The 576,716-nt window shown below is 36.4% G+C and overlaps 5 protein-coding genes, 1 long non-coding RNA gene and 5 pseudogenes across 19 annotated transcripts; 5 read left to right on the top strand and 6 right to left on the bottom strand.

Annotated features, from left to right (window-relative positions):
- Positions 1-85,776: 85,776 nt before the first annotated feature.
- On the top strand, positions 85,777-86,212 carry LOC143686378 (stress-associated endoplasmic reticulum protein 1 pseudogene; annotated as a pseudogene).
- A 71,162-nt stretch (positions 86,213-157,374) lies between these two features.
- On the bottom strand, positions 157,375-157,695 carry LOC143686368 (glutaredoxin-1 pseudogene; annotated as a pseudogene).
- A 5,553-nt stretch (positions 157,696-163,248) lies between these two features.
- LOC143652338 (uncharacterized) lies at positions 163,249-178,770 on the top strand. The gene is made up of 3 exons (XR_013160573.1): positions 163,249-163,459; positions 163,912-163,952; positions 178,734-178,770. It is a non-coding gene; the product is annotated as an uncharacterized LOC143652338 (long non-coding RNA).
- Positions 165,050-179,298, bottom strand: SAMD9 (sterile alpha motif domain containing 9). Of its 3 annotated transcripts, XM_077123855.1 has the most exons (4): positions 178,917-179,297; positions 176,715-176,807; positions 171,845-171,949; positions 165,050-170,407 (listed from the first exon to the last, which is right to left on the bottom strand). In XM_077123855.1, exons 3-4 carry the CDS (start codon positions 171,891-171,893, stop codon positions 165,636-165,638), a joined length of 4,821 nt encoding a protein of 1,606 aa, XP_076979970.1. In that variant the 5' UTR covers positions 171,894-171,949; positions 176,715-176,807; positions 178,917-179,297; the 3' UTR covers positions 165,050-165,635. The 3 variants fall into 3 exon arrangements, with proteins under 3 accessions (XP_076979970.1, XP_076979978.1, XP_076979986.1); XM_077123863.1 differs by lacking the exon at positions 171,845-171,949 and having other exon boundaries at positions 178,917-179,298; XM_077123871.1 differs by lacking the exons at positions 171,845-171,949; positions 176,715-176,807; positions 178,917-179,297 and adding an exon at positions 171,181-171,367.
- A 17,783-nt stretch (positions 179,299-197,081) lies between these two features.
- SAMD9L (sterile alpha motif domain containing 9 like) lies at positions 197,082-218,363 on the bottom strand. 2 transcript variants are annotated; one of them, XM_077123845.1, is made up of 3 exons: positions 217,982-218,363; positions 216,283-216,443; positions 197,082-201,881 (listed from the first exon to the last, which is right to left on the bottom strand). In XM_077123845.1, exon 3 carries the CDS (start codon positions 201,858-201,860, stop codon positions 197,118-197,120), a length of 4,743 nt encoding a protein of 1,580 aa, XP_076979960.1. In that variant the 5' UTR covers positions 201,861-201,881; positions 216,283-216,443; positions 217,982-218,363; the 3' UTR covers positions 197,082-197,117. The 2 variants fall into 2 exon arrangements, with proteins under 2 accessions (XP_076979960.1, XP_076979952.1); XM_077123837.1 differs by lacking the exon at positions 216,283-216,443.
- LOC143681273 (polycomb protein SUZ12 pseudogene) lies at positions 209,847-212,576 on the bottom strand (annotated as a pseudogene).
- Positions 218,364-262,529: 44,166 nt separating the features above from the next.
- HEPACAM2 (HEPACAM family member 2) lies at positions 262,530-317,650 on the bottom strand. 6 transcript variants are annotated; one of them, XM_077123802.1, is made up of 10 exons: positions 306,464-306,628; positions 298,613-298,966; positions 295,135-295,419; positions 280,104-280,400; positions 270,570-270,695; positions 270,451-270,475; positions 270,324-270,361; positions 268,965-269,038; positions 265,894-266,003; positions 262,530-263,151 (listed from the first exon to the last, which is right to left on the bottom strand). In XM_077123802.1, the coding sequence occupies exons 1-10, from the start codon at positions 306,540-306,542 to the stop codon at positions 263,148-263,150; spliced, it is 1,392 nt and encodes a 463-aa protein (XP_076979917.1). In that variant the 5' UTR covers positions 306,543-306,628; the 3' UTR covers positions 262,530-263,147. The 6 variants fall into 6 exon arrangements, 5 of the variants coding, with proteins under 5 accessions (XP_076979917.1, XP_076979940.1, XP_076979909.1 ...); XM_077123825.1 differs by lacking the exons at positions 262,530-263,151; positions 306,464-306,628 and adding exons at positions 263,193-265,551; positions 317,194-317,650; XM_077123786.1 differs by lacking the exon at positions 262,530-263,151 and adding an exon at positions 263,198-265,551 and having other exon boundaries at positions 306,464-306,630.
- A 188-nt stretch (positions 317,651-317,838) lies between these two features.
- Positions 317,839-500,764, top strand: VPS50 (VPS50 subunit of EARP/GARPII complex). 6 transcript variants are annotated; one of them, XM_077123730.1, is made up of 28 exons: positions 317,839-317,997; positions 324,676-324,744; positions 341,946-342,068; positions 343,151-343,222; positions 345,496-345,549; positions 346,481-346,551; positions 347,199-347,316; positions 347,401-347,436; positions 348,562-348,644; positions 371,112-371,154; positions 372,427-372,525; positions 373,828-373,968; positions 386,835-386,967; positions 392,311-392,402; positions 408,902-408,996; positions 409,346-409,444; positions 434,709-434,799; positions 437,113-437,289; positions 437,533-437,651; positions 439,914-440,020; positions 448,000-448,121; positions 460,532-460,612; positions 471,650-471,798; positions 472,863-472,959; positions 474,764-474,922; positions 492,611-492,732; positions 497,290-497,479; positions 500,041-500,764. In XM_077123730.1, exons 1-28 carry the CDS (start codon positions 317,965-317,967, stop codon positions 500,158-500,160), a joined length of 2,895 nt encoding a protein of 964 aa, XP_076979845.1. In that variant the 5' UTR covers positions 317,839-317,964; the 3' UTR covers positions 500,161-500,764. The 6 variants fall into 6 exon arrangements, 5 of the variants coding, with proteins under 5 accessions (XP_076979845.1, XP_076979886.1, XP_076979856.1 ...); XM_077123741.1 differs by lacking the exon at positions 317,839-317,997 and adding an exon at positions 318,923-319,048; XM_077123750.1 differs by lacking the exon at positions 317,839-317,997 and adding an exon at positions 318,923-319,048 and having other exon boundaries at positions 324,676-324,760.
- On the top strand, positions 462,039-463,872 carry LOC143679082 (CD109 antigen pseudogene; annotated as a pseudogene).
- LOC143679070 (CD109 antigen pseudogene) lies at positions 463,736-464,385 on the top strand (annotated as a pseudogene).
- Positions 500,765-543,797: 43,033 nt separating the features above from the next.
- Positions 543,798-545,486, bottom strand: ERVW-1 (endogenous retrovirus group W member 1, envelope). The gene has a single exon (XM_077158157.1). It carries the CDS (start codon positions 545,484-545,486, stop codon positions 543,798-543,800), a length of 1,689 nt encoding a protein of 562 aa, XP_077014272.1.
- Between the last annotated feature and the right edge of the window lie 31,230 nt (positions 545,487-576,716).

Below are 576,716 nucleotides of genomic sequence, written 5' to 3'. Positions count from 1 at the left end.
TTACGTGAGCACATGGTATAATCATCATTAGCAGATAAGTCTGATTATTTTTTAGCACAGGTGAGCTTGTTTGTTTAGCAGATATTGGAAGTCACCTCCTTTCTTTTGAAGAGTTACCAGAAGATCAAAGCCATGTTAGAAGGAAATGCAGAAGCAGCCGTGGTTCCACCTGTTCCTGATCTCTTTATCAGCATCTTTTTATCATTTTGCTTTACAACTTTGCCATTTAAATTTTCCACCGTGCCTGATCATCTTTTACCTTGATGAATGATTTTATCATAACTTCCAAGTCTTCATACTTCTTATCTCCTATTCTCATTCTTCAGTATCTCATCAATTTTCAAATATTTGTTAAGACCCTGATGTATGTTTAGTGTTAGACAAAGAGTAACTGTAAAGATTTATATAATAGCAAGTGTTTGGTAAGAAAATACAAGGAAAGCAAACAAACAACTGCCCACAGTGATTTGCTTTTCATTTTGTTGCATAGGGTAGTAATTAGAGAACAATTCAAAAGAACGTAAAGTAGAATCATATTTCACAATGAAACAGCCAATATGGCAGTTCAGAGAGTATGCTTTGAAGGAATCACAGTATGTATAAAACTTGACAGGCCTAGAAGGATCATGGAGAGAGGAGAGAAGACTTTCTAGGAGAGGGGAATGGCATAAACAAAGGCGCAGGGGGTAGGAATTAACTTGGTGAGCCCACAAATCAGCCAAGGGATGCTTTAGGTGGAGAGGTGAGATTGTGGCTAAGAGCGTGGTGAGAAATAGGATTGGGAAAGAGACTGGAGTCACCTAATTTAAGGTCCTGAAAGTCAAACAGAGGAGATGTGACTGTCCTGGAAGAAAAACAGAGCTGTCTTATAGTTTAAGAATTCAACAAGGTAAGATTTAAGGTGATTTTCAATTTTTTTTGGTGCAAAGAGCTTGGACCTGGAATCAGAATATTTCAGCTCTAGTCCTTATTTCACCATTTTCAAGATGTGCAGTTTTGAAAAAGGTGGTGGAACTTCCTGAGCCTTAATTCACAAAATGGTGATCATAATCACTGCCTTACCAGTCTAAATTGGCACACTCCATTACAGATCAATTAGGCAATACTTAGTGAAACCAAAGGTGCTCAGGACCCCTTTCTAAGTTTCTGCCCCTAAATTAATACATTTTCTCTTGTTGAGTACTTATTATGTGTAAGATTCTTGCCGCTTTATTTTCTACAAGGAGGTGCTATCATCCCAGTTTTACTGATGAGGAAACTGAGGCACAGAGAAGTTAAGTAACACACCCAAGGTCACACTGCTGCGATTTTGTGTGGAGGCTGGGATTTGAGCTGGGGCAATAAGCTTCTAGAGCCTTCTGTTGTTATCCACTGAACTCTCTGCCTAGTGAAGCTCATGCCCAAAGAGAGACGCTTATGAATGCTCACTGCAGTACTGCTTGGAGAGCAAAAAGGTGTGAGCTGCCAAACTGCCTCTCCAAAGAGGAATAAATGGATAAAACCATGGACTACTGCTTAGGAGCTAAAATGAATGAACTGGATCTACAAATACAACATGGGTGAGATGCAAAAATAGAATCTTGTGGGGAAAAAACAAGGTGCAGAAAGATATCTACAATAACACCATGTATGTAAAATTTTAAAACACACAAAACAACATGTATATTGGTTATAGATATTTATTTAAGTAGTAGTTAAACACTGCAGATGTGAAAGATATTGATCAATTGAAAGATATCTTTCTTTGAGTGATGAAGGGGGAGGAAGGAGGAATGGGGTTGATTTTCCCTGTGTTTGTAACATTTAACACAAAAGAGAGTGTTGAAGAAAAGATGGCAAAATGTTAACATCTGTCTAATTGAGGGACTTTGTACATAGGTATCAGATTGTTTTTGGTTCCTTTCTATATGTTTGAAATATTTTATATAAATAATTTGAAACATTTTTTAAAGAAATGATTGCTCATGATGATGAATGTACGATTACGTGATGACGCTGTGAGCTACGGATCATATACTTTGGATGGATTGTATGGTGTGTGAATCACATTGCAATAAAATTGCATTTAAAAAAAAGAAATAAATTAGCCAAAACTATAAAAGGAGGGACTATTACTTCTGTGTGTTTTTTTTAAGTCAAAACAAATAATTCTTGACACAGATTATGTGACCATTATTATAGAAGAATAAAAAAGAAGGGAAAGGCACTTTCTAGGGGTCTAGAGGTTAGGTAAAGAGACAGAGCCAGACCCATAAAATAACCAGGAAACAACACACACTACATAAGCAAAGAATTGTGAAGCACCACCTACTCCTACCTGCTGGAAAAACTTCACCTGAGAGGCTTCAACAATTTGGCAGTGGACAATGTTGGGGGTGGGGGTGAGGATAAATGTACTGGGCTAATCCTGGACCTGCTGCTGGCTCTGTGAGTATGATCCCTGGTCGTGAGCAGTAGGTAAGACTCTGTAGGCATGGAGATTAGGAAACACCTTGGCCATTCATCCACATTGACAGCCCATTTCCGATATAGAGCAGCCAGAAATGTAATTTTATTATTTTGTAACCAGCCTCTGTTTATAAATCTCATGTCCATAGATTTGATGTAATTACAGTCTAGAGATAATACCTAAAGTATTTACTTAACAAGTTAATTCTGACTGTGTAATATTCATTATTTATATAGCTTCTAAATGTACACAGCACTTAACAAATATGCAGAAAGACAAGTTTCCTGCCCTAGGGAGCTTGTGTCCCAATGTGGACAAACAGAACAGAAGGGATAGGATCTTGATTTGGGCAAGGCTTAGCAGGTAGGGAGTGGCCAGTTAGGATAAAAGGGAAGCTAAAATCCCTAGAAGAGTGGAGATGGGAATGTGGAGGAAAAAGGAGGATTTTAAGAAAATCCTTTAAAAGCAAACATGGGGCGAGCCATGGTGGCTCAGCAGGTAAGAATGCTTGCCTGCCAAGCCCGAGGACCCGGGTTCGATTCCCGGTGCCTGCCCATGTAAAAAAAATAAAAATAAAAGCAAACATGGCATTCACTCAGCATAATATCCTTCAAGTTCCATAACAATTATGAAAGACTGACATTATTGCCATAACTTTACATATGTGGAAATTGAGATTCTGAGAGGTTAGGTAACTTGTCCAAGATGACACAGCTAGTAAGTGGATGAGGCAGAAGTCAAAGCCTGCTCTTTGATGCCCAAAGTCCATGCTTTTTACTCTATGATCCCTCCAAAGCAAAGAGACCACTAAGAAGAAAGGAAATAGATAGGACAGTTAGAAGATAAGTTAACTGTACACCTTCAGCAACAACATAATGCAACAAACCTCTGCATTTAAGACAGTCAGTTTCCTTATGTAAAAAACACAGAGTCACAGCTGGTAAGTTAAATGACTGAACTGGGTTACATTTATCACTAAGAAATAAAGACAGATGAATCTGTTGAGACTTGTGCCTGTGCCCTGTGAGAGCAGTGAGAGAAGAAAGAAGTGGCATGACTATCAAGAAAAGCAGCAATAAGGAAAGATTAACAGGATAAGTTTTGAAATTCCTTAAAAAGTGGACATTTAAGAGCTCTAGATCTACAGGTAAATATACCTTTCATTTATGAATCCATGATCAGGCTGTTTTGACTGCCTGCCTCTTCCCCCAAAGCATAAGTCTCCATTGCCATGGGAGTCAGCCTGTCTCTCTCTCTCTCTCTCTCTCTGTATATATATGTATGTATGTATGTATCGGTCTATCTTTCATCTATCTATTTAATCTAGCTAGTTAGCTAATCTCCCATCTCTTTTCTAAAAGGATTTAAAGTATTTTTCAACAAAATATTTCTATTCAGTAAGGTAAATAAAAGTGAAATGATTACATATATACCTGAAATGCCCTTTCCCAACCCCCTACCCCATCTAACTACCTATCCTTCAAACTCCTACTCATACTTTAAGACCCAATTCAAAACTCCTCATCAGTCTGAACCTTCTTTCTTATTATGCCATTTATTATAGTGTTTGTTCTACTACCTTACAGTTAATTGTTTCGTATACATTTTATCTTTAGACTATGAGGTGCTTGAAGGTGGGGACCAAGTTATGTTCATCTTCGTATCACCTGTAGCTGGCAAAGGGTCCGGTAGGTATTAAGTATTCAAAGATTGTATAAGTGAATGATTGGATAAAAACCAGAGTCATAGAAAAGGAGGAAACAATTATTATAAGCATATAAATTAAAATACATTTTTGTTATTGAGTATCTCTAGATTTGACTCTGAAAGCTAAGGCAAAAAAGGGAAACAGCAAATCACATGGTTTTCATTATCAAAAGGAAAAGGCAAATCCATTTGCAGACAGTCAGTGTTTATTCCTAATTATACCTAATTAATCTTCATTTGGGGGCATTTAAGTAATATATTATGGATAAATTTTTCCAGGCAGAAGTTCCATATTAAAAAAAAAATCTACTTGTCTGCAAAACAACGGCCAAGTTGTCAAAGAGTTATAACTACAATTTCCCAGTACTACTGACAAAAGATCCCTGAATTTATTAAAAATATGACAATATTATCATGAAAATGCCCTTTGTTTTGTTGTTGGCAAATGAGTATGCCACAAGGAAATATCATTCTAATCACGCATCAACATAATTCACACTGGCAATATGTTTCATCACTAGTCAAATGCATTCTTTAGAGACATTGTGGTGCAGAACCTCTCTGAGCTTCAGTTCTGCATCTGTAAAAGTTTATAAACAGTATATGAGGCAGTGTATCAAGTACATAGTATAGTGTCTCTCATATGGTGTGAGAGACCATACCATATAATGATCTCAATCAATGATGGTTATTATTAAAAACAAACTCGAGGTTGTGAGTGATGTCTTCAACATGGTGACATAAGATAAGCCTTAAAAAGACCTCCCCACAGAATTAGTGAATAAGAGAGCAAAACCCTATTGCTTAGAATTCTGGAGGACAGCAGAGGCTAGAGAAGGATCCTATAAATGCTGACTTGAAGAAACAGAAAAATCTCAGGTAGAAGTCTGTCTTGGATGCCAGTCAGTTCCCAGTATTTCCTGTTCCCCTTCCCCTCTCCCTCATTCAGTCCCATACAGCTTGGGAGTCACACAGAGGCAGCACCGCCCAGTCCCTTCCACTATAGACTGAGACAGTAGAGCAATTCACAGCAAGGAGTTAGAACGCAACACATATCCAGGCACAGGGACCCAAGATCACAGAAGCCCAGGGTAGAACACAAGATGCTGAAGAGTACTACATAGAAAAAGTCCCCCAAGTCTCAAAAGTGAGACCATGATAAAAAGGCTGGTAAGAACTGGTGCGACCTCATTCAATTCAGTTTTAATCAACTGGATGCTTAAAGTCAAAATGGACCTTTCTAAAGTGATTCACGTTTCTGGACTGACCCTTTCTGGCTCCCTGGACAGGATATTGTAACAGGGAAGAAACCACAGACAGAAAAACCTCGCAAGAAAGAAAAGGGGGGGGGGGGGTTGTAAATGGAATTGCTGTAATATAGGATGGATCCCAGAACTGAAAAGTATAAGGAAAATGGGAGCACTGAATGAGGGAGAGAATTTAAATAAATCATAGGACCTGGGGAGAAAACTTGGCATAAAAACAAACAGAATGGATCAAGAATGCTGGAGAAGAAACAGAGGAAAGAAAGCTCTCTCCTAGAGGAGAAAAAAATTGCAGATAAAAATGCAGTCTTAAAAATTGCACTGCATATCCAGGGGAAAAATCAGATAAAGAAGACCTGAGAAAATCTGAACAATTAACCATGGGCTAAAGGTCTAGAATAAGTTAAGCCAAGTGTCAAAGAAGAAACTCAACACAAAGCCAATCAACAATAATAACTATTCAAGAAGGAGAAACAGACCTTCAGAGTTAAGTTGTCAAGATAATCAGATGCCTAAACATCAAGAAAATTACAAGTCATACTAAGAAGCAGGAAGAAGTAGCTCAGGGAAGGGAATGAAAGAAAACTTCAGAGAAGGGGCTTCCAGGAAGATGGCAGAGTAGGGTAGGCTGGTGTGCCAGTTTGAATCTGTGGTGGACCCCAGAAAAGCCATGTTCTTTAATCCTCATTCAGTATTGCTGGCAGGGAGTATTTTGATTCTTCCCATGGAGATGTGACCCACCCAGTTGTAGGTGGTAACTTTGGATCCGATAGCTTCCAAGGAGTTGTGACTCTACCCATTAATCCTTTAAAAGAGGAAACATTCTGGAGAGAGTCTGGAGAATCCCTTTTTAGAACCAGGAGAAAGCCACAGCAACAGCCAAGCAGAGCACAAGACCAAGAGAACCACAGAGTCCACCAGCCAGCGGCCTTTGGAGATGAAGGAGGGGAATGCCTCCACAGTTGCTTCATGAAACAAGAAGCCAGGAGAGAAAGCTAGCAGACTGTCACCATGTTCGCCATGTGCCTTCTCAGTTGAGGGAGAAACATTGAACCCATTGACCTTTCTTGAGTGAAGGTAACCTCTTCTTTGTGCCTTAATTTGGATATTTTTATAGCCTTGCTTTAATTAGGACATTTTCTCAGACTTAGCACTGTAAACTAGCAGCTTATTAAACTCCCCTTTAAAAAAGCCTTTCCGTTTCTGGTATATTGCATTCTGGCAGCTGGTTTCACCTCTGCTTGGTGGGACACCACAAAAGGGGACAGAAACAATGACCAGGACTGCAGTCCTGGTGGGACAAGTGATTAAAGAGGATCTTCGGCATTTTTTTGGAAGGTCCTGGTAGAGAGGGGAGATCAGGATAGAGAGAGCAGAGTGAGTCTATTCAGCTGCAACAGGTGGTGGAGCACGGGGAAGTGCAGATTAAAGGCAATGGACTGTTCCTCCATTCCAACCTGCCCCAACATCTATCTGGGAAGACCTTCCTGTATTGCTCCACAGCAGGCAGCAACTAGAAGGAGCCAAGAGGTGTGCCTAGCCACCTCCCATGAAAAGGCGCACCCACTGGACACTGAGATCAGTCACTCCAGGCGTCATGAATAACCATCCTGTTGAGCACTGTGAGTGGCAGATCCGCCGAGAGCTGGGTGCTACAATCAGCTGCCTCATCCCATACACTGGGACCAACCATTCAATGGTCACATGCCATGAGCAGCACCTCTGCCACGGAGCCAGTGGCTGCCAAAGTTGGGAAGAGAAGAGGCAGGCCTAAGTGGGGGAGGTGGCTCAAGAGTGCCATCTGCAGGGAGGAAGTGGTAAGTGCATTCTGGCAAACTCTCTGTCTGCCCATTTAAAATTTTTCTTTGTATATATATATATATTAATTTTTTATGTTTTATTTTTATTTTAAATTATTTTTTCATTCTTTTCTGTGGGCACCAGTCTGAGTTCATTCCCAATGTATCTTGGGGTATTTCCTACTGGCTCAGGGGCCTACTATTGTTGAGGTGTACTTTGTGTGTGTGTGTGTGTGTGTGTGTGTGTGTGTGTGTGTGTGTGCACGTGTACATGCACACGCATGGATCAGGAGTCTCCCATGTAGCAGGTGAGCACTCTGACACTGAACTACTGTGCACCCCTGCGTAGCTTTTAATAAGCCCTCAAGTAGAATTGCATCCTTACATGCGATCTGGGCTTTGGTTTGGCATGGAATTACCGACAAACCAAGTGCAAAAGGGGACTGTCAATGCAAGCCCAAGTAAATACAAAACTTTAGACAAGTGAAAAAAACCAACTCACAACATAATTTTATTGAGATAATCAAATGCCCCAAACACAACAGAAAATCATATAGCATGAGAAGATCCAGGCAGAAATGGACCAGCTAAATATCCAGATCAAACACTGGATGGGTCACAGAATATTGGACAATTACTCAAGGACATTTATAAATAAATAAAGGATATCAAGAAGATACTAGAACAGCATAAAGAAGCATTTGAAAGATTAAATAGAAAAGTAGTATCTCTCACATAGATGAAAGATAATGTAGACTAAATTAGAAGTACACTAAAGACACATGATAGCAGATTTGAAGAATTAGAATGAAGAATAAGTGAGAGAGAATATAGAACAGTTGAATTAGAGTTCACAAAAGAGCAAATGACAAGAAAGATGGGAAATATGGAACTGGGTTTCAGAGAAATGATGGACAAGAAAAGGTGCACAAATATAGGAATCATTGGTGTCCCAAAAGGAAAAGAGAAGAGTAAAGGGCTGGGAAGGCTAGATGAAGATAAAATTGGAGAAAGTTTCCCAATCCTAATAAAAAACATAAATATGCAAATCTAAGAGGCCCAAGGAACCCCAAATAGAATAAATCCAAATGAGCCTACTTCAAGACATATACTTATCAAATGTCAAATGTTGAAGAGAAGCAGAAAGTCCTGAAAGCAGCATGAGTAGAGGGAGTTACTATATATGAGGGAAACCACATAAGTTCATTCTTTTCTGTGGGCACCAGTCTGAGTTCATTCCCAATGTATCTTGGGGTATTTCCTACTGGTTTGGGGGCCTACTATTATTGAGGTGTACTTTGTATATTTGTATGTGTGTGTGTGTGTGTGCATGCGTGGATCGGGAGTTGATCCCAAGTCTCCCATGTAGCAGGTGAGTAATCTGACCCTGAACTACTGTGCACCCCTGCATAGCTAGGACCACGCAACAGGAACCATGGAGGAGAAAAGACAGTAGTAAGATATATTTAAATTCTTTAAAGAGAAAGTCTTCCAGCCAAGAATTCTGTATCCAGCCAAGTTGCCCTTTAAAGTTGAGGGAGAGATTAAAATCTTCAAAGACAAACAAAGACTGAGAGAACTAGTCAACAAGAGACCTGTTCTACAAGAAATACTAAAGGGAGCCCTGTCAGCTGAAGAAAAAAGACAGGAGAGAGAGATTTGGAGGAGGAGACAGAATTGAAGAATACTAGTAAGGGTAATTTAAAAGATAAAAAAAGAGAGTGGAAAAATAATATATAGATCTGGCAGAAACTAATGGATAAGATGGTAGATTCAGAAAGTGCTTTTACACTTCTGAATTAAACTCATCAATTAAAAGATACAGATTGGCAGAATGGATTAAAAAATATAATCCATCTATATGCTGTTTAAAAGAGATGCATTTTTGACACAAGGACACAGACTGAAAGTGAAAGGATGGAAAAAGATGTTCTATGCAAGTTGTAACCAAAAGAAAGCAGGAGTGGCTATCCTATTATAAGACTTTAAATGTAAAGACATCAGAACAGACAAAGAATGACACTGCATATTAATAAAAGGAACAATTCACCAAGAAGAAACAACAATCACAATTGTTGATGCTTCTGATTAAGGGGCTCCAAAGTACATGAGGCAAAATTGGCAAAAATGAAGGGAGCTATAGATATTACAATAATAGTGGGAGACTTCAATATAGCACTCTCCACTATAGATAGAACAACCAGACAGGACCAATAAGGAAATAGATAATTTAAACAATGCAATAAATGAATAAGACCTAATAAACATATATAGATCATTACACTCCAAAATACCAGGATATGCTTTCTCCTCTAGTGCTCCTAAAACATTCTCCAGAATAGATCATATGCTAGGACACAAAACAGGTCCATATAAATTTAATAAGAATGAAATTATCCAAAGCACTTTTTCTGACCACACAGAATGAAGCTGGAAATTAATAATCACTGAAGAATCAGAACATTCACAAATATATGGAGATTAGACAACACACTCTTAAATAATCAGTGGGTCAAAGAAGAAATTTCTAGAGAAATTGGTAAATATCTGGAGATGAATGATAATGAGAATACAACATATCAGAACTTATGGGATGTGGCAAAGACAGTGCTGAGAAGGAAATTTATTCCCTAAATGCCTATATTAAAAAACAAGAAGGAGCAAAATCAAGGACTTAACTGCTCATCTGGAGAAATTAGAGAAAGAACAACAAACTAGCCCCAAAGCCAATAGACAAAGAGAAATAAAAAAGATTAAAACAAAAATAAATGAATTGTAGGACCAAAAAAACAATAGAAATAATCAATAAAGCCAAAAGTTGATTCTTTGAGACAATCACTAAAATCAATAGACCCTAGCTAGGCTGACAAAGAGAAAAAGAGAGAGGATGTAAATAAACAATTCAGAAATGAGAAGTAGGTTATTATCATGGATCCTGAAGAGGATACTATTAACAACTTTACATGAACAAAATAGACAACTTAGATGAAATGGACAATTTCCTAGAAACACATGAACTACCTACACTAACTTAAGAAGAAATAGAAGATCTCAACATATGAATTACAAGTAAAGAGATTCAATCAGTCAGGATCAGACCCCTCACAAAGGGAATTTTATAAAATATTCCAAAAAGAACTAATACCAGCCCTGCTCAACTCTTCAAAAAATTGTGGAAGACAGAATGTATTTTATGAAGCTAACATCACTCTAACACCAAAACTGGAGAAAAATGCTACAAGAAAGGAAAACTACAGTCCAATCTACCTAATGAACATAGATGCACAAATTCTCAACAAAATACTCGTAAATCAAATCCAATGACACATTAAAACAATTCAACTTCATGACCAAGTAGCGTTTACACCAGGAATGCAAGGTAGGCTCAACATAAGAAAATCAACCAATGGAATACAGCACAAAGCAAAAGGGAAAAATCACAAAACCACCTCAATTGATGCTGTTAATTTGACAAAAACATTTGAAAAAATTCAGCACCCTCTTCTGATAAAACACTTCAAAAGGTAAGAATCAAAGGAAACTTCTTCAATATCATAAAGGGCATATATTAAAAACCCATAGCTGGTATCACACTTAACAGTGAGAGATTGAGAGCATTCCCCCTAGTATCAGGAATGAGACATGGATGCCCATTGTCACCATTAATATTCAAAATTCCACCCGAAGTCTTAGCTAGAGTGATCAGGCAGGAGAAAGAAATAAAGCATCCAAATAGGAAAAGAAGAAGTAAAACTTTCACTGTTTATAGACAACATGATCCTATACTTGGAAAACCCTGAGAAATCTACAACAAAGCTACTTGAGCTAAGAAACAAATTTAGCAAAGTGGTGGGATACAAGATTAATGTTCAAAAACCAGTAACTTTTCTGTACACAGATGTAATGGTTAGGTTCTGGTGTTAACTTGGCCACATGATTATCCCCAGTTGTCTGGTCAGACAAGCACTGGCCTGACCACTGATGCAAGGATATGTCATGACTGGTTGATTAAATCAACAGTCAGTTGACTGCATCTGTGACCAACTAGGGCATGCCTCCCACAATGAGATAATCTAATCAGTTGAAGGCTTTTAAGGAAGAAGAGAGACTCTTTCACCACTTCTTCAGCCAAGAGACTGTCTTGTGGAGTTCATCCAGACCCTTCAGCAGAGCTGCCAGTTTCACAGCCTGCCCTATGGATTTTGGACTTTTCCATTCCCTTGGTTACATGAGACACCTTTATAAATCTCATTTTTACAGATGTCTCCTGTTGGTTCTATTTCTCCAGAGAACCCTGACTAACACAACAGGTAATGACCTATTTGAGAAAACATTAAAGAAAATATTCCATTGAAAATAGCAACCAAATGAATCAAGTATGTAGGAATAAGCTTAACCAAGAATGTCAAGCACTTGTACACAGAACACTACAAAACATTGCTAAAATTAATCAAAGAAGGCCTAAATAGATAGAAAGACATTCCGTGCTCATAGATAAGAAGGTTGAATATCATTAAGATGTCAATTTTACCTAAATTGATCTACAGATCCAATGCAATGCCAATTAAAATTCCAACAACCTACTTTGAAGACTTAGAAAAGCTAGTCATCCAATTCATTTGGAAGGGAAAGAGACATTGTATAGCTAAAGATATCATTAAAAAAACAAGAGCAGACTTCCGGAGAAGATGGCGGCTTAGTAAGACGCGCAGGTCTTAGTTCCTCCTCCAGAAAAGCAACTAAAGAAACAGAAACAATACGAAACAGCTCCCGGAGTCACGACAGAGACCAAAAAGACAGTGTACCCCATTCTGGAACAGCTGAACGGGCAGGGAGAATCTGCTGCGGTGAGATACCCAAGGGGCGCGCGTTTTCCCGGCCGGGGCGGCTGGCGACTGGGGTCCCCTCCACGCACGTGGCTCCCCGGTCTGACTGGGAACGTTGGATAGCGGGGCCCTCCCGTCACGCTTGGCATTTCGGGCCAGCTGGGCAATTAGGACCGGCACTCTCCCAAGCCGCGGCGGCCAGCGACCCCCGCCTCCACGCGCGGTTTCCCGGGCCGACTGCCGTGCAGACAGACGAGCGCCACGAGCGCCACCTACTGGGCAGGAAAAGAAAAACAGAGCCCAGAGATTTCACAGAAAAACCTTTCAACCAGCTGGGTCCCACACCCAGGGAAATCTGATCAAATGCCCAGACACCAGCAGAAAATAATGGATGACGCTCGGAAAATTGAAGATATGGCCCAGTCAAAGGAACAAACCAATAGTTCAAATGAGATACAGGAGCTGAGACAACTAATGCTGAATATACGAACAGAAATGGAAAAACTCTTCAAAAACCAAATCAATAAATTGAGGGAGGACATGAAGAAGACATGGGCTGAACAAAAAGAAGAAATAGAAAGTCTGAAAAAACAAATCACAGAACTTATGGGAGTGAAGGACAAAGAAGAAAAAATGGAAAAAACAATGGATACCTACAATGGTAGATCTAAAGAGACAGAAGCTACAATTAGTGAACTGGAGGATGGAACATCTGAATTCCAAAAAGAAACAGAAACTATAGGGAAAAGAATGGAAAAACTTGAGTAGGGGATCAGGGAACTGAATGACAATATGAAGCGCACAAATATATGTGTTGTGGGTGTCCCAGAAGGAGAAGAGAAGGGAAAAGGAGGAGAAAAACTAATGGAAGAAATTATCACTGAAAATTTCCCAACTCTTATGAAAGACCTAAATTTGCAGATCCAAGAAGTACAGCGCACCCCAAAGAGAATAGACCCAAATAGGCATTCTCCAAGACACTTACTAGTTAGAATGCCAGAGGTCAAAGAGAAAGAGAGGCTCTTGAAAGCAGCAAGAGAAAAACAATCCATCACATACAAGGGAAACCCAAAAAGACTATGTGTAGATTTCTCAGCAGAAACCATGGAAGCTAGAAGACAGTGGGATGATATATTTAAATTACTAAAAGAGAAAAACTGCCAACCAAGACTCCTATATCCAGCAAAATTGTCCTTCAAAAATGAAGGAGAAATTAAAACATTTATAGACAAAAAGTCACTGAGAGAATTGTGACCAAGAGACCAGCTCTGCAAGAAATACTAAAGGGAGCACTAGAGTCAGATACGAAAAGACAGAAGAGAGAGGTATGGAGTAAAGTGTAGAAAGAGGGAAAATCAGATATGATATATATAATACAAAAGCCAAAATGGTAGAGGAAAATATTATCCAAACAGTAATAATACTAAAAGTTAATGGACTGAATTTCCCAATCAAAAGACATAGAATGGCAGAATGGATTACAACCCAGCAATACCACTGCTAGGTATCTACTCAAAGGACTTAAGGGCAAAGACACAGACGGACATTTGCACACCAGTGTTTATAGCAGCATTATCTACAATTGCAAAGAGATGGAAACAGCCAAAATGTCCATCAACAGACAAGTGGCTAAACAAACTGTGGCGTATACCTACGATGGAATATTATGCAGCTTTAAGACAGACTAAACTTATGAAGCATGTAATAACATGGATGGACCTAGAGAACATTATGCTGAGTGAGTCTAGCCAAAAACTAAAGGACAAATACTGTATGGTCCCGCTGATGTGAACTGACATTCGAGAATCAGCTTGGAATATATCATTGGTAACAGAGACGAGCAGGAGTTAGAAACAGGGTAAGATAATGGGTAATTGGAGCTGAAGGGATACAGACTGTGCAACAGGACTAGATACAAAAACTCAAAAATGGACAGCACAATAATACCTAAGTGTAATGTAACTATATTGGAACACTGAATGAAGCTGCACCTGAAATATAGTTTTTTGTTTGTTTGTTTGTTTGTATTTTTTGTTTTTGTTTTTTTCTTTTTCCTTTATATATATATATATTTTATTAGTATTATTATTTTAATTCTCTTCTCTATATTAACATTCTATATCTTTTTCTGCTGTTTTGCTAGTTTTTTTCCTAAATCGATGCAAATGTACTAAGAAATGATGATCATACATCTATGTGATGATACTAAGAATTACTGAGTGCATGTGTAGAATGGAATGATTTCTAAATGTTGTGTTAATTTCTTTTCTTTTTTTTGATTAATAAAAAAATTTTTTTAAATAAAAAAAAAAAAATAAGAGCAAAGGGGGAAGACTAACAATTCCTGACTTTAAAGCTTACTATAAAGCCAGAGTGGTCAAAACAGCATGGTATTGGCACAAAGATAGAACTATTGACTAATGGAATCATATTTACACTACAGAGTTAGACCACCAACTCTATGGTCAATCAATCTTTGATAAGGCCCCCAAATCCATTGAACTGTGACAGGATAGTCTTTTCAATAAATGGGCTTGAGAGAACTTGATATGAATAACCAAAAGAATGAAACAGGACCTATCTTACACTGTACACAATAATTAATTAAAAATGGATTAAAGACCTAACTATAAGAACTGGTACCATAAAACTCCTAGATGTAAATATAGGGAAATATCTTCAAGACCTAGTAATAGGAGGTAGCTTCTTAAACTTTACACCTGAAGCACAAGCAATGAAAGAAAGAATTGATACATAGGAACTCCTTAAAATCAAAAGCTTTTGTGCCTCTCAAAGGACTTTTGTCAAAGTGTCAAGAAGCAGCCAACTCTTTGGAAAAAATGTTTGGAAACCACGTACTGGATAAAGGTTTCATACACTGTGTACATAAAGAAATTATACTAATCCGCAACAACAACAAAAAAACAGTTATAAAATGGGCAAAACATATGAACAAACATTTTTCCAAAGAGCAAATACAAATGGCTGAAAAGTACATGAAGATATGCTCATTTTCGTTAGCGATAAGGGCAGATCAAGACTACAATGTATGTCACCTCACACCTATAAGAATGGCTGCTATTAAACAAACAGAAAACTACAAATGTTGGAGGAGATGTGGAGAAATTGGAACACTTATGCATTGCTGGTGGTAACGTATAATGGTACAACCACTGTGGAAGACAGTTTGACAATTCCTCAGAAAACTAAATATTGAGTTGTCCTACAACTGGCAATGCCAATACTCAGTATATATCCAAAAAATTGAGGGTAGTAACACAAACAGACATTTGCACACTGATGTTCATGATAGCATTTTTTAATTGCTAAAAGATGGAAACAATCCAAGTGCCCATCAACAGATGAGTGGATAAACAAAATGTTAGTATGTACATATGATGGAATATTATGCAGTAGTAAGAAGAAATGAAGTCCCGAGCCAAATGGATGAACCTTGAGAGTATAATGTTGAGTGAAATAATTCAGACACAAAAGGATAGATACTGTATAATTTCAGTATTATGACTCTGGTAAAGGTAATCTAAAGGTTTACACTATAGAATGTAGGGGACCTAGAGGTATACAGAAGCTAGAGATGGGGGAAAGATTACCCAATGAGGATGAACTTAAAAGTAAGAGATAGAAGTGAAGGTAGCCAATTAGTGGGGTTATAATTAGCATTGCCATATTGGCGTTGAATATGATTGAAAGGTGATATGTAGTGCCATGTATCTCACTGATTAACTTTACAATTATAAATAAGCTCTTGCATGAACTCCTTCAAAGATTTGATCTTATACAAAAAGTCATTAATAGAGGGGTATGGGGGAAATCTAATATTGTATGTTATGGCCTATGGTTAACAGGAAGACAGTAACAGTACTATAGCAATATCAGAGGTAAATAATTGGGGGAAAAGGGATAAGAAATTAGGGGAGGTTTTGATTTGATATTTGGTGAGGCTGTGTCTATCTATTCTGGGTCTCTTTGGACCAATGAAAATTGTCTAAAATTGAGAGTGCTGCTGATTGTACAACCAAGTGAGGAAACTGTAAGACATTTTTTGTTTATTTTGGACATTATCCATGATACCTATATAAGTTTGCTAATACTTCTGGAATGCAATATGCTGAAAATGGAATGGCTTTTAAAAAGGAATTTATTAAGTTGCAAATTTACAGTTCTAAAGTCATAAAAATTGTCCAAACTAAGGCATCCAGAGAACAATACCTTGACTCAAGAAAGATCAATGGGTCCAGAATACCTCAGTAGCTAGGAAGGCAATGGCTGGTGTCTGCTGGGTTCATTGGCATCTGGTTTCAAGCAACTTCCCCAGGAGCATTTACTGTCTGCATCTCCAAATGTCTGGGTCTTGTGTTGGCTCTGTTGGTTCTGCCACTTATGAGATTTCTCCAAAATGTTTCCCCTTTTAAAGACTCCAGTAAACTAATTGAGACCTATTTTAAATGGATGTAGTCACATCTCCATCTAATCAAAAGGTCCCACCCATAATTGGGTATCATACATCACAATGGAAACAACCTAATCAAGGTTTCCACCCCCACAGTATTAAATCAGGATTAAAGAACATGGTTTTTCTGGGGTACACAATAGTTTCAAACCGGTACAAAGCCCAAAGGGGACAGAGGGTACAATGACTGAGAAGCTGAAAGGTGAACTATAGGATATATATATTTATATGAGAATACTGTATAGCTAAAAAAGAAATAATGTTGTCAGGCACACAACAAGCTGAATGAAACTTGAGGACAATGTATTGAGCAAAAGAAGCTAGGAACAAAAAACCAAATATGCTATCATCTCTTTCAGAAAATACTTATAAGAGAAAATTGGAGCCTAAATTGTGAGGTCCTATAACAGCCATACTGAGTCCAAAGTTGTAAGTGTATTTCTAGATTTATACTTATAAGAGAAAATTGGAGCCTAAATTGTGAGGTCCTATAACAGCCATACTGAGTCCAAAGTTGTAAGTGTATTTCTAGATTTTGGGACACTGAGTTATATGTGTATACAAGTACAAGCTGGTATTTCTCTGGAAATTTGAGTAGTTCGGTGACACTTAAGATTCAGAACTGGAGCTCTGTAGCTCTGAAAGTCAGCATTGCTACCTGCAATAACAGTTAAAGTAACCAAAAAAGAGATCAGACTTCAATTAGAGATAAAAACTAAGCTGATCTGGTTGGGACTAAGGTAAATCAGAATACATGGCAAAAGATGGTAGGGAATGTATTCTAGAGCTTCACCTAATACATAAGACCAAAGGCAGAGAGGTTTGTTGTGTCTAGAACTTAAATTTTTTTGTAACACACAATCTAAATCAATGTGTCTGGATAGCTCATTTAAACAACTCAAACATATGGAGACCTGAATAGGAAAAGGCCTTGTACTTCTGTATACCTTGATGTAATACCTGGAGACAACCCAGACTATGGTGGGCTAATAATTAAAAAGTATTGGTAGAGTCCCTTGAAGAAAAAATATGGAACTGTTAAACTTTCCCAAACCCCTGGTGCCCTCACAAACATTAGGGACTCCCAAGAAAATAGGCCAAGCCCTTGATTTGGAAGCGGGCTGTTATGAAACTTATTTCTGTAGTGGAGAAGATAAGACTACCTATAATTATGCCTAAGCGTTGCTTCAAGGAAACCTCTTTCATTGATCAGATGTGGCCTCTCTCTCTCTAAGCCCAACTCTGCAAGAAAATCATTACCTTCCCCACTATGGGAGACATGATATTCAGGGGTGAAAGTCTTCCTGACAATTTGGAACATGATTCCCAGGGATGAGCCTGGCCCTGGCACTGTGGAATCAATAATGCCTTCCAGTATAAAAGGGGGAAAAGAAAGGTAACAAAACACGACATCAGTGGTTAAGAGAGTTCAGAGTTGAGAGGTTATTCTGGAATCTACTGTTTTATACAAGCATCAACTAGACATTGCTAACTGCCTTGGTTTGCCAACCCCCAACCAATATCATGCCTATTGATCCTAAAGAACACCTAGGGCTCTAACTGAGACTCCATAAAAGTTTCGTGCACTAAGTTTACTTTCCTGAAACCCATTACCTCCAAAGGGTTCCTAGGTTAGATAACCTTTGAAACCCAGAGGGACCATTCCCCAATATCAACTAATTCCATCCCCCTATTCTATATTATTGACAACCCTTTTCAACATGAAAAAGTTAGAGAGGTCATATCCCAAAGATTCTTATAGAGTGGGAGAAGGATCAAAGGAAAAGGAGGAGTTATAACAGAGATAATAGGATTTGATAAAAAGCATGACTACTGAATCATCATAGTGATATTTCTTTCAGCCTCCAGTGTTTTGGAACAGGTAGAATGAAAAACTTACCAAAATGTCAAATGGTAACCCATACCAAATTACAAAATCCCTTCTATTGCTTCTTGCTGGAGTGTACTTTGAAAATTATTGCTTTATCTATTTACATATATGTTATATTCAACAATAAAAAATCAAAAAGAAAACTTCAGAGGAGAATCATAAGTTGGAACAACCAATCAAAGGTATTCAAACAAATATACAGAAATTCAAGGACCTGAAGGAAAATATGGCTAAAGAGATAAATGATATTAAGAATATAACGTGTGTGAGCATAAAGAAAATTTGAAAGTATAAAAATATAACAGAAATATGGGGATGTAAAGCCCAATAATACAGAATTAAAATCACCAGAAGCATAGAATGGCAGATTTGAAAAGGCAGGGGAAAGAATCAGTGAACTAGAAGACAGGAAAATCCAAATCATACAGTTAGAGAACAGATAGAGAAAGAATAAAAATTGAGGAGTGTCTCAGGGATTCAAATGACAGCAAGAAGTCCACAAATATACTAATCATAGATGTCCAGAAGGAAAAGAAAAGGGAAAAGAGGCAGAAAGAATATCTGATGCACTAGTGGCCCTAAATTTCCCAACTATTATGAAAGACATAAATATATATATCAAAAAGTGCAATGTGCTTCAAATAGATAAATGGTAGTAGACTACTCCCAGAAACATACTAATCAGAATGTCAGATGCCAAAGATAAAGAGCAAATTTTGAAAGCAGCATGAAAAAAGTAATTCATCACATACAAGGGATCCTCAGTAAGACTAAATGCAGATTTCTCATCAGAAACCATGTGGGCAAGAAGGCAGTGTTATAATATATTTATGACACTGAAAGAGAGCAAGTATCAACCAAAATTCTTTATCTGGAAAAACTGTCCTTCAAAAATGAGGGAGAGTTTAAATATTTGCAGATAAACAGGAACTGAGAGAGTCTGTCAACAAGAGAACTGCCCTACAAGAATTACTAAAGGAAGTTCTGTGACTAAAAGGAAAAGACAGGAAAGAGTGGCTTGGAGTAGTGTGAAGAAATGAAGATCATCAATATGGGTAACTAAAAGGGTAAATGCAAAACATAATAGTACTGTATCTGCAATATACAACTTTACTTTTTAATTCATATAAGAATCAGAACAAGAAAAAGGCATATTTCCTGATAAGAGACAAGCAAAATATAAAGTGGTAAAGAGGGACAAAATCAACAGAGAGGGAAAACAGAGCAGAGAATGTGTACACTACTGAAGCTAATTTGGTATCTCTTCAAATTAGTAGGTTATGAATGTAGGTTGTGTAATATAAACCCAAGGGAAATGACAAAGAAAGTATTTTAAAAATGTACAGAAACAGAAACGAAAAAGGTATCAGTCAGATGCATCACAAAATATTAACTATATAGAAAAGGAGGTAACAATAATGGAAAAGAGAGATACAAAAAAAGATATGACATATAAAAACTAAGGGACAAAATGGCTGAAATAAATGCTGCCTTTACAGTAATAACACTGAAAGTTAATAGATTGAACTTCCCAGTCAAAGACACAGGTTGGTAAAATGAATTTAAAAGCATAATCCAACAATATGTTTTTTACAAGAGACTCACCTGAGACCCAAAGACACAGATAAGTTGAAAGTGAAAGACTGGAAATAGATGCTTCATGCAAATATTAATCACAAAAGACAGGGGTAGCTATATTAATATTGGACAGTATACACTTTGAGTCAAAAGCTGTTATGAAACAAAGAAATACACTATATATTAATAAAAGGGGCAAGCCACCAGGAAGTAATAACAATCATAAATATTTATACCTGTAGCCACAGTTCCCCAAAATACATGAGGCAAATGGTGGCAAAAATGATGGGGGGAATAGACAACTTTACAATAATTATTGGAGACTTCAGCACACTACTCTCATCAGTAGATATATCATCTAGGCAGAAGAATAATGTGATTAATGAACTAGTCCTAACAGATGCATATAGAATATTGTACCCCAAAACATTAGAATACACAGTGATTTCAAGTGCACATGGATAATTCTCCAGGACAGACCACATAGTGGGTAACAAAACAAGTCTCAATAAATATAGAAAAAATGAAGTCATACAAAGAATCTTATATGATTATAATGACATGAAGCTGGAAATCAATAATAGGCAGAGAACTGGAAAATCAATATATTTAACAATATATGGAAGTTAAATAGCACTCTCTTAAACAATCAGTGGGTCAGAAAAGAAATTGCAAGGGAAATTCGTAAATATTTTGACACAAGTGAAAATGAGAAAAAGCATGTCAAACTTATGGGACGGGTGTGCATGGGTGGTTCAGTGGTAGCATGCTCACCTTCCATGCAGGAGAACTGGGTTTGATTCCCAGACCATGCGCACACACACACACCCAAAAAAGAAAAAAACAGTAAAATCAAAGACCGAATTACACACTAGAAGACAGTAACCCCAACACAAAGAGAAGGAAAGAAATTACAAAGATTAGAGCACAAATAAATGAAATTGAGAATAAAAAATAGAAATAATAAAATGAAACATTGGTTCCTTGAAAAGATCAATAAAATTGACAAGCCCTTATCGAACTGACAAAGAAAAAAAAGAAAATGCACATAAATAAAATCAGAATGAGTATGGAGACATTACTACTGAACCCACGGAAATAAAAAGGAACATAAGAAAATATTATGAACAATGGTATGTCAACAAATTAGACAATGTAGATGAAATGGACAAATTCTAAGAAACATACAAATATGCTACCTTGACTCTAGAAGAAATAGAAGATTTCAACAGATGATGCAAGCAAAGAGATTGCATCAGTCATCAAAAACCTCCCAACAAAGAAAATCCCAGAACCAAACAGCTTCACAGGTGAATTCTACCAGTCATTCCAAGAATTAATACCAATCCAGCTCAAAATGTTCCAAAAAATTGAAGAGGAAGGAATACTACCTAACTAATTCTATGAGACCCACATCACCCTAATACGAAAATCAGATGAAGATACTACAAGAAAAGAAAATTACAGATCAATTTTTATCCTGTGAATATAGATGCAAAAATCCTCACCAAAATGCTAGGAAAGAAAATCCAACAATACATTAAAAGAAATATGCACCATGATCACATGGGTTTTTTCTGTTTGCAAGTGTGGTTCAACATCAGAAAATCAATTCATGTAAAAAATCACATCAACAAAATGATTGGGTAAAAAACCACATTATCATCTCAATTAATGCAGAAAGGCATATGACAAAATCCAACATCTTTTCTTGATAGAACTACTTTGAAAGGTAGGAACAGAAGGAAACTTCCTCAGCATAATAAATGGCATGTATGGAAAGCCCACCACTAATATCATACTCAAAGTTTAAAGACTGAAAGTTTTCCATATAAAATCTGGAACAAGACAATGATGCCCACTGTCACCAGTGTTAAAGAACTCACCATTATACTGGAAGTTCTGCCTAGAGCAATTAGGCAAGAAAAAAATAAAAGGCATCCATATTGGAAAGGAAGAAGTAAAACTTTCTCTATTTGCAGATGACATGATCCTATATGTAGAAAGTTCCCCCCCCAAATCTATAATAAAGCAACTAGAGCTCATAAAAGAATTCAGTAAAGTGGTTGGGTAAAATATAAATGTCCCAAAATCATTAATGTTTTCATATACTAGTAATTAGCTATCCAAGGAGGTAATCAAGAGAAAAACTACATTTACAAAATCAAGTAAAATAATAAAATATCTAGGAATAAATTTAACCAAGGATGTAAAGAAAACTACAAAAGATTGCTAAAAGAAATAAAAGAAGACCTAATAAATGGAAAGACATTCCATATTCATGCTTTGGAAGACTAAATATAGTTAAGATGTCAATTCTACACAAATTGCTTTACAGATTCAAGACAATCCCAATCAAAATTCCAACTGCTTACTTTGCAGAAATGGAAAAGTCATTATCAAATTTATTTGGAATGGTAAGGGGCCCCGAAAGGCCAAAACTATCTTGAAAAAGAGGAACAAAGTTGGAGGACTCACACTTCCTGACTTTAAATCTTATTACAAAGCGACAGCAGTCACAGCATGGTACTGGCACAAGGATAGATATATTGACCAATAGAATCGAATTGAGGTTCAGAAATAAACCCTCACACCTATGGCAGTTGAAGTTTGACAAGGCTACCAAGTCCACTCAATTGGGGAAGAATAGTCTCTTCAACAAATATGCTGAGAGAACTGTATATCCATATGCAAAAGAATGAAGGAGGATCCCTATTTCACAACCTACACAAAAATTAACTAAAAATAATTTAAAGACCTAAATATAAGAACCAGGACTACAAAACTCCCGGAAGAAAATGTAGGTAAGAATCTCCAAGATCTTGTTGTAGCCAATGGTTTCTTGCACTTTTCAACAAGAGTACAAACAATCAAAGAATAAAGAAATAAAAGTGACCTCATCAAAATTAAGAACTTTTGTATATCAAAGGACTTTATCATGAAAGTGAAAAGTCAACCCCCTCAATGGGAGAAAATATTTGGACACCGCACATCAGAAAAGGGGTTAATATCCACAATATATAAAGAACTCCTACAACTCAACAATAAAAAACAGACAACCCAATTTAAAAATCAACAAAAGTCTTGACTAAACATTTCTCCAAAGAGGATATACCAATTGCTAAAAAGCACACGAAAGATGCTCAACATCACTAGCTGTCAGGCAAATGTAAATCAAAACCACAATGAAATATCATTTCACACTGACTAGAATGGCTATTATTTAAAAAGATAAAATTACAAGGGTTGAATAGGTTGTGGAGTAATGGGAACACTCATTCATTACTGGTGCATATGTAAAATGATGCAGCCACTGTGGAAGACAGTTTGGTGTTTTCTCAAGAAGCAAAATATAGAATTACCATATCACTCAGCAGTCCTCATACTAGGTATATACCCCGAAATATTCAAAGCACGAACTCAAAAGATATTTGCACACCAATGTTCATAGCAGCATTATTCACAATTGCCAAAAGATGGAAGCAATCCAAGTGTTCATCAATCCATGAATTGGATAAATAAAATATATAACATACCATGGAATATTATTTAGCTGTAAATAGGAATGAAGCCCTGATGCATGCAATAACATGTATGAACCTTGAGGACATTACGCTGAGTGAAATAAGCCAAAGAGAAAAGGACAAAAAGTATATCATCTCACTGATATGAACTAATTATTATAAGCATATCCATAGAGTTAGAATCTAGAATATAGATTACCAGGTGATAGATTGGGGTAGAGAATGGTGAGCTGGTTCTTAATTTGAAAATGTTTGGAAATGAATGGTGGTTATGGCAGCATATTGTTGTGAGTTTAATGAACAGAACTTAATTATGTATGTGGTGAATGTGGTTGAAGCGAAAGTTTTGGATCATATAATTATGACAATGAAAGTTAGAAGATAAAACATGCAGCTTATAACACAATGAACCCTGTTGTCTCTTGTGCTGGTAGAGTGGTAATGAACTGCTTCACCTTTTATCTGGGATGTCATAATCTCTCCCTCATTTTTTTTTTTTTTTTTGCTTTTTTTTTTATTAATTAAAAAAAGAATTAACAAAACAATTAGAAATCATTCCAATCTACATGTACAATCAGTAATTCTTAATAACATCACATAGTTGCATATTCATCATTTCTTAGTACATTTGCATCAATTTAGAAAAAGAAATAAAAAGACAACAGAATAAGAATTACAACAATAATAGAAAGAAAAAAAAACAAAAAAAACAAAAACAAAAAACCTATACCTCACATGCAGCTTCATTCAGTGTTTTAACATAATTGCATTACAATTGGGTAGTATTGTGCTGTCCATTTCTGAGTTTTTATATCCAGTCCCGTTGTACAGTCTGTATCCCTTCATCTCCAAAGGGCAGTGCGACGGTGGCTCAGTGGCAGAATTCTCTCCCTCATTTTTAAAAAACATTTTTGCCAGATATAGAATTCTTGGTTGGTGGTTTTTGTTTTCAGCAGTTTAAAGATATCCTCCCACTGCATTTGTGCTGAGAATTCAGCACTTAATCTTATTGAGGCTCCTCTGTATGTGTTATGTTGCTTCTCTCTTGTGGCTTTCAGAATTCTCCCGTTATCTTTGGCATTTGCTTGATTATAATATGCCATGTTGTGGATCAATTTGGATTTATCCTGTCTGGAGTTCATTGAGCATTTTAGATGTATATATTCATGTCTTTGATTAAATTTAGGAAGTTTGCAACTATTATTTCTTTGAATATTCTCCCTGCCTCTTTATCTCTTCCTTCTACTTCTGAGACCCCCTTGATGCATATGTTGGTGCATTTGACAGTCTCCCTCAGGTTGCTCAGACTTTCTTCACTTTTCTTCATTCTTTCTTCTTTATGCTCCTCAGACTGGATTTCAACTGTTTTATCTTCAATTCACTGATTCTTTTTCTGCCAACTTCAAGCTGCTATTGAAAGCCCCCTAAGGGATTTATCATTTCTGCTTCTGTGTTCATTTCTGTTTTGTTTCCTTTCTACATTCTCTGTTTATTTCTCTATTGCAGTCTAACTGTTTTATGGATCTTTGAGAAAGATGTTTCTGTCAGTTCTTGTTGGCTTTTCAAGCTTCTCTGAGACAATGGAGCCCTAAAGCATCTTATTTCACCATCTTGATCAAGGCAGGCTCCCATTCCTTATGTTTTTGGTTTTTTTCTTTCTTAGGCAAAGTTTAATTTCAGGAAGAAACAGAGCTGCCCATGCAGGATTTCAAAAGAGGAAGAAACAGCTGCCTTGAGGCTTTAGGTGTGGTGTGGCTTGGCGAGGGGACAGGGAGGTAGGGAGTAGGGAGTAGGGGTTAGACATTTTTTATTGGCTTTTAGGAGTTGGCGACCTTCACTGGTGAAGTTTAAAATTAACAGGGTTCTAACTGTCAGAGAGTGGAGGTTGAGTAAGGGGAATTTACTGCAGGAATGCATCTGCCTGAGGGTGGAAGCTGAGTAAGGGGAGTTTTATCACGAGAGGACAACTGCTGGAGGGTGAAGGAGATGCAGGCTGGTGTGGATTGGGGTGGGAAAGGCTTTCTGAAATATTTGTCAGGGGTAGGTCACATCATGGGGGAAGGGGTCCTGTCCTCCAGGCCAAATATTCCAGTCTTTTGGTAATAGGGGAAATGGGGCAATGGTCTGTTTTTCTGTAACTGCTTCCAGCTAAAATGGGGCATAGTTGTCTTAAGGGGGGAAAATCGGGGTGGGGGGGGTGACTGGAGGTGCTATGGGACAGGAGAAAAAGTTGTTTCTGCTCCTTCTTTTTTGGGAGACCTCATTCACATATTCTTGAGTTATTGACTGGATGACTGGATGTATGAACTGGAAGAGGAACTCCAACCTTGATAATGACCCTTAATTCGGACTTAGTGATGGAGATGTGGGGCCTTTTCGAACCTGGGACCCATCAGTGTTCTATTGTCAATTCGAGGAGGTGATTTTGGCTCTGGCGGCTTGGTGAGCTGGGATGGGTAAAGTTTCCTTTACAGGTGACCCGGCCTTCATCAGAGGTGGAGTCTGAAGGGTGAGTCCAGAGGGGTACTTTGGGACTTTATTTCAAAGATGATGTAAAGAAGTTCAAGCAAAGTTTTGTTTCTGGAAGAAGCAGAGCTGCCCAGGCAGTGTTTCAAGAGAGGGAGGAATGGCCGCCCCATTCCTTATGTTTTAACGACAGTAAGTAAGGAGTGAATATCTTTCAGGTTGTTTCCTGGGGCACTTTGATTCTTGTCTTTTGATTATTGCCAAAATAATCACTATCTTAACACACATCAGTAATGTCGCTATATGTTGCAACAGGGGACCTGGAATTTTTGCCTACCTGAAGTTCTTTTGTTCCATGTGGTACAATCTTGCCCTGGCATCTATCAAAGAAGTCCTATTGAATCAGACAGTAGGATTTTCTTAGCTATATTCTTTTCATCTATAATCACCACAGCCTGCATCCTGGTCTTATAATCTACCTCCATTCACTTGTTCCATGTCATCCAGGACAATCTTCCTCAAACTCTGAGTTCAGGGTTTTCAAGAATTTAAGATTCAAATATTCATACCTGGTCAGATTATTGATCAATCGATATCAGTATTTTATCTAGCACCAAGAAATATTTTATGCATCTCAAAAGATTATGAAAATATCCTTGTCACCTCTAGCAAGTTCTTAATAACCTACTGTTCATATATTTATAGAATTTTCTTGCTTCCTTAGGTTACGTTTACTGATACCATAGGGTAGAGACAGCCCCAAAGGAGAAAAGAACATTGATCTTTCTTTTGCTTAATCTCAAGCTCTCTATTAAGAATGAGAAGCATTCACCAAAGACATGTAAGCTACAGGGGCTTAATAATTTGGGATCATGCATTTATTTCAATAAAGTGCATGATAAAATAAAAATGCTCCGATCTCATGACTTTTGCTTTCATCAAAAACTGGGGCTTAGGAAGGAGAAAACCAGTGTCTAGGAACACATAGAAAAAGAATGATAAAGCTCCACCTCTTCGAAAGGACAGTAGTAACTATTATAATAGCCTCTATTGACTTAGAACTTTGTTCCTAATTCTCATTTCCATTTTTTAATCCTAGTGTGTGCTCATCAGAAATAGCCCCAGTACTTAGGTGCTGCATTCAGTAGCTTTGCATTTATTTTTGATAAAGTTAAATTTATTATATCTTGACTGGTGCTGTTTCTAATATAGCTTATGTAGTCAGCTTAATTGAACACCATAAGTACAACCATTGCTTGTGAGAATATCAAGAATTCTCCACTTGGGGAAGTTGCATTTTCCCCCTTTCTCACCATTCCCCCAAGGGTACTTGGCAAGTACTTTTTTACTCACTGTTCAGAGCACTCTGGGATTTACTGGGGCATCACTCTGGACAAACATACAAAATCTTATGCCCTCCTCAAGGTTCCATGTACTTATCAACAGACGAGTAAAACATATGGAATAAAAATAAATAATAGGGAGGACAAGTGTTAAAATATATTTAGTAGATTGAAATACTAGTGATCAATGAAAGAGAGGGATAAGGAGTACAGTATGTATGATTTTTTCTGTTGTCTTTTTATTTCTTTTTCTGAATTGATGCAAATTCTAAGAAACGATCATGATGATGAATATGTAACTATGTGATAATATTGTGAATTACTGATTATATATGTAGAACTGAATGATCATATGTTAGGAATATTTTTGTTTGTTTGTTGCTATGTATTTTTTTTTAATTAAAAAAAATTATCTGCTCAGTTCTTCATCAGTCACAAATGTTTGTTGATTGGCTATTGCAAGAAAGAAAACAGGCCAGACACTGAAGAGCAAATAAGTAGCACGTGACTGCAGTGGACATTTGTAGGATTTTTGGATCTTTTTTTTTTTGGCTGTTCAATGTTCAAGTTCCTTTTCATTTTGTGGGAATACAAGTTCCCAATGTATATGGTATTGGTGTGATACAAATAGATTAGGCCAGATGTCCCCTTTTCACTCCTTGCTTGAAGCTAGGGTGTGGAAATATGATGTAGGCTGAGTCAACTTCTCCCCTTGGGACTTCTATCCTGAAAGCAGTTACAAAAAGATACAGGAATTGTTTAGAAATTATTTATGATGATGGCAGCAAAGAAAGTTCCTTAGTAGTGGTGTCCATTGGGCTAGAGTTAGTGTGGTCAGAAAAACATCTTAGCCAGATAGTTCCTGGGATCTGACATTCACTGTGATTTCTTGTAAAACTTTGGGTTCCCATTGGCTTTCTGAACCTGGTTCTCCAGACTCTTTTTTATGTTCTGTCTAGAGTAGATTTCTCTTCTTGCCAGCTAAGATGTCTGATTAATGAAATATAGATACAACTCCTTTCCGTATATGGTGCCAAAGGGATTTAGTCTGCCTCTGTCTTGTGGCTCCACCATTTCAGCATGCCTTCCATGATTGCTGCAGCAGGAAAAGAGAATATGAGGACTCATACTTTCTCTTAAGGTATTTGACCCAGTAGTACATGCGGAGCTTCATCTCATAACCATTATCCAGGACCTTTCACATGACCCTACCTGAGTGCAAGAAGCCAGGCAGTATAATCTTCTTGTGTGTCCAGGAAAAGGAGGAGAACCACATATTGGTGGACACTGGAAGTCTATCCCCTACAGAATATAAACTTAGTGCTACACTAACAGCATAAAATAATGGAAGTTTAGAAAGTCAGAGAAAGTGTATAAGAAACAGCTTGAGTACTTTCTCATTGTTAGTGCCAGCGTTTCCTGAAGTTTCAGCCACTTGCCTCACCTCAACATCAGCTGGTGGCTACAAATTCCATTTGGGCTCAAGTGGTTCCACCACCTGTTGCTGACTAGTCACTGGAAAGGCTGGGTTTAAATGAAATGCTACACTGTGAGGTATGGAATCTGGTTTCCAAATGGATGCCAAAGATGCTGAATGAGGTAACCTGGAAGAGGTGGGAAGCTAACGCCTCATGGGTGAAACTTTGACTAATGGAAAACAAGAGTCAGGAGAGAAGAAAACCAATCGTTCTTCTTCTTTCTTCCCTTGAGGCATAATTTCTTTATACGGTCAGTCAGGAGATTGGTTGTATCCCTTTATGGCTTATTATAAATCAGTGGCCAATATAGTAATCATTCACGTTGTATGGTTTCCCATCCTTTCCTGTTTCATTTTCTTTTAACTTTACCTAGGGGAAAAGGTGTCCTGGAATTGTATTCCCAAGTAAAGCAGCAACACTTAATCCCTGCCTTTGGCTCTGCATCCTAGGGAACTCAGACTAAAAGGAGGCTTCATGCAGAACGAATTACTATTGTCCTAGTTTATTTAAGGTTCAACAACCTAATTATATGCAATATGTATATTAAGAAAGCCTAAATAATAAAAGTTTAGCTGTTTACAAGTTAAGATAATAGTACAGAATCTGAAAGTATCATTTTTTGTATTTAGCAGTGGGTTACTGTGAAGTCAGGAGGATGGAGAGTTTTAAGAACTTTGATTTTTGAGATCATAATAAAAGCTTATGACTCTTAAGTTGGTACAAACTAGAACTACATTGTTTTGAGGGGAAAATCTATTCATTACACAAAGATAGAAGGTGTCACAAACCTGTGTATTTGACAAAATGATAAATAGAACTTGTAATGCAGAATATTTAATACTCAGATATAAGGCAAATAAGTTAAAATGCAAATAGGTACGAATAGGCAGTTGGAGTACAGGCAAATCAGTTAGTTACCTCCAAAACTGTTGCATTGCTTGAGAACAAACTTAAGTTCCTATTAAGATTCTTGCTGAGTTACATGTATGTTTGATGCACATGTAGACTATTCTAAAAGCTTCTGAACAGGATATGTACCTAGAAAAAAATCACTTCTATTTGAAATATGTCAAACACTTTCAGACTGAGGAAAGATAGTGAGAGAATATCATACTATAGGTATTTACTTTATAAGAGCTGTAATCAAGGAGTTAGACACCCAACCTTCTGTACCTGAATCCAAATCACAATATCCTCACCATCAGTACTTGGCTTCCACTTATAGAATCCTAATTAAATGTTAAAATTGAGTCTAATCATGGGACATTTACCCCTCAACAGAGAGATGTCTGATGTCATTTTGTGTGTGTGTGTGTGGGGGGGGCTGTTTTTTTTCAAAGCAAAATCTGCCCTCCTGTAACTTTAACTGATCCTGAGTCCTTAAACCAAACAAAAAAAGGACAAATTCTTCTTCCACATAATAGTCCTTAAAATACTTGAAGATCAATTTCATGTTTCCCGTGGATCTCCTGTGTGCCAGGCTGGGTGTCTACTACTTTATTACTTGCCACTGATACTATTCTGTGTTTTTATTTTGGCATAGCTTATGTTGAGCTTTTAAGTGAAGGGGAAGAATCTCAGTCACTTTCTTTAATTGAGGCATTTGCTTATATTCTTCAAAAATGTGATGCCCAAACTTGAGCATAGCAACTGAGTTATTGTCAGACCAGGCAGAGTGTTTAAGATTGTCAAATCCCTCACTAGAGATTCCTTACTTACAATAATGCACTCCACTGTTGACTGCTATTATTTTACTCAGCTAAACCATTAATTTTTTTCCCTTCTGTTGCTTTTAAGCCAGATATCTGCCACCTTGTCCGTGTGCATTATTCTATAAAATATATTTAATTAATTTACTTAATATTTAATATGCATGTAAAATATACATAACATAAAATCATTTAAACCATTTTAATTGGACCATTCTTTGATCCTAAGTACACTGATGATCCTGTGTAACATTCACCACTATTTCCAGACCGTTTTCATCATCCCAAACCAAAATTCATACTCATTTAGCAAGAACTCCCTATTTTTACCTCCCCCTGATCCTCATTATCACTATTCTGTTTTCTGTCCCTATGAATTTGCTTATTCTAAATATTTCATATAAGACAAATCATACAATATTTGTCCTTTTGTGTGTGGCTTATTTCACTCTACATGATGTCTTAAGGTTCATCCATACTCTAGCATGTACTAGCACTTCACTTCTTTTTACATCTGAAGAACGTTACAGGTATGCATTGCTTTTTTTAACTAAAAGTGTTTTACATTAACTGTTATTAAACTTCATCTTATTTGATTCAGGTCATCATTAATACTATTGGAGAATTCTTTGGATTCAAACTCTGCCACTGCATGTATTTACTATATGCTTAGATTTTGATCACATTCCTTCAACAATAAATTAGTTGATGAAACAAAACCAAGGATGGTGCCCTGAGGCTTATCAGTAGATAGCGTAGGTTGACATCAACCTAACATTCAATCAACATTCATTGAGTTCCATTATCATCCAGTCAAATGCCATTTGTTTGTACTGGATTCCCATCCCTTTACATTGTAAAGGAATGAGAGACTTTATCAGAAGCCTGTGGAAGTATATTTCCATTGTGTGTAGCATTTTTCTCTTCTGCTACTTTAGGGAAAAGAGAAAAGCAGCCCTGCCATCCAGGAGTTTTCTTGGCACTATCAGCTAAGTCTTGTGTTGCTACCATCTAGACTGGCACTCGTGGCTAGCTCTTGTGTTCTCCTGTTGAACATATACAATTTCACAGAACATCAACATCAGACAAAGTAATTCTGTGACCAAGATGGACCAAGACAGCAGCAAGTCTACTCCATAATCATGCTTGAGCATGGGTAAAACATGAATATTTATCAAACCACAAAATACCAAACATCCCCTTCTCCTGGCTAATGTAAATGGCCTCTGTTTCTTTACTAATGACAGCATTATCATTGCTCTAGACTGCTCTTCCTATAATTAAGATTTATTCGAATACCAATCATAGAATAGTCTCTGCTTTATGATAGCATCCAATCTAGAATGAACTCCCACTTCCCTAGAGTCTCCCCCAAATCACCCAACCCAAGCTTAACTCCTGTAATAGATTCTTTCTACCACCCTCTTACTGGGAAACTGTGGAGTTTCCCATAGTGAGTATTATCGCTTGCTGTGAGGAGTAAAAACCACAACTAACTCAATGACAGATATATTTCTGGCAGTCTTTGGCTGGAGGGGTATTGACACCTGTTAGAAAAGAGGGAAATGGTGTTCTTCAGAAATCATACGCACACACGCACTTAACAGATTTATTATTTTCACTTTTGTTCTAGAGGTCAGGCATGTGTTCAAAGTCACAGAACCCCAGTAAGGACATGGAATGACCCACTGGCTTTCCTTTCCGAGAAGATGGCCTTCTCTCACCTCTGTTGTTGCTAGTTCAGGCACTAATGGTGGGAACTGGGACAGAGTCTATAGTATTCTGGCCCTGCGTCCTTTCGCTTCTGCTGCTGCCACTGAATCCAATGATACTTAAAGAGGCAAACTACTTTGCTTGTGGTAACTGTGGTATCTGGCTCTAGGAGAACAGTTTTATCTTGAGTCATGGGCAAGCCTGGCTCATGGGCTGAGGCCAAGGGTAGGATGGAGATAAAAGCTTTTCTCCCTTCTCCAGTACCCAGTTAGAACCAGACTCAATGAATCAGACCCTGCATTACAAATATTGTATTCATATGTAGCTTGATATGTTCATTTAGTTTCAGGGAATGTCAGTGTTTTCTTGGCTCTGGATTCTATTTGCACTTGAAGCCTGGGATTTTTTTCCTACCAGTTTTCATACCAGCTGTTAACTCTTACATTATAACTGCTTTTCCTTTATGATTCAATTCAATAAATATTTATCCAGCACCTACCATATAACTGGGCACTGTGGAGAACACAAATATGAATTGAATATAGCTACTGATCTAAGAGCTATGTAATCCAGAAAATAGTATACGACATGCCCATGAATAACGGGGTTCACTCCTTCAGTCAACAAAAATCTATTAAGCACCCACACCATTCCCATACTGCAATATAAGTTACAGGTTGATAAATGCTGTAGGTATTCATGCTAAAAGGATGGGGGTTCAAAGGATAGCAATATGTTCATTGAACTCCTTCTACATGCAGGGCACTGAATGAGGAATTTTTCTTGAATTATCTCCCTTACTCTTCAGAACAAACACTTTGAGGTTGATATTATTTTCATTCCCCTTTTGCAAATGAGATATTTTCAGTCTCAGTATAACTTGCTAAAATCTCGAAGCTGCTAAGTACTGGGGTCAGGATTTGGACCCAGACCGTCTGACTTTGGACCCCATGGCTTTAACAGATACTCTAATTTATGTTTTATTTTTCTTTGGGTCTACCGTTTCTTGAGGCATTGTTGATCTCCGAGAACTTCTACTTTGAGAAAGCTTAGAAAAATCACAGCAAAATCAAGCATTTCAAATAGTGTTTGAATTTTTTCCCTGTGGTTGTTTCTTGTAAGACACATGTGACTACATAGGCTCCAAAGCAGACTCTGGAGTCTGCAGCTCTGACTGTACTCCCGTTGTTCTATGTATTCTGTACAGTCTTGGGAGGTTATTTTTAATGCAACATGCCAGAGTGGCATGTTGAAAGATCCATAGTAACCAGCTAACAATAACAGCAGGGCCTGCCAAGTAAAAGTTCTGTAAATCAGTCATAAACGCAGTTACAAAATCGAGGCCAGTGTCGTGTGCATGAGGGAGTATCTTGGAGGAGGCACAATTCACACAGTTTCGTGGGCTCTCCTTGGATTTCCATGGAAGTAAAGAACTCTTGCGGCAATTTTTTTTTCCAGGGGGAAAAATGTTAGAAAGAGGCTTCCTGTAATCTTATTCTAATGGGGAAGTTTCTCCCTTGTGATCAGGTAACCTGGAGAAGCTAAAGGAGAAGACTCCCACAGAAACAAATGCTTCAGATACCAAGGACCGACTTTCCCATGTTCTTAATATTTTTGGAACCATTTCTTTCCCACCGCCACAGCCCACATTCAGGCCTTAATAACTTGGTGTACTGAAAACCTCATTGCTTTATCTATCCTTCCTGAAATCTACTGAATTCACAGCAAAAAAAATCACCAGGCAGAATTTTGAGCATCTTACTTGCTCCTTGAGTGAGAATTTTATAAGGAGCTCCCAAGTGCTACTAAACCAAATAAAAGCTCACAAATTGAAACATTAGAAGCTTTCTCCTATGTTAGACTTCGAGCAAACTCTCTGAGGGGGCAAGTGCTTGCTTGGGATTTAAGGATTGTGAGGCTTTGGGAAAAGGACTTTCTTATCAGGCAGTGGGTATATTGCCAGCACATACAAATAATGTATTACCTTTGAGAAAGCAGAGAAATCACCCTCACTGATCTGCTTTCTGCTGTAAAATAGTATCTGAATGGGAAGCAGGCCATTCATCACCTACAAAGAATCCTATACAAAAATAAAAATACTACAGGCAGGAAACTGAACATTGACATCTTAATATTCAAAAAAGTCTTAATTTGTGCTTAAAGGTGCGGACTGCAGTGCCCCTCCCCAACCAGCCACAGCCATTCATATTACACGTATTTTCTTCACTTGACTTTTACAAATGGCTGACTCTCTCCTTGCTTTCCTGTAACTTTCCAGAACCACTGTGGCTGTATAGCCAAAAAGAATAGATAAGTCTAAGTGGAAAGATCTTCTTAAGATGCTTGTTTAGGACACCTACCTTTGTCCTTGTTTAGGACGAAATACCTTTGGTTGGGAATTCCCCATTTCAGGTTTTCCCCAAGAATGAGATTCTTATTAAACAGAAGTGAATTATAAGGCTGACTTCTCTGTGTTTGCTGTGGAAGTTTTTATTTCAGGGCCTTTAATACTTTGGGCACTTTTAAGGAGAGACGAAATCATAGAGGTAAGTTAGTTTTGGAATCTGAGCATTCCTAACCCAAAGGAGGAATAGCAGATGGATTTAGTGAAAAGAAGGTTACTGGTGTGGGCAGACTGAGGTGGAGCGTTGGAGACATAGGCTAGAAGGAGTGGATGGGCAAGTGAATGGAAGGTGAATAGGTAGAGACAGCCATTTGAGAATTTTGGCTGTGAAAAGCAGGAGAAAGGTAAGATGGTAGCTGGATGCAGGTTGAGGATGGGCATACTTAAAATCAGAGAATCTTGAGCGTGGTTAGGCACTGAAGGGATATAAGAAAGGGAAGGGATAAATTGGCAGAATGAAGTCTACAAGAAAGTAAAAAGGAGTGGTGGGATTCGCCTTGGCCTACACGAGGATACAGTGCTATATAATGACAAAAAAGAGGAAAGGACAACTTCAGGCGCTGCTAGGTTTAATCATTCAAAGAGATATATTGCATTTGGCATTGTGGAGAATACAAAGTGGCATACTACCTGGATTTTACTATGGATGGTGTATTAGAGAGAGATGGCTTGCATTCCCAACTAAAAATATGGCAAAAAAAAAAAGGTAAATGCCACAGGAAAGATCTAGAGAAGGAGAGAGAAAGTCAAATAATAAAGGAAAACTTCACCAGAATGTACATCATTTGGGATGGGATTTAAAATCTGGGTAGGTGGCAGCATCTGACAAAGTAGGACAAAGTTGTTTCCAAAACTGTGTTCTAGAAAACATTTAGGTATTGTATGAAAAAAAGTTGGTTATCAAATTAACTTAGAAAATGCAATATAGAAGGGAGATAGTTTGGTATAAAGTGAGACATTCTTACAAGTGAAAGGTGATACTATTAATAATTAGGCTGGGACAATAGGTGTAAACTGGGATTATCCCAGGCAAACTGGGATGAATGGCTATCCTGGTTTGATACCATATTGCCCTTTTGGAAATTTAAATGACTATTAGGATTTTTTTTTTTATTAATTAAAAAAATTAACTAACACAACAATAGAAATCAATCCATTCTACATATGCAATCAGTAATTCTTAATATCATCACATAGGTGTATGGTCATCATTTCTCAGTACATATGCATCGATTTAGAGAAAGAAATAGCACTACAACAGAAAAAGAAATAAAGTGATAACACAGAGAGAAAACACAAATAAAAATAAAAAGTACAAAAATATATAAGAGAAAAAAAAACAAAACAAACAAAAAAAAAAACTATAGATCAGATGCAGCTTCATTCAGCGTTCCAAGATAATTACATTACATTTAGGCAGTATTGTGCTGACCATTTTTTTTTTTTTTTAGACGTCATACCATTCTACATATGCAATCAGTAATTCTTAACATCATCACATAGATGCATGATCATCGTTTCTTAGTACATTTGCATCGGTTTAGAAGAACTAGCATTATAACAGAAAAAGATATAGAATGTTAATAAAGAGAAAAAAAATAAAAGTAATAATAATAAGAACAAAACAAACAAAACAAAACAAAACAAAAACCTATAGCTCGGATGCAGCTTCGTTCAGTATTTTAACATGATTACTTTACAATTAGGTATTATTGTACTGTCCATTTTTGAGTTTTTGTATCTAGTCCTATTGCACCGTCTGTATTCCATCAGCTCCGATTACCCATTATCTTACCCTGTTTCTAACTCCTGCTGAACTCTGTTACCAATGACATATTCCAAGTTTATTCTCGAGTGTCGATTCACATCATTGGGACCATGCAGTATTTGTCTTTTAGCTTTTGGCTAGACTCACTCAGCATAATGTTTTCTAGGTCCATCCATGTTATTACATGCTTCATAAGTTTATCCTGTCTTAACGCTGCATAATATTCCATCGTACGTATATACCACAGTTTGTTTAGCCACTCGTCTGTTGATGGACATTTTGGCTGTTTCCATCTCTTTGCAATTGTAAATAACGCTGCTATAAACATTGGTGTGCAAATGGACTATTAGGATTTTAAATGATTCTAAGAAGTCCTCTAATAAAGAAATCTGTATTTCTGTGTTTCATCTACCATTCTTAAATTTATTCGACCAGTTTATTTGACCGTGGAACCCCATTCCACTTTTTTTTTCCTGAGGAGCACATTTAGCATCTAAAAAGGGCTCCAAGGCAAAGAAGTAAGAAGTGTGTGGGAACCAGAGAGGATTTGGTTTGGTATAAAGAGAGCAATGGAAGATGATATTAGAAAGACAGGTTGCATCATATCGTAGATTTAGAACTTTTATTTGATAAAAAGCCTTTGGACATACCAGCAAATGATATAAGTGCCTCCAACTCCAAAAAAAAAAAAAAAATTCAAAGAATCATGATTTTCAGGAAGATAAAATGGTATATTTTTCCTTGCTTTCCTATTTCTATTTTTTTATATCTGAGTTTGAGGGAAGATACAAAAAAACTTCAATGAGGGATTTTCTTCCGTTCATGAAGTATGAAGGGAGGAAATATAAAACTCCTATGTGAATTCATATTTTCTTCCCTCACTCTGGTTTCATTTGTGAGGTCTAAAGGCTAAAGGGATGGAGGAATACCTCAGCTTTGAAAAGAAACTCCCCTAGCTTGAGCATGCTGTTGTGGGTGCTATGCTTTAAGATGTGCATTTGATCACAAAGAGTTAGCTTGGTTGGAGCAGGTGGTAATACAACAGACATCAGTGAGTCTGCATTACATGACCAAGGTTATACCATTCTTAACTTAGAGGTCATGTTTCTGTAGGCCTAATTAATTGGTCAATAATCAGATATGAAGCAATAGTAATTAAAAATAAATCCTTGAGAAGCTAAAATCAATGACACAAATTCTATTCACACTAAGGGTCACAGTTCTTAAAAAAAAAAGTCACCCCTTACTCATTTGCATATACTTCCAGTAAGTCTAGTAACCCAGATTTCTAGCAAACAAATTTAACAGCAAATTAAAAGTGAAGGAAAAATTAACGGGGGTAGGTACGTTTAAGTGAAAAAGGAAAGCATAAAACTAAAAATTCAGTAAAAGGACTAATGTTTACAAGCATCTGAGGGCATTTTAGAGTGGGATTTTAGAGTGTACCTACCAAGGATACAATTTGGTATAATATAGAATCATAATGAATGCTTCATTCATAATGATTAGTTTGATTCATCAAAGAGTGTTAAAATATGTTCCATTACCCTGCTTAAGATGGTTAAGAAAGTACATAAGACACTTTAGAAAGATTTCAATCCCAAATGCTTGTGATTTTAAAAGTTTGGTGACTTAAAGATATCTGTTATCTGGGGGAGTCCATATACAAATCTAATATTCCATCCAGGTGCTGTTTCATATAGAAAGAAGTTCATTGTCAATTTTTTTCCCAACCATTATATCACCATCAATTATTAATCCTTTAGGGTAAAAAGCAGAGAATCAGCATGGCAACAAAGTGTTTTGAAAACTGCCTCTTGTGATTTGAAGCTTAAATAAATCATTAAATTAAATTACTCCATAATCAAATGTTTATGACTGCTTAAAGTTGGCCAGCCAGCGGCACTCTAAAGGAACACTGGCTGAATTATGTCATAAAATACAGCAGCTGAACTCTATCTTATCACCTTAAAAGCCACTTGTGGTTCTTATATGGGGATGCTGGCTGTTCACATTGGCAGGCACCAATCGTGTGTGTAAAGAAGCAGCTGTGGGTATTGTATCAGCTGCCGCCCAGGAAGTAGAGGGCCAACAGTGCAGTCCACAGAGGGCTAGTGTTTTTTACTTCCTAATATTTGATTTTGGAGTGTTTTTGGCCATTTCAAAAGCACCTAACAATATTTACCTTATCAAAAAGTGTGAAAAAAAAGAAATGAACCGATCTTTCAGGTACACATAAGTTGTTTGGAAGTTCTGAAAAGTTAACATTATTTAATTTGTTTGCCACTCTGTTGAAAATAATAAAGGACAGTTTATAACATATAACCATCATCCTTATTTCTTGGCAAACAATAGCATTTTCATTTCCCATTCTAAATTGAGCTAGACAGCTGAAGAGTAAATCATATTAGAAAAATACATTTCCTCTCGGTTAATCTGAACATGCTAAGATTTATCAGTCTTTTATGTCATAATTTAATGTGGTTTGCTTTTATCCATTCTTTCTTTATTGGAAATAGAGATGAATTTCTAAAAAAAGATCTGTCTCTAATGTATCAGCAAACTCTGGAATTAAAAAAAGACCCAAGTAGCGATTAAAGGTTACTTTAAAAGCATGTAGGATGCTCTGCTTTTCCTGAAAAGGAAAAAAACAAACAAAAGCCCAAGAAACTTCTAGTATGGCTCAGGGGCATTGTGGCTGCCATTCCATGAGAGATATGAGAAAAACAAAACAGAAAATCCACAGAAGTTCATTTTAAAAGAGTAATAGAATTTTAGGGTTTGAATGAATCTCAAAGTGTGATCCTGGACCAGCAGCATTGGCATCTGTGGAAGCGTGATAGAAATGCAAATTAACACACCTCACCACCTCAGGATACCCAAATCAGAATCTCTGGGGTAAAGGACAGGAATCTGTGCCATTTAAAGACCTCCAGGTGATTCTGATGCATACTAAAGTTTGCGATCCATCTGAAGATTGATTTTCCTCTCCTATATCATTGCCGAGTGTCACTGATGTGGAATGTATAGAGGGACAATCATTATCTTCCATACCTTCTAAGTCAACCCATTCTGAGATAATCTTCTGAATATTGAGCTGGTATCTCTGTCTCTGAATCTCTCTTTGGTGGCCCTAATTCTACACATCAGGAATCATCCAAACAAATCCAGCCCTCTTCCTTTGTTTTGATGTGAGATAGCCCTATGTAATGGTCAAGAGCATAGACCTGTTCTGGGTTTGAATCCCAGCTCTTTCATTAATGGATGTGTGACTATGGGCATATTTTCTGGCCATCCAGAGCTTCAGCTTCTTCATCTGTAAAGGGAGGACACTACTAGTATCTTTCTCATAGGGTTGTGGTGAGGAATAATTGAAATAATGGATGCACTGAGCACACAGTGAGCACTCAATAAATGGTAGCTACTTACGATTATTCTTTTGGATCATGACCCATTAAGTTTTTTAAAGATAACTGTCATGTTCCCTCTGTTTCTTTACAAGCTAGATGTACCCATTTCTCTCCACCATCCATATTAAGATGTGGTTTTGGACCATCTCACCATTCTGATTAATTTCTTTAAGTATCCTTCAATCTCTATATTCAGTCTTGACCAACCTGAGTCTCCCAACAAGGAGGTCCGCACTACAGATTAGATCTGATCTCTGCAGAGTTGAGCACTACTAAGGCCTCTGTACTTTAATAAATAAATTAATGTAGCCAAATCCATTTTGATAATCATTTCCTCCTGGATTCATTTTGACCTTGCTTTCTACTAAAGCACCAAAATTAAAAAAATAAATGTTGTTTTTAATTACATAAATGATACATGCTCAATAAACAAAAGAGAAAACAAAGCCACCAATATCTACTATACAGAAAAAACTGTCGTTAAAATTTTGATATGTACCTTTCTAGACAGTAAAAAACTGATTAGGTAGTGAATTTGAGGGGAATACAGCTGAAATTGTGGACTTTGAAGCCTAAGAAGCCACCATTCAAATACTGGTTAGCTGTGTGCCATTTGAAAAGTTTGAATAATCTTTCCTAATACAATTCTTCATTTGTAAAATGGAAATAATAACATCTAACAAAACAGTTTTGGGATTTAAAAGAGATGCTATTGGTAAACCACAAAATAAGCCTTCAAAAATGGTACTCTATTATCATTATAATTACATATACATTTTACAAAAAAAAAGGAATCATACTTCCTGATTTATTAATTCTTTTTCAGGAAATAATATTATATTGTGAGCAGCTATTTCAATAAACTTTTTTAGTTTACTTTTTAATTTTTAAATTATTATAGACATACAGGAAGTTGCAAATATATTATCCTTTCTTTAGCTTCTCCCAGTAGTAACCTGTCACAAAACCATGGTACAAAAAAAATTCAAATGCAAAACAAAATTAGGGTTCATTATCAAAACCAGACAATTAACGTTGACAAAATGCCATTAACTGGAAAGCATTTGTATTTCACCTTTTTCAATAAATTAATTTTTACAATATCTTTTGAAATGTTTGCACATATCAAAACACAATTTCTATAACCATTTCCTATTTGAAACATTTTGTATGCCTATCTGTGCTTGTGTGCCTTGCAATGATTAACAATGCTGTAATTAACAGTCTGGTAGCTAAATATGTATGGGCAACCTCATTTATTTAATTAAGAAAATTCCTGGAAGAATAATTATTAGGATGAAAGGTCTGCATGGCTTTAAGATTTCCCATACATATTGCCAAATTGCTCCTGAAGGACTTACCAATTCACACTTTCACCTGAAGTGTACAAGAATGCCTATTTCTTCACACCTTGTCAGTACTGAGAATTACCATTCTTTCTATTTTTATCAATTTGACAGATTGAGGGATTACTGCTTTAATTTACATTTCTTTGATTAATAATGAGGATAAACAGTTTTGCTTATTCATTAATCATTTGTATTTCTTCTTTGTATGGTTGTCAGTTGAGGCAAGTTCAAGCCTGACTCTTTAAAACACACACACACACACACACACACACACACACACACACTGTTCCATGCCTCTCCCATCCTGTGTTTGTACACAGTGTTTCTTTATCGGCCAGAGTACAGGAACTTACATTTTCCCCATTGTAATCATCTTGTTAAATTCAGCCAAATGTTTCAGCTTTCTGGATCCTGATTCTCTCATCCTGTTTGCTGTCTTTTTGGTTTGTTGTTGTTAACTGCAAATTTGATAAATATGCAGAAAATCTTTTTATTCTCATTTAAAAAAAAAAGTGTTAGCAGGACAATGCTCTGTCCAAGCTTATGGCACTCCTTCAGGAAATGGCCTCAGTAATGACATCAATCGGTTAATTAGGTGGGTTTACAGAATTACTTCCTAGTAGACACAGCTGTCACCACCACTGGATGTATTTGGAATCCTGAGTGTTCAAATGCTCTCAGTGTTAGTGCTGCTCACTGCAATGGTGTGCTTGGGTTCACCGATGCAACAGGATCACCCAGTTTTTATTCATCTGTTGGCTATAAACTTGCAAGAGGTTGGTGGTAGTATTTCACTCATCTTTTTATGTCTCTTCTCATCCCTTCCTCAGGTTCTTGTCCGTAAGAGTCATTCAGTAAAAATGTGTAAAATTGAGTATAAACTTTGTAGGTTCTTTTGCTCAAAAGCACAAATGATTTACCTCTTACTCCCTTCCCTCCCATGAAGGAACCTTAACCTCACCCTTCCAGTTAAGTCTATCAATCCTACATCAAGGTAGCAACACACACACACACAATAAAACCTCAACTAACTGGACTCCAACTAAAGGGAAACATCAATTATTTAGATCACGATATGCATTCTATTGCTGAAAAAGGCAAGACATTGCAAAAAAAAATCTTTATACCCTATATTTTTTAATGAAATTTTGAGATATATTCACACATCATAAAATCCATCTGAAGTATACAATCAATGGCTCAAAATATCATAACGTACTTATGCATTCATCACATGATCAATTTTAGAACATTTTCATTACTCCAGAAAAAGAAATAAAAATTAAAAAGAAAATCCAAAACATCCCAAACTCCTTACCCTCCTCCCCCCAATTAATGACCCTTAGTACTGCTGTGGTACAATACTATGAATTGATTCTTTTATAGCTGAAAGTATATTAAGATATTATTGTTCACTAATTTGCAATGGATTTTATACACTACATTTTTTTAAGAGTACTTTCTTCTTTTTTCCTGCGATTATGTTTCTATAAGAATTTATTATTGAATGATAAGCCTAAAGTACTGATAGTTTCTAAGTCATAAAATAAAGACTAAATTATCTTCTTCATGAGAAAAACATACCAATAAATTTTAGAAATATTTCTAAGGAGATTTCACACTTAAAACTCATTTCTGGTTTGCCTTATTCAAAACACATCAATCTTAAGCATCCTAGTTAATTGAGGTTTAATATGTTCTTTCTCCAAAGTCTGGTTCCAATGCAGTTTCAGTAGCATGAACATCTCATCATTAGCTATTTACTCAATCCTAAAATCAGCATTTCTTGCCTTAGGAAAGTGCTAAGTACTTACAAACTGTCTCACTGAATCTTCACAACAAAAAATAGATAATGAACCTTTTTAGAGGAAAATAATTTGCATGAACTTCTAATGCTGAGCTCAGTTATTTTTAACATCATACCTATTTAGTATGCACAGTGATAAAACTAAATTAAAAATCATAATAGTTATAAAACATTAAAATAAAACCAGGCAAATTTAGAAATTTAATACAAATAAAATGACAAAACAATGTAATTCAGACAAACTATATATGCTTGATGTGTAGGATGGTCTTTGGTTTGGTTTGCTAAAGCTGCTGGGTTGCAACATACCAGAAATGGATTGACTTTTAAAAAAAGGGATTTATTAAGTTACAAGTTACAATTCTAAGGCCATGAAAATGTCCAGATTAAGGTACCAACAGGAGAGTAACCGCTCAGAGGAAAAGCAGCTAGCATCTGGGGTGCCTCTGTCACCTGGGAAGGCATGTGGTGATGTCTGCTGAACTTTTCTTCCAGCTCCTGGTTTCACGCAGCTCTCTCAGCTCCTGTAGGTCCTTCTTGCTTCTCCCTGGGGCATTTTCTTTCTTAGTTTCTCTAAACTCTCTTGGCTGTACTCTTCCTTAAAGGACTCCAGCAAGCAGATTAAGACCCACCTTGAATGGGCAGAGTCACATCTCCATGGAAGCAACCTAATCAAAAGGTCCCACTCATCAATAGGCTTGCCTCCACAAGATTGGATTAAAAGAACATAGGCTTCTCTGGGATACATGGCAGATTCAAAACAGCACAGTCCTATTTGAACTTTGGGTTCAATATTGGAAAGAAATATTTGTGCTGAGTTGATTCTTTTGATTTTGAGCACTCTGAATCATTGTTTGTATCATTATTATTAATACAATTAGCGTGCCTCTTGATCTGTGATCTTGTTTTAATATTGACCCTTTGTTTTGATGGGTTAATCATTTGATTAATGTACCCCAAATATCATACTCGAAAGTTTTAAAATTCTTTACTGTGGGTTTGCTATTACCCTTAGACTAATGAACTGGGACTAGTGGTTATGTACAATGTATGTACAAAGACAGGATTCCCAGTTTGTCCATTCTCAATATGCATGTGGTCCTGGCTACTATAGGTGGATTCTTTGAGTCTTTTGGCTTCCATCTATACTGCACATGGTGTGATGACTGAGTTTTCTCACCATTTTTCTGTATTAAATAAGTAGATATTACTCTTCACATTTTATGAATGAGAAATTGGTTCAAAGTGATTAAGAAACTTGACCAAATTGCATGTGTTGGAGCTGGAACTTAACACCAGATTTTCTGATTTCAAGATCAGGAACTTCTCAAAACACATCTTCTGATGAATTGTAGCAAGTTGAAATTTCCATCTCCATCTCCATCTTCTCTCTCTACAGCATGCTTCCAGACTTTGATCCTCTCTCTCTTCTCATCTTCTCTCTTGTCTTCTCTTCCTTCACCATCTCTTCTTACCTTCCTTTTTCCTCTCCTTTTACTCCTCATCCCCTCCTCCCTTGCCACTTACATACACACACACAGAGGTATACAGTTTATTTACATTCTGACCTGTAACTAAAAAGCATTTGAGGAGGCTCATATTGAAAAACAGACTCAATAATACTAAATATTCAAATAAGAAAAATTAGTCCAGTGAAGGGGGAAAAAGTATATGTGGGATGGGGAGTAGCATGTGTGGGGGTTGGTGGAACTTACTGGTCTCCAGCCTGCTGGCTTTCCTCTTAGGATGACTGCTGCCCACATCTGCAGTTAACATTGGAAGTGCATTCTGTAAAGAATGGCCCTCTTTCTGGTCACATTAACAAGCCAGATGAACCAATCACCTTTTCCACTGTCCTCAAACCTGATATTCCTCACTGATCCATGGCTGAATACCTGACTTAGCGTCCCTCCCTGGAGATTTTGAAATTGAGATCATGCAAAGCCTCAAATCAGTCTTTTTCTGACCACAAAATATCAAATTGGCTGCTGGTGATTACTAAGTGTTCTGTCACGTGAAGAAAGCCAAACTGCAGCAAGAGCACAAGAAGCCATCATGAGGACAAACAGATTCCCACCCGATACTCAGAGCCAGACTGGAAATCTGCAGGAACTGGAAGGGCAGATGGAAGGAGAGGGTGATCACCTTGCGACTGGAGGCAGAGGAGGAAGCCAAGAAACCCCAGAGAGCTCCAGACTTTGGGAAGAAAGGGTAGTTTTGCTGAGTCTTTATTAGACACTTCTAGTCTACTAAAGTTGTGAGGTGATGTATTCTTGTTTAAGGAGAGGGAAAGAGATTAGTCAACTTTCAGTTAGGAGTCTGTTACTTACAAATGAAAGGATTTTCAGGGAGAGAAACTTTTCCTGAAAAAGGAGGAGGAATATCATTTGGGAAGGAAATGTAAGGAACAGAAACCTCAACTCAAGCTGCACATCTCACCCAAGCACCAGGATGTCCTCGAGGTTGGTTAAGTCGTGACTTGGTGACATCATTCGGATCCCATCTTCTTTCCATTTCTTTGTCATTCTCATATGTGTTTTCCACTCAGGATGGTAGTAACTGCTGTACAATGCCTCATGTCATATCACATCCAGACAAAATGATGCCCAAAGGAAAAAGAAGCTCATTTCTCATAGGACTCTCTTTTAAGCCTGCAAACATTTTCCCAGAATCACCCTAGCCAACTTCCAGTTGTGTCCATGTGTGTGCCATGCTCACTCCTAAATCTGGTAATCCCATTAGACCATTTCAGCCCAGCATTTGAGGGGAGGGGAGTGCCAGCTTCCCCCAGGCACCTGGCCATGCTGCAGGTCAATATATGAAAAGACACGGTCTGTAAGAAAAGAAAAGGAGAAATGGATGCTGGACAGGCAACCATCACTGTCCACTAGAGAGTGTGTCTCTTCATACACTGAAGAAAAGAGCTGAAGTTGAGACAGAATTAGAGTTGGACCTTAGGAAAAAGCATATGTAACGTTAATAAAGGAAAGTGGAGAGCAAACACCAAAAAGGTAGAAGGAAAGAAAGCAGGAAGGAGAAAGGAATATGAAGTTGACAATTCCCTTTCTATCTCAATCCTCAACATTTAAAACAATACTGCAGACATGGCAGCTCCTCTGTGTATAAGGATGCTAACAACAGAAGCACTTAATATCTGGAAGGCACTTGAAAGTTTAGAAAGCCCATCCCTTTATTTTCTTTGACTGATTGGTTCCTAAGATGTTTCTTCGCTCTTACCATATTAAAAGGTTGGTATTTGAGTGTTTGCTTTTGTGTGGACACTTACATAAGACTCTTGTCCATTGTTTTTCCGGTATCTCTTACATAACGAACTGTAAGAGAGAAAAATCCCATTCAGAGTCCAGAGCTTAGGAAAGGTTTGTCCTCTTAGTGGACACTTCCTTGGCCCATTTGAAGGATTCAGTTTGAATCTTGGCTTCAACATTTACTCTCCATGTGCCCTTGCAAGAGTTAATTTGCCGCTCTAAGCCTCAGGTTTCTTGGCTATAAAGTGAAATTATCATGAAGATTAAATTAAACCACCAAGGACAATCTCCTCTGCATAGCCAGCCTCCTGCCCCTTTCCACTGCACTTCTCATTGCCAGGCTGCCAGTGAACTCAGGGTATGTTTGAGTTGAATTGCTGAAGCTTTTCTCAGCATTTCACTTGTTGGGACAAGTGAAGAGAAATGTGGAAATTTGAAAGTGGGCCACAAACTCCGTGGAGTTAGGAGAACTTTGCAGAAGGAATGGTTTTAGGGATATTGAACCACTTTACAATTTATAACTTTCCTTTCAGCACTTCTACTTTATGTGTGGGTGTGTGAAATAGCTAAAAAATACGAATAACAACAGAATGAACATTTATGTACCCACCACCCAGTCTTGTCAAATCTTAACATTTTTGCCATATTTGTTTTAGTTTGTGTGTGTGTAATAAAACATTATACACATGGTTGAAGCATCTTGTGAAGCCCTTCATGATCCCATTTCCAAAAGGTGAATAATATTTGACATTGGTGTTTAGCATTTACACAAAAATATATGGTATTATTTTGCAAAACTTAAGAGTTTATATATATGGATATCATGTGGTTTGTATCATTCTGAAACTTGCTTGTTTTCCTAAATGTTATATTTTTGAGATTTAGCCATGTTTTTCTATAGAAGAATAGATGACTCATTTTTATTGCTATTATAGTAGTCCATGAGCATACTGAAATTTATCCATTCTCTCTTGTTGCTAAGTGATATCCAGACTTTTGCCATTATAAACCATGCAGGAGTGAGCATTCCTATATATTTCCCTTTGTGCACATATACCATACTTTCTTTAGTAGAAATATGTGCATTTCAGCTCTAATGGCAATTGGGAAATTGCTTTCTAAAATGCTTGTATCAATCTGTACTTAATAAGCAATCTATGAGAGTGCCTGCTTTTCCACATTACTGCTAACGCTTTATATTGTCAAAGATTTCAATTTTTGCCAATCTGATGAGTGTGAAGTGATATCTCGTGTTTTAACTTTCAATTTCCCTGATTATTAGTAAAGTTGAGATTATTTGTTTAATTGGCCATTTAAGTTTTCTCCACTGTGAATTTTTATCAATATCTTTGCTCACAATTTCTTTTCTTTTTGGTTTGCCTTTTTCTTCTTGAAATGTAGGGTTTAAAAAATAATAATCTGATATAATCCTTTGCCAGTTATACACACTACAGATAATTTCTCCTCCTGTGGCTTTTTCCTTTACTCTCTAGTGTCTTTTGTTGTCCAAAGTTTTTACATTTTAATACAATCCGATTTAGACAATCATTTCTTTTAAGATTTGTGCATTTTGCATGCTGTTTCAATTTACCAACATTTCTTTAAATTTTTTAAGTTTAAACTTTTATAAATTTGTTTATGTTTAAACAGAAAATAATTTTTTTATTAGTGGTCTCAAAGAATTTGAAAGTTTTTCTTAGCTTTCCACATTTGCAATTCACCTATAATAGATTTTTTTTCCATGGGCAGGCCCCAGAAACTGAATATAATAGATTTTTGTGCCTTTGTTTCCATATAACCAGTTTTCCCAGAACCATTTATTGAGTAGTCCATGTCTCCCACCTACCCACAAACTCAACACACGAAAGCTGATTTGAAATGACAGCTTGTCATTTATCATATTTCCCTATGTGCACAGGTCAATTCCTGTTCCTTATTATGTTTTATTGGCCTCAGCCTGTGACTGTACTACAATATCTCAATTGCTGTAAGAGTTTTCTCCACCTTGTTATTCTGTTAGATCTTTGCTATTCTTCGTTCTTTTTTCTTTGTTTAGATTTAATTTGTATAACATAAATTTACCCATTTCAAGTATGTAATTCTATGAGTTTTAGTAAATTTATTGAATTGTGCAAATATCACTACATTCAAATTTTAGAATATTCTCATCATCCTGATAAGATCCCTCAGGCCCATTTACAGTTAAGCCTGATCCCCAGCCCCAGCCCCAGCCCCAGGCAACCACTAATCTTCTTTGGTATTTTTAATTTTCATATTATTTTAATATTGTTATATTTTATTTAGCAGACTCTTATGTAGTGCTTAACATTTTCTAGGCAGTGTTCCAAGAACATTGCAGATATTGAATGAATACTAATATTCATTTAAACTTCATAAGAGCTCTAGAGTGCCAGTGCTATTAATACCTCCATTATGTAAACGAATACATTGAACCAGAGAGAGATCAAATAACTTGCCCAAGGTCATACAGCTAGTGAGTGGCAGACCCAAGATTAGAATCTAGGCAATTTAGCTAGGGTCTATACTCTCTACTACCACATATTTTGTTATCTCCATCCAACAGGTAAACTTTTCAAGTTCCAAAGAATAAACCCAATTGGAACTGCATTGGACTTAAAGATTAATCTGGGAGAGACCTCATATCTCTGTGTTCCTGAGTCTTTTTATCTATGAACTTGGTGGATATATTTTGTGTGTATGTGTGTGTGTGTTTGGGTTTTTTAAATACAATTTTATTGAGATGTATTCACATAGCATATAATCATTCAACATATCATTCAATCAGTAGCTCACAGTATCATCAAATAGTTGTACATTCATCACCACAATTTCAGAACATTTTCATTATGCCAAAAGTAAAAAATAAACAACATCCAAAACATCCCAAACCCTTTATCCTTCTATTATTTACCTATTTTCTTACTAATCTGCTCATACACTGGATAAGGCTATCACAATCACACTGTCATACTGTACAAGCTATATAGATATACAATAATCATCAAAAATGAAGGCTACTGGATTACAGTGCAGTAGTTTCAGGTATTTCCTTCTAGTTACTCCAATATACCAGAAACCGAAGAAGAATAAGTATATAATGCATAGGAATAACCATCATAATGACCTCTCAATTATGTTTGAGATTTCTTTGCCACAGACATTTTATTTTGTTTCATTTTTTCCCCCCTTTTGGTCAAGAAGGCTTTCTCAATCCCACAGTGCCAAGGCCAGGTGCATCCCTGGGAGTCATGTCCCATGTTGCCAGGGAGATTTACACTCCTGGGAGTCATGTCCTATGTAAGGGGGAAGGTAATGAGTTGATTTGCAGAGTTGGCTTACACAGAGAGGTCACATTTGAGCAACAAAAGAAGTTCTCTGGGGGTGACTCTTGGGCATAAATAAATAGCATTAGCTTCCCTTTTGCAGGAATAAGTTTCATAAGGGCAAGCCCCAAGATCAGGGCCTTGGTTTATTAAATTGGGAGTCCCTGATACTTGCAAGAATATCAAGAACTCCCCAGGTGGGGAAGTTTAATATTTCCACATTTTTCTCTAGTCCCTCAAGTAAATACTTCTTTATTTTCTGCCCAAATTACCCTGGGATGTTATTAGGGTATCATAGTAACCTGTGCAAAATAACAATATTTCATTCCCTATTCAAGTTTCCACGTAATTATGTTGTTTAAATAAACTAACCATACAGATTAATTTAAAACAGTGTGCTACAGAAATATACATTTTATACCAAATAAACATTTCTTTCTTTGGATTCACACAGAAGTTGAAGTTTCAAAATATAGTCAGTGTCATCCTTTGCCATTTACTCTGGATTTACCTTAGTTCTAACCAGATCAGCTTCATTCATATCTCTATTTCAAGTCTGATCTCTTTTTCACCTTCTTAACAGTTGCTGCATGGAGTAATGCTAACTTTCAGAGCTGCAGAAATTTAACTCTGAGTCTCAGGTGTCACACAGGTACCCAAAGTTCCAGGGAATGACCAGGTTATACACAAAGAGTTAAATATCTCAGAATTTAGAAATAAGTTAAAAATCAGGAATAGATAAGGTTGCTGTAAGAGTATGCAATTGAGGAACCTTTACAATAAGCCATATTGAACATTGTGTACTCCTTAATCATCGATTGTCCAATCTTCTATCTCCTGATAACCTGCATTCTCACTGTAACTCTGAGTTTACTCATTTTAGTTAGCTTACACTAGTGAGACCTTACAGTATTTGTCCTTTCATTTCTGGCTTATTTCACTCAGTATTGTGTCCTCAAGGTTCATTCACATAACTGCATGCCTGACAATTTCATTCCTTCTTGCAGCCTCAATATCCTGTTGTTTATGGACACCACCATTTGCTTCTCTGTTCATCCTTCAGTACACTGCCCTCCAGAGGGGCTGTATTTTCTACTTCCTTACCAACAGTGAATAGCCACTGTTTATTTTAAGCAATTTCATTCACATACCATATGATCCATCCTAAGTGAACAATCAATGGCTTAACATCAACTTCCTATTCCCTGCCCTCTTTCTATCTCCCCATAACCTGGTTCTTAACTTTAACTCTTAGGGTTTGCTCATTATAGTTAATTCGTATTAGTGAGACCATACAGTCCTTCTACTTTTGCTTCTGGCTATTTTCATTCCACATAATGTTCTCAAGGTTCATCCCTGTTGTTACATGCATCATGACTGTATTCTGTCACACCACTGCATAATATTCCATTGTATGTATATACCACACTTTGTTTAGTCACTCATCCATTGATGGACATTTGGGTTGTTTCCATCTCCTGGCAATAAAGAATAGTGCCACTATAACATCAGTGTACAAATGTCCATGTCCCTGCCTTTAGTTCCTCTGAGCATATACTTACTAATGGGATTGCTGAATCAGACAACAATTCTATACTTAGCTTCCTGAGGAACTGCCAAACTGCCTTTCAGAGTGGTTGCACCATTATATGTTCTGACCAATTGTCAATAAGTGTGCCCCTTTCTCCACATCCTCTCTAGCACTTGTAGTTTTCTGTGTTTTGTTTGTTTGTTTTTGTGGTCATTCTAGTAGGTGTGAGATGATACATCTTTGTGGTTTTGATTTGCATTTCCCTAATAGCCAGTGAAGTTGAGTGTCTTTCCATATGTTTTTGAAACATTTGTATTTCCTCTTTGGAAAAGTGTCTTTCCATGTCCTTTGCCTATTTTTAAAATGGGTTGTTCATTTTTTTATTGTTGAGGTGTAGGATTTCTTTATATATTCTGGATATTGAACACTTATTTGATATGTGGTTTCTAAATATTGTCTCTCATTGTGTAGGCTGCCTTTTTACTTTCATGACAAAGTCCATTTATCTATTTTCATCTGCAAAATTATTCTGTTTTAGGAGATTCCATTTATCTATTTCTTCTTTCATTGCTCAGACTTTGGGTGCAAGGCCTAGGAAAACACCTATCACAAGATCTTTAAGATCTTTCCTGACATTTTCTTCTAAAAGATTTACAGTCTCAGCTCTAATGTTTAGGTATTTGATCCATTTTCAGCTAATTTTTGTGTAAGATGTAAGATAGGGGTCCTCTTTAATTCTTTTGGATATGGATATCTAGTTTTCCAAGCACCATTTGTTGAAGGGGCTGCTCTGTCTCAGTTGAGTTGACTTGACTGCCTTATCAAAGATCAATTGTTCACAGATAAGGGGGTTTATTTCTGAACACTCAGTTTGATTCCATTAGTCAGTATATCTATCTGTATGCCAGTACCATGCCATTTTAACCTCTGTAGCTTTGTAATATGCTTTAAAGTCAGGTAGTGTGTGATTTCCCCACTTTATTTTTCTTTCTAAAGATATTTTTAGCTATTTGGGGCACTCTGCCCTTTCAAATGATTGTGGTTATTAGTTTTTCTTTTTCTGCAAAGTAAGTTGTTGGGATTTTAATTGGTATTGTATTGAATCTATAATGAATTTGGGTAGATTTGACATCTTATGTATATTTAATCCTCCAATCCATGAACATGGCATGACCTTCCATTTATTTGGGTATTTCTTGATTTCTTTTAGCAATTTTTTATATTTTCTGTGTATGGGTCTTTTATGTTGTTTTGGTTTCCTAAAGCTGTTGGAATGCAATATATCAGAAATGGATTGGCTTTTATGAGGTTTACTAAGTGACAAGTTACAATTCTAAGGCTCTGAAAATGAACAAATTAAGGCACCAACAAGAGGATACTTTCTCTCAAGAAAAGCTGATTGCATCCAGGGTTTCTCTTCACCCGGGAAGACACATGGTGACATCTGCTGTCCTTGTCTCTTGGCATCTAGGTTCAAATGGCTATCCCAGTTCCTTATACATCTCTAGATGAATGTGTCTTGGTTTCATCTCTTTGCTCTCAGTGTCAGCTCTAAACTCTCTCTATGTCTTTTATTCTCTTCACACAGGGATCCAGTAAAAGGATTAAGACTCACCTTGAAATAGACAGGGTCACATCTCCACCCAATAGCTCCTACTCACAATTGGGTAGAGCACATCTCCATGGAAAGAACTTAATCAAAAGGTCCTGCCCAGGAATAGGTCTGCCCCCACAAGTTTGGATTAGAAGAATATGGCTTTTCTGAGGTACACAACAGCTTCAAATGAGCATATGTGTCCTTCATTAAATTTATTCCTAAATATTTTATTCTTTTGCTTGCTATTGTAAATGGAATTTTGTTCTTGATTTCCTCCCCCACATTGCTCATTATTGTTATATAGAAACACTACTGATTTTTGTATGTTGATCTTGTATCCTTTCACTCAACTCTACTCATTTATTAGTTCTAGCAGCTTTACTGTAGAGTTTTTGGGATTTTTTTCATATAAAATCATGCATCTGCAATGAGAATTTTACTTCTTCCTTTCCAGTTTGGATGCATTTTGTTTCTTTTTCTTGCCTAATTGATCTAGAAATTGCTCTAGAACTTCCAGCACAGTGTTGAATAACAATGGTGACAGTGGGCATACTTTTTTTGCTCTTAATCTTAGAGGGAAAGCTTTCAGCCTTTCTTGAGTATTATGTCAGCTGTGGCTTTTCATATATTCTCTTTATCATATTGAAGAAGTTTTCTTCTATTCCTATCCTTTGAAGTGTTTTCATCAAGAAAGAATGTTGAATTTTATCAAATGCCTTTTCTGATCAATCAGGATGATCATGTGTTTTTCCCCCTTTGATATGCTGATGTGCTATGTTACATTAATTGATTTTCTTGTGTTGAACCAGCCTTGCATACCTAGAATAAAACACTCTTGAGGTCATAGTATATAATTCTTTTAATGGGCTGCTGGATTCAATTTTCAAGAATTTTGTTGAGGTTTTTTGCATCTATATTCATTAAATAGATTGATCTGCAATTTTCTTGTAGTATTTTTGTCTGGCTTTTTTATTAGGGTGATTTCAGTTTCATACAATGAATTAGGTAGCTTTCCCTCCTCTTCAATTTTTTTGAAGAGTTTGAGCAGGATTTCTACTAATTCTTTCTTGGAGCCTTGGTAGAATTCACATATGAAGCCATCTGGTCCTGGACTTTTCTTTGTTGGGAGATTTTTGATGACTGACTCAATCTCTTTACTTTTGGTTGGTTTGTTGAGGTCATCTATTTCTTCTTGAGTCAGTGCTGGTTGTTCAAGCTTTTCTAGGAGGCTCTCCATTTTGTCTAAGTCGTCTAGTTTATTATTGTATAGTTGCTTCTAATTTCCTCTCATTATAGCCTTTATTTCTGTGGGATAAGTAGTTATGTTTCCTCTTCAATTTGTGATTTTATTTATTTGCTTCCTCTCTTTTTTTGTCAGCCTAGATAAGGGCCCATCGATTTTATTGATTTTTCTCAAAGAACCAACTTTTGGTTTTGTTGATTTTCTTTATTGTTTTCATGTTCTCAAATTTCATTTATTTATGCTATAATCTTTGTGATTTCTTTCCCTGTATTTGCTTTGGAATTAGTTTGCTGTTCTTTCTCTAGTTCTTCCAGATGAGCAGTTAATGCCTCAATTTTTCCTTTCTTCTTTTTTTATTATAGATGTTTAGCACAATAAATTTCCCTCTCAGCACTGCCTTTGTTGCATCCCATAAGTGTTGATATGTTGTGTTCTCATTTTCATTTGCCTTGAGATATTTACTGATATCTCTTGTAGTTTCTTCCTAGACCCACTGTTCTTTAAGAGTATGTTGTTTAGCTTCATATATTTGAGAATTTCTGAGTCTTTCACTTTTTATTGACTTCCAACTTCATTCCATTATGATCCAATAAAGTGTTTTGCATAATTTTGATCTTTTAAAATTTATTGAGATTTGCTTTGTGACCCTATATGTGGTCTATCCTGGAGAATGATTCATGAGCACTTGAGAAGACTTGTCTAATCTGCTGTTGTGGGGTGTAATATTCTCTAAAAGTCTGCTGTCTAGCTCATTTATCAAACAAATATTCAAAATCTCTGTTTCCTTATTCATTTTCTGTCTAGATGTTCTATCCATTGATGAGAGTGGGGTATTGAAGATTCTATCCACTATTATAGAGGTGTCTACTTCTCCCTTCACTGTTGTCAATGTTTGCCTCACATATTTTGGGGCACTCCTTCTCAATGCATAAATATTTATGATTTTGTTATGTCTTTTTGATGAATTGTCCATTTTATTAATATATAATATCTTTTTTATTTCTTTTAATTGCTTTATATTTGAAGTCTAATTTGTCTGATATTAGTATAGCTGCCCATACTCTTTTCTGGTTGTTGTTTGCATGAAATATCTTCTTCCAAATTTTCATTATTGTGTTAGTTTTTAAGCTGTGGAATGCAATATACCTAAATTGGAATGACTTTTATAAAGGGAATTTAATAAGTTACAATTTTACAGTTCTAAGCCTATAAAATTGCCCAAACTAAGGCATCCAGGGAAAGATACCTTAATTTAAGGAGGGCTGATGGGTCAGGAACACTTCTGTCAGCTGGGTAGTCACATGGTTGGCATCTGCTGGTCCTTTGCTCCTGGGCTCCATTGCTTTTAGCCTCTGTTCCAGTGGGGTGCTCCTCACTTTGCTTCTTGAGGGCTGACTTTCATCTCTTGGTTTCCCTTGGCTCTTTTCAGGATCTGGCTTATTTAACATCTCTATGGTGATGTCTGCTGGGTTCCAATCATCTCCAAACATCTGTATCTCTGTTCTCCAAGTATCGACATCTGTGTCAGCTCTGCTCTGAAGTTTCTGTTGGCTCTGTTGTTTCTGTCATTTCTGACTCTCTTCAAAATGTTTCCTCTTTTAAAGGATTCCAGTAAACTAATCAAGACCTACCTGGAATGGGTGGAGTCACATCTCCATCTAATCAAATGTCACACCAACAATTGGGCATGCCACATCTCCGTGGAGATAACCTAATCAAGTTTCCAGCCTACAATATTGAATCATGATTAAAAGAAATGTCTGCCTTCACAAGATTGGATCAGGATTAAAACATGGCTTTTCTGGGGTACATAATACTTTTAAACTGGCACGATTGTCAGCCTATTTTTGTCCTCAGGTCTAAAGTGAGTCTGTTGTAGACAGCATATGGATAGGTACTTTTTCTTAATCCATTCTGCTAATCTATGTCTTCTGATTGGGGAGTTTATAATCCATTAACATTTAATATTATTACTGCAAAGGCACTACTTCCTGTTACCATTTTGTCTTTAGGATTTTATATGTCATATCTTATTTTTTCTCTTTCTCTTTTAATTCTTCCTGATAATCTTCATTTCTACACTCTTCTCCAAACCTCTCTCTTCTGTCTTTTCCTATTTGCCTGTAGCCCTCCCTTTAGTATTTCTTGTAGAGCAGGTTTTTTGTTTATAAACTTTTTCATCATCTGTTTGTCTGAAAGTATTTTATATTCTTCCTCATTTTTGAAGGATGGTGTTCTAGTTTGCTAGCTGCCGGAATGCAATATACCAGAAAACGGAATGGCTTTTTAAAAAGGAGAATTTAATGAGTTGCTAGTTTACAGTTCTAAGGCCGAGAAAATGTGCCAATCAAAACAAGTCTATCGAAATGTCCAATTTAAGGCATCCGGGGAAAGATACCTTGGTTCAAGAAAGCCGACGAAGTTCAGGGTTTCTCTCTCATCTGAAAGGGCACATGGCAAACACAGTCAGGGCTTCTCTCTCATTTGGAAGGGCACGTGGCGAATATGGCATCATCTGCTAGCTTCCTCTCCTGGCTTCCGGTTTCATGAAGCTCCCCGGGAGGCGTTTTCCTTCTTCATCTCCAAAAGTCGCTGGCTGGTGGACTCTCTGCTTCATAGTGTTGCTCTCTCTCTCTCTGAATCTCTCATTCTCCAAAATATTTCCTGTTTTATAGGACTCCAATAAACCAATCAAGACCCACCCAAATGGGTGGAGACATGTCATCCCCTAATCCAGTTTAACAACCACTCTTGACTAAATCACATCATCCAGGGAGATGATCTCATTACAGTTTCAAACATACAGTATTGAATAGGGATTATTCTACCTTTATGAAATGGGATTTATATTAAAACATGGCTTTTCTTAGGGGGCATACTTCCTTTCAAACCAGCACAGATGGTTTTGTCAGATAGAGAATTCTCGGCTGGCAGTTTTTAGATACTCTTTCAGGATCTAAAATATATTATACTTCTGCTTCTCACTTCCATAGTTTCTGATGATAAATCTACACATAGTCTTATTGACCTTCCCTTGTATGTTATAGAATGCTTTTCTCTTGCTGCTTTCAGAATTTTCTTTTGTCTTTGACATTTTTCTTCCTCTTGGCCTTCTGGGACACCCATAACAGGTATATTCACATGTTTCGTGTTGCCATTGAATTCTCTGAGACCCTGCTCATATTTTTCATTATTTTCCCTATTTGTTTGAGCATCTTTAATTAGTTGTATCAACTTTTCTATTTCCTTTTAAGTGTTAGTTTACTCCTTTGGGCCATATCTTCGTTCTTCTTAGTATGACTCATGATTTTTTTTGCTGATGTCTAGGCATCTGATTTTCTTGATTAGTTATTCTGGTGAATGTTCTCTCTCTTTTATCTAGGATTTTCTTGTTGGTTGGCTTTGTTTCTATATGTTCTTTGGCATTCAGTTCAACTTATTCTAGACCTCTAGCATAGCTTCTGTTTATCTGATCAGAATTTTTCAGCTCTTGTTTTTCTTGTTCTTGCCCTACCAGATAGGACTCACCCCAATCATATTTTCCCAGACAAGACAGGCCCAGGATTTAGGTGAAGGTGCAATCAGTATCAAGATTCCCTAAGAATGAGATCCAGCATTGTGCCAGCTTTTACTGTGAGGTCTCTTGATTCTGTGTTTTTCCTATCCTGTCCAGCAGGTGGTGCTAGTCAGTTGGCAGCTCCCCACCTGCCTAAAGTGGTGCAATGCCTTTAATTCTTAGGAGACCCTGCTCTTGCCAGAGTGATGGTTGAGACAGAGGTTGAGGTAGAAGGTGGGCTTAAGCTGTTTCTGTTTTCCAGCCCCTGTGGTCTGAATTCTCTTAATGAGATCCACCACTTGTGCTTGGCCCTGGTCTTCCCTCCCCTCCCCCTTTCTTGGAGAAGATATGTCCTTTAGGGACTTATCTTCTTCACCTAATTACTTTGTCTCTCAGACATATCTTAACTGTGCCTTGTCTGGGACAGTGCTAACAATTGAAAATGCCTGAGGCTTTGTTTAATGGGCTGCTAAAACAAGTTGAAAAAAAAAAATCCTTTTTAGAGCAGGTCCCCAGAGCCCCAGGCTAGCCAATGAAGAGTATTTGGTTCTTTGTACCCCCTTTTTAAAGGCACAGCCTTTTTCCAATATTCTGAGCTCAACCAACAGTAAAACCTTTGTTTTTTAACCCCAACAGCTCCACATCCTCTCTACCAGGAGAGACCTCAATTTCCTTTTGTACTTGGTCTGGGTTTATCTGTGCTTGGAATTTGTATCAATTAAATCCACAATTGGAGCTTGCTTAATCTCTCCTTGCCTTACTCCTAGTAGATACTGCTTCTTTTTCCCACATGGAAATAGCCTGCAATGGAAATAGCCTCTAAAATAGCCTGCAGTGCCAGTAGGGGTGGGGTGCCTGCCTCCGCTGTCCAGGAGAGTTTAATTACAGTTCTGCACTGTGGTCTTGGCCCTTGCACACATTCCAGACTGGTGTGTGATGGCTGTCTGTTCATGGATGTCCCCCAAACTGTTGTTTCAGACAGTTCCTGGCTATTTACTAGCTTCCTTAGAGGATTCATTCAATTCCACACCTCCCTACTCGGCCATCTTGCCCCACCTCTGGTGTATCTATTTTTAAACAAATGTTCTTTCAGAACCTTTGATAATATTTTGTAAGTTTCCCTATTATTGTCCTGCATATCTTTTTTTCTGGATTTACTCCTAAGTATTTTACTTTTTGTTGCTATTGTAAATTGGATTTTTTCCCTACATATTTGAATTATTTTTTAATTATATGTAGGAATGCTAGATTTTCTATATGCTGCTCTTATAGCCAGCAATCAAGCTCTTATATGTCTAGGCAGGTAATTAGCTGCAAAAACTAGACAATTTTGTCTCCTCTTTTCATATCCTATGCCTTTTTTCCTTATTCTTTTTCTTGTCCTAATTTACTGGCTGGGGCCTAGGAAACAATGTGGAATATAGATGTATTAGAAGACATTCTTTTCTTGCCTCTGACTTTAATGATATTAAAGTATCTCAAGTATGATCATTGTTATAGTTTTGATATTTTTCATCAGATTAAGGAACTTTCCACATATTCCTATTTTTAAAGGGCATTTAAAATGAACTTATAAATGCTGCTGAATTTAATTTAAAATGCTTTTTCTGAACCTATTGAGATGATCATATATTTTCCCACTTTTAATCTGTGATATATTATGTGAATAGATTTTCTGATACTGAAACTTGAATTCCTAGAATAAATTCTGTTTTTAAACACATATTTTATTAAATTGTGTCCCTCTAGAAAACTATTACAATCAATTTTTTTCCACTTTTCCCTGCTTAATCTTGCTAGTGGTTTATTGTCTTTATTTTATTGATTCTTGCTAATATTTCTATTTCTCCTATGTCATTATTTTGTGTTTTTAATCTTATTTCATACATTTTCTTTCATTTGGTTTACCTTGTTCTTCTTCAGGATTTAACTCACTTATTTTCAATGTTTCTTGCTTTTTTAATAGATAAATTAAAGCTATACAGTTATTTTTAAGTCTTATTAGCTGCATTCCATTTTAATAAATATATAGTGCTTCTTATTGTTATTCAGTTCTAAATATTTAACTTTCACTATGATGTTCCACTTTAAACAATGAGTTATTGAGGAATATGTTTTTAGTTTTCCAAACATTTTTTTAATTGTGTTTTTGGTTAATGGTTTATTATTTAATTGCATTGAAGTTAGAAAACAAGGCCTCTATGATAATGATTTATTTAAACTTACTATACTGATGTGGAATTGTATCTACTACCTTATTTTGTATTTTAATTTTGCCACCTGTTTTCTTTTCTTTTTTATCCTACTCTCTCTTGTCTTCTTTTTGATAGTTGAAGTTTTCCATATTCTCTTTTATTTACTGTTAGGTTTTAAAACCTATTTAGCTTTAAATTGGCTAATGACGTCTGAAGTTAGCATTTCTATCCTGCTTCAGAACCCAATATGGATCTTACCATGTTTAAGGCATGAAATTGCTCATCACACCCCATTTTGTTATTGTTATATAGATTTTTTACTTTATCTTAAAAAAAACCTGAAAAATAGTCAATATGGATTAAAGTTGTCAACATATGTTATCAATTTGTGAGCTCACAATGATTTCATATATCCCTTTTGTTTCCTCTGGGATCAATTTTTTTCTTCATTGCTGAACTATATTCTTTAATAGCTCATTTAGTGAAGGTGTAGCTAGGTTAAAAATAGTGGCTTACAAGTTATTTTCCCTTGTCAGTTTGGGAGATATGACTTTATTGTCTTCTGGCACTTGTTATTGCTGTGGCATATCTGCTATCAGTCTGATTATTGTCAAACTGGTTGCTTTCAAGAGAATCTTTTTTTGTTTTTCACTGTGCGGTGATTATGTATGACATTATTTTTATTTATTCTGCTTATCACTCAAAGTGTACTTTTGATCTGAGTACTCATGCTTTCCTTTAATTATGGAAGCTTTCATCCTTTTATCCTTTCAAAACTCATTCTTTCTTCAAATATTTCCTCCATTCTATTCTACAGAAATGCCTATTTGTTGTATACTGGAACCTCCATTTATTTAACTACTTCTTCATATATGTATGTGTATATTACCTCTCTTTCTCTGTTGAATTTTCAGTTAGTTTCTCAATTTTTTTTACAATTATTTAATTCTTTCTTAAACTGTGTTTGATACTAATTTTGTCTATATTTGTTTTAATAACTTCTTGCTCTTTTTAAATGGAAGTCATTTTTTTACTTGAACATTCCAAACATACATATTTAAAGTTTTTATCAGACTATTTCATAAATTAATTTCATCTAAAGTAAATTAATATTCTGATTATTTAGTCTTTCCTGGTATTATTTTCCTCAAACATTTTGGAATTTAGGCTAATTTTCATTTTGAAGTATTTGATAAAGAACCCTCCTGTCCCTGTTGTGCTTGGATCTCCTATCCACCTGGCTTTACTTGACCTGGATTCCCAAATATCTTTATCTAGAACCAGAACATATGGCATTTTGAGAGCCCTCCCTTGAGGGGATTCTTCAAGGAGTTATCGCAGATCCAGTTAGTAAGCCAGTAGGAGAGTTTGTCAGGAAGCTGTTTTTGTGTCTGTGGACATTTCATTTTGTTAAAGGCATAGCTCCTGTTGTTGGTTAGTAATAGTTTTCTACAGCTTTCTTTCAAAGGTCAGCGAAGCTTCCCATATGGTCTAGAGAGGCTGATGATATAGAGGCTTGAGGATGAAGTTGGAGGTGGAGAGAGAGCCCAACTTGTTCCTAGCTTTTAAGTATTGAAATTGTCATGTGTCCACCAATTCTAGCCCTGCTCAGAGCTTTATGTTTCTTTTCTTATTTTCAGTCTACAATGATTTTGTTTGTTTGTTTTCTTGTTGTTTTTGTTTTGTTTTGTTTTTTGCATGGGCCCACATCTCTTTTACTACAACTTACATCAAAAAAATATATATTGTCAGGACTCAAGCAACAGGTGGGCAAACCTGACCTAGCTTCCTTTTAAATATATGAAGTCAAGGCAGCAAATGGTGAGACTGGATTACTGATCATTCCCTTTTGGCAAAAAATTTGTTCCAACTTTGCTACAGTCATCACTACTCCTTATTATTGCTCAACCCTAAGCCCATGTATCAATTGGCAATTTTCACCACACTAGTGCTGTTGTTTTACTTATAGTCAGTTCCATACATTCATTTCATTACCTACCTGGTCTCTGTGGGCATTGGGGTTTGTGACTCATGAATCAAACCAATTTCGATTTTTCCCTTCTGGACTTGAATTTTATAGGTATTTCTTCTAAGTATTCTAAGACAAGCTAAAAAGCAGCATTAATTATCCTAAATACTGAGCAGCTGATGTCAGGCCAACTCTTGGTTGTAACTCATGTATGCCACCTTTCTTGGCCTGGCTTATTTTGTGCATTCATTGAGAAACGGGATCTGCCAGGATTTGTTTTCTATCTGATGGCAGGCCAACAGATGCTATGAAATCATGCCAACCTGTGCCAAGCTGTCACCTATGCATCCTCGTTTATCAGGGGGTTCATTGTGCAAGTTCCCTGTCAACTATTACATCATCATTTACTTGTTCGGACAGATAAAGGTCCATGCCCAGATGAACAAATTCTTAAGAAGTTGCTATTTTTACCCAATTCCCTAAACCACATATGAGTGACAAATATTTCCATAGGATTAATGAATAGGTGTTTCAGTCTCCTCCACCCTTATTAAATACTAGCTTTTTCTTTAATACTTGGAACCATGTTGAATTTGTGGGTGAGAAACATTTTCCATATGTAATGAATCCAAGGATATTTTAACCTATTAGATTTTGTTGCATGTATTGGTCACTCTTTGAGAAGATTGTTTTCAAACGAACCAAGAATCAGAAAACCTAAGAATCTGTTACCCCTTTATTTAGAATATTTTCATATTTTTAAAGTAATACGTTTAAAACATTTCTTGATAAGATCAAGAATTGACCAAGAGAATTATATAGCTTTAGCCATCCTTGTTTTTTTATGATTTGCCAAAAAATTTCTTTAGCTTCATAGAAACCACATAGAAACCAAAAGACTTGGTTTTATTTCCACTTTCTAGGCAACAAACCAATTTTTCAGTTTCCATGGACACCTAGTTGAGCAACAGTGGTTAGATCTATGAAAAATGCTATCTGACTTGGAGTCCGACGATGACCTGCCCTTTGGCACTGAGATGGCAGCTTAGGCTTGCTCTTCTAAGGAACCTTTTATATATTATGCTGCACATAAGCACTTGGGGCAGTTCCAAGCTACTATCCTGGGTATGTTACCAGTTTCTTAATTTGTGAAGTGTCACAAATTTTTATAGATCTCGATATCTTGGTAGACAGAAAGCTCCTCAACAAGACAATGATAATAAAATAGGTCTGGTTGAACTAGATTTACTTTCCATTTGGCTGAAGCAAGAGACCTTACATACTTATTGCTATGTTAACTCGGTTAAGAAATAATACATTTTTGGAAATCCTTGTGGAAAGCCCAAAATACACTTGAAATGAGAGAAGTCATAGACATATGATTTAGTACGTTTGAAGGATAGTTTTAAATGTAAGCTGTAACCAGAAAGTCTACCCTTTCGGGCTCAACAAAAATATAAGAAAAGAACAAATGAAATTGCTCTCTGTCATGTACTAGTCTCTCAGTCCTGTTCTGTCCTAGCCCAGGATAGAATGAGTGATTATTTTAAAAGGTGGCTCTTTTTTCCAGGTTTTGAATATGAGGTCCTGTTCTCTTGCTTGCATTTTGTAATTTTCTCCCTTTTCCAATTGCCCCTAACTTAACAAATTGAAAACTGGGTCCTTCAAAGGAAGAGATGTTTCTTCTGTCTGAAATTTAAATCCTATAGCACACTATCTAACATAAGCAGTCTGACCAGTTTGTTTAAATAACCTAAATACATGGAGACTAGAATAGAGAATGAAATTTAATGATTCTGTATAGCATCATGAATACCATCATATTGTCAAGAGTATTTTGGACAGGTAATAAAAAAGTATTTGCAAAGTCCCTTGAGGAACTGGAAAAATATATGGAACTATTAAACTTACCTACCTAAGAAATTCCTGATATTCTTTCAAGCTCTGGGGACTTCCAATTTAACAAGCCAAGCCCTCAATCTTGAGGCTGGCCCTTATGAAACTTATTTCTGTAATGTTAAGCTATGTCTACTTATAAGTACACCTAAGAGTCACTCCCAGAGAATCTCTTTTGTTGCTCAGATGTGGTCTTTCTTTAAGCCAAACTCTGCGAGTATACTCACTATCCTCCTCCCTATGTGGGATATGAATTTCAGGAATGTATGTCTCCCTGGCAACATGGGAAGAAGCCTGGGGATGAGCCTGGCCCTGGCATCATGGGATCAAGAATGCCTGCTTGGAATACAAGGTAAAGGATGATATCATCCATTTAATTTTTTTGTATGCTGTATGGCAGGGATCACATTTCATTCTTTTTCCGTGTGAGTATCCCCTTATTGCAGCACCATTTGTTGAATTGTTTTGTTTGGGTTTTTGTTTGATTGTTTGCTTGTTTTTTAGGAAGGGCATGGACCTGGAATTGAACCTGGGTCTCCCACATGGCAGGAGAGAATTCTACCACTGAACTACCCTTGTAGGGTAGTTCACCCACTTGTCCATATTTTTAAACTTCAAATTCTGTGTGAGACTAAAGGGAGAAATGTTTATTTGGTGCAACATTTATATTTTGGGTAGTACATTACCTATTTTACCTAGAATAGTCAGTTTAGATGACACCATAAGTACATGGAATCTTGAATAAGGTGAGAGAGCTTGTTGGTTTGTCCAGGTTAGTGTGATGCTCTGACATATCCTTGAGTAATTTTAACAGTGAATAAAGAAGTATTTGTAAAGTCCCCTTGGGGAACTGGGGAGAAATGAGGAAATATTCAACTTTTCCATTTGGAGAATTCCTGATATTGTCACAAGCAGTGAGGACAATCAGATCAATAGGCTGAGCCCTTGATTTTGGGGCTCACCTCTACAAAACTTATTCCTGCAAAGGATAGGCTAAGCCTACTTATAATTATGCCTAAGTTTGACCCCCAGAGAACCTCTTTCATTGCTTAGATGTGACCACTTTCTCTAAGCCAACTTGGCAGGTGAACTCACTGCCCTCCCAGCTATGTGGGACATGACTTCCAGGAGTACAGATCTCTCTGGCAATGTGGGACAGAACTCCCGGAATGAGCTGGGACCTGGCATCATGAGATTGAGAAAGGCTTTTTGACCAAAAGGGGGAAGAGAAAAATAAGACAAAATAAAATTTCGGTGACTGAGGTATTTCAAACAGAGTCAAGAGGTTATCCTTGAGGTTATTCTCATACATTACATAGATATCCCTTTTTAGTTTATGGTGCATTGGAAGGGTTGAATGGAAGTCCCTGAAAGTGTTCATCTGTGTACCAGTAGCCTTGATTCTTGAAAACGATTGTATAATAATATAGCTTTTACAGTGTGCCTGTGTGATTGTAAAAATCTTGTGTCCGATGCTCCTTTTATCCAGGGTATGGACAGATGAGTAAAAAAATATGGATAAAAAATAAATAAATAATAGGGGGATAAGGAGTACAATAAATTGAGTAGATTGAAATACAAGTGGTCAATGAGAAGGAAAGGAAAGGGGTATGGGATGTATCAGTTTTTTCTTTTTATTTCTTTTTCTGGGGTGATGTAAATGTTCTAAAAATGATCATGGTGAGGAATACACAACTATGTGATGATATTGTGAGCCACTGATTGTATACTATGTATGGACTGTATGTGTGTGAAGACTTTCAATAAAAATATATTTTTAAAAAAAGTAAAAGGGGATGGGGCCAAGAGGCAGCTTAGCAATGTGCGCATTTTAGTTCATCCTCCAGAACAATTACTAAATAACCAGAAACAGTACAGAACAGCTCCTGGGGCCATGTCAGTGACCAGACACACAGTGTATCCCAGTATGGACCAGCTGGACCGGCTGCAAGACTCCCCAGAACTGTGAGTTCCCCAAGCCACGGCAGTCGGCGCCCCTCCCCCACAGGCTGCTTCCCAGAGAGGAAAGGAAAGAGACTTTACTGGCCATAGGGGCTGGGCCCAACCAAACACCAATTGTGGAATTAATTAACAAATTCTGACTGCTAAAAATAGGCCCCCAGCTCAGGTGAACCTGGCCAAAGCGGAGGGTGCTCATTTTTGCCCTGCACCAAGGGGGCAGGGCTGACAGAAAAAGAAAAGAAAGAGGTTTTTGTGGCTGTGTTTCTACAAAGGTTTGACTGCCTTTGGACACAGCAGCAGGACTTCTCAGGCTGCAACTGCCCCAGGCATAGGCAGAAGCAAGCTCTTTGAAGACTTGTCTGGAGCCTGTGCCTTCCTCAGGGGAGGGGTGAAGCCTAACTCAGGTAGAATCCCTCCCTTAAGGAATTCAGACACCAAGTCTTGGTAATTTGAAGCCATAAAAACCAGCCTACAACCTCTCCTCTTTCTCCACCATGTCCCCAGCAGGGAGAGTCTGCCAAAGTTAAAGGTACTGCATCACCTTATGTTGGTAGGATCTGCAGGCAGACAAGCACCACATACTGAGCAGGATAAGAAAAACAGAGCCCAGAGACTTCACAGGAAAGTCTTCCAACCTGCTGGGTCTCACACTCAGGGGAAACCAATGCAGGTGACTCTTTCCTCCTGATAAGAGGCCAATTTAGTTTGGGAAAATCCGACTGAGGTCTATAATACCTACATAGACCCTCCTAACAGTGGGGGTGGGAGGGAGGAAGGCACCATACAAGCAGGGCAAGAAACAAGAAAACAAGAACTGAAAAATTCTCCTCTGTTAAACAAAACCTAAGCTAGAGGTCCAGAAAAAGCTAAACTGAATGTCAAAGAACAGATAGACAAAAAATTCATCCAGCAAGAAAACCCTAGGTAAAAGAAGTAAAAATAATCTCCAGAATGACTAATTAAGGTAATTAAATGTCTAGATGCCAGCAAAAAATAACAAATCACACCAGGAAAATTGAAGATATGGCCCAGTCAAAGGAACAAACCAACAATTCAAATGAGATACAGAAGTTGGAACAATTAATTCAGAATATATGAGCAGACATGGAAAACCTCATCAAAAACCAAATCAATGAATTGAGGGAGGATATAAAGAAGGCAAGGAATGAACAAAAAGAAGAAATCGAAAGTCTGAAGAAAATCACAGAATTTATGGGAATGAAAGGCACAGTAAAGGCACAGAATGAAGGAGGTGAAAAAAACAATGGAAACCTACAATGGTAGATTTCGAGAGGCAGAAGATAGGATTAGTGAACTGGAGGACAGAACATCTGAAATCCGACAAGAAAAAGAAAACATAGAGAAAAAATGGAAAAATGTGAGCAGGGGCTCAGGGAATTGAAGGACAATATGAAGCACATGAATATATGTGTTGTGGGTGTCCCAGAAGGAGAAGAGAAGGGAAAAGGAGGAGAAAAACTAATGGAAGAAATGATCACTGAAAATTTTCCAACTCTTATGAAAGACTTAAAATTATAGCTCCAAGAAGTGTGCAGTGTACCCCAAAGAGAATAGATCCAAATAGACATACTCCAAGACATTTACTAATCATAATGTCAGAGGTCAAAGAGAAAGAGAGAATTTTGAAAGCAGCAAGAGAAAAGCAATCCATCACATACAAGGGAAACCCAATAAGACTATGCATAGATTTCTCAGCAGAAACCATGGAAGCGAGAAGACAGTGGGATGATATATTTAAATTACTAAAAGAGAAAAACTGCCAACCAAGAATTCTATATCCAACAAAATTGTCCTTCAAAAACGAGGGAGAAATTAAAACATTTTCAGACAAAAAGTCACTGAGATAATTTGTGACCAAGAGACCAGCTCTGCAAGAAATACAAAAGGGAGCACTAGAGACAGATATGAAAAGACAGAAGAAAGAGGTGTGGAGAAGAGTGTAGAAAGGAAGACTATGAGTAAAGGTAAAATGAAGGAAAATTAGATATGATATATAAAATCCAAAAGGCAAAATGGTAGAAGAAAGTACTACCCATACAGTAATAACACTAAATGTTAATGGATGAAACTCCTCAATCAAAAAACATAGACTGGCAGAATGGATTAAAAAACAGGATCCTTCTATATGCTGTCTCAAGGAAACACATCTTAGACCCAAAGATAAACATAGGTTGAAAGTGAAAGGTTGGGAAAAGATATTTCATGCAAATAACAATCAAAAAAGAGCAGGAGTAGCTATACTAATATCCAACAAATTAGACTTCAAATGTAAAACAGTTAAAAGAGACAAAGAAGGATACTATGTATTAATAAAAGGAACAATTCAGCAGGAAGACATAACAATCATGAATATTTATGCACCAAACCAGAATGCTCCAAAATACATGTGGCAAACACTGAAAACACTGAAAAGAGAAATAGACACATCTACCATAATAGTTGGAGACTTCAATTCCCCACTGTCATCAATGGACAGAACATCTAGACAGAGGATCAATAAAGAAACAGAGAATTTGAATAATACAATAAATGAGCTAGACTTAACAGACATTCATTGAACATTACACCCAACAACAGCAGGGTACACCTTTTTCTCAAGTGCTCATGGATCATTCTCAAAGATAGACCATATTCTGGGTCACAAAGCAAGTCTCAATAAATTAAAAAAGACTGAAATCATACAAAACACTTTCTCAGATCATAAAGGAATGCAATTGGAAATCAGTAATAGGTAGAATGCCAGAAAATTCACAAATATATAGCGGCTCAACAACACACTCTTAAACAACCAGTGGGTCAAGGAAGAAATTACAAGAGAAATCAGTAAATATCTCAAGGCAAATGAAAACAAAAACACAATATATCAAAACTTATGGAACGCAGCAAAGGCAATGCTAAGAGGGAAATTTATTGCCCTAAATGCCTATATCAAAAAGGAAAAAAGGGCAAAAATTGAGGAATTAACTGTCCACTTGGAAGAAGTAGAGAAAGAACAGCAAACTAACCCCAAAGCAAGCAAAAGGAAAGAAATAATAAAGATTAGAGCAGAAATAAATGAAATTGAGAACATGAAAACAATTGAGAAAATCAATAAAATGAAAAACTGTTCTTATGAGAAAATCAATAAAATTGATGGACCCTTAGCAAGATTGACAAGAAGTAAAAGAGAGAGGATGCAAATAAATAAGATCAGAAATGGAAGAGGAGACATAACCACTGACCCCACAGAAATAAAGGAAGTAATGACGGGATACTATGAACAACTTTATGCTAATAAATACAACAATGTAGATGAAATGGACAACTTCCTAGAAAGGCATGAACAAACAACTTTGACCCAGGAAGGAATAGACAACCTCAACAAACCAATCACAAGTAAAGAAACTGAATCAGTCATTGAGAAGCTCCCCGAAAAGAAAAGTCCAGGACCAGATGGCTTCACATGTGAATTCTACCAAACATTCAAGAAATAATTAGTACCAATCTTGCTCAAACTCTTCCAAAAAATTGAAGAGGAGGGAAAGCTATCTAATTCATTCTACAAAGCCAACATCACCCTCATACTAAAGCCAGACAAAGATATTACAAAAAAAGAAACTACAGGCCAATCTCTCTAATGAATATAGATGCAAAAATCCTCAACAAAATTCTAGCAAATCAAATCCAGCAACACATTAAAAGAATTATACATCATGACCAAGTAGGACTTATCCCAGTTATGCATGCATGGTTCACCATAAGAAAATCAATTAATGTAATATACCATATCCACAAATCAAAGCAGAAAAACCACATGATCATCTTGATTGATGCAGAAAAGGCATTTGACAAAATTCAACATCCTTTCCTGTTGAGAACACTTCAAAGGATAGGAACAGAAGGGAACTTCCTTAAAATGATAAAGGGAATATATGAAAAACCCACAGTTAATATCATCCTCAATGGGGAAAAACTGAAAACTTTCCCCCTAAGATTAGGAACAAGACAAGGATGTCCAATATCACCACTGTTATTCAATATTGTGTTGGAAGTTCTAGCCAGAGCAATTAGAGAAGAAAAAGAAATGCAAGGCATCAAAATTGGAAAGAAGGAAGTAAAACTCTCACTATTTGCAGATGATATGATACTGTATGTCGAAAACCCCAAAATATCCACAGCAAAACTACTAGAGCTAACGAATGAGTATAGCAAAGTGGTAGGTTACAAGATCAATGCTCAAAAATCTGTAGTGTTTCTATACACTAGAAATGAACAATCTGAGGGGGAAATCAAGAAATGAATTCCATTTACAATTGCAAAAAAAAGAATAAAATATTTAGGAATAAATTTAACTAAAGAGACAAAAGACCTATACAAAGAAAACTATAAGAAATTGTTAAAAGAAATCACAGAAGACCTAAATAGATGGAAGGGCATATCATGTTCATGATTTGGAAGACTAAATATAGTTAAGATGCCAATCTACCTAAATTGATTTACAGATTCAATGCAATACCTATCAAAGTCCCAACAACTTACTTTTCAGAAATAGAAAAACCAATAAGCAAATTTATCTGGAAGGGCAGGGTGTCCAGAATAGCTAAAAGTATCCTGAGAAAAAAAATGAAGTCGGATGTCTCACGCTACCTGACTTTAAGGCATATTATGAAGCTACATGGTCAAAACAGCATGGTACTGGCATAAAGATAGATATATTGACCAATGGAATTGAATAGAGTGTTCAGATATAGACCCTCTCATCTATGGACAATTGATCTTTGATAAGGCATTCAAGCCAACTCACCTGGGACAGAACAGTCTCATCAATAAATGGTGCCTAGAGTACTGGATATCCATATGCAAAAGAATGAAAGAGGACCCGTATCTCACACCCTATACAAAAGTTAACTCAAAATGGATTAAAAACCTAAACATTAGGTCTAAGACCATAAAACTGTTAGAAGAAAATGTAGGGAAATAACTTATAAATCTTATACTTGGAGGTGGTTTTATAGACCTTACACCCAAAACAAGAGCCCTGAAAAAAAAAAATAAATAAATGGGAGCTCCTCAAAATTAAATGCTTTTGCTCATCAAAGAACTTTGCCAAGAAAGTAAAAAGACAGCCTACATAATGGGAGATAATATTTGGAAACGTCATATCAGATAAAGATCCAGTATCCAGAATTTATAAAGAGATTGTTCAACTCAACAACAAAAAGACAGCCAATCCAATTACAAGATGGGAAAAAAACTTGAACAGACATTTCTCAGAAGAGGAAATACAAATGGCCAAAAGGCACATGAAGAGATGCTCAACGTCCCTGGCCATTAAAGAAATGCAAATCAAAACCACAATGAGATATCATCTCACACCCACCAGAATGGTCATTATCAACAAAACAGAAAATGACAGGTGCTGGAGAGGATGGGCAGAAAGAGGGACCCTTATCCACTGTTGGCAGGAATGTCAAATGGTGCAACCACTGTGGAAGGCAGTTTGGCAGTTCCTGAAAACACTGAATATAGAATTGCCATATGACCCAGCAAGACTATTGCTAGGCATCTACTCAAAGGACATAAGGGCAAAGACACAAGCAGACATTTGTGCACCAATGTTTATAGCAGCATTATTTACAATTGCAAAGAGATGGAAACAGCCAAAATGTCCATCAACAGATGAGTGGCTAAACAAACTGTGGTATATACATACGATGGAATATTATGCAGCTTTAAGACAGAATAAACTTATGAAGCATGTAACAACATGGATGGACCTTGAGGACATTATGCTGAGTGAGATTTGCCAAAAATAAAAGGACAAATACTGTATGGTCTCACTGATATGAACTGACATTAGTTAATAAACTTGAAGTATTTCGTTGGAAACAGAGACCATCAGGAGATAAAAATAGGGTAAGATATTGGGTAACTGGAGCTGAAGGGATACAGACTGAGCAACAGGACTGGATATAAAAACTCAGAAATGTACAGCGCAATACTACCTAACTGTAATACAATTATGTTAAAACACTGAATGAAGCTGCATGTGAGAATGATAGAGGGAGGAGGGCTGGGGGCATAAATGAAATCAGAAAGAAAGATAGATGATAAAGATTGAGATGGTATAATCTAGGAATGCCTAGAGTATGTAATAATAGTGACTAAATGTACAAATTTTAAAAATGTTTTTGCACGAGGAAGAACAAAGGAATGTCATTACTGCAAGGTGCTGAAAATAGATGGTAATTAATATTTTAAAATTTCACCTTATGTGTGAGAGTAAAGCAAAAAATGTTTATTTGGTACAAAATTTATATTTTGACTAGTGCATTTCCTAATATAGCTTATGTAGATAGCTTCATTGAACACCATAAGTACTTGGAGTCTTGGATAGGATATGAGATGTTGGTTTGTCCAGAGTGATGCCCCGATGAATCCCTGAGTGATTCATCAGTGAGTGGAAAAGTATTTGCAAAGTCCCCTTCAGGGAATGGTTAGAACAGGGAGAAATTCAACTTCCCCAAGTTGAATTCTTGATATTCTCACAAGCAGTGTGGACAACCAAAGCTATAGCCTGAACCCCCTATCTTGGGGGTTGTTCATATGAAACTTAACCCTACAAAGGATAGGTCAAGCCTACTTAAAATTTAGGCCTAAGAGTCACCCCCAAGAGAGCCCCTTTTGTTGCTCAGATGTGGCCTCTCTCTCTAGCCAACACAACAAGCAGTCTCACCACCCTCCCCCTGTCTACATGGGACATAACTCCCAGGGGTGTGGACCTTCCTGGCAACATGGGACAGAAATCCTAGAGTGAGCTGAGACTCAGCATCAAGGGATTGAGAAAAACCTTCTCGACCAAAAGGGGGAAGAGTGAAATGGGACAAAGTGTCAATGGCTAAGAGATTCCAAACAGAGTTGAGAGGTTATCCTGGAGGTTATTCTTATGCATTAAGTAGATATCACCTTGTTATTCAAGATGTAGTGGAGAGGCTGGAGGGAACTGCCTGAAAATGTAGAGCTGTGTTCCAGTAGCCATGTTTCTTGATGATGATTGAACAATGATATAGCTTTCACAATGTGACTCTGTGATTGTGAAAACCTTGTGTCTGATGCTCCTTTTATCTACCTTGTCAACAGATGAGTAGAACATATGGAATAAAAATAAATAATAGGGGGGACAAATGTTAAAATAAATTTAGTTTGAAATGCTAGTGATCAATGAAAGCGAAGGGTAAGGGGTATGGTATGTATAATCTTTTTTTTTCTGTTTTCGTTTTATTTCTTTTTCTGTTGTCTTTTTATTTCTTTTTCTGAATTGATGCAAATGTTCTAAGAAATGATAAACATGCAACTACGTGATGATATTGTGAATTACTGATTATATATGTAAAACGGAATGATCATTGTGAATGCTTTTGTTCGCTTATTGTTAAATTTTTTTAATTAATAAATAAATAAATTTTTTTTAAAAAGTAAAAAAAGAAAATGCCTGCTTGACCAAAAGTGGGAAAAGAAATGTAACAAAATAAGGTTTCTATGGCTAAAAGATTTCAAATTGAGTCAAGAGGTCATTCTGGAGGTTATGCCGGCTCAGCCAGATATTACAAATTGCCATCGTATGCCAAGACACAACCAATGATATTCCTGAAAACACTAAAGAAAAACACTAAAGAAACGATATTCCTGAAAACACTTAAGGGTTATACTTAAGTCTCTATAAATGGTTTCCTTATTAAGTTTAATCTTCAGAAACTTAAAACCTCCAGATTGTTCCTTTGCCAGATAAGCCCTGAAACTTAGAGGTATCAGTCTCTCCTAGAACATTAACCAGTTTCATTCTTCTATCCCATAATGATGATACCCCTTTTCAACATGAAGAAATTTGGTCATTGACCAAATATTCCTGAAGATTGATAGAATGACCAAATGAAAGGGAGGAGTTGTAATACAGCAGTTAGGATTTAACAAAGGATTGTGACTATTGAGTCATTATGTAGTTATTTCTTTTTAGTTTCTGATATATTAGAACAGCCAGAAGGAAACATCTGAAATTGTGGAACTGTCACTCATACTATACTTTAAAATTTGCTCTATAATTACTTGTTGAACTGTATGCTGAGATTCATTATTTCTCTGTATATATATTATATTTCACAATAAAAATGTTAAAAAATATATTGGGTCTTACAGACCATTAACCCTCTATTGTAAACATTGAAAAAGAAAGGCTTTGCGAGAAGGTGAAAATACTACTTTTATTGGCATTACTGGATGAAACTTTGCCATAAATATACTAGGCCATCTTAGGTAAATCATTTCTTTTCTGGGTTCCTCTTTGCTCATCTATAAAGAGAGGGGTAGGGGAGTCATTGCTAATATTCTTTCCAGCCCTAATATTCTGCTGATCAATGAAAAATCAATTTTATTTTCACAGATAAGAGAGAACACATCATGATCGGTAGAGATCATAACCCCTTGAAGTTCACGGCCACAGAAAACTGGGTGAAAGAATCAATTCATACATTCCAAAAAAAGAAAAAAAAGCATTATATTTTGGTTGGCTTGTGGGAATTTGAGATAGATGAACAAAAATATAATTCAAAATATAAATTGTTTTTTAAAGAGGAGATGATAAATAGATGGTAGTCAGCCATCAGAAATCAGCCAAAGTTTTGTGCATGTATAATGAACTGATCATTTGAGATGAGACACTTTATAATTAGTAAAATTCGCCTGGGGAATAGGAAGAAGATTTAGGAGAAATATTAAGGACATACACTTCAGCTTTACAAAGCCAAGGATTGGCACATTTACATAGCCAGAGATTGACACATTTACATACAATAGTTCCTTGACAGCTCTTTCACTATGTGCAAAAGTTCCTATTTCACATAAGTAGTCCTGGCAAACTAGAAGGAAAAGGCTTTCCAGGTAAAAATAACATGAACAGAGAGAGAGGAGTGTAAGGCAGTAAGGTGTGTGGAGGCAGTGGGGGAGTTTGTTAATCTTGGGGTATAAAGCATAGTAGGAGGCTGGCTTATTCAGAGTTCAGACGTAGATAACAGGAACCACTTTAGTAATTTTATGCAGAAGGGGATTTAATATTGGAATGTGTGGTGCTTGTAACTTGTCGGAAGGGCTGGAGTGGCAAGTTTTGGGTGGGACTTTGAGGAATGATTCCTAAAATGACACTTCATAGCTAATCTGCCTCTTGGCCCAAGGAATATACACCTTAGTTGTGATCTGGGGATAGGAAAATGTTGTCAGAACCAAGCTGTGCCAGCCAGATCTGTTTTAGTATAATTGAATCTTAGTGTACTGCCCCTCTTTCCATTTAGTTCAGTTGTAAAATCAAATCTTGAAAGAGTGTATTTGATTGGTGGGATCTAAATCACATGCAGCACCCCAGCGGCAAAGGACTTTGAGAAATAAAGCTAAAAGCTTTCTGGCACATGAAAAGGAGGTTGGGACAGATGCTGAGCCCACTGATCTGTCTTTTCTGCTGCAGCAGTTATTGCAGAAGCTTAGGACAGTGAAGTTGAAGTGGGGCAGTGAAGAAGATGAGGATAGCACATATTCAAGCATCTTTATAAGGTAAAACCAATATTCTAGTTTTGTCTAGACTTGATATAAGATATGTGGGAGAGATTGAGCTTGAGAGGCAAAGGCAGAGAATTGAAAATGGGAAATTTTGATGTGCTTACTTTTGTGAGATCTAAGGTGCCAGGTAAATATGTCCAACAAGCACTTGGGTCATTGGTCTGAAGGTCCAGAAAAAGTCCTGAAAAGAAATGCAGATTGAAGAGTTATGATAGCATGCATTGGCATACAAGTGATGAAATCTAGGGAAAGCAAGTAGAAGGACAAATGATGGCCCAAAACAGGACCCTGGGTTTTACTAATATCAAGAGGTATGAGGAACAAGAAGATCCTACAAAGGAGGAAGAGTAGCTGGAATGTTAGGAGGAAACACGCCATCGAAATCAATGAAGAGAATGTTAATCAAAAGTTCAGAAGAGCTGTGACTTTAAGTAAGATCAGGGCTGAGAAATGATAAGATCATGGCTGACTTTAAGTAATGATCAGTGGCTATGATCATTTGGAGATGTCTGGTGTCTTCAGCAAGAACAGGCCCTTGTGAGTTGTGATTGAAGCATGAATGGGAAATGAGGATGAATGGAGCAATCTGTGCTTTCTGCAAGCTTACGTGTGAATGGAAGGAAGCTTTATTTAAGGAAAAACATAAAATGGAGGGTGAGTTTTGCTCTTAAGCTGCAGAAGTCTCAAACAGCTTCTATGCTGAAGGAAAGGAGTCAATGGTTATATAGGAATTGAAGATACAGGAAAGTAATGGGATACTAATTACTGCCTGCAGAGTTGGAGGAAAAGTGTTTCAGAGTTTAGGAGGCAGTTCTGTTCTTGATTAGGAGGAGGAATATGTATTTCTCATGTTTAAGGCAGAGGGGGAAAGAAGAAGTATGTATGTTTGTAAAGTGGGGAAAAGTAGGGAAAGGAAATCATACCTAGTTGATTATTTTTGTGATGACATAAGAACAAATCCTCTGTTGAGAGTGAGCATGGAATAAAATAGGGTGGGATAAAAAGTTTGAAGGAGGAATGGATTAAGGGAAATGAACCAAAAGTGATCAGAGACTTGTGTCAGAATGACTAAGCAGAACTGACTGTGAAGAGATGGGAAGATTTCTGAGGAAGGATATAAAGTAATTTCATAATTGTCATGATCTTAGGGATTTTTGGTGATTTAGAAAGTGGTAATGGGTGCTTAGAACAATGGTGTTCCTCTCTAAAACATATTTGTTTCAGAGCTGTCCACCTGATGATTAGGTAAGGTTTTAAAATCATCATTATAATCATCATTAACTGTTGTTGATCTATTAAAAAGATTAGCCTTTGATTTCCACTGCAACCTTGAGTGCTTTGGGTATGAATGAAATATAATTTCAGAATCATTTAAAAAGTCAGTTTTAAGAACTTACAATTGTGAGTGAACACCATCACTGTAGATTAAACTTGATTGAGGATTTGAGAAATCTGCTATCAGATTGAGTAAGGACATGAAAAGATGCTTAACATTATTAGACATGAAGGATATGTGAAATAAAGCCACAATGGGACATCACTGTACACCCATTTGAAAGTCTAAAATCTTCAAAACTGAACATAAAAGGTGCTGACAAGGACGTAGAGCAATCGGAACTCTCATGCACTGCTACTGGTAATGTGAAGTGCTTCAACATCTTTAGAGAACAGTTTGGTAGCTTCTCAGAAAGTTAAATGCACATCCATACCCACACACCATATAACAGTCATTCTATTCTATATTGCTATAAATATTTATATTTAAGTCTTTGTTTGAAATACCTGAGAGAGAAGAAAGTATATATCTATACAAAGACATATACAAATATTTAGAGCAACTTTATTTGGAATCATCAGAAATGAAAGCAACAAAACTATCCGTCAACAAATGACCGGATAAACAAATTGTGGTATAGCCACATGATTGACTACTACTGAGCAATGAAAAATAATGAACTGTTGATTGTGTAACAATGTGGATGAATCATAAAATAATTGTGCTAAGTGAAAAGAGACAGACAAAAGAAAGTACATAGTGTATGGTTTCATTTATAAAATAGTCTGGAAAATCCGAACTAATCTATAGTAGCAGAAAACAGATCAGAGGTTGCCTGAGGATGGAGGAGGGGTAGGTGGGGTAGGTGGGGAAAGGCAGGAGGGAGGGATCACCAAAGAGCACAAGAAAATTCTTGTGGGTGAAGCATGTGATCACCAGTTTGAGTGTGCTGAAGATTGCACAGATGCATTTGTAGGTCAAAACTTACCAAATTTTACACTTTAAATATGTGCAGTGTCTTATACCTTAATAAAGTTGTTACATGTAAAGAAACAACCTATATGTTCAAAATTTGAAGAATAACTTTTTTATATTGTATACCTGGACGTTTGTTGAAAATTGCCTATCTTTTAAAAATCCTGTTTCTGAAGAGTATTTAATAACATCATAAATGCTCATAATATTCAGAGACAAGTGTGGTACGGATTCATGTTCATAATAAATACTGTTGAATGTTAAATGATTTAGTGTTAAGTGAAAAAAACAAGATACTCTAAAAAGCATATATAATATGATCCTAACTGTGGTAACTTATTTCTTCTCTCTAAAGCTAAAAGGAAACGCCCCCAAATGTCAACATTGGCTGTCACCGAAAAAGGTGAAATGACACTTGATTTTATTTTCCTTCTTCTACTTTTTTGGGCTTTTCTAAAATTGAGCTTACAGTATTTTAACAAGCAGACGAAAAACCAATAAAATGCTTTTTTAAAAGATCCTTGCCCACACAAGGGAACTCATTGGTGCAAACATTTTTAGAAACTATATCAATCTAATTGAAGCATATATCATCTTTTCCTGCACAGTAACACGTAGGTATCCCAAAGCTTTTCAGGGATTTTTTTTTTTTGTTAGGGTGAAACAGTGGACATGCTAGAAAGAAAGGCTGTTACATCAGCTCCAGCACCAAAATGTCTGCTTATAGATATGTTATTTGTAGCCTCAGGCATTTCCTCACCTTCATCACTTCACAATGTGCAGACTTTTGATAAATGAGCTAAAAGACTAGGAGAATAAATCCCTTAGGTACTCCCAGCACAATTGTGTCAGGAAATGGTCCCCAAAGCTATCCTAATCAACAAAGAAGAGCAGTTGAGTTTCCTGTGACAAATGTTGATGTCTCTTCAGTCATTTGTCCAATAGGCGGTGAGACTTATGTATCTTTGACTTCTTTTCTTCTTGAGCCAAAAAGGAAACAAGGATAGAGCTAAGCCTGTGGAGAAGGGGCACAGGCAAAAAGCTTTGTTCGGGAAAGTGGGGCTCAAAGGTACTGAGGAGTTGGGAGGTCTTTCATGCATAACGATATTCTGAAAGAAAACCTTCTTTGCTGTCCCCCAAAGCTGAGGGACATATGTCCCATGAGACTTCCATTTTAATGTTCTGCCTGTGTGAAGAAAATAGTGACTGGGAGCTGTCTGCAGTGAGGTGTAATTGGGTAAGAGGATGTGGGGGCTCGTGCTTGAGGGAGAGATGTTGGTGAAACTCAAGGGAGCCTTCATCCCCGGTTTTACTAGGACTGTGAGATTGTATTTGATAACATGATATATTATATTCCTGCTCAGTAACATACAAATTAAAATTAAAATTAAAAATATATTTAAACTTATGCTTTTTAAAATCAGCAATGGCTTATAACATTTTAGCTTTTAATTTTTCCTTCCATTATTGATGTACAGAGTTATAAAAAAAACCCTTGAAATGGTATTTCTTCAAAGGTCCCTAGGACCTACTGTAATCCTCTTGCTATGTGAATAATCTAACCTTTCATCAGTTTCAAATAGATATTCAGGTATTTATTTTAAATAACCTATGTTCCCCTTTCCTACATTTCCCTGGAATTTTGAGGAGGATATCTGGTCATTCACCATAGCTCTTCAGCCTTCTGGAATTTATCCTCAGCCTCTTTGCACCTCCTTAACTGGACCAGCAGGCCTTGAAGGTTGCCAGCCTTGTATGGAAATTGTGGGAATCCAGTTACTATTTCCTGCCTAGGTTTGGGGTAGAGAGTGGAACAGGGAGGAAGGAGAGTTCTCTATCAGGGAACAATATTTTAGGTGTCAAAAACCAGAATTACAAATGCTTTTTTCCTTAAAAACATTGTCATATGTGGATTTTAATGCATTTGTGGCTATATACATTTTAGTGGTCTCACCTGGGCATTGAAATTCTTCAAAAGTTGGTACATGCAAATGTGGATGATATATATATATGTTTTTATATATATATGTATGTGTGTATGTTTTCTATCTATATACATTTTTTTAGCCCAAGCATTTAAACCTAGACCTTTGATTAAGCCAAATAACATAACATATTCCCTAATTATACTTGATAGCAGGTTTTGCCACATTTAGATTTGAAAGACTTAAATTATATAGGAGAGTTACTGTTTTTGAACATATTTTCTTCTATCATGTCAATATGGTATAAATCTGGTCATTGATACAAACTCTCTGATTTCACAAATCTGTTCTTATCACTTAGTTGGACAATAGATAACTCATATTTCACTCTAACAGACTCTTAGAATAATTTAATTTTGTATGGGCAGTAGTTGTTTCATAAATAATTTATGTCCTTTTGGTATTTCAGAAACAAAATGCTTTTGTACACTAGTTGGATTCCACAGTTTGTGAATAAATACTTAGTGAAATCCTGAATGCGTTTTTAAAATATGTGTAGGCACTCTTGAGAATCTGAACAAAGATCTTGGTATATATCAGCATTCAACAATGAGCTACCCATAATTATTTTGGAGGACCTTTCTAAAGAAATGTACTGCTGGGTGGGGTCTGCAATAAAGGCATTTAGGAACTCTGAAATAAAATCTGGGAAATCCAGGCCTTGGGAATTGAATGCAGAATACATTTGAAATGACATTTTCAACATTTAAACCTTAAGATTTATTTGCCGCAACAGTGTATTAAGATACTTTTCTATTAAGAAAAGTCAATAGATTATTGCTCTTTTTAAACATTGTTGTAACCCAGATAAGAAATTAATTGTAGTAGCAGATTTTGAGTTCTAAGGATTATGGATGTGTAATATTTATACTCACACACACTCTCAAAGAAAAAAATTATTTTGAAGCAAAAAACTGCTTCATTCCGTAAGCATGCCATTAATGCATAATTCAAGATGTCATAATTTGGATGAGATAATCAAATTCCTTAGATGAATCAACTGAAAGCAGCTGCTTCATTTAGAAATGATTTAGAGATATGTAAATTGAAGATGGTAGATTAAAAAAAGATCAGTGTAAGATTATTAATCAAAAATACAAAATGATTAAAAATTATACATATTGGGCCAATTAAAAATTTTTATGCTCATTCATCTTTCATGGAACTACCTCCAAATGGAAGCATAGCTCTAACTTTACTATTAACAAGTATATGTTTGATATTGACATATAAATGCCATCCATTTTGAGACTATATATTTGAAACCTTAGGGAATCAACCCAGAAAGAATGGACTAACATTCTTTGAAAATCCCAGGCAAAGACAGTTTGTTCTCAATAATAATAATAATTCATATTTACAAGGTGTCCTTCATTCAACTCTTAAGATTCTATGTAAATATGTCTTTAAATTTGCATGATCATATTTCACTGTCTTCACACATCACAGCCCAAATGTTTCAATTATTTGGGCATAAAGCAACTCTTTATTTCAATGTGAAAATACAATCTCTACCCCTGCCACACAAATTCTCTATAAATAGCACCTTCTTATTTATGTTCCTATATTGCTTGTGCTGTAGGATTGTTAATGCAGTCTTTTCTTAAAGCAATGTTTTAAAAAAATTCTTTAAAAACAAAACACCTGTGTTTTCTGGCAGGACAACAATGCATCAGCCAAAATAGCTTTATTTAATGACTGACTGTGGTTAGCTAGCGCCCCATAATTCATTTCATAATTGGAAAAAAATGTAACATTTGCTGACATCATCCGAGTGCTGATCTGGACCCATTGAAGAGGGAGTTTTCCAACAAAAACGACTTAATTTTCCACTTCACAATTCAGGAAGAATTTAGGATTAGGGCATTCATGGAGTCTTGAAATGGTTTTCATTTTCAAGATGTTAGTTCAAATTTTGAATGGAAAGGAAGACTGAAAGTACTTTCATTTCCTAGGCAAAATTTCATCTGTAATATTCCCTTACTCTTATGCATATTGATACAGTCTGACATAAAACACATTAAGCTCTGGAAAAGAAATAATCTTGAAACTGAAAAATCAAAGTGAAAAGCTAATGAGTGAGGAAGATAGAGTTACTGTAAGTTCTATTTTGAAAGAGTTTCCTACATAAAGATGTGCTCACCTGATTCTTGGCTGTTTGGATCTACAGTTTATCTGGAATCCAAACACATGGCATGCAACAATAATTACAAGAGTAAGGCATTGTGGGGTGCAAGTGTAGTTCGGTGATAGAATTCTCGCCTGGCATGTGGGAGACCTGGGTTTGATTCCCAATCCATGCACTTCCCAAAAACAAACAAACAAATTCAACCAATGGTGTTGCAATAATGGGATACTCACATGGAAAAAGAATGAAATGTGACCCTGGTCGTACAGCATACAAAATTTTAAAAATAAATTAATTAAAAAAAAAAAAGCAAGGCATTGCAAGTTGTAGTGGCATTATGCTCTCCTCGTTTCCTTTTACTTCGCTGCTGCTTCTTCCTAGTCTTCATCACGGTTTCTCCTCTTCCTTTGCCTGAATGCTAAAGGTATGAGGACTCCAAGGCCCTATCCTGGGCCACCTTATATTCTCTGTCTACATGTTTTTCCCAACAAACCTAATTCAGTCCCATGACTTTAAGTATTCTTTGTATGCTGATGATTTTTTAAAACTTTTTTTATTGTGAAATACATATACAAAAAAAGTCATAAATTTCAAAGTACATTTTAACAAGCACTTACAGAACAGATTTCAAAGTATGATCAGGATTATAGTTACACAATTGCAGGTGTTTCTTTGTAGCTGCTCTAAGACACTGGAGACTAAAAAGAAATATCAATATAATGATTCAGTAGTCATACTAATTTTTAAATCCTATCTTCTCAGTTATAACTCCTCCTTCTCCTTTGATCCTTCTCCTACTCTGTAGGGATGTTTGGGCAATGACCATTCTAACATCTTCATGTTGGAAAGAGGTGTTGATAGTATGGGGTATGGGGATGCAAATGGTTGATGCTCTTGGAGAGACCAGTAATTCTGGATTTCAGAGCTTATCTGGCCTAAGAGCCATCTGGAGGTTTTTAGGTAATAACTTTAGTGAGTGAAACTTTTGTAGAGTCTCAGATAGAGTCCTGGGTATTCTTTAGGATCTTCAAGAATACTGTTGATGGGGTTTTGGCATACCATGACAATCAGCAATATCTAGCTGAATCTTGAATAAGAGTAACCTCCAGAATAGCCTCTTGACTCTATTTGAAATCTCTCAGCCACTGATACCTAATTTTATTACATTTATTTCCCCCCTCTGGTCAAGTAGGCAGTGTTGATCCCATGGTGCCAGAGCCAGGCTCATCCCTGGGAGTCGTGTCCCACATTGTTAGGGAGACCTACACCCCTGGACATCATGTCCCATGTAGGGAATTTTACTTGCAGAGTTGGACATAGAAAGAGAGAGATTACATCTGAGCAACAAAGGAGGCTCTATGGAAGTAACTCTTAGGCATAATTATAGGTAGGCTTAGCTTCTCCAGTACAGAAATAAGTATCTTAAGCCTCAAGGTCAAGGGTTTGGCCTATAATCTTAGGAGTCCTTAAATTTGAGAGATTATCAGGGATTTACCAGATGAGAAAGTTTGATAGTTACATATTTTTCTCCAGTCCCTCAAGGGACTTTACCAATACTTTTAAATGGTCTGCCCAACATACTCTGTAATGTATCCAGATTTTACATTAAGCTATACATAATTGCAAGACATCATTCCTAATTCTAGGCTCCAGGTGTTTAAGTTATTTAACAGAACTGGCCAGACAGGGTATGTTAGAGTGTGTGCTAAAAAAAAATTTAGGTTTTGGACAAAATAAGCTTCTTTTCCTTTGACCTTATAGAGTAGGTGAAGTTCTAAAATACAGATAATATCATCCTTTACCCTGAATTCTGATTTTTACCTTAGTCTCAACTAGATTGGCTTTTTCTTACTTCTACTTGAAGCCTGATCTCTTTTTCAGCTTCTTTAACAATTGCTGTATTTAGGAATGCTGACTTTCAGAGCTGCAGAACTCCAGCTCTGAGTCTTAAGTGTCACACAGGTACCCAAAGTTCCAGGAAAATACCAGGTTATACACATATAGCACAGCATCTCAGAATTTAGAAATAAGCCTTAAAACTCAGGGATAAATTTGACTGCTGTAAGACCTTACAATCAAGATGCCAATTTTCTTATAAGTATTTTATAAAAGAGACCATACAATATTTGTCCTTTCGTTTCTGGTTTATTTTGTGCAACATATTGTCCTCATGGTTCATCCACTTCAATGCCGGCCTCATGACTTCATTCCTTTCTGTAGCCACAGCACATTCCATCACATGTATACACCACAGTTTGCCCTTCTGCTTCTCAATGTACCCTTCAGTCACCTCCGTTGATTGGGTATCATGAATAATGTCTCCAAAAACATCATTGCACAAATGTCTATTTGAGTTCCTGCTTTCAGTTCTTTTGAGTATGTTCACAGTAATGGGGCTGTCTAATCAAACAGAGACCCTATATTTAGCCTCCTGTGGGTTCACTACATTATCCTCCTGAGGGGCTGTCCCATTCTGCTACCCTGCCAACATTCAATACTTATACCTCTTTCTCCACATTTCCTCTAGCACGGAATCTCTCTGTTTATTTATTTTGAATCTGCAGATTTTTTGAGATATATTCATATAGCATATATTTTATTCAAAATAAAGTGCTTCACAGTATCTCCACTTAGTTGTCCAATCATCACCACTCTCAATTTTAGACAATTTTCATTGCTCCAAAGAGAAAAATAACTGTATGCTGATGATTTAAAAATCTTTATAGTTAGCTCCCTAGTGGACATCTTGCATGAATGTCAAATACGGAACTCAAATTTATCATGTAAGAAATAGAAATTTGTCTTGCCTTCCCCTGCCCTATTGGGTCTTTTTCTCAGTTTATGTCATTACTATCCACCCAGTTACTCAAACCAAAAATCTAATAGTCAACATTAATTCCTCTCTCTTTCATAGTCACCTTATTTAAACCATTAGTGAGTCCTGCTTACCCTACCTCTAAAATTATTCTGAAATTTTCTCTGTTTCCATTATTTCCACTACTATACTTTAGTCCAAACTACTATCATCTCTGCCCTGTACTATTTCCATGACCTTCAAATATATTAGGTTATTGTAAATCTTGACAAACAAATATACAAACATAAATAGGCCAGGGTTTTCTCCTGCCCTCCCCAACCTATCCTGATAGAAATGTTGTAACCAGTGTGCTTTTTTAGAAAATGAAAATCAAATAATGTCCCTCCATTGCTCAAAATTTCACTAACAACTTCTCATTATGATGAAAATAAAATCCAAAGTCATGACCTAAAATACTCTATGGTTTTCACCCTTTCTTAACATATTCTGTGAGAGAATTAAGCCTTGCAAAGTGATTTCACCATTAGGTTTGATGTTTTATGTGTTTTTCATTTATGGCTATTTTTTTTTTTTGCATGGGCAGGCACCGGGAATCAAACCCAGGTCTCTGGCATGGCAGGCGAGAACTCTGCCACTGAGCCACCATGGCCTGCTCTCATTTATGGCTTTTATCAGACTGAGGAAGTATGTTGAATGTTTTTTATCATGAAAGGGTGTTGAATTTTTCCCAATACTTTTCTGCATCTGTTAAGATAATATGGGATTTTTGTCTGTTTTTTTATATTAATGTTCTATATTATATTGGTTGATTTTTATGTGTTAAACCAACCTTGCATTCCTAGGATAAATCCCATTTGGCATGGTAGGTAATCCTTTCTATATGTGTCTGGATCCAGATTGCTAATATTTTGTTGAGGGTTTTTGTGTCTATATTCAGGAGGAATATTGGTCTGCAGTTTTATTTATTGTGATGTCCTTGTTTGGTTTTGATATCAGGGCCATTCTGGTTTCATAGAATGAGCTGCAAATGTTCCCTCCCACTTTTTGGAAGACTTTGTGAAGGATTGATGCTAATTCTTTTTTATGTTTAGTAGAATTCATCGTGAAACCCTCTGGACCTGTGCTTTTTTGTGGGGAGCCTTTTTATTGCTTATTCAATCTTTACTAGTTATGGGTTTATTAAGATTTTTTCTTTTGTAAGTCAGTTCTGGTAGCTTGTGTCTTTCCAGGAATTTGTCCATATAAACTGGTTTATTGTTTACAGTAATGCACAATATTTCCTTATAACCCTTAATATTTCTGTAGGGGCAGAAGTGATGTCCCCTCTTTCATTCCTCGGTTTAATAATTTATTTCCTCTTTATCTTGTCAGTCTAGCTGCAGCAGTTAGTTGCACACCCAGCTAGCGCTCAGCCCCTGCATGCACTGTGCCCAGGCCCAGCAGCTGGAACTCACTCCCTGCCTGAGACCCTCCTTGCAGCTGCCCAAAAGAGGCTGAGCGAGTGAGTCCGAGATGTGGCTGGGGCTAGTGGTGGCACTGCAAAGATGGTCACCAAACAGTGGATCTGTTTGGCTAATGAGAAGCATGGCAAGAGCATCACTCAGTGTGGCAACATCACCAAGACGTTGAGAATTGCCCCCGAAGAGAAGGTGTCTGTAGGACAGGTTAATAGCTCTCTTTACTTTTGTTGTTTGTGGCTCTGCATTTTTCCAGATTATTCAAAGTATCAGGATGGGCATGTGAAGTGACTGACCTTAAGATGTTTCCATTTCCCTTTTGACTTGAAATCATTCCTGATGTTTGATACCCTGGTTTAAAACAATTTAGTAAAGCACCCAATCTCAGAATAACTTTTCATACCATTCTTCATGTGCCATTCCAAGGTTTCTTCACCAGTCATTCTGAGTTTTCTAGTCCATACCACAGTGCCTTGCAAAAACGCCACATGAATAAAGCAATAAAATTTGATTGTTAAACTTCAGTAGTGGGCCCTACTTATTCAGTTAGTAAAGAGTAAGTTTTTCTATATGATTGTTTAAAACAGTATGCAATACGGATAATTTGATCAAATCTGTGTAGACAAGGTCTAAATTTTAACCTTAATTTATCAATGTGATTAGCTTAATTTAAAATTTGGAATCTGTTTTTTATATAGATAAGTAGGCACTTTTTTACTATCTCTTGAATTGAAAGCACTTTCCCATTTAAGGTTAAGCAACTGTCCTGTAATAATGTGCTTATAAATGGAAAACAGCTTAGTTTTACCACAGCTTTTAGCACCTGGAAATTTTGAAAACTTCTAAATGCCTAATATAAAGGGAGATGCTTATAGCCAAAACATCTGTTTTAAAAATAGTCTTTCTATTATACTACCTTGGATTTTGCGTGAGTGAATATACTAACCTAAGATGCCACTAAAAAAAAATAATAAAACAAAAACTTCTTTGAGCATTTTGTAACTTAGTCATTGCAGTTTCACTAAATGAAGCTTTTAGCTACCATGGGCCCAAGTCAGGGTAGGTTGTTTATGTCAGCATTTATTTCACCAGAATTATTTAAATATGTCAAAGAGTTTTACTATGCTAGGCAAAATTTAAGGAGAAAATACTACTAAAGATGGGTGCCTCATTAGGATAGGCTGTTGAGCCCAACATGCCATAAGACACATGTGACTAGCACTTTTAATACCAAAAAGGCACATCAAAGAAACTAAACGTTTAGTAATGCATCAGTAACAGCGTTAGTAACTAAATGCTGTTAGCTACTAGATACATCAGACTAGAGTGACATTTGAAATCAAATCGATTTAATGATAAGCATCAGTCTTTAGTCTTCCTTTGTAGTATAGTTTTACAAGTTTTAATTGATCAAATTTCCCTTCTGCTAATAGGGGTGAGAGTGATAAGGCAGGTTTTGAGTTTTCTAGTACTGTTGAAAAACTGCAAATATTGTCTATTTATATCATTAGCCATAACTTAGTGAAAAAAGCTGAAGTGTCTATTAATGAATTGGAAGAAAATTACTTCTGTCTGCTTTCTTAATAGTCTCAGGATATCTCTTCTTAAACAGTTAAGAGTAAAAGAAGGGAAATCTACCTAGTCTAAGCACAGTGTGAACATCATAGAGAGCTTCTGATAACCCCAAATAGGGAAATTAAGGATGTTGACCACTCAGGTTAGCTGAGCTGCTCCAAATGAAGGAATAGATATCAGCTAACCTTGGGCCAGCAGGTTTTTAACTACATTGTTATCTGCTTTTCTCACCCAGTAAATCAACCCCTATATTTGTTTCCCACTTTGAAATATGTGTTTTGGTTAAATAAATCTGTTTTATAAACTTTGAAAATGAAGTTACTGCTCTAAATTCATAGTAGGTGCCTTAATTTTTGCTTTGAGTTAAACCATTCCATATCAGAATTTCCCTTGGTTTACTACAGATAATTAGCTTTAAATATGTAGGGCTTTTAAAAAATGTACAATACCTTGATTTATTTGATTCTTAAGTTAGTATAGATGTTTAACATATATAAAATTGCATTCGCTTGTTTAACACGTAAAATTGCATTCACTTTGTATTTCATGTATAACATCAATTGAGTGCATTTTATATTAAGGATGGATTATACATGTTTGGGTAAATGAAAATTATATCTTATTTGATTTTTCCTTCAATAAATAAAGTTCCCTGAATATTTAAAATAAAATAAAATAAAAAGAAACACAGCTGGCTTTGTTGATTTTTCTCTATTGTTTTTCTATTCTCTCTGTTTCCTCTCTAATCTTATTGTGTACTTCTTTCTACCTCCCCTGGGTTCAGTTTTCTAGAAAAAGAATTTCTAGTCTTAAAGTGAAAGATTAGATTAATGACTTCAGATCTCTATTATTTTTTATTATAGGCATTGACTACTATAAATTTTCCCCTAAGCACTGCTTTAGCTGTATTTAATAAATTTTGGTATCTCGTGTGTGATGGTTTGAAACTGTATGGATCACAGGAAAGTATGTTCTTTGAGATATTGATTATTTAGGAGTGTATTGTTCAATTTCCGCATATTTGTGAATTTCCTAATTCTCTAATTCAATCACATTGTGATCAGAAATCATACTTACATTATTTCAACTATTTTAAATAATTTTAAACTTATTTCATGTATTAACATATGGTCTATTCTGGAGAAAGTTTCATGTATAATTGAGAAGAATATGTGTATATTCTGCTGTTGGTGAATGGAGTGTTTTATACATGTCTGTTGGTTTATATTGTTGGTTATTCTATTTATTATCAAGAGTGGCATGCTCAAGTCTCCAACTATTATTGTTGAATTTTCTATTTCTTTCTTCAATCATTCTCCAAATGATTTTTGCTTCACATATTTGGTACTCTGTTGTTAGGTGCATATATGTTTATAATTGTTATGTTTTCTTCATGGATTGACCTTTTTATCACTATAAAATGCCCTTTCTTTGTCTCTAATAAAGTTTTGTATTAATGTCTACTTTGTCTGTTATGATAGCTACCCCACCTCTCTTTTTATAATTATTGGCATGGTACATCTTTTTCCATCCTTTTCCTTTCAAGTTATTTGTGTCTTCTAATCTAAAGTGTGGTTCTTATAAACAGTACATAGTTGGATTATAATTTTTTTATCCATTCTGCAAATATCTGTCTTTTGATTGGGATGTTGAATCTATTTACATTTAATATAATTGCTGATTAGTTAGGATTATATCTGTCATTTTGTTGTTTTTCTATGTCTATGTCTTTTTGTTCCTATATCCCTCCATTACCACCTTTTGTTCAATATATTTTTCAAGTGCATTGTTTTAATTTCTTTGTAGCTTATTTTACTATATATTTTTAGTTATTTTCTTAGTGACTGCCCTGAGAATTACAGTTAACATCTTTATTTATAAAAATGTAGTTCAAATTGATACCAACTTACTTTCAATAGTATACAAAAATTGTTCTCTGTTTTCTACTCTCCTCTGTGCTATTATTGTCATTCAAATTACATTTTTGTACATTAAATGCCCATCCCCAACATAAAATTTTAATTATTGTTTCATGAGGTGTTTTAAAATAAACTAAAAAAGATTACAAACAAATTAAATCTATACTTTTTTTTCTATGTGGTATCCTTTACTGGTGTTCTTTATTTCTTCAGGTGAATTTGAGTTATTGTTTAGTTTCCTTTCATTTCAGCCTGAAGGACTCCCTTAAATATTTCTTGTAGGGCAGGACAGCTAGTGATGAATTCTCTCTGTTTTTATTTATCTTGGAAAGTCTTGAATTCTTCTTCTTCTTCTTTTTGTTTTTTTAGCATGGACAGGCCCCGGGAATCAAACCTGGGTCTCTGGTATGGCAGGCGAGAATTTTGCCACTGAGTCACCATTGCACGAGCTGAATTATTCACTTCTGAAGAGGTTTTTGCTGGATATAGAATTCTTGTTTGAAAGTATTTTTCTTTCACCATTTTAAATACGTTGTTCTTTCTGGCCTTCATGGTTCTAATGATCAATCTGTGGTTAATCTTATTGAGGATCCCTTATGCATGATGAGTTACTTCTTTCTTACTGCTTTCAAGATTCTCTTTTCATCTTTGGCTTTCAACAGTTTGATGTGTCCAGGTGAGAATCTCTTTGAGTTTATCCTACTAGGAATTTATTGAACATCTTAGATGTGATAATTAATATTATTCACCACACTTAGAAAGTTTGGGTATTATTTCTTAAATTAATCTTTCTGCCCCTTTTTGTACCTCCTTTCCTTTTGGTACACCCTCTATGATAATGTTGTTATACTTGATGGTGTCCCACAGGTCCCAGAGGCTCTGTTCATTTTTCTTCATTCTTTTTTTCCTTCTATTCCTCAGATAGGATAATCTCAATTGACCTGTCAAGTTTTTTTATTTATTCTTTTTCATGCCAGTCCCTCCTTCACTTGGGCTCCTATAGTGAATTTTTATTTCAGTTATTGTATATTTCAGTTGCAGAATTTCTATTTGACTCTCTTTCATAATTCCTATCTATTGATTTTCTCCATTTGGTGAGACATCAGTCTTATACTTTCCTTTAATTGTTTAGACATGGTTTCTTTCATTTTTTGAACTTATTTACATGACTGATATAAAATATTTGTCTAATAACTTTAACATCTGGAATTCCTCAGGGATAGTTTCTCTTGACTGCTTCTTTTCCTGTATACAGGTCATACTTTTTTTATTTTTTGTATATCTCATTTTTAATTGTTATTGAAATCTCAACATATTAAAAATATAGCAACTCTGGAAATTAGATCCCTCTTCCAAGATTTGTTGTTGTGTTTATTGTTGTTGCTATTTGTTGGTTTAGTGGCTTTCCTGAATTAATTCTATAAAGTGTGTATTATTTGTTGTGTAGGGCCACTGAAGTCTCTGCTTAATTAGCTTAGTAGTCAGCTAATGAGTGAACAGAGATATTTTTAATACCCAGAAGCAATACATCTCCCAGCCTTTGCCAAGTTGTCCATGTGTTTTGGTATTCGGTTTACAACTTGGACTTAGATTTACTTCCTACTTGTGCAGATCCTCAAGGCCAGCTAGAGGTGAGAATTTGGGGCTATCTTGGATTCTTTCTGGGTATGCACATAGCCTTCTAGATTCCCAGGAATATTTTGGAACTTTTCAAAGCCCTCAATGGATATCCCATTCTCAGTTTTTCCTTTATATATATAAAAAAAGGAGTACAGTGCTTAAGTGAAGTTCCTTTTTGGCTTTAGTCTTACAGATTTGGCTCATTTACAGTTAGTTAGGTCAGACCTCTCCCCCTACCTCTACATGAAGTTGTTTCATACATTTCTGATACAGTTATATTTTTTGTCACAGTCTGCATTCCTTCTTGAAAATTTCTGCCCTCCTAAATGATTTTTAAAAATTTTTATATATTCGCTGTTTGTGGTATAAAGTTCTATGAGTTTTTATAAGTACATGTCAAGTATCTGTCATTATAGAATCATGCAAAATAGTCTCATCACCTTAAAAATCCACTGTTTCATCTATTCTTCTCTCACCCCAAGACTCCTGCCAACCACTGGCATTTTTACTATTGTTATAGCTTCATTTTTTCCCAGAATGCCATATAATTGAAATACGTAGTCTTTTATGAATAATTTTATTTCAATTAGCAATAGGTATTTTTCATCCATATCTTTTGTGTCTTCATAGCACACTTCCTTTTTTCTATTTTTAAAAAGCACTTCTATTGTGATATATTCACATACCATACAACCCCTCCCACACATATTATCAATGTCTTCTAGTATAATCACATAACTGTGCATTCATCACCACAATCAATTTTATAACATTTTCATTACTCCAAAAAGATAAACCATATACCCCTTAGCAGTCAATCTTTCTATCCTTCCCCAGCCCTACATAACCTCTAATCTATTTCTGTCTCTATAGATTTATTTGTATTTACATTTTACATAAATGGAATCATGCAATACGTAGTACTTTGTGTCTAGTTTCTTTCACTTACCATAATTTTAAAATATCATTTTAAATTAGAGTAGTGGTAGGTTTACAGAAAAGTTATTTAGAAAATACAATGTTCCCATATATCCCCATATCACTGACACTTTGCACACTACAATCTGTAGTTTGCATTAGGTGTATTTTCCCCCATACCACCAAATTATTGTAATAGTGTTGTACACTTGTTATAATTCATGAAAGAACATTCCTATACTTCTACAGGATGTACAGAAGTTTTTCTATTAACCCCAGCCCATCACATACCACAGGATTCACTGTGTTATACAGTCCCATGTTTTATCTTCTAACTTTCAGTCTCATAACATACAATAGCACATTTATTTTTATTGCTGAATAATATTCCATTGTAAGGACCTACCACAGTTTTTAATACCTTCATCCATTAAGGGACCTCTTGGTTGCTTCCAGTTTTTGGTGATTGTGAATAAAGCTGCTATAAACCAGAGGAGTGGTTTCAAAATGGAATATTGAGGTGCTCTTTTCAGGAAACAGAAGGGATGCTGGGCAAGCAAGAACAATAGAAGATCAATGTTCCCCAGTGTGTTACATCATAAGAATCACCAGAATTAATGTTAAAACAGAGGTTCCTGGACCTTCCCCCTTTCTTATTGAATCAGAATCACTAGAGGAGTTCGGAGTTGTCCAGGTATCGATGTTTTGCTTGCTTGTTTTGTCTTTTGAGTGCATGGTCCGGGAATCGAACCGGCATCTCCCGCATGAAAGCGAGCATTTTACCATTGAACCACCAGTGCATCTGTACTGATGTTTTTAATACCGTTAATGACTGTTCTACTCCAGTCATTGCCTTGGCTGAGAGGTAAAATGGTATCTGAAATGTTTAGTTTCCTTCCATCTTAAGATATACTTCTCAGTCAGACTATATACGCTAGCTAAAAGAAGGCTGAACAATTATGGACTACATTTCAGTTGTATAGACAGCCAATGGAAATTTTTATGGGGATGACCTGAAATAGATACTGACACTTCTCTAAACTGTCAAAGAATTAATCACTTTCTTGCTTTGACTTTGGAGTGTGAAACCATGAACATACTTTATCTTAGAAATGAAGGAATAAGGGCGGTGTGAAGGTTGGTCCGTGGCAGAATTCTGGCCGGTGGTGCCTGAGACCTGGGTTTGATTCCTAGTGCCTGCCCATGCCAAAAAACAAAAAAACAAAAAAAAAAAGAAGGAATATTCAATGTAAATCAGAAAAATCTTTTAATTCAACTCTCCTTTTCTCCTAAAGACAAAGATAAATAAATAGCAACACTCTATATTTGTTAAAAGAGAAGACCATATTTTTATGTTTTGAATTGTGCTCACACTTCTCTGTAACTAAGCATCTGTTCAGATTCATGACTAGAGATTTACCCAGCAGATTGAAAAATCCCAGTACTTGTTACTTGCTTCCCATATGTAGGCTGTTGGCTATTTTAAGTGTGTGAAATGGCTCTGAGAAAGGAGGTTTACCACCTCCCTTGCACTTTTATGAGGGTGTGTTGGCTTCTCTCAAGTCTATGCACCTTGTGGACTGAATTTTATAGTCAATTTGTGCCAATGCCAAAGGAATCCAAGTTATAACATGTGCTTATGTTCAGTTAGCACCAGGCAAGCATGTACTTTGAGATGTTGCTCATTAACAATAATGATAATAGCAATAAGCTGAAATAAAAACTAACATTTGTTATTTTCTGTGTGCTTACCATTGTTTTAAGTACTTTTCATGGGTAATCTCATTAAATCTTTATAATCCCTATGAGGTACTTGCTACTATTGTCCCTGTCTCACACATGTGGAAATTGAAGCACTAAGGAAATTAACTAATGTACCCAAGTTTACCCAGCTATGCAATGATGAGAAAGGATCTCAGTACAGTTAGTCTGTCCCGATCTGTATCCACCTATGCTGTCCTGGGGATGTCACTGTGGATTCACAATGCCCGCGGGGATGTGTTTGGTGGACACATGAGAGGTAAGGGGAGCAGGAGCAGATGAACACTGAATCAGTGACCTTTGACTTCATTAGTTCAGCACTTTACTCAGCTGAATGAATCGAACACAGAGTCGGGTAGCTCAGAATACTCTGAAGGATCAAAGCATTTTGCCTCTGGATTGAAGGCTCCTGGGCTGGGACAGACTCTGTCACCTGTTGATGTAGGACAGACAGATTAAATTCACAGGATAAAAGCAAAGGAACGTGCAAGTGGGAAACTGCAACCTTTAAGTTCAATGAAAGTAAGAACAGAAATCATTCATTTACGGCCACCACCAGGAAGTCCTCATTTCTTCAACTTATGTCTCCAGGGAAAATGTACACTTTTTTTCATAGAAAACATTACCATCTCTGTGTTAATTTAATTTCTTTAAAAGTGAGGGTGGACAGTTAAAAAATGTTTCTGTTTTTTTATTAGTCTCTCAGTAAGTTAGAAGTAGCCTGTGATTTTCAAAATTGGTTTGAATGAGGTGTACAATTATGAGTCCGTCAAGTTGGAGAAAAGTTTGAATACAGGTTTACCATATTAAAAAAAAAACAAACAGGTGTCAACAAAAGAAAAAAAAGAAAGCCTGCCTCCAAGATGCTATGCAAAGAATCTCTCAGCTTGTTTTTTTCTCTCAGTTATCGTCAGTCCTTGAGAAATGTACATATCTGTTGCAATAGGCAGGAGTTGTGGCATGCTTTGTGAAGATGGGCCAAGTTTCCCACAGGACTATGCAATTGGAATTCAGTATACATTGCAGCCTAAAAATATTGTAAGAGCATTCCATTCTTCACATGTGACTTTTATTTCTTTCCTACCCAGCTGCACTGGGACCTCTGTGGGAAGAAAGTGAGAGTCTGTGGATTTAATGAAATGTGAAAGCAACGGAGATTTCCAGAGAGTTTTCTTTCCATCATTTTAGGTCTTCGTCTACAATGCTTGATAGATCAGTTTAGTCCAGAATTCACTGATACAGGAGAGATATTGACTTGCCCTATTGCGTAAACATAGAAAGTCAAATTTCAAAATCCCTGCTACTGACACGGAGCCCCAAGCTCTAGGAGATATGGGGACTGAAACTAGAAATTGTGGGAGTCAACAACGGCATGGACAACCATACGTTATTGACTCAGACTGATTGGAAATTAAAGCACCAACCCCAGAGGGAAATTTGTAAAGATATCAGATAGTGTTCTGGGGCTCTGTATTCCCAAGTTCTTGCTCTTGCTTTATTATATCATTATTAGGAAAGGCAAGCAGAAACACTGCGAAATGCTTTTGTAAGTTCCTCTCCCTTTTAAAAAGTTTTCATTGACCAAAGTCCCTGTAAAAAGCCACGATGGGACTTGGAGGACCAGTAAGTTTTGTCTCTACCCTTAAATTGATGCAATTTTAGGGAATTCATGTCACCTCTGGTTGTCTCTATTTTTTAAATTGTAAAAAGCGATGTAACATATCTTCTTCCCTAATCCTCTAGGATGGCTATCATTCAGGCTGTGCATAGCAAGGTGTTGAATTCTGAGTGAAGACAGTGCTCATGAAATTCAGGAGAATGCTTTTTCCTTGCTGTGTATTTTCCCCTTGTTAAGTCCCAGTGTGGTTCCTTTGAGTCTAATAGGTTGTACAAAGTAGTGCAGATTTGTCCTGTCTTGTTCCTGGTATCTTCCTTCTCTCCAAAACATTGTCAGTGATTTCACCAATAGGAAGGCTAAGTTTAGGAGATTAATTTGTCAGTTAAGTTGTACTCCCTCTGCTGGTTGGATGGCTGGTATTTCTTTTTCCATGACTTCCAGATTCTAAGATAGTTATAGATAGATAGATAGATTTTAAAATTTATTTTCAGAAAAGTTGGAAATTATGTATATTTCTTGGAGTGATCAACTTATAATTAATTTGTGAAATTTTATATTTTCCTATGTCTGGAAGAATTGCTATTTTATTGAAAACAATTGTAAAGGCTTATAAGGTGGGACTATTAAGGATTAGCAACTCTACCAAATTCAAATTTATATGAATAAAGGAGTAAGAAATAAATATTTATCTGACATGATATATCAATCATTGCCTTTGAAACCGTAGGGTTAGCTTAGTGCATATGTTATTGGTCTGTTAAAAGCAGCCCAAACATCAAATATATTTAAATTCATGAGTTCATAATGATATGAAAAAAATAAATATGAAAAAGTAAACTAACCTATCATCTTTGGAGGATGGTAGAGAAATAATTCATTATTTGAAAAATGGTTGTATTAGTCAGGATTCTCTAGAAAAACAGAACTAATGGAAGATTAGATAAAAATATAGATATAGGGTGGTACAATGGCAGCTCAATGGCAGAATTCTTGCCTGCTAAGCCAGAGATCCAGGTTCGATTCCCAGTGCCTGCCCATGCAAAAAAAAAAAGATACAGAAATATGTAAATGTTAAGAAATTTATTATATTAATTGTCTCACATGACTGTGGGGATTGGCAAGTACAAATTCCATAGGGCAGGCCACAAGGTAGAAACTGATGAAGGTAAATTCCATAGGAAAAGCTGACTAGCTGAAGTAGAGAGGGAAATTCTGCTTTTCTGACTTTTGAAACCCTCATTTCTCACTTTAAGACCCCCAGTGATTGGATGACGAGACTCCCTGCATTGCTGAGGGCAATTTCCTTTATTGATTGTATCTACCTGTAGATACAAATCCATCTATGGAATACCCCCACAGTAACAATCAGTCCAAAGCTTGCTTGTTCACCAAACAACTGGACACCGTAACCCAGTCAAGCTGATGTATGAAATTAACCATCACATTGGTAAATAAAAGGAAAGAATCAAGCAATTATCCTGTCTTTTCTGTGTGAACTATACTGCTGGATAATCCAAAGTAGATGAAGGAAATATCTCTTTATTAAAATATTATAGCCAATAAATGTAAAAGAAATGATATAATTAGAAATGTCACCATTTTGCAACAACAATCAGTTAATAGATCCAGGCACCAAGCATCAAAGTCCACTAACATCACATAAAGAACAACGTCACGTGCCGCCTGATGAAGAAACCACTACCTCCTACAAACTTGCTAAAGATTTGGACCCTGAGACTAAGCAAGTCTCTGAATTCTGCTGCCAATATGCACTGAGGACAGTGGAAATGTTGAACTGCATTACGAGTGTACAATCAGCAAAATCCAGGCTGTGAGAAAAGCTACTGGGAAAATGCCCTAAGCTCTTCAACAAATCAATTGCAAAATAAAGAAATGGATGGTGAACAAATCTCTAAATTAAAAGTGATTTAAAGATGTATCCAAAAAAATTTAAACGGCAAGTCTAAACCAGAATGTCTGAGCATGTACCTTTGGGTGACAAAATTATGAAGAAACAGAGGAAGTGATTGCTGTATAGTTAGGTTGGTGGTTCTTTGGAAGGAGGGAGGATGTTGAGACTGGAATGGGACATGTGGAGATGCTTCAGAGGTGATGCATAGTTGTATTTCTTGACTGATGGTGATTACAGAGCATTCATTGTTATAATAATTCTTTAAGCTATGAATTTGTTTTGTGTGGTTTGGAGTTAAGTTTTATTTTACCATCAAATTTTTAAAAGTCATCTAGAATGAAGAAGGTGATTTTCAACAGCTTCAGTCAGATCCCCTCCCCCCACTTTCCTACGGTCCTCACTGTGTTTGCACCTCCAGTAGGTTCTCTGTCCTCAACCACTCTACTTTTCGGATTGTAGGACTGTAGCTTTGGGGCACCTCCCTTAGGAGAATTTCAGCTGTGCTTTTTAGATCGAGGTTGAAGCTCTTGACTCCTTGTTGGTTTGGGTAACTTCTTCTGCCTAGTCTCATAACACAGCTAAGAGGGACATCTAGAAAGAAAGAAGAGTCCAGAAATCTGCTTTTTCTTTTTTCTGACTAATTTTCAAGCTCTGTGAGATAAACTGAATTTCATCAGAGCTTATGCTGTATTAAATATTACTTCCTGAATATTTTTGCATAGTTACATGATTTTATATTTCTTTTTATTTGGTTTATCCTCTCTGTTAGTTGCATGTTTGGCTTAGCTCTAAATGATAGATGCAATAAGGATATGAGTAAATATTTTGGACAAAGGTGTTTAAGGAATAACTAATTTTACTGAGTGTTTTCGATATGCTATGCATTAGGCTATTTTTCTTCATAGGTGTTATAAAAGAATAGCTTCCACTTATTGAGTATCTACGTATGTGCTAGGAAGTTGACTTAAATTATCTTTAATCCTGCAAAGAACATGGATTATCTTTACAAGAGATAAGAAAAGTGGGGATAAAATTATTTGCTCAGAGTCACACAGATAGTGATTTATGAAAACATCTTTCAACTCATGTCTTCTAGCTCCAGAGTTCACTCTTTGTCACCATGTGATATCCACTGAATATTAACCTATAACATGGTAGTTTTCATTATATAGTAAAATCAACATTTTCTATAAATTAACTTCATGGTAATACACAGGACTGGGTTAGAGTTTCAGTGTGATACATTTACTGCGGATGGTTGGCCATCTTTCCTGTCACAAGTGTAAAGCACAGCATAATTATGGCAAGCAGACAAAATATTTGAATATTAAAAATTAAAGCTAATTTTAGAGAAGACTACCTAATCGCCTTGCCAACTGTTGCCCTTTCTCTCCGTCTGGCACTGACTCACCCCAGATTGCCCCGCACACCTCATCTGTGATTTGTTTTTCTCTGAGTAGAGTGTAATGGAGGCTGCCATGTTAATAAGAACACACTTAAAACAATTTCTTGGTTAATCAATAGAAAATGACTTTTCTTCTGGACTATTAGGGTTTGGTTTGATGAAGAACTGAAATACTTACAAGAAGAATTTTTCCCACATTATTTCCAATCCCAAATGCTCTTTTGCATTTGGACACAGAATGCAAAAAAAGACAAGCAGAATCACACTAAAACAGAACTCTTCTACTGTAAAATTGCTCTTTATGTGATCTAACTCTCTGGCTTAAAAAAAAAAGCTGCTTGTGGTTGGAAGTATTTTCTACATCGGTAACTACATAATTCAGTTTATTTATTGAACAGGTAGTGAAGAATAAAAGTCCTTTTAGAAAACATTTGCCTTTTAAAAATTTCGCTCATTTTTCTTTTGGGTCTGAGCTTTCTAAGTGTTTTTCAAATGGAATTTGTGAGTTTTTTTGGTGCAGGGGTGGGTAAGACCTTTTCCCAGTTTGTTTAGGCATTAGCATATCAGCAGGGTCTATTGAATTAATCTGCCACAAATCTAGCAGAAGAAGCATTAAGGAACAGGCTATGTTCATGTGAATCATACTTTGATAAAGCTATGTTTTTTGTTTTATGCTAATAAAAATATGGATATTGCTGATATTACTTTTATCTTTTTTAAAGAATTAAGTGTGTGTGTATGTGGTTCTTCAAAAATTTAATGATTTTGGCATTTAATTAATTTTGAGCTGCTAAATATGCCTCTGAGAACTATTTGCATGTTAACTCATGAATTTATTGAGTATTTAGCAAAGCAATTAAATTGAATATCTTTCTTTTGAAGAACTTGTCTACCATTTGAGAAACTTTGAACATTCCATAGATGCAGTAGTGATGTTTATACCTATATATCACTTGTTTTTTTTAAACAGCAGTCCTAAGCTGTTTATATAGTTCTGCCATATGAAGTGAAAGTTATTGGTCAAATCAGATGCTAAAGTTGGTGGGTTGCAGTAAAGAAAATCCCCTAAGAATTAAAACAGAGTTTTAAAAATCAGTCATCTCCCAAGAGTGAGTGGTCCTTAAACTGGCTGTCCATTGGGATTACCAGAAAAGAACGTGTAAATGTTTTCAGTAAATACTGATGCCCAGCCCCTATTCCATGGCTCAAGGTGTCGCTCACAATCATCATTATTTTTAAAAGCTCCCTGGATAATCCTTATGTGCAGCCAGTGTTGAAAATCTCTACTTTACATGAGAATTTCAAATTGCATTGTAAATTCTGGGGAAATGTGGAATGATTTATTCTTTGATCAGAGGTTTGATTTAAATATGGCATATCACCTGCAAGTTTTGTTCATTAGCAATGCCTTTATTTCATTTTGTAGGCATTACTCTATCTTACTACATTAGGGTTTTGTGTGAAAGCTCCACAGATATTTTACCAGATAATGATGGCACCAAAAAAGTATGAAAGCCTTTCAAGATGATACATCTCCAGACCATAGGTTTATTCACACTGGGGACAGTGGGAAATGAGTGCTGTTTTGGAGTCTGGGAAAACCTTTTACAAGAGGGCATTTAAGAAAGATGAGGTAGAAAAGCTGCTTCTCTCCCTCTTCATATTTATTTTCTGAAATGTGCCAGTGATGCCTGGGATTGATCAAGACGTAAAAATAGTCGCCTGCATGACCCAGAAGCATGCTTCCCCAAAGGAAAGGAAAGTCCACAGATCAATTTCTACAACAAAATCCTGAACTTCCCATTCTCCAAAGCCTCCTTTCCCATTGATAACAACTTCAGTTTCTTTTGATACAGTGCCTAATTTGCTATATTGGGAGGCATTTTTGTTTGCTCAGTTTATCCTGTCTTGGACAAGGATGTATCTGGAGGGGATTTACTGTCTGGACACTTGTGGCATTTTAGTGAAAAGAGACCAACCTGTGTGGATCATTCTAATTTATCAAAAGCTGCCTCTGCCTGGCTTGACTACACTGCAGATCTAGCAATCCATTTCAATGTAAACATTTTAATTGCTACTTTTAACATTTGGCTTTCATTAAAAGTTAGAGAAAACTTCAAATTTTTTCATACTGGAAGACCCCCTTAAAGAGCCTTTTCTGTCTCTCTTTCTCTCTGTTTAACATATTGCTTTGATTTAAAAACAAAAAGAAAATTCATAATCAAGAAGAAAAAGAAAGAAAAGAAAAAAGGCAGCAACTCAGTAACCCAAACTTGAAGGCAAAGATACTTGGTTATGTCCAAAGAACATGAATGGAAAAGAGGAAAACTGATTGATTCTGAAATTCAAAAGTATCTTTTTGGTAAAAGACTTTTAAAAATGAGATTCATGGTAAAGTTTAAAAATGCTTTTGGAGAAAAATTTTTCTGCCCACTTTTAAAAAATCTGTTGTAGTTTATAAGATGGATTATGATACAAAATAGGACAATTAATTTTGAAAGCCAGCAAATGACACTGACAAAAAATAAAACAACAAACAAAAAAAGAAGTTATAGTATAATTTGATGAGTTCTTCTAATCTGGCTCTGCAGGTCACAGTAGAGCTTGATTGGCAAGGTGTAAACAAGAATATACGACTCAGTACCATCAGAGCACAAAAGCTTTATTTATCCTGCTATTCCAGGAGTGTTAGTTTCAGTTGTTCTGACATGTAGCTTTTTTGAAATGATTAGTCTTAGTTGAAAAACGGACTTTCTAATTCTAGTTAAGTGGCAATGCCTCAAAATTTCACCAGTTCATCCAAGGAGAAAGTATGCATATCAACAAATAGTAAGAGATTTCAGAATGGGCTGTAATAGGATATGTAATTATTACTAAGCTTGCTAAGTCTTTCTTATTATTTTTTGAAATTTGGGTTGTGACATTAGCAAATGGTGTAAAATGTAGACATTGAAACTAGGAACTTATATTCTCTCCATTTGGGAGAAGTCCGCATGAATACCACCCCACGATTTAGGTGCGGAGAAAGACAATTAATCTCCCCTGTGACCTGGACAATTCCATAGTGACCTTCTCTTGCAGTCTCAAGAATCATCTTTCAGAAAAGCCGTAAGTAGCTGAAGTATTCTTGAACTGAAAAGCGTGTTACTATTTATAGATAAAGTAGTCTAGGAGACTGATAGATGTCCTTTCTTCATAATCATTTGAGAGCCAAGTCTCTAACAGAACTTAATAAATAGGACAAAGTAAAGTTCCCCTGTGCTGTGTGGGTTTATATGTGTGTGTGTGTGTGTGTGTGTGTGGAGAGACAGAGAGAGAGAGAGAGAGAGACAGACAGAGAGAGAGAGAGAGAGAGAGAGAGAGAGAGAGACAGAGAGACAGAGAGACAGAGAGAGAGACGGGGGATTTTAAAAAGCTTTTGCAAGTTTTACCATTTATTTGGTATGAAAGTACAGAACTGTCCTCATGAAAAGCTTTAACTTCTGTGAATATAGAGTGATGAGGTTCCACAGTATCAGTACTTTAAAATAGAAATCCTCAGATAAGCTGGCTGCGTGAGGGTGATTTGACGTGCTGGTGTTTCCCTGTTCTTCCCTTTCACATCAAGCCCTGTAGATGCTCGTTTGCGACGCTGGTGCCAAGACTCTCCTGAACTACATTTTTTTTTGTAAGCTGGTCCCCAGTTTATCAAAGGAGGAATCTTGGAAGTTAGGAGTTGGGAAGAAAAACGTCCTCCCTTTAGTCTTGTTCCTATCAATGTCATCCCATCAACAACATCTGGTTTAGCCTCCAGCGTTTTTTGGCATTTCCAGAACCAGTTTACTCAAGCCCCCACCCAGCAGCGAGGCAACACGTCCTTCTCAGGAGTCCAGTATCAGCTCATTAGGCCCCGGTCTCAGTTTGCCAGATCTGCTACGGAAAGGTTGCAGAGGAAAGGTTGGCTTAAACAAGAGGAATTCATTGTCTCACAGGTTTGGAGGCTTGAAGTCCAATGTTAAGGTACTGGTAGGCCATGTTTTCTCTGAAATCTGCAGCGATATGGTGGCAGCACAGTTTCTACCTCAGTCACTTGTTGAGCTGGCTCTTTCTGTCTCTTTGGTTTCTACTCCTCCTACTCAGTTGTTCCTTAAAAGGACCCCAATCATAATGGATTAAGGCCCACCCTCATTCAGTTTGTCCTTACCTTAACCAATAACATATTTAAAGGTCCTATTTACAAATGGGTTCACACCCACAGGACTGGGATTTAAGACTTGAAGATGTCTTTATGGGGAGAATGATTCAATCCCCCACAGACCTTCCTCTGAGTTCCTGGGTCTTTGCAGCCTCAACTTCTTCCCCTTTGTTCCCCATTCCTAAGGGGATGTAGTTGCTTCCTATAGGCATTTTTTCTGGGTACCTTCCACGTTCCTTTTGCGCTCTCTTGACCTTCTCACACTTATATCACCAATTCCAAGTATTACTTTTTTGTTGTTGTTGAAATACTTGATGCAGTTTCTGTTTTCCTGACCGGTACATAAAATTATAAATTTTATTTGTAATAAAAATTCCTTGGAATTTGGTTCTGGTTTGGGGTCCAGGGATCTATAATGTAAAGTTCTGATGCAGAGCCAGGATGGGGACCCATTGGAATAGGCGATCTATAAGTTCTCTCTGATCTTTAAAAATTCAGTTATTTGTTAGAATTAGAGAGTCATACTTAAAAGAAGTTAATTGACCTAAAAATCTAATTATTATTATTATTTTTTAAAGATGGATGTTGGAGAGAACTTACCTCTATATCATTGTATTGTGGTCTCTTGGAGTGGCAAGACCCTTAGATTTTATTTAACTAAAGCTTCCTGCTAATGCAGGAGTGGTTTTTCACAGTGGCTCTCCAGGAAGGAGCATAAAATTACTCTAGATTTGGGGTCCGTTCAAGACACAGCCCATGTCCTGATATTCCCATAATGTTAAGTTCTTTTCATGTGATAAGTGACCGTCATTAACACCAGACACCACTTTTTGAATCCTTGGTGAGAAAATACTAAAAACTATATCCATTTATAAATTGCAACCAGCATTCTGTATCTTAAGAGATAAATTTGAGACTCAAATTTATCTTTTAGGCACAGTGTCACTGTGTTCTGGAGGAACCACTCCCAGTTAAGGCAAAAGCCGTTTTCTGTTTGTTTTTTTTTTTGTTTCATTTTGTTTTTTTGACAAAATTAATTCCAACGAATGAATGAACTGGTTAACAAGAGTTTCCTCTGTGGATACAAGAGTAGCATCTGTAGAGAAAATGCCTTTATTTTCCCAGCTCTTGTTTTTGTACAACCTGTGACCTAAGAATGATTTTTATATTTAGATGGTTGGGAAGAAAAGGCAAAAAAAGAATAACATTTTGTGACATGTGAAAACTGTTTGAAATTCAAATTTAGTATCCATGAATAAAGTAAAATAGGATAAGACAGTCTCTTCAATAAATGGTGCTTGGAGAACTGGATATCCACATGCAAAAGAATGAAAGAGGATTCACATCTCACACCCTATACAAAAATGAACTGAAAATGGATCAAAGACCTAAATATTAGATCTAAGACCATAAAACTTTTAGAAGAAAACGTAGGGAAATATCTTATAAAACTTGTAATAGGAGGCAGTTTCCTAGATCTCACACCCAAAGCACGAGCATTGAAGAAAGAAATAGATAAATGGGAACTCCTCAAAATTAAACACTTTTGTGCATCAAAGAACTTTGTCAAGAAAGTAAAAAGACAACCTATGCAATGGGAGAAATATTTGGAAATGACATATCCGATAAGGGTCTAGTATCAAGAATATATAAAGACATTGTTCAACTCAACAACAAAAAGACAACAACTCAATTACAAAATGGGCAAAAGACATGAACAGACACTTCTCAGAAGAGGAAATACAAATGGCTGAAAGGCGCATGAAAAGATGCTCAACTTCCCTGGCTATTAGGGAAATGCAGATCAAAACCACAATGAGATATCATGTCACACCCACCAGAACGGTCATTACCAATAAAACAGAAAACAACAAGTGCTGAAGAGGATGTGGAGAAAGAGGTACACTTATCCACTGTTGGTGGGAATGTAAAATGGTATAACTGCACTACAAGGCAATTTGGAAGTTCCTCAGGAAGCTAAGTATAGAATTGCCATATGATCTGGCAATACCATTGCTAGGTATCTATTCAAAGGACATAAGGGCAAGGACACAGATGGACATTTGCACACCAATGTTTTAGCAGCATTATTTACAATTGCCAAGAGATGGAAACAGCCCAATGTCCATCAACAGATGAGCAGCTAAACAAGCTGTGGTATATACATATGATGGAATATTATGCAGTTGTAAGACAGAATAAACTCATGAAGCATGTAACAACGTGGATGGACCTTGAGGACATTATGCTGTGTGAGATTAGCCAGAAACAAAAGGACAAATACTGTATGGTCTCACTAATACGAACTAACATTATTGAATGAACTTGGAGAATTTCAGTTAGGAACAGAGGTCATCAGGAGATAGAAATAGGGTAGATATTGGGTAATTGGAGCTGAAGGGGTGCAACAGAAGTGATAGTAAAAATTCAGAAATAGATAGCACAATACTAGCACAATAATGTAAGTATACTGAATGAAGCTGAATGTAAGAATGATAGAGGAAGGTGGGCTGGGGGCACAAATGAAACCAGAAGGAAAGACAGACGATAAAGACCGAGATGGCATAATCTAGGAATGCCTAGAGTGTACAGTGATAGTGACTAAATATACAAATTAAAAAATGTTTTCGCATGAGGAAGAACAGTGGAATGTCAATATTGCAGGGTGTTGAAAATAGGTGGTCATTCTTATTTCAAAACTTCAACTTCTGTGTGAGATAGAAGTTTATTTGGTACAAAATTTACATTTTGACTAATGTGGTTCCTAATATAACTTACATGGACAGGTCAATTGAACAACCATAAGTACATGAAACCTTGAATGGGGCATGAGATTTTGTAGGTTTGTTCAGTGTAATGCCCGGATAAATCCCAGAGAGATTGGAACAGTAAATAAAGAAGTATTTGCAAAGTGCCCTTGGGTAATGGTGAGAAAGGGAGAAAATTCAACTTCCCCATGTGGAGAATTCCTGATATTCTCGCAAGCAGTGGGGACAACCAAATCAACAGGCCAAGCCCTCAATCTTGGGGTTTGTTCATATGAAACTTATCCCCGCAAAGGATAGGATAAGCCTTCTTAAAATTAGGCCTAAGAGTCACTTCCAGAGACCCTCTTTTGTTGCTCAGATGGGACCTCTCTCTCTTAGCCAACACGACAAGCAAACTCACAGCCCTCCTGCTCTCTACATGGAACATGACTCCAGAGGTGTGGACCTTCCTGGCAAAGTAGGACAGAAATCCTAGAATGAGCTAGGACTCAGTATCAAGAGATTGAGAAAACTTTGCTACCGAAAGGGGGAAGAGCGAAATGAGACAAAATAAAGTGTCAGTAGCTGAGAGATTTAAACAGAGTTGAGAGGAAATTCTTATGCATTACATAGACATCCCCTTTTTAGTTTAAGGCATATTACAGCAGCCAGAGGCAAGTGCCTGAAACTGTAGCGCTGTGTTCCAGTAGCCATGATTCTTGAAAATGAATGTATAATGATAGAGCTTCGCAATGTGACTGTGTGATTGTGAAAACCTTGTGTCTGATGCTCCTTTTATCTACATATCTACTCATATGGACAGATGAATAAAAAATATGGGTTAAAAGTAAATAAATAATGGGGGAACATATGTTAAAATAAATTGAGTAGATTGAAATACTAGTGATCAATGAAAGGGAGTGGTAAGGGTGTATTAGTTAGGTTTCTCTAGAGAAACAGAATCAACAGGGAACACTTACAAATATAAAATTTATAAAAGTGTCTCACGTGACCGCAGGAATGCAGAGTCCAAAATCCACAGGGCAGGCTGTGAAGCCAACGACTCCGATGGATGGTCTGGATGAACTCCACAGGAGAGGCTCACCAGCCGAAGCAGGAATGGAAACTGTCTCCTCTGAATCCTCCTTGAAAGGCTTCCTGTGATTAGATTTCGCATCACTAATTGTAGAAGACACTCCCCTTTGGCTGATTACAAATGGAATCAGCTGTGGATGCAGCCGACGTGATCATGACCTAATCCTATGAAATGTCCTCATTGCAACAGACAGGCCAGCACTTGCCCGATCAGATAAACAGGTACCACAACTCAGCCAAATTGACACATGTCCCTAACCATGACATAAGGGATATAGAAAAAATAAAGTAAAATACATAGCATGTATGTGCATTTATGTATTGTCTGTGGCTGCTTTCATACTATAACCGTAGAATTAAGTAGCTGTGTCAGAGACTCTATGGCCCACACGATGTTTACTAGCTGGTCCTTTACAGAAAATATTTGCCATCTCCTGATTTAGACCAAGCTATATTTCAACTGTTTTTGTTCTTGTGGAAAGGTATGCATGTGTGTGTGTGTGTCTTGTGCATGTATGTATCTAAATGTGTGTACTTAAGCAATTGCTCACTGAATATCAATACTTTCCTCCTTTATTTCCTATCTTACGAATTGTCAACATCATCGAGTTTTCAAAGCCAGAAATGGAGTCATCTACAGTTATATTCAGCTACCTAGTAACCATCTTTACTTTCTTACTCTTTCTCCACATTTAACTGGATACCCAGTCCTGGGAGTTCTATTTTCTAAATAATGGTAAGCATTTCTTCTCCTCTCTATCCCCATTGCTGTTGACTTGGTTTTGGCTTTAATACTTTCTGACTTGCACTACTGTAATAGTCTCCCGGTACCCAGTATCATCTCTTTAAATCCATCATTCAGGTTGTCACCAGGGTGACTTTTAAACATTTTAATCTAGTGTTATTTCTTGGCTTCAAATTTTTAGTGGCCATTCAGTGTTTTCAGAATAAAAGAAAAATCCTTTGCATTGCGTGCAAGACTCTGCATGATCTAGCCCTTCCTACTTCATTAGGTTCAGTTTCCACCACAAGTAATTGCTCTTGTGCTATTGATCTACTTGGAGTTCCCCCACATATTCCAGTTCTTTCTTCACTCTAAGTCTTTGCACACACGAAGGCTCTGCCGGGAATGTCCTCCTCCCTTCTCTCCCCTCAGTCTTTCTGGATGACTCCTTGTCTTTCAAGACTCCATTTAAGTGTCACATTTCTTGAAAGTACCTTTTAGTTTCCATGCCTCTCCAATTTTGCATCTGCTGCTCCTCAATATTCCTTCTCTGTGCTACTGTAATGCCCCACACAGAGCTCTCAAGCATTTTTATCAATGCATTCTGATCACATTTCTTGTCTGCCCCACATTGGATCATGAGCTACTTGAGGGCAGGGAATGTGGTGGGTTCTCCCCATCCTATGGCATTACTAGACACATGATAGCAGCTAACAAATATTTGTTATCTTAATTAAAAGCCACCAGAGATCTTTTGAGAGAATTCTTTCCCCTAGCGTAGGTCTGAAATAGAAACTTTTTAGGATGACAGCAGTTTTCTTTGCTGGAAAATTGTATTTATGCTAAAAGGAAGATTATATTTGAAAGTTATTGGTACCGTTATTCATAATAGGCAAAAACGGGCATCAGATGAATAAATAAACAAAATGTGTATGCATATATCCCTACAATGAAGTATTATTTAGTCATAAAAGGAATTAAGTACCAAAGCATACTAAAATATAGATGAACCTTGAAAACATTGTAAGTTAAAGAAGCCAGACACAAAAGACCATGTACTGTATGAGTCTATTTATATGACGTGTCCAGAACAGACAAATTTATAAACAGTAGATTAGCATATGCTAGGGACTGAGTGGCTTCTAATGGACATGGGGTTTTGGAGGAATGGAAAAAATGTTCTACAATTAGATAGTGGTGATGATTGCACAACCTTGTGAGTGTACTAAAACTCACTGAGTTGTACACTTAAAAATGGTGAATTTTATGGTTGTGACTTATATCTTATATGATTTTTTAAAAACTGCTGATTAAAAAAGAAAGAAAAATGACCCTTTAAATGTGGGAATACCCCAGGGCTCAGTCATGGGGCCTCTTCTCTCTTTTATATACACACACTTATCCAGTCTCATAGCTTTACGTACTATCTAAGTACTACAAACTCTCACATTTATATATTCAGCCCATATATCTCTCCCTTAAACTCCAGATATTTTTTATCTGACGGCTTACTCACCATCTCCTTTGGACGGTTACAGGCACCTCAAACTTAACAGACCCGAAACCTAGCTCTGGATCCCCACCCCCAGCCCGAATCGGCTTCTCCCCCAGTCTTCACCGTCACAGTTAAACAGCAACTGATTCTTCTGGCTGCTTCTCTGTCTCGGACATGTCTGAGATCACTGAGATAGCCACCTAAGTAGTCTCTGCTTTGAGCCTTGCCCCCCACAAACTTTACTCAGTGTAGTACAAGGAAACTCTTAACATGTAAATCAGGTCACCGTAACTCCTCTATTCATTTCCCCTTCATCCCTCATTTCACTCAGAAGAGCCGCCGAAGACCTTCCAGCTTCCCGGAATGCCACGTGACCTGTACCTCCACTGAGTCCTGTCACCACTGAGCCCTGTCACCACCCTTGCCTCCCTTACAGTGCCCAGCCATAGTGATTCTCTTGCAGTTCCCCAGCTTCTCTGACATACTTTTTCCTTAGGACATTTATACTTTCTGTTCCCTCTCCCTGGAATATTCTTTCTATGGATATTTCTATGGCTTCATCCCTTACCTTTTTTATACCTTCCCTAACCACACTATTTATAACCTGTTTTTATGCTAGCTCCCCCATTTCCTACTGATCATCATCTAACATACTACATATGGTAATTATTTATATGGACATTAACTGCAACTTCCTTAAGCAAGCTTTTTTTTTGGATCCTGAAGAACCTAGAAAGGGTCTAACACATATTAGGCATAATATTTGTTGAAAGAATGAACAAATGCAAACCAAAATATGTATTTGCTTGCATTTGATTAGATGTGGTTTATTCCATAAAGTCCTGAAAACTAGCTCAGAACCAAACCATGTGGCATGTTACGTTGCTGTGGAATATTGGGGAGACATTGCTTATTGAAGGATGGCTTGTAAACATTTTTTTTGCTTCAGACTCTTAAGCTATTGTATTTTTTTCTTTGTAAATTACCTTTATTTTTTTCAATTAAAAACTGTTTTAAACATAGCAACATACAAACATGAACATTCTTACCATATGACCATTCCATTCTCAACATATAAACAATAACTCACAATATCATCACATAGTTGTATAGTCATCACTATGATCATTTCTTAGAACATTTGTATCAATCTAGAAAAAGAAATATAAAGAAAAAAATTCGTCCATACTGTACCCCTCCCCCTCCCCCTCAACAGTCACCAGCATTTCAATCTACTGAATCTATTTTAACATTTGTTAACCCTGTTATTTATTTATTTTTAATCCATATATTTTACTCATCTGTTGATAAGGTAGAAAAAAGGAGCATCAGACACAAGGTTTTCACAATTGTGAAAGCTATATCATTATACAATCACCTTCAAGAAATATGGCTACTGGAACACAGCTCTACATTTTCAGGCAGTTCCCTCCAGCCTCTCCATTCATTACACCTTAACTAAAAAGGTGATATCTATATAATGCGTAAGAATAACCTCCAGGATAACCTCTCAACTCTGTTTCAAATCTCTCAGCCATTGACACTTTATTTTGTCTCATTTCACTCTTCCCCCTTTTGGTCAAGAAGGTTTTCTCAATCCCTTGATGCTGAACTCCCAGTTCATACTAGGATTTCTGTCTCACATTCCTGGGAAGGTCCACCCCCCTAGGGGTCATGTCCCACATAGAGAGGAGGAGGGCAGTGAGTTTGCTTGTCATGTTGGCTGAGAGAGTGAGAGGCCACATCTGAGCAACAAAAGAGGCTCTCTGGGGGTGACTCTTTGACCTAATTTTAAGTAGGCTTAGCCTATCCTTTATGGGGTTAAGTTTCATATGAACAAACCCAAGACTAAGGCTCATAAGGCTATTGTATTTTTAAAGTTTTAGCTCTTTCAACTTAATCTTTAATAACTTTTTGCTACTACTTATTGCAGGTATGTATGCTTTAGGTATGTCCAGGTCAATACCACTGTCAAGCCCAGAGAAATGCTCTATATATTTGGTGACTATCTGGGTATCTTTGTATCATCTTTAAAATAGAATTTAAAAGTTCTCTATATAGTTTGTTATAATTTATGTCTAAAATTTCCCTAGAGAAGCTCATCTATCATATGAAAAGTTATTGGGAAAATAGGATTCAGGAATTCAAGCATTTTATCAAGTTAGCAAATCTGAGGCTGATATTGTACTATCTTTCCACCGTGATTGGGACGCCAGTTATGATATAATGCAGGACTAAGATCCTGGTGGTGTTTGGAATGGAAATTACCCCCCAAATTCTGACTTAGTCTAAGATTTACCAGGTCAATGCTCCAGAGGCTGGAATTTTCATGGCAGGTTTGGGGACACATAGCTGATGTGTTTAAGAGTTCTGGACCAAACTCAATCAAAGAAGCAAGTAAATTGTCCACAGACCAGTCCAGATAAGGTTCTGAATAATTCTTCCCTACTTTCTCCTGGAATGAAAATAGTCTTGGGGTTTGGCTGGTTTTCTCAGGTCACTTTAATATGGGATGGCCACCTTCTGAGAGACTCTTGGAACTGATGCAAGCTGGTACTTGCTCAGACACTGTTTTAGCCTTTTGTGTCTGATGACTCTGAAACTATTAAAGTTAGAAGGGAGAAGGGATTAAAGGAAAATAGAAAGGTAGTAACTTTATCACTTGGACTCTAGCTTTCTGTTTACCATTCAATTTAAAAATGGTTTATTTAACACCTACTACGTGCTGAGGACTGTGACTTAGATTGGGTTTTGTTATTAAATGCAACATAGAAATTTATTTAAAAATAGAAAATAATTCTTAATTACTGTTACAATGAAGAATTCAAGGCATCTAACACCAACAAAAATTCTGAAAGAATTTAACTATAATAAGCAGATTTTTTGCAGTAAAGGTAAACTCCAGTCACTGATAAAAGGTATTAGAAACAAAACCAATATGTTGACAAAAAAGGTTTTGCTCCAACTATGATTCTTCTTTATAAACAAATAGCTTATTCATTGATTTAAAAAGCACTATAAAAATAGGAAAATAGGTTAGAAGTTTAGATTTAAATTATTCAAATAAGAGATACGTGTGGCTTTTAAGCATGAAAGAATCTTTAATGTTATTAGTAATAAAATGTTGTAAATGCAAATGGAATTAACAATATTTTCCTATTAATCTTTTTTTTTTTTTTTTTTTTTGCTTTTTGAACTTTTAATTTTGAAATACCTTCGAACTTACAGGACACTTACAAAAATAATAGAAACAACCATACAGAGAATTTCAACATAATCTATTCCCCCCAGATACCCAGATCCACCAATTTTAACACTTTGCCACATTTACCATATATTCTGCCAATCTATCAGTCCACCTATCTATGTATCAATCCATTTTTCTGAACACTTGAGAGTAGACTCTACACATCATTCTCCTTGAACACTTAATAGTGCCATGCACATTTTCTAAGAGCAAAGATATACACTTATGTAACCACTTTAAGTGCACATATCAGGTTCAAGAAATTTAATATTGATTAAAGCTTACAGTCTATATTCCATATCTTTTCATATATCTCAGTAATGACCTTTTTCTCCTCCTTTGTTAGATCCCATCCAGGATCACATATTACATTTAATAGTCATTTGTCTCTTTAGTTGCTTATTCTTTTTTTGATTGTTCCTACAATCAAAATAATATATATATATATCATAGATTTTCCTATCACACTATTCCCAAGCATATCATTCAGTGAGAGTACTGATATTTACAATGTCACAGTATCCTCATCACCTTCCATTATTGTAATCTTTCCAATCTTCCCAAAAAGAAACCCTACACCCCTTTTCCATTAACTCTGCATTCTTCCTGTCCCCACCTCTAGCAACCTATACTCTAATTTCTGTCTATATGAGCTTTGTATATTCTCCAGTATTTTCTTTGTCACTACCATGGGGCTTACATTTAACCTAATTATATAACACTCTTATTTGCTTAGATACCAATTTAACTTCAGTGGTATACACAAACTATGTTTCTATACCCCTATGGTCTCCAGTTTTATGTAATTCTTGTCACAAATGTTTATATATTCTGAGTCCAAAACCAATGACTTATCCTTACATTTAATACTTTTGCCTTTTAGATCCTTTGGAAGTAAAAAATGAAGTTTCAAAGTAAAAATACAGTAGTATTTGTATTTACCTATGTCATTACTTTTTTTTTTTTTTTTTTTTTTTTTTTTTTTTTAAAGGAAAGACAGAGAGAAGGAAGGAAGGATAGAAGGAAGGAAGGAAGGAAGAAAGGGAAACATTTTTAAACATTTTCTTGTTTTATTGTATTCTGTTTCTCCGTTTTTGTTACATGGGCTGGGGCCGGGAATCGAACCGAGGTCCTCCGGCATAGCAGGCAAGCACTTTGCCCGCTGAGCCACCGCGGCCCGCCCTGTCATTACTTTTAACAGAAATTCTTATTTCTTCATGGGCTTTGATCTATTGTCTAGTGTCCTTTCATTTCAACCTGCAGAACTCTCTTTAACTTACTCTCTCGTGCTGGTGCAATGGTTGATAAATTCTCTCAGCTTTTGTTTATCTGAGAATGTCTTAATCTATCCCTCATTTTTGAAAGGCAGTTTTTTGTTGCTATAGAATTCTTGGTTGGCAGTTCTTTGCCTTCAGCACTTTAAATATGTCATCTTGCTGCTTTCTTGCCTTCATGGTTTCCATTGCGAAATCGGTACTTAATCTTATTGAGGTCGCCTGGTATGTGACATGTTGCTTCTTTCTTATAGTTTTCAAATTTCTCTCTTTGTCTTTGGCATTTGACAGTTTGATTATACTATGTTGAAGTGTGGATCTATTTGGATTTATCCCATTTGGAGTTCATTGAGTGTCTTAGATGTGTATATTCATGTCTTTTGTTATGTTTGGGAAGTTTCCCATCATTATTTCTTTGAATACTCTCTTTCTAGCTCCAGTCTCTCTTTCTTTTCCTGCCTGGATTTCCACAGTGTGTTTATTGGTATGCTTGATAGTGTCTCATAGGTTCCTCAGGCTCTAATCATTTTCCTCATTCTTTCTTTCTGCTATTCATACTGGATGATTTCAATAATCTTATCTTCAAGTTCACTGATTCTTTCTTCTTCCAGCTTAAATTTGCTAGTGAGCTGGAAATTCTCTAATTCCCTTTAGAGAATTTTTAATTTCTGTTACTGTGGTCTTCAGCTCTATTTGGTTTCTTTTCATAATTTCCATCTCTCTGTTGATATTCTTTTTGTGTTCCCCTATTCTTTTCCAGGTTTCCTTTGGTTCATTGTCCCTGTTTTCTTTTTGCTATTTGAAGGTATTTAGGACCATTCAAAAAATCTTTGTTTATTATGCCCCAAATCTGGTCCTCCTCACTGTGGGCTTCTATTGCCATGATTTTCTTTTTTTACTCAGCTGTCACTTCCTGGGTTTTGTTTATTTGTTTGTTTTTTGGTATGTTTTGTAATCTTTTCTTGAAACCTGGACATTTTGATATTTTAACTTGTCATCTGTGGTATTTAGACTCTGAGGCATTTGCTCTTTAAGCTTATATCCAGCTATGTTATGAAAGAGCTTTCTTTGAATGCCAGGAGCTACCATCAAAAAAACAAAAACAAAAACAAAAACAAAAAGAAAATACCTTTGCAGATTGACCTGTGTAAATGCTTTCCTTCCTGGCTTATCCATACAATGACTTTGGAGAATAGCTCCAGGCCAAAGTGTAGTCATTGTTCAAAGAATAGCTGAGCCTTTTTGCACATGCCTCTTGTTTTAGGTGTATGCATATGGCCCTAAGAATCCCCCACCCCCACCCCATTTTCATGGGAATGCCCCTTTCTTCTAGGAAACAGTTTCTAGTTTCTTTGTGGTCTGGGCATTGTACCATATGCCTTACAGCCAGCAGCCCCTTGTTCCAGGCAGCTTTCCCAAAGCTTTCTGTTGGTGAGCTTGAATGGGCTTCTTTCTACACACAAGACAAGTTCTGGGATGGTAAGTTTCTTAGGCCACCACTAGCCAATTTGGGCCAGGCATACAAGTTCCAAATATGTACACAAGGGTTACTCTGCTCCCTTTGGAACCAGGACAAGAAATCCATACTGGGAGTGTGGGCACTGTAGGCCAGCTCTGAACTGAGCTGGTGAGGGGTGGAACAGGAGCCAGTCTAAGCACCACAACAACTTACTCATTTTAAGTATCTATTTTCTTGATATGGCCATGTTACTGCAATCTTTGTGTTTTCTTGAGCTTTGAGAATGTTGTTTCTGTCATTTCTTGTTGGTTGTTCAAAGCTTCTGTGTGGAAAGGCTGTTCTGAAGGACCTCTCCTTGCCATCTTAATTGAGAAAGAGGGCCCTATTAACTTTTTGTGAATTGGGTTTTGAAGGTTGCTTAAGAGTTTTATTTGTCCATATGTCTAAGGGGTTGAAGGTAAATTGATCTAGTAGACAAGAGGGTGAAGGTATGAGGGAAAAGAAATCTAGGCTTGAAATTTGTGTTCAAAGATATATGAAATTACTAGTGAAACTTAAACCTGAGGGCCCTTCACTTGTACTGAATAAACATTCTAAAAAATGTTTCCATCCATACATTAATTTGTTATTTTTCTTTTCTTAAAGAAGACCCCAATGTTATATAGGTATTGGGCCAACAGACCTGGCTCTGCCCAGCAGTTATTTTAGGATTTCTACCCATGGTTGATGGGTCCAAAACAGCTGATTTGTGAGCAGCGATCATTTCTAGTGAAAGAAGGAGAAAAAAGGAATGGAGTGAGTCCATAAGTAGGAGGGGTCAAGGTCATAGAGGCCATTGGGTAGGTTATGGTAAAGACTTTGAGCTGTGTCTTGAGAATGATGTGGAGAATGTGTAGGGCTTTTCCAGATTAGAGTTTTAGAAGAGTTTTCTGACCATGGCATAGAAGGCAAAATGTGGACAGGATGAGACTGAAGACAGGGTGACCACTGAAAAGGTATAGGTTGGTCCAGTGTGACAGGGAGCTTGAATTAAATTGATAAAGTAAGGGTGAAGAGGAGAGCAAACCAGAGAGCAACAATGGCTTTTTCAGCACCACCCTCTCAGTTTATAGGGTTTAACCTGTGACATACATTCATATTCAAAGGGAAAGATCACAAAGGACACAATTAGCCTCTTGTCAGTTTTAACATATGCTCATATTCAAAGTTGAGAGGCACCCTTCTTTTTGCGGTGTGGTGGGAACTGACTGTTAGTCCAGAGCTAGGTGTAGCTTTTGGTCAGTAAAATTTTCTGGGCTGCTTTCTGCATGTCATGGTGGTTAGTTCTCAGCTGTTGGTATCTGATAAAGCAAAGATTTGGACCCAAGCTGTTAGGAAGCTCCTATCTGAAAGCTCCTGCCCAGACTTAGAGGAGTTTCCTGGAAACCATGAGCTCTATTCTTTTAGGGAATAAGCTCTACTCTAAATGGCAACCAAGGAGAGATGTGGGCTCTGAGGAAAAGAGAACTTTCTAATTCTCAAGAAAAATTGTGATGCTCTCATCTAGAATTTTTTCTTTTCCATGATCATAATACATCTCGTTACTGCCTCACTAATTTGTTCTGTATAGAAGGAGGGATAACAAACATAGTTTATAGTCCCCTCCTCCTTGTCATCCCACTTACTTTTTTTTTAAGAAAAAATATTGTAGTCAATTTTCCAAGCTGGCCAAGAAATGCAAAATTTCACTTTTAAAGTATAAATTATATTTTTATGGCTTAGGAAAATTTATGTAACTAATTAGTATATTTAATGTAGAGAATAATTAGTGGATTGAACTATAGTTAGATTAGTGGATCTATATCTAATATTTAGGAATGATTGAGGTGTTTATATAGGATTTAAGCTGAGTTACTTCGAGCCAGTAAGAAAACTTGTGAGTAGTCATTTGGCAAGAACCATGAATATTGAAATATTTAAATAATACAGTAAAGTCAGGTCTTTGTTGGGATGGTACGTAAAAAGGGCATTTTGTTGGTGAATATGTACAAAGCACAAAACCTAAGAAGAAGGTTGGTATGTGTCTCTAGGTATTTTAAGATGAGGAATATGAAGCTCAAGCAGTTAGCTTTCTTGGCAAAAATCACATAGCTAGTTAAAGGCAGAGCCTGGATGAAAATTTACCTCTCTTGACTCAAAGTCCATTGCTTTTTTCCAGTATCCCACGTTATAATTTTTTTTTTTTGCATGGGCAGACACCGGGAGCCGAACCCGGGTCTCCAGCATGGCAGGTGAGAACTCTGCCTGATCAGTCACTGTGGCCCATCCCTCACGCTGTCTTTTGATTAAGTACAGAATTGAAATTTCAGTGACTATAGAGCCACACAGTTAAGGCCACCAGAGTAGGAAAAGTGGTAGCATCATGTGAGAAAATGACAAAAGCAGAGCTGCAAAACTGAAATACTAGGTCTGATTAATCTTTCCGGATTGAAGGGAACAATAGCTGTCTCTCCAAGCACAGAGGGCAAAGTAAAGGGGTGGGAGGGGAATATTGTTGGAAGAAGGGTGCTCTGGGTTCTTACTCATATTTAGCTTAAGAAATTTGCATAAAATCTAATTTTAAGAAAAACCTTCAGATAATATTTTTTACCACACACACACACACACACACACACACACACACACACACACACACACACACACGGTAAACCCAGTGAAAAGGTCCAATTAAGGATCTTATCTAGTAGAAAATGCTGGCACATTGTTAAACAATTATATTGCCCTTCTAATTGCTGGGGAAGAGGGTGGGGAGCTGTTAAAACTATACAATAGACAAGGTACTACAAGGAATCCAGATAAAAGCCAACAGAACTGGTTATAAAAAGATTAGAAGCACTTGAAGTTGAGCAAACAGCAGGAGCAGATAACACACATCTGCAAGCTCTAAAGGCCTGAGCATGGAAACTGGCGAATCTTAGACGGCAGCCTACACAGACTGATGTGGAAGGCTGAATAAGAATCTGAGTCATTCATATGTCTTCAACTGCCTAAGATATTTTGGCAACAACACTTCCTAAACCAAGTTGGTTTGAATGACCTGTCTTCAATTTTAGGCAATCTTCTGAAAACTGACTTACAAGACATTTCTGATCGATATGAGAAAGAGTACTCCAGGGACTTCACAATCCATAAAGCATAAGTGCATTGCTCTAAAACATGGAAAATAAAAACACAGCATTGAGCATCTCCTATAAACAGGCACTGTTCTAGGAACCTACCAGCTGAGGTGGTATTATCCCTATAGCATAGCTACTCAGACTGGTTGATTCATTTGGTTAAAGTCAATCCACTAATAAGTAAAATTATTTTTTTGGGGGGGGGGGAACAGGAAATTTTACCTGATTGTGTCTGAGGCCTGCTTAATTTCACATACCACGAAGGAGATCTGTGGGAACGGTTATAATTTCTCATTTCTTATTTTGTGAAGACAGAGTCAAAGGAGGTAAAGAAGATGCTTTCAGGAGGCAGTCTGGTTTGTCCTGTGTTGTTAATGTGTTCTCGATCCTACAGGAAATGATACGCTACAGAATTTCCCAGACAGTTGTTAGAGGGACTGGAAGGAGGTAGCTTGTGGTTCACTCACAACTATAGGATAAAAGGTAGCATTCAAATACCACAATCTGTATTCAAGACCCTTCCCAATCTGCAGCTAATGAACTCTTTTGCTTAAACAATTTTTATGAACTATGTCAACTATATAGAAAAGTATGTTAAAATGTGTGTACAGTTTAGCAAATGATAATTCATAAGGCTTTAGTTATATTCTAAGCAGAGTAATCATTGCTTTGTTTATGTTATCATATTTGATCTTCATAAAAACTTAAGACATCCTCATTTTACTAAGGGTAAGACAGAGTTTGGGTAGGGAGTGGGGGTGGTTTAAGAAACTTGCTCAAAGTCATACAGCTATACAACTAGTAAGAGGGGGAGAGATTTGAACTTTGTGCTGATGGTAGAAATTGTGCTTCCTGCTTGGCAAAATGTGTTCTTCCAACCCTGATTTGGTGTGTAAACAAGATTTCCTGCCCTGCCACCAATCTTATCAAACACAGCCTTGGGCATAGAGGCTATTCATTACAGTTGTCTTAATCCCGGGTGAGAAAAAATGGTCATGAGACAGAAGTGGCAAGGGAGACAAGATTTATACATGGGGGTGGTGACCATTGTCTATGCTCATTTGCTTTAGAGTGAATAGATCCTCACAGTCAGGAACCACTTTACCATTTAGTCCTTGATAGGGTTGCCAAATAAGCTGCCAGTATGAGTATGTTCCCAGTATTGCATGGGACTAAAACTTATCTGTTCATTTGACCTTCAAATTTTCCTGAGTATCCTGTCTTATTATTTGCTAAATCTGGCAAACCTAGTCCCTAAAGAGAAATTCTTCCTTTTGCTTCCTGTTCTTGAAGTAAACAATAAATGAAAGGCATCACTGAGGTGATACATTCTTCCTGAAGACTTGGCTGCTGGTGATCCTGGATTCCTTTATCACAAGGCAAGGCATATGGCACATCTGCTGGTCTCTCCCTTTCTTTTCTATGTTTCATTGCTTCTAGCTTCTTGCTTCTATGGCTTTCTTTCTTTTTGTCTGAATTTCATTCTTTTATAAAGAACTCTAGTAAGAAGATTAAGACCTACCTTGAATGAGGTGGGTTACATCCTAAGTTACATCCTATACACCAAAAGATCTTACTTACAATGGGTCCCCATCCACAGAATTGGATTAACTTTAATAAATAGTTACAGTGATTTTCTGGGGTACATAAAACTTCTAACTACCACAACTCAAAATTAGACATCACTGTAACTACTTGAGTTTACGCAACCCACTTATCTCATTGCACCTAGTTTTCTCATTTATAAAATTAAAACATTGGATGAGATCATCTCTGAGGTCTTTCTAGTTCTAAAAAATTCTAATTTACATAAAAGAAGTGAAGGGAAATAAAAATTTGGTAAACTATATTGAGTGCCCAGTATCATGTCAAATACTTTTATATCTTGACTTTATTCTCAAAATAATTTAGAGTAGTAAGTTGTTTTATCCTTGTAACTAGCACATGATTAATTCCCAGTGGTAACCTCTGTATTTACCCTACTTCCACTTTGAAGAAAGACTAAGTACTTAGATACATTGTAGAAATGAGTAAAATTCCACAATACATTAACTCAAAATGGATAGTTCTTTGAAGATTTGGTGGGGGTATCAAGACTATACCAGATCTTTATGTTCTTAATTGTAAAGTTCCAGTCTGGCACCCTGCTACCACCTTTGTTTTCAATTCTCAAGTTCCTTTCTTCCAAACCTTTACCAGCCATGTTGTCCCCAGTGTCCTCCCTCAGTAGGAACAAGGTCAGAAATGAGGTATAATAGGGGCATTTTCAACTTGCTAAGAGGCTGGTTTGAGTTGGCTAAGCATCAACAAGAATTATCTTTTAAGTACTAAGTGACTGCTGGTAAAAAAAATTCGAGTTGACTTTCAACAGAAGCTATTTAACTTCCATTGATAAGCAATGCAATTAAGTAGAAAACAAAACTTGAGTTTACCCAAATAGAAAATGCATGCAAAAACTTGGTATCCTGTGATATGTCTCTGTTATGCAGAAATCCTAACTCTGTTAAAGAGGCCAAGATCAGGAGGCATGAGATAATATAGGAAGAAGCCTTTTGAATCTGACTTCTTATATTCAGCATAATGTTTTTGAGGTTCATCCATGCTGTTGTGTGTATCAGTACTTTGTTACTCTTTATTACTGGGTAGTGTTCAGTTGCATGGATATACCACAATTTGTTTATCCATTCACCAATTGATGAACATTTAACTTGTTTCCAGTGTTTGGCAACTATGAATAAAGCAGCTATAAATATTTGTGTATAGGTTTTGTGTGGACATGTTTTTATTTCTCTTGGGTCAATACCTGGAAATGCATGGTACAGTTGTGTTATCTTTAATATTTATCTCATAAACTGTCTTCCAAAGTAGTTGTACCATTTACATTTCCAACAGAAGTGTATGGGAATTTCGGTATTCCATATACTCATCAACACTTGGTATTGCCAATCTCTTAAATATTAGCCATTCTGGTGGGTGTGTAGTAGTAGTATTACTTCATGGTTTTAATTTGCACTTCCCTATTGACTAACAATATCAAGTATCTTTTCATGTGCTTATTTGGATCTGTGTATCTTCTTTGGTGATTTGGTTTTCAAATATTTTTCCAAATTAAAAATTGGGTGTTTTTTTCTTATTGCTCTTATTTTTCTTCCAGTTTATGGCTCATGATTTCATTTTCTTGACACTGTTTTTTGAGGATCAGCTAAAGCTTTTAATTTTAATGAAGTCCAATTTATCATTTTTTTCTTTTATGGTTTATGACTTGCCATATATAAGAAATCTTTGCCTAAACCAAGGTAACCCAGGTTTTCTACTTTTTTTATAGAAGTTTTATAGTCTTGGCATGTATGCTTAGATCTATGAGAGGTTTTGAGTAAACTTTGGTATGTGGTGGAAAAAGTTAAGTCTCATAACTTTTGCATTTGGATATCCATTGTTTTCAGTACCATTTGTTTAAAAGGCATAATCCCTACTGAATAACTTTGGCATCTTTATTGAAAATCAATTGAATATATATATATATGTGTGTGGTTCTATTTCTAACTCTTTTCTGTTTCACTGTTCTCTGTTTATCCTTATGCAATACCATATTTTCTTGATTACTGTGACTTTATACTAAGTCTTGAAATCAGATGGCAGAAGACCTCCAACTTTCACTACATACTTTATAGAGCAGTCAAATTTGGGAGTATTGAGGAGAGTATTTCTTTTTTCTGACATGAGTACTCAGAACCCTCTTACATATCCTGAAAGTATCCCTTTACTTCTTGTAATAATTTACATTAGCTGCTACTAAGCCTAAATATTCCAGGAGCTCATTATAAATTCTTGCTTTCATGTTCTTTTGTGACTAAATCCCTTAAAAGGATGACTTAATGTCAATGATAAGTGTAATTTCTCATGGGGGTCATTAATCCCAGGTCTCAGCACCATGGGAAACAAGTAGAGAGCATTACTGAACAGGTATACTTTTCAGACAATCAAGTTATCTTTCTCTCCAATGGTTTACTGGTGTTTAGGAACCTGGCTCCTCACTTCAGGGGCTTTGCAAGCAGGTTGTGCAGTTTTCATTTGAAGTGGGAAAGAGTTTGCTTGTAAGTTTTGGGAATTTCAGGGAAAGTAGAGTCAGTCCATGGAAATGATGACTATTATGTCAAAACTCAAATGGATTTATGTTGAAGGCAGAGCCTTACCCTTGTCTTTTCAACAAAGAGACCCTCTTCCATGCCACCAAAAGGAATTTTTGACAGAAACATTTGCTAGGGTATTTTCTCAGTAGAAGGAGTGTGTATTATATCAGAGTTATCAAATTGTGTTGTTGTTATCCAACGTATAATTTTCTCTCTCCAAACTAGTGAGGGACTAAACTTGATAAATATGAGTTTAATGGTGAGTGACAATCTGCATAATAAGAGCAATTTGCTCAGCAATACCACTGAAGGAATGTAACAAAGTACCAGCTTAAAAACTAAAGAGTTTTCAAAAATGAATTGCATACTTCCTTGTGTTTATAAGTAGAATACACTGAACATAACTTAATCTTGCCTTAGTTTTAGTTTCCTAGGCTACACAAAGCAGATACCATGAAATGGGTTGGCCTAAACAATGAGAATTCATTAGTTTACAAGTGTACAGTTATGAGGCTGTCAAAATGTCCAAATCAAGGCATCATTAACACAATGCCTTCTTCCTGAAGACTGGCTGCTGGCAATCCTTGACTCCTCCACCACATGACAAGGCATATGGCACAGTATCTGCTGTTCTCTCCTTTCTCTTCCAGGTTTCATTGCTTTCAGCTTCTTGTTTCTGTGGCTTTCTCTTTCTCTATTCATTCCATTTATAAAGGACTCCAATAATAGGATGAAATCTCATCCTGAATGAGGTGGGTCACAGCTTAACTGAAGTAGCCTCATCATTGGGTTTACACTGACAGGAGTGCATTAGATTTAAGAACGTGTTTTTTTCTGGGATACATACAGCTTCAAAGCACCATACCTTGTAATTCAAGTTCAACTGAAGATGTAATGTTGCTTGCCTCTGCACTAAATGGCTTCAAATTGTTGCGCTCTTTATTGCCTATGTTCATTTTAATAGCCTCCCTTTGTTACTGGTGTGTCTTTAAATCTTCAGTGAGATTACTGAACAGTCATATTAGACTTGAAATGATTTAGCTTTCTGGAATTGTGAGAAATGTAAGAGCACATGAATTCTGCATGGGGCCCAAAGGTTCTTCAGTGAGTAAAGTTCATGATTTTTTTTTCACTAAACTCTCTGATGTTTTGCTTCCTTAGTGACTCAGAGGTTCTGGACTTTGTAATAGATAGTTAAAATTGCTGGAAACTACCAGATGTGAGTGCATGCATGTGTGTGTGCTCATGTCTGGTTTGTCTATGGGTTAAATATGTAAGAGGTAAATATATGATATGCATATTAAATGTATTTTTATGTTCCGCAAAGGCATCTCTATATACCCACATCTGTTATAAGTTAAACTCTCCATAAATGTTTATTGAATTAATGAAATAATACATAGACTGTGCATGTATTGATGGGTGACCACCATAGCAACTTTGACAATTTCATAAATCCTGCTGTAACATGGAGAATGTGTTACATCTACCCTGGAATGATACTCCAATTCCTTTTGGAGGAGATGATTATTCTGATAGCTCTGATAGCTTTGTTGTGATCTCAGCCACACTGGCTTTGGGAGGCTAAACTTCCAGGCAACCAGATTTGTGTAGAAGGGTGATTAACTGTTCCTCCTGTACCCACTCAGCCCAACCCCCCTTCCTAGGGACCAGGAGGTAACGTCAATCTAATTTTCCTAAAAAAAATAAAGAGTATATTTGCCACTTCCTAGATGATAAAATACTTTCTAGAATATTGATGTCAGATGGCAGTTGCAACACCAAGATTTTTATACTTCCATTGGATTGAAGGGTGGGGGAAGGGAGACATCCTTTAACAGTTAATACTATTGAGAATCAAGAAAATAAAGCAAAATTTAGTGGTTTGGAAGAAATTGTATTTTCCTCCTGGAATCAATCAATAAAACAGTTGATCTGAGAGCAGAGAAAAGGATATTGGATCCAACAGCCATCTATATATCTAGATCTCAGAGATAAAGAAATAAAATATTTAGGGCTAAGAAAATTAAACTATCTCTGCCATGAAGTACAATATTAAATTTGTTGGCTTTGCCTCACAGCTTGTTGTTTTCATTCATTTTTTCGTATGCTTTAATGGGGTCTGCATCCATGAAAGGCCAGTTATATATGATCATATACGTGACATTTCTCCTTTTAATGTTTATTAGGATCGTGTTTGCATTACATTCTCTTCTAAATAATGCCAATGTATCTTGATACTTAAAATGACCAGTTGAGTTATCTAAATTGTTTGAAGTTGACTTTGATTTTGAATTGATATTTTACCCATAGATAAGTCTCAATCATAAGCAAATGAAGTTTACATTAAACTCTAAACCACAATATAAAGATAAATAGGCCGGAAAAATCTGAAAGAATACAGAATCTCCTGGAAGATTCCAGTGCAAAACCTCTGGTGATCTCTTTGTATGCTCAGGAAATCTGATCTAGCACTCAACAGCCCAAATCTACATGGGCTTCTAATTGAGATAATCCTGAGATTATGATATCTCCTAAGGCTCAATTTCAAGATAAAATGTCCACTCTATCAGTTGGAAAAAGACAATGAAGAGTTAACGTTATGATAAGAAAATATTAACATGTCATGAATCTTTTAAAAGCTGTAACAGGCCTTCTTTCTTCAGAGGTATAGTCCTTCTTTTAGTCTGGGCACTGCACAACTGACCAAAACTGTATTCATATACCATTCATTTTGTAGGAAAAGATACTGTTGTTACTAGGGTGGATGAATGTACTGGGAAACTAATGAAACTTAAACCTCAGGGCCCTTTGCTTGCACTGAATAAATATTCTAAATAAATATTTCCATTCATACATCAATTTGTGTTTGTTATTTTTCTTTTTCTTAAAGATCCCAATATTATGTAAGTGTTAGGCCCACAAGACCTGGCTCTGCCCAACAGTTATTACTAGGATTTCCACCTGTAGCTAATGGGTCCAAAACAGCTGATTTGTGAGCAATGATCATTTCCACGTACACATCTCAACATTATCCTTTCATTTCTGTTGCTCATGCGATTAAATTTTGTTTTTGACTCTGCCATGTTGTTTCACAGTTTGCCTGACAACTCTGTCCAAAAAGTGTCTCCCTTAATCTGAATTTCCATGTCAGGCTGGTCTGCTTGCCTCTTGAAATTCAGGATAAGCCAGGAAGGTTTCCTTCATGGAAGAGGATACCTCCTGCTCAGGTATTCTGCACACTTCTGTTATGCTGCAGATGGTGTTGGTCAACTTTGCCTGAGGGTTGGTGGACTGGCAGTTAAACATGAGAGACTCATGTATGTAAATATGGAAATCTCTAATGATTCTCATCGCTGGAGGTATGTGCACTTGTCGCACTGAATTTGCAATTTTTTTCCTCTACAGTCAACTGCCCCTCCCCCGATATACCAAATATATCATTGGAAGCATTTTATATGTTTGAGAATCAGAGATCTTCAAAGCTGCAGGGTTTATGGGGTTAGAACGGGAAGAGGCAAAAGTTTGAAATGTTTGGACAAATTGTTTTGCTTTTATAGAATGTCAGGATTTTGTTATAAAGGTGAAGTGAGCTTTCCTGACATTGCAGCCCTAACTCTCCTGCTTCTCGATGCTTTTCTTGGAGGGCCCCAGTAATATTCTCTGACGATTTTTTAAAGTCTGAGAGACACTGATGGTTGTGCAGATATTTGAAAATCCTATCACTTTGACTGAATTAATAAGGTCATAAATTTAATATGAAATTTAATATGGTCCAGTTGCATGGGTGTTAGTAAGATTGGTTCATGAGCATGGTGCTGTGATGCTGACCGCACCTTACAAACACACTTTCCTACCTATCTGATGGCCAGTGCCTGGACCAAGGCAAGGCCTTTCTTCCACATTCCTCGGGCTCTGCACTCTCTTCCTAGCTTTTCAAATTTGCCACAGAAGGGAGCACACTGTGGGAAACCACCATGCCCTGCTGACTTTCAGTGCTTTAGAAGTGGATAAGATCCATCGTGTGCTGGTAGTCCCTCTCTCTCTGTAGGGTGGGCAACTGTTAGCTCCTCAACGTGGCCATTGATACGGTCAACTGCTCATAAACACACTCCTCTGGTTACGAACTACAGCAAATTCTCTGAAGTTCTGAGTAGGTTTCTGAATAGAGGGTCAGACTGTCATCCCTTCTTAGACATAATGCTCCTTGACTTCTGTAGATGTCCTTCATGACAGAGGACTCCAGAATTTGCTTTAAAACAAGTTTAGTGCTTTCAAGTGATACGGCTAGGAAATATCCACAAACCCATTGCATGATTCCTATGAAAATGAGATGTCTGTCATGACCCAAGGAGGGTGCAATAAGTAAAGACTAAATTAAAAATTAGTAGCAAGAAAGAATGTATATATTTCTTCCTCCCTGCTTATTATGAGCCTGATGGAACACCCCAAAGCTCTTCTCTAAGAGAGATTAAGAATGAAGTCTCCTACCCTTTCCATCTGTTTTTTCCTCTTAAAATGTTTCTCAGGCTTTCTCCCTGCCACTTCTCCTAGAATCATGACAGAGGTACACAGATGAAGAGCATTTCAAAATAAGCATGTTAATGCAAAGAAGTGAATAAAGCAAGAATGGCAGTCTAAAGCAGAGATTTACAGAAATGATGTGCCTCCTGTAAAAATCTTAGCTGCTTAGAGAGTCTGGGTTTCATGGAATGCTTCTTTGGAACGATATTTTTTTCAGTGGCTGTAATACATAAAGACCACTGAAACTTGCTGTTTCCCTCCCCCTGCTTTTTATAACCCTTCAAATTCGGGTCAGTTTTCATCCATCTAAGCCCGGGTGGCAACTCTGGTTTAAATGCCATTTCATGCCTGATAAAATTTCATTAGGGATTTTAACTTTTAATTTCTTTTATTGACTTATCGTGCAGATGGAGAGAAATGTTTAGAAAGGGAAAAAAAAATTAAACGGGGATTTACTGAAGTCATGTTTCAGTAAGGAAGGAAATACCATTGACTTTATTACAGCTGCCTAATGTTTTCCACAAACTGTAGAAATAATGCGTTGTATCTTGGTGACCTACAATAGCAGCTGACTGCTTGCACATGATGGAAATGCAATTTAGGTTTGCTAAAAATTAACTGTTTAATGTCCTGATATCTGTGTCTCCCTATATCTGTCTGATTTGCTCAGTATGCTTTTTTCAAGTTGTGGACAGTCATTTGTTACAGGTTTGAATGTGGGTGTGCAGCTTCCAGAGAAGGGGTCGGGGAGGATGGGAAGAGGCCATACCAGATACCCATGTGTCTGCATGAACCCAAGAGCTGATGGGAAGGTCTTTCCCACCTCCTTCCTGTGCCCCCGTCACCCTCCCACCCACCAGCCCAGCCCAGCCCAGCCCAGCCCAGCCCTCCCCCTTCTCCCTCCCTCCTTTTACTGGGCCTTATCTAGTGTGCTCAATGATGTGATAAAACAAAAAGGGAAGTTTTGATTGCACAAATATACCCTTTGGAGAGATTCCAGCTACAGAAGAGTCCGTTAAGAAAAGAAAGAGCAGTGTAGGGAGGGCTCGGTGTCGTGTGTGAGGAAAACGTAAGCTTAGGAGGAAAAAATAACATGCTAGAATGGCAATGGCGATGGTTGTGAGAGGTCTGGAGGGTGGAGGGAGTTCCGAAAGGAACTTGCCTAATGAGGCCTCTCTGAAGATTTACTGCTGTGGCTGCTGCAGAGAAGAGGATCCGGAGAAAAGATGTTCTGCCTTGACTAGCTCACAGGAAGTCAGGCAGGGCTTGTATTCTCTGGCAGGCAGAGGAGAGAGACGGCTCAGCCAGCAGCAGCAGCATCTAGGGGCTTTCAGTTTAATGCTTTTAAAGAGCCCCTTTCCACACAGAATGTGTGACCCTTGTACATAGAGTTCCCAAGGCAGGCGGGGGGGGGGGGGGGTGTGTGGGGGTGGTGGGGGAGCCAAATAGAGAAACCATTCTGGATGAAAGCCGGTCTCCTGTCTGTCCTGAGGACGATCACGTCACTTCCCGGGGGGACCATTTCCTCCCCCTGACTGCCCCTCTCACGTACTTCGTGGCTCATCCTGCGGCCATCAGCTTCTTGGCTGAGGACCACACGGCAGACCATCCACGGAGGCTGAAGCACTGTCCTTTACCCAGTGGGTTAAGGCCTGCCTCTCCCGCAGGACCCAAAGCCCTTTTTGCTTCCAGGGACTGGAAATGGAACTCTGCGGTGCAAATTCCACAGCAGCAGGCTGCCTGCTCTCAAACAGGGAGACTCTCTTCATGCCAAATGAGTTACAAGCATGTCATTACCAATCGAAAATACTACCTTTCAGGCTAAAGAGCTTCATCCCTTCAAGTTTGGAGGAGATACACTCACTGCCATTTTACTAAGGGGAAAACTGTGGTTCAGTGAGCAGAAGTATTTTGCTCAAGGACACAGAAATACTTGGCGTTACAATACTCCTACCTATCCCATCTGACCCCTGGAGGGGACAGGCGCTCTGCTCCTGTGGACTGGCCGGTGTCATCTTGAGAACTCATTCTAGGTAATAAATCAGAATCCTTCAAAGGAAAGAAAGACAAATAGGGTTCTGGGTGTTTTCTCACAGAAGACAGAAAAGCCGCCCATCTGGTCCGCCATGTAAATCAAAGTAATAGAGGAAGAATATGGGAAGAGATACAGAGTCAGGATTCCAACCTCATCCTACAAGTTGAGGCTGATGGAACAGGAAGGTTCAGAGTAAATCTGAGAAAGGGCTGAGCGCAGCCGTGGCTGGGGAAGAGAAACTAAGGAATTCTTTGATGGCAGAGATGGGTTCTTTGCTCATTTTTCTCAAATGCTGAGAAAACCAGGGCAGTGGGAGGAGGGGATCTTCACTCAATGATGTGAAGCAGCAGGTAGAATGCCACACCAGGGGAGGTACAGATATGTACCCCACTGGCATCTCTCAGTAGTTCTTTAATCAGCCTCAATTGCACAGGGTTTGCCTTAGCAGTGGTGTATGCATGTTTGTTTACGAGAAAGAGAGAGAGAGGGAGAGAGAGAGAGAAACATGTGAGGTGGTATATATCCTAGAGATGCTTCTGCTTTCTAGAATGAGTAGGTGTCACAAAGAATTTCTCCCCAAGGACCCTAAGCAGAAAATAACTTCATTAACATCTATTTCATGGAAAGATGTGGCAGACTGATAATTCCCTACTGATTATGTTTCCTTCTCCTTCCTTAGTAACAAAATCCCTATTTTTTTTGGTGGTAGTGGTAATTTACCTATTCAAAACTTACATTTCTCAACTTCTTTGCTGCTAATTTGTGGCCAATAAAACGTAAAGTAGAGTTATTTGGTGGAACATTTGGGAAAGTTCCTAAAAAGAAAAACAGAGGGATGGCAGCTCTCTTATCATCATAAGGTATAAAGTTAGGTGCTAAGGATGTCAGAGCAGAAAGAAATAGCCTCTCTCTCTAATGACTTTTTGTTAGCTGCATAATAACTCTGAATTGTCTCTCCCAGATTTCTTTTACAAGAATAAATATCTCATTTTTTTTAAGCCACTCTAACAGGGTCTCTGCTATTTCTGATGCAATGCAAAAGGCAAGCTTCTTGCTCACCTTTTTCTCAATAGGTGGGCTGTACACATGACACAAAAAAGGGAACACTCAAAACTACAAAGTAAGTCAATAAATACAAGGAGTAGATTCTAACCATCCCCTATTGCATTCAAACTTTAGACGAGAATGTCTTGTCCTTTAAAGCCACAGACCCGCCCCCCCCCTTTTTTTCATAGACCCTGTTCTGATTTGCTAGTTGCTGGAATGCAATATGCCAGAAACTGAATGGCCTTTAAAAAGGGGGATTTAACAAGTTTCTAGTTTCAAAGGCCGAGAAAATGTCCCAATTAAAACAAGTCTATAGAAATGTTCAATCTAAGGCATCCAGGGAAAGATAACCTTGGTTCAAGAAGGTCAATGAAGTTCAGGGTTTCTCTCTCAAGTGGAAAAGCACATGGAGAACATCGAGTTTTCTCTCATCTGGAAAAGCACATGGTGAACACGGTCAGGGTTTCTCTCTTGACTGGAAGGTCGCATAGTGAACATGGCATCATCTACTAGCTTCCTCTTCTGGCTTTCTGTTTCATGAAGCTCCCTGGGAGGAATTTTCCTTTTCTCATCTCCAAAAGTCGCTGGCTGGTGGACTCTCTGCTTCTTGTGGCTATGTTGTTCTGCTCTGCTCTCTCTGAATCTCCAAGTTTTTCCAAAATGTTTCCTTTTTTATAGGATTCCAGTAAGTTAATCAAGACCCATGTAGAGCAGGTGGAGACATGTCTCTATCTAATCAAGTTTAATACCTGCAGTTGATTGAGTCACATCTCTATGGAGATAACCCAATCTATAGCACTGACTAGGGATTAAGAGAAACCATTGCTCCCACATGATTTCTTAGGATTAAATCATGGCTTTTCTAGGGTACATAAATCCTTTCAAACTAGCACAGATCCTTTTGAGACTCTTTAGAAAGATGTAGACAGTCTCTTTAGGAAAAGTCTTATACACATTTACACAAAATTTTCGCATAGTCTCAAGTGTATTATGGTATTGGTGAAGCCCATCCATGGAAACTTACTAAGGATTTCTTCATTAGGTTACAATTACCTCAAAAGTCAGAAAAGAAGGGCTAGATCTAGATTGACTGGTGCTCTGTGAATTCAGGGTCTGTTCCCCGGGAGGCTCAGGACTAGACTGAGTTTGAATGCAACCTGAATCTTTTGGATTTTCACTGGCTGGTGACACCATTGGGTGCCAGTGAAACCAAGTGCTGTTCTGATAGGACCTCAAGGACCCAAGGATAGTGGAAAGGGCTTTGCGATTGAATGTCAACCATCCTTGGAGAAATATCTACTCCTGCTTATTGGATTGTAGTAGATTCTGAATAGCTTCATAGGACTTTGTATGTTTGTGTGATACACTGACAAGACATTCCAAATAGTTGGTTGATTGGTGAATATGTAACAAGATATTTTACTTATAGAGCAGCTGTTAAAATGTTCGGGCATTTCATTTCAGCCTGCTATGTGGAGATCTGGTCCAAGGAAGCTTTTCTGAAAGAATGTTGTAAACAGTGGCCACTGGGTGAATTTGCCTAAAGAGTTTTGGGGCATTATGTCTGTGGGAAAGGACATATGATATTTTGGAAGCCCTTTTGCTTTGATTTCCCAACAAAATAATCCTTCCCTCACTAATGCTAATTGGATGATGCCATAGAAAAGCCTTAATCCAGGTGGTAAAAATGTGTAAGTCCCATCATGTTAATTCCCCCCTGGAGGAAATAACACATTTCCCTAGATCTTTATCATACATGCTTTCCTCTTGAGCTATTTGCATATCTTTTACTCCTTTTCAAAATTAAATACAAAAGAAAACAAAAACTCACAAACAAAACAACTAATATCGTGATCCTATTCGTTTCAGCTTCCAAGACTGCATGAGTATCATGGAATATAGTATTTGTGGTCTGTTTTCTTATAGAAAACCAGAACACTCGGGGGCACTTCTCAAATTTCAGTGTGCATAGGAGTTACTTTTGGAGCATGCAGAAGTGCAGATTCCCAGGCCCCTAAGGTATCTCATTCAGTGGGTCTTATGGTGAATTTATTGTACAGGACCTCCTAATCTGCATTTATAGAGCCAGTCTCCTTATGTAAAATGGTGAGATTATTTGCTTACTTTATATGATCTTTTCATCTGAATACCTTGGAATACAATTTCAAAAAACTTTAAAGCAGTCTTACGCTAAACAAAAATGGAAGTAGAGATATCACTGAGGAGCCAGGAGGGTAAGTTTTGCCTTCCTGCTTGGTTGTTACAGCTGGCATGCCCTGGATAGGATACAGGGTTACCTTTGACAACACATGAGATGATATAGATTCTGGGAACATACTGATGTTTAATCATTGGGGTGAATTCTAAGGACCCCATCATTTGAATGGTGTCTCCCAAATCCTGTGTCACCTTAGGGTTTGAAACCACCTTTTTCTTCTTAGACTATTCAAGAGATGATTGAATTAATGACACTATCAGGAAGAGACACTTTTAAGCCTGTCTCAGATGCTATTCCATCTGCTTCATGTCGTAAACCCACAGATGGTCTCTTCCTCTTTACAGGACTTCTAACATTCTTGTTTTACAATGTTAGGAATTATAATATATACAATATGCTGCTCTAAAAGTGTCATCTATGTTTGTTATATACTATCCTTTAACCTAGAGGCATGTATCATGTAAACTACAGATGTCTATTTTTTTATATTTATGTGGAGGGTCTCAATTACTTTCTGTCTGCTTTCACTAAACCCTTAGTGTGCAAAGAATTTATCTCTATATTTGACTCCCCTTGTGAGAGACAGGCCAAGCCTGTGGGGGGTAGGAATGGGACTCCTCCTGAGAGGAGCCCACACTGAGGTGGGGTGAGTAACCCATATTAAATGTTGTTGAAGAAAGAGAAAGTTCACATTGGGAAAAACCTAACACATCATCAGGGAAAAATGGGGAGTGAACAGCCAGGAGCAAGAGAAGAGAGGCTGGGATTTTGGAGAGGGGCAGGAGTGGGCAAGCCCAAAATGTAATAAGTGAGATGATCCAAGGCATTGTCTATGAATGGGTTTGGAATTCTCAAAATTCATTTTTAGCTTTATGAAATTCATTTTACAGACATCATAAACCTTTATGGGTCACGTTTTGGGTAATCATTCAAGGTGTCTAGCTATTTCAACCACCTCCTCACACCTCTGTAATCTCACCTATCTATTTGCAGAAGGCCTTCGGAGTATCTAAAGAGAGCTTACCCACAATATCCCCATGTGATTTTGCTACAGGTCCTTTGTATATTTCAGCCACCTTTGAAGGGTTTGAATGGTTCTGTTGGGGATTGAATCCCGTCTCCCATAAAAGACATATTAAAATCCTAACTGCCAGTATTGTGAGTGTGACTCCATTTGTAACAGGACCTCTGAAGATGTTACTACTAGGTAAAGTGTGCAATTGTTTGTGAATAGGATGTTTAAAGTTCCTATTTTGATTAAGCCAAATTGAGTCAGGGTGGACCTTAATTCATACGGCTAGGGTCCTTGTAAGCAGAGGAAATTCTGATGCAGTAAGTTAGTAAAAGCCACAGTCAGAAGAATCCAGAGAACGAGACAAATAAACTCGTAATGGAGGCAGGGGTACCAGCCAAGGAACCTCAAGGATTTGCAGGAAGCCAACATCAGAACATTTCAGACTCTGGGTTAAAGCATGGCCTGTCAAGACCTTGATTTTGGACTGCTAATCTCCAAAACGATGAGATGTTACATTCTTATTGTTTAAACCAACCATTGTGTAGTATTTGTCATAGCAGTCTGGTAAACTAAGACAGGTGCCGTTATCTCATGGCCACTGCCCAACTTGTGGACACCGATGCCTATGTCTGGGAGGGAGACCCCTAAGTTCCCCTTCAAACTGCAGTTCCTCAAGGTGTCAGTGCAGGGGACACACTCCAGACCTGTCAAAACTGAGCATACTCTTGCGTCCAACCTCAACATGGGGAGGCTAGTTTCTCTACCTACCTGACTGTCATACTCCATCTCTGAGCCAAGCAGCATGGCTCATTTTCCCTGCCATAGAGAGTTCTTGTAAATGCTGCTCTTTATACATGTGGCTTCCTAGCATTTGACGGTTGCTTTCAGAAGACTGGGAGCAGCTGAAGTAAGCTCCTGAGTTAACCTGAGGGGTAGGGGACATGTGATAGTCATATTATGGCTAATATGCATTTGCTAAAATGGTTCTAAATCTCAGGACCTGTGGTATTTCCTACATAAATTCTGACATTTAATAATGAGCCTCCAAGGGTAAATGTGTGTCTGTTATCTTGGGTTGATCCCAAGCGACTTCTGCCACCAGCTCACACCCCTCCCTGTTTCTACTTCTGCTTCCTTGTCACTGGCACTCTCTGCCCCATGGGGAGGCAGAGGCCAGAAGCATCATGGTCAGACAGGGCTTTGGGACCTGTTAAAACAGTTTTAAAGCTTAGCCCTGCCATGTGTGAGCCGCGTGACCTTGGGGGAAGTTCCTTAATTTCTCATTTATCTTATCTGTAAAACAGAATATCTTCATAGCACTGATATGAAGGTCAAACGAAATATATCTGCCACCTAGTAAGGACTCAGTCGATGACAGCCATGTTATTATTGGTTTTCCCTTTCATGGTTCTCTCTCCCAAACTTCTCTGTGTCCCCACACACCTCCTCTACCTCCCCCCCAAATAAAATTTGCTCTCAGAAAAGCTTTAGAGAAACACATTTTCATCGTAACTGCTATGGTTATTGGGGGAAGGGAAACAGTAGGGTTGTGGTGCATATGGGCATTTAAATTAGGTTGATTGAAGTACTAGTGATAGATATGTGTGCTATTTACCACTGAGGGTATTTGCTTTAGTAAATCATGAGAAGAAACCTAAAAGCTTTCCTTTTCATTCAGTCAACAAATTTTTACTGAGCACCTATTATGTGTCAGGCTGTTAAATACTTGCTATATAGATGAAGTATTAGAAGTTAATCTTGTCTCTGTCCTCAAGGAACTTTGGCTCTAACAAACCAAAGGAAGGCTAAAAGTGGAATTTTAAATACTTGTGATTGTAGGGAGGGATGTAAACTTCAGGCATTCTCCTCTTCACAAATTGCTTTATTTTATTTGATGCAGTTGCTAGATGAGAGAGGTTTAGGGGAATTAGGAGATTAGGAGAAATGATGGTGAATAATGGATTAAAAGAGAAAAAATTAAATAGATAATTTAATTGCTAGGAAAGAGATCATTCTAACAGGATGAAAATAACCATGCAGAAGCAACCCTTGTTTCAAATGGTCTCCTGATAGAGGTTCAGGATTGCAGACTTCCTCCCTAAGGGAGTTGGGACTCAAATTCAGTAAAATATACCTTTGTGACCTGACTCAGGACTAGGGTCATTCTATAAAGTCTCATATTCTGTAAAAATGGACATTGGAAATTTTCTTAAGAGTTTTATTGAAAAAAAAATTCTAGCCTCCTGAATAATCAAATGAATGTACTTCCTTTTCTTCTATTAATAAATTAAGATACACAGAAACCTAATTAAATTTCATAAACATCTCATAAAGTTATTTATACTTTTGCCAGCTACTTTGCATGAAAGTACCACATTTCACCTAAAATGGGATTATGTTAAAAATTTATTACAAATTAAAATCTTCCGAACTTCAGATGGGCCAATCAATCTTATGCCATATGTAGTTTTATTATTCAAGGAAGATTTTTTTTTAATTTATAAACACTTACAGTTTTAAGTGTTCCCATTGTGGGCCAGGCATCATAGCACGTACATTTATAGAGATTTTGTTGTTTAGTCTCATTTATTCCTTGACATCATTCTATGAGGTAGAGACTTTGCTCATTTTACTGTTAGGAAACTGAGGCCTAGAGAGTTTAAGGGACTAGCCAAGCTCATTTGTCTGGTAGGTGGAAGAACCAGCACTTGAGCCTTCAGTCTAGAGCTTTTCCTACCAGACCAGGTGGTGATTTACATGGAGGACAATGCTAGAATCTTAAGTTTTTGCCATGTGTCTGAAAATGGGTTACAGCCTATCTTCTGATTTATACTTTGCAAAGGGTGTGGATTAAGTTATTCTGTGGAAATAATTAGCCAGGACTGGAGGGGACGTGGAAGCACAATTGTATGGCAAACCTAAAAATCCCTGAAAAGAACTTACCCCTGAGATGCAAGAAAAAAAGAAGGGGGGTTGGGGCAGGAGCTGGGGAAGGCAAAGGGCAAGAGGGAAAAGGAAGAATAATAAACTTTGGTACAGCAGGGAAGAGTAAGAGACCTTGTTTCTCTGGGGGTATATTACTTAACTCCAAGCCATCATAGGTGGCTGAGAGAAGGTTCTAGATCTTCACCTGAGGGAAAGTGTGGACTGCTTCCTCTCTCCACCCCCGTCCAGGGCAAATGACAGGAACTCAGGAAGGATCCCACCCTCTGCTGGTCTCGTGAGCTGAGTGTTTGGGGTCAAGATTACTTAGCAAGACTCTGCTCTACTTGATCACTAATCTGTTTCACATGATGATGTGGCTATTATTGACTTTTCTCAATTCCACTGAGAAAAATCAATCCCATTGAAGGCCTGTCCTAAAGCTCTGCACTCACCAGTGGTGGACTGCCGTGGAGGAGGAGGCGGTATGGGAATGATTTCTTCCCTGTCTGGGCTTTTTTCTCCATCCCCATTCTGGACCGTTGGGTGAAGTAGCGGTATGTTCTGTGTGGGAATCATTTCCTATTAGTTTATTATTATTATTTTTAAGGTAGTGGATACCTTTGAAAATGTCTTCTCAGCATAGCCAGCTTCTTTTGGCAAATATCTTGCTCATCCACATGGTTTTTGGGGGAGCAGCCATTTTGTCTGATGTAATCTTGTTCCTTGGGTACATTTAATTGGCACGACCACGCACTCGAGTACATAGGCAGGTACACCATCCCCCTTGGGCCTTTTTTCAGGCTCTGACTGTGGCCATCGATGGAATGAAAGAAGTCTGAAGACACTGTCGTTGTAGTCATTTTATAAGATTTTGTTGAAAACAGTTGAGGATTAACATTTTTTCACTTTCTGCCTATAATGGCAAAGGAAAGGAAGTTGGCAGAGGAAGATGTGTCACCATGATTAGATGAAACAGAAGAGGAATGCCAAGAGACAGATTAACACGATTGCAGGTTCTAATGCTGATACTATAAAATTGATCAGAGAAGTGAGATCTCCAACATGAGTTTTGAGAGGACATTATTATAGGTAAAATTTTTTTCTAAACTTAAGAATTGATGAATGAACAATTCATTTCTAAGGATAAAAAGGACACATGGTATTTTCATCCACTTAGTCATTCAACAGGAAGGACTTCACAATGCAATAGAATTTGGACTATCCCATTTTGTTAAAAGGGGTGTGACAATATTCTTTCATTGTTTATGCTGTTTGTGCACCAAAATGTACCTGATGTACAGTACATAATAGGACAAATGCTGAAGGCAGGTGTGTATGCAAAGGTGATTAGAAAGAAATCGGTGATTAGAAATGGAAAAAAATAAATGGATTGATAATTTTGACTGATGATAATAAATCCAGAAATGAAAATGTTTTGCAATTATGGAGCAAATAAACTATCTTTTCTTCAGTGAAATTACAATTTGTTGAAAATTTCAAAAGTATTGAATTTTGATGATAGCCAATGCAATAAGAATCAGAAATAATAATAAGCTAGAGCCTATTAAATCTGTAATCAGTATTTATAGTATGGCTATGCTCCAGGCTCATGAACAACATAATGGGCAGTTAATTGAATTTTAAGGTCATTATCCATTTTAAAAATTTGGGCTTGCTATGTTTAAATACTAACAAATTGAACTTAGACAAAGAAAGTTTTCTTTTTACTATCCCTTCATTATTACTTCTATACATTATTTATAAATGACTTGAAAATGTAAAATGATAAATAAGCAATGCCTATTGCACGCAGGTGGTAAGTGGTGATGACTGGTTTTATGGCAGACTGAAGGTTATTGAGTTCTATTACTCTATTGCATTCCAATAAATGAATAGGTAAAGGAATATATGGACACAGTAAGGATGTGAAGTGGTATTCAAAATGAACATAAAATAGAATAACAAGGAGAGCAAACTGAAGGAAAATTAAAACTTTATTTCAACCTGAACCTTTGAGAAATAAAGAGACAAATATTGCTAAGACTGTAACAATCAATGGATCTTTTTAACTACAGGTAACCCCATATTACTGCTGTCCTCATCAGCATTTCAGACTTATATGGTGGCCCCAACTCCTTCCCCATTTTAGGCAAAGCTAAACTTAAAGTTGGAGGCAGAGCTGGTACATACCTACAGGTGTGTTATCTAAAGAGGATATTGTGATAAGAACAAAGAGAGTCTCATTAGCGTGAAAAATAATAGATTATACATCCAGATGTGACTTCTAATTAGTTTTCCTCTTTCCATAAGCTATTCCAACTCATTGCTTTGCAACTTGCAGCTTTTTATTTTATATAACACCTGTGGTTTGCTTCCTGCTGTCTTTATATGCTCAACTGATAGTTTCCACAGAGACAAAGGCAGCTGCATCTAAACACAATATACTTACAACTTATGATTTATATGCAAGGTGTTTAAATTAACATTATTTGTATTATTGAAGAATTTGGAATAACTTAAATGGCCATCCAAATAGGAAGGACTAAAACTACCATGCATTGATATTCTGGGATATTATGGAGTCGTTAAAAAGAATGTATATACTGACATGAAAGGTTGCCTGTGATGTATTTTTGAGTAAAAAGAAGGAAGTTACAGAACAATTGTTACAGAATACAATATGTTTAGCAAGACTCTGTTAAAAAGACTGAATCCTCTTTATATAAATATATAAAATATAAATACATGCAAACATTTATATGCTTATAAATGTTAAAGGATACTCATTAAATTTGTGAAAGTGTTTATTCTTGGCAATGGGAGTTATTTTCATTTTTTATTTTAAACATATCTGCATTAGATTCATTTTTTTATTAGTAGGGAACTACAGTTTTAATTTTAAAAAAAGTTTAAAAAGCATCTCTGCGATGAAAAGTTCACTTTGTGAGACATGTTTTACATGTCTTTTCCAGAAATACATGGTGTGTAAAATTGGGTCTTCACAGTACCTGACTTTTCATTGCAGGATCAAATATGTTTCCCAGACTCCTGAATCTGTGATTGTCATTTTCTATTAGAAGCATTGAAAAGACAAAGAGAAGTAGTATGATTTCTTATTGTCATTCAAGCTCTTGGTGGTGGAATATCTTCTACTTTTATATTTCAAGGGCGACATTGGTGGGTAGGAGAACCTTTGAACCTATCTGTCATAGCAAACAAACAAAAAAACCCAACTATATATTTAAAAAGCACAACAAGAATAACTCCTCTCCAAATTCCAATTCCCAACAAACAAATAAATCAGAATTAATACTGTGATTAGTTACCAATGAAGTAGTATCAAGTGTATTAAATATGATAAATTAAAATCTGCATCAGAAAGAAAGACAAATCATTGACAGCTCAAAAGCTATCACAGTCACTTCTTTGAAGCAAGGCATTAAGACTGACTGGGGAGTTTCTCCTCCCACTCTCATCCCCTAGACAACAGTTTTTGGGAAACACAAAACTCAATTTCAATTTCTTTGACAGGTGCAAACTTTCTTTCCTTCCCACTGTCAACTCAATTAAAAAATACTTTCTTGTTTGCTGGTTGACTGACTATAGGAAATCTTCATGAAAACTCCCCAATAATGGCATCATAGACGATAGGTTTTAACAAAATCGAATAATTCCGGCCTTTTGGAAATACATCAGTTTTTTGTTTCTGTTTTTTACCCTATATATGTGTGCATGCATGTATTTCTGCAAATAACGAGCTCCTTTATGTCCGACCATGAGCTCACACACCCACGCGGATTCATACATACGCCCCCTCCCCCCAACCCAGGAACACCCTGGTACTCGGAGGTACAACCGGCCAGTTAGCTATTTACTAAACAAATCTAGGCAGAAGAGGACCGTCCTCCTTTAGCCTACAAAGGGGCTCAGTGTGTGCATCCTGCGCGGAATTAGTGCAGGCAAGCAGTTCCTGGAATGGTGAACAGCTCATCTGTAAACTGATCCCACATCAGTTCCCCAGCTGCCGCAGCCCTGCAGCGGAGCCGGAGAGGCCAGGGAAGAGCCTTCCCCTGAGGCCGGCCAGGCAGAGACGCGGGAACATAAAACACATTCCAGCGGTTGGCATCTGGGCGCGCAGCTGCCAGGCGCAGCCAATGTGTGGCCGCGGGGCCGCGGGGGCCGCAGGGCGGGCCCGGGCAGAGCAAGTCCGGCGCCAGGGCCTGAGCAAAGCGGCCCGCGGGCCAGGTTGGCTCCATAGGCTTTGGCCTCAGACCTTGTTACAAAGAGAAACAGTTTTATCTAGAAAGTGTGCTGCGGAGGGCTTGGACTCCTCCTCTGGGGCGAGGGTGTGGGGAGTAGATTTGGCACTTCTTAGGCTATGGGGTGGGAGAGCATTCCAAGTGTCTCTGTCTTCATGACTCAGGCAAAGAGGGAAACCCCAGAATTACCATAAAGCGATCCCAATCCTGGCTTGGCATCACCAATCAGCGTAAAGCAATTTATTGAGGACACTTTAATCAGGCACTTAGGAGTGTATGTTTGTAGCTGAATACACGTGCATATGCGTGCACTGTTTTAAAAATGAATTCTCCTGATTTTCATCTATGCAAATAGATTTGGGCAGGGGGTTGGGGGGTACCGTTATGCCTATTAGAGCTCAAGGGATTGGTTTTCACATGAGAGAGCATCCAGAAATCAGAACGCTCTGAAATAATCTGGTAGCAGCTTCTGAAGGACATGTATCGTGGGTTCACTTTTAAATTTCAGTTCATTGGAAAGCCAGTATGGTTAAATTAACCAAAATCTAAATAAAAAAAAAAAATTCAGCGATTCTTCCAGGCCTACTTCACATCATCAAACTAGGCCCCGCTGGAGGCCCCATTAAAATGGCAGCTCCCACTGAGAGAGGAACAAAAGCCCCTCTGAATAGAAACGCTGAAACAGTGATGGACTCTCAGAACTGCTTTTTTTTTTTTAATCCATTAAAAAAAAAAGTTACCTCTGCATTGACTGTGAGAGAGTATTTATTTAGTTCTCCACACTGTGGGAAACAGAGGCCTTCTCCCTTATAAGGACACCCAGAACTTCTTGGGAGAGGAGAGAAATATGAATCCATAACATGGCTGAACAAATTCTTCCTCGCAACTGAATTCATGGAATGTTTCAGACGTGAACAGCTTAATTTTGGTGTGGTCTGGGACAAATTAATATGACTCAAATCCCACCTCACACAGGAAGTGGATGGGGTGAGTTTACTCATTTGCCTCAAAATTCGGACAGTCATCTCTATTAAATTTTAAAGGTGCCACCCCCAACCCATTCCAGCAAGAAATTTTTTTAAAAGAATAATGAAATCAAGACTAAACTAATACTATATCCCAAATCATGTATGACTACATGCTATTTTAGGTTCCATGAATGATACGTGAGTTTTTATGTGACAGAAAAAGAAAAACTCCTAGAGAATAGTCTTGCACCTTTGTATTTTGGGGTGAATATATTAAATATAGTGATTGTTCTTCTAGTGTTTCTTATGAGGACTCAGGAGCAATTATTTCAACCTTGGAGGTTTAGGGACTGACAAGGAAAGATCATCCTCTTCCAGAAGGAGATGAACTAGACTTTCACCCGAACACCTAACCAGACACTGAAGTCCTTTTACAGAGCCTCTTTAGCAGTGAAGGACAATTTCACTCTAAAACTAACTTATCATGTCCAGGATTTAATTTCTTTACTTTCGTAAAGTGGGAATAAAAAAAATTATTGCCACCTATGGGTGTAGGTTCTCTAGTGAAAACTATTGTAACTATCAGATATGTGCTTTGGATTTAGGAACCTGCTTGAATATTGTTCATACACGCTTCCTCTTTAGTTACCTGAAATTTTAGAAGGGTGTAGTAAGAACAATTATTTCTCAGTGGTCAGTAATAGAAATCGCTTTTATTTCTCTTTGAAATGCACTGTGGAATTATTCTTTCTGCAGATTTGAGCACATAAATATGTTTGGGTTCAGTTCATGTTAAAATTATTTCCCTGAACAACTGATATTAGAGATTCTCCAAGAAGCTAGAAGGGTTGTTAGGCACTTTGGGATGGAATGCCACGCAATATGCCATTTCTGAGATTTTCTCAGTGCTGATGTAACCAGATGAGGGTAGTCAGATTTAGAGACCATGACATATGGACACTACCACTGTACGCCACCACTCCATGTGACTGTGTCGGGAGTGGGGAGGTCTGTGGGTGCAATCCAGGATGGCCATCTCATTCCAGACTGGGGTTCCCAGAACACATGTGTCTTTCCACATGCATCTGCAGCACATTATTCTTCTATCAGAATCGTGTTTTAGTCAAGAATCGGCGTGAGAGATATTTAATTTAGTTTGGCTGATAGGAGCCTCTAAAAAATGGTTATCAATCAATAAAAAGCACAAATTTATGCATTCCTTTTCCATTATAAGAATCATAGATAGGTAGGAAAGATATACTTGAAAATTTGGTTTTCAAATGCTTTTTTTTCTGCTAGTAGTGGATCCTTTCTTAAAAATAAAATCCTACATTGATTTCCAACATGTAAAATAATGCCAGTTCTGATTGAACTGGGGGAACATTTAGGGTTTCCAGGAATTCATCTTGAAAATCATTGTATTAACATGGTTCCTAAACTTTCAGTACTAGAAGCTGGACAAATTATCTGAGGGTGTGAAGTGATAGTAATAAACATAGATATCCTGAAATTAAAAGGAATTAGGAACATTTTACTAAGAATGCACCTTCTCGAAATACAGATGGAGAAATGAAAACCTGATGGTTTGCAACAAGTGGCCAAAGGTCACACGACTACTTTGTGACAAACTCAGGGCCCAAATTCAAATTTTTTTTTTTCCACTTGCAGGTCACAATATGATGCTTCTGCAGAGTCTGGAATGCCTTTGAGATCAGGCTGTATGACACTCTAATCAATTTTAATGATCTAAAGCTTTTAGAGTTCACTGAAATTTTTTATAGTAAAGAGCAACTTTCTACATTGTTCCATGCTGCCACAAAACTGATGATACGTGGGGATATTTTTATGTTCATATGTTGACAGTATTCACTCTCCTTATATTTATTCAGCCCAATATGCATGATTTAAACACTGTCACATGCATTCTGGAATTGGACATAGGACATGACATCCCTGATCAGTAAATCCCTTGAATGAGTGCATTTTCCCCCTCTGTGCATGTCTCCTTCTCGTCCATTGTCTGTCTTCTTTTCATGCCTGTCAGGCAGTGGCCATGACTGTGCACTTATAAAGGTCAGTGACCCAGCAGAGAGGGCAGGCCCTGCAGAAGGCGTGTTGATGAAGCATTACAATGCACACTGAATTTGTTAGCTCTCTGGCTTACTCCAGGGCAGGCTGCAATTGTTTCCTGTGTGGCATGGCACCCACCCGGAACTCTTATGGTGTGGGGCATTCCAGCCAGGAATCTTTAAACCACATCCCACAAAAGAAATAACCCACGTTTCCCAGAGCACTAAACTTTTACCTGGTTCTATTTTCTTTAATTTTCCCAGTACACTCAGCAAAAGAGAGGTTTCCCCTATTTACATAAATGACCAGGCATGGAGTTGTTTCCAAGGAACTGAAAACTGATGAGGCCATATAGACAGTAAACTCACATCTTTCAGATTGAAGAGTTTTAGAGAATTGGGGTCTATGTATCTCTATCCATAAATACTGAATTGAACACTAACAGACTTAGTATTTCATCTGGGGTTGTCTTGAGGAAGGTAAGCATTTGTTCCTGTCTTTGAGACATCTACATTTTAGTAAAGCATTGATGAGCTAGGAGTGCAAACCCGAAATCCAAAAATGAAAGAATGGTCCCTAAATTTCAAACTGCTGCAATCTGGTTCACATGAATAAGGAAGCTCTTTCTTAAGTGAAATTAGGTTTAGAAGTTGCCTGAATATATTCTGGCTCCAATCATGGTAGAATAGTTGGTATCAGGCTATCCTTCCCTATAGTTAACAATGGTAAATTCTAGACAAAATATTAAAATACAGCTCTTTAAATGCATGAAGAAAAACCAAAGCAGGCGAAAACTGGAAGGTATTTGAACCTTGAAGTTAAGGAACCATAGGTGATGAGATAAACAGTGTACCTGGTGCAGGGAGCTAGCACTCAAACAGAAAGCCACAGTCTTATTGGCCTGAGGACTCAGAGGTCAGAATTTAGGGCTATTATAATGACTAGAAGTTGAGGAACAAAAATTTTTGTAAGAGAGATAACAGGGGGCATGGATCTGAAAATCTGCTTAGAATATCTTCTCAAATCCTTGGCTACCTGAATTGCACATGTGCAGAAATGACTCCAAGGAACCTGGTAGAAAGCTGCAGCTGGGAAGCTGAAAGAACTGAGCAGAAAATTCAGCTCCTGCCGCCTGTAGGGAGCTAGAGTTTAGAGTTTGAGTCCTGTCACGTTTGAGGGGCTTGCTAATTTTTCAAGATTTTCACTGAAATTCTAGAAGAGTCTTGCCTACAATGCGAAGACTAGTTATCATATTTATGGAGTTTGTCCTAGGATTAATGACAAAACTGAAACAGACCCCATCAAAGTGTTAAACCAAGCCTCTATACATTTAAAGTGATCCATTGTTTAACTTCCAGCCAGGACACAACATCAACCCTGTTCAGAGGAAAATAACAGAAACCAGAGACTGCAATGTATGCTTCTACAACGTCCAGTATACAATAAAATATTATTAGGCATGAAGAAATATGAAAGTGTGACCCAGCAGTAAATGACCAAAGATGTCCCAGATGTTACAAAGACTTTTAAAGTTGCCATTTTAGATTAGTTTAAGGACCTAAAAAGACAAGATAGTCATAATGAATGGAGGGGGAAATCTCAACAAAGAACTAAGTGGATATTGTAGAACTAAAAAGTACAATATTGGAAATAGAAATATCAGAAGTTCACTTTCTACTGCTTGTTAAAGAGCATTTGAAGGCATCAATAGACGTGATCCAATCTGAAGAAAAGTGGGAAAACGGTTTTTAAAATATGTGAAAAGAACCTCAGGGTTTTGTTGGGACAATATTAAGCAGTCCAACATACATGTAATTGGATTTCCAGAAGAAAAGGAGAAAGAAAATGAAAGAGAAGGAAAAAATAATTTGCAGTAATAACGGATGAAAATTTCTCAAATTTGATGGAAAATATAAAATTATAGAGACAAGAAGCTCATCAAACCCCATGTAAGATCAATACAAAGAAATTGACATTTGGGCACATGAAAACCAAACTTCTGACAACTTAAGATAAGAGAAAATCTTGAACAGCTGTCAGAGGTAACAGGTATCACATTCAGGAGACAGTGATACAAATAACGACTGCCTTTTCCCCTGAAGACAAAGGCAATGGAATAATGTCTTTTCATGTGCTGAATGATAAACTCTGTCCTTCCAGAATTCCACATCCAGTAAAAATATCCTTCATAAATGAAGGTAAAAGCCCTCTGCTAAAGACATGCTAAATGAAATTCTTCAGTTTGAAGGGAAATTATAACAGATACAAACTCAGATGAACAGAAAGAATAGAGAATGCCAGGAATAGTTTTTAAACACTCTTTTAAAAAGTTCAAAAATAGTTTTTAAAATATTGAGTAATATAATATAAATGTTTTTCTTTTAATGTCTTCAAAGATAACTTACTGTTTAAAGCAAAATTTATAATACTGTATTATGGTATTTATAAAATATGTGGATGTAAAATATATGATGGCTGTTACTGGGATATTACTGTGGCAGGGCTTTTACATTCTAATTGAAAAGGGTACAGTCTTCCCTGTAAATAGTCTGTGCATAATATAATACCTAGAGCAATAATTAAAAAAAATATGAAAATGTATGGCTGAAATCCCACCTAGAAATTAAAATGAATATTAAAAAAAAAATGGTTAACCCAAAATAATCCGGGAAGGAGAAACAAATAGAAAAGATGGATAAATAGAAAACAAGAAGTAAAATCTAATAAATCCAAACATATCAATATGTATATTCAATGTAAGTAGACTAAACGCTCTAATTAAAAGACAGATGGTGCCAAATAATCTGAAAAAGCAAGTGCTAACATATGCACTCCATAGGAGAAAACACTTTTAACTACAGAGACATGGATAGGTTGAAAGTAAAAATAAAAAGATAAACCATGCAAATTCTGAGCAAGGGGAACGTGGTCTGGCTATATAGACCCAAGACAAAACTGAACTTAAAGTTAAGGCATATTACTAGCATTTAAAGAGAGACATTTCATTAGGTTAAAAAGATCAATTCATTAGAAAGATATGATAATCACAAATGTATATGCAGCTAATAACAAAGCTTCAGACTACATGAAGAAAAAGCTGACAAAGCTGTGGAGAGAAATATACAAATTCACAATCATAGCTATAGACTTTGATATCACTCTTTCAGCAATTGATAGAATGTGATTAAAAACAATAATATAGAATATAAAGCATTATCAACCACTTGATCTCATTGACGTTTAGAGGATACTATACCTAATCATTCCAAAATGCATATTCCTTTCAAATACACATAGAGTATTAATCAAGATAGACCACACGATAGTCATAAAATGTCTCAAATTTCAAAGACCTGTAATGTTTCAAAGTTATTTTCTGGCCACAGAGGGGTTAAATTAGAGATCAGTTATAATAAGATATCTCGAAGACCTCTGAATAAACCATAATTCCAAGAAGAACTCACAGGGAAATTAGGAAATATTTTGAAGTGAATGATAGTGAACATATAACACATCAAAATTCGTAGTTAGTAGCTACATCAGTGTTTAGAGGGAAATTACATAGCTTTAAATGTTTATATTCTAAAAGAAGAAAGGTTTAAAATCAATGACATGAGTTTCCACTTTAAGTGGCTATTAAAAGAACAAGTTAAACCTAACATGTGCATAAGGAAAGAATAATAAATACAAGAGCAGAAATCAATAAAATAGAAAACTATAGAGAAAATTAACAAAAGTTAGTTCTTTGAAAAGATTAATAAAATCTATGATTACCTGCTATATACTCCTACTAAGACTGCTCATGAAAAAAAGAGAAGTACCATTACCAAGAGTGAAACAGAGAATAATACCATAGATCCTATACATTAAAAGGTAATAAAAAATAATAGGTAAGCATTATGTATTTTTTTTTTAGCATAGGCATGCTCCGGGAATTGAAACTGAGTCTCCAGCACAGCAGGCAAGAATTCTGCCACTGAGCCACCAGTGCACCACCCAAGCATTATGTTTTTAGGCCAACAAATAGTACTGGAATATGTGGATAAGCATATAGAAAAACATGAAACTCAGCTCTACCTTATAACATACATAGAAATTAACTGGGATGGGTTATAGACCTGAACATAAAAGATACAGCTAGAAAGCTTCTAGAGCTAAGCATAAGCGAATACTTTGCAAACTTGGAGTGGACAAAGATATCTTAAAGAGGGGACAAGAACACTAAATATAAAAGGAAATTATATAAATTGGGCATTATCAAAACTAAAAATTGCTTATCTAAAGAACGCACTACTAAAATAATTAGTAATTATTATTACTTAATTAATATTTATGAATTATTATTAAAAATAATTAGTAAATATTCCCACAGATTGTGAGAAAAGATTTGCAATACATGTACCCAACGAAGGATTTATCTAAAATCTATAAAGAACTCCAACAAATCAACAATTAAAAAAAAATAAGAATTTTAAATGGGTAAACTACTTGAACAGATGCATCACAAAAGATAGGTATTAGAATAAAAGCTCAACCATCAGTAATTGTCAGGGAAATGCAAATTAAAAGCCATAATATATGTATAATTTCAAATCAAATGTTGGCAAAACTGGGGAGCATTTAGAATTTCATATAGTTCCAGTGGGAATATAAAATGGTATAACCCCATTGGAAAACTTTTTATCCTATCATCCAACAATTCTACTCCTATGTACTTAGGAGTAGAGAAATGAAAATATGGCCACAAAAAGATGTCTATGAGAATATTCCTGGAGATTTGGGATTTACTGGAAGAGGTGACAGAAATGTTCTATATTATAGTTACCAAAACTAATTGAACTGTATACTAAAGATCTATGAACCTCACTGTTATAAAATATTACCTCCATTAACAAGCAAGCCAAGAAACAAACCTCATATTTGCCACTTTTTCCCTATGAGAAAAAGCAACAATTTCAGGAAACACTGATAAAAGGAAGTAGAAAGTATGCTGCCGATGATTATGAAGCCTTCATGTACTTTACATTCATTACTCCAGTTTGCCTATTTTATAGAAATAATGCTTTTTGAAATTTACATAAAGGGTGAAAAAAGCTGAATTAATAACTGGCAGAAGCTAAACTACCGCCCTTCAATCCAGCCCCTTGTAGAATCCTGTCCCATAGAAATATTCAGGTTAAGTGCTAAAAGACATATAGGCAAGGATTTGACTATAGCATGACTTGGGATATCTATATGCTTATAGATAGGGAAATAGTTACAAACTACGGAACATCTATGTTAATATATAGGTACTGTGTAACTGATAAAAGAAAGTATAAACACTAGATGTCTGTGAGAAGTTTGTGTGTGTGTGTGTGAGAAATAATCTACAGCATAATACAAATGGTACCCCCAGTTTTGTGGCAATTAGTCCCTCTCTTTTCTCCTCCTCTCTCTCCACTTCTCCTTTTTTCTTTGAAAAAGGATAGAAAAGCCCTCAGGATACATATTAAACTACTTTTAGTGGCTATCACCTGAAGAGAAAGTGGTGCTGTGGGAAGTGAGAGCTTTTAACATGTTTTACTTTCTATAAGCCTATATGTTTGTTTTGTCTTCTCAACAAATGTGCGGCTGTTTTATAATTTAAAAAAGAAAGGAAGACGATAAAAGAAGAAAGAAAAGAAAGGAAAAGGAAAGGAAAGGAAGGGGGGAAAGTTTCTATACAACAGAAGAAATTTATATGTCTATAAGGAAAATCCGGTTTTAGTGTTCAGGATTGGTGAGGATTTAAGAAAAGATCCCCCTTTCTAGAGCATGCTCTGACTTCAAGTAAGGCCAGAGATCTGGTCACCCCAGACAGTTGTGAATATTCTCTTATTTTTAAAGATACAGTGGTGGATTCCATCACTTCCCTGGGTAACCATTTTGATGTGCAATAGTACGTGATGATCTTTATTGTTGGGTACTACTTTCTTATATTCAACCCGAGTACCTCTGACACAGTGTAAAAATAGAACAACTGATCATCTTATGTTAACTCACACAATGTTGATTCTCAATTACTCATGTTAATGGAAGCGAGGAGCGGTGATTTGGAAGAAGACTCCCTCTTCTATTTTTAAGTTTCTTTTTCAGAGCCCATCACTTTAGAGCTGGGAGAATCTGAAGCTCCTTGGTGTACTGAAAGGGCTCAGCCTTGCAGGCACGCAGAACTGGAAGCCCAGCTCCGTTCTTCTGCCAGCTGTGTCCCTTTGCCAAATGAATGAACCTTCCTGAGCCTCGGTTTCCCCATTTGTAAAATGGTCCAAATAATAATAGTAATTTCTCCTACCTTGCAGGCCTCTTGTGAGGATTATAAAGAATTACAGAACCTTGCTCGTTTCTGGTGCTCAATGCTCACTCCATTTCAAGTCACCCAGAATGCTAACAGTAGAACGGACATAAGAACCTGCATCTCTTTACTTCAAGGCCAGGTCCCTGTACATTTGGACAGGCTTTTGTCGGAGAGTTTCTTTTGAAGCTAGGAGAGCTTTCAGGCTGTTACCACTTTACCTGAATTGCTCATGGCTACCTCCCTTTTTGAAGCCACTTTGTGGTCTATGGGAACCTTATATATTTCCAGGACCAGAACGGTTATTCTTTTCATGAGGATTGTGTAATAAATGTCTCTCATCCTCACTTGGAAAGTTTCTCAACGACAGGAAATGGGATTAAACTTCACTGGGAGGGATTTAGATTAGTTGAGAAGAAGAACTTCCTGACTGATGATTTCCTTCTCTGGGGTCTTTAAAAATAGAATAGCTTCCCATTCGTCAAAGTTTCAGAGCAGGCAATAATATTAGATGGTTTCTCCCGTTTAATATTTTGTATTATGTTACAAGGCATTGTTTCTAAAAGAAATACTCTTCATGTAAATATACGAGTTGGAGAAAATTCATAGTGATTTGCTTTATCTTAAAGGCAATAAGAAATGCTAGCTTTCTGTCTTGCTTCTGTCTCTGAAAAGGCCTTAAAAAAAGCCACACGAAACTGCGTTAGCAGGCTAAAAATTAATCCAGGGAAAATATACGGAAAGCGATTTTTAAAATTCTTGTGATACAAAATTACATTTCTATAACACATAATTATTCATTGTAAGCACTAGTATTTCCTCTTTACTAGAGATTTTGATCTTAAACCTAAAAGGGCATGGGTTGGGTCTGAAATCTAATTCTTTAAAGTTGGTGTTTGGCGTCATTTGACCCCACCGCGCTGCCAAAGGAGGATAAAGATGAAGTAACACTGACCTCTAGGGGGTGCTACATGGTACTGCCACCGAGCTGGACCTTCAACTCAGGGCTCACCCTCTAGACAGGGAAGTATCCGAGTCCCTTCTCCTTAATTTAGGAGAAAGAAAGAGAGGGAGTGAGGGAGGGAGAAAGTGAGAACGAGGGAGGGAGGGAGTAGGAGGGAGAGACAGAGAGAGGGAGTCAAACGTATATTAATACTTAAAAAATAAACCTTTTGTTTGTTGTTTTCCAATTGAATTTGGTTTTGGTAACGAAATGTGATCTGTGAGATAATTGATGATTTGGAATTTGTTGAGCCTTCTTTTGAAAGATACTCTGTGCTAGATAATTGTCACTATTCTATGGGCATTTTAAAGAATGTATATTCTCTATTCCTGTGCAGAGTTTTGCATATATCCCTTTTCTTTTTGCAAGTGCAGACTCAGGGAATCCAACCTGGGTCTCCCGCACGGCAGGTGAGAATTCTGCCACCGAACCACCATTGCACCACCTTCTCTATATTTGTAAATCTTTATATTAATTCAGTTCAAATTTTATGTATCCTGATACTTTGAGTAGGGGCGGTGTCTACTCAATTTATCACGTTCTGGTGTCGTTGAGTTGAAAACTTTCAAACCCTATATTGTGGTTTTGTCAACTTATCGTACACTTGTCAGTTTTTTCTTTTATGTCTATTCATTGGTAAATGCACATAGATTTACTATTCTTGAATCTTCTTAGTGAATTGCTTCTTTTAATTATGTAATTTTTCTCTTTATCCCTGTTGTTAGTCTTTTCCTTACATTCTTTCTTACCTGATAATAATATTGCTACACTAGCTTTCCTTAGGAAATCTTTTTATCTTTTACCTATCTATGTCATTTTGTTTAAAGTGTGTCCCTTGTAAATAATACATGGCTAGAATAAAAATAATCTGAGGAGCTCTGTCTTTTAAAAGGTGAATTGGATCACTTTACAGTTATTGTGGTTATTGATATATTCGAATTTATTATCACCATCTTACTTTGTAGATTTTTTATTTACCAAATTTTTCTTTCTATTTTACCTTTCTTTTTTCCCTATAATCTGTTGGAATGAAAACTTTTAAAGATTCTTCCTTTTACCAGTTGTGATACATTGTATCATTGATTTTCTTTTAAATTTTGTCTTTTTACGTTTAGCCATTTTTATGATGAAATAGTTCAAACATACAGGTAAGTATATGACCACCTATGTTCCTAACTCCCAGCTTTACGAAGTTTTCACAAACTTAACATTCGGCTGTAATTGCTCCAGGTTTTTTTAAATAAGAAAAACATTACAGATTAAATTAAAGCCCCTGTGTATTTTCCCCAATCCCTTTACACCTTCTTTCCTTCTCCAGTGTTAACTTCTATCACAATTTCTATTAATTCCGTTTATGTTTTAAAATTTATTCTATATTTTCTATTTAAGCAGTATATTTAAAGAACTTTAAATGTGGCGTTGTTGTTTAAAACTTTTATGTAAATAATATATCTTTGTATCAGTATTTGTTTTTGATATATATTCTGTTGATTTGTGTATTCAGGTTCATCCATTTTAATTCTTATATAGCATTCCATTTTATACATATATCTGTATATATGTATGCATATGTTTTCTATCCATTTTCCTATTGATGGATATTTATTTTTCCTCAAGTTTTCATTATTTAAGACACTGTTATAATGATCATTATTTTACATTTCTTCATGTGTACATGTGTGAGAATTTTTCTAAGTAGGCTTTTTGTTTCTACACCTTCTAAAATAATTTCAAAAATTATGTAATGCTTTGCCCATTTTAAAAGTGACATCTAAACCTTTTATTTTAAATTTGAAAGGTGAAAAGTGATGTGATTTGGGGCTATTGTACATATTTATAATTTAAAATCCAATTGTGCAAACATACCCAAATGGATTCTTATTATTAAATCAGGCTCATAGCCATCACCATCAATATAAAGAAACACTAGCAAAATCTATTTTAATAGTTTGAACTTTTACATTATTCCTCTCTTTCCTTTAATTCACATTTCCATTCCAATCTGCAGAATTTTATCCCAATACAATTTTTTTAATGTTTGAAAGTATTTTCCTAATCACCCTATCAAAATTAAAAATAATTTATTACTGGTGACCAAAAGACTTAGTTTCAAAACATTTAAAATTTCTGGATTAAGTTACTAGCAGTATTAGTGGTAGTACAGAATTTATTAAGAAATGTAATAATTTTGGTAAATAGCAATTAGGTATAGATATTAAAATTTTGTTAGAAGCACAAAATTTTGGAATACATTTTAACTGCTTTTTCGATTGGTTTGTATATCCATGAAAAATAATAGTACCAGAAAAAGATGAGTTCAGCAGCAATTCCATTTACACTTTTATCAATTATTTGAAGTCCTGATGATTTACATTACAAATAATCTTAATGACTGATCGTAAAATTTATTTTAATTATCTGTCAGCAACTCAATTAAGTCCACTTTAAATTTTGTTGTGAATGCAAAGATTCAGAAACAAACTGGCTTATTTTAATAAAAAACATTTTGTTATTTGGTCATTATAGTTGTTCATTTTCTTATTTTCTGGGAATATACCAGAAAGATTTTACCAGTTGAAAGATAAAACTATTTATCATATCTGTTCTTTTACTTAGAAACACCTTGTTTAGCCTAATATGTTCAGAAAGGTTTTGGCAAATAAATACATTGTTAATTCAATAAGGCTTTGCTAATATGATAATTTTTGTAAAATACTATACTGTTTTAAACATATTTTTATCAAAATCTTAGAACTATAAATTTAACTAACTCAATTCATAGAAAATGGCAACCTGAAACTTATTCTGCAAAGCTAGAACTCATTGCAAACCACTCAGCTAATTTAAACTTTCTGTCAGAAAAAGTGTGCTTCATTTTAAAATTTAACTAAATATATTAATATACACTGCAAGATATATTTTAAAAACCAATGAGAACTAAATTGGTTAATAAAAGAATGAAATAGATTAATCACGGAAGTCAAGGTGAGGTTAAAGTGATATAGCTCCAATATAAACTATTCATTTTATAATAAAAATAAAGTCACACATTAACATGACTCTCATTACTTAATTTGAAATAATACCGCATAACATGTAGCAAACATTACAAGCTATGTTTCAAAGACATGGTGTTGTCTTTCAGTAAGAAAGTGTGTGTGTGTGTGTTTGTGTCTGTGTATTGAGCTCTGGTGTTTAGCTCCTGTAAATAATTAAGAATTGTATAAAAATTAGAAGTAAATTCAATAATTTCGTTAAACTTAATAATGAAACTTGTCTTATTAATTTAAGGAAATAATGTATTTGCTGTAAATACTTTGGGTCACAATTTTTTTGTTAATGGGAAAGAGAAACTGTGAAACATTTTATAAGGTAATAATCAGTTCATCTTATATAATGCCATATAATTATTGTTATATAATTAATGCAATCAATATAGATGATTCCTAATATGATCTGATAAATCTGCTTTCACTACATCAAGGAATATTATTCACAGATTCTGTTATTTATTGTTTAGTCATAAACAGCATTACTCTGTTTCAAGGCAAGTGGAGAAAGGGTTTTAAGGAGGAAATTTGATTGCTTGTGCCAAATACTGCTGAGAGGTGATCTTACATCAGTATTTTCAGTGGAGTTATGGTGGCGATAGCCAGACTAGAGCAGGCTTAAAAGAGAATGCAAGAAAAGGAGACAGACACAGTGAGTTTTAACAGTTTTTTGAAGTTTTTCAAAAAAGGTCTGTAAAGGAGAGGAGAGATGCAGAGATGGTGTTGGAGAGATGAGTCAGGACAGCGGGTTTATTTCAGCTTTTCTTTTAACATTTCAAAATATATCATACCTACAGAAAGGCTTACATGAACAGATTTTAAAAAGTCGTTGGAGAACACCCATGTAACCACTACCCAAGTCTAGAGTAGAACATTTCCACATCAAGAAACTCAAAGATCCTTTCCCAGCCTTCACACCCTTGTGGGAGAGGGACTTGACTCCTATAGCAGACATTTCCTTGCTTTTTATTACTGTTTTTTCTACCTCCGTACTGATGTCCAGAACATAGTTTTGTCTTGCCTTAAAACAAACAACAGAAAAACCTTCGCATATAGGGAATTATAATATGAATTCTTTTGTGTAAAACCACAGGGTTTTTTTTTCACTCTGTTATGTTAGTAAGAGCATATGGTGTTACTGTAGTTCTACCACAATAAAATCAACGATTAGTGCTGCTTTTATTGTTGATAAGCATTTGGATTGTTTCCTATTGTGGGCAATTAGGAACAGTGTTGCTATAAAGTCCTTGTACATGTATCCTGGCTCATATAAGCACCAAAATGTCAAGAGTGTCAACGTTGACACTGGGGTATATACCTAACTAGAATTGCTGGCTCACAGGGTGTATCTATTTTCAAGCTTGCCCAATATTACCATTCTATTTTCTAGAGCAGTGGTACCATTCTACCATTGTACCATTGTCACCCCCAGAGAATGAGCCTTCCCGATGCTCTATGTCCACACCAACACTAAGTACCATTAGCCTTTACAGTTTTTAACAATCTAATGAATTGTACTTCATTGGGGTTTTAATTAGCACTTCCTTATCAGTTAATGAGGTTGATTACCTTTTCATACCTTTATTAGCCAAATTGGTTCAAGTTTATGTCAAGTTTTTAAATTGACTCATGTTCTTTTTACTCATTATTCTAGATTATATTGGTACTAAATAATTTATTTATGTAACTGTATTTTACTCGTAGATGTTCTTCATGTAATCTGGCTCTTAGGCTGTTGTTGATTATATAGTGTAGATATTTTGTCTGTAGCTTATATTTTCATTCATATGATATCTTTTGATGAATAGATGTTTCTAATTTAAAATGTATTTTAAATAATTAATATTTTCCTTAAATTAGTGCTTTTTGTTTCTTAATTAAAGAATCCTCCTGTACTCAGAATCATGGAAATTCTTTAGAAATATTTATCATTTCATCCTTTCCATTTAGGTCTCTAAATCACACAGAAATGATTTTTGTGTTTGGGATGATATGGGATTCAAATTCAGTCTTCCCATTTGGATAACTGGTGTACCCTTCCTGACTCATAGGAAAACCGGTTCTGCTGTACTGTCTTTGTCTTAAGTCAAGAATCCATATATGTGAGGGTCAGTTGTGAGCTAGTTTGTTGCATTGGTCTGTGTTGTAGGTTGGGCTCTCTAGGAAGTTGACTCTGAGACTCTGATAGATGGGAGTTTATTAGGGAAAGTGATTGGGATTGATACCTGTGGAAGGAAAGGGAAGGAAACAGGATTGGGCAGAAGGAAAAGTTGAGCTGCAATTCAATCTCGTCGAAGACCTCAGCTATCCATATGGGGAGATCTAAAGGCAAGATTGTTTTTCAGAGTTGTTCTGAATAAGGGTTCAGGGGCCCTGGCCTTTACACTCCAGGTTCTCTACAACTGAGGCGATTTCCAAAGATGGCGGCTAAAACTGAGGATTTTCTTCTAACAGTTTTCCCAACTTCTGGGTGGGAATAAGTCTTTAAATGCTAAAGGGGAATTTGGGCAATGCATCATAGCATTCACTACAGTCCACACCTTGAACTACTGAACTCTGTTTGTACATATAACATCTAGGGTCAGATCTCCTAGGATTTTGGCAGAACTCTTTTAGAAACCAGTGACAGGAAGGCAAGTGGGACAAATTATGTCCTTTGAAATGAGCTGTTCTTTTTTTGACAGCAACACACATGCCTTTGTTTATAATGGCAGGCGAAACACGTGAATAAAGTTTTAAGTTTGTGTATTTCACACTAATACCATTTCTTAAGGACTTGAGATGTGGAAAAGAATTTAACAAAAATAACAGAATCACCATCTCTGAGTTCTTCTTTATTAGAAGAGAAATTAACTATTTATACTAGACACTTCAAAAGGAAATGAACATAATCTTACAATTCTAGAACACAAAATTAAATTATGTGATAAGAGATTCTTAAAATTTCAAGGAGTGGAAAAAGAAAAAAAGAAGTGAAAAGTTGAGAATGATTTAGGATATGTTCCTCAAATTTAGCTTCTTCCACCAGACATATTCCTTGGGGATGGAGCCACACGATCTCTATGATAATTTTTTAATTTTGCATTTTAATTTTGATGATATTTTGATTTATATTAATACACATTCACAATTACTTGTGAAAAAGCATCTTACATAAGAATGTTGCCATGTGATTGCAGCTTCTACACTTGTGTCTCTTATCCCTTAGTGGCACCAAGTGAAAACTAACTACTTAACTTTTCACATGGTTTCACAACTTGGGTTCTCAGACCTTTCATGGAACATTTTCCATGAGAACTCTAAGTTGTCAAGATAGAGAACTATGGCTCAGGGCAGTGATTCTCCTTATGGGATAAGATGGGGAAAGATGGTGAAGAGGGATATGCAAGTAGTTTGAAAAAGCACATTTAATAAGCTATTCATTTCCTAATGCAAACTCTAGAAAGCCTAGCTCAGGTAGATGATTTTGACTGATGATAGAATTGAAAACCATAAACAGATTTCACCTGGAAGGCCTGGAATAAATATCGATGTGGATGAGAAACACTGGTTTAGACTAGGTCAAGGAGTGCTGGCACATGGAGAACAGTCATTGACAAGAAAATATGTCAAAGAGAAAGAACATCTTGTGGGTCAATGGATGAATCCTAAAGCAGAACTTGTTATGGTCTTTTGGAACCCAAAATGCCAATCCAGAAGAAACTCAAGGTGGTCCATCAATTTCTTCATCCCCATGGTATGAGGTAAGTTGATCTACTTTTTAATACTGATTCAAAAGAAGAACAAAAGCCCCCACCCAACCTTATTATTATTATTATTTGATTAACGTATTTCAGAATTTAAGAGAACAGTTGCTATAGCTGGATGAGAATGGCCCCAGATTCATCCACCAAGAAGTGTTGACATCTTTGGTGAGGCCATCCAGTTCCCAAGAGGAACATCATTGTGGTCTACCCTGCAATTATTTTAGAGCTTCAATGTACCATAGTTGGGTATCCATTTTCCCATTCTTTTGCATGTTTATTAGATTAGCGCACCCATCTATCCAATATTTTTCGATAAAGATCCAAGATACCGTTCTTGCCCCTTTAAGCTGCTGGAAATAATCTTGAAATGTGTTTGTGTCACCGATGGCTGTGATATTGACAAATTCCAGAAGTCCTTGTTTAAAGGACATTTGACAGAGGATCTCTTGGGTCTTTCTGTGGTAGGGGCATTTGGGCTTGATTAACTTAACCACCTTCCCAGGGTGGATTTTGTTATTCACAAATTTCTGAGCCATGTGGACAGGCAGCTGTCTTCCTGGAAGGAATCCTCAACTGCAGGTATTGCTCCAGGCGTAAAAATTGCAGCTCTTCTTGATGTTGCAACTGATACTCGTAACCTCCTCCCTCTACTTCCCATTCTAGATTTTCTCATCCTCAATCTACATCTCTGCTGGCTTTTGTGACAAACCTGTAGGTATGACGCTGACCTTAATATCTGAGGTTTTTGAAATTCGGGTAACCATACCCTTTTTAGGCTATGGCTGCTATAGTTGTCCGTTTTCAGCAAAGATTGGCAAGGGAGAGTACGAAGCCGTGTCCAATTAGATCACTTACGTGTAAAATACATGACCTCATAGAAAATGCACAGGCTTTGATCTGGAGTCAAATTTCCACTAAGCCACCAAGAGCTGTGTGACCCTTGGAAAATATTTAATCTCTGAGTTTATTTTGCACATTTTGTACTGAGAAGAGTGTGTCCATCTTGTGAAATTTAAGACAATGAATCTGGATACAAATATAAGAAGAAACACCTTGCTGAATTCTTTATTCTGTATTTGTGAAAAAGATAGGAGTGTTGTGGTAGATTCATTAACAGTCAGGATGGTGGTGAGTAGTGACTACTGTAAAAGAAGGTCACTATGGTCTTGGTGACTTTACCCACATTTTAATGTCTTTGACAAGGTAGTCAATGGGGTTTAACTTGCTCAGAAGATATCTCTTACATTGTGTTCTCTACTGAGCATTAATTTTTAACAAAGCTGGAGCACAGCCAAGGAAGGACTAAAAGCATAGTGAGGGGTCTGGAAATGATCAGATGTCCTCAGTGGAACTGCTTTAGATCTGGTGATGATGGATCACTTGTTTGGAAAAGAGTAAGTGAAGATATGATTACTGTTGGCTAATATTTGAAGGACTGACCTGTAAATAGAGAGGTGACATTTTTTTGTTCTAGATGGAACAATTAGCACCAGTTGGTTTTATGCACAGGGACGTAAATTTTGTCTTGCTATAAGGAAAAAGTTTCTCATAGGTAGAGTGGAGTACCTTGTAAAATAGAACCTTTCTGTTATCTGAAAACATTCAGACAGCTGAGTGACTGCTTATAAGGGAAATTAGGGCTTCTCACAGGGAAGGGAAATTGGGCAAGTGACCTCGAAGCCCCATCCAACTCTAAGTTGCTGTGATTCCATGACTCACCAATTGGAAGCCACTAAATAATACCAGATGGCAACTGCTGAAGGCTGATTTCTATTTAAACTGGGATGGGTTCCTAGAGGAAGATAAAAATAATTAGAAAAAGATTGACTGAGCTGAAGATTGTGATATGTAATAATCAAAGAAGCATCCATGTTGACTACTATAGACTAGGGGTGGGGATTCTGGCTCCCAGCTAGCTTTCTGCTGATACAATCTTGTAATTGTCATTCCTTGAGTCTCTAGGTCCCTAGTCAGTTTACTTTCTTCTCTCTACCTTTTGCAGTTGCTTTTTGTTGTACTGTATATAATGTCCAGGGGTTTTAGTTTTACTTAGTGGAAGGAGTAGGGAAAGGTATATCTACTCTGTCTTCCTTAAAGTAGAAGTCTATCTTTTAAACTTTATCTGTTCTAATATGTTTTTTCATTCATAATGTTATTTATTTGTATCTTTATGTTATATATTGATCAATCCATGTTGACAAAGAAATAGATCATTGCGTTTTTGAGTGGCTGTTCATAATAAGCAGCCTACAATGGAGCATAATTTGAAGTCTCTTGGATAGAATGACCTTTTTGTCTATTTGATTACTCTTTTCAAATAACCATATTTTTTATGCTCTTCTACTATTTTATTGCTTTCTATAGCACTAATTTCTTCTATCTTAACTTATATTTTATTTTTTATTCTATTTTTTCCATCAACCTAAGTTGATACTTAGTCATCTTTTTTTTTATCTTCTAGAAGAAGCAACTAAGGCTATTCATTTCCTTCTAAGATACACTTCCGTTGCATCCTACAAATTTCGAAATGCAATATTTTAATATTTCATTCAGTTATAAGCACTTTAAATTTCCTTTATTGTTTTCTCTTTAACCCAATAGTCTTTTGCTTTTAAATTTCTAAATATGTAAGTATGTTTTTCTTTATTTTTTTATGTAGTTTAAACTTTGATGCATTATAGTTAGAGAATGTGAGTCCCTGTTATTCTTAAGTTTGAAACTGATAAGACCTTTTCTCTAGATATAAATTACCAAAAACGCAACCAATTTCAGCTGCTTTGCTATATGTGGTATCTTTGCAAGATCATATTTAAATGACCTCAGGTACATGGTATGAGGCCACTGCAAAAAGGATCAGAAGTAGATAACAGTATATAATGACTGTTTTGCACCAGGGCTATGTTGATTTTTGGGCCCTGTGCCATGATACCACCTGAAGATACCTGGGTATCCTATAGAACATTACTTTGATTCTCCATATTGATGCCATCATATTAAATGCTCGGATGAGCAAGAAGTGGCTAGCATATGGGAAGGCTTGCTAAGAAACAAGTGCTATAACTCTATCAAAATCCAGGGTATCTCCTCAGTAAAATTAAACTCATCTCTGAGTCTAATTTCTGGAGAATAGGAACTGCAACTGGGTATATTGCTAACTCCAAAGATACTTGAACCACTGAGTGATGCAGGCTAAAGTAAATTAAAAGAACATTATTGCTACATTTCTGCTTATTGTTTTTCTATTGTTGATCCTGTGCTTGGATTTGTTCATCAGACCAATGAAATTCTATAGGGCTATGCCAGATTGCAGAATATAAGGCAATATGGAGAATATTGTTAGACAGTCCGTTTCTGTGAATGGCTAATTTTCTTTTCTCACGTGATCCATGTCTTCCTATTTCTTGTTGTTAGCATGGGCCAGTGAATCTGAACTATAAGCAGATCAACTTTCTTCCCCAGTAAACTAGCTATACTACTTTTTTGCATTATAATTTTGAAGTAATTATCAGATTTTTAAAACACTCAGCTCATTTAGAGCTTTCTCCAGTCTCATTTATAGAAACAATACATCTATTGGCATAGATCTTCAGAGATAAAATTTTCTTACTTTAGTGAATGTGATTATTCTCATTTGCTAGCTTCTGGAATGCAATATACCAGAAACGGAATGGCTTTTAAAAAAGGGGAATTTAATAAGTTCCTAGTTTACAGTTCTAAGGCCAAGAAAATGTCCCAATTAAAGCAAGTCTATAAAAATGTCCAAATCAAGTCACCAGCAACAGGTTACTTTCACTCAAGAAAGGCCGATGAAGTTCAGGGTTTCTCTCTCAACTGGAAAAGCATATGGTAAACATGGTGACGTCAGCTAGCTTTCTCTCCAGGCTTCTTGTTTCATGAAGCACCCCCAGAAGCATTTTCCTTCTTCATCTCCAAAGGTTTCTGGCTGTGTGGGCTCTCATTATTTTCATGTCTCTCATCATTCTCTCAAAAAGGACTCTCTCCAAAATGCTTCTTCTTTTAAAGGATTCTGGTACACTAATTAAGACCCACTTAGAATAGATGGAGTCAAATCTCTCTCTAAACCAACGTTAATACCACAATTGGCGAGTCACATCTCTGTGGGGATAATCTAATCAACTTTCCAACCTAAATTGCTGGATTAGGATTAAAAAAAACATTGCTCCCACAAGATTGGATCAGTATTAAAATATGGCTTTTCCTGGGAATATAATCCTTTCAAACCAGCACAATAATTGATCCTTATCTTAAACTTGAATTGTCTTAATTTTGTTCATTTTTTTGATGCTTAGCATGGCCATGGGAACACATTTCTCAGCTCTCTCACTCCAGCTGAATTGACTAAGGGTCTTAACTTCTGGGTTTTGGAATCCATCCCCACATTTGCACCAAGGCCATACTTCTCATGGGCTTCTCCCAGCCAGTCACTAATCACAACAGGAATATTAAAGGAAGCCCATTTCTGAGAGATGTGGATTCTTCTGGTGGCTAACTTTTGGTTCAAGAACTTTCTGATGGATAATCTGTACTTTACTTAGATTGGACAGTAGTTAAGGATGTTTCTGCCTATCCTTACTTTCTTCTTCCCTTCATGTGGGGTCAGACTTGCATCATAGTTTGATGAATCTCTCAGCCATACCACTTCCTCTCTCGTTTCCATTTCCTCTCATAGGTTTTCCCCCTAATAAAATATTTGCTTGGCATCTGCTGCTTGGAGGACCTAGACTAACAGAGGTTTTTCTTTTTCTCTGGTTAAAAGGGGAGGCATAGTGTTAATCTCAGAGACCTATTATAGTATCCCTAAGGGAATGAACAACATAACCTAAACACTTAAACTAAAAACTATAAAATATGAAAGCATAAATGAAACAAGAGGCTATTGAGATATAAGAGTTAGGATCTCTCTTCACTGCCCCACCTCTGTGGGTTAACATATTTTATTCATATATTTGCAAACCTGCTGCTTCGTGCAAAGGATGGTTGAAAAGTAAAACTCTTCCTGTGAAGCTTAAAGCTTTCTGAAACATATCCAAAAACTTCCATACATTGGAAACAGGTCAGTATTGGAGATTAGAGCTAAAAATAGACAATTAAATCAGATCCCAAACACGTATCTATTAAGTAATTCTATTTTGAGAGCCCTTCAATTGTCTTATTGGAAAGCAAGAAGTGGATTCAGTAAATGGGTGAAGACTAGGACTAGGTTAAGATGTTATTTTTTTCCTTTTTAAAGGCCATGTGTCTATGACATTTAAATTCCAAACTTCGATTAGTGTTGGAAGTGTTTTAGGAATTAAGGTTCTCATGGCTATGGTGCTGGATATCTTCTGTTTGCCCCTCTAGAGTCTCTCTCTTTTCTCTTGTACGCTGCTGATTTGTATGAACTACATTAGTGGATTCTTTTGCCCTCTGGCTTCTGGCTGGGTTTGGATCATTGGGAACATAGGCAGGAGATTAGAAGAAGTAAAGAGGGTGAGGTAGGGATTTTCAATCTCCTGGGTTCTCTCCATGTGGAGTACCTCAGGCTGGCCACATCCCTCTACTGAAGGTCACAGCTCCTTTCAGGCAGTCTCCTTCATCTAGGCTGCCCTCCCACTTTTTCTGTCAATGTTCTATTAAGAGCTCCCTTCCTTTCCCTCTTCAAGCGTAGGAATATTAGAGGCTCCCTGACAGAACTAGCAAGTCCAGGTCACTGCAGTATCCCTTGAGGTTTCCCTTTAGCCTACCTAAACTTTGGTAAATCATTATTTTATTAAATCCTCTTCAAATTACCAATTTCGGGTGTGCCATCTGATTCCAGCCAGGAGTTTCATTTGTAGAACATCATTTTAAGAGAATTGGTAAAGTATGGATTTAAATCTGTATTTACTGCAATTAGGAAGCATGATGATAGCATTTTACTAAAGGGCACACTTCTGGATTTCAATCAGAACAATTTTCTCCTTTCACTAATAAAAGAGAATGCACTAGGAATGTTTTCAACAGTGATATAGCACTCCAAGGCTACAAGGACCACCACAGAATTTGAAACTTGGCTACGGTATTATGATTATGGTGCACACACATTTATGTTTTAAAAATACAGAGAAGAACAGATAATAATAGTCCACTTATTTTAATTGGAGCTGGACTTCTTTGACAATAGGGAGAGTGAAGAACTTCAAATATTTAAGTACATGTGAACTCTTTTCTAGCACTTTCCAACTTGTGCATCAAGGAGAACTTTGGAGGAGGAAGAGGCATAAAAATAAGTAGGGGAATGAAAGAATTGCTTTTCGAGAAGTAAGTTAGTCTTTTTAATAAATAGTTTTCCCTTTAGTGTCACTTTCTGGGAGGTTTTTTTTTTTTTTTGCAGTTGTTGTTCTTTGCTTATCTACACAGTGAACAGCCAAACACCACCATAAGTGAATATGCTGTAGTTTCCAAAGTTCATTTGTTTAGACCATCGTTTGTTTTGGGAGCATTGATAAACATTTCTTTTGAATCCCTAGTTGGGAAACTCTCTTGTATTATACCTGGTCAGTGGTTCTCAAGGGAACAGTTAAAAAACATTCTAATGCCCTTACACCCTTGGGTACATCTGAATTGGGGGATAATATATGTTATTTGGAAAGACTTCTTGGGATTTTCTGTTCTGACTCAGTTGGGAACTGCTGGCCTACTGAAGAGTAAATTATTCTGCCATTTCCACATTAATATTTAAATTTTACCTCTCAATTTCTGTTTTTTTTTAGTTCAAATTCCATGGACCTAATGAAAATGTAAAGCTAAAAAGGTAAGGAGAATCATGCTAGATCAATGTGTTTGTCAAATGACCAGCATATCAGAGACTTTTTTATTTGCAAAGGATAAAAATCACAGGTTTGCTACTCTACTAGTCTTTGGGATAGTAGGCCTGGATTATTACAATGGGAAAAGAGAGTTTATGTGTAAAATGATGCTGCATTTTCACTTTGGCCTAATGATAAAAATCAGATAATGAGGTATTATACCTACAGGAGGTTTTCAAAGTAGGTGTCCAAGAATCAATTAGACAATTGACCTACAATAAAGAAGTACAAAGGTTGATGGCATAGAGCAAGGATCAATAAACTTCTTCTGTAAAGGACCAGAGTAAATATTTTTGGCTTTGCCGGCCATATTGTTGAGTAGCTGAACTCAACAATCATTTTGTAGCAAAAAAGCATTGATAGATGTTGTTTCAACAAATAAGTGTGGCAGAGTTCCAATAAAGCTTTATAATGACAGGCTGTAGGTTAGATTTGGCCCACAGTCTACATTTTGCCCACTGCTGGCATTGTAGAAGAGAGGATTTGTGAAGAGGTGCTTTTGAAGAAATTTCTCACCAACTCCCATCAAAACTTTTGAGACTAGAGAGAAGGGGTTCAAGGGTCTACTTTCTCAGAGAACTTAACCTGTGCCCCCCCTATTTTAGGGGCATGTTGCTCCCCAGACTGGAAATTAGCTGCATTCCCTACCAATGGTAGAGCAAACATCCATGTGTTTGCCATGGTCCCAAGATAGGTCATGGAGGAGAGAGCACGTCCCTAACCTGGTTTAATTTAGTTCATGCAATCACCTGGGAGGACAAGAGGACTCGAACAGAGACAGCTGTGGGCAGAGGGAACTGCTGGAAAACCTGAGCTGAGTGGAAAGTGGCTCCAGAGAACAGTGTGACTGGAAATTCTAATTTTTAAATCGAGACTGTGATTGGCTAGAGGATTTTTCTTTGTTTCCTCCTTTTTTAAAACAAAAGTGAGATGATGAGATATGGAGCTGAAGTTTTAGGCAAGAGCAAGTGAAAACTTCCACCAGAGAAAAAATTCTAATGAGAACGTGAAAGCAAAAATAATTTGCTTTTTTCGGTTTGCTTTTGTTGGGTAAACGTTTTATTACAGAAAATGTTCAAACGCACAGTCAGAGAATAGTACTGCAAACTCCATGTGGTCATCATCCAGCCTCAACAATTATTAACCCATGTTCCAGTCTGGTTGCAGTTGCAGTGTCTCTCTACTCTCTTTTTTCCACCCCCTACCCCAGACACTGAATTACCTTGCAGCAAACCTTAGATCATATTATTTAATCTCAAATACTTTAGTATGTATCTCTGAAAGACAAGAACTCTTTAAAAACATAATCATAGTACCATTATCTCACCTAAAGAATCAGTAATAATACCCTAATACCCTCAAATATCCAGTCTGAGTTCAAATTTTGCTGATTGTCTAATAAATTTTTTTAGTTTACCCATACTAAGGAAAAGCATTGCTTTCCACACATCTCATTCTTTCATCCATTAGTATGGTCTTTGTAGGGCTCATAACAAGTTTAAACTATTGTATGTACAGGACTTACACTATTGTACGGATAGGGACTATCTCTAGAAATTTACAAATTAAAAAAAAAAAGATTCAAGATGGTATTGAGACCACATTTCTGGAGGGAAAACATCAGGCTTTTACACAATCTCAATGTCATAGGCGAGTAGACCTCCAATAGAAAATCCCAGGTAAAATGACACTTTTTCTATACTTCTGCCACTTCTAAGTTGACCAAAGAAAGCAGGTGTGATGGGTATTATGATTTTCTCATTGCATCCATATTCTATGTATAGGCGATTATTTTCAGCTCGGCCCTTTAAACGAAGTAAAAGCTCTTGGACTTTTCTCTCCTTCCATACATCTCCACTCTGCCAGAGGGAATTAATATCAGCCGTCTTTTTAAAGCATTGATCAATTTTTCCTTTGTGAACAAGCCTGTTAATATTGTTACCTTTTCCAAGAAAGAAATATGCAATTGGTTGCTTGGTGCGATACATATGTTTATATTGCCCCCTGAAAGAATTTTCCAATGATTGAGCATATTTTTCCATTTGTTTGGAATCTTGATCTAGTTGTTGGCTTTCTGGCCAGAATAAAAGCGAAGCTAGGAAGTAAGGTTCGGAAAAGCGGTAAGTCAATCCTATAGGATGCAGGACTTCCCGAAGTTGATCTTTCAGTTTTTTAATTGGCTTCAATAATTTGGAGGTAGATTTAATACAGTAGAGAATGATGTTGGCCAGAATGAAATTTTGTTTTTCCTTTGGCTGGATTCTGACAGCACATTTTTCAAGGAGAAAAGTGTATTTGCTCACTATATCTTCCATGGTAGTTATAGCATCTTCTGGACTTTTGATAAGATATTCCAAGAGCCCAGAAAACTTGTCTGCTTTTAAAGCTTCTAGGCTTCTCCGATACCTTTCTACTTGAAGTGGCAAAATGAGCTTTGATCCGTGATCTCTGTTTCGTGATTCCTCTAAGGGACCGAATATATCTGCATATTTCTTAAAATATCCAGCCACCTTTTTCCGAGTTTTTGCCTCTTCATTCTGCCTAATGTTGTTCCTGGGTTTTAAAAGAACAAAATAATCATCAAAAAAATCAAAGGACTTTTTCAAAGAAAGTTGCAAATTAGTTAGGTAAGGAATAAAATTGTTGAGTGCTAATTTAAATTCATTGTTTGGATCCCCAGGAATAGCACTACTTCCTGATAGAAAATTGACCATATCTCTTTTAGACAGTTCATTTTTGTTGTCAAAAAAAGGAATAAGTTGGAGAATCTGGATTGTGTAGAGGCCAACTTCTATCTCCCCTTGATAACCAGCTATATTGTATGTATCATACCTCCTTTTTGACTTCTGACATAGCTTTCCCCATACTTCAAACTCTCTATTTTCACTTTGCTGTTGAGATTCTTTGAATGCATTTGAGGCATGTACTGCCAAATCCAAAAGATCAGTTAGATCGTCAACTGATATATTCCCATTCTTTCCATTATCCTCTAACCACCATCTTATTTTACTTTTGTAGACTTGACCCAGTGTATCTGAGATATAAGAATTATCACGTTCTATCTTTTTTGCTTGCTCTGCCCAGTTCAGAGCATTATTAAAGTCCCTCTCCTTAATGTAGAAGTGTCTTGCCAAAGCTTGGCAAATGAATGCATTTGAGTTGAACCTACGAATGCCTTCCTGCAACACATGTTTAACTGGTATACTCCCTTCTTCTTCATGTAATGCTTCAATGAATGGGGAAAACCAATTTCCTGTCTCACTTTCGTGTTCATTGCGCTGTCTTGTAAGCAGCAGTGTTTGCACATCTTGGACAAATTTGCTTTTACCTATACCAGTATCATAAAACACATTTTCTGTTAGCATGTCCAGCATTATTTGACTTTTATTCAAATGGTAGCTTATGTTCAATTCTTCCAATGAGCAAACTGCAATCAAAGGGTGAATAATACGTACCCCACTGTATTTCCCACATTCCTCTACCTCTGTTTTAATCAGAATTGTAGAGTAGGTGCCCATTCTATCTTCAAGGCTTTCTGCTCCCCAGAAAGCCCTTTTGTTTGCAATTCCCAAGAATTTCTCACACTGTGATAATGAAATAGTAGAATTGGGCACATATGAATTAAGAAGGGCTAGAAAAGAAAAAAGCTTTGCTTCCTTAGTGGAAATATTCTGCCCTTTCAGGATATTCCTGACCACATTTTCTATGTACTTTTTATCAAAATTAGTTTTCATGATCATGAAGGAATAAAAATCTTTAAAATTTTTATGCTGTTCTTCAATTTCTTTCAACTTATGCTCAAAAGCTCTCTGTTCTTTGAGAGACAGTTTGTGTATTAGGGCAACACTGTCTGGGATCTTTGCACTTTTTTCAGGATTCTGTGATCTCATGCAATTTAGGATGATCACTAGAGGTTTCTCATATCGAATATACTTTTTAGCTACTGCAGTTTGAATAGAAGCCTGAAGAAGATAAACGTTGTCTTGTTCTTCAAAATCATCCACAAGGAGCAGTACAGGTAAGTATTCCTGATGGCTGTTTGCTCCATAGACGATTAAGTTGGTCACCTGTTCTCCAATTTCAGCAAAATCCATTGTCTTGTTTTTAAGAACAGCACATCTGAATTTCTTCCTTAATTCCCAGAGAATGTGCATAGCCAAGGTAGTTCCCCCACAGCCTGGATGGTGATATAGATGAATAATCTTGGCACAGGTTGGTTTAGAAGAATCTGCCCAGTTTTGAATCATTGCTTCAAGTCGTTCATATTTATCCCTTTTGATAAAAGGTGAAGAATAGTTTTCAGAAGAAAAGTAGAAGTTCCACCATGATACCTTACCACCTCGATAAAAATCTTCCTCTTTTGATGCCTTGAATTCAAGTAATTTCTTTCTGTCCTTCTCTATGAGGGTACCCTCACATTCATTTTCACAGAGAATTTCCAGGGAAGTCATGATATCTTCTTCCTTTTTCAGAAGAACAATAGAAGAACCAATAGATGGCAAAAATCTTTTTAAGGACTGAGTCACAGATTTTAGTTTAAGAATAGTGCCATTTATCTCTTCAAGACTTAAAGCAGAAATACATTGATTTGTTAATTCATCTTGCTGTTTTGTTAACCTTGCCTCAAGTAGATCCTTCCATCTCTGACATATCTGAGAATGTACACAAATACAAAGTATATTTTCCATTCCTTTGAGATCTTGGTAGAAAGCACAGAAAGTCTCAATGAGGGGGTCTCTTGGGTCATCCACCGGTGAGAGTAACAGAAATACTACCAAAAATTTCCCTCTTTCCAATATGTCTTCATGGGTAAGAAATGAAATCAGTTTCCTGACTTCAGAAGCTCTTTCTCTTTGCCAGGAACTTGGATCTAAGGGTTTATATTTCTCACTGTCCAGGTCTAACCTACCATTGCAGAAGACCCAGCTAGGTTGCTGGTAAAGATTCAAACTAGAAATCTTCTCACTTTTCTCACTTGTAGTTTTCCCTTCTTCGAATAGACTTGGAAAGTGAAGGTTTGCTACTCGGCTTTCTTTGAAAGCTTTGACTGTCCCCTTGCTCTCAGATTCAGGATCAAACTCCAACACAGCAAACCATTTAATTTCCTTTAGGAAATCTAAGTGTTTGACTTGGTTCGGATGGCATTTATTTGTTACAAGAATGTACCAGGTGTAGTATGAATTATCTAACAAATCTTGATTTCCTGTCAAAAGTTTAACCAGCTTTGGTCCTTCATTCTCCTTTTTATTTGTTTTTACTCTGCATTTTTCTTCTGCCTCTTTTCTAGATTCTGACAGTGCTTTCAGATTTAATTTAAATGCTTTGAAACTTGCTTTATTATTTATGATATTTTTAGAATGGGGCCCATCTCGCACAAAGACTGAGAAGTTTGAACTTTGTTCCCATGTTTCGTTGTTAAAATTTTGCATTTTAATTCGGAAATAATCGTCTTCACATACGGAATATTGTGGAATGACATCTACTTCGATAACAAATCTGTCAGATGGAGTGCTATTTGGCAATAAAACTTCCACAAACCTTGGTTCTCGAATGCACTTCTCTGCTTGTTGTACCTGATGTTCTTCAAAATACTGTTCAATCATCAGATTGAAGTGGGAAATGAGTGCTGCTTTATTGGGTTTTACACCTACAATTTTTCCATGGGGTGTGTCCATGACTCCAAAATGAATGGTGCCATTGGTCCGTGAATTCATACAAGCTGAAGCAAATCGGAAGACCTCGTTGCTAAATTTCATCTCAGTATCCTTTTCTGTAGCTGTTTCTGTATTTGTAAAGGCTTTGAATTCATGTATTGGATCAATGAGATTGAGTGGCCCTGTTTCAGGTTGTAGAATAAAATGTAATTTATAACAATATGACTCACTGAAATTATCAAAAGGATATGATGCACATGTTGGTTCTATGGATGACTGATTTTCCTTTGTACCGTCTATCTCATCTTCCATGAACTTATTTTTTAGTGACATCGAAATGTCTTCAACTCTACTCACTGTAGAGGCAATAGCAATATCTGATTTCTTTTTATCATTTTGTTTTTGCTTTGAAATTTTTCCATTTTCATCTTGGATCAAAGTGTGTTTTTTAGGAACATTTTTACTGCCTGTTTCCCTTTTAGATGTTTGAATAGAATTTTTGGAGAGCATTTCCTGAAATTCTTTGAATAGTTTTACTATTTGGATAGCTGGTCCATGTGTTATGCCCATATCAATAAGGTCTCTTTTGGTTAATAACTTCAAGATTGCTCCATTCACATCTTGTGCAGTCAAGATTTCCCTATGTTTTTGGTCAATCATATGCCTTTCTAACCAATGATTTACATCTTCTTTTGTCCAGTCATCTGTACTTTCTGGCAGGTGCAGTTGCTCTGTCATTTTGATACCTGTACATAGAAAAGGAAAAACGATTTTGTATCTTTATAGATAAATAAAAAAAAATTTTCCCCATAGCCAATAGGTATCTGTTAAAATTTTTCAAACTTCAAAAGGATTTATATGCCACATTAGTTACCTTCCTCAGAGAAAATTGCCATTACCAATTTCTTCTGTATTATTCTACAGAAATAATACCAAATAGTATAAATACTACATATTTGCATGTATACAAATACATAAGCATTTTTTTTCATGAGAATGATAGCATAATACACACACTTCTCTTCTTCACTTTGCTTTATTTAGTCATTAAGTATATCTTGGAGACTCTTCCAGGTAGTATATATACAGAGATGCTTCATTCATTCTTATTAATTGTTGTTTTCTATAATTTGTGTTTGCTCTATTATTAAAGAATATTCAATTCTGCTATTGAAAATAAGAGAAATGAGATTAAGTAGAGAATGATGTATGAACTAAGGAGAATATATAAAACAAAGTATGGACGCAAGTATAGTTTATGAAACATGCTATGCTTGCTATAGACAAGGTAAGTAAAGCCTATCGGCATTTAACATAAGAAGGGATAGAAGGACCAAATTGGCACTTGATATTTTGAGGTGTTAGTTGGCTCACCCATTGGTGACATCCATTCTGATCTCACACTCAAGAAACATAAATAAGATCCAGAGTTGTTTATCAGGATAATTGATGAGCAACAGCTGTGGACAAGCCTACTTGCCCCTTCAGCTCTCTGATTAGAGCAAGTGTATGTCATTACCTAAGGCATCTTCTGTCTGCTGAGTCTCCTGAGACAGGCCTAAGCTCTGGTTTTCATAATCACACAATCAGTGGAGAACTCTGATAGAGCACAGAGGGAGAGAAAAGATATGTGAATATTGCATAACTTAGATAATGAGGACTTTCTATCTTTCTTAAACTCATCTGAAGCATGTTAACCCAGTCTTTTCCCTTTCTTGTTTTTTGCTATGTATTTCAATTTATTAAATAAGGCATGTGCTTCAAGCATCTTAGCTTGGTCTGTGAGCCATTCTGTTCCATGACATCTGGGATAGCTTGCTGAACAGTATACTTGGAGGTTACTATTGCATCAACGTAATTTTTCACATAATAATTGACATCAGATATATATTTATATTGATGTTTTGGCAATAACAAATGGTACTAAAATTTGGCCTGTAAGACTGGAAGTTAATGGCAATCTGGAGAAATACGGCTAATGGTTAGAGAAAACAACATCCAAATGATAATAGACATCTTTAAGTATGACCCACAAATGTGGTTCACAAATGTGTGCTATTCCAATGAATCAATCCTTCATTCATTGTGGGAGAAACTGAATTATCAGAGGGGATAAGCCTGGGAAAATAAAGAAGATAGATTATATAGGCCCAGTACCATGAAATAATGCATAAGGACATTACCTCCCAATGGCTGATAGAAAATCAGGATTAGGCCTTTTTCACCACACATGAGATGCCAGAGCCATAGTTCGTGCTTTAAGTTATTATTCTTATATTATATAACTCCTGTGTGAATAGAAAGTGAACAACTTTACATTTATATTAATATGAAATTGGCAAAGATATACAAAAATTGATAGAAATTTTACCTCCTTTACAATCTCACTGCAATAGGACCTGGAAGATTAGTGACTTGTAAAGAAAAGTGAGTTAAATGAAGTTTCTTCTAATAATTTGGTCTACAGACACTAAGAAGATCAAATTAAAAATGTCAGAGAGAGAAAAAGGAAATGTGGGGGTGCAAATTGCTCTAAGTGTACTGGTCTTTAAAGATAACTTTAATAAGCAGCCAGCTTATTAAAAAATGGAAAGAATGATGGTATGGCTGACCAGGTAGATAAGGAGTAAAGATACACAGAGAAGAAAATGATACTTTAAAAAGTGTATTCTGGTTCAGCTCCTGAGAAATTGGAATATATATACTCTCCCCTATTCCTGAACATTTTGTATATCGACATCTATATCTATGTATACATTACCTACACACACATCTATCCATCTGTGTATAGACTCTGAAAGGTGCAGAGAAGGGACAGATCAATAAGGAAACCCAGAATCCAAGGAATGGCATAGCTGTCAGTTTTCAAGACCTTTTTTTTGCCTCATATATTCCAAATGTGGAGCTGAAGACACCAGCACCCAGGAAATGCGAATGAGTACAGACAAAAATAGCCCCAACAAGAGCCTTCTCACTGAAGCACAGAACCAGGAAAGGGACAGCTGAGTAAGACAGAAAATGTTTAAACAATAATCATTCCACTGTATTTAAACAATGTAGAAAAAGAACATTGCCGCAAGTACATTGTTGCCACCATTCCAGCAAATGTTTAATGGGGAGCCTATAATACCATATTCCCCAGGCTGTAATGAGGTTCTCCTTGCCAGGGTGATGTCAAAGTAAGCTGAGTAGGGAGCTGAACTTCCATCCAACCAGGTAGGAACAAGATACTCTTCCATGGTGTCAGTGGAGACACATGGAGAGCCTGAACTTCCACTCTCTTTGAGGTACCCCTCTTCACTTCCCTCTAGGTGGCATCAGAGAAGACCTAGTGGAGATACAGACTTTCACTATCACTCATGATTAAGCCAAAATTACCATGATGTCATGTAGGGAGCAATAACATGGCACCTGTACTTCTCCCAACTATGAGGGTATTAATGGCGGTCTAGTGGGGGGAGCCAGAGCTCCATTCCCATCCATAAGTAATGAGAAGTTAATGGAAGCTGAGTGGGGATACTGGACTTATATCCTCATCTAGCAGTAACAAGGCAGCACATGCCCCCATTCCCTGCTGGAGTGTTGGCAAGGAAGCCAGCTAAAATGGAAGATTTAAATAACAGCAAGAGACTTATAGCATAATACTCAAAATGTCTAGATTTCAATAAAGAAATCACTCATCTTAACAAGAACCAGAAGAAACTCAAACTGAATGAAAAGAGACAATCAATAGGTGACAATACTCCAAAACTGAGATGACAGAAGTTGAATGATGTGACAAAGATTTTAAAGCAATCATTATAAAAATGCTTCAGCAAACAATTACAAATATGCTTGAAACAAAAATAGAAATGAAAATTATATAGAACAAAAAAATGTAATTATTTAAATTAAAATTCAGTGGATGGGCTGAAAAACAGAATGAAGGGGACAAAGAAAAGAGTCAGTGAACTGAAGATAGAAAATAGAAATTACCCAATCTGAAGAATAGAAATAAAATAGACTAAAAAAAAATAGAGCCTCAGGGGCCTGTGGGACTATAACAAAAGATCTAACATTCATGTCATTGAACTACTGGAAGAGGAGCAGAAAGAATGAGGACTGAAAAAAGTAGTTGAAGAAATAATAGCTGAAAACTACCCAAATTTTGCAAAAGACAAATTTCAGATTCAAGAAGCTAAACAAACCTTAACAGGATAAATTCAAAGAAATCCATAGCAAGGCACATCTCAGCCAAACTTCTGAAAACTAAAGACAAAGTAAAAAAATGTTTACCTTATGGCAGAAAAACAATTTGAATAATAGCATAGTTCTCATATGAAACCATGGAGGCCAGAAGGAAATGACATAATATTATTTAGATGATGAAAGAAAAGAACTGTCAACCCAGAATCTATTATACAGAGATCCTCTAGAAATGAACACATTCTCAGATGAAGGAACATGAAGAGAATTTGGTGCCAGAAGACCTATCTTAAAAGAATGGCTAAAGGAAGTTTAGAATGGTTTATATTTAACAATTAATTTGAGACCTACCATTAAAAGAATGCTTAAAGAAAGGAAATGAAGAGAGACGGAAACTTGAAACATTAGGAGGGGGGAATAAAAAACATAGTAAGCAAAAATATGGATAAATGTAATAGACTTTCTCCTACTGAATTTTCTAAATTATGTTTGATAGTTGAAGCAAAAACCACTGATGTGGTTCTAAATGTATATAGAAAATTATTTAAGATTATTATAAGTGGGAGGGTAAAGGGAAGTAAAAGCTTTCTATACTTCACTCAAAATGGTAAAATGTCACCAATAGACTCTTTCGTTCATATGATGCAATATCTAGAGTAACCACTAACAAAGCTATGCAAAATAATGCATTCAAAGACACTGTAGATAAATAAAAATGAAAACCTAAAAATGTTTTCAAATAAAGCACAGGAAGGCAGGGAAATAAAACAGAGAAATGAAAAACAGAACAAACAGAAAACAAAAAATAATATGGTGGACTTAAGTCCTAATGTATTATTAATTACATTAAGTGTAAATGGTCTAAATACAGAAATTGAAAGTTAGAGATTGGTAGAGTGGATTAAAAACATGACCCAACCATATCCTGCTCACAGGATATTCATTTGAAATATGATATAGGTCGATTGAAAGTAAAAGGATGGATAAAGATATATCATACAAATATTAATTTAAAATGCAGGAATGGCAATATTAATATCAGATAATGTAGATTTCAGAGCAAAGAAAATTATCAGAAACAGAGACTACAATATAATGATAAAAGGGTCAATTCACCAAGAAGACATTACAATCCTAAAAGTGTGTGTAGCAAGCAACAAAGTTGCAAATCGCATGAAAAAAATTTAAGAAACTCTTTGCTTTTATACAAATCCATAATTAGAGCTGAAGATTTCAAGACCTTTATCTCAACAATTGATAGAACAACCAGTAAGGGTATTATCAAGGATATGGACGATCTCAATAACAACTTTAGCCAATAGATTTAATTGAAATTTACTGAGTACTCAACAAAGCTGAGAATACATTTTTTGCAGTTTCCCATGGAAAATGTCCAAAATAAATAATATACTGAACAATAAAACAAACACTAACTAATTCAGAAGAATTGAAATCATGCAGAGTGTGTTCCTCAACCCCATGGAATCATACTGGAAAGCAATAACAAAAGGATAAGAGGAAAATCACTTGACATAAAATGACACACTTCTAAATAATAAATTCTTGAAAAGGAGGACTCAAGTGAAATAAAAAAATACATTGCAATGAATGAAAATGAAAATATATCAAAATCTGTAGGATACAACTAAAGCAGAGAAAAGTTTCAGAGGGGAAATTTACAGCAATAAGTGATACATTGTAAAAGAGGAAAAGTCTCAAAACAAAAACCTAAGCTCTTACCTCAGAAACTTAGAAGATGAAGAAACTCTAAGAAGCAGAAGGAAGGAAATAACAAAGGTAAGCAAAAATTAAGTTGAAAACAGAAAAACAATATGGAAAATAAACGAAACAAGAATTGCTTTTTTGAAAATATTAACAAAATTGACAAAACTCTAACAAGACTAACAACAAATAAAAAAAGGGAGATGCAATTTGTCAAGGTCAGAAATTTGCACAGACCCTGCAGACATCAATATAAGAAACTATGAACAACTTTACACATATAAATTTATCAACTCAAATGAAATGGACTGATGCCTCAATAAAACAAAATACCACAATCACCCAATGTGAAATAAATGATTTGAAATCGTCCCATAATTTCTAAGGAAACAAGATTTGTAATAAAAATTCCCCCCCAAAGAAATCTCAGCATGGTTTCATTGAATTCGATCAAATGTTTAAAGAAGAATTAAAGAGAATTAATATAATTTTTTTCCAGAAAACAAAACAAGAGGAATACTTCCCAATTCATTTTATAAAGCTAATATTACCCTGATACTAAAACCAAAAACAGTTAAAAAAAAAAAAAGTGGAACAAAACTCAATTAATATATTGCATTAATGTAGAAGCTAAATTCTTAACATAATAATAGCAAATAGAATTCAAGAATATGTAAAGAGAAATATACATCATGATCAAGTAGAGTTTAATCCAAGGATACAAGTCTGGTTCAATATTCAAAACTAAACAAATGTAATCCACCATATTTATAGGTGGCAAGAGAAGAATCACATGATTATATTAAGGCTCATAAAAAAGGGTACACAGTATTTTTATTTTTCTTACAACTTCATGAGAATCAACAATTATCTCAAAATAAAAAGTTTAAGCAAAAAAAAAAAAGAAAAATTGCAATATCATATAGATAGGAGGAAAACTATTTAGAATGGAATAGTAATGAATATGCTGCATCTCAAAATTTGTGGGATACAGTGTAAAAGTATTTGGTGAGATATTTATAGCTTTAAATGCTATACCAGACGCAGAAAAAAATAAAAGGATATGCAGATATTGCAATCAACTTTACATGAATAGATCTGAAAACAAAGGTGACATGAACAAATTCACTGAAAAATATAACTTACCATTAAACAGATTTTAGAAGAAATGCAAGTTGTCCTACTACATAGTGTTATGTGGTGGGTTGCAACGGGCCATCAATACTCCCACAGCAATAACTATGAAAAAAAATAAAATAAATTGCAAAACTTGTATATTTTTTAAGTCATCATAGAGTTGAAGAGCTAACAAGGACTGGATGGATTAAAATTTCAGAGAAGGAAGATCCCTTACTAAGTAAGCTTTAGGATATTTGTTGGTACTGGACTGTGGTTGAGGGCCAGACTTGGCCTACAGAGAGGAAGAGAAACCAGTGAGGTTTTACAGTTGCATGGGGGGATTTAATGAATTGGAATCTGGAGGAGCCCCCAAATCTTTAGCCATCAGGGAAATACAGAGTAAACTACAATGTGATAACACTACGTCATCCACCAGAATGCTAAATTTAAAGACCATTAACACCAAATGCTGTCAAAGATGTGGAATAGATGGAACTCTCATACATTGCTGGTGAAAATCCAAGGCGTTTCTTCCACTTTTAGAAACTATTTGCCATTTTTTATGAAGTTAAATGCATACCTACCTTATCACCCAGGAATTTTAATGAAAAAGATTAAATTGCAGATATGGCAACAATATGGACGGATCTCACAAATATGTTGGGTGAAAGGTGCTAGTCAGAATAGAATATATACTGTATGATTCCATTTATCTGAAGTTTAAGAACAGGCAAAATTAATATATGGTAATAGAATTCAGAATAGTGATTACCTCTTGGGAGAGTGGAGGTATGTACTGGGAAGGGGAACAAAGGGAATTTCTGGGGTGATAAAAATATTCTATATCTTGATATTGCTAATGTTTACACTGATGAACACATATAGAAAATTTCATAGAGGTGTACCCTTAAGATTTGCTTATTTTATATAAATCATACCTCATTTAGAAAGTCAACAACTCTTCCAAATACATGATAAAAAATAAATGAATAAAATGAAAGTGGTCCATGCATGGAACAAAGATGATGGTATGTAATGAATCAAGGATATGATTAATTCAGTTCTGTGCATCTGCAGTCCTAGAGTTTTACTTGATATTTATTTTTGCAGCCTCAAGTTAGGGGACTGGTTTCTTGTTTACACATCTCTATTGTTTCACATTGAGTTCATAATGGCCTAAAACCTGACACTATCCTCTTCTATTAACCCACCTATCTAAGTCATTTTCACCTAACTGTCTGTTAAGACCCATCTATCTACCTGCTACTCACTTTTGTTATATGTACTATTATAACACAAAAAGCAGGAGGCAACCTGAGCATTCTGCTACCTCCTGTGCTTGATTCCTGAAGTCTTGTACCTGGAGTTCTCATGCCCCTTCTCTTGCCCTAAAAGTACAGTTTACTTTTCCTGGGCTGTCTCTGACTTCTTCCATTAGCTAGAGCCTCTCAGAGCCATTAACACTCAACGCTTGGCCCTGAGGGATATATTACAAATCAGACTATGAGACTGAGTGGTGAATTAGAAAAATTTTTTGATTTATACATGTGCTGCATAACATTTGTATTTAAAAATATATACCCGGGTTCTCATTTAAGGGTGGGGGTTGGGGAGGTGGGGCAGGGCCTGAGTGGATTCCATCCCCTTGCATTACTTTGTTCCTTGTTTGGGGGAAAAATCTGACATAAACACAGGATCTTTACAAGGAACATAAAAACATAAGGCTGCCATAATTCTCAGAACTTCCTGTCGTAGTCTATCTATCCATTTATCATCTATCTATCCTTTTCCTGACAGTAACATCTGAGAAGCTATCAGACAATTTTGTTTTCTGAAACTGCTTATTCCTTAACGTAGATGGCAGAGGGTGTCTTTAATAAATGTAAAGTGCGCCTTTAAATTTCCATTTAAATGTAAAGTACACTTTTGAATTTTCTGAAAATGCTACTAATGCTAATAAATCCTTTTGTTGAGGATTTCATCTATGAAAATGTCTGTATTGGTCAATTACATCTTTTATGTAATGTTATGATTCATTTTTTTCAGCTAATACAAAGCAGACTGCTGTCACAGCAACAAATAGGTTGGTATTTCCAGGCTTATAAATTTTCTTGCTTGTTTTGGAATATATTTCAATTTCCTAATTGTAAATATTGAAAAGCAGATTTCCTGTTATTCAGAAAAATGGTGCTTTAGATATAATGATAATATTAATAATACTGTACTTACCTCAGTTGTCTTGCAATTTCCTTCTCTATAAGTAAGGAGGAAACCATGTATTTCAGTGCAGTCTTTTCTTCCTCCTAAAATGTCGGAAAGAAATACTTTCCTTGTTCAGATTTTACTCTACTTACGTCTCAATGCAAGCTGTAATGGCTCTGAATAACAGGGTGTGTCTCAGAAATGAATTGGCCGAACACTAGAAGGAGAAGGAAGGAAATGTGCAGACTTGCTTTTACTTTCATTTCCCCAGATCGGTGGTTGCGGAAGAGCCTTTCCTCTTGAGACTGTTGTCTTGGTTACAGACAAAGGGTGGGATATTCTGGTCCATCCATCCCTTGGGAACACTGATTTTTATTGCTATCAGGAGTTTTATGAAGCGCCACGTGAAGAATAGTCTCTGCTGAAATCCCACTGACTTTCTAGCATCGGCTAACAGTGTATCTGTCTTCCTGAAGTGTAAAGGAATGGCTTTCGGGGACTTCTGAGATTCCTGTAAATGCCAGAGGCCTTGAGGTTAGTTCTGCACACTAGTCACTGTGGTCTCACCACAAGGATCTTTTTAAGGCCAGTGTCAGGGCCAGGTAGAAACTGCCTAAATGAAAGCGACAGAAATCACTAACATTTAAAGAATTAGCAGCAAGTGCTAACATTTATCTGGCACAGTGCTAGGCACTGTTCTAAGTGTGTTACATATATTAACACATCTACTCTTCAGAACAATCTTCATTTAGAGCTGAAGAAACTGAGAAACACAGAGGTACAATGATGTGGTTAGAGTGTGTGGTTAAAGACTGCCTGGGTGCGACTCTACAACCAGTACGAGGTGGCTTGTAGATTCGCACCCCTGCTGTCTGATGTCAGGCCAGGGCTCTTAAACCCTGAGCTGCCGGAAGGAAGAACATGGCTTCCAAGGAGCCTGGATATGGCCATTAGACTCATCGCCCATCCATGGGACTCCTCCTGGGAAGGGGACTTCTGGCCCTGAGCTCCCACACCTGGGTGTCCCACTGCCCATGTGGGCCAGATCATGAGGTAGCCTCTGCTCTGCTCCTCCCACTGAGCTTCTATTGCATGGGTTTATCTAGCTGCTCCCACACCTTGTGAAGATAGGCAGGTTCCTGTCTTGATTATGCCAGTTTCTAGACCTTCAGCCCAGGGAACTCTTTTCTTCACCCATGTGTCTCTCTCCCTCTCTGCCTGTCTAACCACCCAGACCAATGTTTTTCTCTCTTTTTTTTTTCCTTCCCATTGTCCCCTGAAGAGTCTTCTTAGGCAGTTGTTTTTTAAAATTTCATCCTTAATACCACAGGTGTACTGCCTATCTGTTTATGTAGTGTAATTATACTGTGCTTTTTATATAAAACGAGTACTATTTGGTAGCTTCCCCACAACCTTAGAGGTATTAGTTTCCAGGTTGAGATTGCATGATCTAGACTTGCATATACCGTCCACCTGGATTTTTCAGTATGTCGCCCACCCCTACTGGCTCAGTCCTGCTATTGTGCATGACGTTCTTGGGCCAACTGGTTCCTGAAGCATCCTTATGGGCTGTGGAAACCAATTTTTGTCTCCCTGCCTGAGGGCATTCTGCTGTTATCTATGCCAACTCTTCCTACCCAGAGCCACAACCTGGCTCTGTACCCCTCAGCCTTCTGGGCTTCTAGAAACCTCTGAAGATCAGGGACCAACCATGGCCTGTGCTTGTTTGACCAGAGGGTGTGTTCTATGTTTGAAGGGAATGCTCTGTTAAAGATCAGGGGATATTTCTTCTCCTTTCTAGATCCTCTTCTTAGCCTACCTATGGAATGAGGTTTTTTATCTTTTATTTTTGGAATGATTTCACAATTCTAAACATTGAAGATCCCTTTCCTAGGAGAGGATTGTCCAAAATCAAGCTCCCTGGACACCACTTTGTCAATGTTTCTCTTTTAACCTCTCCTAAAGGAGAGGGCATTCCTTTATTGTCCAAAAAAATTATTATAAGGTGCCATGCACAAAAAATTTTGTCACATCTAGAAAAACTTTATAGGATATTTGACGCTTTTGCTCTTTTCCTTGTTATTACATAACATATTTCTTGGGAATAGATTCACCTAAAGTTTTGCATTTTGTGTTCCTTTTCCTTCCAAAGGAAGGAAGAATTGACATATAGCAAATCCAAGAAGACTCTTAGCCCATGAGGCAGGATTTTTCTAAGGTTCCTGGGCATATGCCCTTCTTCTTTTTTTCTTTTTTCATATGGGCAGGCACTGGGAATCGAACCCGGTCTCCAGCACAGCAGGCGAGAACTCTTCCACTGAGCCACCGTGCCCACCCATATGCCCTTTTATATTATTGATTCATAGTAATTAGGAATAATATTCCCTTTTTCTTGTGGTTGATCTGGGTTTATGGTTTGCTTTTCTAATTAAAAAATTAATATAGTCTCAATTTGAAAAAACAAAGCAATGGGAAGCAACACAGGGAAAGAAAAACCAGAAACAAAAGTCACCTGGATCTTATCTCCTAGACATAATCACTGTTAACGTTTTGTTTTATAACCTCCCAATCATTTATGGATAGAAGTGTCGACATATTTTGTTTTTCCACTTAGCAAAATATAGTTTTTATATCTCATCTGGGAGAGTTGAGCAGGGGCCACCCTAATACATGGCCTTTGAAGTGGGGGCTAAGGGAGGAGAAGTCCAGTATGAAACCTTGTGGATGGCCTGGGTCTGTGAACTCTGAGGAGAGTCATGGTTGACAAGAAAATTTCACAACTTTTCCTTCTTGAAACTTTTTCTGTTATGTTAAGTCTTGCTTAATATTATAGCCCATCTTTTACTTTCTTTATTAGAGAGAACATTCATGCATGAAATACAGGATTCCCATATATACCACTCTACCACCAACACCTTGCATTGGTGTGGAACATTTGTTACAATTGATGATAGCACTTTTTTATAATTGTGCTATTAGCTATTGTTCTAGTTTTAGTGTGACTCTCCATTTATTTAGGTCTTCTTTTGTTTCTTTGATATGCATTTTGTAGTTTTCACCATAGAGATCTTGTACTTGTTTCATTAGATTTCTACCTCAGTATTTCATTTTTAGAGCTATTGAAATGGTATTGATCTTCTAAAATTTCATTTTCCAATCATACATTGCTAGTATACATCAATATGAGTGAATTCTCAGTTTTGACCTTGTATCCTGCAACCTTTCTAAACTCATTTAATATTTTGATAAATTTTTTGTAAATTCCTTAGGCTTTGGCATATGGATAATCATATGGTCTATGAATGGGAATAGTTTTATTTCTTTCTTTTAATCTGTGTGGTTTTTATTTCTTTTTCTTGCCTCATTGAACTGGCTAAGACTTCTAGCACAGTTTTGAATAGCAATGGAGTGCATGAATATTTCTGCCTTGTTCTTAATATTAGGGAGTAAATTTTATTTGTTTCACTAATAAGTATGATGATAGCTATAGGATTTTTGTACATCCATTCATCAGGTTGAGAAAGTTCGCTTTTATTACTAGCTTATTGATGAGAATTCTTTTTAAAATCATGAAAATGGATGTTGTATTTTTTCCCCAATAGTTGGTGACTTTCCATACATCTTTCTGTGACAGATTTCTAACTTAATTCTCTTGTGGCCATATAGCATACTTTATATAATTTGAATCTTTAAAAATAAATTTTTTTAAATTAGAGAACTTGTGGATTTACAGAACAATCATGCATAAAATGCAGGATTCCCTTACACCGCCCCACCACCAATACCTTGCTTTGGTGTGGAACATTTGTTACAGTTGATGATAGCTCATTTTTGTAATTGTATTATTTTTTTTTTTTTTTTTTTTTTTAAGAAAGAAAGACAGAGAAGGAAGGAAGGATGGAAGGAAGGAAGAAAGGGAAACATCTTTAAACATTTTCTTATTTTATTATATTTTGTTTGTTTGTTTGTTTTTTACATGGGCTGGGGCCGGGAATCGAACCGGGGTCCTCCGGCATGGCAGGCAAGCACTCTTGCCCGCTGAGCCACCGCGGCCCGCCCGTTGTAATTGTATTATTTTTTAAACTGTGGTTGCCTTTGTTACAACTGACAAAAGATTATTAAAATAGAGCTGTTAATTATCATCCATAATTTACATTAGGTGTATTTTTTCCCCATATACCACCTGTTTTGGTTCACTAAAGTGGATGAAATGAAACATTCCAGAAATGGACCTACTTTTAAAAATAGGGATTTATTAGCTTACAAATTTACTGTTCCTCAGGCATGAATATGTCCCAATTAAGGCTTCAACAGGATGATACCTTCTGTGAAGACCAGTTACTGGTGAGCTTGGGCTTCTGTCAGATAGTGAGGCATGTGATGTCTGCCCATTCTTCTCTGTTGGGTCTCATTGCTTCAGCTTCCAGCTTCTCCATATATGGATTTTTCTCTAAGTTTCTCTGGGTGTTTCTCTATTTCATCTCTTATTCTCTTTATGTATTTTCTATAAAGGACTCCAGCAAGAGGATCAAGACCCGCCCTGACTGAGGTGGGTCACATCTCAATTGAAATGAACTAATCAAAACGCCTTACCACAGTAGGTCTGAAATGAAATGAAAGAGCATGGCCTTTCCTGGGGAAACATAGTAACTTGAAACTATCACCCTATTAACACCTTCTATTATGTTGTACATTTTTTATAATTCATACAAGAACATTTTTATACTTGTACAATTAACTATAGTTCATCATCTATAATAGGGTCACTGTATTATACAGTTCTATGTCTTACCTTGTAATTTTTATTCTGTTAACTTATAAGACCTATGGTTTTCCTTTTTAACTACATTTACTGATATACTTCAGAGCTGTTAATTATACTCACAATAATATGCCACCATAACCACTATCCATTACCAAAACCTTTACAATCAACCTAGAAATTCTGTACAAATTAAACATCCATTCCTCGTTCTTTAATCCCAACCTATCTCCTGGTAACCTATAGTCTAGATTCTACCACTATGAGTTTACATTTCATAATTAGCTCATATCAGTGAGATCAGACAATATTTGACTTTTGTGTATGGCTTATTTACTCAGCATCATGTTCTCTAAGTTCATCCATATTTTTTCATGCATCAGGAATTAATTCCTTTTAACAGCTAAATAATATTCCACTATACATATCTACCACATTTTGTTAATCTATTCATCAGGTGATGGACACTTGGGTTGTTCCATTTTTGGCAACTTGGAATAATGCTGCTGTGCCAATTTGAAAATGTTATGTACCCCAGAAAAGCCACTTTAATCCTGATTCAATATCGCACGGTGGAAAACCTTCTGATTAGATTATCTCCACAGATGTGTGGTGGCCCTAGTTGTGGGCATGCCCAATTGTGGGTGTAGCTTTTTGTTTAGATGGAGATATGACTCTGCGCATTTAAAGTGGGTCTTGATTAGTTTACTGGAGTCATTTAAATGGGGAAACATTTTGAAGAAACCTTAGATGCAGAGTCTTGGAGAACAGTTGCTTCAGAGTTGATGGAGACGTGGATGCTTGAAGATGCTAGGAGTGCTGGCTGGGAGGATGCCTAGACATGGATATAGCCCAGCAGACATCTCCATGTGACTTCCCGCGCAATGCTAAGCAAGCCAGAACCTAGAGTTGTGTTCTGGAGGGGCTAAGTGAAGGTCCACAGATGCTTAGAAAGGAAACCACTGGCATCAGAAGCTAGAAGCAATGGAACCAAGAATAAGGATCAGCAGATGTCAGCCACATGCCTTACCATATGACAGATATTGACCTTTCTTGAGCCAAGGTATCTTTTTCAGGATTTTAGTTTCTCCATTTTCTCTGGCCTTATAATTGTAAACTTATACTTTATTAGATTCCTTTTTTAAAAGTCACTCCATTTCTGATAGATTGCTTTTTAGCAAACCAAAGCAGCCACTGTGAACATTGGTATGCAAATATCTGTTCAAGTCCCACCTCTCAGTTCTTCTGGTACTATATCTAGAATTGGGATTGCTGGATCATTTGGCAATTCTATACTTAGCTTCCTGAGGAACTGCCAAACTGTCTTCCACAGTGGTTGCACCATTTCACATTCCCACCAGCAGCAAATGAGTTTTCCTATTTCCCCACATCCTCTCCAACTTGCAGTTTTCTGTTTTTCAAATAGTAGCCATTCTATTGGGTGTAAAATGATATTCCATTGTGGTTTTGATTTGTATTTCCCTGACAGCTAGTGATGCAATGCATCTTTTCATCTGCCTTTTTTTTTCTTTTTTTTTTGAATGTTGTATGGCAGGGTCACATTTTATTATTTTTCTGTGAGCTTCCCATTATTGCAGCTCATGTGTGGAAACTTTTTTAGGGGGAGGTGGAAGTGCATGGACTGGGAATCAAACCTGGGTCTCCTGCATGGTTTTCATTGCTTTTTTTGTTTTGGCATAGGCAGGTGAGAACTTTGCCTGCTGAGCCACCGTGGCCCACCTTACATATGCTTTTTAGCCATTTGTATTTCAACTTCAGAGAAATGTCTATTCAAATCTTTTGCCCATTTTTATATTAGGTTATTTGTCCTTTTATTGTTGAGTTGTGGGATTTCTTGTTGTATTCTGGATAGTAAACACTTATCAGATATGTGATTTCAGAATATTCTCTCCCATTGAGTAGATTGTATTTCACTTTTGCAACAAAGTCTTTTGATGCACAAGAACTTTTAATTTTGAGGATGTCCCATTTGTCTTTTTTTTCTTTCACTGTTTGTGCTTTGGGTGTAAAGTTTAAGAAACCATTGATTAATACAAGATCCTGAAGATGCTTCCCTACATTTTCTTCTAACAGTCTTAAAGTCCTGGTTCTTATATTTAGGTCTTTGATCCATAATGAGTTAGTTTTTGTATATGGTGTGAGAAAAGGGTCCTTTTCCATTCTTTTTCATATGGCTATCTTACTCTCCCAGCACCATTTGTTGAAGTGACTATTCTTTCCCAGTTTGAGTGGTCTTGGCAGCCATGTCAAAACTCAATTGGCCATATATGTGAGGGTCTATTTCTGAGCTCACAATTAGATTCCATTGGTCAGTACAGCTACCCTTGTGCAATATCATGCTGTTTTGATGAATATAGATCTGTAATATACTTTAAAGTCAAAAGTGTGAATTCTCCAACTTTGTTCTTCTTTCTCAAGATGTTTTTGGATATTTGGGGCCTCACGCCCTTCCAAATAAATTTGATATTGGCTTTTCCATTCATGAAAAATAGGCTCTTAGAATTTTGATTTGGATTGTGTTGACTCTGATTTCCATTTTGAGTAGAAGTGATATCTTAAGGATATTTAGTCTTCCAATTCATGCACATAGAATGTCCTTTCATTTATTTAATTCTTGTTGGATTTCTTTTAGCAATATTTTATAGTTTTCTGAATACCAGTCCTTTAAATCCTTGGTTAAATTTATTCCTAGACATTTGATACTTTTAGTTGCTACTGTCAATTTGTCAATAGAATTTTTCTCTTGATTTCTTCTTCTGCTTGCTCATTAGTAGTGTATAGAAACACTACTGATTTTTGGTTGCTGATTTTGTACCCTCCCACTTTCTGAATTTTTTAATTAGTTCTAGTAGCATTGTTGTAGTTTTTCATGACTTTCTATATACAGGATCATGTCATCTGCAAATAGTGAAAGTTTTAGTTCTTTTTTTTCCAATTTGGATTCCTTTTGTTTCTTTTTCTTGTCTTATTGTTCTGGCTACAACTTCCAGTATAATGTTGAATAACAGTGGTGACAGTGGGCATTTTTGCGTTGTCCCAAATCTTAAAGTGAAAGCTTTCAGTGTTTCACTATTGAGTGTGGTGTTAGCTGTGAGTTTTTCATATATGCTCTTTATCATGTTGATTAAGTTCCCTTCTATTCCTATTTTTCTAAGTATTTTTATCAAGAAAGAATGCTGGATTTTGTCAAATGTCTTTTCTGCATCATCTCATTAATGTGGTCTGTTATATTAATTGACTTTCTTATGTTGAACCAGCCTTACATACCTTGGATAAACTCACTTGATCATGGAGTATAGTTCTTTTGATATGCTGCAGTATTTGCTAGTATTTTATTAAGAATTTTTAATCTATATTCATTAGAGAAAGTGGTCTGAATTTTCTCTTCATGTAGTATCTTTATCTGGCTTTGGTATTAGGGTGATGCTGATGTCATAGAATAAGTTAGATAGTTTTTATTCTCTTCAAAAAAATTTGGAAGCATTGGAGCAAGATTGGAATTACTGCTTGGAATGATTGGTAGAATTCACCTGTGAAGCTACCTGGTCTTGGACTTTTCTTTATTGGGAAGTTTTTGAGACTGATTCAATCTCTTTGCTTGTCTGTTGAGGTCTTCTATTTCTTCTCAAGTCAGTGTAGGTTGTTAATGTGTTTCTAGGATCCTTGCACATTTCATCTAGGTTTTTAAATTTGTTGACCTACAGTTGTTCATAGTATCCTCTTATGATCCTTTTATTTCTGTGGAGTCAGTAGTAATGCCCCCTCCCTCATTTCTGATTTTATCTATTTGCATCATCTCTCTTTTTTCTTTATCAGTCTAGCTAGGGGTTTGTCAATTTTATTGATCTTTTCAAAGAACTGACTTTTAGTATGTTGCTTCTCTGTATTTTTTTTTTAATTCGCAATTTCATTGATTTCTCCTCTAATCCCAAAACAAGAAGAATGAAAAAAATATCTGCTTGCTTTGGGATTAGTTTGTTGTTCTTTTTCTAGTTCCTCCAGTGTGCAGTTAAGTCTTTGATTTTACTTCTTTCTTCTTTTTTGATGTAATCGTTTAGAGTATAAATTTCTGTCAGCACTGCCTTTGTTGCACCTATAAATTTTGATATGTTGTGTTCTCATTTTCATTCACCTCCAGATGTTTGTTTATTTTCCTGGCAATTTCTACTTTGGCCCACTGATTGTGTAAGAGTTCTGTTGTTTCATTTCCGCATATTTGTGAATTTTCCACTTTTCTGCCCCTTATTGATTTTGAGCTTCATTCCATTATAGCCAGAGAAGATGCTTTGTATACTTTCAATCTTTCAAATGTTTTGAGACTTATTTTGTGGCCCAAGATGTGGTCTACACTGGAGAGTGACCCATATTTACTTGAGAAGAATATATATTCTGTTGCTTTGGTGTGCAATGTTCTATATGTCTGCCAGGTCTAGATCATTTATCATATTATTTATGTTCTCTGTTTCCTTATTGATCTAACTTTAAAATATTTATATTTATTTATTTATTTACTTTTGTGGGGTGCATGGTCTGGGAATTGAACTCGGGTGTCCCAGCATGGAAGGCGAGCATTCTACCACTGAACGACCTGTGCACCCTAGATGTTCTAACTTTTGATGAGTGTGGTGTTTTGACAACTCCATTTATTATTGTAGAGATGTCTACTTCCCCCTTCAGTTTTGCCAGTGTTTGCATTATGTTTTTAGGACACCATGATTTAGTTGTAGAAATATTTATGATTGTTATTTCCTCTTGGTAGATTGTCTCTTTTATTAATATACAGTTTCCTTTTTCCAATCTTGTAATAGCTTTTGACTTAAAGTAAAAAAAAAATGTAGTATCATTATCCCTCTTCTTTTTTGATCACTATTTGCACGGAATATCTTTTTACAGCCTTTCACTTTCAATCTATTTACATCTTTGATTTTAAAGTGAGTTTTTTGTTAACAACATATAGTTGGTTCATGCTTTTTCATACATTCTGCCAATATGTGTCTCTTAATTGGGGGAGGGTGCTTAATCCTTTAACTTTCAATGTCATTACTCTAAAGGCAGGGCGTACATCAGCCATTTTGTCCTTTGGTTTTTACATGTTATATCTTTTTAATTGTCTCTTTTTTCCTTTACTGTAGTCTCCTTTTCTTTTGATGTATCTGACTGATCCCTTTCATTTCTGTTTCAGAATATTTTAAAAATACTCTGCTTCTGGCTACACTGGGGTTTTTATATTACACAATCTACATCTATAACCTACTAATTTGAAAGGGTACCAACTTAGCTTCAATAGCATACATGTTCTTTGCTCCCATAACCCTCAGTTTCCTCTCTTTATGTTTTTGTAACACTTTACATTTTGCAAGTCCAATATCAGGAAATAGGACTTTTTCTTGTTTAATTATATTCTGACTCTTTCCTGGACATGTACATTTTGACTGTCATAAAAGTTAGGAAATATTTGGCTAGTATATTCTCAAATATTCTTTCTGCCCTTTTTCTCTTCTCTTCTTCTTCTGGGATACCCCTGATGCATGTGTTTCTGTGTTTCATGCTGTCATTCAGACACTGCTCATTTTTTCTGTTCTTTTCTTTATCCATTCTTCCAGCTGTACGATTTTGATGGCTCTACCTTCTAGGTCTCTGATTCTTTCTTCTTCCTATTCAAATCTGCTGTGGTGTGCCTTTAGTGTATTCTTAATTCCTGCTATTGTGCCTTTCATCCCCACAATTCTGTTATGTTTCTTCCTTTTTTTCTTTGTATGCTGTATGGTGGAGTCACATTTCATTATTTTTCCATGTGAGTATTTCTCATTATTGCAGCACCATCTGTTGAATTTTTGTTTGTTTTGTTTGCTTCATATGTTTGTTTGTGTTTTGGGAAGTGCATGGGCTGGGAATCAAACATGGGTCTCTTGTGTGGCAGGCGAGAATTCTACCACTGAACTACCTTTGTACTCCCTGTTGTGTTTCTTTTTATGCTTTCAAATTCTTCATGTTCACACATTGTCTTTTTTCACTTTTTGTGGTTTTCATTCTGTATTTTAAATTATTACCAAATTATCCATGCTTAGAATATGAAATGAATTATAATGCTTGTTGTAATAAGAAGCAACATCCTGTCTCTATCCTCCCATACCCCCCACTTCTCTGTCCCTAGATTATCCACTTCTAACTTCATTGGCTGGTTCTCTGGGTACATATCTCTGCACAACAGGCATGTTGCTCTTCATCCACCCACATCCTACCAAACATCTACAAACCTTTAATCTGCCCTTATCTTCTATACATAGTCATTTGGTTTATGTTACATTTCTGAGAACAAACAAATGTAGCCATATTTTCTTATTAAGCTATTATTTATGTTCCATAAAGACTCTATGCAGGTAGTCAATGATCTTTAGTTTCCTTTAGAAATTAATGACTGGAAACCTAGAGTTGACGATAAGCTTTTTAAAAATTATTTATTTTTTATTGATATATATTATTTATTCACACATTATGCAATCATTCAAAGTGTACAATGATTAGTCCACAATATCATCATATAGCTATGAATACATCATCACAATCAATTCCTTTTTTCTTTTTTGTGAAAAATAACATATGTACAAAAAAGGAATAAATTTCAAAGTACATCACACCAACTAGCTGTAGAACAGATTTCAGAATTTGGTATGGGTCACAATTCCAGTTTTTTTTTGTTTTTTTTTTTTTACTTCTAGGTGAGCCAAGATACTGGAAACTAGAAGAAATATCGATATAATGATCCAGCAATCATACTCATTTGTAAACCCTACCTTCTCTGTATAGCTCCATTATCATCTTCAGTTTTTCTCATATTTTTAAAGAGTGTTTGGGCTATGCCCATTCTAACTTTTTCATGTTGGAAGGGGCTGTGATAATATAAGATGAAGGATGGAGATAGTTTATGTTCTAGAGAGGCTGGCCCCTCTGCATTTCAGGACTTATCTGGTCCAGGGGCCCATATAGAGGTTGTAGGTTTCTGGAAAATTACCTTAGTAATGGAACCTTTGATAGAATCTTAATGTAGCACTCTATATATTTTTAGGATTGGCGGGAATGGTTTTGGTTAGGTTTTGACAAGCGATGAAAGGTAGCAATGTCTAACTGCATGAAAGTGACCTCTAGAGTAGCCTCTTGACTCTATTTGAACTCTCTCAGCCACTGATACCTTATTTATTTACTTCTTTCCCTCTTTTTGGTCAAGATGACATTGTTGATTCCATGGTGCCAGGGTCAGGCTCATCCCTAGGAGTCATCTCCCATGTCGCCAGGGAGACTTTCATCTCTGGATATCATGTCCCATGTATGGGAGAAGCCAGTGGTTTCACTTACTGATTTGGGCTTAGAGAGAGAGAGAGAGGCCACATCTAAGCAACAAAAGAGGTCCGCTGAAAGTATTCTTAGGCATACCTGTAAGTAGGCTAAGCTTCTTTGCTACATACATAAACTTCCCAAGACCAAGCCTCAAGATCAAAGGCTTGGCCTATTAATTTGGGTGTCCATAATGTCTGACATCATATCAGGATTTCTCTTGTGGTAAAGTTTAATAGTTCTATATATTTTCTCCCATCCCTCAAGAGACTTTTCCAATACTTTTTTCTATGCAGAACTCCTCAGCAGCTTGTGTTCCAACCAGGTCTTTGAATACCTGGATCCCTTGTCTGGATATGTGTGGAGTTCTAATTCATTGCTATTAGTGGCTGCATAGTCTTAGTTTCAAAGGGAGGTGGAAAGGAACAAGGACACTGCTTCTGATTTACTCCGAAACTGTTCATAGGACTGAGTGAGAGGAGGGAAGAGGAACAGCAGTGCGGGACAGAAGTTCTCTACCTGATAATTTTCTTTTTCTTTGATTTAGCATTTGCGGAGTCCTTTTCCAGTCCTTCTATACTGTTCTCCAGATTTCTAGGCAAATGTCAATTTGTCCATTTATTTGTGGAATCTCTGGGGAGATTTTTTCAGAGGATGACATTAACATGTTAATGATGTTACTCCTTATCCCTTTCTTGTATTTTAACTTTATTATATAAAAAAATGTATCTATATTTAAACTTGAATTTTTAAAATTTATTAATACTTGTTTTATTTCAAGAATATGCTCAATCTTGGTAAATGTCCTCTGTGAACTTGAAGAGAATGTGCATTCTCCCTTTATTTTGTGGAATGTTCTTTAATGTTGATTAGGCTAATTTGGTTTTTTGGGTTATTCAAATCTATGGCTTCTGATTTTCTTTCTTTTTTGTTCTGTCAATTATTGAAAGAAAATGTACTTGTTTGAACCTGTTATGTACCCCAGAAAAATGTATTCTTTAGATCCATGCTTGTGGGGGGAGACCCACTGTGGGTGGGATCTCTTGATGAGCCTATTTTCATGGAGATGTGACCGAGCCCATTCGAGGTGGGTCTTAATCCCCTTGCTGGAGTCCTTTATGAGAGACTTTTTTTTGGAGAGCGCTCAGAGCTAAAGATTTTAGAGAAAGAAAATACTCCAGGAGAAGCCAGAAGGAGCTGAGAGAACCATTTTGAAACCAGAATCTGGGAGAGAAGGACCAGCAGATGTCATCATGTACCTTTCCATGTGACAGAGGAACCCCAGATGCCAGCAGCCTTAGAGAAGGTATCTTTATCTTGATGCCTTAATTTGGACATTTTCACGGCCTTAAAACTGTAAATTTGTGACCTAATAAATCCCTTTGTAAAAGCCAATCCATTTCTGACATATTGCATTCCAGCAGCTTTAGCAAACTGAAATGGAGGGCTAATGGAATTTCTGACTATATTTCTGAATGTGTTTATTTCTTCTTGTACTTCTATCCATTTTACTTCATATATTTGGAAGCTCTGTTATTAGTTGCAGAAATTGTTATGACCTCTTGAACTGATTCCTTTATCACTCTGAAATGATGTTATTTCTTAGAATATTCTTTGCTCTAAAATCGACTTTTTCTATCATTATATAGTCTCTCCACCTTTCTTTTTATTGTGTTAGTATGATATAACTTTTCCCCATCATTTTACTTTTAATATATTTGTGTCTTCTTATTTAAAGTGGGTTTCTTGTAGGTAGCAGATAATTGAGTCTTGCCTTTTAATTTAATCTGGAAATCTCTGCCTTTTAATTGGGGTGTTTAGACTATTATAATTAATGTGATTATTGATATTAGTTGGGCTAAATACCCCACCTTGCTTTTTGTTTTCTAACTCATCTACTCATTGCTCTATTTTTCTGCCTTTTTACTTGGATTGAGTAATTTTTTATGATTCTTTGTTTGGATTGTAACTCTTTGTTTTGCTATTTTAGTTATCCATCCACTGATCAGTACTCTGAAGAATATTTGGGTCCTTCTGCAGGTCACTGGAGCACTCTTTCTGTGCAACTCTTTCTTCTCTATTACTCTGCCTTGATAACTAACCATCTTAATCCCGCTAAACCCTCAGCATTATCTCTTTAACTGAAAGAGCCTACTGTGCTCTGCATGGGTTCTTCCCCTTCCTTTGATACAGTGTGGAAATTCTCTCAAGGCAATGAACTGAGGTAACAGTAGGGATCACTTTGATTTCTTCTGATTTCTCAAGAGTCATTGACCTTCATTGTCTGAAGAATTCTAATGTCTGGAAATTCATTGTTTCATATATTTATATCTCTAGTTGATCATACATATCTACAACTGTATATATCATTTACATCTGTTTCATATATAGTTTCTTAATTAATTAGTCAATTAGCATAATCAAGTTGCTTGTTTCAGGTGGAAGGTGAATCAGGACCTTGTCACTTCGACTTGTACAGGTTCTGCACTACCCTTGATTTTAGAACGTTTTGTATTTTCCTTTTCTGATTGGAGTATAGTTAAAGATGGAATTGTTGATCTTCTGCTAAGTGGTATGTTCATTTTGGGTAGTCTTGAAAGTTATTACAAAAGCTGATGACCAATATGAGTGTTTGTGACAGTGTACTCTTTAAAGCTATGTTTCAGACTCTTCTTCTTCATTCAGATGGTCTAGGAGCAGTTTAGGTCAAGTTAGCAACCTAGAATGCTGCCATATAAGTAAGTCTCTCTTCACTTTATTAGCTCAGTGGCCCCAGGAAGACCTCCACAACTTAAGAGATGTTACCTTGGTAACAAATTTAAATTGGATAAGCCATGAGGAAGAAGTTATTCAGTGTTTCAACTCCGTGTCTGGGTTAATTTCCTGTGCAGAGAGACCTCAAGGATCCCAGGGATGGGTCAGTTTGGTGATTTAAAGAACTTATTAGATCATCATGGACATATTTCCTTTAAGCATATGGTCTAAAAGTTACTTGCAAAGTTTGATTTTATTTAAGGCAATTTTTTTCTGAGCACATGTTTCTCATCTTTTAATATAATACAATGTAAAGATAAGGATCAAATTTGATAGTTTTACCTACTACATATGTGTCACAGAATAGGTTTCATCCTGTACTGTGTATTCTGGGTTGTAACATTGCGTAGAATTGGCAAGATTATGGTGGTTGTTTGAGGGGTAGTTTTGTTGTGTATTAGATAATAAGGTCTCTATAAAGAATGCAAGAAAAACTTTAGTGCTAAGAGATAAAGGAAAATAAGAGAATACAGAGACTGAAGGTTATAACTTTCTGTGAGGATTTGTAGAAAAGGTTGATGGCAATGAAGAAATAGAAAGAGCCATAATTTATAAATTATAATAGAAATCATTGAGATTATAATTTGGGAGAGCATAAATAATGTTTATTGATTATGATAGGAAACTAATACAACTGAAGAGGCGTGCCAAAGTAAAAAGATCTAGGTTGCTGATTTTCGTTGTGAGAATTTGACAGGACATTGCAGCAGACCTACTGTTTTTCCTGAGAGCAGCCTCGTTGCTTCACTATCCTATTGTCTCATAAGAGAGAGAGAAGGTCCAAGAAAACCCAGATGTAGGGGCATGGTAAGTGACAATTTGTATAAATATTGAGGATGACTTTTGCTGCCTTGGTTGATCTTTTAAAAGTATACAGACTTCATAGCCCAGATAATTTTCTAGGATGGCATTATTCAGTTCTCTTACTTCTGCAATTTGTTTTAATAATGAAAATCACCTCTTCCCACCTCCAAATCAGATATTCTTGAAACAAAAGAGAATAAAGTTTTAACTATTTTTGTTACTCATTTTTTTTCTTTAAATCAGGTCTAGGAAAGGATGTGTAGAAGGAAAAAAGCTTATTTTTCTTTTTACAGTCATTAAGCTTTCAGCTATTTAAGAATATTTTCTCTGCAGTTAGCATGGCTAATTTATACTTGGCATCATTTGATAAATAAAAGATGGAGCCCTTTCTTTACCCTTTATTTATCTTGATGCAGAGGCTAATATAATGAAATATTGACAGGAGACGAATTGGCATGTGACTGTCACTTGCGATTGCTATGGTGCTAATATCAGTAAGGAATTATGTCAGGTGCATGTAACAGAAACCTTATCACAGTGGATGTAACAGAAACCTTAAACAAATATGATTCATTTTGTCTAATATACAGACAGAAGACACTCCAGGGCTCTAAAATCTCATTCCTTTCTCATTTTTTTTTTCACTTTTGGCTCTGCAGTTCTTGGCTTTGACTCTTACCCCATGATTACCTCCTGGTTGGAAAATGGTTCTGGTATAGAGTGGCATCTATATCAAGAAAGCAAAACTTACAGAAATTCTCAGCAGATTTCTGCACTGTCCCATTAACTAGATGGCCACCATGACTGCTTATTAAAGACTGGAGAATGTATTTTTTCAATTGAGTAAATTACTGCTATGAACAAACCCTGGGTTTTATCAATAAGGAAGAGGGGAGAATGGAAATAGGGGAGGAAACAGAAGTATCTGCCACAATATTTGTTTAATGAGGATAGAAGAGATTGGGACAGTAACTATTGCTTTTCAAAGAAGTGGTATGGGGACGTATTTTGAAAATGGAAGTTTTTTGGTCTAAAGCCTACAAAGCTCATTTACCAACTCAGGTGAACCTAATTTCTGCTGTAACCTCCATTCAACCAGGTTCCTAAAATTAAATCCCAGCCAATTCAACATTAGCTTTCATTTTCTCTGAATTACATCTAAATTCAGAGGGGTTTATACAACCTATAGGTGGTGGGTGGTCCTCATTTGTCATTGCTGGCACCAACAGAGATGTATATTATCTCCTCTGATTTTTGGTGGTATGTTTATCACTCTTTATATCCCAGTCCTCAATCATAGTAAATTCCATTTTCATCTCTCTCAATCACTTTTATACACCTTAGGCCCAGGGGAAAAATGTGCTTGATTACACATTACTCTGGGCCTGTGGGAAACTTGATGGGGATAAATAAGACCCTTAATTGCTTCTGTGTCACCCTCAGGAAACATAGGAAACATTCTCTCCTGCCCTTTCTTTCCCATATTTCAGGGAGACCTATGTGTTTGAATACGCTGCACAGTGCTTCTATTTTACCTCTCTGCTGCTGCACCATGGCACCACTAACAACCTCAGCAATTCCTGGGAGGTGAGGCATGAGTTTACTCTGCTCTTGGAACCCCCATCCCCCAAACACATCTGGAGTTTCTGCAGGTCTTTTCTGCAGAGGGTGAGAAGTTACAAGGACCTCTTCTGGATGCACCAACGTCTAAGTTCTGTCTTATTCCACTCTCACACTTTCCAAACCCATCCAAGGCAATCATTACCGTGTGTGTGTGTGTGTGTGTGTGTGTGTGTGTGTGTGTGTGTGTGTATGTGTGTGTGTGTGGTATTACTCATCAAGAGTTTTATGAAAATCTTTTTATTTTTTGCTAAGCCTAATTTTTTGAATCTCAAAAGCCAAGAATTGTTTTTCCTTTCTTTTCTTTCTTCTCTCTTTCCCCTCCTTAAGTAATGAATTGGGAAAAAGGCAAGGGTTTCAAGGGATTGTGCATGCTTAGGAGAAGGGTAAGATGGGGTGGGGTACAAGTATTACCCTTCATGTAAGTTTTGCTGATGCCAAGATGAAATAAGAGGCACTCTGGTGTGGATCTCTGAGTTTGAGTTCAATAAGCTGAGGAGGTGCTTTTACTTCTACTTCCATCTTATTTAAGTTTCTGCTTTCACTGTGAAGAAATAATTCAGAAAATTCATAGAAATAGAATTAAGACATATTACATTGACCTGTAACTAGCTATGGTATGACCAGTGGATACCAATGGAAACTTAATTGCTAGTCTGAAATGTATATTTAAAAACATTAAGTAATTGACATGACCTTGTGCCAGGTTCCATGTATATATGCATTTTGTGTCCTAAAAAAAGGTATATAATTTAATCAAACTGAAAAACGCAGAATGATCAGATCAGCATGTCATCAAAATGCGATGGCAATGAAGAGAAGGGTTAATGACAGGGAGAGATAAGAAATAAATGTATTTGAACTAATACAGCTTCTTAAATTACTTCTATATCATATGCCAGAGGGCCTTCAATGGAAAATCCAAGGTAGAAGGAAACTCTTTCTATGTTCCTACCACTTCTGAGAGGACCTGAATAAACAGATATCACTGGTATTTTTATTTTCACCCCTGTTTCATATTCTATAGAAATCAGCTTGCCTTCAGCCTGACCAATTAGACGGCGCAAGAGGTTTTTGACTTCTTTTTTTTTCCACACATCTCCACTCTGCCATAGTGGGTTTGTATTTTGTACTTTACTGAAGTACTGCTCTATCTCAGCCTTATGAACAAAACTGTTGAGTCCCTTCTTCTTCCCTAGATAGAAAAGCGTGCTTGCCTGCTTGGACCGGCACAGGCGCCTGTACTGTCCCCTGAAGGATCTGTTTAAGGCCAAAACATACTTTTCCATTAGGATGGAATCCTGATCTAGCTCTTGATTTTCTGGCCAGAAGAGGAGGCAGGCTAAGAAATAGGGATCCGAATATTGGTGATTTAGTCCCACAAGTTGCAAGATTTCTCGGAGGTATTTTTTCAGCTTGTTAAGTGGTTGAATGAACTTGGAGTTGGGTTTTAGGCAACTGAGAATAATATTTGCCAAAATGAAATTTTGTTTCTCATTCGTCAGCCTTTTATGTGGATTCTGCTGCAATAGGAAGGTGTATTTGTTCACTATACTTTCCATTATGCTTGCAGCCTCTTTGCAGTTTGGATTAAGATATTCTAGAAGTCCAGAAAATCTATCTGCTCTCAAAGCTTCTAGACATTTCCTGCAATTCTCCTCCTGCAGTAATGGACTCTCTCTGGTATATGATGGATTCGAATCCAAACAGCAGAAGAGTTCTGTGTATTTCCTGAAATAGCGACTGACTTTTGCACTTAATATGATTTCTGCCATTTCTTTTTGGGCATTCCTTGTTTTCAGTAGAACCATATAATCAACAAAAAAGTCAAAGCATCTTTTCAAATCTGAGTGTAAATTTTCTAGGTGGGATGTGAACTTCTTAAGAGCCAAATAATATTCTTCTTTTGGATGAACAGGAGCATGGCTCTTTCCTGATAAAAATTGTAACATAGATTTTTTAGATAATTCATTTTCTTTGTGGAAAACCGGAGTGAGCTGAAGAATCTGGATAGTGTAAAGACCAACTTCTATTTCACCCAAGAAGCCAGCTGTGTTGTAGATGTCATATTTTCTTTGGGACTTCTGTGGTGACCAGGCATCTGTTTCATAGTTTTTACTGTCAGTTTGCCGTTGGGATTCCTTGAAAGCTCTGGAGGCTTTTTCAGCTGCTTCTAGTAAATATGTTAGATCATGAACAGTAATGTCCTTAGAGTTTTTGTTTTCATCCATCCACCATTTTATTTTACTTTTGTAGACTTGACCAAGTGTATCTGAGATATAGGAATTTGCAGGTGCAATCCTTTTGGCCTGATTTGCCCAATCCAGAGCAGTGTTAAAATTCTTTTTTTTAATATAGAAATGTCTTGCTAATGCTTGACAGATGAATGCATTTTGTGGGAATCTAACACTTCCTGCAGTTAAGACTTTTTCAATGTCTTCGTTCTGTAAAGTTTCAATCATTGGGGAAAACAAAGTGTCTGTTTCATCTCCATACTCCCTGCGCTGTCTTGTAAGCAAAAGTGTTTGCACATCATGGAGAAATTTGTCTCTTCCTATTCCAGAAACATAGAATAAATTCTCATGTAATATATTCAAGGCAATTTGACTTTTATCCAAGTGGTAGCTTTTTTCCAGTTCTTTTAGACAGTGTATGGCAATCAGAGGATGAATGATACGCACGCCAGTGTATCTCCCATATTCCTCGACTTCTGTTTTCAGTAGAAGTGTAGAGTAGGTTCCCATCTTGTCTTCTAGCCTTTCAGGCTCCCAAGGGGTCTTATTGTATATTATTCCCAAAAATATTTCACACTGTGACACTGAAATGGTAGAATTAGTAACGTAAGAGTTGAGTAGAGCCAGGAAAGAAATAAGCTGTGCTTCCTTGCTGCTAATATTCAGTCCTTTCAGGATATTCCTGACTACATTTTCTACATATGTTTCATCAAAATTGCTTTTCATGATCATGAAGGAATAAAAGTTTTCACAGTTCATGTGCTGCTTTTCAATTTCCTCCAGTTTGGCCTCAAAAGCCCTTTGTTCCTTGGGAGAAAGTTGGTATTTTAGTGCAATACTATCTGATAATTTTGCATTTTCATCAGGATTCTGAGATCTCATGCAGTTTAAGATAATTACAATAGTTTTTTCATAGCGCAAACCCACCTCTGTTAAAATGAGATGGATGGCATTCTGTAAAATGTAGACATTTTCCTGTTCTTCAAAATCATCCAGAAGGAGAAGTACAGGGATGTAATCCAGATGGCTGTTTGCACCATAGGTGATCAAATTGGTCACTTGTTTTGCAATTTCTACAAAATCAGTTGCTTTGTTTTTTAGCACAGCACATCTAAAAATTTTTTTTAGGTCCCAGAGAACATGCATGGCCAATGTCGTCCCCCCACAGCCTGGATGATGATAAAGATTGATGATTTTTGCAAAGATTGGTTTAGGAGAATCTGCCCAGCACATTATCAGATCTTTAAGGTTTTCATAACTGTCCCTTTTGACAAAAGCTGAAGAGTAGTTTTCAGAAGAAAAATAGAAGTTCCACCAGGATACTTTGCCACCTAGATAAAAGTGTTCTTCTTTTAATTTCTTAAATTCTAGGAATTTGGATTCATCTTTCTCTATGTCTGTGTCTCTACACTCATTTTCACAGAGGATTTCCAGGGCAGTCAATATATCCTCATCCCTTTTCTTTAAGATCACAGAAGAAGATCCACGGGCGGGCAAAAACCTTCTTGATGACTGAATTGTTGATTTCAGTTTAAGGATGGTACTGTTTATCAATTTTAAACTTAAAGTGGAAATGCTGTGGTTTGTTAATTCATCTCCCATTCTCAATCTTGTTTGTAGCAGGTCTTTCCATCGCTGATAAATCTGTGAGTTTGCACAGATACACAATATATTTTCCATTCCTTTGAGAGCTTGGTAGAAAGCACAGATAACTTCAATGAGTGGATCTCCTGGACTTTCCACCGAAGTGAATAGTAGAAAAACCACCAGAAATTTACCTCTTGTCATGATGTTTTCATCTGTGAGAAATAAAATCAGTTTCCTGACTTCAGAAGCTCTTTCCCTCTGCCATAAAGATGGTTCTAGAGGTCTATATGCCTCATTTCCCAGGTCTGTTCTCCCATTGCAGAAGATCCAGCTAGGCTGCTGGTAAAGATTCAGAGTAGATATCTTCTCCCTAATGGTAGTTGTCTTCTCTTCATATTGATTTGGAAAATGAAGGTTTGCTACTCGGCTTTCTTGGTAGGCATTCACCACTCCATTTCTGTTAGAATCAGGATCAAACTCCAATACAGCAAACCATTTAATTTCCTTTAGGAATTCTAAGTGTTCTAATTGTTCTGAACTGCATTTATTTGTTACAAGAATGTACCAGTCATAGTAGGAATTGTCTAGAGAGTCTCTGTTTCCTATGAGAAGTTTAACTAGCTTTAATCCTTCACTCTCTATCTTACTTTCCTTCACTCTATGTTCTTCTTCAGCTTCTTTTCTACATGCTACCAGTGACTTTAAATTTCGCATAAATGCTTTGAAATCTGCATCTTGTTGCTTGATATTGGCCAGGATGTCTTTGGAGCTAGCTCCATCTCTTACAAACAGTGAATGATCTTGGCTTTGTTTCCATGTTTCATCTTTAAAATTTTGCATCTTAATATAGAAGTACTTTTCTTTACATATGGAGTGTTTTGGAATAATGTCTACTTCGATGACAAATCTGTCAGATGGTGTATTGCTCTGCAATAGGACCTCCACAAATCTTGGCTCCCGAATACACTTCTTGGCTTCCGAGATCTCGCTTTCTTCAAAATACTGTTTGATCATTAGATTGAAGTGGTCAATGAAGGCACTCTTATTGGTGACTTTCACACCAACAATTTCTCCATGGGGTTTGTCCTTGACTCCAAAATGGATGGTCCCATTGGTGCGTGAATTCATACATGCGGATGCAAATCGAAAAACTTCATTGCTAAATTTCATCTTAATGTCCTTTTCTGTGGCTGTTTCTGTATTTGTGAGGGCTTTGAACTCATGTATTGGGTCAATGAAATTGAGTGTTCCTGTTTCAGATGGAAGGATATAATGCTCTATATAACGGTGGCCATCCTGGTACTGATCAAAAGGATATGGCATGCAAGTCAATTGTTCAGGTTTTAGTTTATTCTTTTCTTCTACTGCATTTAATGTATTTTCTTTCTTAAGAATCAATTCTTGTCCTTGGGCACTTCTGATCTCAGTGAGATCAGGATCAATATTGGATGACACTGATTTTTCCTTTTGCTTTTTTTTCTGTTGTGGCTTTTTTTGGTGTTCTTTTATAGGGGTCTTTGTATGATCTAATGGTCCAGAATCCTGATTGTGACTTTTAGAAGAATCATTCATCAATCTGTTATAACTACGTTTTATCAAAAGTGCTGGGCCCCGGGGTAGCCCCATTTCTATAAGGTCCTTCTCAGTTAATTCTTGTAGGACTAATCCTGTCACTTCCTCACTGAGCAGAATTTGTCCATATTTATCATCAATCTTAAGGTCTTCAGTTACCCATTTTTTCACATGTTCTTTAGTCCAGTCTTTGATCATTTCAGGTAGAATTACTTGTTCACTCATGTTGATGCTGTAATTTTCTTCCTTGAAGAAAAACAATACAAAAAAATTTCATATTATAAGTTATTGAAATCACATGATGGATTATGCATATACTTTTATAGAGAAAGACTCTTAAAACTGCTTGATACTTTAGTTGTTTTACAGTCCCCAATCAATGCCTTTGTTTTCTATGTGATTGTGAATATGAAATAGCTGCTAACCAGGGTGACATACCCCATTATCCTTATAATAATTTTCCATTTTAGGCTTAATTTAGTGAAAGTTTGATTTTTTTGGGGGGGGGGGGCATGGGTAGGCACTGGGAATTGAAGCTGGGGTGTCCAGTATGGCAGGTGAGAACTCTGCCCCTGTGCCACCATTGCCAGCCCTTAAAGTTGGATTTTTGTAACTTAAAACCAGAATCTCAGGTAACTCAGAAATTTGTTCTTATAGCAGAATATTGCAAATAAACTTAAAAATATGAAACTGGCTAGGTGAAGGTGGGTTGGGAATGGGAAACCCCATTCCTAGCTGGGAAGCTGGCTATCTTTGTTACATAGTAACAAAGCAATGGTTGAATCATCACCTATTGTTTTGTGGAACACAAGCTGTTTGGCACGGAGGCTGGAAATTTGAGGGACTAAGCAAAATGTTAGGATAATCGATCTGGTTGGTTAATTCTTTGTGGCTCTCAGAAGGTACCAACAGAGACTAGCTATAGTTCAAAAGGACCTGTCCTGCCTGAAAATGGTAGGGAAAATAGTACACATTTCTGACTTTGTTCAGCCCATCTCAGCCTGATTTACTGGTCTGAGACTGTGGAAGGTCCTGTAATTATGTACTTGGCTGAAATACAAAAATTGAGTATTCTGGATACCTTAGAACAGGGGTTCTCAATCTTGGCTGAACAATAGAATCACCACCTGGTGGGGGGAGGCAGGGTGGTGTCCATGTCCCCAGACTCCTATTTAATTGATTGTAGGGGTAGGGTTGGGTTTAGGTATTAGCTCTTTTTAAAATTTACTGAGGTGATTCTATTGCGTGGGTAAGGGCAGCAATAGTTTGCAAAGTGTGGTCTCTAGACCAGCCGCATCAGCCTCCCTCGAGAGCTTGCTAGAAATGAAATTCTAGGGCCCCACCCCAGACTTACTGAATCATAATTTAAAAGAGGACCCAATGAAATGGCCTAAGTAAATAAACAGGAGAGAGTGAAAGTAATATAAGGCTACATAGACTAAAAGCACTGAGGATCAAATAAAACAAAAAATCAAATGATAAGGAAAGAAAACACAAACATTTACAAAGATTTGTGATTGTTTTTATGTGAAAGATTTAAGGAACCTGGGTTTCTAAAGATTGAACCAGTCACAAAGTTGAGTCAAACTGCAGATTTAACCCTCTGGGTCTCAAGAGAGTCTTTTTAAGGGCAAGCCTGGACAATGAGCTAAACCAAAGCCTTAGTCTGCACTCCTGTCCCTGGCTGTAGAAGCAGTCATGCTAAGCATTTTCTGACAAGCTCTCCGATACCATACCCACACTAGAATGATTTACTTTGTCCACGAGCATACAATCATTGGGCATAGCAGCTTCCACTTGCCTTGATAAAACTTTTCCTGGTTGCCTTAGTGTCTTTATTTACCGTGTAGATGAAGGTGGTCCTTAAGAATTAGTGTATATATTGTAACCAGATAAAAATATTATTTTACCTTAAATGGTGTCATTAATTCATTCAATAAATGTTTATTGAGCCGTTATTATGCACCAGCTATCATGCTTAAGAAAAACAGACATGAAATTCTTTCATGGTGAACAGAGTCTAGTGGGGAAGAGAAATAAAGCAAACCACACATACAATCAAAAAAGTTCATGATGAAGAAGTGATATGTGATTAAGGATAGGATAGAAACAAGAAGGGGCATAGGACTGGGACACGTGTTTTATTTTTGTATCTTTCTTTAGTGGATTGGAAGATAGTGGATACTCATATTGGGTTCTGCACTTAATCTGTTGTCATATATGTTTCAGTTGAAGCTTTTGTTAGTTTCTTTTTTAAAAATATTTTCATTGAGAAATCGTCACACACCTACAGTCCAACCATAATATACAATCAATGGCTCACAGTATCATCACATTACTGTATATTCATCACTATGATAAATTTTACATTTGCATCACTCCAGAAAAAGGAATAAAAGAAAAAACTCATATATCCCATACTTCTTATCCCTTCTTCTCATTGACTAGTATTTCAACCTACTAAATTTTTTAACCCCTTATCCCTCCATATTATTTAGTTATTTTTTGTTCTTTTTTTACTCATCTGTCCACACCGTGGATAAAAGAAGCATCAGACAAAAGGTTTTCACAATCACACAGTCACACTGTAAAAGCTATATAGTTATACAATCATCTTCAAGAATCAAGGCTACTGGAATACCAGTCAACAATTTCAGGTACTTCCCTCTAGCCACTCCAATACGCCATAAACTAAAAAGGTATATTTATATAACGCATAAAAATAAACTCCAGGATAACCTCTCAACTCTCTTTGAAATCTCTCAGCCACTGATACTTTATTTTGTCTCATTTCTCTCTTCCCCCACTCTGGTCAAAAAGACTTTTTCAGTCCCAAGATGCCAGGTCCCAGCTTATCCTGGGAGTCATGTCCCACATTGCCAGGGACATTTATACTCCTGGGAGTCATGTTCCACATAGTGGGGAGGGCAGTAAGTTAACCTGCCAAGTTGGCTTAGAGAGGCCACATGTGAGCAACAAAAGAGGGTCTCTGGGCTAGGCATACCTATAAATAGGCTTAGCTTCTCTTTCACAAGAATTAGTTTCAAAGGGGTGAACCCCAAGACTGAGGGCTTGGCCTATTGAATTGGTTGTCCCCACTGCTTGTGAAAATATCAGGAATTTCTCAGATGGGGAAGTTGAATATTTCCTCCTTTCTCCCCAGTCCCCCAAGAGGACTTTGTAAATACTTTTCTATTCTCTGCCAAAATTACTCTGGGATATGTCAGAGCATCACACTAACCTGGACCGACCAACAAGCTCTTACGGCCTCTTCAAGGAGGTAAGCACCATGTAATTATGGTGCTAGAATAAACTGACCATACAAGTTAAATTAGGTAATGCACTATCTAAAATATAAATTTTGCACCAAATAAACATCTAACCCTTTGGTCTTACACAGCAGTTGAAGTTTTAAAATATGGACCATATCATCCTTTACCCTGTATTCTGATTTACCATAGTCCTATCCAGATCAACTTCACTCATATCTCCAGTTGAAGTCTGATCACTTCTTCAACTTTTTTTTTTTTTTAACAGTTTCTATATGGGGCAATGCTAACTTGTATAGTTTAAGTGCTCTAGCTCTGAGTTTCAGGTGTCAGATACATGAAGTTTCAGGGAGCGACCAGTTTATAGACTAATAGCTCAGTATCTCAGAATTTAGAAACAACAATTACAACTCCTGAATATATGTGACGACTGTAAGGGTTTAACAATGTAGGATCCTTTACAATAGGCCCCAACCTGATAGCGCATGCTCTCGAAATCAATTCACTGAGTTTTTATATTATAATTAGTTCATATGAGTGAGGCATGATAATATTTGTTTTTTGTTTGTTTGTTTCTGATATTTCATTCAACATACTGTCCTTAAGGTTCATTCGCCTAGTTGCATGCCTCACAACTTCATTCCTTCTTGCAGCTGCTCCGTATTCTGTTATATGTATACAACATAGTTACCCCTTCGCTTAGGCCACCCCCAGCCATTGTGAATCATGATCGCTGCCACCATAAACACCAGAGTGCAAATGTCCATTTGTGTCCCCACACTCAGTTCCTCCAACTATATACCTAGCAACAGGGTTGCAGGATCACATGGCAACCCCACCCCTAGCCTCCTGTGGAACCTCCACCCTGCATTATAGAGGGGCTGCACCACTCAGCTTTCCTACCAACAGTGCATAGGCACATCTCTTTCTCTACATTCTCTCTAGCACTTATTTCTCTCTGTTCACTTTTAAACAGTTTTATTTGCACATCATAAACTCAACTTAAGTAAATAGCCATGCCTTCACCACCATAATCTATATGAAGACAGTTCCTTTCTTCAGCAAAGAAACCATACCCTTCCCCCATATATCCCACTTGTTGACATTTAGTTTTGTCATAATGCCTTTGCTACATTAAATGGAAGCATATTACAATGTTACTGTTAACTATAGACCCTAGCTTGCATTGATTGGTACTTTTTCCCCTATACCATCCCATTTTCAACACCTTGCAATGTTGACATTAATTTGTTCTCCCTCATGCAAAAACATTGTTATATTTTTACATTTAATCACCATTTCTGTCCATTCTAAGCATTCATAAGTTATAAGATCTCAGTCTCTATTCTTTATTTTTCCTTCTGGTGTCATATATGTTTCCAGCCCTTCTTCCTCAACCAGACTCAAACTGAGCTTCACTCAGTGTACTTACATTATTTTTATATCATCAGATAGTATTGTGCTATCTATTCCTGAATTTTTAAAATCAGTTCTGTTGCACATTCTGTATTTCTTCAGCACCAAATGCCCAATCTCTACCCCTTTTTCTGTCTCTTGATAACCTGTGTTCTTAACTTTAACTCTCAACGTTCACTCATTGTTAGTTTATATTAGTGAGACTGTACAGTATCTGTCCCTTTGTTTCTGGCTAATTACACTCAGTATAATGTCTTCAAGATTCATCCACGTTGTTACATGCTTCATGACTTTATTCTGTCTTACAGCTGCATAATATTCCATTGTATGTATATAACACAGCTTGTTGAGCCACTTGTCCGTTGGTGGACAATTTGAGCTGTTTCCATCTCTTGGCAATGTCCACTTGTATCCTTACCTTCAATTCCTCTGAATATATACCTAGTAATGGGATTGCTGGATCATATGGCAATTCTATACTTAGCTTCTTGAGGAACTGCCAAACTGCTTTCCAGAGCAGTTGCACTATTTTACATTCCCACCAACAGTGAATAAGTGTGCCTCTTTCTCCACATCCTCTCCAGGACTTGTGTTTTCTTTTTTTTTTTTTTTTATAATGGACATTCTAGTGGGTGTCAGATAATATCTCACTGTGGTTTTGATTTGCATTATCCTTATAGCCAATGAAGTTGAGCATCTTTTCTTATGCCTTTTACCCATCTGTATTTCCTCTTCTGAAAAGTGTCTGTTCATGTTCATTGCCCATTCTGAAATTGGATTCTTTTGTCTTTATATTTTGAACTATAGTCCTATATATTCTGGATAGTAAATCCTTATCTGATAGGTGATTTTCAAATATTGTCTCCCATTGCATAGGCTCCCTTTTTACTTTCCTGACAAAATTTTTTGATGCACAAAAGTGTTTAATTTTGAGGAGATCCCATTTATCTATTCTTTTTTCATTGCTCATGCTTTGGGTGTAAGCTCTAAGATAACACCTCCTATCACAAAATTTTTAAGATATTTCCCTACATTTTCTTCTAAAAGTTTTATGACCCATTTTCAGTTTATTTTTGTATAGGGTGTGAGATATGGATCCTCTTTCATTCTTTCACACATAGATATCTAGTTCTCCAAACACCATTTATTGAAGAGGTTGTTCTGTCCCAGGTGAGTTAGCTTGACTGCCTTATCAAAGATTAATAACTTGTTGGGATTTTAACTGGTATTGCATTGAATCTATAAATTAATTTGTGTAGAATTGACATCTTAACTATATTTAATTTTCTAATCCATGAACACACTATGTCCTTCTATTTATTTAGGTTTTCCATGATTTCTTTTACCAATTTCTTACAGATTTCTGTGTATAGGTCTTTTGTAACCTTAGTTAAATTTATTTCTAAATATTGACTCTTTTGGTTTCTACTGTAAATGAAATTTTTTCTTAATTTCCTTCTCAGATTACTCATCACTAGTGTATAGAAATACTACTATTTTTGGGATGTTGCTCTTGTACCCTGCCACTTTGCTGTACTCATTTATTAGCCCCAGTGGCTTTGCTGTAGATTTTAAACATATAGTATCATATCATCTGCAAACAGTGAGAGGTTTACTTCTTCTTTTCCAATGTGGATGCCTTGTATTTATTTTTCTTGTCTAATTGCTCTGGCTAGAACTTCCAGCACATGTTGAATAACAATGATGACAGTGGGCATCCTTGTCTTGCTTCTTTACTCTTTGAGGGAAAGCTTTCAGTCTTTTCCTACTGAGGATGATGTTAGCTAGATCACAAGATTTTTAAGTTGTAAAACAGGATAAGCAAGTACAGGCGGGGCCTGTTACAGGTTATCACAAGGCTTTTAAAATCATTATCAAAGATGAAGGAAACTGGATCATAGTTCAGTGAGTTTTAGTAGATTCAGGTATTTACTTTTGATTGCTGTACATTATACTAGAAAGTAAAAAGGGATCTGCATAATAATTTAGTAATCATAGTCATTTGTTAACTCTTACATGCTCGATTACACAGAGGCATACTCAGAATTTACTGTAACTCATCATTTGGAGAGCTTATTAATCAAGGAGTCTGTAATGAAAGTTGCAGTTTCCCTCTCTTCTATGTTTTAAATACAAAAATCAATGACTAAGAGCATAATACTAGATGACAAATCACACCCACATTATTAGTTAAATAACCTCACAGTTAAATACATCTTAAATACTAATCAAATAAGTATTTACATTTTATAAGTTTCTAAAGATACCGTTAGAAAACTTATATACCCTTTCTAAAACAAAATAGGGAACTGCATCTGATGGTAGTGGAATGAAATAAAAAACTAAAATACCTGCTGTATTTACAGCAGCATTGATCATTTATAAATAAAGAATATGAAAATGCAGTATTTTTAAGGATAATAAAAAAATTGAGGCATATTAATCTCTATGCTTGGAGTTGGAATAAAGACCCATTGGTGCTCGTCAGTGTGCCAGGAGTGAAACCACTTTCTGCTGGAGAAAATCCAAGTGCAAATACATTTATAAAGCACATAACCTAGAAAAAAAATTGCCCTGAATGATTCAAGTCAGCTTATCTGTATTGCATATTCTAATCACGAAATATATTAGAAAGACATTCTTATGAAAAACAACAAAAAAGTATAACATTTTCTGGTTCATTTTTACAGAAATTTCTCCCCTTGAAAGTGGCATCTGAAAAGTCTCAAACTCTTCCCTTGATTTATAATAATAATGAAAAGATGTGGACACCTGAGTTTTCCATATGATTAATTGGAAAAGAACCAGAAACAGCAAAATGTTCAAGTTTAAAGTATACTGGGTACACAATGTACTAAAATTATTCATATAAAAACAAATGGTCAGCATCATTATAGTCCAACATGACATTTCACTGTCAATAATGTGAAAAATTAACACCTTCTCCATCAGGCATAGGACAAAAAAGTGTTATTTTTAAATTGTAAAATGATCTTAGTGAAAAATTAGTCTTACATTGTAACGTTTCATGCCAAACTGACAAATGATTTCAAATCCAAGTATGAAGCTTTGCTTGCTTCATAATTTCACAAAAATCTTCAATTTTTAAAAATGGAATTGCATTCCAATTTTCCTTCCCCAGGAAAATATCTCAGAATTACAAAGTAAAAATACAGCCAGTTACAAATGCCAAAATTTTTTCAATTTAAATATGAAATAATTATCAATTCAATATATTACATAAGACAATTGTTGGAGCTAAAAAACTTTCTTTAAAGTATTGCTTTTTCATGCTCAAGCTAGAGTGTTTTAATGATTTTAATAAAACTGATATATATGTAATGCTTGCAAAATGAAGTGAAGAAGAACCTGATACAAATATCCTTGCTGAAATAATTTACTTCATCTAACAATGCCTCTTTGAAACCTAGGAGTAAAAACAAGCACAAAAATGTAACTCTTCCTAGAGGCTGAATACTCTACAATGCAGTTTAAACGTTTGTCCATGACATGGGGTCAGGTCTTTTCAGAATTTTAGTTTTTTGCTCTATTTTGAAACCCCTGAGACATCCTCTGTTTCCAAATCTTTCTCTTTTGCATTAATTTCACTATATCCATTTGCTGTCCCACTTTGCTCAGTGATTTCTTCACTTATTGGGAAAGCAGACTACTCTTTTTCTCATTTTTGTTGCATTTCAAGGAGTTTGGTAACAACTTTATCTACTGACATTATGCTAATAACATTACAGTCATGCATGCTGACTAGATGAAGCATAAAGTTTCGACATAAATTCTTCATAATTATTTTCCGTCCAAAATTTTCTGCAAACAGCATACAGACATGATTCATTTCATTGTCAGGAATAAATCCATGCTTCACGACATGAAGACTCCATAATTTCATCACTTCTTTCTCTCCTTTCTTAACAACAGAAAGTTCTTCAATCTGTGTGATTTTTTTTTCTCTTAGCCATTTGGGATTTTTTTCATTCTTACTATCTACTTTCATTTCTTATAGATGGAATGTTAAGCAGGTATCACTATGGAAATATAGACAACTGTGTCCACTGCTGTGTGTTCATGGCTATTTCACTTCTCCATCTTTTTCTCTTCAAGAAATTCAGACAAGCTTGCTTCTGGTCATTCTGGCCTACACACAAGGATGCGCGTGACAGGTGTGCTCTTTACTGGTCCACTGTAACTAAAGGCAAATCCAGGTTGACGATGAATATCCCGAGGATTTCCTGTATAGGTGCCATCAAAACACTCATGAATAAAAAACATCTACCCTAGCACCTTTTGGGTGACAAACATAATTGAAGACAAATTTGCTATGGCAGAATTTAAGATACTTGAATATACTACAAAGTCTGTGACTCTTCAGGGCAACGCAGGTCATCTCTTGTTTCAGTTAGTTGTCATAAAGGACCTGATAAACTATTCTTAATTTTTGCTGGCTTCATTTCAAGTATATATATTTTTTCTTGTTTGTAGATCTGTAACCAATGATTCTTCTTAAAGAACCGGGTTTGTTTATGTGATAGAGACTCTGAATTTCTAGTGGTAAGAAGCTTGGCAACAGGAGTGTAGATTTATCACTGGCCTCCCCTTTCCAAAGAGTGAACTGCAACACAGGTCCCGGAGAAAATGTTTCACATGGAGGCAGCCTCTCTTCATCAAGAATAGTTTCCCATGTTGCTCTTTCCTTGCTTATTGAGCATTCTTCCATTTCCTGCATGGCTATTTCATATTCCCCATCTAAAGTTGTAAGCTCCTGTTTTTATAAATACCATCTTTCATGCACAAATGCCTTTTCCTTATCTTCACCATTTCGTTTTCTCCTAGTTCTTCGTTTTCTGGAAGTTCTTCATTAACATCAGTATTGTCATTGGATTCTCCATTAATTATTCCATTAAACTCTCTTCTTCTTCGATGAGTCACTTAATAGTAGTAAGACTTCACCATATAGCTATTACAAGGTTCAAGTTCATTACTGGAAACTGCAAAGGACAGGAATTTTCCAGATTTCATTTGAGGTCAGGATTCAAGGGCACCTCCTTTTTACCTGTGGGAACTTGCCTTACTGTACAACTTGCATCCTTTTTTGTGTGTGTGGCAAACTTTTACAAGCAGAACCTCCGGGGTAACAGAATTTTGTTCATTTTCTGAGTTTTGTGGTGGCTTATTTTTTCTGGAAGAAATCAGTAAATGTAAGCTGAGCTGACAAGCAATGAGATTCTTGCTCTCCTTCCATTTTCTCTACCTTCGATAACCTATCACCAACTTTTAATGTTTTCCTTTTGATGCTTTTCCGAAGTTTTGATGAAACATACAGGTAAGAGTTATGTGCAAAAATACTGGTGCTGTGAGATTTCGAGTTGGAAGAAATCTATAGATTGGGGTTGGCTTCTCAAAAGCCTGGAGAAAAAGCTCCTGATGCACCCCAACGTGTTCCAGCTTGGCTTCTCTCGCTCCACCCCAGCCACGGTGGAGGAGGGGGAGGAGGGGGAGGAGGGGGAGGAGGGGGAGGAGGGGGAGGAAGGGGGGGAGGGAAAGAAGGGGGAGAAGAACAGGAGGAGGGGGAGGAGAGGGAGCAGGGAGAGGAGGGGAAGGAGGGGGAGGAGGGAAAGGAGGGGGGGGAGGAGCGGGAGGAGTAGGAGGAGGGGGAGGAGAGGGAGGAGGGAGAGGGGGCCGAGTAACTGCCGCCTCTCCCACAGCCGGGGCCGCAGAATTCGTCGTCGCCATGCACCGCGGCTGAACCCCCGAAGCCGCCTCCCGGCGACCCCGTGCTGGGCCCCGAGCCGCGCCCGCCCGGTGCTTCCAGGCGCCACTGCGGGGCGGCCGGGAATGTAAGAGCCTGCAAAACCTAGCGCTCACCCCAGCAGGCTCCGTCGGATCGACGGAGGGAAGGAAAGGAAGGAGGAGAGGAAAGAGGAAAGCAAAAAAAAAAAAAAAAAAAAAGTTTTTCCCAGATTATTTTTTAGTAGCTTGGTATCTGGTCTTTCTGACTCTGGCTTGTCGCTGTGACTCGCGCCCCTTCCCACCCCCCACCCATTCTCTCACTTTCAACACAACAGCCACGATCATGTCATTCACTCTCCACAAAGTTCCCCAATGATTTTTCATCTCAGTCGGAGTAAAAGCCAAAGACCTCAGTATGAGTCGTAAACACCCCACTCTTTGACTTATCACCTGCGCTCGCGCCACTCCAGCCCCGTAGGCTGCCTTTTAAAACATGAACGCCAAGCTGCTGCATCCGGTCTTCCCACTAGCTGTGGCCACTGCCTGGTAGACGCTTCCTCCAGACAGCTACAGAGAGAGCCCAAGTCCTCTCCTCCTTCAGCTCTTTCTACAAGTTCTTTAAGGCCTCTTGGTCACCATTTCTGAAATTTCAGCCTTTTTTCCAGAACTTTCCATCACCCTTTCCTGCTCCAATTTTTCTCCTTGGCATTTACATACTATATATTTTATTTAATTTTCTTTTTTATTCTCTTTCTTAGCAGCTAGAATGTAACCTCCACGAGGGCAGGCATTGTTGTATCTCTTTCACTGATTCATCACCAGTGCCTGACATAAAGTAAGTAGTCAGTATTTGTTGAGTGAATAAATTAAGATTTTTAGAATAGTGAAATGAATTATAATTGCAGAAGCCTTGAGTTAGCAGTGCCTATAAAACAAAGGACAAGTGTCCTTTTCTTGGAGAATCATTTCCTTTGGCTTAAGTTTCCAGGTAGAAATCTGTGGAAATCTGGTCATGCTTTTATCACACTACACAGACTTGCTCTGTTCAATCTGGCACAATATCTTCTCTTAATCAAGAGCCATCTCTCCTAATGCAAGCTACCTGCTGTCTCTGGACACCCCAAAGATGTATGGAAAATCATTGCTTAGGCAGCAATTACAGCAATTTCAACAAACCCCAGCACTCTATTGAGAAGCAGCACATTAAGGATTTCCTGTTTATGAGTTCCTACTATATGCCAAGAGACTCTGTGTATATATGTGCATATGTGCTTGTGTAATGTGGGGGGTGGTAAGGAGGGATCTTGTTTTTGGGTCCCTTTACAGGGTGACAGGGAGATAATTCAAGTAATTATCTTAATTCTTCTTTACTTGAATTCTGCCAGGAGCTACCAGGGAGATAGAAGCACCCTTCTCAAATAGGATACCTGACATCTCTCTGCCCAAAATCCACTGACTTTTTTTTTTTTTTATCTCTACCTTCTCTCAGAGGTTCCCCATTGTTTAAAGAGAAAGATATCTTTATAACATCAACTGCCCACTCCTATGACAGTAGCTGAAAAGATACATAATGACTTGAAGCTACTATAGATTCAGTAAGATTTTCAAATCAATTTTCACTCTGTCAATTATAAAAGCATCTTATACGGTCCATGGGCCATATTTATTTACTGAAGCCATGTGTTTAGTTCAAGGTGAAAATGATTTGGGCATAGAAGGTTTTAGTAATGCTTTGAAATAAGTCCTTGGCCCAATCAGTATATTCAACCTTGTCTGGGAAATGGTTTGTTCATAGAACTTTATACTGTTGTGAGGCTTACAAAGCCGTTTCATGAAAAACTGTCTAATTGGAGTCACATCCAAGAAGGCTGGCCTTTAAAGAAAAAAAAGAAACCTTTATGTTTCATCCCATCTCCCAATATTTCCTCTGTCTATTCAGCCTTTATTTTTATCCAGTTAGGAATTACCTTTAATTCAATTTAAAATTTTGATATCTTAAGTAGTATAAGAGAATTTTGCTTAACTGTATGTGACTACAGATTTGCACAGTTCAGTATGCTTGTATCACTGATCTTCTGATCTACATTTTACCCAGGTCTTCTAACTTCATTCCTGATCCCTGAACACCCTGCACCCTCACCAGGCTTGCTGGAAAGTTTATTTTTCAAAGAGCCCTGAAGTTATCACAAGTAACATCTAGTGGCATGCGTATGGAAGCAGTGATACTTCTTATTTCTTTTAGAGTAATTTCATAAGAAATAGCTTATGTACATTTGAAAGTACATTCATTTTCAAAGTTGTGCTTTAGTTTTGAAACTTAGTTTTTTAAAGATAGCTTCTAAAGAGAGTTGATGAAACATATGACTCTAATGATTAGGAACCTACTAGGCTTTTGTGAAAACTTCCACCTTTTATATCAGAAACTTGAAAAAGGCTCCTTGATCTCAAACCCGTAGACTGGTTGCCTTTTCTTGAAAATTTGTCAGCCGTGTCTCTGAAAGCAGCAACGGGAGAGCAAAGATGCATACGAAACAGTCGTGTTGCTTTTTAAGTCATGCTTGCTAATATATTTGTTGAGAATATATTTCTTTAAAAAATGACATCACAGGAAGTTAAAATCTGATTGCATTGTTGTTCAGAACTGCTTATCGGACAGATTGTCTCCTAACTTTCTACTATGAAAATTTTCAAATGAGAAATTTAAAAGAATAGTGTAAGTAACCCTTCATACCCTTCTCCAAGGCTACATCTCTTCCTATGTTTAAATACTTTTAATAAAATAATTAAACATTCAAAGAATATGTTGTAAGCATACTTCTCTTCACCACATTCTACATTCAGTGTTGAACAAGTTGAACAAGACCTTCAGAGTAAGTATGTCCAGGATCTAACCACTCATTGCCACTTCCACCACTAACAACTGGTGGAACCCCCCAGTCTCCTCTCTCCTGGATCAGTCACAGCAATAGCTCCCTCATTGATCTCCCATTTACTGTTATTGACCCCATCCGGGAATTCTCAAAATAGCAAGCAGGATTGACTTGTCAAAATGAAAAGAAAATCAGGCCAATGCTCCATGGCTTCCTATCTGACTCTGAGTGAAAGTCAGATTCCTAACTATGGACTACAAGAAAGACCCCACATGGTCTGGCACCTTGTTACTAAATCCTACTCTGATACTATGTCTGACTTTTATTTCTCTTGCTTGATCTGATCTCCTGACCTCCTTGCTGCTCTTCACACACAGGGACGTGCTCCTGCTTCTAGCCAAGGCATGTGTTTCCCCTCCCTGAAATGCTCTTCCCTCGATACCTGCAAGGGGTCCCTCACTTCCTACTGGTCTTTTATCAAATGTCACCTTCTCAGAGAGGCATTTACTTGACCGGCCTACTGAGAATTTCATCCCATATCCCAACATCCCCTATCCCTCTTTAGGCTTTATTTTTATCTACTAAGTACTTGTTGTTTATAAACAGTCTCTGCATTTTACCCAATTGTCTTATTTCTTTTCTGTTCCACTCATTAAAAAGCAAGCTCCACGAGGACAAGTATTTTTGTACATTTTGTGCACTATCATATAATACCTAGCACGTAGCACCTTCTCAACAAACATTTGTGGAATGGATAATGTATATCCTTTAGAGTAGTTAAAAATAAGGTTTTTTTTTTTTAACATGCGTAGGCACCAGGAACAGAGCCAGGGTCTCCAGCCTGGCAGGTGAGAACTCTGCCACTGAGCCACCATGGCCACCCCAAAAATAAGGAATTTTTTAAAACCCTTTAGCTGGCAATGCTTGTACTTCAAAGGGCTCAGTTCATAATATGGGGCGATTATTTCACTTGGCTTGAATTGCCAGAATGAAATCTGGGGAAATCTCTTTATTGTGCTACCCATTTAGGCCAGATCAATCCTTACCTTCCATCATCTGGTCACAAAGAATGAAAAGGAATATATATATATATATATGTGTGTGTGTGTGTGTGTGTGTGTGTGTGTGTATATATATATATTTTTTTTTTTTCCCCTGAAGTCCTTCTATGTATCTCAGTTTCATAACCTCCTTTATCAACTTTCTGCTGTGTTCCTCACAGCCTCTGACTGAGGCCATTTCTCATCAGTTTCTTTGGAGGGGTCTCCTGTTACTTCTCAGTGACTGAGCTTCAACCTCTATGTTTGCCCCTGCTCCCTTATCTCTCGGGAGCTGATCTCCTGGCCTTACCAGTTTCCACAGATGCACTGTTCAATGTTTCTCTTAGCCAAAGTCCTCTCTCAGTATAACCTTCTCTTTCCCTGGATGTTGCACAGATTGAGAGGGCAAACATCAGGTTTTCTCTCTTGTTTTAGCCAGTGATTTCAGCAATTCCAGTAGTTCCCAACATTCTAGAAATGAATCAGCACATTAGGAATTTCTCTCTGTAGCCTGTCCCTTCTTTTTACAGCTCCTTGTCCTCTACATACCCAACAACTCACTGTCCATCTGGGTCTGGTGTGGGGGATGCTGCAAAGGAAATTTGTCTCTAAGTTACCTAAAAGGTGCTAGCTTTTTCTCACTTCCTTTTGTTCAGATTCATGCCAACAGTTATCAGGGAGATAAAATTACTTTTCTCAGACAGGGTCACTGTCATTTGTTCCCCAAATCTGGAGCCTTTTCTTCTATTAAACAGATAAATGGATACTATCTTGTCTTAGTCTGATATACTAAGTTCTTCAATGATATCCTATTATAAAAAAAGTCAAAAAACTTTCAACCATCCCTCCCAAACATATGATAGCAGTTGTAAACAATACAATGATTTAAACTTATTATATTTGGTAATGCCTTTAAAATAGTTTTTACTTCATCAGTTTTAAAAGCATCTGTGTACATATTGTTGGGATTATATAAAGATGAAAATTACCATGATGGGTGTGGGCAAATTTTAAGAATGCTTCGTCATAACTCCTTGGCTTCCTAAGTACCCTTGAATTCCTATTTTGAAGCAACTGAGAACACAAATCTTCCTATTAATAACCTTATTGATAAAGGAGCTACAGTTTTCTCTTTGGGTGTTGAGCAAGAAATACGAAATCAGCAGAGCTTTTGGGGACAAGCCTTGGTGCTCACCACCCTCTCAGGGGGTTTCTCCTTAGCACCCCAGCTTTCCATGCCCTGAGGAGTTACTCCACTCTGCAGGACTTTTGGAGCTGATAGTGGAGAAGACACTTCAGAATCCTAGCTCTAGTCTGGCAGAGTTACGCTCCTCTCCCATGGTGTGAGAGGAATTGGAACCACACACAAGCAAGTTAGTTTCGTTTTCCTGAAGTACACTCTGTATTTTCATTTCTTTTTTTTTTTTTTTGCATTGACAGGCACTGGGTATCAAACTCAGGTCTCTGGCATGGCAGGCGAGAACTCTTCCTGCTGAGCCATCGTGGCCTGCCCTGTATTTTCTTTTATTCAGATTGCTTTATCAGATGGATGTGAAGGAAAGAATATCAAATAGAATATCTAGCCCATGGAGGATGTAATGTTTAAGTTATGATATCTTTAATATCAACTTAAGTTATGAAAGACAGAGTTTTGCATAATTGCACATGACTACCAGTTCCTTTACAATCCTTTATGCTTCAGCTCCTGAAAGTGTTTGCACTGTTTTCTCTCCTCTTTCCCACTGCCCTCATGTGCTCTCACCACCCTCACTGCACTCACTGGTGCATTTCTCCTTAGAGGAGCATTTACAAAGTTGGCCTTAGTTAAATATATTGATAGGTATTTAATACATTGATACTTCTAATATTTCAGTATTTTTACAAGTACCAGTTTATGTGCAAAAAACATATTTACATAAGAAGTACTGCTGGAATTTTTAAAGATAACTATCTTCTCCTGAACATAATATATATATTATATATAAAGGTTTAATGATGCAGCAACTTACCAAAATATTTCTGAAAACTTCCTCTTTTTTTTGTATCAGAGACTTGAAACAGGTCTTTTAATCCTCTGCTTTCTTATTCATCTTCTGATGGCTGAGAAATTTACGACTGTAAGGATCGTGTCTGAAAAATGAAGCCATCAAATCATGAAGGCTTCCAGTGTCAGGCTATTTGATACTCTGCCTTTTCCTGGAGGTGGGTCAGAGTCACAGAATAGGGGCAGAACGAGGAAGTAGAAATGCAGAGAGTTTCACTTTCGCTTGAAAACAGATTCATTTGTATTTTAAAGGAATTACAATACAGAAAAAAAAATCACAGAGGGCAGGCTGCGATGGCTGAGCAGGCATAGTTTTCTTCTGTCACGCTGGAGACCCAGGTTCAATTCCCGGTACCTGCCCGAGCAAAAAGAAAAAGTCATAGAAATTATCAATAAACTTGAACCTTTGCTTAGAAACTGTTCACCAAACAGACATTTAAATCACAAGAGTTAAGAAACCAGAAAAAAAAGAAACCTATAGAAAAAAAAGAATGGAAATACTGGGGAGAACATTACAATTTAGTATAATTTAAGTGTCCCTAAATTCTTCTGCCTTCTGGGACCATCCTTTATTTCATCATCGTTTGAAAATTAAGGCATTTTTTTCATCAGGAATATAATGAAAGTAAATTTTCACACTTAAGAATTAGAGAATATACAAAGAAGGTGGGAGGTTGGGGGGAGAAAACCACATTATCTAAACACAATATCTATTTCCAACTATTCACTTTTTTTTTTCCTATACATACCTTTAAAAAGTTTACATTTGGTACCTGAGAAATTTTTCCAGGCCCTAAAGGATATAACTTCAAATAGACACTATGTACTGCCAGCAATCTACAGTTTTCTGTTAAACTTTTTCTTCCTATCTCAATAAGTATTATTTCGTTTCTTCTCCATATGCCTGAAAATTTTGATTCCCATCACTAAAAGGTGTTGTCATCACCTTCTACTGAGTGGATAAAATCAAAGCCATCAGATGGGTTTTCTCAAATTCTCCATTCCCTACATCCTCAAACTCTCCTGTGCCCCAATCCACGCTCTCCTCTTTGCACCTTATTAGGGGCAGTGATCCTCAATCCAGACAGCACATTTACATCACCCGGGTGCTTTCAGGAAAACAGATGCCCAGAGCCTCTACTGCACAGTTAGGAATAGGGCAAAGCATCAGTAATTTTTAAAAGCCCCCTAAACAGTTCTAAATGTATAGCCAGGATGACAACATCTGGAATAAAATGAATGCAATCTCTCTCTATCTCTGAACAATTCAGTCCTAAAACCATTAATGGGCAGAGAAATGATTCTATGGTGGAAGGTGGAGGAATCAAGGTGACCTGGAGCAAGAAGTCAGAGCTTGAGAAGGTGGCCCCAGAGAGGGGTGACCCGGGGTGGGAATCAGAGCCTGAGCAGGGCGAGGAGGACATCCATAAGGGGGCAGCCAGTGTTGGGTGTCAGATCACACGCAGGGTGTGCAGGTTTGAAGCTGCCGTGTACCCCAGAAAAGGCCATATCCTTCTCATCCATTCCTGTGGGTGCAGACCTGATGGGGGTGAGACCTTTTGGTTGGGTTATTTCAATTTGAGATGTGACCCACCTCATTCAAAGTGGGTCTTAATCCTTTCATTGGAATCCTTTATGAGAACATAAACGACAGAAAAAACTGAGAGAGCTTACAGAGAAAAACCCCAGAGAAGCTAACAGAGTCCCCATAGAAGCTCAGAGATGAGGCCACTGGAACCAGTTGAGAGTAACGAAACCTGGGAGCAAAGGACCAGCAGATGCCAGCCACGTGGCTTGCTAGCTGACAGAGGAACCCCAGATGCCAGCAGCCTTTCTACAGAGAAGGTTTCTTCCTCTTGAAGCCTTAATTTGGACATTTTCATGGCTTTAGGATATAAATTTGTAAGCTATTCCCCATTGTAACAACCAAACTATTTCTGGTATATTGCATTCCAGAAGCTTTAGCAAACTGAAACACAGGGTGAGCAAGGTGTCCAAATGAAGGGGTGACTAAGTGTGGGATGTCAGAGCCAAAGCAGAGCCAGGAGGGCATCCCTCCAGGAGGATGGCCTGAGATGAGAAGTCAGAGCCCGAGTAGGGAAGTAGAGGAGGAGAGTGTCTATACTAGGAAGGGGATGGCAAAGAGAAGGGGAGATTGATTATACAATAGAACTGACCAAATAAGGAAATATATGAAAGAAATGAAAGCCAGATTTCTCACTATTGGAGAAGTGGGTTACAGATATGGAAGAAAAATAGCTAGAATGTACCCCCAGGAGATGTCTGTGTGAAGTCATGTTTTTTGAGATATGTAGATATAGAAATAAATACAGCTGTGAGTGTATTGCTTAGGATTGTTTACTGAGAGGTAGGAGTGGCAATTGCCTCAGTGGCAATGAACATGACTGGCACCCGAATCTTGGCTTTTAAATGCCATTTTTTCCTATAAAGAACCAAGGCACCTTGGTAAGATGACTGAGTCCAGGGATGGGCAGGGAAAGCTTACAATAAGCTTATATAGTACTGCAAATTGCCGTGGTACACCAAGTCCCAATCAACAGTGTTCCTGAAAACCCTAAAGAACACCCAGGGTTCTATTTGAGACTGTAATAGTTTCACTCAGTTTATTTTTCAGAAACCTAAAACCTCCTGATTGTTCCTATGCCAGATAAGCCCTGAAACCCAGAGGTACCAGTCTTCCTAAGAATGTCAGCCAGTAGCATTCGCCTACCCCATAATGTCGACATCCCTTCTCAACCTGAAGACGTTAGAATGGTCATTGCACAAATATCTCTGAAGAGTAGGAGAAGGGTCAAATGAGAGATGAGAGTTGTAACAGAGAAGATAGGATTTAAAGAATAAATATGACTACTGAATCATTATATTGATATTTCTTTTTAGTCTCCAGTGCCTTAGAGCTGCTAAAAGGAAACACCTGAAATGGTGGAACTGTAACTCATATTGTACTTTGAAGTTTGTTCTGTAACTGCTTATTGAAATGTAGTTTGAGGGGCTGCAAGGGTGGTTAATGGTAGTATTCTCGCCTGCCGTGCAGAAGGCCTGGGTTCTATTTCTGGCCCATGCACTCCACCTCCCCCCCCAGAAAAAATTCAGCAAATGATGCTGCAATAATGGGACAGTCACATGGAAAGAGAATGAAATGTGACCCCCCACCATACAGCATACAAAAAATAAAACAAAATAAATGTAGTTTGAAATCTATCGTTTTTCTGCATACATGTTATATTTCACAATAAGAAATGTTTTTTTAAAAAGATAAGCCTAGAACATGCTGTGTCAGAAAACAAAGAAGGGCTTAAACAATGATGGAAGGCATGTCAATAGGTCTCAAAAACAGATTTGAATAGGTGCCCACTGTCCAAATGTAGGACAATTTGGGCATCAAAATGAATAGTGTAGGAATTGATTATAACCCATTGGAATCAATGTTTCTGAGGCACAGTCTTAAATGGGAAATCAAGGCTGATGGTACCTGTGTGGGTTTGAATCTGTTGATATCATGGAAGAGCCAAGTTCTTTAATCCTCATTCAATATTACTGAGTGGCATATTTTTTATTGTTTCCATGGAGATGTGAGCCACCCAATTGTGGGTGGTAACTTTTTATTAGATGGTTTCCATGGAGATGTGTTTCCACCCATTCAAGCTAGGGTTGCTTACTGGAGCCTTTTAAGAGGGAACTCTTTTGGAAAAAGCGTTAGAGCCAAAAGAGCCCACACAGGCAGAGATCTTTGGAGATACAGAAGGAAGGGGAACACCTCCGGGGAATCCTTATGAAACTAGAAGCCAGGAGAGAGCTAGCAAATGTCACCATGTGCTTCTCCACCTGACAGAGGTGTTCTAGACCCATTGGCCTTTCTTGAATTAAGGTATCTTTCCATGGATGCCTTAGTTTGGACGTTTTCATGGCCTTAGAACTGTACACGTGCAACTTAATAAATTTCCCTTTTTAAAAGCTGTTCCAGGGCAGGCCACGGTGGCTCAGTAGGCAAGAATGCTCACCTGCCATGCCAGAGGAGCCGGGTTCATTTCCCGGTGCCTGGCCATGTGAAAAAAAAAAGCTGTTCCATCTCTGGTATATTGCATTCCAGTACTTACAAACTAAAACAATACCCTTTCATATGGTGTTCATTACTCAGCATGCTCCCTGATATAGGACCAAATAAAATCTAACTCTTCAATCCCCTTATGTGAAATTAAATACTGGCCAACTCAATGTTTTTAGTGTAATAAATAAATAAATAAATACTTGGCAAAATATATCATAAATAAATTAAAAATTTATCAAAAATAAATTAAAAATAATATTAAAGTTGAGAAGGCATAATATAAAAAAGAAAAAGCTAACGGACCTGAGTGCATAAATGTTTAAATCACTTGGCAAAATATATCATAAAGAAAGCCAAAAGAGCATAGACCAACTGGGAGAACTACATTCACAACATCTCTAATACCTATAAAGATCTAATTTTCTTAATTTACAAATGGCCTACTCAAATCTGTAAGAAAACCTGGCAGCTCAGTAAAAATAAACAAAAGATTGGAAGAGGATTTCCAAGGAGAAAAATACAAATGATCAGGAAAAATACTATTTTCAACCTCACTTATAATCAAAGACTGTGGAATATCATTTTTCTTATATCATGTTGAAAAAGCCTAATGCCTGGTGTTGGGAAAGGTATAGGGAAAGAAATTCATATATTGTATGTGGAAATGTAAATCAGAATCATGCTGTTGCAGGAAAATTCAGTAATATTTATTAAAACTCAAAATACACATAAGAAAAATGAAGCTTTAAGATGAAAACACAGATCATGAAGGCAAAGGTTTCTTCAAGAGAACATAAAACATGCCAATTATATAAGAAAAATTGATAAACTGGAGCATAAATATTTGGCTTTACCTATTCAAGCTTAACATCCCAGGTATATGTTTTTTGTTTTTTTAGCTTTTTTAAAAACATTTTTAATTGTGAAATATAACGTATATGCAAAAAAGCAAAAATTTGAAAGTACGTTTTAACAAGTAGTTATAAAACAGATTTAAAAGTTTAGTATGGGTTACAGTTCCAAAATTTCAGGTTTTTCCTTCTAGTTGCTCCAAGATACTGGATACTAAAAAGAAATGTTAATAAAATAATTCAGGAATCATACTCATTTGTTAAATCCTCACTTCTCTGTTATAGCTCCTCCTTCTCATTTGATCCTTCTCCCAATCTTTAAGGATATTTAAGTTATGCCTTTCTAACTTTTTTTCATGTTGAAAAGGAGTGCCAAATATGGGATAAGGAGATGGAACTGGTTGATGTTCTTGAAGAGACTGGCACCTCTGTGTTTCAGGACTTAACTGGCCTAAGAACCACCTGAAGGTTTTAGGTTTTTGAAGAGTAAACTTTTTCGTGCAACTTTTGTAGGATCTCAGATAGAGGCCTGGGTGTTCTTTAAGGTTAACAGGAATGATGTGGGTTGTGGTTTGGCAAGCCATAGCAATGAGCAATACCTAGCTGAAGCTTACGTAAGAGTAACCTCCAAGATAGCTTTCGACACTATTTGAACTTTTTTAGCCATTGATACCTTATTTTATTACATTTCTTTTCCCCTTTTTGATCAGGAAGGCATTGTCAATCCCACAGTGCCAGTACCAGGCTCATTCCTGGGAGTCAGGTTCCATGTTGCCAGGGAGACTTACACCCCTGGATGTCATGTCCCACATAGGGGAGAGGGTAATGGTTTTCCTTGCAGAATTGGGCTTACAGAGAGAGAGGCCACATCTGAGCAACAAAAGAGGTTCTCTGGAAGTAACTTGTAGGCATAATTATAGGTAGGCTTAGCTTCTCTGCCACAGAAATAAGTTTCATAGGAGTAAGCTTCAAGATCAGAGGTTTAGCCCATTAACTTGGGAGTACCTAGTGTTTGAGAGTGTGCCAGGGGCTTCCCAGGTAGAATTCACCCACATCTATAATGCTGGGAATGTCTGGATGTCTCTCCCAGGGGACCTTGTAGTTTGCAAAGCAGGCTTGGCGGGGTAGCCTGGGTAGAGCCTGCTGCCCTAGTGACAAGACACACACTGCCCAGGGACAGCTGTAGAGCCAGGCCTGGGTACTCACTAAGGAGACTGCACTGAGTGAGGTTGCATTCTAGGTGGTCCAGGCTCAAAGACAGGTGACATCTGAGGTATATGATTAAGAAAGATGAATGCATATTTCCACCAAAGACATGTAAAAGCATATTTACTCACAAATTGTCCATCAACAGAAGAATGAATAAATATTAGTTATGTGATGAAATGCAATGCAGTGTTGAGAATGAATGAAACATTGTTGCCTGAAGCAACATAATACTGAGTGAAAGAAGCCACACTGGGAAGAAAACATACAGTATTATTCTGTTTACCATTTATATAAATTCCAAGAGCAGACAAACTTAATCTTGGGAGTGCAATGAGGTTCAGGGAGAAGGTAAAGCATTGGTTTATGTTGTAGTTTTGGCACTTGAACAGTGTAGGGGAAATGATATAAGGTTTGTCAAATGAACTGGATAATAGAGATCATAATAAAGAAAATGATAGGTTTATATTTTCCAACTATAAACTCGAGGCACACTGTGAAATCAGAAGACCTACATGGCAGTATTTAAAGAAATTTTTATCTCCTGAGGCTTCAGGGCAAGATTGTACAGAAAATCAGCCTGGCGTTTAATTTTAAGGGTAGAAGGGCTACAAAGCAAAGTGAATGTAGCACCTCTATAGGTATTCTAGGCCAGTCAGGGCACTGATAGGAAAACAGTATAATCCTGGGAACTGGATTGAAATATTTGGGTATCTTGAACTTCTGTGTTCCCCTGGCCCTATGGGCTGGCAGAATTGGTTCCTTCCATTTTTTTTTCTTTTTTCTTTTTTTTTTTTTAAAGGATAGTGGCTATGGTAGTTAGATTCAGGTGTCAACTTGGCCAGGTGAAGGTGCCTAGTTCTGTTGCTGTGGACATGAGCCAATGGTACCTGAATGTCATCTGTTGCTCATTACATCTGCAGTCAGTGAAGAGGTGGTGCCTGCTGTAATGAATGATGTTTGATTTAATTGGCTGGTGCTTAAATGAGAGAGCTCAATGTAGCACAGCCCAAGCAGCTCAGCATACCTCATCTCAGCACTTGCAGCTCAGCCCAGGCCTTTGGAGTTGCAGAAAATCACCCTGGGGAAAGTTGTTGGAACCCAGGGGCCTGGAGAGAAGGCCAGCAGAGATCACCCTGTGCCTTCCCACGTAAGAAAGAACTTCAGTTGAAAGTTAGCTGCCTTTCCTCTGAAGAACTGATGAAATAAATCCCCTTTTATTAAAAGCCAATCCGTCTCTGGTGTGTTGCATTCTGGCAGCTAGCAAACTAGAACAGCAGCCTTTCCTTTCTAAGAGACCCAGTAGAGATTTCATTTGGAGCAACATGATCCTTGTTCTTTTTGACAGCTGCCTCCATCTCCTCTCCTTGCCTAGGATCAATAACTAGAGTCAGGTCTCAGTCTAGCTCAAGCAAGAAAATATGGCCTGAAAATACAAACCCCTTGTGACAGGTTGTGTTACGTATTTTAGGGAAAAACATGTTCTTAATCTTAATCTGAACTCCTGTGTGTGTGAAATCACTGATAAAAGGACTTTATGAAGATGTTATTTTTAGTTAAAGTGTGGCCCAATTGAATGAGGCTGGCCCTTAATCCTCTCACTGAAGCTTTATGAAGAGAAAACCATGTGGAGGAACAGAAGCTGGAAATTAACGTGACCTGGAGAAGAAAGGAGAGGATGTTGTCATGTGCACTGCCATGTGACAGAAAGCCAAAGACCAAAGGATCACTGGCTACCAGCTCCAGGTCACCACAGTCTTCAAGGAGAAAGGCATCGCCCTGTTGATGACCTGATTTTGGGCTTTTCCTAACCTCAAAGCTATGAGCTGGTAAGTTTCTGTTGTTTAAGCCAACCCATTGTGTGGGAAAAGTAACATCTGGGAAAAGTAAGGCAACCCAAAAATGCAAGACCTGTCTTATATATACCAGCAGGAACAGAGTAACACATGTGAGAGGAGAGCTTAAGGACATTGGATTAAGGTGTGAAAATGGGCAGAATGTAAGCCTGAAAGGGGAAATCAATTGTCAAGGGTACATTCTTTCTTTTCTTTGGATTTAACATCCTGGCCAGACTATAACTACATGTTACTGGTAAATAGTCAGAAATGCTGAAACATCCTTGGAAGAAAATTTAAGAAGGAGTCACAAGGCTTAAGGAGGAGGGAAAGAATACATTTATTACATGACCAGAGAAAACTCATCATTTTCTTAGGTTTCTTAGAAACTTGCCAAAGGATACTCCTTTCCTTAAGCAATACGTCATGTACCTACAAAGGGGCAACAGCATCTTTGAGAAGCTAACAGATGGCTGTCTGCTGAGGGCCAGGATCGATGGTAAGAGATGTGGCCATAACACTGGACTCTTTTGTATCAGCCAAGATATTTTTCTGGAATGTCAGAGTCTAAGGGATAGCCCTTGTTTGTATCACAAGTATAACCAAATTTGTATAATAACAAAGATTGAGACTTGGAGGAGAGATGTCAGCCACAGTAGAAAATTTTGATTCCATGTTTCAAGCACTAAGCCAGTTTATAGACCCAGAGCCCATCGAAACAGGAACAGATTTCCCTTAAGGAAGGCCTCTGCGATGCCACAGAAAGTAAATACTAATATTTCCCCAGCCCTTCTCAGGAGGACCTGCCCCATTTTCCTGAATGTGCAGTGGAGAAAGGCGACTACCTATAACTTTTGAGGGCTATTGTATGTAGGTTCCGAGGTGATACTGATAACAAGGATCCAACATGTCATCATGGTCTGTGGTCCTTTGGTTAGAGTGGGGCTTATAGAGGAAGATTAGTAGAGTCCTGGCACAAGTTCATCTCACTTTAGAGCCCATTGCACTTGCAAACTCACACTGGTTATATCTTCAGTTTCAGAGTACACAATTGTGATAATTATACTTATCATCTGGTAAAACTCTCACATTCATTCCATGATCTGCAGAGCAGGAGTCATTACAGTAGAAAGGGTCAAGTAGGTGCTACTGGAACTGTCCCCCTTTTTCAAAGATAGTAAATCAGAAGCAATACTTCATCCTGAGCAGAACTGCAGAAATTAACACCACCATGAAAAATTTTAGCATGACGGAGTAGTGGTCCTTATGACTCTACATTAAAACGATCTGCATGGCTTCTGCAAAAAGTAGATGAATCAAGCACCTGGTGGTAGACTACCAGAAGCTTAACTAAATGATGGTCCCAATCATAGCTGCTCTCACGGGTTTGGTATCTTTACTGTAACACATCAGCCCAGGATCTGGCACTTAATATGCAGCTACTGATGTGGGGAATGTATTCTTTTTTATCTCTATCAGTAATAGAGTGGTCATGATAGGCGATTTGGAGGCTATTCATGTACCCAGTAGCATGGACTTTCTCTCACGAAGCCAGATCAAGTTGCTAACTGTTGCTAACTGGTCAGCCTGCCTACCGCATAGGCCAATGCAGAGCCCTAGCTATCGTGCCATCCTTTTAGCCAGGCACTTCATGGTAAGTTGATTACATCAACCGCCTTCCACACCAAATGAATTACTGGAATTGACAACATTCTACTATGTGCTTGTCATCCCTGTTTACACTGTCTCCGGAGCACATACCATCTGAATGATTATAGACTGATTTACTGGCATGGCATTCCACAAAAAAAGCCTCAGGCCAAGAATTCCGTTTTAGGGCAAAGGAAGATTTTATTGTTCTAGAAGGACCTGAGAAATCCTGACTCAACAATATACTGGCTATGTGTTTTAGTTTCCTATCAGGTAAAACAAACACCATTCAATGGTTTGACTTAATTAATTGAAATTTATTGGCTCACAGTTTTGAGGCTAAGAGATGTCTAACATTGAGGCAACAGCAAAGTCATGATTTCTCTCCAAAGACTGGCATTCTGCATCTGCCTGCTAGTTATCCTTGGTCCTTGGCTTTTCTGTCACATGGAAATGCATATGGCAATATCTTCTCCCTTCTCTTCTGTTGGTTTCTATTCTGGCTGTTCATCATGGTTCTTTCTCCATCTGGTTCTCACTTTGCTTATAAAGGACTCCAATAATATGGGCTAAAGTCCAACCTGATTCAGGTGGTCCATACCATAACTGAAATGATATCTTTATATCTCATCTATCATGGGTCCATACCCACCAGAATGTGGACCAAGACCAAGAATTTGTCCAAACTGGTATACTCATTCAATCCACCACATCGTAACCTGAGTTAAGTCATTTAACCCCCCTCTGCCTCAGTTTCTCCATCCATTAAAATAAGGATATTGTCAGGTATGATGTAAAGAATGAGTCTTGGATATAGACCTATGGTTTGCAGTTGCAGCTTGTAAGGGAAGAGATATCACATGTTGCAGAATTTCCCACCTGGTGGGGGAGAGAAATTTGCCTGCACCTGCTCCTGTGGCCCTGAGACTCGGGTTTTGCCAGTGTTTGGGAGCAGATTCAAACTGGAGGCAGCTTTTCTTTCAATTCTCAGCAACTTCCTTGTATAGTAATCTCCAAGTGGGTGTGTTCTGTTTTCTCTGTCTGGACTTTGTCCAGTTTTGTGCTGAACTAGCTTGGAGACTATGTCTTTGTTATAAATATAGACTTTGCCTAGGGAATCAAAGTATTTGGAGCTTGAAATGTATTGGCTAAGTCATGAACATATGAGAATCACTGATCACGGTTGAGGTTCTGACTCATTCAAAGTGCTCAGCAGTGTAAGAATTCTGGGGAATATGACCCAGTCTATGAGCTCCCAAGGAACCACACCCTTCAGTTCGGCAGTCCTTTAAATATTCATACATAGCCTTGTTTTTGTAAATTATCCTTGAACATGATAAACAGAAAAGCATTTGGTTAGTCATGGATTAAACTTTCCTTTTCATGTGGTTTCTGTGCATATTTTATTTATATGGCACACAACAAATTTGCAGAAACAGATAACTAGAAAAATAAAATTGCCTATTAAATTTTTCTTGCATCATCCCCATCAAGTCATGATCTGTACAGAAGAGGGGATGAGTCATAATTTTTCTTGGGGCACATGGGGGTGATGGTTGTCAGTAACCAGCAATCAAAGTTGCAACTCAGTTTAGATTTTATAATCAAATAAGCTCAGTTTTCCTCTCCTAGACCTTTCAAGACAGTGCAGGCCATTGAAACATTTGAAATTAGATGGGATCAAGTTAAACCATTTTTTAAAGTTACCCTGTCCAGGAATCAAGGATGACTAGGAGTTGGATGGGAGGAGGTAGTGGTGGGGTTGGAGACAGAGTCTGAGACACTCTCAGAAGAGTGAATGAAGGCAGCAGGAAACCCACTTCTGTTCCCTGGAATAAAGGGGTGTGGCACTGACAGCCTGGCAGGAATAGGCTCTGGTCCCCAAAGGCTCATAATTTTCCAAGGGTGGGAGCGCACGAGGAGTTCTGCAACTCTTAAGATCACCCACACCAGGGAGATAAATGAGGGAGCTTCCCATTGGGGTCACTCTCCAGCCAACACTGGGAGTCACACACACAGAGAGGCAGGTCACCAGGACGTCATCGGAAAGCCACAGCAAAGGACCAATCCAGCAATAAGGTAAGTGAGCTCAAAGATGGAGTCTTGAACTATACTGTTACTGATTAAATGCAGTCTAGGTTACACTGATAGACCAATGGATTTGACTGATCTTACCTGTAAGGGACAAGTTTACTGCCATCAGTAGAAATGGGGACTTGTGAGAAAAGTTAAAGGCACTCTTAAAATAAGTTTTACTTCTGCATATGAGTATTGGGGATTACTTGAAGTGGGAAATAGCTGATTGCATTTGCTCATCAAATTAATTTTTAACCTCAAGTTATCCCACTTCCTCAGGTCCCTCAGGTGCCTCAAATCAGTCAAACGTGCTCATCAGAGGGAGGCTTCATTTGGTGGCTGGGTTGGTCTTCATCTATAAATATCAGTTGTTTGAGTAAGCGTCCTCAAAGTTCTCCTAGGCACAGCTTTCACTAGATCCCTCCAGATACCAAATCTATAAATATCCAGGGATCACATGGAAATTGTACCTGCTGATTAATAAATGTTGACACTGATGAGTGACCAATGATGGTATATGTGACTGTTAGTAATAATTGTATGCACTTCTAAGTTTTAATTGCTTACTCTTTGGCAGAGTAATTATAGAGAATTTCTACAATCTGTCACCTAATTATAACTAAATGCCATGCAGAAAGTCTGGAGAAAATTTTATTAATTTCTGAGTGTTGCTCTGCTTTAAAAATATGTTTTTGAGCATTTCCTTTCATTACCAACAGTCAAAATTTTTAAGACATAAAATATAACATATAAAACAGCTGAGCTATGTGTAAGCACATGAGAAACTGTAGAATAAATACTAATCTGGCTATAAAATAGGCTGCAAGACTAAAAATGAAAGTAAGGATGAAAGAGCTGGGTAAAAGACAAAGGAAATTTAAATGAACAATGATTTTTTTTTCCCCATTGGACAGGAAAAAGACTAGAAATTAAAACACCAAGAGAGAAACAATATAAAAAAGGGAAATAAAAAAACATGATTGAATTAAATATCAGAAAATATCTCTGTGGATCAGAAATAGAGCAGAAATGCAAAACAGGCCTGGAACGATGATGGAGCATTGGGGAGTTGAGCTGCATTGAGTTAACAGGGACTAAAAGTGGTGCACATTAGGCAGAAACAGGGTCAAGCAAAGAGAAACCCATCAGCCAGTCAAATTATGTGAATGAATAATTAAAATATATGGTAGCATTTGAGAGACTTCAATAAATATCTGATCATCATTTGATATTTGATGAAAATATCGGCAAAGTAAAATTTGTTGCAACAATGGCAATTTTTCAAAACTGAATAACGACATGAATCCTTACATTGAAAATAATAAAAAGAAGAAAACAGGAATGTGGCATATTTCTCAGGGACTGGAGCCTAGCCATGCTTAAAATTTTTTAATCCTTCTCTCCCTCTCTACATTCACTCTCTGCCCTCCGTACCTGTAACCCCCCTCTCTGTTCCCCCCTTCCCCCTCTTGTTGTAGACCGCCCATTTCCGTAGCTCACCACTAAACCACAAGCCTTCCTGTTATTCTCTTCACTCCTCTATACCTAACCTAAGCCCTCAGCCTAGCAACTGCCTCCTGCCTTGTGTGATTGGCTGTCCCTTCCTGACGTGTGCGCCCAAGACTCCACCCCTTCCCGAGAGTACTTAAGCCCCACGCTTACCCCGCTCTGGGTCGTCCGAGCCCCGGGGTCTTCGGACCCCAGACGTCTCACTCCTCGGGTTCCCGGGTGGCCCATCCCGGAGTGTAACAATAAAAGCTTAAAACCCGCATCTGTCCTGAGTGACGACTTCTCGTGACCGCCGGCTGGGGAAAGCGCGGGCTCCAGCTTACCCAGGTTAATTCCTGCGAGCTCGCCCCAAACCCACCCAGTGTACCGGTCGCGCGGCCCGGCTGAAGCTATCAGCGGCACAGGAAAACATTAAAAAGGAACAAAGAAAAAGGATAATAAAGAGAAAACATGGACTACAGAACTAAAAGAATGCAAATATATTGTAATTACAATACTTGAAATTCAGTCTGTAATATTGAATGCATACTGCTTGCAAGAGATCTGACTAAAACAAAAATCACAAAAATAGATTTAAAATAAAGTACTGAAAAATATACCAGGCAAATGATAACCAAAAAAAGGATACATGTGTTAATATCAAATAATAAAATAGAATGAAAGCAAAAAGCTTTATAGTGATTAAGAGGGTTACTATATTAATAAAAGAACATTCTACCCAAATATAATAATCATGAGTTTTTGTTTTTTTTTAATAGTCATGAGTTTTTAAGCATCTGAAAATATAGCCTTGAAATATATACAACAGAAACAGAATTATTTGGTGAAATTGACAAAATAAAACCTAGTTGAATTAAAAACCTAAATATGAAATTTAAAAATGTCATAGAAAATATAGGTGAATATATTTAAAGCTCAAAACTTGAAAAATGATTTCCATTACAAGGTACAAAAAATACATAATAAAAGAAACTAACAACACATCTGTACACATTAAAAGTTTTTGTAACAAAAACTTTTAATACCTTATAAAGGAGAAAAGATAATTCATTCAATCAATACAGGATTGTGTAAGAAATAAAGGATTAATATACAGTATTTAAAAACTCCTACAAATTGATATAAAATGGCAACTTATTAGAAAAAATGGGCAAACCAAGTAAAGAATCAATTTAAAGAGGAGAGAACCTGAATGGCCAGTAAACATAAAGAAAAAATATTATTCTCATTAGTAAATTGGGAAGTATATATTAAAACTAAGATATTTCACATCTACCATATAGGAAGAAATGTAACAGTTGATATGATAGAACTTCCATAGATTCCTGGTGGGTGTAGAAGTTATTAAGCAGAGCATTTAGTCAATATATAGAGAAGATGAAGATATCCATGTCCTCTAATCTAGATTTTCAATTTCTAGATTTCCACCCTAGAGAAACTCGCACACAAGTGCATGAAAGAAATGTAGCTGAATGTTTATTGTCCCAGGGAAAAACTAGAAAAAAATTCAAATGACCATCAGTAGGAGGAAAAATGAATATGCTGTTGGGATAGTCATACAATAATGCAATATTATACAGAGGTTAAATGGATGACCTAGACTTCATGCATCAAGATGAATAAACCTTTAATATTTATTAATCAATGATAACAGTAAGCTGAAAATATCTATAAGATGGCACCATTTATTTCAAGTTTAAACCTGAAATGTAGTCTATAAATTGGTTATAAATACACAAATACATGGTGTAGAAGAAAAATTTAGATTTCATATTGTGTTTACAAAAATCAATCTGGACTGCTGATTTCAGCTCTGATATGTAAAGAGCGTGGCAGTAGTTACTTCCCTTACAACAAGAAAAATGCTTAACAAGCTTAATATCAATGACTTTTCTTGAACTCATGAGAGAATTGACGTCACAGGGCAAACTGCCACCCTGAAATCTGAAGAGATAAGCAAATACAGAGAATCATAGCTGAGATCGGCTTACCTGCAGGAGAACCTACCGAAGCCCTGAACTAGAAGGAAAACGTCAATAATTTTAATGAATTGCTGGAGGTTGGGTGTGGACAGCTCAGGAATGAGAAACTTTCAGTCTTGAGAGGACTGCCCTCCTGCCACATTCCTGGGTCTTAACTTCCAGGAGTCCTGCAGTGGATAGTAAAGAAAAATTCCCCTCTGTAACTCAGATGGGGGAGGAGATGAGTAATCATTTCCAAATTCACCCAGTGTGTTCTCCATAACAAAGGCCTACTTTCCAAAGGAAAAGACCTTATCAAAGCTTTACCCTTTGAAGCTGTATGTACCCAGAAAAACAAGTTCTTCAATTTAATCCATTTTGTGAGTGCAATCCCACTGTAAATAGGAGTTTTTTTTTCCTACATGGGCAAGCACTGTAAGTAGGATCTTTTGGTGAGGTTACTTCAATTAAGGTGTGGCTTACCTCAAACAGGATGGACCTAATCATATACTGGAGTCCTTTATAAATGGTATGAAATTTAGACAGACAGAGAAAAGCCACAGGAAGCAAGTAGCTGAACAGCAGCGGAACTCAGGAGAGAAGGAAGAGACCAGGAGATGCCACCATATGCCTTTCCATGTGACATACTAAGTTAAGGGCCAAAGATCGCCAGCAGCCAGCCTGGAATAACACAGATGTTGGGAAGAAAGCATTCCCTTGATGACACCTTGATATGGACTTCTCCCCTAGCCTCAAACAGTGAGCAAATAAATTCCCTTTTTTTTAACCTGGCCCATTTCATAGTATTTGCTTGAGCAGCAATACTCCTCCGAGGGAGAAATGCACTCACCTAACTCTAGCCTCCTTTAGCCTTCCTACTCACCTAAGAAAGCGGGAAGCTAAGAACTCCTGTGAAAGTCACAGCCCAGGGACACAGGTCCACTAAAGACTGATGTTTAATAATAAGATTATAGAATGCTTCCTTGCCTCCCCCTTCCCATGTATGCAGCTATACCACCACGTCCACAGGGTTCCAACCTAACAAGAGTGGATCACAGCTAAAAGAGGTTTAAAATTCAGACTCTAAGGAGGACATAAAAAAAAAAGGCATTAGAGCAATTTGAAGCTTCTGGTCTATAGCTATAGCAAACATTAAAGATAGCCCAAGTCCTAGACAGATTAACATAAAACCTCACAGTATTGGATTTTTACCTCAATTACTATTACCTGACTCCTCCTGTCTTGTTTTCAACAAAAAATTGCAAGGCATGCTAACGGGCAAGAAAAACACACTACAAAGAGACAAACAACCAAGACTCAGATATGACAAAGATTTTGAAATTACCAGGAGGAATTTAATCATGATTATTATATAAAAACTTTAGTGGGTGTGTTAGTTTAGTTTAGTTCTGGTGTAAAGCTGCCAGAAGACAACGCACCAGAGATAGCTCAGCTTTTAATCGTTTAATAATTTACTTAGCTACAAATTTGTAGTTCTTCAGATGAAATAGCTTCCAGCTGAGTTTCTCTGTCACACGGGAAGGCGCACTGCGATGACTGCTGGGCTCCCTCCTGGCTTCTGGGTTCAAATGGCTTTCCCTGGGGTGATTCCTTTCTGAGTCTCCAAATGTGTGGGTCTGAGCTCTGAGTGCTGAGATGAGTTATGCTGAGCTGCTGAGTTCTCTTCTGACCTCTTTCTTTTAAGCCTCTAGCTAATTAAATTAAACATCAGTGACTGCGGAAGGCGCTCCCGGTAGCCGACTGCCGATGAAATCAGCCATAGATGAATTTCACATACTGATGATTTAAGACCACAGCAACAGAACAATGGGGAATCATCAGCTGACCAAGTTGACACCTGAACCTAACTACCACCATGGGAAAGTAGAGAGCATACAAAAACAATGGGTGATGTCAGTAGAGAGAGAGAAACTCAAAGAATCAAAAGGAAATGTTAAAAATAAAAAACAATGTAAAAAAATAAACAAAAAGAATAAAAGATCAAATAACAAAAAGAGAAACAGGAAAAATAAAACCCAAACAACAACAACAAAAACAATGTAATTGAAATGAAGAAAGTTTTCAGTGCGCTCATGAGTAGACTGAGACATAGCCAAGGAAAAAAATCAGTGAGCTTGCAAATATGTCAGTAGAAACTTCCCAAACCTCAATGCAGAGAGAAAAAGGAATGTAAATAAAAGAACAAAACATCCAAGAACTGTGAGACAATTACAAAAGGTATAACATACACGTAATGGGAATGCCAGAAGAGAAGAGTTATGGGGTAGAAGATGTATTTGAAGTAATAATGGCCAATAATTTTCCAAAATTAACAACAAACTCCAACCGCAGACCTAGGAAGCTCAGAGAACACCAAGAAGCATAAATACCAAAAAATCTATACCTAAGTATGTCATATTCGAGCTGCAAAAAACTAAAAACAAAGAGAAAATCATGAACAAGCCACAGGAAAACAACTTACCTAAAGAGTACGTAGGACAAAAATTACAGCAGACTTCTGATCAGAAATCATGCAAACTAGAAGAGTAGAAATTTTTTAAATATTGAAAGGGAAAAAATTTAGAATTTTATTTTTAACAAAATTATTCTTTAAAAGGGAGGGAGGAATAAACACATTCTCAGACACACAAAAACAGGGAATTTAGAAGCAGCAGACCTGCCCTGCAAGAAATGTCATAAAAAATTTTTTCAGGGAGATGAAATGAGTCCAGTTGACAAAGGTGGTATTGTAAGATGTTGCAGGGTACCATTCCCCTACAGAAGCTTTGAATAATTAGCAAGAACTGGCAGAGTCATCCTCAAAACTCTGGAAAGTTAGAGGGTTGTAGTAACTGGATGAATGCTGAATCAAGAAAACATAGCTTTGAAAATGGTAGGAACAGCTTATGGCACCCTTGCTGACACTCCCTCCCCTCCCTGTGCAGTGTGAAGTCAGCCTGCACGCCTATTGTGGGTCTCTGGCCCTGTTCCAAAATGAGTGGAGTAACCCTATGTGCAAACTGGGGTGCCTGTATAACGGTGCCAGTCTATCAGAATAATCCAGCATAATTGTCTTGGAGTATCCTCGCAGGCAGAAGCAGCCTGTATACTTTACATGAAAGCATTCTTTCATGTAAGAAACAATGAAATCCGAATAGCCTGGGGCAAAAGATTACTTGCTTTTCCAAGTGGCCTGGGGTAAAAGATTACTAGCTTTAAGAGATGAAATAAAAAAGATGGTGTGAAAGTCTATTTCACTGGAAATAGAGGAGGCATTTAATTTCCTGTAAATGGGAATCCCTAGGTCACAGTTGAGCACAAGCCCAGGGCTCAGAACAGATGGAGAGGACCCTGCATATCACCTTTGTCTGGACGGATCTTCTTGATAAGAAGTTTAGACTCTGAAGAACAGCACCAGCCAATGCAGAGCCAATTTGCAAAAATAATGAAAGATTGTGTTTAATTTAGTTTGCTTGTTTTTGTTAGTTCTTGGCACTCAAACACTGACATATCACTATCTGCAAACAAACTCAAGGAACAGGCAACTCAGAGCTAAATCCCGTAATTAACACCTTAAAATATTAAAATATAAGTTGTGTAACAAAATTTTACTAAAGATAAACAAGAAACAGGATATGATGGCCCATCCAAAGGAGCAAGATAAAAAACAAGCCATCAATGAAAGAAGCTAAAGTTGGACATAACCAGGTAAAGACTAAGAAAGTGATCTTCCATATCCTTAAGGGGATACAAGAAAACGTGGAGAAAGAACTTAAGGATATTAGGAAAATGATGAATGAAAAATAAGGAAATCTCAATAAAGACAGAAAAGTTTGGAAAGAAACAAACAGAAATACTGGAGTTGAGCAATACAATAACGAAAGTTCTCTAGAGGATTTCAAAAGCAGATTAGATTTATCAGAAGAAAGCCAGCGAATATGAAGACAAGGCAATTAAAATGATTCAGGCTGAAGAGCAGAGAGAAAAAGAATGAACAAAACTGAAAAGAGACTAAGAAACCTATGCGACACCATCAAACATACAAATATATGCGTTATGGGAGTCCCAGAAGGAGAAGAAAGAGAGAAAGGGGCAGAAGGAAAACTCAAGGAATGATAGGAAACAGAAAGGGAGATACATTTGTAAACCACATATCCACTAAGGGTCAATTTCCAGTATGTAAGAAGAAATCCTACAATTCAACAACAAAAAGACAACCAGCCCAATTAAAAACTGGGCAGAAGACTTGAAAAGACATTTTACCGAGAACAGTTTTGATGGAGTGATGGAGCCATGTGCCAGAATGGATTGAGTGGGAGGCGTGAAAATTGTGATGACAAATACAGAAAAATAATATTGTCTGTGAAGTGAGAGACAGAGATAGGACTATGGCTTGCTAAAAATGAAGAGGTAAGGGACATGGGTTTGAGTGTGGGATTCTATGTTTTTTTTTTTAAATAGCAGGAACTTGCGCATGTATCTTTAAGCTGGTGGGAAATAGTTAATTGAGAGGAGAGATTGAAAATACAGCGAAAAAGAGATAATGGATAGTATAGTATTTTGGAATACGTAACAGAGATGGAACCCAAAGCACTGATGGAGAAATTAGTGTCCAATCATGGATGGAATCATGAGGGAAGTGTGTGTATTTTATTTTAGTAAAATGAAGAAGTTTTCATCTAGCGACTTCTGTTTTCTTTGTAAAGTAAGAACTTTGTCTCATTTATCTTGACAGGTGTATATGCAAAATACATTTTTCTTTTTTTTCTAGCATATTTATAAATTCTACTTTCTAGGCACATAACCCTACAATAGAGGGTGATGGGTTATATTATTTTTGCTGTGTTATTGCATACTGTAGAGTTATAGATCTCTTTAGATTTTTGACATTTTATAAAAGACCTCAAATCTTCCAATAAGGAAAAAAATGACAGAGATTACAGCTAAAGATGATTTTCCTTTTTTTTGACAGATTTTTTAAAATGACTGTATCTTAGTCCTTCATGTAGACGTAGTATAATAATTTGAATATTGCTATTATAAATAATACAGTTATATTCTTATACATGAATCTTTGTCTCTCATTTTCTAGACATGGAATTACTGGGCTAAAGATTCTAAACATTCTTAAATCTCCTAATACATATTGCCCAGTTGCCCTCCAGAAAGATATTTGGTTCATTTAATCAAACACAAAAGGCAAAATATAACTGAGTGATCAATATGCTAATTTTAAACCAAGCACTGTATCTAGCGAATATATTTTAAATGAACGCTTTCTCATTTGCGACTGCAGGTGGCACTAAAGGCTTAAGGAGCGGGCCTGCAGCCACTCTCACGATCCTAGGTTGGAAGGGCTCTTCAATGAGCGTCAGCCGTCCTTTTTTATAGCAAATAAGCTATAAAAATTCTAGAAAATAATCCTTTCTGCTCTTAAAAGTTTCTATAAGTTTCCATAGCCATACAGCCTAGTCTTAATGGTATGTCATATTTGAAAGGCTTTTTCTGTTTATCTTGTTCTCTACGCTGTGGATTATACTCTATCATGCCATGTGTAAACTAGTCTGTAAAATACCTGTTGTATTACACTGAACCTTTCCATGTTTCATTCTTCTGCTTATATAACTTTTTTTTAAGAAAGAAAATATAGACCATAAGTAAGAAAGGTGAAAAAAAAATACCTGAAATGCCGTTGATAAAGGTTATCATTGTAACACTGTGGATATTAATTTATATAACTTTATATTACTTGCTCAGTTGTATGGTGATTCTTTTTCTAGGTTTGCAGTGTGAAAGTGTATTCTAAACAAAAAAAATGTAAATGCCAAACTTTCATGTCCTGGTAGAGGAGATTTGTATGTTCTCTCTGTCCACTGTTTACACTGTCAGTGGGAGTTGCTTGGCCACCCTGACCATTTGTGTGGCTTCTCACTCAGTGCCTCTAGATTTCGATTGGCCAGTGACTGAGAGGCAAACAGGCATCAGGAGAGAGGGATGAAACGTATATTAAATATTGCTTGCCCTGTCTTAGCTTGAAATGATAATCTGGGAGTTAGCTTTCCTTATGTAACTTCCTTCAGAAGTGACAGTAGAGAATGTTTTCAAAAAGTCCCTATTTATGGTTGGGGGATAGGAAGAGGAAAGGGAAGCCATGGGAGGTAATCGTATATTATGAAATACCAATCCTTACTATCTGCCACTCAGAATGAAAATGTATTAGATGCAGAGGACATGAGAATTGAGTCCACCCATTAAAACTGGTTTGCACTAGTTTAAACAAGTACCCACTGCTTCAGAGACCTTTCAGAGCCATATTAAATGCTCTCTCTCTCTCACACACACACACACACAAAAGCAGCTCCTTCATCTGGGCCTTCCGATTTCTATATCAATGAAGCTGTCATGGATAACATTCTGGGAGCAGCTTGGAATCAGTGATGTGAATGGATTGAATTTCCGGGTACTCAGTTCCAGAAATTGTAAAGAACACACCTCACCTTTATTGCTCTGCAGATAAAGAAGTTTGCAGTCTGTGTCACTGCAATGGAAACACTGCCTAAGTATATATAATACATATATAGATATTTATTTATTTACAAACATATTTGTATATATGCATAAGATATACATTGTGTGTGTGAGATACTCCTTTTAATTCTAGATTCTTGGTTCTTTTTTGTCATTCTTCATTTTTTTCCTCGTTTCCTTATGTAAATTAGAAACCACCTGAGAACTGAACAAATTGGATAGTTGATGTTCTGCAACTGTTCAGCTCCAGAGAGCTTAGAGGTTTTAGCTGACACTTTGCAGGTAAACACACAGACTTTGTTGTGTTTGGCTGGTAGGGATCTGACAGTGACACAAATATTTACTTCTTGGCTGATGACACTGGAGGATTTTAACTACTCTGAGTTAGTGTTAGTTACTTCATGTATTACAGTATTTCATATAGCTTTCCCAAGGGTTAAGGCAGAATGAATTTCAAGCACCTGGCAGAGTTTGGTACGATAAATTGCAATAATAAATTAAGTGAATCCATGAAAGTGTCTGCCTTAGGTTAGTCTTTCGTGTTCCAAATCAATGAGGCTGTATGACATAGACTTTTCACCATTAGAAGCAAGACCCCAGGTACTTCATCTTTCACTAACTCTTCTGACCAGCCCTGCAGTTGCCATGGCGACTACCAGCCCGGGCCTCTCTTTGGGATGGAGGCTCCTTTATTCCAGGCTTCACTTTTCTTCTTTGACAGCCCACAGGAGAAATGGCCTGGACGCTGAAGCCAAATTTCTACACATTTTGATGAGGAAAGATATTTCTGGGCTTCAGTGACATAATAAACACCTCTATTGCCAGTCTCTTAGTCCCGATCCCTGATCTGGGCTGCAGTGCCTCCCAGGTGTCAGAACCACGCGGGGCAGCACCCTCATTTGGGGAGTTCCGGCCCATGGCCAGAGCCACGGCCAACACAGGTGTTACCTGTTCACATCCTCAGTTTTCACCTTTTCAGGGATTCATCTTGGAGGCAGGGAGAAAGGAAATTAAAGGCAGGCGGATACGGTAGACAACAAGGAGACTTGAAGTCAGAGAGGGAAAAAAACCAACAGGGGAATGAGGAGGAAAGGGATAAGAAAAAATGGGGAGATGTAAAAGAGGACAATGAAGGGAAATAGACGGACAGTGTGCACGGATAATTACAGAATAATGTTATGCAAAAGGAATTTCAGTCAAGATGTGTGACTTAGAATGTTAGATTATCTTGATGTTTAAAAAATTTTGTCTTTTATTTTATTATTGTAAAAATATAAACCAAGCAGTACAAATTTCTGTAAAGAAAAAAATTAAGCGCTTCCACCTACTGTTCCTTTTACCCTTCTGAAATGTTGCTACATAATTTTGTATGTTTCCTTCCAAATATGTGATATGTATAAAGAAATACATTTTATCATCATATGGGGATTGTACCATAAAACTGACTTATTTTCTTAGCCTATGATATATACAGGACTTTCCTCTTGTTAATTCATTTAGATTTATCTTTCTTTTGATTAGCTACAGAGTGTCCTAACTATTTTACTAGTCTCTTCTTGGTAGGTGTCTAGACTGGTTTCTTTTTCTTTTTCTTTAAGCAGATAATTTGAAAGAGAAAATACAAAAATACTATTGGAAATTTTTAAAAAATGACTGATATAAAGGTTTGTGACAACTATTATATTGTGTAGGTAATTATTTGATGTACTTACACTAAGCACTGTATAAAAATGATAAGGGTATAAATAAGGAACCAAGCATTTTATGTATAATTCCTGATTCGGTTATTTAAACAAAGGTAGCAGCTTGGTTAAAAGATTTGGACACTATATTTGACTGCTAATAAGATGTAATCGAATTTTTTTAAACTTAATAAACTCATAGGCTATGGAATTGAAAGAATCCTGGAGTTTTGCTTGACCTACCCCTCTCACATTACAGATTAGACAAGACTTGGACCTAAAAACAGTGTCTGGTTTTGCATCAACATGTAATTACTATTTTGCTAATATTTCTAGGTTTGTAACCTAAAACTAAATGTTATTGTTTAAAATAACTTCATCCATTGTCTAGTAAGGGAAAGTAAATGTGATCAGAGCTCCAATAGTTTTTTTTAAATGCAATTTTCTTGAGATACATTATATATTCACATACTATATAATCATCCAAATTGTACAATCAGTGGTTCATAGTATCATCATATAGCTGTGCATTTATCATCACAATCTATTTTTGAACATTTTCATTACTCAAAAAAAATTAAAATTGGAATAAAAGTAAAAAAGAACACCCAAACATCATACACTCTCCCTCTCCCTATTATTTATTCAATTCTTGTCTTTTTTTTTCCTTACTCATCTATCCATACATGGGATAAAGGGAGTGACAGTCACACAGTTACACCTGGTATTGGCTAGGGTCCTCTAGAGAAACAGAACCAACCGGAGATATCTGTAAATATAAGATTTATAAAAGTGTCTCACACAACCGTGGGAATGTAAGAGTCCAAAATGTGTAGGGCAGGCCACAAGCTGGCAGCTCCAATGAAGGTCCTCAATGAACTCTCTCTCGAGAGGTTAGCTAGTTGAAGCAGAAAGAGGGATTGCCTCTTCTGAATCCTCCTTAAAAGCCTTCTGGTGATTAGATTAAGCATCAGTCATTGCAGAAGATACTCCCCTTAGCTGATTGCAGATGTGGATGCAGCCAATGTGATCATGATTTTAGTCCATGAAATGGCCTCACAGCAACAGATGGGCCAGTGCTTGCTTGACCAGACAACTGGGCACTGTTACCTGGCCAAGTTGACACATGAACTTGACCATGATAGTCCACCCCTTGTCAACTTGGCAGCTATACACATCACCTTAAACCATACTTAATCTCTAAATAGAAAACAATAACAGAGACATTTTTTTCCTCACTTAACAATACTCAAATGTCCTACATATAACTGGAAACACATCAAATCTCCCCAGAATAGGGTGCAAGTCTTTGGGTAATATTCACTCTTAAACTTGCTATCCTACAGCTTAAATATTATAACATGAATGAAACAGCTTATGTCATATGATAAAGGGGATAAAATAAAGAAGAAAACAAATATATTTGATTTATGTATGTATACATAGATACTAATTACAAAGCAAGAAAGAAATATTCATGTCATTGCAGTCTTCGTTTCTGTAACTGATCATGTGGTTGTTCGTATTTATCACTACCTTCTTCCACTACCCATTCCATGTTCCCTTTCCCCTCAGCAAGCACATCAGCTGGCCGTGGTATTTTGCCTGGTGGGGTGACCCAAACCTTCATTCCTGAAGTTTCAGAGACATTGTTAGTCCTGCCTGGATTGGGTTGTTGCAGTTTTTCATCGATTTTAATCACAGGTCATGGTAGTAGTAGGAGATGCCCTAGGGGATATTCTACATTCCAGGAAAACTCCTTTTTACCTCGATTGTGTCGTTGTAGTCCTTTCTCCCCCAATAGTCAGGGTCATTCACCCCAGCCAGTAAAGTAATCCCTTTCTTGGCTTGTTGATCCAGGGGCATGGGTAGCCCAAAGTAACCAGGTGGCAGTCGGAGATTCCAGTTCAATGGAATTATTGCTGTTTCTCCTGGTGGAAGCACTCCCCCTTCTTGAATTAAAACTTGTAGACCATTAGAGCTCAAGTTTTCAGGGACAGGAAATTTTCCTAGTGTATCACTAGGGGTAATAGTGAGTAGTGCCACTCCCGTTTTTGCCCCTTGATTCCTGGACCCATGAATCCTAGTTATGAGAGAAATAGTACCATAGAGTAGACTGTGATTCAGAGTATACGCAGCCTCCTGGAGAACATTGCCCCAGCCTTAGCAAGATATTGCCACCTAGTTGGCCCATAATTGAGTTTTCAAAAGGCCATTCCAATGTTCTATCAATGTAGCTGCCTCTGGATGATGGGGAACATGGTAAGACCAGAGAATTTCAGGAGCATGTGCCCATTCCCACACTTCAGTTGCTGTGAAGAGAGTTTCTTGATCAGAAGCAATGCTGTGTGGAATACCATGACAGTGGATAGGCATTCCATAAGTCCAGAGATGGTAGTTTTGGCAGAAGCATTGCATGCAGGGAAAGCAAACCCATATCCAGACTATGCATCTATTCCTGTTAGAACAAATTGCTGCCCCTTCCATGATGGAAGTGGTCCAATATAATCACCTGCCACCATGTAGCCAGCTGATCAGCTTGGGGAATGGAACTATATCAGGGGCTGAGTGTGTGTCTCTGCTGCTGGCAGATAGGGCACTCAGTAGTGGCTGTAGCCAGGTCAGCCTTGGTGAGTGAAGTCCAAGTTGCTGAGCCCATGCCTAACCTCCATCCCTACCACCATAAGCACTTTGTTCATGAGCCCACTGGGCAATGACAGGAGTTGCTGGGGAAAGAGGCTGACTGGTATCCACAGAACAGGTCATCTTATCCACTCGATTATTAAAATCTTCCTCTGCTGCTCTTTGTCCGCTGGCCCGGCGCGGTGCTCACGCCCCGCCAGCCAGCCCGCCCTCCTCTCCCTCTTTGTCCGCCGGCCCAGCGCGGCGCTCACGCCCCGCCAGCCAGCCCGCCCTCCTCTCCCTCTTCCCCCTTCTGCTCCGGTGGCGCTCCATCCGCCATCTTGTCCTTCCCTTTCTCCTCCTGCTCTGGCGGCTCTCCAACCACCACCATGCCCTCTTCCGCCTTCACCGGCTCCTCCGCCACCGGCCTCGACAGCCTTGCCACCCTCAACTTTCCTCCTCCAGAACAGCTACTGGGGAAGTGGAGACAATACAGAGCAGCTCCCGGAGCCACGACGGAGATCAAAGGGATGGCGTACCCCATCCTGGAATGGCTGACTGTCTGAGAGAACCAGTTCTGGTGAGATCGCCGAGGAGCGCGGGCTTTCCCGGGTGGGATGGAAAGTGGCCGAAGTCCCTCCCTTCCTCCTTCCCAGGCCAGCTGGCAGAATTGGGCAGGCGGTCCACTCGGGCCGCGGCGGCTGGCACCCCCACCACGCGAGGCCCCCCGGACCAACTGAGAGAGTTGGGTCGGAAATCCCCAGACCACGGAGAACGGTGGCCGGAGGGTCCCTTCCAAACACGTGACTCCCTGGTCTGGCTGGGAACAGTGCACTCTCCCAGGCTGCGGCAGCTGGTGCCCTCCTGCCACGCTTGGCGCCCCGGGCCGGCTAGGAAATTCGGTCAGGCGCTCTCCCGGGCTGCGGCGGCCGGCGACCCTCCCCGCGTTAGGACCCCCGGGCCGGCTGGCACTCTTCCAAGCTGCTTCGGCTGCTGAACCTCTCCCACGGCAAGAGTTTTCCAAAGTTAAAGGACCCACAGCAACTTTTACTGGTGGAACCCGTAGACAAACGTGTGCCACGAGCACCACCTACTGGGCAGGATAAGAAAAACAGAACCCAGAGATTTCACAGAAAAATCTTTCAACCTGTGGGGTCCAACACCCAGGGAAATCTGACTAAATGCCCAGACGCCAGCAGAAGATAACGGATCACACTCAGAAAATTGAAAATATGGCCCAGTCAAAGGAATAAACCAATAGTTCAAATGAGATACAGGAGCTGAAACAACTAATGCTGAATATACAAACAGATATGGAAAACCTCTTCAAAAATGATAAATTGAGGGAGGACATGAAGAAGACATGGGCTAAACAAAAAGAAGAAATAGAAAAACTGAAAAAACAAATCACAGAGCTTATGAAAGTGAAGGATAAAGTAGAAAAGATGGAAAAAACAATGGATACCTACAATGATAGATTTAAAGAGACAGAAGATAGAATTAGTGATTTGGAGGATGGAACATCTGAATTCCAAAAAGAAACAGAAACTATCTGGAAAAGAATGGAAAAATTTGAACAGGGTATCAGGGAACTCAAGGACAATATGAACCGCACAAGTATACGTGTTGTGGGTGTCCCAGAAGGAGAAGAGAAGGGAAAAGGAGGAGAAAAACTAATGGAAGAAATTATCACTGAAAATTTCCCAACTCTTATGAAAGACCTAAAATTACAGATCAAGGAAGTGCAGCGCACCCCAAAGAGATTAGACCCAAATAGGCGTTCTCCAAGACACTTACTAGTTAGAATGTCAGAGGTCAAAGAGAAAGAGAGGATCTTGAAAGCAGCGAGAGAGAAGCAATCCATCACATACAAGGGAAACCCAATAAGACTATGTGTAGATTTCTCAGCAGAAACCATGGAAGCTAGAAGACAGTGGGATGATATATTTAAGTTACTAAAAGAGAAAAACTGCCAACCAAGACTCCTATATCCAGCAAAATTGTCCTTCAAAAATGAGGGAGAAATTAAAACATTCTCAGACAAAAACTCACTGAGAGAATTTGTGACCAAGAGACCAGCTCTGCAAGAAATACTAAAGGGAGCACTAGAGTCAGATATGAAAAGACAGAAGAGAGAGGTATGGAGAAGAGTACAGAAAGAAGGAAAGTCAGATATGATATGTATCATACAAAAGGCAAAATGGTAGAGGAAAATATTATCCAAACAGTAATAACTCTAAATGTTAATGCATTGAATTCCCCAATCAAAAGACATAGACTGGCAGAATGGATTAAAAAACAGGATCCTTCTATATGCTGTCTACAGGAAACACATCTTAGACCTAAAGATAAATATAGGTTAAAGTGAAAGGTTGGGAAAAGATATTTCATGCAAATAACAACCAGAAAAGAGCAGGAGTGGCTATACTAATATCCAACAAATTAGACTTCAAATGTAAAACAGTTAAAAGAGACAAAGAAGGACACTATATACTAATAAAAGGAACAATTAAACAAGAAGACATAACAATCATAAATATTTATGCACCGAACCAGAATGCCCCAAAATACGTGAGGAATACACTGCAAATACCGAAAAGGGAAATAGACACATCTACCATAATAGTTGGAGACTTCAATTCACCACTCTCATCAATGGACAGAACATCTAGACAGAGGATCAATAAAGAAATAGAGAATCTGAATATTACTATAAATGAGCTAGACTTAACAGACATTTATAGGACATTGCATCCCACAACAGCAGGATACACCTTTTTCGCAAGTGCTCATGGATCATTCTCAAAGATAGACCATATGCTGGGTCACAAAGCAAGTCTTAAAAAATTTAAAAAGATTGAAATCATACACAACACTTTCTCGGATCATAAAGGAATGAAGGTGGAAATCAACAATAGGCAGAGTGCCAGAAAATTCACAAATACATGGAGGCTCAACAACACACTCTTAAACAACAAGTGGGTCAAAGAAGAAATTGCAAGAGAAATTAGTAAATACCTAGAGGCGAATGAAAATGAAAACACAACATATCAAAACTTATGGGATGCAGCAAAGGCAGTGCTAAGAGGGAAATTTATTGCCCTAAATGACTTTATCAGAAAAGAAGAAAAGGCAAAAATGCAGGAATTAACTGTCCACTTGGAAGAACTGGAGAAAGAACAGCAAACTAATCCCAAAGCAAGCAAAAGGAAAGAAATAACAAAGATTAGAGCAGAAATAAGTGAAATTGAAAACATGAAAACAATAGAGAAAATCAATAAGACCAGAAGTTGGTTCTATGAGAAAATCAATAAGATTGATGGGCCCTTAGCAAGATTGAAAAAAAGAAGAAGAGAGAGGATGCAAATAAATAAGATCAGAAATGGAAGAGGAGACATAACCACTGACCTCACAGAAATAAAGGAGGTAATAACAGGATACTATGAACAACTTTACGCTAATAAATACAACAATTTAGATGAAATGGACGGGTTCCTGGAAAGACATGAACAACCAACTTTGACTCAAGAAGAAATAGATGACCTCAACAAACCAATCACAAGTAAAGAAATTGAATCAGTCATTCAAAAGCTTCCTAAAAAGAAAAGTCCAGGACCAGACGGCTTCACATGTGAATTCTATCAAACATTCCAGAAAGAATTAGTACCAACTCTCCTCAAACTCTTCAAAAAAATCGAAGTGGAGGGAAAACTACCTAATTCATTCCATGAAGCCAACATCACCCTCATACCAAAACCAGGCAAAGATATTACAAAAAAAGAAAACTACAGACCAATCTCTCTAATGAATATAGATGCAAAAATCCTCAATAAAATTCTAGCAAATCGTATCCAACAACACATTAAAAGAATTATACATCATGACCAAGTAGGATTCATCCCAGGTATGCAAGGATGGTTCAACATAAGAAAATCAATTAATGTAATACACCATATCAACAAATCAAAGCAGAAAAATCACATGATCATCTCAATTGATGCAGAGAAGGCATTTGACAAGATTCAACATCCTTTCCTGTTGAAAACACTTCAAAAGATAGGAATACAAGGGAACTTCCTTAAAATGATAGAGGGAATATATGAAAAATCCACAGCTAATATCATCCTCAATGGGGAAAAATTGAAAACTTTCCCCCTAAGGTCAGGAACAAGACAAGGATGTCCACTATCACCACTATTATTCAACATTGTGTTGGAGGTTCTAGCCAGAGCAATTAGACAAGAAAAAGAAATACAAGGCATCAAAATTGGAAAAGAAGCAGTAAAACTATCACTGTTTGCAGACGATATGATACTATACGTCGAAAACCTGGAAAAATCCACAACAAAACTACTAGAGCTAATAAATGAGTACAGCAAAGTAGCAGGTTACAAGATCAACATTCAAAAATCTGTAGCATTTCTATACACTAGCAATGAACAAGCTGAGGGGGAAATCAAGAAACGAATCCCATTTACAATTGCAACTAAAAGAATAAAATACCTAGGAATAAATTTAACTAAAGAGACAAAAAATCTATAAAGAAAACTACAAAAAACTGCTAAAAGAAATCACAGAAGACCTAAACAGATGGAAGGGCATACCGTGTTCATGAATTGGAAGACTAAATACAGTCAAGATGTCAATCCTACCTAAATTGATCTACAGATTCAATGCAATACCAATCAAAATCCCAACAACTTATTTTTCAGAAATAGAAAAACCAATAAGCAAATTTATCTGGAAGGGCAGTGTGCCCTGAATTGCAAAAAACATCTTGAGGAAAAAAAACGAAGCTGGATGTCTCGTGCTGCCGGACTTTAAGGCATATTATGAAGCCACAGTGGTCAAAACAGCATGGTATTGGCATAAAGATAGACATATCGACCAATGGAATCGAATAGAGTGCTCAGATATAGACCCTCTCATCTATGGACATTTGATCTTTGATAAGGCAGTCAAGCCAACTCACCTGGGACAGAACAGTCTCTTCAATAAATGGTGCCTAGAGAACTGGATATCCATATGCAAAAGAATGAAAGAAGACCCATATCTCACACCCTATACAAAAGTTAATTCAAAATGGATCAAAGATCTAAACATTAGGTCTAAGACCATAAAACAGTTAGAGGAAAATGTAGGGAGATATCTTACGAAAATTACAATTGGAGGCAGTTTTATGGACCTTAAACCTAAAACAAGAGCACTGAAGAAGGAAATAAATAAATGGGAACTCCTCAAAATTAAACACTTTTGTGCATCACAGAACTTCATCAAGAAAGTAGAAAGACAGCCTACACAATGGGAGACAATATTTGGAAACGACATATCAGATAAAGGTCTAGTATCCAGAATTTATAAAGAGATTGTCCAACTCAACAACAAAAAGACAGCCAACCCAATTACAAAATGGGAAAAAGACTTGAACAGAGACCTATCAGAAGAGGAAATACAAATGGCCAAAAGGCACATGAAGAGATGCTCAATGTCCCTGGCCATTAGAGAAATGCAAATCAAAACCACAATGAGATATCATCTCACACCCACCAGAATGGCCATTATCAACAAAACAGAAAATGACAAGTGCTGGAGAGGATGCGGAGAAAGAGGCACACTTATCCACTGTTGGTGGGAATGTCAAATGGTGCAACCACTGTGGAAGGCAGTTTGGCGGTTCCTCAAAAAGCTGAATATAGAATTGCCATACGACCCAGCAATACCATTGCTGGGTATCTACTCAAAGGACTTAAGGGCAAAAACACAAACGGACATTTGCACACCAATGTTTATAGCAGCGTTATTTACAATTGCAAAGAGATGGAAACAGCCAAAATGTCCGTCAACAGAAGAATGGCTAAACAAACTGTGGTATATACATACGATGGAATATTATGCAGCTTTAAGACAGGATAAACTTATGAAGCATGTAATAACATGGATGGACCTAGAGAACATTATGCTGAGTGAGTCCAGTCAAAAACTAAAGGACAAATACTGTATGGTCCCACTGATGTGAACGGACATTCGAGAATAAACTTGGAATATGTCATTGGTAACAGAGTCCAGCAGGAGGTAGAAACAGGGTAAGATAATGGGTAATTGGAGCTGAAGAGATACAGACTGTGCAACAGGACTAGATACAAAAACTCAAAAATGGATAGCACAATAATACCTAATTGTAAAGTAATCATGTTGAAACACTGAATGAAACTGCATCTGAGCTATAGGTTTAGTTAGTTTGTTTGTTTGTTCGTTTTTGTTTTTTTGTGTGTGTTTGTTTGTTTGTTTTTCACTATTATTATTACTTTTATTTCTTTTCTCTATATTAACATTCTATATCTTTGTCTGGTGTGTCGCTAGTTCTTCTAAACTGATGCAAATGTACTAAGAAACGATGATCATGCATCTATGTGATGATGTTAAGAATTACTGATTGCGTATGTAGAATGGTTGATTTCTAAATGTTGGGTTAATTTCTTTTTTTTTTCCATTAATTAATAAAAAAAAAATCTTCCTCTGCTGATGTCACCCTCTGGTGACTTTCACATGGGACACAAATATCTTCATGTTTTTTACCCACTGAGAAAGGTCTATCCACATGTATTGTCCTCAGACCTCTTTGTCACCAATCTTCCAATCATACTCCTTCAAAATTCCTGACCATCCAGTCAAACCATTAGCAACAGCCCATGAATCAGTATACAAATGCACCTCTTGTCAGTTCTCCTTCCAAGCAAAATAAGCAGAAGTTCTGCCCACTGGGAGGATTTCCCTGTGCCACTGTCCTTCAGGGACATCCCAGGAAGGGGTAGCAGGGCTGCAGCTGTCCACTTTTGAGTGGTACCTGCATATTGTGCAGAATTATCTGTACATCAGGTCCGAGTTCTTTCTTCCTGAGTCAACTCACTGTAAGGAACTCCCTAAGAGGCCATAGCTCTGGTTTGGGAAAGAAAAAGTAATGTGACAAGAGTGCAGACCATGGGTGTTTGAGCCAATTCCTCATGTGACTTACTTGTGCTTTCAGGGCCTGCTCTGGCCCAATCTCATGTATATACTCCATTTCCATTTTATGATGGAGTCCTGCTGTGCATGCCCAACTTTATGGCTTGTTGGGTCAGACAGCACTCTGCTCATGATAGACGATTCAGGTCTCATGGTAACTTGGTGGTCCATGGTTAAGCATTCTGTCTGCTACTAAGGCCCAGTAGCAGTCCATAAGCTGTTTCTCAAAAGGAGAGTAGTTATCTGCAGTGGATGGTAAGGCTTTGCTCCAAAATCCAAAGGTTCTGCATTGTGATTCTCCTATAAAGACAGACAGCATCTCTATTTGCCACTGACACTTCCAGCACCATTGGATCTGCTGGATCATATTGTCCAAGTGGCAGAGCAGCTTGTACAAAAGACTGGACCTGCCACAGAGCCTCTTTTTTGTTCAGGTCCCCACTCAAAATTAGCTGCTTTTCTGGTCACTCAATAAAAGGGCCCAAATGAGGGATAGGTTGTCGCCAAAATCCAAAGAGACCAACTAGGCATTGTACCTCTATTTTGGTCATAGAAGGGGCCAGATGCAGCAACTTATCCTTCACCTTAGAAGGGATATCTCAACATGCCCCACACCAATGTACACTTAGACATTTCACTGAGGTAGAAAGACCTTGTATTTTTGTTGGATTTATCTCCCATCCTCTGACACACAAATGCCTTACCAATAAGTCTAGAGTAGTTCCTACTTCTTACTCACTAGGCCCAATCAACATGATATCATCAATATAATGGACCAGTTTAATGTCTTGTAGAAGGGAGAAGGGATTAAGTTCCCTGTGGACAAGGTTATGACATAGTGCTGGAGAACTGATATACCCTGAGACAAGACAGTGAAAGTATATTACTGGCCTTGCCAGCTGAAAGCAAACTGTTTCTGGTGGTCCTTATTAATAGCTGTTGAGAAAAAACATTTGCCAGATCAAGAGATGGGTACCAGGTACCAGGGAATGTGCTGATTTGCTCAGGCAATGATGCCACATCCAAAGCAGCAGCTGCAATTGGAGTTGCCTCCTGGTTGAGTTTATGATTATCCATTGTCATCCTCCATGACCCATCTGTCTTCTGAACAGGCCAAATAAGAGAGTTGAATGGGGATGTGGTGGGAATCATTACCCCTGAATTCTTCAAGTCTTTAAGAATGGCACTAATCTCTGCAATCCCTCCAGGAAGCCAGTATTGCTTCTGATTTACTATTTTGCTAGGTAGGGGCAGTTGGTTTCCAGGTGGCCTTTCCCACCATAATAGTTCTCACTCCACAAGTCAGAGAGCCAATGTGGGGATTCTGCCCATTGCTTAGTATGTCTATTCCAATTATAGATTCTGGAACTGGAGAAATAATTACAGAATGGGTTCAGGGATCCACCGGATCCACTGTGAGATGGAACTGAGCTAAAAATCCATAGCTCACCTGACCTTTATAAGCTCCCACTCTGACTGGTGGACAAGAGTGACATTTTGGGTCCCCTGGAGTTAACATCACTTCTGAACCAGTGTCTAACAATTTCCAAAATATATGATCATTTCCTTTTCCCCAATGCACTGATACCCTGGTAAAGGGCTGTAGAACTCCTTGGGGAAGTCTTGGGCGAAGATTAATAGTATAAATCTGTGGCAGTGTAACGGGATCCTTCCCCTTCATTCAAGGGGCTCTGGGTCTGTAAACTGTCTCAAGTCTGGAAATTGATTAAGGGGCCATGACTCTCTGTTTTTGTAATTTCAAGTTAGACTTTTGTTCACTTGACCTAGAACTCTTTTGTTTATACAGCTCAAACAAGAATTTAGTAGACTGCCCATCTATTGTACTTCTAGGTACCCCATGATTTACTAGCCTATGCCACAAGCCTCTGTGAGTCAGATTATTTTGACTCCTGCTTTGAGTCTGCTGTCCATTATGATAGCCATTTCCACCTTGTCTTTGGTGATTAAGTGCTGCCACATGACCTCTGTCAACTGGGATCTGATCATCACCATTGTGTTTAAGGATTCCAGCTCAGTGGCAGCTGTTCCCATAATAATATCTGCCCTACAGAGAAGGGCTGCTACAGAGCTCTTCAGGGATGATAGAGCTAGTCTCACAAATTTATTTCTCACTGTTCTGGTAAAAGGTGTGTCCTCTGGACATTCCTGGAGTGTATGAGCAGACTTTCCATGATAAATCCACTCTAACATACCAATCTCCCCATGTGTCTGGATCCCCTCATGTATATTATACCAGGGCAGTTTTGGCATTTCAACATCAGGTAATGTTGGCCACGTTTTGATCCATGTTTTAGCCAAACAAACTGTTAATACCTTTTCTAATCCCTCGAGCTATAACATTGAATACAGAATCTCTCCTTAGTGGGCCCATTCAATAAATTCAGTCTGATCCAGCTTTATAGTCCTTCCACCATTATTCCACACCCTTTAAATCCATTGCCGCACATATTTCCTTGATTTCTGTCTATATAAATTGAAAACTCATGCAGTTCTTTTAGATTATAATGTGCCTCATCATGGATGACACTTTGTACCTCACCTTTTGGGGCCTGTTCAGACTTTAGTCTAGTTACATCTGGAAGAAACCTATAATTAGAAGTGTCTTCCAAGTCAATTACCTCAGGGCATTCCTTTGCAGTTTCATCTGGTAAAACAGGATTAATTACTCCAGGCAGAGGAGCAGGTAATTACATAACTCACAGGCACTGAAGGTCTGATCTCTTCAGGTGGAGGTTGGGTAGCTGGGACTACTCAGGACTGACCAGAGGTCAGCCATTTCCTCAGGGTAGGCTGGAGATCTGGAAGCTCTTTCCTCAGGGCAGGCTGGATTTGGGGTGGCAATGTCCTCAGGACAGATCATTACAGGGTTAACTAGAAAATACTCAGCACAATCTAGGGCTTCAGTGTCTCCACAGCCATCATTATCAATCCATACATCGCCATCCTATTTTTCAGGGTCCCACTACTTTCCAATCAATGCCCTGACTTTAATGGCAGACACCCTGAAAGACTGAGATTTTAGCTTACTTTGTAAAACTGCTACTCTAACAATGAGGCTCTGAGTCCGATTTTCAGAGCTCTCAAGTCTATAGCTACAGGAAATAAAATTTTCCTCCAGGACACTCCTAGAAACTTTTACATCTTTCATACAGCACTTAAGCTTCTCATTTGAAGCCTTCAGCTCATGTCTTTCCCTCATCACTTTATCATATTTTATTTTATTTTATTTAGCATATCAAACGACAAACAGCCAACATCATTATACCTCTTAATTCCACAACACTCTAGAAAGGTATCAAAAACATTATCACCCAGAGCCCTTCCTTGTATAAGTGCACAATTGGCGGAATCGAATGGTGATATTTTGACTATCTCTTTTGCCAACTCACCCCATGGATTGTCAGTGCCATCCTGATTAAGGGAAAGAGAGTCATTAGTGCCTCTGAGTCAGAGTAGAAACCAATTGTGAAAACTCATTTTTAAGATTCTGTTTTCAAGAACCATTCCTGGTACCAAGCTGCATCAGCTAGGGTTCTCTAGAGAAACAGAATCAATAGGAGATATCTGTAAATATAAGATTTATAAAAGTGTCTCATGTAACCATGCGGTATAAGAGTCCGAGATCTGTCAAGTGAGCTGGCAGCTCCAATGAAGGTCTTCAATGAACACTCTCAGGAGAGGCTGGCTGGCTGAAGCAGAAAGAGGGACAATCTCTTCTGAATCCTCCTAAAAAGCCTTCTGGTGATTAGACTAAGCATCACTCATTGCAGAAGACACTCCCCTTAGCTGATTGCAGATGTAATCAGCCTTGAATGCAGCCAACATGGTCATGATTTTAGTCCATGAAATATCCTCATAACAACAGATGGGCCAGTGCTTGCTTGATCAGACAATTGGGCACTATTACCTGACCAAGTTGACACGTGAACCTGACCATCACACACCTTAACAGCTCTATACTTGTTCAGTCATCTTCAAGAATCAAGGCTATTAGATTTCAGTTCACTTATTTCAGGTATTTCCCTCTAGCTACCCAAATACACCAAAAATTGAAAAGAGATGTCTTTATACTGCATTAAGAATAACCTCCAGGATAACATCTCAACTCTATTTGAAATCTCTCAACCATTGAAACTTTATTCTGTTTCATTTCACTTCCCCCTTTTGGTCTAAAAGTCATTCTCAATCCCATGATGCCAGGGCCAGGCTCATCCCCAGGGGTCACGTTCCACATTGCCAGGGAGATTTACACCCCTGGGAGTCATGTCCCATGTAGCAGGGAGGTCAATGAGTTCACCTTTGGAGTTTGGCTTAGAGAGAGAGGCGGCATCTGAACAACAAAAGAGGTTCTCTGAAAAAAGAGGTTTCCTTAAATAACTAGCAGTAGGCTTAGCTTCTTCTCTGCAGGGGTAAGTGTCATAAGGGCAAGCCCCAAGATCAAGGGCCTGACCCATCAAATTGGCAGTCTCCAATGCCTGCAAGAATATTAGGTCTTCCCATATGGGAAGTTTGATAATTCTACTTTTTCCCCCCAGTACTTTGTAAAGATTTTGTAATCTTCTGCCCAGATTACTCTGTATCTGGGCATCACACCAACCTGTACATACCAATAAGATCTCACTCCCTATACAAGGTTCCATGAAGTTATGGTGTTCAAATAAACTGACCATACAAGCTAAATTAGATAGTGTCCCACAGTTTTGAAGGCAGCACTGAGCAACCATGTAAGAATTTGGGGGCACTTCTGGGAAGGCTTCACAGCAGAGGTGTTATTGGCACTGAGAGTCTTGAAAAGTAAATAGTATTTTTTAAGATGGGCAAAGATGTAGATGAGAACTTTCCACATATGGTCACAATATAATTTATCATCCTAACTGAGACACTTTTGAGAGTGGAAGATTTGAAATAAATATATTTTAAGTGTGTGTTTCCTGTTTCCTAGTTTGGGAAACTAAATTAAGGTCAGAGGTTGTTTGATGGATAGTGAATCAAGCAGATAAATTTGTCTACTTCTACTAGATACAATTATTATTGCTTGGTGTGTCAGCCTCCACTAATAAGGGTTTGAAACTAAAATAAGGACTCTTAGCTGATAAATTTCTTATACGCAAATTCATAAAGTTAAAAATGAATTTTCATTTAATTTTATATTAAATATATGTTAATTAAACTAATAAAATTTTACTGAATTTTACTAACATTTTTTAATCACTAAAAAATGTGATTTTGGTTGACCATTGTAAACATAAGAACTTCCCTGTCCATGGAATCAGAATATACAGGGCAATCCCTTTCCTTAGATATATAGGGATACACAATGATAAAATTCCTTTTCAATTTGTCCCTATTGCTTCCTTTTTAAGCTGTTCCCAAGTCATCCTTAAACTTTCTTTCCAAGTTCTCCTTTCACTCCCACTACTGGTTCCTAACCTTCATTAGCTTCTCTTTAATTTCCAGAGATTGGTATTTCCAAGGGTGTTTCCCTCTTTACTCTATGACCTTTCAATTTCATACTTTTGTACCCACTTCCCCCATTCCTCATTTTCATACAAATGCCAATATTTCTCAAATAGTCCCTGCTTCTTCACCAAGCCAGCTCTTTAGGGGAAGTTTATTTCATCTCTATCTCAAAGGATGAAGTAAATTCTGAATATTGTATTGATCATGGTTAGTCCATTCCTCCTGCTAGTAATTCTTTTATGAAGGACATTGTGACATTTTCTGGCCAAGAAAACAACTGGAATCCTACTGGGAAAGGTTTCCTCAAACTTGAGAAAATAACACAGGAAAATATTTTTCCATCTTCGGGGTTTTGTGGTGTCTGCATGTAACTTAGGGAATTGTTGCAGCCATCCTGTAACCATGGGGCCAGAATAGAGAGAGGAAAAGAACTTGGGTTCTTGACAGCATTGTTGAGTTTATTGAATTAACCAATACTGGAGTCCATCTTGTCTTTAAACTTTCTGTCACTGGTAGTAATAAATTACTCTTTAAGGCCATTTTAAATTGTTTTCTATTACTTGCTGCCAATAGCATTCTAAATGCTACATAGCTCAAATTTATTTCTTCACTCCAGACCTCTCCTCAATATTCCCATCCTGATTATACATTTACCTATGAGGCAATTGTTTTTGGCTTCCTAAGCTAATGCTGATCCTGCCTGGTCCTGGACTCATCATTTTCCTCTTTCTAAACACTACTATTCCTTATACATTTCCCATCTTGGGTGATTGTGTCATTAGACACTCAAGACAGAAGCATAAGAGCTATTCACGGCTCTCCCTTCTATTACTTCTCCTTTTTTCGATCACTGAGTCCCTACAAGTTTTATATTAAAATGTATATTTCTACTGTTCTCATATAGTCCTTCTAGAGCTTCATCTTCACCAAAATAATAAGAATATCCTCCCAAATATTTCTCTACTTCCAGCTGTGAACTATAAAATAATCTCCTGGTTGCTGTTAGAGTATCCATTTGCAGTGCTTTGAAGCCCTATGTATCTCAGGAAAACATATCCTTAAATTTAATCCATTCCTGTGGGTGAGAACCCATTGTAAGAAAGTCCTTTTGATGAGACTACTTCAGTTAAGGTGTGGCCCACCAGGAGGGGTCTTAATCCTATTACTGAAGTCCTTCATACACAGAATAAAATTCAGGCAGAAAGTCAACAGAGAAGCAAGAATGGAACCTGGAAGAGAAGGAAGAGACCAGGAGATGCCACTATGTGCCTTGCCATGTGACAGAGGAACCAAGGACTGCTGGAAGCAAGCCCCAGAGCACCACAGGCTTCAGGAGAAAGCATTGCCTTGATCATGCAGTGATTTGGACATTTTCCTGGCTTCAAAACTGTGAGCAAATAAATTCCCATTGTTTAAGCTGAACCATTTGATGGTGTTTGCTTGAGCAGTGTAGAAAACCAAACACCATACAAAACAGAACTGACCTAATTATTCACCTGCTTTTATGTCCCATTGTCTAGAGAATAAAATCTGGCCTTAACCAGATGTGCAATTTCATAGTAGGCCTGACCTTTATCTATGAACTCCCATTCATTCATTTATTCATCAATTGATCACTGAGATATAACAAGCACTGGTGATAAAGGCAGACAAGTTACTGCTTTGGGAAACTTACAGTCTAAAAAATGAAGATAAGACGCTCAGCAAATAATTACCCCTGTGATAAGTGCTAGGGAGAAGTGCAGAGTGCTAACTTCTTTTCTCACCATTCTCCACCTTGACAACTCCTCACATTTTTCTCTATCATTACTGAACTGATTGCAGATTTTCAAGTAGACCAGACCGTTTCTTGTCTGTACGCCTTTGCCCAGCTCTTCTCTCTGCCTGAAATGCCTGTTTCACATTTCCTCTCCCGGGAACTCCTTCTTTTCCTTTGAGGTTTAACTCAACTTTCTCCAGGAAACCTACTCTGATCCCTATAGACTCAATATGATGCCCTCATCTAAGCTACCATAGTGTGCTCTGTGTTCTTTCATAGTAAGTGCACCATGTTATATTTATATTTAATTAATGATGTTATTGTTATTATTAAATATTTGTGTCTCTTTACAGATATACCTGCAAACTCTTAGACGATAAAGACGGGGTCAGGTTTGATGCTTCTCTGTTATCTCTGGCACATGGATGACAGTTACTAAATATTTATTGAACATAGCAACTGAAATTTCTAAACACATTTATTTCCCAGGCACTGGACATGTATAATTTCACTAAATATCCCCTCCTGGATATTTCACATATCCCTAGTTTGGCATATCCACCTCGCTTACTTGCTCCTCCTCCCATAATACAACTCTTAATGAATGTTACCTGCTGGAATACGTTCCCTCCATAGATGGTGAATTCCTCTCAACCCTTCAAAATTCTACATGCTGCAGGCATCTTCCTGAAGGCCCACACATGAAACTACCAGTCCTTCCTTTGAGCAGCCTTTCAACCTTTAGTACACTTCTACTTTGCATTTCGGGTCCAGTCTTATAATTATTTCTTTTATGCTTGGCTCACAGTGTAATTACAGTAGTATGAGTGCTTCGATAGACGTGCAATGAGACCACAGGAAGAGGCACGTGATTCTTCTGGGAGAGAACAGCACATCATTATTAGTGCCACTGTTGGGTAAGTTGAAGCAGGGCAGTCCAACCTTCTCATGTTTTGATAGGGAAACTGAGGCCCTGAAAGTCTGAGTCTCAGTTTCCCCATGTGTAAAGTAGATAATGACACGTGATTTGTGGGTCAGAAACTGTCAGTTATTTTATAATTAATGAAGGTAAAATTGTTATAGTTATCTCACACTCATGATTGTTTCTGAAGGGTAAAAAGTTTTCACAGGGTCTCAGTGAATTGTAAGGAATGTAGCTCCCCAAATTATCAAGTACCTCTGGCAGTCAATCTCAAAGGGACTTGGTTATTGGGAGCACAGTAATTTATTTGCCTTCTGTAGATGGTGCCTTTAGTAAAAAATATGGAGATCAAATATTCCAATTTGGTACAGTAAAACAGTATTCACTGTCTGCATCCTAAAGCGCGCATGCTGGGATAGATGCTCTAGGGGATACTGAGAAGAACTGGTCTTTATGTGGGTTTCAGAAGCCCCCATTTGCTGTGACAACTGGCTTATCTAGAACTTAAACCCAAAGGTTTCAAAGGTTTCTGTTGTACACCTATGGTGGGATCTTGCTGGTGATTTTCACAGATGTGGAAAACACAGCCATATTTCAGTTTATGCTGTGTTCTGTGGAGAACAATTGAACTCTCCTCTTCCCTAGGAGAATATTCAAATGCAAAAATTCTCAGAGACAAACAAATAAGTGAATAAAATGCTTAGAAGGGGTCACATGGTATTTGAAACTAATGAAACTCTCAAGGTAAGGCTGACAGGAGACACATTGGCATGCACTCCACTCCAGAATGCTTCGCCAGAGAACTGGTGCACTGCAGTAGACCCTGGACTTGAAACCAAAAGGTGCAGTTCAGGGATCGGCTCTATCATTTACTGATTTGTAAGTCTGGGAAATTCATTTAAATTTTGGTATTTGGGGCAATTTATAAAGTGGGTATCCTTGTTCTAGCTCACAGAGTCCTTGTGAGGATCAAAGAAATTTATGTATGTGAAAGTGTTAGTAAACTTCAAGAGTAACCTAGGTAATCACAAAATAGAGTATTTGTGGGGGGTGAGAAGGAAGAAAATAACACTGGTAAATTCAAGTGCCATGTATAATTGCCATGTCTATGAAAAAGAAACCTTTGCTTTCTTACTGCCTCATGGAACTATATATGTTATATATTTCAAAAATAGTGTGTATATTTGAATAGGAACTTTAGAGGAATATATAAGAATGGCATGGGAATATACATGGATGCCTAGTAATATACAGGTAGAAAATTTTCTAGAAATGAGTTTTAAATCTTTAACAAAATATAATAAAATGCCAACCTATATGCCAGTATTTATCACTCAATTTTATTATTCTAATAAAACTTTATAAGGTATGTCATCTTATTAGAACTGAGAGATCACAAGAACCTCCTTCTTTGAGGGTCACTGTTCAATTTATGTCAACTGAAATTGTCTTATTAACATGAAAGTGTACAAATAGGAAACCAAAGAAAGCAGCATTTTGCTCATAGTATTTTCATTTCTTGCTTAAAAGTCTATCAGTAGCACATACTCTTTAAAATAATAAACACTAGAAATGTGGTTCTATTCCAAGTTAGAAGCAGTAATATAAAGTTAAAATATTTACCAATAGCTTATATTTAATAATAAGGAAAGAAGTTTAGGTGAGTTTTAAAAGATTAATTTTTTAATTAGGTGAACATCTGGGTTTTAGTTCATCACTTCCCTTGGAAATCTTGATTAATTTATGAGACTTTTATCCCTATTTACTAAAGAAACAGTGACTCATTGGGTATTACACACCAACGACAGTAAAAGTTAATTGAATTCTAGATCTTTCACATTTCTCCCTTCAGCAATTCCTTGCTGCTTTGAGTGGAACCGTGCACTAGCGAATCCGTGTGTTTTGTGTGTGTGAGAAAGATACAGAAATGAGAGGAATTACAAGTGATTGAAAAGTAAGCTTGAAAAAATAAGAATATATATTTGCATTTTCTTTGGTGGAAAGAAACTCTGGAGGGATATACAAAAACAGCCAAAACAAAAATCAAATGCCCAAACTAATAAAAATAGTTATCTCTGATGTATACCTTTATTAGGATTTTGATCTATGGGCCATATAAATGTATTACTATTTTTTCAGGAAAGGGCTGTTTAAGACTGCCTGTAGTCTAAAGTGTTTCAGGGTTGGGTCTTGGAAGGCAATGCAGTTTTAGCCATAATTCCTTGTAATTAATATCTGCCTTCTAAGTAAAAGGAGCAAGAGCAGAGAATAGCCCCAGGGGAGGAGGGGACACACATAAGTTTGAGAAGGAGGAAGAGAGGTAATTGGATATGAAATTGGTGGGTGACTACCAAATATGATCTGTTCTTTCCTGTCCTTGTAATGGGAGGGTAACCCTTCTTTGGCTCTGACAATGACAAATTCCATTCAGCTTAGAAGTCCCTCCTGAGACATATACCTAGATATGTTGTGCTATCTCAGTTGTATAAAACAATACTCACAGATGAAGTGGAACTCATCACACTGGTTATTGACTTTATTTCTGCTTCTAACTTGTCTTCATTGTTCCTTTATCCTGTTTTTCTAATTAGCTTCTGTTTGGATATATTTTATCTTGTTTTATTTAGGTAGTTATGCATTTATTGAGCTACTGTAAATCCTTTCTGGAACAGGAGGGCATATGAATAAACACAAAAATAACTAATCTAGGAAAATGACAGCTATTTTTGAGAAATGAGATTACAAGTGATTTTAATTGTCGTATGATTAGTTTTCCGCATTTCCAGGTATATATGTATTTTTTACAATGGGCACAGATTCATTTTCTAAGTATATAAAATATTTTTTTCTAACCATAGAAGAAACTACTTGTGGCAGGACTGATTCATATTTTCAGCAAAAGCATAATGGTGGTAAATAAGGAAGACCAGAAAGGGGTCATGGGACTTGATCTTAGTTTTCTTTTCACCATTTCTATAAAAGTATGGAAGGACTGTGTAAATATAGCAGCTCACTTGAAACACTTTTTAAAAAAAGAGTTGCTCTTCTTTCCATTTCTGCTCTTCCGTATAAAATAATGGGTATGAGGGAGCAAAATTCTTGTTTTAGTAATTCTCTAGGATCTACACTTTATTGTACACTAAGAAATAAGGATTAAAATTAAATCAACAGGGCAATGGTGGTTCAGTGGCAGAGTTCTCGCCTGCCATGGCGAAGACCCAGGTTCGGTTCCTGGTACCTGCCCATGTTAAAAAAAAAAAATTAAATCAACAATCTGATGCAATATTTTTATGCTAGAAAATAAAGAATCGTGGCCACATAAAAGCAAAAACAAAAGAATTTATTCAAATCCATCGTTTCTTGAAAAAAAGTAAAAATAAGATTTAATAAGTCATTTCCTTCAATGTTTTAACAAGTTTCTTCAAAAACACCATTGACAATTGATAACCTAGTAAAAGGCATGGTCTTGCTTTGGTGGCAACCATCATTATTTTTGGAACATATAGTAGGAAATTTGGGAGTAAAATAAAATAAATAAATATAGCAATCTTAACAATAATATGAATTTAATAAAAGAAATATAAAGTTACCATATTTGTAGGTTAGATAGGATAGTGCTATAATTGATGAAAGTGAAAGTATAGATTAGAACTAATTGGCTTTGTTAGAAAAACTTGACAGAAAAAGATTGATTCAAAAGCCCCATCCTTTTCTTCCTCTTAGTCAGCACGCTGAAGATTGTCCTCCAAGGAATATTTTTCTACCACTTTCCTCTGTAGCACAAAGTATAGGTGTATGTTGGAAAATCTGCAGTCCAGTTTTTATAAATGACTCTATTCTACATTTAAAAGGAGTAATGAGTAAGAGCTATTGAACTTGATTTTGTTACTGATTCTGGATAATTACACATTTCCACTGTTTTTTCTGAAAACGTTCCTTTATTACTTCACTCCAATGCCCTGTTTTGCCCATGAATGTTCACCTGGTGAAGAGACATACAAGACATGTAAAATATTCTGTAGGCTTCCAGGTTTACCAGGTAGAAGAACCTTAAATTCTTTAATTCTTTTCCATAGTTGCAAATAATGTGAATGTTTTGGGCTGGTCTGATAAAATTACATTTATCAACCAATGAGTTTAAAGAGTAAGCAATCATTAAATTCTGTAGGTGATTTTTCTCTTGAAACTAAAGGTTTACTTGGATGTCTTGTTTTCAAGACACTAGCAGCCAGACTTAGGTTCAAAACAAATTGTGCTAAGAGCACTTAATGAGGTCAGCAGCCATCATTTAAATAAATGCAGCCATAAGTTCAACAAATAATTGGACTACTAAAGCATGAAGAAAGGCCAATTTATCAATTTGTTAAATACCAGTCTCATTAGGTAACAAATATATATAGCAAAGAAAACAACACTGTTAGAATAGCCTAGGAGCTAAAGAAATTGTTTATCTTACCTACCTCAGAATTGACTGTTAAATAAAGGGTAAAAGAAGCAGTGAGTTAGGATTCTTACCCGAGCCAGTACATTCACTTTGGAAATGAGGTTGGGATTCATACCACCTGCAATACTGAATTATTCATGAAATTGATCTTTTGGTTTAACTGGAAATGTTTCCGGATCAGTTGTAAATAAAGTCAGTGCAAACCAGTTTATGATTAAATAAAAAGAAAATATTCTATTTACTTGTTTAAAAAACTTAAGATGGGTAACATAAATCTGTATTCATGGAAAATAACCCTTTTAAAACAATGTTAGCTCTATATTAGGATGAGTTGGAAGAAAGACAGAGGAGAAAAATTTTAAGAGATATTAGAGAGAAGAGAGCCTGACAGATTCAGAGAGGGAAGAAATCAAAGGATGGAAGTAAACGAACAAAGTTACTCAAAGACAAAGACACACATAAGGAACAAGGAAAGGCTCAGAAAATAGGGAAGAAAGAGGTGAAAAGGGGAAAACCCATGGGAGGTGGGAGGTCGCACGGGCTGAGCTGGGTCCTGTAGAATGCAGCCTTTCCGAGGTACGTGCATTGAACAACTGCTTTGAATAGTCCTTTATGTGCTTGAAAAAGAGCACTTTTGCTTGATTGTTAAACTTCAAAGTTATTTTTTAAATAAAGTTTTATATTCCCAAGGAATTCTAAAGCTTTTGTTCATGTCTGAAAAGGTCTAGTTTCAGAAGGTGAGTTTTTTTGTTTAATTTAATTAAGAGAATCTTTTTTTGATGTACAAAAGCAACCTAATCACTTTATTTTATGTTCTGTAATGGTAGATGCCATATTCCACGATGTGAAACCAGCCTTGATTTTACTATTTGGATCTGTAAAAGCTAAACTTCTCATTTTTATTTGGCTTTTCTGCATTTGAATGGTAAAAATAGACACTTAGAACAAAAAGATGTATAGAAAAACAAATGAGTTTAAATAAGATAAACATTTTAATTGTGTACAATCTTAAAATTAGGAGGCATACATATTCTTAAAATTCTTTCTATTCCTTCTACTTAACAACGAAAAATTCCCCTAGTTTTCTCTTCCAGAAAGTAAAGATTAGGTATCATTTTTAAGAGTTACCTTTCTATTTTTTCTTTTTTACTAGTCATGGAATAATATGCTACTCCCGTATTCTTCTAATTAATAAAACAATGCTTTAAAACAATGCTCTTTCCTTTTCAAACCATAAATTTCTATCTCAGTCAAGTTCTGTTCCTAATTTTCCCAACTCCCTTTTCTCCGGACAGGCCCCTCCAGACAGAAAGGAAAGCATGGTGGGGTCCTCTGAAAGTGCTTTTGCCACATAGATAGTCCTTCAATGACTGCATAGGTCCCCAGGTCTGGGTTACCTCCCCATAAGATATGCATTCATTCACTCCTAGTCTGTTATTTTTGGTGTTTTCCAGAGGTGTGCACAAATTACTCTGCTAGACTGTTTCTTTTGCCAGAGGGGCAATTCCTGTGTGGATTATTGATGTTCTTTTCAAAGTCAATAAATGACTAATAAAGAAATGATGGAAGATGACTTGTGGCAGTTATACCTGCAGGCAGTTACAGCCCACAAAAAAAGGGAAGTTGATTTCATTATTTCAAAAAAACTGTAGGTGTACTTTCTCCATGGCAGGAGGGAGTAGAAGGCAGTGGTAGCCTCGGGGTTAACTAGCTAAGAAGTCCTGGTCACTTGCCTAGCTTTGGCCTCAGCGAAGGCTTTGTCCTCATCGGGTCCCAAGGGCAGTCTGTCACTGCGGTTCTGTTTACTTGAGAGTAGACTGTTTTGAATCTGTAAGAGGTTGGGCACTGAACGCTGACTATCCTGTGGGAGGTCTGTAGGCTTTTTTCTTCTTGGTCCTATTTTTGGTGACAGAGCACAACCCTGAAATGACACAGCCACTGGAAAACCAAGAAAACCAAGATGGCTTGAGAACTCGGCCAGACATCCCTTTTGTAACCTGATGTGGATTCCTTGGGAAAATGCTCTGAGAAGGGAGAAAGGGACAAAACTGACCACTGATTTCAGGGTTCTGAAATCCACTGGCTCCAGTGTACACCCCAGATATTTGTGTGTTTGCCTGTCTTATCTCTCAAAGTTATTTTCGGATGGTAAAATATGTTCAAATGTACAGAAGCTGTAATTTCCTGTTTAATATTTTTCTTCTGAGCCTTTCAATACATTTTGAGGAAAGCAGGAGCTGAAAGCTGAGCTGCTTCTTAGTAGCACCACTAAATACTTACTCTAGGTGGTCTTGCTGTTGGGCAGGGATGTGCTGAATAACTTCATAAATTGTACTGTGCAAATCTTGCTCAGATACACCACCAGAGGCTGGAACAGACCTACTCGGCATCTAGACAATGTGGCACATTAAAAAACAAAATTAGCAGAAGACTAGTAGCATATTCCCACTATGTTGCATAGTCGAAAACAACTGCAGTAGTGATAATTAACACATTAGAACTGTTTATCTTCACTAGAATGTTCATTTCTTTCTTGGTGCAGTTCCATGCACTTACCCTATGACAGTTTGTGCAGCAGCATAGCTATGAGGTCAGAAGAGGAAAAGCTTGACAAAGTTATCACTGTTTCTTCATTTAGGAAGAAAGCTGGCATTACTGCAAAGGAAATGTAATAGAAAGAAAAAATAGCAAAAGAGGAGATATCAGGAAAGCTTAGAATCAGAGAGCACATGTTATTATCTTTTATATCTTGATTACCTTTTTGACACTTTTTGCCAATTATGTGTGCAAAGATGACTGAAAGGAAAGATAATATACAGCCCAGAGCTCTCATCATATTGCAAGTGAGTAAAGATGGTACCAAGAAATATAGGACATATGAAAGGAAATGTTTTGGTTTGAATGCAGTAATAGGATCTAAAAGTTAAAGGTGAAGATGAATGTGGAAATTATAGTTAGTGTGTTTCTGTCTGGTAAAAACCAAAATATATTTCATTGAAACTGGCATTCATGTTTTACCTCCTATTCCTTGTATCTTAAAATTTCCTTCTTGTAAACATTACTTTGCAATTCTTTAGCTGAAGTTTGTTCCTCCATTCTATCCTTATTTTCGTCATACTTCTTCCCATGTCCAATCCTTCATTTCTATTTTATACATTTAGAAGACTGTGCCATTGATAAATCTGAGGGCATCTTGACCTCAATCTAATTTGACCTGCTAGGTTATATGAGGACATATTAGTTGTATGTCTTTCTGGAAACTACTTGTTTCTATTCCATTTGCTAAAGGTCTTATGAGCAGCCCTAGGAAATGTGATTTGTCCTATCACCTTTGTGTCAAGGAGATTTGAGTTTACAGTGTGTACTTTAGAGCAACTCTCGATTAACTTTAGTATGGAGGGTTCAAGGGCTACAGTAAAAACAACCTCTAGATAATCACTAACTTAGTCATCTAACCCGATATTAGCACTGTTAATAACTGAGAAACTTGTCCATTTCATGCAATTGCCTTCTGTCAAACTCCCAAGAGGTACCAAATAGACAGGGAAATGTGAAACAACTAGAGAAAGGAGAAATCTTCTGTCTGTATACGTACCACAACAAGTGAAGAGATTATTTTGATGTTTTAAAATTAAAAAAGTTAATCACTTGATTTATTTCTCTTCTTAATCTGAATTCTAAGATCTCATTTTATAATTATTTTTGTTTGATTCCCAAGGCCATTACATTTGGCTGCTAATCTTCACACCTAACTACCATTCTGGATTCCTCTCTCACAGATCCTCCTCCTCATGCTTCTCCTCTAGTTGTTGGTTTTGATTTCTCACTTCTTCCCTAAAACACCTGGCACAGCCAAAAGAAAGAACCTCAGCAGATTCCTTGGGAGTTGTTGGCTCTGAAAATGGGCATGGCTGCAAATCAAAGTATTCTGCTTATGACAGAAATACGTGGGGCTCCTGACAGATGATTAAAACACTTATTTCTCTGCCACAAATTCTTGAGGATTATAGCATTTTAACCAATCGAGGTCATCCCAGTAGAACCTTAAAACTGAATACTAAAAACTAAATTTAAAATTTGTTACATAAATTTCACTCTTTTCTAATGAAGTCCAAGAAGTAAAAACTGTGCATTATTTTAAATAGAGATTTAAATTTTCAAAAATTCAGTTGTAGATCTTTTCAGCTCTTCAGTTTCCTATTCTCCCACTTGAAGCCACTCCACTCCCTTTGGAGGGTGTTTTCTGCTACATTGAGAAGTGGTTTGAAATAACTGATCCACCAAGTATTTTGACTTTCTGATTGTGGAAGTGAAGGGTAAACCGATCTGGCCTGAGATTGAATAGGACATTGCAATTTTCAGTGTAGCTCTGTTCTTCATTTGTGATGATATGGGTGCAGGGGCTATTGACTCACCTATGGAGAGAATGAAATCCAACCCATCCCTCTCCATTCTCATGTGACATGTGTGAAATAAAGCCCTTGGACAGGAAATGTACTGGATGGACATTACACCTTGACAGAATGGTCTGAAGAAGTTATATAACCATTTCCTAACAGCAAATAGTTCTTTTGAAGAATGGAAATAATAAAGCCCAGAAGCAAGTAGTTTGTCTGTGGCCCCTTCCTTAAGTGAACTTTCACTGGGGAATTGGGAATTAGAGGAAGTATTCATTCTATGCAAAGCTATGAAAAGACTGAGTTGATTAGCTAAGAGCAACTCTGTGCAGGTTTGTTAAGCAAAACTGATTGCTTTAAAAGGTCTTTTCTTTGCAGAATGAAAAATGACTTCAACTGTACAAAAGCTTTTTTCTGCCACCTCGTGCATATTAGGATGATGATAAAGACTCATACTTGGATTTATTTGGGATCTTTCTTCTGAAGATCATGAGGCACCTTCAAGTGTAGGAACTGTTGTCCTTACAATGCCCTTTAGAGATGTGAGGGGAAAATGAAAGGGAAACTGAGGAGCAGAGAGAGTTCAGTGAAATGACTGGCTGTCCTGAAGACATGCAACAACAGACTTAAACTGGTGTCCCCTGATCCTCAATTTATCCAGTTTTCTTGATCTTCAACCCAGTTAGTTCTCTTTATTACAAGGTAGTAAATGTGTTTACGAATTAGCAAACTTGCTTATTTGTATTATTTATAATTAACCTTTTTTTATAAAGGCTATGGAAGATGCTTCAGTTCCCTAGATCCTGCAAAGTCATTCCTTATAGAGTAAATCCATACTGTTAAGGGGTAATGCAGCCATTTGACCACACTGCCGATGACTGAAACCATCGCTGCTGACACCTCAGGAAAAGTAAAACTCTACTTCCTGGCTAATCAGTCACTAGGAAAACCAACCCTGTGAACCCCCGAAGCATCTGGAAAAGCAACAAATTCATATATTCCGAAGTCATTCAGAGCATCTTCATGGCCTGAAATGGAAAACAAATGCTTCTTACAAACCAAACACCTCAAATTGCTGTTGTTGTTTTTAAAAATCTTTGTAGAATTTATCTTTTTTGTCAGCTTTAAGTGGTATGTGTACAAAATCAATTTAATGTTCCTAGTCCCTTTAGTCACATTGCCATTAAGCAGTGTTGAAAGTCCTTCTAAAGCCGAGTACAGAAACCATACAATACACTGAATTGGAGCAATTATTATTAAACCCTAGTGTGGGAACAGTGTGTTGTTTTATTGTAACCCTAGATTTCCAGATACTTTATGGACTTCAACGTTTCAGCCTAGAGGTCACAATAGTTCTTGATAATATCTAACACACCCTGCTCCTTCTAACAGAGACCAGCAAAACAAAATAATAAATGCATAACTGTGGCTTCCCATACCTACAAAATACAATGCAATGCCTACCATACCACACAATACAGCATCAATGTCACCTAAACTATCATCTATAAAGTGATGGGAGGGGAAGAAGGAACCAGGTGGCCTGTGGGACCCTTCCCAATTCTGGCATTCCATCATTTGTAAGTGAGACAGGGCTAGATAAGAGGAATAAGACCCACATTTATTAAGCTCCCAAGCATCATGGTAGGCACTCCACCTACATTAGTATATTTAATTTTCAGAACAACACTAGGAGGAAGTCATTATCTTTATTATATAGATGAGGAAGTTGAGGTCAGGAAAATTAATTTTCCCAAGACCATGTAGGAATAAATATATGGGACTGAAATTGGCTGTGTGTGATCCAAGGCCTGAGCAAAAGCTCCATTGTTAATTTATGATAACTCCAGACAGAGTCAACAGCGATGGTAATCAGGGCAACTGGGGACAAATAAGTAGTGCTGGCCCATGTCAAACTTCCCTTTCTTCCTCTCCCTAGGACAGAGCTGCCAGAAGTACATCTGTCTTACAAATGACCTAAAAACTTTTTATTTTGCAATTAACAAAAGAGAACCCTTTGTCATTTTCAAACTAATACCAGCATCAATGGACTCAGCAGATCCATGAATTCAGCAGAACTTAGTGACTGTAGGCAAGTGATTCTGCTCCCTAATCATTCTCTTGCCTTTGAACTAGAGTTGAGTGCCTCCCAGGCTTACCTTTCAGAGGTGTGTGACATCATAAAATCACACAAGGCATAGACTGCATGTTAATATTAGCTCATATTAATTTTATTACATCAATAGCATGTTATAAGTAATAATAAATAACAACATTAACACTAATAACAGCGCTTTTCAGCTTGACCTTTACCTGAAAATGGTTGAGCTTTCCTGTATTCTGTTGCTGGCCTTAAAAGATAAAAGGGCATTTCTGTCAGTGAGAACATATGAGGAAATAAATCCAAGAAGAAAAAATTGTGTAGGAACATATGCATTACCTGCCTTCTAGCTTCTGTTTTATAACTGAAACCAACAGAGGGAAAAGTATATTAAGTTACTTTCTCAGTACATATATAAAAATATTTTGTTTAATTTTTCTTTTCTAATTTTAACTTACCTTTGTAGGGTTGATATTTTTTCCATACAAAGAGGAGACACATGGATATAATCAAAAATAGTGATACTCCAGTTATACTTGCTAAAGGTGACAATGATTTCCCCTTTTGTGCAAGCTTCTCCAGTCCTATATAAAAAGGACAAATACATTTTTAATATTTTTATTAAGGGTCAAACTATTAGTTTGGCTTGTTTATAAGACATCACTATAAGTTTATATATAAGGAGAGAAACAGAAAGACAAGGAAAGAGGAAAGAGAGAGAGAGAGAGAGGGCTGGCAAAAGGAAGGAATGTATTTATTTCAGAACATGCACTAAAATCCCTAAGGATATTTGAAATTAGAAATGTGATGACCTGCCAGGATAATATTGATATACTGTACTAAGTGTAGCAGATAATTCATGTCATACTTCTTAATTGTGTTGTGTTTGCCAGCATTTAACTTAGATCTCTTTCCTCTCATTGATTGCACTTCACAGAGGCAAGGCTGTTCTCTTACTCCTTCCACCTCTCCCTTTTAGCATACTTCAGGTATGTAAATTTTCTACAAGGATGGTATATTATTAAAAGTGTGAGAGGGGAAGTAATTATTTCAAATGCATCTGACTAATTTTTGGTCAGTGAAGAATTTTTAATCCCTAAAATAGGATGTGTGTGATTTACAATAAAAAAAAATGAAGGCCCCCATCTTGTGACTAAAATTCACTGTGTTTTACAATAGTTGTTCCATTTATTATTCTATAAAATAGAGTGCTAATTTTAATAGTTAATATCTGTTGAGTGCTTATAATATGTCAATCTCTATTCTAAGAGTGCAATTTACAAATTAACTCACTGAATCTTCACAACCACCTTATGAGGAAAGATTATTATTATTATTATTACTCCTCTCTCATAGATGAGGAATGTTATTATAATGCAGTATTATTATTCCTCTCTTACAGATTATCCATGGCTATATTAATCCCAGCTCCAGACTATAATATGTGTAGTCATCTGGTTAATCCATAAAGTGGGAAGTAGCTCTGACTCCACAGATGTAACAAATATGACATCAAATGAATGTTTGACTGACTACTGTCAGATTCAGCAAAGAAGGTGCTCAGCATCATTGATGAACAAGTAACAGTTCCCGCACAAATGCTGGTTGATATTTAATATATAATATGAAAGTGAAACAACAAAGATACACTTTGAAGCTTCATTCATTCACCAATGACGTGAGAATTTGCTGAATCAAATAACAGTTTTTGAATACTGGAAGTTTTTGAATACAGTCATGATGTGTCATTCAAATGTAATGGCTATAGACACAACATACTTTGAAGTTTAATCTGCATTATTAATATTTTCTCCAACACTTTTAAGCATAGACAATCAAGAAAACATGTGTAAATATTCCTGCCAGGGCCCATTTCAATCTAGCAAGATGACATCCTGAATCTGGAGTTGGGAAGAGAGGTAGAGTAGCATGCCAATATATAGAATTTCCACCATGCAGTAGACACAAATAATCTCAAGAGCAGTTACAGCAGTAATATGTAAGAAAATAATTAGGAAGGGATGAGTTGGGGGGCATTTATTATCTTTGTTTTGATATAATTTAGCAAAGACAAGCCATTCTACTGGTCCTTGTCCAAATTCCTGAACTACAGAATCAGTGAATGCCTTAAATCATTGTTTAACACCACTAAGATTGGGCAATTTTTATAAAGTAATAGATAATCAGAACATCACTATTTCTCCTAAATGATTCAAACAACTAAAAAGATAGGCACCACAACATTTACCTTTATGTAAAGCAAGGCTGGGGAAGTGAGGGAAAGAGAGGTGAGAGGAAAGGGAAAATTTAACATGAAGAGAACTCAAAAGACCTAAGTAAGCAGCAGAAAGAAGACATAAGAATGGACAGAAACATTGCAGCTTTCCTCATGTTGGAGCATCAAGGAAGGAAAAGAGGGAATGTTTTCTTTCTTTTTTTCTCTGTTACACTGGCAGTACATTGAAGCCTCAAGTCCTTGTCTTGATCCAAAATCTTTTGAGAAGTTGAGCTTCATTTTTTAAGACAGTGATACAGTGCCTACACATTTATACAGAGAATATTTGTAGAAAATATTTGTATAAAACACAGCTTTAAATACTAAGCTCATAAAACTAGCCTTACTTAGCTTCTTGCGCTATATAGTTTGTAATAATATCCTCTTTTTCATTTCCAGTTTTAAGTTATGCCATCTCTCTTCTGTTAATCATTTTTGCTAGTTGATCAAAGTTTGGTTTTGATTCTTATTTACCTATGTTTTTTACTTTATTCTAAAGTAAATTTATTCTAATTTTCCTTTGTTCTTTACTTCTTTAACTTCTGCTCTTAGATTTATTATTTCATTTCTACTACATTCTTTCTATTTAATTTTGTTTTTTTCTCAACTTCTTTAGACGTAAACTTAGATAATTGATTTTCAGCTTTTTTCTTTTCTAATTATAGTTTGAACTATATCCACTGAGTTTTGATAAGTAGCATTTTGATGATCAAATTCAAAATATTTTCTAATAGTCATTGAGATTTCTTATGTGGTCTATGGATTGGTTAGAAGCATGTTGCTTAATTTCTATAAGTTTTGGAGTCTTACATTTTCCTTCTGTTATTGTTTTCTAGCTTAATTCCACTTTGGTTAGAGGGTATACCCTGTTTGATTTCAATCCTTTGAAACTTTCTTTATGGTCCTACATATAGGTAAATATTGCTTTATTTTTCTTACTAACAGCAACTATTTTGGTTATTAAATCCAGTTTTACTTTAGTATTTAGTCCATTTATATTTAATATAACTTCTAATATATAAGGTTTAAATTAAAATCTTAATATTTTTTTCTTTATTTTTTACATGTTTTGTTTCTTTTCTCTCTGTCCTTTCTTGTCTTAATTTGGTTTATTCTTCCTTCCTCATATTGTTTGTTAGTTATATGTTTTTATTTGTCTTAGTGGTAAAACTGGAGATTAAGCATGCATTTTGATTTTTAAAAATCTAATATAAAATCTAACAGAAATTAATTTAATTACCATTTGCTGCTTCTGCAATGCCAGAATAAGGCCTATATTAAAGATAGTAAAACTCCAAGATCCCAAGACACGAATACAACCTTAGTAATGTTTGACCACAGTTCTGTGCTCTTTCCATCACTCCTGTCTTACCATTATAAAAGAGAAAGAATCCTTCTACTCATTAAATCCAAATCTAGTTGGTTCTGCAACTGGAGCCATGACAAATAAATCAAATCTGTCTATACATGATGCCTTCTCAGTTGTTTGATGAAACCCTCAAATCTCCCCTGAGAATTCTCTTGTTCAGATTAAACATCCCCTGATCATTTTGTTGTTATTTATATGTATGACTGGTTTGCAGATTCTCCACCACTCCAGTGGTGCAATTTTGGAAGCTTAACTAAAGTTAGTCAATTTCACTTCTAAAACATTAATTTAAGAGGAAACTTACGGTGATGTGATTGTCACTAAGGCAAAGCCATGTAGAATGCTCTCTTGAGACACTGACAATGACAGAAAAGCAAAGTAATAAAGAAGAAAACTATCAGTAAAAATTCTGAATAATAGAATGTCATGATTTAAAATATATCATATGGTCTGGGTGCCGCTTTTCATAAGCGAATTTTCTATATCTTTAATTTAGATCCAATATTAAAAGCAAAACTATTTAAGGGAATTTCCAGTTAATGTGACATTAGATATATGATCACAATGTGTATTTAAAACCAAATGTATCATTTATTTGGCTTAGATATATAATAATAAAATAAAGTATTTTCAAGGACCATTTACAGGAACAGATAAAGAAACAGATTTAGAGAAACTAAAAATATTTGCAATAGCCAGTGAGTCCTAGAACTGAGACCTACAGGTTTACTCTGATTGCAAGTTTAATTAAGTACTTAATTTTCCTTGCTTATTTGTGGTCAAAGAATGATTTTTGCAATTTTTAGATAGACAACTGAAACATTCCGTTTCTCCTCTAATCTTTCCTAACATCAAACTACATGTGCATAAACTCTTTCACTTCTTGATAGTCAGACTACCTTCACCAAAATATAACAACCCCTGGCTCCCCAAAAAAGAATTCAATAGCAATTAATTCGATTCAGGTTATTGCAAAGAGCTTTACTTGGACTTACAGTAAGCTTCAGAAAAACATCTGAATATAGTTTTAGCTGTCTTTTCCTTTAAACTTGAAAATATGCTAGTAATGAGTAATTCTCATTGTTATGGTGAAGTTCCACTCTGGCATACATGAGCTCTTTGCTGGGTACTTCCATGATTCTGAAGCCTGTAAAACACATCCACCTGCCACCCACCCCCCACCTTCATTTTTAACTTTTGTCCCTTTCAATATGTAGTTTCTAAAATGATGTAATTTTCACATTCTGTCTACAGAGGATCACAGTCTTTCCCTTCACTATTTCTTTCTTATTTCTTTAGACTCCTCCTCTTCCTTATTGGCCTTTCGTCTCTTCCCTGGGTCTGTCTGCCCTACAGAAGTGCACTACCCTCTAGTGACCAGCTGCTGCCGGCCAAAAGTCTCAGCTATGACTAAGACTGAATGTCCTACCCTGAAGAATGGGGACTAGGAAGAGCCTCAGTGTACATGTGGTTTTTTCCTTGTGTTGGGCTCACCTTTCCCTTAGAGCATCCTGCCTCTCTGCTGTCAACACTGCCTCTGTTTCGCAGAACATACCAGATTTACCATGTCCGGTATTTGAAATTTGTTCCATTTCAAAAATTAAAACCTGAAATACATCAAGGATCAAATGCTGTGGTCTCAGCCCTAGGCAAGTGGGGTTGGAGAGATGAACTTCTAGAATCTCAACTTGAAAATAAGACTGCAGGGAAGTTCTGACCCTATTACCACAGGAAATATATAGGGATCTTTAATGCAGTTATGGACATACAGATACCTCCTTCTTTCTCCTTTTGGGGAGTTCACTACTCTCTAGCACAAAGCATGCTGTTCTCTACATTATTTAAACACGATTGGCTCATTTACCAAAGCCCTAGTGCAAATGCTATTTGCCCCCTCCTTGGGCAAACAAATAACATATTGAGTGCAAATATGGGCAAGAGGTGTGGTATCCATGGTATCGCAATCCTGCTGTTTGAGAGACTGCACCCAAAACAGGATAGCCATATGCTACCAGTCAGCGTGCCTATTTCTAAATCAGGATGTAGTCCTGATATCTCCCATTCAATCTGTCCCCTGATTATGGCAGTTGATTCATGTCCCTAAGGAGCTGATGGTGCCATTTTGAAGGACATGCTATTTTCACACTCCACCGTGGCCCCACCTGACTGATACAGTTATTTTGAGCTAGATGGTCACAGAGATGTTCTCTAAGATTTTAGAATCTAGTTGTCAGGGCTGTAGTTCTAGTGCAGTCATTATCTCTAGTGGCCCAAAGTGAAATATATCTCCGGGAGATCTTTGGCTTGAGAAATTCCTAGATAGCTAGAAGAAATTAGTAAAATCATATTCCTGGTTTGAATCATTCTCCTAGTCTCGTCTTTGTGAAAATAGGTAGTATATAAATAAATATAAAAAGTGGTAGATTTCTCAGGAACCACATATGAATCCAAAACATTTGTAGTACAGCTAAATCTCAAACTGAGGCCACATGGCTATAGGGAGCTCTATTTATATATATTTTGATGTTTCCATTAAATTTGAGTGTTTGAAGTCTGATCAGACACTTACATTTCTGTAAATATGTTCACTTCATATATATTTCATGTGATCATAGTGATTTAGGCCCTATTAAAACTTTAAAGTAGGGAAACCTGCATTCAAAGAAGGAGGCTTTAATTTAGGTAATAAGTCATTGTTTTTACAAAGTATAAATGCTAATTCATTATTTTAATAGTTATTGTTTCCTTGAAACATATATTATTGATATTTTTAATTTAATATTTCATATTTTCTCATTAATGTGAAAGTAAGAGACAAGGCAGAAGCCATTTCTATAGCATACAATTAGTTAAGGTCATGATAAAATACTGCATATTTATGATACTGCACATATCTTTTAAGTTGTTTTTTTTTTTTTTGACATGGGCAGGCACCGGGAATCGAACCTGAGTCCTCGGGCATGGCAGGCAAGCACTCTCACCTGCTGAGCCACCGTGGCCCGCCCTGCACATCTCTTTTAAAAAGAGTATAGTCTTATCACTACTATCAATTACACCAAGAAAGTTTGTGTAGTGGTTAAAAACATAAACATGGGCTTTGAATTCAGATATTATTTTATCACTTACTAACAGTGTGAACCTGCCCATTTTACTTCTTTTCTTTAGAATATCTACACTGAGATACAGGAAAGTCCATTATTATTTTAAATTAGATATGAATCTTAGCCTACATAAGCGTAAGGCACCATCTGGTCTAGTTTTACACAGTCAGGAGAAACAGCTAATTATCACATTCTCCAGCCATCCTCTCCCTACTGCAAGTTGCAATAGAACATTTGATTATTTCCTGACCTTGTTATTTTCTTTCTATATTTGCGACCTTGAAGTCACCTTTGACTCCACTTTCCTTTGCCCTCCATATCTTATTCTTGAGGCATTTTGGTTAGTCACATTCTTTGCCTCTTTAAAAAAGGAGAGGTTCATCTATTTCCTACAATTTGCCTCTGGTTGCACAAACACAAACTTGACTCTGGAAACATCTCAAAGGCTTATCCTTCTAAATTATTTTAAATTCTCCACAGATTTTAATAAAGATTGTTCATTAGAGTAGATGGTCAGTAAGTGCTCAGTTGATAGTTATAAGTGATACTCATTTATAACTGTAGGTTGGTTCATTGCAGAGACAATCATTTGGAAAACTTAAACAGTTGATTATTAACAAAACACATCAATCTATTCATTTTTCTTCACCATTTTGCTGCTGTTTGAGTTAAAGTTCTGCAGACTTTCAGGGGTAGTAAAATAGCTCTAGAAACTAAGGAGAGGTCACTAATGTTGACAACCCTTAATCCCTCTGAAAAGTAAGCACCTGCTCTTCTTATTTACTATATTAACAAATGCCTGGTCTTTGTTCAGGTCAAACAGGTTTTTTAGATTTTGCAAAAGGCAATTGTCTGACATTAAGACTGTAGCTGTCTTTGGCCTTGGTAATAAGATCTTAATCAAATATTGGGGGCTTCTGAGATTATGATAATACTTTGTCCAAATATTAAAGGAGAAAGGATAGACAATGGGAAAGGTTTCATTGCAATATACCTCTACTTAATATAGCCATTTGTCAGTGGGCAATAGGAAGAAGTCTAGGATGACATCCAAGTTGCCTTAAAATATCTTACGTACATAACTGGGGCTTGATTTAAAATTATGTTTAGGTCAGCTACTGGTGGGAAAAGCTGGTTAAACTTACTAAAAAATGGTAAGCAAAGGACACATCTTAGCTGTTTACATGCCTGTCACCCATACTAGATGTGCCTTTGTTAGCACGACTTTTTCATATGGTCTTCTCATGCCTTGCTATAGTACTTGGCACCTAATAGATGCTCAATAATAAATGAATGAGCTCATAATTTATACTGCATGTATTTTTGAGATCTCTGAGGGAAAATCATCATTATCTTTTGCCCAAATGAATTCAAATTAAATTTAGGCCAAAATTCTAGAGCTGGAAGCTATATAATTTTGAGCTTTTAGAGTCCAATATGGTAGCAACTAGACGCATGTAGTTATTTAAATTTAAATTAATCAAAATTAAATAAAATGTAAAATTCAGCTCATCAGTTGCATAGTGACATTTTAATGGCCAATAGCTGAATGAGACTAGTGGCTACTATATTGGACAATAGAGATATAGAACCTTTTGATCATTACAGAAAGTTCTATTGGACAGCACTATTTAGAAAGTGTGGAATTTTCTTTATGTAAAAAGATAAACCCACCATGCCAGTTAAAAAATTTCAATATATTCGAATGGTTTTGTAAATGTGAATACCTTTGACTTAAAGGAGTTTTGGGAGGATGTCATTCACAATATATTTCTTTATCAATCTATAGATTTGTGATAATTTTATAATTTTAGATGGATCTTTAATAGATTTTTAATAAATACAAAAGTCTGTGGAGGAAAAGTACCTTAAACAAATGGCGGCTGCACTTAATGATTGCTAAGCATTTAGATTCCTAATTCCTATCTGTGAGATCCTAATCTGATATGTTATCAGGTGTATTAATGAAATTGCATATTTAGCAAATGAATTTGATGGAGCTTCTCTGGGTTATGAGTCCTGTGCTTAATATCAGAACTATAAAGATGATGAGGAAGAAGGTGTTAATAGAGAAGGTAAACAAGTTCCTTCACCAATCTCAGACACACTAAGCACCCCTTCCTGTTTCAACCTGCCCTCAGGCTTTTACCAAGAGGACTCAGCCTTGTCTTGTCTTTATGCAAAGGAGAGTTCAGGAAGGACTTGACAGAAGTTGTGAAAGTAATAATAGAAGTTGTAGGGGGGTGGAGGAAAGAAGGGGAGGGACCAGAGAGGTAGGAAGGAAGGAGAACTGACAGAACTTGGTGATTGAATATGGGTTAGAGTGGTAAGCAAGAGGAAACAATCTAGGGTGACTTTTAACTTTCTGCCTTGAGTTAGTGGGTGAGTAGTACGGTCATTCACTTAAGCAGGGAATACAGAAAGAATAACAATTTGTGGGGAAAGAAAATGGTACATTTTGGACCTGTATGCTGCCTCTGGTGCAGCCAAGTAGAGGCATTCAGAAGGCAGTTGGGTACACAGTTTTAGAGCTCTACAAGTATAAATTTTGGATGCATCAGCGGTACGTGAAACTGTGGTGATGAATGAAATCACCCAGGAGAATGTGTACAAAGAGAAGAGAAGAAAGCTTCGGAGGTTGGAAATTTAGTGGACATTAATATTTCAGGCAGTGTTTCTTAACCTTTTGGGGACTGAGATCACTCTGAAAATTAACTGAAAGTTGTTCCTCTAAAGAACGCAAAATTCCACAGACTTACAAAATTGTGTAGTTTCCAGGCATTGAGGCCCCTGGTGAGAATGTCCACAGATACTAGGTATTTAAAATGAATGAGGAAAAGAAGCCCATGAAAAGCAGTGACAAGGGGAGCGAAATAGGTAGTAGGAAAATGAGACTTCCAATTCATGGAGATTTATTCATTTGACCTAATGAAACAATAGAAGAAACTCGGAATGATTCTCTTATGTTCCTATTGATAAAACTATGAAAACAAGAATGTACATTTAGAAGTAATTTATTGAATTCCCGTTTTCTTCACAGCCCTTCAGAGCCAGCAACTGAAATCCATTCTGTTTTGATTTGCTTTTATTGACTTATGTAAACCATAGCTTAGTTAGGAGAGTTTCTTAGAGCATCTGAAATAACCCACGATAATTTCCTCTTTGACATCAGTATAAAATAGAGGAAAGGCAAGGCCAGCACACAATTGTGTCCTATTGGTATCCTTCCCTCCTATGCTATGCTTACCTACAGAGGTGATGATAACTGTGAAGTGAGTTTCATCTCGTCTTCCAGTTACATTGTTGTAAGCACAGCACATATAGTCAGTTGTCTTCTGGGCTACTTTCTCAGATGCAACTTCCAAGCGAGGACCGTGCTTAATGACAAATGTTGTATTGTTAGCCCTGCGGATCCAGGAGTAGGTGTTGGGGGGATAAGAATCAGCAGAACAATCAAAAAGGATGGCTTCTCCAAGGTCAACAGTAAACACTTCCCCTACTTTTAGCCCTTTATCTGAATTAACTCGAAGTCCATATGGTCCATCTGTATTAATATAAAAAAGAAATAAAGGAGTAAAATAAGTAATCATGACATACTTTTTGAATCTGGGAGAACTCAGCAACATTTTACTTTCTATGAAAGTCTTCATATTATATTTGGGCAATTGGTCCTCATTTAGATTCCTAATAAATGATAAAAATGTAAAATAAATTTATTCTAATATCAAAGAAAATAGAAGTTACTTGAGATGTAATTGAACTTATTTGAAATAGAAGTCTTAAAACAGTGTATCATTTTATGGACACTGGTGTCATGATTGTGGTGCTAAGTTTTTGGGTAATATATTGATAAATCTGCAATCTTGTTAGACAAACTCAATTTTTCTGAAACAATAATGGTACTTGAAACCATATTTACAATAGATTACAGGCCCTATTTCTTCTCTGACAACCATCCTTTGATTATTATCTGTTTTTCTTCTCAGTGCTGGGATAGGTCATGCAAATATTTATAAAAGGCAGCTTGTTTCACACAGAACACAAATCCATGCAAATAATATGAAAGTTGCCTATTTTCGTGATATTTTAACAGCTAAAGAATTTTTAAACTTCCTTCTCCCTAGTTAGATTAGTATTCCATTTGGAAAAAAATATAACATTATCTTTAACGAATATTCACTGATCAACAATAATTGCTTAATTGTGGATATTCCATAGTGTTTTCTTTTTATCATACTGGGATATTCCTGTAGCACATTGACATTTCTATGGTATCAAATTGCCAAGAGATAAAGAGACATTTCCCATTGCTTTTTTTCTTGAGGCCACAGAACAAATAAAGAGGGAAATTAAGAAATATTCTTTTCGTTTTCTTATCCAGTCTAAATTTTGATTTCTAATCTAAAAAACTAGTTTTAGTTATGAGTGTACTCATTTTACACCTAATCATAACTAACATTATTGAGTATTTACCATGTGCCAGGTATTTTAAGTGCTTATATAGATGGCCATATTTAATCTTTACAGCAACCACATGAGGTAGACATTATTCCCATTGTAAGATGGGGGAAGAGGCGCTTAAATGATCTATTTGTCCATGGTCACATTTGTTAAGTAGCAAATTTGGGACTCTAAATATTTGCATGTAATCATCCATGCAACCTCCCTAAAAAGAAGTAAAATAAAAGTGGTATACATTTCTATATCAAAATACTTCCTTTTGGTCTAACTTATAGTATTAGTTTTATAATAAATTATTGTCCAAATACATATTATTTCTGTAATCAGTCAACCAATTAATCAATCAACAAATATTTAAGAGATACTAAGTGTAAGATGATATATTTAATATATGGGGAATAAAAAGAAGCCCTGGGATGCAGCAAGACCCTTCGTGTTGCCAGCATTGTTTAGAACATTGTTTATGGTGATGGGGCACTGTTTATGGTTCATATAGAGAGAAACCAGGGGAGAAATCAGCTGGAACAGCAAGAGACCCGAGCTTTTGCACAAAAACAAAAGTCTGAGAGGCTTTCTGAGAATAGAGGGAGGCAGGCTTAATCAAGGACAGAAGCGTAGTTATAGAAATACAGTCATGCAATTTAGATCTCTGTCTTCCACAGGCCTTTATGGTTTACAGAATGTTACTATAAAAACAAATTGCCTGATTATTTAACACATGTAGAAATGAGGGTTCTTCCTTTTAAAGCTTTCTGATACTATTTAAAACTTTTTTTGGAACTCCTTATTTGGAATTGCCTTAGAACCTTGCAACATAATGGAATATTCTCAGAAGTAGTAATTCTTCAATCTCTAAGAATGGGTTTAATTTGGGGAGGAAGCCCAAAGTCACTTAGAGCCAAGGCTGTTGATTAATGTTGATGATCTAATTTAATAACATTAGTTTAGTTTTAAAAATAAACCATGCTTCTAAAGAAAGGAATCTGATACACTTAGCTATCTTCCCTACTGACTTCTATGTTCAAATTTGATTTGCTACTTCCTCATTTGTTGGGTTGTATGATTGACATAGTCTTTGTCTTCTGTTTGCCTTAGTTTTATGTTATTCATGGCTTTTCAGAGTCGGTTTCAAATTTCCCCACTTCTCAACCAATTTTTTCTTCCACTTTTTTGAACATATTTAATACCTTGAAGCATTTTAGAGCCTTGGTTCGAATATGATTTCTTAAAATATGACATTTTATCTGACTATAAAAGAAAAACAAGCTCATTGTAAAAAATATTAAAATTCAGAGAAGCACAAAGATAAAGCAAAAAGTCACCCATAATTTTGCCACTTTGTAGAGAACCAGTATCTACATTTCGTTGTATGATCTTTAAGTCTTTTTTCTATGTATCTCTTTCTCTTTCATATATATCACACAAAGTAATATCATATTTTACATACTGCTTATAACCTATTTTCTTCCAACCATATACTGTGAACTATGAACACTATGATTTTGTTATTTTCTTTCCCATTAGCACTTCAGGCTGATCATCACTCTAGTTTGAGGGGCAGTGATGGGCAATTATTATTCAAGTGAATGGGCAATCCAATTGAACACATTTGGAGTGACTCAACCAGAGAGGCCTCTGACACTGAAGATGAACGCAGAAGGATAATTCCATTTTGTCTCTGGATTATGGTTCAGCTTCTTGCCTGTGGCAGAGAGCTCCCAACAGAAACGAACTCTTGGCTTCAGAAATAGCTGTTTACCAAATGACTTGTAAAATCTCATATCATCTGTTCTATTTAACAATTTATGGCTGGGCGGGAAGAGTACCTAAATTTCTGTCATGATGATGCTTGCCACCCTGCTAGGGAGCAGATGGTAACCATTTAATGTGAATGACCTTTTTCCCCCTTTAATTTTTATCATTTAGAGTTACTTCCCTGCAGCAGTGCCATATGTTGTGCACAAAATGCAGTGGTTACTGGATTATTATTTACAACTGGAGCTGGAAAGTATATACATTTCATGAACCACAAGTAGATATTTTTTTGAATTATCAGCATGAGATTGTATTTCACCAAAGCCAATATCATATTATGCCATCAAAAGCTCATCAATATATGCTCAATCTTGACAGATTTTTTTTAAATAAACATTTTTATTTGCCTTTCACTTAGTTTAAGGGATCAATTACCAGTACAGTTTAAGCCTTTGCGAACCTCCTCCTAAATTTTTTATATTCTTTTCTATGGGCAGATATTGGGAATTGACCCCGGGTCTCTGGCATGGCAGGAGAGAACTCTGCCACTGAGCCACCGTTTCCTGCCCAATCTTGATAGATTTTGTTACATTTCTTTCTGCCAAAAAATAATTCCTGTGTTCACAAAACAAACAGTCATAAAAAGAGTGGCTAAAGAAAACTGAATAGTTGATTCCAGTTGCAATTCTAAATAATGATATAGATCTCTGTGGGGGAATATTAGAATGTGACATTTACTAGATTATTGAGGAACCTTCTAAAGGTCAGAAAAAAATAAAGGACCAAAGTATTATAACTAGGAACCTGACATTTTATAATGGGAATTTACCCTTTCTATAGCTTCATCAACTAACACTGGAATCTTACAAGAACATAAAGAAAGATAAAATGTTCCATTTTAGCCAAGCTCAAGAAACCTTTATGGGGTTTTTAATCTCTGTCAGGTCTTACCTGAGGGATTCAAAGATGTATCAGGCAGACCTCCTACTTAGGATGGGGCATTTATGAGTGGGAGAGAATTAAAGACAATGATATGAGGTGAATCTAAGGGCAGAGATGTGCATAAGGTGCTACAGGAGAGCAAACCTTTTGGCGAGATTGATGAAGCAGGACAAGTTGGGGACAGGTAAGCCTTTCTGAAGAACATGTTGTTGTGAAGGAAGAGGAGAGTATAGCCAGGTAATGAAAGAGATGTGGTAATTACATCAACCAAGGCACATATTCATAGTTTGAATGGAATGATAAAGATTGCAAATGTGCCGGTGCCACTCCAACAGATATGATAAATTGCAGTTCTCCAGATGATAAACATTTTATTTAATTCTTATGGCCCCACACCAACCAATTAACTAAACAAAAAAACAAATAGGTTAAGGTATCAATTAGCAGAAAAATTATTAATGGGTCTGGATTGTGTTTTCTATATATTATGTGATGGGTAAAATTGGCTAGCACAAATGAGTCACTGATGTCTGATTTTTGAATCAAGTCAAACTATAAATGAATCAATCACTGAATGAATGTCAATAAGATGCAATACTGACCAAATGAAGATTTCTGCATTTGAATAAAAAAATAATCAAGATAATATATTAATAATACTGTATTTATAATTGCCACTGAATAAAAGTCTTTCTTAAATTATATAGATAATTCATATTCATAATGTGTAAACATATCCCACATATACACATTTTCTAAATGCTTTTTCTTCTACTATCTTTCATTGGTTTTTATCCCTGACATATTTCTCTGTAAGGGTTCCATAGGCTATGTTTAAAAGAATATAAAGAAGTGGCTTCCAGGAAGTAAGTGGAATAAGATAGGCTAAGTTCACCCCTGCTCTGTGCAACAACTAGAGAAGTGACAGAAAAATGACCAAGACAGCAGTTCCAGTGTATGAGTGACCAGAGAGGGACTTCTACATTATATAGAGAGGACCTAGATGAAAAAAAATGGAGAAATTATGACTGAGAGGATGGAGAGAGTTGCAACCGCACAGGCCAGAGTGGGAGCTGTAGGAGCAACATGCTCCTGCACTCCTACCACTGTATCAGCTTGAGAGAGTTTCCCTCTCAGCTCGGAATCTGGGAGCTCCTGTGGGAAACCCAGAAGCCAGCAGACTTGGTATACCTATGCACAGAGACCTTGCAGAGCACAGTGTCTACCCCCAACGTGGGAGGCAGGCTGCTTGGGTGCCTGATTTTGGCTGAGCTCCCCAGTCTCCCTTGGGTGGAAGGAGGGATACAGAGCCTATTTAATCTGACAATTGGCCAGAAAAGGAGACTCCTTGGGTCCTGCTCCTTCCATCCTGTCACCACAGAGGCCCGGAGCACTCAGAGCATGCATGGGCAGAGAGGTGGGGATATGGGAGTGAGATATACTGTAGCACCTGGCACCCGAGGGTGACTGTGGGCAAGGGTAGTGGAACTATTCAGTCCCACAGCCTAAGGTCATTCCACATAGGAGCCTGGAGACCAGTAAAACGTGCCTGTAAGTGCTTCTCCACTGAGGTACACACTGCCCAATTCCCAGCCCTAGGTTGGCGGCTTTCAGCACACACGGAGACCTGTGGCCTTTACTGGCTTTGTTTCTGGTTGGGTCACACTACCCAGCCGGCTGACTTAGTCAGGGAAAGCAAGACTTGAGGGGAAGAGGTAACCTAAGAGTGCCATCTGCTTGGAAGACAGAGAGAGTGCAGTCTGGCAAACTGCTTTTCTGCCTAGCTTTTATCAGATGTCCAACTAGAGTTGTACCTCCTGTATGAGATCCTGGCCTTGGTTTGGTGGGGAATTACTGACAAACCAAGTCCAAGAGGAGACTTTCAATGCAAACCCAAGCAGCTACAAAATCTTAGACAAGCCAAGGAAATCAACCTTCAAATTACCTAATCAAGATAATCAAATGCCTTGAAGGGAGCAGAAAATCACAAAGCTCATGAGGATGCAAGATAGTATGTCCCAGCCAAATGACCAAATTAAAACACCAGAGGAGATACAGAATTTGGATCAACTAACTAAAGATGTCCATACAAATATCCTAAATAAGTTCAGTTGGTTGGCTAAATACATAAAGAACATCAAGAAGACATTAGAAAAGCATAAAGAAGAACTTGAAAGAATAAATAGGGTGGGCCACGGTGGCTCAGCAGGTAAGAATGCTTGCCTGCCCGAGGACCCGGGTTCGATTCCCGGTGCCTGCCCATGTTAAAAAAAAAAAAAAAAAAGAATAAATAGAAAAATAGCAGATCTTATGAAAATGAACGATAGATCAAATTAAAAATATACTAGTGTCACATAACAGCAGATTTGAAGAGGCCGAAGGAAGAATAAATGAACAAGAGGATAGGACAGATGAACATAAACATGCAAAAGAACAAATGGTGAGAAAGATGGGAAAATCTGAATAGGATCTCAGGGAAATGATGGACAACATGAAGCACAACAATATGGTAATCATCAGTGTCCCAGAAAGAGAAAAAGTAAAAAGAGGAAAGGATTAGGAAGATTATTTGAAGATATACTTGGAGACCCTTAAATAAGACATAAATATGCAAATCAAAGATGTCCAATGAATAAATACAAATAGACCCACTCCAAGACACATACTAATCAGACTGTCAAATGCTGAAGATCAGCAGAAAGTCCTGAAAGCAGCAGGAGAAATATTCACCACATACAAGGGAAGCCACATAAGATTAAGTTCTGACCACTCAACAGACACAATGTTAGTGACAAGGCAGTGGTATGATATGTCTAAGATTCTGAAAGAGAGAAATTTCCAGCCAAGAATTCTTTACTCACTCAAGCTGTCCTTCAAAATTGAGAGAGAGATTAAATTTTCATAGGCAAAACCAAATTTTGTTTTTGTATTTGTTAATAAGAGACTGGCCCTACAAGAGATGTTAAAGAGAATTCTGTCAGATAGGAAAAAAATAGACAAGAGAGGTCTGTGGGAGGGCACAGAATTGAAGAGTATCTGTAAGGGTAACTTAAAGGATAAAAAGAAAGAGAGGAAAAAATATTTAGATCAGACAAATAAAAACCAAAGGACAAGCTGTTAGATTTAAAAACTGCCTTTGCAGTAATAACTTTGAATGTTAACAGACAAACTCACCAATTAAAAGATACAATTTGGCAGGATGGATTAAAAAATATGACTCATCTATATGCTGTTTACAAGTGACTCATCTTAGAGCCAAGGATACAAATAGATTGTAAGTGAAAGGATGGAAAAAGATATTTTATACAAGCTGTAACCAAAAGAAGCAAGGATAGTTGTACTAATATCAGACAAAACAGACTTTAAAAGTAAAGGCATCATAAAGACAAGGAAGGACACTACATATTAATAAAAGGGACAATTCACCAAGAAGAAATAACAATCATAAATGTTTATGCATCTAATCAAGGAACTCCAAAGTACATGAGGCAAACATTGGCAAAACTGAAGGGAGAAATTGATGTTTCAACAATAATAGTGGGAGACTTCAATACACCACACTCTTCTATAGATAGAACAACCAAACAGGGGATCATTAAGGAAATAAAGGAACAAAAAATAATCTAAACAATGTGATAAATGAACTAGATCTAACAGACATATATAGAGCATTGTACCCCAAAACATCAGGATATACATTCTTCTCTAGTGCTCATGGAACATTTTCAGGATAGATCATGTGCTGGGGCACAAAACAGGTCTTAATAAATTTAAAAAGACTGAAATTATTCACAGCACTTTCTCTGACCATAAAGGAATGAAGCTGTAAATCAATAACCACTAAAGAATCAGAACTTTTGTAAATGTATGAAGATTAAATACCACAGTCTTAAACAATAAGTGGGTCAAAGGAGAAATTGCAAGAGAAATCAGTAAATATCTGAAGACAAATGAAAATGAGAATAAAACATATCAGAACTTATAGGACACAGCAAAGGCAGGGCTGAGCAGGGAAATTTATTGCCCTAAATGCCTATTTTAAAAAAGAAGAAAGAGCAAAAATTGAAGACTTAATTGATGTCTTGGAGGAACTACAGAAAGAACAGCAAACTAACCCCAAAGCAAATAGAAGAAGAGAAATAACAAAGATTAAAGCAGAAATAAATGAATTGGAGAACAACAACAACAACAAAATAATAGAAAGAATCAATGAAACCAAATGTGGGTTATTTGAGAAAATCAATAAAAATGATGGATCCTTATCTAGACTGGTGAAGAAAAAAAGAGAGGATACAACTAAATAAAATAAGAAATTAGAGGGGGTCATTACCATGGACCCTGAAGAAATAAAAAAGCATAAGAGGTTACTACGAAAACCTATACACCAACAAACTAGACAACTTAGATGAAATGTACAACTTCTTAAAAACATACCAACAACCTACACTGACTCAAGAGAAACAGAAGACCTCAACAAGCCATTTAAAGTAAAGAGAGTCAATCATCATGAAAAATCTTACAAAGAAAAACTCAGGGCCAGATAGCTTCATGGGGAAATTTTTGGAAACATTCCAAAAAGAACTAACACCATTCTGCTAAAACTTTTCCCAAAAATTGAAAAAGGAACACTACTTAACTCATTTTATGAAGTTTAGCATCACCCTAATACAAAAATTGAATAAAGAAACTACAAGAAAGGAAAACTACAGGCCTATCTCCCTAATGAATATAGATGCAAAACTTCTCAATAAAATACTTTCAAATAGATTCCAATGGCATAATAAAAGAGTTATACACCACGACCAAGTGACGTATACTCCAGGCATGCAAGGGTGGTTCAACACAAGAAAAACAATCAATGTAAAACAATATACTAACAAGTTGAAAGGAAAAAATTACATGATTGTCATGATTTATGCTAAAAAACATTTGACAAAATTCAGCATCTTTTTCTGATAAAAACACTTCAAAAGGTAAAATGGAGAGAAAGAAGGAAATATTCAACTTCCTCATTTGGAGAATTTCTGATATTCTTGCAAGCAGTTGGGACAACCAAATCAATAGGCCAAGCCCTCGATCTTGGGGTTAGCCCCTGTGAAACTTATTCCTGCAAAGAATAGGCTAAGCCTACTTAAAATTAGGTCTAAGAATCACCCCCACAGAACCTCTTTTGTTGCTCAGATGTGGCCTCTCTCTCTAAGCAAATCAGCAGGTGAGCTCACTGCTCTCCCTCCTATATGGGATGTGACTCCCAAGGGTGTAAATCTCCCTGGCAATGTGGGACACAACTCCCAGGATTCATCTGATCCTAGTATCAAGTGACTGAGAAAGCCTTTTTGACCAAAATGGGGAAGAGAGAAATGAGACAAAATAAGTGTCAGTGGCTGAGAGATTTCAAACAGAGTTGAGACGTTATGCTGGAAGTTATTCTTATGCATTATATAGATATACCTTTTTAGTTTATGACATATTGGAGTGGCTATAGGGAAGTACCTGAAACTGTTGCACTGTGTTCTAGTTGCCTTGTTTCTTGAAGATGATTGTATAATGACATAGCTTTTACAACATAACTGTGTGATTGTGAAAATTTTGTGTCTGATGCTTCTTTTACTTAGGGTATGGACAGATAAGTAAAAAGTATGGATAAAATATAAACAAGTAAACGGGGGAACAAAGGTCAAAATATACTGGACAGATGGAAATACTAGTGGTCAATGAGAGGGAAGGGTAAGGGGTATGGTATGTATGAGTTTTTTTTTAATTTCTTTTTCTGGAGTGATACAAATGTTCAAAAATGATCATGGTGATGAATACACAACTATGTGATGATATTGTGAGTCACTGATTGTACACCATGTATGGAATGTTATGTTTGTATGTTAAGATTTATCAATAAAAATATTTTTTACAGGGCGGGCCATGGTGGCTCAGCAGGCAGAAACGCTTGCCTGGAATGCCAGAGGACCTGGGTTTGATTCCTGGTGCCTGCCCATGTATTAAAAAAAAAAAAAAATTTTTTTTTACAAAAGGTAAGAATTAAAGGAAACTTTCTTAATATGACAAAGAGCATGTATGAAAAACCCACAGCCAACATCATACTCATTATTGAGAGATTGAAAGCATTTCCCCTAAGGTGGTAATGAAGCAAGGATGCCCACTGTCACTACTGTTATTCTACATTGTGCTTGAAGTTCTAGCTACAGTAATTAGGCAAGAAAAATAAATAAAAGGCATCCAAATCAGAAAGGAAGAAGTAAAACCTTCATTATTTGCAGATGACATGATCCTATACTTGGAGAAACCTGAGAAATCTATGACAAAGCTATCTGAACTAATAAACAAATAATAAACAAATAATTAGCAAAGTGGTGGTTACAAGATTACTGTGCAAAAATCAGTAATGTTTCTATACCAGGTAATGACCTGAGGAAACAATTAAGAAAAAAAATCCACTCTCAATAGCAACTAAAAGAATCAAGTGTTTAGGAATAACTTAACTGGGGACATAAAGGACCTGTACATAGAAAACCACAAAATCGCTAAAAGAAACTAAAGAAGAGCTAAACAGGTGGAAAAATATTCCATGGCCATGGATAGAAAGCTTAAATATCATTAAAATGTCAATTCTACCCAAATTGGTCTGCAGATTCAATATAATACTAATCAAAATTCCAACAACCTACTTTGAAGATTTGGAAAAGCTAGCTTAACTATTTGGAAGGGAAAGGGGCTCTGAATAGACAAAAAACATACTAAAAAGAAGAATGAAGTCAGGAGATCTACACTTCCTGCTTTCAAAGCTTATTATAAAGCCACAATTGTCAAAACAGCATGGTATTGGCACAAAGATAGACATTGTGATCAATGGAATTGAATTGAGAGTTTGGAAATATACCCCCCAGATCTATGATTAATTGATCTTTGACAAAGCCCCCTAATAACTGAACTGGGACAGAATAGTCTTTTCAATAAATGGGGCTGGGAGAACTTGATATCCACAACCAAAGGAATGAAAGAGGACCCTTGCCTCACATTCTGTATGAAAATTAACTCAAAGTGAATCAGAGACCTAACTGTAAGAGCCAGTACCATAAAACTTCTAGAATAAAATATAGGGAACCATCTTCAAGGCCTAGTAATAGGAAGTAGTTTCTTAGACTTACAGCCAAAACAGAAGAAAGAAAAAATAGATAAATGGGAACTCCTCAAAATCAAATTCTTCTATGCCTCAAAGCAATTTGTCAGAAAGGTAATAAGGCAGCCAAGACAATGTGAGAAGATATTTGGAAACCATATATGTGATAAGGGTTTAGTACTTAGCATATATAAAGAAATCACACAACTGAACAATAATAGAGCAAACAGCCCAATTATAAAATGGACAAGTTACGAATAGACATTTTTCTAAAGAGGAAATACAAATGGCTAAGAAGCACACAAAAGGATGTTCATCTTTATTAGGTATAAGGGAAATGCAAATCAAAAGCACCATGAGACATTATCTCACACTTATAAGAATGCCTGCCATTAAACAAACAGGAAACTACAAATGTTAGAGAGGATGTGGAGAAATTGGAATACTTATTCATTGCTGGTGAGAATGTATAATGGTATAGCCACTGTGGAAGACAGTTTGGTGGTTCCTCAGAAAACAAAATATTGAGTTATATATCCACTACATACCCAGAAGACTGAAAGCAGTGTCATGAACAGCTATTTGTATACCAATGTTCATTGCAGCATTATTGACAATTGCCAAAAGATGGAAACCCAAGTCTCCATCGTCAGACAAGTGGATAAACAAAATATGGTATATATATATATATATCATATATATATATGATGGAATATTATGCAGCAGTAAGAAGAAATGAGGTCCTGAAGCATGTAAACCTTGAGGACATAATAATGCTGAGTCCTCACAAAAGGCAGGCACAAAAAAGATACTGTATGATTTCAATAATACGAACTCCCTCAAAAATGTAAACTCAGAGTCTTAAAACGTAAAATATAGGGGACCTAGACATAGACAGGAGCTAGAGAAGGGGAAATGGTTACCTTTTATGTACAGACTAGTTACTAACGAGATAAGTTCTTGCATGAACTACTACAAAAGCATGACACCTGTACAAGAAGTTAATAATAGGAGGGTATATGTGAAAAACTACTTATTGCATTCTATGATCTATATTTAACAGAAATACATCACTAGGAACAAAACAATCATGGGGTAAATAACGGGTGGGGGACAGAGTTAAGGGGAGTTTGGGATTTTCTTTTTGGTATGGTTCTGTCTTTCTGTCATTTTTCTCTTTGGAGCAATGAAAATTGTCTAAAATTGCGAGTGATGATTGTACAACTAAGTGAGGATACTGTAAAACACTTTACTTTTGGTAAAATATATACTATATGAATATATTTCAACAAAATCTGCAGATTTAAAATAAATAAATAAACAGAAAGATTCGAGTGCTAGAGAAAATGTGGAGAGATGGGTGTACCTATTCAACGTTGGTAGGGTAGCAGAATGGGGCAGCCCCTCTGAAGCATATGTAGTAGTGGATCCACAGGAGGCTAAATACAGGGTCGCCGTATGATTAGACAATCCTGTTACTGGGAAAATACTCAAAAGAACTGAAAGCAGGGAATCAAATAGACATTTTCACACTGATTTATGGTGACATTATTCATGATATCCAATGGATGGAGGTGGCCGAAGGGTACATTGACTGAGAAGCAGAAGGGCGAACAGTGGTATATACATATGATGGAATATGATGCGGTTACAGAAAGGAATGAGGTCCTGAGGCATGCGAAGAGGTTAATGAACCATGAGCATATTGTGTTGAGCAAAATAAGCCAGAAACAATAAGATGAATATTGTATAGTCTCTTTTAGAAAACACTTATAGGAGAATTGGAGCCTAAATCGTAAGCTCTTATAGCAGTCACATTTATTCCTGAGCTTTAGGATGAATTCTGAGATGCTGTGTTATATGTATATAATTTTGTATTTTCCTGGAACCCTGGGTACCTTTGTGACCCTAAGACTCATAGCTGGAGTTCTGCAGCTATGAAAATCAGCATTCCTATATACAGGAACGGTTAAGTTGAAAAAGAGATCAGATTTCAATTAGAGATAAGAATGAAGCCGATCTGGTTGGGACTAGGGTAATCAGAATACAGAGTAAAGGATGATATTGTCTGTCACCCTTCACCTACTACTGCATGATACCAAAGGGAGAGATGTTATTTTGTCCAAAACCCTTCTGTAGCACAAAATCTAACTTAAGCTGTCTGGCCAGTTTGGTTAAACAACCTAAACACATGCAGCCTAGAATTAGGAAAGAGGTCTTGCAATTCTGTATAGCCTAATGCAGAGTATATTGGTCAGATAGTTAAAAAGTATTGGCAAAGTCCCTTGAAGGATTGGAGAGAAAATATGGAACTATTAAACTTTCCCACTTGGGAAATCCCTGATACTTTCTCAAACATTAGGGACTCCCAAATCAATAGGCCAAGCCCTTGATCTTGTCGCTTGCTCTTATGAAACTTATATCTGTAATGGAGAAGCTAAACCTACCTATAATAATGCCTAAGAGTTAATTTCAGAGAAACTCTTTTGTTTCTCAGATGTGGCCTCTCTCTGTCTAAGCCCAACTCTGCAAGGAAAATCATTACCCTCCCTCCTACGTGGGACATGACATCCAGGGATGTCCCTGGCCCTAGCAACTTAGGATCAACAATGTCTACCTGACCAGAAGGGAGAACAGAAATGCAACAAAATAAGGTATCAATGGCTAAGAGATTTCAATAGAGTCTAGAGGCTATTCTGAAGGTTGCTCTAATGTAAGCTTCAGCTAGATATTGCCAATTGTCGTGGTATGCCAACCCCCACCCAATAGTAGTTCTATAAATCCTAAAGAGCTCTGAGCCTCTATAAAAATTTCACTCAATAAGTTTAATTTTCAGCAACCTAAAACCTCCAGATGGTTCATAGTCTAGGCAACCCCTGAAACCCAGAGTAATCATTCTCTCCAAAGCTTCAACCAGCTGCATCCTCCTACCCCATAACGTTGACACCCCTTTTCAACATGAAGCTATCTGGTACCTGATAACAAGATTTTCAGTGTGATTAGCCATTGGCTATCATCCAGGGGATGGGGATGGGATGGATTTGCTCCCCAGGGGACATCTGACAATGTCTGGAAATACTAGTGGGTGCTACTCTGTAGTGGGTAGAGGCCAGAGATGCTGTTTAACAGGCACAGGCTAGCCCTCCAAAACAGTTATGTTGCCCAAAATGTCATTAGTGTAGAGGAGGAACTATTTGTTAAACAGAAATTAGAATGCAAAATTAAGTACATCAAGGTGGTGTTAGAGAGTAAAAAGGACTGGGGAAACAAAATAATAAAGAGAGGGAACTTATTGGGTTGGTGATGATAATATGCCATGAAGTGAAGAATTTGATAAACTTAACTCTGCACTTGAGGTACAAAAACAGAAAAAAAAATACCCCCAAAAAGAATCAAAGAAAAATTCAATTCAGAAAAAATCACTGAATCCCTGGAAACCTGAATACCTTACTGCAGAATAATTACATTTTCTCTGACTGTGATCCTCTCTGAGCCCTGTCTCTAAAAATAGAGCAGAGAAAAGGAGAAGAAAAAACAATCTTGCCCAGGGATATACTATTCATGTATACCCTGGGAAACTTCTTACTGCCTATGGTCAGTTTAGGAAGACCCTAGCTTAGGAAGAGAGGGATCCCTTTCTAGGCTTAAGATCACCAACCTTTCTACTTGGGGAGAAATAATTTAAATTTGGTATCCTATACATGGTCTGGGTTCTTGAAATTGAGCTTCCCACTTTCCATTGGAAATGAAACTACACAAAGGACAAAAATCCCAAAATGTATCCTGAATGGCCCCTGAGCAGTGTCTTAACTTGATCTCTTTAAAATAGGGTTGTGCTAGCAAACATATTTTGTGACAAGATGGTGCCTACTCAGAGGTAATCCTGAACTACAAAAATGGAAAAAAGCAGATGACATCTGGTTTGATATTCTCTGTCACTACCTCTGTAAGAACTTCCCAGAAAAAAATTCATGAAACACCTTACAATATATGGTGGGTATAATGGTGTCACTTTCCATCTTGCTAACAGGGTTCTTCACCAGGCAACTGTAATTTCCAATGTCATCTTTGGTCACTGGAGTAATTTGAAGACTGTTGTTTGAGGGAGAAAAGGAGTAGGTGGAGCTGGTGTGGACAGGTCTCCCATTTTTCAGCCACTGGTAAACCAGCCGAGTGCCCCCTTCCACCAGGCATGTCATGGTCAGGTTCCCCACATACTCCACAGCCCCGGAGGAAGGCCAGTGCTGCAGCACTGGTTTTGTGACAGGGTCTGCAACATCAAGAGATACAGAAATGATTTTGCCATCTATAGTATTATAATAAAACTCTATGAGATCTTTCAAATATTAAGTCCTGGTTAAATGATCCCAACATTTTACATTTTGTAAATGTAGGCAATTCAGGCAATAATTAAGTGAATAAATGGTCAGGGAAAACACGAAATGATAAAATATTTTTTAAAAAACCAATTCATCTTCAGAGGTAATCAAATTGTGAAACTTATTATTAAAGGATTTTCTAATAAAACCCTTTATTTTGTACATAATGTAGTTAGTGGTAGAGAACTCCAGCTTCCTGGTTTTGACCTTATTATACATTCCTCAAAAAAAAAAAAAAAAAAAGAAAGAGTCACCTGTACAAACTTTACAATTCCTCTCTCTTGACTTGTCCTAATGTCCCAAGAGTAGCTGGTTGAGGTGGGGTGGAGAACACAAATTTCTATGCACTATTTGTAAATATACAGTTCATATATATTAAAATTTTAGGGAATTAGGCAACTTTTAGAGAATCACATATGCACTTCTTACTTTTCCTTCCATGTAAGTGAACTCATTATGTTTTTAATTGCTTTGTATTTGAGTGGTAATATTATGTTAGTCACTTTCACAAATCAAAGCCTACATTTCAAACACTGATTCTATATGAACATAGGATAAAATGCATTTTTTGGATTCTTTAACAAACTAGAGATATAAAAAACAAATTCGATAGAAATTCCTGTTGAAACTTCAAGTCAAAGGAAACTAGTTTTATTTCATGAGCTGGCATACAATGGACACTTAATAATAACTGTCACAGGAATAAATTTTCAAGAAAGAGTACATATTTCTCTCCTGAATTATAGCTTTAAAATTGATAGTAAAGTGTGGAAATTAAATAGGTATCCATAACCATTACCAGCATGTTTCATTTATCATCACTTTATTTGCTAAAGAAAGGTGGCTTCACCAGTGTTACACAGCAGTAAGTAGGAAAATGAAGATTCGGTAATGCTTCTCTCTTGCATTTTGGAGAGATTTTTTTTTTTTGCGTGGGCAGGCACCGGGAATTGAACATGGGTTTTTGGCATGGCAGGCGAGAACTCTGGCACTGTGCCACCATCTCCTGCTTGAGATATGTTTTTATAATCTTGTTCTATGTATGATTACAGGATACAGGGAGAATGAGATCATACATAAATAACAGATGCTTGGCTTCAACGTTTAGGCTTCAATTTCCTATTAAGATTTTAATTGGGGATGATGCATCTTCCTCAGGTAAAATTTGTCTTGATTCATGCTCACATTTTCTACATTGGAAAATGTACATTAGGGTACATACAGACCCAGTTCTACAGTCCAGAGAGGCCAGGAGGAAATGGAAGATAATGAGAAAGAAGGTTGAAAGGCAACTTATAGGGGAGCTGAGTAGTTCTGAAACCTTCATTCTCAAGGTGGATATATCAACTGGCTCCCCATTTAATTCTTTATATTTCCTAGCAAAAAGAAGGACTTGGAAAAGCTTCTGTTTACACTATTACAATTTTTTTAAAGACAACGAGTGTGTATGTTCATTATTAGAAAAAACTTGCAATGTCATTTTTATTTTCAAAATGTGTCTGTGTGCAAATATATATGGTCTGGTTGTACATCAATGGTCTTGAACGAGAACAAATCGTTAGAACAGTCATTGTATTGTGATCACACACTTGATTAAAATAGTATGATCCAGATGCGGAAGTTTCCCAAGAGGATTTTTCACTCGGTCCCTAAATCCCTATCAAAGTTTTACTAAGTTTTGGTTGCATTTCCCTAAACAGATCCGATTTTAGTACACATTAGCAAATAATGGATATCCTGTTTTTCTCTAGGTATCTGCTAAAACTTTCTGTGTCTTTGTTCCTCTACAGCCTTTCCTGTCTACCGTCTGCCACTCAATTCTTTCTTGCTGCCCCCCAGACTTTCCTATCTCCCCTCTGCCACTCAGTTATTCCATAGATATTTACTGAGCCCTTACTAAGGGGCACCAGCTGTTTTAGGCATGAAGGACAAAGCAGCAATTAATACAAATTCCCTGCACTCGTGGACCTTGTATACTAGGTGGGGAATAGAAAGCATAAACAAATAAAAAATGATAATATGTTCAGGTGGTAATAAATGCTAAAGAAGAAAGTAGAATTAGAGATAAATGGTATGCTTGTGTGTGTTTACAGAGGGTGGTCAGAAAACGTTTCACAGGTAAAGTTACATCTGGGCAGAGACCCCAAGGAAATAAGGGACGGAGCTCCACTAATATGTGGGAGAAAAACAATCTAGGTAGAGTGAAGAGCAAATACTGAAGCCTTGTGGGGGTGAGTGTGTTTGGCCTGTTCTAGAAAAAGAAAGTCAGCTAATGTAGTCAAACAGAATGGGTGAGGGTAAGAGAGATAGGAGAAAGGATTAGACAGGTCTGGGTATGAGAAGGGAGAGCATGTTGGGCCTTTTAGTCAGTGTTAGTACGTTGACTTATTCTGAGTAAGACAGAAAGCTACTGAAAGATTTTAATTTGCGGGGAGCAGGGGCAGAAGCAGGGAGACTAGTTGGAAGGCTATTAGGAAAGTCCAGATGAGAACTGATGGTGGTATTGAGCAGGGAGGTAGTAAGGTAAACCAGTTTTAGAAGGAAAAATCTGAAATTGGGTATTTAGGATATTCCTTATTGATATTTATCAGTAAGGAAAATAAATGTTTAAAAGTTAACCGGCCCTATACCACCTCAGAGGACATTTCTAGCAATTCCTATTTTTCCTTAAGTATGGCCCTTAAGCCAGTCTCATCCTCCCCCAAACAGCTTACCAAAATAAAAATCTTCATGTGACAAAGATAGATCTCTTCCAGGATGCATTTAGCTACTAAGGAAATAAGATTTTTCTCCATCTCATTATACCAATAACTTTATACTTGAAAGTTTACAGGCAAACAAATAGTAAGTTATACTTACTGCTTGAGTACCTTTGGCTTGGTACCATGCGGAGTCAATGTATTGTTTAATCTTAAGAAAACTTCATAAGGTAGATAATATAATTTGAGACACTGGGGTTTTGAGGTTTAATTAATTTTTCCAAAGTTGTAGAGCATGCTTCTAAAGCCCAGGTAGTCCAAATTTCTGAGCCTTTGCCAACCACCATGCTATCCTGCTGCCCATGTTTAATTATAGTGGACTCACCATCAACGGTGACTTGTATCTTCTGACTAGCTGATAGAGTTCCGTTTCCCTGAATGTTGACCTTCACGATGTAATTGCCTTCATCAGTGAACTGTAATGGGTTGATGAGCAGAGATGCATTGGGTGGCATCATGGTAAACTTATGTTGGTATTCCAAGTCCGGGACCACAGACTTATTCACAGAGCCCAGTAAGTATTTGGGCATTGTGTGGGGTCTCTCAAACAGCCATATGATCTGGATGTCTGATGCCAGAGTGTGGAAGCCATAGTGCACAGGAAGGTAGAGGGCCTGACCCCTGATGCCATGGATAGTGTGCGATGGCACTGTCACCGTCAGTCCTGAGCAAGTGCTTGCTGCAAAGAAAAGGAAAACTGTAAAGACATGGAGCCACATTTGCCAATCTAAAGATGTCACTGCAAAGAGAACTTGATAGGAATATACTCCTTTTCAAAGAAGAGAGGCTTCCAGGTACTGACCAGTCTAATACCAGTTACTTGTAGAGGTAAATATTTTGTCTATGAAACCTACATTTCAAAAATTCTACCCCAAAATTATGCAGATTGAATGACTTCTTTAAAGGTAAGATGAAAAGGAAAAGCAGAAGTTATTATCTATGACTGTTAAAGAATAATGGGAAAAAGGAGAACTTGGAAAGATTATTAGTTCTAAAGTCCAGTGAAAACCTTTAAGCAATAAAGTTGGGTGTTATATCACATCCTAAGCAAACTATGTGATTTGAGAACATAAGAGGGATACTTCCTCCCAAGAATCTCTCCCAAGTCCTTCTGAAAGGATTGATATCATTCCTCCATTGAGAGTTCTTCCCTTTGAGCTATGTCTTTAAATGCAAATATTCTGAGAAAGGTGGCATTAAACCATTATCAGTCATGATCAGTCACTCCTGCCCGGAAGCAGGTATCTGGTTAGTGTGTTTGAGAAACAGTAAGAGGCAGGAGAACATGGAGCAGAATGGAGGAGGAGGAGCATGGTATCACATGAAGTCATATGAGTAAAGTGGCGGGGGATGAGAGTAGGTAGAGCCTTAGGGCCATGGAAAAGAATTTGGCAATTTTACTTTCAGTGAGATGGGAATGCAACTGGAGAGTTGTGAGCAGAAGAGAGATATGATCTGTTTGATGTTTGTTAGTATACTTTAGCTGCTGTGAGAATGGACTGAAAGCGGGGCAAGAGCTACAGAGAAAACTACTTAGGAAGTGACTACAATAAAATAGGCGTGAGATGACTGTAGTATGGATCATGGTAGTAAAAGATACAGTGAGAAAAAGTTGATGTGCTGAAAGGATTTGCTGACTCCTTAGGGGTGGATATGAGAAGAGGAATGAAGAATCACTCTAAGGTTCTGGACCTATCAGTTGGAATAATGGAGTTGCCATTTATTAATATGGGAAAGTTTCTGGGAAGAAAAGTTTTTTTTGGGGTGGGAGAGGATTAGGAGTCAGTTTTGGACATTTTGAGATGTCTATCAGTCACCAAGAGACAATGTTGAAAGGACCTATTAGGTACTAAAGCCTGATTGAGGTGGGTTCAAGAGAGAATGAGGGGCCTTGAGGGGCACTGGGACCTGGAGCTTGATCCATTGCAATTCCTGTCTCCTGGGTTCCTAGATTGTGTGTGCCCATGTACTCACTGCCATATCTATAGGTTTCTTCCTGGCTTCTGGTATCTGGAGATTTCTCTGTATTTACTTTGAGTCATATTTTTGTTTTATTTTAATAGCATTTATATATATATATTTGTAGGAGGAGAAGAGATTTCTACTTAGCTCAGGATACAATGCTGCTGGAATGCTAATAAAAATTCTTTGCTCCAATATCTTCATTTAAAAGAGGGCAATATGGTATCTATATCATAAGGACACTTGAAACAGTGGATAAGAGAATGTGAGGAATTTAAATGGGGAGTATTGTGAGCAATGAGGGGTAAAAAGAATGGAAAGGAAATTGGAGAGAGTATGTATATAGAATTTTGAGTTTTGCTGTGATGAGCAGCAGATATATAGTGTGGGAGCTGGAGAGGGATGTAAAATGTGAAAGCAAGTGTTTTATTTTTTAAAGACGGAAGTTGAACACCATGTTTGTAGCTGCTGGAAATTATTCACTTAAGAGGGAAATGCTGATGTTGCAGATGGGAGAAGGTGAACTAAAATCCTTGAATAGATGAGAAGAGATGGAAATTATTAGGGATATAAATAGAGGAATAGGCCTTGGATAGGAATTGCTTATCCTTAGTAACAGGAGGGAAGGGAGAGTATATGGCAGGCAGTTTGGGAAATATGGTAGTATATTGGAATCAATCACTTTGGAAAATGTGTATCTTTTCTACTCGATGTTATCTTACTCATCTTTATATTCCTACAACTTAGCATGGTACCTTGCACAAGAGCTCCACAAATATTTTGGATGGACAAATTTTTATCCTCATATCTAAAGGAAACTAATTACAAATTCTGTACAAATTCTCAACTCAATTTTCATCCATTCTCTACATTCTAAAATAATAATGACCTACATAAACCATGATTCAGAAACATCTTCATATTATAGTAACATATAAAGAAAGCTAAGAGTCAAAATGGGGACTGCTAGGCTATGACTTTTAATGTCCTGCATAACAAAAGAAAAAGAAAGCAGTCTGCGGTACCTTTTTGAAATATGGTGTTCTAGTGGGAGAACAAGGTATTCCTAATATTCCATTCATAGCAACAGGCCATTGGAACAGGATGCACCCAAGATATTTGTGTTAAAAGTCCTCTACGAGTTGCATTTTTTCAATACGAAAGGCTATTTGTTGCATATATACATATATATATATTTTTTTTTTTTTTTTTTTTTTGGTGGGGGGAAGTGCATGGGCCAAGAATTGAACCCAGGTCTCCTGCATGGCAGGAGAGAATTCTACCTGAGCTACCCTTTCAACCACTGCATATCTTTTTTTTTTTGTATTGGCAGGCACTGGGAAACGAACCCAGGTCTCCAGCATGGCGGGTGAGAACTCTACCTGCTGAGCCACTGTGGTTCAACCCCACTGCATAATTTTTTATAATGGCAGAATATTGGAAGCAACCTAATGGTTCACCAAGGCAGACCCACTAGGTGCATTTTATAATTTTAAAATATAATAATTATTCTATAGTTGAAATTTTCCATTCACAAAATTTCCCCATATAAAAATATTTATCATCTTTGATTACTTCTTTTCACCTCTACCAGGAAAGGGGTCTTTAAGCTTCATCTAAGTCATGTTATCAAAGGCAATTAACCTCAGAAAAGGAAAGTGGAAAGGTCTGTTCATCCTTTGCAGATTACTTCTTTGGAGCAGCTGAAAGATATAGGCCTGCTCCTATGAGGAATCAAGATCCACCAATAATAAATTTATCTCTTTGTCTTCCAAGGGTGAAGGTGGGAGCAAAGTCCACCATGGTTTTGGCTTTTGGCAAGGTGTTAGTAGGAATGAGACCCTGGAGAAGGCAGGTAAGTTAGAGCAAAGAATTCAGGAAGAGGAAGTACAAGAAGAAAGATCAGAAATTACAGGAAGAAGGAATTTCTAGACACTCAACTGAAATAACCCATAGACTGAAAAGTATGTGACTATTCGGGAAAAGTAAAGAAATACCTTAAGCCTCCTTGGACTCTGTACATTTTTGTGATTGATTTGTAAATTAATTTTTCTGCTAATGGACTGAACTTGCATATTCATCCTAGTGATCTGGATCATAGCAAAGGAATTATAAAGGTATGAAAATTTGCTTCTGTATTCCTTTCTGGTAAGTGCAAGAATGTTAGGTTAGTTATTATCAATTTGAGCAATTAGAAAAAGTGGGAACATAATACTGGGAATTCTAGTGAGGATATAAAGGAACAATGGGTTTAACAAGGAAATCACATGAGAGAGAAAGAAGATGAAGGAGTATATCTATGTCTTAAAACTAGTGATGTTTGAGATACATGACGCAGATGCTGACAGAGAGGGGTGGAGCACTCAGAGTCACAGAATTAAAAAGACATTGAACATTTGGAGACCAGGACAGGAAAAGATTCCTCTTATATGTGTTATCTGCACAAAACAAAATGTATTTACAAGCTTTTTGCTGAAATTGGGGATAGGGAACTGTTTTTCATAATCCATTATTAGTAATTTATAAAAATACTATGTATAGATATGCAAATATAAAATATAAAAATATTACATAGTAATATGTAAAAACAAAATTTTCATTGTATTTATTAAGTATATTGCTGCCTCCTTTTTGCTTGAGTAAATATTGTAATATTTTTGAGTGTTTCATTGTTCACTCCTGACCTTGGATTCCCTTGTCCAATTTCCAACATATGGCCAGAAATAAGGGCTTTCAGAATATATTGTCTGAATTTGCAAAGATTATTGTATTTGTCACTTTGATAAAGTTAAAAATCCAGTGAAATAAGAGGTCTTAGTAAAGAGCACATATTTGGGATAAAATGATAATTGGCTAGTTATGTGACCTTATATAAGTCTTACTTCTCTAGACCTGAGTTTTCCCATGTATAAAGAAAAGGGGTTATGTTAGATGAGAGTAAAGGCCTCTTTCTACTCTCTAGGTTTATGATCTTGACATCCTGAGGTCTTTTAATCAGGGTAACATTTATCTGCATTTGAAAGTGGTAGACCCTTAATTGAAAGAAATCTCAAAGAATTTTGAGGTATGGAGTGTTGGTTTGTTAGTCCACTCATGTTGTTATTCCTAGAAAATGTTCTGAAATAAAGTGGCAATTCCGTGTTCACTATCAAAGAAATCAAGGAGTGGTGGTGGGAACCCAAATCATTGCCTTGGAAATGCATTTGGAAAAGCTGCATGGCTACTGCATAAAACTTAGTAATTGCCTCTGGCAGTGAGTAGTTTGATCATTGATTTTATTGTTCCATTTTACAGTTCACAAATCATTGCAGAAATCATGAAGTATTTTTTCTGGTAAAAGGTGAAGAACTCTTCTTTTAACTTTTCTTTGTAGTTGTAGTTGACAAAGATTGATTGAGATTACAATACACTAGAGATGGCTGGGAGACACTATATTACTATGGGGCACTAATTTCACTAGAATAGAAATTTGGTGACTTTTGGATCTTGAATTAGAATGTTGAGTCGTAGATATGAAAAGACTGGAGAGTCCATGAATAAAATTATGGAAAGTAAATTTTATTTAATATAGATACAAATACTGCAGTCCAGGGAATAATGAAACTTCTTTAATAGAAAATAACATTTTCTATGACATTTTCAGTAGTTTTTAAAGGGGGAAACTGGCTCACTGGGCTATTTTAGTAACTGCATCTTATAATCATACCTTAAATAATATATTGTCACTGATACCTCTGAATATATTCAAAGCTTTTCACCAAGTGAACCTTTTTTCCAAATATGTGTGCCTTTTCAAATGTGTGTATAATAGTGAGAAAGAGTGCAGCTGTTAAACAATAGCTGTTTGCTTAGAAACTGTCTATAACTTTTTTTTCATTCATCTTTTTTTTGTATGGTGTATGGTTGGGTCACTTGTCATTATTTATTCCATGTTAGATTCCCGTTATTGCAGCATCATTTGTTGAATTTTTGGTTGTTTTTCTTTGTTTGTTTGTTTGCTTGTTTGTTTTGGGGGAAGAAATAAATAAATTTCAAGAAAATAAATGATATAAAAATGATGAAGTCTGGGGGTACAAGGGTAGTTCAGTGGTAGAATTCTTGCCTGCCATGCAGGAAACCTGGGTTCGATTCTCAGCCCATGTACTTGCCAAAACAAACAAACAAACAAACAAACAAAATTCAACAAATGGTACTGTAATAATGGGATACTCACTTGGAAAAAGAATGAAATGTGACCGCTGCCATACAGCATACAAAAAAATACAAAAAAAAAAAGTCTAATTTTATTTTGGTATTCCAAATTTTGGACTTAAATAGAAATTCAATTTTATTATTAGATCCACTAATAACGTACTTTTCGAATATAAAAATGAAAACTCTTAGACTTTTTGTATTTAAGGTACTACACTAATCTAGAGCAATATTGAAAATACTGTATATAACCTGACATGCAAAATGTTAGTATTAATGTCTCTTTAGAGACTCTCTTAAACCAGATAACAATACTACAAAGGAGTACTCAGTATTACGGAACACTTGAAGAGCAACTGTAAAATTTATCTTATTCCAGAAACAAAGGACTCCCTAGACCAGTTTTAGTGTATTGAATATAAACATCTGATTTCACCAAAGTGACCTCTAGCTGTAGCTCAAAATAGTTGGCATTTATTTCCCCCATATCTTGCACAGTATTAGCAAGCATAACACAACTATTTGTTGACTGAAAATAAACTCTTGCATCTTTAGAAAAAGCAGAAATTATGAAAAGTAGAATTACGTATTCTGAAAAGACTGTAAAAACCCTACATTTTGGGCTTCAATTTTTTAAAAAGAAAAAGTCCCACAAAATTCAATATTCCTAAAAGCAAAAAAGATTCCCACATTACCTGTAGTCTTTCTACTTAACTAATATGAACATGATACTCATTTTTCTAAAGTACATTTATTTAAATCGAACTCCTTAAATGTATTGTCTTTAAGTTCTTCTTACAGTCAAATATAAAAACACTGCTTATGAAGTAAAAGTAGTTCTGTCACCATAAAATTAAAAATAAGGGGGGCTGAGCACAGGATACGTCCAAAGTCAAGAAAATTTCAGAAAGAGAAATAATCAGTTAAAGAGTTTTAATTATTCAAAAAAGAAAAATCCATTATAGGCTTGAATTTGACAACATAAACACCATAAAAACTGAAACAATCACAACTATGGGATGTTTAGATACTTTTCTTGTTTAGACATTTTTTTAAAGGGAATTTTTAAACTGTAAATTTGAATATGAGAGACATACATAATGTTATAAATTTGTATAAAAATCACATTTACCATGAAAACAGTAACAGACTATACCAGTGAAAGCACGGCCCTAACTTACTGAAGGCTAAAATCTGAATCACTTAATTAGATAAGTTGTTCTTAAAATTTAAGGAAATCACCTATTTTAAATTCCTACCTGTTGCATATAAACAAAACAAGAAACTAACTTGATTTCCAAAACTGATGAATTGGAAAAAATGAAAAAGAGAACAACTGGTGTGAATAACGTAAACAGATAAAAAATAGTGTGACAGTTGGAGAGAGACTCCTTTAAATGCTAATGATAAAGAGGAGAATGAAGGAAAAACATGAAAGTGTAGAAAAAAAGTTTTAACAGGCTAGCTATTGGAAAAAAGAGAAAAGCGTATCTGAGAAATAATATTCTAATTCATTTCCTTTTATTGTTCATAAAATATTTTTTGTCAGTTTGGAACCTAATTTCCCCCCCTTTTCATAATATGGGTAGTTTAAAATGAGGTAGAGTTTGCAACAGTATCTTTAATTAAAATAACAAATCTATTTTCATAAATTGTTTTGAGTTTCACTATATGCAGTCACAATTTCATGGCCTATAAGAATATTTGCTTCCATAAAATACATTAAAGTCTTTGAACCTATTGTAAACTCTTTAAGATGACATTCATTAGATTTTTAGAATGTCTTAAACTTCTGAATGAGTGCTATTGACAATAAGCATTGTTCCAAGAAAGGAATAATGTTCTATTAATCGAATCTTGTTCTTCTAAGTGTTCCTGCTTTTTTGCTGGAACAAAGTGTGTTGTTATTTAAAAGGTTCTGAGCTGCTCTTCGATTATCTGAGACAATCTGCAGCCTTAAAGCAAATATTTACCTTATGAACATAATAAAAACAGTTAAAGTGCAATTCATGCAATGCCTTACCTAAGAGAAGGAGGTATATTTTGCACTGAAAGACCCCAACTGTGCTGCTGAAGGGCTCCATGAAAGCATCCTGTCCCATGCATACAGTACCCTGCTCTCAGTGGTAACTTGGTTCATAGACCAGCAGCTGTTGGTTTATTTGCTAGGGAAATTAGCAGTGAGGTAACATACCCTATCCTGCCTCTTGCTTCTGTGATTTGAATACAGAATGAATGTGTTTACAAAGGACACAGGGAGTGGGAATACCTGTTATATGCTCTGACTTCAGAGCAGCTTTTTGGTGAAGAGCACAATAACTGTCAGTATATTATTATAAGTTCTTATTAATAATCACATGAAAGAAATTTCCTTTTGGGTAACTTTTTTGAAAGCCGGTTTGTTTTTATAATGTGAGAATATTTTACAACTCCATTAAAAACAAAAGCTGGTTGCCTATCATGCAAAACATCGCCATCACTTTGAATTTTTCTTCTTTTTCTTAAGAATACTGAAGTACTCAAGTATCTGTTAAACAGTTAAAAGTCTTTAAGAAGTCACTAGGTAGCACAGTGAAATTATACCTAAGAATCAAAACAGAGTGCCAGAATATTCTTTTAAACTGTAGTTTTTCAATGTAGTATTTCCTATAACCCATGGCTACTATGGTCATATTGAATTTATGGATCATCTTATTTTTAATAGCAAGCTACAGATGTGTTTTCAATTGGTGTTGAAGCATGAACTGTGCATAAATATGATGAAAAGCCTATGCCAACAGATAGTATCTGAGGCCAGGTTTTCCCAATGGGAGCACAGAGGAAGTGAACCAATGACCCAGACAAGATCTTGCCCCTGTTATGGTGTCTGGGTTATGGCTTTTCAACCTGATCTCCTAATTGTCATGGCAGTGGGGAGACTGAGCACTTCCATTTAATTTATTATATTTCTAGTTAACCCCCACTTGCAAGAAGGCTCTGGTCTAAACTTTCCTTTATATAAAATTGAGAGTAAATAATAAAATCTGCATTAGATCAAGGAAAATTCCTTGCACAAATCACTTTTAACAGTAAAAGTTACATTAAAGTTCAAAGGTGAAAGAGAGGGAAGAACACTCAAGTGAAGTTAAAGATAAAACAGGAATGATAGCTATTTTGGAATCCAAGTTTGGAAATCATTTTTGCTTTAGGGCTCCCTTGTTATCTTGAAGGGCTTCATGGGTAGAGAGTGAAGATGGTTGGGAAACCTGAGTCTTTAATAGGTCACTCCTTTAAGGTCTCTTCATGCGTCAGAAAAACAGCAAGAGTTTCCCCCAAATAATAACTATATATACAACTTTCTCTGTGCTAGCTTGAAACCTTGTCCAAACATCTATTGTAACACTTATCTCACTGTAATTTAATTAATTTTATTGCATGCTGTTTCAGTTTGCTAAAGCTGCCTGAGTCCAACACATCAGAGATGGTTCAGCTTTTAATAAGAGGATTTATTTAGTTTCAATTTACAGTTCCTTAGAGGACAGGCAGCTTGGTTTCTTTTGGGTTTCTCTGTCACATGAGAAGGCACATGGGGAAGTCTGCTTCTTTTCCCTCCTGGCTTCTGAGTTCAAACTGCTTTCCCGAGGGCAATTTCTTTCTGCATCTCCAGATGTCTAAGTCTGAGCTGCTCTGACTGCTAACACGAGGTATGCTGAGCTGCTGAGCTGCTGAGCATTCTAACCTCTCTCTTTTAAGCCTACAGCTCATTAAATTAAATGTCACTCACTGCGAAGGCACTCCCCTTAGCTGACTGCAGATGTACTCAGCCACAGATGAATTTCACATACTGATGATTTAAGTCCACAGTAACAGAACAACAGGGAATCATCACCTGGCCAACTTGACACCTGAACCTAACTATCACATGTCTACCCCTTGCCAACTTGGCATCTATACATATCTCTTAAAACCATACTTAATCTCTAAATAGAAAACAATAACAGACATATTTTTCACCTAACAATGATCATCTGTCCCACATACAATGCACTAAATCTTTCCATATACAAAATACATTTGTTTCTTCATAATCTCACAAAAGCCTTAATTCATTTCAGTAACAATACAAATATACCAACTCAAAAACAGTACAAAATCTCACCAAAGTTATTTACAGGCATGGTCTGTCCTATAGCAAAATTTTACTCTGGCTGTGGACCTGTGAACTTACAGCAAGTTATCTGCTTCCAATATACAAAGAAGAATAGTCATAGGATAAACAATCTCATTGCCATAGGGAGAAATTGGAACAGGGGTCACAGGTTCTAAAGAATTCTGAAAACCTGCAGGGAAAACTCCAATAGATTTCAAAATCTGAGAGTCATTCATCCTCAGGGCTTTAGAATGCCACAGTCTCACCCTTTTCAAGGGCCTATGCAGTGGCCTGGCTCTCAGCAACCTTGGGGGACATTGGGGAGACCACCCTTTTCTTGGCTCTGCTCTCATCAAACATCGGGGCTGCACTTGGGCTCTCTGCCATCTCTGGGGCACATGCTCAACCCCTCCAGAATAATGTGGTGGCAGCCAGGCTCTCGCCAGTTTCCAAGGAATGTGCTTCATCCTCTCCAAGGCCTGAGACACAACTCTTTCAGAACATGGAGATGGAAGGTCCACCCTGTGTCTTTGGGGAAAACTCATCTCTGAATCGTTATCCATTTAAAAAAAACGTTCTAACATGTTTGGTATTTGCAAATTGCAGCAATCTCCCACTTCTTTTGTTCCAAAATCTGTTTTAGTTTGCTAAAGCTGCCAGAATGCAGTACACCAGAATTGGATTGGCTTTTAATAAGGAGATTTATTTAGTTGCAAATTTACAGTTCTTCGGAGGAAGGGCAGCTTGCTTTCCTCTAGCTTTCTCTGCTGCACAGGAGGTACACAGAGAAGTCTGCTTGCCTTCACTCTGGGCTTCTGAGTTCAAACTCCTTTCCCTGGGGCAATTCCTACTTGGGGAGGTCTGCTTTCCTCGCCTGAGGCTTCTTGGCTTCAGACCTTAGTTCCCATGCTTCAGCCTCCAAAGTTATTTTTCCTTCAATTTGTCCTCTTTCTGTCCCTTTTAGACCAGACTAGCAGTGGTTCCATTTCTACAGATTCTATGACACTCTTGTTGGTTTTCCACATAGTATGCTGGGATCGTGCCCATCAGACAAAAGGATTTTCCACAAATCCTTCCTGAATAACTCCACCTCCAATCCTGGCTTTTCCTAAAATGGCTGACTTGTTTCATGTTTGGTTAAATCCTCATGTGGGGCACTATTCTCTGGGGTTTCCTTTTCTGGAAGCCCAGAATTTTCCAGATCATCAGTTTCTGGTTTCTTTGTAGTCAAGAGTTTAGTCCTCAGCTTATCTCCTTCTTGTCACGTTTTACTATAAGCTGCAAGGAGAAGACATGCTGCCCTTTCCACATTTAGTTTGGAAATTTCCTCAGCTAAGTATCCTGGGTCATCACCTTTAAATTCTAACTTCCATGCAATAGCAATACTCAATTTGGCCAAATTATTTGCCATTTTGAAACAAGAGTTGCCTTCCTTCCAGACTGCAATAAGCATTCCTCATTTCTGTCCAAAGCCTAGTCAGAGGTATCTCCAGAGTCCACATTTCTACCAACAGTCTCTTTAAAGCACTCCAGGTCTTTTCTATCAAGCTCCTCATAATTCTTCCAAAATCTTCCCCTTATCCATTTTTAAAAAACATTCTAACATGTTTGGTATTTGCGAATCGCAGCAATCTTCCACTTCTTTTGTTCCAAAATCTGTTTTAGTTTGTTAAAACTGCCAGAATGCAGTACACCAGAATTGGATTGGCTTTTAATAAGGAGATTTATTTAGTTGCAAATTTACAGTTCTTCAGAGGAAGGGCAGCTTGCTTTCCTCTAGCTTTCTCTGCTGCACAGGAGGTACACAGAGAAGTCTGCTTGCCTTCACTCTAGGCTTCTGAGTTCAAACTGCTTTCCCTGGGGCAATTCCTTTCTGCATCTCTAAACATCTGTGTCTGAGTCCTTGAGTAGTGAGCGAGATGGTGTACGCTGAGCTGCTAAACTCTCTTCTGATCTCTCTCTTTTACGCCTACAGCTAATTAAATTAAATGTCACTCATAGCAGAAGGCACTCTCCTTAACTGACTGCTGATGTACTCAGCCATAGATGAATTTCACATGCTGATGACTTCAGTCCACATTACTACTTATTTATTATGTATGCTTAGCACTTAGAATGGTGCTTAACTAATATTTTTGTAAAGTGTTCCCTTGGAAGTCCAAAACGCTCCTTGGCTCATGTCTGGATATTTAGTTGATGCTTAAAAATTAAAAATAAATATTAATATTGGACTGTACAAAACACAATTTGGAAAGAAAATATGCAAATTATATCAATATCATAGGGTCCCCCCTGCAACTTTTTAATCAGTATTAATCTCTACCTGCCATTTTATTAGATAAGCTCTTCCTGGTGTTTTTAAAACATAGTCCACGATAAAGTTTGTCATGTCTCAATGTTAAATTTATTCAATTTAAAGAACCTTATTTTGAGATTTTTTTTCTTTTGTTGTATTTTAAAATATCCTTTTTTTTGGCATAAAGTGACAGTCGGTGTTACGTAAATAAATCAAGTGCCAAAATGAATCACAATTTAGAACTTTTATGTCTTGGCACAGGCATAGCTTGGAGAGGTGCTATTTACCCTAACCACAACAAAACACCCTCTAGTGGCAGGTAGCCTGCATAAACTCTTACCTGACAACAATTCTGGAATTCAGGAAATTTACAAGGAAGTCATACAGGTAAGTTCTAGTATAAGTTTAAATGTTGTTAATTTTCACATGCTTGTTAAAAAGTATTGTAAATGTTTTATCATTATAAGAAATTTCCCACCATCAATATCTCATGTTACACCTGTTGCCCACCGGGAACCTCTGCTCTTTGATGCAGTTCAGAAAAAAATAGAGTCTGGCCTTACTGTATATTGATCTTGGTTATATGTACATTTCAAATGAGAAAGCTGATTAACCCAGAGCAGTGTATATACATGATGATTAAATGTGTATGTGTGTGCACAGTGAGTCTACTTTTAATGTCACTTCTCAAGTTACACTACATAGTTTACTGATTAGTTTGTCTAAATTATAAGGCTGGTGTTGTTCTATAAAGCAAAGAGTCTTTTACATGAATTTCAAACATCCACATTCTTTACTCACTACTAGCATACGAGTGTTTTGCATTGATAGAAAAAATTGGGGAGGTGAAGGAGTGAAATGCCAAGCCAATATAGAACACAGGGGATGAAGAAGAATTGGGGTAAGAATGTCCTATCCTATTGTTTGAATTAGATAGGATCACTTCTGCAATGGACCAGAAAAAAGACTGGGAAATGTTAGGTACAGGAGGGAAAAGATAAAAAACAAAGAAGCTTTGAGAAGCAGGAAAAGTCTATTTTTGTCTAATTCTTTTCAAATTGGTAATTTTAGTATTACAACTAGGCTACTTTTTGTAAAAGAGTGTTTTGCCCTTAATTTCATTCTTCACTAGACACTTGAGAATTTGTAATTTTTAAGAATCCAAGTGGTGTATTTATGTTATTTTTGCCTACCAGTATTCATTCTTTTCTTTTTCTCTCTTTTTTTTTCCTGACCTCCCTCTCCCTCTCCACCATCACTTGCAATCTAATGGAAATCTCAATCAAGTTCTATTGCCCCTTGCTAAGCTATGCCAGTAAGGTTCTCTCTCCTATGAATTTGAATGAGCCAATTGCCTTCAGGATGGAACGTGTTACTGCTAATCCAGCAAGTGGCAAAGTTTTCAAGTTTCTCTCTATTAGTTCTTCTTCCTAAATCTCCAGAGCTGACTGCTTTCTGGCTTTCTAAAGCCTAGTAATAGAGCTTTTTCCTTTATTTGGGGCCTGATCACATAGCCTTCTAACCTCCTCCTCATCTCCACAATGCAGATTTGTTTTCTTACAATCCAAGATATCTAACTGATTGATCATCTATCCCCTCCCCTCACTTAACACATCTCGCTTCTCCTTGTCCAGAGAGTAACAGTAACGGCAGGTGATGTGGAGTAAATTGTGTACCACTTTTGGACATGCTCTTAGTCTTGGTCCACATGGTGAACCCATTGTAAATAAGATCTCTTAAAGATGCTACCTCTGTTAAGGTGTGGCCCAATGAAATCAGGTTGAGCTTTAATCCAGGTTTACTGGAATCCTTTAGAGCAGAGTGAAAGTCAAGCTGGAGAAGGGAGAAGACACCAACACATGTGTGTTACCATGTGATGGAAAAACTAAGGACCACAGATGGTTGGCATCCAGCCCCAAAATGCCACAGTCTTCTGGGAGAAAGATAATCCTTGCTAATGCCTGGATATTGGGCTTCTTCTCTCAAAACTGTGAGCCAATAAATTCTTATTGTTTAGGCCAGCCTATTGCATGGTATTTGTTTTAGCAGCTAGGAAACTAATCCAACAGATCACAGGGAAGATGGCAATTTACAGGGAAGAGGTGGCTATCATCATATATCCCTATGCCGGTGCTAGTACTGACTCCTATATAATTACGTCTACAGTACTGCCTTCAGAAGCCTGTATCTATCTCACAGGGCTACTAAAGGACTATGCAGCAAGGTCTTCCTTCCTGAGCATCACCCCAGGTCACAGCTTCACCTTCAGTAAGCATTCTGTTTTCTGCTATTGTCTGATTAGGAAGTGCAGTCACATTTTATCTTCCTGATCAATCCAAGGTCACAGCTTTATTAAGGTTCGGGAAACTCCTCTGTTTGGGCCATCAGAAATATGCCCTTACTCTACTTCCTGCTAATGCTACTGCCCTGAATTGGATTAACTCACTTATTCTCAGCTCTGCCACTTCATTCTGCAAAAATTACAATCTGATATTCCTTTACCATCAAACTTTCCTTAAGATTTATTAGCATGGCCACCCCAACTTTCCACTAGTTTGCTCTGGCCTACTACGAGCAGCTCTCAGGTAAATGTGAAAAGTCCTAAATAAGAAAAATAAATCTTGGATTTTTAAAAGATGGAAATGAAATAACAATCTTCACCTTTAAAAAATGGTATTGCGTCGCTCTAGGTTTTTGTTTAACTTTCTTTTAGGAAGCTAAAAATGTACCATATGTATGGTTTGGTTATTTTATATAGTATTAGGGTAAGCTAAATTAAAACATATAGTTTATTGAGATAACAGTGCTGATGTATTTTACATGTTTTTGATATTATAGTTATAGCTGTTGAACTTTTAGAAGCCTGGACTGGCAATTTCTCCAGTTTAACAGAAACAAACTAAAATGTATGTGTATTAGAGTAAAACAAAGTTTAAAAATTTTCTTGTTTTCTCAGCATCAAATAGATAAAGAAAAATTCAGTTTCCAAAATTTGGCTGATAGAAAAAACAAATAAAATAAATAAAAATACATTTTTTTTGGTCTGAATAAAAGAATTTTTAGGGGGGGGGGTAATCTGCAACTTTGTGTACTGAGTATGTGAGGGAGGAAATTCTTCGTTTGGGTCTGTTTCCTAATCCTGGATCAAGCTCTAATAAAATGTGTGGCCTAAAATCCTTCTATGTATGAATTTTCTCATCTCTAAAGAATAGATCTGCCAGACTTTGAGTGACAGCGACACAAGATGGCAGCCACCACCAACTCGGATAATTTATGAAAACTGAATATACAGCCTTAAAATAGGATGTGGACCTAAATACCCAGAAGCACCCCACTTTGTAAGATTTGTAACAAAAATTAATATGAATGGAGTTAATAGTTCTAATGGAGTGGTGGACCCAAGAGCCATGTCAATGCTAGGAAAATGGCAGAATTCTTTTAGCATCAAAGTTGTCCTGCAACAGCTTCAGTGCCTAATGATGTATAAAGAAAATATGAAACTCTCTCCTGAGAGAGAGGAGAGGTCCTGAAGGACCCTGTTACAGCAATTAATCAAAAAGAAAAACCACAGACCCTCCCACCTCCATTTGATTCAAGCAATCTTCATTTTTATTTTCTACAGTAATAAATTTTCTATGTATGTCTTGTAGACTTCAAAGTACAAGAAAGGAAGCTCCCATTCAAAAGCATTTTATCTTAAGATACTGTAAATGACATTAATTTTTTTGTCCATTTGAAATATATAAAATGTGCTATAATAAATCAAACTCTCTGGTGTAACCACTATTCACATAGTTGAACTTCTTGGATCAAGAGAGTGTATTTAAATTGGTTTTCATCATAACAGTTAGGACACATCTAACCCAACTGTGAAAAGACACCACACAATCAACTTGCTGCTGATTACATGGCCTCGGGTTTCTGCCTTCTCCTTCTTCCTTCCATCTTCCTTTTTCCCTACAACAATCCTCCAGATTGGGCTGATTTATTAGAATAGATGTGAAGGTTTCAGGTCACAGTCTGTGGGACTATTGCTGGGTATATGTGGGTGCTTTGTCTGCAAACCCTGGTTTCTTTTTTTAAGTCTTAAATGACTACCCCCTTCCAAGCCTTCATCCTTTTCCCACTCTCCATTACAACCTTTGGCTGAAGAATACATTGTAATCTTCCCCACCCCCAACTCTGCAGGCCTCTGAAATAGGCCTTTGGTGATGAATTCTTTCAAGGATTTCCCTTTATCCACCCCCCCCCCCCAAACCCTTTATCAAGGGGTGCTGCTTCTTCCTTCTTCCTCCTGACATTCTTCCTGCACCACCACCACCCAATGCTTTCCATGACACTTCCTTACTTTGGCCAGAAGCCATCAGATAAGGTTGCAAGAGTCTCTGAACTCCCTCATTTAGTTTTGTAACTGTATTTCTTTGCTCTCCACCAGCCTGGGAAATGGAAATTGGGTCCTCAGAACTGCCATCCTCTGCTGTCATTGTCAGCTGACAATTTTTTTAGCTTAGGTTTTGATATGGTGAAAGAACAGTCACCAGGGTTACCCAGACCCAGCAGCTCTCAGAAACCTTGGTGGTTAAACTTGGAAAAAGGCCACATGAAGATACTTTAAAGCACACACAATCCCTCTGAATGAATTGCTTTCTTTCCTTGTAATTGTTTTTAAAAATTAAAGAAGTTTTAAACAGGGCTCTTATTTGGTCATCTTTGCAATCCATTTGAGTCTAGTTTGGAATCTGATAACTGGAACAAAAATAACTTTGAATTTGGTGCATACTTTGGTTTGGGGCTGCTGCCTCTTATGATCCTCAGAGGGATTAAGAAAGAACTTGGCTTGACTTTCTGATAAATTGCTGTGTTTTCCCACTTCTCTGTTCAGAACCACCAAATGCTAAAATGTGGATGCATACCTAAATAAAAGCAATTCATTGTGTCCTAAAGTTTTTTTTTTAATTTAGTATTTGTGTAAAACCGTGCTTTGAAGCAGTGGATAAAAAGCCTGAAAAGTGATTGAAGTTTCCATTAATCTTTTTCTAGGGAAAACCTTAGTTCTAAGAATTTAACACCCTGTAAATAAAGTTTTAACAGTATTCCACAGGCAGGCTTTTTATTGTCAGACCATTGCCTGATTTTAATATAATAAAAAAAAAATCAGTGTGTGTTACTGAGAAAAGAAAAAAAAGGATTTGAAATGCTACAGCTGTGCTACCTATAAGAATCACTGAAGATCTTAACCAACCAACCAACCCTAAAGAAAACCATCACCATCACCACCACAATAGCACACTCCTCAGGTGAATTTTTTTTTTTTTTTTTTTTTTTTTAAGAGAGAGGGAGGAAGGGAAGGAAAGACAGAGAGAAGGAAGGAAGGATGGAAGGAAGGAAGAAAGGGAAACATCTTTAAACATTTTCTTGTTTTATTGTATTTTGTTTGTTTGTTTTTTACATGGGCTGGGGCCGGGAATCGAACCGAGGTCCTCCGGCATGGCAGGCAAGCACTTTGCCCGCTGAGCCACCGCGGCCCGCCCTCCTCAGGTGAATTTTAATAGTCAGATTTTAGAGCTATAGGACTTGGCCCACCTCTAAGATAAGCTTTTCAACTAAATTGTTAACTCTTTGAGGAACAGAAACCATACCTTAATGATATAAAGTGCTTAGTATAGTGCTTGCCTTATCTCCAATACTCAAAAATGTTTGTTGAATTGGGTTTAATTTTATATGCTAATATGGTTGGCAGTCTCTTTCCTTTGATGCTTTTAAAGGCTTCTCAATAGTGACGATATTCACAGATTAAAAACAGTCTGGCAATTAAGATGAATTAGAGAGGGTACAGAATGAGCTATACAAGGATTGTCCTAAAGTGATCTGAATTTCTTTAAGAGGTTAGAAGTAATAGGGTCAGAGTAGCACATAGGTTAACACATAATTTCAAAAGGAATAGTAAATTACAACATTAGAAATATGCACAGGGTGGTTCTGTTGGAGCAGAGAATTCGATCAAATCATGACTAATACTTCTCAACACAACACACAAAATTCCTATTTTAAAAACATCTGGATAATCAGTATTTCAATTTCTGCTTGCACATCTGCAGTAATCTTAGGCAAGTTATTTAATTCTCTTAGCCTCAGTTTCCCCACTTGTAAAGTGGGAAAAATAGTACCAATCCTATTGGATGCTCGTGTGGATAAATGAAATAACGCATGTCAAGGTATTAACAGAATTCCCTACACCTTATAAACTTTCAATAAATGTTAGCCGCTGATTTTCTAGTACTCTCATAACTGAAACATTCTTTACTAAATTACGTCCCAAACAACTTACCTATTGCTTCCCCAATATAACGAAATTGCTAGAAGTTAAAAGGAGCACTTGAAAGTGACACGTGTATTTATTATCATTGTCATGTTTTTCGTCTTGACTTGTCCTCGCTCACACAGGTTGTAAAATGATAGGTCAAACTCCTTTGATTTTAGGGCTTTTTGCAAAGGATACCAAAATTGAGGAAGAGCAGCCCTAACTTTGGCCAGCAGCATACTGGCAACCCTGGACCACGTCTTTCCTCAGGTCAGCCCCGCGCCACCTGAAGAGTCCCTAATTCTCAGGTCACTTCTTTGTGAATGCCTTTCCTTGAGTTTCTATTCCTTCACGTCAGTGCCACGATCTCTCGGTCAGTCCCTCTAGACCAAGTGGGATCTCCTTCCTCACACTCCTTAGAGCGTCGTATCAGTCGGGTTTATTTGTACCCCTCAGAGCATGCGCTCTGCACATTGGTGCTGTCCAGAATAAATGCTTCTCGAGACAGGCGACCTTCGCGGTCACCCAGAGCAACAAGATTTACAGGCTTAACTGAAGGACCCGCTGACTTACTTTCTGGGAAATGTAGTACCTGACCTAGCTTTTTCCCTTCATTGTAGGTATCAGCGACCGCCGAAAGACTACAATTCCCAGCATTCCCAGGGCAGGAAAGGATGACCCGGGTCAGCGACTCCACGTGACAGCCCACTATGGCTTCCCAGTGTTCTAGCCGGCCATCGGGTCTTCCATCGGGATTTGTTAGTTCTTAGTGGTAGAGTATCCCCTCACGATTTCGACATGCAAAAAATAAAATCTCTTATGACCCGACAGGTAAGTTGTGGGGCTGGAGCAAAGGCCTTTTTACCTCCGCTGGGTGAGAAGAAACTGATACATTCTGTACTTGGGCCCGCGGCAGGCGTGGACTCATATTATAGGTGGCAGTTCAGGGGAACCCTGGAAAAAAACCTGAACCACCGGGATCGAAGCCCTACTTGAGCGGGCAGCCTCCCAGAAACATTTTTCAGGGTAGATCAATGAGGGGACTACAGTTTATCTTTGTCTCCCTCTTCCCCTTATGCTGTCTTCCAGTGACAGACCCAGATGCTCGGTAGGGGTCCCCGAACTAATGCTGACTGTCAGTGAGCAGGTGACTTGGATAGGGAGCTGGAGTGTGCAATAGAGATGACTTGGAAAGAGAGAGAAAGGTGGCTAATTTGAAAATAGGATTGGTCTCTTTGGGCAAGTACCCAAACCTTGTAGCTTAAGTTTCCCGATGTGAAAATGAGAATAATATTTTTGTTCATTTTTTCTCACAGTTCTTTTGTGAAGGTCATCGATAAGCTAATGTATGTAAAAGTTCTTTGTGAAATGCTGCGTTTTTATCATTGCTGTCCAAACAAAATAATCGTCTTAATTTAATTCATGATTAAAAGCTTTGGCTATTTTTTATCAAAAAATTTAGGAACTTCCTAATGTCCAGTTTCCTTCAAGCAAGAAGAAGGGCAGAGGTTTCCTTTTATGTACTTACTGACCATGGTTTGGTTTTAGGAACCCTTCATATTTCAACTTTAATGTTTCACTGGAATTGCTCATTCTTTGTTTTTTTAATAGAGAAACATAATGGGTTTTAGATCAATGTAGTTTTGTCAGCCTTGGAGAATGTAGAAGCAGTCTTTTAGTGAGGGTTTCATTTGTCAGTTTTTTTTGTTGATTAAATAAATAATACAAGTTCTAAATTCTTATTTGAGAATTCAGAACTTGAGAGATCTGAATAGATTATGAATTGTAAATTTCTGGTGAAACAATATGTACAAAGTCCTTGTGTGATTTATTTTACTCCTGTCAGATTATGTTGTTAATGTCATGAAAATAAAAATTTCAGGTTAGTAAAAAGATTTAAGTAAATGGGAATTTATTGAGTACTAGTGTTATGCTTCATACTATTTCTTACTTGGATATGAGTAAGTTTGGGTACTGCCCCATCCCATCGTAGCTCTGTTACCTTGGGCAAATCACCAAACTTTTTTGAGTTTCTATTTCCATAACCTTTAAAATAGGGGAGTCTGTTAGTGTTGTTTATATGGCATGATGGTGATATAGAGATAAGTAAAATAATTAACAGTTTCTAGGTCTTATTGATAAAGTTGTTGATCAAAAAGATCATCTTCATGGCTGTATTGGTGGTGGAAGAGTGAGAAAATTGGGAGCAGGCTGTTGTAGTAATTCAAGCAGTAGATAATTTCAGATCACCTCTGGTATTGCTTTGTTTTTTATTAAAATATAAGCATTTTTGTACATTTTTCCACAAGTACCCCTAAACTGCCTCTGGAATACTGAATTTGGATTTTTGTGCACCAGCTATGTTTTGTGCTCTCTCACATTTTTGCTTGCCATGCAGTTCAGTTCAGCATAGTCAACAATTGTCATTGTTGTATAGCACTTTTGGTTGGTTTATCATTTCTTGACCTTATTTTGTAAAAATGAGTGGAATTAAAAAAAAAAAAAGCCCAGATATCAATGATAAATAAGTTTGTCTCCTAAATGTAATGAAATTATTCTGAAAATGGTAACTATTAAGCTTAGCAGTTGTTTATTAGACTTAAGCAGATTAAATATGTATTTAGTTGAGATGGAAAAACTAAAGAATATGTGTGAAATGCTGGAACTATATTGTGTAAAAAGTGAGGTAAAATTGGGAATGTCACACACATTTTTAATTCATCCTAATTACATATAAGTTTATGGCTTGCCTTTCACATATTTGATCGTCAGTAATGACAGTTTCATGAATCTATGGGATATTAAAGCAGGGTGTTGTCTAGAGTTACATTGAGATTTTTAATTAGCACCGTTTAATTAAAACACTAAGTTGGTTTAAATACAGTATTATAAATAAATATACAGAGATGGTTCTTTTTTGTGAGGCTTCAGAATGTATTAATAATGTATTGAGATAGCATGGGCAAGTGTGAAATTATGTCCTAATGAAATTTAGATTATTTGGCTTCAGTTCTTCCAGGATTTTGCTCTGGAAAGCGTTGAGAAGGAGGGCTTTGCTAGCTCTTTTTATTTAGATGAGATCTAGTCTTTAGTCTTCTCCATTATGTTGACCTTGGTTCTTTCCATTCATTCAACAAATGTTTATTGAGCATTACGTGCCAAGTTTGGGAGATGCAGCATTGAACAGAACAGACAAGTGTTAAGGAAGACGTGACGATAAATGCTTTGGAAGAATAGGGAGTGCTTGGAATGGTTGGCAGTTTTGGGTCATTTATAATTTTAGGTTAAATGTGGGTTAACATTTGAGTAAAGACCTCACTCAAGTTGGTGATAAGTGAGGTCTGTGGCTATCTGACATCTGAAAAGGAATATTCTCAGTGGAAGGAAAAAAAAAAACAGAGGGCCTGAAACAGACACATATTTGAGAAATAGCATGTTTGAGGAACATTGTGGCTGGGAAGAAATGAATAAGGAAAAAAGTAGTAGAAAATGTGGTCAGAGAAGTGGGAGCAGGAAGCTAGATCAGATAGAACCTTGTAGACTGTAGCAAGGCCATCACTTCAGTTCTGAGTGAAGTGGAAAGCAGGGAGAGTGATGTGAACTGACATATATTTAGAAAGGTCATTCTGGCCAGTGTTTTAAGAATAGATTGAAGGAGAGAAAGAGCAAAATAGGACCAGTAGAAGTGTGTTGCAGTTGTACACCTGAGAAAGTGTGTGGGTGTTAATCAAGGTGATAGTGGTGGAGGTATGTGAAAAGAGGTTGAATTGTGGCTATATTGTAAAGGTAAAGTTGATAGGGTTACCTGATGGCTTCAGTTTGGGCTATTTGGGAAAGAGGTTCATCAGGAATGACTGCAAAGCTTTTGGCTGGAGCTTCTGCAGAATGAAATTGTCATTTACTGAGATAAGTAAGACAGAGGGAGGAACAGATTGGGGGAAAAGGAAGAGTCTTAGTCTTGTTAATCTGAGAGCCCCTTAGAGGGATAAAGTACTTTGTTGAATAAGTGAGTCTGAATTTCTAGAGAGAAATCCAAGCTAGAGATCAAAATTTGGGAGTTATAAATATATGCATGATATAAAAACTGATAAAGATCACCAGTGGAGTGAATGTAGCTCTATTAGAAAAAAGAGTTCAAGGTTGGAGCTTTTGAAAACTCACTGTTAAAAATGGAGACGTGGATCCGGCAAAGCAGATTGAGAAGGAACAGCCAGTGAGTTAAGAGGAAGCTTTAAGCATTCTGAATAGTACCTGGCTCATGCCAGATTATTAGTAATCATTCATTGAATAAATGTTAGATAAAGAGAGCAACCAAGAAGAGTGGGTCCTAAAAGCCAAATAAAGAATTTTAAACAGAAGAGAGTTATCAGCTGTGTTAAATGTTACAGGTCAGTTGACTGAACTGAAACGAGGGTTTGAGCCTTTGGATTGGGTAGCATGCCTGTCTTTGGTGACCTGTTGAGCAGCTTTGGTGAAGTGGTAGAAAGGAAAGCCTGATTAGGGTGGATTCAAGAGAAAACAGTAGGAGAGAGTTTTACTGAAGAGATAAGGGAAGAAAAGTCATTCAGTACTCCTTTTGATCAATAGGACATAGGTTGCTGGTTTTAAAAATGGAAATGGAGAATTCACGTACACATAACTGGAGGAATCCACAGTGTTGATGTGATTTGGTGAAGAAAATAAACTGAAAAGGCAGGTGTTACTTAGTTTGAATTTTATACATGTTTAAACTGGGGAAATTATCAAGGCAAAAGTCGAATACAAAAGAAAACCAAACAATGATTGATTCCAGTGAAAGTTTCAATTTAATAAAGACAGAGTGGTGCAGTTATAACCATGATTTCATAGTTTAGAGAGATGAAGATAAAATAAAAATGACTTAGTATTTGTTAATAGAAATGTATAAAATTGATACACAAAACTGTAAATATTTATGATCCTAAAATGCAGTTGAGTGTCAGATACTTGCTTTGAGACATTTATGTGGGTTTTCAGTTCTGTTTTGATAATATAAGCAGAAACACTGTGATGATGATGATCATGATCATCATATTGGTTACCACAAGAATGCTTGTGATGTGCCAAAAGTTGATTTTGGCTTCTCACGTACCTTATATCCTTTACTCTTGTGAGTTATCACTATCATTAGACTATGGTATATAGCTTACGTAACTTACCCAAGGTCTCTTGGGAGAGCTGGGGTACTAATCCAGCAGTCTACTCCAGGGCCTTTCTGGGAAGTACTCCACTGAGGTTTCAAATTTCTAATAATTATTTTGTGCATTTCGTGGAAAGCTGTCATGTTTTAGCAGTGAATTGTGGGCAATGAATAAATTGGAGATAAGGTCTTTTTCTAGATATTGATATATAATGTATTTACATTTCAGGCATTGATTTCTTTACTGAATAGTCTGGGAAAAGAAAAAACTCAACTGGTATATTCCCCCAAGGATTTCTATTAGACTGCTTGAACATATCTGTATGTTAAAAAGAAATTGTTTTTAAACATGGCAATTACCTTTTCAAAAGATACAATTTTAGGGGTGGTCATGATGATTTTGAATCAAAGTAATGAATGTTTTACTCATAAATACAGATTTTACATGTGTGCATTTATGTGTTTACATATGCATATATATGTGTGTGTGCGTATATAATGTGTATAGAAGTTGACATATATCCCTCATCCCAGCCTTACCTTCTTTACCACTTTTGTGATACCACTTTTGTGATACCACCTTTGTGGCTATTGGTGAGAAATTGAGACAAAGAATAACAAATGGCCCAAGAGTGGTTACGTATATATTTTTCCCCACTCATTGTATGACATATTAAACTTTACTGTGTGGTCCTTTTTTCAGCAAGCATTCCTGGAAGCTTCATTTTGAAATCAATCACATGTTCCCATTTGAACAGTGTTCTAATTGGTTGGAATTTGGAGCCTGACCAAAGACTACTTACCCAATCATTTCCTAATTTCTTTGTAGTTTAATTTCTTCCTGGAATTTTACTAGCCAGTGGGCTACAGAGGCAAGTAAGGCTTAGTATCTCCCTTCCTTTGGAACTTAAGGTCTGAGAGAGAAGGAGAAATATATTTAAAATTTAGAACTTTAGTACTTTGGCAGAGATGTATGGAAAACTGTTTCGAATACATTAACAATCATATAATTCACCTTGGATGCTCATTAAATTGCAGATTCTTGGTCCTAACCCAGACATACCTATTCGTTAGGTTGGGGTTGGACCCAGAAATCTTACTTTCATAAAAAAAGTTCCCCAGATGATGTTGATAGAGAACTTCCATGGGCCACCCCGAGAATTACCATGTTCTGTGAAATATAGGGATTTAGGAAGACTTCATAGAGGTGGTAATTCTGAAAGTGGAATATTGGTTTATAGAGGATAGTGTGTGTGTGTGTGTGTGTGTGTGTGTGTGTGTGTGTGTGTGTGTGTGTGTGTATGGGGGCTGAGGGGATGGATAGGGAGGGAGAAGGAAGGTATTGTGAAAGTAATGGAAGACGGGGGTGAGGCAGAGTACCTTGTCTTAAGGCATTGTAGATACGACTGATGGTATTTCATAATAGGAAAGATAAAATATATGTACCCGCAATTTTAAAATAAGGAAGTTATACTCTAAGTCTCAAATAACCTAAACATTCCATATACTTTGTTTACTAAGGAACCCAAAGAGCCACTAAACTTACATAGGGTACCTAAAGGACACTAGACTGTATCATAAATCTCTTCTAAAATTATTACGTTAGCTACTTTTGCCTAAAGACTACAGGGACTTTAGGCTTGAATAGCCTATTTTGAAAAATAGGCGTTTAAAGAAAATTTTTAATTGCTGAGTTCTTTCTGTCTTGATAATTTTCTCTTGTACAAAGTAGACTTTAAGAATTCCTCAGTTGATGTGATTATAGAAAGTACAGCATACCAAAGAACTAAAGAACAGGTAGAAAGCAATGCAACTTGAGATTTAAGTCTTAATTATGCAGCATGAATTGAATATTTGGGTTAGAAATAATCAGTTAAAATGAAAGGGTTAAATATATCTATTTAAGATATATTAAGCAATTAGCATTAATTAAAATCTTTAATTAGCTCAGATAGTATCTCTGAATCATAATACTATTGCTTGCACCCTTTTACATGGTTAATTTGGTAATGATTAATAGATATGTGCTCTTCTTGTATAGAATTATTTTGGTCACCTAAGGTTCATTAATTTGTTTTTAAATTGTGGTAAGTTAGACTTAGGGAGGTACCATATACATGTGTATGTATATAATACTCTTAAAAAAATACCAAAGTTACATTATTACTTGATTTACTAATAATACTATATATATATTAAATGACAGTCATTTTTACAGCATATGTTTGATATGTTTTGAACCAGGAAAATTTCTATTTTTAAAATAATGATTTTAAATCACAAACGTGTGCTTTATCCTTTTAAGGTTCTGCAGCACAATAAAAATTCTATTTATCTGATTTTTTTTTAAGGGTCTGAAAAGTCCTCAAGAGAGCCTCAATGATCTTGGTGCCATTGAGAGTCTCCGGGTTCCTGGAAAGGTATTGATCTACATGTGTGAGCCTGATTTTTCCCTTTCTTAAAGTATTATTGCCTTTGAATAATAATTGACTCACAGATGCTTTTGCAACCCATAGGCACATGATTGTTGTGATGAGCTAGGCAAATTTTTATAGTATGATAGGCTTGGGGCTTGTTTCTATTTTCATTACTCATTGAGATGCAGTGTGATTCATTATAGCAAAGCAGATAGTGCAAACTTGATAAATGTAGAGTTTATTATTCTATACAATTCTTAGCCTGAAAGCAGTTATTTATATTAGATTTATTGATTTATCTGCTTTAGCTTGGAGAAATAAAATGAGATAATAAATATTCACTGACTTTTTATGCTTTAGCACTGTGAGCCAAAATCATAATTGAGTATGTTTTTGTTGTGGAACAGAGATTTTGAATATAGCAGCTAGAATATAATCTATACTAAATTTAGATTTTAGTATTTTAGATTTAATCCCTTGATATTTATGTGAGCTTCTTGGTTTACAAATTTAATATATATTATTTGAATGCTATCTGGCTTCCCCTCAGAGTAATTATTATCCATTGTTAAATAAATGAATCTCTGCTGCTTCTCACCCTGGAGTGTTATATCACAGATCAAAGCCTGCATTTTTGAATGTCTGTTTTTGTGATTTTCAATTTGGACATCATATTTGAAACTACTGTTTTCTGTGTCTAGAATCTTTATAATTAGAGCAAGTTGTTTCGATTAACAATCACAAGACCTCTTATCACACCTCAGTGTCAGCTGCTTAAAAGAATGACTTCCCATTGCTTTGAGGTGCCTTACCCCCTAAAATGAATTTTGTATTTATTTTTTAGCTTTTACGTTGAGCAGACCCCAAAATATTGTCTAAACATGATAAAATTCAAACAACCGTTTTGTTTGACTGGTTCAGATAAAAACTGAAAGAGACATTTTGAAAAGTTTTATATTATGCCATCAAGGATTATTGATTGTGATAAAATTGGTAACTAAGATATAACCATAAATCCTAATTGATAGATTATTTTCTGTATTTCTTTAAGATAAAAGATTATTATGCATTATGAGTATGCCTTTAATTAGGTTGCATTGTATGTTTCAGAATCAATGTAAAATTGATTTTAAAAATACATGTATGTATTGTCTAGGAACTTTATGTTGCCCTTAAACCATGAGCGTTGAGTTATTTTTCCAGTTGTGGTAGGGTAGTAAATTTATTATGATTACATTACACCATCTTCTTACTTCTACTATCCCCATCAGTGACCAGTGGTGTGCACTTTTGAGATGGCCAACTGTGGCTAGATAGGCCAGTCGGGGATCGTGAGTTAGTCATGTAATTGATTTAGGTGAAGATTTAGCCTGGAGCATTGTTCTCATTGGCACATACTAAGAAACTGAATTAAATTGTAAAATAGTAAATAGTAAAATTAGTATCAATCCTCTAAGCGTCAGGTTAGCCTTACACTAAGAAAGTCACAGTTCTTTCTTGTACCTGTTTGTTTTCTCTGTGCTTTCTTGCACATTGCAAGTGTTAGTGTGTGCAGATTTGCTGCCTTTCACTCTGGGTAATTTTGACAGTGTAAGAATTATTGGGTCCAACCCGAGTTCGGTAAAACTCCAGACAAAGCTGAGTTATATGTGTCAAGTTTGCAGTCAATATTGAAATTACAGGTTAGGATTACAGTCATGTTCAAAAATACTCTACACAGCGTAGCTTGGTATAACTTTAATGGTGGATATTTCTCACAACTTATTTGTACTCCATAGTTAGGTTATACACATATTTTAAAAGATGATTTATTTTTATATAATTATTTAAAAGTTAGTGATAACTAATAATAAATAAATGATAAAAATGTAGCTGCTTCTTGATATCTTGAGATTTTATGACTTCAAAATAATCTGTAAGTTTTTTCAAATTTTTAAAGCATTTCAACAAAAAATGTAAAATGTTATTTTGAAGTGGTTATTTAAAAATAACATTTTCCTTTATTGAAAAAGTAATATATACTGTGGACAGAAAATAAGAAACAGAAAAGGCACCTGAAAAAGTCTTTAATCTTATCAACTCAGCATAATCAAGGTCAGCATTGCTATGTGTTGATCCTTCTGGTTTTTTTATATGCATATGCAACAAATTTATTGAGCATTTAGAATATGGAAGACATTCTTCTAGGTACTGGCAATACAGCAGTGGAATAGACAGAAATCATTTGTTGTCAGGGCCTGGAAATGCATATATGGACACTAGCAGTATATCAGTGAGGCCTGGGGAAGATGGATAGTAGACAAGATGATTACAAATTATGACACATACTGTGAAGGAAATAGGGTGATGAGATAAACTCTGTGAAGATGGAGGTACTTTTCCATGAAGTAGTCAACATAGGTCACTTCTTTTTTGTTAAAAAAGAAAACAATTGAATATGCCAGAAATTATTTTGAAGCTTGTTTTTGAAATCTGGTAGTATATTGCATCGAAAATGCTCCCAGTATATTACTAAGTTTAAAAAGCAAGCTACCAGGTTTGGTTCCCAGTGCCTGCCCATGTGGGGCAAAAAAAAAAGGAAGCTACATAGGGCAGTCCATGGTGGCTCAGCAGGCAAAGTTCTTGCCTGCCATGCCAGAGACCTGGGTTCGATTCCCGGTGCCTGCCCATACAAAAAAAAGGCTACATAAAGACAGAAAAAAATAATAATAATAAAAAAAAAAACTAAGAAAAAAGAATAAAAAGCAAGCTACAGACAGGGTGGGCCACGGTGGCTCAGCAGGCAAGAATGTTTGCCTACCATGCCAGAGGACCCGGGTTCGATTCCCAGTGCCTGCCCATGTAAAAAAAAAAAAAAAAGCAAGCTACATAATAGTTTGGTTTGGATAGATTTTTTTTTTTACATTAGTAGCAATTTATGTTATTTAATAGTAATATAAATGCTTTTATGGTGAAACTTTCAAATAGTAACTTCATTTAATAGCTCCGTCTTACACTTCTGTATAGATAGAATATAAAAAAGTCACCCTTGTTTTTCAGGAGTTGACTCACTTTTTCTTTTTTCTTTTTGTCGTAATGTCAAGTTTGAAACAAGGAAATTGAGATTTCAGGAGTTTTCAGTAGAGAAATAGGTGAGCTTGGGTTGTGTTATGTTTAAAAGTTCTAGTATGAAAGATAAGTAAGAGGAAAGTATTAGGATGGCATATATGAAATATCTGGGTTTTTTAGGCTAAAAAAGGTCTAATATTGGCAAATTTCATATGGTTCAACGTACTAGAAAAGGGAGGATAGTAAAGGTGAACTGCAAAAGACAGTGTAGGTGTGCCTGATAAGCCAAGAAATATTGTTTGTGTGCTTGAGAACCATGTAAATTCCAGGTGGGAGGAAACCTTAGGGATTCTCTGTTACAGCTTTCACACTTTATAGATATGACACTGTGCCCCATTTTAAGAGGGGATGTGGGGTGATATGAGTTAAATAATAATTCATATACTGTACGTTTGGGATTTTGGTGAACCAAATAGTATAGAAAATTAGAAAAAAGTGGGATTCTCTTCAAAGCTTGCTGGAGAAAGGACACTTTGAAATAGATTTCAATAATCTTATCATATATAGTTCAGAGTCCATATCAGTGGTACCCAAACTTGCTACATATTAGAAATACTAATGCCAAGATTGTACTCTATTTCAGTGAAATTACAGTGTTTGGAGTGGAGCCAGGCATGAATGTTTTTTTTTTTTTTTTTTTTTTTATCCTTTTGTGTCTGGTTTATTTCACTCAACATTATGTCTTCAAGGTTCATCCCTGCTGTCATGTGCTTCAGGACCTCATTTTTCTTACTGCTGCATAATATTCCATCATACGTATTTCCCACATTTTGTTTATCCACTCATCTGTTGATGGGCACTTGGATTGTTTCCATCTTTTCGCAATTGTGAATAATGCTACTATGAACATCAGTGTGCAAATATCTGTTTGTGTCACTGCTTTCAGCTCTTCTGAGTGTATACCGAGTACTGCTATTACTGGGTCATAGGGCAACTTGATATTTAGTTTTCTAAGGAACCGTTAAACTGTTTTCCATAGTGGCTGTACCATTATACATTCCCACCAGCAGTGAATAAGTGTTCCGATTCTCCACATCCTCTCCAACATTTGTAGTTTCCTGTTTGTTTAATAGCAGCCATTCTTATATGTGTGGGATGATATCTCACAGGAGTTCTGATCTGCACTTCTCTTATAACTAATGAAAATGAGCATTTCTTCATGTGCTTTTTAGCAATCTGCATTTGTTCTTTGGTAAAATGTCTATTCATATCTTTAATCAGTTTATAATTGGGTTGTTTATTCCTTTGTTGTTGAGTTGTATGATCTCTTTAGGTATGCAGGATATCAAACCTTTATCTGATATGTGATTTCCAAATATTTTCTCCCATTGTGTTGGCTGCCTCTTCACCTTTTTGACAAAGTCTTTTGAAGCACAGAAGCATTTGATTTTGAAGAGTTCCCATTTATCTATTTTGTTTTTTTTTAATTTTGTTCTTTGTGCTTTGGGTGTAAAGTTTAGGAAGCTACCTCCTATTACTAGGTTACTAGGTCTTAAACCTAGTAATTTCTTCTAGGACTAGTATTTTCTTCTAGGACTTTTTTTGGGACTGGCTTTTATATTTAGGTCTTCGATCCACTTTGAATTAATTTTTGTATAGGGTGTGAGGTAAGAGTCCTCTTTCATTCTTTTGGCTATAGATATCCACTTCTCTCATGCCCATTTATTGAAAAGACTATTTTGTCCCGGTTCAGTGGATTTTGGCCTCTTGTTGGAGATCAGTTGACCATAGATTTGGTGGTCTAGGTCCATACTTTCAATTTGATTCCATTGGTCAATACTTCCATTTTTGTGCTAGTACCATGCTGTTTTGACCACTGTGGCTTTGTAATAAGCTTTAAAAACAGGAAGTGTTAGTCCTCCCACTTGGTTCTTCTTTTTTAGGATATTTTAAACTATTTGAGGTCTCTTTCTCTTCCAGATGAATTTGATAACTAACATTTCCAAGTCTTCTAAATAGGTTGTTAGAAATTTGATTGGTCTTACTTTGAATCTGTTTATCAATTTGGGTGGAATCTACATCTTAGCTATGTTTAAATTTCCTATCCATGAGCAGGGAATGTCCTTCCATATATTTAGGTCTTTAATTTCTTTCAGCAATGTTTTGAAGTTTTATATATTCGCGTTCTTTACGTCCCTGGCTAAGTTTATTCCCAAATACTTGATTCTTTCAGTTGTTGTTTTGAATGGAATTTTTCCTTAAATATCTCCTCAGTTAGGTCATTGTTTTTGTGTAGAAACATTACTGATTTTTGCAATTAATCTTGTATCCATCTAGATTTCTCAGGATTTTCCTAGTATAGAATCATGTCATCTGCGAATATTGGGAGTTTTACTTCTACCTTTCTAATTTGGATGCCTTATTTTTAATTTGTCCTGCCTGATTGCTCTAGCTAGAAATTCTAGTACAAAGTTGAATAATAGTCATGACAGAGAGCATCCTTATGTCATTCCCTACCTAATGAAGTAGGCTTTCAGTCATTTCCTGTTGCGTGTGATGGGAGTTATGGGTTTTCATGTGTCCTTTATTATATCGAGGAAGTTGTCTTTGGTGCCTACTCTTTGAAGTGTTTTTATCAAAAAAGGATGCTGAATTTTGTCAAATAATTTTTCAGCATCCATCAAGATGATCACATGATTTTTCCCTTCTGATTTTTAAATTTGCTATATTACATTATTTGATTTTCTTGTGTTGAACCATCCTTACATTCCTGTTATAAACCCACTAGGTTGTGGTGGATAATTCTTTTAATGTGTCATTGGATTCAATTTGCTAGCATTTTGTTCACAATTTTTGCATCTATCTTCATTAGGGAGATTGGCCGGTAGTTTTCCTTTCTTGTACTATCTTTATCCAGTTTTGGTATTAGAGTGATATTAGCTTCATAAAATGAGTTTGTGTTCCTTTTTCCTCAAATTTTTGGAAGTATTTGAACAGGATTGGTGTTAGTTCTTTTTGGAATATTTGATAAAATTCACCTATGAAGCCATCTGGCCCTGAGCTTCTCTTTGTCAGAAGATTTTTGATGACTGATTGAATCTCTTTCAATTGGTTTGTGATTGGTTTGCTGAGATCTTCTATACTTCTCAAGAAAGTATAGATTGCTCATGTGTTTCTAGGAATTTGTCCATTTCTTATAAGTTGTCTAGTTTGTTGGTATATAGTTGTTCATAGTATCATTTTATAATTTTTAAAAAGTTTTTTTATTAATCAAAAAAAAGAAAAGAAATTAACACAACATTTAGAAATCATTCCATTCTACACATGCACTCAGTAATTCTTAGTATCATCACATAGATGTATGATCATCATTTCGTAGTACATTTGCATCGATTTAGGAAAAGAACTAGCAAAACAGCAGAAAATGATATAGAATGTTAATATAGAGAAGAGAATTAAAATAATAATACTAATAAAAATATATATATATATAAAAAAAGGAAAAAGAAAAAAACAAAAACAAAAGATACAAACAAACAAACAAACAAACAAACAAAAAACTATATTTCAGGTGCACCTTCATTCAGTGTTCCAACCTAGTTACATTACACTTAGGTATTATTGTGCTGTCCATTTTTGAGTTTTTGTATCTAGTCCTGTTGCACAGTCTGTATCCCTTCAGCTCCAATTACCCATTATCTTACCCTGTTTCTAACTCCTGCTGGTCTCTGTTACCAATGATATATTCCAAGCTGATTCTCGAATGTCGGTTCACATCAGTGAGACCATACAGTATTTGTCCTTTAGTTTTTGGCTAGACTCACTCAGCATAATGTTCTCTAGGTCCATCTATGTTATTACATGCTTCATAAGTTTAGTCTGTCTTAAAGATGCATAATATTCCATCGTAGGTATACGCCACAGTTTGTTTAGCCACTCGTCTGTTGATGGACATTTTGGCTGTTTCCATCTCTTTGCAATTGTAGATAATGCTGCTATAAACACTGGTGTGCAAATGTCCGTCTGTGTCTTTGCCCTTAAGTCCTTTGAGTAGATACCTAGCAGTGGTATTGCTGGGTCGTAATCCATTCTGCCAGTCTATGTCTTTTGATTGGGAAATTCAGTCCATTAACTTTTAGTGTTATTACTGTTTGGATAATATTTTCCTCTACCATTTTGGCTTTTGTATTATATATATCATATCTGATTTTCCTTCTTTCTACACTTTACTCCATACCTCTCTCTTCTGTCTTTGTATCTGACTCTAGTGCTCCCTTTAGTATTTCTTGCAGAGCTGGTCTCTTGGTCACAAATTCTCTCAGTGACTTTTTGTCTGAAAATGTTTTAATTTCTCCCTCATTTTTGAAGGACAATTTTGCTGGATATAGAAGTCTTGGTTGGCAGTTTTTCTCTTTTAGTAATTTAAATATATCATCCCACTGTCTTCTAGCTTCCATGATTTCTGCTGAGAAATCTACACGTAGTCTTATCGGGTTTCCCTTGTATGTGATGGATTGTTTTTCTCTTGCTGCTTTCAAGATCCTCTCTTTCTCTTTGACCTCTGACATTCTAACTAGTAAGTGTCTTGGAGAACGCCTATTTGGGTCTATTCTCTTTGGGGTGTGCTGCACTTCTTGGATCTGTAATTTTAGGTCTTTCATAAGAGTTGGGAAATTTTCAGTGATAATTTCTTCCGTTAGTTTTTCTCCTCCTTTTCCCTTCTCTTCTCCTTCTGGGACACCCACAACACGTATATTTGTGTGCTTCATATTGTCATTCAGTTCCCTGATCCCCTGCTCAAGTTTTTCCATTCTTTTCCCAATAGTTTCTGTTTCTTTTTGGAATTCAGATGTTCCATCCTCCAGTTTACTAATTGTAGCTTCTGTCTCTTTAGATCTACCATTGTAGGTATCCATTGTTTTTTCCATTTTTTCTTCTTGTCCTTCACTCCCATAAGTTCTGTGATTTGTTTTTTCAGATTTTCTATTTCTTCTTTTTGTTCAGCCCATGTCTTCTTCATGTCCTCCCTTAATTTATTGATTTGGTTTTTGAAGAGTTTTTCCATTTCTGTTCGTATATTCAGCATTAGTTGTCTCAGCTCCTGTATCTCATTTGCCCTATTGGTTTGTTCCTTTGACTGGGCCATGTCTTCAATTTTCCGAGCGTCATCCATTATTTTCTGCTGGTGTCTGGGCATTTGATCAGATTTCCCTGGGTGTGGGACCCGACTGGTTGAAAGGTTTTTCTGTGAAATCTCTGGGCTCTGTTTTTCTTTTCCTGCCCAGTAGGTGGCGCTTGTCTGTCTGCGGGTCCCACCAGTAAAAGATGCTGTGGCTCCTTTAACTTGCCAATCCGAATCTCGCAGTCGGCCCTGGAAACCGCGCATGGAGGGGGGGTCGCCGGCCGCCGCGGCTTGGGGGAGTGCCGGTCCAAATTGCCCAGCTGGCCCGAGATGCCAAGCGTGGCGGGAGGGCCCCACTATCTAACGTTCCCAGTCAGACCGGGGAGCCACGTGCGTGGAGGGGACCCCAGTCGCCAGCCGCCCCGGCCGGGAAAACGCGCGCCCCTCGGGTATCTCACCGCAGCGGATTCTCCCTGCCTGTTCAGCCATTCCAGAATGGGGTACGCTGTCTTTTTGGTCTCTGTCGTGGCTCTGGGAGCTGTTTCGTATTGTTTCTGTTTCTTTAGTTGCTGTTCTGGAGGAGGAACTAAGACCCGCGCATCTTACTATCCACCATCTTCTCCGGAAGTCTCTGAATGTTTTTTAAAGATTCCCTGGGGATTCCATTGTACAGCTAAGTCTGGGGATTAGTGGTCAAGGTTGAAAACATGATGACAAGAATGAAGAAAGGAGAGATGTATGAACTATTCTAGAAAAATATTTTTGGACGTTTTGCTGACAATTTTTGTGGGAAGAAGAATGAAGAGTTAGAAAATTCTGGTCCTTGGATATAGATTCTATTAAATTTCAGATTGATAGGCTTCTCTCGAAAAGGTGAGGGTATAAAAAGTTAATCTAGAGTGTATTTACTGATTAAATTTGTTTTCTGCTTAAAGAAGTATATACTTTTTAATTAGGTGAGGTTTTTCATTAATTTAATTGGTTACAAGAATTATGAAGAATTAAGACCAAGATGTATTATACTCTATAATAGTCATATTAATCATATAATTTACATAATCACTATAATAATAATTAGCGTGGCATTGTGGAATTTATTAGGACTGTGTTTGAGAATATTTGTTGAAGCCTGATTAAAAATAAAAGAATAGTCAGAATCTTACAAATCTACATTGAGATTTTAAATAAACATTTTCCACAGTATTCTCATCATGATTGTAGTTAGTAAATCTTTAAAAAAAGTATGAACTAATAAAGTTCTATGATTTTTTGCTGAAATCTGCCTCCTGATAATATTTTTCTTTAAAAATTACTTTTTTTAAAGCTCTTGATTTAACTAACTCATAAATATAGAATAGGATTCATCTACGTTTACTGTTACATTACTGGTTTAGCTATACCTTTTGCTTTTTTCATGAAAGAAAAACATAGAATGAGGGGACAAGATAGATTAGTCAAACATAAGAACATATTTGTCTAAATATAAGAAGATTTTTTTATTTTCATACTTCATCTATTCCACAAATATTTATTGAGCACCTGCCTACTTGCTGGTATTTCTGTTATATAATGTTCTGGAAACCTGGGGAGAATGTTTTCTATAGTTTAAAATGCTTTTGCAGAACAAGATAATTATATTTGACTTGACTTCTTAGAGTTCATGAAAAGAATCCTAAAGCCACACACTAACTACAGAACTTGGTATCCAGAGCTTCAGGAGGATTTGTACAGAGGGTACTGGAAAAGAGGGAAGACAGCTAGGTTCAACTATTGGCTTAAACGTCAGCTCATTAAAGCAGTTCAAGTCGTTTTAATTGCTTTGCGCCTGTTTCCTCACCTGTGAAAAGAGATTGGAATAAATGATACATAAGAGCCATTTTAGCTCCAGTATTTTAAACTTTCTTATATTTGTAGGAGAGTAATGATATTACAAATGTGTTCAATAAATGTACTGTATAATTTTTAAAATATGAGTACATTAATATCTGTATTAGACTGGAATAGTATAGAGATTTATAACCATGAGCTTTAGTATCAGTGATTGGGATATAAACTCTCAGTTTAAGATTATATATTATTTTGGATTGGTGCTTTCTACTGGTGGCACTAAGCAAGACTTTAACATGTAAAATCATTTAGATCTTTTCTTAGGTGTTTATGGCTAAAAATGTTTACTTAGCTATGTTTTTTCTAACCATTTATGAAATTTGCCTCTTGTGGCTTCAGATGCTTGGAGGTTCTTAACCCTTTTCTCTAAGTATAAATCATGCAGGACCAAGTATGCGGTTTATTTGACAAACACTTATTGAGCCAGGCAGTTGTTAAGAATTAAAGATCCAAAGGGTTACATAATTCTGTTACTACTTCTTTGGAGCTCTTAAGTGGGGGAGACAAGAAAAATAAATAATAATTGCTGAATAGTATGAGTACAGTATACATCTGTATTAAGGTATGTACAGTGGTATACCAGCTAGAAAAATGTATCAGCCTGTCTAGAGGATTAGGAGTAGGTAGAAATGCCTGCCAAGTTTTATAGAATTGGTGATGAATCTGTTTTAGAAGTATGTCTAGTGTACAAAGTGGATTGTTGAGTGGAAAGTCTAACGGGATGCTATGCTGATTAACATAAGAACATTAGGAATTGGAGACGGGTAAGTTTGAAAGACGTTTAAGAAGCAGAATATAAGACTGAGGATTTTATTGAGGTTTAAGATGAAGAATTTGGAAAGACTGAGGTTTTTAGCCTAGGTACTAGGATTGAAGGTGATATAGTAATGTTATCTTTTCTCTTAGAATAGATAGTATTCCTCCTTTGAGAAAGAGGGCCTGCTAAGACCTTTAAATTGAAAATTAAAAGAAAAACAAGATTAAGACTTAGAATTTTTTTTGTGTGTACCTCAACTTGTGATATGTCTTTTCTTCACATTAACCCCCAAGTGAACAGGTATATGATAAACACCTTAATATTTTCAGTAAAGTTGAGAAATATTTACAAAAATAACTTCTTTTTTAGGTTTGGCTTTGATAGAGCTATTTTTAAAAATTGTTTTTCTGTTCATAGAAATAAATTAGAAAAATGTTTGTTAAAAATATAACTTTTTTAAATAAGAGAAAAATATTTGACAAGGTTTCACAGATGAAGGTCTTGTTTCTTAATTTTGTAATTGTAGTACGTTAATAACTCAGTAAATTTCTGTGACTAAAATATAAAATCTGTTTTTGTTTATGATCTCTTTGAAAAATATGTTCATTTGGAATACTGCAATTGTGTAGAAACTGACTAAAATAAGTGATTTTTATCACTAAATTAGGTTGTAAAACTGGATTACAATAATGCCACTTTAATAGTTTACCAAAGTCTATAAACCATTTTAACTGAAACTACCTTTGAATTTTTGACCTCACCAGTATTCCACTAGATGGCACTGAAAACCTGAAGAAAAAGTATAGGATTTAAAAGCTATGTTTTAATTTCATAAAACACACACACACATAAACTGGTGAAGCGGCTGTCTTTGATGGATTATTATTGTTTTTCTAGTGGGATTTTGAGAAAATGTGCCATTTCCCCACATAATCAGACATCTGGCAATTCATTATAAACTTATGTGGTATATGTGTGGTTTTAGGGTATCTGTTGTCTTGAAACAGGTTTTGAATCTTATTTAATTTGGAAACAAACCAATCCTATTTCTGCTCAGTGATTTATGACTTTTATTATACTGACTGATATTGAAAACATCATGTTTTTGTTCTTCCGTTTAGCTCTGTATAGATTTTGGTGGCGAAACAATCTTTTGCCTTCATTTGAAGATCTAATGTGAAGGAAACTGAAAAGACTGTGATTTCCATTTTTAGATTTTGTCATAACAGAATAGCTTTTTTTTACATTGACTGATGAAGAAATGCGAACAGCAAAACAAAAGCTTTTGATAAGATTTGTCTAGCAAACCCAAATTCATGCTTTATAAGAGCACAATTTCTTCCTTTTCTCCCTCCTGCCCTTGCCCCCAACACAGTGTGTTCTGTCATCCAGGTATATAACGTGAACTGTAGTCTTACAAGTTAAGTACTGAAATAAAAGTTGGTTTGAATTTCATTGTTAATTCTACTGTAAATTTTCTGAGGCATTTTGAAATCTGACTTGTGAAATGAAGATTATGCATTCATCTTTTTGTTTGAATAAAAGCCTACTATTTAAGGTTATAAGTTTCTAAGCTATTCTTTGGTTTTAAAATTTAGGTTAGCTTACTTTTCAAAATGAAAGAGAATATTGAGTTGAAGAATAGTAGGTGAATTGTTAGACTTCTAGTTAACTTTTCATATTTATAAAGATGGCTCGATTTGAAAGTCCTAAACTTGGCTTACATTTTTAATTAAAGTGGTATTTAGGGTAATTTAAAAGTAGTTGTTAAAGGTAAAATGTCTACAATCTTTTTTCCCTCTTAAGCTTGAATACATTCCCTTAAGAAATAAATTCTGAAGTGGGGAAATGCTTTGTTAAGCTATAGCCTAGTTCCTTAGAAATCATGCTGGAAACGTTTTAACATATCTTATACTTGAGGGTATGAACTTTAATCCCCAGTTCTCATAAAAACCTTTCATTGTTATGTTGATAGGAAAAGTGTGGCTTGGCTAAAAAATTAGAAGACTAAGTTAAATTTCTATTATGATTGTTTTTCTTCATTTTTAAAATAATATGACATTTATGATGTGTATTTTTTATGTGTGTGCTCACATAGCTGTAACTCAGAGTTCATCAAAATAGAAAATAGGCTAGGTAGTATTATAAGCAGCCTTACAGTATATTCTGACTGTTGGGAAAGATAGCCTTAATAAAATATTAAATAACTTCTTTATTGTCTATCACTTTCTTAAAATAATCCTGTTTAGTTTATTATGTTAAAAATATTGAATATTTATGCTTATTTTTTTATATGAGTTATGGCACAGCAATATATGTGTTAAAGACATGATTTTTAGTAAAGGAAAAATGCAGGTCTAATTTATAAAAATGTATCATTTTTAAAAATCTGAATTGCTGTATTTTGTTGCCTCCTTCCTGGTGTAAGTGCAGACTCTCCCTGCTGACGTGTTTCTACCTTGCTGGGAGCCAGCCTCACTAGCTTGAACCTCTGCTTGTATGTTTTCCCACCGTACTGTTTTTGCTCATTTTGCTTGTTTTTGTAGTCTTACTTGCCCAATTTCTCAAAATTGAAATTCTACCTATTTTTATGTTCTCCAAATGCCACCTTTTCCATCAGATGTGAATTTACCATCCTTTGATGCCTTTCATTTTCTTTGTACCTCCCTTGTGTTCTGCTTTGCCTTGTCATTGTTTACTCATCCATCTGAGCCCTCTTATTACTTTTAGCTCTTTGAGAGGAGCGCTTTATTTTACTCATCTTTGTTACTATATCACCTAGTATAGAAAATTTTCACATATTGGGGATTAAAAAGCATTATTAAATTGAAATTATTGATTTAGGGAAAGACCAGAAAGTAGAGCTGTGGAAGTAGACAGGTTGGTTCTTACTGGCAGAATGAGACAGAGATTTGATTTGTTTAGTTTTTCCTTTTGGCCTTTCTTCCCCGCCTTTTTGCAATTAAATTAATTAATTGTAGTTTTTCTCCAGTTTTAACTTTAGGGTGGCACTGATGTACTTTTACTTTCTTCTAGGTATAGTTGTGCCACATTTGATCTATAGTTGTTGACTCTGAAGTGCTCCACACTTTTACAAATAAGTATGAAAAGCAAATATTTTTTGAAACTTTATTAATAATAGCAGTCTAAAAGACTGAAATATTTTACTCCCAAAGTTAGTGTAAATATCTAATACTATTGTAACTTTCTTTCTTAAATCACATGTTTTGGCATGGTATGAGGAGTTTCATTTGGTATTCTTTCTCCTTGATTTTGACCTTTAAAATTTTTTGTAGATGGTGTTTTGTTCATTCAGTTATGTAAAACTTTGTTTCATATTTATAGATTGTATTGTCAAATTGGTTTCAGGTGAAGAATATTTTGTTTATCACTACTCTTAAGAAAGCAGCTTTTATAATGGCAAAATTAGGCAGTAATAGTAGTGGAAAAATATGTAATCCAGCTGTTTACTTCTCTGGTTTATATGAATGGAACATCTGAAATCACTTAATATTTACTGTTATTTCTACCTAGAAGAAAGAAACTTTTTATTAAGAGTTGTAGAGGTTTTCAGTTATTAAAGCACACATTGTCTTTTTCTTTCGTATTGCTCTTATATTCCTTTTCTAATATGATTGTGTAAATTAATTTTCATTTCAATCAATTATTATTATTTGCGATGTGCCTTGGTAGTGTGGAACATGATGGGGAATAAGGAGTACTCTCTGTTCCCAAGAAGTGTGTAATCTAGTTGAGAATTCAGACAGCACTAACAGTGATGAAACATTTAGAGAATGATTAGTAGAAGCAGAGTTTTAACAGACTGAAGTGCAGTGAGATGAGAAGGATCACGATCTGGATTCTGTTCACAATGGATTTTGTCTGGATGAGTTAAGATGCATATTTCCATATAGGGGCCTCCAAATTGTCTGAAAGGAAATAATATTTTCTAGAAAGAGTGTTCTATTTGTGTATTTATTTTGAATTGAATTCCACTTTTTGATGCTACATACCTTTTCCTGCCTTTCTAAAAGTTTTATCCCTCTCCTTAGTCCAGTTTATGTATATTTAGAGTATCAAGTGTTACATGTCAGTTCTTTGAAATTATATGGGTCTGGCTGTTCTCTCTGGTATAATTGCTTAGATCTCTGGGAAGGAATGACATTTGTTGTTTTATATATATATATATATATATACACTCAATTTTTACAGATTCACTGCATTTTTGAAATGAAATCCTGTTTTCCTTTTGGCATTCTTATGAATATTTGTTTCACTGCCATTTTGGGTATGTGTGTGTGTGTGATTGTTACTTCCTTTACAGGTTAAGAAAACAGGTTAAGAAAACTAAGCACAAAGACACTAAATTGACTGTGGAGAATAGTAGAGTTTTAACTAGAACCAAAATGTCTTTGCCTTCAGATTAATTAGTTTGGAGAACATCAACATGGTGTTATTAAATCCTTTGGCATTTATGTAGTTAATGTAACAGTATTTACTCAGCGCTATTTGGATTTTTGGCTTGGTTCCAGACTTGAGGTTTTTCAGTCTTAGCAATTTTTGTAAACTTCAAATACTTTTTGAACAGTTTCAACTGCATTTATTTGCTAATGATGCTGGGAAAACTCTAGGGAGGTAACAATGCCATGTCCTCCTTTGGGACATATTCCCTCCCTAAAATTGTAGTATTTTGTTTTGAAGCTGGCATTTTAAATATCTGTGTGTTTTAGGGAGGGAGATTGCAAATAATTTCTCACCTCCTTTTCCATTTTGTTTGATTGTTAATTTAAATGCATAGTAGCTTCAGGGAGGCTGCCTGTGGGTAGGCTAGTTAGAAGTCCGTCCACTAGTATTTGTGGGATTAACCCAAGTCTGTGCCGCTCGTCGCTGTCCAGGGTGCTGCAGGGATTTATGTGCTCTAGATAACCCCCAATAGTGGGACAGACCCACTATTAGGATGTTGGATTTCTTAATGTAGTCATGGTATCTCATTGTGTGCTGAATTGGTAACAGACGGATCTTTGATCTTGTTTATTCATGTGTTTTATAATTTGGATTTTGGTACAGAAGAGGTGTTTTCTTTACCATGCACTTTTGATCATGCCAGTTTTGATTTTCTATGGCTTTGCTTTCAGTTTTAAAGTTATTGGAATTTTTAAATTTAAGCAGATAGCTATTTTCTTGAATTTCAGATTTATTTTCTATTACTTTTCTTTTAGCTCTAATTCACTAGTGGGGGTACTTTTATAGTTAATAATCCTACACATTTCAAATTTAAGTTGAATTCTAAAGGTAACCAAACTAGACTCTTTTATAAATGAAGAATATACTCTGCAATCAAGTAATCTAGAGAGCTGCCCTTGGAAAATAATGTACTTTAATTGATCATATAATTTTTTTGTATTTAATTAGTGATGATTTTCTTAATGATTTTTGCTAAGTATTATTTAAATTACAGTAAATGATTCTTAAATACTAAGAGGTTTATTCTTTTTGATTACTTAAATGTTTTTGAGGTTAATTTGAATAAAAAACAAATGGCTAAGTTTTATGTTATAATAGAATCTTGAATAACTTATGTGGCAGGGAAAGTGGGTATCTGAATTACTGAAACTTCCCAGATAACTCAAGGTTTATCCATTTATGCAGTAAATTGCATAGGATAAGGACGCGTCTTTAGGGATAGGTAACCATCTGTCAAGCTCAAAGGCTGAATCTACAGAAGCCCCAGTCTGTAAGCATTAGAAATAGTGTTATATCAAATACAACGCTTTAGATTCAAATTAGATAAATAATAGTGGCATCAGAATATCTTGAAGGAAGCCTCATAGAAATACAGAGTTAAAACTGTGAACCTGTTCTGGAGTCAGTGTTTCTTAGCTGAGCAGTTAGATTTTCAGCAGAAGGTAGGATGTCTTGTTCCTGATGCTCAGGGTTCAATACTGATTGTGACTCAGAACTCACTGAGGTGCTCCCTTGTTTCCTGTGGTAAGACAGATTTGAGAGTGTTATTAAATGACGAAAATGTGTATCTATGTACTTATATATGTATGATAGGCATTAGGTAGTTTCTTCCTTTCTGTTTTTTTTTTCTTTTCAGTTAACCATCTCAACCACTGCTTGATACACAAGAAATTGAGAATAAAATATGAATGTTTGAACTGGCTATTTTTTTCTCCAGTAGATGAGTAACTTTTAGTGTTAGCAAATTTCCTAAATTTATGTGAATTTTTCTCTTTCTTTTCTTTCAGGTTTTTTTTCCTCTGTCAGAATGGTTTACACAACATATGTAATTGTTAACACAGGTGATCATTTATTTTCATGCAGATGGAATTCTAACAGCTACAAGTACTGTAATTGTGTTCTCCCCCCCTTTTTTTTGTCTTAAAGGAGGAATTCAGGGAACTTCGAGAACAGCCAAGTGACCCTCAAGCTGAACAAGAACTAATTAATAGTATTGAACAAGTATATTTTTCTATGGACTCATTTGATATTGTTAAATATGAGCTAGAGGTAAAAATAAAATTCTCATTTAAACATATCTGAAGCTATTTTGTTCAGTGATTGAATTTGTGGGTGAGATTTGAATGCCTTTTAGGGCATTTATTTTTTTTGTTACCAGAACTTGTCTCTGATTACTGTATTGTAATTAAATGAACTGTCAACATTATTTAAAGACAATCTTATTTTAAAAAATATAAAATTAAGTACAATTGTAGAATATTGGTTAGAAAATGTTTCTGTGCTTTTATCTATCGACTGTTAGCATCCAGTGTTAGTATGCTGCTTCTCATTTTATATTGGCTGAATATGTTTACAAAAGCTCTGAGATTTTTTATCATGAATATTTCTTTACATAATTGTTTAATCATGATAAATACTGTTATGCCATAATGTTTACAGCACTAATGTTTAAAATTTATAGGAACTTTAGCAAAAATCAGAATAGTAAAATTTGGTTTCAGACAAAACCAAATGCAATTTGCTATACATGCAAGACCTTCAAATCCCCACTCATTCCACAGTTTCATCAGTCACTGAACCAAGACCTTGTGTCCACTTTCCTTGAGTCCGCTATTATATGATGGAATGCATTTTTGTAACTTTTCCGTATTATCTTCTGAAAGCTGGTCAATCCAGAATGTAGTTCCAGTAACTGTCACTATCACATAGTAGTACAATAGTTATCATTCATAACATTATAGTGAAGAAATGTGTTTTATGTTCTATTGGAGATAAGCAAAGGACATGGCTGGGGATTAGGCTTAGAGACTTCTCTTACCTTCTCCTGTCACAGGTCATGGAAGCAGTGTCAGGAGTCCCCATGGTAGTGGGGTTTCCTTGAGATGGGGACAGCAGCAGTAGAGGAAGAGGCAGAATTGGGGGAGAGGGATGGAACTTGATCACTAGAGGGTCATGTAACAAAGACGTGTGTAGGCTTTTATGTTGGGGGATCTGGTGAGGGAGGTTGGAAGGGTAGGAAGAATGGAAGGGAATGGAATATGACACTGTTTTTAAGTCACATGGGTCCAGGTAGATGATACCTAATTAAACAATTTATTTTTTGCTTTTCGTTTGTGGATTATTTTTTATAGAAGCTCCCTCCTGTACTCAATTTGCAAGAATTAGAGGAGTACAGAGACAAATTGAAACAACAGCAAGCTGCAGTAAGTAAAAATGCACCTTTTTTCTTGACAAAATTGTAAATGAAACATTAACAAATATATTGTTTACAGATTTTATGGTTTTAACTTATATATAAACATATAAACAAATCCTGTTCTTTAAAATGACTTTTACTCAAACAATACATTTATATTAAACTTTAATCCTTATGCAGTTTCTGTCCTTACTCTGATAGATTTGCTTCTAGAACTTGGAGTTCTCTCTCTGTAATCCTAAATGTGATTAAAAAACATTGAACTCCTTTTCAAATAGTACTTAAGGCTTGTTGTCATGCATGTGTGACTTCCCTTCCTTTAGTTTTGTGATGGTGTGATCTTAGATCTCAGATTAAAGGTCCCCACATCTCATTGAAATAGGTCCGAAGAAAATACTGAGTTAAGATCCGAGAAGCCTAACTTATAGCTATTATTAATTATGTGACATTTAACCTTGCTAAATCTCTTTTGCTTTATCTGTAAAATGACGGGTTAGGCCTACATTTCTATTACTCTAAAAATCTGGGATTTTACATTTTCCTCATTTTAGGCAGAACTAATTGTATGAAAGCCAGACTTCACTGTAGAAGATTAATTAATGGTGTATGGTTTTGCTGATTTTTTAAAGTAGCAGTAGTAATAAATCAATTTGAATTTAAGATATGATTTTGATTTATGAAAAATTTAAAATGTATCTGATGAATAAAGGAAGATGTACTTCTCTTTTCTTTTTATATTACACTCGTGGTCTCGATGGGTAATGACATCTTCCTGGAGGTAACATCAGTGGTCTGGGAAAGGTTTTGGCAGAGGAGGGGACTTGAGCACTAAAGGGTTGGGTAATAAAAATCTTTTGTACCTTCAGAGGATTAGATGTGGGGGTAGTAGTAGTTCACTATCTTTAAATATATTTGTTTCAGTTCTTTGTACTTTATGTGATATACTTTTGGGAATAAGCCTCAATCCAGGGCCATATAGCATAGTAACGTCTGGAATTTGATAAGTCTGGGTTTGAATCCAGTTTAACTAACTGAGACAGTGGGTGAGTTGCTACCCTTAAGATTGCTCATTTGGAGGATGAGGATGAATGTTACCCATCTCAATGTATTGCCTTAAGTACTAATTGAAATAAGGTAGGAAAAGCACTTAGTACAGTGCCTTTCACAGTACAGGCTAACAATAACTACATGGTCTGTTTTTAAAAAATAAAACTCAATTCAGTAAAATTAGCTGAGCTTCTGTCTGCACATATCTATACAAATTCATACACAGCATAATATATTGAAAGATTTCACTTTCTTACTGCTCCTGTTTCACTTTTTCTTGTAAGAGGTTGATATTATTTTAAGCTACTCCTAGACATTCCTGTGGAAACTTTGGAGTTCTTAAAATGATATTTAGGACTCATGTTGACACGTCATCATTAATTAAGGTCTGTGAGCTATTTAAAGTTTGATTTTCTGAGCTTTAATGGAATCTCTCTTTGTAATAAAAAACGAGTGTATCTGGAAATTAATTCTTATAATTTCAAAGTTGTTCATAGCAGGTTAATACTATGTGAAAGGATTAATATAATAATGTTTCTGTAATGTTTTGTTCTCAGTTTCTTGGGTTAGGGAAGCCAATTGTGCTTCTTGAACAAACATTCACTACATAGCATCTGTGTGCCATGCTTAATGCCAGGCATGGTAGCTCTGTGGGGCAGTATGGCAGGGGATGGAAATAAGAGTCTCATGTTCAAAATCGTAATTCTAATCTCTATATAATAGTTTTTATGGGATTACCCAAAAAAACCTTAGACATCTCCATGACATTCCAAAAACATGTGCTTTCAGCTTTTCAGAAGCTGAAGGCCAAATGAGTGGTTTGTCCTCTTGTGTGGTAGAAAGACTGTAAGGGATATAAGGCAATTCTTTCTCAGAAATTGTCTCCATAAATTCAGTTGACTTGGAATTTATTTGGCTTAACAAATTCATCTTCCTAAAACAAATCCTTTACCCTTTAAGATTGGTTACACTTGTTGTATGTTAGTTAAATCAGACAGTGATACTCATGTTATTAATAATAAGAATAACCATTTATTGAATGTGTATTAGGATCAGGTGCTTTGTTAGTGCTTTATTAAATTTTCAGGGAAATATGTGTGGTTATAGAGTACCTACGACTGCTGTAGAAATTATTGGGAAGACCTATGGAATATTCTTCAAAATTTTAAAAGTGTAGTAGTAAGCATGAAGCTTTTTCTTTTACTTCCTTTGTTTTATTGCATATTCTTATAGGTCTCGAAAAAAGTAGCAGATTTAATCCTGGAAAAACAGCCTGCTTATGTAAAGGTAGGATGATATTTATTTTTTAATAGAAAATTTAAAAAAATGTATGAATTTATTTGGAGCTGTGGAAATATTACGATTATTCTTTTGTCTGTAGTCCTATATAGCAGTATATTTGCTGTATGTATAAATGGCATGTGTATGTTTTTCTCTTTCATTTGGAAAAATTTACCAAACCGAAGAAATCAAGGAGGTTTTATGTTTGATTTTTGAGTAATCTCTTTGGATTTTCAAACTTAAGGGATCAGTGAAAATTCCTTCCACATACTTTATGACACCTAGATCAGCAATACTGACCACTGATGGTGGTATAACAATCTGACTTTAAAATATGATAAAATTGAAGGCAGGACAGTGGTGGCTTAGTGGCAGAATTCTCGTCTGCCATGCCAGAGACCTGGGTTCGATTCCCGGAGCCTGCCCTTGCTAAAAATAAAAAAATAAAAAATAAATTGAAATTGTCTTGCTGAATTCTGTCTTTTCATCAGAAAAATTAGAGACACAAAGACCATTGACATATCTACCAGTTTTCAGATGGAGACATTCATTTATTGTCAAAATGTCTGAGCAAGCAAATTATATTTTTCAACCCCTTAATGATTCTGTGAAGTTCTGTTGGATGTAAACATGTAAATAGATACCACATTATATTTTATTTATTCCTCCTTGAAACAGACTGGGTCTAGATTCTTTGTAGGCCTTGCCAGTTGAATATTTTGTTACATGTCATTCTGAAAATCCGTTGAAAGTAGTTATTTTAAATAATTTGGGGAAAATTATACCAATAATTTTCAAGTTCATATATTTTTGTTTTTATTTTGTTTTCTAAGCAGGTTTTCTTTTAAAGCCACTAGAGTTTTTGTTCCAGTGTCATATAAATAAGAAAGAAAAATAAAATGACCCAAACAATAAAATATACTTAATCTTTCTGTAGGAACTTGAAAGAGTTACCTCATTACAGACAGGTCTTCAATTAGCTGCTGTTATCTGCACAAATGGGAGGAGGTATTGCACTTGATGATATTTTATTTTTTAAACTGGAAAATATTTCAAGAATAACTGGAATCTATTATGGGTTATTGATTTTTTACCATATCTATGGCTTCTAGGCTATCTGTTCATTAAGTAAACATATATATGATCTAAAAACTACACTAAGAGGGTATGTGGGAAATGTCTATGAATATAGTTATGGGTTAAAAATTAATTATTTTTGTATTATTTAAATTATTGTTTCTCAAACTATATGAAAGATCATTAAAAAAATTCCCATCTGTCATAGACTATTTGTAAAATATGATAAAAACAGTACTAAGAAAAGGAAATAAACCAGAGATATACGCAGTCCCAATTTGTTTGTTATTATATTAATCAGTCATTAAATTATTCTCTGTTTTTAATTGATCGCACTCAATTTCTGTACTTTCCTTGTGGTGGACAGGTTGTAATTGACACCAGTCCACCCACCATGCTTTGAGTAATGCTGGTTTAGATTGATCCATTGAGTAAACTTGTCTAATAGTAGTCACAGTTCCTGGTTTTAATAGTAATACTGGCTCCTTTCTTATTAGTAGTCTAATTGTTCAGAACAATACTAGTGAATAGTATTCTTATGCTATAAGGTTTTAACTGCTTGTTGCTCATTTTTGCAGACACTTGAATATTGCAAAGGAAGGTTTTACACAAGCTAGTTTAGGCCTTCTTGCAAATCAAAGGAAACGCCAATTGCTGATTGGACTTCTGAAATCTCTGAGAACTATAAAAACCTTGGTATGTACAGGTGACTTATTTAACTTATTAAAACTTAATTTTGTGGTTGAAACAGATTTTAACTTTAATTCTTGTTTTTTTCAGCAAAGAACAGATGTGCGCTTAAGTGAAATGCTGGAGGTGAGTTAACAAGGCTTGGAAAGTGGGTGATCCTGATAATGATTTATACAAAAATAATATTGGGCAAATTCAGATGTACCTTTTTCTAAACTTGTCTATGGTTTAAAGAACATTTTTAAACATGTGAAGTATTTTTTTGTTGACATACTTCATTTAGAAAAATTTATTTGAAAAGTTTACTTTGTAGCAGTGTAGGTATATACTGCTTTAACATGTGTTAAAGTCATATCTTTTGTTTGCATTGCATTCAAATAGCAATAAAATTATCTTTTGCATCTACCATATAGTAGTGATTTAAGGAATTTATCATGTTTTAGTTATATTTAGTATCTCATATATTAACTGGTTTTCTGAGTGGGCCATCTGTTTTCTCTTTGATGCTTTCTTAGCATTCTCTATCTGCTTCTGTTATAATATTTACCAAAGCATATTTTAATATGTGTGATTCCCCATAATACCTGAATTCCTACCTGCACGCACTTTATCATCATCTTGACATACCCATTGGTTTGAATTGCATTTCTTGAATTTAGATATGAGAAGAGGGAAATTTTTTTCTAGGCTTTCTGTATAATCACTGTTCTACTTTTGTTTACAGATATTCACTGAATTAGGATTTGAGAATCCATGTGAAAAATTCACTTGGCATTAAATTACTCTTTAGGTGATAAAAATACTCAAAAGTTGTTAATGAATAGCTCACTTTTTTCCAAATTTATTTCTTTACAAATATTTACTGATTTGTTGGCAGTGGAACTATAAAATGTTGATTACATGTAGAATGAACACTCTTGGAAGATTTTATATAAGGCATTATTCCATGCAAAGCAGATTTGGACTCTATATAGGCTTTGTGCCACAGTACATGGTCTCAGGGTGGCTGTTACTGTGTATTTAAGGCAACAGAATATTTAAACAGATTTTTCTGTACAAATATTTTAGGCTTAGAGTTGGTTGCCTCTTTATAGTCTAGTATTTTCTATCATTGGTATTTTAATCTTTATTTAAGAGGAATTAAAAAAATTGATTTTTGAACTTTTGAACAGAGAATAAACAGATTTGTTTTGTTCAGATGTTTCAAGAAAAATGTTTCCAGCCTATTGACTTACGTTGTTGTTATTTTAGGAGGAAGACTATCCAGGAGCTATTCAGTTATGCCTGGAATGTCAGAAAGCTGCCAGCACTTTTAAACATTACAGCTGTATAAGGTAAGGTAACATGAAGCTTTCAAAACTGACTCTATTTTCTGTTTTCCATGGGGAGTTATATAACAATATTGATTAACACTGAAAGTTAATATGAATTGCTGGGTTCTAGCTTCGCATTCTTGTTCATAAATGGCCAGGGCAATAACATTATAATAGTTATTAAAGTTTGAAAGATCACATACTTTTTATTCCTGTCCTTTCTTGTCACCTTATTGAAACTCTTTTTTTCATATTCTTTCTGGTTTGTAGGATGTAATTTTTATAGAGTGGTAGAGAAGAATAAATTCATCTGTTCACTGCTCTATTTGCATCTATTGGGAATTTTCCCCCCTTAACTTAGCCCATTTTATAAATATTAAGAGAGTTATTGCAGCTTGTTTTTAAGATCCAGCCGGTTCAAGTGTTTGGATCCTCCTGAAAATAATTCTTTTGGAAAATTTAAGCATGGTTTCACTTTGTTTAATAATCCTCTTTGTAGCATTTAAGTGATTATGTACTTAATGTGTTACATGTTTTGTTTAGTTATTTATAAAATGTGCAATGTAAAATTAAGTGTAGCATTCTTTGCTGTTCTGACTTTATTAGTAGACTATTGGTTTGCTTAAAATGAAGGTTTGCATTATTGCTGATAAGTACCTTTAATCCTGGGTATAATCACCATCATTCTTTTAAAACTATCACAAATAAACTATCTAAATTAAAAAAAAATCTAAATAGTTTAGATCTAAATCTAAACTAATACACATGGCAAGCATGCGTATTAGTTTGTTAATTACTGCCAGAATGCAATATACTAGAAATGGAATGGCTTTTAAAAAGCGAATTTATTAAGTTACAAGTTTACAGCTCTAAGGCCATAAACATGTCCAAAGTAAGGCATTTGGAGAAAGATACCTTGGTTTGAGAAAGGCTGATATGGGAAGGCATATGGCTGGTGTCCGCTAGTCCTTGTTCCTGTTTCTGTTGCTTCCAGCTTCTGATGCTAGTGATTTCCTCTTTAAGCATCTGTGGGCCTTCACTTAGCTCCTCTGGAGACACAACTCTGGGTTCTGGCATGTTTAGCATCTCGTGGGATGGCATATGACGATGTCTGCATCTCCAAACGTTCCTGTCTAGGTGTTTACTCTCTCTGTTGGCACTCTAAGCATCTCTGTATCTCTGTTAACTCTGAAGCAACTGTTCTCCAAGTGTCTGCACCTGAGGTTTCTCCAACATGTTTCCATTTTTAAAGGACTCCTGTAAACTAATTAAGACCCACCTGGAATGAGTGTAGTCACATCTCCATCTAATCAAAAGTTCTCACCCAAAATTGGGTGTATCACATCTCCCTGGAATCCAATAAACATTTCCACCCTACGGTATTGAATAAGGATTAAAAGAAACATGGCTGCCCCTACAAGATTGGCTCAGGATAAAGGACATGATTTTTCTGGGGTATATAATAGCTTCAGAATGGCACACCATGCAACCCAGTTTCAAATTAAACCCTATACCTATTCTAGAATGCAGCCTTTTAAATTCTCCTGTATGGAAATTCAGGCAGTGGGCATGGACTCAACTGATGTTGATGTTGATTGATAGTACCTGAAAAATAAAACGATTATAATTGAGCAAAACATTAATATAAGTTAGAATTTAGTTTTTCTTTTAACATACTCTTATACCTTATGTGTCTGTTGGGTATAGGGCTAAGGGCTAGATAATTTTCCCCCAGAGATAGTTTTTAAATGTTTATATTATGCTTTTCTTATAGAACCATACAGATTGAAGTAACATGCTTTTTTTTTTAATTAGGAAATATAGTTGAGTAGATAACAAAAATATTTTGGTTTTATCCATTTCCAGAGAGATTAACACACTCACTATTAAAAACTTGATAAAGTCATTTACATTTTTTTTTTTTAGATTGAGTAAATAGCTTTGTTGAATGTATTTGAACATTTCTAATAAGGCCTCTGAGTCCTGAAGAAACATAGCACCCATTTAGTTAATTTTGTGGGATAAATGTTATAATAGTAACAATTATTTACAATGGGTGAAAATAATTCAACCTGTTATACATTTACTAAGTCCTTACTATGTTCCACATGCTGAGTTAGGAGTTGTCAGTAAAATAGTGAACAGTGCTCATGGTAATCAGTATTATCCCAGGTTTTTAGAGTATATAGCCTATCAAGAATGACTTGCATTGAAGTAGGCACATGTGGGATAGGCCTTAGAGAAGAGGCAGTTGAGTTGTAGAGTTGGAATCAGTCTCATTAGAAGGTCAAGGAAGGCTTTCTGAGGTGGATTTGAGGGAGAGGGGGAGGAGTTGGCTAGGCCAAGATATTAGGGGTTGTGGATAGGAACCAGGTATGAATGAAAGCTCTGTGGCAGAAATGCCATGCAAAATGACTGAAAAGTATCTTGGATCTGTTGCAACAAAGAAGTCATAGTTGATGTTGGTGGAGACAAGATTAGTGGAGTAGATTTATGTTAAGTGTAAGATGAGGAAATTTTGTTAAAGGAAAGATTTAGATTTTAAAGTCTTAGTTTTGTAATAGGTAGAAATACATGGACAAACATGTTCAAATTGTTCTTAAGAATTCAGTGTAGTGAGACTTTCCTTTGGGTTTCTCAAGAAAACTTTTAGGGTTGTGTATTTAACTTGATGATTTAGTGGTAATGTAATGGTTGCTCAGAGAACAGAGCTATCAACTAGGACTATTTTATGATGACGACAGCCCTCCCAGAGGAAATTCTTCTCCCTTACCTACCAGCACTGTTTCCATTGCTAGCCACCATTCATTCTGCCTAACTGTACACCCCTTTCTCTTCACTTATTATTTTACCCTTTGATTACTAGTTGGGAGAGCATAATACACGTGGTAAAATTCTTTTGTCGCTAGTGTCATATGGGATATGGGAACAGGGATAGTTATAGGGATTAAATTATGTGCTCCAGAAAAAACGTGTTTTTAACCTTAATCCGTTCCTGTAGGTGTGAACCCATGGAAAATAGGACCTTTTGATGAGGTTATTTTTAGTTAAGGTGTGCCCAAACTGAATCAGAATGTGTCTTAATCCTGTTACTTGAGTCCTTATAGAAATGACCTCAGAGAGGAACCACAGGTGTATTGCAATGAGATGGAAAAGCCAAGGAACCCCAGAGGTTGCTGGCTAGCCAGAAGATACAGATGCCAGGAGGAAGCAAGTCTTCTAGCCTCTGAAATCAATGAGCCAATAAATTCCTGTTGTTAAATCAAACCATTGTATGGTATTTATTTTAGCATCCAGGAAACTGAAATAGTTTTTGGTACTGGAAAGTAGGGTGCTTGTGTGACAAATACTTAAAAATGTGGAAATAGCTTTGGAATTGGGTAACAGGTAGAGGTTGGAAGAATTGAGGCACTTGATAGAAAAAGTCCAGATTGCTTTGAAGAGACTATTGGTAGAAATATGGATATTAAAGATACTTCCAATGAGGCCTTAAAAGGAAATGATAAATGTGTTATTGGAGATTTGAGGAAAGATGATCTTTGTGAATTTGAAGAGAACTTGGAAAAATTGGGTTCTGGTGTTGTACAGAAGGCAGAAATTGAAAGCAATGAACTTGGATATGTAGCTGAAGAGATTTCCAAGCTAAGTAGAAGGTTCAGCCTGATTTCTCCTTGCAGCTTACAGTGAAAGAAGAGTGGACAGAGATAAACAGAGGATTGAACTGTTAAATACAAGGAAATCAGCAGTTAATAATCTGAAAGATTTTTGGCTTACCCAGATAGTGTGCTCTGAGACCAGAACCAGACATGGCTCTATCAGGAACCTCCCTGAGCTTCTGGTAAGTGAGTGTCCAGAGAACAGAGCTCCATGTGAAGGTTTAATTGAATAACCCTTTGCTAAAGTGGTTGTGCCTGAACGTGGATCAGCTCAGCCATTTCAGTGGAAGTCAGGATTGGATATGTATTTATTCAGGAAGGATCTATGGAAAGTTCTGTTTTGTGCTGGTTTGGACCCACTTGAACTGCACACAAAGCTATTTATATAAGATTTTTGTAAGCTTTATATGAGCAGAACCACTGCCAGCCTGGACTGAAAGGGGCAAAGAGGGCACAACTGAAGGAAAAAATGTCTTCAAGGACAGAACCATAGAAGCAAAGATCTGGATGAAAAAGATCTGCTTTGGCCATGAGAGTGGGCCCATCTATGTGTGTGGAAAGGGTGGGTCTTCTTAGAAGGGATGGGCCTTAGATCCTATTATTGGGAGCCTGGCTGCCATTCCTATGCTTGGAGAGGGTGAGACTTTATCTCAATATTGGGGGAAAGCATGGCTGCTATGCAAGCACTTGGAAAGGGTGGGGCTGCTGCTCCATCAGGCTGGAAGGGTAAACCATCAATCCACAGAGGACTCTCAGACCATGAACTCTAATACAGTTTCCCCTGCTGGGTTTTAGACTTGTTTGGGATCTGTGACTTTTGTTTTCCTTCTAGTTTTTCCTTCTGTAATGACAGTGCTTATCTTATGCCTGTACTACCATTGCTTTGGGGAGCAGAAAAATTGTTTTCTAGGTTTCACAGGTCCATCAGACAGGAATATTGCCCCTGAATGGACCATGCACAGAACTGGTTTTGATGGAAATTTTTACTGTTAATGGCTACTGAAATGAACTTAAGGCTTTTGGGATGTTGTGATGGAATATGGAAAGAACATGTGTTTTTGGAGCCCATAGTGTGGACCTTTGAGGATTGAATTATGCACCCCAGAAAAACATGTTCTTAATCTTAGTCCATTCCTGTAGATGTGAACCAACTGAAAATAGGACCTTTTGCCGGGGTTTCTTAAGATGTGCCCAAATTGAATCAGAGTGGGTCTTAATCCTGTTATTGTGGCCTTAGAGAAGGCCACAGGGTACATCCAGAAGCTAGAAGTCAGTGGAACCTGGAAAGACAGAATAAGGTGCTGCCACATACATTGTGATGTGAAGGAAAAGCTAAGGAAACACAAAGATTGCTGGCTAGCCAGAAAGTACAGACTCTGGGAGGAAGCAAGATTTCTAGCTTCTGAAACTATAAGCCAATAAATTCCTATTAAACCAACCTATTGTGTGATATTTGCTTTATTTGGGAAACCAAGATGAAAGAAATTTTATTCTGATTTTTTTTTGCATGGGCAGACACTGGGAATCGAACGTGGATCTCTGGCATGGCAGGCGAGAACTCCGCCTGCTGAGCCCCCATGGCCTCCCCTGATTTTTTTCTTCTTTTTTGTCTTTATTTATTGGATGAACCTTTTTTATTCTATGCATTTTTCTTTCCTTTGCTCTTCTTCCCTCTGGTTTTCCTACACAATGCTGTACCTATTCTTGAGTTCTCTAGCTGGTCCTGCCTGTTCAGGCAGAATTCATCAACATTTAAAACATTCACAGTTGAGGGTGCAAGGGTAGTTCAGTGGTAGAATTCTCGTCTGCCATGCGGGAGACCTGGGTTATGCACTTCCCAAACAAACAAACAAACAAGCAAGCAAACAAATGAAAAACCAAATAAACAAAAGTTCAGCAAATGGTGTGGCAATAAGGGGATACTCACATGGAAAAAGAATGAAATGTGACCCCTGCCATATAGCATACCAAAAAAAGTTTTCACTTAATTAACCTGGAGTTGTGGAATTTAGCTAAAGGCAAGATTTAATCTTTGCTCGGACATAAGTGAATCAGAGTGAAAAATCACTTGACACTCTGGTAATCATAAGAATAATAATTAATTTCCAACTGAATTTAAATTCTCACATTTTCCTTAACATTTAAGTTCTTTTTCTTTCCTGTTAACAAGTAGGGAATCATGAAATATAATCCCCTTAGAAATGTCCTTTGAGAACAGTAGCTTAGTGAAGTTTAGTATTTTATAATAAAGAACCATCCTATGATTCAGAGCTATTTCTGGTTTCTGGTGTGATTTTTTTATACTGTGGTCACATTCATAAGTACACTGTACCTGCTCGTCCACCTCTTGATCTTCCGTTGGTGGATCTTGTGTTCTTCTTTTCTTTCTAAGTTATATCACTCCCTTGTTGGAAACAGGGTTTTTGGTAGAGAGTAGAAACGCTGTGGTCTGAAGAGAGGCACTTGAAATAGATTATATGGAACACCTGAGGGCTGAGTTTTATGATTCTGGAAGCAGGAAAAACAGAATTGATACACTGTCCTCTGCATAAAAAGCCATTGATTGTATTCCTGGTAAGTCTCAAATTATATGACCATATAATTTAATATGTAAGTGCAAAGTAATACAGTGAGGCACTCATTTTGTTGAAAAATGGAAAGAAACCTGATACCCCTTTAGAGTCTTGTATCTTTCTGATATGTGCTATGTTTCACTTTTTATAACCAATAAGGAACATTTGTTTTGTACACTTTTCTGATCGACAGTCAACATTTTTTTTTTTACATTATTTGACATTTCTTGAATTGACTGACAGAGTTTTATAGTTGGCGGTTACTGGGAATAAGAATTGGAGTGCGTTTATGCTAATGTGTAGCTGTGAATGAAGCTTTTTAATTTAAAGTTATATTAGTTTTGAGAAAAGTTATTTTTTAAAAGTCAAAACTGCTTCAATATTTTTAAAATTTTAAATTTTTATTTTGAAATACTTTCGAACTTACAGGATAGTTATAAAAGTAATATAAATCTCCTACAGAGAATTTCAATATACTCTTATCCTTCAGATACATAGATCCATCAGTTTTAGCATTTTGCCACATTACCATATTATTATGTCTATCCAGCCATCAGTGATATCAAGCCGTCTGTCTATCCATCTATCTATCTGCCTGTTTATCAGTCTATTTTATGTATACTTGAGTGTAGGTTGTATACATCATATTCCTTGAACACTTAATATAGCAATATACATTTCCTAAGAACAAGTATATTCACTTATTTATCCACTTTAAGTACAGTTATCAAGTTCAAGAAATTTAACATTGATATAAAGATTATATTCTGTATTCCAGTGTTTTCATATGTCCCAATAATGCCATTTTGACATTATCCTTGGTCACAATATGATCTTTACAGTTTAATGAAAATTATAAGTTGTCGAACTTCTTTAAGTCATGGAATAATGAATGCATCTTTTATGTACAAATACAGCAGTATTAGGGAATATTTTTACCCTCTTGCCCTTAATTCCTTTATAACAAAATGTGTCTGATTTCTCTTCCTCGGGCTCAGGCAAGGTGAACAGCAGGAACCTTGCCTTGGACAGTGTTTGAGTTTTGAGTGTTGTGGCTGGGTACCAGACTTGTTAGCTAGGACCAGTGCCTTTATCCTGGGTCCTTCATCCTTGGCCTAGCTCACCAAGTTTTTGATACCATGCTACTTTGACACCATCTGCACCTCTTATGTTCTGTCTTATTTCCTCTACTCTCCTCTGCTCTTGTGGTATTTTAAAATAAAGTAATATCTGCATATAACAAAAAACATAGTATTTGAACAAAGGGATCTTAAATGAGCGGTGAAAGTTTTTCCTTCTATACACTCATCATTTCCTTTCTCACTCCCTAGAATAAACTATTTTTTAAAGCTTGTTATTTTTTTTCCTGGTGGAGCTCGTAATAATTTAAATGTTAGACTAAAATATCTATTTTCCTGATTTTTCACTGTAGACACTTTTCTACTGACTCATGGTCTACTTACTCTCTGTAATAAAATATTAATAAAAGGTCAGAATTTGTTATACTGCCTTTTACTTCTTTTCCTTCCTCCACCTTCCAAGTTTTGTTAGTGACACTTTTTACTTGGTAGTATTTATAATATTTATACAGTTTGGCAACTGTAAGTGTTTTCTTTGCTTTTCAACAGTTTACTTCTTAAAAAATTAGCAATAGAGGTCTCATTTACCTTATTACAATTACAAAACTGTTATTACTGTTATTATCTGAGAACTAAGTAGAGTGATTGGACTTAAAAGAAAGAGAAATTCTTTGTTTCAAAATGAAATGGCTCATCTACTATCAGAGCTCTATGCATGCACACAAAGGTCCCCATGCCTTAGGCCAGTGTACACTAGAGTTATGCCCCTGAGACAGGTGTACCTGCACAGCTACATCCTCCCTGGCTGCTGGTCACCCACACTCATAAGCATCAGCGTAACATCCCCAACCTGCACCTATTCCTGCCCTGAAACAAATCACCGTACTTAGTGCTGCATCCTGTGCCCTGCTTCCTGCTGTACAACCATCCCACAAACACAAGAACTTAGATTAGTAAAAGAAATCAACTCCCAAAGTAAATCAGTTAAGATATTTACATGCCAGGAAGATATCAAAAGATCACAAGGCATATCACAATGCAGACAGATAGAACCCTGCCTAATGACTGGATTAAAACACCAGAGGATACACAGATGTTGGAACAACTAATCAAAGATGTTCATACAGTTCTACTTAATGAAATAAGTGGGATAGCAAATGACATAAAGGAGATCAAGAAGACAGTAGAAGAGCATAAAGAGGAATTTGAAAGAATAAATAGAAAAATAGCAGATAGCACAGAGATTAAAGATTCTGTTGACCAAGTAAAAAACATACTAAAGGCACACAACACCAGACTGGACGAGAGAGAAGAAAGAATAAGTGGTATGGAGGACAGGATAATTGACTTCAAAGACTCAGAACAGTAAATGGCAAAAAAAAAAAAAAAAAAAAAGGAAAAAATTGAATTGGAACTCAGGAAAATGATAGACAAAACTAAATGTCCCAGAAGGAGAAGAGAGGAGTAAAGGGCTAGGAAGAGTAATTGAGAATATAATAAGCGTAAACATCCCAACCCTCATAAAGGACACAAATATACAAGTCAAAGAAGCCCAACAGACTCCAAACAGAATAAATCCAAATAGGCCTTCCCCAAGGCGCATGCTAATCAATCTGTCAAGTGTTGAAGAGAAGCAGAAAATCCTGAAAGTGGCAAGAGAAAAACAATCTACTACATACAAATAAGACTGAGTTCAGACTACTCAACTAGCACCTTGAAGGTGAGAAGGCACTGGTATGATATATTCAAGATCTTGAAACAGAAAGACTTCCAACCAAGAATTCTGTACCCACCCAAATTGTCCTTCAAAATTGAGGGAGAGATTAAAGTTTTCATAGACAAAGAAGTCCTGAAAGAATATGTCAACAAGAGACTGGCCCTACAAGAAGCAATAAAAGGAGTTCTGCTGGCTGAAAGAACAAACACAGGAAAGGGAGGTGAGGAGGGCACAGAATTGAATAGTACCACTAAGGGTAATTTAAAGAATACACAGAGAAAGATCTGACAAATAAAATTAAAAAGATAAGACGATAGAATCAAGAAACGCCTTTCATTGATAACTTTGAATGTTAACAGACCAAACTTATCAATTAAAAGGTACAGATTGACAGAATGGCTAAAGAAACATAATCCAGCTATATGCTGCTTACAAGAGACTCATTTTAGTCACAATGGTAGAAATAGATTGAAAGTGAAAGTATGGAAAAAGATTTTCCACGTAAGGTGTAACCCAAAGGAAGCAGGAGTAGCTATACTAATATCTGACAAAAAACTTTAAATGTAAAGACATCATAAGAGACAAAGAAGGACACTATATACTAATTAAAGGGTCAACTCTAGTGCTCATGGAACATTCTCCAGGATAGATCATATGCTGGGGCACAAAACAGGTCTTTATAACTTTAACATTGAAATTATTCAAAGCACTTTCTCTGATCACAATGGGATGAAGCTGGATCTCAATAACCACCAAAGAACGAGAACATTCACAAATTAAATAATACACTCTTTAACAACCAGTGGGTCAAAGAAGAAATTGCTAGAGAAACCAGTAGCTATCTGGAGATGGATAAAAATGAGAATACAACTTATTAAAACTTGTGGGATGTGGCAAAGGCTGGGCTGAAAGGGAAATTTATTGCCCTAAATGCTTATATTAAAAAAAAAAAGAGCAAAAATCGAGGACTTAACAGCACACCTAGAGGAACTTGAGAAAGAACAGCAAACAAACCCCAAAGCAAATAGAAGAAGAGAGATAACAAAAATTAAAGCAGAGATAAATGAACGAGAGCACAAAAGAACAATAGAAATAATCAATAAAACCAAAAGTTGGTTCTTCGAGAAAATCAATAAAATTGATGGGCCACTAGCAAGACTGACAAAGAAATAAAAAGAGAGGATGCAAATAAACAAAATCAGAAATGAGAAGGGGTGCGTTACCACAGACCCTGAAGAAATAAAAGAAATCATAAGAAGATACTATGAACAACTATACACCAACAAACCAGCAACTTAGATGAAATGGACAAATTCCTGGAGGCACACACTGACTCAGAAAGAAATAGTCATCAAAAATCTTCCTATAAAGAAAAGCCCTGGGCTGGATGGCTTCACAGGGGAATTTTATCAAATATTCCAGGAAGAAACAATGTTGTGAGGCATACAATGATGTGAATGAACATGTGAGACATTTGGTGAGACAAAATAAGGCAGAAACAAAAAAAAAGAATGGTATCATCACCTTCAGAAAAGCTTATAAGAAAACGGGCCTAGATTGTAAGCTTTTAGAGCAGACATGTTAAGTCCCGAGTGGTGATTATTATTTCTGGATTTTGAGAGGCTGTTTTATATATATAACCTGATATTTAAAGGTAGAACAAAGCTGAACAGGTTGGGGTTAAAGTAATTCAGAACAGAGGGGTAAGGAAGACAGTGTCAGATTTTTGATGATTGATTGAATGTCTTGTGATTGGTTTGTTGAGATCTTCTATCCAAACTTGGACAAAATGTCTTTTCAGTAATTGGGTATGGAAGAACTGGATATCAATAGCCAACAGAATGAAAGAGGACCCCTATCTTACACCTTATACAAAAATTAATTCAAAGTGGATCAAACACTGAAATATAAGAACTTGGACTATAAAGCTTCTGGAAGAAAATGTAGGGGAACATCTTCAAGACCTAGTAATAGGAGGTAGCTTCCTAAACTTTACACTCAAAGCACAAGCAACAACAACAAAATAGATAAATGGGAACTCCTCAAAATCAAATGCTTCTGCACTTCAAAAAGGTGGAGAGGTAGCTAACTCAATGGGAGAAAATATGTGGAAATCTCATATCAGACGAAGGTTGATTTCTTGTATATACAAATAAATCATACAACTCAACAACAAAAGCACAAACAACCCAAGTATAAAATGGGCTAAAGGTTTGAATAGACATTTTTCTGAAGAGCAAGTACAGATGGCCCAAAGCACATGAAGAGATGCTCATTTTCATTGGCTGTAAGGGAAATGAAGATCAAGACTACAATGAGATACCACCTTACACCTGTAAGAATGGCTGCTGTTAAACAGGAGACTATAAATGTTGGAGAGGATGTGGAGAAACTGGGACACTTATGCACTGCTGGTGGGAATGTATAATGTTGCACCCGCTATGGAAGATTGTTTGGCAGTTCCTTAGGAAATAAATATCAAGTTGCCTTATGACCCAGCAATAGCACTACTTGGTATATGCCCAGAAGAGCTGAAATCAATGATACAAGCAGACATTTGCACACTGATACTCATAGACCTGAGTCTCTGGCATGGCAGGCGAGAAATCTGCCTCCTGAGCCACTGTGGCCTGCCTGATGCTATTTTATTTATTATATCAAGAGCAACTGAAATTTATTTGTTCTCTGGGATTTTCTATTTCATTTTAATGGAATAATACACTAGTAAAAAGCACAGGGCACTTATCCAAAAGATCATCATTGGTATTCATATTGTGAATGGCTTGCCTCTTACACCCCTGCTGAAATGGGAGATAATGACTTTTATTGAAGTGGGAGTTGCTTCTAGGCACTGTTAGCCGTGGCAGGTGCTGACCGTACAATAGTTTTAAATCAGATTTTAATAGTGTTTTCTCAGTGAAATTTTGAAAATTGCATCATGATGATGGTGATAATAGTGATGATTATGATATTAATAATATTTGAATTTTTTGGCCTTTACTGTGTGTGTCATGTATTCTAATCATTTTCCTTAGATTTTCTTATTTGGTATTCATGAAATAATCCTCTGAGGTGTTATTATTGTCTCCATTTTATCAATGTGGAAATTTGTGCATTTTAAAATTAAGGATTTAAATTTAGGTCTGTTGGATTACAGAGCTTGTGCTCTTAACCACTTCTCACTATACTCTCTTTATCTAATCACTATTGTCTTGATGGCTTATAGTTTTTATTGTTCTGCTCCAATAGCTGAGCTTGTATTTACTAGAGTTAAACATATTTTTTCTTAAACCTCCTTTTGCCAGTTGTGTTTGTTACTATATTTGTGCTATTTAAGTAGATAAACTAATGAAATGAAAGTTTTTGAAAGTAAGTTGAATTTGTAAGAGAGGCAAAAAACCAAGTTTTTAAAAATAAATTTCTTTTTTGAATTTGTTATAGATGGGAAAGCTCCTAAAAATTGGGGGGTATAAGTTAATTAAATGTGATTTGGCATTCAAATTGCTTCACTTTAGTGCTTAAGTTCTTCATTCACTTTAGAGAACTAAAATTTGAAATTGCAAATAATTCATTTGTTCTTTGGTTCATTTGAGATAAGAAGTTAAAGCAACCATCAGGTGCAAAGAAAAGGTATTGACTAAATCACACAGTGGATGAATGAAATACATTTATTCAATTTTACTTAAAATACTTAATACACACACACACATATATATATATAAATATTTTCTTTTAATCTTGACTGATCAACTAAAAGTCTTCTGCTGTACTCTAGAAAAGGGTCAGAGAACCGTGTCTTTAGAGATACAAATATTAAATACTTGAGTTTTGTAGGTCATGTGGTGTCAACCCTGCTATTGTGAAACGAATGCAGCCATAGACAGACATTATGAAAACAAGTGGATGTGGCTGTGTTTCAAGAAAACTTTATTTAGAAAAATAATTGGCTGGCCATATTTGGCCTGTGGTCCCGGATCTCTGCTCTAGAATTATAATTCATCACGTTTAGAGATATTTTGAGCATTTGTTCTTCATAATGAGCTATGAACTTTCTCTGTGGTGATGTGGTTCTGGATTAGGTCAGGGATTTTTGAGCAGAGTGGGGACTGAGATCACGGTAAATCTATAATGGTTATAGGAGTTCTATTGCAGTCTGGTAATACCTGGTTTGAAGGATCATGCGGATATTTCAGGGTGCATCTGGTTTGTTGGCTTAGCATCAAAGTGTTGGAAAATCAGATTTTCTCTGAAGTCTGTTGATAAATTTTGTTACCTGTGAGTGGATTGAAGCTCCTGAAAACCCACCTTAGCTAATAGGCACATGGTAGAGAGTTAAATCTATTTGCTTAAATTTATCCTATAAATTTTAGTACTTGGACATATACAAAGAATTTTAATTGGCATTTGGCATATAATAGAATTGTAAGACTTAAGAACTAGAAGCAGCCCTTCAGATCTAGCCTAACATTATATAGGAAACGGATTCCCAGAGATACTAAGGAACTTAATTTAAATCACATTGCTTGTTAATAAGAGGCCAGGAGAAGATCATAAAAATACTAATTACCTCTATACCATCTTGTTTCTCTGTATGTCAACTTTGTATAAAATTTTATTTTATATGCTACTTTTCTAGGACTCATTGTATGCCTGTGTGCGTGTGTATGTTCAAAGTCAGCTGCTTAAAAGAATACTATTATTTAATTATTTCTGGATTTGTTATCTTTAATAATTTCTGTAGTGATGGTAAAGATATTCTAGAGAATAGTTTGATTCATTCCATTCAGTTTGCAGATAGTTTTTAATAGCTCTTACTCTTCCATCTAGTACTACTGATTTTTTTTCACCATAATGCATTTCTTATTTATCAAAATGTTTCTGTAAAAAGCCTCTTAGCTACTTTAATTTATTGCCTGAAATAGCATGAATTCACGTTTCTAAATAAAGGTTAAGGGCTCTTCTTTAAAGGTTGTACAGTCTGTATGTATACTTCTAATTTTTATATATGTATGTTTAATTGGTAGGGAATTCTAGATTTTGAAAGCATTGTTAATAAAAGCAGATTTTATGATTTATGAATTTTATATTCAGAATTTTCTACATACTTTTTACATTATAATGCTTGCATTAATCCTTTATACTTAGGATATAGAAAAAATTTAACTGTAAATAATAGCAGCAATAAAAATAACATCTAGATTTATAACTTTGTAAATAGACCCTAAAGCCCATTTTTTCAACAGAGAAGCTAAAAAAATCATTATTTTAACCTTAGAATGAATTTAGATATCTTTCTTTTTCCTCCAAACTCAAATGCCAGTTCTGAATTATTTATTATTCTAGTTGTTCTTGTTTGCCCATATTTTTGCCTCTAGCTTTGGCTTAGGGGAATTTCTGAACCCTACATGATAGAGAAGTGAAACTAGCTTTAGCTCTTCTCATCTCTCTTTTTCTCTTCTCTAAGGCCCTTATAGACCCATAGTCTATTTGATTCTTTTTCTCCTATCTCTGTAGTTATCTTTATGAAGGTAGGAAATAGGTGCTAAAGGGGTAATAATAAAATTTTACCATTTTTCTCTGCATTGTAGGTACGATTCAGCAAGTATTTATTGAGTATATGCGCTGTGTCAAGCAGTGAATTTAGTCTTGGGGAGTCACTGGGGAATAAGCTATAGTCTCTGCCTTAGGGACATGGTACAGATATTCCTTTCTGTAGTTGCAGTGAACAAAATGTTGTGAAACAATGTGTCATCAATTAACAGGGAAGACTTCCCAGAATCTGGAAAGATAGATGGATATTTATGAGTGAGAAAGAAAGAAGGAATGTTCTAGTTATTGTGACCATTATACTAAAAACAGAGGTTGTGAAAAATCTGTGGTTTGTTTGCAGAATTGCACACAATCTGTGTGGTTAAAATATAGGCCCTGAAAAATGAATAGGAAGTTAAATTGTGACGTTTCTTACATGCCATACAATATTTGACTTTATCTTATGTTTAATGGGGACCAATAAAGGTTTTAAAGCAGGGGATTGATGTGATTTTGTCTTTGTTTTACATTATAGCTGTAAATTCAGATTTCTTTAGGGACCAGTCAGGTAACATAAATGTGAAACTGCCAGATGACAGACAGTAGGAAATGCTAGGGCCCATGGGACTGGAAAGTACTTGTTTTGCCTAAAATCATTCATGTGCAAGTTCTTTGAAAACACTGTCTACAAAACCAAACAGGAACATTGACGAAATTCGATCTGAAGTTACACCCCTGCTCAGAGAGCTATCTCTAACATTTTTGGAGGATGTTGTACAAAGCTTGGCATATAGTAGGTCTGTGACATTTGTCAGATAGACAAATGGATTGAAGATTGCGATGTGTGTGCATTGCACAGAAATTCACTGGGAGGCTATTGTGATAATTCAAAAGTGGATAGTGCTTGAATTCAGGCACATAATTGAGAAAGCAGAAGTGTAGCTGGACATGTCAAATATTGAAGTGGTGGAATTATCAGAATTGAGTCACCACTTAAATATGAAGAGACAGAAGAATTAAAGATGTATCTGATATTTCTAGCTTGGATCGAGTGCCTAGTGATGCTGCATCTGGAAAGGGAACATGAAAGAAGAAGCAATCTGGGTGAAGAGGAGATAAAGACTTTGGGGCAGAGGTGTGTGTGGCTTAGAGATATATTGAACTCTTTTCTACACGGAGGCATTGTGATGGACATTTTGCAGTTTTCTTACCATTGCAACCCTTAATGAGGTGAAGACATCTATTATATAGCTGAGGTTATCAGAGAAGTTAAGGAACTTTGTCTAGCTCATATCTGAACCACATATTCTTATTGGCTAAAGAAAGGACAAACTGGAATGTTATCTTGAGAGCAAAGCAGGCTTTAAAAAATAATTCTTTCTAAGGTTGAGGCTTCAGTCTACTTTTTTAGATGAGAGAAAGGAGTGAGACGAGAGAATTAAAATTCAAGAAAAGTGGGTCAATAATGGAGCAAAGGTCTGGAGAAAGTGGCAGATGATGGAAGCAGAACTTATGACTGTGGTCTCTATGACTCTGCATAATAGAGCGTCATTAATTGAGTAATTTTACCATTTGCTAGGCAGGGTGCTTTTATTGCAGGTGTTATTGCAGTGAATCTCTAGGAAGTGGATATTATTGTCTCTATTTTATAGATGAAGAAAGGCTCAGAAAGACTAAGTACCTTGCTTAAGGTCACACAGCTAGTAAGATGAGTAGCTGGGATTTTTAGCACAATTTCTGTGACTTCAAACCCTGTGCTCTGAGTAATTTTTCTTTCTTCCTATTCTGTTCTTTTCCCATGCACTATGTGGAGTTATGATTCCTTAGATGTCTTACTGTGCAGCTCACTTAACAAATGAGGAAACTGAGGCCTATAGAGGTTGAGTGTACATAGAGAATTAGAATTCTACTCTGCGTATGTTTTAGGTCAAATTCCCTCTGTTCCGTTACAGGCTATGAAAATGAAACTTTTTGCATTTGGGTCAAAAAAGATTAGTTCAAGTATGATAACTAGAAAAATGTATTTACGATTTTAACAGCAAAAATATGCTTTTTCATGGATGTTTAGAATATATTTTAAAGGGTGATGCTTTATTAAGTTTATAATAGATATTAACTAAGAAATTTTGGTATACCCGATACATCAGAAATAATTTCAGGTTGTGTAATTTAGAGATGTCAGCTATGTCCCCCAAACTACCTTGTTACTCTTCTTAGATGCAGCCAATTTCATCCTATCCTTTTAGAAGTTGTCTCTGTATGTACAACATTTGCAGATGTGTATTCTCTTTCCTCTTCCTCCTTCCTGCCCAGCACAGACTACCATGCTAAGAATGACTCTGTGAGTTAGGTAGCACAGTGGCCCTGATCATCTGTATCTTACAATTTTTTCTTAACTGTTGATATGTCTTGGAGATTAGTCCAAGAAAGTAATGGTCTGAGGATATATGCTTTTAAAATTTGGTAGATGTAGATGTTAATCTGTCTTTTCACTCCCACCACCAGGCTAACAGAAAGTCTGTTTCCCCAAACCCACAACAATCCCAAATCTTATCAGACATTTTGGCCTTTGCCAAACCAAAGAGTAAGAAGTACGTTATTGTAGTTTTCATTTGTATTGCATTTATTTTCAGCAAAGTTAACTGTAGTGTCATGTTTTTGAGTCATCTTTATTTCCCTTTTCTGTGAATTGCCTGTATTCTTTGCCCATTGTCCAGTTGGTTGCTAGTCTGTTATTGATTTGTAGGAGTCTTTATGTATATATTTATATATATGTATATATTCATGAATATGCTTGTGATAGTAGAAATTGAAAACCAAATTCATCATTTTATTTTATGAAATTCAGCTTTTCTGAGTTTATTTATAAAAATCTGTGTTTTCTTCTATAACTTTAATAGTTCCAGATGTGGCTTCTTCTGTTACTTTAATGGTCTTGACACTAGTGGTGAGAAATTAGCTTGACTAGTCTTTTGAGCATTTTATTTTGAGACCTTTAGCTAGCTAACTAGTTAGTTTTCTTGCTTGCTTCCTTACTTTCTCTCTTTCTTTATTCATTCATTTGTTAATTTTCTGGGCAGGAGTTTTGCCAGAATTATTTTTTAAAGAAAAATCTCAAGTCCTGCCTACAAGTATTCCCCTTAACTTATATCTGTGGATATGGACCATTTTCCAGGCATAATACTGGTTAGAGACTTTAATTTTTCTAATCAGCTTTTCACTGTTCCTTGTCAAAGCATATTATTTTCCTCACTTTCAGTTTTTACCGGAGAACATACTTTTCAATTCTCAACTTTAATCAAAAGTTTACTTATGAGAAGTAGTATTTGCAGGAGATGATATAATTTCTCTATATGTTTGAACATTTACCCTTGAGACCATCAAAGAATTGGATGCTTGTATTATAGTGATTTTACTTCTCTGACAGATTGCTTTTAATATATAATACTCTGGCTGGTGTATGTCCTTAGCTAGCATTGAAAGACTGTAAGAAGCAAAGGCAAGGAATTCATTATTGTATAAACTGTAAGGATCTTGTTAAGAATTTGTACCTTAGGGGATAAAAGGGTCACTTTATCAAGACTCTGATAAAATTTTCTCTTCGAACTTAAGTGTTTTTGTTTGCCTGTTTTTTGTTTGTTTGTTTTTAATGACTATTTTTTTTTCCCTTGAACTTCTGGTATGTTTTGATATTATGCACACTGAATTGAATATTGTGTGTCTCCCTATTTACTTTAGCTGCTAAGATTTTAAGTGACAAATTTATAATTAATAGACATCAGTTTTTATACAAGATTTTTAAAACCTTCTATACTTTGGTATATTAAACGACCTTTTTCTCTTCTTTTTACTGTTTTTTTATTTTATTTCTGCTTTAACCTTTCTGTGTTAGAATATTTTTTCAATGGATTGTATTTATTTTGATAGATATCACAAATCTTTTCCAGTAATGAGATATTGTTGTTCCAATAATGTCAGTTCTGTTTTTTTTACTCCCCTAGTGAGAATTAAAGGAAAAAAAAATCACGTTTAGTCATGTTTCCTAAGTATATATCTCAGTGAACTTTTACAAAGTGAACATACCCATGTAATTACCATCTAGAAATAGAAATAGAAATGGAATGCTTCTAATACCTCAGAAGCTTCCCTCATGTCGTACTTTAGTCGTTACTCCCCCAAGGTAATCACTGCTCTTATTTGTCCAAAATTGTTTTTGAGATTCAGTTAATATGTTTTCATAGCTAAAGGATTTCATTGTATGAATATACCACACTTTATCCATTCAACTGTTGATAGGCAATTGTGTTACTTCAAGTTTTTGCCTATTACAAGTAAAGCTTCGAGTAATATATATGCATTTCTGTTGATATATATCCAGGACTAGAATGGCAGAGACATAGAGTAATTATGTGTTGTTTCAGTAGTTATTACAGTTTTTCAAAGAAGTTATAACAGTATACCTTTTCTGTAGCATTGAATGAGTGTTCCATTTGCTCTACATCTTTGCCAACATTTGATAAAGTCAGTTTTAGTTTTTGAAAAATACTTTAGGCATTCTAATTGTTTGTTATGCTGTCTTGAAGTTGGATTTGCATTTCTGGAATAAGTGTTGGGACAGACTGCCTATTTATATGTTTATTAGTTATTTGGACATCTGCTTTGACAAGTATGTTCAGCCTTTTTCCCTCTTTTGTATTCCGTTCTTTTGATCTGTTTGTGTATCCTTATGCCAATATCACTGTTTCATTGCTGTACCTTTATAATAAGCCCTTACCTATTTGGTTGTATGAATCTTCCAACTTTATTTTTATTCTTCAATATTGTCTTGGCTAGTCTCAGCCCTTTGAATTTTTTATAAATTTGAAAAGCAGCTTGTCTGGTTCTACAAATTAAATAAAAAAGGAACCTGTTAGAGATTTGAATAAAATTTTGGTGAGAATTGATAAGTATAGTAAAGGTTTTAATCTATTAGCATAGTATGTTGTTCCATGTTTTTAAGTTGTCTTTATTTTTACTCAGTACTGTTTTCTGTGTGGAGGTCTTTCTTATGTTTTGCTAGATTTATTCGTAGGAATTTGGTTTCTTTAATGCTGTTATAAATGATATATTTAAAAAAATTCCATCTGTCATTCTTTCTTCTTAATATATAGAAATTAATTTTATTTTTGAAATTTTAAATTTTATCTGGTGTCCTTGCTGTCAATTTTTAGTTCTTAAATCCTTTGTTTTATCTATAGATTTTTTAGAATTTTCTACCCACACAATCCCTTTGCTGCTAATAATGACTTTTTAATTTCTTGCTTTCCTTTTCACTTCTTTTTCTTGTCCTATTGCACTGTCTGTGTGTATGTGTGTGTGTGTGAAACGTAACATATATACAAAAAAGCAATAAATTTCCAAGTACATTTTAACAGCTGCTTCAAAACACTGGAGATCGACAGAAATATCAGTATAATGATTCTGCAGTCATACTCATTTGTTAAAACCTACCTTCTCTGTTATACTCCTCTTTCTGTTTAAATAACATATATACATAAAAGCAATAAGTTTCAGAGTGCATCACAACAATTAGTTGTAGAAGAGATTTCAGAGTTTGGTATGAGTTACAATTCCCTAATTTTGGGTTTCTATTCTAGCTGCTCTAAGAAACCTGGAGGCTAAAAGAAACCTTAGTATAATGGTTCAGCACCATACTCATTTGTTAAACCCAGTCTTCTCTGTATAATTCCACCATCACCTTTGATCTTTCCCCAACTCTTTAGAAGTATTTGGACTATGCCCTTCTAACTTTTTCATGTTGGTAGGGGCTGTTGATAATCTGAAATAGTGGGGTGGAACTAGTTGATATTCTGAAAGGGCTGACCCCTCTACATTTCAGGACTTATCTGATCCCGGAATCCATCTGGAGGTGGTAGGTTTTGGAGAGTTACCCCAGTTCATGGAAACTTTGTAGAATCTTATATAATGCCCTAGGTATTCTTTAGGATTGGCAGGAATGGTTTTGGTTGGCATGTTATGATAGGTAGCAATGTCTAAGTGAAGCATTAATAAGAGTGACCTCCAGTATAGACTCTTGGCTCTATTTGAACTCTCTCAGTCACTGATACCTTATTTGTTACACTTCTTTTCCCCTTTTTTGTCAGAATGGCATTGTTGATCCCATTGTGCCAGGGCCATGCCACCAGGGAGACTTTCATCCTTGGATGTCATGTCGCAGATATGGGGGAGGTCAGTGCTTTCATTGGCAGGGTTGGGCTTAGAGAGAAAAAGGCCACATCTGAACAACAAAAGAGGTCCTCCGGAGGTGACTTTTAGGTATACCTATGGGTAGGCTAAGCATCTCTGCTACATACGTAAGTTTCACAAGAGCAAGCCTCAAGATCAAGGGCTTGGCCAACTAATTTGGGTGTCCCTAATGTTTGGCATAGTATCCAGGGTTTCCCTGTTCGTAAAGTTTAACAGTTCCATAATTTTTCTTCCAACCCTAAAGGGACTTTGCTAATACTTTTTGATTACCTGTTAATATGCCTGCATATATCCAGATATTATATTAAACTATAGACGATTAAAGGCTCTCATTCTTATTCTGGGCTCCCTGTGTTTGGATTGCTTAAATAATCTATCCAGACAGGCTGAGTTAGATTATGTGCTATAGAAAACCAAGGTTCTGGACATAATAAAATTTTCTTCCTTTGGTCTCAAAGAGTTTTGTACTGTCTAGTACCCATAGTATAATATTGACTAGAAATGGTGATAGAGGTATCCTTGACTGTTTCTAGTCTCATAATCTTTTACCATTAAATATGGTATATGTTGTAGGTTTTGTTGATGTCTTTTATCAACGTTTGTGATCTAGCTCCACATGTGTTTGGTAGCTTTATTTATTTTTTTTTGCAGAGTAATATGTTTCTGGCTTATTTTGTTATATTTTTGCTTCAGACCTAAAATTAGCCATTTCACCAAAGAGCTTTGGCTTCTTTTATTAGTTATGGTATTTAGGGACTGTAATCTAGGGATGTTAATAGCTGCTGTGTTGTTATGGCCTTTCAGCAGACTGAACCAGGTAACATACATTCTTTTAGAAAGAAAAAAAATCAGTCATGAATTCAAATAGAAACTTCCAGTTAAACTTCACAATTTAGTTTTATATTCTTTAATTTATTCTTATGCTGAAGGTCTTTGGTCTTGGGGACATTAACATAATTACTAATGTAGTATATAATATATTCAATATATACTTATTTATAATAGCTTTAAAATGATAATATTGTTTTTAGATATAGTACATTAGGAATATTCAGTAAAATTGCTGTGCTTTTAGAAGCAATTCTTCCACTAGTTTGCTATATAGTTAAATTCATTTTTTTCATATTAAGAATTCCTCTTTATAAAAAAGTTTATGGCTTTAATTTTTTTTTTTTTTTTTTTTACATGGGCAGGCACTGGGAATCAAACCTAGGTCTCCAACATGGCAGGCGAGGATACTGCCACTGTGCCACCATTGCCCACCCTATGACTTTAATTTTTTATTATGAAAAATATTTATATGGCTCTTGTCAAAAATATAAAACGATGTACATTTAGATTGATCTAGCTTTCTTCCCTTTCACCTCATTCTGTTCTCTCCTTCTCAGAAGTAACCATTTAAAATTAATTTTTTGTTTTACACTTCTAGAGATTTTTTTAATATAAGTAATTTTAATTTTATACCTTTATATGTATGTGTATTTGTGTATGAAATATCTTTTAAATTCCATTGGATTAGGAGCATAGAATTTCTTCCAGATGGCTTCTGTAGAATCAGCAGCAAGGTTTATCACTCATACTGTTTCTTTTTTAATGTATTGAACATTTATTGTTAGCATTTATTTATTGAGCCTTTAGTTTTTTTGTTTTAAAGATAGATATGTCTGATACTCTGTTTTATTAAACAGTGAGCTGAATTCAAAGCTGCAAGATACTTTAGAACAAATTGAGGTAAGAGGAGTTATATCATAAGTTAAATGGCTTTTTCTTCTTAGAGCTTTTTGAATGGCACTGGTGCACCTCATATTTTGGCTTTCGTATTATTGCCAGTGTTTCCAGTGTTTTTGTCTGGAATATGTGTGCATGGCCAAGTTAGTGTTAATCTGCTTGTAAACACAGTGATACTGTCGGCATGAGAACTGAAAACAATATTTGCAAACTTAGTTGTACATATGTCCTCATTATATTAGTTGTAGCCAAAATATTTTCTGTGTGTTAATTTTTTTTTACCAACAGCGTCTCCCTTTTAGTTTAGTGAATTGGTTTAGTTAAGAATACATATTAGCTGATAGAAAGTCTCCTAAATTCCAGTTCATGGTAAATGTAGGAACTGGAAAGGAAAAGATACATCATTGTGAGCACAAACCTTGCTTTTCTTCCTACATATATTCAGTTTGTCTCTTTTGTTTGCAGTCTTTGCAAGGTAAGGTATTTATTGAAATAAAGATATGGTTTCTTCTGGTATTTGTCTTATTGTTTTCTTGGTAAGAGTACTTATAAAAGTTGAGGCTGGACTTTCTGATGACCTTTTGTGAAAGTAGTTTTTGATCATGAATGCAAATATTTACTGTAAAACGCATAAGTGCTTTGAAAACCCGTAAGTAAACAGTCCTCTGAATAGTTTTCATGAGCTTTTTCTGTTGAAAGGTATTTGTTTACTCTTAAAATATGCACTGTTATGCTGTATTTATGTAGAAAATCTTTATTTTAAAATGAGACCATTGAAATAGACACTCAAAGTCAATACATTTAGATATAAAAGCTCAAACATTGAGGTAAGTATTTTTGAGTTCAATGCAGTCTTGAGAATTTCTTTTCAATAATTACAAAAGGATTATTTTATTGATTTTCAATAGTTCTACAAATTCAGTTCAGATAAATTAAGATTAACCAGTGTTTCAGGGAATATAAACTTACATAAAAATTTTAAAAAATGAAATTCCTTAAGAAATTATTGTAGTTATTTTGTGTCCCTTGAAACAAAATGGTATTTTAGAAACTCAGATGTTAATCATATCTCAGTAAACTTGATTTAATTTTCTAATTAATGTTAATTGTAATTTATTTGTAATTTCATTTTAATTTTTTACTCCTAAATCCAGTGTGACACCAGTTATATTTAGCTATTAACTGAAAGTGAGAAATTAGACTTAATGTTTTCTTTTCATTACTTTCAAAACCTAATTCCTTAACTACTTCTTGACTCCTCTTTTAATTACATAGGAACAGTTGGATGTAGCCCTTTCCAAAATCTGTAAGAATTTTGATGTTAACCATTATACCAAAGTTCAACAAGCTTATCGACTTCTTGGAAAAACACAGGTTAGTTTTGAAAGGTTGTTTACTTTTTCCCTTAATCAGGTATCTGTTGACCTTCAAGATTGCTTAAGTCTGAATTTTATTAATGTAGTGCCCTTAATGGGTTTCATTTAACAAAATGAGTTTTATTCTGTACTAGCAATTGTAATGTAGTTGTTCACAAGACTCAGTTTATGTAGTATGATTAAAGCATTACAGAAATTTGCTTTGATTTATATGAATTTTCCAGTTTTAATATTTTTATAATTTCATGTAAGTTTTTTAAAAAACAATATATTAGTTTTATTAAATTATCCAGTGGGAGAAGATGTGTAGTTTCTTTTTTCTCAGCTGTTGGTCCTGGATCACGACTTCTAAACTTGGACTTTATGGGTTCCAGAAGGGCCAGCATGATGCCCTCAAAAAGATGCGTAAACTTCTGTATATTTATCTGTAAAGTAGGTCCTTTGCATGTATCATTAAAGATTCATAACTGCTCTCATGCTTTACGTATTCTTATTGTTCAAGAATTCCTTGAAAAACTTGAAACAGAGGGTCATGGTTTGAAAGTTGTATCTTCTATTTATACAAGATTATAATTTTATCTACACAACATTTAAATATGATAGATGTCAATGTTTCCTTCCTTTAACTATTCCCCTCCCTTAGAAGGAAGTTTAAGTGTTTACCAAAGCATTTAAACTCTATTTCCATTTTAAAATCTTCATAAAGAAATATAGTCATTGATCATACTTTATTAATTTTTATCTCTTAAGCTATGCCTAGGAAAAAATACAAGAAGGAAGTTACATGACAATTTTGAGGGACATATTTAAAGACCTTCAAAAATACTTCTATAACTACTAATTTCCTCCATAAGATTAATTCTTTCATACATTAAATATTTATTGATACCTACTATGTGCCTTGCTCTAGGCATCTGAATATGGACCCTCGTGTATTTTATACCCTTATAATGGGAGATGAACATTAAAGAAACAAATTAATGTAATATCAAGTGGTAACAAGTGCTATAAACAAATGTATGCCAGAGTAAAAAAATTAGAGTAATAAAATAGGTTGAGAAAGAGCTCAATCATAAATACAGAGCAACAAAGCATTGCTTTTGAGTCCCATTTATTTTCAGTGACATGATGTGGTTATTTGAATGGTCATTTGCACTATAATCAACATTATATTTATAATACTCTGAATAATAGGGATCTTTTTGCTGTAGCTGTAATTGGTAAAGTTTTTTTCCTGTGTTTCTCCAGTCTGTTGAAATTTATAACATGAAATTACGTTGTAAGTTTTTTCTCTCCACAGACAGCAATGGATCAACTTCATATGCACTTTACCCAAGCCATCCATAATACTGTGTTTCAAGTTGTTCTTGGTTATGTGGAACTATGTGCAGGAAACACAGATACAAAATTCCAAAAGCTACAGTATAAGGATCTCTGCACAGTATGTAGTACCTTAATTATTGTTCATGTCTCTCTTTTAGTTTTTAAGTGAATACTTTAAAGTCTATTTAAATAAGTCTCTTTCTCTTAGCACCTTTCTCCTATGTTATGCCATTCCTCCTAGAGAAACAGGTGGACCCAATCACAAATGGTAAAGATTGATGAGATGGTATAGTGTTGTGGAGATTGCTTCTAAGTTGATTCTATTATTGTGTAGCTTCTGTTACCCTTTTCTTTTTGGCTCTTAATTCTCTTCTGTGGTTTCATTTAGGGTGATTCCTGTATAAACTTTCAGTCTTTTCATGTGTATAAATGCTGTGTCTGTCAGAATCTCTAGTGAGCTTTTCCTTTATCTTCTTAAAGAAACATAGGCCTACAGGTAACTTAACCCACAGGTGAGAAGAGGACTGATTTGTTCTGTGTTTTAAAAGTAGATCCTGCTGATGTGTTGAAGTAGAGAGGGAAGAAAATAAAATAATGCAAAACTGGGTGAAGGATGGTGGTGTTTGCTTCTGCAGGGAAGATTTGTAAAGAGCAGGCCTACATGAGTTTTGATTTGAACTTAAGATACTTATTAAATATTCCAGTGGACTTGTTGAGAAGGCGATTGGATAAAAGGATAAAAGAACCTAGAGAGATATCAGAGCTGGATTTGTAGATTTGGTAATAATCAGAATCTAATTAATTTAAAGCCATGATACTAGATAAGATCATTTGGGGAAGGAATGTAGCTAAAGAAGACAAGAGAGCTGTGGGCCCTCTGACACTCAGGGATTGGGCATTCAGGGATATAAGGGAAGAGACACCAGTAGAAGAGTCTGAGAAGGAGCAGCCATTTGGGTAAGGGGTAAACCAGGAGATCACGGTGCCACAATGCTCTAAAGAAGAAAGTGTTTCATGAAGAAGTGAGTGTGAGCCTATGTCAGATGCTGTTGAGAGTCTGAATAAAGTGATATTACAGAATTGACCACTTGATTTGACAATATGGAGGTCATTGTTGACCTCAGTCTCTTTAATTGTCTCTCTCACTGGAGTCATTCTTGAATTTTCTCTGATGTCTATTCAGGAAGTTTTAACTTAGCCCTTGGAAGTAGATATCTGTATGTGAGTATCAGAAATCTCTTACTTGATACTGGTAAATCATTCAATGGCTTTGATTTAGTCCTCATTCTCCATGGTAATTGTGTCTAGGAATTAGTGAAATTATACTGATCTTCATTTTTCAGTGAGTTTATTTGTCAGAGAACCAGTTATATGTCTGGGGGAAATGGTGAGACAGTCTTACTTGAGTTACAAAAATTCCAAAAAGGATATGATTGCATATGGTATAAGAAGGGTTAAACTAATAGTAAAGGTGGATGGTTGTTAATATAGCTAAAAACTTTTCTTTTTTATAGTTTCATAAAACACAAGGACTGTTTAACATATTTTATGATTGTTAATTTTATCTGTAATATTGCATACTTATATTTTAAAATATCCATTTTTGAAAAGTCATCATTCGTCAAGTTTTAATGATATTGAACTGTGTTATTTCCATATTTATGTATTTCCCTATTTTGATAGTATATATTTTTAAATTAAATACCCTGTCAATTTTATTTTTTTATTCTATTAATGTTGCTATCATTTGATTTAGGGTGTAAAGCAATTTGTTGCAAGTCAACAACTTTTCTGTTCAAGTAGAAAGTAGCTTTTGATAATTAAAACAAAGATAATAAAAACAAATTACATATCTGTTCTTCAGTGTTCTTTGCTTTGGTTCAACCTGGTATGTGTTGTGTGTGTTGTATGTATGTGTGTGTGTGTATGCAGTGTGGTTTGTTACCACTTGACTGTTATTTACTTTAAAAGTTGAAAGCATGTTTGTGCTCATGTTTTTTGAGGAAGTTCTCTGTTCTTTTCCATAATATAAACCTAGAAGTTGTACTTAGCTTATAAGTTTTTATGAACAAAAATTTGTACTTAAGGTGTTTACCGTATTATTTCTCTTCAGCATTTCTTTCATTATTTTTTAAAGCTGACTAAAATAGCCTTGAAGTAACTGTATATTGAAATTATCAGATAACAAATAACCTTCTTGATTTCATCTTAAGTAAATGCTTGTTAAAATTACTCTAAAAACTTCTGGTACATCATTATAAAATGATTCGTATATGTATGATACTTGGTGGCTGTGCTGGTTTGAAGCAGTTATATACCCCTCAAAAGGCCATGTTCTTTTAATTTATCCCTGTGGGTGCAGACCTATTGTGAGTGTGGACCTTTTGGTTCAATTGAGATGACACCCAGCCCTTTCCAGATGGGTCTTAATCCCTTTACTGTGGTCCTTTGTGGGAGGATAAAAGACGGAAATACACTGAGAAATGCTCTGGAGAGGCTAAGGAAGCAGCCACAGAAACTGAAAGAGCCGGAACCTGAAAGCAATGAAACCTGGGAGTGAAGGACCAGCAGATGTGGCCATGTGCCTTCCCATGTGACAGAGGAATCCTGGATGCCAGTAACCTTTCTTCAGAGAAAGCATTGTCCTGTTGATGCCAATTAGGACATTTTTATGGCCTTAGAACTGTAAATTTGTAAACCAGTAAATCTTTATTGTAAAAGTCACCTCATTTCTGGTCTGTTGCATTCCAGCAGCTTCTGCAAATTGAAACATTTGGTACACCAATGTTGGGTACACCTAATTAAATTAAAAACAAATGATTTATTAGTTGATTAGAGCTTAGTCATAGCTGTAATCAAACAAACACAGCAATAGGCACATGAATTATTATTTATCCAACGTATTTGTACATTTTTGGTTTATATCCAAATTTTCCTATGGAATAACTGTTGTTATAGAAATAACTGCTGCTTTTTCCCTTTTTTGTTTTCCGACTTCTCCAACTGTTCTGCAATTTATATGTTTTTTTTTCACATATAGAGTTAGGATATAGATTATTTATATAATTAGTTACCCACATTAAACAATTATTAATTAATATGATACTCTTTAAATTATGCATATTTTAAAATTATCTAACAATGCATAGGAATAGTAGGAAAAAACAGATAAGTAAAAAGAAGATAATAAAAGTATATACAAGTTTGTCATGCAAAGCTGCATATTTAGTAGCTTTTAAAAGCAAATAGCCTTGAGCCTGCCTATGCCAAAAAAAAAAAATAGTAAATAGCCTTTAAAATTTGGATACCTGGATACCTCTTCCATAACTTTTTTCCCCTATTTATTATGTTATGAACAATTTTCTATTTCAGTAAATATGCTACTCACTTAAATTTTAATAACTTGACAATATTTCTGTCTAAGACTATCTGACAGTTTAATTAACCAGTTCCTATTCAATGGGTATTTATGCTATTTCTAGCTTTTGTCATTATGAATACTGTAGTAAATGTTCCTGAAGTTATATCTTTGCACATATCTTTAATTATTTCTTTAGGAAAAATCATGAGAAATGAAATTACAAGGTCAAAGGGTTTATACTCTAAAGGGTTTATATTTAAAATTGCCCTCTACAAAGTATGTTTCAATTTGCATTCCTTATCAGCAGTGTCTGCTGTTTTCCTTTTCTCTGAACACGTGAGTGGTGACTAGTTTAACGACATAATTTTCAGATACCAGAGGTAGTAAATCAAGAATAATATGTGTTATCACTCATCTTATTTGGGATGTGAAGGAAATGAAACTGAGGCATTTTATTGACTGCTAAAGTTAATTTGTTTGATTAGACTGGTAGGTGAGTGGACCTTTCCTTTTTTGCTGGAAGCAGCAAATGTGAACATTTGGATGAAGAAAGAAACCTTTTCAGTTAGAGGACTAGTATTTACTTGAAGGCGCATGCTAGTCAGTTTTAGAATACTCTAGGAAAGCAGTTGTCAGATTTATCTTCATCAGGTATTTATGTCTAATTTTCTTATATATGAATTTGTGTATTGATTTCTAAATATTTAAGGTAAAATAAAAAGATTGCAGCAGTTTTTAAAATTAAAACTTAATGTATCAGAATAAGGGTGCACAGGTGATTCAGTGGTAGCATGCTTGCCTTCCATGAAAGAGACCCGGATTTGATTCCCGCATCATGCACCCCCCAAAAAAGTGAAAAAAACTGAGCGAGTAGAATATAGGTAAGGAAAGTTTACCCAGCTTTTCCTTTTTCCCTGCCACTTACTTTCAGGATTGTTAAGAACTGTGAAGGGTCTAAAATTTTATCTTACTTGGAAGCTACAATCTATACTTTTTTATGGATGCTGGTCAAAGACATTAGATTCCTGAGAGAGTCAAAACACTTTATTGCTTTGGGCAAAAGTAGTAGCTAGAGCTTCCTATTTGTCCTAGTTCCTCTGTGTCTTCAAGTCTCACAGGGGCACCCAAATGGACTTAGATGAATACTTGTGGTAAGTTGCTTTATAGGAGAGGAACATTGAGCTTGGGGAATTCATTGCTTTTAAGTGAAGAAAGCCTGCTTTTTGTCTGGAGTAAGATGTTACCTCATCTTTCAAGGTCGTTCCCTGGAAATACATCCTGAGAATGGTGTGGGTAAAAGAGCAATCAGGGCCTTGCATTCTTATTATACTCAAAACATGCAGGAACTCTCAAGGCCCATGGTTGATGAATGCCTTTCCCAACACGGATAACTAAAGCAATGCGAGCTGTCTTGGGCTATGGTTAGATCCTTTATCTTTCTGAGTAGAGTGTTCTCTAGTGTGTGTATGCATTTTTTTGTGTGTGGGCATTTATATATATATATATAAAGCATTAAGTGTCAATATATATAAAGCATTAAGTGTCAAGGAGTAAACACAGTTAATTAAGGTTTCTAAGGAAGACAAAACTGTTTTATTGTTCTGAGGAACCTGCAGCTTTCAATTGGGATTTAAAGGATTTCTGTATTCCTGGCTGGGTCTAGGAATATAGAGGAAATATGAATAATGGCCTGAGAGTAGGAGAGGACAGGCAGGTGAAAGGAACATGTGTTTTTCGACTTTGTTTAACTGTATTTCAGTATGGTGATCTGATTGTTTCTTTTTTTTTTTATCAATTTTTAAATTTTAAAAAAAAATATGACAAAGAAACACAAACATTTTTAACATATGATCATTCTGTTCTACATGTATAATCAGTAATTCACAATATGATCACATAGTTGCATATATTCATTATCATGACCGTTTCTTAGAAAGAACGTTTGCGTCAATTCAGAAAAAGAAATAGACAACAGAAAAAAATTCATACATACCATACCCCTTACCCCTCCCTTTCATTGATCACTAGCATTTCAATCGAAGTTTATTTTAGCATTTGTTCCCCTATTATTTATTTTTATTCTGTATATTTTACTCATCTGTTGATAAGGTAGATAAAAGGAACACTGTTTCTTGATGCACCTTAGGACTAGTGGATGCCTATAGAATACAGGCTTTGGGCTGTAGTTATTTGGGTAACTAACCTCCCCCTCTCCCCTTGCCTGGAAATGGAGGGGTTTTTTATACCCTTGAAATCAGCTCAATTATGGCAAGATCTCTGCTGTTCAGGTTTTAAAAACCCTTGATTTAGACTGCTAGATTTTGTGTGTTCGGCGGCAGAGGTTGGGAAGGAGGGGTTGGCATTTTACTGTTTTTATTAACCCATTTTAGAGGATGGCACGCAGCTGCCAGCAGAAACAAAAATTAAATTACTGGTAGAAAACCATTCCTTGAAAACTGCCAAGAAACGCTATTATGTTGATAGTGTTTTTATATTTACATACTGCCTTTTGTGTTTGATAACTTCAAACAGCACAAGAGGTCAGCGTTTTATCAATTGAAACTTTGAAAGGTAATTATATATTCTGATTCTACATACTTTAGTTGTTTTATAGTATTAAGCTATCTAAATAATGCTTTTTAGCAGCAATTAGAAAAACCTGAGAATGGAACTAAAGGAGAGCCTTCTGTCTATTTCAGAATGTAGAGATACCAGATACTTAGTTCCAAGTTGGGATCATTTATATCATACATATAACATATGCCTTTTTGTGTATGCACATATTTAATATTAATGATACTCATGTTTGCTTTTGAATCATAAATGAACCAAGTCCAGTACAAGCAAAGTTTTGCTACAAGTACATGCATATTTTTATCTATGGAGAGTCATAGATTTTTAAGCTTCACAGAGACTCAAGGGTATTTGCTTTAACCCTTGAGGTCCAGAGACATGAAATGATATGCATAAGGCATGACCTAATACATCGAAAAGTTGGGCACCAAATCCAAACATTGGACATCCAGTTCAATACTTCCACCATATGGTGCCACCTCTCTGGTTTCCAGTGGTTATAAAGTGCTTACGATATTCATATTTTGTATAGCTTGGCACTTAATAGAAGTAATTAGAGATTAGATTGAAATGTGTAATTTTTTGAAACCACTTGGCCCAGATGCTTATTTGGTCCAGTGTTCAGCCTCTCAGATGTTTTTTGTTCCCTGGGCTTAGTGTTGTTTGACCTGTGGGATGTTTCCAGAAGCCTTCTAGATAAGCAGTAGTCTCCCCAGCAGCTTCTGTTAATGTTTGCTCACATTACTAGTAGCATTCATTTAAGGATACTAATAACCCTTTTTTAGTTTTTGAAATCCAGCTATCATTTGGAATGGGGGAGGGGAGGGAATGGATTAGAGATCTGGATCTCTGTGAGGATGCCAAACATCTTTTCCCTTTGTCAGGATATGGTTAGAATGATAACTCTAAACATGAACAAAAATAAAATAATCCTTTAAGGACTCTTCTGATTTTTTATTTTGTTGTTTTAACATTAAAAGGTATTCCTGAAATTTTTGTAGGTAATAGTGATTTCTGATAGGTATAAAAATAAACTATAAAATGAGAATTCTCTATTTAGATTTATAGATTAAATCTAGCATCCTTCTTTTTTCATATTCATCTTTAACTTTGCATTTAAGCAATTTCCAAAAGATGACATCCTTTTACTGTGTGCTTCAATTTCAGAAAAGTGGCTTATGTTCATTTCTGAATTTATACTCTTTGCAAATGATTTCTAGATTCTTTTTAAACTTACTGTTTATAAACAAGATTGAGATGTTGCTGACATTAATAAACTAATTTTATCGTTTTTATTTTTACCAGTTGGGTTAATATGGTTAATAGAATTGGAAGATGCCAAATGTTATCCTGAAATATGAAGTGGCTGATAGTGATGAGATGGGAAATCAGATTTGTGGATTTTGTGAAATCACTGGTCAGGATTTAAGTGCTCAGGAACCTATTTTGATGCTTGAATTTTTAGCACAGTGGAAAAGCTGCAGTTAGCTTTTTGGATTGTAATGTTCAGAATTGTGAATCTTCTCCAAATCCAGGTCCCTAGCATATTTTTACCTTTTATGATCACCAAAGTTACTGGACATGTATGTTGTCTCTATAGAGGCTGTGGATTTTTTTTTTAAATTTGAGGTTACTAAAAATTTCACTGCTTTTCTCCTTGTTTTTTCAGATATTTCTAAAAGACTGTCTTTTCTCTTTTTCCTTTACCTTCACTGAATAATTGATGCTACTAGCTTGCTGTCAAAGAATGGCAGTGGAAAATAGCTCTAAAACACAGATATATATTTGCTAATGAAATATTTGTTTCTTAACTATTGTTAACTTTCATTTTTATTTCAAGATACGTTATTTTGTTCTTTGGGATATCTAAGTACGTGAATATTTTCTAAATGGATTGATTAAAGGCTTCCATTGTTATTATTGATATGTGTTATGATATAGTTACAAGAAATGGACTCACAATATAGTACCCCTTTGCCTTTGTATTCCTGGTCTAATAATAAATGAAGGCCTTTAACTGAGACTTGAACTGAGTTGCAATATTAGGTATTTAGTAATCAGTGAGGGAATCAAACCAATAGTGGGGGATGCAGACCCAGATATCACGAGCACTATTTTTTTTTTTTTTTTTTTATTTGCGTGGGCAGGCACCAGGAATCAAACCTGGGTCTCCGACATGGCAGGCAAGAATTCTGCCACTGAGCCACCATTGTACTGCCCACTAGCACTATTTTATTACAGGTGAAACTGAGATCCAGAATGGTTTATTGTCTCAAGTCATGTGACTAGTAAGTTATGGAACTGGTGCCAGTCGGGACCCAGGGCTTCCAGTTCCTTATCTAGACTTTTGTCCATTGTGGTCTGCAGGTGTGAAGATTTGATATCTCAGTGGAAGTTGTATGGGTTATTAATTCAGAAACCCAGGATCTCTTCTTGGTTTTGCCTTTTATTTTTAGATTTATACAATTATTTGTTCCTTCGGTTTTTTAAATCTCTTTGATTATGGTTATCCATCTCTGAGAGTAAGATTCTCTGTTTGAACTTTGGAGGTGATTTTGGTATAAAGTAATGAGAGAACACTAGTTGCTAATGTTTTAGTTTTAGTTTGTGAAAAACACAAGAAACGTTCATCTTTGAGAGTTGCTGTCAGTTGGCTGCATGTTAGAGCAGAAAGTAATCTTTTTTTTTTAACATGGGCAGGCACCGGGAATCGAACTTGGGTCCTCTGGCATGGCAGGCAAGGATTCTTGCCTGCTGAGCCACTGTGGCCCGCCCAGAAAGTAATCTTGGGAGTCCAGTTCTAAAATGAAATGATTCTTTAAACTCATTGCTGGCATAGTCTTCAAGTACAGAGATAACACATCTAGGCTTAAATCTAATGAAAATATTATTTTTAACTTACCCACCTTGCCTTTTCTCCTTAAACTATTTATATTTATTTAGTAAATGGATTTCTGCATTCATTCCTATTTAAGAATATTAACTTAACGAAGAATCATATTGTTATCTGGTGCTCAGCATATAGTTAGATGTTCATACATATGAACATCTTGAAGATAATAAAATATGGATTCTTTTAAATGTGGGCCGTGGACTAGTTAGGTCTGTGAATTATTTACACTTGACTTGGTTTAGTAAGAGAAAGCCTGTTAGAACTTTACTACCTGATTCTAACTTATTTTGAAAAAATATTCCCGTATATGTTGTGTGTATGTGTGTGTGTATCTCACTCAAACCCATAAAATATTAGCAGATCTCCATGTGGTGACATAGTAAAGGGCCTCCTTTCCTCAAATAAATAAACAAATAATATAGCAAGAGAGTGGTTGGGGTGAAAAATAGAAGGTAGTAGTTCTAAGTTTCAAATATTAGATTTATTAAACTATAACAAGTATAATAGAAGTTAATTGGTGAACTGTATAACATGTTATTTGTATAATCATAATTTTCTTTTGGGAAACATAAGACGAATATAGCCTTCCTCTTACTTACCAGAAGGAAAGTTGGAATACAAATAGAGTACATTTATATGAATAATATAGACATAAATTTATGCAAAGTTGAGTTTATAAAAGTTGGATTAATTGACCTTTAGAGGAGTACCTTTATTCAGGTGAATGGTTGTTGAGTTTCAGTCCAATACTTTTTATGATTTCGCTTTGCTTTGCCCTTTGCTTTCAGTCTTTCTCTGACCCTATACTTCTGTCTGGGATTTTACTGTGTGTGTTTAGTTTAAGATACGGGTTAGGTGCAATGATATGGTAAAAATAAATCATGGAAAAAAAATCAAGACTACCACATAGTAAAGGTAGTAATTGTAAAAGTAAATGTGAGAAATTACTTAAAATATGGCATAAATATGTGAAAATATTTTATATTGATCTTTGTTAGCCATGTGTTTATCTGAACAGCCTACCTATAAGCAATGTGGTATGCTCAGAAAAGTGTCAGTCCCTTCTGTATTCCTTCATTTCATCCTGTTTCAGGTTACCTAGCTTTTTGGTTTATTCTTCCTGTGTTTATTTTTATAATGATAATCTCATGTATGCATTTCAAAAAATTTCTACTTTCATATGAAAAAAATACAAATATAAAATATACACACTCTTATTTGGCTTGTTTATAGTTTGTTGTTTTCCGTAAATCATTCTGTATGAGTTCTTCCTCATTCTTTATTAGAGCTGCATAGTACTCTTTAGTGTGTATGTATAATAATTTATTCAGCCAGTCTCTGGTGCTTGGACATGTAGATAGATTCCGATATTTTACAGTCATAAATTATCCTTCAATGAATAACCCCGTGCGTACATATTTTTGCATTTTTTAAGATATTTCGTCAGAATAAATTCCCAGAAGTGGGATTGCTGAGTTGAAGGGTAAATAAATGCACATTACAGTTTTTAGACATTGCCAAATTCTCTTCCAACGACACTGCACCATTTGTACTTCCAGCAGCAATGTATAAGAGTGCCTGTTTTCCATAGTCTTGCCAACAGAGTGTATACATTCAAGCTTTGAAGTTTGCCAGTTTGATGGGTGAGAAATTGAATATCCTTGTGGCTTTAGTTTTTGCGTTTGTCTTATTGAGTGAAGCTGATCATCTTTTCATATATTTAAGGGCTATTTTTATATCTCTGTGAAGTGTGTGATGTTCATGTGTTTTCTCATTTTTCTGCAGAATTGTTGATCTTTTGGCACAAACTCTTGAAAGTTTGTGATATTAAAAATTTCTTTAAGGTTTTTTTTTTTAAATATATTTTTAAAAGTTCTTTAAAATTTTGTGTTACTAGCCCTTTATTTTGATATATGTTGTGAATATTTTTCCTAGTTTGTCTTTTGACTTGCTTATCCTTATTTTTGCCATGCAATTTTTAGACGTATTGTCAATTAGAAGGCCCTTCCCTGCCCTAAGGTTTAAGAGAAATTGATAGTTGTTTTCATCTAGTATTAGTATAGTTTTATTTTTTTACATTTAAGTCTCTGATCCTTTAGGATATCATTCTTGTGTATGATGTGAGAAACGTGTTTCATTTTATCTTTTTCCAACTCAGCTGTGTTGGAAATTGTGTTGTCCCGATTATTAAAATAATTCCAATTACTAAAAAGACTGTTTTTGCTCCAGTGATGTGAGATACCTTCCTTATCAAATACCAGATTTTTGGATGAGATTGGATCAATTTCTGGACTTTTTCTTTGGTATTTCAGTAAATTCATAAATTAATTTAGGGAGGACCAACAGACTTTGATGATATGGAACACCCTAACCGAGAATAAGGGATATCATTCCATTTGTTCAAGTGTACTTTTATGGCTTTCATGAATGTATTGTAGTTTTGTTTTGTTTTGTTTTGTTTTCCATAGTGGGTTTGATAATTTCTTGTAAGGTTTAATCCTGAAATGTTTATCTTTCATTATTGCTATTGTCAATGAGTTTTTCCCATTCAATATACCTTTTTAAATGCTTATTATTTGTGTTTATGAATGGTATTGATTTTTGGCATGTTAATTTTATAACCTGCTATCCCACTGCATTTTGTTACTGAATGAGTTTTTCATTGATCATCTGGGAATTTCTATGTATATGTCATTTGCAAATCGAATTAGCTGTATGTCTTCTTTTCCTATAATTGAATTCTGTATTCTATTTTCTTTGCCCAGTATTTCCAGAATATTGTTAAATAGCAATGGAGATAGTGGGCATCCTTCCCTTGTTTTTGACCACAGTGGTTATTCCTTAGAGTTTCCTCATCCTAAGGAAATATCCATTTGTTCTTATTTTCTCATGCATTTTTATTAGGTATAAGCATTGGATTTTGTTGAAGATATTTTTTAGTATTTATGGAGACAATCTTTTGTTTTTTCTTCCTTGCGTCTATCAATACAGTGAAATATATTGATAGATTTAAAAAGATTGAACAATCTTAGCATTCTTGGTATAAACCCCAGTAGTCTGACTCTGGAACTTAGCTTCTTTTTTTTTTTTCTTTAACTACCTCCCAGTTTAGTTTCAAAGATTTGGCATACTTACATGAAGTATACTAAGTCATACAAGTTACTATTCTTATTGATTGCTAAATTAATGTTTTAGTAAATGAGTTGTTAAGAGGAAATAGAGACCCTTATGGGGGGCAAAAGCTTTTTCAAAGACAGAGAATTTTCACTACCTGTAATAACAGTCCTGAGAATCAACCATATCATGGCTATACTTTGTACAGCTTATTTCCATGCTGTTTATTTCAGAGGACATATACTAGAGTCTTAGCCTTTTAGTGTTGTATCAGCATGATTAGTTGTTGGTAGTTCTGTCACAAACTGAAGAAATGCTAGCCAGTTTCAAATGATGAAGCCAGGGCTGCATTCTGACACATGGGCAATTTGTAAAATAGAATAGAGGTATCACTCTGTCTACAGAAAAAAATGGAGAGTGAACTGACAGTTTTTACGAAGAATGAAGCGAGAAGCTTCATGCATTCCCATGAAGGAGATGATTTGGAAACATATATTGTTCCATAACAATATTTATGTAAAACATTTGGAAATTTTATTGTCAGATTTAAAAAATCTTTATTAATGTGATTTAAAGAGTTTAGTGATTGTCAGTGGTATTTATTTTATTGACATAATTGAAGTGCAAGAATGGTAAAACTGACCATCTTAGTTGTGACTTGAGTTCAAGGATGAAGATGCAGTGTTTGCATGCTTAGAGGCATGTCTTTGAAAAATAAGTTTGGGGATGTTTATACTGCTGTTTATGAGAATACTTGCTAATTAAGTCATTTTTTTTGAAATTTTAGTTTTATGAATATAATTTAATTTGTAGTATACGGACTGATATTCCTAATGATTACTAAAATCTGTGTTTAAATGGGAGTTACTTGAAAAGAATTTTCTAACAATTGAATTTCCTATTTAGATATGTTAGTGGAAGAAATTTTCTTAATTATCTCTGATTTTTGAGTGAATTTGATTAATAACGTAATATGTTATTTGAATTAACTTTAAATGTTAAACAGAACACTTTGAAAGCTGACTTTTCTTATTTTCTTTAGCACGTTACACCAGACAGCTATATTCCATGCCTTGCTGACCTCTGCAAAGCATTGTGGGAAGTTATGCTTAGCTATTACAGGACTATGGAATGGCATGAGAATCATGACAATGAGGATACTACTTCAGCTTCTGGTAGGCCATTATTTTGATTTTATTTTAAATATTGAAATATAAATATGCCACATTTCAGTGTAAGGAGAAGGAAAAGAGGCAAGCGTGACTTTAGGATTTCATGGACTGTAGTAACCATCGGTTAAATATTTATGTAAGAAAATGATTCATCTGCTATAAAGGCTCCATTACCTTTGGATTTAACTGGGCCACTTTTTAAGTGGCAGATCGCAGCACTTTGCAGGAATAAGTGCTGATGGCCTTAGGATGAATTACTGGAAGAGGGCTTTTTCTTTGGCTATTAAAGATATTTAGTCACAAGCTAGGTAATACATTGATCTTTTACTGTATATTTTTATTTAGTATTTAAACTAATATATTGTTACTGTAAATTTACTGGGAAATTAATGTTAAACGTCCAATATTAAAAAAATTATTTGGCTAATTTTTACATTATACTAATAAAGCTAGAGTCTAAGAATTAATGGTTTCATTGATACTTTCCTGAAAATATAGCAGGGCTTAAAATTTCGTAAGAGATTTGGATGTTTTAAAATAGCCGTCATTGAATGGAAGATATAACTTTAAATGACTGTAATGTAGTCAGCTAAATAATAAAGAACAAATCTTTGAGAAATTTTTATAATTAGACATGTTTACATTGCTTCACTTATATAATTATATATTTTATCTTTGAACAATGGCTAAGATGAAATGTTCAGAATACTTCGTAAGTAATTCATGATTTCATAATTTAATCAAAATTAAATTATAGTGAACAAACTTTTTGTATCACATAATTTTTTTATTAGAGTTGTAAGTTTCTAGAAAGATTGTACAGAAAATATAGAATTCCCTTATACCTGCCCCCATTTTTAACATTTTGCTTTAGTATGGTACTTTTGTTATGATTGATAAGAGAATATTATTAGGATTGTACTGTTAACTGTAGTCTGTAGTTTACATTAGGGTTGATTGAGTTCTGTGGTTGTTTTTGGTTTTTGTTTGTTTGTTTTCAGTTTTTATTCTAGCAAAATATATACCACCCAAAATTTCTCCTTTTAAACACCTTCAGATATATGATTCAGTGGTGTTATTATATTCACATTGTTGTGTTATCATCACCACTATACATTACCAAAACTTTTCCATTATCCCAAGCAGAAACTCTGCACCAATTCAAAATTAGCTTCCCTTTTCTTATCCCCAGCCTGGCCCCTGGTAACCTGTATTCAGGGTTCTGATTCTATGAATTTGCTTATTCTAATTATTTTATATTTGTGAGATCATGTAACATTTGCTCTCTTGTGTCTGTTTATTTCACTTAACATGATGTTTTCAAGGCTCATCCATATTGTCACATATATCAGAATTTCAGTCCTTTTCATAGTTGATTAATATTCCAGTGTATGTATAGACCACATTTTATTCATCCATTCATTGGCTGTTGGATATTTGGTTGCTTTCTTCTTTTGGCAGTTGTAAATAATGCCGCTATGACTGCTGGTGTGCCAGTATCTGAGTCCCTGCTTTCGATTTCTTTTGGGTAAAATTGTATCAATTTAATGTAGTTATTCAATCAAACAATTTAAGTAAATTATAATTTCTAAAATGCTTGGTTTTTGTGTTTGGGTGGATGGAGGAAACACCCAATCTTAATGTTTGACTAAGCTTAGGCTTTTGATAGCAAAGAAGACAGAAGTTTAGTCTTTGTCTTGACTCCTAAGAAGCTTATAAATATAGATAGCATAAAATAAGAGAGGTAAGTTATAAAGGGATTTTCATCTCTTTAGAAATATTATTCAGGAGGAGGAAGGAGGAAAGAGAAAGGAGAGAAGGAAGCAGAAAAATGAGCCCTGAAAACTAGGATTCCAGGCCATTACTCTTACCCTACCCCAAGGCCTTACCTTTTGTACCTTTATGTATTTCAAGGAGCATGGACATTGCAATAAGAAAAATCTGGCTTCAGATTTTGACTGCCATTTACCAAACTAGAAGCATTAACTATATCTTTTCCAGGCCTCAGTTTGCTCCTTAAAATGGAAGGGTGAAAAACAAAACAAATCCAAAAGACATTTAGGCTGGTAATTCATCTATCCTGTAGTGTTGCAATGAAGTTTAGAGAGAATGTAAAGTACTTACACCGGTTGCTGTCAATATCATGAAAGAGAATAAATTGAAAGATAATTATAATAAAGATTTCATTCATTTTTTGCTGAATAGTGTTCCCATTGTATGTATATGCTACATTTTATTTATCTATTTATCAGTTGATGGGCATTTGGATGAATCTTGAAGATAACATGTTGAGAGAAATAAGCCAGACACAAAAGGTTAACTGTTATATAATCTCACTGATTTGAAACAATTAGAATAAGCACAACCTTAGAGCCAGAATCTAGTATATAGGTTACCAGGGAACAGGATGGGTATAGGGAATGGTAAGTTAAGGCTTAAAATGTACAGGTTTCTATTTGGAATGATAGAAATGTTTTGGTACTGGATATGGTGATGGTTGCACAATATGGCGAGTGCAATTAATGGCACTGCAATATATATCTGAATATGATTAAAAGAGGAAATGTTTATGTGTATGGTAACAGAATAAAATTTTTTTAAAAAAACCCATGGAACTACACTGTACAGTGAACCCTAAGTTAAGCCATGGTCTTTAGTTAATAGTACAATTATAAAATGTACTATAGTCAATTGTAACAAATATTCCACACCAATGCAAGGTGTTGGTGGTGGGGTGGTAAATGAAAATCTATGTTTTATGTGTAATTGTTGTTAAACCCACAATTTCTCTAATAAGGGGGGAAACAGGTAATATAATAATAATGAAACAGGTAATATAATAATAATGAATAATAACGTGCTGCCCCCTCCCTTTTTTTTTTTTTTTTTCTTTTCTTGCAGCACCATTTGTTGAATTTTTGTTTCTTTGCTTTTTGTTTGTTTTGCTTGTTTGTTTGCTTTTGGGGAGGTGCATGAACCAGGACTTGAACCTAGGTCTCCTGCATGGCAGGCGAACTACCACTGAACTACCCTTGTACCTGTCCCCCCTCCCTTTTAAAAAAAATCTGAAGTTTCTGGCCTCACTGGGATTTCAGTTTTCTACAAAGCTTATTCTGTTCTCGCAACCTTTAGTGTTCTCTGGACAAGTAAACTATTGAGACATTTCAGCATCTCTTTTTCCTTTTCTAATACATGTAGTACATTAATTAAGAAGAAACCAAAGGAAAAGTGTGAAACAGTATTATCACATACTTTAGATAAAAGACAAGAACTTAGGGAACAGTATCTATTTATTCATCATGGTAAAGCTGTTTATGTTATTAAAGGGAAAAGTTCTCAGATCAGCTTAGATCTATTTATGTTCCCTTCTCTTTTTAATTTTGTTTGTTTTTTTAATTCTTTTTGTTTTGAAATAGTTTTTGAACTCACAAGAAGTTGCAAAAATAGTAGTTTCCATGTTTCCTTTACTTCCTGTAGTGATAACATCTTACTTAACCATTGTACATGATCAAAATCAAGAAATTGGCATTGGCATAATACAGTTAACTCAAATACAGATTTTATTTGAATTTTTACCAGGTTTTACATGTACGCTTGGCTTTTGTTTTCTCTTGGTACGTAGTTTTATGATAGCTTGTTACATTTATAGATTAATGTAACCGTCACCACAGTCAAGATACAGAACTGTTTAATCACCACAAAGAATTCCCCTTGTGCTACCTTTTAATAGCCACAATGTTCCCCCACTCAGCAACCACTGACCCTTTGCTATGATTTTGCCATTTGGAGAATGTTGCTTACATGAATCTTACAGCACATTACTTTTGAGATTGTTGCCTTTTTTCATTCAGCGTAATGCCCTTTAGTCCCATCCAGATTGTTGCTGGTATCAATAGTTCATTCGTTTTTATTACTCACTAGTATTCCATGATTGGATGTACTAAAGTTTGTTCAGGTATTCACCTGTGAAAGGTGTTTGTGTTGTTTCCAGATTTTCTTTATTAGAAATAGAGATTACAGATGCTGTGAACATTTATGTACAGGTTTTTATAGGAATATAAATTTTAATTGCTCTGTGGTAAATACCCTTTCAAATACCCCCTTGAAATCCTCTTTTTAAAAAATAATGTATTTTTTTATTAGAGAAGTATAAATTTACAGAAAAATCATGCAGAAAATAGAGTTCCCATATACCCCTACTATATTAGAGCTTGCATTAGTGTGGTACCGTTATTATAATTGATGAAAGAATATTATTAAAATTATGCTGTTAACTATGTTGATATTCTGTATTATGATTCACTGTTTATGTTATACATCCAATGTTTTTATTTAAAGTTTTATTCTAGTAACATATATATAACCTAAAATATTCCCTTTTAACCACATTCAAATATATAATTCAGTGCTGTTAATTACAGTCACAGTGTTGTGCTACCATCCCCACCATCCATTATAAAATTTTCCCATCACCCCATATAGAAATTCTGTACCATTTAAGCCTTAACTCCCCATTTCCTTCCCTTCGCTCCTAGTAACCTGTATCCTAGTTTCTGATGCTATGAAATCTTTTACATAGCAGAAGTAGAAAAGATCATTATCTCTCTCATATACACTAGTTATTTGTTAGTTTTCCACTGTATTTTTCCCTTTTAGAAAAAAGTCACTTTTTTTTTTTCCATCTGCTTCATTTAGTTGTATGGAAGTAATTTGTGGTTTTTGGTAACATACTTTCTCTGGACATCTGTAGACAACAACTTTGGCTCACAAACAACAGCAGATTACAGAATTTGAAGTTACTAAATCCTGCCTTGTATCAGAATACATATAATATAGAAATGTGAATTAAATTTTAAACTAACTTTCTTTTTTTTTTTTTTTTTTTTTTTTTTTTTTAAAGGAAAGACAGAGAGAAGGAAGGAAGGATAGAAGGAAGGAAGGAAGGAAGAAAGGGAAACATTTTTAAACATTTTCTTGTTTTATTGCATTCTGTTTCTCCGTTTTTCGTTACATGGGCTGGGGCCGGGAATCGAACCGAGGTCCTCCGGCATAGCAGGCAAGCACTTTGCCCGCTGAGCCACCGCGGCCCACCCTAAACTAACTTTCTTATACTTAGTCATTAGGTACCTGAAATAATTAGGCATTATTTTAATTTAATATTTTATCTAATTGTAGCAAAACTAATAAAATTAATTTTTAGCGGCCTATGTATTAATGTATAATATTATTTCTGCATATTTTCAGTGTCTTACATAAGCCTATGTGTGTCAGAGTCCAAATGGAACTAATTTGGAAAAAGAAAACATTTGAGTACATCTAAAAATATATAACATCTTTTATTTTCAGAGGGAAGTAATACGATGGGTACCGAAGAGACTAATTTTGATCGTGGCTATGTGAAAAAGAAATTAGAACATGGGCTTACACGAATATGGCAGGTTTGGTTTTCTTTAAAATTGTATTTCACAAAAACAATACAAACCTTCAAATCAAGATTATTTTACATATTTATTTAAAAATTTTTCTAGATCTATTTAAATCTTTGCATTTTTAAAACTATTTTTATTGTGAAGTATATATGTATACAAAAAAGCAAGAAATTTCAGAGTACATTTTTCTTGAAGTTTTAAAATATGAATGGCCTTCTATTTTCAGTACCCTGCAATACTGACATTCCTTTCTTCTTCCTCATGCAAAACATTTTTTATTTTTTTACATTTAGTCAGTATCATTTTACACTCTAGGCATTCCTAGATTATACCATCTCAGTCTTTATCGTCTATATTTCCTTCTGGTTTCATATGTGCCCCCAGCCCTCTTCCCTCTATCATTCTCAATTCCGCTTCATTTAATGTACTTATATTATTGTGCTACAATCAGATAGTATTGTGCTATCCATTTCTGAATTTTTACAGTCAGTCCTGTTGTACAATCTGTATCCCTTCACTCCAATTACCCAGTCTCTACCTTATTTCTATTTCCTGATGACCTCTGTTCTTAACTGAAATTCTCCAAGTTCATTCATTAATGTTAGTTCATATCAGTGGGACCATACAGTATTTGTCCTTTTGTTTCTGGCTAATCTCACTCAGCATAATGTCCTCAGGGTCCATCATGTTGTTACATGCTTCATGACTTTATTCTGTCTTATAGCTGCATAATATTCCATCATATGTATATACCACAGCTTGTTTATTTACTCATGCGTTGATGGACATTTGAGCTGTTTCCATCTCTTGGCAATTGTAAATAATGCTGCTATAAACGTTGGTGTGCAAATGTCCGTTTGTGTCCTTGCCTTCATATCCTCTGAATAGATACCTAGTGATGGTATTCCTGGGTCATATGGCAGTTCTATACTTAGCTTCCTGAGGAACCGCCAAACTGTCTTCCACAGTGGTTGTACCATTTTTACGTTCCCACCAGCAGTGGATCAGAGTGCCTCTTTCTCCACATCCTCTCCAGCCCTTGTGGTTTACTGTTTTATTGATAATGCCCATTCTGGTGTGTGTGAGATGGTATCTCATTGTGGTTTTGATTTGTATTTTCCAATAGCCAGGGAAGTTGAGTATCTTTTCATGTGCCTTTTTCAAGTTTTCAAAGTAGGTTGTTGGAATTTTGATTGGTATTGAATTGAATCTTTAGATCAATTTGGTAGAATTGATGTCTTAACTACATTCAGCCTTCCTATCCATGAACATGGAATGTCTTCCCACCAGTTTACGTCTTCTTTGATTTCTTTTATCAGTTTTTACAGTTTTCTGTATGCGAGTCTTTGACATCCCTAGTGAAGCTTATTCCTAGATATTTGATTTGTTTGGTTGCTATTTTGAATGGAAGTTTTTCCTTAATTGTCTCCTCAGTTAGGTCGTTACCTGTGTTGGAAACATTACTGATTTTTGTACATTAATATTTTAACCTGCCACTTTGCTACATTTGTTTATTAGCTGAAGTAGCTTTGCTATAGATTTCTCAGAATTTTCCAAGTATAGGATCATGTTGTCTGCAAAAAATGAAAGTTTTACTTATTCTTTTCCTATTTGGATGTCTTTTATGTCTTTTCCTGCTTGATTGCTCTAGCTAGGACTTCTAGTACATTGTGGAATAATAGTAGTGAAAATGGGCATGTTGGTCTCATTCCCCATCTTGGGGGAATCGTTTCACTCTCTCACCATTGAGTATGATGCTAACTATGGGTTTTTCATCTATGCCTTGTATGATATTGAGGAACTTCCTTTAATTCCTATCGTTTGAAGTGTTTTTATCAGAAAAGGCTGCTGAAATTTGTCAGATGTTTTTCCAGTGTTCATTGAGATAATCATGTGATTAACCCCTTTTGATTTGTTAATGCGCTGTCTTACATGATTGATTTTCTTATGTTTAAGCACCATTGCATTCCTGGTATAAACCCTATTTAATCGTGAGGTGTAATTCTTTTAATATGTCAGTAGATTTGATATGCTGGTATTTTGTTGAGAATTTTTACATCTGTGTTCATTAGGGAGACTGGTTGGTAGTTTTCCTTTCTTGTAGCAGCTTTATCCAGTCTTGGTATTAGAGTGATGGTACCTTCTTAAAATGAGTTAGGTAGCCTTCCTTTTTCCTCCGTGGTTTTGGAAGAGTTTGAGCGGGAATGGCATTAGTTCTTTTTGGAATGTTTGATAAAATTCCTCTGTGAAGCTATCTGGTCTTAGGCTTTTCCTTATTGGAAGATTTTTTTATGACTGATAGAATCTCTTTATTTTTAATTAGTTTGTTGAAATCTTCTGTTTCTTCTCAAGGTTGTATAGGTAGTTCATGTGTTTCTAAGAATTTGTCCATTTTGTTTAAATTGTCTGTTTTTTTTCGTGTATAGTTGTTCTTAGTATTCTCTTGTGATTTTTAAAATTTCTTTGGGATCCGTGGCAAAGACCCCCTGTTGATTTGTGATTTTGTGTTTTCCTTTTTTTTTTTTCAGCCTGGCTAGGGGTTCATTGAGTCTGTTGATTTTCTCAAACAACCAACTTTTAGTTTTATTGATTCTTTCTATTGTTCTTTTATTCTTCCATTTCTTTTTTATGTCTAAATTGAACCCAGGTCCTCTGGCATGGCAGGCAAACTTTCTTGCCTGCTGAGCCACCGTGGCCCGCCCATATTCTCCCATTTATTTAACACTGCTTTAATCTTTGTTATTTCTTGTATTAGCTTTGGGGTTAGTTTGCTATTCTTTCTCTAGTTCCTCCAGGTGAGCAGTTAAGTCCTTGATTTTTACTCATTCTTCTTTTTTAATATAAGCATTTAGGGCAATAAATTTCCCTCTCAACAGATATGTTGTATTCTCATTACCATTTGTTTCCAGGTATTTGCTGATTTCTCTAACAGTTTCTTCTTTGATCCCCTGATTATTTAAGAGTTTGTTGTTTAATCTCCATGTATTTGTGGTGATTATCTGGTTCTTTGGTGATTGTTAATTTCCAACTTCATTCTGTTGTGATTTAGAGAGAGTGCTTTGGATAATTTGAATCTTAAATTTATAAAGCTCTTTTTTGTGTCCCAGCATATGATCTATCCTAGACAGCATCCCATGAGCCCTAAAGAATGTATATCCTGGTGTTTTGGGGTGTAACAATCTGTATATGTCTAGTAGGACTAATTCATATATCACATCGTTTAAGTTGCCTCTTTCCTTGTTGTTCCTCTGTCTGGTTGTTCTATTTTTAGAAGAGACTGGTGTATTAAAGTCTCCCAATATTATTGTTGAAATGTCTATACCACCTTCAGTTTTGCCAATATTTGCCTCATGTGCTTTGGAGCTCCTTGATTGGGAGCATAAACATTTATGATTGTTATTTCTTCTTGGTGAATTGTCCCTTTTATTAATATGTAGTGCCCTTTGTCTCTTATGATGTCTTTACATTTAAAGTCTATTTTATCTGGTATTAACGTAGTTACTTGTGCTTGCTTTTGGTTACAGCTTACATAGAACATCATTTTCTATCCTTTCACTTTCAATCTATTTGTGCTCTTGGGTGTATGATCCATCTCTTGTAAACAGCATATAGATAGATTATATTTTTAAATCCATGCTGCCAATCTGTATCTTTTAATTGGTGAGTTTAGTCTGTTACAATTCAAAGTTATTACTGAAAAAGTAGTTCTTGAATCTACCATCTTATCCTTTAGTTTTTATTTACCAGATCTCTATATTCTCCCTCTCTTTCTTTCTTATCCGTTAGATTACCTTTACTGATACTCTTCAATTCTGTGTCCACTTCTAGACCTCCCTCTTCTGTCTTTTTTTCTTTATCTGGTCAGACTCCCTTTAGTATTTCTTATAAGTTGTAGTAGTTAGATTCAGTTGTCAACTTGGCCAGGTGAAGGTACCTACTGTTGCTGTGGACATAAGTCAATGGTACGTGAACCTCATCTGTTGCTGATTACATCTGCAGTCGGCTAGGAGGCGTGCCTGCTGCAGTGAATGATGTTTGACTTACTTGGCTGGTGCTTAAATGAGAGGCTCAACGTAGCATAACCCAAGCAGCTCAGCGTACCTCATCTCAGCACTCATAGCTCAGCCCAGGCCTTTGAAGATGCAGAAAGAAATCACCCTGGGGAAAGTTGTTGGAACCCAGAGACCTGGAGAGAAGGTCAGCAGAGATCACCCTTTACCTTCCCACGTAAGAAAGAACCTCAGTTGAAAGTTAGCTGCCTTTCCTCTGAAGAACTGATGAAATAAATCCCCTTTTATTAAAAGCCAATGTGTGTCTGGTATGTTGCATTCTGGCAGCTAGCAAACTAGAACATAAGGCAAGTCTGTTGTTGACCTTTTCTCTCAGTCTTTGTTTGTCTTTGAAGATCTTAATCTCTTTCTCAATTTTGAAAGACGACTTGGCTGGATAAAGAATTCTTGACTGGAAGCGTTTCTCATTCAGGATCTTAAATATATTTACCTCTGCCTTCTCTCCTCCATAGTGCTTTTTGAGTAGTCCGAACTTAGTCTTTTGTGGTTTCTCTTGTATATAGTAGTTTGCTTTTCTTGTGCTGCTTTCAGGACTTTCTGCTTCTCTTCATCATTTGGCAGTCTGATTAGTATGTCTTGGATTAGGCCTATTTGGATTTATTTTATATGGAGTTTGTTGGGCCTCTTTGATTTGCATATTTAGGTCTTTTATGATGGTTGGAATGTTTTCTCTGATTCTATCTTCAGCTAACCTTGCTAGCTAAATGGCTAGAGTAAATGCTCTTCTCTTCTCCCTCTGAGACACCAAGATTCTTATAAATACCTGCCTTTTGTTATCCATCATTTCCCTGAGAACCAGTTCCATTTTTATCATCTTTTTTGCCATTTGTTCTTTTGTGCACTGTAGTTCAGCTGTTCAGTCTTACAGCCTACTTACTCTCCATTCTGCTTCTTCAAATTTGCTATTTTGTGTCTCTAGTTTATTTCTAATTTGGTATCTTTCTTCTCTGTGAGATCAGCTATTTTTCTGTTTAATCTTTCAAATTCTTCTTTATGCTCTCCTAGTTTCTTCTTGTTATCCTTTATGTTTTTATAAATATCCTTGAGTAGTTGTTCTAGATTCTGTGTCCCCTCTGGTATTTTGAGTTGGTCATTTAGCGGGTCCATTTCTGCCTGAATCTTTCTCTTCACATGTTTTGTAATTTTCTGTTGTGTTTGTGGCATTTGATTATTTTATTAACTGTTTTTTGCAATGTGGTTTCCTTCACTTGTCTAAAGTTTTCTGTTTACTTGGTTTTATGTTGATGGTCCCCTTTTGCACTTGTTTTGTCGGTAATTCCCCACCGAACCAAGGCTCAGCTCTCATGCAGGCAGTGGAATTCTACTTGAGTACCTTTAAAGCTAGGCAGGGATGAGAGGTAGGTCAGTGGCAGAATGCCAGCCCACTATGTGGGAGTCTCAGACTCGACTCCAAGTCCATGCACCGGAGAAGGAAACCAAAAAAAAAACCCTCAGCAATAAAAGGCCCCAAAGCCAAAAGGAGACACCCCAAGATATTTTGGGAATGAACTCAGACTGATGCCCACAGAAGAGAAAGAAAAAAAAAGGAGTGGGGATTAAAATTAGAAAGATATAAAATAAAACAGGGAGTTTGCCAGACTGCACTCACTGCTTCTTCCCTGCAGATGGCACTCTTGAACCACATTCTCAGGCCGTCCCCTCCCCAACTTTGGTGGTTGGCTGGGCAAGATGGCATGTGCAACGCAGGGGCTAGTCTGGTCCCGGTGCATGGCAGATCCGCTGTTCACAGTGACAGCTATTCACGCCACCTGACAGGGTGACCGATCCCAGTGCTTCGAGTTCACTTTTTCATGCCCGGCAGCTAGGCCCATATCTGAACTCCCCTTGGGTGCTGCCTACTGCGTGGCTGTATAGGGAGGTTTCCCCAGCTAGCTGCTGGGGCAGACTGGAGTGGAGTAATAGTCGGCTTCCCCAGAGCCGCACTTTCCTGCCCAACACCACCCTTCCCCACTGGGTTTGAGGCCGTTCAGACCCACCCTGCCCCCCCCCCCCCAATCCTGAGGTCCCTGCCTTTTCTCTCCAGGGTGTCTCTATGAAATGCTGAAGACCCTCTTTGATCAGTCACTCCCTGGAACTGCAGTCCTGGTCATTTTTTCTGCCCCCTCTCTTGTTGTTCAACCCAATAGGGGTGAACCCAGCCTCCCCTGCTCCATCATCTTCCCAGAACTCTCCAATTCTTTGCATTTTAATCATATTTTGCTTTTTCTTTGGAACAAGTCTATCATTGAATTTAATGTCTGTAATTCAGTTCAGAATATATTTGACTTCAGATGGTAGTTAAAAAAATTCTTTTAATCTGAAAATTTCCATTGGAAATATTTTTACTTTTAGAATACTAGAAAATGTATGTTTTCCTTAAATAAATTGCATTCTTATTGAGATACTCTACTTATTTTAATTTGATTTATTTGTTTTTTCTTAGGAAAGGGATCACTAAACAGGTGACATATTTGGGTCAATTCTAGTATAGAATGAAGAATTTTTTCTTAAGTCAGTGATGTCTGTTCCTTGAAATGGATTTTACATGGTTATTGGGAAAATGTGTCTTAAACAGTTATTTTGTAGTTTAGTAGCTCAATTGTTAACAGATAATTAAATATCTTTTGTTAACTCCTAGATCAAAGAATAATTTTTTTGAAGGTAACTCTTGTTGTTTTTACATTTGTTTTAGGTTTAAAAGACTATAGACCTGTTGACCATGTTATTGTCTTATACAGTGTATTTTAAATTTTTCTAATTAGTCTGATATTTAATATGACAGTCTGTTAGTAGGATTTCTTTTGAACATATATATGCTGAAAACATCAATTTCCTCAAGTCACTTAACAACTATAATGTAATGCTCTTCTGGTTTTTGATAACCTTATTTTAATTATGCTATTTTAATTTACACTTTAATATTTAAAATATATTTATGTGCTAGTTTCAAGAGTTGTCTGATATGACCATATTAAAATAATATTTAATTTATCATTAATTGTATATTTGGGCTGACATTTTTTCTGAGTATTATTTATAAAGAAAAGGAAAATCCCATGCTAATTGAATATACAGCTGAGGTCAGTTATGAGTTGTTTCTGAGTTGTCTCCTACTAGACCCTAATTTCACTTAGTTTAAATTGTAGAATCCATGATCAAATTTCTAGTAAATCTAAATGCTTTGAAGTATTGACCTGAGATTTTATGTAGCTATTTTCCATTGTCAGGTAATTTTGATGCATTCCTCATATAGGAAAATCTGTTAAATTTGTTTTCATAAAGCTACTCTAAATTAAACATTTTGTCAGTTTAATGGAAGTCATCTTACTTTTTAATATAGTTTATTGTGTTCTAGGTGCCAACCTTCAGATTATCTTCATCTCTCCCATTCTCCAGCCCAATCTGTATCCCTACCTCAACCCTTAAGCAATTCTTGAACAGGACTTTGCATACTTAAGAACTCGTAGAGTACCTGTTAAATTGAGATTACAAAGCTCTACTGCAATTGAAAAAGCAAAAGTTGTATGAAACAAATGTTTCTTTTTAATTTAGTGATGTTTTATTAATCTCATGACTCCAAAAAATTTTAAAAACCTTTTTTATGTGAAAAATCCTATTATGAGCCCAAAAGCTGGTTTAGAAATCCCTTAAATGTTGAAAAATGATTTTATAGAGATGCTCCATTTACTAACAAATTTAATAGCAAATAAATTGAGAAGCTGTGTTAATTGACAAAAGGAAATTGTGTTGCTCAAATTTTAATCCAGCCTTCTCTGAGCTAGGAAACTCAGGCCCATGGTCTCAGCTTCTTGGATAAAATTCTGTCAGAACCAATAGCACCACTGAAAAGACGTCTTTTTGAAAAATAACATCTATTCTTGTTTTCAAAGAGTATAATTTTGCCATAAAAAATTCTACTGATAGACTAAAACTTGGTAAACCAAAACCTCAGTCTGAGAACGGTTCTATTTTTTTCAGTTTGAAGAAAAGCATCTTAATGGATTGAATTTCTAGAAACATTCTAAATTAGGAGTTTCAGAGACCTCTTTTTTCCCTTATAATAAGATACCTTACTCTTTTTATTTTTTCTTATTTTTTATTTATACAGACTTCATAGCCACCAAACATTCAGTTTCTCTTTCCTATAAACTTTGATCCCTTGTACCCGCTAATCAATTTTGTCTCTGTGAAACTGATATTTCTAGACATCTCTTGTAAGTGATGTCATATAATATTTGTCCTTATGTTTCTTATTTATTCCACTGAGCAAAATGTTTTCAAGGTACTCCTATGTTGCAGCATGTCTCATAATTTCATTTTTCTTATGATTGAATGGTATTCCATTGTATATATGTACCATATTTTGTTTATCTATTCATTATAGAAACAAATATTTTTTGATAACACATTCAGCAAGCAAAGCCTGACCTGAATTGAATTCATTTGACAGCAAAACCGGACCAGTGTTATCCTTAAACTGTTTATAGTATTTATTTATTCCATGAAAGTGAACGTTCGTATATTGCAGAAATATTAATGTGTTTGATTTTGTGATACTGTTCCAGACCTCACAGGGATTTTTAAATAATATATGCTATATATGCCATTCTAACTTTCTAACGTCTGAAATCCAGCCTCCCAAAGCAAATTTGGCTCAGGATTAGTTTAGATAAAGCAATGAATGAAGTAAGAGTTGGAATAAAGCCAGAAAATTTACTTGCATTAAGAGGTTTTGTTTCTTTGTGTTTTAAGATTTATTCTCCTGATGCTGAGGAGTTAGTGCTTATGTATATACTAATGATAAATTTTCATATCACAATGTTTATAGCTATATAACCTATATATTCTGATGATTTTTGAAAAGTAAATTGTCTTATGACTCCTGCATCTGGTTAGAATGTAGGAAGTTGCAAGAGACCATCTCTCCTACCCTTAACTCAGGAACAAACCAGATAAACTACGAAATCATGTTTTTATATATGTATATCTAAACTTCTTAGAGATGAAGAGGTAAAGAAACCTAGGCAAACTAAATCAAGAAAGTAACATTTCCTTCTGTTTTAGTCCCCTAGAAGGGACCCACAATGTGTGTGTGTGGTGGAAATGGAGGTGGGGTAATGAAAGGAGGAAAAATCACTGTAGGAAACCAGCCAAATGCTTAACAAACTTTTAACAAAATGTGTAGGCTGGCGTGATGGATTAGAATACAGCCATAGAATGAGTTTTGACCAACTTGTCAGCTCTTACCCACAGGCCTTTCACAGAGTGCAGGGTGCTGTTTGCTTAAGGCTGGAGGCAGGGAAGAGTTGAGAGAGATCCATTCTGTGATGCACAGGACCTTTCCCAAGTGTGAGGCCGAGGAGGGGCCAGGGTTGCAGAGTTGGAAGAAATCCCTCTGAGGAAACCTGGGTCTTTACCGAGAATTCTCAGGCACAGGGAGCTAGGATAGGACTAGAGAGCAAAGAAAACCCTTCAGTCACCAGAAAAGCTAAATCAGAGAAGCATTTCCCATAGTTTAAAACTGGTGACTAGGCTATAAACAGATCTTTGAAGTCACTGGTGCTTGGATCTAAGCCCTGCTAAAAGGGAAGTTCTCATCCTACCCTCAAAATGTTTTAAGCCATTGGTGAACTGAATCTAAGTAGAACTGCAACAAAGCTGAGGTGCATCTTAACTGCAGATCAGATTGACTCAGACATCTTCTCTACTAGCCTAACAAAAGAAAGGACGTCTTTTGGGGGAGTAGGTAATTATTATTTATTTCAGTGTTAACTGCTCTTTTACACATGATGTCCTGACATAAAATTAAAAATTCTGGCATATGCAAAGATGAAAATGTGACCTATTGTCAAGATAGAAAGCAGCCAGTTGTTAAGTTGACCTGGAAGTAGTGTAGTTGTAGGAATTACTGACTTTAAAATACTGTGATATATATATTAAATAAGTGATTTGCAAACTTTAGTATGCATCAGAATCAGCTAGAGGACTTGTTAAAACAGATTACTGGACTCTACCCCCCAAGTTTCTCATATAGTAGGTCTTGGTAGTGCTCAAGAATTTACATTTCTAATAAGTTTCCATGTAGTCCTGTTGCTGTTGGTCTAGGGATCATACTTTGAGAACCTCTGTATTAAAGATCTGGTGGAAGAGGTGAACAAGGTGCATGGATGGATGGGGAATTTTGGAATTATAAATGGAAATATCAGGAATAAAAATTCTGTTTTAAGAAATTACTTGTTTTTGTGGGCTTAGTAGCAGACTAGCATACATATAGTTGGAGTCCCAGAAGAAAGGAAAAGGAGATTGACCTGGAAGAAATATTTAAGGAGATGATGGCTGAGAATATTCTAAAACATGCATGTTGACCAACACGTAAATCCAAGGAGCTCAGCAAACTCCAGGCAGGAAACAAAACAAAACAAAACAAAACAAAACAAAAATGACCACTGTAGGCTTAGCATAAGCAAATACTGAGAAACAAAGATAAAGAGAAAAATCATAGAAGCATCCAAAGAATAAAAGACCTATTAAATACAGGAGAAGAATGAAAAGAATGATGATTGATTTCTCATTGGAAAACAGAAGGCTGAAGTGGTAGTACAACATCTTTACAGCCCAGAAAGAAAGAAAAAAGACTGTCAATCCAGAATTCTGTATCTTCTAGTGAAAGCATTTTTTTTTAAAAGGCGAAATAAAGGTACTTGCAGACAAACAAATGCTGAGAGAATTATCTATAGCAAGCCTGCATGATAAGAAATGTTAAAAGAAATTATCTTTAGGTTAAAAGGAAATAATGCCAAATGGGAACTTGGATCTGCATGAAGAAATGAAAGTACCAAAAATGATAAATGTGTGGGTAAATATATAAGATCTTTTTGTGGGTTTGCTTCTAACTTACAGAAAAATTTCAAGAACAGTACACATAACTCCCATGTAACTTTTACCAAGAAACCCATTCAGGTTTCTTCAAGGGAATCAGAAGTGTCCTTTATTTAGAATAAAAGGATCCAATCTAGCATCACATGTATGCTTAGTTGTAATGCACTTCCCGTCTCCTTTAGCTAGAGGCATCTTCATCCTTCTCTGGCCTTTATGATCTTGATATTTTTAAAGATTGTAGGTCAGTTATTTTGTAGAATGTCCCTCAATTTGAATTTGTCTGTTAAGTTCTTGAGAGTAGTTTGTCATGCATTTTTAAAAAGTAATATAGGAACAATACTGTGTTTTTCTCACTGCACAGCATCAAGTGGCACATGTTTTCAATTTGTCCCACCACTAATGACATTAACTTTGATTACTTGAGTAAGGTGCCTTTACCACAAAATTATTCTTTTGCCTTTTGTGATGAATATATATTTTGTGGGAAAGTGCATCCCCACAAATATCCCATTTCTTACCCAGCTTTCTCCTATTAACTTTAGCCTGTACTTGAATAATTTTTCACTATGATGGTTGCCGGTATTTTACCATGAGATTTTCTAATTCTCATTCCTTTAACATTTGTTGACATTCTCTTTTTGACCACGAGTTTTAACATCTATCAGTGTTTCCTGCTTGTATGATTATTGTTATTTTTGACAGTTGCCAAGGCACGATTTTTCTAGTTGTTATTCTTTCAACATTTTTTAGCATTCTAGGAGAGAGCTTTTTCTGCTCTTCATTTATGTATCCATTTATTTGTCAGTTTGGCTTCATAAATTTTATGTGTGAATATATACACATATATACACATAATAGATAATCCATTACTATCATTATTTATTTTCTTTGGCATATCATATAAGATTTGGCCAGTTGTGACCCCTCTCCAGTTGGCTTCTGTGTCCTGCTGACATTTCTTCGTTATTCTTTTTTAAACTTTTTTATTTCCCTGCATAAGATATTCCAGACTTTGTGCCTTTCCACCTGAGTCCTAGTTTCTTTTAGTAGGGAATGATATTTAGAATCCAAGATCTGGGGTTTGGTTTGATATACTCACTGCTAGGAGGGGTCACCAACTCCAGGCTCTCTCAGTGGGCAGAAGAAATACATGTATGTATACCCCCACACAAATCCCCACATACCCATAAACATAAAGTTTTACATCTGTATTTGTGTCTGTATATTTTGAAACTGTGAGTTCACACTAATACATCCAATACCAGTCCATTATGACAGAGTCCATTTTAGCTTCCCACTTTTCATATTTGTAACTCCCTTTTGTACCAGTAAGAAACATGGCTCCTGTTATCCTTAATATATTTATACATTTACTTAACTCTAGCATGTATCCTATCTGCTGATTCACCTTAGCTTCCTTCCTTTTTCTGTTGTGAGCCATTACCCAGGTCATCCCATGCCCCTGGGTCATTCCTACCCCCATCCCCACCTCATCCACATTTTTCCCTCTAGATTTTGACCCCAAGTGGGGCAAATAGGATAATACACAGTATAGTGCATAGTATAGGTCATGAATGGATGATACAATAACATTAGATTGTAAATACAGGGAAACATTTAAATCACTCCTAGAATGAGGCATAATCTGTTCTCTTGAGGTGTAAATGACACTGTTCAGGGCAGTGACCATTTACACATTTATTAGTTCACATGGCTGTGGCATCATAAACTTTAATACGATGCCATGCCAAACTTAAAAATAGCAAAGTGCTGCAGCTTTGAATTAAAAGTGTGACAGTTAATAGACATTTATTAATTATTTATTATTAATATTAATTTACTGTTGATTAAAGAGATGATAATTATTCTAGTTTGCTAGCTGCTGGAAGGCAATATACCAGAAATGAAATGGCTTTTAAAAAGGAGAATTTAATAAGTTGCTAGTTTACAGTTCTAAGGCTGAGAAAATGTCCCAATTACAACAGGTCTATAGAAATGCCCAATATAAGGCATCGGGGAAAGATACCTTGGTTCAAGAAAGCCTATGATGTTCAACGTTTCTCTCTCAGCTGGAAGGGCACATGGCGAACATGGTGGTACCTACTGGCTTTCTCGTGGCTATACAAAAGTGACTCTCTCCAAAATGTTTCTTCTTTTAAAGGATCCCAGTAAGCAACTCCACCTTCAATGGGTAGAGGCACATCACCATGGAAATCATCTAATCATAAGTTACCACCCACAATTGGGTGGGTCACATCTCCATGGGAACAATCAAAATGCTCCCACCCAGCAATATTGAATGAGGATTAAAGGACATGGCTTTTCTGGGGACCACCACAGAGTCAACCTGGCCCAATAATTTTTGCATGAAAAGCATTTAACTTTTTTGACATTAAAACTAAAGCTAAAATAGTAACTTAATTTTTGAAAGGAAACATTTTTAGAAATTTTAGACAGTTGCCAGTTATGGCTATGAATTTAATATTGGCATCTCCATTTTAAATTAAGAATACTTGTTTTTATTTGATAAAAATGATGTAAGAGAATGTTAAGTATATAAAATTTAGTATAAAGAGAAAAATAAGTATGAAGTATCATTCTTAACACCTAGAGATAAGTTATTAACATTTTGTTGTGTTTTTCCATATTTAACCTATGCTTTCTTTTAAATATAGTTATTATTATATACATATGCATTTTTATTTGGCTTTTCTTAGCTTAATATTATATCATAGTGTTTAATTGTAGCTAAAGCTATCTCGTATCATTCTTGAAACAAGTTAGCTACTAAGTAGATAAAACAGAAAATATGATTTCTACAATTTTCCATTTTATTTATGTATTTTAAACTGATTAACCATTCCCTAACTGCTAGACATTTAGGTAATTCTTAGGTTTTTTTATGGTGATGATTAAATCTGCCCATAAACAATGTATAAGTCTTTGGCCACAGTTCGGGGAATTATTTGATTAATAATTATTTTGTGGTTTTAAAACATTTGTCCACATTGCTTTCCAGAGAGGGGATATCAATTAATCCTTAGTCAAATCACTACATATTGAGGATGTAATGGTGCCAGCTGCATTGTGGTTATGAAGCTATAGATCTTGACTTCATGGAGCTTAGACTTTCTAATTGAGTAAAAGAACTGGTTTCTCAAAAATTTTTTCCACTTAAAAAATTTTGATATGTGAGAAAATTAAAAAAAAATTAATTTTTAATTTAAAAATATTATTTCTCTTTTTGTTATAAAGAATTTGAGTTGTGATGTTTTCACTTTTTTACTCATATGTTTTTTTGGGGGGGGGGAGTCGGGTGCATTGTCCTGGAATCGAACCCAAGTCTCCTGCATGGAAGGCAAGCATTCTACCCTTTCTTACTCACATTTTAAAATCTCCTGTGGGCATTTAAAAAAAAGTGTGTATTTATTTTCTCTTTGTGTGGGAATTAGATTTTATCTAAATATCAAATCTGGCTTGTTAATTCTATTATTCTAATCCATATTCTTACTTGCTTTTTGTTTCTTGATCTGTGAAGTTCTGAGGAAGGCGTATTAATCTTCCAGAATGATTGTGGTTTTGTCAGTTTTTCTTTTATTTCTAACAGCTTTTGCCTTTTATTTCTGATCTGATACTGATCAGATACTGTTGACTGATACTGAAATGTTTATGATCACTTTACCTTTTTTGTATATAATTCCCTTGATCAATTACAAAGATACTCCTGAGGCCTTTTTTTTCTTAGGTTCTAGTTTGAAGACCACTCCTGTGTTCATTTTGCTTGTATTTGCCTGATTAACCTTTAAACATCTCTTTTTTAAAAAATGTTTTTGGATTGTATTTAGGTTGTGTCTCCTGAAAATGTAAAAACAGCTAGGTTTTGATTTTTGTTTTATTTTAAGAGAGATTTTATCTTTTAATAAGACAAAAGCCTATTCCTGTTTTTCATTAGTTTTAATTTATACATTTTTTGCTATTAGAGATGTTGAACATTTAGAAATTTATTACTGAAATTTGTTTTATGAGTTATTTGCTCATGATTGTTGCTTAGTTATCTTATAGTCTAAATGATTTATGTAATTGTGAATTGATCCTTTGTATGTCATATTTTCACTTGTTTCATTATGTTTTTTGATACAGAAATGGCTAACGTTTTGTTAAGTCATATATATTAACTTTGTCTTTTTGCAATCTGTTATATCATATTTGTTCTTAAAATCTTCTCACCTGTGTAAAGTTTAGTGAAATATTCATCAATAAATTATACATATTCATTTATCTCATGTTAAGTGGTCTCTCCCTGATTCCAAGATACTGTCTAGATCACTTAATAAGGACTCAGAAATTATTTTTGTAGTATTGAATGAATCTATAATTTCTAACTTTTTTGAAAACATTTATTTTGTCTATTTTGTATTTCTCTTTTCATGTGATAGGAAGAGGAGATTTTTTGCAAAAATCTAGTCTGTTTTCTTTCCTCTTTCCTCTTGAGTTCAAATCTTAGCTTTGGCATTCATCGACTTTGACACTTACTTCACTTTCTCTTAGTTTCTCTTCTTTTAGGGGGATAATAAATACCTGCCCAACAGGCTGCTGTGAGGAGTAAATATAAAAGTTTTCAGCCAATGCTGGACAAAAATAGTAAATACTCAGAAATTGGTAGTTTTTAACTGCTGTTTATTAAGTTCTTTTATATATGATAGCACTATTTCTGTATTATTGGTCCTATTCTATTGATTTGTCTATATATTCTTACATTACTAACATTCCTTTATTATCATTTTTAATATAAGGTAATACAAGTCTATCAAACATTACTTTTTATTCCATCTTTTCAAATGTTTTTCTTTTAAAGCAGTTATTGTCTGGTTTTTTTTCTATGCGAATTTTAGGATAATTGTAAGGGAAACTGTTTTTGCTTTGATTTTGGTCAGAATTTCATTAAACCTATATATTAATTTAACAGTTCTATAGCATTAGAACTGTTAATTTTTTATATAAAGGTCTGAAATTTCTTATTAAAGTTGTTTCTGAGTATATTATATTTTTATCTCTTTTAAATGGAATATCTCCATTTTGAGGAGCTACAGCAGGTGTACACAAAAGCATCAATTTTTATGTTCTTTAATATAGTTCACACAGCTGTCTTATTCATTTTTTAAATTAATTTAAATTTTGTTTCAAGTTATTATCTTGGATTTTCTAGTCAGCAAAACCATGAACAGATGATGATTGATTTTTATCTTCATATCTAGTATGAAGGTATACTTCTTCTTGTCTGTAGGTGTGTTTGTGTGTATGTTTTCTGTTAGATACAAAGGTATAGAACCATGTTAAATGATGATGATTGTGTTCAGTGTTACTCTTTGTCTGATATTCATGGATTGTCTCTATTATATCACCCTTAAGGATATTGACTGTTGACCTAAATAGATATTCTTTATCAAGTTAAAATATATTCCTGGTCTTATTTTAATTTTTAACATTATAGTAAATTGTCTGAGAACTTATTTTCCATATTTTGGATTACTTGAAAAAAAATTTTTTTTTTCCTTATAGGATGTTCAGCTAAAAGTGAAAACATACTTGCTCGGAACTGACTTGTCCATTTTCAAATACGATGATTTCATCTTTGTCTTGGATATAATCAGCAGGTAGTTTTTGAGATCTTACTTATTCTTTAGTTTGATTCATTCAACCATGGTAATAAAAAAAGTCATTAATTAGTGAGTTATTATGTACAACTTCTTCATAGAAACGAAGATACTTTGTTGATTCATAATCAAATTGCTACTGGGTTTCGGTTTGTGTTTGTGCTGAAATATTTCTGTTCTTCAGATATTTATAAACCAAAATGGATTTGTGGTCTTTAGAATTTCTTCAAACGCCCAAATTTCTATGATTTGTTATTTTTGAAGAAAAAAGGACCTGAATTTTTTTTCCTCTTTAAGGATATTGCTTAAATTTACCCAAACCTTATTAAAATAAACTCTATTGAACTAGGTTGATGCAAGTTGGAGAAGAATTTTGTGGTAGCAAGTCTGAAGTTTTGCAGGAATCCATTCGAAAACAAAGTGTCAATTATTTCAAGAACTACCATAGGTAAGAACTGCCGTCAAATATGAATGGATTTATTTGGTAATGAAAATACTTTGGTCTAATGTTTAATTTTATAGCATTAATTGGTTTAAGACAGTTGCTTTTAAATTTGAATATGTTCTTTGCAGCTCTTTTTAGGATGGTTATGGGTTTTTTTAACCAAAAATAACATAAATTATATCTAATGATTTTTTCGTTGTTAATGTATTCTTTATTCTGAGAGACTCAGAGTACTGGAGTGATTTCTTTATGGGTAAGAGATGATTAATCAGAGTTCACTGAAAAAATTTCGTTATTGTTTTGTGCCTTCTTATGTATCTGTGAGCTAGTAAGGAAATTAAATCAGTAGAAGCAGCATACAGTGAGGAGGTGCTTCTGACTCAGGTTATTAGCAGCCTTCTAGATAGATACTCAGAATCTAGCTACAAAGTCAAGATAGTGGACTGCCTTACTTTATAAAACAATCACAGATAAATGGTAAGGAGGATTGGTTGTAGAAGTAGGTAGGGCAGAGTATTTGTATAGTGGTATGATTGTATACTGAAAGCAGCGTTAAATTGTGAGAAGGAAGAACAACCTCAGGGTTAAAATGAGAGAAGAGAGAACTAACTATTAGGCCTCTCACTGTAAGCTAGATACTGTGTTGTATCCTTACATACATTCATTTTACCATTTAAATTGAGTTATATGTTATTTTTTATTCTGTATTTTTTACTTTTTACATTTAAGTTTTGGTTTTGTTGCATTTGGTACCAGGGAGAGCCAGGATTTGAAGTTATATTATTCTTCCTTGTCCATCTGATTACAGTGATATGTGCCATGTAAGAAGAGAGTATTGGATGTATTGACTCGGTAATTATTCAGTGTGTTTAAATACAAGCTGTCTGTGTTATTTGTAAACTAGTAAGTAAATTATTTTGAAGCAAGATTAAATTGAACCTTTACCAAAGCTGAGTTTTTGAATTTTATAATTAAATGAAGAGAATGTTAAAAAAAAATTTTTAATAATTTAATTGAATAAACTTCCAGGAAACAGTTGTAAGGAAACAAAGTAAAACTCTAACAACTGCTTTTATTTCTTACTCTTTTTCTGCTAAAACTCAGGTCCTCACTGAAAGAAGGCCTGGTCTGTACATATTGCTGTACAGAAGGCAGGAGGCTTTTTAATCACAAGTGGAAAAAGAGCAAGAACCACAAAGGGGCCAGAAGCCTTATTTATGCCTCTAAAACAAAGGCATGCCAGAGGTCAATTGCTTTATATCCAAGACAACATGGAGACCTTTTGGCATTCCTAGTGTTCTGGGTATTGTGTGTCAGTGCAAAAAAACTGACATATTTTGTGGCTTCCATTCTACATTACTAATTGTCTAAATGTGTTCTGTCACCAGTGGCAGCCAGGTGTGGTCATTTCTAGCTTCTGATCATGATGAAAATTCCCTACAGAAGTTCACCTTGATGAAATTAGAAAATATACAACTGGATTATTTAGATGTTTCCTAAACTTTCAACATTTTAATGGATTTTTCTTAGAAATATGTATGAAACTTGTTTCCCATCAAAGGGACTGTCTTGAGTTTGGGCAAGTCATCTCATCTCTGTGGGCTGTGTTTTATCAATTCTAAGGCAAGACTGAATGAAAACCTCTCTATAAGTGTTACTTGCAGATCTTGCTCCTTTTTCTTGCTGCTTTTTATATTGTAAAAATGGCAACAGGTTAAGAAAACAAAGAAAATTATTTTTAGTGTTTTTCTTTTTCCTCAGGACTTTAGTAGAAGCTTGAGTCAGTCTAGTTTGTATGCTGTCTCTAGTCATTATCTCTTTAACAGCTGCTATTTGGATAATAATAAAGGAAGTCACTTAGTAAAGTTGGTGTCAGTCATCAAAGTGTTCTGAACTACACTGGTTTCTTGAAAGATAAACTTGACAGGCAGTTTAGAAATGATGTGCACATATACCAAGTTGACTAAACGTATGTTAGACAATGATGAATGAGGCACTAGAATCTAATTTATTAAACCCCAATTTATATCTCCTTCTCTAGTTCGTACTATTTAAATACTGAAGAGCAGCATGGTAATTTATATGGATCATGCATTTTTATTTTGCTAATAATAAAAGTGTTTAAATAGAGCTTTTGATAATGAGGAAATCCTTAGAATTATTTTTAGTTATTTATAATTCAAATTTGTAACACTTGACCCAAATTATTCTGATTTTGAATCCTCTTAGGCCATTGGTTTGAAGATATAGGCATAATATAAAGATGAAAATATCAGCATTTTATTTTTTGTGGGAATATATTCTTTATTTATGAAGTATACCCAAGTAACTTATGGTGGTTTTGTAAAGTTTGCATATCATTATCTTTTTCTAAGGGAAAATTGTGTGAGAATGTGAGGGGACATCATTTATATCAATGTGAGTTCTTACTGTCCCAAAATATGATTTATTCCTCCAATTTCCTTTGTGTTCAGGTACTAACTTTGTAACTACCCAAAGCTATCATTTTTCTGCCAGTTGTTTTGAAATTCTGAAAAGCACAAATAATCTAATGTAAACAATATTGAAATAGAAATTGTGTAGCAATGTGTCATTGCTGAAACATTCTATTTAACATGTTCATTTTGTTTTGTAATATGTCCAGTAAGCCAAGCTTAAAAAATGTCTTCAAGTACTCTCTAAGTGTATTGACTGGTGTTAGAAAGGGAGGAGAGGTCACCTTTCCTTTTGAGGAGGAAAATTCTCTCTTTGCCTGAATAGGAAAGATTTATTCTTTTAAAGTATCTTTTAAAGTATTGTGTTTCTACGATCAAGTTTATTATCACACACTTATCTTTATTTTTACCCTGGACCGAGTAATTTAATCATCTCTCTTTTTTTTTTAATATTGGACCTGGTATTTTCTAGAAATGCTTGCTTAGTTTTTTCTTGTGTAGCCTTTGTCTTGTAAACTGTTTTGGCTAAAGTTTCAGAGTTATGAGAGTCATAAATAATTTCTTATGAATAGTTCTAGTTCTGTTATAGTAGATACTAGAAGGAGATTTTAAAAAGAAACTAACATATATAAAAACTTCAGTTGATAAGTGTCCAACCATTTGTTCTAGCTAGAATTGCTGCCTCAAAACTATCTCAAAACTTATCGACTTAAGATAACAACCATTTTATGATTATCTCATCCATTGTGTGAGTCAGGGATTAAGGCAGGGCTCAGCTGATGATTCTTCTGCTCCTCATAGCATTATCTGAGGTGATTAACTATGAAGGAAAGGCTTATCTAGAAAGTCCAAGATGACTTCACTGGCCTCTGGCTTCCCCTAGAACAAACTTTCCAAGAGAACCAAGCAAAGAGATTTCATCACCTTTTCTTATATAGCCTTGGAAGTCTTGTATTCACTTCCACCCCAATTCCATTGAATATGAACTTATCATAAGAGTAGGCCAGAGTCAGGGGAAGGGTAGATAAATAGACTGTACCTTTTGATAGGGAGTAGCAAAATCATGTTGTAGAAGAACGTGTGTGGTATAGAAGATGATGTCAACCCAATCTTAGCTATATTCCTTGGAGAAATAGGAAGAGATGTTTTTCGAGAAAGATTTTTCTTGAACCTAATGATAATGTTACAAGTAACTTATTTTTGATATTTAAAATTTAAAATATTTAATTAGCTTATGTAAAAGTAAATTACTTTCTATTTCTAAACTGTTTTGAGAGAGCTTAAGTTTTGGAGTTAAATGGGAGCAAAGAAACAGTGTCTTCATAAATAGTGTGTATCTTAGGCCAGACTTTTTCCTCTATAATAATAGTAGTGGATAAACCATAATTAATTTCCTTTTAGTTCACACTGTTACTGGTTTACAACTTTCTTGCTGTTGATAAGAGTTTGAGTTAGCCTGGTATTGTCACTAGCTACAATGGTTCCTACCCATTAACTTTACTACCTATGTGTATTTAAGCAGGTTTCTTACTTCTCTGAGTGTCAAGTTCCTTCACTTTAAAATATGAAAGGCTTATACTAGATACTGTCAACCTTCATTAAGCTAAAAAATTTTGACTCTTATCATTCATTTTTGGTACCTACCCTTTATTGCTTTTGTGATTAAAGTCTTTATAAGATTAAGTAAAAGATCTGAGTTTCACAGAGTTCTAATCCATTTTACGTATTTCTTTAATTTGCTGATCAACCTATTTGTGTCACCATATAGGCTACTTTTCATCTTTTCCACTGTCTTTACCTTTCAGATCTCTTTGATTTTACTTTCATTGTACCTATTCATATATACATGAGAATATATATATGTTAAAGTATAATTTGTATGTGTGTGTATATATATATATATACACATATATATACACACACATATATTTATCAAAGAAATTTCTTTGATATACAAAGCTTGTATCCTAAAAAAAATTTGTATCCTCTGTCCTTAAAGCATATAAAACTTGTAACATATATCCTAAATGACATAGGTGACACCCAAAGCACTTAAGTGTAGTAACAATCAGGATTCCTTTTCACATAATTTTATGACTGCAGTTAACTCCATTATGCGGGATCTAATTCCAGTTTGTACTTTACAAATTCATTGCTTTTTCTTTCAGCATAACTGCTATTCATTATACAAATTGATTTACAAGTAAAAGGGAAAAAAAGAAAATGATAAAATACAAATCTTTCCATTTGTGTAGGTGTTCTTTGGGAAAGAGATGCAAATAACAATGCAAAAGAAAGTTGTCTGCTGCTCTAATGAAACAATTTGGATATTAACCAGCTTATGTTCATTCACAGTCAATAAATAAGTAGATTTTTGCCATTGACTGTTTTTTCCCACCATGTTGCTGTGAAAACAAGATTTAGAAATCAGGGCCTTTGTCACTGCTATCTATCATTTATCATCTTGTGGCCAGTCACAAATGGTTTAAATTTTCCTTGAAAACTATTGTGACTTCATTTTTAAAATGATCCTGCTCCTCAATGCAGAAAATTTGGGGAGGAGGAATGAAAGAGTAAGTAAGGATGTCTTAGAAAAGATTATAGTAATATGTACACATATGTTAATGAGTAGCTCTGATTTTTCAATGTATGTACATGAAATAAACCAGATGGAATTCTGGAGCTTTTCCAATACCCTAGAAGGTTCTGCCATGCCTTTCTCCTGTTAATACTCTTCTTAGAGGTAACCACTGTTGATTAATAATGCTTGTTTTTGAACATTACTTAATTTTTTTGTTGTTGTTACTATTGCGAATTGTATTGTTTTTAGCAGCTTTTTTTTTGGCATGGGCAGGCTCTGGAAATCGAAGTCGGGTCTCTGGCATGTAAGACAAGAATTCTGCCGCTGAGTCACCATTGCACCCCCAAAGAACTGTATTGTTTTTATTTTAAATTTCCCATTGTTTCTTGCTATTTTATATATAGAATTGATTTGGAATATTGACCTTGATTACTGTGATCTTGTAGCATTTAATTAAATCCAATAATTTGGAGAAGTTTTTGGATTTTCTGTATATACAATTATGTCATCTGTGAATAATGTTTTTATGTCTTCCTTTCTCATCATTGTACTGATTAGAATCTCTCATACAGTGTTGAATAGAAAGGATGACAAGGAACATCTTTATCATTCAGTATTTCATAGTTTAAGTATGATGTTGAGGTCGATTTTTATGGATATCTCATCAGATTAAGAGATAAAGGAGACTTTCAGACGAGAAGTATTACTCAAAGTAAAGAGGCTATTTCCCGTTGAAGAGATTATTCAGCAGGAAGATTGTCCCTTAACAGTTCTAATTTGTATGCACCTACTAACATAACTGCAAAATGTATAATGCTAAAATATTCACACTAAAACGAGAAAAAGACAAATCCATAATCCTAGTCGAATAATTTAATTTACCACTTTTAGTAATTGATAAGTGCAAGCAGACAAAAAAATCAATAAGGGTATGTTTCTTCAACATATTTAATCAAATTCAAATTCTGTGTGTGTGTATATATATATATAAAACTCAATAACTGATAACTGCAGAATTTACATTCTTTTCATGTCACAAAGAAAATTTGTTAAAGTTGATCATCTACTTAGGCTATAAAACAACTTAAAAAATGTCAAAGGGTTGAAGAACTAAATAACAGAAAGATAACAAAAAGTCCCCCAATTTTTGGAAATTAAGCAACCTATTTTCAGTAGTCAAAGAAGGAATTAACATATTTTGAGCTAAGTAATATGACATCAATATTATGGAATACAGCTGCAGGAGAGGGTTGAATTTCTAGCCTTATATTTTTATTAACTAGGAAGAAAGTTTGAAAATCAGTGATCTAAATTTTCATTTCAAGAAGTTACAAAAACACAGCAGCTTAAACCAAAAGAAATAGAGGGACAAACTTACAAGAGCAGAAATCAGTTAAATAGAAAAGCAGATATGTAATAGATATCTAACAAGACTGAGTAAGAAAAAAATAAAAACAGTTTATCAATATTGGCAATAAAAAAGAAATTATAGCATCTACAGGTAGTAAAAAGGTAATAAAATGATATAAATGACTTTATGCCAATAAATTTGACAATTTAGGTGATATGAACAGATTCCTTCCACAATCAAAGTTAATAAGCAAAATAAAATATAGAAAATCTAAATAGTCCTATACCTTTTAAGAAAATAGAATCTATATTTCAGAACATTTCCACAGAGAAATCTCCAGCCCCACTGGCATTGCCAGCCACTTTTAATAAACAGTTAAGGAAAAGTAATATCAACACAAACTCCTTCAGAGAATAGAGAAAGAGGAAATGCTTCACAGATTATTTTATGATATCAACATAACACTGATACCAGAATGAAGTAAGGACATTAACAAGAAAGGAAAATTAAGCTAGTATTTCTTAAGAATGTAGAGGCAAAGTCTTAAAATATTGGCATCTTAAATCCAGTAATACCTGGAAAGGGTAAGATATCATGAGCAAGTAGGGTTTATTACAGGAGAACAAGGTTATTTAAACAAAAAAATGATCAATTTAATTGACCAGTTAATGGAATACAGTATAAATACTATAGTGATATTAATATATGGAGAAGAAAATTTTTGATAAAAAATTCTGTCCCAGTTCATGATGTTAAAAACTCATATTCATGTACAATTTTTACTTTTAAACTGAACTGTGTATTCATATTTAAAGCATGTCTCTGATAAAACAGCATATAGTTGGGTCTTTTTCTTTCTTTTTTTTTTTTTGATCCATCCAGCTACCTTTTTTGTGTTTTCATTCAACTGTTTTTTCCATTTACATTTAATGTATTTATTGGCATAGCTGGGCTTAAACATGTTGCTGTTTGATTTCTAAAAGTTCTATCATTTTTTCATCTATTTTTCACTTCTTGCTTTCTTTTGAACTGATCAAAGTAGAATTTAATACCATTTTCCCTCTCTTTAATTAGCTTTTTAGTTTTATATTCTTGTACTTGCCATCAGCATTTTAACCTGCATTCATACAGAATGAAACTCCTGGATCATATGGTAACTCTGTATTTAATATTTTGGGGAATTGATAAATGGTTTCCTAAAGTGGCTGAGCCATTTTAGATTCCCACCACTAATATATGGGGGTTCCAACTTCTCCACATTCTTCTTAACTCTTATTATAGTCTGCCTCTTTGATTATAGCCAACCTAATGGGTATGAAGTGCTTCCTCATTGTGGTTTGGATTTGTGTTTCCCTAACATTTGATGATATTAAGCATCTTTCATCTTTTCATGTATTCATTGGCCACTTGTATATTAAGAAATGTGTATTAAGATTATTTGCAGTCTTTTAAAATGGCTTATTAGTTTTTTATTATTGACTTGTAGAATTGTGAATTTTAGAATTTCATCTCCTACATTTAGGTTTTTGATCCATTTTAATTTCTGTGTATGGTGTGAGGTAGGGAAAAAATCATTTTTAGGAAATTTTAGGCTATTACCTCTTCAAACATTGCTTCTGCTCATTCTGTCTGCCTTTTCCACCCAATTGCATGTATATTAGATGTTTTGAGTGTGTCTCAAATGCCTTTATGATCTTTTCTGTTCCCTTTTGTACTTTTTTTCCAATTTGTGCTTCAGTTTGGATGTTGACCTGTCTTTGAGTTCACTCATTGTAACTTCTACTGTCTTGTCTGTTATACTTATCCAATTAGTTTTTATATATAGTGTGATCTATTTATTATTTTCCAAAAAATAGAAAGTAATAGAGAGTTCATGGATAAAAGACAACTGTTGATAAGGGTTCCTCTCTTGGAAAGAGTGAAGTAGGAAGTAAGGATGGAGTAAGGATGTGAGGGAGCGCAAGGTTTTCATATTTTTCCCAGATAGTACCATTTAAAAAAAGAAACATTTTTTTATTGTATAACATATATACAAAGCAAAGAAAGAAAAAAGCAATGATTTTCGGAGTATACCTCAACAAGTAGTTACCGAACAGATCCTCGAGTTTGTCATGGACTATCATTCTATCATCTCAGATTTTTCCTGCTAGCTGCTTCAAAACACTAGAGGCTAGGAGGAGTATTAATATAGTGATTCAGCAGCCATACTCGTTTGTTAAATCCCATTTTCTCTGTTATACTTCCTCCTTCTCCTTTAATCCTTCTCCCAATCTATAGGGATCTTTGGGATTGCCTGTTTTGACTCTTTCATGTTGAGAAGCAGTGTCCACATCAAAGGATGGGGGATATAATTAATTGATAATCCTGGAGAGTGTGGTTCCTCTGAGTTTCAGGATTTATCTGACCTAGGAACCGTCAGGAAATTATATGTTCCAGGAAGCAAACTTAGTGCAAGAAACCTGTATAGAGTCTTAGTTCAAGCCTTAGGGGTTCTTAAGAGTCAACAGGAATGATGTTGGCTGCGGGTTTACCAGGCCTTGGCAATTAACACTATCTAATTGAAGCTTGCATGGCAGCTGCCTCCAGAATAGCCTACTGACTCCATTTGATCTCTCTTTGTCACTGATGCTTATTTTATTACACTCTTTTCCCCCTTTTTCGTCAGGAAGGCGTTGTCAGTCCCATGGTGCCAGGGGCATACTCATCCCTAGGAGTCATGCCCCATGTTGCAAAAGATATTTTCACCCCTGAATGGCTTGTACCACGTAGAGGGGAGAGCAATGATTTTTCTTGCAGAGTTGGATTTAGAGAGAGGCCACATCTGAGCTATAGAGAGGCTTCCTGGAAGCAACTCTTATGCCTCGTTATGGGTAGTCTTATCTTCCCCCCTTACAGAAATAAGTCTCATAAAAGCAAGCCTCAAAATCCAGGAATTGGTTTATTTTCTTCTAAGTCCCCAATGATTGGGAGAGTACCCAGTGTTTCCCAGATGGAAGAGAGTTTGATAGTTCCATGTATGCATATATATATATATTTTTTTTTTTTCCGGGTTGTTTAAATAAGCCATCCAGAGAGATTGATGTAGATTACGTGTTACAAAAAATTTAAGTTCGAGACATAATAAACCCCTCTGCCTTTGATCTCATATATACATATTTTTTTTTCTGGGTTATTTAAATAAGCCGTACAGAGAGGTGATTTAGATATGTGCTACAGAAAATTTAGGTTCTGGGCATAATAGGTTCTAGACATAATAAACCTTTCTGCCTTTGATCTCATACAGTAGCTGAAGGTCTAGAATACATATACTGTCAATTTACCCTCCATTCTAATTTACTTTAGACTCAGCCGGATTGGCTTTGTTTTAAACTCTAATTGAGGCCTGATCTCTTCTTCAGTTACTTTAATTGTTATTATATATAGCTATGCTAACTTTCAGGTCTGTAGCACTCCGTTTCTGGGACCTTTGTGTCACAGAGCTACTCAGTGTTCCTGAGAAGTACCAGCTGATTCAGATATAGCTCAGTGTCCCAGGATCTAGAAATACATCCACACCTGCAGATCAAATGTGGCTGCTATAAGGACCCACAATCTAGGCTCCTATTTTTTTGTAAGTATTTTCTGAGAGAGACCTAAGCATATTTGTTCTTTTGTTTCTGACTTATTTTGCACAGCCCATTGTCCCCAAAGTTTATTCAGTTTGTCACATGCCACTTGACATCCCTCCTTTTTGTAGCCCACCAAATTCCATCATATATCACCATTCACCATTGTACTTCTCCATCAGTGTATCCTTTGACTCCCTCCATCTATTTGGCCTCATAGATGATGTCCAAAATAAACAAGCCATACCTTACAGTATGTTCGTTTGGTTGTACAATCAGCACCACTTTCAATTTTAGACAGTTTTCGTTGTTCCATACCATAATGACAAAGAACCGGCAAACATAGTGGCACCAACTGCCAAATCAAAACTACCCTTTATCACTTTTCCCTACACCCCTCCCAGGATTAAAGGCTCTCTTTCTTATTGTGAATTGGATTTGTGTTTGGATTGTTTAAATGATCTGTCTAGACAAGTTGAGTTAAATTATGTGGTACAAAAACATTAGGTTCTGGACATAATAAAACTTTCTTCCTTTGGTTTCAAAGAGTAGGTTAAGTCCTAAAATACAGGCAATGTCTTTCTTATCCCTGTATTCTAAATTACCTTAATCCCAACCAGATCGGCTTCATTCTTATCTCTAAATACCAGGTTATACATATATAAAAAGCCCCTCAAAATCCAGAAATAACAAATACCACTCCAGACTAAATGTAACTACTATAAGAGCTTACAATATAGGTCCCAATTTTCTTATAAATATTTTCTAAATGAGATCATACAATATTTGCTCTTTTGTTTCTGGATTATTGTACCTCACCAAATGTCCCACAGGTTCATTGGCATCATTGCATGACTCACAACTTCGTTCCTTTTTGTAGCAGCACCATGTTCAGTTATATGTTTATACAATCATTCACCAATCTACTTCTCAGTCAGTGCATCTTTTAGCCATCTCCATCTACTGGGCCTCATGTATAATGTCCAAAGTCAGTAGTCCACCAACAACTCTCAATTTTAGCTTGCATTGTTCCCAAGAGAAAGATAAATACACCCTCACCAAATAGAAAGTCCAAACCTCTTCCTAAATCTTGCCCCTCACTCCATTATGTACCTCTGGTGTTGCTGCGATATTGGTGTGTTAAACATAGCTCATAGCATGCAATAGCTTTTTTCCCCATATACCCTGAAATCATGCACTCTTTGTACAAGACTCATACCTTTGCAGTAGTTCATGCAAGAACTTATATATATTTGTTGTGTTAGTTGGTAGAACACATGAGTCTATAAATCCCCTTTCAATCATGTTCATCAATATTGTAATGTTACTTATAGACCCAGCCTTCACTTCTATCTGTTCCCTTATAATTCAATTCAACTTCATTAGCAAACTGTTCACCCATCTCAAGCTTCTGTATATCTCTTGATCCCCTATATTCTGTATTATAAGCCTCTGATTTTACCTTTACCATAGTCATACAAGCGGAATCATGTAGTATTGATCCTTTTGTGTCTGCCTTATGTCATTCAGCATTATGTCGTCAAGGCTCATCCATGTTGTCATTTGCTTCGGGACCTCATTTCATCTTGCTGCATAATATTCCATCATAGTATATATCAACATCTGTTGATGGGCACAAGGATTGTTTCCATCTTTGGCAATTAAAAAGTGTTTCAAGGGATACAGACTGTGCAACAGGACTAGATACAAAAACTCAAAAATGGACAGCACAATAATACCTAATTGTAAAGTAATCATGTTAAAACACTGAATGAAGCTGCATCTGAGCTATAGGTTTGTTTTTTTTTTACTATTATTATTACTTTTATTTTTTTCTCTATATTAACATTCTATATCTTTTTCTGTTGTGTTGCTAGTTCTTCTAAACCGATGCAAATGTACTAAGAAACGATGATCATGCATCTGTGTGATGATGTTAAGAATTACTGATTGCATATGTAGAATGGTATGATTTCTAAATGTTGGGTTAATATCTTTTTTCCGTTAATTAATAAAAAAAAATTAAAAAAAATAAAAAACATTAAAAAAAAAGTGTTTCTATGAACATCAGTGTGTTAAATGTCTGTTCATGTCACTACCCTAAATTCTTTGGGTATATACCGAGTATTGGTATTGCTGGATCGTAGACCAATTTGATATTTAGTTATTTGAGGAACCATCAAATTGTCTTTCACAGTTGTACCATTATGCATTCTGACCAGCAGTGAATATGTGCTCCAATTTTACAACATCCTCTCCAACATTTGTAGTTTCCTGTTTGTTTAATAGCAGCCATTCTTATAGATGTGAGGTGGTATCTCATTGTAGTCTTGATCTGCTTTTCCCTTACAGCTAATGAGAATGAGCATTTCTTCATGTGCTTTTTTAGGTGTCTGTATTTGCTCTTCAGAAAAAATGTCTCTTCATATCTTTAGCCCACTTTATAATTGGGTTACTTGTTCCTTTGTTGTTGAGTTATATGATTCTTTTATGTATACAGGATATCAAGCCTTTATCCGATGTGTGATTTCCAAATCACACATTTCTCCCGTTTAGTTGGCTGCCTCTTCACCTTTTTGATAAAGTCCTTTGAGGCACAAAAGCATTTTATTTTAAGGAGTTCTCATTTATCTGTTTTTTTCTTTTGTTGCTTGTGCTTTGGGTGTAAAGTTTAGGTAGCTACCTCTTATTACTAGGTGGTGAAGATGTTTCCCTGCATTTTCTTCTAGGAGCTTTATGGCACTGGTTCTTTTAAAATAAATCTTAACATCCATACATAGTGTACTACCAGTGGCTCACAATATCATCACATAGTTGTAGATTCATTACCAAGATCATTTTTTAGAATGTTTGTATCATTCCAGAAAAAGAAAAAAGAGAAAACACATACATACCATACCCCTTACCCCTCCATCTCATTGACCACGAGTATTTCCATCTACCCAATTTATTATACCCTTTATTCCTCCTATTATTTATTTACTTTTTATCCATATATTTTACTCATCTGTCCATACCCTAAATAAAAAGAACATCAGACACAAGGTTTTCACAATCACACTGTCACATTGTAAAAGCTCTATCATTATACAGTCATCGTCAATTGAAACACAGCTTTACAGTTTCAGGTACTTCCCTCAAGCCACTTCAATACACCATAAACTAAAAAGGGATATCTATATAATGTGTAAGAGTAACCTCCAAGATAACCTCTTGACTCTGTTTGAAATATCTCAGCCACTGAAACTTTATTTTTATTCATTTCTTTCTTCCCCTTTGGTCAAGAAGGTTTTCTCAATCCCTTGATGGTGGGCCCCATCTCATCCCAGGATTTCTGTCCCACGTTACCGGGGAGATTTACACCCCTGGGAATCATGCCCCATCTATGGGGGAGAGCAGTGAGTTCACTTGCTGCAGTGGTGTAGAGGGAGAGGCCACATCTGAGAAACAAAAGAGTTTCTGTGGGGGTGACTCTTAGGCCTAATTTTAAGTAGGCTTAGCCTGTCCTTTGTCTCTGTGTACAAGTCCTTTACATCCCTAGTTATGTTCATTTCTAGGTGTTTGATTCTTTTAGTTGCTATTTTGAATGGAATTTTTTTCCTAATTGACTCTTTGATTAGGTCACTGAATGTGAATAGAAACATTACTGATTTTTGTACATAAATTTTATAACTTTCTACTTTGCTGAATTTATTAGCTCAAGTAACTTTGTTGTAGATTTTCTCAGGATTTTCCATGTATAGTGTCTTGTCATCTGCAAATAATAAAAATTTTACTTCTTCTTTTCCAATTTGGATGTTTTTTAATTCTTCTTCCTGTCTGATTGCTCTCGCTAGAATTCAACATTGTACAATGTTGAATAATTGTGGTGACAGAGGGCATCCTTGTCTCATTCGTTGATGTTAGGGGAAAGATTTTAGCCTCTCACCATTAGTATGATGCTGACTATATATTTTTCATATATGCCTTTTATCATGTTGAGGAAGTTACCTTTAATTCCTACCTTTTGAAGTGTTTTTATCAGAAAAGGATATTGAATTTTGTCAAATACTTTTTCAGCATCAATCAAGATGATCATATGATGTTTCCCTTTGGATTTGTTGATGTGCTGTATTACATTAACTGATTTTCTTGTTTTGAACCATCCTTGCATTCTTGGTATAAACCCTGATTGGTTCTGGTATATAATTCTTTTTATGTGCTGTTGAGCTTAATTTGCTAATATTTCGTTGAGAATTTTTATGTCTATGTTCATTAGGGAGATTGGTCTATAGTTTTCTTTTCTTGTAGCATTTTTACCCGGTTTGCATATTAAAGTGATATTAGCTTCATAAAATGAGTTAGATAGTGCTCCTTTCTCCTCAGTTATTTGGAAATTGAGGAAACTTTTAGAAAAGTTTGACCAAGATTGGTGAGAGTTCTTTCTGGAGTGTTTGATAAAATTCCCCTGTAAAAGCCATCTGACCCTGGGCTTTTCTTTTCTTTTTTTTTTTTCACATGGGCAGGCACTGGGAATCGAACCCGGGTCCTCAGGCATGGCAGGCAAGCGTCCTTACCTGCTGAGCCACCATGGCCCGCCGTGGGCTTTTCTTTGTAGGAAGATTTTTAATGACGGTTTGAATCTCTTTACTTGTGGTTGTTTTGTTGAGATCTTCTGTTTCTTCTTGAGTCATTGTAGCTTGTTTATGTGTTGCCAGGAATTTGTCCATTTCATCTAAGTTGTCAAGTTTGTTGGCGTATAGTTGTTAATAGTCTGCTCTTATGATTTTTTTTTTCTTCAAGGTCTCTTTTTTTTGTCAGTTTTGCTAGTGGCCCATTGGTTTTATTGATTTTTTTTGAGAAACCAACTTTTGGTTTTATTGATTCTTTCTGTTGTTCTTTGGTTCTCCCATTGATTTAACTCTGCTTGAATTTTTGTTATTTCTCTTCTTCTATTTGTTTTGGGGTTAGTTTGCTGTTCTTTCTTAAGTTCCTCCTGGTGAACAGTTAAGTCCTCAATTTTTGCTCTTCTTTTTAATTATGGCATTTAAGGCAATAAATTTCCCTCTCAGCACAACCTTTGCCACATCCCGTAAGTTCTCATTTTGTGTTATGTTGTGTTCTCATTTTCATTTGTCTCCAGATAGCTACTGATTTCTCTAGAAATTTCTTCTTTGACCCACTTTAAGAGTGTGTTATTTAATATCTATATATTTGTGAAAGTTCTTGTTCTTTATTGGTTGTTGATTTCTACCTTTACTCTGTTGTGATCAGAAAAAGTACTTTGAATAATTTCAATGTTTTTAAATTTTTAAAGACCTGGTGTTCTAGTTTGCTAGCTGCCGGAATGCAGTGCCAGAGACAAATTGGCTTTTAATAAAAGGGGATTATTTCATTAGTTCTTCAGAGGAAAGGCAGCTAAATTTCAACTGAGGTTCTTTCTTACGTGGAAAGGCACAGGATGATCTCTGCTGGCCTTCTCTCCAGGCCTCTGGGTTCCAACAACTTTCCTTGGGGTGATTTCTTTCTGCATCTCCAAAGACCTGGGCTAAGCTGGAGTGCTGAGATGAGGTATTCTGAGCTGCTTGGGCTGTGCTGTGTTGAGCTCTCTCATTTAAGCACCAGCCAATTAAATCAAACATCATTCATTACAGCAGGCATGCCTCTTAGCCGATGCAGATGTAATGAGCAACAAATGAGGTTCACGTACCATTGGCTCATGTCCATAGCAACAGAACTAGGTACTTCCACCTGGCCAAGTTGACAACTGAATCTAACTACTACACCTGGTTTGTACCTCAGCATATGATCTATCTTGGAGAACATTCCATGAGCTCTAGAGAAGGATGCATATCCTTGTGTTTTGAGATGTAATGATCTAATATATCTGTTAAATCTAATCAGTTTATCAAATTGTTTAAGTTCTCTATTTCCTTCTTGATCCTGTCTGGTTGTTCTGTTTGTAGAGGAGAGTGGTGTATTGAAGTCTCCTACTATTATTGTTGAAATGTCCATCACTCCCTTCAGCTTTGCCAATGTTTATCTCGTATACTTTGGAGCTCTTTGATTGGGAGCATACACATTTATGATTGTTATTTATTCTTAGTTAATTGTCCATTTTACTAATACATGGTGTCCTTCTTGGTCTCTCATGATGTCTTTACATTTAAAGTCTATTTTGTGTGAAATTAGTATGGCTACTCCTGCTTTCTTTTGTTTACAGCTGGCATGGACCATCTTTTTCCATCCTTTCACTTTCATTCTATTTGTATCCTTGTGTCTAAGATGAGTCTCTTGTAAGCAACATATAGCTGGATTATATTTCCTAACCCATTTTGCCAATCTGTTTTTCTTAAGTGGAAAGTTTAATCTGTTAACATTCAAAGTTATTACTGTAAAGGCATTTCTTGAATCCATCATCTTATCCTTTGGATTTTATTTGTCAGGTCTCTGTGTTCTTTTCCTTCTTTCTCATTTTATCCTTTAGGTTACCCTTACCGGCACTCTTCAATTCTGTACCCTCCTCTGGACTTCCCTTTCCTGTCTTTTTTTTTCAGCTGACAGAACTCCCTTTGTATTTCTTGTGGAGCTGGTCTCTTGTTGACATATTCTCTCAGCCTTTGTCTGTGAAAATTTTAATCTCTCCCTCAATTTTGAAGGACAGTTTGGCGAGTATAGAATTCATGGCTGGAAGTCTTTCTCTTTTAGGATCTTAAATATATATCATACCCTTGCCTCTATAGTGCTGGTTGTATAGTCCAAACTCAATTTTATGTGGTTTCCCTTGTATGTAGTAGATTGTTTTTCTTTCTCAAAGGAAGATGTTCTGGGGCTGGTATGTAGGCAGGATGCAGGTGGGTTCTTGGCTGTCAGGGTGTGGGGTACAGGGCACAGAAGTTGGGGCACAGGGAGGTTGGGGCGCAGGTGTGTTCTCGTGCAGGGTCCAGGGTGTCCAGGGGATCCAGGATGCCTGTGTACAAGTGTATAGTGATCATGGAGGTTGCGGGACATGTGTCAGGTGGACGGGGTCCTCACGCAGGTCTGTAAGTACAGGGGTGGGATAGGGTAGGGCTGCCCACTTGTGCAGGGTGTAAGCTTTGTGGAACAGATGTACCCAAGAGCACCAGCCAGGTGTTGGAGATAGGATCTTATGCCGTGGGGTGGAGCAAGTGTGTGCATGTGTGTGGAGATGGAGGTGGGGTGCAGGGGTAAAGAGGTCCATGCACACACACGTGGGTGCCTGGTAGGGAAGATATGGCTGTGCCAGTGCATCTCGGGCAAGGCCCTGGTGTGTGTGGGTCTGGAGAGTGAGGCCCTTGTGTGCATGTACACAGAGCTCAGGGGCAGCAGAGTAGGGGGATGGCTAGGGGCAGGTGTGACCTGGATGCGCAGGTCAGTGCTTCCCCAGAGCTGAGGGGGCATGGTGTGAGTGGGTGCTTGCGTGTGCAGCATCTGGAGGGCCATATGCGATGTGTGTGTGTGTAAAGGTCACAGGGAGCCGGCAGGTTTGAGCAACTGTATGGGCTGGGTGTGGGTGTGGCCTGGGTATGAAGGTGAGTGCCTGCAGGAGGCGGGGAGGAGGGGGTCGAGGGGCTGGCTGGGGGTCTTGGGAGGGGCTGAGTGAGACTGTGCGCTTGCATAAGAGAGGTGAGTCGGGCTGGGACAGTCTCATGCAGGATGTGCGGTTCAGGGGTATGGGGCCAGGATGCTGGGACAGGGGTCTGGGGGGAGGTGCTTGCAGTCCAGTGAGGGGTGGTGATGGGGTTCAGGTGCTTGGGGTTTAGGGGGGTGTGGGTCATGTGGCAAGCACGGCACTCACGAGAGGCATTCAAGGAACATGGCTTGGCTTACTTCCTGTCCCCACCTCCCTGTCCCTGCACTCCTGATGGCTCTGGGACTCTCTCTGAAAAGGGGTATGTTAAGCTGTTTGCACTAGCTGACAGATCTCTGGTTCTCTGCATCTCAGTTCTGTTTTTTCAACCAGGGCCTCCTTATGTGGTATAGATGACCTTCCCAGGTCACTTATACCCTGGGATCACTCTCCTGGTCTTTTTTCTGTCCCTTCTCTAGCTATTCTTTGGAACAGGGGTGAATTCCACCTGTCCTATTCCACCATCTTCCTGGAAGCCGAATCTCCTACTACTGGATCTTGAAGATTGCATTTTCTTCTAGAAATTTTACAGTGGTGGCTCTTAAATTTTGGTCTTTAATCCAGTTTGCATTAATTTTTGTATAGGATGTAGGGTAGGGGTTCTCTTTCATTCTTTTGCCTATTGATATCCAATTCTCCCATGCCCATTTATTGAAAAGAGTATTCTGTCCCATTTCAGTGGATTTGGCGGCCTTATCCATGGTCAAATGTCCATACATTTGGTGGTCTATCTCTGCACTCTTGATTCTATTGTCCATTGGTCGATACTTCCATCTGTGCTAGTAGTATGCTGTTTTGACCACTGTAGCATTATGTAAAGCTTTAAAATCAGAAAGTTATAGTCCCCCCACTTTGTTCTTCTTTTTCAGGATATATTTAGCTATTTGGGTTCTCTTTTCCTTCCATATACATTTGATAAACAGCTTTTCCATGTTTTCAGAGTAGGTTGTTGGGATATTGATTGGTATTACATTGAATCTGTAGATCAGTTTGGTAGAATTGACATCTTAATGACATTCAGCCTTCCTATCCATGAGCATGGAATGTCATTCCATCTATTTAGATCATTTTAAAATTTCTTTTAGCAGTTTTTAATAATTTTCAGTGTGTGAGTCCTTGACATCCTTGGTTATGTTTATACGTAGATACCTGATTTCTTCTAGTTGCTATTTTGAATGGATTTTTTTCCTTAATTGTCTCCTCAGATAGGTTGTTTGTGTATAGAAACATTACTGATTTTTGTACATTAATTTTGTATCCTACCACTTTGCTCAATTTGTTTATTAACTGAAATAACTTTGTTATAGATTTCTCAGGGTTTTCCAAGTATAGATTCATGTCATCTGCAAATAGTGAAAGTTTTACTTCTTTTCCTATGCTTTTTATTTCCTTTTCCTATCTAATCATTCTAGCTAGGGCTTCTAATACAATGCTTAATAATAATGGTGATCTTGGGCATTCTTGTCTCATTCCTGGTCTTAGGGGGAATGCTTTCATTCTCTCACTGTTAATATGCTAGCTATGGGTTTTTCATATATGCCCTGTAGGATATTGAGACAGTTTTCTTCGATTCCTAACTTGCAGTGTTTTATCAGGAAAGGTTACTGGATTTTGTCTAATGCTTTTTCAGCAACAATCAATATGACCATGTGATTTTTCCCTTTCGATTTGTTAATGTGCGGTATTACGTTGATTTATTTTCTTACGTTGAACTACCCTTGTATTTCTGGTATAAATTGCACTTGGTTATGATGTATAATTCTTTTAATATGTTTTTGGATTCAGTTTGCTTATATTTTGTTAAGAATTTTTGCATATATATTCATTAGGGAAATTGATATTATGTTTTCCTTTCTTGTAGTATCTTTGTCCAGTTTTGGTATTAGACTGCTGTTAGCTTCATAAAATGAGTTAGGTAGTGTTCTAGTTTGCTGCCTGCTGGAATGCAATATACCAGAAATGGAATGACTTTTAAAAAGGGGAATTTAATAAATTGCTAGTTTACAGTTCTAAGGCTGAGAAAATGTCCCAATTAAAACAAATCTATAGAAATGTCCAATCAAAGGCATCCAGGAAAAGATACCTTGGTTCAAGGAGGCCGATAAAAGTTCAGGGTTTCTCTCTCAAGTGGGAAGGCACATGGTGAACCCAGTCACGGTTTCTCTCTTGGCTGGAAGAGCACATGGTGATCATGGCATCATCTGCTAGCTTTCTCTTCTGGCTTCCTGTTTCAGGAAGCACCCTGGGAGGCGTTTTCCTTTTTCATCTCTGAAGGTCGCTCGCATGTGGACTCTCTGCTTTGTGGTGCTGCAGCATTCTCTACTCTCTCTGAATCTCTCATTCTCCAAAATGTTTCCTCTTTTATAGGACTTCAGAAACTAATCAAGACCCATCCAAATGGGTGGAGACACACCTCCACCTAATCCAATTTAACAACCGCTCTTGATTAAATCACACCTCCAGGGAGATGAGCTAATTACAGTTTCAAGCATACATTGCTGAATGGGGATTAGAAGAAACAGCTGCCTTTACAAAATGAAATTAGGATTAAAACATGGCTTTTCTAGGGTACTTACATCATTTCAAACCAGCACAGATAGTCTTCGTTTTTCCTCAATTTTTTTTGGAAATGTTTGAGCAGAATTGGTTTTAGTTCTTTTGGAATATTTGATAAAATTCCACTGTGAAGCTGTCTGGTCTTGGACTTTTCTTTGTGGGAAGGTTTTTGATGACTGATTGAATCTCTTTACTTGTGATTGGTTTGTTGAGAACTTCTGTTTCTTCGCAAGTCAGTATAGGTAATCCGTGTGTTTCTAGTAATTTATCTGTTTCATCTAAGTTGTCTAGTTTGTTGGTATATAGTTGTTCATAATAGTCTCGTAACGATTTTTTAAATTTGTTCATGATCTGTGGTAGCGACTCCTCTCTCATTCTAATTTTGTTTATTTGCGTCCTCTCTTTCTCTTTGTTAGCCTAGGTAGGGATCCATCAATGTAATCGATTTTCTCAAAGAACCAACTTTTGGTTTTCTTGATTCTTTCTATTTTGTTATTGTTCTCCAGTTCATTTATTTCTGCTTTAATTTTTGTTATTCCTCTTCTTTTATTTGCTTTAGGATTTAGTTTGCTGTTCTTTCTCTCCAGAGAGATAGAACAAATCCTCAAGTTTTATTCATTCTTGTTTTTTAACATAGGCATTTAGGGCAATAAATTTCCCTCTCAGCATTGCTTTTATCACATCCCCTAAGTTCTAATATGGTGTGTTCTTATTATTATTCATCTCCAGGTATTTACCAGTTTCTCTAGCAGTATCTTCCTTGACCCGCTGATTTTTTTAAAAGCGTGTTGTTTAATCTCCATATGCTTGTGAAAGCTCTGGTTCTTTGGTGATTAGTAATTTCCATTGTAACCAGAGAAAGTGCTGTGGATAATTTGAATCTTATTAAATTTATAAATATTCAATTTGTGTCCAGCATATGATCTATTCTGTACAGCGTTCTGTGTGTGCTAGAGAAGAATGTATATCCTGGTGTTTTGGGGTGTAATGATCTATTTAAGTCTGTTAGCTCTAATTCATTCATCCCATTGTTTAGGTTCTCTGTTTCCTTGTTGATTCCCTGTCTGGTTGTTCTATCTATACTGCAGAGTGGCTTATTAAAATCTCCCACTATTACTGTTTGTCATGGTTAGGGACAGGTGTCAACTTGGCCAAGTTGTTTTACCTGTTCATCTGATTGGGCAAGCGCTGGCCTGTCTGTTGCAATGAGGACATTTCATAGGATTAGGTCATGATCACGTCAGCTACATCCACAGCTGATTCCATTTGTAATCAGCCAAAGGGGAGTGTCTTCTGCAATTAGTGATGCTAAATCCAATCATGGGAAGCCTTTTAAGGAGGACTCAGAGGAGACAGGTTGCATTCCTGCTTTGGCTGGTAAGCCTCTCCTGTGGAGTTCGTCCAGGCCATCCATTGGAGTCATCGGCTTCGCAGCCTGCCATGTGGATTTTGGACTCTGCATTCCTACGGTCACGTGAGACACTTTCATAAATTTTATATTTGCAAGTGTTCCCTGTTGGTTCTGTTTCTCTAGAGAACCCTAACTAATACACTGTTGAAATGTCTGTAGCACCCCTTAGTTTCGCCTTTTACAAGGGTTGGGAAGTTTTCCCCAATTATATCTTCAGCTCACTTTCCCAGCCCTTTACTCTTCTCTTTCCTTCTGAGACACCAAGTTTACTTATACTTGTGTAGTTATTGTTGTCTATCATTTCCGTACGATTCAGTTGTATTTTTTCTCTCTTTCTTGCCGTTTGTTCTTTTGTTGCTCTGGTTCAATTGTTCTTTCTGTCTTCTAGCTCATTTATTGTTCCTTCTGCTTCTTAGAACCTGGTATCGTGTGTCTTTAGTGTATTTCTAATTTGGTCTACTGTACAGATCTTTCATTTAGGTGAGATCTGCCATTTTTCTATTTAATCTTCAGAATTCTTCTTTATGGGCTTCTAATGTCTTCCTGATACCCTTTATATGTTTATAAATATCCTTGAGTAGTTCCATATTCTGTGTCCACTCTGATATTTTTATTTGGTCATTGGTCTGGGCCATTTCTGTTGGGATCTTCACATTCTTTGCCATTTTTTGTTGTGTTCGCCACATTTGATTATCTTAATATGGTTGTTTTGCAAGTTGGTTTCCTTTTGTACTTGGTTTTTTAGTTATTCCCCTTCAAATCAAGGTCTTTATCTCATATAGGTGATACAGTTTAACCTGAGGGTTTCTAGAAACTAGGCCACAATGCATGGGTACTTCAGTGGTAATATGGCTGGTCACCATATGGGAGACCTAGGTTCGACTTCCAGCCCATGCGCTTTCCTTTGGGCTTTGTCCTTCTTGGCCTTCATCCTTTTCTTTCAGGTCTGGAGTGCAAGCACCCTTGTTTCCGAGGGATTGGGGTCGGTGGTGGAGAAAAAGGAGGGGACCAGAGAACGGAAGAAAGAAGGCTGGGTGAAAGCTAAAGGGGTTTTTGAGATACAAAGTCACTTTTGTTTCATTTGCTGGGAAGTATCCCCTTAGGAAAGGCCTCCAATCAATTTTTAAGTTTTAAGTTTTATCTTTTTCAGTTCTCAAATATCTCTCTAATTCTTTTCTGTTGTTTTTATTATAGTAATTCTTTGAAACTCTCAATCTTCCCATCCATTTTGTACATCTTTTTTTCTGTTTAATTCATGATAGTTATTTTAAAGTCCTTGCCTGTTTTTGCAGTCATCCATTAGTGCCTCTTTATTTTAGAGATCAATATGACCTCAGTCATATATGACCTAATATGATATAAGAGCCCTTCCTGCTAATTTAATTCATAAATTTGCGTGGAGAAAGGCACTGAGCAGAGTAAACATATTCTGAGAGTTATAATCTTGATGATTTTGGCTTAGTAAATGTGAATAAGATCTGTGCTCTAAAATGTAAATTATTTCTTTACTTTTTGACATTGATGTATGGTTAGTTGAGATTATTTTAGTGCATGAATTGGTGTTAAGCTTTTAGTTGTATCCCTTATTAAAAATGTCATTTCCCATTTGCACACTAATGTTTATAGCAGCATTATTTACAATTGCAAAGAGATGGAAACAGCCAAAATGTCCATCAACAAACGAGTGGCTAAACAAGCTGTGGTATACATATGATGCAATATTATGCAGCTGTAAGAAAGAATAAAGTTATAAAGTATGTAACAATGTGGATGGACCTTAAAGACATTATACTGAGTAAAATTAGCCAGAAACAAAAGGACAAATACTGTATGGTCTCACTGATATGAACTGACATTAGTGAATGAACTTGGAGAATTTCAATTGGTAATAGAGACCATCAGGAGATAGAAACAGGGTAAGATATTGGAAACTTGGAGCTGAAGGGATACAGATTGTGCAACAGGAGTGATTGTAAAAATTCAGAAATGGTCAGCACAATACTACCTAACTGTAATACAATAATGTTAGAACACTAATGAAGCTGAATGTGAGAATGATAGACAGAGGAGGGCTGGGGGCACAAATGAAATGGTATAATAAAGACTGAGATGGTATAATCTAGGAATGCCTAGTGTATATAATGATAGTGACTAAATGTACAGATTTTAAAATTTTTTGATGAGGAAGAACAAAGGAATATTGAAAATAGAATGCAAGGTGTTGAAAATAGATGGTAATTAATATTCTGAAATTTTAACTTATGTGTGAGACTAAAGCACAAACAGTTTATTTGGAACAAAATTTCTATTTTGACTAGTGCATTTCCTAATGTAACTTATGTGGACAGCTTAATTGAAGTACATGGAACCTTGAGTAGGGCATACGATTTTGTAGGTTTATCCAGAGTAATGCCCTGATAAATCCCAGAGTTATTGGAACAGTGAATAAAAAAAGTATTTCCAAAGTCCCCTTGGGGGAATGGCAAGAAAGGGGGAAAATTCAGATTTCCCAAGTGGAGAATCCTTGATATTCTCACAAGCAATGGGGACAACCAAAGCAATAGGCTGAGCCCCCAATCCTGGCGTTTGTTCATTTGAAACTTAACCCCACAGAGGGTAGGTTAAGCCTACTTAAAATTAGGCCTGACAGTCACCCCCAAAAGAACCTCTTTTGTTGCTCAAATGGCCTCTATCTCCCAACCAACACAACAAGCAAACTCACCACCCTCCCCCTGTCTATGTGGGACATGACTCCCAGGGTTGTGAACCTTCCTGGCAGTGTGGAGCAGAAATCCTAGATGAGCTGGGACTCAGCATCAAAGAATTGAGAAAACCTTCTCAACCAAATGAGGGAGATCGAAATGAGACAGAATGAAGTGTTAATGGCTGAGAGATTCCAAACAGAGTTGAGAGGTTACCCTAGAGGTTGTTCTTACGCATTAAATAGATATCACCTTGTTAATTAAGATGTAATGGAGAGGCTGGAGGGAAGTGCCTGAAAATGTAGAGTTTTGTTCCAATAGCCGTGTTTCTTGAAGATGATTGTATAATGATATAGCTTTTGCAATGTGACTGTGTGATTGTGAAAACCTTGTGTCTGATTCTCCTTTTATCTACCTTATCGACAGATGAGTAAAACATATGGAATAAAAATAAATAATAAGGGGAACAAATGCTAAAATAAATGTAGTAGATTGAAACGCTAGTAATTAATGAAAGGGAGGGTAAGGGGTATGGTATGTATGAAATTTTTCTGTTTTCTTTTTGTTCTTTTTCTGAGTTGATGCAAATGTTCTAAGAAGTGAACATGATGATGAATATGCAACTATGTGATATTGTGAATTACTGATTATATATGTAGAACAGAATGATCATATGTTAAGAATGTTTGTTATATTTTTTTAAATTAATAATAAAATTTTTTTAAATGGCATTTCCTACGCATTCATTATTTTTGTAACAAAGTAAAAATGTTCCGTTTAGTAAATATTTGAGAAAAGTTTTCTCTTAAGAATGATAAGATTATAGCAAATAAAATTAATGACCATGTCTGTGTACTGTGTTATTCCAAATGCATTCTTAAAATTGATTATGATCATGATGATAATCCTATAATAGTTTGTATTTTATTTCCTTAATCATTATATATAGTGTACATTTCTTTTTACTTTTGGGGCTGTTCTATTTCTTTTTTTAAGAACACGTCTCGATGAATTGAGAATGTTCCTAGAGAATGAGACCTGGGAGCTTTGTCCTGTTAAGTCAAATTTCAGCATCTTGCAGCTTCATGTAAGTGTTTCTTAGAAAAAGTATATATTTGTCTGTCTTTTTTTTGAAGAACTTGATCTATGCAAGGGTTTATAAAATATTTAAGTAGTGTTTTATCTTCCTTCCATAGACGTGATTAGTAGTAAGCCTTTTTTCTAAAAGTGATTCTTTTATGCATGTGAAAATCTGTCTTCTCAAAATTCAGTTTATACATTTTAGGAAGACTTGCTAAAAAGAGACACAGTTTAGAATAGTTTTTGTCTTTTGAATTCAGAGGATTGTCTGTGCATTATTTGAATCATGCTAGAAAAATAATCAGTTATATTTTATTAGCCTTTAGTAAAAATGCTCATATTAGCAAAATATTTACCATTTTTGAAGAGACTAATAGGCTCTTAATGTATGTAACAATATACAGATTTACTTGTTTGAGAAAATGCCTCAGCAATAAAAGATAATTATAAAAGAATTCTTAACTAATTACTAATTTTATTAGTTAATTAATTCCTTGAATCCTTACAGAATGAGCAATCTGTGAAAAAGTCTTCCATTGGCTTCATTTTTTTCCCCTTTGTTGAAACACATTGTAGGTAAATATTCCCCGTGGAATAGACTGTTCTACAAAACACCAAATTTCAAAATTCAGTGTGGGTACTTAGATCCTTGTTTAGAAGCCAGTGGGTTTAGATTTTGGCTTTAGATGCAATACCTTTGTAGAAACAGTTTTCTCATTCTGGATGAATGTAAAAAATATAGAATTAAAGTTTTTTTGATAGAGAGTCTTTATGCTCATATAGTATTAACAGCTTATTTTTTTACCCATTTCTATCTTATGGCTTTCTTAATGTGGACATACTAAAACATGTTGATTAATAAATGCTTTGAAGACAAAATTAGCATTAGTTTTAATATTATTTTGGATTTCTTAAAATCTAAAATAAGATAATTCTTTAACATTTTTAGAATTCTAAATTTAACTTCGATTTTAGAGTTCTTACAAAGTTTTATTTGATTTGTTTGAAATCATTCAATTATGTGTGTGAAAGCATAAACTAGGTGTAATTCTAAAACACTATTTTAAAAAATAAGACAGTTTGAAACAGTTCTATCCAAGTAACCATTATCTCCTTTAAAATAGTTACCTTGAAAACTAGCCCCTACCTGGAAAATTAGTGTTCACTTAACATGTGCATACTTGTAGATATGGTTTTAAAAATATATATATTTCATTAATTTATAGTCACCCTTTATTTTGAATCATAAAAAAATTGGCATGATCATTAAATATTAATTTTAATTTGTAGTTGAAATTTTAAAAGAAAATAAACACATCGTTTAAATGTAATCAGACAGTGTAACTTTTAAGAATGTCATTTTATATGAGAAATCTTAAATTTGGGATTCGTATTTTTAGATGTAAGTATATAAAATATTTATTGAATTTGGGAGATAAATCATAAATTGTTATGTTTTTCAGAGGAACATCAGAGGTTATTCTAGCTCTTAATGTTAATTAGCTGTGAGAGCTTGAACTTTTCAACGGATGTCTTTGCCTCCGTTTTCTCATCTGTGAAATTCATGATTCAGACCAAATCTGAATTATGCTAAAACTCTTTAGCTTTGATATTTTTGATTCTTTCATTCTAAATTGACCCTTTCATTTCACAGATAAGAAACTGAGGCATTGAGAAGCCAGGTGACATTGTCTGCATTGTCTAGGAAGCTAATAGAACTTGTAATTGGTTAATGGCAAGTAGGACCAGAAGACACATCAGTCTTGACATGTGTATTTGTGTTGTCTACTGGTTGGTATATGATGAAAGTTTATAACATAACAAAGAAAGATACACTATTCATACTTTGTTTTTTATATATTTATATATAATGTCTTAAATGATCCTAGTATACAAATAAGTAAGCAAGATGTTTGACTTCACCCCAGTTAGTTTTTATAAATGGCTTTATTGATTAAGACCATATCCTATTAGAACTTTTGTTGCTATGTTAAAATTTGTAGAAGGTAGCAGATTTCTTGGATAATTCTAAAAAAATTTCCATGCAGTTCTATAAAGTATGCCTGAAGTAGCTTGGTGCTGATAATACTGTTTTAAGTATTTAAGAATTCTTAAGTGACTTAAGAATTTGTTTTTAAGAAAGCCTATGCACATGTATTTCCAATTTTGTGCTTTTACATAACTTGCAAGATTTAGAAGTGAATAACCTGAAATCAGGATTTTTTTTTTTACTAGCCCTACCTACATTTAATATGATGTGTATGTACTTGAACTTTATTGTTGTTGCTAAAAGTTATCTGGCTCCTTTTTTAATATGTAGGAATTTAAATTCATGGAACAGTCACGTTCTCCATCAGTCTCACCTAGTAAGCAGGCTACCTCAACTTCTTCAAAAACAGTGACCTTGTTTGAGCAGTACTGTAGTGGGGGGAATCCTTTTGAAATTCAGGCCAACCGTAAAGATGAAGAAACAGAAGATGTCCTGGCTTCTAATGGGGTATGTAGTAGTTTTAAAAGATATTTTGAAACATAAATGAGGTTTCTTCATTTAACAAATGTTCTGCCCAGTGATCAAGGTAATTTACTAGGTTTATTTATCCATCCACCATCCACCTTCTTAACTACCTGCTTACTACCCACTTAGACCATATCACTTGTATAGGTAATGACTTTATATGTTTTGCTGACAAGAAAGTTTGTTTCTTTATCCTCATTTTTAAATATCTTGTACTTTCTTCAGTATGAATCTGATGAACAAGAAAAGAGTGCCTATCAGGAGTATGACAGTGACAGTGATGTTCCTGAGGAACTAAAACGAGATTATGTTGATGAGCAGACAGGTGATGTTCCCGTGAAAAGGTATTCTCTAACTGTATGGCATTTAGTCTTTTAGACTGTGGCTTATCATATAGCATAGGATTTTCTTTGAAGGTTAAGAAAAAACAAAAATAAATTATTTTTTTCTGGTAGTTACAGTCATGTGACATAAATCAAAATGTTTTCGAAAAGGTTACTGATAGGCTAAAAGTATGTTTTTTTCTAACATTCCATAAAAGTGAATTTCTTGGGAAAATAAAATAGTTATGCAAAAAGTTTGATATAGCAAAACCTTTGTTGGCTGTTTATAAAACCAGTTCATTTAATTGTGAGCTTGTGCCAGTGATACAGTAGCCTATTCACAATGTTTATGGAAGAATAAAACTTTACCCATTTAAAAATGTCTTCAGAAACTTAAGAAAATAATCATGTTTTCAAAAAAATGTTTATTACTTTGCCTTGATAAAATATCAAGCATAATAAAAGAACTTTTTAAATTTTTTTTTTTTTTTTTACCAAAAATCGTACTTTAGATTTATAAAGTAAATGCTGCCTGTGGAGGTTATTTATGCTTTGCATGGATCTAAAAGCCTCAAGGAGGAAAGTTGTCATTTGGTTTGTGGAGTTCTTGTATCAAATACAGGAAGTCTCCACTTAAACCTTCCCAGTGTCATTTATCTTCATTACTTGAGCTTTCTTTTAAAGTTCTTTATTAGTGATTGAGTTTTATTTTACGATAAACTATCGTAAAAACTACTAGTCTTAAAAAACTATGAGAGCTATGTTAGAATTTTTTGTCATTTTCTCCCAATTAAATGGACCTATTTCTGATATGTTGGAGTGAATTCATTTCATAACTATTAGACATTTAGTGACCAGAAAGTACTTTAAAATAAATACTAGTTATCTCATTAATACTTGATTGACTTGAAACGTGAACTGAATTAATCATCTCCTCAAAAGTGAGCGACTTGGGCAGGCCAGGTGGCTCAGCAGGCAGAATTCTCGCCTGCCATGCTGGAGACCTGGGTTTGATTCCTGGTGCCTGGCCATTTTTTCAAAAAAAAAAAATGAGCAATTCGTATAGTTATGAATATTTTCATTGAGAAATCTTTCTATTAGTTTTTACATATTATTAAAATATCAGCATGTATGATCCATCATGAATTGAGTAAAAATATTATACTGGACTTCTTCATTTAAGCTTGTTTTTAAATACATTTTGGCAAAAAGGAAAGTTCTAATTGAATTGAAATGAACAAGCAAGATACTGTCTGCCACTATATGTGTATATACCACCTTTTTAATAGAGTTAATTTAATAGAGTTAATAGTACTCTCCTGAATGGTTTAACTCACCTTTAAGAATTTTGAAGAATCTGAACTCCTAAATGAGCCAACTGACTAAGCATTCAGTTACTCTCAATTCTAACTTCTAAGCGTCTCTTTATCTATTTTCTCTTATTTCACTGCTATCATGTCAAAATCTCTGTCCCAGGTAATTGAACCAATCCCTTTAAATTGGTGTCCTGTCTCCAGTCTTGCCTCCTTCCAATCCATTCATAGATGCAAATTTAAATTTTTTTCTTGGATGCAAATGTAATCTTGATATTCTTTTGTTAAGATTTTTAATGGCCCACCACTGCATTCACGATAAGGTTCATATGCCTTAGGTTTGCTTGATTGACTCAGCGATCTGGTCTTAGCTCCTGTCTTGTCACTTTTCCCTCTGCCCACTTTTTCTAGCTTTAGTGAACTTATATTTCTATGAGCACATTCTGTTCTCCCTCACTTCTGCATTTTGTGCATGCTATCCCCTCTGCTACAATTTTTTTTTTTTGCAATTACTCTATAGCTTGTTTTTGTTTTTAATTTAGTACCTCTATGCTCCCCATCCCCCCAGTCTGCTAACACACTCACTCTTAATGAATTCATATTCTAAGGAATTGTTTTTTCGTGTTTATAAGTTCTTGAAATCAGGATGCTTGGTATATTTGGTGTATAATTTCCCTATAAAATCTATTTTTTAAAGCAATATAGTTTTTGAAAATGGTTTTAATGGTTGGTTGATAGTGTTTTAGAGTCAATGAAATAAAATGTAGTGTTTTATTTCTTTGCTTGTTTTTCTTAACCCTTTGGACAATAACCTCTGGAAGGATAAGAGGATAATCTCTACGGTCCCAGCCCAACATGGAGTAAGATTTTCAGAAAATAATCAGTGAATAAAGGATAGAGCCTACTCTTGATAACCTGTTCGTTTACTAATTGACAACCCTAATTGCCCGTTTTGTTTTTCCAAATAAAGTGTTTCTCGAGAAACCCTAAAGAGTAAGAAGAAATCAGATTATAGTCTAAATAAAGTGAATGCACCCATCTTAACAAATACTACGTTGAATGTAATAAGACTTGTTGGTAAGTAGTATATCTTTTTTGAAAAAAAAATTTTTTTGTAGGAGTTAAATTAGTCTACTTTTGTTACCAATGGATTTTTACTTGGGATTTTTCATGCGGAAGATATTCCAGTGTCAACTGCAGTGAAGGATTTAAGATTGTCACATGTCAGTGCTTTCTCATCTTAAGTGTTCCAAATAGTGTAATGCCAATATTGATGTTACATTTATTTTTCAGTTAACTAATTGTTAAGGTTTGCAACTCTGATTTCTTCTAAAATATTGCAATGAATAGTAATGTAATAAAGAACTCACTATGTGAGTTAGAGGTATGTGTCAGATGCCAGCAGTACCAGTTTTACTATATTTGTATAGTTGTTTCATTGATCTTCACAATCTTCCTGTTAGATGAAGCAAATGGTGATTCTCAGACTTAAGTGTTCTAGATGCTAAATGTTCACTTCAAGGTAAGTTTTTTTTATTATTACAAATAAAAACTTTGTTGATGATTTTGTGGAAGGCAACAGCATGAAGAAATGACTTTTAAAGTATTCGGGTTTGAGGATAATGTGTATTTTTAATATCAGTGTTTCAACATTTAATATGCTGTCTCAGTCTTTATATCTCACAAACAGTTGTGCACATTTGACAAATAAGTTTTCGAGATGTCATCTCAGATTAAGTCATGTATACCAATCAATAATTTTTGTGGTTTTCTCTAAAAATCACTACATTCTATTTATGGAGATGGCATTCACATATTGCCTAGTTTAAGTACTCTTAGCTGTGATTAATGGTCTGTGTTCTTTAAGATAATTTATAATCAGTAATAAATAGGATAAAGTATCCAAAAATCTTGTGATGAGTCCCAGTTTCTTTACAGCAAATAATGAAAAAATAACAATGAATTGAGAGGAAAAGAAAACAAACATTTTCATGACACACAGAAAAATGGGAATCAATTCTGAAAAGCTATTCTGTAGCTGATTATTGCCATGGAAATTGGCTTATTTTCTTTAGCTGAAAGAACTAAGTGAAAGATAATTTGCTCTCTAGAGTTTTTAGAATCAGAATTGGAAGTGTTCTGGTATGAGATTGTCTGATATAAATTCTCACAAAATAAGAATTACTTTCTATAATAACTAATGGTGGCCATCTAGTCTGCTTTGTGAATTGCAGTCACTGGAAGCATATTATTTTGCAAGACTACTTCATTCTCCTGTCGGAACAATTTAATTGGCAGAAATCTCTTCCATATGGTGAACTAAAATCTTTCTCTGTAATTCACTCTTTTTTTCTTAGTTCTGTCCTTAAAAGCAAAAAGAACAAATCTATACTTTTTTTTCTCCTATTCTTCCAGGTGGTCAGATGTGTGGTGGTAGTTTTCCTGTCCTTCGTTTCCTCATCCCCATGCTCTCTTCTCCACCTCCAACCCATTTTACAGGCTAGATTTGCTCAATTCCTTATCTGGTCCTCAGCAATAATAGCTATACAACTTTTAAAACCTTTGTCATCCTTCTCAGCATTTTAGGTTCACTGTAGTTTTCAGTGCCTGAACACCCACCTCCAGATGTAATCTAATGTAGTCAGCTTGCTAGGTTGTGTCAGAGTTAAAAACAGTCTCACATATCAGTGACTGTGAACAACGAAAGTTCATTTTTCTCCCATAATACTAACCCTTGCCTGTCTGTAGCTGTGTTTCCTGGGTCTCTTCATTCTGGATTTCTGGCTGTGAAGTTTCAAAAAGTTCCAATCTAGAACATGGGAAGAAAAATATGGGCTGAAATATGTTGCATCTCTTAAAGCTTCTGGTCTGGTGTCGTACCTTTGATTTCCTCTGACACGTCACTGGCCAAAGCAATTCAGGCTTGACTTTGGGAGGGAGAACATGTTTGTTCCCCAGTAAGGTACGCATTTCCCACGGGAGTGGACAAAGATGTATAAACGTCTTATAAGGAATGAAAGAAGTATGTAATTGGTAAAAATAATTCAGTCTGTCATATATAAGTGTTTATATTACCTTGCCTAGGTCAGAAAGAATTAGTTATGCTATTTTCTACTCTAAATGACATACATTCAGGAGAATAAAATTAAATTAAAAAGCAGGTACATAATCGAGGTTGAAAGAAATCATGATTCATTCAATTAAATGCAAACATAAAATACAACTCTTTGTGGTAGGCAAAGGAAATAAAAGAAACAGTGGATTCTGTTTTTCTTATTACCTAACAAACGATACTTGCCCCTGTAATAATAAATGTGTTCCTGGTGCTAAATTAAGAAGACAGTAACAACAGATTCTTAAGTAGAGATTACTAATCTACATAGTAGTGGACATTGATTTATAACAGTGGATGTGTAGGAGCTATGAAACCTTATTCTTAAGGGTCTCTGGTGTATCAGCTTTCCTATAAATCAGGGCGTAGTCCTAAATAAAATGTTACTCAGTGAAGAGAGTCTGACAATGGTAATTTAAACACTCTCCACCACCAAATCTTTCACCAGGGTTGCAATTAAGAAACAATTTTGGGTATGATAATTTTACTTTCATAGTTTCTCATTTAGGGGTAGGATTAGCTGCTACCATTATCCAGAGTAGATCTCTCTCCCTGGCATTCTTTATCATCAGTTTGTACGTATTCATAAAATAGAACTTTAAGGGACCCACTCACTCAGGGTTCTCCAACTGGTAAATGTATTATTCTATCCCCTGTTGTTACTACATAGACATGTTTAGAGATTATAAACTAGCAAAAGGTCTTTTCCTACAAAGTGAGAAATAGTGTGAATAAGATAGATTAATTATTTTGGTACCTGGGAAGCTGAAGGGACTAATTATTGGGCAGTTAGGATACACATTTTAGAATATTAAAGCCATATTCAAAATGTCCTTTTCAGGTGGTATTTACTTGACAGATTATTAGGATAGAATAAACAAAAGAGAGTTAATAGGGCCTCCTAGCCCCTGGTGGTACTTGAATTTGCCTCAGAGGCAGAGGACGAATCAGAATGCTTGGGTAAAGAGAAAATCCTGTTAGGCTGACAATTTCTTAAAGACTGAAGCAGGGAAATTTCAAGGATTGTGTCTTATCAATGAATTAACCCTGGTATTCACGGTTTTCTCTCCTGAAAGCTCTCATTTGGACAGGTATGGTAGTCTGTGGGGCAAGAAATAGTTTGCCAAAGACAATGCTTTTAAAAGTGGAGACCTTACAATAACAAAATATATTCTTGTGTTACATCGGGATTTAAAATGAAACTCGGATAGATATATCTAAGGGATATTTAGACTTAGTGTGGCTGAGTTACAGAAAAGAAAACTCAGAACTTGCATGGAAGAAATTTACTCCTTCATTGGTGCAGTCTTTTAGATGGGGCATTGGTCTTATTCTTATTTTATCATTGAGTTTTTTAAATTGAAAAAGTAATACATAAAAATGATTAAAAATAAGTACTAAAAATAAAGATAACCCCAAGTATAAATAGAGCTGCTGAACTCCAAATCCCCTTTCCCAGAGAAAACCACTCACTTTCTCCTGTTGTTTTTTTTTTTTTTAATATTATATGCTTCTACAAGCATATTTAATATTTGTGTTCTCCCCCCTACCCTGGTAGGTAGTAGTTGTATATTCGTTTCAAAAATTAGATCACACTATTCTTCATTTTGCTTTTTATGCTTCAAATATTTTAAGGTTACACCCATAATATATATATCTTCATATGTATAAATCTCATTTTTTTCATATAATCCTATTGTGTGGATATACCATAATTTATTTTATCAATCCTCTGTTTTGAATTTAGTTTATTTCCAGTCTTGATACTATATACATCCTTAAAGAACTAACTTTATTTATATGCAAATATAGCTGAAGGACAAATTCCCTCATGTATCTTTCTATAGTATTTACATTTTCAGTTTCTGTGGACATTCTCAGTTTACCAAAGAAGTTACTCAAGTGGTTCTGTTAACTTCCCTCCACCAGCAGTGCATGAAAGTATCTCTTTACCTGGTCTCTTAGTAATGCTTTTCATTATTCAGCTTCCAGTGTTTACCAGTCTGACAGGTGAAAAAATGACATTCAGAAATGTGTTTAATTATGAGTGAGTTTAAGAATCTTTTCGTATGTAAAACCATTTCTGTTTTTTTATTTGTGAACTACCTATTCATATCCATTGCCCATTTTTCCTATAATAAGGAAATAGTATATTTTAATGTCTGCCATAAGTAAACTAGTCCTTTTTTTGTCATGTATTGCATTCATTCATGTTCAGTCCAACTTGGTTTTTTTTTCAGTTAATGGTTTGTTTCAGGCACTCTATGTATTAGATACAGTCATAAGAAGGGCATCATCTTTTTACTTCAAGAGCCCAACATGGGAAATAACATACTAAAGAAAAAGGTTACAATGTACTGTAGCGTAAACAAACAAAAAAGAGACAGAGAGAAAGAACAATTGACACTCCTAGAGACAGCAGATGAAAAGTCTGATTCACTGGGGCATTGACACTCTGGCTGACTTTAAAAATAGTTGGGAAAGGCATTCTAGACAGAGAATAACATGTGCAAGATGTGGTATATTCAGAGAACTCAGTGGTTTAGTTTGCTGGCATGTTTAAACTATAATGGAAGGTGGAGGCAGGAGAGATGTGGCAAGAAAGATAGGAAAGAAGAGGATTGCAAAGGGCTCTCTATATAATATCCTGTGGTCTTGGTCTTGAGCTCTGTAATGTAGGGTTTTTAAACAAAGTAGATATTAAAGAAATGATTTTGGTAAAAGCTGCTTCCATTAGAAGTAAATTTGTCTTTTCTTCTACTGCAGTTAAAGTATTTTCTCTTGATACATGGTTCTTTCGCAGTACAAAGATAAAATTTATAACATATACAAGAAATAGAGCCAACACCTGAGTTATTTGCTCATTTGAAAATTAAACAAATGGCTTGTTTTGACATCTTATTTCTGCAGAAGGGGGTGGGGTATAGAGCATTTTTACGCATATGCTCTTTTTTTTCCAATTATTTTCCCCTGAAAAGGAGCAGAATTAGGGACTTGTAGTTGTAATTGGACACAACCCATCTCCTACTTACCTTTCAGATATATTACTAAGTTTTTAAAAGCAGAGATTTTGGTTTTAAATTTTTGTATGAGTATATATAAATCAATGGTTTAAGAAAAGAGAGTGGAGTATTGGCATCTCCCAAAGGAAGGAATGAGGAGGATTTGTCCTTGGCATTTTGGAACAGTTGAGCTCTTGAGTGATGTAGTAATAGAGAAATGTTCTTGGCCTTTGACACAGGATTTCACAGAGCTAGGATTCAAGGGGAGTGAGCTGTGCCTTCCGTGTGTCCTTTTTCCTTTTGCTTTATGTGTAGATGGTTATGAAAAAAATTGTTTTTTATCCAGTAGGTATATTTTGTTTTACAGCAGTTAGGGATTTTTGAAGAAATTATTTAAAATGGAATCTCCTAGAAAGAACTGTTTGTGCAGTCACTTGTAGAAGACTATTGTAGGCATTCCATGAATATTTGACAGACAGTAAAATATAGCAGGAAAACATCATTGTAGGTATTATTTAGATGGGTATTGGCCAACATACCTTCCGAAATGATGGAACATTCTGTGTTAGCCACTAGTCACATATGGCTATTTAGTACTTGAAACATGGCTAGTGTAATTGAAGAACTCAAATGTTTTATTTTATTTAAATATTTTAAATTTAAAGAATCACATGTGGTTAGTGGCTACCAAATTGGACAGTGCAGATTTAGACTTGGCTTCCTACTTAACGATTTTCTGTCCTTCTGCACTTCTCTGCCTATATTAGTTAGGGTTCTCTAGAGAAACAGAATCAACAGTGAACACTTGCAAATATGAAATTTATAAAAGTGTCTCACGTGACCGTAGGAACGCAGAGTCCAAAATCCACAGGGCAGGCTGCGAAGCCGATGACTCCGATGGATGGCCTGGATGAACTCCACAGGAGAGGCTCACCAGCCAAAGCAGGAATGGAACCTGTCTCCTCTGAGTCCTCCTCAAAAGGCTTCCCATGATTAGATTTAGCATCACTAATTGCAGAAGACACTCCCCTTTGGCTGACTACAAATGGAATCAGCTGTGGATGTAGCTGACGTGATTATGACCTAATCCTATGAAGTGTCCTCATTGCAACAGACAGGCCAGCGCTTGCCCAATCAGATAAACAGGTACCACAACTTGGCCAAGTTGACACCTGTCCCCAACCATGGCACTGCCTTTTCAACTTTTCCCTGTGGAAATATCAGAAAAATATTAAGTTTGGTAGTAAGTAATTAGATCACTCACTAAAAAGTTTACTGCTTTTAGAAAGTTTTTTTTAATTAAACGTTTTCAGACTTCACATTTAAGTAAATATATTAGCTATTGTCTGTTTCAAGTTCAAAGTTGAGAAAATAACTTTGTTACAGACCAAAAGTACATGGTATAGTTAATTGGTTTTAGACTGAACACATGTATCTTATTTTGTAGCAACATTTGGAAAAATAAAAGATGGCATTGGATTCATTTGTACATATTCTGCAGAATTAAGATGGTTGCCTCAATCTTTTGTAATTGTTAAATGGTTGGGAAAAAAAATAAAGGTCACAGACTTGGAAATAACTTTTCTGGAAAAAGAAACTTTTAAAATCTGGATTTAATTTCCCTGTGTCCTTGGCAGATAATTTTTATTTCCTGAGTGTATTTTTCTTGCAAGCCTACTGTAAATTCCAAAGAGGAAGGTGTTTGGCTTTTTTTTTTAATGTTAAATGTACTTCATCCACTCATTAAATTAATATCTTATTGAATGCCACCTGTATTCAAGGTACTATTGTGGGCACAAGGCCCACAACAGTGAACCAAACACAAAAATTTCAGGCTTCTTGGAATTTACATTTTAATGCAAGGAGAGAGACGACAGAAGAAAAATAATTAAGCAAAATGTATAGTTTGTGAGATGGTGATATAAGCACTGGAGAAAAGTAAAGTAGGAATGGGAAAGGCATGTGGGCATTTTAGTTTCAGCAGGATGGTTAGGGGTGTCCTCACTGAGAAAGTGACATTGGAGTAGAATTGAAAGAGTTAGGGAGCCAGCCATTATAATTCCTTGGGGAAGAATATTCTAAGCAAAGAGAACAGCAAGTATAGGTAAAGGCACCAAAATGGCTGTGTATCTGGTATGTTGTAGCAGCAAGGATGTCATAAGTTTCAGAGCTGGTTATGTGTGGATGAGAGGTATGGGTTATGAGGCTGGGAGTAAAGGTGGCAGATAATAGACTCTTGAGGGCCATTGTGAGGACTTTGGCTTTTACCCTGAGTGAGATGAGACACCATTGTACCATTTTTCTTAGATGAGCGCTATCATTTGGCTTAAGTTGTACTCAAAGTGTCTTAGAAGTTCACAGCCTAGAATGGGCACTGATTGAGTCTTTCACAGCTCTGATTAGACTGGAAATGGTCTTTGTTAAAGTTTTTATCATGTGTATAGTTCTGCTGTGTTTTATTATTTCTCATTCACCTGTTTTCTGTAATTTAGTTCAATGAAAGAATATAAAACATGTCAGGAATGCAGGAATTATAGAATTTCTGTAATTTTCTTTTGTGCTTGCTTTTTGATGTACCTATTAATCAAGATGATTTAAATTTCTAGTTGCAGATTTTGACATCCAAGTATCATTCCATGTATTACTTTACATATGTATATGTTTAATAAGTTTGTGCATATGTAAAACAGGAACTTCACTTTTAAAATGTTCAGTTGTTGTATACCGTTACATAAAGTATAATTTTTCTAAATGTGATCATAGGGTTATATAACACATGGTATTAAAGAGATTATATTACCAAATTGATATAGGAACATGTCAAAAATATATTATGAATTTTAGGAAAATCTAAAGAAATTAGGTTACATTTAGCATATTTTCGCAGTAATTAGAGACTAACATTTTAATTACTTAATTATTTGTTTATTTTTCTTTTTCAGGAAAATATATGCAGATGATGAACATTCTTAAGCCAATTGCCTTTGATGTTATACATTTCATGTCTCAGCTATTTGATTATTACTTGTATGCAATATATACATTTTTTGGCCGGAATGATTCAGTAAGTCAGTGTTTGGGGGGAAAGTCTGTTTCTTATAAATATGTTTATTTTTTAAATGCACAATAAAACTTTTCATTCTTTTTTTATAAAATATACAAATATCATTAGATTGAGACTTATCCATCAAGTACAAAATTACCAAAATCACTTTCTGCCTTCCTGATTGCCTTATTTATATACCAATTTTAAGCTTTGATGTGATAGATTTATGTTATTCAGAATTTTGGCTGAAAAGTCAGAACATCTGTTTCTAACCTTCCCATATTTTGGCAATTGAAAATGTGCAGGCTGTCTTAGTTAAATCTGGTGTCATGTATGATTATGACACAATAAATGGAACATTTGAAATACTGGCTAGCAATTTTAGTAATCACTGATACATTCAGATGACAATGGAAAATATTTACTAAAATAGTTGAAAATCTTTGAACTAAACCATTTGCCTACCATAGAATTAATGTTTCCTGAACCTCCTTTTTGTGTTTATAAAGCTGTTATTGAGTTTATCTTTTTCTGCTCCTAACAGAGTATGATGCATATTAGGCAGGTACCCAATCTTGTATTTGTAAATAGTTATGTAGTGCATCTAGATACTTGACAGTTTTCTCTTTAAAATCAAACTTCTGGACTCCTATGAGTGTGTCGTGATATTCTCTAAATCTTCTTTTACTATATTCTAAACCTTTTTAAAAACATGAATTTTAATATGTAACTGCATTTATCATATGAATATATATAGTCTTACTGTGATCATAAGTATATAAAAGATATGGTCTTTTTTTTTCAAACTAACTTATTTGCTTATTTATTTATATTAGAGAACTTGTGGGTCTATAGAAAAATCATTCAGAAAATACCATATGACATACCCCACCCCCATTAATACCACCTTGTATTAGTGATTTGTTACAATTGATGAAAGAATACAATTAAAACTGTTCTATTAACTATAGTCTATAGTTCACCTTAAATTCTTCTGGTTGTGTTGAATAGCCCTATGTTGTTCTTTTTTTAAAACTTTTATTCTAGTAACATACATACATGGTCTCTTAATAAGGGATCTGAATTTTCCTTGCTCTTGATTCTGCAGAATGTTCCTTAGAGAGAAAGAATACTAATACATTTAGAGAAATACAAAATGTAGCTGTTCTGTTTATATTATTATATGTGCTAATTCATTGCTCTGAATTTAGAAACAGAAATTATTAATGAAGAAAGACATTCTAGAGTTTTAACTAATTGTCAGGATCTCTCAGTTTTCTACATGAACATTACTCTGTTTTCTGACCTATACCTCTAGAGGAACCAATTAAAAATGTGCATATGAGTGAGTGTGTATGAGTAAAGATAGTGTTTCCTCTCACTTGTCCTAAGACTTTCCCTGTTGTAGATTATGTTTAGTAATACTAGCTTCATCTATCATGTGAATGTTGATAATATGCATACCTTCGAATAGAACAACTTATAATTCAGATCTTATTTATCTTGCTTGTGGAAAAGTGGAGAAAATTCCATTTGAAGAAAAAGCAAAGACTTTGAATCTCTATGAAAGATTCATAGGGGCTTTCTGTACAAATTTGTAAATACAGTCGTTCCATTTAGCTTTCACACTGCTCTTTTGCTTTGTTAAATTTTACATACATTTGAAATTATACTGTCATGCAAGATTGTATTCTTCTTTCTTCTTTTATGATTATTTTTTGAGGGGTTTATGGTCTGGGATTGGAACCCAGATCTCCTGTGTATTCTTTTTAATATATTACTTTAAATCCATTGTGGAACAAGAAAATCTACTAATAAGTAGCATAAATAAGCTAATGAATGCATATAAGATTGAAGAGGTAACTTTTAAGCCCATTAAAAATCCTGGAAGTTTCCATGTTCATAAAATTAAAAAAGAAAAGAAAAAAAAAAGCCCTGTAAGCAATTGAGCCTTAGGTATTAGGAAAGGAGAGGGAATCAGGTAAGGGTAGACAGGGTCTTTGATTGTGCCTGCTTCTCTTCCAGAATAAAGGACTTGTATGAGTGAATTTAGGTGGATGCTCCTTGTAGAAGAATTAGCATCTGTTTCTCAGACAGGTCTAACTTCCAGTAAGTTATTGGCTGGGAGTATATGTACATACAGTAGACCAAGGGATTTTTCCTGCTAATACTAATTCCTTCAGACTGACTTGGCAATCAGCTGAGAGGTGGAGTGTGTAGAGAATGATACTTATTACTCCCTACATATATGGTCTCCCAGGTGACCCCTGTGTGCAGGCAATATTCCCTTTTTGAGCTCCTACTAATGATTTTAAGCTACATAATTTAGGCCTTGCTGATAAAATAACTTATAACCATTAAACTCCTTATATATTAATGGTTATTACCTATTACATCAATCTTTATTAGATAAATAATCCATTTCATTCTTTTATAATAAAGTTTGTTCATAATTTTGCTTTATTTTGCCTTTCCCTCAGACTTCCATTGTTCACCTCTTGAATTATATTTTCCTTGGGCCTTCCTGTTCACAGTCTCGTGTGATGTCCATTCTGTTGCTTACTTCCACTGTCAGGTATGATGGACTAAGACCCTGTTGGGTGATACTCCCTGCAGAAAACTATAAAGCATGGACATAATACAAAAGCAAATACCTAAAGATACTGGGCAATGAACAGAAGCAGCCAGACTCTGGTTGAGAGCTATGAAAGTTAATTCCTTCTCTGTAGCTTTTATACTAGGACTAAGTGCAGGTCATATAACACACAAGTGGAGTCAGACATGGGAAAATCTGCTGTCTTTATGGCCTGGTGAGCCAGAATATTGAAGCCAGAAAACCATGAACACTAAAAAGAGTGGTGAATCTCAGAAGGGAACAGTAGAGAGAGGACTCCTAAATTCTGTCTACCCATGATTCTGACTAACATAGGAACCATGTTTATGTGAAATGCAGTGATTGCAGCTCAAAAAAAAAAAGATCTGAAGAGACCAGAGCTGATGCACAAAGAAAATAGGAGTGCAGTTCAAACTCAGCCAAGAAAACTGCATGCTGAAAACAGAGGAAATGATACTCATTGGAGAAAAATAACAGAATCTAGAATTCCCACATTCATATTGAAGATGAAATAGAAATTTACCCAACATACATAGAACAAAAAAGTGGAGTATATTCTCAAGTAAAAAGAAAATCAATTTAGCCCCAAAATGAAATATATGTTGGAACTAATGAATAAGGATTTTAAATAGGCTATTAGAACTTCAATGAATAAATCATGTTTTAAATACATGAACATCTCAAAAGAAAAATAAGATGTTCCTGTAGGAACAATAATAGAGGGTTTTATAAGTTTCAAGTTTACAGGTCTAGTGCTGAGAAAATGTCCAAACTAAGGTACCAACAAGAGGTTACCTTCACTCAAGAAAGGCTGATGCTGTCCAGAACACCTCTGTCATATGGGAAGATAGGTGGCTGCCAGCTGCTGGTCCTTTTCTCCTGGACTCCGTTGCTTTCAGCCTCTGTTCCTGTGGGGATTCCTCACTTTGCTTCTCCAGGGCTAGCTTTCTTCTCTTGCTTCCCTTGGCTCTCTCTAGGTTCTGGATTGCTTAACATCTCATGCAAAGGTGTATGTTGACATCTGCTGGGCTCCAGTCTTCTCCAAATATCTGTGTCTCTGTTCTGAACTCTCTCCAAAATGTTTTGTCTTTTAAAGGACGCCAGTAAATGAATCAGGACCTACCTGGAATGGGTAGAGTCACATCTCCATGTAATCAAAAGCTCACGCCAAAAATTAGGAGCACCACTGGCCCGTGAAGATAATCCAATCAGGAGTTTCTGCCCTATGGTATTGGATCAGGATTGAAAGAAATGGCTGCCCGCACATTATTGGATCAGGATTAAAGCATGACTTTTCTGGGGTACATAATATTTTTAAACCTTCACAGAAATAACAGAAAAGTACTCAATGTACTTAACCAAATGGATTTGATAAAGGAAGGAATATGTGATCTTGAAGGTAAATCAATAAAAATTATCCAAAATTTGAAATACAACGAAAAAAATAAAGATTGGAAAACAAAAATAACAGAGTGAAAGAACATGCTAGATTACCTCAGGTGGTCCAGCATACATGTAATTGGAGTACCAGATAGAGATGAGAGCTATAGGATGGGACAGAAAAAGCATCTGAAGAAATAAGTCATAAATTTGATAAAAGATAATTATTTGCAGATACTGGCTGCTAAACAAACAGCAAGCAGAATAAACACAAAGAAATAGATGGTGGGACACATCATGGTAAACTGTTTCTTGAAAATCATAGCAGACTTATTACATAAAGAGGACCAGTGATCCAGTTAACAGCTGACTTCTCAATAGAAACTGCGGAGACCAGAAGAACATTGAATACCACCTTTAAGGTGCTGAAAGAATAAATGTCTATCCAGAATTTTACAACCAACAACTGCACCATAAAAAATGAAGGTCAATTTATAGCATTTTCAGATAAAATTAAAAATAAATAATTAAATAAACAGTAACTGAAAAACTAAAACCAACAGACATATAATATAAGAAGGGCCACAGAAAGCCCTTTAGATTGAAGGGAAATTATGCCAATTGAAAACACAGATTCTCAGAAAACAGTTGTGCTGATTTGAAAGGATGTATGTACTGTAGAAAAGCCATGTTTTAATCCTAATCCCATTTTGTAAAGGCAACCATTTCTTCTAATCCCTATTTAGCACTGTATGGTGGAAACTTTGATTAGATTATCTCCATGGGAATGTGACTTGCTCAAGAGTGGGTGTTAAATTGGATTAGGTGAAGGCATGTCTCTACCCATTCCAGATGGGTCTTGGTTACTTTACTGGAATCCTGTAAAACAAAACATTTTGGAGAAAGCAGGAGACCCATGGAGAGAAGAAAATGACAACAGAACGCCACAGAACCATGAAGCAGAGCGTCCACTGACCAGCAGCTTTTGTAGATGAAGAAAGAAAATGCCTCCCAGGGATCTGGAGAGGAAGTTAGCAGATGATGCCATGTTTGCCCTTCCAGCCGAGAGAGAAACCCTGACCATGTTCACCATGTGCCTTTCCACTTGAGAGAGAAACCATGAACTTCATCGGCCTTCTTGAATCAAGGTATTTTTCCCTGGATTTGTCATTTCTGTAGATTGGCTTTAGTTTGGACATTTCCATGGCCTAAAAACTGTTATCTTGCAACTTATTAAATATTCCCCTTCTTAAAAGCCGTTGAGTTTCTGGTATATTGCATTCCAGCAGCTAGAAAACTAGAAGAACAGTGAAGAGCATTGGTAATGGAAATTACCTGGGGAAAGATAAAATATTTTTTCTACTTAAAGCAAATAGCTGTTTAATCTGAAACCATGGTATTGTCTTCTGAAGTTCATAATATGTTTAGATGTATTACATATAACAACTACAATAAGATATGTAGAAGAAGTGCAAGTAGATGTTTACAAAACTTCTCTGTATAACACAAAGCATTACAATATTAATGCTAAATGGACTATTTGAAGTTAAGGATGTATATTGTTATCCCTAAGGGAACCATGAAACATAATGTAAAGAACTATAACTAGAAAGTTAACCCAATAATTATAGTAAAATTAAAAAAAATTTTCAAGTAATCACAAAAGGCAGGTGTTCTAGTTTGCTAGCTGCTGGAGTGCGATATACCAGAAATGGAATGACTTTTAAAAAGGGGAATTTATTAAATTCAACATTTACAGTTCTAAGGCCATGAAAATGTCCCAGTTAAAGCAGGTCTATATAAATGTCCAAATTAAGGCACCAGCAAGAGGTCACCTTCACTCAGGAAAGGCCTATGAAATTCAGGGTGTCTCTCTCACCTAGAAAGACACATGGCGACGTCTGCTAACTTTCCAGGCTTCTTATTTCATGAAGCAACCCGGGGCATATTCCTTCTTTATCTCCAGAGGTCTCTGGTTGCATAGGTTCTTGTGGTTATTGTGGCTCTGAAAGCGACTCTCTCAAAAACGTTTCCTCTTTTAAAGCTTTCCAATAAACTAATCATAACCCACCTGGAATCAGTGGAGTCTCATCTCCATCTAATTAAAAGTTAATACCCACAGTTGGGCAAGCCACATCTTCGTGGAGATAATCTAATCAAACGATTCCAATCTGCATTATTGAATAGGTATTAAAAGCAAGCTTGCGTCCACAAATTTGGTTTAGGATTAATACATGGCTCCTCTGGGATACATAATCCTTTCAAACCAACACAGCAGGGAAGGTGAATTCAATGAACAAAAATGTGAAAAAATATAATGTAGATGCTAACCAGCCATATCAGTAATTACATTAAATGTTAATAAACTGGAGGTGGTGCATGTGTAGTTCATTGGTTGAATTCTTCAGTTCCTGGCCCATGCATCCCCCCAAAAAGTAAAATGTTAAGAAACTAAACACTCAAAAAGGCACATTATCAGATTATTTTAAAAACAACCCAACTATATGCTGTGTATAGGTGGCATACATTAAAAAAGTAAATAACCACATACATTGGTTGAAAACGGATGAAAAGAAAAAGATATGCCATGTAGACGATAAGCATAATAAGACTGCAGTTGGCTATATATCTGTAGTAGATTGAATTATGTTCCTCAATTCAGATATGTTCTTAATCTGCGTTCCTGTGGGTGTGAATCCATTATAAATAGGAACTTCCTGAAGATGTTTTTATTAGGTGTGGCCCAACTGAATGACAATATGTCTTAATGTGGATTACTGGAGGTTTTATAAAGAGAAACACACAAAAAAAATGGAATAGAAGATTAAGAAGAGAGAGAACAAAACTATGTAAGAGGAAGCGGATGTGTAAACCAGGGAACTCGAAGAATTGCAGCAAGCCAGCACCAGAATGCTACTGACCCTAGGTGGAAAAGCCATTCTAGCTTCCAAAACCTGTGCCAGTAAATTCCTGTTTAAACCAAAACCAGTTTCTGGTTAGTAGTAGCAACTCAGGCAAACTAAGACAATATTAGATAGAATAGATATGCAAATAGAATTTATTACCAGAGATAAAGAGAGTTACTTCGTAATAATGGAATGTTCAATTCAACAGGAAGACCTTTTGATCAGAAATGTGTATGTTGCTTAGTGACAGAGCTTCAAAATAGATGAAGCAGTAATTGACAAAATTAAAGGGAAACAGATGGAGATTTTAACCGCACTCAAAAGTAGTAGAACAAGTGAGAGAAAAATCAACAAATACATATATTTGAGCAGCCCTATCAACCATCTTGACTTAATTGATATTTATGAGACAATACACCCAACAATTGCAAGCTATATTTCCTTTTTAAGGTCACATGGTGCATTTATCAGGACTGTATATTCTGGGTCAGTAAACATGTCTCAGTAAACCTCAAAGATTGAACCATACAGAATATATTCTCCGCCCACAATGGAATTCTATTAGAAATCAATAATGTCCCTAAATATTTGGAAATTAAACATTACACTAATAAATAATGACTGAGTCAAAGAAGAGCTCACAAGAGAAATTAGAAAATATTTTGAATTGAATGATGAAGAAAACACAGCATATCAAAAATTGTGGAAGGCAGTAAATCAGTGCTTAAAGGGAAATAAATAACTTTAAATACCTATTGTAGACATGAAGAAAAGTCTCAAGTCAGTAATCTAAGCTTCCACTTACAAAACTAGATCAGGAAGAGTAAATGAAACCTGAAGTGATCACAAGGAAGGAAGTAATAAAGAAAAAGGCAGATATTAAAGAAATTGAAAACAAAGAGCAATAGAAAAAAATCTGTGAAACTATTTTAAACAGTGAATGAAATTGATAAACCTCTAGCCACATTGATATAAAAAAAAACAAGATACAAATTTCAGTATCAAGAATCAAAGACAGGATGTCACTATAGATCCTTCAGAAATTAAAAATATAAGGGAATATTTTGAACAATTCTATGTGAACATGTTTCCCAAACTAGATTATGGACAAATTTTTTGACAGTGTAAAATGACGAAAAACTTACCTAAGAAAAAAATAGAAAACCTTAAGCGGCTCTTTATCAATTAAATGAATTAATTAATAAAAACCTTAAAAATACCAACCCTACTCACTAAGACTTTCAGAAAAGGAAAGTCACAGTGTATTTTCTGAAGCCAATATTATCCTGATTCCTAAACCAAAGACATCACGAGAAATGATAGCAGATCAATATCCCTCATGGACATAGATTCAAAAAAATTCTTAAGAAAATATTATCATGTTAATTCAAGACCAAGTGACTTTTGTCTTGGGAATTTAAGATTGATTTCATAGCCTAAAATCCTGTCTTAAAACTAATCAATGTAATTCATTATGTTACTAGAATAGTGAAAAACTTTAAGATTGTTTAGATTCAGAAAAAGCATTTGAAAAAATTCAACACATTTTAGATTAAAAACTCAAAGCTAGTAACAGAAAGTTACTGTCAGGTTATTTTAACCAGATTATGACCATTTATAAAACAGCAATCATCATACTCAGCGGTGAAAGGCTCAGCGCTTTCTATCTAAGATGAAGAAACATGACCAGAATGTGGACCCTCACCATTTTTATTCTACTGGAGGTTGATCCTCTGCAGTAAGGCCAGACAAGAAACATAAAGCAAAGAGTTTGAAAGTGAATAAAGTTGTCCTTATTTACAGATGATGTAATCATTCATGTAGGAAACACTGTGGAATCCACAAGTAAGCTTCTAGAATTAATTAATAAACTTAGCAGGCTTCTAGGATACAAGGTCAGTATATAAAAATCGATAGCAATGAACAATTAGAAAATGAAATTTTTGAAAAACTTAATATCAAAAATCCTTAGGAAAAAATTCATAGAAAAATTGACAGACGTACACTGAAAAAAGCGTTAGAAAGGGAAAGTCAAAAATAAATCTAAATAACAAAGAGATATACCATGTTCATATATTAGAAAACTCAGTTTTGTTAAGAAGACAGTATTCCCCAAATTAATCTATAGATCAATCTCAACAAAAGTGAAAGTATTTTTTTTTAAGAAATTGACGAACTCAATTCAAAATTAATGGATAAAGAGAGTGTCAGTCACAAGGTTTTCACAAGCACATAATCACACTGTGAAAGCTATACAGCTATAAACTCATCTACAAGAATCAAGGCTACTAGATTACAGTTCAACAGTTTCAGGTATTTTCTTCTAACTATTCCAGTACACTAAAAACTAAAAAGGGATGTCTATGTAATGCATAAGAATAACCTCCAGAATGACCTCTCAACTCTATTTAAAATCTCTCAGCCTTTGTAAAGTTTCAGTGCAGTTTCTTACATTTCTCTTCCCCATTTTGGTCAAGAAGCCTTCTGCAGTCCTATGATGCTAGTTCCAGGCTCATCCCTGGGAGTTATGTCCCACATAATGGGGATGGCCATGACCTCACCTGCAGAGTTGGCTCTGAGAGAGAGGGGCCACATCTGAGCAACAAAAGCAGTTCTCTGGGGGTGACTCTTTTGGCATAATTATAAGTAGGCTTAGCTTCTCCTTTGCAGGAATAAGTTTCATAAGTACAAGCCCCAAGATCGAGGGCTCAAGCCTGTTAAATTGGTAGTCCCAGTGCTTGTGAGAATATTAGGAATTTCCAGGTTTGGAAGGTTTAATATTTCCACTTTTTTTCCCAGTCCGTCAAGTAGACTTTGCAAATACTTTTTTATTTTCTGCCCGATTACTCTGGACTATATTGAAGCATCACACTACCCTTTACAAACCAGCAAGATCTCACTCCCTATTCAAGTTTCCATGTAATGATGGTGTTCGAATAAATTGACCATACAAGGTAAATTAGTGTGTTACAGAAAATAGAAATTTTGCACCAAATAAACATCTCTTCCTTTGGTTGTACACAGAAGTTGAAGTTTTAAAATGCAATCAATATCTTCCTTTACCCTTTACCTGATTTATCTTAGTCCTGACTAGATCAGCTTCATTCATATCTCTGATTGAAGTCTGATCTCTTTTTCAGCTTTTTAAATAGTTACTGTATAAAGTAATGCTGACTTTCAGAGCTGCAGAGCTCTGACTCTGAGTCTGAGGTGTCGTATAAATACCCAAAGTTCCAGGGGATGACCAAGTTGTATACAAAGAGCTCAGCACCTCAGACTTTATAAATAACCCTTACAACTCAGGATTAGATGTGAGTGCTTTAAGAGTTTACAATCTAGGAACCTTTACAATAAGCCTTCCCTTGATCTATGCCATCTAATTCAATCCTCAGAGTTAGCACATTATAGTTAGTCCATATCAGTGACCTGTTATAATATTTGTCTTTTCCTTTCTGGCTTGTATCACTTAACATACTGTCCTCAAGGTTCATTCTAGTTGCGTGCCTCACAACTTCATTTCTTCTTGCAGCCATTCAATATTCCATTGTATGGATACACCACAGTTCACCCTTCTTTTCATCAGTTGATGTACCCTTAGGCTACCTCCATCCACTGCAGATCGTGAATACTGCCATATAAACACCAGTGTGCAAATATCTATTCATGTCCCTGTTTTCATTTTTCCCAAGTCTATACCTAATTGTGGGGTTGCAGAATCATGTAGCAACCTACACTTAGCCTTCTGTGGAGCCACTGCACTGCCCTCCAGAGGGGCTCTACCATTCTACTTCTTTACCAACAGTGAGTAAGTACATCTCTCTCTCTCCACATTTTCTCCAGCTCTCATCCTTCTGTTTAATTTTTAAAGTTTTATTCACACACCATACAATCATCCTAAGTAAACAATCCGTGGTTCCCACTATAATCATAGAGTTATGCATTCACCGCCACAGATGTATGAGGACATTTCTGTTTCTTCCTCAAAGAAAGAAGAGGGGGAAAAATGAAGAATAAAAAATAAAATAAAAATGAGAAACAATACCACCACCACTACCACCACTACCAAGAATCCCATATCCTCCCTTATATCCCCCTCTTATTGACATTTAACTTTGGTATATGGCCTTTGTTGGATCTAATGGCAGCCTATTACATTGTTACTGTTAACTGTAGACCTTAGTTTGCATTGATTGTATTTTTTTCCCAATGCCATCCCATTTTCAGCACCTTTCAACATTGACATTTATTTGTTCTCTCTCATGTAAAAGCATTCTTATATTTGTACATTTAATCACCACCACTGTCCACTCTAGGCTTTGCTCAATTATACAGTCCCAGTCTATCTGTTTTTCCTCCTGGTATCATACATACCCCTAGTCTTTCCCTTTTGCCCATACTTGCATTCAGTTTTGTTCTATATTCTTAAAAATATTGTATTACCATCAGATAGTATTGTGCTATCCTTTTCTGGATCTTTACAATCAATCCTTTGTACATTTTGTATTCCTTCAAAATCAGAGCCAATTTCTATTACCCTCTTTCTGTCTCCTGATAACCTGTGTTCTCAACTTTAACTCTCAAAGTTTGCTCATTAATGTTAGTTCACATTAGTGAGACCTTACAGTATTTGTCCTTTTGTTTCTGGCTAGTTTCACTCAACATAGTATCCTCAAGGTTCATCCATGTTGTTGCATGCATCATGACTTTATTCTGTAACCTTACTGATGGTCTTCATTTCTACACTCTTCTCCAAACCTGTCTGTCCTGTCTTTTCCTATCTGCCTCTAGTGTTCCCCTTAGTATTTCTTGTAGAGCATGTCTCTTGTTCACAAATTCGTAGAGAACATTTCTGCAGATGTCTGTATGTTATTACTGCGCTGTTCATTTTTATCAGTTGAATCATCACATAAAGAAGAGACTAACAAGCTTTTCGTGTCTTAGCACTCAAGTTTTCCTTCTCATTTATGCTCTTATGTGATGGTTTTTAACAAACACTTTGGCTTGTTACAAAGTATAGAATACTATACTTTGATAGAGAATACTATGCTTTGAAATGTTTATTAAGCCTAACAGAAAATTTCATTGATTTTTTAATGAGGATTTAGACTATCTGTAATTTGTGTAAGAAATAAAAATTCGCAACACTCTACGTTATTCTTCTACGTAAACCCAACACAATATACCTTAAATATAGCATGGTTTACTGTCTTTAAGCATCTAATTAAATCTCGAGTCCATATAGAAAAATAACTTGTGGAAAAGAAATTTTGGTAAATTCTGTCCTGATAATCCATAAAATTGATAGATACTAGTGTGACCTGTAAATACATGCATGTTATATGCCTTTTGGGGTCAAGTTTGACATCTTTGCTGGGTGTGTTGGAATTTTTAAATGCATTTTGGAAACCCTCAGGTCTAAGTGTCCAAGGAAAAATTTATCTAATACTTAACTTTGGTTAATTTTAAGTTATACTGTTTGCAAAATTGTCCCCAGAGTAATTTAACATGCCTTGCTTTTTCTTTTTCAGTTGGAGTCAACAGGACTAGGCCTTAGTAGTAGTAGACTAAGGACAACTCTTAATAGAATACAAGAAAGCCTTATTGATCTGGTAAGTAATCAGTTGGAATCACTTCCTTTGGATTACATTAAATGGAAATTAACCATCCAGTCACCTACGTATAAATGTGTATCAATGCATATATTAAGTACCCAAGTAATTATTGTTACACTAAATGCATGTAGGAATTAAAATGAAAGTACTTATGTTCCACTTAGAGCAAGAAAACTAGTATACATGAAACAATATGATACTAATTATATGTCCAGTGCAAGTTCAGAGAGAAGAAAGGTTTATGTGAAAAATTGTTGTAAGACGATAGATAACTAAAGAGGAAAGTGAAACTTGAGCCAGAATTCACAAAACTGTGGTTTTAGTGGAAAAGCTGAGAAAGAAAGTCATTGAAATTAAGGTACAGAAGTTGAGCAATAGCCCTTGAGGTGGGAGCTGGCTTGGTCCTGAGTTTGGCAAACGTTTGTGACGGGTACTGGTACATGCTGAAGAGTTAGTTATTTTGCAGAAGGTGTTTGGTACTATTTTGTGAAATGACCTTGAAATTAAAGGAAAAAGTTTGGGTTTAGTTGGCTATACAGTAGGGAATCCTGGTTCTAACTCTCCTGTAATGTGATGAAATGCATGTTTTCAGATTAGTTAGGTAGCATTAACGCAATGTCCTTAAGCTAAAAATAAGCACTTAAAAAAGAAAAAAATGTTTTACTTGTAGTTGGTCACTCTAGCCAGAAATTTATATTGTTCAGTACATTTCTTTGTATCTGTATAAATCCCAGGATTCTCTGAATGTTCCCTTATTTCTTCAGTAGCCCAAACAAGCAATCATATTCCTCTTTTTAAAAATAATTCTTACATTGTGTAAATATAATTGTTGTATTGGCATAGTTATATGCCTATATATTCCTACATATAGGAATTCATTAGTCTGCAGAAAAGATAATTCCTGTTTTTTGTATTTTATTGGAACAAATAAATATATGACTGTATCAGATACTGATAAGAAGGAAAACAAAGAAGAGTAAGAGAATAGAGAGTGAGAGGATGGTGATCTTTGAGCAGAGATGTGAAAAAGAGAGGGAGAGCCCTGTGTGCAGCTGTGTGGCAGCCAGGGGAAGCGACAGCCCAGCGTAGTCCCCTGCCAGGCACTGGCCTGGAGCTCTGAGTATAAGTCGCTTCAGGGTGAACCTCCATGGGAGAGGAGCGTGGGTCTCCACCCATGAAGTTGTTTAATCACCTCTTTGGCCGTACTACTTTCTAGAGAGTCATTTTATTTTTAGCTCATGTTACCTTGGCTTTTTGCTTCTCAACTTTTTGGTCCCCAATAATGTGCGTTCGCCCCTCAAAGACATATGTTTTCTAAACAGGGTGTCTCAACTTTGACACTACCAAAGTATGGCTGAGGTAACTGAAATATCATGTGCAGGCATTGTAGGAAGGTGACTAAATGGGAGCTCCCAAATAATGACCCCGGTTTCTAGTGACAGCTCCTGGGATCATCAGTTTGGGAGGAAACGTGACTGTAGGGGTGGAGCTCCTGGACCACAACCCCTTGGAGGTAACTGTGAAGGCAGAGGTGTGCAAGACTGTGCCAAACATCACCATCAACATACTGGAGACAGAAGATGTCTTTGAAAAAGGGTCTTTCAAGACACTTATTCTTCCATCACTACCTCTGAACAGTGAAGATGAGATTTATGAGCTACGTGTAATTGGACGTGCCCAGGATGAGATTTTATTCTCCAATAGTAGGCGCTTATCGTTTGAGACCAAGAGAGTGTCTGTCTTTATTCAACAGACAAGCCCCTATACAAGCCAAAGTAAGATTTAAAGTTTCGTGTTGTTACACTTTTCTCAGATTTCAAACCTTACAAAACAAAACTTCTTTAAGTATTCTAATTAAGGATCCCAAATCAAATCTGATCCAACAGTGGTTGTCAGGACAAAATGATCTCAGTTTCCAAAAAAAAAAAGTTTCCCAAACTTTTCAGTTTTCTTCCCATCCAGTACTTGGTAACTGGTCTATTCAAGTTCAAATGACTGACCAGACCTATTAGCGATCTTTTCAGGTTTCAGAATATGTATTACCAAAATTTTAAGTTACTTTGCAGACACCATTATATTGTTCTTTGACTTCTAAGAGTTTAAATGGTACTGCATAGCAAAGTATACATATGGGAAGCCAGTGAAAGGAGATTTAACACTTACATTTTTACCTTTATCCTTTTGGGGAGTGAAGAAAAATATTACAAAAAAAAATTAAGGTATATCAATAAATGCAAGTTCCAATATATTTTTCAAGCCACATGATTACATCATTGAATTTTTTTATTATGCTACTGTCTTTGGAAATGACAACCCATATGGGAGCACTTGGTTGTCAGCTTTTGTTTTGCGATGTTTCCTTGAAGCTAATCCTTACATAGATATTTATGAGAATGTATTACAAAGAAAATATACTTGTCTCAAAGGAAGTCAGAAATCTAATGGTGAATTTTGGGAGCGAGGAAGCGTGCTCCATAGTGAGTCAAAGTGGCAATAAAAGCCCAGTAACAGTGACATCCTATATTGTGACATCTCTCTTGGGCTGTAAGAAATATCAGCCTAACATTGATGTGCAAGAGTCTACCAACTTTTTGGAGTCTAAATTCAATAAAGGAATTTCAGATAATTGTGCTCTAGCTCTTATAACTTACGCACTGTCATCAGTGGGGAGTTCTAAAATGAAGGAAGCTTAAAATATGCTGACTTGGAAATCAGAACAAGAAGAAGGTATGCAATTCTGGGTGTCATCAGTGTCCAAACTTTGTGAATCTTGGCAGCCAAGTTCACTGGATATTCAAATTGCAGCCTATGTACTCCTCTCACACTTCTTGCAATTTCGGGTTTCGAGGGAATCGCTATCATGAAGTGGCTAAGAAGGCAAAGAAATAGCTTGGGAGGTTTTACATCTACCCCTGGGTAGATTGTGGCCTTGAAGGCTCTCTCTGAATTTGCAGACCTAATGAACAAAGAAAGGACAAGTATCCAAGTGACAGCAGTGGGGCCTAATTCACTGAGTCCTATAAAGTTTCTGATCGACACGCAGAACCGCTTTCTCCTTCAGATAGCAGAGGCTGTACTAAATGCTTTGCATTTATTACTTCATTTACTACATAAAACAATATTAAACTTGCCGTGGAACAACTGATTGAAGTTAATATTTCTGCGAGTGGTTTTAGATTTGCTATTTGTCAGCTAAATGTTATTTATAATTTGAAAAATTCAGGGTCTTCTAGATGAAGAAAATCTCTCCAAAATCAAGAAGACTTTGATTTAGATGTTGCTGTAAAAGATCATGCAGATGATGTCAGTCACTTGAATTTGAATGTGTGCGCAAGGGTTTTGGGTCTAGGTAGGAGTGGCATGGTTCTTATGGAAGTTAACATGCTCAGTGGTTTTATTGTGCCTCCAGATGCAATTTCTCAGAGTGAGATAATAAAGAGAGTGGAACGTGATCATGGAAAATTCAACCTGTATTTAGATTCTGTAAATGAAACTCAGTTTTGTGTCGATATTCCTGCTGTGAGAAATCTTCAAGTTTCTAGCACCAAGATACTTCCATGTCCATAGTGGATTACTATGAACCAAGGAGACAAGCAGTGAGAAGTTAGAACTCCCAAGCAAAGCTTACCTCTTGTGACCTTTGCAGAGACATCGTTGGCTGCCATCCTTGTATTCGAGTTTCAGGGTCCCTTTGTCACTCCTCAATTGTTTTCATTTTCTGTTTCACACTTCTGTTCTTTTTGCAACATTGGCTGTTATCTATTTTTTAAGGATTCCTTGTTATGCTGGCATTTCTAGAAGTCAGATGATTGCTTTCATCATGGAATACTGCTGCTGACTGTTTTGAAAACCGTTTTCCTCCCTTAAGGCAGGAGGGAGAGGTGATGTACAATAGGTCCTAGTATGCATAGCTGCATAAATTTTTTCTGACCTTTTGTGGAACAAGAATAAGAATTATTGCGATTGTGTACCTGTATTTCCCATCTTGAAATATCTTAGGATTTTTGAGATATTTGTTTTCTCTAGAATAAAATTATTTTAGATTAAAAAAAAAAAGTTGAAAGAGGCATATGCAGATATTGCAGGTAAGTGCTGTTTACACAGAGGCAATAACCACTGACCATCTCCCTACAATTTGGAGACCTATTTGTGTACCACATTTTTTTATATTCATAGCACTTATCTTGACATAGAATATTTCTTTAATAAATGTTTGTAGACTAGAGGCATAAACTCCTGTCTCTGGGTTTCACAACTCCTGGCTTCACCTTGCTTATTTACTCCTTGTTTTTTGATCTTCATTTTGAGAGTCAGGGTTTCTTGTTTGACCCAGTTATCTCTGTTTTCAGTCTTTGCTTTGTAAAATCTGTTGACTTTCAAACCCACTGAAATTTGTCTGTTTTGATTTTGCTTCTCTTTGTGTTATGCTTAGTATAACCTTGACCTTTAGGTCTTGCTCTCCTGATCTTGGTCCATAATCAAAACTTCTTGTCCCTAGCCAAAGCAGCAAGAATGATGAACCTAAATTCACCCTGTCATTTTTCTAACATCCCTTCTTGGTTCTAGCTTATGACTGTCAAACTATTGTTCCAGGCTTGACTCTTAAGATGAAGCTTGACCTTAATGCTTCAGATTTTTGTGTATAATGCTTCAAGTTTTTGTGTAGGATGGGTAATGAAATAGCATGATTGAGTAAACAGTGGGACCAAACTGTTCATTGAGACAAGCTAATGCCCCTCTGCTGATAATAATGTATCTATAGCATCTGGATGACCAGATTTATCTTTATTGGAGAAGTTTTTTTCCTGAACTGATGTAGTAATCAGATTTAGAATTATGTTTTAAAAAATCAACTACTCTCTTCCCTATAAATAGATACACTTGGATTTTTCTTTGGTACCTTGTTTTTTAATCTTTTACAGATAACTTTTCTTAAAAACCTTGGTTTACCATCTCTTAAATCAAAAGATTGCACATTGTCTCAGAAGACCAGACAAACATTCTTTTCTCCTTCAGTTTGTAAGGTAACTTCTCCTGTGTCCTTATTCCATTGAAGGATAAGATTCCACAGAAATACAATAGAAATTTTTTTAAATATTCTATTAGTTTCTAATGTTTTACATGTTGAACTGCTATTCATTCCAATAAGTATTTGTTTATACTTTTAGAAAAAATGTTTGTCATTTACCAGACCTCTCTCTCAGGTTTTTTAAGCTAGCATGTTAATTTTCTTCACTTCATTAATTGTGTCTGCTTTGGCAGAGAACATTGACTTCCAGCTATTCAGTACGTTGTCTGGCTATTAAAAATAATTTATAACCTTATCAATCTGGATTAGATTGGTTAGTAGATGAAAGTACTATTTTTTCTTATATTTCTTCGTGTCAGTTAAAATTTTATGAACACTCTTGTATAATTTTTTCTCCATTGATATCTTCTAATATTTACTCTTCTTTAACCTGTAATAGGGAAAATGGAATCATTGTGGTCTTAAAAATGCCACCTGAAATTGTTTAACATATAAATTCAGTATAAACTAAGAAAATTTGTTTGACGCATCAAAGAAAATATCTAAGAAAAGGGATCTAATAGAGTAAAAGTAGTAGAGGAAGGTAGTATAGGTGATAATGGCACCAGAAATGTAGGTCTCTATTTGGTGATAATTAAATTGTTGGCTACCTTTAAATTATTAAGTTGTTGGACACCTTTTTCTAACTTTAAGTCTTTTATAATAAAAAACATATTTTAATTTGCCCAGGAAAATGATTAATTCTCTTTGTAGTAGTAAATTAGTGGCAGCAAAGTCTCCAAAATTTTTATTTTTGCCATGGGAATAAAAGATTTTATTTATGAAGATTTCTTAAAATCTTCAAAGGGTTATATCATTTACTTATTGTAGTTATGTAAACTGTAGCACTGATACTAGTTTAATAAGAGCTCTTCCATTTAAATGTGTACATAAGCACACACCATTTATTTGTAGCAGCTAGACATTTTTTGTGATTCTTGCTGTCTTCAAGCATATTTCTTTAAATATAAACACAAAACTTTAGACTTTTAGCAGACAATTACCGTAATTTTTATGCCCACAATGCCATTGTTGACTGGGAACAAAGGAAGACACCTTAATTAAAGGCATTCGCCTTTTGATGTGGAGGGCACAATCCCAGTGCTCTCTGAAAGGAGGAACTCACCTTACCACCACATTTGTGTAGGAGGTAGGGACGATCAAATCCAGAGATCTGTGTTCTCCTCGCCTTGCCTTTCAACACCTGCTAGAGCACCATCTCGGTTCTATCTAGATCTACCCCAATTAATCTAGTTAATATCAAAATTCAAGGAAACTTTGTTATTATAAATATGTTTTATGCATGGTGATATCTTAAAGAATGAATTCAAAAGTAACTCTGCTATGACAAATATGTGGTAGTCATGGGAATCATTGAGCTATTTTGAGTTTATTAGAGATTACACAATATTAGCAGCAAGTTCACATCAGTTTTTGTTAGAGTTTGATTATAAAATATTTTTAAAAGATAGATAGGGTTTTGTTGTTCTTTTGGAGTACAGTACTCCAGAAACCAGAGAGTTAGCCAGGACCTAGATCATTATGCTGGTTTGAAATTGTTATGTACCCCAAAAAAGCCATATTTTCTTTCCTAATTTGGTCTTATGGAGGCAGACCCCTTGTTTAGAGTGGAAACTTTGATTAGATTATTTCTATGGCGATCTGACCATACCCAGTTGTGGGTGTGACCTTTTGATTAGATGGAGGTGTGACTCTGCCCATTCAAAGTGGGTCTTGATTAGTTTGTTGGAGTTCTTTAAAAGAGGAAACATTCTGGAGGAAGCTCAGAAGCTTGGAGCCAATGGAGATGTAGGCATTTCGAGATACTGGGAGTGCCAACATCACAGATGTCTAGACATGGACACTTGGAGGTGCAGAGTCCAGCAGACATCACTATGTGCCTTTCCATGAGATGCTAAACAAGGCAGAACCCAGAGTTGTGTCCCAGAGGAGCTAAGTGAAGGCCGACAGACGCTTAGAGAGGAAACCAGTGGCGTCAGAAGCTGGAAGCAGCAGCATTGGAAGCAAAGACCAGCAGATGCCAGCCACATGCCTTCCCAGATTGGCCTTTCTTGAGTCAAGGTATCTTTCTTTTGATGCCTTAGTTTGGACATTTTTATGGCCTTCAAGCTGTAAACTTGTAATTTAATAAATTCCTTTTTTAAAAGCCTTTCTATTTCTGGTATATTGTATTCTGGCATCATTTAGCATATAGGACCTTTGGATTTTATACTCTGAGCCAAATAGGAAGCCATTGAAAGCCTTTAAGCAGAAGAGTTGACGTGTTCTAGCTTAATAATGTATAAAAGAGGATTATTTTGGCTGTTTTACCATCCTAGGAGAGAGCTGAGGTGACTTGGACCAGGATGATAATGGAAGAAGTAGTAAGATGTAGTCAGATTCTGGGTCTGTTTTGAAGGTAGAGCCATCAGGATGTTGATGGATTGAAAGTAGGGTATGAAACGAAGAGGAGCTGAGAATGTGCCTAACTTCTGTGCCAGAATAAATTCAGATTGGAGGTACCATTATTGGAGAAAAAGAGCCCTTCACTTTTGAGGAAGGCATGAAAGTTCAGTTTCAGATATTTAAATGCCGTTTGATATTCTGAAGGTAAGAGAGAGGTCAGGGCTAGGTATATAAATTTTGCAGTTACTGTCATATGGATGGCATTTAAAATTGTCCATCTGGGTGACTTCATCTAGGGAGTAGAATATAAGATCTTAATAGCTGTTTTTTCAGAGTGGGGCAGACAAAAGCCTGATTGGTGTGGGTTTGAAAGAGAATGAGAGGTGACGAGGTGAAAACTAGTATCATTTTCATCAGTTTGGCTAATTGAGGGCCTCCTAATACCCAGAAGCATGCCCAGCTCTTGTGATATAGAGATGATAAAACTGGACTGTGGCCTTCAAGAACTCACAATGAGGAGGAAAAGTCAGGAACAACTAATAAAGTGCATTATATGCCATATATCGACTTACATATGTATGTGTTTAGACAGTGGGAACCCAAGTAAGTTATTAATTCTTTTTGGGAAATAAGAGAAAGTTAGAGAGAGGACATGGCGTATGAGCTTAGACTTAAAAAATGAGGAAGAGAGCTGGTAAGGCAGGAGTCTCAGTAGAACAGGTATAGCGAGTAGTCCAGTGTGGCTAGACCTTGAGGGTATAAAATTACCTCGAAATGAAGCTGGCAAGGTAACTCTTGTCAGTTGTAAGGAGGCATGCCATAGTAACAAGGTTAAACTATTTCCTGTAAGAACTGTATCGTCATTTGAGGCTTTTGATCTGGGCAGAAGTGTGATCAGATATATCCTTTAGAGAGATCACATCTGTATTGTAAAAAGAAAAGCCAGTTAAGTATATCAAAACTGGAGTAGAAACAGAAACTAAAGGCAGAGGTCTTTAGTTCAAAGGCTTTTTAGAATAGTCTAGACAAGAATGTTATTGGGCATGGGGCCTGATTAAAAAGTGGTATTTAAAAGGAATAAACAAAAGGCATCTGTCTAGGCCCGTTTGAGTGACCAAATGGAAGTGGGAGGTGAGAAGAAGAGTCATGAAATGTTGTAATGTTCCTCACTTGGACAGTCAGTAGGCAATGATTAAATAATACCAGAATTACATAGGCAACCAGATGATACCAAACAGTATCAAATTTTAATTGTGTGTGTGTGTGTGTGTGTGTGTGTGTGTGTGTGTGTGTGTACACAAGGGTAGGGTGGTTATTTTCCTTCTTAATAGAAGGAAATAGATAATGGAGATACAACATAACTTGCATAATTCCTTCATCCTGATTCTCCATAGAGGAAACATCGTCATTATTCCCCAAAACTTTCAAATACTAATTGAGTAGAGACTGAAATGAGACAATATCTTTAGTAGGAGATATGATATAAAAGTGAGATAAAGAAATATAAAGCCATTTTCTAACCAATTGCTAAATTTTATTAAAGTAAATTATATTTCCAAAGTCTTATATATTTATCCTCTACCTTATTTATACTGAAACTACTGGTGATTTGTGATGTATAATTGAGTAGTCCTAGATTTAGGTTTTATATACATTTGGATTTACTTGCATCCAGTTTTTGTCCTAGTATTTTCTATGAGGGTTTTTTAAGCCTATGTTCTATGTTTGCATTTAAACATTTAGTTGTGTTGTTTACTCATATAATCTCCCCTTTAAACACCGTAATAGAAATAACCACTTAATATTTTCCATGCTTAGTATGTAAAGAATAGGAGTTGCATTAAATAATATTTAAGATCTCCTCTAAGTGCTGTCATTCTGTAATTCAGTCAAAATTTAAAAATTTTTTGCTGCAGGATTGGGGTGGGGGCATTGGTTGACCTATACTCAAATAACTTAAAAATATGTTCAGTGCTTTTGTTCTATGATTAACTGCATAATTTGCCTAGCATTATTCTATTTAATTTTTTTTTTCTGGAAATTTTATTTTTCAAAATGTAGTGAATAGAACGTGTTGGCAGGTCAGCCCTGGAAAATCCTATACATAATCTAAAATTATAATGTGCATTTTTGAATTAAGCTATTGTTATTAGAACTATATTTGATTATAAAATTCTTTCATGGCCTCACATAGAGTACTGACTTTGAGATTATGAGTATTATTAGGAATCATTTGTTGAGAACCATTCTGCCATCAAAACGTACTTTCTACAATACAAATGTGATATTGCTGCCTTGACCCCTTTCCTCTCTTCCCCCCAAAAACAATATCTAAAACTTTCTTTCTCTGACATTGTAGCAATTATTTAAGTAATTAACATACTGCTATCATTATTCTAAACAGCATTCTCAAGCTTCCCTTTGGAAAGTTTTTTAACCCTTCTGTATCTTTCTTGAAATATGTGCAGTGGTTGATATTTTGAGCTGTCAGTCTACCAGTGCTATCAGCTGCTCCAAGTGGCCAGTTTATCACTTCCTTACCTAAAGTTTTCTCATGATACCTCCAACCTTCCCACAAAAAAAGACTTCCAGGGAGTTCAACTTTTTTTCTGTTTGCTAAAAGCCTAGTAAAAATAAGAGTTCTTTGCTATGTATTGAGGAAATGTTGGAAAAACATGTATTTGGAACTCTCCTAGTGTCAGTCTATCTATCTGTTTACAAGAGAAGACATATTTCCATAATAGAGTTCAAGAATATACAGGATTCATATCCAAGGAACTTCTTGCTTGGCATTGGCGTAACCTGGAAAGGTTATGTAATGAGGAATGAGAAAAATTAGTAATGAGAAGACTCCTATTGAACATTGCACTGGATGAAAATAAAACTGAGCAACTGGACTCTGATGAATTTTCCCTCCCTCAGAATAGACCAATTGTTCTTGTTGACTATGCTACACTGATGTTCACCCAAATCAGTGAATCTCTCCTGGACAGTGTCAACAAACCCTGTGCACACTCTGCTCTTTTGTTAGTTTATATGGACTTTCTTACTTCTCATTACTTTTCCGTCTCCAGACACAAAATTCAGTTGATTCTGTATCGGTTTATGACTTTTATTTTAGTCCTGCCTTGAGCTCATTCCAAGTTTACTTTGATTAAGGTTTGGGTATGAAATGGGTAATCATACTATATTTTGGTTTTACCTGCTGGGCTCCCAGAAGGCAGCCTCATTTCCTTTATTTACAAGTTCTTGAGGGCCATCTCACTATTGTCTTTATGAAACACCTCTTAATAAATAAAGATTCTTGTCTTGCCAGCCTTTGGTTATACACAGATGGTAGCATATAGTAGTGAATGATATTGTACAAGTATCATTTCACTTACTACAAAAAGGATAGTGCCAATAGTTGCAAAATATGAAAGCAGAACTGTAACTAGATTGAATTAACATATGTCTAAGAGTATTTTAACAATAGTTCCAGTTTTGTCAAAAATATATGGTTTATTGCTATTAAGTTTGCTATTTCAGATAGTGTGTATATGAATGTGGTGTTCTCTCAGGATGTTTCAGCTGATCCTACTGCCACGCTCACAGCAGCAGAAGAGAGAAAGGAGAAGGTACCGAGCCCACACCTCAGTCAGCTAGTGGTTTTGACATCTGGTGATACATTATATGGTTTGGCGGAAAGAGTGGTAGCCACAGAATCCTTGTAAGTTGTTACAAACAGTTCCTTTGTCATTAAATATTTTTTAAAAAGGTATAAAAGTCAGCACTATGTATATATACATCTACTATGTCTAAATATTATTTGCATATTTCTGAGAAGTATACCGTAAAATAAATTACCAATTGATTTTTTAAAACTGTATACTTAGCCTTCGGTTACATAGATGAAAGGAAAGATATCTTTTAAGGTTAGTGATATGATCCTTACTCTAAGAAAAACTTTAAAAAGCATTATGCATGTCAAATTTAGTATTGTGATTACATAATGGTGGAAAACTATGATGCAGTTTGTGTTTTCCTATTGATGACAGGAGATTCTAGAGAAACCATAGCTCTTTTATCAGTTTGGTATTAAATGGAACTTCTACAGCAGCAAGAATGCTTCTGGGTCTTTATAAATCCCCAAATTTGATAATACAACTAAAGCATATCACTTCTTCCATAAAGTAAAGTCCAATATAACTGAAGAGTTTTTGTACATATAGTAAAAAGTAGAGAAAAACGGTGCTCCATTGTAGAGCAGGTGCAAGCTCATTCATCAACCAAATGACTCCTGCACACCAGCCTCTCACACCAGTAGTTCACTTGTATATTACAACCTGTTACACTTTGCTACACGTTATGAATGTTTGGGTTTCTTTGGAAAAGTGTCAGATTCCAAGCATGTGTTATGTATAATTAAAGGGGATCTTTAAAAGAAATCCCTTTCAAAAGAAATACAGTTGTATTCTTTCTTCAGTCTTTTATGTTACCTGTGCTGTGTCTTACTTGTGAAACAGCATAACCCCACACCTTGTAGTAACCAGATTAGTTCCCTTGAAGTCACCCTTCTTTCACCTCAGCTTACATTCCATAGGCTTAGCATTTTTTTACTGTATAAATAGTAAATGAGTATGTCGACTTGTAATTACAGGGTAGATTGCTAAAGTAAAAATAATTTTATTTCTTCAAGTTTTCATTAGAGATTGTAAGGATAATTTATAAAAACACTTGGCAGCCTCTGACTCTTGCACTTTGTTTATACAGTGGGTTATTTATTCCCTTCAGGGTATTCTTGGCTGAACAGTTTGAGTTCCTTCAGCCACATCTGGATGCTGTGATGCCTGCAGTCAAAAAACCCTTTCTTCAACAGTTTTATTCTCAGGTCAGAGTTGATCTTGCATATCATCTCAACTATGAGTAAGATAGGGCTGTCACATATTATTTGAGTATTTCTACTAGTGGTGAGTCTCTATACCATGGGTCAGTTGAATTAGAATCTTCTTTTATTCATTAACAAATACCTGTATTAAATATTTGTTGAGCACTTCACACAACCTTTGGTCTAGTGAGAAAGAGCTAATTAAAACTGTATTTACAATAAAGTGTGAAAAGTGCTATAATGGGAAAGAAGAAGATGCTGTAAACTACAGCATATTTAATTCAGAGTGGAGGAGTAGAAGATTGTGATTGGGAGAGAATGTCCAGAAAGTCTGACTGGAGGAAGTGATATATAAACTGGATGAACCAAGTAAAGAAGGTGAGTTGGGAGTATATTCCAGAATGGCTTATATGAAGACCAGAAGGTGAGTGAGAGAACATGGTATATGACAGCAGCGGAGAAAAAACTCAGCTTGTCAAAGCAGGGAAGAGAGTTTGGATGAGAAAGATGGCAGGAGCTGTAAACAGGGGCCACATAATATAGAGCTCACTCAGCCAGGAGTTGGACTTTATTCTAAAGATGCTGGGAAACTACCAAAGGTTTGATATAGGTACACAGCTTGCTCAAATTTGTGTTTGAGAAAGAGTACTCTAGAAGCAATATGAAGAATGGACTTCAGGTGACAAGCCTACAGGCAGAGACATCAGCTTGAAGGCTGTTATATTGCAGGTGAGAGATGATAGAATCCTCAACTATGGTATGAGAGTAGAAATGGAGAGAAGTAGGAGAGTTTGAGAAATATTTGTAGTCTCCATGAAAATCTCTAGTTCTTTTGTAGTTGTAGTGTCACTGTCCTCAAGTTTGGGTGTCTCTAAATTATATATATATATATATATAATTTTTTAAAAATTCTTTTGAGGTAAATTTAGTCACAGATACTTGATTTTTTTTAGCTTTTTTTATTTTATAATATAACGTATATATAAAGCAAAGATAGAAAAAAAACAATAATTTTCAAAGCACTGTTCAACGAGTAGTTACAGGACAGATTCCAGAGTTTATCATGGGCTACCATACCATCATCTCAGATTTTTCATTCTAGCTGCTCCAGAATATAGGAAGCCTAGAAGGAATATATATATTTTTTAATCATCACAATTGACTTTTTTGTGAAAAATAACATATATACAAAAAAGCAATAAATCTCAAAGCATAGTACAACAATTAGTTGTAGAGTAGATTTCAGAGTTTGATATGGCTTACAGTTCCACTAATTTTGGTTTTTACCTCTAACTGTTCTAAGATATTGGAGACTAAAAGAAATACCAATTTAGTGATTCAGCAGTCATATTCATTTGTTAAACTCTACCTTCTCTGTATAAGTCCATCATCACCTTTGATCTTTGTATACCACTCTTTAGGGGTATTTGAGCTATGGCCATTCTAACTTTTTTCATGTTGGAAGGGGCTGTCAGTAATATGGGGTAAAGGGAGATGAAACTAGCTAATATTCTGGAGAGACTGGGACCTATAGATTACAGGACTTATCTGGTCCAGGGATCCATCTGGAGGGTGTAGGTTTCTGGAAAGTTACCCTAGTACATGGAACCTTTGTAGAATCTTATATTCTAAATTATATTTTGAGTAAGGCCTTTGCCTGTGAGTTAAAATTATTTTCATATTTTAAGTCTCCAAATGTATAGTGTTTTGGTTTCTGATCTGGAATATACTGGAAATCAAGGCAAAATATCCTTGATAAAGTAGACACTTTTAGTAAATGTTTTTATTTCTGTGAAATTTATTTTAGACAGTCTCAACTGCCAGTGAACTGCGCAAACCAATATACTGGATTGTAGCTGGTAAAGCTATTGATTATGAACAGATGCTACTCCTAATGGCTAATGTGAAATGGGATGTAAAAGAAATTATGTCACAGCACAACGTATATGTAGATGCGTTATTAAAGGCAAGTACTCTAGGAAATATTTTTGTTAAATATTATGCTGCTACTATTGCAATTGTTCTGGAATAGTAAGATTATAGTTACTGCCACATTTCTAGTTTGTGGTATTAATTAAAGTTCCTGAATTGGAGTAGCTTACTTTCTGAATTTTGCTGTGAATTTTAGATTTTTATTTAAGCTCACTAATTTCCCATCTGAGTCATAGTTTGATTTTTGCATGTCGGGTTAACTTTGATAATCTCAAGAACCTTAACTCTAGTTACCAAAAAGATATTTCTGTCTCAGTAGCAGATATTTTTTTTGTAAAGTGTTGATATTCATTAGCAGAGACCATTTCCCAGGATTACCTCCAATTTGTTTTTTTTCCCAGAAATTACATTACTTTTACAAAGTTGCAAATGCAAGCACCCCTTTCCATTTAACGACTTGGATTTATAACTTTCCTTGAGACGATTGGAAGTCATTTTCTTTTCATTTAGGTATCAATAGGTATTTATAGATCACATGATATGTGCCATGCACTCATACAGGTGAGGGCAATATAGTTGTGAATTAAAGAACTTCCATGCCCTTGAGAAATTTATATGCCAGTGTGGAGATCACAGTAAACAAATTAAAGTCAATCAGGTGATAAGAAAAAAAAATTAAGCAGCAGAAAAGGGCTACAAAATGGCAGGATATGGTTGAGGGGAGAATACCTTTTACTTACTGTGGTCATTTCTGAGCTATGGCCATTCTAACTTTTTTCATGTTGGAAGGGGCTGTCAGTAATATGGGGTAAAGGGAGATGAAACTAGCTAATATTCTGGAGAGACTGGGACCTATAGATTACAGGACTTATCTGGTCCAGGGATCCATCTGGAGGGTGTAGGTTTCTGGAAAGTTACCCTAGTACATGGAACCTTTGTAGAATCTTATATTCTAAATTATATTTTGAGTAAGGCCTTTGCCTGTGAGTTAAAATTATTTTCATATTTTAAGTCTCCAAATGTATAGTGTTTTGGTTTCTGATCTGGAATATACTGGAAATCAAGGCAAAATATCCTTGATAAAGTAGACACTTTTAGTAAATGTTTTTATTTCTGTGAGGAAATAAAGTGAGGAAATGAATGATATCAGCCATGTGGATATTTGAGGTAAGGAAAGAACACCTGCGAAAATGAAAACAGCTTTCATTGTTTTCAGTTGTGTTCAATGAGAAGAAAATTGACCCTGTACCCATCTTTATCTGGTATTATAAGTTTCTAACAAATTTCAAACAGTCTTCCTTCTACTAACTCACCACTCACAACTGCGGTCTTTTGCTTTATTAGAGAAGTTGTGGGTTTACATAACAAACATGATAAAATATAGGATTCCCATATATTACCCTGTTAACACTTTGTATTAGTATGGAACATTTGTTGCAATTGATGACAGTACATTTTTGTAATTGTACTATTAACTACTGTAGTCCTTGGTTTAACTTCGGGTTTGCTGTGTAGTGTAGTTGCATGGATTATTTTTTTGTTACCATGTATACAATATAACATTTCTCCTTTTAATCACATTCAGATATGTATTTCAGTGCTGTTAATTACATTGACGATGTTGTTCTACTGTTACCACCATCCATTATCAAAACATGCCCATCATCTTAAATAGGATTGTACGCTTTGAGCCTTACTTTCCTATTCCCTATCCCTACCCCGATCCCTAGTAACCTATATTCTAGATTCTGACTCGGTAAGTTTGCTATTCTAATTGTTTCAAATCGGTGAGATCATATACAAAATCTGCTTATTTTGTCTGGCTTATTTCATTCAACATGAAGTCTTCAGGGTTCATCCATGTTGTCACATATATCGGGGCTTCATTCCTTTTTATAGCTGAATAATATTCAATTGTGTTACATACCACATTTTATTTAGCCATTCATTGGTTAATGGACATTTGAGTTGCTTCCATCTTTTGGCAGTTGTGAATAATTCCAATATGAATATCGATATACAAATATGTGTTCATGACCCTGCTTTTGATTGTTCTGGATATATACCTAGTAGTGGGGTTGCTGGGTAATATGATTGTTCTATACTTAGCTTCCTGAGGAACTGCCAAACCATTTTCCACAGTGGCTGTACCATTTTACACTGCCACCAGTAATGAATGAATGTTCCTGTTTCTCTTCATCCTCTCCAACACTTGTTTATTTATTTATTTATTTATTTATAAATGGCAACCATTCTAATGGTTTGAAATGTTATCTCAATTGTGGTTTTGATGTGTGTTTCCCTGATAGCTAATGATGTTGAAATCTTTTCATGTGCTTTCTGGTCATTTGTTTATCTTCTTTGGAAAGATGTCTTTTAAAGTCTTTTGCCCATTTTTTTAAAATAGGTTTTCTCTTTGTTGTTAAGTGGAAGGATTTCTTCATATATTCTGGATATTAACCTTTGTTAAATATGTGGTTTCCAAATATTTTCTTCCATTGTGTAGGTCGTCATTTTGCTTTCATGATAAAGTTCTTTGAGATGCAAAAGTTTTTCATTTTAGTGATGTTCCATTTATTTATTTTTTCTTTAGTTGCTGGTGCTTTGGGTGTATAGTCTAAGAAACCATTGCCTAAAACAAGGTCCCAAAGATGCTTCCCTATGTTTTCTTCTAAGACATTGATAGTTGTAGCTCTTATATTAAGATCTTTGATCCATTTCGAGTTGTTTTTGTGTAAGGCAGGGGTAAGGGCACTCCTTCTTTTTTGCAAATGGAGACCTGCTTTCCCAGTAACATTTGTTGAAGAGCCTGTTTTTTTCTCATGAGTGGTCTTTGCCATTTTGTAAAAAATGAGTTGGCCATAAATGTGAAGGTTGATTTCTAAGCTCTCAGTTCTGTTGGTCAGTATGTCTGTCCTTGTGCCAGTACCATGCTGTTTTGATTACTATAGCTTTATGAACTCTTAATATAAGGTAGTGTGAGTCCTCCAACTTCATTCTTCTTTTTCAAAATGGCTTTAGCTATTCAGGACCCCTTACCCTTCCATATATATTTGATGATTGGCTTTTCCATTTTCCCAGAGAAGATTGTTGGAATTTTTATTGGGATTGCATTGAATTTATAAACTGCTTTGGGTAGTATTGACATCTTAATGATATTTAGTCTTCCAATCCATGAGCATGGAATGTCTTTCCATTTATTTGGTTCTTCTTTGATTTCTTTTAGTGATGTTTTGTCATTTTCTGTGTACAAGTCCTTTACATCTTTGCTTAGATTTATTCCTAGATACTAGATTTTTTTTGGTTGCTGTGCTGATTTGAAAGGATGTATGTCCCCTAGACATAAGGCAGGGGTAAGGGCACTCCTTTTTTGCAAATGGAGACCTGCCATGTTTTAATCCTAATCCCATTTTGTAAAGGCAGCCATTTCTTCTAATCCCTATTCAGGATTGTATATTTGAAACTGTAATTAGATCATCTCCCTGGAGATGTGATGTAATTGAGAGTGGTTGTTAAACTGGATTAGGTGAAGACATGTCTCCACCCATTCAGGTGGGTCTTGGTTAGTTTCTAAAGTCCTATAAAAGAGGAAACATTTTGGAGAATAAGTGATTCAGAGAGAGCAGAGAAGAACGACATAGCCACAAGAATCAGAGAGCCCATGAGCCAGCAGCTGTTGGAGATGAAGAGGAAAAATGCCTCCCGGGGAGCTTCATGAAACAGGAAGCCAGGAGAGAAAGCTAGCAGATGATACCTTGCTTGCCGTGTGCTCTTCCAGCCAAGAGAGAAACCCTGAACTTCATCGGCCTTCTTGGACCAAGGTATCTTTCCCTGGATGCCTTTGATTGGACATTTCTATAGACTTGTTTTGATTGGGACATTTTCTCGGCCTTAGAACTGTAGACCAGCAACTCATTAAATTCCCCTTTTTAAAAGCCATTCCATTTCTGGTATATTGCATTCCGGCAGCTAGCTAACTAAAACAGTTGCTATTGTGAATGGAATTCTTTTCTTGATTTTTTTCTTCTAATTGTTCATTGCTTGTGTGTAGAAACACTACTTACTCTTTGGGTATTGATCTTGTACCCCACCACTTTGCTGAATTTATTTGTTACCTCTAGGAGCTTTGTTGAGGGTTTTTCAGGATTTTCTGTATATAGGATCCTATCATCTGCAAGTAGAGAAAGTTTTACTTCTTCCTTTCCAATTTGGATGCTTTTATTTCTTTCTCTTTGTTTAATAGCTCTGACCAGTACAATGCTGAATAACAGTGATGACAGTGGGCATCCTTGTCTTGTCCTTCATCTTAAAGGGACAGCTTTCAGTCTTTCACCATTACATAGGATGTTAGCTGTGGCCTTTTCATATATGCCCTTTATCATGTTAGGAAAGTTTCCTTGTATTTCTAGTGTTCCAAGTGTTTTTATGAAGAATGGGTGCTTTATTTTGTCACTTCCATTTTCTGTGTCATGTGATTTTTTTCCTTCATTATGTTAATATGATGTATTACATTAATTCATTTTCTTATATCCTTGCATACCAGGGATAAATCCCATTTGATCATATTGTATACTTCTTTTAATATGCTGTTGGATTTGATTTGCTAGTATTTTGTTTAGGGTTTTTGTATCTATATTCATAACAGGTATTGGTCTGTAGTTTTCCTTTCTTATGGTATCTTTATCTGGTTTGGTATTAGGATGATCTTGATCTCATAGTATGAATTAGGGTGTATGTTCACTCTTCAATTTTTTTAGAAGGATTGAGCAGAATTGGAAGTAAGTCTTCTCAGAATGTTGATAGAATTCCCCTGTGAGGTCATCTGGTCCCTGGCTTTTCTTTGTTGGGCGATTTTTGATTACTGATTCAAATTCTACCAGTAATTTGTTTGTTGAGATCTATTTCTTCTTGAGTCAATGTAGGTAGTATGTATATTTCTAAAAATTTTTCCATTTCATCTAGGTGATCTGATTTGTTGGGTATATAGTTCTTCATAGTATCTTATAGTCCTTTTATTTCAGCAAGGTTGGTAGTAATATTGCTTTATTTTTTCTTGATTTTGATTATTTATACCCATTCTTTTTTTTCTTTGTCGGTCTAGCTAAGGTTTGTTGGGTGTCTAAAACCTGCAGGTGTCTAAAAACTGCCTGCATCTATAGTTTCTTACACTCCTTTCATTGTCTTAAGCTGCTTTTGCCTGAAAAGCAAATTCTGTGAAGAGTGGCACAGAGAGGATTTTATAAAATCAGTCATTCCCAGCCACAACAGCACCAGGGACCCACAAAAGGGGTGCCTCAGCTCCAGAGTACCTGAGGAAGGGATTAAGAAGAGTGCCAAGAACTTCTCCAGTGACTTCCCAAAGCTGAGCTGAGCTTTCCTGACTTGCCCAATGAATACAGCCCTTGAATTAACTGACCCCTATAGTCTTGAGGAAGTATGGTATCCCTAAGCTTCCACTGCCTCTGACCCTGTCTGGAGTAGATTAAAACAATAGCTGTAGCTGCCTTTGTCCCAGGCACGTTGAAACAATGGCTGCGCCTCAGAGCAGCGCCTCCAGCGATCCAAATTTGCTAATCAGAATCCATGATCAATTAGTTATCAACTGTGCCCAACTTATTCTTGTAGAGTGGGGTTTTTGGGTCCCTTTCTGTCACCAGCCAGCCGGTCAGGAATTGGTCTCCATGATGGCTTGATGTACGAGTGAGGAATGGTGCCTTGAAGAGAGAGCAGTATACTGTTCTTTACTGTAACTTACCTAACCTCTTCCTCCCGGTCTCTCCTGGATGTTGTACAATGTTCTTCTGGCCTCTGGAATTTGAAAATAGTTGTTTCGCACAGTTCCTGCCTGTTAAAAACGTTCTTTTGATAGAGGGACTGAATCCTAGAGTTCCTTATTCTTTCCATAATCCCCTAAACTGCAGACATTTTTCCCCTTTTTTAAGTTGGATATGCTAGATATTTCATAGTTGGCATATTACACAATTCCTTTAACACAGTACGTTATCCCTGTCCCCATTATAGTATATGTTATTTTGTGATGTGTTGTTGGCATGTGTCTGTCATTAGGTCATGAAGGTCTCAAGAATATATGCTCAGTTTGTTTAATGCCATAACTCCAGCATTTAATTTAGCATGTAGGAGGTCCATAGCAGTAGTCTGATGGAAGAATGAATAGTATTTATTTGTTTCATGGCCTTCACATGGTAATAGGGTTTATGTTTATGTTCCACCAAGCAGGACCAGAAACGCTCTATTCAAGCCATACCAGGCTCTGATTGGCCTACAGCACCTCAAAGTCTATGCTATAAATTTACTCTCAAATCCAAGAGGAGGGCTTATCTCTGGTGGATTTTTGCATGGCTAAAATTCATTACATTTGACTTGAATTCACTCCCAGCTGCCCTATTTATGATCTAGTCTTTTCCCAGGCCTGGTTTGCTAGGTTCTGATTTACTTTTTTTGTAAGTATAAATTGATGTTGTTTATTTGTAAAGCTGTTTGGCTGTAAAATTATTTATTTCTTTGACCAATCATGTTCCAAAAAAATATTTAAAATGACCTTGTTATCCTACTAGTAATTTAACTCAAGAACAAAATCTTCAAATGCTGATACAAATTCATATATAAAGATGCTTATTTTCTGCATTATTTATTTAAATGTATTCAGTAATTTATTATTGAAATATAATTTGTGTACTGTAAAATGGACAGATTTTAAGTGTACAGCTCAATGACTTCTTTTTTTTTAGTTTTATTCACGTACCAGATAGTCATCCATTTTTACAATCAGTGGTTCACATGTCATCATATGGCTATGCATTCATAATCACAATTGATTTTTGAACACTTTCATTACTCCAAAAAATTAAAAATAAGAATGAAAGTAAAAAGAAAAGCATCCAAAATATCCCATATCTTCCTCCCCTTATTTATTTATGTTTTGTCTTTTTTTTTCCTTACTCACCTGTCCCTACACTGAACAAATGGAGTGTCAGTTAAAAGGCTTTCACAATCATACTGTCACCCCTTAAAAGCTCTGTAGTTTTTCAGTCATCTTCAGGAATCAAGGCTGTTAGATTACAGCTCAACAGGTTCAGGTATTTCCCTCAGTTACTCCAAAACACCAAAACCTGAAAAGGGATAGCTATATAAGGCATAAGAATAACCTCCAGAATGACCTCTTGACTATTTGAAATCTCTCAGCCACTAAAACTTTATTGTGTTTCATTTCTCCTTCTGCTTTTGGTCAAGTAGTCTTTTTCAGTCCCACAGTGCCAGGGCCAGGTTCATTCTTGGGAGTCATGTCCCACATTGCCAGGGAGATTTACACCCCTGGGAGTCATGTCCCACATAGTGAGGAGGACAGTGAGCTTACCTGCAGAGTTGGCTTAGAGAGGCCACATATGAGCAACAAAAGAGGTTCTCTGGGGTTGGCTCTTAGGCATAACTATAAGCAGGCTTAGTTTCTCCTTTGTAGGAATAAGTTTCATAAAGACAAGCCCCAAGAGTGAGGGCCTGGCTCATTCAATTAGCAGTCCCCAATGATTGTGAGTATATCAGGAGTTCCCCAGGTGGGTAAGTTTAATATTTAATATTTAACTTTTTCCCCAGTCCCTCATGGGTATTTTGCAAATACTTTTTAATGTTCTGCCCACATTACTCTGGGGATGTATCAAGACATCACACCAACCTGGGCATACCAACAAGATCTCACTCCCTATTCAAAGTTCCCTGTAATTATGGTGTTTTAATAAGCTGACTGTACATGTTAGATTAGATAGTATGCTACAGAAAATATAAATTTTGCACCAAGTAAACACCTTTCCTTTGGTCTCATACAGAAGTTGAAGTTTTAAAATACGGTTAATATTGTCCTTTACCTTTTAGTCTGATTTACCTTAATCCTACCCAAATCAGGTTCATTCATATCTCTACTTGAAGTCTGATCATTTTTTCAGTGTTTTTAACAGTTTCTGTTGGGGTAATGTTGACTTTCATAGCCGCAGAACTCTAAGTCTGAGTCTCAGATGTCACACAAATACCCAAAGATCCAGGAAATAATCAGGTTATGCACAAAGAGCTCAGCATCTCAGACTTTAGAAATAGCAGTTACAACTCTGGAATAGAAGTGACTGCTGTAAAAGCTTACAATCTAGAAACCTTTACAGTAGGCCTTCACTTGATAACCTATTCTCTCAAATTCAATTCTCAGAGTTTGCACATTATAGTTAGTCCATATTAGTAAAACATAATAACATTTTCTTTTCCTTTCTGGCTTATTTCATTCAGCACACTGTCCTCAACATTCATTCACCTAGTTACATGCCTCACAACTTCATTCCTTCTTGCAGCTGCTCAGTAGTCCAATGTATGTATATACCATCATTCCCTCTTCCATTCCTCACTCGATGTTCCCTTAGGCCACTTCCATCATTGCAAATTGCGGTCACTGCCGTTATTAACATCAGTGTGCACATGTTCATTTATGTCCCCACTCTCAGTTCCTCCAAGTATATACCTAACTATGGTGTTGCAGGATCATATGGTAACCCCACTCCTAGCCTCCTGTGGAGCCACCACTCTTCCCTCCAGAGAAGCTACACCACTCTTCCCTCCAGAGAAGCTACACCACTCTTCCCTCCAGAGAAGCTACACCACTCTACTTTCCTACCAACGGTGACTAGGTTCATCCCTGTCTCCACAGTTTCTCCAGCTTCTATATCTCTCTGTTCGTTTTTAAACAGTTTCATTCACACATCATACAATTCAACCTAAGTAAAAAATCAATGCTTCCCACTATAATCACATACCATGCCTTCACCACCACAGTGTATGTGAAGACATTTCCATTTCTTTCATGAAGAATTCCATACCTGTTTATTGACATTTAGTTTGTCATATTGCCTTTGTTATAGTCAATAGAAGCATACTACAGTGTTACTGTTAACTATAGACCCTACTTTGTGTTGTTTCCCCCAACATACCATCCCATGTTCAACACCTTGCAGTATTGATATTCATTTGTTCTCCCTCATGCAATAATATTCTTATATTTGCATATTTAATCACCAGCATTGTCCACTTTAGGCATCAATAAGTTATACCATCTCATTCTTTATCCTCTATGTTTCCTCTGGTGTCATACATGGCCCCAGTCCACCTCCCTCAACCATGCTCACACTCAGCTTCATTCAGTGTATGTAGTCTTTCTGACACCCACATCCATAAGCAAACATCAGGTCTTTTTCAAAAGTGCAATATTTATTGTATTGTTGATGCATTTCTTAACTATTTAACATGTATGAAACTGCTACTGTCTTTATTAGATTCCTTTTGGTTTTTGAGTGCAATGCCTCTAAACACATTTTTCCCATTAAGAGAAAAGAAAGGAAGAAAAGAAAATTCATCCTTCTTGAACTCCTGACTTTTATTTCACTTAGAAATAAAAAAGTGCCTGGGACACTTGAGAACCAATAAACAGAAATAGCAGCAGAGTTTATGCAATGTACCAACTCTGATCAATTTATTGGACCTTTCTGAAGGGCTGTTGAAGACTGCAACATTGTGCCTAGACTGCAAGAACTGAGGGTACCAATACCGGTTAATAGTGTCTGGGAGTTAGGAGGAATCTAACACATGTGTAAGGGGAAGTGTGCTCTATATTTGCCTCCTTGGAATTCAGCGTTCGTTGAACTTAAAAGGTAGGGAAGGATGGGTGGGCCACCATGGCTCAATGGCTGAGTTCTCGCCTGCCATGCAGGAGACCCAGGTTTGATTCCTGGTTCCTGCCTGTGTAAAAAAAGATGGTAAGGAAGGACTTTGATTTCTAGAGTACCTATGAGATTTAAACTGGAATTTTTATTTTATTTTTGTGTTTATTTTTTACATGGGCGGGCACCAGGAACAAACCCAGGCCTCCGGTATGACAAGCAACAACTCTGCCTTTCTAAACCACCGTGGCCAACCCTCAATTGAAATTTTTTTTTTATTAATTAACAGAAAAAAATTAACCCAACATTTAGAAATCATACCGTTCTACATATGCAATCAATAATTCTTAACATCATCACATAGATGCATGATCATCGTTTCTTAGTACATTTGCATCGGTTTAGAAGAACTAGCAACACAACAGAAAAAGATATAGAATGTTAATATAGAGAAAAGAAATAAAAGTAATAATAATAGTAAAAAAAAAAAACAAACCTATAGCTCAGATGCAGCTTCATTCAGTGTTTTACATAATTATTTTACAATTAGGTATTATTGTGCTGTCCATTTTTGAGTTTTTGTATCTAGTCCTGTTGTGCAGTCTGTATCCCTTCAGCTCCAATTACCCATTATCTTACCCTGTTTCTAACTCCTGCTGGACTCTGTTACCAATGACATATTCCAAGTTTATTCTCGAATGTCGGTTCACATCAGTGGGACCATACAGTATTTCTCCTTTAGTTTTTGGCTAGACTCACTCAGCATAATGTTCTCTAGGTCCATCCATGTTATTACATGCTTCATAAGTTTATCCTGTCTTAAAGCTGCATAATATTCCATCGTATGTTTATACCACAGTTTGTTTAGCCACTCTTTTGTTGATGGACATTTTGGCTGTTTCCATCTCTTTGCAATTGTAAATAACACTGCTATAAACATTGGTGTGCAAATGTCCGTTTGTGTCTTTGCCCTTAAGTCTTTTGAGTTGATACCCAGCAATGGTATTGCTGGGTCGTATGGCAATTCTATATTCAGCTTTTTGAGGAACTGCCAAACTGCCTTCCACAGTCGTTGCACCATTTGACATTCCCACCAACAGTGGATAAGTGTGCCTCTTTCTCCGCATCCTCTCCAGCACTTGTCATTTTCTGTTTTGTTGATAATGGCCATTCTGGTGGGTGTGAGATGATATCTCATTGTGGTTTTGATTTGCATTTCTCTAATGGCCAGGGACATTGAGCATCTCTTCATGTGCCTTTGGGCCATTTGTATTTCCTCTTCTGGTAGGTGTCTGTTCAAGTCTTTTCCCCATTTTGAAATTGGGTTGGCTGTCTTTTTGTTGTTGAGTTGAACAATCTCTTTATAAATTCTGGATATTAGACCTTTATCTGATATGTCATTTCCAAATATTGTCTCCCATTGTGTAGGCTGTCTTTCTACTTTCTTTGATGAAGCTCTTTGATGCACAAAAGTGTTAAATTTTGAGGAGCTCCCATTTATTTATTTCCTTCTTCAGTGCTCTTGCTTTAGGTTTAAGGTCCATAAAACCACCTCCAATTGTAAGTTTCATAAGATATCTCCCTACATTTTCCTCTAACTGTTTTATGGTCTTAGATCTAATGTTTAGATCTTTGATTCATTTTGAGTTAACTTTTGTATAGGGTGTGAGATATGGGTCTTCTTTCATTCTTTTGCATATGGATATCCAGTTCTCTAGGCACCATTTATTGAAGAGACTGTTCTGTCCCAGGTGAATTGGCTTGACTGCCTTATCAAAGATCAAATGCTCATAGATGAGAGGGCCTATATCTGAGCACTCTATTCAATTCCATTGGTCGATATGTCTATCTTTATGTCAATACCATGCTGTTTTGACCACTGTGGCTTCATAATATGCCTTAAAGTCAGGCAGCGCGAGACCTCCAGCTTCGTTTTTTTTCCTCAAGATGTTTTTAGCAATTTGGGGCACCCTGCCCTTCCAGATAAATTTGCTTATTGGTTTTTCTATTTCTGAAAAATAAGTTGTTGGGATTTTGATTGGTATTGCATTGAATCTGTAAATCAATTTAGGTAGGATTGACATCTTAACTATATTTAGTCTTCCAATCCATGAACACGGTATGCCCTTCCATCTATTTAGGTCTTCTGTGATTTCTTTTAACAGTTTTTTGTAGTTTTCTTTGTATAGGTTTTTTGTCTCCTTAGTTAAATTTATTCCTAGGTATTTTATTCTTTTAGTTGCAATTGTAAATGGGATTCGTTTCTTGATTTCCCCCTCAGCTTGTTCATTACTAGTGTATAGAAATGCAACAGATTTTTGAATGTTGATCTTGTAACCTGCTACTTTGCTGTACTCATTTTTTAGCTCTAGTAGTTTTGTTGTGGATTTTTCGGGTTTTTGATGTATAGTATCATATCGTCTGCAAACAGTGATAGTTTTACTTCTTCCTTTCCAATTTTGATGCCTTGTATTTCTTTTTCTTGTCTAATTGCTCTGGCTAGAACCTCCAACACAATGTTGAATAATAGTGGTGATAGTGGACATCCTTGTCTTGTTCCTGATCTTAGGGGGAAAGTTTTCAATTTTTCCCCATTGAGGATGATATTAGCTGTGGGTTTTTCATATATTCCCTCTATCATTTTAAGGAAGTTCCCTTGTATTCCTATCTTTTGAAGTGTTTTCAACAGGAAAGGATGTTGAATCTTGTCAAATGCCTTCTCTGCATCAATTGAGATGATCATGTGATTTTTCTGCTTTGATTTGTTGATATGATGTATTACATTAATTGATTTTCTTATGTTGAACCATCCTTGCATACCTGGGATGAATCCTACTTGGTCATGATGTATAATTCTTTTAATGTGTTGTTGGATTCGATTTGCTAGAATTTTGTTGAGAATTTTTGCATCTATATTCATTAGAGAGATTGGTCTGTAGTTTTCTTTTTTTGTAATATCTTTGCCTGGTTTTGGTATGAGGGTGATGTTGGCTTCATGGAATGAATTAGGTAGTTTTCCCTCCACTTCAATTTTTTTGAAGAGTTTGAGAGTTGGTACTAATTCTTTCTGGAATGTTTGATAGAATTCACATGTGAAGCCGTCTGGTCCTGGACTTTTCTTTTTAGGAAGCTTTTGAATGACTAATTCAGTTTCTTTACTTGTGATTGGTTTGTTGAGGTCATCTATTTCTTCTTGAGTCAAAGTTGGTTGTTCATGTCTTTCCAGGAACCCGTCCATTTCATCTAAATTGTTGTATTTATTAGCGTAAAGTTGTTCATAGTCTCCTGTTATTACCTCCTTTATTTCTGTGAGGTCAGTAGTTATGTCTCCTCTTCCATTTCTGATCTTATTTATTTGCATCCTCTCTCTTCTTCTTTTTGTCAATCTTGCTAAGGGCCCATCAATCTTATTGATTTTCTCATAGAACCAACTTCTGGTCTTATTGATTTTCTCTATTGTTTTCATGTTTTCAATTTCATTTATTTCTGCTCTAATCTTTGTTATTTCTTTCCTTTTGCTTGCTTTGGGATTAGTTTGCTGTTCTTTCTCCAGTTCTTCCAAGTGGACAGTTAATTCCTACATTTTTGCCTTTTCTTCTTTTCTGATATAGGCATTTAGGGCAATAAATTTCCCTCTTAGCACTGCCTTTGCTGCATCCCATAAGTTTTGATATGTTGTGTTTTCATTTTCATTCACCTTGAGGTATTTACTAATTTCTCTTGCAGTTTCTTCTTTGACCCACCTGTTGTTTAAGAGTGTGTTGTTGAGCCTCCACGTATTTGTGAATTTTCTGGCACTCCGCCTATTATTGATTTCCAACTTCATTCCTTTATGATCCAAGAAAGTGTTCTGTATGATTTCAATCTTTTTAAATTTGTTAAGACTTGCTTTGTGACCCAGCATATGGTCTATCTTTGAGAATGATCCGTGAGCACTTGAGAAAAAGGTGTATCCTGCTGTTGTGGGATGTAATGTCCTAATAATGTCTGTTAAGTCTGGCTCATTTATAGTAATATTCAGAATCTCTATTTATTTATTGATCCTCTGTCTAGATGTTCTGTCTTTTGATGAGAGTGGTGAATTGAAGTCTCCAACTATTACGGTATATGTGTCTATTTCCCTTTTCAGTGTTTGCAGTGTATTCCTCACGTATTTTGGGGCATTCTGGTTCGGTGCATGAATATTTATGATTGTTATGTCTTCTTGTTGAATTGTTCCTTTTATTAGTATATAGTGTCCTTCTTTGTCTCTTTTAACTGTTTTACATTTGAAGTCTAATTTGTTGGATATTAGTATAGCCACTCCTGCTCTTTTCTGGTTATTTGCATGAAATATATTTTCCCAACCTTTCACTTTCAACCTATGTTTATCTTTGGGTCTAAGATGTGTTTCCTGTAGACAGCATATAGAAGGATCCTGTTTTTTAATCCATTCTGCCAGTCTAGGTCTTTTGATTGGGGAATTCAGTCCATTAACATTTAGTGTTATTACTGTTTGGATAATATTTTCCTCTACCATTTTGCCTTTTGTATTATATATATCATATCTGACTTTCCTTCTTTCTATACTCTTCTCCATACCTCTCTCTTCTGTCTTTTCGTATCTGACTCTAGTGCTCCCTTTAGTATTTCTTGCAGAGCTGGTCTCTTGGTCACAAATTCTCTCAGTGACTTTTTGTCTGAGAATGTTTTAATTTCTCCCTCATTTTTGAAGGACAATTTTGCTGGATATAGGAGTCTTGGTTGGCAGTTTTTCTCTTTTAGTAATTTAAATATATCATCCCACTGTCTTCTAGCTTCCATGGTTTCTGCTGAGAAATCTACACATAGTCTTATTGGGTTTCCCTTGTATGTGATGGATTGTTTTTCTCTTGCTGCTTTCAAGATCTTCTCTTTCTCTTTGACCTCTGACATTCTAACTAGTAAGTATCTTGGAGAACGCCTATTTGGGTCTAATCTCTTTGGGGTGCGCTGCACTTCTTGGATCTGTAATTTTAGGTCTTTCATAAGAGTTGGAAAATTTTCAGTGATAATTTCTTCCATTAGTTTTTCTCCTCCTTTTCTCTTCTCTTCTCTTTCTGGGACACCCACAACACGTATATCTGTGCGGTTCATATTGTCCTTGAGTTCCCTGATACCCTGTTCAAATTTTTCCATTCTTTTCCCGATAGTTTCTGTTTCTTTTTGGAATTCAGATGTGCCATCCTCCAAATCACTAATTCTATCTTCTGTCTCTTTAAAGCTATCATTGTAGGTATCCATTGTTTTTTCCGTCTTTTCTACTTTATCCTTCACTTCCATAAGCTCTGTGATTTGTTTTTTCAGTTTTTCTATTTCTTCTTTTTGTTCAGCCCATGTCTTCTTCATGTCCTCCCTCAATTTATCGATTTCGTTTTTGAAGAGGTTTTCCATTTCTGTTCGTATATTCAGCATTAGTTGTCTCAGCTCCTGTATCTCATTTGAACTATTGGTTTGTTCCTTTGACTGGGCCATATTTTCAGTTTTCTGAGCGTTATCCGTTATCTTCTGCTGGCGTCTGGGCATTTAGTCAGATTTCCCTGGGTGTTGAACCCAACAGGTTGAAAGATTTTTCTGCGAAATCTCTGGGTTCTGTTTTTCTTTTCCTGCCCAGTAGGTGGCGCTCGTGGCACACATTTGTCTGCGGGTCCCACCAGCAAAAGGTGCAGTGGGTCCTTTAACTTTGGAAAACTCTCACCGTGGGGGAGGTTCGCCAGCCGAAGTGGCTTGGAAGAGTGCTAGCTGGCCTGGGGGTCCGAACGCGGGGAGGGTCGCCGGCCGCCACAGCCCGGGAGAGCGCCCGTCCGAGTTTCCTAGTTGGTCCGGGGCGCCAAGCCTGGCGGGAGGGCACCAGCCACCGCAGCCCGGGAGAGTGCACCATTCCCAGCCGGACCGGGGAGTCACGTGATTGAAAGGGACCCCCCCGGTCACCGTACTCCGCGATCTGGGAATTTCCAATCCAGTTCTCTCAGTTTGTCCGGGGGGCCTTGCGTGGTGGGGACGCCATCCGCCGCAGCTTGAGGGGACCGCCTGCCCAATTCTGCCAGCTGGCCCGGGAAGGAGGAAGGGAGGGACTCCGGCCGCTTGCCACCCCGCCCGGGAAAGCCCGCGCTCCTCGGCAATCTCCCCGGAGCTGGTTCTCCCAGACAGTCAGTTGTTCCAGGATGGGGTACGCTGTCTTTTTGATCTCTGTCGTGGCTCCGGGAGCTGTTCTGTATCGTTTCTACTCCCCTAGTAGCTGTTCTCATTAGTTCACTTGATCTCCTGGGTGCGAAACTGTTTGTCTTTGTACTTAATATGAAACAGAGGTACAGTCTGTAGACCCTTTTCTTTTTTTCATAGTCATGGATGGGAATGTGATCTGAAAGCTGAAACTGCTGTTCTCTCTCTTGGCTGTTTTGTGTCTTCCCCAGCACAGCTGCAGTCCCTCTCTTCAGGCCTGCTCAGAACTGAGCAGAGGAAGAGCTGGCTGCTCACCTGCGGGAGCCCAGCGTGGAGGCTCTGCTTGCCTCTGGGCTCCTGGCCCTCCTGCTTGGGGTGTCCTTCAGCTCCTGCCGACAGCTGCTCTGGGCGCTGACTACTCCTTCCAGTCTGGACCTCCCTGCCTTCTCAATTGAAATTTTAATATGGATTTAAAAAAATGAAATTTGCAGTTTATAAATAATGACACACCCCCCCAATTAACATTCTGTTTTTGAAAAGTTGCTTGTGTTTTTATGACATGCTAACCATGGTACTCATAGCTCAAGGAAAAATGGACTTCTGCATTCAGTGAATTTATTTACTAGCAGACACCTTTTTGCTTCAGTTATTCCTTATTCCAAAAAATGTAAATATAATAAGAAACAACCAGTGTTAATTTAGATTATTAACCTGAAGCCAAGTTTTAGCGCTTATCCTTCCTATCTGCAAAAAAAGGTTAATTATCAGTGATAACTTTTGTTTTTTCTGTTGCCTAATCTCATTTAAACATTTAGATTGTTGCTTTGTTGTCCCAAAGTAAACAAAGTAAAATGAAATGCTTTTATTATTCATTTAGCAGTAAGTATTCTTGAACACTGAATTTAGCAAGTCAGGTGGATGCCATTTTGTAACAGTACAATGTCATTTTATATAAACTGGGCATATAACTTTTTTTCTTCTTTTTGCGTGGGCAGGCACCGGGAATCGAACCCAGGTCTCCGGCATGTCAGGCGAGAATTCTGCCTGCTGAGCCACTGTGACCCGCCCTATAACTTTATTTTTAAAATATAATATTAGTGACAAGTTTTATGTGTCTTCAAATCCAAAGGAGAGTTTTACTGTAGCAAGTGCATAAATACAATAGAAAATACTATTTGTACTAAAATCTACTGTCTACTAGAGCCATGAAATGAAACAGTAGACAAAGATATTTAACTTTGTTGTTTAACTTTGATTTTCAAAGATGTTTAGTATAGCTAATAGAAATTTTATTTTTTATTTTTTCCTTCGTCCTGAAAATTTGCAGCTGTATCATGAGTTGATTTGTTCTGTAGATAATTATTTTCTTTCATAGAATGTTTAGGAAAGATAATTTATTAATTGTTCATTAAGGATTATAGCTATGAATTACAGATAGTTTTTGCCAGGGAGTTCAAAGCATTTTAAAGCATTTTTTAAAAAGTAGATTTGTTGAAGATATTTTTAAAGCCATTTTAGGTTATTCAGCTCTTTTAACCTATACGATAATCATAGGAACATTTGAGATGTAGAAATATTTACTGTTAACATTGTTAATGACAGTTTACTTCCTTTGATGATGAAATTTAGTGTATTCTGTGTTATACCATATTCTGTTCAAATTGGTATACTTTTTCTTGAGCTGTCTTAGTCAAATTATCTTTGGTATACTCTCTTTTTGTTTTATTGTTTTTTGTTCTGAGTCGGTTTAAATCTTATTCTTGACCACTTTAATGAGAAAATAATGTGGCATTATATATGATAGTCACATATAATCATGTTTGCCTTCTTAGGAATTTGAACAATTTAACAGGAGGCTAAATGAAGTTTCTAAGAGAGTCCGCATACCCTTGCCTGTGTCTAATATACTTTGGGAACATTGTATACGACTGGCTAATAGAACTATAGTGGAAGGGTAAGTTTTTCATGAAAGCATTATCTAGTTCTTAATTATAAATTAAAATATAAATATACTAATGGATAGAGAGCATAAATAGAGATGTTGACAAATAGTAGACAATCCCATAATAATTCAGGTTTGATTTTGGAATCTAATTAAAGAGGAAACCTTAAAATCCAGTGTGCCTATGTCTGTTTTTGCTTTCTATTCTTGCTGGTGGCCAAGAACCAGCTAGTAGATGAGTCAGGAATGGGGCATCAAATGGTTATCTGATGAAAGGTAAACTGATATTAATTCTTATTACCTAAGAATATAATTGATATGATTATACTTAACATTTGTTGAGTACTATGTATCATTTATCGAACTAAAAACTTAACAGGATTACATCTTTTTTTAAAATATTTTTATTGATAAAACAACATACACAAACATTCTTAATGTACAAACATTCCATACATGGTGTACAATCAGTGGCTCACAATATCATCACATAGTTATGTATTCATCACTGTGATCATTTTTTGGAACATTTGGATCACTTCAGGAAAAAAAAAAGAAAAAAGAAAAACTCATACATACCATACCCCCTTACGCCTCCCTCTCATTGACCACTAGCTTTTCCATCTAACCAATTTATTTTAACCTTTGTTCCCTCTTTATTTGTTTATTTTTAAAATCCATGTTGATCTATCCATACCCTAAATAAAGGGAACATCAGACACAAGATTTTCACAATCCCCGAAGGGGACTTCGCAAGTACTTCCTTATTCACTGTCCATATCATTCTGGGATTTATCAGGGCATCACACTAACCTGGACAAACCAACTAAATCTCATGCTGTATTCAAGATTCCATGTACTTAAGGTGTTCAACTGAACTGACTATATAAAGTTAAATAGGGAAATGCAACGCTGAAAATACAAATTTTGCACCAGATAAACATCTCTCCCTTTAGTCTCACACAGAAGTTGAAGTTTTAAGATATGGGTGATATCATCCTTTACCCAGTCTTCTGAAATACCTTAGTCCTATCCAGATCACCATCATTCGTATCTCTACTCGATGTCTGATCACTTTTTCAACTTTTTAAATAGTTCCTATATGGGGTACTGCTGACTTTCATAGTTTTCAGAGCTGTGACTGTGTTTCAGGTGTGACATAAATACCTGAAGTTTCTAGGAAAGACCATGTTATATACAAATAGCTCAGTATCTCAGAATTGAGAATTAACAGTTACACCTCCTGAATATGTGTAACTGCAGTAAAAGCTTAAAATCTAGGACCCTTTACGATAAGTCCCATCCTGATAACCCATGCACTCGACTTTAGTTCACCGAATTTTTATATTATGATTAGTCCATATAATTGAGGCATGATAATATTTGTTTTTTTTTATTGCTGACATTTCATTCAATGTATATCTCTTAAGGTTCATTTATCTAGTTGCACACCTCACAACTCCCTTCCATTCTTCAGTCGTTGTACCCTTAGGCCACCTCCATTCATTGTGGGTCACAAATACTGCTGCCAGAAATACCAGTGTACAAATGTCCATTTGTGTCCCCACACTCAGTTCCTGCAGTTATATACTGAGCAATGGAGTTTCGGGATCATATGACAAACCCACCCCTAGCCTCCTATGGAACCACCACACTACTCTCCAAGGGCCTGCACCTCTCATTTCCCTACCGACAGTGAATAGGTACATCTCTTTCTCTGCGCTTTCACTAGCACTTGTTTCTCTCTTACCATTTTTAAATGGTTTTATTCAAATATTATAAATCCAGCCTAAGGGCATACATGCCTTCGCCACCATACTCTATCAGGAGACACTTCATTTTCTTCCACGAAGAATCCGTATCCCTTCCCCAATCCCCCTGCCTGTTGACATTTAGTTTTGGCATAATGCCTTTGTTATATTCAGTGAAAGCATATTACTAGACCCTAGCTTACATTGATTGTGCTTTTTCCTATATATTTTCAACACCCTGCATTTTTGACAGTACTTTGTTCTTCCTTCGGCAAAAACATTTTTTAATTTGTACATTTAATCACCATCATTGTACACTCTAGGAATTCCTAAATTATACCATCTCAACCTTTATCCTCTGTCTTAATTCTCTGATTTCATTCATGCCCCCAGCCCTTCTTCCTCAACCATACTCACATTCATTTTCATTCAGATACCACTAACTCTTGGCATGAACTGTCCTTGATAGGAACTATTGTTATTTTTATTTTATCAGTGAGCAGAGGCTTAAAGAGGTTAGGTAATTTGTCTAAGTTCATGTAATTTTTAAGTGCAGAGAAGGCACATGAACTTCTTACTTTTAGTACCCTTAACAGCTATGTCACTGTTAATAATTATTATCATTATGCTGTATAAATCTGTAACTCTTTCATGTGTTTAGTTTACCTTCTATCAGTTTGTCCAATTACTCATAGACATGCTTCCTGTACACATAAATATCTAGAACACGAATACAAACTATTTATACATTTAAAATGTCCTTGAAAAAGTCCCCTTGGGGGAATGGTGAGAAAAGGAGAAAATTCAACTTCCCCAAGTGAAGAATTCTTGATATTCTCACAAACAGTGGGGACAACCAAAGCAATAGGCTGAGCCCCCAGCCTTAGGGTTTATATGAAACTTAACCCCACAAAGGATGGGCTAAGCCTACTTAAAATTAGGCCTAAGAGTCACCCCCAAGAGAACCTTTTTTGTTGCTCAGATGTGGCCTCTCTCTCTCAGCCAACACAACAAGCAAACTCACTGCCCTACCCCTCTCTACATGGAACATGACTCCCAGGGGTGTGGACCTTCCTGGGAATGTGGAACAGAAATCCTAGAATGAGCTAGGACTCAGCATCAAGGGATTGAGAAAACCTTCTTGACCAAAAGGGGGAAGAGAGAAATGAACCAAAATAAAGTGTCAGTGGCTGAGAGATTCCAAACAGAGTTGAGAAGTTATCCTGGAGATTATTCTTATGCATTAAATAGATTCCACCTTGTTAGGTAAGGTGTAATGGAGAGGCTGGAGGGAACTGCCTGAAAATGTAGAGCTGTATTCCAGTAGCCATGTTTCTTGAGGATGATTGTATAATGATATAGCTTTCGCAATGTGACGTGTGATTGTGAAAACCTTGTGTCTGATGCTTCTTTTATCTACCTTATGAACAGATGAGTAAAACATGGATTAACAATAAATAAATAATAGGGGGACAATTGTTAAAATAAATTTAGTAGATTGAAATGCTAGTGATCAATGAAAGGGAGAGGTAAGGGGTACGGTATGTATGATTTTTTTGTTTGTTTTCTTTTTCTGAATTGATGCAAACGTTCTAAGAAATGATCATGATGATGAATATACACTATGTGATGATATTGTGAATTACAGATTATATATGTAGAATGGAATGCTCATATGGTAAGAATGTTTGTGTTTGTATGTTGGTATATTTAATAAATAAAATAAATTTAAAAAAAAGTCCTTGAAAACAAAAAGCAGTTTCAAAGACCATCCATAATATTCTAGAATTACACACCAGTTGAATTTTCACACTATTTTTTATCTGATTTCCTTCAGTTTTTGTTCATTATATAAAGAATGTCTTAGAAAATAGAAAGGTAATGGTGACAAACTTACAATAATTTGGCACTAAGTATTGAAAAAAATAGTACTATACAGGGCAGAATGGCTCTTTTGTTGCCAGTCATCACTGCAAATTACTTTCAGTAAATTTGTTTAGTTAAGTAGAAAAGTATATAATATGGTTAGATTTATGTATAAAACACTTAATAAAGAAGAATTTTGGTCACTTTAAACAACATGAACATTAATTTTCTTGCTGTTCTCCTTGGGGGAAGTACCTCATTCCTTAAGATTAAATTTTCCATATTTGGTATGGTTGAGATACATCCTTATGAGTAATAAAATGTTATACTGTTAGGGTTAATATAGTCATTGTTATTAGTTTACCTTAAAATACAATGTTTTAGTAATTTGAGGTGTCAGAATAAATCTATAAAGTGTTTTATCTTGAAAAATGTGTATATACTTTATATGCTTATATGTTTCTTACATTTGCTGAATATTCATGGGGGAATTATTTCATTTTTGTTCTTTATATCAAGTAGTTATAATATTAAACAGTCTTATGAAAACTAAGATTTCTTTGAACTATTCATAGCCTCATTTTATAAATGATTCTTGATAGCCTATTTAACTAGAATACTAGTTTAACTTTCTTACCTAGAATTATATTAATTGGGTGCAGTCACTGTCTTTAGAGCAACCTTTATATGTTATTCAGTCTCTTTGCAGATGAGAAAACTGAGGCCCCGGCAGGTAAAACTACTGCAGGGCCCACATGTAGCTCTCTTTCTGAATCAAGTCTCATGTGCCCTTTCTTACTTGTCATACTCTCATTTCTAGAAAATCTGTCCAAATAAGGGTTAAAGGAAAGTACTGAGTTGTCAGATGTAGGATAGGGATTTTTTTTTCAATATTTAAAGGTTTATTTTTCTAACAATGGTATCATTTTATTATTATTATTTTGTATCTTAGATATGCCAATGTCAAGAAGTGTAGTAATGAGGGTCGTGCCTTGATGCAGTTGGATTTTCAACAGTTTTTAATGAAACTTGAAAAACTAACAGATATCAGACCCATTCCTGATAAAGAATTTGTAGAAACTTATATTAAAGCCTACTACCTGACTGAAAATGATATGGAACGCTGGATTAAGGAGCACAGGGTGAGAGCTGAAAAACAGTTCATTAAGTTTTTATTCCTTCATGCTATTCTTGTCTGATATATTATTTTATTCAAACTCATTTTATTTATATACAGTGATAAGAATTTTTCAAGAGTGAAATACAAAGACACATTTGCTTTTCTGGTACAAACTATTTAGGCCAATTCTTTGCCACATTCAGGCTGTGTCTATGCAATGCTGTTTGCCTAATCAAATCCTTTTTAGCTCATTGTGAACTGTGAGAGTAATTATAAGGGGACACAGCCAAAGTCTGAACAGTAACTGTGTTCCCTGCAACTGTGTCATTGAAAAAAGGCTGAAGTTGGTGAGCATCAAGGTAAATTGAAAACAGCAACATTGAAAAGATGCACATGCTAAAAAGCTAAAAATCTATTATATACCTTAAAACTTCTTCAACCCCTCAACAACTGAAATGGTGACATCTTTAATAATACATCAGCATGTGTTGCTGGTGATTGTATGAGTAGAGAAAATGCTATTTATTAAATGGTATTTAGGATGCTGAATTCATGACATTTGAACTCAACATATATCCCCTGAGCATGATCAGAATGGGGAACTTTGTTTACTCTTATATCATTTGTTTAGGCAATATATGAAGATGGATTTAATGGAAAAATGGAAGCGTTAAAATTATCACCAGATCTTATTACATTAACTCTAGTGTTTATAATTCATGAGTAAAGCTAAAATTTTACTTCATTTGATTGGATGGAGAAATTAGGAGATTTTATTTGTATTTACTTTATCAGACTCCTCCTATCTGGTTTCAACACTCTAGAAAAATGCAATGAATATTAGCCTAGAACATTATCCTGTGTTTTTAGTAAAGGTACCTACCCTTTATAGGCCAATTTTGTATCTTTGGAAGCAACGTACATGTATTTTCAGTGATTTTGATCAATATACTGGAGTTGAGGAAAACATCACCAAACCTCTGACTTTTGAGGATCAAAATGTTTAAACTAGGTACAGGTGAATGAACTGCTGTATGTAAGATTCATTTATAAAATATGCTGTAAACACTTCAGACTTGGTATTGAGGAGGGATTTGGGGAAAAGTGAAAAAATAGTCAAAGAAAAAAGCCCAACCATTAAGTATTGTGATTCGATGCAAGAGCCATGCCCATTTTTGGTTTTCCTTTTTTAGTATTGTTTTAGTTTCCTAGCTGCTAAAACAAGTGCCATTCACTGCCTCGGCTTAATATGAATCTTATGCTCACAGTTTCGGAGACTAGAAGGCTTACTTCCTCCTGGAGTTGGTATCTTCTGGCTGGCTGGCAATCTTTGGGGTTCCTTGGCATTTCTGGCAGTGTCTTCTCCTTTCTTTTCCGGATTCTGCTGACTTTCAGCTTATGTTGCTCCTGTGGTCTTCTTTATAAGGCCTTCAGTAATAGGATTAAGACACTTCCTGATTAATTTGGGCCAAACTTTCATTGAAGAGACTTCATCCAAAGGTTCAAATAGGGCTTTTTCATGCCCACAGGAATGGTTTGAAATGAAGAGCGTGTTTTTCTGGGATATCTCATTGCAAGCCACCGCAAATATACTGGAACAAAATTTTAGCTTAGTATTTTGAAAGAGCTTTAACTAATACAGTGAAACTTTCCTGGCAGCAGGGACTCTGCCATTTTTGCTGGAAGCTCCCCACAGTGACTAACTTGGTACTTGATGAAGGTGAATACTCACCAATATTAACTGAGTAAATTAAATCATTTGCCCATAGGTTACAAATGCTCTCAGAATTCAGATTTACAAGTATAGCTATTTGACTGATTTTTAAAATGAATATTTTCTCATATTTTGAAATTTACTATCTCCAGTTGTTACCTCCAATGAAGACAGGTTTTCTTCCCTTATTAGATAATAGTTACACATCTGTCTCTCCCTTTCTGAACTCTTATTATTCAAACTCCAGAATCAAATCAATTTGCAAAAAATGTTCTTATGAATCCGTATTCTAACCCTAGCAACCCATTCTCTGAAATTCAGGAACCAATGGACTTGGACAGTGAAAGGTACTTATGGTCTTAATTTTACTCACAAGCTCTCAATTACAATGTGTGTATTTAAAAACGTGGATTTTCAGACCCTTGTTGCCTTAGTCTCAGAAGAATTGTTCTGTTGTTGGAGGCTTTTGTTTCTGCTTTTGAAGTGTTTGCCAAACAGAGTGTCAGAAAAGACTAAAGAGTGGTGCTTTTTAAAAATTGAAATGTCAGCATATTTTAATAAAGACTATCCTAAAAGCAAGCATGAAGTGTGTAGTCTTCAAAGTAATAAAAAAGATAGGTATGTCAGATTACTCTGTTACACTAAAATAAATTCTAAATGCTTCCTATTTCAAAAGTATAATTTTAATTCACTGTTTCCCTATAAACAGTTTGTCTTCCATGTCCCAATATTGATTGCCACTGCTTTTCACTGGTCTTTAATGCTCAGTAACCATCCACTGAGACTAGAAAATCAGCCTGCTCTTTCATTGAATTGATCAAATGCATGTCTTTTAATATACTAAAGTTGGATCTTCTTTCTTTGAACAGGAATATTCAACGAAGCAGTTAACAAATCTGGTGAATGTTTGCTTGGGATCCCATATCAATAAGAAAGCAAGACAAAAACTACTCGCAGCTATAGATGATATAGACAGACCCAAAAGATAATGAACACAAGTGTTTTCCTCAGTGGCATTGATCATCTCTCAACATATCTGACAGCATATAAACCAGTTTCCCATGCACTCCTGACAACTGTCTGCAAGAAAACTTTGTGCATGTTCTTTCCAACTGGAAAATGGAAAACATCTAAATTTGTGTTGGTGTTCTTAAATGATTTTTATATGCTTTGGTCTCTTCTGTTCAGTTGTTGGTCTCATTTGTTGTAATCCCTTCCTGAAATGATCTTGTTGCTTCATCATAACTATTGTTATGTGTCTACAGTTATACCTTTTACAGAAGAATGTAATACAAGTATATAATTAAAAGGAAAGTGTTTTAATATATTCGTGGGCAGTTTTAGAGAAGGAATTTTTCAACCCTCCAAACTTTGGGTTTACTAAGCATAATATAAGAGGGTAATGTATATGTAGTATCTCCCAATTATGAGCACTGCATGAGAATTAAAGTATATATCAACAAAGTAGTTGAAAAATCAGTATGTTCTTTGTGCTTTTAAATGTCAAAGTTTTTGTGAGGGTTATTTTTTGGTCATAAAGTGATCAGAAATGATGGCATTTAATAAATATTATACTCTGGTATGATCAATTTATGTGAGACTGCTTTTTGATATTTTTAACACGAGATAGGCAGATTTCATGAATCTATAATGCAATTTTTATGTGGCCATTTTTAATGGTCTTATATCCTAAAGCCAATGGTAAAAATAATTTCACTGAGTATACACTTTCAGTTTCTGAACAGTATTCAGAATAGTGATTGTAAGATTTTCTTCTTTTTTAAAATATAGAACATTTTTTTTATATAAGCTTTGCTTTCTTTGAATTCAACTTTTGTCTTAGGATAGTAAAGCCTGGCATAGCTGACTTAGGAGAAGAACTTAGTTATTTAGGCAAGCATAAGGTATAGGGTCATATGTTTTGTTCATCTTTTAAAAATATCTTCTTTATATAGCAGATATGAAATAATGTGAGTTTAGCCAGTGATGAACTTTGGAACTCAGTAAATCAGTCTTTGGCAACTGTGTGCTTATTCCTCTAAACTTTGCCCTGAAGCCAAGGCTCTTTTCCCAGTATAATGACACAAAAACAATTTCCCATGCTGTTCTAGTTTACAAGCTGCCAGAATGCAATATACCGGAAATGGAATGGCTTTTAAAAAGGGGAATTAAGTTGTAGGTTTACAGTTCTAAGGCTGTGAATATGTCCAAATTAAAGCAAAGCTGTGAAAATATCCAATCTAAGGCACCGAGGGAAAGATACCTTAGTTCAAGAAAGCTGATGACGTTCAGGGTTTCTCTCTCAGCTGGGAAAGCACATGGCGAGAGCTGCTGGCTTTCCCTTCAACGGCTTTCCTAGGGCTTGTTGGTTCTATTGGCTCTTTTGGTTCTGGCGGCTCTGGTGGCTCTAAAACTTTTTCCAAAATGGTTCTCTCTTAAAAGGCGTCAATAAGCAACCCCACCTTGAATGGGTGGAGACAAATCTCCATGTAAGCCATCTAATCAAAAGTTACCACCCACAATTGGGTGAGTCATATCTCCATGGAAACAATAAAAAAGATTCCGCCAAGAAATATTGAATGAGAATTAAAAGACATGACTTTTTTGGAATACATTATAGCTTCGAACCAGCACACATGCATTCCTAACAAATATCTGATAAGAAATTTTGTGCATGTTATTTCCAACTGGAGAGGAAAATAGCTAAGCTGTGTAGTGTTGGTCCAGTAATGATTGCACATGACGTAAAACGTCAGCATCTCACAGAATCCTTTTGTCATGTGAGTCTTCTGAGAGTTGAGCTGCTATAGTGAAGTGCAATGGGCAACAAGTGACGAGGCGTATAGGTGATGAGGAGACATTTGCCTTTTACCACCAGTATTTTGAATGTCCATAACTGGCACAGTGTTAAGTGGATGGAGCACTTTTATATTCTGTCTGTGAGTGGGTGTTTGCGTCTGTAATTGTTTTTTGTTTTCAACCTTTCACTTCACAGTTTATTTACTATCATATATTATGTCTGTGAGTGGGTGTTTGTGTCTGTGATTGTTTTTTTGTTCTCAACCTCTCACTTCACATTTTATTTGCTATCATGTAATATTGACCTGAAAACTTCCCTCTTGTAAAAGGTATGAGTTTGATGCCATTGTGATCTCTATGTGGCACTAGGTTATACTGTAGCCGTTATCTATACACTGCCATTTGGAAAAAACAAACAAGATAATCTGGGTCCTTGTGTTTAGATGACTTATTCAGCTGTGCACATAAAGAGCTAATCAATTCTTATTTATTTCTCAAATGATCAGGAATTGCTTTTTCTTCTTTATTACATGGATTTTATAATTTCTACTTTAGTTGACACCAGATAGTATGAACAGCAGTTACCTGCCTGGTAGAGGCCAGTGTTTTCCAGGGTAATAGGAATTGATAAAAAAAAGAATTTCTCATTTCTTTACAGACTCAACTATGCAGTCTGACAGACATTTTAATCTATTCCTACTTTCTTTCTCCATCTTCAAAATAAAAGTGATCTCTTTTAATCCTTTTTTGAAAAATAAATTTTACCTTGAAAGTTAGCTTAATAAGTGCTAACATCAGAACAGTAAAAAGCATATTTGAATTATGAAATTACAAAAAGTTACTAAACACTTCACAAATGCATCATGCCATAATACTGAATTATGATACAACATTTACTAAAACCGATTTTAAAATTGAAAAGTTGAGAATGTAAATGAACATAGGCTTGTGCCAAAAACTTTACTGTTATTTAAAATTCCTTTTTGAGTCTGTTTTCCTTCACCTTGACTTGTTATATGAGAGTGTCCTATAGAATTCAAGATTTTAAATTGATATGGGAACATGGTAAATTAGTATCCCTTGAGAAAGAATGATTATTTCTACAAATACATTGTCCTAATTTAAAAAAGGCTAGGGAGATACATAGTAGTTTTAGTGAACTAAAGTTGCTAGTTAAATTTTGTTGAAGTTTATAAAACCTACAGAGATATTTTAAGTTTACTTTGACTAATAAGCCATTTACTCAACTAACAAAATGAAACAGAATTTCTCGTGAAGCTAAGACCATGTGGTGTTTTAGCATGTCTTTAAGCAGAATTTCACTTGAAAATTTCTATTTAGCCGAGTGCTAAAGTGTAACTGAGTTAATAGCTTTTTCTTTACTCACTCGCTGAAATGTAGTCATAAAAAAAAAAAAAGCTTGCAATTTAGTTCTCTTTGAAAGCACAGTTACCTTTCATAATGAAAAGCCAGGCCTGAAGAAGAAATAACATTGTGTTCAGAGAAAATAGAAGTGATGATGGGGAAAATATTTATGTATTTATATATTTATATATAAATTTATCCTTTAGAGTAATTTAATCCAGATTTAATGGTTAACAAAATGATGAGCTCCTGGCAATAATGAATGACAAGGGAATTAATAGTGTTCTGGTGTAGTCTTTTAAATACTAAGACTGGTGCCGTTTTCTTCAGTTTTTTTTTTTAATTGTGGAAAATATATGCTCACAACTTTTTAAAGGCCATCAAAAAGTTCAAGTGACATAAAGAGGTCAATGTGACCTCTTTATCAAGAGGCCAGTGAGAGAGAAAAAGCAGGAAGGGCATGGCAGGAAGGTCCCAGAGAGTGAGGCCCTGAGAACTATGGAAAGGGCTTTGTATTTTGCTTTTAGATGGGAAGCAATTGAATGATAGTGAGCAGAGTGGCGGCCTCATGTGACTAAGGTTTTAGCAAAGACACAGTGCCTGTCTATTTGAGAGTAAGCCGTAGGGGTCAGGGACAACAGCAAGGAGATGAAGTAGGAAGCAAACAACCATGAAAGGAATGATTGTGGCTTGGTTTGCAATTGTATAGGTTAATAATGGTGGGCAATGGTCAGATTCTGGACAAATCTTGAAGGTAGAGCCAATAGAATTTGCTGATTGATGTGATGTTTGACTTTTGTCTGAGGAACTAGAAATCTTTGAGAGTACTGTGTTTTTGGAGAAGATCACGAAAACAGTTTTGGACAGATTAGTTTAAGATATCTTGGGATATACAATTGGTAAAAGGAGGCATTTGCACACATGAGTCTGAAGTTCACAAAGAGGTCAGAGGTATAGATGTAAGTGTGGGATTCATCAGTGTATAGGTGGTGTTTAAAGGTTTTTTTGAGGAGGCAGAAAAATCATACTTCATAATATTAATGAGTATTGGTTATGCAGAATTACCATCTACTTTTTAATTGGGTTCAGGACAAATGTTACATTATACACATACAAGTGAAGGAATAGCCTTTATTGGGGAAACTTAGAAGAGTAGATCAGCATAGAAATAGAAGATACCATCCCCACCTCCTTCCCCATTGTCCCCATGAAAGGCAAGACAATTTGTACTAGAATGGGTTTGCTAGAGCAAATGTGAAAACAACTAGGGACCTGGAGCCATTGGAAGTTGAAGCTCCTGCTGGGAGGAGGAAACAGTTATTCCTGTGGAAGATGAGTTTGGGTAGCCCTTCTTTTAGCTTGCTTACCATCTGGACAAGCTGGAGTGAGCTTCCAGGTTCATGCTACTCTGCATGCCTTTCCTTTGTCAAGTACTGGCTGTGTACTGAAAATGTTCCAGTGAATAGGACATATAACCCATGCCCTCATTGAGTTAAATCTAGTGAATAATGGAGGCCGGACTATACCTACAGTCACTCAAATTATAATTTTTTGCACCAAAATGAACTAATCACGTCTACTGGTCCATTAATTGCGGTAGCAGTGGGGTCGCTGTATGGAGAAGGCAATAGGAATGGTCCAGAACATCCCTGAATTCTCTGAGCAGACTTTATAGCACCCAGCACAGAATTTTATCTCAAAACTATGAAGTGGATGGAGTGGTTGAATGGATGAAAGTCTTCTCGAACTAGAAATCCTGCCTAAACTGTCTTTAAGAGCTGTCAGTTCCTTTAGGGTAAGACTGTTATGTGTGTACGTCTTTGTACTCCAGAGTTCCTTGCACTGAATCGAGTACATAATTGGTGATCGTTTATTGAATTGTCAATATTGTAGGAAAAGGATTAATTATTTGATTGTTGAGGAGAGAAGCACACTGACATTTGAAGCTAAAATACTAGCAGTTTAAAAAGAAGTGATAACTTACTTCAGAGTCTTAATTGTTATTTCTTTTAACCCCTGGAGGCTACCTGAAATGAACTTTAACTCGTTTTAATAAAATGCCCTAGAATGATGTTCTCAAAGTATAGTTAGACATGCAAATATTCACCCGCCACACCAAACCTATGCATTTAGAAACTGGGAAAGAGGTGGGGTGGCAATTGGTGTTTTAATAAGCCCTGATGAATTCTGAAGTTTGAAAACCATTGCTGTTGCCTTACATTTAGTTGTTAATTACATACACACACACATCAAACACACACACACAAAGAGGAGTGAGAGTGATCCAGAGAAGTTTTCTGCCTCAAATTTTCTACTCCCAGAAAGAACTGAGCGTAGTTACTCTAGACAGATTGCTGAAAAGGACAGTTTTAAACTTTAGACTTCCATGAACTACATCATAGACTCAGCATTGCCTTTCCTTGGTTATGAGTCTCTGAGTGACTGGTGTTTGAACAGGTCATCAAGCATGGTATGTCTCCTTCACACTGATTTGAGCTGAATGAAAAAGATTATCCTGGAGATTTTTAATTGGTCCATATGTTAGGAGCAATGAGATAAGTGGAACTGCCGGTTAAACTAATCGCAGGTATCATGGTGCAGTTATTTGGTCTTTGACTCAGTAATTCATTGAATCAGGAAGTCAGTTCATGATTTGGTAAGGGAAGTTGGGCATCCAAATGGTGATTGTATGTGAATGACTTGGGTCTAAAGCTTCACTTTTCTGAACATCCCCCAAATCTTGGAAATACAAAAACACCTGACAAAATTGGTTAAGACACAATTGTCATTGCAAATACTGAAGGATTTGTGGCAGCACCCATTCTATTACAAAGTCACAGCTGGAGTTATACAGGGACCATCTATTTTAGTGCCTAAAATGAAAACAGGAGTTATTAAACTGTAGTAATTCTGAGACTTCCATATACCCTTATACAAAAAGGCTATTATGTTTTTGATTTTGTGCTTTTCTAGTAGAATACATCAGGATGAATATCTTGACCAGTCAGAATGACTTGGGGAGACGATACTGGGACAGTGATCTTCAGAATTGCACATAGTGCATAGCTTATATTTTTGTTTCTTATAAAGCAAATTCTAAGAAGTACGTTTTCCAAGGATGTCTAAAGAACTATTCTTTCCTAAAAGAATATGTGTGACTTACTTTTTCCTTGCATGCAGCTTACAAAGCAAATCTACCACCCGAACCTCTCCCCCTCAATATAGACATCTTGTGCTGCCTGCCCCACCTCACCCGATGCCAGCAGTCCTTTGCTCTTGTCTTTACTGCTTCCGCAATGGCTTCCATTTCCCTATCTATAGCCACTCAGGAAGCTTCTCAGTGAAGCCTTCAGCTACTTCAGCCATCATCATCACTACAAGTCCCCAGCCTACCAATCTATACCACCTTCTGAGCTCTCCCTGCTTTGTCATCCTGGATTTTGGGCTTTGGTCTCTGTGGCTAGGGCTGTTCTCTGCATTTGTGTGTCTCCCACAACATTTAACCCAGTGCTGAAAATTATAGTAACAATCTTAACAGATAACAATCACAGACATGCTTTAAGTACTTTACCTGGATCCATTTAATTCTAACAAATCTGTATAATAAATCCCATGGTTAACATCCTGACTTGATTCATCTACAGATGAGGAAATAGGGTGGCATATTTTATTTCTCTTTAACTCATTGCTCAGCCAGTAAATGGAAGAGGCAGGATTTGACTCACATAGTTTGATTCCATAGGCTGTGCACTTAACTATTAACCTTAACAGTGGTTGTAAACAAATACTTTTTGCTTTATTAATTTAGAAAAAGTATCTTCTTCTCTACAGAGCTAACATAGGCTTCCCCCTGTTGTTCCTATGTCTGATGTACTAAGAACTTGATATATGTTGGTACCTGAGATCTGTTGAATTTATATATCTTTATCCTTGCTTAGTTTCTATTTGTGTCTAAAGAACATTTCCTTTTCTCTATATTAGGAATAATAATAATATGTACTTTATAGGACTATTGTCAAAATAAAAAACATGAGAAAAGCACTTAAAACAATGCCTAGCATATAGTAAGAGTTCAGTAAATGGCAGTCATTATTATTAATCTTTTTCTGTGGAGCAGCTGATTGGAGCCCAAGAGGTTTGCCATTTTCCCAAAGTCACACTGCAAGGGGATGGAATCGGAACTTGAATCCAATGCTCTTCCCATCACTGCACATAGGGTGCTAGCAGCAGCCATTTGATCCACGTGTTGGGCACTGGTGCACCTTGTCACATTTCCTCAGAATGCAGGTCTGCCCAGAATTGAAGCCAGCATCAATTCTCCAGCTGTACATTTACCTCCTTCCCAGGGTGTCTGCTGCAGAATAACAATGCTGGTCCTCAGTGGGACTCCTTCAGTTTTTAGTGCCTCCACATTTAATAGCAGTGTCTAATGTGGTTAGTGTCATGCCTGATTTGGAAAAATGAGAATCAATGGTGAATGCCCAAGAGTCTTTCCCTTTATGCATTCTTTTGGAAAACCACCTAACGGATGCTCTTCTGACAGCTAAGTTCAGGTGTGATTCCTGTGACACTGGCAGTGTTTCTGCTGCCACACTGGTTCCTCTGGAAATTCAGGGTGTTTGGTTCCACCTCAGTTGTGGAAAATATTTTCCTTTTATCCTCCTCAAGGGATCCAGTTCTCCCAACCTCTATTCACAGTACGTATGAGTCTGGAGCTGTTGAACAGTAAGTAATAGAAATATCCACACTTGAGGCAGCTCAGTGCTGAATCTCTTCCACTCTGCTCCTTTACCCGGCATGGCAGAATTTATTTTTTGTCTTTTCTGCTTTGTTCCTTCTATGTCTTTCTCCAACATGCCATTCACCCCTCTGCAGCCCCTTAGCTCTAATACTATCACAGAAGAACTGATTTGGTGAGTAGGCATGTTTTTATTCATACTCAGGTCAGCAGTCTCTTAGGTTCATTATTTCAACTTCTTTTTTGATTGAAGGACTCAGAAACCAAAGAAAAGGGAAATACACAGAAACAAACAGAGACATTACTATGGTTATAACTCTGACCATTATCAATATCTTAAAATTATCAGGGAAGTATTCTTAAATATTTCAGTAGAATATTTCGTACTTATAAATTTATCAATACAATGACCTAGCATTTTACTTTCCATGCTCATATTTTCACATGCACATATCCTCTTCCCTCATCCCCCATCCACTTCACTGACTAAACAAACAAATGTATGGCATGGTATCTGTTTCTTCTGATTATTTCTATCTGGTTGTTTTAAAATCTATTTGAATTAAGGTCCATTGGTTACCTCTTCTCGGTCATTAATCTTTGAAGACAAGGCTTGTTGCAAACAAACTAGCTGTAGTTTTATTTCTGAGATTTAAGTGTGTTCAATAATAAAATTCTAAATGAGATTATAATTAGAGCACATCCAGCGACTGAGATTTGGTGGTACCTAGTATACTTACGCAATAAGTACCTTGTCGTTATCTGTAAAAGTTCACTTGATGGTTTAAATACTTTCAAATCATCTTGTAGAGAAAAGCCAAGAATTGAAGTTCCATTGATCACTTTGAGCATATCAGATGTGTTTACAGCATAATGGCAATTTAAAGTGGTGTTTCACTGTTATTTAACCATGATGATAGGAACTTGGCTTTTGTGGTTTAAGGCATCTTGATGGTTGCATTTTTTTTTTAACTGACCTATTATTTTTTCCTTATTAGAAGCCAAACCTCATCTTTTCCATTGATTCTTTTTAGCCTTTCTGCCCTAAATTTCATCTTCAGGAGAATTTGAAGAGGAACTTTGGGAAAAGATCATGATTTGATAAAAGGATGAGTGGCATAGAAGACTATGTATGTGGTAGGAGTTGGATGGGTAGGGGTTGATCAGTTGGTACTATGAGCTGCTGCCCCCCACCCCAAACTACAAGGACAATGAATGAGTGATATTGTGGCATTTGACATTGATAGGAAAGGTTATGTAGCCTAGAACTAGAATTGTCCACCTGGCAAAGGTAGGGTTAAAGGGTAAAACTATTTTGGTTTAAAAGTTACCATTGACCATGCAGAAGAAAGATGAGCAATTATCTCCCCATCACGATTTGGGAACTTCATAGTAGAGCTGCATGGAAGAGGGTAATGACAAGTAGGCTGATAAGGTCAGGGATATTTTTGAACCTGAAGTCCCAGAACATCAGGATCTAGGAATCTGTGAGGGAGTCTGCCAGGATGGCGGTAGAGATCTCATAATACATAACCTGAGGGGACAAGAAGACAAGATACTGAAAAGTTTCCAGAGTAAAGTCTAACAGTTCAAAGCTAGTAGGAAGCTTCCACTCATGGCAAGAGATCCTCTATAGTATTCCTCAAACCGAATTCTAGCTACTTCAGAGAATTTCCGGTGATAGAAAACTCACTTCCTGACAAGGATAGTCCTGATCATCAGAGGTCTTCCTGAAGCTGGAAGTGGACTCCATGGAATCTACCTGCATTGTCCTGTTTTATGACCTCTGTCCAGCTAGAATATAGAAACCCCATCTTATCTCCCTTCCATGAACACTGCCTGCAACTTTATTGGCTAATGCAACCAAATCATAGGCAAAATGTTGACTCATTTTGCACTTGTAGTCAACTAAAACTCTGCAAACTCTTACAAATTCATGTCTGTTAAAATTCCAACCCTTTATCTGAAGTAACTTTCTTCTAAATATTATCTTGATACTTTGACCCTGTTTCAACCTGCCTACAATATTTGGCTCCAGATTATGTCCCTCAAAATATGAAACATCCTCAACTTTGTGGCCCCTGTGATAAGGAAGGATTTCTTACAGGTCCTCAACAAACTGGATAAAAAATATGAGTGGCACAGAACCAAGGACAGAACTCTGCAGCCCAGTGCAAGGCAACCCCAATAGGCAGAACTCATTGAGAATAGGTGTGTCGCAGCTGTGAATGTATGACTTTTTTTTTTTTTTTTACTTTTTAACCTTTTATTATGGAAATTTTTAAATGCACACAAAAGTAGAGTGAACAACATGTACTCAAAAATAAACTTCAATAATTATCACTGTGATGCCAATCTTTTTTAACTCTTCCTCCCCATGTCAAAACACACATACCACACACACATACATTAATATTTGCTCCGGGATTATTTAATAGCAAATTACAGACATGCCATATAACCTGTTAATATGCATCTCTAATAATACTTTAGAATGCATGACTTTTTATCATCACTCCTATGCTTTTCTAGTTTGGTAATATGAAATTCAGTGAGATCTTTGCCAAAAATAAAATACTAACACCTTCAAAATGGAAAATGGAAATGTTTCAATATTCTTGTCCTGGTTTAAATCCATTGTTCTAAGTGCTCACAAGCTATTTTTTGATACTCAGTTCTTGAATTCAGCTGAGCATTCCATGGCAAGCTCACCAGGATGATTGTGTGGGAAGTCTAATCTCTCTTAATCAACTAAAATATTATTCACCTAATTCCAGGCTTCTGATACCTCTTCATTCATATAATTATGCAGAAATTTCTGCCAGTTCTTACCTACAGTTTCTTAATAACCATGATATAAACTCATTTAAAGTTTCTAAGTGCTTGCTTTATAAGGATTTATTATTTAGCTCTGACTTCCATTTCCTCTGAATCAGGTTTGTTCTTTGTTCTTCCTTTTCTAATTCTGAAGAGTGTTTTGTTTTTGTTTTTGTTTTTAACCTTGGTAAAAGTACTCCATCTTCCCAAGGAATGGCTTATTTTCCTCCTTCTACCTGCATGGAACACATGTGTACAAACTCTTAGAGCTTTTCTGATCTTCTTAAATCTCAGATTGTGCTGTGCTTTCACTGCTAGAAGATCCTTGTCATTTTTGTATTCGACTCTGGTCATGCGACTCTCTTTTTGTCTTTTGTACTTTTTAAAGTGAGCTGAGAAGAATATGCCTCATACAGTCACAATGACTTCCATAGATGACTCTCTCCTGCCTCCAGTTTTGTAAACATATCCTTGGTATTATGTAGCATTGGAAATAATGTTGTAGAAAAAATTTTTTTTTCTGTCTATAAATCCCTTAAATGTCAAAAAGCTGATCACATTTTACACTTGGGGCTTTTCTGACCTTTGAAGGTAGTGCTGAACTGGACTGAGAGATTTTAGGCATATTGTAGCTAATCATTTATGTGTTCTGAGTATAAAATATATAGATGCCTGGTTGTGTTCTAAACCCAAGCATAAATTTCTTCCTTCTTCTATTATTTTGTAGTATCTGTGTCTCTTCTCCCCTTCATGAATACTGTTATTGGAAGGAAGGATGCAGGTTCAAAACTTTGTGAATTTATTATCAAATTTCTTTCTGATTTCTGATTATGTGCAGTCTGGATAAATAAAAACTATAGGTTGAATGGATATGGAAGGTGATAGAAAATTTAAATGGATTTTGTTTTTTATAGTCATTGTTGACTATAAGCTCTAAATGAATATAGAGAGTTGTAAAAAAGGAATTTATGAAAGTGAATTCTGTCTGTCATAGTCAGTGCTGACCAAAATTTATACATCTGTTTATCATTATATCAAAAAAGAAAGTTTTTGTGTCAGATCAGGTAGGTATTCATAAAAAACTAAAGTTTAGTCTTCTCCCTATTAAAATAATGTGGACTGTTAATTTGCTTGGAATATAAAGTCTTTAAAAAGTTTTTCTTAATCATCTGAGTACTCCATCTAGAAAACAAAGATTTTATATCAGAATAATATCCTTGTTAATGTTTATGTTGGCATTATCGTCCTTTATTTCAGAAAACAAGTCTTCTCACTGGTAACAGAAAAACTTACAAATAGTTTGTTCTTTCACCTTGTATAAGTAAGGTGCCAAAATAGTTTAACCTAGTGCATAGGAGGGGTTTGGGAAGTATTACAGTGGTTAAAAGAGATTTTCTATGCTGTTGCTGGTTAAATTTGTATAGGTAAAATATATTATTCACAAAATTCCTACAAATTTGACAATGTTCTCACTGTCCATGTTCTATTCTAATACTTATCTGTGTGATATTAAACAATAGTATGATGTTGTTAGTCATGGTTTTAGTTATTTTCAAAAAGCTACAGATAACAGAAACAGCCTGTTTTAGTTTGCTAGCTGCTGGAATGCAATATACCAGAAACAGAATGACTTTAAAAACGGTAATTTAATAAGTTGCTAGTTTACAGTTCTAAGACTGAGAAAATGTCCCAATTAACACAAATCTATAGAAATGTCCAATCAAAGGCATCCAGGGAAATATACCTTGGTTCAAGAAGGCCAATGAAGTTCAGGGTTTCTCTCTCAAGTGAGAAGGCATGTGGCAAACACAGTCAGGGTTTCTCTCTCAGCCGGAAGGGCACATGGCGAACACAGTGTCATCTGCTAGCTTTCTCTCCTGGCTTCCTGTTTCATGAAGCTCCCTGGGAGGTGTTTTCCTTCTTCATCTCCAAAGGTTGCTGGCTTGTGAACTCTCTGCTTTGTGGTGCTGCAGCATTCTCTGTTCTCTCCGAATCTCCTTCATTCTCCAAAATGTTTCCTCTTTTATCAGACTCCAGAAACTAATCAAGACTGTCCCAAATGTGTGGAGACACACCTCCACCAAATCCAGTTTAACAACCACTCAATTAAATCACATCTCCAGGGAGATGATCTAATTACAGTTTCAAACATACAGTGCTGAATAGGGATTAGAAGAAGCGGCTGCCTTTACAAAATGGGATTAGGATTAAAACATGGCTTTTCTAGGACACATACATCATTTCAAACCAGCATACAGCCAAATTTGCAGTTGCACTGCTTTGCTCAAATACTTCTCTAAAAGCATATGTGGTCAGCTATGAGCCAGAGCTCTATCTGTAACAAGGAAAAACTTTTAAAAGAAAATCAGAACAAATATATGTATTATATTTTATCTGTTAATTAACATAACTCTAGTAAATATGTAAAAGTGAAACAGAACAAAGCCTCTGCTATGGTTTCTTAATATAAAACAATTGTCTAATGTTTTTATTTCTGAAAGTAGCTTCATTTAAAAATGTTTCCAAAAATTAGAGCTTAGATTGTAAACTTTAACTGTTATTTTAAAATTCTGAAATGCGTTGCTCTTTGTATAACCTAGTAGTTCCCTGGAACTTTAAGTATCTGTATCACCTGAGACTCAAACTTAGTTCTCCAGCTCTGAGAGTCAGCATAAGTCCATATAGTAACTGTTGAAAAAAAACAAAACTGAAAGAGATCAAACTCTGATTAAAGATATGATGAAAGGGTCTGGTTAAAACTAAGATAAATCAATATACAAGGTCAAGAAAATACTGTCCGTATTTGAAAGCTTTAACTTTTGTGTGAGTCAAAAAGAAAAAATTTTATTTTGCCCCCAAATTTAAATTTTCTGTAGAACTATCTAGTCTGTCTGGTCAGTTAATTTAAACACCCTAATTCAGCTTTATTTGATATAGAGTCTAGAATAAGGAATAAAATCTTAATATTCTGTACAAGTTAATATTATTCCATGATACATATCAAACTATTTGGGGCAGAAAATGAAAAAGTGTTTGCGAAGTCCCTTGAGGGGATGCAAAAAATAGAACTATTAAACTTCCCGACCTGGGGAACTTCTGTCATTTTCTTAAGCAGGAGGGATTCCCAATTTAATAAGCCATGGCCTAAATTTTGAGGCTTGCCTTTATGAAACTTATTTCTGTAATCACAAACTGAACATACTTATGATTAGTATCTAAGAGTCATCTCCAGAAAATCTCTGCTGTTACTCAAATGTGGTCTCTCTCTAAACCAAAGTCCAACCTTCCCCAACATGGAACGTAATTTCCAGGAGTGTAGGTCTAGCTCTGGTGTTGTGGAATATAACTGGCCCTGGCATCGGAGACATAAATCCCAAGGATGAACTTGGCTCCAGTCATGGATTGGTTGACCAAAAAGGAGAAAAAGAAATAGTTCCAATGGCTAAGAGATTTCAAATAGCATCATAAGGTCATTTTGGAGGTTATTCTTATGCAAATTTCAGCCAGATATTGCAAACTGCCACAATATGGCAAACCCAAACCAAAAGTGTTCCTGGAAACCCTGAAAGATATTCTGTGCTCCATAAAATTTTGCATATTAAGTTTGTATTTCAGAGACTTGAAACCTCCAGATTGCTCCAATGCCAGAGAAGCTCTGAAACCCAGATATTCCAGACTCTCCAAGAACAACAACCAATTTCATCATACATCCCATTGCCCCTTAATAACAATGCCACTTTTCAGCTTTGAGGCAGTTAGAGTCATCGCCCAGTTATCCCTCAAGATTGAGAGATAATTATCAAGTGAGAGGGAGGAATTGTAACTGAGAAATCAGGATATAAGGGATGATTTTGATTACTGAATCATTTATAAAGATATTCCTTTTTTGCTTTCTGGTATATTGGAGTAGACAGAGGGAAATACCTGAACTCGCTAAATTATAATCCAGCTGCCTTGATTTCTGATAATGATTATATAGCCTTTATCTTCTGCCCCTGTGATTGTAAAGCCCTTGTGACTAACTTTCGTTTGTACCCAGTTATCCAGTTTTTCAACTTTAGAGTCTTATGATCACTAAAGACAGCCCCTAATGTTTATTAATAAAGGGACTTGGGTCATCCCAGAAGTCCAAAGTTATCTTGAGAACCAAGACTGGATCTAACCAAAGTGAGCCCATCTGACATGCACAGTAGCTTAGACTTTAACCTGCAAGTCACCTATACCTCATTCTGCTGTGACTAAGCATGTAATTAATTTGTGCATGCTCAATAATTAGGTCACCTCTAATTATATCATCTAGGGCTACTGTGCCCATTATCCTAAATCCTGCCCATCCTTTTCTCTAATAAAACTGTCAGAATTGTTGCAGTTCAGAGAGCCAGATTTTGGGCCCCTAGCCCATCTGCTCTCCTACTATGTGCCTAGTAATAAACTTTTCCTCCCTTTGAAACTCCAGTGTCTCAGGAATTGGTTATTGAGTGCAATAGGCAAAAGAATCCATGGCCTTTGTCAAGCAACACAACCCCCATATCCTGCCCCTGCCACCACCTCAGCCTGGAGGTTGTAGTATATGCACACAGTAGTTGAACTTAATTTCATTCTTCTATCTCAACATAAATGCTCCCTATTTGGCACTATTTTTTTAAACATCCAGTGCTACTCTTTCATTGTGGATCAGTTTCTATTTTAACAAGGTCTACTCTTATATTTCTGTTTGCCCATTATGTATCCCATTCCTCTCACTTCCAGTGGTACCTATGAGTTTTTGTTTTAGATCGTTTTTTCCTCCAAACTCAGTACTTATTCAGTATTTGAGGCCAGAAGCACTGCACCTTCTCCACCCCTATCCCTTTTTTGGGGTAATTTTTGTTCCCCAAAGAATTACTGAGAGCCTTTTTTTTTTTTTTTTTTTACCTCTTTCTGCCTTGGTCAGAGAAACTCTCAAGGTAGATGGAGATCATAAGATGGTGATAGTGTTGAAGACAGGCATAGATTGATAAGAAGCAATTGGTGGTTGTCGTAAAATGGAGAGAGAAACTCAGGAATAGTCTCATGGGAAAGGGGAGCCTGTTTATTTGAGTAAAAACGGAAAGCAAATGACTGCTGCAGTATAGTTGGAGGAAGTAGAAGCCAAATCGGAAAAGAGTCCATGAGGCAGTTGATGATGTATGAAGTGGAATGTGGCAAATAGTATATTTATAAATAGGAACTAGAATTGGATTTAGAGTCATCACCTTCTTTGGGAAAGTTGCCTGTTCTCCCATGCCTGCTTAATTACTGCTCTCGGTCACTTCAGGCTCTTACACTTCAGGCTACAAATTGAATAGTAATGAGATGCTGTACATTCCATTCTCCTGCAGATGTACTTTAATGAATTTAGCTGACTTTCCTTCAATTTTTTATATTCCTCTAAAGATAATTTGTCTCTATAAGAAATGAGTAAACAGCTTTCATGTCTTTTAAGATGCGTTATTTTTTCTGAGTCACATAGTAACACTTTTATACTAAGCAAATCTGGGTCTTCTGTTTGCTTCAAGCTAGTCTCTGATGTTTTCCACTAGCACAGGAATGTAAGAGGCCCACCTAGGGCACGGGTGTTTTTATAATCCACCAGTTCATAGAGATGACAGATTAAAAGGACTGACTGTACTTGCTCTCAGGTTGTAATTGAGCAGTTTGATAAAAATAGTGCTTTAGGATTTTTTTTGGAAGCAAGTCTCATCAGCTAGTGAGTGTTGATGGTATTCTTCTAATTGTTAACTCTTTACTGTGTTGGTTTTCTGTTTTTCTCTCTGCCCGGTTTCTATGTCAGTAAATTGGAAAATGGAGTCATTCATTGAATGAGTCGGTAATTCTAACCTATAATAGAGCAAATAAACAGCACAAGCCTTAATATTCTGAGCACTTGTGGTGTCTTAAAAGTTTTACAGGAGTGCTGCCAGGGATATGGAGGGTAGGAGGCTTCAGGAATCAGTCCCCCCAATGAAGCAACCATAAAACTGACAAAAAAATGACAGAATAATGTTTTTCAGAACTTTGGAATCTACTAAAAAAACTTAATCAGTAGAGTGCTTGATGAAGAAATAAATTGCTAAAACTTGGTAAGTAGGTGTTGTAGTAGTTTTTTTTGCTTACCTGTGTACCAGCTCCCTTTTCCCAGCTTGATGGTGGCCATGGGGATACTGGTCCGGGGCCTGGTGTGGCTTGCTGGGGTGAGGGTGGGAGACAATGTGGACTTTGTTCTCCCAAAAACTGTGATTGTGTGTTTTGACCTGCCTGGCATTTCCCTGAGTGTTTGATGTGGAAGCTGGCCTTTGTTTAGCTCCTTGGGCTGAAGAAGCTTTCCTGGAAGCATCTGTCAAAAGCATTTAAAGGCATATATTACCCTATATGCCTGGGGCAAGGGAAGGTAGAGAGGAGGAAGAAGAAGATCTATTCAGAAACCTGGGAAAAGGGAGAATGAGGAAGAAGATACTTGGAAAAACAGACTTTAAAGGACAAACATATATACTGGAAAATCTTGAGTGCAGCACAGATGCCCATGACTGAACACATGCTCAGAAAAGATCTGAGAGGACTCTAGGCTTGCACCCCTGGTCAAGCGTTCAGCTCCAAGCAAGCAGGCAGTGAAGGTTAAGGCAGAGTTGTATGCAGTCTGGCTTGGTGTTGATGCAGAGCCAATTTGCAAAGACTGGGAGAATATATTTTTTTCTTTTTGGGTCCAGGCCATTAAAGAAATCTTTGTCAGTTCACTGATTGAACACTGAGATAAGAGAACAGAGACTCTCACCAACAGAAGAACAAATGACCCAATGATAAAATGGGCAGAGGAAATGAATAGGCACTTTTCTGAAAAGCAAATACAGATGGCTGAAAAGCATATGAAGAGCTGTTCATCTTCATTGGCTATAAGAGAAATGCAAATTAAGATGACAATGAGATATCACCTCACACCTATAAGAATGGTTGCCATTAAACAAATGGATAACTATAAATGTTGGAGAGTATGTAGAGAAATTGGAGTATTTATTCACTATTGGTGGGAATGTAAAATAGTTCAGCTGCTGTGGAAATCAGTTTGGCGATTCCTCAGAAAATTAAATACCGAGCGTCCCTATGACTCGGCAATACCAATACTCAGTATATACCCAGAAGAGTTGAGGGCAGTGACACAGACATTTGCACACTGATGTTCATAGCAGCACTATTCACAATTGCAAAAAGATGGGAACAATCCAGGTGCCCATCAACAGACAAGTGGATAAACAAAATGTAGTATATACATCAGTGCAATATTATGCAGCATTTAGACAAAATGATGTCCTGAAACATATGACAACATGGGTGAACCTTGAGGACATAATGCTGAGTGAATAAGTCAGACACAAAGGACAGATACTGTATGATTCCATTATTATGACTCTGACAAAGCCACCAGTGTTTAGGAGGAGCTAGAAGGAAAATTCTGAGTGGAGGGCATGGTAGCCCATGACAAACTCTGGGAACTGTTCTGTAGCTGTTCATTGAAGTGTGCTTTGAAAATTATTGCTTTATTTCTTTCTTTTCTTTGTATATATATATTATATTTTACAAGTTAAAAATGGTTAAAAAAAAAAGACTATTAGTGGTTATAGTAATATTAGATAAAGTAAATTCCTGAAATCAAAATTTGAAAACATTTAGTAACATAGCTCACTACTATAGCAAAGTTGAAATATGTAATAACTTTTTTTTTTTTTTTTTTTTTTTTTTTTTTTTTAAAGGAAAGACAGAGAGAAGGAAGGAAGGATAGAAGGAAGGAAGGAAGGAAGAAAGGGAAACATCTTTAAACATTTTCTTGTTTTATTGTATTCTGTTTCTCCGTTTTTGTTACATGGGCTGGGGCCGGGAATCGAACCGAGGTCCTCCGGCATAGCAGGCAAGCACTTTGCCCGCTGAGCCACCGCGGCCCGCCCTGTAATAACTTTTTACTTGATATTTTGAGAATGCACACAGTTTTGATAGTTAATCAAATGGTATTTAAGATACTGCTTAATATTTAGAATTCATATAACTCTGATATATGTATTTATAGATGTTTTCCTTCCTTGCTTTAATTTTAAATTGATTTATGAAACATATTGTACAAGCAGCCTCTACAATGATTATTTAGATATATATTTTTTAATATGCCTATGGATAAGCTAAAAGATATCCCTTTAGGTGCTTAAAATTTCCACATTAATTGTAAAAATATTTATATCTTCATATTTTCCTGAAATGAGGAAAATGTTTAGTAACATAGGTCATTACTATAAGAATGCATATATTTGTAAGAACTTTCTACTTGATATTTTGAGAACATTCACAATTTTGACAGTCAATCAAATGGTATCTAAATTAGTTTTTAATACTTAGAATTTAAGAACTTTGCTATCCAAATATGTAGTTTTTTCCCTTGTTGTCTTAATTTTAAATTGATTTATGAAACTTACTGTGCAAACATAGGCTTTACAATGATTATATGGCTACTTTATTTAAATATGCCTATGGTCAAGCCAACTAAGATATCTATTGTTGGTGGTTCTAAGTATACTGTTGTTTTCTTAAATAAAAAATATGTAAAAATAAAAAAAGAACAGAATATAATGATTCCACATGAAAAGGACTACAGTCTTTGAGGAAAAAAATTTGGAGACATTACTAAACAAATGGACGATGGCAACCCTCAACAGTCAACAAGGGGAAACCCTGGGGAGGGGGCAGAATCTTATTTCCAGTGTAACAACATTATAATTAAAATGTGTTTTCAACAACAAAAAAATACAAAGCATACAAATTATATCTCATTCATAGGAGAAAGGAAGTTGATAGAAATCTTCCCTGCCAAAAGCCAGACATCAGACTTACTTGAAAAAGACTAAATAAATTACCTTAAATTTCCTCAAAGGACTACAGGAAACCATAAACAAAGAACTAAAGGAAAGCAGGAGAACAATATGTGAACACATAGAGAATATCAATAAAGAGATAGAAATTATAAAAAGGAGTCAAATACAGTTCTGGAGCTGAAAAGTACAGTTACTGAAATAAAAAATTCAGTAAGGGGTTCAACTGAGATTTGAGCAGACCAAAGGAAATAATATCCAGTCTGTGGAGTAGAAAGAATTAAATATACAAAAAAAATTTTTTGTGTATATGCCACTTTACACAAAGTGTAAAAGAGGTGATCAAATAAAAACTTGTGCATGAGTATTCATAATAATACTGGGTTGTGAGTCACAACCCAATTGTTCATAAGTGAATGAGTAGCTAAACAAAAATGGGTATATCTGTGGTACATAGGTTCAGGTGTCAGCTTGGCCAGGTGAAGGTGCCTGGTTCTGTTGCTGAGGACATGAGCCAATGGTACGTGAACCTTATGTGTTGCTCATTATATTTGCAGTTGGCTAGGAGGCGTGCCTGCTGCAGTGAATGACATTTGATTTAATTGGCTGGTGCTTAAATGAGAGAGCACAATGCAGCACAGCCCAAGCAGCTCAGCATACCTCATCTCAGCACTCACAGCTCAGCCCAGGCCTTTGAAGATGCAGAAAGAAATCACCTCAGGGAAAGTTGTTGGAACCCAGAGGCTCGGAGAGAAGGCCAGCAGAGATCACCCTGTGCCTTCCCATGTAAGAAAGAACCTCAGTTGATAGTTAGCTGCCTTTCCTCTGAAGAACTAATTAAATAAATCCCCTTTTATTAAAAACCAATCCATCTCTTGTGTGTTGCATTCTGGCAGCTAGCAAACTAGAACATATCCATAAAATGAAATATTGTGCAGACATAAAAGGAATGAAATGATACATGCTACAGCATGGATTAATCTCAAATACATTATGCTAAGTGAAAAAAGCCAGGTGTGTTGGTTTGAATCTATTATGTACCTCAGAAAAGCCATGTTTCAGTTCTGATTCAATCTTGTGGAGGCAGCTATTTCTTTTAATCCTGATTTAATAATGTAGATTAGATTATCTCCATGGAGAGGTGGTGTGCAACAATTGTGGGTATTTACTTTGTTTTGTTATTTTTCATCTTAATAAAACCACCCTGCTCTGCTCCACTAGATGTATTAGAGCAGAGCAGTGCAACTGGAAGTTTGGCTGTTTTTTACTTGTAGCCTTTTTAGAATAATTAAAACTATGACTAACAATATTGTACTATTGCTTAACATCACATAGATTAGTATCAGGATATAATATCAATACTGAGAATATTGTTATATTTTTAGGAATTTGTATAATCTCCAAATATATGACTATTTTATTTATTTAAATTTAATTAGCAATAAGATAGAACATTTCTTTTAACCATTGTGATTTTTCAAATACTTTTATGCAATAGGTTATTTTAGCATTTTACTAATAAAAGGTGAAAAAAATTATTTGTAACGGTTTTTCCCTAATGGTTTTTTGAAATAAAGAATGATGCCAACACAAATATTAATAAGGATATTATTTTGATGTAAAATATTTTAGACACAGTACTTGGATGATTAAGAAAAATTGTTTTGTTTTAAATAATCCATGTTCATAGACGACAGAGAAAAGTTAACTTCAGTTTTGTATGAATACCTAGCTTGATATAAAAGCTTTCTTTTTTGAAACATATGATAAATAGACCTATTAAATTTTGGTTAGCACTGATTATGATAGAATTTACTTTCATAGACTTTTTTTTATCATTCTATTCTACATATTCCATTCTACATATCAGTAATTCTCAATATCATCACATAGTTGCATATTCAACATTTCTTAGAACATTTGCATCGATTTAGAAAAAGAAATAAAAAGACAACAGAAAAAGAAATAAAATGATAACAGAGAAAAAAATATTATACATACCATACCCCTTACCCTTAGCTTTCATTTATCACTAGCATTTCAAACTAAATTTATTTTAGCATTTTTCCCCCTATTATTTATTTTTATTCCATATGTTCTACTCTTCTGTTGATATGGTAGATAAAAGGAGCATCAGACACAAGGTTTTCACAATCACAGAGTCACATTGTGAAAGCTATATCATTGTTCAATCATCATCAAGAAACATGGCTACTGGAACACAGCTCTACATTTTCAGGTAGTTTCCTCCAGTCTCTCCACTACATCTTGAACAACAAGGTGATATCTACTTAATGCATAAGAATAACCTCCAGGATAACCTCTCGACTCTGTTTGGAATCTCTCAGCCATTGACACTTAGTCTCATTTCACTCTTTCCCCTTTTGGTCAAGAAGATTCTCTCAATCCCTTGATGTTAATTCTCAGCTCATTCTAGGGTTTTTCTCAATCCCTTGATGCTGAGTCTCAGCTCATTCCAGGATCTCTGTCCCACATTGCCAGGAAGGTCCACACCCCTGGGAGTCATGTCCCATGCAGAGAGGGGGAGGGTGGTGAGATTGCTCGTCATGTTGGCTGGAGAGAGAGGCTACATCTGAGCAACAAAAGAAGCTCTCTTGGAGGTGACTCTTAGGCCTAAGTTTTATGTAGACTTGACCTATCCTTTGTGGGGTTAATTTTCATATGAACAAACCCCAAGACTGGGGGGCTCAGCCTATAGTTTTGGTTGTCCACACTGCTTGTAAGAATATCAAGAATTCAACTTGGGGAAGTTGAATTTCTCCCTGCTCTCACCATTCCCTGAAGGGGGCTTTGCAAATACTTTTCCACTCACTGATAGAATCACTCTGAGATTCATCAGGGCATCACTCTGGACAAACCAACAAAATCTCATGTCCTACCTGAGATTCCAAGTACTTATGACATTCAATCAAACTATCTATATAAGTTATATTAGGAAATGCACTAGTCAAAATATAAATTTTGTAAGGTATTTACTTTTGATGAGATCGAGATGTGACTCCACCCATTCCAGGTGGGTCTTGATTAGATTATTAGAATCTTTAAAAGGGGAAACATTTTGCAGAAACACCAGAAATAACAGAGCCTAGAGAAACAACAGATGCCTCAGCACCAACAGAAACTTCACAGCAGAGCTGACAGAGATGTGGACATGTGGAAAACAGAGACACAGATGTTTGGAGATGCTTGGAGCCCAGCAGACATTGCCGTGAGATGTTAAGCAAGCCAGAACCTGGATAGAGTCAAGGGAAGCCAAGAGATGAAAGCCATCCCTGGAGAATTAAAGTGAGGAATCTCCACAGAAGGGGCTGAATACAATGAAGCCCAGGAGCAAAGGACCTGCGTGCCTTCCCAGCTGACAGTGGTGTTGTAGACACATTGGTATCTTTCCCTGGATGCCATAGTTTGGACATCTCCACAGGTTTAAAACTGCAAACTTGTAACTTATTAAATTTCCCCTTTATAAATGAAAGCTATTCCAGTCTGGTATATTGCATTCAGGCACCTTGCAAACTGAGACAGATTTGGTACCAGAGAAGTGGGGTGCTGCTGCAGTTTGCAAATACCAAACATGTTTTTAAATGGATGAGAGGAAGATTCTGATAGAGTTGTGAGAAGCTTGATAGAGAAGGCTTAGACTGCTTTAAAGAGATTGTTGGAAGAATTGTGGATTCTGATGATACCTCCTATGAGGCTTTAGACAGAAATGAGGAATGTGTTATTGCCAGACTGGAAGAAAGGTGACCTTTGTTTTAAAATGGCAAATAATTTGGCCAAATTGACTACTGCTGCTGGATGGAAATTAGAATTTAAAGGAAATGACCCAGGATACTTAGCTGAGGAAATTTCCAAATTAAGTGTGGAAAAAGCAGCCTGGCTTCTCCTTGCACCTTATAGTAAAATGTGACATAAAAGAAATAAGCTGAGAACTGAACTCTTGGATAAAAAAAAAAAAATCTAACAAAAACTTATGGCCTGGAAAATTCTGGGCTTCCAGAACATGACCCAAATGAATAGGTTCCCACATGAGGATTTAAGAATGCATAGAAGTAGTCAGCAATTTCAGAAAAAGCCTGGAAGTTATCCAGGAAGGATTTGTGAAAAGTGCTTTTGTCTGATGGGTATGATCCCAGCATATTGCATAGAAAGCCAACAAGGGTGTTGTGGGATCTGTATAAATGGAACTGTCAGTCTGGACAAAAACAGACAGACAAGGGGAAAATTGGAGTAAAAGTAACATCAGAGACAGAACCATGGAAACTGAGGTCTGAGGCCAGGAAACATCAGGCCAGGAGAGTGGACTGATCCATACATGTGTCAGGTTCATATCTTAGGGTTTGTTAGCTCTGGTCTGGTAGTGAATTGAAAGAAAGCACAAGGAGTTGGTAGACTGGTCATCTTTAATCATTCCCTCCACTCTGCTCTGCTCTCTCTCACCCTCTCATTTTTTTCTCTCTCCCATGAGGCTTACAGAGCAATAGTCCCTTATATGCTAAATTACACAAAAGTGGCACTTTAGCAACAGGTGACATCATTCATGGGATCATGTTATATCATTGGTTACATAACAGGTGCTATGTTATGGCCACATAAGCTATGCTATATCATGCTTCCCCAGAACTTCAGACCTTGAAGCACTTAAGGTGGTCATCTTAGCAGACTGTTTATAATAAACAATTTCTCGGGCCCCACACATGTGGAAAAGGGCCCCACACATGTGCTGGAAGTAGAGGGTGGGCCTTCTACTTCATTGTTCAGGGAAAGCTGCGCCACCTCAGGCCTCAGAGAGGGTACAGTGTGTAAACTGGGGAGTGGGGGGAGCCTGGCTGCCACCACATTGTTCTAGAGGGCTTGGGAGTGTGCCCCAGAGTTGACAGAGAGCCCAGGTGCTGCCCCAATGCTTGGAGAGGGTGGAGCCAAGAAAACGGTGATCTCTTCAATGTCCCCCAAGATTGCAAACTCCACAGCAGCATTTGGAGAGAGCAAGACCACTGCATGGGCCCTTGGAAAAGGTGAGTCTGCTGCTTTCCAAAGCCCCAAGGATAAATGACTCTTAGACTTTGAAATCTAATGGAGTCTGCCCTGCAGGTTTTAGGAACTGTTTGGGTCTGGTGATCACTGTGTTCCTTCCAATTTCTCCCTATTGGAAATGGAAACATGTAGCCTATGACTGTTTCTCCTTTGTATATTGGCAGCAGATACCTTCTGAGTTTCACAGGTCCAGAGAGAAGAACATGCCTTAGAACAGACCATGCCTGTAACAGACTTTGATGAGATTTGCTACTGGTTTTAACCTTGTACAGTAATTGTATTGTTAGTGAAACGTTTAAAGGCTTTTGTGATATTGTAATGGAATGAATGTACCTTGGTATATGGAAAAAACATGCCTTATTTGGGGGGTGGTCCAGAGGGTGGAATGTGCTGGTATGAATCTATTATGTACCCTAGAAAAGCCATGTTTTGATCTTGGTTCAATTTTATGGAGGCAGCTGCTTCTTTTAATCCTGATTTAATAATGTAGGTTGGAATCTTTTGATTAGATTATCTCCACGGACAGATGGCACACCCAATTGTGGATATTTACTTTTAATTAGATTGAGATGTGACGCCACCCATTCCACATTGGTCTTGATTAGATTCCTAGAGTCTTTAAAAGGAGAAACATTTTGGAGAAATGCCAGAAACAACAGAGCCTAGAGAAACGACAGAAGCCTCAGAGCCAACAGAAACTTCACAGCAGAGCAGACACAGATGCAGACATATAGAGAGCAGATACATGGATGTTTGGAGATGCCTGGGGCCCAGCAGACATTGTCATGATATGTTAAGCAAGCCAGAACCTAGAGAGAGCCAAGGGAAGCCAAGAGATGAAAGCCATCCCTAGGGAATTAAAATGAGGAGCCTTCACAGGAACAGAGGCTGAAAGCAATGGAGTTCTGAAGCAAGGTACCAACTTGCTTTCCCAGCTGACAGAGATGTCGCAGATGCATCAGCCTTCCTTGAGTTAAGGTATCTTTCCCTGGATGCCTTAGTTTAGACATCTCCACAGGCTTAGAACTGTAAACTTGTAACTTATTAAATTCCCATTTATAAAAGCTGTTCCAGTTCAGTATATTGCATTCCAGCAGTTTGCAAACTAACACACCAGGCAACGAAAGGTCACATTTTGCTGAATTCCATTCACATGAATATCCAGAATAGATATTTCTGAAAGCAGAGGTGATTGCAAGGGCACGAGGTGGTGGGTGGAAGGAGGTGAAATAGGTACTTCATGGATACAATATTTTATTTGGGGATGATAAAAGTGGAACTAGACAGAGGTTGTCATTCACAATACTGTGAATGTACTAGATCGCATTGAATTTTTTGCTTAAAACATGATTAATGTGAATTTCACCTCAATTAAAAACAAAACAAAACCCTCTTACCAGCAGACCAAATCCAATCCTAAAATGCCTTTATGTTGGCATGTTCCTAGGACCTCCTACATTTGGACAGATTTGAAATGCAGTTGAAATTGTGACCAGTGAAATAAGAAGCAAAATGTAGTTTTCAACAATTGGGAAATAAGACTACGGAGAAAATGTCATGTGAAACCTCTTATTGTTTAAAAGCATTTGACTTTGTTTCTAAAGTCAGTCCCAGTGACTGGGCAAAAATTCTGCATAAAGGAATTCCAAAGCATTCCCCTATTCTTTTAAAACTATTTAAAAATTGCATAAAAAACAAAATTTAAAAATGTATAGGATGTTATTATTGCATTTATTTTATTTATTTATTATTATTTAATTTTATTATTAAAATGTGAATCTTCATAATAAAACTCCTGTAGAACTTTAAAAATCCATAAATGCCTCAGGCAACCCACCACAATTCTAATTAAGTTGATTTGGATTGAATCAAGGAATCATGTTTTTAAAAAGCATATCATGTGGTTCTAATGATCAGCCTAGTTATGAAACCATAATTTAGCACATTGCTATAATTTCACAAATAAATAAATTGAGGCTGAATGAGTAAACAATTTGCCAAAAGTCATACAACAATTCAGTAGTGAGATGAGAATAGAGCCCGTCTCACCTGGCTCAGTCCAATCCTCATTCCACCCTCTGAGGTGGGTTCTTGAACCTAGTTCCATGTAAGATGATTAAACATGCTCCACCCAATCTCTCTCATGAAGTAAAGCTATAGAATCTGAACATATATCTACTCGACATCTCTGAAAGTAGAATAGGGAACAGGTCTTTGGGAAAATAGACCAGAATTCAAAGTACCACCAACTTGGTGATGAGTTTCATCTTTTTCCTTCCAGGATCTCCAGCCTGAATTCACCACAGCTCAAATCTGGAATAAGGTACTGGAGTATGTGGGCAGATTGCTCCAGGGGAAACCTCTAGATGAGTCTCAAGGAACAGGAAAGAGGGCTCCTAGGGTCAGGGAGAGTAAGAAAAATCTCCCGGTTTTCTTTTCTTCTATACATTTTTTCTTAAAGATTTTTACCTCTATTCTTTCCTTCCCAGCTCTCAAGATGGTGATATTAACAGCAGCAGTAGCAGCCTATCAGAGGAGGGTGGGCCAAATCCCTGTTGCTTTTTTTCTCTGTCCTCTCACCACTTAGATCCAAAGAGGGGCAGACTCAAGGGAAGTGCATGGCAGAGTGAGGTAACAGAAGTCTCAACTGAAGAACCCAAAAGAGGAGCCTCAGGAAACTGGAAAGTATGGGGAGATAATGGAGAAGGAGGAACCCAGGAGAATGGCCACTTAAATTTTTTTATGAATTCCTGAAAATAAACAAATACAGCCTCAGGGATCTGTAAAATATTACCAAAAAGTCTAACATCCATTTTGTTGGAGAACCAGGAAAGGAGGAGAAAAAGTGGTGCAGAAAAATATTTGAAGAAATCATGGCTGAAAATGCCCACAATTTGGCAAAAGACAAAAATATAGGTTTGAGAAGCCAAGCAAACCTGCTAAACTCAAAGAAATCCACATCAAAACACCATAATCTAACATTTTAAACCAAAAATAAAGAGGAAGTCTTAAAACAACAGAAAACTAACATATTGCAAACATGGAAATAGATTTGAATGACTGTAGTTTTCTCATCAGAAAGCATGAAGGCCAGAAGAAAATGGAAAAATATTTTTTTAACTGCTGAAAGAAAAGAACTATCAACCCAGAATTGTATAAGCGGTGAAAATATCTGTGCTGGCTTCAAGCTGTTGTGTACTCCAGAAAAGCTATGTTCTTTAATCCTCATTTAATATTGCTGGGTGGGATCATTTTGATTAAGTTATTTCCATGGAGATGTGACCTATCCAATTGTGGGGTCTTTTAATTAGGTGTTTTCCATGGAGATATGTCTCCACCAACCTTACTGGAGTCCTTTAAGAGGGAACCATTTGGAAAGAGCTTCAGAGCCCACACAGTTGGAGACATTTGGAGATGCAGAAAGAAGAGAATGCTAGCAGATGTCACCATGTGCCTTCCCACCTGATAGAGGTATTCCGGACCCATCGGCCTTTCTTGAATTAAGGGATCTTTTCTTGGATGCCTTAGTTTGGACATTTTTATAGCCTTAGAACTGTATACTTTCAACTTAATACATTCTCATTTTAAAAGCTCTTCTATTTTCTGGTATATTGCATTATGGCAGTTTTAGCAAACTAATGCAATATCCTTCTGGAATGAGAATGAAATAAAGACACTCTTCAATGAAGGAAAATTAAGAGAGTATGTTGCTAGCAGGCCTACTTTAAAAGAACTGCTAAAGCAAGTTCTTCTGACAGAAAGGAAATGATACCTTAATGAAACTTGGAAAATCAGAATGAAGGAAAAATAATATGAATAGTAAATATCTGGATAAATATAATAGAGTATTCTTCTATTGGTTTCCTTTATAAGTGTTTGGTGGCTGAAAGAAAAATTATAACATGATCTGATGGCTTTTTACACATGTAGTAGATAAGGCAACTACAACATAGGTGAAGATAGAAGGACCTAGATAATGGAAAAGTATCTGCATTCCATGAGAAATGGTAAAATATTGATTCTAATTAGATTATGAAAAGTTAAGTATGTATTTGTAATCCCTTAAGTGACCAGTAAAAAAAAAGTATGCACAAAGATGTAGTTAAAAAAAAGTCATAGTAAAATAGAATAATTAAAAAGTTTATAAAATAGAATGATTAAAAAGTTTAAAGAACCTAAGAGAAGATAGGAAAGATGAAGTTGAAGAATGAATAGCAGAGAGAAGAAACAGAAAACAAAAAATAAAATAGAAGACCTATATCAGAACACATCAAAAATAAAATTAACTGAAAATATCTCAAAACACCAATTAGAAGATAGTGATTCCCAGAATGGGTTTTAAAAGTGACCCAACCAAATACTGTCTACAAGAAATTCACTTCACACACAATGGTATAGATAAGCTAAAAGTAAAAGAGTTGTATTAGTTTACTACTGCTGCCAGAAAACAATAAACAAGAAATGTAATGGCTTTTAAAAAGGGAACTTATTAAAGTTACAAGTTTACAAGTTATTAAAGTTACAGTTACAACACTGAGAAGATGCCCAAAGTAAGGCACTAATAAGAGGTTACCTTCACTTAAGAGAAGCAGAGATGCCATCCAGAAAACTTCTGTCAGCTGGGAAGGCACATGACTGGCATCTGTGGGCTTTCACTAAGCTCCTCCTGGACATAACTCTGGATTCTGGCATGCTTAGCATCTTGTGGGAAGGCACATGACAACGTTTGCTGGGCCCTGTGCCTCCAAATGTCTGGGTCTCCTATTGGCTCTGTCAGCTCTGAAGCAATTATTCTCCAAGCATCTGTATCTACTCTGAGGTTTCTTCAAAATGTTTACCTTTTTAAAGGACCCCAGTAAACCAATCCAAACCCATCATGAATGGGTAGAGTCACATCTTTATCTACTCAAACAATCACACCCCACAGTTGGGTGGGTTTCATCTCCATGGAGGCAATCTAATCAAAAGTTTCACCCTACAATATTGAATCAGAGTTGAAAGAAATGGCTGCCCCCACAAGATTGGATTAGAATTAAACATGATTTTTCTGGAGGTACATTATATTTTCAAGCTGGCATAAGAATAAAAAATATATATGCCAGTGAAATGCTAATTTAAAAAGGTATACTAGCTATATTAATATCAGAAAAATTGACTTCAAAGCAAAGAAAATTACCAAGAATAAAGGGGAATATCCTAAATGTGCATGGAGCTTCAAAATATGTGAAGCAAAAATTCAAAGAACTGAAAGGAGAAGTAGGCTCTCCTGACCTTTTTTTTCTAATTTGGTGATTTTTGTGATTTTGTGAACATCATTGTCTAAGTTGGAATTGTATTTGTTACATGCAAAGAATCATAACTGTTTCTGGTAGGTATCTGGAGGATTTGCTAACCTAGTCTCCTTTTCTCCTTTTTTCTAGTAACACTTTGGTTTTCCTTTTGTGAATCATGCCTCCTCATACTCCATCCATATGGACTGTGTCAGCAGTTCCTTGTTTTACTGATGAAAAAGGAACTCTTCATCCTTATTAAGCTCCAAAACATCAATGCTGTCATCACAGTGCCCCAATACCACCCCCCTCCTTCTACCCTTAAGGGCCTCCCATCTCTTATCTCTTACCTTCTCATGTCTCACCTTCTGATCCCCGTCCATTCTCCCCCACCATACTCAATGAAACTAACAAACCTGGAAGCTGTTACTATCAGAGCAGGGGACATTGCCCTGATATAGCAGGCTTAAAGACCACCCTTGGCCAAACTCAAATCCCTATCCCCCACCCCCAGATTCCCCCTAGACTTGCTAAAGACTCCAAACTCGTGAAAACCTTTGGTACTTTGTCAACCTTAACACCTTAATGTTACAACAAGAACTCCCCCCACCCCCAAATGTTATGGCTCTAACAATATTTCAGCCCCTTACAGCCATGGCCTTTAGACACTCCATCTCCTTCTGCCACACCAGGGAAAACATGAAATGCCAAGGAGTAGGTAAATTCTTCACAGTTTCCAGCATTAGTTTGTTCTCCTGCCTGGCATACACGCCTGGACTCTTCTGGGTATGTGGCTCAAATGCCTTCCTGTGTCTCCCACTAACTGGAAAGGAACATGCACACTAGCCTTTCTATCACTCCAAATAAACCTAATTCCCCCTGACACCCTTATTCCCATAAACCTGGTCCAAAACACCCCCCCCAACCCAAATCAAAAGAGCCATCCAGTTAACCCCCTACTAACCACACTTGGGGTCCTCTCTGGGGTAAGTACAGGAACAGCAGCAGGACTAGGTGTGTCATTACATAGCTTTACCATCTGTCACAACAACTGGCTTCAAGCCTCCAGGAAATCTCAAAACAGCTTATAGCTCTACAAGACCAAGTAGACTCCTTAGCTGCAATAGTCTTTCAAAACAGATGTGGGCTCTACCTCTTAACAGCTGCACACAGAGGCATCTGTGCATTACTCCAAGAACAGTGCTGTTTTTATACTAACCAGTCTCACTTAGTCCGAGATGGAGCCCAACGCCTTAGAGACCTAGCTACTACAATCAGGTATCAAGCCTTACCTAGCTCCTATGGGCCCCAGGTAATCTCCCCTCTTGGTTCATGCCCCTTATAACTCCCCTCGTATGTCTTATATTAATTTTCTCTTTCCTTTCCTGTTTTATTAATCTCCTGCAAAATTTTTTTGCCGGGCGAATTACCACCATCTCCCAAACCACAACTCGAGATCATATAAAAGCAATGTTCTTCCTCCAAGCTCACCAAAGACCACCCCCTGGATGCCCCCTGATCAGCAGGAAGCAGCCAGATGTGATACATCACCCCACTCTCTTCTTAGACTCCTCCAGAGTCTGGAATGATGGAATTAACAGAAAACAGGAAACTCACCTGACCTGTTGAAACTGACCAAACCTTTTGTGGCTGATTGAACTTCACCCACCCTGGTGAGCTAGAGAGCCCCAACTGCCTATTCCAAACAATTTCTGAAACATACTACAGACGTGTAGCCACAAAGACATTCTTCTTTTTTTTCCCTCAATTTCAACAAGCCCTGCTCTATAAATATGCCACTCTTCCTCCCCTTAGCGTGGCTCTTGGCTCGGTCAGTCCTCCAGGCTTGACTGCTTCTCAGGCCGACCCTCTCAACCTCCCTAATACAGCTTGCCTTGATCCATTGAGGTCCATCCGTTCCTTCTTTTTGAGCATTCTCCTCCTCTACACTCCTTCATTTTCCTCTCATAATGCACAAATTTAGAAGGTTTTTTTTTTTGGCTGGTTTGATCACAAGTCATGACAGAGTCACCAAAATGTGGGAAACTAGATTTCAGTAGACTGTAATTTATCAACACAGAACATTATTGATGTTTTCCCAGAAAAACTTTCAAACTTCCTAGAAAATATACCCCAAATAAGCCACTTAAAGCCAGTTTGTGTTTCAGCAGTTGTTGCAAGCATAGCACAATAATACGAAGTGTTAATAAAGAAACTGTGTGTATGAGGGGAGGTGTATGGGAACTCTGCACTTTTTCGGATGATTTTTTTTTCTACAAGCCTACATCTTTTCTAAAAACAAACAAACAAAAAACAAAGGAAAATATATTGCACTACTTAAACCATTCATGGTAAGAATAAATGAATGGCTGTACATATATTTTGAATCAAAGGCATAAGAGCTACATTGTTTTCTACTCAAATCCTTCCTAGGTGAGTGGTTATGTTAGTCCATTTTTGTCATATGTTATCTCCCATTTGGTAATGAACGTAGAATATTCTCAGATCTTTTCATGAAAAACGAGTCAATACTTCAATTACATAAGTGAATGAATCAATATTGCACTTTGGCAGGGCCTGATCTGTGACTTTTTTAATATTAAAATAATAAACAAAACCTCTCCCTGTCAGATATAATTAGTCAAACATTTGTCTAGTGTATTCTCTCTTTTATGAATAATTTCTTTTCTTCATTCAGTGTTCATAATTTTCATGTTCAGTATCCAAAAACATACATGTTACACATGTTCTAAGGCTCAGAAATTACAATTTTTCTTTGTCACCTCACAACTTCTGGTTTTTGATAGCTCTTTTTGTGGTTACAAGACCTTTTTTAATGGCTAGATGTTTCTCTCCTTTTGGGTAAACCTTTGTTCTAAGGTGGACTGACCTTGTCCTACCTTCCTCTGCAGCTAGGATGAATAGGAAGACTCAGTTTATTTTGCATTCTTTTGTATTTCTGATAGAACTAGTGGTTGGTGATTTGTTCTTTTGTTTTGTTCTGTTTTGATGTTTACTATGCCACACTGAGCCTTTTTTATTCTTAAAGAAATTACTAAGATTACGTCCCCTTTGAAGTCACAATATTCTTTGAAAAACTATTTTTATTGATTACATTTCCCAATGTTTCCAAAATTGCCTGTTTCTAAAATGCAAATTGCTACCCAATGTTTCCAAAATTGCCTGTTTCTAAAATGCAAATTGCCACAAAAGGCCATGGATTAAGCTCAATAACCAATTTCTGAGACACTGGGGTTTCAAAGACAGAAAGAGTTAACTACATACACATGCAGCAAGAGAACAGACAGCCTGACGGCCCAAAATCTGCTTTCCTGAACAAAGGAGATTCGAGGTTTTTAAGGATTCTAGTAAGGGGAGAGGAAGTCATTTCAGATAGCAAGTTCAAAGCAGAAAAGGAGACAAGAGTTATCACTACCTTTTCAACCAGAGAACATAGTTGAAAGGAGGGGAGGCAAAACTATCACTTCAGTACTAAAGGTGTAAACCAGAAGGAAGGCGCAGTTAATAGCTGACTTCATTAGCATTAGGGCCTCTGCTCTACAGGAGAAAGACCAGCTCTTACAATCAGAAAGGCACAGGATAAGGGCTTTTTATATATTTCAAATATTTAAGCAGCTGGACTACAATTCAGAGATCTCAGGTATTTCTCTGTCTATTCCAACCTTCCAGAAAGCAAAAGGGAATTTTTATGTAATGATTCACTAATCACAATCGTCCCTCAAATCCTGATTTCTCAGTTACAATATTGTCAGGAATAGAATAATCACTCTGATTTGGTATTGTGGGATCCAGGGCCCAGGATTCCCCACCGTATAGAGTGCAGGTCATTGCATGCAGCTGCCTACAAAGACGAGACACAAGTTAAAGACATCAGGCCTTCTCAGAGATGAAGGATGTACAGATGGTATCATAAACAAGGCATTAAAATTCCTCTCTCTTGATCACTGTTGATAACAAAGCTCCAAACCCCGTGTCACAAGACCCTGCTGAAACTCTGTTCTCACATCCTTGTCCTAAACCCTTATAAGCTCTTGCACTCCCCTGCCTCCTTCAAGGAGCACGAACCTTCATTTCCATGGCCCGCCACCACCATAGAAGATCCTCTCCTGTTTGTAAGTCCTAATAAAATTCATGGCCAACTCTGTGCCTGATGTGTCCTTTCATCTTTGGGCTGCCCTGACTCAGCCGGTGAAGAACTGCATTAGAACAGGTACACTTCAGAACGTTTTTCCCCTGGCAAGGAAAATGAAGACTATGTAAACTGCAAAGCACTTTGTCATTTTGATGCTGAGTCAAAGCAAAACATTAATTATAATGCCTTTTAATCCTGTTTTAGAAAGCAATCTTGTAACACAGGAATTAGAATTTAGTGAATAATTATGACTATGGAAATATTCTCTTTTTCTTTCTGGTATATTAGAGTAGATGTATGAACCCAGATCCAGCCTCCCTGATCCCTAAGAATGATTGTAAAACTCTTATTTTGTCCCTTTGTCCATTTCCTTACTTTAGAAATTTGTAAGGGCAAATGCCCTAAAGGTAATGAAAGAAACTGAGTCAGCTATTAACTGGTTCCAGTCCCAGTTTCACTCCTTTACATTTGTAAATTGTTTGTTTATACTTGCTATTAAAATGATAACTCTCTCCTCTTCCTCTGTTTATTATTGAAATTGTAGTGTCTTCATCTCTTGTTAGAGTCCATAAAAACCTTGAACTCCTTAGAATTGGAAATACGTATTTTTGGGCTGCTAAGCCATCTGATCTCCTGCTTTGTGTCTAGCAATAAACCTCTCTCTTTGAAACCCGGATGACTCAGGAATTGGTTATTTGAACCATAGGGCAGAGAATTCACCACCTTTGTCCAGTATCAATCTGTAAGAATTTGTTATGTAAATAGATTTAGTTTGGCACTTTCTAAACAGGAAGATTTCTAACAGGGTATTCTTGAAATGTTCTTACTTTTTTTTGGCATGGGCAGGCTCTGGGAATGAAACCAGGGTCTCTGGCATGGCAGGCGAGAATTTTGCCACTGAGCCACCATTGCACTGCCTAAAATATTTTTACTTTTTAAAAAGTATGTTTTAAAGTCCTCAAAATAGAAGCTCTTCCTTTTTTCCAGAACCAATCCAGTTCCCAGAGGCCCTCTAGAGGAAGGGATATCTACCTATAACTTCTCTGCTTGCATCAGCACCATTTTCTAGTTTGTTCATAGATCTCGTATGTCTTTGCAGTGGTCTTCACGTAAGAATCAGGTGAGTTTTGTACCAAAAAGTTTGCTGTACTTTGACTTTTGCATGAACTCCTTTTAACCAAAAATTAATAGGAATGAAGTCTTATGACATTTTAGTTTGTATTTGTATCATATCTTTTAATTTTAAAAAGATGTTGAGGTGAGTCCATTATAAACTTAAATTGTATTTTTGAAAGGCCTGAAGTGTTACAATCAGTATATAAATGAGAAAATGTAAGCAGTTCTGTGATTTGAACTATAGAGAAAAACATTCTAATAATGAAAAATTAAGATTTTTTGAGGAAAACAACCTAGTCCTTTTTTGCAAATACTGTTCAATCACGCACACGAACCTCTCTCCAGCTTAGAAAAGGAACTGCAAAATTTATTGTGAGTTAAAAAGAAATACCAAACCTGTCATTTTGTTTCTCAGAGAATTAGATAAATTCAAAAGTCCAATCATCATGTCTCAGTGACCCAGGTTAAAAACAAACTGTGGCTTAGGAAACAACACCTAAAATATTTGCAGATGTGAAGGTAAGAATGAGTTATTCCATAGTTTACTGGAGTGGACTTCAGACAGTTTAGAAAATAGACAGTCAACTTTCAGAGGAATTTTTAAGTTTTAGGTCCACCCCCACCCCACCCAGTTAGGATTAAAGAAAGCACAGAATTATGCAATGCCTTGTCAGATGGTTACAATTCTCTCCTTCAATCAGGTGAGTCATGATTTATCCAGTTTTTCAAATATGGCTGGCTTGAATGCACAGCAAAATAAGTGAATGTACAAAATCAGACCAGGGCTTTAAATCACTCAAACAATGTGAGGTGGATCAGCAAAACTTGCAAATCTTTACAATATAAACATGATGTGCTACCTGCCACTGTCTTTCACAGATACTTGTTTCACTGTTTTTATCTATAAGTAGATTATAATTCCCACTGTCTTTTAAAAATATCTTAATTGTTAAACCTTAACAAACAAACATACAAGCACTCTTGTTATGCATTCTATACATAGTGTACAACCAGTGGCTCACAATATCATCACATATTTGTGCATTCATCACCATGAATTTTTTGAACATTTGCATCACTTCAGCAAAACAAATAAAAAAGAAAAAGAAAAAAACTCATAAATCCCATAACCCTGACCCATCCCTCTCATTGACCACTAGAATTTCAACCTACCCAATTTATTTTAACCTTTGTTCTCCCTATTATTTGTTTATTTTTTATCCATTTTTTTCTTATCTGTCCATACCTTAGATAAAAGGAGCAAGCATCAGACACATGGTTTTCATGATCACACAGTCACATTGTAAAAGCTTTATCATTGTACAATCATCTTCAAGAAACAAAGCTACTGGAACACAGCTCAACAGTTTCAGGTACTTCCCTCCAGCCACTCCAATACACCATAAACTAAAAAGGGATATCTATATAATGTGTAAGAATAACCTCCTGGATAACCTCTCGACTCCGTTTGGAATATCTCCGCCATCGACACTTTATTTTGTCTCATTTCTCTCTTCCCGTTTTTGGTTGAGAAGGCTTTCTCAATCTCTTGATGCCAGGTCCCAGCTTATCTCAGCCTTTCTGTCCCACATTGTCAGGGAGATTTACACCCCTGGGAGTCATATCCCACATAAGGGGTGGGAAAGCTAGTGAGTTAACTTGCTGCTTCAGCTTAGAGAGAGAGAGGTCACATTAAGCAACAAAAGAGGTTTCTGGGGATAACTCTTACGCCTAATTTTAAGTAGGCTTAGCCTATCCTTTGCAGGAATAAGTTTCATCAAGGTGAACCCCAAGATTGAGGGCTTGGTCCATCTATTTGGCTGTCCCCACTGCTTGTAAGAACAGCAGAAATTCTTTAAATGGGGAAGTTGAGTACTTCCCCCTTTCTCCCATTCTCCCAAGGGAACGTTGCAAATACTTCTTTGTTTACTGTTCAAATCATTCTTGGATTTATTGGTTTATCACCCTAACCTGGACAAACTAACAAAATGTCATGCCCTGTTCAAGATTCCACGTACTTATGGTGCTCATACAAATTAAATTAGGAAATGCACTAATCAAAATACAAATTTTGCACCAAATAAACATTTCTCCCTTTAGTCTCACATAGAAATTGAAGTTTTAAAATAAGGGTGATATCATCCTTTACCCAGTCTTCTGATATACCTTAGTCCTATTCAGATCAGTTTCACTCATATCTCTACTCGATGTCTGATCACTTTTTCAACTTTTTAAACAGTTCCTGTATGGGGTAGTGTGACTTTCATATCTTCAGAGCTCTGACACTGAGTCTCAGGTGTCACATAAATACCCAGAGTTTGTGGGAAAGACCATGTTATATGCAAATATCTCAGTATCTGAAAATTCAGAATTAACAGTTACAATTCCTGAATATATATGACTGCTTTAAGAGCTTATAATCTAGGACCCTTTACAATATGCCTCAACCTGATAGTCCAAACTCTCAACTTTAGTTCACCAAATTTTTATATTATAGTTAGTCCATATGATTGAGGCATGCTAATATTTGTCTTTTTGTTCCTCACATTTTATTCAACATGCAGCTGTTAAGTTTCATTCATCTGGTTGCATGTCTCACAATCTCTCTTGTTCTTGTGGCCACTCAGTAGTCCATTATACATATACACCATAGTTCTTCCTTGCATTCCACATGTGTTATACCCTTAGGCCACCTCTATTCATTGTGGATCACGAACACTGCCACCGGAGACACCAGTGTGTAACCCATTGTTTTTTAAAATACGTCTTGTATAAAACAGGCACTCGAACAATTATCATGGATGATGGCAAAGTCTGGTCCCCTGTGTTTACAAATAGCTGGACCTTTTCCTAGGAACGCAGGAAGCTAGACCAGACTCTGGACTTCTCTTTCCCCTCTTCTCCTTCCAAGGGCAGGAAGTATGAGTTAGCCAAAGGTCACACCTGTTTAGTTCACTCACTTGATCTGGACCTACAGATAAAGGAACGAGTTCATATGAGAACATATATGGGTCAGTGGAAAACTATTTGGGGTTGTGTGAAGTTTTCACAGGGTCTCTCATATCAGATCAGGTCTCATCTCTGATGATCATAACTTAAGCAGTACTGGTTACCATTTCCCTATATAAATGCTCTGTCTAGAAGGTAGAGGAGAGATAAGGAAGATAGCTTCTTAATTTTGAGAAGAGAGAGAGGGATCCATAAGAACATTGTGTTTTGGTCACTGCTGTCACCCAGGAATTAGAACTCCAACAGACAAACAAGTAATTGGTGAATGAATGCACAAGGCAGAACGTGGTCACAGAGTCTAGAGAACAATTCTTGGCCTGAACCTGAGCATACAGTATGTAACCTTCAGGGATTGGCATTTTTCACTTGGCATAATTTCTTGGAGGTTCACCCAAGCTATTGCATATATCAGTAGCTTGTTTCTTTTTTTTTAGACCAGTATTCCTTGGTATGGATGTACCAAAATTTAACCATTTACCTGTAGGACATCTGGGTTGTTTCCAGTTTGGGGCTATTATGAATAAAGGTGCTACAAACATCAAGCACGTAGACAGGTTTTTCTGTGAGCATAAGTTTTTGTTTACTTGGGATAAATGCCAAGGGGTGAAATTGCTTGGTTGTATGGTAATTGTTTTTTAGTTTTTAGAAGAATTGGCCAAATTATGTTCCAGACTTGGTATAAACATTTACATTCTCACCAGTAATGACTGGTGCACTTTCTCCACATCTTCATTAATGCATGATATTGCCACTATTTTTATTTTAGCCAGTCTGATAGATGTGTGGTGATTTCTTCTTGTGGTTTTAATTTGCATTTCCCTAATGACTAATGATGTTGAAGAATATTTCACGTGCTTTTTTGACATCTGTCTATCCTCTTCAGAGAAATGTCTCTTCATGTCTTTTGCCCATTTTTTAATTGGACTGTTGATTTTTTTCCATTCTGTTTTGAGAGTTATTTATATATTTTATGGATCATATTTTTAGTTTGAACTTTAAGAACTTTTTGCCTAGTCTTTTTTTTTTTTTTTTTTTTTTTTTTACATGGGCAGGCACTGGGAAACGAACCTGGGTCCTCTGGAATTGCAAGCAAGCATTCCTACCTGCTGAGCCACCGTAGCCCACCCTTGCCTAGTTTTAGTCTTGAAGATTTTCTCCCCTATTTTTTTCTAAAAGTTTACATTTTATATTTAAGTCTGTGATACATTATGATTTAATAAGGCATGAGATGTAGGCTGAGGTTCATTTTTTTGTCCTTGGATATCCAAATCTGTTAAAGGCTATGTTTTCTTCATTGATTTGCTTTTGTACCTTTGTCAAAAATCAACTGGCCATTTTGTATAGGTGTTTTCTATTCTGTTTCATTAGTCTATGTCTTTTACCCTATCAATACCATGCAGTTTTGATTACTATAGCTGTATAATGAATCTTGAAATTGACTAGACTGATGTTTCCCACTTTATTCTTCTTTTTCAAAATTCTTTTTAACTATTCCAGTTCCTTTGTATTTTCATATAAACTTTACCATAATCATGTCAAGCTACAAAAAATATTGTTGAGATTCTTATGTAAGTCACATAAACCTGTTTATCATTTTAGGAAGAATTGGCATCTACCAAATTGAATCTTCCAGTCTATGAACATAGTATTGTCATTTCATTTACTTAGATCTTCTTTGATTTCTTTCCTAAGAATTTTGTAGTGCTCACTGTATTAGTTAGGGCTCTCTAGAGAAATGGAATCAACAGGGAAAACTCGCAAATATAAAATTTTTTAAAGTGTCTCACGTGACCTCAGAAACGCAGAGTCCAAAATCCGCAGGGCAGGCTGTGAAGCCAATGATTCAGTTGGAGGGTCTGGAGGAACGCCACAGGAGAGGCTCACCAGACAAAACAGGAAGAGAGCCTGTCTCCTCTGAATCCTCCTTAAAAAGTTTCCAGTGATCAGATTAATCATTACTCACTGCAGAAGACACTCCCCTTTGGCTGACTACAAATGTAATGAGCCGTGGATGTCGCTGACTTGATCATGATTTTATTCTGTGAAATGTCCTCATCGCAACAGACAGGCCAGCTACTTGCTCAACCAGATAAACAGGTACCACCACTTGGCCAAGTTGACACATGAACCTGACCATGACACTCACCATTCAAGTCCTGTACATATTTTGTTAGATTTACACCTAGATATTTCATTTTTTGAGCAAGTATAAATGGTATGGTTTTTTTTTTCATTTTACTGTTCATGTGTTCGTTGTTAGTACATAAACATGTAAAAAAAATTTTTTTTGTTTATCTTTTACCTTGTGAACTTGGTCAATTCACTTGCTTATACTAAAATATTTTTTTGGATTTTCTATGTAGATAATCATATCATCTGCAAATAGGGATGTTGATTTCTTCCTTTCCACTCTGTATGCCTGTTATGGTCTTTTCCTTTTCTTGCTGGAATGTCCAGCGTTATGATGAATGAGTGGTGAGGGAAGACATCATTGTATTGTTCCTGATCTTAGGGAGAAGACTTCAGTCTTTCACCATTAAGTGTGCTATTAGCTGTAGGTTTTATATAGATATTTTTTCTCACATGGAAGAGGTCCACCTACATTCCTATTTTTCTAAGAGTTTTATTTAAAAAATATTCTTACTGAGAAATCTTCACATGCATACAGTCCATCTACAGTGTACAATGGTTCACAATATCATCATGTAGTTGTGTATTCATCACCATGATCAGCTTTTGAACATTTGCACCACTCCAGAAAAAAAATTAAAAGAAAAAAATTATACATCCCATATCCCATAACCCTCCCTCTCATTGATCACTAGTATTTCAATGTATCCAATATTTTTTACCCTTTATCCCTCCCCCTATTATTTATTGATTCATTTTTCCTTATTCTTTTACTCATCTCTTCATATTAAGGAACATCAGACACAAGGTTTTCATAGCCACACAGTCACACTGTAAAAGGTATATCATTAAACAATCATCTTCAAGAATCAAGACTACCAGAACACAGCTCAATAACTTCAGGTACTCCAGCCACTTCAATACACCATAAACTAAAAAGGGGTATCCATATAATGCAAAAGTGGCATCTCTCAGCCACTGCCACTTTATTTTGTCTCATTTCTCTCTTCCCCCTTTTGGTCAAGAAGGCTTTCTCAATCCCATGATTCCAGGTTCTGGCTCATCCCGGGAGTCCTGTCCCACATTGCCAGGGAGATTCACCCCCTGGGAGTCATGTCCCATGTAGTAGGGAGGGCAATGAATTCACCTGCTGAGCTGGTTTAGAGAGGGGGCCACATCTGAGCAACAAAAGAGGTTCTCTGTGGGTGACTCTTAGGCATAGTCATAAGTAGGCTTAACTTCTCCTTTACAGGAATAAGTTTCACAGGGGCAAACCCCAAGATTGAGAGCTCAGACTATCGAATTGATTGTCTCCACTGCTTGTGAGAATATCAGGAATTACCCAGTTGGGGAATTTAATTTTCCTCCTTTTTCCCCAGTCACTGAAGGGAATCTTGCAAATACTTTTTTGTTCTTTGCCCAAATTACTCTGGGATATATCAGGGTATCACACAAACCTTTATGAACCAACAAAATCTCACTCCTTATTCAAATAAACTGACCATACAAGTTAGACAGTTTGCTGCAGAAAATACAAATTTTGCACCAAATAAACATCTTTTTCTTTGGTTTCACATAGAAGTTGAAGTTTTAAAATATGGACCATATCATCCTTTACCTTGTATTCTGGTTTACCTTAGTCCTATTCAGATCAGCTTCATTCATACCTCTAGTAGATCATATCTACTGATCACTTTTTCAACTTTGTAAACAGTTGCTGTATGGGATAATGCTGACCTTCATAGCTTCAAAGTTTCAGGTGTCACATAGATACCTGAAGTTTCAGGGAAGGACTGGGTTCTAAGCAAATAGCTCAGTATCTCAGAATTTAGAAGTAACAGTTACAACTCCTGAATATATGTGACTGCTATAAAAACTTACAATCTAGGACCCTTTATAATAGGCCCCAATCTGATAAACCATGTTCTCAATGTCAGTTCTCCGAGTTTGTATATTAGAGTTAGTCCATATGAGTGAGGCATGATAATATTTGCCTTTTTTGTTTCTGACATTTCATTCAATATGCTGTTATCAAGTTTCATTTACATAATTGCGTGCCTCACAATGAAAGTTACTTTTTAATCATTACTGGGTGCCAAATTTTGTCAAATGCTTTTTCTGCATTCATTGTTATTATGTGATTTTTCTTCTTTAGTCTGTTAATATGGTAATTGCATTGATTTATTTTCAAATATTGAGCCAGCCTTGCATCTCACACTTGTTCATAGGGTTTAGTTTTTATTATATATTGCTGAATTCTACTTCATAATATTTTCTGGCATTTGCATTCATGAAGGGAATTGGTCTGCAGTCTTCTCTTTTGTACAGTCTCACACCACTTTGATATCAGGGTAATATCACCTTCATAAGATGAATTTGAAGTATTTCCTACCCTTTCATTTTCTGGAAGAAATTGTTTAAAATTGATGTTGACTCTTTAAACATTTGGTACAGTTCTCCAATGAAACCACTGGGGCTTGGAGATTGCTTTCTTTTTTTTGGAATTTTTAGGTCATGAATTCAATTTCCACAGCAGTTAGAGGACTTTTCAAATTATCAAGTCCATATTGAGTGAGTTGTGGTAGCTTATGTAGATATATATACATATACATATATATATATATATATGTCCTGACCCACAGGACAGTCAACGGGGTCCGCCACCTGCTGAGGGAAGAATGGCTATGGGACAGAGAGACGCAAGAAGGACAGCAAGACAGGATTCTGATCAAGCTGCAAATTTTATTAAGCAAGCCGGGTGTATATATACCGACTTGGGGAGGGAGTAGGGTATGTGGGGCATTATGATAGGAGGGAGTTCGCGCCGGCGGGAAGGGCTGGTTAGATAATTGGTGGGGAGTTCGCGCCGGCGGGAAGGTCCCAGCGGGAACCTATTTCTGTGAAGAACCTTGCTGTACTATATAGATGCCATTGCATTAGCCGGGGTGGCCATGTTGGCTCAATCGCTATCTTAGGTTAGCCTCTGGTCCCCAACATCTCCTCCCTTTGTTTTTCAAAAAGGGGATGGAGGAAGGATGCTGATTAAGCATTCTTTTGGCATTAACCTTTGCTGGGGGAAGTAGAGGCCTCATTCCCCAAGTTGTTTGTGGCTCTGTTTTTCTGGGGAGGGGAATTTTTGCAGAGCGAACCCCTATGCAAATGAGGCATACTTCTCAAGGAGCTCAAAAACGGCCTTTGATTGTTCTGGCCCTCCTTTGCAGTGCTTTGCCTTGCACCCAGCGGTACCAATCATAGCATAAGCTAGAAGCATACTTTCGAGTGGTATGCTGCTCCCATAGGAGGGGGGGATTTACAGAGGGTAGATGTTTTCTTGGCCTTCCAGGGTTACGCCCTGGTCCTGGAGATGGAGCCTTTGGTAATGCACCTGAATGGGCCTCCCTAGGGCTGAATTAACTTGATCCTTTACAAGCTGGAGTATTTTCCTTATAACAGCAGGTGCAATAGATATTATAAGGAGTAGGGTTATTAAAGGGCCTAATATAGGGAGGAGGTAAGGCAGTAGTCCATTAAATGCGCTCCATAGAGGAGATTCAGCCAGTTCTTGTCTTCTTTTTTCCAATTCTTCCTGCAGCTTCTTAATTTTGTCTCTGACGATGCCGGATTTATTTGTATAGAAGCAGCAGCGTTCCTGTAAAGCCAAACATATTCCCCCCTTTTCCACGGTTAATAAATCTAGCCCTCTACGATTTTGTAGGACTACCTCGGCAAGAGAGTCTAGCTGGTCTTGAACGTCCTGAATGGTACTTGATAAAGCTTGCACCTCCCCAATTAATTGTTTGGATAATTTAGTATATTGTGTGACAGAAACCCCTATACCAGCAGATCCCGTACCTAAAGCTCCAAGAATACCCATCGTAGCCAGGAGGGGAAGCATTTGCACGGCCCTTTTTTGGCGGCCAGCAATAAGGTCTAATCTGGGAATAGGTACTGGCTCCTCCCCTCTGATGATATCGATATTAGGAAGGAGTATATTTAGGACACATAATCCAGTCCAATTTTGTGGGAGTGCAGTATAAGCAAGGCTACCGCCACATATGAATACAGTGCCATTAGTGGGACAGAGGGGATTAGAGCTAGTGATTGTTTCCTGACAATCAATAGGGAGCACGCCGAGATCTATCTCATTACTATCATTAGTGGATGGCAAGGAGAAGCAAAGAGTGCTGTTTTCGAACTCAATCAGCACTCGGAAAGGTATGGAGATACTGCAAGAACTAGAAAAGTTGCTATAGGTATTATTGCGTGGTGGCAAGGCAAGGGGCAGGGGGCCTCCCATCCGTAGGCAAAGCCAACAGTCAGATGCCAATTCTGGTTTGGACATATTGAGTAATCTCCAAGTGGCAGTTAAAATATCATATGTTTGGGGGTCTAGATCTATATTTTGGATTTTTATTTTTGCTAGCGGGTGATAATGGAGCTGAGGATATAAATGATCAATTATTGCTTGTAATTGTTTTTTAGCTACGAGCTCTCTAGCTTGATCTTGGGGTCCTCCTCCATCTGACATGTGTATTGGGGGTGTAGGTGACCAGCACACCTCCTTCCCTATTGCAGCGTCATTTCCGCCACAGTTACTGAGTTGGAGCTTAGAGTTGCTTATTCTTTCAGGTGGCTTAAACATTAAATCTGTGCGAGATAATTTAGTAAAATAGTAAGTTTTGTTATTACTTTCGTTTATGCACTGTGAATACGCCGTATAGCACTGGGTTTGAAGAGAGGAATATATTTGGGTGCAAGCACACTTTGGTAATACCCCATTAATGGGGGATGCTAGATTAGGGAGCTTTAAACAGACCCATCTTTGATTTTTTCCTACCTCGGAGACGTGACCATGTAATAGGTAGGCTACCTTCTCCCCACAACTTTGTTGCAATGAGTATGTTCCCGTCAAGGGGGTGTTGTTAATTATTTCTTTACAATCGCACGCAGTATTATGGATTTTGCTCACCAGTTTTTGGATGGCTTGTGGATCATCCATGCCACCAAAAGTATATTTTAGGAGCAAGCATAAGATGACAAGTCTAGAGGGAAATATTAATAAAGCCATTCTAATAAAGGCTATCTATTCCCTTGATTAAGGGAGAAAAACTAGCAGGGTAATGCACCCTATCACGCATAGAAATGTTATGGCAAGCAAAATTCTCTCTAATAGATTCCAGTCTTTTGGGGCGATTTGTGCTAATATTGCTGCCCACACTAGGGCTAGAAGACAAATTAGTAAGAGCCAGTAATTCATGAGGTTTTAGTGATGGGGTAAACCTGTGAATAGGAATTCTTCTGGCTTCCGGTCGCGTGTGGGTTGGTTGTCTCTGGGTAGGTTATAGCAGGATTTGTTGAAGCGCTGAAAGAGAGAAGAAAAACATTTTTCTCAGGGAGAGACTTCCACCCTGGAGAGATTATTATTAGAAGGACGGGGGAAAGGTGTCTCAGAGGTGAGTTTCGATAGTGGAGAATCGATATGTTTTATCAGTCTTTCTGGGAGCCAGCGAGGGCCTTCCTTTTCTTGATCATATATGCAAGCAGAGCCTCGTCCCCAAATTATTACGGGGTCAGGCCTGTTCCATCTCGATGTTAAGGGGTCACGCCACATAGCAGTGGCCTGATTTGTAGAGGTTTCCGAATGCCAATGTCGATCGGCTGCGGAACGCCCATTGGTGTCAACTGATAGAAAATTAAGAACGAAAAGCGCATGGTGAAGGAGGTCACGAGGGCGCTGCTTCATTAAGGAGAGGTTGCTATTTTTTAGGCGCCCTAGGGTATTTTTCAGGGTGCGATGTGCTCGCTCAATTATTCCCTGTCCCTGAGGATTATAGGGGATTCCTGTAACATGTTTAATATTAAGTTGTAGGCAAAAGTTTTGGAAGTTTTTTCCCGTATAGCCAGGCCCATTATCTGTTTTGATGGGTTTTGGCTGACCTAAAACGGAAAAACAATATAGTAGATGGGATTGAACATCCTTTGAGGCTTCTCCAGTATGGAGGCTGGCCACAATGAACCCACTGAAGGTATCTACGCTAACATGCACATATTTTAACTTGCCAAACTCTGGTAAGTGCGTGACATCCATTTGCCACAGTTCATTAGGGATTAGTCCTCTGGGGTTAACTCCCAAGTGTGGGACCGGCAATTCAGTGACACAGTTTTTGCAGGCCTTAACTATGGATCTTGCCTGTTCCCTAGAGAGGTGATATTTGTGACGAAGGGTGGTTGCATTTAAATGGTGTTGAGCATGGGCTTTTGTGGCTGCTTCGAGTGGGTTGAGGACGGCCAAATGAACTGAGCGAGTGGCTGCATCTGCTAGGGCATTGCCCTCGGTAAGTGGGCTAGGCAGGTTCGAGTGTGCTCTGAGGTGTCCTATGTAGAAAGGAAGGTGGCGCTGGTGGATAAGCCTTTGTAATGTTGAGAATAACTGAGTAGTGCTGGTGGAGGGTTTGATAAAAGGTGTTGTTTCCAAGAGGGGGATGGACTGTGCGATGTAGGCACTATCAGTGTATAGATTAAACGGTTGGGTCTGGAGTGTTTGAAAGATGTGTAAGACTGCATAAAGCTCAACAAGTTGAGCTGATGTAAAAGGGGATGGAAGGGGAGTGGCCCTGCCCTGAATTACATAGGTGGCGGTGCCATTGGCAGAGCCATCGGTGAAAACTGTGAGCGCTGGGGTAATAGGTGTTTGTGATGTGACCCGAGGGAAGACAAACTGATGAGTTTTAGCAAACTGGATTATAGGATCACTTGGATAATGATTTTCCAAATTGCCTGAGAAGGAAACGAGAGCGATGGCCCATTTGTCATTTGTTTGAGATAACCATTGTATTTGTTCTAGCGTATATGGGAGAATGATGGTATCAGGGTCCCTTCCGAATAACTGGAGGCTCGTTCGTCGGCCTTTTATTAGGAGGGAGACAGTTAAAGATGGATAGGGGAAGAGAACTTTACTCGGTGTGGAGGGAAGGTGTACCCAGTATAAAGGTGAGCCTTTATTTGTGGGAGACTTTGGATTAAGTTGCCAAAAAACCCCTGTGGGCGCACGAGGTGTGGGAAGAACGATAAAATATAATGGTTGGTCATAATGTATTTGATAACAGGTTTGATGTTGGATAGCCGATTCTACAATGGTCAGTGCTCGAGCGGCCTCCTTTGTTAAAATTCGAGGGGAGGAAGGACTGGGGTCACCTTTCAGTAAGTCTATAAGGGGTGTGAGTTCCTCAGTTGTTAATTTTAAATAAGGACGGAGCCACTGGATGTCACCCAAGAGTTTTTGAAAGTCATTTAGGGTTGTTAAGTGATTGGTTTGTAGATGGATTCTTGGCGTTAGGACTCGCTCCTGGTGGAGTTCAAAACCTAAATACGAGAATGGATTTGAAACTTGTATTTTGTCTGGGGCTATTGAGAGGCCCATTGCTTTCAGGCGTTTTAAGAGCATTAGAAAGCAGGTATGTAAGTCAGTAATTGTTTGGCTGGCAATTAAAATATCGTCCATGTAATGGAGGATATAATTGCATGGCCATTGAACTCTAACGGGACGGATGGCGTCGGAAACAAATTTTTGGCACAGTGTTGGGCTGTTAGCCATGCCTTGCAGAAGAACTTTCCATTGGAAGTGAGGCATGGGGGCTTGAAAATTAGTTTGAGGGATGCTAAAAGCGAAGTACTGTCTGTCCTCCGGATGGAGGGGTATAGAAAAGAAACAGTCTTTAAGGTCAATAATTATTTTATGCCAATTTGCAGGGATAGCAACTGGTGAGGGAAGGCCAGGCTGAAGCGCCCCCATGGGAACCATTACTTTATTGATGGCGCATAAGTCTTGTATTAGTCGCCATTTGCCAGATTTTTTCTTAACAACGAAAATTGGAGTGTTCCAGGGCGAGTGGGTAGGTTCAATATGCCCGGCATGAAGTTGTTCCTGTACTAACTGTATGGCTGCCAGGGTTTTATCTAAAGTTAATGGCCATTGATCAACCCACACAGGATTTGTGGTTTTCCACAAAATTTTAGTTGCGTGGGGTACAGGAATGTCAATGACCATTAGGGTAAATTTGAATTATAACCAAGTCCTGTCCGGTCGCTTCGCGGGAATGTCATTATGGGTTGTTTTATGCCCTGGTTATTTTTCCCTAAACCTTGCCCAGGGAGATGCTGCATGTTCAGCATTTGTGCAGTGACAGCATCGTTTGGACTATGCATGATAATTCTCATTTGGCTTAAAATGTCCCGGCCCCACAAGTTTACCGGTAGATCAGGTACGATATACGGTAAGACATCTCCTGTGTTGTCCTCCTCATCTTCCCATTTTAATAACTGAGCGCTCACGAGGGGTTCATTTTGGCCACCTAGGCCTACAATTATAGTATGAGTGGAAGTGAGGGGCCAAGCCTTAGGCCAGTGTTTTGAGGAGATGACAGTAGCGTCAGCCCCAGTATCAATAAGTCCTGTAAAGGGTTTTCCGTTAAGTCTTAAACATAAGGTTGGTTTCTCTTTAGTAATAGGTTGGGCCCAATAAGCATTTGATGACCCAAAGCTGTTTTTTGAGCGATAGGGCTTTTTAAAGTTAGTATTGATATGTTGAAGGGGGAGCAAAATGAGTTGTGCCACCCGATCGCCAGTATGGATGGGAGCGAGGTCATAGTTAGTGGCAGCAATAATTTGAACTTCCCCTGTATAATCGTTATCAATTATACCCGGGGTGATTTGGAGGCCTTGCAAGGCGGCGCTAGCCCTTCCTAGTACCAGACCAAAGGTGTTAGGAGGCAATGGCCCATAGACTCCCGTAGGAATAAGTAAAGGCGATGTTTCTGGGGTTAGTATTGAGTCGGAGGAGGCACAGAGGTCCAACCCCGCACTCCCTGCTGTGGCCCTCCAGAGTTCTGAGACACGGAGGCGTGCTGAATGGTTGGTAGCGTCGGAACTGAAGGGAGGGGTTGCTGCTGGGGGACAAGCCGCACTGCCCCGGTTTGTCCTCTGAGGGGCCTGGGGCCGGCCCTGATAGGAGTTTCCCTGCTGCCTAGGCATTAAAGGCTGACCCGTGATGTCAGTTTTAGAGTGACAATCAGAGGACCAGTGAAACCCCTTTTTGCACCGAGGACAGATGGTGCGAGGGGGAGGTCTTGGATTGGGGAAATTAGATACCGGCAGACGCGTGGGAAAATTATTTGTGCGTAGGGGACAATTTTTTGAATAATGACCTGATTCGTTACAATTAAAACAGATGAGGCCGTTGTTTTGAGGACGATTTTGTAAGGCAGCTAATATTGCCTGAGTATTAGGATTTATTCCGTTACAAAGTTTAATATAATTGGAGAGGTCAGTGGTACGAAAGGGGCGGATTGCCGCCTGACAGGTGGTGTTAGCATTTTCATAAGCGAGATGCTTGATAAAATCGCTTTCACTTTCCTGATCACCCAGAATGCACTGGGCTGCGGTCTGTAGCCGACTGAGGAAGTCAGTATATGGCTCACTGGGGCCCTGAACTATTTTCAATAAAGAGGAGGTGAGAGCCCCCTTTTGGGGAAGCAGCCTCCATGCTTTAATGGCAGCAGACTGCACCTGGAGACCAAGTCCTCGGGGGTATTGTGCCTGGGTAGAATTAAGATGATAAGGACTTGACCCCAGAAGCTTTTTTAATGACCAAGATTTTGTGCTGTCTTTTAAAATGTTGCTTTCAGTGTATTTTTTGCACTGTTCTTCATAATCTGATTTCCATAACAGGAAATCGCCACCTGATAGGGTGGCTCTGGCGAGCTGTGACCAATAATTTGGAGTGAGTTCCTTTTCGCTAATACTACCTAGCAAAGCCAGGGTGAAAGGGGCAGTTGCTCCATAATCACTCACGGCATTTTTTAGTTCCTTTAAATATTTTAGATTAATCCTTTTGTATTTATTGGGTCGGGGTATTTCCTCCCGTTCGCGGCTACACTCGTGGCTATATTCCGATTTTATTTCATCCTCATCATTAGCCCTCTTGCTCCCTTCCCCTTCTTACTCACTGCTTTCTTGTTCAGACTGAGGCTCGGAAGTTTCTGACTTTGCCTTTTGCTGGCTACGGAGGACCGGAAAATCATAGCGGGCACAGCGGGGGTTAGAGGGCTTATTTTGGTTAGTCATTAGAGAGAGAGAAGAGAGCGCCTGACTGGCGGTTTGCAGGGAGTTAAGGAGGTGATTATTTTGCAGTTGTTGTCGGTTAACCCTGGCCTGTTCCTGGGCAAAGAGTTCACTAAAGGCATGGGCACTGTTTCTGAGCATAGTGGCCGCTTCCTCTAAGGCTGTATATTGTGGAAACCAGGGCATTATAGGATGGCAATGGTGAGGAGGTTGTGGTGCACAAGGCACATGGGGGGGGGTCGAAAGGCCAGGAGATTATCAAAACCTGAGAGGGGTTTTTCGGCACAAGGAGTTTTATTTTCTTGGAGGTCAGTGTCATTTGGTATATCTATAGTGACAGAATTACATTCTGAGTGAGGTCTGGAGAGGGGGCGTGCATTTTTTAAGGCATTTTCTCCCTCTGTATAAAACTTTAGTATTTCAGGGTCTGAATTTTTTAAGGCGTTTTCTCCTTCTTTACAAAGCTCCAGTATTTCAGGGTCTGAAGGGGAAGTTTTAGGTTCTCCACTGGGGCTTTGCTGGCCTGGATGATGGTGAATCCACTTTTTTTTCAATGGTGTTTGGGTATAGTAGAGTGTTTTCTAAAAGTTTTCCTTCTTGCTAGGCTGCCCCTTTCCTGGTCCTTCGGCTAGAGAGAGCAGGCTTTTGTTGGGGGCATTTTTTGTTTGTCCCCATTGTCATTTCTCAAATATCGACTAGTTCACCTTCAAGTATGAGATATATGAGACAAAAAGAGAACACAGGGAACTCATTACTGTGTTATTCTTCATGTGCCGAGGTTCCTAGCTGGTCTGTTTTCCTCTTGATGCCTTTCTGAGCTTGTGTTTGTTATACATATAATGTTCAGGGTTTTAAATTATACTTAGTGGGAGAAATAGGGAAGATAAAGTCTACTTCATCTTCCTGGAAGTGAGAGTTCACAGTGTTTTTTATTTCCACACTGTCTTCATTTTAAGCAAGACTAACTGCTGCTTGATTTCCAACAAATGTGTTTTGAATAAGTGTCAGTTTCCTATCTTCTCTGCCAGCTTGGAATTAACTCTTTATATTTGATTTGTGTTTGCAATTAAATATGATTTTGACCCCGAAGTTCTTTTTGACAGTTTAGAGGCTAAAATTTGGTGCTTATTCTCAATTGGAAACAAAAATTGAATCCCAAGTTTTGTCTCTTGGCTTTCACTGACTGGGTTGGCCTCCTTCCAGTTTGAACAGATCTAAAATATCAACAGTTTTCTACTCTTTCCTGGGAAGGGGAGACTTGAATTAACATTAGGTGAAGAATGAACTAGGCCTCTTATCCTCTCCCTCCTTTGGGAACTTTTCTTACATTACATTTCTACCACAGCTCCACCCCTACCTCCCAAGAACTTAGTGCTGAGGTTTTCCTTTGGCCACACTCCACTGTTTCCTGCCCTACAAAGAACTATTAAAGAGTCTCAGATTTTCTTGCTCTCCTTCATGCCAAATTTCCCTGTTCAGAATCCCAGTTTTTGATCTAATACATTACTCAGAAACTGATAAATTATATGCATACATTTAGCATAGGTTGTGGGTTATTGTGTTAATACATTCCTTTCTAGGTAAGGAATTTGCATTTTGACAGTGTCTTCCTCAAGCAGAAGCTTAATATAAAATGACTTACAAGGTGGGAAGTTCAGGCAACACGCCATTTTGGCAGGGTTGATGTTTATGAGTCAGAACCATCTGGATCCCTCCTGTCATAACATCTTGGCAAACGTACACTTTATTTGTGCACACTTGTTAAAAAGAGAGAGAGACAGAGAGACCCTATTCAGCTGTCAAGGCTCAGCTGCAGATTATCACCCCGGAAAGCCTTCTTTGACTTCCCCAATCATGTATCTTCCATCCTCTGTGCTTCCGTAGCACCTGATATATCATTTTATCATTGCTTTTATCATGTAGTGCTGCAATTATTGGTTTAGTTGTCTATCTACCTTACTAAACCTTAAGTAAGGTCCTTTAGTGGACAACTTTGTAGCCCTAATCTCATGGATTGTGCATAGAGGTACTCAATAAATGTGTTGCATAAATGAATAGATGAATAAATGATAGGCATAAATTAAGAAATAAAAACTTTTTATGAGTCTTTTACAAGTGCCTTTCTCTTTTTTTTGGTTCTGACTGCACAGTATCTTTCTCATATAAACTTATAAAAAGTCACTGTCACTTGGAAGGAGTAAAAGCACTATAAATCAGAGTGCAAGAGTGGTCAAATCATTCAGTCGTAATGTACAACTGAAATTTAAATTATAACATATTTAGCTTCATAAGAAAGAATGTTCCTTAGTTCTTTCATGGGAATTCGAATATGGAGCCTAAAAGAAGGAACGCTTTATTAGGAAAGATTTTACCCCTTTATCAGAAAGAAGAATAATTATTACTACAAGAGTCTAAAATGGGCCATAGTTTCAGATTCAATGTAATATGCTGGACTGTACTTTTTAGAAATTAAGGTACACATCAGCGTATAATTTTATTATATAATTTTGGATATATCAGGTGAGTTTGTGAAGGAAGACTAAGCATGGACATTATATAAGGAATGTTCCTTATTTCCCAACTTTGACTACCCTAATCTTTGGGGGGAAAAAGTTAGATTTTTGTTTTTTATTATGGTAAAAATTGTGACTATGCTTATTCTAATGGTTTATGATTATTAGCTCATTTAATAATATAGTAAATTATATGACTCAGTTACCTACTTATAATTAGAGGCTGTCAGGGAAGTGTGACTATATAGTCTGGGCTTGATTATTCAGAGAAGTAGTCATTTTTTAAATGAATCATACAGGCTATGCAGTTCCAGATCCTCCCAACCAAGCATCTTGATTTATGGTCATACCTTGTTGATTTTTATCACTCTTAGAGGGGAATGGAGATTTGTAGAGCACAGATTTAGTTTTTATTTAGTCACCTATCTCCCAAGGACTGGGCTTGGTAAGACTGCAAATTACAACAAAAAAATAAAAAATTAAAATTTCAGTCTAGAAATGTCTTGACCAATTTGGAATAAACTTTGTTCATGCTTTCATTTATATTTGAATCATATTATGAATTCAGCCCAAGATTTTCTCCACTTACATTCTTCCTCCAAGTCCATTCCTTTCCTGGAATTCCTTCTCTTAGTTATTGGCGTAGACCTCCTTCTAGTTACGTGACTGGAAACCTTGGGGTCATCTTGAACTTCTCATTTTCCTACATCTTCCACATCCTACAAATTACTAATTCTATTTGGTTCTACTCTCAAAAATCTCATACCTGTCATTTTTTTCCATTCATAATGCCATTGAATGATGTAGGTTCTTAGCATCTCTTGCTCAAACAAATGCAATGATGTCCTAACCTGAGTACTTTTCTAATTATTTATACTGCTCACCCATTGTGCTATTGCCCTTCTTAATAAGCTATGAAAGTATTTGCATGTCACTTGAGTCCGTATTGTTAGTTCTCCAGTATACCCACAGCAGCCCACTGTTTCCCAAGGGTGTCACTTTTAGCCCTTTTGTTTATGCTAAAAATGACAATATAAGTTTCAACCCTCAGGCCAATATCAGAAGTGATCTTTCAAAGTTTCCATGTAATTTCTACTCTCCTTAGCTAAGTGGTAGGGGAGGGAAGGTTTATTGGTAAAGAGAAAAGGAAGAGTGGAATAGGGCAGAAAACATGGCATACCCCCCACCCCTCTTTTTTAACCTTCTTCAACCTGCCCATGAATCCATTGCCCCTTCTTTCTCCCTCCAGGATCCTCTCAATGGCTTTGCATGACCTTTTTCCTGAGTTGGGGCAGGGCTGATTGAGAGGGTCTAGCTGAGAGCAGGAGAAAAAAAGAAAAGCTGAAGCTAAGTAAAAATGCCTCTTTTCCATGAATGCAGGGACTGAGGTATTCCTTGGAGAACATTTGGAGTCATGGGCTTGGTGTTGATCCAGCCCAATAATTCCTTTATTTAATCCCACTTTTTTTTGACCAATATTTTAACCCTAGGGATTTATACAATTTCATTTACACCTCAATTCTCTTCTGTATAAAAAGTGATGATGGATTAAAACAATCAACCACATTTCTCCTTGATGGTGCATTCCTTATCATAGCAAAAATAGTTGATTAAAATGTGTTCTCATAGAACAGGAAAACCATAGCTGTTAAGTCAAAAAGTGCTGTGGAAGTGTGATTGGACATGCTTATGAATCCGATGCTGCCTTCTGCCCAAACTTATCTCTGGCTTTGGAGTAGGTGTAAGAGATTCCTTCCACTGGCTATAATGCAGCCATGCTTGCATCTCTACTCATTTGCTTTGCACAAGCGGGTATGAGGAGGAGACTGACAGTCCTTAATTTGGCTACTGGCTGCTGTGTTACTGTATTCCAAACAAAACATTTCAGGTTGGATACTCCTAGTTGATAGCAGATGATCACAGTCCTTGGTTTGCTTTTTTGGCATGGGCAGGCACCGGCAAATGAACCCAGGTCTCCAGCATGGCAGGTGAGAACTCTGCCTGCTGAACCACCATGGTCCTACAGTCCTTGTTTTTTAAAGGAGATTGTGGACTGGACTCTAGACTGAAATGGGGGCATTTGAATCACTCAGTTAGAGATATGAATATGGTTCTCAGTTTTTAGGAATTAGCTTCAGAGCCTTGCACTGTTGAATACATGCAGGTCATGGAGAAAAGCAAACTGGCAATGGTGAAGCCTATAGGCCATGGAGAGTCCCCACTCTGTCAGAGGAAGCGAATGCTCACACCAATAAATTGATTTTCTTAGAGTGTTAAAAATGAAAAACCGTATCCCATAAATATTAAGTGGGGAGCTGTGAACCCCTGCAAAGTCAATCTGGATATACTTTAATTCGATCAAGAGATAGAGAAATGGTCAAATGAGCTCCTTGGAAACTGAAGGAAAGTTGAGTGTAGAAGAACTTGATTGACCACTCGGGATAAAGGACTGTAAACAAGTGGTGGAAGATAGAAGTGAGATTGGAAATGGGGCCATAAAATATGGCAGTTTAATTTATCTCTTGATATATTAGCAATAATGAAAACATAGATAAATCAGGAGCATGTTTATCCTTTTAATCTCTATCTTCTTTAAATGATAATGTAATTAATCTACCTGAGCTTTCTTCTGCTCTGGTAAAATAACTACCTCTATTTAACTTTAATTTCTATGTTTATATTTCTAGAGTGTATATCTTTGGCAGATATCCAGAATAATAACCTTCTTTAGGTTCAATGTAAAATTGCCTAAACCATGATAACATTATTTAGAAATCACTCTCAATTTCTTGCTAGAGTATAAATGTGTGCAGTTAAGGAGGAGGGTAGAAGGGCATAACTTTGAGCTTTGTCCAAATCTATGTCATCAGTGTCTAAGGATTTAGCAACACTTTCTGAATTGAATTCTGTACTTTTTCAGCTTTCCAGGAATCAGGAAGGCAACATTTTAAGACAAGCCATCTGGGCTGTAGGACATGCCCACATACAGAGAACTGTTAGGCCATCCTTAGAATGTTGTAGTATAGAACAAGTAGAATGTAGAACATATTATTCATTTCATGAGGTATTAGACCTGGGCTATTCCCTGAGATGTTTTTAGGTGACTGAAATGAGGGACTCAACTAGCTTGTAATGAAAATCTGTTAACACTGAATATTTAGAGATGAAGACAGGTGAACTAATTTGCAGTTCTCATCATATTTTTTTCCCTGTAGCTACAGGTAATATAATATGATTTTTACTTACATTCGTTGAGTATGAGCATGAGTGCTATGAAAATATTTCTCAAAAGAATAACGTCTCCAAATGATCTAAAATGAGCATATAACTAAAAGAGAAGATATAAACCCAATGGTAACTGGTATAGGTAGACTCTTACAGTTGAGGGAATATTTGAATTAAAAAATTGAAAGAACAGGAGATAACTAGTGATTTTCTGTTATATATTTTATTTTCTGAATTTTAAGGAAAAAAAGGTATAGCCCACAGGAAAACAGTTGATAGAATTTTGGAATGTGCTGACTGCATGTAGCAGCCATCCACAGAGTGCTCTCTCCTGGAATAGAAAATTCTGTAACTATTGAAAATTTCAACTGTTTGCCAGGCCTTGAACATTTAAACAGCACTAAAATGAGAATTAGATGTGATGAGCTTAAGAATGATTTATCTAGAAAGCCTGGGAAGATACTCAGGGTACCGTCCTAACTGACAGGGAGTGATGTATTTCCTGGTTATTTGAGTGGGTCTGCAGGGTGGGTGTGGGCCACCTTGTGTGGCAGACTTCTAATCAGGGACTTGGCTCTTCACTGACTCGCTTAGAGCTCTTCAGGATAGGGTTGCAGTCTTGCCCCTGAGGTTTTACACCTGGAGCAGTTTTGATACAGGGTTTCATTTAAATGACCTGTTGTTAGGCTAGGCCTGAGATTCTTATTTTCCTACAGAGTTCCCCTCACATTCTCCCAGAACTGCATTCCCACTGCTCTCAGGCTTACTTTTCTAAGCACGAAGGGGAATTTCCGCACCCAGCAGGGATAGTGGGGTCAGTGGAACCCTGAGCCCAGTGAAGCAGAAATAAAGAGAATACAGTGATTATTCTGGAGTTGGTAGGGTAACATCCTCAGAAGAGTTCAGGAAATCTGGACTCTTTGAGAACTACAGGGGAGAGTTGTTTGAATATTTACTATCTTTGCTAGATCCTGGCAGAGGTCTTCCCTCAAACCACTGTCAAGGACTGTTCCCCTTTCTCCTTCCCTGCCTACATGCCAGAAATGTCCATAACATGGAGTAAGAGCTGGCTTCCACTGACTGTCAAATTCTGATGAGTCTTGCACCTTTGCAAAACCATTTAACCATCTCCAGCTGAAGTCTAAATAAAACCACTACCCAACAGCTTTGTTAGCTTTTTATTAATTAGCTGAAACTACTAAAATTTTACCTTTCAAGATTTCCTCTGAAGGCAGAGGGATATTTGAGGATGGTTTGTTGCTGAAAAATAAATAATGATTGTAAAGGCAAATTCAATTTTAAAAGTGTGTCTCACAAGCCCAAAGGGTTTTCATTATAATGTTCCAGCTGCTTGGCAGCATACCACATTAATGTGGAAGATGATGCTTTTCTAATTTATGTCATCAGAATGCATACAGCTAAATCCAATAGTGTAGCCTAGCCCCAAGGTTGGGGCGGGGTGGGGGGAGGCAAATGTACAATACATCAAGATATAAATTGCCAGAGACTCCTAAAATGCTTCCTTGGTGATCCTTCTTCCTGAATTTGCTGATTCTTTGAACAAATATAGAAATAGAGTCTGTTTGTGTTTAACTTTATGTCAGCTTCCATTCAAATTCAGTTTCTTGTGACATAGGAAACATTTTGTTTTTAATTTCAGAAATATTCAGAATGGAAATGTGACAATAAAGAAGTCAGGGTAATGCTTTGAATCACTGAATATGATTGGATTTAGTCATTGCAAGGTGAATGGTTTCTTTCAAGAGTTTTTGTCCTTATGGCATTGGAAAGCCACAAAGATAAAAATGTAATCAAAATCATTTTAAGTAATCACCTCAAAAAAGGTAATCTCCGATTGAAAGGAAAAATATTTTGCAGATCAACGGTGTTTTTTTACTTCATTTCGAAGGTGTTTAATGTGAAGTGTAGTATATGGTAAGTATGTGTAATCTGAAAATATCCAGTTTCCATCCATTTGTAGGTACATCTGAAGACAATGAGCACTAATTTCACAATCTTTCTGCTGTAGTCTTCTTATGCATAACTGTAAACACCAGCCCCCAGCAAAGTTCTCACCAAGAGGTGACCAACCTCCAGAGGGTGCTGTGACTCTCACCACTGAGCCACATAACTTACCATGTGGTCGTCAGCCAGGTCAAGTGGACATCTCTCCCCTGCCTCTGCTTCATCATATCCTCATAGCATGTCCTACTGGGTGCTGTCTTCCGAAGTAACACAAAGCATCACCACCCACAATTGCTAAAATGTAAACCCTCAGTAAACAAACCAATGCTGTATTCCCTTCAATCCTCCCTGTCCCTGGGTCACACTGTACCTTTGTTGACGTGGGGTTGACTTTCTTCTGAGAGTCACTTCCAGACTAGCCCAGAGCCCTGTTTTTTGTGCTACAGAACCTCATAGAATCTCTTGTGGAAACAGACCTTTCATTTTTGTTTTGAACACCATTGCTTCTTGCAGACTCAAAAATTAGATCAGCAATGGTTTCAACTTACAATGGGTGCAACCCAGCCTGTGTCTGAAGCACCGTTCTAGTGGGCTGAAAGTGGGCCTGCTTGAGAATCACGTGGCTTTTCCAGGCAGCAGTGACCAGAGGGCTGAGGAGCTGCTCCTCCCCAAGGAAAGGTGGTGCTGGTAGGGGTGGCAAAACCCAGCACAGGCAGTGGCTATAATATAGAGAACTCAGGCCCCAGGAACTGAGAAAACAGCAACAGTTTAAAATAGCTCGCCTCTCACTCTGTCTCAGTCATACTCCCAACAGGGTCAGGGACAGCTGAGAACTAAAGGCACAGTACTACCCTCGGCCAATGGGGACCAGTGAGCTGAAAAGGGCCATCTGTTGGGCAGGACAGGAACAGCACATAATCAAGAGGCTTCACGGGAAAGACTAGGACCCTGTTGGTCTCATCCCCAGGGAACCTTGATGCTGAGCTACACCTGGGTCTGTCTTACCTGGGGAAAAACCGACTGGAGCAGATCCTCTATGGAGGGACCCTCCTCCCAGAGTCAGCCCTCCAGGTAAAAGTTGCTAGAGGTAAGAAAAGGAGGGTTAAAAACATGTGGAGGCCAAACCAGACTAAAACAAAACAAAAAAATTGAGCAGATCAACATTTCCTGAGGAGGAAGAGGGAAGAGAAAGCTTCTTCCTAGGGGCAAAATAACTGCATGAAAAAGGGATATTTCAAAAATCATTCCATATGTGCTGTGAAAGAATTACAAAAATAAAAGTTGAAAAATTCTGATCAGCTAAACAGAAGCTATGCTAGAGGTCAAGAATAAGTTGAATCAAATGTCAAAGAAAAGTTAGAGCACAAAGCCAATCAGGAAGAAAACCTTAGGTAAGAGAAAGGAAATGACCCTCAGAATAATCTAATTGAGAAAATCAGGTGCTTGACACCAGCAAAAGCTCAAGTCACACTAGGGAGCATAACAATATGGCTCAGTCAAAGAAACGAGCTAAAATTTCAGTTGAGATGCAGGAGATGAAAAACTAATTAAGGATGTTTAAACAAACCTTCTAAATCAGTTCAGCAAGTTGAAGGAAAATGTGGCAAAAGAGATGAAGGATGTAAAGAAGACACTGGGTGACAAAAAGAAGAACTCAGAAACTTGCAATAAAAAGTGAGGAACTTATGGGAATGAAAGGTACAATAGAAAAGATGAAAAATAAAATGGAGATGTACAACAGCAGATTTGAAGAGACAGAAGAAAGAATTAGTGAACTAGAGGACAAGATTATCTGAAATCTTACACACAAAAGAACAGAGAGGGAAAGAATGGAAACATTTGAGTAAGGTCTCAGGGAACTGAATAACAGAACAAAGCACACAAATATATGTGCTATGGGTATCCCAGAAAGAGAACAGACGGGATAAAAGGCAGAAAGAATATTTGAAGAAACAATCACCCCAAATTTCCCAACACTTATGAAAAACAACATTACAGGTCCAAGAAGTGCAATGTACCCCAAACAGAATGGATTCAAATGAACCTACTCTAAGATACTTACTAATCATAATGCCAAATGCCAAAAACAAAGTAAGAATTCTGAAAGCAGCAAAAGGAAAGGATCCATAACATACAAAGGAAGCTTGCTAAGACTAAGTGCAGATTTCTCAACAGAAACCATGGAGTCGAAAAGGCAGTGATATGATATATCTAAGACACTAAAAGAGAAAAACTGCCAGTTAAGTATTCTATGTTTGGCAAAACTATCCTTCAAAAATGAGGGAGAATTTAACATATTTATAGATAAACAGACACTGAGAGAGTTCATGAACCAGAGACTTGTTCTACAAGAAATCCTAAAGGAAATGCTACAGGTTGATAGGAAAAGACAGGAAAGAGAGGTCTGGAGGACAGTATAGAAATGAAGAGTATCAGTAAGAGTAATTAAAAGGTAAAAAGAGAGCATATCAAATCTAAAGGACAAAATGGCTGCAGAAAGTACTGCCTTTCCAGTAATAACATTGAATTTTAATGGGTTAAATTCCCCAATCAAAAGACACAGACTGACAGAATGGACAAAAAACAAAAAAACAAAAAACCAAACAAACAGATAAGAAAACCAGGATCCATCTATATTGTTCTCTACAAGGAACACGTTTAAGACCCAAGGACCAAAATAGGTTAAAAATGAAAGGTTGGGAAAAGATATTCCATACAAATGACTACCAGATAAGAGCAAAGGTGACTGTATTAATATCAGACAAATTAAGCTTTATATGTAAAATAGTTAAAAGAGACAGAGAAGGACACTATGTTTTAATAAAAGGGACAATTCATCAAAAAGAAATAGCAATCATAAATATTTATGTACTGAAGTAGAATGCCTCAGAATACATGAGGTAAACACTGGGAACACTGAAGGGAGAAATAGACACCTCTACAATAATAGTTGGCAATTTCAATATACCGCCCTTGTCAATGGATAAAACATCTAGATGGAAGACTACTAAGGAAACAGATCCAGAATAACATGATAAATGACTACACTTAAACATTTACAGAACATTGTACCCAATAACAGCAGGATACACATTCTTCTCAAGTGCTCATGGACCTTTCTCAAGGATAGACTATATTTTGCATCACAAAGCAGGTATCAATAAATTATAAAAGATTGAAATTATACAAAACACTTTCTAAGATTATAATAAAATAAGTTGTGAATCAATAGCAGGCAGAGGGCCGGAAAATTAACAAGTACATGAAAATTAAATACATGAAAATTAACAAAAACAACACACTTTTAAATAACCAGTGGGTCAAGGAAGAAATTACTAGAGAAATCAGTAAATAGCTTGAGGCAAATGAAAATGAGAATACAACATATCAAAACTTATGAGATGCAGTGAAGGAAGTGCTGAGAGGGAAATTTATTTCCCTAAATTCTGATATTAAAAATGAAGAAAGGGTTCAGTTGTTAGAATGCCCGCCTTCCATGTGGGAGACCCAGGTTCAATTCTGGGACAGTGCACCCCCCCACCCCAAAAAAAAGAAAGAGCAAAAATTGAGAACTTAATTGTATATCTGTAGGAACTAGAGAAAGAACAACAAACTAACCCCAAGGAAAACAAAATGAAGGAAATAACAAAAATTAGATCAGAAATAAATGAAATGAAGAACATAAAAACAGCAGAGAAAATCAACGAAACTAGAAGTTGGTTCTTTGAGAAAATCAATAGAATTGATGGACTCTTGGCTAGACTGATAAAGGAAAGAAGAGAAAGGATGTAAATAAATAAAATCAGATATGGGAGGGAGGACATTAATATTAACCCCATAGAAATAAAAGAGGTAATGAGGGAATGCTATGAGTAGCTATATGCCAACAAACTAGATAACTTAGAAGAAGGGACTACTTCCTAGAAACACATAAGCAACCAACACTGACTTGAAATAGAAGACTTCAGCAAACCAATCACAAGTAAAGAGACAGAATCAAAGGCCATCAAAAACCTCCCCCAAAAGAAAAGTTTAGGACCTGATGGCCCCACATGTGAATTCTACCAAGCCTTCCAGGAAGAATTAGTACCAATCCTGCTCAAAATCTTCCAAAAACTTTGAAGAGGAGGGAAAGCTACCCAACTCATTCTGAAGCCAACATCATTCTAATACCAAAGCCAACAAACATTCTACAGGAAAAGAAAATTACAGACCATTCTCTTTAGTGAATATAGATGCAAAAATCCTCAACAAAATACTTGCAAATTGAATCCACCACATATTAAAAGGATTATACACCATGACCAAGTGGTATATATTCCAAGTATGTAAGAGTGATTCAACACAAGAATATCAATTCATGTGATACATCATATCAACATATCAAATGGAAAAAACTACATGATCATCTCAATTGATGCAGCAAATGCATATGACAAAATTCAACATCCTTTCTAGATAAAAACACTCAAAAGAGAAATAGAAGGACACTTCCTCAACATGATAAACAGCACATATGAAAAACACACAGCTAATAGCATAAGGAATGGTGAAAGACTGAAAGCTTTCCTTCTACAATGTGGAAAGAAACAAGGATGCCCACTGTCACCGTTGTTATTTAACATTGTGCTGGAAGTTCTAGCTAGAGCAATTAGACAAGAAAAAAGAAATCAAAGGCATCCAAATTGGAAAGGAAGAAATAAAACTTTCGCTGTTTGCGAATGACATGATCCTATATATAGAAAGTCCTGAAAAATCTACAGTAAAGCTACTAAAGATAATAAATGAGTTCAGCATAGTGGTAGGATACAAGATCATTATGCAAAAATAGCAGTATTTCCATACACTAGTAATGAGCAACATGAGGAGGAAATCAAGAAAAAAATTCCATTTACAATAGCAACCAAAAGAATAAAAATCTAGGAATAAATTTAAACAAGGACATAAAGGATCTATACAAACAAAACTACAAAATCTTGCTAAAAGAAGTCAAGGAAGACCTAAACAAATAGAAGGACATACCATATTCATGGATTGGAAGACTAAATATAGTTAAGATGTCAGTTCTACCCCCCAAAAAGATAGATATACTGATCAATTGAATTGAATTAAGATTTCAGAAGTTGACCTTCTAATCTATGGACAATTTATTTTTGACAAGGCAGCCAAATTGACTCAACTGGGACAGAGCAGCCTCTTTAACAAATGGTGCTTGGAGAACTGGATATCCATATCAAAGAGAACAAAAGAGGACCCCTATCTCACACCTTATACAAAAATTAATTCAAAGTGGATCAAAGACCTAGCATTAGAGCTAAGACCATAAAACTCTTTAAAAAAAATGTAGGGAAGTATCTTCAAGATCTTGTATTAGGAGGTGGTTTCCTAGACCTTACACCCAAAGCACAAGCAATAAAAGAAGAAATAGATAAATGGGATCTCCTCAAAATTGAATACTTTTATGCTCAAAGGACTTTGTCAAGAAAGTCAAAAGCCAGCCTGCTCAAAGGGAAATGGTATCCGGAAACATATCTGATAAGGGTATAATATCCAGAATACATAAAGAGATTCTACAACTCAACACAAAAAAGACAAGCAGCCCAATTAAAAAATGGGCAAAGGCATGGATAGAAACTTCTCTAAAGAGGAAATACAAATGGCTCAAAAGCAATTAAAAGATGCTCAACTGCACTAGCTATCAGGGAAATGCAAATCAAAATTATAATGAGATGCTATCTCACACCTACTAGAATGGTCATTATTAAAAAAAACAAGACAGAAAACTACAAGAGCTGGAGAGGATGTGGAGAAATAGGTACACTTATTCACTGTTGCTGTGAATGTAGAATGGTGCAACTGCTCTGGAAGGCAATCTGGTGGTTCCTCAGGTATATAACCGTGTGACTGTATAACTTACCAAAACAATGGACAGTGATGGTGGTTAATTGTTCAAATATTAGAAAGTTTTTCATGAATGTGAACAAATGTATGTCAGTATTAAAGGTGTTAAAATGGGATGGCATATGGAAAACATACAATTAAAGCAAAATAAGGTCCATAGTGAACAGTAACACTGTAATTTTCTTCATTAATTGTAACAAATGTAATATACCAAAGCAAATTTAAATAAGAGGTGTATATAAGGGAGGGGTACAGGTGTTTTTTACCCCTTTTTTGGAAGAAATGGGAATATTCTCATGTAGATTGTGATGGTGAATCCATCACTAAATGATTATACCAGGAGCCATTGGTAGTATTCTTAGGTTGGATTATATGATATGATGAATAAAACTGTTTAAAAAAGTAAATAGAAAACTACAAATCCTGGAGAAGATGTGGAGAAAGAGGTATACCTATTCACTGTTGGTAGGGAAGTAGAAATGTACAACCCCCCATGGAGGGCAACTTCTTATACCTTATGAAGCTGACTATAGAACTGCCATATTATCTAGCAATCATGTTACTGGGTTTGCTGGTTTGAAACTATTATGTACCACAGAAAAGCCATGTTTTAAGCCTGATCCAGTCTTGTGTGGTTGGCCATTTCTTTTAATCCTGATTCAATGCTGTAGGTCAGAAACTTTTGATTAGATTATCTCCATAGAGATGTGGCACACTGAATTGTGGGTGTGACCTTTTTATTACTTGGATATGTGACTCCACTCATCCAAGTGGCTCTTTTAAAACAGGAAACATTTTGGAGAAAACTTAGATGCAGACTCTTGGCAAATAGTTGCTTTAGAGCTGAAAGAGTCAACATGAGACCCAGATAGTTGGAGATCCTGGGCCCAGAAGATATTGCCATGTGCCTCCCTAAGAGACGCTAAGCAAGCTAGAACCCAGAGTTGTGTCCTGGAGGAGTTAAGTGAAGGCCCACGGATGCCAAGTGAAGAACCCCATAGGAAACAGGCTAAAAGCAACAGAGCCCAGGAGCAAGGGACCAGAAGATGCAGTCATGTCCCTTCCCAGAGGTGTTCTTGATGACATCAGCCATTCTTGAGTGAAGGTAATCTCTCATTGGTGCCTTAATTTGGACATTTTCTTGGCCTTAGAACTGTAAAACTTGTAACTTATTAAATTCTTTTTTCAAAAGCCATTCTACTTCAGGTGTATTGCATTCCAGCAGCTTAACAAACTAATACACTAGGTATGTACTCAGAATAATTGAAGACAGAAACAAGAATAGACATTTGTACACTGATATATATGGCAGCATTATTCCTCATTGCCAATGGATGGAGGAGGCCCAAGGGTCCAGTGACCGTTGAGTGGAAGGACAATCTGTGGTATGTACGTGGGATGGAATATTGAGTGGCTGCAAAAAGAAATTAAGTCATGAGGCATCCAAAAATGTGAATTAAATTTGAGGACATTATGTCAAGTAAAGTAAGTCATAAATGAAAGAGCAGATATCATATGTATTCACTAATATGAAGTAATTACTGTGAGCAAACTTGAGAGTTAAAGTTGAAGGCATAGGTTAGCAGGAGATAGAAAGAGGGCAGATATTAGGCAGTTGATGCTTAAGGAGAACAGAATGCTTGATAAAGTTGATTGTAAAGGTTTGGAAATGGATAGCACAATACAGTGTGATGGCAGCACAATACTGTAAATGTAATTAACAAAGTTGCGTATGAGTACGGTTGAAAGAAGAAGTCTAGAGTTATGTATGTCACCAGAAGGAAAACTAGATAATAAAAGCTGGGACTGTATAACTTAACAAAACCTAGCATGGACAATGATAGTGGTCAATTGTATAAATATTAGAAAGCTAGAACAAACATATGTCACTTACAATGTGTTAATAATAGGGTGACATATAGGAAAATGCAGTTAATGTGAACTAAGGTCTATAGCAAATGGTAACGTAATATTTTTGCATTAATGGTAGCAAAAGGAATGTACCAAAGCTCAATGTAAATAATAGGGGAACTGAAGGGATATGTGACTTTTTCCTTTGGAAGAAATGAACATGTTCTCTCATATTAACTGTAGTAGTAAATCCACAACCATGTGATTATACCAAGAGCCATTGATTGTGCACTTAGGATGGATTGTGTGGTTGTGTGTAAAACCGTTAAAAAAAAAGTGGTATGAGAGATTTTGGGTTTTCTTTTTCTTTCTTTTTTTGGAGTAATGAAAATATTCTAAAATTTATTGTGGTGGTAGAATGTACAACAATGTGATGCTACTGTGAGTCGTGATTATATACTTTAGATGGATTGTATGGCATGCACAGATAGGTTATTTCAGTGACCTCCTATTAATAATGTTTTAGAAATAAATTATACCCTTGACATGGTTGACTTTAAAATGTAGCACTTGAACTACTCACAAGCAAACCAAAGGGCCAAAAATGTGTAAGTTCGCTGAGATACAAATTTAAAGCTGCTTCAAGTATGGATGAAGGAAGGAGTTCCTTAGCTATATGGGTAGTCTAGTAAACACTGATGCTAATTCCAAATAAAGAGTGTTCCAATTTTAGTTTATTATTGTTAAAAGAAACATCAAATCAACCATAGGAACAAAATGCATACTCACTCAATGGTGGCCCAAATTACTTTATTGTTGAATTGAGTAGGGAGGAAATTTTCCATGGAGGTGGGGAAATATGTCCTATTGAAAGAATTGTAGTTTATTTCATGTTTTTTTTTTCAAAATTGAAATGGCATTTTCTGATTATAAGAATAACATTTGCTGTAAAAACAAACAAACAGAAATTGCTAACAGTCCAGCCCATCAACCAGGGGTTACCTCTGCTAACAATTTTCTATCATTTCAGTACAATATGCTGTAATATGGAAAAATCATTAGGTTTATAGCTCTTGAACTTGATCGTTGCTAAGGGAATTCATAGAATTGTAAAGACAGATGTGAAAACCAAGACATAGTGTGTGGCAAAGGTAGGATGAAAACTCTGGCACTGGGGCTCCTCCATGGTCTTTTCAGGAGGTCCCACCATACCGCAGGTGTATTTTCATTGTTTTTTGTTGAAAGAAACCTTTATAATTCAAGTGAATAAACAATTTATTCAAAGTTTTAATTTTTTATAATTGAGACTAAATTCCATTTTTTTCCCCTGCATTTTTGAAGACAGAGGTAAAGACAGTTGACTGGTCATTGCAGAATCTAAATCAAACATGCCAGACCCTCAATTTCTCCAACAGTTAAGCAGACAGGAGGACTCAGGGTGCAGTATCAGCTTCAGCCACTAGTAGGCACTAAAATATTTGCCAGACTAAATAAACTTGTCATAAATACTTCACAGACTGAAATCACCATCTGTTAAATATTTTCCTATTAGAGACCTTTATGAAGTTAAATGTATTCTTTAAAGTTGTGTCAGCTAGTAATTAATGTAACCAAAGTTGAAATCTTTTTTGTGAAACCAAAATTGCTTTTCATTGGACTATTGTTCAGGAAGAACAATTAAAAGACATCTGGATTCTGCTTTCTTGGCTCTCAGTTATAGTATATTATGTTTTTTTTCCCTCTTGGAGGTGGTAACATAGTGATTTAAAGAATGGGATAAAATATAAATATGACTTCCTTTTTTTAGATCCTTACTAATAGAAAAGATTAATCTATTCTGGAATTTTAAAGGGCTGAATTATTTAGAGACTGTAAATATTTAGGATTCAGCAAAACTTAATTTGGGTTTGGTTAAATACTTATATTTGTAATTTTGGGCATTGCATCCTTTTTAATGCTAATGTGATGCTATGTTCGATTCATGAGGACTCAGAAATCAGCAAACACATTAATAATTAGGACAGAATTTCAAGAATGAAGTATTTTTATTAATAAAAATAAGAATTTTGCCTTCATTAAATGAAATATGAGATGGGTTTATCCCATCCAGAATCTGGAAGGCTCAGAATTTGAACAACATTTTGTTCATTCTCTTCTTGGCTCCACATTCCTTTTGGAAAAAAAATCACTGAACTACAATTTAGAGAAAGTGAGGGGTTGGCTGGTCTTCTCTGCAGATTACATTCTGGTTAGGTTTCTCTCTATTTGGTTGATTCCAGCTGAATCTTAACTGGAAACGAGGAAGAGCTCCTCCTCTCTCCTAATCAGGGTGTCTCTTGCCCACTGAATCTGATTTTAGACAAGAAGTAAGCCTGCTGAGCCTTCGCTTTATGATCTATAAAATGGGAATATCCTCCTGACATGGTTTTGGAGGAGATCAAATGAAGTGGTGCAAACAAAATGACTAGCTTTCTGTGTGACCAAACAGACTTATTCAAGGACTATCCTGATTTGCCAGGTGAAACTGTGCTCTTCCTTCCCTTTATAAAACATACTAACGAATATCCCCAGCACACTGATTTCTCATGGCCAGAGGATATTATAAAAGGTGTGGCCCAAGAATGCAAGTGACACTCACATCCCCTGGAAATTTGTTAGAAATGCAGATTTTTAAGCCCCACCCCAGACTTGCTGAATAGAAACCTACATTTTAACAATCCCAGGAGATTCCTAAACTTATGAAACTTTAAGACACAGTATGACAGGTACAACCTGTATATTTCCACTTTTGCTGATGACATGGGTGCTTGACAAGTGTTTGCTCCCAAATCATTTGAAACCAGTTGCTCTCGCTTTTTATTTATAGAATTTAACTATTAAATAGCGCTAAATAAGACTGTGAAAAGAGAGTTGTTATTTTTAAGAAAACTAAGTTTAAATGACTTAAGTGTGGGTGAGACAACTGTAAAGGTTGAAAAAATATAAGAATCTATACAAATTTTTCTCTCTGTGTTCTTTTGCATATTTTAACATCTAGACTTGACTTTAAAGAAACTTAATACTATTTAGTCATTGGCTGGCAATGACTAACCTGAAGGCGTTAATAACTGGTAGCTGGCAGTTAACCACACTTCTCCCAACAGCCAGGCACCCAGTCATTCTTAAAGTGGTATCAGAATGGCACTTCTCCTTGTCTGCCACAATCTCAGGCTTTTTTTTAAGAATCTGTAAACCTATGGATAGATGCATAGTGAAATAAATAATCCTATGAGACCAATGTCTTGTTTACCACATGGGATGAAGAATTCAGAGGGATATTTGACATTATACTCTCAGTATCACACTTCCACAAATATGAAGACTTTGCACATCTTAGGTGCAAAAATAACTTATGATTTTTAATCATAGTGTTTGGAACTTGGCAAATTGTTATCAGTCATGCCGTCTGTGCACCAGTCTCTATGGATATGGTCATTAAAGCCATCCCAGGGCTGATTTTCAAATTATTGCGAATTTGCCAACTAATGAAAATTCTGAACACAAATGGGCTCATTCGAGATACATGATACATATCTAAACCACCTGTATCTGAGTGGGATTAATAATGTGTCTTCCACCATCCTTACTAAAGTTTTACAAACTAGGAATAGTCAATGGAAAAGATCCTGTTTATCTGAACCATCTATCACAATCTTAAGCTTTCTCACATAAAGGTAAACTGATATGTTAAAAAGATTGTTCAACTCAACAACAAAAAGACAGCCAACCCAATTACAAAATGGGAAAAAGACTTGAACAGACACCTAACAGAAGAGAAAATACGGATGGCCAAGAGGCACATGAAGAGATGCTCAATGTCCCTGGCCATTAGAGAAATGCAAATCAAAACCACAATGAGATATCATCTCACACCCACCAGAATGGCCATTATCAACAAAACAGAAAATGACAAGTGCTGGAGAGGATGCGGAGAAAGAGGCACACTTATCCACTGTTGGTGGGAATGTCAAATGGTGCAACCACTGTGGAAGGCAGTTTGGCGGTTCCTCAAAAAGCTGAATATAGAATTGCCATACGACCCAGAAATACCATTGCTAGGTATCTACTCAAAGGACTTAAGGGCAAAGACACAAACGGACATTTGCACACCAATGTTTATAGCAGCATTATTTACAATTGCAAAGAGATGGAAACAGCCAAAATGTCCATCAACAGAAGAATGGCTAAACAAACTGTGGTATATACATACGATGGAATATTATGCAGCTTTAAGACAAGATAAACTTATGAAGCATGTAATAACATGGATGGACCTAGAGAATATTATGCTGAGTGAGTCCAGCCAAAAACTAAAGGGCAAATACTGTATGGTCCCACTGATGTGAACAGGCATTCGAGAATAAACTTGAAATATGTCATTGGTAACAGAGTCCAGCAGGAGTTAGAAACAGGGTAAGACAATGAGTAATTGAAGCTGAAGGGATACAGACTGTGCAACAGGACTAGATACAAAAACTCAAAAATGGACAGCACAATAATACCTAATTGTAAAGTAATCATGTTAAAACACTGAATGAAGCTGCATCTGAGCTATAGGGTTTTTTTTTTTTTTTTTTTTTTTACTATTATTACTACTTTTATTTCTTTTCTCTATATTAACATTTTATATCTTTTTCTGTTGTGTTGCTAGTTCCTCTAAACCGATGCAAATGTACTAAGAAACGATGATCATGCATCTATGTGATGATGTTAAAAATTACTGAGTGCATATGTAGAATGGTATGATTTCTAAATGTTGTGTTAATTTCTTTTTTTTTTTCCCGTTAATAAAAAAAAAAAAAAAAGATTGAGAGTTGAAGTGAGAAGGCCTGCATTTGAGTCTGGCCTCTGTCACTTGGTTCCTGACTTAGCATCCTTAGGAAATTGTCAATAACAATATTGATCTCACAGAAATTTAGGGAAGGATAGGGAAGTCCCTATTTGTTGACTCCCTATGAAGGGTCAATAATGTTCTTATATTTGCATATCATCTAATTTACTTCACAAAACACTGTGACACTTATCTGTATTTAACAGCTGAAGAATATGATACAGGTTACTAAGTGGCAGAGATAAAATTGGAACCAAATTCTAACAGAAGAATGTGTTTTTTAAAAACAATGTAAAAATAATACTTGATGTCTCAGATTTGACTGAAACTACAATAGCTAAAAAGAAAATGATAGGTGCCAAACATCCCTAAAGAACATCCTAAAATAAGGTTAGTTAGCCCACACTGGCAGTTCCACGGGATTGTAAATCAATTTTTCCAACATAAATCTGTCATACACTTTGAAGGTATGCAACAGTTGAGGTAAAAAGACCTGCAGAGAAAGGATTTCTTTGGAGAGATTAACATTTACATATTCAAGGATCCCAAGCCTCTCCCATTCCCACCAATGGCAGAAGGAAGGTGGTTGCTTTCTTCCCATTATAAACTGAATTAGAGGGGCAAAAGGTGGACCATTTAGAGAATAAAACTTAGTATACTTAAAGGAGCTTAAGAAGAGAGAAAGATGTCTGACTTTCACCAAGAAGCTATAATTGGGAGTCTAGTGCATACTGCTCCTTTCTGATGGCAAAGTAGAGAGTAGGGCAAAGTTTCATGTTCTCCAGTGACCAACTGTGGACCTACTGGAAGGCAACCAGCTTGGAGGGAAGAGGCGACTGTACCAAGGAGGGTGGACTGTGGCAATCTCAGGCTGGGAGGATGTCAGTCAGCAAGGAGGGCAGTCTCCGTGCCACCATCAAGGGAGCTTCTGTCAGTGGCAAGGACCTCTGCGGAAGGGCCTACAAAAGACTTGAACTAGATACAGCTCTCCCAAATTAAGTTCCATACATTCAGAGGGAATGCAGTCAGATAACAGTTGTGTCCACCATGTAAAGTTACCATTTTTCCTCCTTATCCTTCCTTCCTCTGGGCTGAACCTCGAAGAGGTCAGACACCAGCTAGGGTGTGGGGAAGAGAGAAGCCAACCATCACCTTCCTACCCTACCCACTGCTGCATCTTCTCTGCCAGATTCCAGGACTGAAGGATCTAGGGACAGAGGAGGCTATGAACTGAAAGAAGTTATGTGATTATTGAACTGACCTGGACATTTTTATTCCTGAACTCAGATTGTTCTTGTGAGTGAAAAGAACTAGAAATCAACAGTGCCTTCCCAAAACATCATCCAGCAGTGGGAATGTTCTAGTTTGCTAGCTCCTGGAATGCAATATACCAGAAACAGAATGGCTTTTAAAAAGGGGAATTTAATAAGTTTCTAATTTACAGTTGTAAGGCCAAGAAAATGTCCCAATTAAAACAAGTCTATAGATATGTCCAATCAAAGGCATCCGGGGAAAGATACCTTGGTTCAAGTAGGCTGATGATGTTCATGGTTTCTCTCTCAAGTGAGAAGGCACATGGTGAACACGGTCAAGGTTCCTCTCTCAGCTGGAAGGGCACATGGCGGACATGGCATCATCTGCTAGCTTCTTCTCCTGGATTCCGGTTTCATGAAACTCCCCAGGAGGCATTTTCCTTCTTCATCTCCAAAGATCACTGGCTTGTGGACTCTCTGCTTCATGGTGCTGCAGCATCTATGCTCTCTCTGAATCTCCTTCATTCTCCAAAATGTTTCCTTTTTCAAAGCATTCCAGAAATTTATCAAGATCCACCCAAATGGGTGGAGACATGTCATCACCTAATCCAGTTTAACAACCACTCTTGATTAAATCACACCCTCAAGGAGATGATTTGATTACAGTTTCAAACATATGGTATTAAATAGGGATTATTCTGCCTTTATGAAATGGGATTTAGAAAACCTGTTTTTTTTAGGGGACATACATCATTTCAAACCAGCACAGAGAGACAGCCAGATTACAGAATGAGTTTAAAGGATATGGTGAGAAGGAATGAAAGTAATTTATGATTTTTCCATGCAAAGGGAGTGCATTCACATACTGGTTCTATTTTTATTATCTAAAGTGTGTACTAAATGTTGGTCCTCATTCCATTCAGCAGATTTTGTGGGATGTTAAAAGTCACAGCACAGGGGTTGGCATTTTTGTAAATAGTACACATTCAATAACCATTTGTTGAATTAAATGTCGTCTATGATCCTCATTCTAGAGATGCAGAAAGTGATGTCTAGAGAGGTAAAAATGTCTTGAGCTAGGTCAGATAACTAGATAGGGACATAATTAAGATACATCAGAAATGGCCCCCCTTCTATTTCTCCACTCAGGTGTAAACTGCTTTTAGAAACCCAGTTATGCGTCCAGATAGGCTATAATATGCTATTGTATCAAATTGGGCTTCAAAATTTGGATTTCAGTAGGAATAACACAATGAGGGTTTATTTCTTGCATGTACTACATGGGCAGTGTGGATTGGTTGGAGCTTCTGCTATGGGGAATGTATTGTCAGGAGGATGTAGGATGTATTGTCATCCTACGCCCCAAACCTTAGAAATGGTCTTCATTGAGTGCAAGGCCTCTAGGAAAACCATTGCTGGATGGTCAAGTCAAAATATCACTTTATTTATTTTTATTTTTAAAATTAACTAAAAAAAATATATAACAACAGACACAAACATTCTTAACATATGATCATTCCACTCTACATATATAATCAGTAATTCACAATATCATCACATAGCTGCATATTCATCATCATGATCATTTCTTAGAACATTTGCATCAATTTAGAAAAAGAAATAAAAAGACAACAGAAAACAATTCATGCATACCATACCCCTTACCCCTCTCTTTCATTGATCACTAGCATTTCAACTTACTGAATTTATTTTAACATTTGTTCCCCCTATTATTTATTTTTATGCCATATGTTTTATGCATCTGTTGATAAGGTAGATAAAAGGAGCATCAGACACTAGATTTTCACAATAACACAGTGACATCGTGAAAGCTATATCATTATACAATCATCTTCAAGAAACATGGCTACTGGAACTCAGCTCTACATTTCAGGCCATTCCCTCCAACCTCTCCATTACACCTTAACTAACAAGGTGATATCTATTTAATGCGTAAGAATAACCTCCAGGCTAACCTCTCGATTCTGTTTGGAATCTCTCAGCCATTGATACTTTATTTTGTCTCATTTTGCTCTTTCCCCTTTCAGTCAAGAAGGTTTTCTCAATCCCTTGATGATGAGTCCCAGCTCATTCTAGGATTTCTGTCCCACGTTGCCAAGAAGGTCCACACCCCTGGGAGTCATGTCCCACGTAGACAGGGGTAGGGCAGTGAGTTTGCTTGCTGTGTTGGCTGGAGAGAGAGACCACATCTGAGCAACAAAAGAGGTTCTCTTGGGGGTTACTCTGAGGCCTAATTTTAAGTAGGCTTGACCTATCCTTCGTGAGGTTAAGTTTCATATGAACAAACCCCAAGATTGGGGACTCAGCCTATTGCTTTGGTTGTTCCCACTGTTAGTGAGAATATCAAGAATTCTCCACTTGGGGAAGTTGAATTTTCCCCCTTTCTCACCATTCCCCCAAGGGGACTTTGCAAACACTTTTTTATTCACTGTTCAAATCACTCTGGGAAAGGATCACTTTGGAAGTTTTCTGTGTGCCATATATAAATTCATATCTGTTTAAAAAATTGCTGCAAAAGAGACATTATAGCCAGAAATCAGAGCAATCTGTTAGAATTATCAGTAGGGTTGATTTAATAAAATCCACACAATGACTCTTTTTAGGTGGTCCTGAGGGAACATTGGGTAATACAGGAGTACAGAGACAGGGGTTTTAGAGTTCAACTTTAAATTCTAGCTTTGCCACTTATTACCTATGTGACCTCACTTTCCATATCTGTAAAATGGAGGTTAAATAACCATTCATAGGTTGTTATAAAGATTAGATGAGGTAATATACATATAATGATTGACAAATAGCAGGTGGCCAATAAATGCGAGTCCACTCAATCTTTGAAAATTGGAAATTATCAAATGAAAAATATATTCATAAATTAATTTCAAGATATAAAAATATGTTTCTGAAAGTCTTGGCTTGGAAAATATTATGAAATATTCTTTCAAGTTTTCTACCACTAATTTTAAACAATACTTCATGATATTCAAGGTTATCAACTTAATTTTACATTCTTCCAATTGTAGTAGTTATGTGTAAGAATATATATATTACATTCAAATACAAATTATATTAGTAGAGAATTACCCTTTTAGTTCCTATACTGGAGTATATCAGTGAACACAGCATTAAAAAGTCTTTATAGGGCAGTGCGAAGGTGACTCAGTGGCAGAATTTTCTCCTGCCATGCCAGAGGCTTGGGTTCAATTCCTGGTGCCTGCCCATGCAAAAAAGAAAAGTCATTATATTGGGGGATGTATAAGTCAGTGTAATGATTACTTCTTATCTTGTGAAATAGTTTATTGCCAATTTATCAAAATAAGATAAAGGTTGAATTGGATTGACTTCCATTGGAATGGCAATGTTGCTGCAATACCTTTAAATGTATAATTGAAAATATAAGTAAATTTATTTATATTTTCAATTATACATATATTATACATACATATATGTGACCTCATGTCTGGGAGAGTGATTATGCTATATCAAACACTATGAAAAATTCAGCCCTGTCTGAGAAACTGAATAGATCTTTTGTGACTAGGTTATATTTTTCCATAAAAAATTCTAATTTGGAAACTACTAACTTTCATCTCTGCTAAATTTACTAGAAACTGGAGATAAATTCCTAAGATCAAAACACATTTTATGTTCCTTCAAAATATAGGGTTAATTTCCAGCATGGATCACTTACATAATTTTGATCTGTTTGTCCCTACAGGAATATTAAATGCTAGGCTTTGTAGCCTCAGAGACCATTTTTATGCATTGAAGATACTGTTTAGAAGATTGATTTTTTAAAATAATATTCAGTTCATTAAACTATAAATTCAAAAATCCAGTTCTTTGTGCATGTTCAGCTTTAAAATCTTATTTTATTCCTAAGTCTAGCAAATTAAAAAAAATATTTTTATTATAAAAACTTAACATACAGACTTCGAGGAAGATGGCCAACTAGAGCAGCTTGAGATTAGCCCTGCTCCAAGGAAAAGTTAGAGAAGGGACAGGAGTGTGACTGAGGCAGCAATTCGGGAGTGTGGCTCATCTGGAAGAGCCTTCTGCACCACATGGGGCAGCCATGGTTGCAGAGACTGAGGAACTGAGAGGCAGAAAGCTGGAGCCTGGCATGGAGGTGCCAAGCAGTGGAGCCCGCGGGACTGCAAGGACAGGTACATGGAAATAGGAAGCAAGCCAGGCCGTGTTCCTTGGGTGCACTTCCCTCACCTGCACAGCCCTGTGACTGATGACTCACCCCACATCCCACACACCTGAACCCCCACACTGCTCCCATTCCCCACACTCAAGGAGTTCCCACCCCACCCACCTCAGTGCACGCACCTGCCCCACACGCCCACATCAAGTGCAGCCCAACCCACCTCTCCTACACCCCTCCCAAGCACTGCCACCCCCTCCCTGTTTCCTGCAGGCTGTTACCAGCGCATAAAGGCTGTGTGCACTAACCTCCATACCTAGGCTACCCCTGCCCCCCCCAATAGTGTCGCACAGCCTCACCCTGA

The sequence above is a fragment of the Tamandua tetradactyla genome, chromosome 1 (assembly GCF_023851605.1).
Source record: "Tamandua tetradactyla isolate mTamTet1 chromosome 1, mTamTet1.pri, whole genome shotgun sequence".
NCBI lineage: Eukaryota > Metazoa > Chordata > Mammalia > Pilosa > Myrmecophagidae > Tamandua > Tamandua tetradactyla.
Note: the sequence above shows the minus strand (reverse complement) of the source record. Positions and strands in the feature narration are given on the sequence as shown.

Coding starts and splice junctions, on each gene's coding strand:
- SAMD9 (XM_077123855.1), bottom strand. CDS start 171,893: ATGTGTGGTGAAAAAGGCCTAATCCTGATTTTCTATCAGCCATTGGGA. Junction 170,408..171,844: donor TTTCTATCAGCCATTGGGAG/GTAATGTCCTTA, acceptor TTCTATGTACAG/GTATCAAAATGACAGAGCAA.
- SAMD9L (XM_077123845.1), bottom strand. CDS start 201,860: ATGAGTGAACAAGTAATTCTACCTGAAATGATCAAAGACTGGACTAAA.
- HEPACAM2 (XM_077123786.1), bottom strand. CDS start 306,542: ATGGGACAGGATGCTTTCATGGAGCCCTTCAGCAGCACAGTTGGGGTC. Junction 295,420..298,612: donor GATACAAGTCACCGTTGATG/GTGAGTCCACTA, acceptor TTGATGTTGCAG/ACCCTGTCACAAAACCAGTG. Junction 270,362..270,450: donor AAACAGAAGCTAGAAGGCAG/GTAATGCATATG, acceptor TTATCTTTTAAG/GCCAGCAACAGAATACAGGA.
- VPS50 (XM_077123730.1), top strand. CDS start 317,965: ATGCAAAAAATAAAATCTCTTATGACCCGACAG. Junction 317,998..324,675: donor AATCTCTTATGACCCGACAG/GTAAGTTGTGGG, acceptor TTTTTTTTTAAG/GGTCTGAAAAGTCCTCAAGA. Junction 392,403..408,901: donor GGCTTACACGAATATGGCAG/GTTTGGTTTTCT, acceptor TTTTCCTTATAG/GATGTTCAGCTAAAAGTGAA.
- ERVW-1 (XM_077158157.1), bottom strand. CDS start 545,486: ATGGATGATCCACAAGCCATCCAAAAACTGGTGAGCAAAATCCATAAT.